This window comes from Coloeus monedula, assembly GCF_965178545.1.
Source record: "Coloeus monedula genome assembly, chromosome: 1".
NCBI lineage: Eukaryota > Metazoa > Chordata > Aves > Passeriformes > Corvidae > Coloeus > Coloeus monedula.
The window spans coordinates 86,119,693-86,696,408 of NC_138781.1; the positions used below are offsets into that span (position 1 = coordinate 86,119,693).

General features: G+C 38.1%; 1 protein-coding gene across 1 annotated transcript; it reads left to right on the plus strand.

Annotated features, from left to right (window-relative positions):
• Nucleotides 1–32,761: 32,761 nt before the first annotated feature.
• On the plus strand, nucleotides 32,762–345,646 carry SEMA5A (semaphorin 5A; the record flags this gene model as incomplete). Its single annotated transcript, XM_082293006.1, is given in 25 exon segments — nucleotides 32,762–32,879; nucleotides 32,882–33,037; nucleotides 33,040–33,053; nucleotides 132,632–132,664; nucleotides 132,668–132,830; nucleotides 150,427–150,526; nucleotides 163,404–163,449; nucleotides 204,501–204,563; nucleotides 210,343–210,441; nucleotides 211,587–211,800; nucleotides 224,792–225,077; nucleotides 229,008–229,143; nucleotides 232,451–232,655; nucleotides 255,871–256,078; nucleotides 267,424–267,541; nucleotides 272,757–272,938; nucleotides 275,063–275,206; nucleotides 282,916–283,063; nucleotides 314,276–314,501; nucleotides 325,160–325,378; nucleotides 334,468–334,638; nucleotides 339,586–339,741; nucleotides 341,668–341,715; nucleotides 343,939–344,150; nucleotides 345,527–345,646. Coding segments are annotated over 25 exon segments (3,585 nt in total).
• Between the last annotated feature and the right edge of the window lie 231,070 nt (nucleotides 345,647–576,716).

A 576,716-nucleotide genomic window follows, 5' to 3' on the forward strand; every position in this document is an offset into this window, starting at 1 on the left:
ATATTCATGCACACCAGGATAATGACATGAGAGGGACACCTGCCTGAGGCTACTCTGGAGAAAACTGTTAAGTTCAGGGAGTATTACAGCCATGAGTGTTTGTCAGGTGGAGGATTTGGAGGAGGAGCCACTTTTTTATCTTGAGACCACTGGAGTTTCTCTTGGTGTCTCTGGAGCTCTTTGATTCTTATTCATCCAGGACAAGGTGAATGAGTTGACTGACGATATCTCCCTGTTTTTTGTCCTTTGTGATCACTCTATTATCCATAAGTGCTGTTTGCCCTCTGTTCTTCAGGTTTCCATTTGACTATCTACATTATTACTTTCCATCTGGCTGGCCTTTGGTCAGCTCCTATTTTCTTTCTGCACTGATACCTTCCATGCCTGTGTTAAAAAATGGCACTGATGCTGTCATAAGTGCACCTGCTAAAATATGGAGTCACTGTCTTGTTACACTGATATTTTCTTTCTGCAGACTTTGGCCCATCCTCTTCAAAAAAAATAAAATGGTGGCTCATCATAAGTCCCCAATGACCTTCTCTGGGCTCCTCCAATATCCTGTCTTTTTGTAAAATGATTATTCAGAATTAAACCCCTCCCTGTGCAATTTATTGATACATTTTTTCTTACAAAGTTCAGATGGAAAGGCTATTCAGGATATGGTGGGTCATTCTCTTAAAGACTTTTTGGTCCTCCACATAATTTAACTCCACCAGGGCATTGCTACCACCCTGGGTTACTTTCTCCATCACAACAATTATGTCCTACATATTTGCTTCCTTCAAACTGGCAGAAGGTTTTCCAAGTTTCTGAACTTGAAAATGAGACCAGTATTTCCAATTCAGTTCTCCCTGTTCTTTTAGAAATATCTCTATACATGATTTCATCACAATGAATAAATTGAATTGCTTGTAAACAGTAGCACAGAGTCACAGTACATGCATGCCTTCATCACATGTGGTTTTATTTTTAAACCCCAGTGAACCATACAAAAGCATCCGTGAAGAAGATTGGTTCAGTGTTTTCAGTCATTAATTTTGACAGCCTGCTCTACCAAGTTGGATTTTAAAAGACAAATCTCTCAATTGTGTTTCTTTGACTGTGTTTAGTAGCCTATATTTAAAGAAGATTTTTAGCAACCTTTTTGGCAGCCAAGGAAATGAGAATGGAGAGAGAGAATCTGAAGAGCTGCATGGAGCTGTCGCTGGGAGGAGGTGATTGGGTCTTCTGATCTGTGGCCACTCTTCAGGGGAGCTCTGTGTGTTGCTCTGAGCATCTGTTTCAGTATTGCTCTCTACTGAGTATTTTCTCTCTAACCTGTTATTATTTCTCCATTAAGCATACTAACAAAGCTCCCAGTTATACCGTGACAGCAAAACTGAATCCTAAATTAAATAATTAAATTATTAAATTCAGCTTGATGTTGTTCAGGATATTGTCTTAAAAGCTTTGGTTGAAAGATCTTTTTCCTCTCCAGGGAGATATATTGCACCTTTCACTGTTATCTCCAGAGTAATACAATTATCTTTTTAATACTTATGTGGGAAGAATGGCTCTTCAGACAATTGGTCATTGACGTCTGTGAACATCAGTGAAATGGACTTGCGAATGTCAGCCTACTGTAAATATGTGCTGCTGGTAGTGAAACACATAATGATTTAGTTTGATGTAGCAAATTAGAAACATAAAGTAGGTAAAAATGACAAAGATAATTATGAACTATTTCATTCAGAGAGTCTCTTTCTCATCCTATTTCCCAGCTTTTATGGGAAAAAAAACTTTCAATGACTGCAACTAAATAAAAAAAAAAACCACAAGAAAATCACACCTCAACAACCTAGAGGCTGCAGAATTTGAAAATATTAAAAAGGACACACTTTGAATGTGTCTCAAATTTTCATGACTGAGAGAATGTAGATCTATAATTAAGCCTTTCCCTAAATATAATTATCACGATATAATATTATATATTATATCGTGATAATTAATATCACTATATTAATTATCAAAAGTGGTTATATACCTTCTCTAAGTTATGTTTGTATGCCCACACATATATATGTTAACAGTGCTAAACAGATTTCTAAAACCTAACAGAGTCTGTGGGGAGACATTGTTGTGCTGAGTGTTCAGAGAGCCCAATCCAGCAGGTCATTGGAAAACATACTTGGATCATCCTGTAAAATGCTGCTGACAAAGGAGAAGAGGGAGAAACTATCCTCTATTTTAAATAACATGACATTTATTTTATGTATTTGGAGAGATCATCTGCTGTGTTGGAAACCCTGGTTCCTTTACCTCTTCATCCTCTGCAGAGGTTTAAAGCCACATCTCCCATAAGTGGTCTGGTTGCTGAGTCCTAGTGATTGCAGTTGTCCTAACTGGGCTTTGCAAGGAACCATGGTTCCTTCAGTCACTGTTTCCTCCTGGCCTTTATAGAAATGGTTGGGTACTTAGCTCTTGCAAAAATAAAGACTCTTCAGTAAATGCAGGTGCTTTCTTATTTTAAGGATTTAGATACCAAAGAGAATGAAAGAGGCTAGGCACGCTCTGAAAGCATGCTAAGTCATAAGCTCCGTGTTTGCTAATTTCTGCACACACTGTTTTCTGTGGACTTTTATTCTGTTCAGTCCCCTTTTTGCAGCATGGATACAGCTTCCACCAGACAGAAGATACCCGGGTCCCCTATAGCATAATTCCCAGTGTAAATACAATTTTCTGTCTAAACTCCACTCTTCATCACTGAGCAGCTACTGCTCATGACAGTTCTTCTCTTTTTAGAAGATACACTCATGAAAGTTCTTCTCTTTTGAAAATGCCTACCACTTCTGATCTCTCGAATCAATTTTAAATATGGCCATTGTATGTTATATTTGACCATTTAAGAGAGACACATTGAAGGTCTTGCAATAACATTTAGGAAGCCCTCAAGCTCACCAGCACTTACATCTGGCAAACACACAGCAGTTTTCAGGCCTCGGGATATAAGCTGCCATGATACCTCTAGGGTTTGCAATAGTCCCTGGCAGTATAAACTACAGCCTTTGAACTGAAGAAGATTAGATCATTCTGTCTGACAAGAGTTTGAGCACTTGTAACCAACCCCAACAGTGATATTCACTAGTGGCAGATAACTGTGTTAAAATATTGCTGAAATAAAAATGTGTCAGAAATGGACACTGAAACGAATATTTAAGGTACTGTAAATGTGAATTCTGATCAATGTCTTCCTGATGGGTCATTCAGGTGCAGCTTTTAATTGCTCTTTGCTGAAAAATCATTTTGACATTGTCACATTTTCTGCTCCTTTAATGTGCCCTTATTTTATATTTTCTTTCTGAAAATTAGTGCCTGTAGTGTGTCTGTTGATAATTCTCTTACTGTAGTTCATATGTAGAGTCTTTAAGTAATTTCAATCATCTTTGAGTTTTTCAGGTGCTTTTCTACAAAGAAATAATGTAGTTTCTCAGTTTCTTCCAACTCAGATGGTGGGGATAGAAAGCAGCAAGGTTTTCCTAGTGTGAAAACATGTCCATTAAATTACATTACATTCCTAAGTTATATTACCACTTTCAGTAGTACTGCATGAATGCTTGTGATTGTGGGATCAAAGGCTCAAAGCTTTATGCATTTGGAAACCAAGATTATGTTTCTGTCCTAGAACACCATAAAAATCTAAACATAAGATTCAGTGGCTGATGGATAAATGCATGGATTCAATGTGAATTGTTCTTAAAACAGGCAGATATTATATTTATTTTTCTGTGCAAGACCTTGGGTAGATATCTAAGTGACATTGATCATAGTATTCAAGAGAAACATAATTTCCCATAAAGCGTTAAGGGAAAGTGACTTATTTTGTGTTCCATATACAGTGAAAGTCTTTTACATGAGACACCAAAAGGCATGAAGAAGAATAAAACACCACTACCAAGACTTGCTTTTCTTAACTGGAGCAGGAAACATTATTAACATCCTTTGATTCTCTATGAGGCAATCATATTTCTGCACAGGAGAAAATATAAGTGAACTATTACTTGCCCAAATCAAGAAACCTGGCTTAGGAAAATTAACAGCTCAACCTAGAATGTCCAAAAATACTGGACCAAAGAATATATACTACAGGAACAAGCAGCATAAACTAGCAACTGAGTAAATTTTGTGGGGGAAGGCTCAGGAGCACTGCATCCTGACTCAACTGATCGCTGGGAGCCCCAAGTGAATTATGTTTCAACTTAAAGGCTTTGATTAAGGAGGTAAACCTGAGGAACATTTCAAGTACTTGAGTTTTGATTACCTTCCCCTAAATAGGTTCACAGATCTCAACTGTGGCAGTAAACAATTTGCCATAGTTCAGGCTATATTTGTCATAGATCCATAGGGTTTAATGACAGAAGGAAGCACTGGATCACACTGGCTGATGTCCTGTATACCCTATTACCCAGATCTGTGAGTCTGTGTTGCATATGATAGATGCTTTTGCATGCACTGTAAATCCACTCCGCTGATCTCACCTTCTGCACAAGAATCAGGGGTATATCTTGTTCACCAGTTTCATCAGACTCACAGCAATCAAGTGCTGGAGCCCCCACCCTGATGAGCCCATGCTGAAAATGACCCTGTGGTGCACCTCATTCTGTTTTGTTACCTACTCTCTCTCTTGATCTGAATAATCCATGTCTGAGGAAATTCACCCTTGACTAGTATATGGTTTTCCAAAGAGGACACATTAGGCAAAAGCTGTGTCTAATTTCTATTTTTAATTTTTCTGATATCAGATTCTGAACACTAGTATATTTTTTTTCTTTCCTTTTAGTTTCAGAGCTTCATTAGTATTCACTAATTTTTCCACAATAAAGACAGTTGTACTGTACATGGTATGCCAGTTACCTTTCACTTCTCACCATGAAGAAGAAGATGAAATAACAGTTTGAATTATTTAAAACCCTTTTTTTCCCAAACTACAGACTGATTTCGTGGCTCTCGATCATCTTCAATTCTCAAAGCTCTTTTAAAAACACAAATGTTGACAATGGTTGTGGAATCTGAGTTCTAGTTTCACTAAAGTCACAGTCAGGTGTAATTTCTGTTTGCTACTACTGATCACAGCTTTCCCCTTCATCTGTCCTTTTGGCATAGCATGACACTGGGAGTTACTGCTGGGCCTTTGTGCTCTCCCACCAGGGCTGTCTGATGTTGCTTGTTAGACAGATGACTTAGTGTGAAAATATGTCTTGTTTGAGTGTCCCATTCTGATGTGGGACTGCTTGCTCCGTGTGATGGACCCCGCTTCATTTTGTGTTCCCTTACATGAAACGAGCAGCTTTCCCCATCAACACTACGAGCCAGCTCTCATGCACTCAACACGCCCTACGCTGTATGGATCTGACTAGGCAAAGTATGGGCAAAGGGTTCTCCAATGTACTAGCAAGCATGCCCTCACCTATCTGCCCTATACCATGCAAACACATCTGTTGTCATTTGTCCTGTTGCTGATTTTTGTTTCCTCTGAATTTATTACAGCTCTCCAGGTCCTCAGTAAAAATTTAATAATGTGAAGCAAGGTCATTTTGCAGTCTTTGCCTGTCAATTCTCTTAAGGAAAGAAAGTTCCCTACTATTCTATGAGATTTCTATAAATCTCTGTCTCTTGTTAGGTATTTCTCAGTTAGCTCTTTCTTTTTTTCCCAATAAAGTATGCATAAAATTATACTGTGTAGCACTGGCTGTTTGATTAGTATGTCACAGGACACTAAATAAAATGCCTTGCAGAGTTCTGTGTTTATGAGCTCTCCACTCCCCAAATTGTTATCTCCTAAAAGTACAAAATGAGGTCGGGAAGGACATTCCACTTAAAAAAGCCCTAACTCTTATTCTTCAAGACTCAACAGTGTCCTCTTCTTTCTTGCTCTGGTATCAATGTCATATTCAATGGCCCACTGAAGTGTAGCTCATTCTGTCGTTTTTGACTTTATGCAAAGGCCAAATTTATTTTTCCTCTATATGCTGTGGAATGATGGATTTGGCCTTTTGTACTGATATTTTCTGATAATTTCTTTTGTTTTGCTGGGAAATGAATAAAAGTGATACAGAGATAGGAGATGGGATAAGGAATGTAACCTCCTGCCAGGAAGCTTGAAGTCCTTTTGTGCATGTTACTCTAGAATTGTTGCAGCTGATTTGCTGTGGTTGAACAGTGTAGCAAATGCTGTCATGTTTCAGAAATATTCTGTGCTCATTTCTGCTGCTTGATGTGCAACAGGCAGCTTTTAGGAGAATCAGTGCAGAAACCATTTTCAGGTGCATGAGAGGGCAGTGTTTGTCTCATCCTGCTGTGAAATGTTATGATGTAAAATCAATGTAGCTTGCCACTGAGCATTCCCATAACAATTATTGGCTTCATAACCTCTTCTGCTCTGCAGTCTGAGGCATATGTTACATTACAGGCAAGTAGCCATTTCCATATGCAGATAAGTATCTAATCAGAGCAAAAGGTACCCTCCTTGAAGCAGACAAGTAGCTTGTTCCCACAGAAAGGCTGGCAGGAACCAGCTTCACAATCTGCAGCTGTTGAGAGTATCAGCAGTAGAATGTTCAAATGACTAAAGGGCACATGGTGATCTTTACTTCAGTAACATCCTCTGTAGCTCCTACTACACATGTTTTTTTATCATGAGATCTATGCCACCTCTGGATAGGGCATGAAAAGCTGGATGAGTACATGGCTTACTTTTTGTCTATTTTTCTAGTTAGGAGAAGCTGAATAGATTTGAATGTAGTTAAGAATCTTTATAGAAAATCCTCTCTGTGAAGGACAATTCTGCGCCAATATTTCTGTTAAAGATCTCTGTCAGCTAGTTCTTAATCAATAGTGTGTGTGTAAAGTGGGACTTGGCCTTTATAAAAACATGTTAAATTTGCATTTGAAGTAAGTGCAATACATCAAGCATCTTCTTATGCCACCTTTTCCCACTTGGATCACAGTATTATACTTTATAGTGAAAGGAGATAAAACATTTCTTTTGAACACTGGTTTGGAAGGGCCCCTTGTGCTTGAGCTCCAGATTAATATGCAGCCTGTCCTGTTAAAAAGTATGGGAGTTGTACAGCAACTGTGGCAAGATCAGCATCAGGAAAGAGTCACAACAAGACCAAGACACGGAGATGGCTCATTATCCCAGCACAGAAAAAATCCCTTCTCCAGCCTTGCTGAGGCAGAAAGGGAAGGGGAAGTGATGATCCCTCTGGAATCTGTCTATTAACACCTATCTGGACTGTATGAGCTCCTGTAAAGAGAAGATCTTTCCTCAGAGGAACTTGCTCCCCAGGAGTGAGATGATGATGAAATGCACTGAAGCTCTTTGCAAAATTCTTTTTGTATAAGGTCTCATTTACACAACAGACAGAATCTGTAGCTGCTCTGGGGTCAGCAACATGCTGGCAAGCTGTGCTGGATGCTGTCTGGCTGCATCTGCAGGCACAGGCAAACTCCCATCCATCCTGCATCAAAATAGACACCTGAGAGTCCTTACTGAAAGGTGACGGCCAGATGCTGGCCATGATTTGGGCATTTCAGTCTCCATCTAGTACTTATTTTTGCTGGGGTAAGGTTGCTAGCCATATGTTAAACTTGTGCAAGCTTTGTTAAGAAGGAAGATAATTTTTTAATGAATATATCAGACCTGACTCCATTGTGCATGAGCAGGTGAAAAGACAAAAATATTTACATGAAGGAATAAATGTATTTTGCCTTGGTAACAACCTGTTCCACTGCTTGGGTAGGAATGAAATATGCAATAAATTTACATCAAAATAAATCAGTCCTATGATGTTGAATCAAAGAAGCATAACTCAACAGTTTAATGTGAGTTGATTGTGTGATATTTACATCAATAAAACATGAACCTTGCTAATTTTGCACATTTATGAAAAATCCCATTTCTGATATAAAGCAATAATAGTGTATGAACTGAGGTTTGAAATTCCTCTGTTGTCTGTGTAGCTGGTTGCTATTGCTTGTTTTGGCAAGAGAGATGGAGGTGGCCCAAGGACTGGTATATATGTTCTGGATCACTGACTACATTTCAGAGAAGATTGGCCATAGCTACATAGTGTGCTTGACTTCCTTACTTACAGAAAAATAAGAAATGTTGCTCCTCTGGGAGCAAGTCCCTCCACTCACTCAGATGTGGCTTTGTTAGAGATAACAGTCTTATGGCTGAGCACAAAATAGGGTAGCACAAGAGCGTCTGACACTCAGTCGTCATACACAGGCAAATGGAAATGGCAGAGTGGGACAAAGAATGTGGGGCTTGTGCTCTGGTCATACCAAACACTGGTTTTTCGTTGGAAAACTAGACATAAGGAAGTTAAACATGTTTTTCAGGTATATCACAGTTTTTGTGATAAATCACATCATCTTCCTTTTCCCAATGTGGTATAATTCTGATGTAAATAGTTTAAATTGCCAAGGTAACATGGCCAGTTTTACATGATGTGTGCAACCTACACCACCAATCGAGGAGTGGCCATAAATTTGTAGGTGATGGTGATAAGAGGCTGAGAGAGAAGAACCTCTTTTACAAGCACCACTACTTGAAAGAGTATGACTATCTATTACGATTGGGCTTGGACTTGTGTCACAGGCTCATCTTTTCCTATACATTATTCCTTCCTTAGACCCTGGTTCTTCTACCATGTAGCTTATGATGGTGTTCACTTGTTCTTTCTATGTAATTTGAAATATAAATTTTGTAAGCAGGGTATGCATAATCACTGGAAAGTGCATTCTCTGTGCTGCTATGCTGCACCAGATCATTTGTGTGTTATGCTTACCTTCCAAAACTACTAGTTGTTATGGTTTAGGAATACTACTCCCCAATTCGGTGTCCCCACTGAGACTTCTCCCAAACCAGCTGCTGCTTACTTGCTCCCTGCCCCTTCCTCTCCCCCTTCCTGCTCTGGGGATGGAGTTGAGAGTAGGAGGCACAAAAGATGAAAATCACGGGTTGAGATAAGAACAATTTATGGGAAACAGCAATGGGATAAGAAAAATGAACAGTAACAGCAACAATATTAATAATGAAAGGTATAAGACAAAAAAATGACTTACACAGAAAGTAAAACAGTACTGGACCATTTTGCCCACCATGCTTTTTCCCCCAACAAGAAACAAGAGAGAGAATCCCTTACTCCTGCCCCTGGCGAGTGACCTGAGAAAGTACTGAATAACATTAGTTTGGCCATGTTCCCCTCCTGGCTACTGTAAAAAGCTAACCCTGTCCTTGCTGAATCCAGGACAGTAGTGAAATCTGAGCTCATCAGAAACATAATTCAACTCTCCTTTTTCTTACCTGTGGAATGTTCTGTAGGACACACATGCCAGAAATCAAACTCTTTACAAACTTTCTATATAATTCTGAGAAAATTACAAGCAAAAGTCTTTGATCTATTTAGTGAAGGCGCTTAAGATTTTTCATTTGGAACAACAAATATTTATCATATTAAAAGAAACCAACTAAGCAAACCCAAAACCAACCCAAACCAATCCAGATTGTCCAGCAATCTGTACAAAGTCAGTATCACAAGGAAAATTGGCTCAAGGAGCTGAGCTGATAGTGCTGAACTCAGTGATACTGAAAAAGTATCTATTTAAACCTCCTGCTCTCTGAACAGATGCTTTGCAGAAGGACTATTTTCAACCTTTGTTTTTAAGTTTCAGACTTTTTGGTTCTTCTATAAGAGCTCATCTCTTTGGAAATCATTCTAGCTATACTTCAGTGTATACCACAATGAAGTCTTCAAACAGTGCTGTTGTTTGGCCCAAACGTATGACCAGTAATTCTTTCATCCCTTCATCCAGTGAGGTCATAAAAGAAAGAATGACAGCAGTTCCAAAACTCTCTCATACTGCCCCTGTCTGCTCATCTGTCATTCATTCTGCAGCCTGTCCTTTCAAGCCAACAGGCATTAATTCCTTGTAAAATCTGCCAATTTTAATTCTGATTCTTCAAATTAAAATTAAATATATATATATATATATATATATATATATATATTTCCCAGAATATTTGGCATCACAGTGATTTTAAAAGTTGAATCCAAAACATGAGAGACTTGTGCCTCACCCAGAGAGGCAAAGCTTCTCTCTACATTGTTTTAAGAAAAAAATTCAGCTGCTTCATCTGTCAGTCATTCTCTTCCAGGAGAAGAAAATACAGGCACTAATAACAAAATGAGATTGCTCTCTAAAAGCAAAAAGTAACAACTTGAAGCTTTTTTATCTCTTCTATGGTCTTCCATGATCTGTCTCTTGCTGTCAGTAAGGATATAGCTCTAAAAGCAGTGAATTGGACGAACTTGTTTTTTTGTGCTAAACTTCCACTGCTGATGTAGAGAAAGTATAGAGGCATAAAAATAAAAGAAAAAATAGAAGAAAGGAAGATCTCTCTATTTCCTGATTGAGAACAGAGCTCAAAGTACCTTTTTGGTAGCAGCACCACTGAGGCTTCTTCCCCAGTCAGCTCAGCTTCCAAGAGTACTCTAGTCCCTACATTTAATGCAACTTCTTTATCCCCAAATATAAAATTTGCAACACTGAAACAGGCTCTACATCATCACCCTAAACTTAAATAATCTTTCTAAAAGTGACTAGTAATTTATTGCTGGTGCAAATTATTTCCTCTTCAGTACTATCCATAGTAAATATATTGCTGAGTTTATCAAAGTGTAGCAGCAAATTTTCTTCCAATTTATCTGCAGTGTACTGCTAATTAAAGTGGCCTAATACTCCTGTGGCCTCAGGTTTCAAGTACTCTCAAGTAAGTTTTTAGAGACAGAGATGATGAACACCCAATAAGCAAAGAAGACACAGATCTTGAATCACGAGGACATACCCTGCAGCTTCTCCCAAGAACCCCTCATCTTTATCATCATGACATGAGTACACACTGTTCTGCTCTTACATTGGTCCCAATTGATCTCAAAGCTTTGCAAGAGGTGCCATCCATAGTTGATACTACCCTGAAGACTGAAAAATCAATGATCAGAGAAAAAGGGCCATCAATTACCAACCCATTTAGGTCCCGAAGACAAGTTAGTGATGTTTTTTAGAGAAGACATCTTGAAGTCGTTTTAAAAAGACACCAGCTACTATCATTCCAGATGCTAAGAAAACTAAACAGCTTTCTCTAATGACAGTTGTTCCCAGAGGTAAATAACTCCAAAGGCCAGACTAAAATAAGTAAAGTACTCCTCTATTTCAGTCCAACTGTGCCTAGCAAACTAACATTATGTAAATACTGCTTACTGAGAGAACAAAGCATGTGCCTTTGTGAACAGATTTCAGTCTCAAGCTAAATAATACAAGCCTTCTTTTTCTGAAGGATATTTACATTTCCATGAGTAACACTGGAAGCTTAGTCCTTAAAATTACTTATTTTTCCATATAATTTGTCATAATGATTGTAATGATAAAGGGTTCTTCAAAAGTTCTGAAGAGAACTCAGCATAGGTTTTTCTCCTTTGAAGGCAGAAGTCTTAAGCAACTTAACATATAGAATACAAAGTCCTAGAAAAATATCTGCCCAAATACATCTTGGTCTTTTGGTGGAGGCCCTTCAAATATCAGAGCCAGACAACTACAGAGTACCTGCATGTTTGAAAGGAAAACCAGCTGGTTATATTTTAAGAAAATAGTTTCCCTTTTAAAAAGCTGCCATCATTTACAAATGGAACCAATTTGAGATAACCAAGATAGCCCAAGGTGATATGTGGAAGAAGAGTGAAAGTTCTTTCCACATCTTCAGATTTCTTCAAATTTCAAATTTCTTCAAATTTCATCTTTATCTTTGTTTTAGGTTTGAAATAGAATAATCTTTAGCCAGGCCCTAGAAGTAATCTCTTTTGGGTATTCTTATCAATTGCAGATTTTTTTTGTGGCTTTTTTCATCCTTTTCATGGATGTCTTTCATGAATACCATGTGAAAAATATAACCTTGCTTTATTGGATATCTGATTGATAGGTAATGAGTTTTGTAAATCAAGGGGAAAAGTCTACTCATGACAATTCATTTCACCAAAATAGAAATACAAATAATTTTTTCTGTCTTTGGCTTGAGAAAACTGGACTGCCTCAGTCTAGTTTTCTTCTTTCTCTCTCTTTTATAATGCTAAGGACACTTTTAGCTCCCTTCAAGATGCATGGTTCCATACTGTGATCCCTTTCTTTAAAATATCTGTGATTCACAGCAAAGTAATATTAAGACTCTCCCTGAGAGATGTTTACAGATAGTGTTCAATTACTTGTGCATATGGAGTTAATGCAGTTAAGTCTGTTCAATTACTTACTCAAAGCCATAGATTTCTGGGCACCACTATCATCCTTGAATTCAGTTTTGTTCAAACAGCTGAATTGGATGAGAAACTGAAGCAAATTTTCATTCACTGGAGTTCAAATGGACTACAAATAGAAATTGCATACCTTCCAGAGGAGAGATTTCCAGTCCATCTGGACAGTCATCTGTAACCTCAAGATAAATCTGTCAGAGGCAGATTTCAGACTGTTTCAGACTGTTACACCACATGTCAGCTTGCACTCATGCAATGCCTGAAGCCAGACCTCACCCTTCCTCCTCTGCAGAGCTGGCAGGGGTTGGTATATCAAGCTGTGGAATGTCAAACAGCTATAGATGTCTCCTATCTCCGTTTAAACTGACAATGTTCGTAAAGATGCATCTTTCTCACAAAACCTCGGTTGCTGGCTTACATAAAGGGCTGCTGGCTTACATAAAGGGCTGCTCATTGGGACCATTGGATGATCCATCCTACATGATCCCTGCTACGTGAGCCCACATGGAGACCATACATGAACATTGAAGGCAAGGGAATCAGTGGAAGACATTTGCTCTTCTTTTAACGATTTCCATAGATCAGATGTTCCCAGAAAATACATCACTAAGTCATTGTAAGCACAAGTATGAAAGACCCCATTAGGGTTTTTTTCCAAAGCAATGGCTGGCAACTATTTATATTTTTTTTTCTTTTCAGGAAACGATCTCTTGTCGGTTTATGCTCTCTTTCATGGTTTGTCCTTGCATCAATGTCTTAACAGTGAGTAAGTCCAGCTAAAGACCTATTCACTATCAAAAATACCTCAAGTGTTTTGTTTTGTTTCATTTTGTTTTGTTTTGTTTCTGCAGAAAGACTCTGATCTCAGAATGTTTGCAAATATAAGGAATAAGGAATTATGCATGAGTTTCCTCTGATCCCCTACCCAGAGTATAAGAAAAAGGAGAAGGAAGGAATTTGGCTATGTTTATCCTAATAGGTTCTACACATCTGGGATAGTTGTACTAATGGATTTCTTGCAGTTCATCCCAGCCACTATAAACAAAAGAGAGGAAAATTTTCTATGTATCTTGAGATGAAATAGGCATAACGCTGAGTTTTCATTGCCTGAGAAAGCCTAATCAGTGCAGTGTGAATCAGGCTGTGGTGCTGACCACTTAATCAGGAATTAGCTATCAGGAGAAACAGTCCCATGGTATATAATAAGACAGGCTTGTACCTCCCTCCTTATGGCTGGACTCTTTCTCAATGCTCTAACAGTAAATTTTCTGGAGATGTGTATGTATTTAAGTTATAACACTTGCTGGAAAACCCATGCTTCCTGACTCCAGTTTTTAAAATTCTTTTATTCCTAATTACTAGTATTCCCCTTTGAGATGCAGAATACCTAATAGATATTTACTTTTATCACTAAAGGATATGTTTGCTTCTAGGAAATACTGACCTTAGAGAAATAGGTATCAGGATTACATCACTATATGAAATTATGTCACCATATGTAAAGGGATCTGTATGTGTGTAGAAGTAAGTATTGCACTCTGAGGAATAATAAGAAAGCATAGGTAATGGAAGTTATATAAAACTGGGAACAGAAAAGCTGGATTTCATGGCAGAGATAATGAGTAAGGTACAGAGAGATGATGCAAAATCCTGAACCTGCAATACCCACTAGATCCAGGCTACTGCAGTTCCTCCGAAAGAAAGCTTATGGAGAGCATGGACAACTGGGAGTACGGAGATAAAAAACCCGTGCAAATAGAAGTAGCCTTCTATTCAGTAGCACAGACTTCTTTAATCACTTCTTGTACAAGACACATCACACTCACAGGTAAAAGCTGGAATGAAAGTTGTGGAAGCAGACTTAGGCTCTTAAGTTTTGGAAACAGAAATGAAATGACAAATGAGTTAAAATATCAATAAATTCAAGGATTAAGGAAATATGTAGAATCTAATACAAGGCAGATCAGCTGAATTGCCTAGAAGGCCTGAGTGACTGGAAACTTAATTGGTAACTTATGTACTATCTCTGTTCAGTATTAGAAGATGGTCTTTTCAGGAAAGAGAGAGAAACACACTTCACTAAAGAGGCCTTCAGTTTTATTTGCAAATTGATGGTGTAAAACCTACTGAGGATATGCAGTCCAGGAAACATCTGGTTCTGTCCTTCTGACACATTTTGTGAAGTCTGCCAACATCATTTATACATATAATTATACTGGTTTTAGCAGGACTACTGCCTCTGCAACTCTAATGAGAACAAATATGTTGCAATGTTGGCAGATGTTTGTGCTTTTCTAAACTTTCTGAACTACAATGCTTGTGCAAGATCCCAGCTTAGGAATTTATTTGCTGGGTTGCATCAGTTCAATTTCTGTATGCTACAATATAAGTGCTAATTTTGTTATCATTATTGTTCTTAGGACACCCAAGCCCAGATCAGACACTCACTACATAACAGAGCATATTGTCCATCCAAAATAAAGGGTAAAAAACTGAAGACAAACCAGTGTTCCAGGAGATCAGGGGACAATGTCAATTAAATGTGCTTGTCTTCGACACAGTAACAGATTAATAATTAGCAGTTGTTTTTTTGGGGGGAGGATTATTAGGCACTACAGCAAAGATGTGAGTGTGAAAGGACCAGGGAAGTGAAAAGCCTAACATTATGTATGTTTATGGGGAGCTCCATATAGGCTTTTTGAACAAATAAGCAGATGGAGCAATAGGTGGACTAATTAAAGCTTGAACCTCATTCCTGGATAATAAATGAAAAATTATTCATAGAATGAGAATAGATGTCAATGTTTTTAAAAATGATATTTTTGTTTGTTGTGAGGGCTACTGTCGACCTTGCAAAGAGCTGCATGAGCAAATCAAACTGGTGGGTTTTGAAGTCAGCCTTGGCAGCAGTGTATAAGTAGATGTGCCCAGGACAAAAATGCCTTTTTCTGGGGCCAAGATGTTGTAGTAAGTGAGCTGTAAAATAACTGACCTTAATGAGAACTTTAACAGCGTGAGTGGATGAAAAAGGCCAAGTTATAGAGATGGTTCTGCGGGCATAGCAAAGAGTCTAAATTAAACCTGGAATCCACGTTATGGGTGTTTGAAACTAGCAGGACAGGAAGAGTCCTTTCAGAATCTGGAAAAGAGGCAGGGAAGAAGAGAGAGAGGGAGAGAGCACTCTGTTTTAGCTGTACTGAACTTGAGATGACAGCCAAGGCCATATCAGCAAGGCATGCCTTGATCTTACCCTACAAAGGTAATGTTTTGAGGGAAGAGAAGCAGTATCTGAGATCTTCAGGTAAAGATGATAATGGAGTTTTTAGGTGAGATGAAATCAGAAGGGAATCAGGAAGAGAGGGACAAGAACTGTTGGCAGTGTGCAAAATGTGACCTATGAGGATGAAGGAATAAGAATATTTTTTCCTTAAAAAGAAAAAAGAAAGTTTTGTTACTATCTACATAAGCATTAAGGGTAACTGGAAAATGGAGAAAATAAACTGCTCTCCATCACACTTGGGAAAACAACATGTCAGTTTAAGGTAAATGACCACAAAAAACCTTTGCAATAATATGGGTAGAAATGCATGAAGACTGTGATGTCTCCTCAGCTGGATTTTTTTAGAAACAGATAGTATCTGCCAAGAAAAGCAAGGTACCAAAGCTAGCTACAGCTGAATTTACCAAGGTAAGATGGTTTCTTGCAGTCTCTTCCAATTTTGACAAAATTGAAGGTCCATGAAAAGTCTAAAAATGGGAGACCTTGCATGTATTCTTCACCTTTTATATGCTTCCAGTATTATATGTGTGGGTTTCACTGATACTTAGGACTTTTTCACATCTAATATGATTTGAAAGACTAGGTGATACCTATGAACTTCTGTAGTCATTAACCTGTAGTCCAGTAAATATGACTTTTGCCATTGCTAGCAGAAGGTCACAGGCTTGGAGGCACCTGGCAACATGGGGGCTTGGGACATGTCTGGCTCTGCCTCGGTGGGAGCTGTTTTTAGCTGTGGTAGAAACTGCCTGGTGGACATGTATGTGATGCTTGCCTACACTGGCTTCACTTTGGGAGTGCTCAGGCTGGGGGTAGGCACCCCCATGTAGTCACTGTGGGTCAAACAATCCCTGCAGGGTTACAGGCATAGGGGAGGCAGAGTGCAGCTCCCAGGTTTTGCCTGGGAAACAGAGAGGAGGCAGGGTCTGATAGGAACACTTATGAAAATAGCCCCATGGGCACCCCAGGGAATGGGTTTCCAGTCACCAGCACAGATCTAAATCTGATGGAAAATCTGGGATGTTGACAACTGCCTGTGATACCCTTTCATGCCTGAGGAAGCATGGTGCCATCAACCAGAGCAACTGGCAGGAAACAAGAAGGGTGATCATGACATCAGAGGAATGGGGTAGATTTTAGTAAATTTTTTGGAAAGTAGTTCTTTATGAGTGTCATTATTAATTAGATTTTTCTGTGTATTTTCTGTTGTTGTTGTTATTATCATTATCGTTATTATAATAATTACTATTATTAATTCTATTAATATTTTTACTAGATGATTTAGATAGCAGTTAGGCTCATTGTAAATGGCTAGTTGTGTGTATGTGGTATATTGCCTTTTGCCTGTAAGTATAATCTTTTCATACGAGGGTCTGATGCTGTCTTAGGTTGCAATGTAAGACATAACCTAAAGTATGTATTCTGTCACCATCTGTTAAAACCAGGTGGGGCAGGGTTCTTTATCTCTTCCAGGACACATCCCTGATAACTCCCTCTGGGGGATATCTTCTGTTAATGGGCTGTCCAGCCTCACTGCATGACTCAAAAAATTACATTGTCCTGTTGTGAGATGCTCTGCCCAGGGGGAGGAGCCAAGCACTCCTACCTGGATATAATCTGAGGTTTGGAACACCACTCTTAGCCCTTTCCTACTGCATTCCCAGAAGACAAGGGCTGCATAACCACCACTGGACCTTCAGAGGAGGACCAGACCCTTCTACAGAATCACTGCTTCAACAGAACCACATCTATCACCTCAGGAGGACTGCAGCCACCATTTAACTGGACTGCTACCACCACCCTGCCCAACAGGGTGTCAGGCTGTATCCTGTCTGAAAGGGTTAAGCCAGTGTTTCTGTATTGTTGCCTTGTTATATATACTAGTAAAGAACTGTTATTCCTATTTCCCATATGTTTGCCTGAAAGCCCCTTAATTTCAAAATTATAATAATTTGGAGGGAAGAGGATTACATTTTCCATTCCAAGGGAGGCTCCTGCCTTCCTTAGCAGACACCTGTCTTTCAAAACAAGACAGATGCCTGCCTCTGATTCAAAATTGCTCAATTTATTCAATGCATTATTAATTTTAATAGGATACTTGATGGATAAGATGGACAGTTTTGGTGCCATATTTCAAAGATAGGATATAAAAATTCTTTGAACACTGAAGAACTGGGACCTGGATATGTATGGGTATTTTCTATGGCAGTCCTATTTATTCAGAAAAAACTTTGTAGCCTAAAATAGTGGTGTTAGAAGCCTTTTACATTATGACTGATGTACAAATTGTTGGAGCATTTACAGTACGAAGAGCCACAACTCTTCCACAGAGGCCACAATGAATTAAACTGATAAAAGGAAATAACTTCCCTTAAAAGCCCAGCCTTGTCCTCAGGCTACTCGTTAAAGATGGTATTTGACTCCCACCTGTACAGACTTTTTCTTAAATCTCTGAATAATAGGGAAGGAAATGCAGACAGCTGTGAACCCACTGTGTCTACTGGAAACAGTGACCCAGTCACACTTCCATACTCATTAATTGAATCCCTGAAAATAGGAATTATCAGAAGATAATCCAGTGCCTTGAAGGGATATTAATCCTGTTCTTCTGTTTGTTTTCATCAATATTCTGTTTTCTTCTCATTTTTGCAACTTTTTGTGTTTCTCCTTTTGTTTGTAAAGATTTATGCCTAATTTTTTCAGTGTGTTCAAAAGCCAGAGGCTTATTACACAAAGAATTTAATTAAGCTTTTCCACAAAACAGTTATTCCTTCATCCACTATTTTTTTTATCATGACCTCTTCAATTAGTTTTCCTTATCTCAGATAGTACAGAGAGGACTTTAAATTTGTGTTTTTATATAAATTAACTTACTCATATTATTTTCTTCATTAAAATGAAGAAAAAGATGGGGAAGCACCAACCTATTATCTACGAGATATGGGTGTCTGAAATTTTAATATTTAGCAGACATTGGCCAAAAGCATTATATTATGTGTTCCTTACTTGTTTTAAATTGTGGCCAGTTACAGCTGGAACCAGAAGCTAAAAGGAGCTGCAAGCTGTGAGCTGGTCTGGCACTGTGCATTCACACTTAATTGTTTTCACTGGTACAGTTCTGTCATTGTACTACTTGCAGTTCCTCAATAACCTCAGCAGAGCTCCAGAAATAACCAGATTCACTGACTGACCATTGTTTAACACACTTGAATGCCAGTTGTACTTCTTGTACTTTTTTGTCAAAACATCAAACTCAAAAAGTTCTTGTCAGTATTCATCATCAGATCTTAAACTTATGGCTCAAAATGATCACTTCAAACTGAATTGACAATAGTGTCTTACATTCTGATGCTGCTGGTCAAATAAATAATCCAAGCTGTAGAAAATTGTTTGGAAACCCAAACTCTCTGTGTAAAGGCAAGTTTTGTAGGTTTTTTCCAACTCCACCAAAGATCAGTAGAATACTGTTTTCATTTGTACGCATAGCATTTTGTTCAAGTGCTTGTAATACTAATTTTAGCTTTTCTGTCTGATATAATCTGATGAAAATTCATCTGTTATTCTTCATGTACTGCAAGAGGTACTTAAGCACATACAGATGATACAGTTATTTTGGGTCTCAAAGATGAAGAACAACTAAAAATTCTGCAGAAAGACCTCAGAATGTGGAGTGAATGGATAAGAGAGGAGGTGAAATTCCATGTATGCAACTGTAATGGGTCACAGAGAATGAAGCAACCCTTACTTCATGAGAGTGATGGATTCTGAACTTGGTGTTGTCACTCAGGAACAAGATACTGGAATTGCAATAACTACTTTTGTGAAAACATCAACTCAGTAGTGGTCAAAATTAGTACTGGATGTTAGGAAGTAGTATAAAAGGATATAGATCAACCAGGATAACCTCCTATTGCTTCTATCTGAGGTTTAATACTATGCAAATCCATACATGCCTAAGCCTAAAAGGCTGTTTGCAGTTCTGATTCCTCCTGTTTAAGGACAGACAGAAAATTGAGATTCAGAGAAGTGTATGTGGTCTGGAGAGGACAAATAGGTAATGACTAATCACTTTGCTTTATGTTACAATGACTAGGGAAACTAGGTGGGAAGCTGTTCAAAACAAAAGGAAGTGCACCCTTTCAAAGGACACTTCAGCTGTGGCATTCCTCAGCCTAAGATGCTGTAGATGCATCAGCGATGGAAGAAATTTTGGAAACATAGGTCTGTGAAGGACGGTACAAGTGTGCAGAGATCCTGCATTACTAGATGTCTGTACGTCCTGAATCACTGATGGGCAGCTGTATGTTTGCCTTGCTTAACTCTTCCTTAAGAATCTCACGTGGGTGACCATCAGAGACAGGTTACTTAGGCTGGATGGACCATTGCCCTATTCCATCTCTTACACTAAAGAATTTGAGTGCTCTGGGTGCAGGGACTATCTGAATATTGTTTGGTAAAGAATGGGTGGATTTCAGGCATAACACTGAAGAAACATTTTATTATTTGGTTGATACAATGAAGGGCAACATAATTTTGCCTTTTTCTTTCCCTTAGTTTTTTTTAATCTTTCTCCTTTTCCTCATCTGCTTGCTTTGAATCTCTGCTTCTCTTTAAATTATTGTTCCTTTGTATCAAGCAATCCTCCAGCACTAAAGAAAAGTAGGGCTAAAAAAAGTAAGCACCCACACTGGTGAATGTACTCTGAAGCATTTCCAGCTTTCCTTCTTTGTTCTCGGCTCTCTACTGCGGAGCTGTGCACAGAGTCTGTGTTCTCCCAGCTATCAGACAAGATCAGGAGATGCCATAGGGTGAGATTTGTAGGGAGTTATAATTCTTGTTTAATGTTGTTCTCTCTTATTGTTATTCTATCTACAGAAGAACTTGCAGTTTATTGTATGCTTGTTCATCAGTTGTTCAGAGATCAGGTTAAAAAGTGGTTCCAGAGCAACAGCACTGTCTGAGCTCCTGGTCCAGCATTGGTGGCTGGCATGCGGGGGGGATGCTGGTGGAGTCAGCCTTGTTTGTGCTGGATCTGTTGTGCTTTCCCTGTGTTTTCAGCATTAAGATAGCAATAACAAACATTTGGAGGGATAAAAGTTTTCCTGTTTTTATCCAGACACTGGTGTAAGGCTCTTATTTCTTTCCAAGATGAAGCTTTTCTAATCAGGTCACCTTGAATTAACTAACATAAACAAGTGGGGCATTGACAAATTTTTGGAAGTGCTGTAATGCTTTCTTTTCAGTGGGTGGAATTAAGTTGTCCCATTATTAAATTTCTCTCTTTGTCTTCTTTTTTCTCTCTCTGTCTTTATCTCTTGGTTCTTTTACTCAGAGTTCGGATTGAAACGCAGGAGACGCAGGGTTGTTCCTCAGACTCAGATGTTTATTATTTCTTATCTATGGTACAGCTGCACAGAATGTGCCTCTAAGTTAACAAGGTGGAAATGGCCCCGAGTTCTACCTTCCAAGGTCTTTTAAAGTCCAAACTACCCAATTATGGAATTCTAACTAATTTATTTTTACTTATAATCCAGTAACTAATCATTCATGTTCTGCACTGTCATTTTTTGAACCAATACCAGATCACCCAGGCTTGTAAAGAAGAAGGAAGAAGAAAGAAGAAGAACTAACCTACACTCAAAATCCTCCATCTTGTTACATATATGTTACCGTATCCCAGAAACCTAAATTTTCTACATCTCTACATATTCCACCCAGTGACATAACAAACTTCTTTTTTAATTACACAGCAACAATCTCAGTGCTATCACATAATTTGGGAAGCTTTTCCCAAGGCCTCAGGTCATATGCAGTGTGCTTTGAGGATCATTGCCTGTCAGCACTGAAAGACTGAAATTCTCTGAATTCAGGGTTCCAACATCCCATGACAAGCTCCATTGAAAATCCAGTATTTCTTGTTATGCTCTTACTAATCTTTTTAGAAAGTGCTTTAAGTGATATATACATAGCACAATATTTCCCCCTTCTCTATTCTAAAATAATCAAAAGGACTTTGGTAAAAGACAGGGAATGTGCTTGAAATGAGACATGAGATGTTAATTTGGCTTCTACTCCTCTGCCTTGGCATTAGAATAGCAATGCATTGGCAAGTTAAAACATTCCCTTTTAGCTCCTCATGACCCAAACTAGTTTGAGCCCCCAAGCCATCAGTCTTTCTTCATCTACCCTTCCTTCCTTGAGGCCTTTGCTATTGGTTTTATAACAAGCAGAGTCTGGTATCATCAAACTCAGCTGTACACATGCAGAGTGATTGCTGTGACATAACAAATTATATTTTCCACAGGCTTTAGTCATATGTATTTTCGTTTATAATGTTACCAGAAAAAAAACACTCAAAACAATCAGCAAGACTTGTTCTTCAGCACTTTCAGTTACAAGGAAGAGAGTTATAAGAAAAAGAAGAAAATAAATACCAAGAAAAGATGTATGTTTGTTAGGTAATTAATTTCTGAGAAGCAAAACATACCCTTAAGGATATTTTAATCAGATATAGTTAGACACTTCATTCCTAGGTCCTGGCAGTGTTAAGGAATTCTCAGATCTCTGTATCTGATTATAATATCTTAACATCTATGGCTTTTTTCCCCATCAGATTTGTAGAGTTTATCTGTAGCAGCCTCCACAGAAAAACACAGTGTGTAACTTTGTATCAAGCAGGACTGCCATTGATTGTTTTTTGATACAACATTAATGTCATTGGTAGATCCAAATGAAACCAGAGTCCTGTTGTGGTAACCACTGAGTAAATACACAAAGTTATAAACTTCTCTGTGGTTTCCTCAGGTATGGTATCTGTAGACGACAACACGTTATCAGCAGTAACCAGTACTGTTGTGGTCTTAAATAGATACCCCCCCCCCCAAGAACTCTTGATGTTGCATAGTTAGGCAACACAGGATATATGTTAGTTAGCTGTATTTTTGGATGAGTGATCTGAATTTGAGAACTGAAATGAAAGCTATCATTTAAAATGAAAAGACTCAATTTTGGTTTTCTTTCATGATCTCGACTAACAAATCCAAAGAGTATTTTGGCACACTCTGAGTATTTTCCTGCTGATTTTTCAGTTGTATTTGCTATACAGAATATGCATTTGAACTTTGTTTTGTGTGTTTCTTTGTAGGGAGTTCCAAGCAGAATGTAATTGATTCAGGTTTAAAGGATAGTTTTTCATGCTGTGTCACTTTTAAGACTTGCAGTGTACTGCAATATGCCACTAAATTCAGCAGGAACTTTTAGCTTTATTTATTTTATACTATCTATTAGTTTTCCTCTAATTGCAAATCCCACTGGTGTGCAAGAGAATTGTAGGCACTTCATTTCCTTAAAAGGCTCTTGGTTGTATCAACCCAGAAATGACACAACCCATTCGTGCTCCCACTAATGTCAGAAAAAAAAAATCTTTGCTAAGGATTCACTGTTGACCAAAACTTCAAAATGCTTACTGGTGTTCTTACTGCTGCTAGTGAAGAACAACCCTGTTTAATCAGCCAAGTGGGAGGCTTTGCCTGACAATCTGCTGTAAAGTATATCTAGGGCATTCCTGATGGCAGCTCCATGTCTGCTAACCCCGGAAACATCAACCATTAAGTGTTGAGTAGAAGTGTTTGAAAATTAATTTCCTCAAACATTGTGAAATAAAATTATAAAACAGTAGTATTCTGTCCATTCACATTGCTTTTGATCACAGCAGCAGAATGAAAGCATTTAGGACCATGAAGAGTTTTTCCAGTTCATACAGTTTTTCCCTCAAATGATAGAACATCTCTCCAGTTCCCTCCCTAAAACAAAAGAAGTAACAATGTGAATAGTTCAGAAAAATGCAGACAAAATCTGAGTACCTAAACAAGTAAAAAGGCAATAAAATCGATTATCCCATATGTCTATTGGAGCTGGTCTGTGCTTATTTTCTCCAAAGAGGCCAGAGGACATGGTGGAAGCAGCAAGATCATGAGGGGTGGAGGAACACAGTTCACACCTTTTCCAGAATATCGAAAGCAGGAGGACCTCAGGGTGTCACCATTCAGTCATAGGAGACAGCCTAGGGAAAACAGTCATCACTTATCTTTTCACAGAGCTTCTTGCTTCCACGTGCAGCTGCTGTGACGCTGCATTTGCTTTTGTCTCATGGAGAAATTACTATGTAAAACACTCCCAGAACCTGATGATAATGAATATGTGTCACTTTTTTTTTTCTTTTGTTACATGATTTATCATGCTATCACCAGAAACTGCCAACTGTCTACATGTTGAGTGACTGGCTGCTATTCTCCCATGCATACATACTTCAGAAGAACATGTCTCTTCCTTTGGGCAAGTTATCCACTTTTACTCAAAATGAATGGCTTTGGGGAGACTCTCTCAGAAAAGTCCTTAATTTTTGAATGAGTTTTTATCTCCTGGTCGAAGTTGCTGTGTCTTTGGGACATAATACATAGCCTATTTTTGTGGATAGTCAAGGATGTTGGCAGGCATGGAGGCTTTGGGTTGCAGCTGGATGAATGTTTTTTTCCTCCTTTTTTTTCTTGGGATAATTCAAGTATTTTTTTCCATTTTTCAACTGAGTCCTATTAATGCCTTCATTTTGATAGTACAAGGAAGTGATTATTACAATAAAGAAGATAGCATTACCCATGTAGCGCCTGTGTAGTTTGTCCTTTACTCACTCTTGTCTTTTTAATTAGAATCTCTATCCCCTGCTGACAAACCCAATTGAAATCTGACATTTTTATGCTCATTATTTCATTAACAGTTTTTTCATGCTACAACTATTTTTAAAATGTTAGCCTTTAAATTCTTTGTAAACATATGGCTGATGGAAGAACAAACAGTGAACGGCCTTATTTTGTTTACGTAGTAGCACCAGCGCACACACCAATGCCCCCCACAAGCCCTCCACTTCTGTTCTGGATTGAGAATGTCCACTAGAGAAAAGAGGCACTTTGAGGTGTGTGGACATTAGAGCCTTGGTCTTCTTTTGGTATCTTCTGGTACTATTTAAAGCATGACTTAAAAGGCTAACATGGGTTTAGGTCTCCTTCCTCTCAGCTTGTGTCGTTAATGAACCTCCACGTCTGAATAGGTAGTGAAACCCCTTAGAAATTGAGTTGGAGCTTGGCTTAAATGCAAAAAAAAGTGGCTTTTTTTCTTCAACAGCATGTCTGCACATCCCTCCTCCTGCTTGAGTGTTCTGCAATGAGGCTTATTTATGAAAATTCAGGTTTCAAAAATCAAGTTCTGGCTTCCTAGAGCTGACTCAGGCTAGGTCTTCCCTCCTGAAACAAAATCTCTTACAAGTTTTCAGTGTGTCCAACCAAATAATTATTATGCAGTATTTTTAATAAAGCAGTTTTTATTATGCAAACTATAAAGAAAAAATAAAAATATTTTGAACATGATACTTCTGATTTAAATAATTTCAATAACTACAACGCTTTCAGGCTATGGAAAGGAATAAGAGGGCAACAAATTTAATAACTGAACTTATACTATACAGAATGCTAATTATTGCTAAGGGCAATAAGTCAAGCACTCAAATGTTAGGTAGTAATAGTGGGTGATTTGATCCTGGCTAGACACTGGGTAGCCACCAAAGCCATTCTGTCACTCCCCTCCTCAAGTGGGCAGGGGAAAAAAAATATAATGAAGGGCTCATGGGTTGAGATAAGGACATAAGGAGAGATCACTCGCTCATTGCTGTCACAGCTGAAACACAGGCAACACAACTTTGGGAAATTAACTGAACTTATTATTTATTACTTATTACTTATTTTTACCAAGGAAAATAAGAGTATGGTAATGAGAAGTAAAATAAACCCTAAAAACACCTTCCATCCACCACTCCCTCCTTCCTGGGCTTAACTTTATTCCCGATTTTATACCTCAGCCCCAGTGGTGCATGACGATGGGGAAAGGGGGTGACAGACAGTTCATGACATGTTGTTTCCCCTGCCACTTTCTCCGCAGGGAGACGAGTCCTTCCCCTGCTCCAGTGTGGGGAGACAGTCCTCCATGGACTTGTCATATATGAGTCCTTCCCATAGGCTGCAGTTCTTCACACACTGCTCCAGTGTGAGTCCCTTCCATGTGATGCACTCCTGTAGGATCTGGCTGCTCCAGTATGACCCATCTGGGGTCACAAGTCCTGTCAAAAAACCTGTTCCAGTGTGGCTCTCTCTCTGCATGGGGCCACAGGTCCTGCCTGCAGCAAGAAGCATGGGCTTCCCATGGGGTTACAGCCTCCTTTGGACATCCCCCTGCTCTGGCATGGAGCTCTCCAGGGTCTGCAGGGGGATCTCTGCTCCCCTGTGAGCCTTTATGAGCTGCAGGTGGATCTCTACTCCCCTGTGGACCTCCATGGGCTGCAGGAGAATCTCAGCTCCAGCACCTGGAGCATCTCCTTTCTCTCCTTCCTCACCCACCTTGGTGTCTGCAGGGCTGTTGCTCTCATACATCCTCACTCCTCTTTTCTGTGGCCACAATTACTTCTGTGCAACAACTTTTTTTCCCTTCTTAAATATTACATCCCAGAGGTGCTACCACCATTACTGCTGGCCTCAGCCCTGGCCAGTGGTGTGTCTATCTTAGAGCCAGCTGGCACTGGCTCTGTTGGACAAGGGGGAAGCTTCTAGTAGCTTCTCAGAGAAGCCAGCCCTGTAGCCCCTCCACTACCAAAATCTTGCCATGAAAACCCAATACAACTAAAATTAGTATCACCAAGTAATCCTATTTCCATTTTCCTGCAGTGCTACTTCCAATTTTTTTTCATTATGGAATATAACCTTGTTTATACCCTGAACTGACAATGTCACAATGCAGGCTGATTTATATATATATATATATAAGAATGAAAAAAACAATTCATAGTAGAAAACAGCTGTGCACTTTTAAATGGTCTGCCTGCAATAAATGGATATGTTTTACTTTTCCAGCAAGGCTCACAGGTGTTTGGGAAATGGTGGGATCTCTTCGGTTTGGGGATCACTGTGGGACAGAGCACAGAATGAAGGCTAAAAGTTTGACAGCAGAGAGTTCAGCTCAACCCAGATTCTTAACAGATTTTTGGTAGTGCTCATAGGCAATTTTTGAAACACATTAAAAAAATGACACTTGATAAATTCACAAGTGATAACCAAGATGCACAAAAACTTTGCAGAACTGCGGGCTAGGCTTCCTTTCAAATTGAGAAAGACGTAGGTACCTCCTTATACTCTCATTGCTCTAGTCTGGCCTCAGTTAAACTAAAAACAAAACAGAAGACCAGACTGTGAGGAGCGGGCTTTAGTGTCAGAGTAAAATCATCAAAGTAACTAAATTCAGTAGGGTTTGCAGAGTGTGTGTGTTTGTGCGTGTGTGCTGGTTATTTATTTCTCAGTAACAAACACTCACTAGTTTTAATTTATTTTCTCTTTTCTCTTTCCCTACTACTGCTTCTATAGCCCCTCTCAAGTTGTTAAGCTTTTTGCTTTATAACAATTCCAGATTACAAAGACTGGCTGTAAACAACACCATCTAGTTCCTTCTGAGCAGGCAACTGAATACAGTGTAGGAGCAACGGAGGAAAAAAATCACTTGAACTGGACTTGTAACTGTTATCGCTGCTATCAATGATCTGATAGGAAGTGCACGGCTGGAAAAATGGAAAAATGCTTCCAATATGTCACACATCTTGTTAAGCTGCCGACTCCCTTTCTACAAAACCCCTCTTGACAAGTACATCTGCCTTATTGTGTTCACTGTCAGTCTTGGAGAGTGAGAAGGCAGAGAGCATCTTGGTTACATAAATATGCTGTCTGTGCCTAACTAAAGGGGCAGAGGAACTAAATCTCATTAAAGACAATCAAACCCTGTATAGGAAAACCCATTACTGGTTAGTCTTTTTTTTGTTAATTTCTATTTAATTTAGGTGCAATTTTTAGTGGACTTACGATATGCTCAAAGCAAAACAAGAAGGTTCATACATAGGTCTGCACTAATTTAGATAAATCACTTTTTAAAAGTGACTTAGATGTTGGCCTACTTCGAGAATTCAGTATTAAATTCTTGTGCATGGATAACCACCACCATTTGGTAAGCTTGTTTGAGGGCTCCTAGTGCTAGATCAATGCCACAGAAATGTTGTCCAAGTTATGAGGAATTCACAGCTGGTTAAAATTCCTTTTAGAAATTGTGATGGTCTAATTCTATGAAAGCAGGAGTTATGCCAAATATCCTCTCTATCCAATCATCTCCAAAAAGGCCAGCACAAAACTGAAGTCTAGGTGAGCTCTATATCCTGCATTTTAGACCTCTTGGCAGCGATAAAGTTATATACATATATATATGTGTGTGTGTGTGTGTGTGTTTGTGCGTGCTCTCTACCTAAATTCCACTTGTACTGCTGGGTGATGTAGTAACACAGGAATTCAATATTAATGATTAGGGACAAGCAGACAGAGAGGAGCAACTAATGGATTGCTAATATATATCCTGGCTTTGTTTGAAGAGGTGTCTTGGGGTTAATATAAAAAAAAAAGAAAAATTAAAATTTAAGCCTGTATAAGAAAGTTGTGTAAGGCAGAAGAATATATTACCATCCAAAGTAGAGGGAAAAAACCCAAATATTTTTATTACGTATTAATTTAAAAATCTGTGAATCTTGATTCAAATTTAATAGCCCTTATGTCTTAGGTTTGTAACTTTACATCATTTCAGTCTAAATTCTGGTCTATGTAATAGACCAGAGTTATTAATATTTACTATTATTTCTACTCCTCCAACTTTATGACTGGATTTCTCCAAGGCATTCTTCATTTTCACTCCTATCTTCCTCTTCAGTTTGAAAGTATCCGTTCAGGGAATTGGCTGAAAGATAGAAAAACAGACACATAAAAATTGTTTGACTGACGGTATTAATTTTAAAATATTCTTTTTTTCCTGGAGGAGATATGAAGGTGAATCAGGAAATGGATGGCATTTTCAGATCATATGAATCAGTACCCAAGAACTCATCATTTTCACCAAATATCTAACTACTTTTAGGGACTTTAAGTTAGATAGCCCTTATTTAGAACTTACATAATAACTTCTTTAACTGCCTTATCTGTCAGAGACTTTAATGGAAAGAAAGCAGCAATTACTAAAAATCAGCTCACAGATTTATAAATACAAGTGCACATATATTTTTGTTATATAGCTTTGCTGAAAATATCTTATGCAGTCCTAAAAATAAACCATTTTGTTTATAAAGAGCCTTAATAATAAAAATGCCATGAGAAATATTATTTTGTTGTCTTTTGATCACAAATATAAACTCATCAGAAGAACGTATAGATCTCAAAAGCCAAGTTTTAGACTCTCACCTAGCTTTCCCTAATTCATAGATATTATGGAGAACAGTCAGTTTAACCTTCAAATACAGCACATAACACAAGACAGTAATTTAATGGAAAACAGCAAAGTTTGTAACTATTGGCATTTTTTCCCCTATGATTTGAATCAAGTATTGCAATGGTGTCTTTTGCTAAGACAATTAAAATTATGCTCAGTCTGACCTTGCCCTTTGTCTGCTACTGGGCACACAGCTACAGCCTTTCCTGGCCTGCTTTTTAACAGTGTCCTTCCCTACCAGACCCATCTGAGGGCAAGGATGGCAAACTTAAATCCTCTGGGTCATCTGCTTCCCTGGGACGAAGACGTCATTCCTATTTTTACACATAACAATATCACAGGTGCCTGGTATTTAAATATGGCAGACTCATGGTGATCCAGCCTTTGAAGATGATGCTGCTCAATGCAGGTGGGAATGCTAAGGGCTCGCTCAACTCAAATGAAGCAGGGCAAATACTTTCCTGAATCTCAGTGGGAAAGAAGGAGAAACAGTAATGTAGATCTGATGATTAGGTATTTCAACAATGTCATGTAAGTCAGGTGAATTCAAGACACCAGACTGCACAAACTCTCTGTTCTTTAGCATTGGTTCAGGAAAGGCAGCTTGTTTGTATGCACCATCCTCCTGCCTGGTCTGCTCTGGAAAGGCTCTGGCCACCAGTAGGGTTTCTCCTAAGTAATAAATGATGCGGTTAAAAAACACAAAAGTAGGCCATTAACTGTGAGACTTCAAAGTTTTCCTCTGCCTGTTTCTCATGAATTAAACAAAAATGACTAATGTTTTCAATGGTCTGGAAAAAGCAACATGCAGTGGTAATAAAGACTTTGAACTCTGTGATTGTGAAGCAAGGAAAGTCCTTTTCCTATGATGGAAGCATAACTCAGGGCTCAGTTTTACTGAAGCTAACACCTTCTTACTTTTCTTTCTTTTTTTTTTTTTCTTTTTAAACCAACTTAAACTTTCAATTTACTGTATCTGACTTTGTTTTTCTAAATGGTGAGAGATGCTTACTATCCAAGATTCTTTTGATGGGTAATGTGAAGACAGGCCTTCCCTTACACTGTGACTTTCCCACCTAAACAGATGGAAATCCACCCCCTTCCCTGATTTCTAACACTCCTTATATCCTGCCACCACAGGAATGAGCTGAAATCTGGCTTCCCACCAAACTGGCCAAAAGCCTGAAGGTGCTGTGCAGCCTTTCCTCTTCCAACTGCAGTACCTTTACTGCTTCCACATGCTGCCATCCCTTAATACGCTGGGCTCTATTTTGTTGGAAGGAGAGATCAAAAATTACTATCAGTGAGAAATACAATGTCAGGAAAATACAAGGCAGAGGAGGAGGATGAGCTCCATACTGGAAGAAAAGTTGGATGGGATGGACTTGGTCTTCTGAGAGGTTTCTTTTTTTTCCCCCTTCCTTAAAACAGACAACAGAGCTTCTCCTGCTGCTTTCTCCCTTGCCTTTAGCATAATATTCCTAGATTATATTAGAATATCTTAAATTACTTTGGATATAGTAACACACTGAGGCTTAGCCTAGGATTGAGACACCACTGTGCAACTTGTGAAGAAACAAAAAAACCTCAGCGCCTACTTGCAAGGGTACATCTGGGGATTGCATCGCCTAAAATGGCTAGGCTCACTCACTCAACTCATCTGGTTTAACTCTATCATTTAGACACAGCACAGAGTTACATGTAAGATTAAAAATGTTACATTTTGTACCTTTATTTCAAACATGGTTAATCTCACAGGCATTTTCAGACATCTTTGCCCTTGAGCTTCTCAAATAAAATTAAATAAAATTAAGCATTGACATCATTACTGTTCTTCCATGAAACTAGTATTGAGCTATGAAGTGCATGACTTAAAAGCTCTGGGGCTGATATAGAGTCAATATTATTCCAGTGGAATTTTTCTTAGAATGTACTGTATGCCATTAACACAGTATGACATAAAGATATAAATGTGGTGAGTTTTGATAGGTTTTTTTGCTGGCAGTTGGTTTTGGATACTCAGTGCTTACTTTTCACAGATAAAGTAAGGATGTTTTATTTTTTTCACACAGCACTTGGAAATATAAATACATCTCCTCTTTAAAAAGAAACTCTAAATGTATTGTACTAGGTGGAGATACATAAAAAGTGTGGAACTTGTTGATGTGAAGAAATATGTCTTAATAATACTCCAAAGAAGTTAACAGATACGTGAATCATCTTATATCTGCACTTACTTCGACAGCAACTTTTAGATGTAAAATGAATTCTTATATTTCTATACAAGTATTTTCTGTATCGGAAGGAAATCACATGAGAAAGTGACCCCAGGCATTACAGTAATTACAGTAGTGGCTTATCAAACTTATTGTTATAAATAAGGAAACATCCTTGACTGTCAGGGTTATGTGACTATGAAAAAAAAGTTTGGCCTTTAGTATTTGGGTTGTTTTTTTTAATACCAACAAGTAATCAGAAGGAATGTTCCAAATCCCAGGACTTCATTTTTAACGATAATTTCAAACTTTTGTTAATGTTTCTACTTGAACAAGTTTCTTTTATATCCTAGCCAAAGTAAAATTCTCCCTTGAGCTGGAAGTTTAAGGCAATTTGGATTTGCAGCATTTGGCTTGCTGATAAGTTTTGATGCTAGTTGTTTTAATTAGCTAATTTTTATACGATTACTCTAGCAAGGATCAATTCCATGGTTTTATTTGTTTTAATAAACTCTTACTGCTTTTAGTCTTCTAAATGGAGTTCTTGCTGCGAACAACAAAAGTCAGTTTCTGTCGCAGCTTGTAGCAGAAATGCGCAAATGCTGTCATGAAAGAAAAACACAACTCCGATGGAATTAATTACAATGCACACACGAACAAAAATAACCTCCTGGTTTAATACAGGTGAGCTGACAAAACACAAAGGCATGCGCCGAAATCCCGGTGAGCGCGAAAATGCGAACGCACGTACCTGGGGGAGATGCCTGCGCGCCCCGGCTGCAGCCCCGCACTGCCACGTCTTACTGTCCCACGCACGCCACGGGACCTTTAGACAGGACTCTCCCAGGGCCTGGAAATGAACTTTTGGGGCTGACACGTCGATCGTGCCAAGGGGGGAGGGAGGGGACTGGAGGGGGCGGAGAGGGATTCGCCGGAGGCTCTTACGTGGCGGCAGAAATGTCAGCACCGGGTCCCCTGCGCGGCGGGGCCGGGGCCGCTGCTGCGGGGCTCCTGTTGCCTACGTGGTTCCACGCCGGCCCCCGGAGACGCGGGGCCGGAACATTGGGGCTGACTGACTGACTGCGGCATGGCGTGTGAAGGGTGAGGAGACCCGGCAGGCGCGCAGCTTGGGAGCTCCCGTGGCGATCCCGTGCCCCTTCCGTCCCGGGGCAGTCGCTGGCGCCCGGCTCTCCTTCGCCTCCTCTATGTGCTGCTCCCCGCTTTTGGTACATTCCCCTGGCCCCGGAGCCCCGGGCAGCGGCGGCGCTGCCCGTGTCCCACCGCCTCCCCTCCCTCCTGCTGTCGCTTGCTGCAGCTCGCCGGGATTTGTTGTGCTTAGTTGTACTGGCGCTGGGGCGCCCCTGCTCAGATCTGATGGTAAAGGAGCAGCCTCAGGTCATGTTTTTGTGAGCTGCGGTGATTAAGGAATAAAAGGAAATAAAAACCCCAAACCCCAAGGACAAATATCTCAACCAGTTGCAACTTCTCAGCTGGCCCGGAGGGGGGAGCGCGGGGGAGGGCAAGGAGTAATGCGGGATCGCCCCAGCCCGGGGCAGCGCCGGCTGCGGGACGAGCCGAGCCGCGCACCGCATCGCCGGGGCCGGGCGGCCGTGGCTGCTCCGCCCCCGCGGCGGGGCGCTGGGTCCGGCCGCCGGGCGAGGCGCGCAGCTGCCGCGCCGCAAACTTGGTGGGAGCGAGCGGAGCCCGGGCGGCTCGGCGGGGCTGCGGCCATGGTGGCGTGAGGCGGCAGCGGGCATCAGCGCGGCGGCGGAGCCCCCGCCCGCCCGCTCGCCCGCGGCAAGCAGCCCACGGCGCCTCCAGGTAACCCCTGCCGGCCCCTCTCCCCTCCTCGCCGGGCTCGGGCTGCGGGCGGCGGCGCTTTCGGAGCGCCGCGGGCACTGCGCGTTCCCGGGCGCCCTGTCCGTGACGGGGGACGCCTCGCTGGGCGCCGCGGGGCTGCGCCCCTGTGTCCGCCGGGCGCTCCGGGGGGCTCGGAGGCCGGGAGGGCTGGGGTCCGGGTGGGCGCGGCGGCAGGGTGCCGGCAGGGGGAGCCGGCAGCGCGGCGGAGCGCAGCGGCCGCCGGGCACTGGTGCCGGGGAGCGCTGCCGGCGCTCGGAGCCCGTCTCGGGCATTGCCCGGCCCCACCCCCGAAAGTCCACCGAGCCTTTCAGAGCGGGCGGCCGTTCTCCCCGAAGACGGTGCTGTTTGCTCGGGACCAGAAAAACAGACGGGCAGGCTGCCGCATCTCCAGCGGGGCTGGAACCCGGACCGCGGGTGTTCCGCGCAGCGGGACCCCCGCGCCGCTCTTGCCCTCGGTCGCGCCCGCCGGAGCGTGTTCTCGCCCAGGAGAGTGAGGTGCGTTGCTGTCGCTGAGCCCCGGCTGCGGAGAGGCAGCCGCTGGCTCCGGAACGTTTCGGAGGGGTTTTATCACACTTCAGCAAGTGAAGTTTGCTCAGGCTCATCTGGTGAGAGAAGTGGCGTGGAAGGCACGGGCAGTTGTGTGAGAAACGTGGGTTTTCAGTGTGATGTTTGCGTAATATGATTTGAATCCCCTACCTTCTTTATTCTCGCTGTTGTTTAACTGGACTGCCTTCGGTCTGTGGCGTGACTGTATTTCGGCACTTTCTGAATTGGGGAGTTTGAGTTTACCATTCTACAACGATGCAGATGGAAACACCTCAGTCCGTTGTATACATCTATCATTCTGTGAGGTTTGCTTACAGATAAATGACAACTGTTAGGGTTTGTTTTATCATTCCAGATGCTGAGTGTACATTGTAAACTGACACAACGATAATCTGCCCGGGATTATTCCTGGGGGGCAGCTGGAGTGGGGGGAGCTGTCAGTGCATCTGTTCCTTCAGCAAACCGGGCTATTGGCAGGAGAGGTCTGTGCATGCAGGCACACGCAGCCTTGTGAAGATGGTTAGAATTTGCAAGATTATAGCTGAGAAAAACATCCTAAAACTAAAACATGTTGTTAAAGTTATACTGATAGCATGTTCCAGGAGCCCTAAGGTAGTGTGTCTGAAGATCCTATTTTCTGAAAGCTGACAAACCACCCTTGGTTTGAATTTTGGTGTAAAAGGCTGATGTGATGCTAGCCCAGCTAGAGTGCTGTAAAGTAGATTTTTTTTCGTAGTGGAAATTGCAATCAAATCTTACTTCTAGCTGTTTGAGCATCTCCTGGTTGTTATTATATAAGGCTGACTCAGTTCAGTAAAGTTTGACTTAGAATTGTTGAACTTGGTGATGTCATATATATAACACATACTCAATCAAAAGTGTATTGCTGCCTTGAAAGGCTTGTATGGCCTTGGGTACTTTGCTTAGTCTAGAGAAAGGTTTTGGTAGATTTCTGGATTTTGTGCTGTGTTCCCACCTTCCTCTCCAGCAGGTACCAATAATATAACTTTATTATGTTTACTAATGAATTCATCTCATTTTCTTATTTTAATGCTGAACAGCTGCGAGGAGTCCTGCTGAGAGCTAAGGTTTTGCTCTGGAGTATGGCAGTTTACTTCTCTGTTCGAGAGGTTGTTTTGAACTAAGTAGTGTAAACACTGGCTTCTGAGTTGTACTGCTTATTCCTTGGGATGTTGTAACAGATTTGTTTTGGTTGACAAAGCTGAGGGCATTAATATCTGAAGTGTCTAATTTCTTTTAATCTTTAACTAGTGCTGTTTTCATAAAATACTTACAGGTAGTAGGAGTGCCTGTGCACTTTGTAATGATCCATAAACATGGTTGTAGCATGTTTGTTGTACTCATTTCCTGTTGGGCAGAGACGCAGAGGGTAGTAACTGTGTATCTCTGCTGTTTTCGGAAGAAAGAGTTGTGTGGTCGTTTGTTTTTAACTTTCTTCTCCCCCAGCTACTTAGGGAAACCACGTGGATTCTGACTTCTGTTGATATAGTCTTGCACAGACGCAGGATTTTCAATGGATGAAGTTCATTACTTTTCAGGGAGTAACTGTACACTATAATCCATAAACTGCAGAAATACAACATAAGCCTCCTGCAAATTTTGGCTTTTGTGTTAGAGGTTGCATGCAGGAATTCAGCCAAGGGGAGCAACTGAGCTCCTGGAGGTGAGCAGGAGCAGAGAGACCCATTTCTGCCCTCTGGGCTGCAACAGTTTTATCAGCAGTGTTGGCTGGGTCTGATTTCTGTGCTGTAGGACACGTAAGTGGATAGCTGATAGTACTATCAGTGGATAGTAGGTGTGTACTACCAGTACTATCTGTTGATAGTGGGGAGGAGGGTGTGTGAAATCCGATACTGTGCTACTTCATGTAAAGCAGTATCTAGTAATTGGTTAATATGTTGTGATGATGGACTTCTGAATAGCAGTGAAATACGATTTAGCTTTAGATTTAACATCTGGTTTATAAAATTTTGATACGCTCTTGATGTTTGGTAATGTGTGTTCTGAAGTTACTATGGCTCCTGAGATGAATTGCTATTGCTGTGGCCATAATTATAGGAAGCGGCACTGAGGAGCTTCTCCTTTTCTGTAACATCATTTTATGGAAATGTTTAATGGGCATTCTTGTCAATGCAGAGTTCTCCAAATTATTGTTAATCCGTCTGTTTCTCTTTATTATCATCCTTTTATGCTCTTTGGCATGAGTATACATTCCTATTTGGAAACAGTGTTAAGTTATGGCCTAAATGTTCCTTCTCTCCTAATGAGTTTTGCAAAGCTGTAGCTGATTCAAAAGAATGAGTTGTTGGGGTTTTTTGGTTTGTTTTGTTTTGTTTTTGTCAAACACTATAAACGTTTCTCAAACTGACCCTTTTGAGGTATGTTTGCCAACTATTGGTGGTAGGCTGGGTTTAATTTCCAGGCTGCAGCATTGCAGCTGTGACCCGTGAAAGGCAGGTGGCACTCTGCTCTCTGCAGTTCTTACAGACACCTGGGGAACGCCACAGCCCGAGCTGTGCATTTCAGGTACGGTTTGCGTTAAATCTGTTGTTGCTGAAACGGCAAATTGTTTGTTTTTTGTTTTTTTTTTTTTTTAAAAAAAAAAAGGTTGGGGCTTTTATTTTAGTTTTCTTTGTAAATTTGTCCTATGATATATTTAAGAAATTTTCCAGTTTGCATCCAACTATAGCACATTTGCTTAACATTTGTCAGGAAGGTAGCAAATGTAAACCAAGTTAATGATCCCCAAACTGCAGTCTAATTAGTGTCCTCTTGATTTTTTTTTTGCTAGAATGTATATTACAAACTATGAAGCACTTAAATCTTGTCATTTGGTGGATTTGTTCATGCATCTATTCTCAAATTTATGTTTTCCCTCGGGTACTTTGATGCAATCCAATTGTCTGCTGTGTAGTATCAACTCTTTATCTCCATACATAAATATATTAATAAAATCAATCTCCATTTGGGGAGATTGATTTTGGAAGAAATTTCCTGGTGTCCGAGTATATATTAGAAAGTCAGGCAACTCACAAAAAACCTGATGTTTGTCAGTGATAGTAGCAGAAAACTGGGGTTGATACACAGTCTGCACCGAGGCCTTTGCAGTGAAACTCTTGAGTTTAACTCAACTGTTAAAACTTATCTTTTCAAATATTATCTTTTCTTTGCCAACAGTTTGAACGACTTGTTCAGAAAGTTTAAATGCTGTGTAGCATGTCAGCTGCGCTATCATTTCCAGACTTATCTCCAATTTGCTTATCTGTGTTATGAAATTTCTTGCGTGACAGCCAGATAACACAGCTTTTCATTCCTCTTCCATTTTTTAAAAAATCAGGATATATCCCTGCACTCCATTATACCTTAGAATTGTTGGATCTTAATTTCTGACAGAACTGGTGAGTCTTTTCATGGTTACCAACCTCAGTGATGGAGATTAATTTCGTTTAGGGCACGTTGATTGAGCAGCTCTGAATCTTTGGCATATGATATTTTGATTTTTTAATCCCTTGCTACATTAATAGCAACATGCATCCATTTAGCAGTATTTTTTTGGTTTAGGAGAAGTCTCAGAGAAATTATAACTTAGAAAATGCTGAAATGCAGCCTGTTACTCTCCTCTCTCTGTGTAATACTGGGATACATTATTAGACATTACTAAATACATGTGATGAATGAATTAGAGAACATGTGATGGCTGCAGGATTGGCTTATAATGTGAATTGGGTGGGCTGAAAAAATGGGCTTTACTGTGAATTGTGAGATCTTCCCACTTCTTTTCCCCACCTCTCTCCAAATTTCAAAATTGAGCTGCTATCTTTGGTGCTGTTGTCCTTCTCTGAATTGCTAGTCTAGTTGGACACCCAGAATGCTATCGAAATGTGGTTTCTGGTTCGACCTAGGTTTAACTGGGAATCAGGAATGCATAATATAAAATTAACTGTAAGGCCTCTGTAGCTAGGGGGAGAATATTTTAATAATTTTGGGCCTTGTCTTCTGACCCACAGTAATCTTACTGCTGAATCAGTCATTTCTAGTACTGGTGAACTCCACAGACAAAGGCATGTGAATGAGTACTTGTTTGTAATTTTAAAAACTATTAGGCAGTTGTTCTTCACTGTAGTTTCTTCAACATAAAGTCACTTCAGAAATTCCTGTTGCCTTTTTCTTTCACTGTCTGTACATGTTTTTCACCATCTGTGTCATTTCAGTGACCTGCTTTCCCTGGAAGCCCACTAACATTTGCATTGCCAAACCCCTCTAGTTATGAAGGGCACCCTGGGAGCATGGCTGAAATGACCTTGTTGTGGGAGCAAATGTGTGGGATGAAATGTTAATGTTGACCCTGTCTGATAGTGACATCGCCAAGTACTTGAGGAAGAACTCCTGGCCATGCCAGTTATAGGTCATGTGTATTGCTTTGTGTCTCTCAAAATCTAGCAGAGTTTTAGGGTTTCTTTACTAAGTCATAGTCAAAGCTGAAGACTGTGAAAAGAGATTATCCACAGTCATTGGGCTGTTACATTACCTGAGTTCAGTTGCTGATGGTCTCTTCTCTTGATGGTCTTATTTGCTTTCTTATTCCGAACTTGCAATAGGGATATATGGTTGTTTTCTTAGTTTTTGTCATATAAACTGCATGTGTGTATTCCAACTTTTGGCTGCTTCGCATGCTCCAGTGCATGCTTTTCCTTGTTGCTTTTTAAACCTAAGCAATGATACTGAAATGTCTAGGAGACAGTACAAACACAAGATTGCTACTAGTGTCTGATGTTATATTACCCAGTGTTGCACAATGGGACTCCTAGCTTAGCCAAAAGATGGGATTTCAGCTTTCGACAGTTTTCTGATAGTTCCCTTCAAGGCAGATCAACCTGAGGTAGGCCAAGAGCCTGATAATTCTTATGGTCCTCCTCAGTAGCTGTGATGCTGAAGTTGCTAAAGATGATGTTGGTGCTGCTGTTGTGTGTTGTGCTCTTTTTCTGACACTGTAAATCCATGTCCTGGCTCTTGATAAAATACTTCAGAAAGCCCAACCAACCAGAAAACCCCCTTTATTCCTGTCCTCTATTAACAACTTCTCTTTGTGACCTGAAGGCCATGGTATGCTGTGTTTCCTGAAGGCAGGCAGATATAGATGGAGGATGCTGTGCTGTCAGAGAGTGCTATTGTAGTTTGTTGTCCTCCTTGGCAATTCTGGGACTGTGTCAGTCAGTTGCCTACTGGGTCCTTTTAGTTGTGCCAGCATAGCTATTTGTGTGGAACCACAGTGTAAGGGAACTGATTCTTTTAAACGTTGCCTTTGAAGTACCCATGGCCCCGATCCCAGTAAGGCCCCATAGGTGCTGGTCTCACTGTAACTGCAGGTGTGCATTGACTATTGTCAGGTGAGGAAGGAGGGGAGAGGAGGATTCTGTGTGCAGAATAAAATTCGGATTGGTCCCTCAAATAACATGGAAATGTGTAGGATTTTGCCTGAGTGGTTTAGAGTGTATCCAGACAGCTTTTTGTTATGTCAGCTTTATATCAGGCAGCAAGCTCTGTTGTGGAGGCTGCAAATGGGCTGAGGCACAGCTGTATGCCTGTCTTTACCAGCAGTCTAAACTCGCCTCCTGAGGAGTGAGGTACCTGAGAGGCAACACCTCATTGCATTGCCCGTGAGTGTGGCAGAAGTGGGGAAATTCAGGGTAATAACCTGTTAAATACTGAAGTTCAGTCTTCCAGAGCTTGTCTGCCAGACCTTACTCTATTCAAAAATGATCATGGATTCGGATACATGCTGCTGGAATTGATAGTACAAAGCCGCAAAACCCTTCTACATTTATGTGCCGGGAGCATGAGTTCAGGTGTACAGTTCTAGAGACATGCAAGAGGTGAAGCTGGTGTTTGTGGAAAGAAAAACTTCTCTTGATGCATATGGGTAGAAGTCCTAAAATGCTGCTACCCTGGGCTCTGGAGGCTTGTCTAACTGATGTAATTCTGTTGTAAATCTTGGTCAGAGTTTACAGACTTTCTTGAATTGTCCAAGAAAGTTGCTAGATTTTCCAGTTTATCTTCTTTTGCTTTCCTGAGCGCATAGCGTCAGACTCTTTACCTAAGCATTAGTTAAATCTTTAGTATAGAAGGCAAACCAGTGAAGCCTGGGCATCATCCTTTAATGGCTGGCTACAAAAAAAAAAAAGGTGTAACTAGCAACAACAGGAAAAAGAGAGATCTGGGCTCTAGAGCTGAATTGCTGTTCTTTTTGCCATTGTTGTCTGTTGTTTTAAATTAAATTAATGGTCTGGGTGGAGGAACTTGATTTTTTCCATCAGTATTCTTTCTTTAAGCGAGTTTGCAAGTAGCTTTGATTAGAACATTCTTTTTTTGCTCACTTATCTGTAACTGTCAGGAGAGATTGTTTTGCAAATTTATTTAATATGAAGGCCAATGAGATCAGTGTTGAATTTTGAAGAAAAATAATCTTGAACTAAACACTTAATTCTTATATTTGAGTCTTTATATTTTTCTCTCAAACCCATAACCATAAAGTGCTCTTAAAATAACTTGAGCAAACATTATTTTTCTTAGAGTACCCCTGTGAACTCATTGCTGGCAATGGCTATCTGCCTCTTGGGAAAAGGACACATTAGTCTTTTTATAGGATGACTGTTGACAAAGCTTGTCCTTCAGCTTCACTTGTAGAGCTGCTGTGTTGTAATTGCTTATTTTTACCAGAAGGCTAAAAAAAGAACTAGTTTGTTGCAGAGGCATATCACTAATATTTTAATAAATGGAAATATAAAACTTGTTTAACTGGAAATGTAGGGAGCTCTGTTTGTTTGTGGGGAACAATTCATGTGCTTAACTTACCTTTCAGATTTACTGTGAATTCTGTATAAACCAGACCTGATTTCTAATTCCATGTATTTGTTTATTTTTGGGATTTAGCATTTCCCTTAAAAAAGTCATTTAAACAAGAGGTTTGGTTTTTTTTCCCCTGCTACTCTTATCAACCTTGATCTTTTTTATAAGCCCCAAATTTCTACCAATGCCAACACTGAAAATTTTGAAAATGGAATTAAAAGTGAGTGGAGCAGTTGACACCAGGCCTTTTCCCAGCTCTCTGCACAAGCTGACACCTTCAAAGACTTACCTGTAGCCATAGATCTAGTTTAGAGAACCTGATTATAGGTGAAACCTGAGGATCTAGAGATTTCTGGTTTTAACTAGCAGCTTTAGTTTGTTTCTTGCTAAGCTGGGTGCTTGTCTTCTCTTGCCACTTTCTGCATTGTGAAAAGTGTTGCTTTATGGTGTCTGAGTACCTTGTCTCCTTGATTATTTGGTAACTAAAACTTTCTAAGCCTTATAAGACATTTTGCATGTGTTGAATGTTTTTGCTTCCACATAAAAACTTATTTTCTACAAATCAATCTTCATTTGAAGAATAGTGTTTCTGTGTTTGTATTAGTATCTATAGATAATTGATAATTCGAATGATCGGTCTTGGAAAAAAACTGTCTGTTCCTGAATATCACTTGTGTTGTCTTGTAGGTACTTCTAATGCCAACTTTCATCCCAAAACATTGAGAAAAAACCACAACCTTTGGCTTCATAAGAGCATCTGGGTTTACTTCCATAATTGTATCACTTGTCCTACAAACATTAGGGTTGTGTTAACTAGAGTGCTCATAGGAGCCTTACTTTCCTGACTGAGTTGTAAGGATTTGACTTCACCAGACTTAGTATTATGTTGTTCAGGTTTATGTGTCATACTGTGACTGAAAGGAGTTTGGAATTGCTCTTGCAGTCAGCTGACTAGGGAGAAAGTGATGAGAAGAAGATCTGGATCCTTCAGCTTTAGCAATGGCAACTGGTATATAACCTAGTAGTTTCTTCTTCTGAAATGTTTCATTTGGCTTCTTTTTGCCAGAGTAGTTCCCAAGATTCACCATTTAAACAGCATTCGGGCTTATAACTGGAGTAGTTATGTTACAAAATGTGGAATATGTAAAATTTTCTCAAAAAAGAATGTTCATTGATGTTTCATCCTTGTATTCTTTCAAGCCTAGTCAACAAGAAGGGAGATTTAATGCATGAAACAGATGGCAGCTAATAGGCAAGCTCTAAGGGATGTCCAGGTGTTAGAAGAACAAATTACTTGTTGGTAGAATTGCCTTGTTAAGGTTTAGGGCTTGACATGCTTCAGTGATCTCAGACCTAGGGGGAGGTTAACAAACCTTGGGAAGAAGGATGTCCACCACTGATAGGGGACACACAGAATGCAGAGTTTAAGGGCCACAAAGACATCTGGTGGAACTCCCAAGACAGTGAAGAAACTACCAAAGCCAACTCAGCATCTGTGCTGAAATCAGCTCTGTCTGGGTAAAAGGTAATTCTGGCAGGGGCAGATTGCAACCACCAACTCACAGACCACCAACCCAAGAAACCCAGTGACTCAAAAGAAGAGAAACACTGAGCATGGGACTAATTAGCATGGGAAGCAAGAGAATCATTTACCAATAGAAGATAGAATACTAAGAGAATTATGTAACTTGTAGCCAAGGAGCGCTAAAAAAATCTCTGTTTGCTAAAATGTATAAATAGTAAAAAGTTTTGATGGTGTGCTTGATTTGTGTAGTATCACTGAGCACCCAGGTTTGTGCAGCTCTGAAATAAATAATCAATATCTCTTCTGAGTGTGTAATTATTGACTTGTTGCACACTGGGTAATGAATCCAGTTTTTCTGGACAACATTTACATGTTGGCCCCAGGAACTCATTGACAGAGAAAGCTGTTGCATCAATTTTCCATTATCCAGTTTTTCTGGGGGTATACCTAGCTGTTCAAAAACGAATGGAAATACAGTATCCTTGCCCCAAGGCATCTACGGATGGAATCGGTTTTGTCTGGTATGATCACTCCCAGTGCGTTCCACTGTAGCTCAGCATGGGAAGTGAAGGATGCAAGTCAATGTGCAGAATCCTTGAAATGGTAAGATACTTCTCATACTTCTGGCAGTAATATTTTCATACTTGCAGTCCTATAGAAAAGATTCTGTACACTCTGTAGTTTGTATTTAAACATCAGCTCTGAACTGTTTTCTTTAAACCTTCCTTACTTAAAGTTCTACTTCAGTAACTCCTGAAAGATTTACTGCTAACTCTTGCCAAGTTTCTAATGTTTCCAGACCTGTTGGAATGAGTCCAGAGGAGAGCAGAGCTGGAGCACCTCTCCTGTGAGGACTGATTAAGAGTTGGAGCTGTTCAGCCTGGAGAAGAGAAGGCTCTGGGGAGACCTTGTGGCACCTCACAGTGCCTAAAGGGAACCTACAAGAAAGCTGAAGAGGGACTCTTCACAAGGGCATGTAATGACAGGACAAGGGGTAATGGCCTTAAGATAACAGAGGGCAGGCTTAGATTAGATATGAAGAAGAAATTCTCTGCTGTGAGGGAGGATGGCGAGGCGCTGGAACAGATTGCTCAGAGGGGTTGTGGACTCCCAGTTCCTGGAGGTGTTCAAGACCGGTCTGGATGGGGCTCTCAGTAACCTGGTCTAGTGGAGGGTTCTCTGATCATGGTAGGGGGTTTGGGACTAGATGATCTACCTGAAAGGAGGTTGTAGCAAGGTGGAGGTTGGCCTTTTGTCCCAGGCAACTAGCAACAGGACAAGAGGAAATGGCCTCAAGATGTGTCAGGGCAGGCTCAGGTCAGACATCAGGAAGAATTTCTTCACCCAAAGGGTGGTAAGCATCAGAGTGGGCTGTTCAGGCAAGTGGTGGAGCCACGGTTTCTGGAAATGTTCAAGATACCACTAGATGTGGCGCTTACTGCTATGGTTTAGTAGACAAGGTGGTGTTTGGTCAAAGGTTGGACTCCATGACCTTGGAGGTCTTTTCCAACCTTAATGATTCTATGATCTTTAAACTCCCTTCCAACCCTTATCATTCCATGCTTTAATGATTCTGGTGTCTTACGAGTGTGGCATAAAGTAGGCTGGAGACACAAGCTAATTGCCTTCCTCTGGCATTTCTTTTGGCTGGCAGCTGCCTGTAACCTGCAGGTGACATGTTCAGTTTGCTCTGATGGTTCTGAACCATCAAAGGAAAATGAAGTATAACACATCTCTGTAGTAAAACTACAGTGTTGATAGATACTTTAGCAATGTGTGATAAATGTTTCTGAATTAAATGAAGGCTGTGCTAGACAGAACTAATTTGAGCAATAATTTCTGGGTAGTAATTGTTGGGTGGAGCTCAGTGACCAAAATTATTCTAGCGAGATAACTGGTTCATAGTAATGTTCCCTCCTGACAGTAAAACTTATATATAATTTAAAAGATTCATATTAATAGTAAAATGTATCTGTGACACTTGTAATTTCCTAAAGAACTATTTGCAAACAGAATTTATAAACTTCCTGGCTTACTCTATTAATGGTCAAAATTAACCTCACCTTACAGTTCTTACACAGATATGTAGGGGTGCTTGTTTGAGGGTAGGCTTTTCCCCCACCCCTCTCTACACACATGCATGCATTCACCGCATTTTAACAGTCTGTTCCAGTTTGTCAAACACTGGCTAGATAATAGATAATAATCTCTTCATTTGTTTAGTCAAATTGCTGCTGTAGTATCCCACAAAGTAATAGTGGAAGGACAGAGAGGCTTTTCTGCTGGGAAGAACTTACTGGCTTCAGTCCAGTGGCTAGTGCACAGGGCTGTTCCAAAGACAAAGTGAATTGAAACAGAGATCAGGACAGTGTTCTGATAGTTGATAGTTTTATTTTGAGCTCTGAAGAGCTCATCTCTTTGAAGAACAAAGAATTATTGGTATCAAATATTGATTATGTGTAATATCTAAAATTCATAGACTTCTTAACTTCTTATTCTGGCAAGCTGGACTGCAGCTTTTTCACTGAAAAAAAGTGAATAAAAGAAATGTCCTTTGAATGAATCTTTCATGACTAGTGGGATCTTTTAAAGCAGATGTGATTAAGTGATTTAACTGGATTCAGAAAATACAATTGAATCAGAAGAATTTTCGTAAATTATGAAGTATGTTAATTTAGATGAACCAGAAACATGGACAGGCTAATTGAACTACACTAATGTACACAGACACTTGAGGTTTTAATATGCTTTTCTGAAAGCTGGTGAACACTTTTAAGTGCAAATGTTTTTTCATAGTTTGTCTCTGATTTGATGGTATATCTTGCCATGCACTCTTAATACAGGCTGTGATTAAGTCTCTGTGTTCTGGAAGATTTAAGTGCAGTTGTTGTGTTTTAATTTCTAAAGTCTTCAGATTCTGCTGCCTCAAACTACAGTGTAGTTCTGAAAGTGGTATCAATAGGTCCTAATATGTTATTTCAGATAAAGTGCAGTAATACGTTACTTTTGTAGGGCTCTTAATTAAAAGTTATGTTGCTTAATGTTAATGAAGTGGTGTGGAATATTGAGGGTTGACATTTAGCTCTGCTTCATGTTAAAAAAATTTGGAAATAAAAGTTCTACACAGTTTATCTACATTTCAGATTAGCACAGCCAATAAAATGAGCTCTTATGCTCTGTTGAGCTCGTTTTTGCTGTGTGTACATTTGAAGGCAAAGCCAAATTGGGATATCCCTTGCTTTACTGTTTAGTAATTTGGCTCAGTTCTGCTAGATCTGTCCTGTGCAGGACAATGCCTAAGGTGTAAGGCAGGCTGGGGTGCTCCTGCATTCTGCTTCTGGGTTAAATGTGTGTAAATGTATTAATGAACAAATGATTCTCTAGCAGTGCTGCTGTAGTTAGCTGATCCCTCTCTTCCTAATCCATCAACGATAAGAATCTGTTGTGAGTTTTGTAACTAGGTGGAATTACTCTTCTCTGCTTTCACTCTGCAGTGAGTCAGCCAAGATGTGTCCCAGCAGGTGAAATTGTGTCTGTGAGCAAGCTGGAGGTTGCCAAACGCCCTGTTACTGCTATCACGTCTGAGACATGCAGGTCACCTTTCCTGCATTCCTGTCACCCAGGCTGAGTGTATTGCTGTCACTGAACTCTGAGCAAGCAGCGGGGCTTGGGCTAGCAGGACTCAGAGCTGTCAGTTTTTTTCCTGCTGCTTTGTGTCCTGAAGCTCAGGACAGAGAAGGGCAGCTGCTGTTGTGTAGGTGGGTGGGTTTTTTTTCTTTTTTATTTAAATGCATCATTCAAGGAGCAAAGATAATGATGTAGGTGGTGGCCAAGAGGGGAGAAACAGCTGGTAGAAATAAGAGATGAGATAGGATGTTTTGGATGAGTGGGAGTGGAAGGCTTCAGAGGAAATCAGAGCCCGTGTGCCATAGAACAATGTGGTGGGAGCTGGGAGATGGGCAACTGCAAAGTTGTGAAAGCCTTTCTCCCTTCCCTCCAGCACTACACACCTGGCACCCTGCTGGGCGGCACAGTGTTACCCTCTTAGTCTCACCCTGACTGCTGCAGCATCAGACTCCTTTTGGACTAGATCAAAAACCTGTGTTCCATCTAACCATATCCACTGCTGCTGCACTGCTTTTCTTAAGTACTTAGAGGTATACAATTAGCTAATGAATGCTTAACACAGAGTTTCTCACACATATAACTTCATGAAACTTGATGGCTGTGTTAATGTAAATAATTGCCAGGCAGGAGGAGTTGCTATATAATAGGACCTACAGAAACTGAATTCCAGGTTGGAAAACTGGGTCAGGCTAATTGACGTAATGTCACCAGCTCTGAGAGTGGACACTGCTCTCATTTGCATGTTGAAGGTCTGTGGATCTACAGGGCTTTCAGCTGTTCTCCAGGTATGAACTTCCATGTACCTTGTTTTTTATTTGTTTTGTGTTTCTTTTGTGAATTATTATCTGCTTTGCAGTGGAAATCTAATAGGGATGATATGGTCCTATAGATGTGTTATGGAAATAAACAAGTTAATTTTTCAAACTTAAAAAATGCACCCTGGTTTCTGGAACCCAGAAGAGGTCGGCAAAGCCATCCCATAAATTAAAGCATGCACTCAGTGTGAAATGATAACAACTTTGTCAGACTCTTTACTCTTCACCTTTTATTTCTGAAAAAATTAAAAAAGTAATGTTTTTTTACCAAAGCAGTCAAAAAGCCAATCTTGCCATTTGTCTGAGAACTTATGATCATCAGAAGACCTATGAAACATTACAGCTTAGTTTGGTGTGGGAACACAGTTGAAATAGGTTGGAAAATCATGGTGGACTTCTGCCTGAGTTCCATTTATTATGGTGAATATGGAACACAAAATATTTTCTTAAATTATCTGTACTACAAAGTGTACTGTGAGATAATAGAGTAAAAAATTCAATACAATTTCTTTATTCCACTGTCAGCACATCCAGACTTTCCTTTTTTCCCCTGTGTCTTTAAATATCTTCTTGAAATCCTTTCAAAGGTAGTTTTATTAACTTAATGTAGTGCAGATGTTGCTAGCTTGGGAAATAAGTCACAATGACTTGTAGTATTGTGTCAAAAATATCATTTAGAGGCTTAGAATGAGGGAGCAATTAATGAACAGTCTTCACTATGAACAAATAAATGTCAGAGACTCCTCCAGGGCTAAGCTGCTTCTGTGCCCTATTCATTAATTGCTCTTTTGAACAAAGTTGGTATTGATGAGTGGGTTTAATTAAGCATACCTGATAAAATCCACAAAAACAGATCAGAAGTATTAGAATGAAAAATTTGCATTTAATTTAATAAATAAAGACTTTTTCCTTCTCAGGGGGTTTCATGCTTCATGTAACTGTTTCTGGCTGACATTTCTCCCTGACTACTGAGTTTTCCTCACTGGAGAGTGGCCGAAGATGTGTCCTATGGTTTGCTTCAGGATGCATGCCAAATACCATGCTCATATTTAAGTCTCTATTATTAAATATGTATTAAATATGTCATAATGGAAGACATCTCTCAGAACAGTCTCAGTCTACCTTTTGAAAAATGGCAGGAAAGGGAAGAAGCACATGTGAGTAGAAAGGTAGAAATCTTAAACTGCTAAAGCTCATTCCAAACTTGCTGACCCTATACCCTGGTTAAAAATACCACCTTGGGAAAAACCTTTGTATTCATATATTAAAAAAAAAAAAAAAAAAAAAAAAAAAAAATCATATGTAAATCTGGATTGTTCAATGTACTTGGTGGCTTACAGGTCTAAATTGAAACTTGATGAATGGTGGCCCCCAAAATCCATGTTATTATGTGAAATACAGTAATACATGTATTGGCATGGGTTCTTTGTTACATTTTTGATTCTATTTTCTTAGTTATACTGCTTTAAGTTTTTTATTCTGGTTTTATTTGTAAGTTCTATTGTGTAAAGTCAATCAGGATATGAAGAACAGTTTGGTGAAAGTACTCACAGTTTGCAGTTTTGAGCCAAGTGGTAACTGGAAGCTTTAATACCCTTTCAGTACCACTTCAGAAATGGAGATGTGCCATTGGACAGACATGTCAGAACTCAGTAAAAATAGCATATCCTACAGTGGGCATTCAGCCAGAAATCTAAAATTAGCATTGTATCCTGGATATAGTACTGCAGGTGGTCACAAGCACTAAATTGTATTGAGCACCCTCTGTTATTCAAGCAGGTCTCAACATACTTATTTTAAACATTTAATGGTTTTATGCAAGGCTAACTTACTGTCATTACTGTTGTTCTTTATGTGGCATCAAAATATGTGACATGTTTCATAGGAATTAAAACAAAGCCTTAGCCGGAGATGTTTAGCATGGTTCTGTGTGAATGGAAGTCAGTGGCACAATTCCAGCTGACTTCAGCTGGGAGTATTAGTAGATTCTGACTTCTTTCTGATAATATATATAAACATGCAGCCTGTTGGCAGGTTGGAGTGTGATTTATTTCACATTACTCTATTTTGCTTGTAGCGTTCCAGTAGAGTTTGGCCAAACAAGCTTGAAGAAAAGTTCTATCCTTGTATCAGGGGAATGTAAAGTTTGAGGAGAAACAGATCTTGGGTATTATGGTTTGGTTAATTACTTGAATAGTTATGCAAATTACAGTAGGCTCTGATGAGTGTCGTATGGGGAAGGTCTGTACTGACTGTTTCCATTATTCTGCTCTCTTCTTCCTGTTTCTGGAAGGATAGTGGGACACAGGCTTTTTAATGACTGTCGGCAGCAGGTTTCTTTAAAACCCACTGGAATGACCTGTAGAAATAAGATAGGATTTTCTTATGACATAATTACTAAGTACAGGTGTTAGTTATTGTGTTTGTTTTCAGATAGGGTAACGAGCATATGTTCCTCACTCTCTCTATAGATGTCTGTATGTGTGTGGGCAGGGTGTGGGAGAGACACGACAGAACTGTATGTATGTAAATATTCTCCTAGAGGATGAACACCTAAAGAGAAAGACTGTTTCCTTTATTACTTATTTCTTAACTATATATGGCCATAATTTTTTAAGTCAGAATATATTGTTTAATATTTTGGAGGTCATAAATAGACTTCTGAATTTTAAACACGATCTTTAAGTAAGGTGAGAGACTGCTGTTTGATGTTTTCAGATTCATCTGTAGATCATTATTGTTTTGGTCACAGTTGTTTTTTTTTACAGCAATTCCTTATGTTGAATAGTTGTGAGTATTCCAGCAGGTTCTTGAGTGATAAAATAAATTCTTCATTCTTAATTTACATGATGTCTGATATTTTCATTACTTTCACTTGTAAGAGTTTTAGTAATGCAGGGATGAAGAGGCTGGATTTTTAGGTGTAGCATTCATGACTGCAGTAAAGAGAAAGCCATTCATGTGTACTGAAGGGGACACAACAAATACAGTGGGTAAGACAAAAGTGTAATTTTTCTGAAGATTCATAGCAGAGGCTTATTCTGTTTATTTCCCATAGTAGATTAGTGGCAGGCTTCAAACCACTGATAAGATTGAGCAGTACTTGTGCTTTGAAAGCTGAGGGCAACCCCCCCTCCCTCCCATAAAATGTTTAGTAAAGGTAATTTTGAGTGATTGCAAATGCATCATGTATTTATGGAAGTTCCCAGTAAACCTAAACACAGTGGCCTAAGCAAGTTTGCTTTTTTCATTATAAGTCTTTGCTTTTGTAGGAACAGTAAATAAAAAAAAAGAAAATTTTCAGGAAGAAAAGTAAGCTTTTGCCCAGCAAAATAAACGTGGCATTAATAGGCCTGTAGTATGCTGTGGTGCCACACTGATCTCATTTTCTTATTTACATCTTGGAGGTGCAGATGTTACAGCCATGAAAGTGAACGATGTTGATGCCTTTTCTTGGTCTTAAAATCAAGAGTCAAACATGGTTAGAAGGGAAAAAGGGGTTTTACCTTGGTATTTATTTTAAGGATCCTTAGGTGCACCACATCCAGGTGGAATGCACCGCAATGCACACCCCCAAAAGATCTGGTATAACATTATACGTCTTACTAATTGGCTGATCTATCAAAAATTCCCCAATGAGAGGCTTGAATGAGCCCCCTTCCCCAAGGAACCTTCCCCTGGATGGTTCTATCTTAGTTTACAGAATGTGTTGTGGAGAGGACCTTGGGGTCTGGGGCACACTGATCCCTGGCTACGAAGCTTCTAAAATGTTTAGTCTCTTAGCTTGACAAACAAGTCCAAGAATGTAGGCAAAAAGCACTAAGAAATCAGAAGTTGTGAAAAAGTATAACGGGGTATAAAAGAAAAGGGAAGAAATCATCATGGCATCAATGTTACAAAGGCAGCAGCCCCAATGAAACTTAGTGCATTAGATTGAAGCAGAAATGAGTTCTGCAGATCTGGTTCACTTTCCAAGTGAAATTGATGTGTGTGTGTAAATGGGAGCACCAAAAAGAACCTTCTAAGAAGGTAGACTGTACAGGATGAATTTCGGGAAAGCTGAATGCTTTGTCATGAGATCTGATGAAGTTGTAGTTATTTTCTTTGCATGATATCTAATAGAAAGGCATATAAATAACAGATTCAAAAAAAATACAGGCCTATAATGCCTCTCTCCTGTCTAGGGAGAAATTAATTTGTACATGCTGCTTGCAAAACCTTATGTAAAGGAGTTCAGACTCCTTCAGCAGAAGGTGCTATATGGGCAAATAGGTCAATTATATCCAAGTTCAGTGAATTTATTTAAAAAATTGACCACTAAGGAGGTACTAATACCCTGATAAAGAAAAAAATCCCATGGTGTTCTAATGTTAACCTGGACAGCAACATAAACAGTTGAAAAACAGATTTAAGATTGAAGAATTCAGAACAGTTTTGGCTTCTCCAGTCTTTCTTTTTATAAAATTCTGATTATGTTCTAAGATTTAGGAAAAAAAAAAAAAAGGTAACAACACATTCCAGCCCTTTCCTGAAAATGACCATTTTAATGCTTATTTCAACTACAGCAGTTGTGCTGGCCTAGATGGGAGCTAGTGAAAAGGAAACTATTGAAGGCTGAGCTTATTCATGGACTCTGCTTCCCCCTCAGCTTCTGTGCTTCTCAGTAAATTCACCCTGTGCAGGCAAAGCATTCTTGATTCATCTCTCTGAACAACCACATCTGTGGCTTAGGTGGTTCATCTCTTTTTATGAAAAGGATTTAAGCTTCACAGAAATAAATTATTCCCATATTGTTGTTAGTTTTAACAGTAATTTTAGACAAAGTTGCTTTAGATGTGGGGAAAAAGATTCTCCATCTTGTTTAGGTGACAACTGGAGACTTGCATGAGAAGTAGAAAATGTGACTAGTTCTTTATGATATGACATTTTAGGACAGATTGACAAACAGCTTGAATGACATTTGAAATGTGAGATGTTGTAAGAAGTCGCTGCCTTTGCTATATGTAAACACTACTGGGAGAAAAACAAGCTTTTATTTGAAAAAGAAAAAGGATGAGGGAGAGAAGAGCAAGTTATGCTTTAGGCTATTTCCTTGTGTGATTAACACCTGGACTGTCTTCAGAAAATGGCATGTCTTTCTGCTTCTATAATTTCAGAGTGGTTATTGACTGAGTAGTAGGGGGCTTTTTATCTGGTGCCTTACTGAATTCTTTTGCAGCCTCTTGACTCTGTTAGGAAGCTAAAATTGCAATTTTAGCTATCAGACATAGAAATCATTAACAACATTTATTGACTTCTAAACACTCTTCTGTTATCTCGATGCTGTCAGATCGCCCTTGCCCACTTTCTACAAAACATAATTGAAAACAATGACATTTCTCAATTTTTGTGGACAGGTTACAGACTGGAGAAGATTTTTATCTGAGAAAACTTCATTCAAGATGAAGCTGTAAGAAGCTGCATCTGCAAGCGGTAAGAACAGCTTTAACAAAGAAATCTCAACAAAAAAACCCCTGTGTGCCTTTTCTGCTTTCTCCTTTGCATTAAACTAAGAGATGTTTTTCAGAGGTCACATAAGAAAGTTGTAGTGGAAGTGACATAGAAATCCATTAACACTGACTTCCGATTTCTATATTTCAGTATCTGTAGCTTCCTTGCATAGCTCAGGTCAGTTTTATAGTAACAATTAATGCTCCGATTTTAATTCTTTAAATTTGATTTATGTATGAAGCTCCTTCGAAAGAGTAGGATAGATAGCATTGCAACAGCTTCAGGGTGAGGAAGTGAGCAAGATGCATGCTTTAAGGTAGTTCTATTTATCGAAGAGCATTCTCCATGACGAGTAATAGTATCCTGTCCACTAAGAAATGAAGAAAGGGTAAAGGATAATTTAAATTAAAAAGCAAAGAAATCTTTTAATAGACCAGAAAGTAGGACACAAAGCTGAAAAGCTAAAAAGGAAGCACAGTGTAAAAATGTAAACTCTTTTTGTAATACATTAGCAAGTCAACATATTTCTCTTAGGTTTCATTTTGTATTTGGAACCAAAGCTACACACAGATACATCTTGCTGGAAATGTGTGATTATTTTTATTTAGAACCTTGCAAGGTTCTCTGCATATTAAATACAACAAAGGAGTTAGTAAATTGATGTATTAGAATGTTAGAAATAAGGTAAAAAGTAACTTGTATGCTTACTGTTGTGAAATGCTGACTTTGACAGTCTGGGTATGCCAAGTTCTCCCATGTTTTGGAGTACATGTGAAAATTGGGAGTGGTGACAAAAAATCTGCTTTCTAATGCTGTATAATAATATCAGTTCTGTATAATAGTATCTGTTCTGAGGGTGACATGGCTGGAACCTTCTTTTCCCCCTCCCTTCCCTCCTTTAAGAAAACAAAATACTACACCTGTTTGCTGAGCTTTGTTCCTTTTTGTCACCTTTGTGTGCTTTTTGTCTCACAGATTGTCCCTTCTCCATAAATTTACCAGACAGTAACATCTTCTACATAGACATCCTATACCATGAGACACTGTGAGCTTAAAATGCTCATCAGATCTATGTAGGTGAACTGTATTATTTGTCCTGATCTGGAATCTGTCTTTATTATTATACTTTTTGAATGCTCATTGTGTCATACTGCCAAAGGAAAATAGTTCTCCCTGCCATCTACTGCATTTTGTTGAATTTAAGCAGGTTTTACCAAGTTTCTGTCAGGTTGCAGTGCTGTGGCTGTGTGTAGATTAGATGCTAAAAATTGCGTGAGAAGGATAAAAGAAAGGTTGAGAGGAGCGGTCAGGAAGTAGCAGGGCGTTAGGAGATGGGTTTGGAGTGAATTCAGAGTGAAGAGGCTGATCAGGATGTGTAGGAAATGGATATGTTGTTCTCAGACATAAGATGCGGAAGGCTGGTATCAATTTGTTGGGAGGAATGTGATGAAAAATGAGACTCTGATAACTGTTTGAAGGTTTGAAAGCAATCTTTGATGTATTGTGAAGTACGTGTCCAGGGACATTTTCTAAAACCAAGGATGGCAATGCTGTCAGCTCCATTTTAGATGAGGTCTTTAATTGTTTAATGCTGCTACTCTGTGAATAACAGAGTACAGAAAGTAGCACTTCTGCTAAGCAGTAGAAGTGTTGAGGCTGTGGGGTGCACAGGGAAGGTGCTTGAGACAGGCTGTAAATGGCACCTGAGGCTGTGGTGTGGGACAGGAAGCCGTGTCACTGCCATTGCTACAGCCAGCTTCACGCCTGTCAATGGCCAGGAGCAGTGTGGGACTTCATGGAGAGCGGGTGGTGTCAGCTCCAGAAATAGCTCTGAGGCACCGTCCTGTTGCATCACTTCAAAAAGAGTTAAAGTGATTACAGTGGGTACTCCCTCCAGTAGTCCTCTGGCAGAGGTTTGCCCTCAGCTTTTCCTAGGTGCCTGGGTTCTCCCTGTGGTTTCTGAGGTAGTTGTTTCTGTCACTGAATGTGTGCGGATCACAAAGGTAGCCAAACACTGGTGTTGTGAACTCAAATTTACTGCCTGAACAGTGAATCCCAATCATTATGTGGCACCTGACATTTAAATAAAGAAACAAAATGCCTCAGCCTTGATAATTCAGCTTGCTGCATTCACATACTCATCATTTTGATTGTACAAGGGAGGGAAGGAAAACTTGCCCTGACATGAAGTGCCAAGTGCAGCCAGGCACCAAACTGCAGCAGGTGTTCCCAAGGGATGAAGGACCTGCAATTTGCAGGAAGCCTACTTGGGAGGAGTAGAGGGCTGTCTGCTTTTGAGCAGCAAATTTGCAACTACTTGTTGAAACTTTTGCCTGATGACTGTAGTTGCTGTTGGCCTCTATGAAACATACAGAAGCTTGCTTGCTGTACCGTGGTGATTAGAAATATTAATTTCATTGCACACGAAAATCCCTAATGAAAAGTCCCTAATTAAAGGTTGACCATTTTCTGCCACTGTTAATTTTTTAAACTTTTTTTTTGCAAATGTAATTGCTGCTATGATTACAGAATGCCAAATTGAGTTTGGGGACATATGCAATATTCTTTTACCACTAGTCTAGTCAAATAATTTTTAACGAGACAAAGAGCTCATTGAACAACCAAATTGGTTTGTTTACTTCAGTAGCTTAACTGCATTAAAATCAAAGAGCTTTCATGGGCAGGGGGTAATCTGTGTCATTGCTGGACGCCATTAATCACCCCCTCGACTGAGGGCAGCACTTTTGAAAAGTGACTTATAGATGATTGAATAACTTTACTCTCTACACCATTAATGGTTCCCAGCAGGCTGCTAGTGTGCAATCACAAACATCTGTGCATTTGAAAGTTTCCACTTCCCCAAACAGAGACACATTTTACAAAGCAAGAAAGAAAAGGGAAAAAAAAGGAAAATTTGTTTTGCATGAGTGGCCTTTTGGAAAAAGGGCTAACGGAAAATGTTCATGCTTTAACTCTTATATGTTACAGGATCATCTGAGTTTACCTTGAGATCTTTATGCTCTCAATGGCATTAGAAGATTTTTTTGGTTTTAATTTGTTTTTGTTGTTTTTATTCCATAGGATCTTTCTGACATTTGATATCCAGTAGTGAAAGAAAATGTATCCTGCTTGCCTAGTAACTCATGGATGTTTTTGTTTTAACTGTGTTTAAAGTAAATGTAGCCACTTACCCCTAGACCCTGTAGAGTGCTCATTATTTATTCAAAGCTGATGATTCAAGTCCTTTTGGAAACCAGCTTAACAGAACAGAGAACAAAAATCGTTTCTGCAGGCAGTCTGCTACTTCTAAAGTGGTCTTTTAGACAAGCATTTAATTACTCAGGGAAAGAGTGCTGGGCATTGATTGTGTTTCCTCTCTTCACAGTGTCACTGTGGTTCCTCACCACACCTGTCCCAGGTGGGTGCTGCATAGCTGTTGTGACCATCACAGAATCACTGAGTGAAGGTTGCTTGGGACTGGAACAGATCATCCAAGCAACCACCCATGTTCAAACCATATTTGTTTTCATTTAGCCTCTTCTAGCACGTTTTATAGAGTATCTCAGCTTTTTACTCTTGAGGACTTCCAGTACTTGTCCTACGTATCCTGTAGAGTATTAATCCAAGACTAACGTCTTAAAAGCATGAGATTGATGATGCTGTTTCACAATTCACTTTTCACTGTTCTTGCAGTGAAAAGAGCTCACCTAGGAGGACTTGATAAGTAGAAAAAGGAAAAAAAAAGGATGACCCAAAGGAAAGACAAAGAAGGAAGAATGCCTCTGTTATCGGTCAAAGATAATTGGTTCTGTACTGAATACACATTTTAAGTTATCTATGGGTGAGGATATGACAGGATTAATCAGTTTCATGAAGCAGTGAAAATTTAGTGCATAATAGAGAGGTGAAAGGTTTGCATCCGTTAATCAGATTGGTACTTGGGTAAGATAAAGATAGCCTTGAGTTAGAAGTCTAACAATTAATAATGAAAAGGAAAGTGAGATGAACTGTGTGTGTTCTCTAACAGCTATGCAGAATGGGACTCCTAGGTAAGTATCTGCTACTCCAGAGTATAACAAAAAGTTGAGGTACAGTGGGAGAATAGGACACCTGGAATTTCTGTTAAGTACCTCTTTGACAAAGCTAACTATGATTTTAGAAGACTTGGCATGTTTGCCTATTCCAGCATTGCTCCTGGGAGTGGGAAATGTTAGATGGATTCAGAGTTCCCACTTCACTATCAGATTTTTCATGCTGTCTCAGATAACTTGTCCAGCTACTTAGGCATCCTCTAAGTTGCTGCTTAACGGGTCTTGTGTCCCTAAAAATTCTTCCTATCGAGTTACTTTTTATGTGAGCTTCTAATCTGTTTAACTTCTGTGGCCTGTGGTTTAAACGTGCTCATCACCGGTGTCTTGGACTGAGCACCCAGGGGGTGATTCTGAGCAGAATAAATGAGTTTTGAACTTACTGAATGTATTCTGGCATGTCATCTGATCTGGTAGTTCCTATTGCTGTTAAGAAAATGGTGGTAAAAGCATGGCTGGTAGAGGGATCATGGTGTTCCCTTTTTTTTGCCCACTCAACTCATGTTTTATCTGCATATGTGTTGCACTACCTGTTTCCTTCTCTTTAGATTCAGAAAATTTCTTGATTATTAAAAGCAAATCCACAGTAAGACAAAACTGTCCCGTGTACAAATCCTTCCCAGAAGGATTTCTGTAGCCAGAGGAATTTAAGCTACTACAGTAGCAGTGAAGTGGCAAGGATTGGTCACAAAACTTCTTTGCCAAAAGGGGATTTTGTTTGGCCTTATGTCCGGCCATACAGATGGTCCTGATCTTGTTAAATGGTTTCTACTACCCAAATTATTTTACATGTATATTTATAATATGCAAGAGAGGGGCTTTGTGTGTCAGGACCAGGAAAATGAGTTTTCATCCCATCAAAGCAGAATCGATAACAGGAGGATCATTAGCTACTGGCACTTGTCCTGGAACATAAACTGCAGCTGCTATTAAAAGAATGTGGCTGTAGATTAAACCTGTCTTTAGCATGAGCGTCCTGTAGAACATCATGAGGACAGCATATAAATCATGTTCAAGTTTTAGAATCCTTTTCTTTTATAAATTAAAGGAAATTAAGAAATCTTATTTGTTCTCTTGTTTTTTTTTTTTTTTCTCTCCTCCCATGTCCCCTAGTGCCTGTGGGTAGTGTTGGATTATTCAGCTGCAAATAGTTTGTTGAGAATTTATCTCTAAAATTCAGTTTCGTTTTTTTTGTTGTTGTGTTTTTTTTGTTGTTGTTGTTTGTTTTGTTTTGTTTTTTTTGTTTTGTTTTCATTGTTAGTGACTGAAACTTGGTTACTTAACTGGTCTTTGTCTTTTCTGCTGCAACTGTCAATGCCAGTGCTCAATTCTGCTGATGGATTTAGTGATACAAAGCTGGGCTCCGATCACCAGTGTTTTCTGTAGGCAGAGGGCAAGTGGTGATATCCAGGAACCATAACGAGCTGAGGGTGGGTCTGGGCAGGTGCTGGTAGGCACTGGCTGTAGATACCGTGTTCACTTGTGAGTTACTGGTTTATGTCAGCTCTGAGCTTTTCCAGTGAAATTTCTCATTGCAGCTTCTGAGCAGCCGTGCTCTCAGGGGGTGGGGAGGGCTCCCTGCACCAGCCCCAGTGCATCCTGCAAGGCTGCACAGCGTGCTCTGGCTGTGTCTCCTGCCACGTCTCCATACAAGCGAGACCTTGTGGCCTGGCTGCAGGAAACCATCGGGGTCGTTGCAGGAATGGGAGACTGCACTGAGTGAAATGTGCTCTACACGGATGTACAGGTGCTCTGATTTGGAGCTTGTGTGTTTTAGGGATCACAGTAACTGAGGGTAAACAAACCCAAGCAGCCTTTAAAAGAGGTAATATAAACAAACAAGCATGTACATCTCTCTTCCTAGATGCCTTCATTATTCTAGTGGTTTGGAAGTGAGGCTGTAACTAATCTCTGGAAGTGTCAGCCTCCTTTGTTTATACCTGCTTTCTCATCTGAATGATGGAGTCCCACCCTCTCTCATGCTTGCAGTAAAGTTAATTTGGGTTTTTACCCCGTCTTCTAAATTGGTAATCAAAAAGTACAATCATATGTTGTGCTCTTGACTAAGTTTCTTCTGCATCTACCTTTGTTGACACCAAGCATTCATAGCAAAGTTTTATTCTCCTGTTTTTGTAGAGAATTGTCTAGCTGAAAACTGAACTCTAAGAGCATAGGGAAAAGTAGTGTGAGCAAAACCAAGCCTGGATATTTAAAAAGAAAATCCAAACTCATACCTTTACTAATCAGTCTGAACTATGTATAGATGGAGGTTTTGTATTTTGTGAGAACATGCTTTTAGTGTCCTGAACCCTTTGTCTTTGCTTGTTGTCTGGCTTAGGTGTGGCAGCAAAAGCTGTTTGCAGTCTTGCACCATGGCATGGAAATGGCCAGACTTCAACAGCTTTTATGTATCTCTGCTGAATTCCACACTCCAGTGATATTTTTAAAAGTAGCTTCTGGTAAAGCAAAGGCCTGGAAGAAACATTTTTTTCTGGAAGCAGTACTTGTAAAGGACTGACTGAGGAGTAAGGTACTAGTTAGGGCTTTTTAAAAATACTGAGTTAGTAAGAGTTGCCTTTTAATAAAATAAGATCAAGTGTGTAAGATACATTTACAATATAGCTCTGAAGAGTGTATATGTTCCTAAATCACTGCTGACTGTTTTATGCTTTTCATCCCCATATGTGAATTTTGAGTACAAATAACAGTATTTAATACTCAGTACTAAAAGTAAAGTGTATGTTTGGTCAATAAATTAAGGAATTATGAAAGGAGTTTTGGATGGTCTGAGTTCACATGTCATACAAAGATAACATCATTAGCTTTATATGAAAAACATGGATCTTTTTGTCCACTAAAGGAAAAAGAGCAACTGCTAATCAAAATTACAATGGGATAGTAATAAATAAATTGGGCAGACATATTTTGCTGTGGGTCAATTATGCCACATAAAAAAAAGAGTACAACTTTCTTAGGTGTATTAATATAATACAGCACTAGGGTTGTCTCCAGTGTTCACTTCATACTTATTGACACCATATTCAGTAATCATAGAATTGTAGAATATCCTGAGTTGGAAGGGACCCACAGACCCTCAAGTCCAACTCCTAATAATAATGGTGTCCATTTTCTTTTTCCTCTGCCTCTGCTTCTGCCTCTCCTCTCCTCTCTTATTATTCAGCAGGGAACAGTCAAATTGTTCTGGAAGCTAAATACTCTGGTACAGAAAATGTAACACTTTTCATGTTACGGTAAGTGTGGGGAGGTCCTTCTCACAGCGTGGATAAGCGTCCAGGGTAGTCTGGCCTGCCTGCATCGTGAGCCAGCAGTGCAGAGTGATCTGCTCTTGTGATGCAGGGTGTTGGGCAGATCAGCTCAGTGTTGCAACCACTGTGGGTTGTGTAGCAAAGGAGCTAGGAGCCCTTTTCCAGTGGGAGCTAGAGTCCTGGCGCTTGGGCTCGTGCATGGAGATGTCAGTGAGAGTTTCCTGGCACAGAAGTTTCTTTCTGGCAACACTTTTAAGCGCTTTTTGTTTTCAGTCATGTAAATTGTGTGTGAGCTGCAGAACAAGGTATATAAAAATGGAAAAAGAGATTAATATTTCTCCTTTGCTAAAGAGCAGGTGGTGGAAATGACACACCTAGCTATTTTGTGCTTTTCACAACTGGGCTGTTACCACCTGGTTTGCGTTAGAAACTGTGAATGAGACTAGTAAAAGAAGTGAACAGAAGAAACTGGCATCTAAGCTAACTACTTTCCCTATCTTAAGGTAGAAATTAAAAAAACCTGACTTTTTTTTATACTTGCAAGGGTAATTACAGCCTGATGAGTATCCTTATAGAAAACAGATTTTTGGCCTTGGGATACTTTGGATTGTGGAAGATAGGCTTCCAGAATAAAAACAACATGTTCAGGCATTTTTAGTTTTTTTTTCTAAGAATATGCAATAATTATTTCTTAGCTTAAAGACTTTAGGATAAAAATAGATAAAGCAGTGAGTTGAAAAAGTCTCTTCTGCCCTGGCCAATGGGTTATTGTCTGCTCTTTATATTTAGTTGTATACAAGCAAAGATATGGAGAGAACTCTTCCCCCCCACCAAAAGCTTTGAAGGGTGCTGTTTTTTGTTTCTGAGTGGGCTAGAAAGGGTATTGCTCAGCTTCAAGCCTTGGCTGTCATTTCTTTTAGTATGTATGGAAGTATTCCCCAGCTTCCAGGAACAGACCTGTGAAATCTGTGAGATGAAGACTGTTTTTTAACAAATGTAGTCCTGGTATTGGTTTGTGTACTTATTAAGTTACATTTTGAGTATAAGTTCTTTGTTTGCAAAGTGCAGAACACAATTTGTTGCTAAACAAATTATAAGCTAATGCAGACTTTTTTTTTTTTTTTGCAACAAGTCATCTATGATGCTCTTATTTATCTATTTTTATATCAAATACCATCTGTGTTCTTTATTGTAATACTGTAGTTTTAGCAATTAGCGCTACATTGATAGAGCTGTACCACATATGTTAATTTCTTTACTAGTTGGCCTTGATTTTTTGTTCCATGCTGTTAGTTCTGAAATCTGGAACTCTGTTGCTTACCTCTGAATTGCTGATCCTTGAGCTGTGAAATATATTTCAGGTTGTTTTGCTATTACATAGATTAAGCTTAGGATATTTTAAACCCCACAATGCTGTGTGTGTTGATTTATTTATTATTTAAATACAGTACAGCTTACCTGAGGTAGCGCAATTCAAATGCAGAAGACATTTGCAGTGCCTCCTGCCCTTTCTGGGAGTTACTGCTCCTTGAATAATTACTGTGTAATCCTTATGCAAGTAACTTCTGGATGAATTGGTGTGTTTTGTAGTCAGAGTCCTTTGTTTGAGGGATAGGGTATTTGGCCTTTTGAACAGGAGGATGTCTCATTAATTATCCACCAATGGCTTCCTCTGACCAAGGAAGAAGTGATACTCAATACCGAGAGGGGTTTGTGATCATCTCTGTTCTACTCTGACTTGACTATAAAGTCAACTGGAGCTAATTCTGTTAGTATAATTCATCCCTCTTGCAGATTAATCTGAACTGGTCAGAAAAATTAGAGAAAGATGACTCTGTGGGAAAGTATCTGATTTCCTCATTCCCACTCCTACAACACTGAAGATGATGGCTAGTTAAGGACCCTCCCAGAACTACCGTTTCCATGTTGTTTGACTCGGCTGCATTGAATGCATCCTGGTATTCAAAAATAAAACAAAACAGCTTTGTGTGATCAGAAGCACAGAGGTACTACTTCTTCCTTGGTGTCCTGTCATGCCTCTCGTTATCATGCTCTGAATGTGCCCACACAACACCTAAAGGCAGAAGGAAGCTTGTTCTGTTTGTGGTTCAAGCTGGCTGGCAGGGAGCCAGCTCCCATCTGAAGGCAGTGCAACTTTTCAGTTCAATGAAGTGTCAGACTTACGTTAACACAATTCTGCTGTGTCTACAAATCTTATTTTTTCCCCTGGGTTTGTTTGGGCAGCTTGGAGCTCAGGAGGTATGACCTTTTCTGCAATAGATGACATAGCTGTATGCTTTATCACATATGCCTTTTTTTTTCTTTGGCAAGCAATTAATTGAGATTCTTCTTAGAAACTTTAAGGCTCTTCACTTTTTCTGCTCTACCTACATGCCCAAATTTGCTGCTTGGAACTTTGAACAACAACAGTTAATGGTTTTGGCTTTTTTTTGTGTTCAGTTGCTCTGTTACTGCAGCACTTAAAAAACAGGGTATGGAAGAAAACCAAAGTAAAGAATTTACAATTTAGAAAATTTGTAGCTAACTTTAAAATTGGAAAATCTAACCCAGGGATTTTATATCTGTGTTGTGACAGTTTAATTCACATTCCACTTGCAAGCTAGGCACCCAGAAAACAAGGGAGGTGCCTGTGGGAAGTTATGTATATGACTTGTCAATTACAGTGGAGTGAAGCGGTACTACTACCCCCAAACTTTGGCTGGAAACCTCAGCTCCGTTGTTCTTTCCTCTATAACCCTCAGCGTTACTAAAGTGAGAACCTACATGTAGATGGCCTCTTCCTGCTCCAGACTCTCCAGCTATAAATAAGTGTGTAATAAAAGCGCAGGACTGAACATGAGATGTTGGAAAAGGACAGAGCATCAACAACAGTCTGGTGAGTGAAACTGCAGATCTCAAGCAGCTTCCAGCACTGGCTGATGAGCCTGTGCATGTAACGCAACCAAGTCCAAGCATCAAGTGACGGACCAGTAGTGGCTGAGAAAACAGGGAGTGGAATTAGCAATTTGAAGTACCTGTGGTTAGCTTGAGCTGTGCAAGGGCCACCGTTCAAACATGTTTTTCTGCTCTACGTGAAAATTTTGAGTCTGTGGATTGGCTGCACTCTTTCTGTATTTATCTGAAAGGACCACTAGGTGCAGGAACTGAGTTGGTGGCAGGTCACCTAATTCCTTTGACCTTTCAACTGGAATAGCAAAAGAAGCCGAAGTCACACTTTGCTTACTTTTTTAATTGCCCCTCTCTAAGGCAGTCATGGTATCCTTGATAATACAAACAGAATTCATTTTTATCAGCAACACTTATTTTATGCTGGTTTCAAAAACTTGAAAATGATCTTTATTAGAAACTGGAGGCCGATCCTTTTGAAAGAAGGCATGATGAAGTCACGAGGGTGCAGGCATTAATCACATCTGCTTGCTGTCAAGCAGGTTTTATGTTCCCTGGATAATCAGAAACCTTGGCTGCTGCTTTGTCTCTTAGCAAGGCTAGCTATGCTTTTACAACCAGAGAAGAGAGAAACTACTTTTTTCTTTTCTCAAGGTTCATCTAGATAGCTCTGGTAATTTCTACACATCTGTTAGCTGGGACTGAAAATCGTTCATTAATTGGCAATGTTCTCTGTAGCAAGGAAATATGATCCCTGTTGTAAGAGTAAAGCGTGACCTGTTCCTTTTTAGTGCCAGACCTATATTTCAATATTTGTAGTAATTTTTTTGAAGGGCTTGGCCTGGACACCCATTAAAATGCATTTTTTTAACACTTTCTCCAAAACCTGATAACAATTTCTTTTTTTAAATGCGCAAGGCTGTGATTTACAGCCCCTCTCTCCCCAATGCTCTGGGGGCACTGTCAAGACCTATAGCTGCTTCAGCACGTGGGTGGGTTGGCAGGTGTGATAGCAGTGCCTGGACTGTGTCTCTTGATTCCACAACAGTTTCTTGTCTATCAAAGATAGTGTTGACCATGAGTTTCATTATTTAAAAGGGTTTGTGTGTGTGTGTGTTGCTTCAATTTTAACACCTTTAACTTAGGATTCTGAAAGGTGTGTTGTTACTTATTTTAGGAAAACTACTTGAGATGGAGATTGCTATGTAGTCATTCTTTTAATTTGTTACCTATTTTTAGTTTCTCTTTTGTTGCGTGGTTGGCGCAATAGAGCTGATGTGTGTGCAGGTTCAGCCTCTTGCTTGTCTTTGGTTCCTCACAGTGTGCATAAGAACTCAGGGGAGTTGCAGATTTAGCAGTTTGTTCTTAGTTGGAAGATCTGATGTTAACCATGATAGTTATACATATAACTTCTGCCTGTTCTCCACATCAAGGAAGAAGATAAGCTATGGATTTTGGTTCTTTGGCTTCATCTGGGGCTGGATTAGAGGACAAGGACATCGAAGATTACCTTGTTCTTCAGTATTGTTTTTCTCTCACTCGTCCTTGTGATTGTTTCAAACCTATGTCTGTATCAGTCCCAAGACCAAGTCTTCAGTGATCTTGGCTTTGCAGCTGTTTTATGACTTAAGTTTAAAATTTTTTGATTTCAACCTTCTTTAAAAGTTCTTGTGGGTGAAGGAGTTATTAATCCTATCTTTCAGAATTTGATACTATTTGGTTTTGTAGCTTAATTGTAATGAGTGTTGCCATCTCTTGCAGAATTTAGTATGTCTTTTTTATTGGAGATAATGGAATGCATCTTATGGATGGGGAAGAGGAAGCCACAGGGAAGTACATTTAATTTTTTTCTGCCACTGAGTCAGAGGACCAAATTGCCCAGACACAGGGCTCTATTACAGTTCTTCATCTACCCTTTTTAATAATTGTACAGCTACCACCTCAGTTTGATTTGGAAGACTTCACCAGAAACTGGCAGTTCCAGGAGGGATGCTCCTTCCTGTCTGTCTGCCGAGGGCTTGTCCTCACATGTAAACCTCTGGCATACTGTTTGCCAGGTTTGATGCTGGATTTCAGAGGACCTTGCTGCTGTGACCTGGATTTGCTCTGTCTATGGCATTTCAAATTTGTATTTACTTTCCAAAGTACCCAGTCGCTGTCAGATTTGTATGAAAAATCAATCTGAATTCCTGTTCAAGACATGTAGCTTACATTTATGCAGCCTTTAGTCTCTTCTCTAAACTTTACAAGAAGCTTAAAAATGTAGAAATTTCCTTAGATGATGATATTGTTATTATGATTATTAGTGGTGGTTGGTGGTATGTTGTACAAAATTTTCAGCACTGCAAAGAGTAAAGGACAATACAGATTGTTTCTGATTGCGACAGAAAATGCATGTGATATAATCAGAAAAAAATATGCAAACGATGATCACGTGTGCTAAATGAAAACAAATTAAAATGTGAAAAGAAAGTGTAGGTAAATAAGGATCATTTTAAAAAACACTGACAGGAACCTAAATTATCAGGATGGAAAATCATACATAACTTCAGAGAATGTTTGAAGGAGGTTTTTTGGAGTATCTGCAGAATAAACATATATTCTGTGCCAGAGGAATGTTTTCCTGGTGCCAGGTAATTTTTTTGTTGTCCTGACTAAATTTTTTTTTAAATCCTTCTAATCTAGATGAGATTAAAAAAAGCCACAAAACCCTCTTGACTACATTGTTTTCAATATTTTTTTTTCTAACGCTGTCTATTGACATCCCTATCTTATTTTGGTTCTGATACTCTGATGTTTTCTAGTTACGTCATTGAACTAAGTAATATATTTAGGCTTTCTGCGAGATTTAGGATCAAAGGAGAAGTTTACAAGGGGCCAGTTTTCTGGTGTTACAGGTGACTCTTATACTTGTGAAACTGTTATTTTTCCTCACTTCTGTGTCTCTCTTCTCTGCAGTAAAGTGTATAAATCCCACCTTTATTGCATCTTTTTTTTCTTCCTTTTAAATCCAGCATGTCAGCTGTCTGCATCAGGAGAAAGGCATTGTGTGTGTTTGTGTGAAAAGTGTGTGATATGGATCACTATCAGTCATGGAATCTGTCATTCAGGCCTTCCTTACATGAGTTATTGAAGGATATTAAAGGAACTAATTTGCTGTTCTTGAATTTTAGGGCTGTTTGCTAAGGGGAAGCAGGGGTGGAGGCTGGAAATCATTGTAGAGTCGTAAGTGGTGGAGTTAGAAGGAACCTTTAAAGACCATCTAGTCCAATCCCACTGCTGTGGACAGGAGCATCTTCCACTAGACCAGGCTGCTCAAACCCATCCAGCCTGACCATGATAACATCAAGGATGGAGATGTTATCAACATCATGGAGTGATGGAGAACCCAGAGTTTCTCTGGGTAACCTGTTCTAGTGTTTCACTGCCCTCATAATAACAAATTTGTTCCTTATGTCCAGTCTAAATCTTTTGATTTAAAACCATTGCCTCCTGCCCTGTCACTGCAGATCTTAGAAAGAGGTCTCTCTCTGTCTTTATTACAGCCCTCTTTATATATTGTAAGGCCAAAATGTTGGTTTCCCATGCAGTTTCTGTATGGACTTTGCTGTCTGGGTCACTGGGTAGAACAAAACATTATTGTTTTGTTTGTTGTCTACACAGCCCTGTAAGTATATTATATCTCTACTGTTTCTTCCGTTTGTCCCCACTTTTGTATTGTTTCTGCTTCCCTAGCCATCCTGTCTTGCCTCTGCAGGCTTTCTGTGTGTGTCTGCTCTGTGCTGCTCAGTCCTGATCTGGCCTCCTGAAGCCTTGCTGTCCTATTTCCTCATAGTCCTTCCTTCCCTTCTGTTCCAGCTAATCCTTAATTCATTGCACTTGATAATCTGACTTTTAGCCTTTTTTTCATTCAGTAATGCAATGTCCTTAAGCTGTTTTTTCACAGGTCAACCTTTGCATTTCTTTTCTGCTTAATTTCTGGTTTCTTGTTGAAGTTTTTTCCTCCTTCTTCCCTTCCTTTTATGTCAGGTCTAATGGACTAGCAGATCCTGATTATTATTGTTCCCTCCCTCTCTTGTGCTTTCCTTCCTGAGCCTTACATGGCTGCAGTGGTCTCTTTAACCAGCCAGAAGAATCTGATTTTCAGGGCAAATGAACTCATGTTGTGGGGATATGTAGTTCTCTGCTCATGGCTTTTTTTTTTTTTTTTTTTTTTTTTTTTTTTTTTTTTTAAGAGATCCTGCCTCAACTGAAGTGTTTTGGTCCCTCTACATAGCTTCCTATCCCCCTTCTTTTCTTCCTTTTTCCCCAAGCAGCTTCTTTCTGTCTTTGGGTGTCTCAAAAGAGAGTTGCTGCTGATGCAGGAAAGCCCCTGCCTCCCATTGTCAGTCCTTTCTTGTTTTCATCCTTGGTGCAGCTGGATCTATGGGCTGACTTCACTGAGCCTGAGGGAGTGTGCTCTGCAACATCCACATGTCAGCGAGCTGGCCAACTGTTGCTGTTGAAAGATGTGATTTATAATGGATATATTTGTCTCATAGCATTTGACTTTGGCCTAAAGAGAGAGCTAAGTGGAGAAAGTATAGGCCTTAGCTGAAATACAATGTGCAGCTGTTCTCCAAACATACTGTCTTTATGATCCAGGATAATTCAGCTAAAACTATCTGGAAACCTTCAGAGATAAAATGTGTCATTTAATGGTTATACCTCTTATTTTCTGAAGCAGTAGTAAGCTTGCAATCTTTCACTTTTTGATAGGTGAACCAGCTGGAGCTTGGAGTCTAGGACGGGCTGGTTTGTAAGAACGAAAGATCTCAGTTCATTTGGACAGGCTGTATTTTCTCCAAGAGCTGGACCATGCACCTGGTGGATGACAGTTTTTCCAAAGGAGCCAGAATACGGCTGGAAGACACTTCATTCCACCCTGTCGAGTAATAGTGTTGTACTGACAGGGAAAAAAAAATTCAGCATGATAGATACCACTCAAGATCACTCTGGACATCTTTGTTTTCACCAGCATATGATGAGGGATCAGCTTATAGTGCAAGGACTGGAATGTGGCCAGGACCATGGAGATGGCTAGACAAGTTACTTATGTGCCTGAGACGCTTGGCCTGAGCCTGACGTTGCTTTTTTTTCCCCTCTGTAACCTCTCCAGAGTGGAACTGATGTGCTTCTTATTAGTAGTGCACTGTTACAGTGGTGTGTAAAGGAGGTAAATAACATTTGTTCTCCCATCCGTTAACACACATATTCAATACAAAATGTCAAAATACGTGACTAATAAATGGTGCAAAGTTTCTGTGAAGAATGCCAGTAGTTTTTTTTGTTCTCGTTTCCACTTAAAAGTTGTTTCTGGTACTCCAAACAGAAAGCACTGTACATGGCAGTAATTTTCTGTGTGTTTGCTAGAGAACGGCAGGATAGTATCTGTTTATTAACTCCCTGTCAACTTCAATCAGACGTGCTGAATTTTAACCCTAGAACACTTTAACTAATGTGGAAGATTATGATCTCTGGCCTGTGCTCCAGAACAGAGGGAAATTGAAATGGCAGACTTGTAAAAATACTGCGTCAGTCAATATTTGTCTTTACACAAACATCCTGAGGTTGGAAGGTGTTGTAGGTGTTCAGTTCTAGGAAGTGTCTAGTAATTATGTGGCAGTAGATTTTTCTTTTCCTTTTCCAGCTTGTCTCAAGATGCTGCCTAACAAGATTATCTGTGTGCTTGCTGCCACTAGCAGGGCAGCCCTAGTTCTAGCTGTGTGCTGGGTCTTCCTCTATTGAAGGTGACCTGATTCACCCCCAAATGAGAACAGTTTTCTGTTGCTGAGAGGAGTGAACTGGCTTGCAAAGCATCACAGTGAACTCCGAGGAGAGGACAAAGAAAGGTGGACTGGATCCATCTGCTCTGTCAGCAGTATGCCCTTTGCTTACCTCAGCCTCCTTGGCTAACGTAGCAAATGCCACTTGGTTGGTATAGCAAATTTAGGTGGAATTCACAGCAGCAATAGGAAGATGTGTGGTGCCCCATCCTTCCCCTGTTGCCAGAGGCAATGGAATGTCTCAGAAAACAGTCTTGACTAGTCTTCACAATGGTATAGTGTGAGCAAGACCCTGTAATGACCTTGGTCCGTGCAGTGGACCACCATGTAATGACCTTGGTCCACCATGACCTTGGTCCACGCAGTGACTGAACTGTTCAGCTGCAAGTTCCCTGAACTGTTCAGTCTGCTCTTGCCACAAGAGGCTGCAGTTCAAGTGGGTGAAAACAGAATGTGATCGTGTGAGGTGTTGGACAGCCTGGATAGTTGGCAAGGCCATCCCGCCAGCTCCAGCAGCTCTGCTGGTGCACAGCTCAGGCTGGAGGGAGTCGGGCATTAGGGGAAGGGAGGGAGAAGTGAGGAGAGGAAAGGATAGAGAGAAACATGGAAGGGGAAGAAGTAAAAACAAATGGTGAAAAAGAGAAATGGAGTAGAAAAAAACCCTTGCATGAGTTTTATATTGCATTAAGATTTTGTAAGGACAGTGTAGTAAAAAAATTATAAGAACAGGTAATTACTCGGATTCCCAAAACTGTCGTCTGATTGCCCTGCATTGTAGTGCCTGACAGATTCTCCTTCATATTTCACTGAAAATGTTTTGGATGGTCAGCTAGAGATTTGGCTGTGGTGTGAGGTGGTGGGGAGGGTCACACTACCTGGCAGAAGCACCCACACTGTCACTCCTCCAGCCCTGCCTTAGGTAGGAGACAGTACTAGAGTTATGCCTGACCTTGTTGCTTGCTTGTTCTATGGGCCACCATGGGAGCTGTCTTTTCTTTCTCCTTCTGGGGTTACTTTGTTCATCCGCTGGCTGTAGCAGGGAGCATATTTTTAAACATGGTAGAATAAGATGTGAGGTGAGAGGATTTGTGATGTACCAGTCTGACAGGAACAAAAATTTGAGGTCCAGCAGTTGGCTTTTGGGGGAGCCATTTTTCATGGAAGTCTTCTGAGAGGGCTTGCATCTATATTACTGTTCTAGTCTCCGGCTACTTAGCTGAAGCAAACCTCTTACCACAGTTTTAACTTGCATTTTTAATCACAGACCTTGAATCACAGACACTGGATTCCTCACCTATAAAACGAAACAAGAAGGTGTTCTTTATCTACTAATGGATGTTCACACCACGAAACCAGACTAGAAATAGAATGAAGTGAAACACCTCAAAATGTATATGGTATAGTTATGGACATTGTGTTTTTATTGTCGGGGGAAAGTTTTATACAGAAAAATGGCCTTTGTATGTTTCTTGTTCATTAATTTTCAGTGGCTTTATGTCCTTCTCATTTCAAGGGTATGTGGCTATAGTTACAGATGGTGAAACTTAAACTGGGGAAGAGCCTGTGGAAGAAGGACTGGTGGTAGAGGAGGTCCATTTCTGTGTGAAATGCCGATTCCAAGTGGATCCACAGGGATTGGCAGCTTTCCACAGCCTGAGCTGAGTGCTAGTGATCCCTCTGCCAGACAACGAGTGTCGCCATGCTAGTGTGTTTATACCCGCATTCCAGTTTTGACTTTGTTATTTATAATTTGACTGAATTGCTATAATTATTACTCACTCTTAGGCCAATAGCTGTTGCACCAGATGGCAAAAGTGATCATGCTATGACTCTGCTTTGCCTTGTTTAAGCGTTCTCAGCATCCAACTGCGCCTGCAAAAAAATGCAATCCATTTACTACTGAGCACTTCTGGAGGTTTGACTGCTTTATTAAGGTATTTTGATAAGAATAAAGTTCCAAAAAATCTAATTAGATTTTTTAAGTCTGCATGTACTATGTCATATAAACTTGCAGTGCAGCTGAGCTTGATCTGTAGATGCATTATGGAAACTCACGTCAGCTATTCTGGGCGTATGCACACTCATACAAGCTCTGGCCTTAGTTTCATTAACGTATGAAAACAGAAGAAATTTTGTTCCTGGTATGAAAATGGATGGATTGCAAAGAAGTTAATTTGATTCCAGTGCCTGGGAATATTCGTTGGTACTGTTTAATCAGCTCGTGCAGATACAGTGTTGGTGGCTTTTATTAGATTACATACAATTAAATAAAATGTTGGAACAAATGATAATTGTTCCAATGACAATAAAATTGCAAGTGGTACTGATGGTACTTTCATGTAATAAGGTACTACTTGTGTATTAATTGATTTGGGCCTCATGCCAACCTATAGCTGTCTGATTTTAGGTCCATTTTTAATAGATTGGTGCGTGCAGTAGGTTGGTGTGGTGTGTGCATGTGTGGCATTTGTGCTCTGCAAAATCTTCCAATGGAAATGGGTTCAGGGTGTGACTGAATTCTCTGTCAAAGGTCAGTGGTGTCTCTAAATGAAACCAGGTTGTATCCCATACTTAGATCCCCATAATTCTAAATAACCAGCCAGGGAGTCCACACCAGGTATTTAGACAAGCTAATCTTCTGCATATGTTTCACAGGATTAATCTATTAGTGTGAAAATTAAGATTATTTTTATTCTCTATTGAAGTACATGAAAAACCATGATCAAATTTGCACTGTATCCACTTGGTTATGATAGGGGAGGAGCTTTGTGGACAATATGTTTTTTTAGAGCTGTCCCATTAGGAGCTGCAGGGAGGCTGGTCTGAGATGCTTGTAAGTTTGTGCATGAGGTCTCTACTCAGCTTTCCCTTAATGTGGCAAGAAGTGGGGGAAGAAGCTTTGGGTGTCAGCACCTTACGGGAACAGAGCTCATTGTAGGTTTTGGATGGAGATGCTGGAGATGTCCCCTTAGCAGGAGGGGTGATGTAAAAGGAAGAATGGGGTGAAGGAGGACACCTCGATGCGGGAGCATATGTCAGAACAGAGGTGTAGTATCTCACTGTATTTAGATGAGCACAGCTTTTGCCAAACTGGCTATGCCCTCTGCTATCTGTATGTGTTGATTTTGTTGAAAAACCAGGGAGAAGAAATTACAATGCTCTTAGTTGTACTCTGAGACCGTGATTCACTTTTCACACTGTTGTCAGAGCTGCTTGGAAGCAGCTTCCACAACAGTATTTAAAGATAAAATTGATTAAGGTTTCTATTAAAAAAGTGTAACAAATTTCTCTGCTTAATTGAATAAAATCCAAGCAGGTATGTATTTGAACCAGTAAAATACTATATTAAATTTTTATATCTGCACTGAGTCTGTCTGAAGGGCAGACGTGGGAACAGAATACTGTCACTAAGCTCTGCCTTCAGGGACCACAGTTGTACATTTTGGAGCTGTCTCCAGGCCACCATTGCAATCAATATTTACTGTAATCACAAGTGAAATGAGGGAGTCTTAAAGTGGTGGGTGCATTTAATAAGATGTTATATTAACATAGCAATGAATTGAGGATTAATCGAAACTTTTTAAACTGGTGCTGAATTGATTTAGTGATTTGCATTTGGCTTAGTACTGTATGCCTGTTGACAATAATTTATTAAAAGAAATTGCATTGCAATTTCCTCTTAATTGCACATGGTATGCTTCAGGGTGGCAGGGAAGATATTAAAATATGAGTAACAGATGTGATGTTTGCTAATGGAGCATCACATCCTGTATATTTTCCTCATCCTGTTACTTATTTATCTTTTAGAAAGAGAAAATCCACTTCTTCCTATCTGGTTTTTTTTTTCCCAGAGGGCTGAACTAGTCATCTTCTCTCATAAATCAGTAAGTGGAGAACAGCCAAGTATAGTGGTTATGTACCATAATATTATTATTACTGTAGGGTTATTAAGTCTCAATTTGGCCTTCAGAAATTTAGATGTGCACCACTGTTTGGGATCTGAGCTAAAGATGCCTGGAGATAATAAAAACTTTTGCATTCATGTCTGTGAACTCTCTGAGAAATCCTTTATAGCTGTATTCTGCCAGATGTGTTCTGCTCCAGATGTGGCCAGGTAAAGTTGCTCTTGTCCTAGGTTAACTCTAGGGAAATTCTGTTTTCAAGGGCACTGTTCATATGTTGACCAGCTTTGACAACGTGTGCAGATCTATATATTCTGTTCCCTGCACTCTTGCTCTTCCTTCTCAGTGCAGACACTGTTTCTCTTTTCTGCCATGGGGTGATGCAGCACCTGAAGGAAGCCAGAGGTCCTGGGGTTTCTTTAAAAGCAGGTACAGTTTTGGAGATCTGGTGATTGGAAGGTACTGATCATGCTTCCCGGGCACTTCTCTTGTAGCCTCTTACCCTTTCTCTTGAGAAGAGCAGTGTCTTGCTTAAAGACTTGAAAGAAATTGTTGCTTTAATTCATTGTTTAGCTTGGATTAGATGTCTTTGAAAATAAATTGCATTTCTTTGCCTAGAAATATTACAAACTTGAGATTTTTGAAGATTCCCCCCTCCCCGCCTTTTATTTAAGTAAAAGGAGAAAAAAAACCAACCTCCAACATATCTCCCAACCAACCATTAGTAATTATTATTACCAGTAACTATTGCCTGTGCATTTACTACTTTGGTCACGTGTCAGAAAGCTTGAAAGAAAACTGTTTAATAAAACTGTGATATAAGAGAAAATGACTTTGCTGAAAGCATAGGAACTTCAAGCTATTTTGGTTTGAGTTTCCTATTAGTTTTCTCTGTAGGTCTGTTGAGAAGTAAAATGTCCTCTAAGACACAGAGCTAGTCTTGTTGTGATGAAATAATATCCTTTAAAGTCTTTTTCGTATTCTAATATAGCAGTTGTCTTTACTCCTTCTGCTGATACTTAGAACTATAGCCCAGTGTCTTCAGTGGGTGAGAACCTGGTGTTCCTGTTTTGTGAAAAATAATCTCAGTCTGTTGCAAATCAACTTCATGGTCCATGTAACTTCTTGCTAAGAACACATATTTTTAATAGTTTCAGTTAGGTATTCCTGTGTGTTTCCATGGAGACAAAATGGAGCTTTTGAAATAGTCTTTTTCATGAAGAAATGCTGCAAAGTTTTGTGCTCTCTTTTGTTAATAATTCTGATTAATTCCTGTTAATTTCTAAGACATCATATTAGTTTTCTGATTTGTTTCCTTCCAAGTTGTACTGTTCAAATTATCATAACCAATTTCTTTACCATCCCCTAATCATCTGTTTTGACTCCAAACAATACATATTGCATGAAATATGGGTACTAGAAAAATGGCTTTATGCAATAGATACTGGGGAGACTTTCACCAAAAAGATAGTTGCTACCACTGCAAATGAAAAATAACAGGGTGCTACTTTTCCATTACAGTGATCGTCCACATAATCCTACATGAACTGGATAGGAATGCTCTGTGCTGTGACTAATACCCTGTCTCAGAATAGCCATTGTTTGATGGGATGCATCACAAATGATAGGACAGATTGATGTTTAGTATTGCCTTTATCCACCTGCATGACCTCTGTGTAGCCTAGGAGTGATGTAGTTGTGCAGAAAGATGGAAAGGTGTGCTGTGTTACCAATAGATTTTTGCTAGGAGCAGCCTTTAGAGCATTAAAATGGAACCTAAACTGGCTTTCTGTGGTTTGTATTACAGCTTTGCTGTATTGATGGAGAGTGTGATACAGAGAATAACATCCCAGGTGAGGCTGTGGAGTCTCTATCCTTGGAGACACTCAAAAGCTGCTTGGAAACTGTCGTGGCCCAGCTTAAATAGGGCTTTGGACCAGATGACCTCTAGAGGTCCCTGCCAACCTCAGCCCTTATGAGATTTTGTGATATCTTTGCCAGTATAGTTGCTTCTTAAATGAAAGGAGTAAAGTTGCTATATTGGTAAGGTACTCCTAGTGTAGACTTGACCTGTACTCATTTTGTGCATGGTTTACTATATTGTACCTTTGTTGTCTGTATGGCATTGCAGTAACTGCTTTTTTCCAGCAAGACTTTAGGCACAGAATGAGGGTACTGTACAGTAAGCTGCATTCACTGCTCTGAGATTTAACAGACCTTCTTGTTCTGACATCTGGAATTTTTGTGACCACTGACATCCAGGAATGCTTAAAAACAAAAAAAAATGAAAGTGCCTATAGGTGAAAAATACTGAGGAATTTTTATTCTGTGTTGTACTTTTGGTGGTGAAAAAAGTATTTCTGGAAATTTTTTTTGGCAGGCGTGTGGCAAGTGTAATCCATTAATGTGAAAACAACTAGCATTTGTATATAGCTGATAACAGCATTCCAAAAGCAAGATTGCTAGCTTCTGACAAAATAAAACAACAGAAATATCTGTTTACTGCTTTCCATTTTTACAAATGGACAAATTTGACTTCATTTAACTGAAGTGCTTCTCGGCCCTACCCTCCTGCATACGATAAACTTCAGTAGTTGAGCGAGCCTTGCCAAGATGAACTGTTGCTTCTTCTTGCCTTTTGTAGTGTTCTTAAGCTCCTAAGTAAAGTTGTTCCTAAATTGACCAGCTTTTTTTGGAAATGAACAATGAAAACAAAGATGTATAGGTAGTAGTTAGATGAGACCTTAAAACAGTTTTTTTGTAGGAGCAAACTGTCCTTGACAGTCCAGCTGCTTTTCTCATAAAACCTGCAGGCTTTTCTGGGTGTGGGCAGTGAACAAGTTGTGAATCTTTGATGTTTATGGCCTTGATGTCTGGCTGGGTGTAATGCTGTCTGGAAGAGTAATGAGAGGGGCTACAGTTCTTCTACCCAGATCCTGACCCCTCTTTAGCCTGCCAGCGGGGGGACTCGCCACATCTGCAAGTTGTATCCGACTGGTAAACAACTCCAGGGTAGATGGCAAAGAGGTTCAAGGAAGGGACCTATCTGCAGGCACTTCCTAGGTGATTTTTCCTTGATTGCCATGCCTATCAGTTTGTTTTTAAAATCAGTCTGTTTTGTGCTGCATAAAACATTCGTGTGTGTTGTTCCATGGACCGCTGTGTTCAGTGCAATCTCGTGTACGATAAGCCCGGAGCTCGCTGCTGAGCAAGGCATGTGTGTAGCCGTTCAAAAGCAGCCTGTGCAATACACACAGAGACAGGAGAAAAGCATATGTGGTCTTAGGGCAGCCAGGAACTGCTTGCCTAGCTGACTTCAAGGAAAACAGTTTTTTGCTGGAAACACTGAGTTCAAGTTACCGTGGATTTCTGAGTTTGCTAGACAATTTGTGGGTTTTTTGAAACTCGTCTAAGGTGAAACTGAACTCTGAATTGCATCACGCATTTCAGTGCTAATGTGAGTAGCACTTGTTGCATTTTTATATTCACAAAATAAGACACTTAAATTAACTCTTAACACTTGATCTGGGACAAGTCGTGGTTATGAACTGCTGGGTGAGCAACCCAGTCACTTCACTCTCCCAAGAACCAATACTGGTTGTCTTTTGCTAGAACGTTTTTCTTCTTACTTGCTTAACTATTTATTTTTTGTGGTTTTATCATACAAAGGAAAAAGCAAAATGTAAATAATTGTTATGCAACTGCATAGTCAAAATAGGACTTCATTTAGACATTTTCAGATATAAGTTTTCAAATATAAGTCTTTGACACTGTTTTTATAAAACAAAATCATGCTGAAATGGATAAAGTGATTTTTGAGGGAAAATAGGATAAAAGAAAAGTTTTCAAACCCCCAAATCTTTGTATATAAAAATAATTTTCATTGACTCTTTTGTAATGCCATGTGCCAAAAATTGCCATTTAGCAAAAATGTAATCTGATTTGTGGCCTTCAAGAAAAAAACTATTTGTGATTGTGAAATATTAAAAAAATCAGTAGGGCTTGTGAATATGAATGTGACAATATAATAGTGTATTGAGGTAAAATTTTGTTGATTCAATGAATGAATAAATACTTGATTGGATAATGGCTGATTAACATGTTGGATCTGGCATATCTACAAGTGTGTACTTGAACCAGAAGGACTGTGAGGGTTTACTCCTCTTTGTACTTCACAGAGAAGGTATTTTAAACCTCCAAATGTGCAAAATACCCCCAAGAGAGAATTATGTAGTTTTACATTCAAAGTAGCAACTTGTACATTCTTCCTGAATTTATAGGGCTAAAAAGTAGAAAAGGTTGGGATCAAGACTTTAATGAAGGTTTTTAATGAAACAGGAAAGGATCAGTAATTTGGAAATAACCAAAATGACCCTCCTAGTAGAAGGGCTTGGAGTTTTCTTCTGCAAATATATTTATTATTCACTATTAATCATTAACTTAAAAGTCTGCCTCTGCTTTCAAAGTATGTCTTGAAGGTTTGTGCATGAAGGGATACAAACACAGGTTTTCCAAAATGAAAAATAATTAAGATAAATGTTCAGAGAGGAGCCAAGTATTCGAATTTGGCTTTGGTTGTGTTACTACTGTCTCGGGACCTGTGGCATAGTTCCTTTATGTAATAAATTATTCTGCCTAATGTGTGTAATTTTTATAGAATCATAGAATATTCTGAATTGGAAAGGACGCACTAATGATAATATCTGAGCACTAGTGTTTAAGTTGTAAAGATGGGTCTCAGTAATGTGTAAGTAACAGTTCATGAATAGTGGGTCGTACTGAGTTGCCAAATCCGACTTCTCTAGGTACTGAGCTGTGGGGAGGACCATGCTGTATTGGGGAGGTGTGACTGACATGCACACGCATATTCCCAGACTGGTTTTCCTATATCTATTTCAGTGACTGATGGGTTGGAAACATTGGTGACTTGAGCTTCACCCCGAGTTTAGATTTGTTGGGACGTGATCAGAGTCATGCCTGTCCTGCTATTGATACCTATGCTAACCAACATAAAACTGAATTGGTATGTCTGCAGCATAGATAAACTCTGAAAAGAAAATTTGGTGAAATGCTGCCCTAACCAAATTGACCAAGGGTTTCCACTGGCAAATGGTTTGCAGCATGAGGAGAAAGGAGCCTTTTTTTCAGATGTATTTACAAGAAGTTCCACAATAACCATAGCCACAGAACTGTGTGGGTATTTCCTTGTGTAAACAAGCCCTGCCCTCTGTTTGAAGAGGGTAAATGTGCAGTCTTTCACTATGTTAGTGAGACTTTGGCCGTAGAATGTTGCAGATAGGGAGCTATGTTTACCCTCTGTCTTAGATTTGCCTTGTGAATTTTGAGTCAGAACTCATTTATGGGTATTTAGGGAGTGAGGAATAGCATCATTTGGTTTATAATTCAAACTGAAGTGATCTCTTCACTGCTCGTTAATTGTGTATGTTCGCATAAAGAGACTGGAAAAGTGATGTTGGCAGGAGCTTGGAGTAACTTTACTATACCTGGAGTCGTGGGTGTTGAATGCACAAATGTGATTAGAAGAACTGAGTGACTGGCTAAAGGAGTTCACCTTAAAAAAAAAAAAAGTAAAATTAAGGAGATTCTCTTATAGAATGAGGCTAAACATTTGGGTTTCTAGCTGATGACATTTTTGGGTCTAAACTATTATTCTGTTTCACAGAACATAAACATTTGTTATCTTCCTGGTGCACAAAATACCTGTGTGCCCACTCTGTGATTCATGAAAAAATCATTTGACCAGGAACTTGTAGTTTGGCCAATACTTATCTGTAAAAAGTAGATCATCTTGCAACATTACTCATTTTGAAGAAATTTAGTGAGAAAACAAGGAAAATATTTCTGAAATTTTGTATTTGAAGTCATGTGGAATTTCCTGTATGAAAAAAATCTACTGTAGACTTGGCACACACAGATATGAGTATTTTAAGTTTTTTTGTTTCTATTCTACTTAAAGTGCACTTCCCAGCTGCCAAAATATTTTTTGCTTTCCAGTTTCCTATGAGGCTGTTCTTTTAATCAGGAGCTGGCTGCTCACATCATTCCTTAAAACACTTGCTCAGCTGCTTCCTAACTCAGGATCAATAACTTCATAGATAATTAAACTAACCATCCCTTAAAAATAGATGCCATCTTCCATATCCCTTATACCCTCAACCTCCCACTTATCCTGTTTGACACTCTGCTTATGCTAGTTTGCCAAGCTGAATATTAATACTGCAGTGCCAGAATGCCTGGCCCAAGCCAGTGAAGGATCCTGTGCAGACAGCTGCACTACCAGCATTGTAACTTCATAGCTTGAAATGCAGGGACTTATTTATTTATCCTAAATATAACTAATGGCAGTAGAAATGCATTTTTTAAAATACTGCACTTAATTATCAGCCCAGCTGTTGCTGTTACGAACATTTTCTAGAAAATACTGTTTCAGAAGTTCTGATTTAGTTTTTTTACTTTAAAAGTAAAATTAGCATACACTAACAATATTTTTGAACCTTTTGACACAATATTGAACTTGTGATTTCTATTGAAACACAACTCGTTGACTGTCACAAATGCATAACCTTGAACAACTAAACTGACCTGAAATTTATAATTCTTGTTATGAAACATGACACTGTTCTGCAACAAAAGACATTAAGCTGGTGTAATAAATGCAGTCTTCATTTATTGTTCTTCCTGAATTGTGTTGTCAGCTTTCCTGGAATAAATCATATTTTGTCTATTGATATTTTCAATTGGAAAACAAAGCAGGTATATTCCTTAAGGTAATTCCTGTGTTCTTAGAAATTTTTACTTTACAAAGTTTACTACTGTCAACTCATATTGCATCAAAGAAGTGTGGAATTGAAATCCAGACTTTCTCTGTTAAAGGTTGAGAGATGTTGATAATGGGGATTAGACAAAATCTCTAAAAAGGTTGTCTATAAAATGCAGATTATGGGCCTTTGGGTTGTGTTTTGTAAGAGTATAGACACTAACCTTTTTATCTGTGAAATGTTAGAAAAAACCTTTTGCAAGATCAAAGGAAGTTTAAGGCACAAAACAAAGTTGTGTAAATTTGTGTGGGGGGGAAATATTTCTGTGCTTAGGTTTCAGATCTCTGTACTTTCAGTCAGTGACATTTTACTTTTGTATGACTTGCTGTGCTGCCTAAGATTTCTGGGGGAAAATAATGCATAAGAATGAGATTATTCTTAAAAGGTATTTGTGTACTTAAAATTTTGCATTCTGACATAGAGAAGACTGTTGCTTCTAAAGTACCTTGAAACATAGAGGTTTTTATCAGTAAAGCTCTGAGTTTGTACTGTGTAATTGAAAGGCTTTTTCATTGTTTGTAAAATTTGGACGAATATCAGTATGTTTAGAAGTCAGTATCTTTCTTACAGGAAATACTACTTGGTTTCTCCGTGAAAACTCTGTTGAAACAAATTAGAGTGGCTCATATGTGGGCCATGATGAAAGACCTGGTAGCATTTGAGTTGTTGTCTTAGTACTTAAAATTACTAATGACACTGAATAAAAATGAATGAGAAATTATGACATAGAGAATAGTAGAACATAATTTTTACAAAGTCACTCTGTGTCTTGATATATGTAGACAAGTTAATTTTTTTTTTTTATACACAGCTGTCTCAAAAAGCATTCAGGAACAAATTGCCAAATGTAAAGGAAATATATGTTTAATATGTTTAATAACTGCATTCCCATTCCTCTACTGCACCTTTTTTAGTAGTGGATACCTTTTTAGTATTCCAAAATACTGAAGCTGATACAAAATGAATTTGTATCGATCTTTCTATGAGTACATATTAGAACATTCAGATGTAGTGTGAATATTCTTATAATCACATGGTTGGGGTGAACTCTTTTATTTTACTCAATTAAAGTTAAATCTTAATATGATCATTTGGACCTAAGCTTGGGAGGAAGGTGAAGGGAATCAGTTTTCTCTGTAACAAGATGAACTTGTTTTTCTGCCCCTCTCAGCTTCCTCGCAGATTAAAGTTTAACAAAATGTTAGTAACATAGGAACTTTTTAGACATCTTCTTTTTTAAAGTACTTAACTGTTAACACTGTTCCAATGGACTTTAAAGAAACAGTTGAAAAATTTCTAATTAGTAACTTTAACTCAAGTGCTGACAGGTTTTTAATAAACTTTGAAGTAGTATGCAATACATTTTTTTTATTTCCAATAAAACCCACATTTTTATTCCCAATATAAATGCATTAAATAAATTAAATTAATGCCTTTAAAATCTTATCTATTGTACTAGTAAAGTTAATAAACATCTACTGATTGCTTATGTTATGATTCTGATATGACTCTGCCAATACCCACTTGTTGCGGATGATGGAGTTATTTTTCTGAGACGGCTGTGCTTGTAAATGATAGTGCAACATTTTTCAAACTCCATTGGCAGTTACTCAATACATTTCTCCACAGTGTCTCTTTTACTAATGGAAATACTTAGTAGTGGAAAGGATAAATTATTCTTTGCTCAGATGTTGAGGGTTCAGGCTAGTAAAAATCAAATTAGTTTAAAAAGTAGTGGAAACGCCTGGCCTGGGATACACATAGGACTAAACCCAACTGGTCTTTCTGGTGGGAGAAATTTTTTTACCCTCTTGTGTCAGAAGCGTTTGGTTGGTCTCAGCATTTCCAATCTCCTCCCTCCCTGCACTGGGCAGCAGATGTTCCTGCACTGGAGAGATCCAACAGCATGTTAACCAATTCCAAAATATTTTTGGCAGCCAAGTACTATTCATACTGGGTGACTTGAGGAAGATTCTAGGAGCATTGTAGGAGTAGCTTACTAGTTTGGCTGGGAATCCTTTTGGGATAGTGGATTTGTCAGAGGGCACAAGTGCCTGTAATACAGATGAGAGTAATCTTTGCTTAAAATCAAAGCTTTATTTAATTTGAAATGAATGGTATTTATGACACTGGATGATGGATTTTGGTAGTGGGTGGTCTATGAGCTCTTAAAAAGAGATAGGGAGGGGAAGAAGGAAAAAAATAGGGTTGTTATTTAAAAAAAAAACCCAAATCAACAATATGCTTTTCAGTACAAGATACTTTGGAAAATAGGGAAGGTGGGCTGCAAACAAAAAGCTTATTTGTTTCAGATCTTATGAATCTGATATACTTGCAAATGTTGTATGTGACCTTGAGTCTCTAATTTTTATAGCCACACTATTTCTAATAAGAATAAGGAATTTTGATTTTTCTCTAAATGTGTAAAACTGGGATATGTCCTTTAAAAGCCAGCACTATTTGCTGCAATATTTGCCAAAACTGGGAGGGCTTAAATCAACACAGAAACCTGAAATTATATTCTTTTTTGATAATTTGACGCTGCACCTGCATGTCTGCCTTTGAGTATCTATGGCTGGTGACACACAAGGGTGAACAGCAACATTTGAGTGTGCTGTAGTGTTTCCAGCATTGCTTTCAGCTGGTCTAGGGGTGTTTACCATGGATGTGGTGGGTTGACCATGACTGGCTGCCAAAAGCCCATCCAGCTGCTCCTGCTCCTGGAGTCTCTGTGTCCCTCCTCGGTGTTTCCCGCACGGTTCCTCCGCTCAGCCCTGGCTGCCGGGCAGCGTTTTGCCCTCCCTTGGCCAGGCTTTTCCCCGGGGCTCTCGCCCGCCCGCCCGTGGCTGAGGGGCTCAGCCGTACCCTGCGCTGGAGGGGAGCTCCAGACAGATGCTGCACACAGAGGCCGCCCCTTCAGCCCGTGCTGCTACAACATCTTGACACCTGCACCCAGGTACAGGCACGCGTGTCAGGATGTACGGGCTCTGTCACTGACAGGAGAGGGCTTCATCCCTGTCCTCCAATGCCTTCTGCTCCCAGCTGTGGGGTGCCAGCCTTGCCTTGCCCTGGCTGAGGTGGTTACTGTGCAGTTGCAGGTCACTTTAAGCTGCTTTAAAGGCCGCTTGTGGAGCACCTTGCAGATGCAAAAACATCAGGGAGGAGCAGTTGTGCCTGTCAGCTGTGTCCTCTCAGGGTGTACTTGCCAAGCAGCAGTAGTCTGCACAAATGCTGATAGACGTTGTCCCCAGAGGCTTTTTTGTTCATCTCCAGAAACAGGGAAGAACAGGAGCAGAAATAGACTAGTTTTCAGCTTAGTACCTGGTCTCCCTGATTTCATGGCTTTGTCAGTGATGGTGCCTGCCTTGCCCTGGCTGGTAGCTCAGGATCAGAGGGTTCCTGCCACTTTCAAGGGCTTCTTTTGGCAAGCCTTCCCCAGGGCAGAAGGTTGCTGGCCTCCCAAAGGCACTGGTCCCTCCATCTCTGTGTGTAAGGTGTCCCTTCTCCAGTTAGAACATTTTACATCTCAAGGATCTAAGTGGATAAGTTTTGAGTCTTGTTCTACCTGCTTTGCTAGAGTTTTGTACAGTGTTTATCTTGTGTGGTGGTGCTGAGCAGCTTCTTAAGGCACTGCATGCAAAAGTAGCATGTTTCCCCACTAAATTCTGTTTTTGAATTTCTAAATACACCCTCTGGAAAACAGAAGACTTCACAAATGCAGTTAAAAGGGATGATTCTGTTTTTCTTGCAGAGATAATGCCGGGTTAGGATTTCAAAGAATGCTTGTCACTATCAGGCTGCGTGCTTGCACAGATACAATCTTTTGTTTGCATGTGTTTGGCCTGAAAGCATATCCCAGTTGTCACTATGATGTGTTACTCTCTTAGGAGCACGTAATTATTTCAGAACTGCATACAAAGTTCTCATAGCATTTTAATCAAAGGGACATGCAAATAGTTCCTCATGGCTGCAGTGTGAAATATTCTCAGCACCCATATAGATGCTTTTCTTCTTTCTACGTCCATTCATCCAGATTGCCAGTAGCATGAACAGCTCAGTTGAGATCTGCTTTGGAGTGGGTTCAGTTTTGGAAGGAGAGCACAAAGCTGCAGTGTTAATGCTTTTCTTTCTTTTCCCACTGGCCAGGTTGTTTTTATCTTTCCTCACTGGATCATCGTGTCAGGGACATAAAAATTGCCTGGAGTAAGAATTACTGTTTTTATTTCATATAAAATGATACACAGGTGTTGAAATTGTGGAGTAGTAGTTCTGACAATACAGACCTCTGAAAATTATTTGGTTTTAATGTACTCAAAGAACGCTGTATGTTTAAATGGTTAGACTCTAGTTTAAGAAAAATAACAGAAAAATTGTACTTACTTCTTAAAAAACAGTGCTTGCAGTCTGATGGTGTTTTTTTATGTCAACACTTTTGAGACCAAGATTGTGATTTGTTTGAAGTTTATTGGTCAGTGTGAAAATTTACTGTGAAAGCTGTCTGTGTTTGTCAAGTTAATTTTTCAGGGGTATGAAACTCAAACTTTGCAAGTTTAAATATTTAGCCTTGAGACTGGAAGCTAATGCACTCCCTATCAAAAATGTTCTAACTCAAATTGTAAGCATAGTGAATTATTCCAGCATTCATATGGGTAATTTTTATTCTGTTTGTGTGATTAATTAACGCTTGTTATGTTGCAGTGAACTGTAGGATGCTAAAATGAAGAAAAAATACTATATGTATTGATTTAAGCTGATTCTTTAAATATATTTGATTAATTGAATTTAAAAATTATGTGGGTGTCTTGAAAGCAACACGGTTTAGTCTGTCACATTTTTTTTCTGTATTAGTCTTCAGAATATGTACTGCATGTTTGTTAAATTGTTAATGACTTGTTCAGATGTCCCCATGCTTTTAAATTCTTAGGAATACTGAAATTGCTGCATGTTGAAGTGGGATAACAAAGCTCTCCAGAGCTTGTCAAATGCAAGTGGAGAGTTATAAATTGGAAATGCTTAATGATTTATGCACACACAGCTCACCAGAAGTTTTGTGAAAAATTTTTTAATTTACGGACTCTTGTGAATGATTACTTTAAAATTAATTTGAAAATACTTCTGCAGCTGAGAAGTCTGCCTCTGGCTAAAACTGCAAGGTGCTACAGTCACAGAAAGGGATAATATGATAACTTGGCTTCATTTCTCCAATTTGTGGGCAGCAAGATCCTAGTACTGTAAAACTGGAAAAATCAGTTTCAGGGTGCCTCCTGATCTGTGTGAAGTTTTGAATTTATTTGTTTTCTTATGCCTTTGCGTTTTGGTTAGCTTTTGTGTTCAAATAACTCTTTCTAAACTAAATTTGTTCTTTTTTCTTTTAGCTAGCCTGTTTTTTTCATATGTGAAATAGTTTTCATTAAAAAGTTTATAGTTGTAGCTCAGGGTATCAATTTTGCATCTGAGAGTATCTGGATGAGTATATTGATCAGTATTATTGTGAGGATAGAAATCATAATGCAACTAAGATGACTTCTTTTAGAGTTAGTTGATCTGGGGATGGGTTGACAGAAGTCTAAACACAGGCAGCTGTGTGCCCTGACAGTGCTGAAGGCTGGCAGTGTTCTGGGTTGCGTCAATGGGAGTAGAGCCAGTAAGTGATGTGATTATTCCCCATTATTCAACACTTATTAGACCATGTGTGGAATCCTGTGTCAGGTTTTGGCTCTCCTGGTACAAGAATGCTGATAAGCCTGAGTGAATCCACAGCCAGTAAGACAGTCAGAGGACTGGAGCATGGAAGAGACTGGGACAGTTGTGCTTGTTCAGACTGCAGAAGAGGTGGTGTCAGGAGGCCTATTAGCAGATACATGGGGGAAAAATGAGAAGTCCTAAATTGAAGCATGGAGCTTCCAGTTCTGAGTGGGGAAAAAAATCACTATGAAGATATTTTAGGACTGTAAGCAGTTGCTCAGAGACATTGTGAGCTCTCCACGCTTGAAGGATGTCAAGACCATGCTGGATGAAGCCCTGAGTAGTCTGGTCTAAGTTCTCTGTTGTCCCTGCTTTGAGCAGAATATTGAACATTGCAGCTTGCACCCTAGAATTCTGACAGAATTGCCCATGAAGTCACTGGTGGGTGTGACAGCAAAGAGTTTTAGCAACCAATCTATCAAGACAAATGCAAATACTTAAGTGGAAAAAAAGGTGAGTGGAAAACAAGAAAACCACCATCTATCTCATTGTTTTCATAATGAGAGCTGAAGAGAACAGTTTAAAACGCCAGAGCTATCACCTAAAACACCTGTGTGCTTTGCTGACTTGAAAGACTATACATGTATATTGTCACCATGGTACTATTTATTCAGCTCTTTGGTTTTTTTTGTTTGTTTGTTTTTTTTTTTTTGTTTTTGTTTTTGTTTTTTTTTTTTTGTGTATTTTGTGTTTTGCTTTTTGCCTTAATTCAGAGTTACTGTCTTCTGTTGTGGTCGTGGGTTTTGTATTGGAACTAATATAACACTTTGTAGATGCCTGAACAATAAGCAGCAATGGGAATATTATTGCTGTGACTTGTTAAATGTTTGCTACATTTCAGGCCTTTGCTGACGTGTCAGGGTTTGTGGAAGAGCAGGTATGTGGTGATCCTGCTGTGGCCTTGCTGATATGAATCTGTTAATTGTTTTCATGCTCCTCGCTCAGAACACATATTGACACCCTGTATTTTCTGAAACCCTTACTAAAGAAGAGAAATTTTGGGTGTGAAATATGTATGGGTCTCTTGTTCTGAGATGTTAGGATGCAGTTTCAAAAGGTACCAAGTCCTTCTTTTATACATTTGAGATTTGAAGCATTACCTGCCTCTTCTTGCACAGGGGATTAATCAAAAAACCAAAAAAGCCAACCAAAGCTCGCAACTGTTAGTTGTCTGAAGTAATACCAAAATTTTAAATGAGGGTTGACTGAATACTTAATGAAACAATCAGATTAATTTTAAATAGGAAGATCATTTTAAAAAAAATGAGGTGTTCATTAATTTGGGGAAGCATTCCTTTCACTAAAGCTGTTTTCCTCTGCATATAGAAGTAAATGCTAGAAATTTGGATAGTTTTTGTTGCAGAGACCAAAAAGTCCCTTTTTCATGCTAGTTGCTCAGATGTTTCCCCTCAGAAAATCGGGATGTGTGGATAGGTGATTACATATGAATGTGATATAGGCATACGTTCTTGAAAATACTGATTTAGAAATTGGTACAGTGTTAAAACACTTAATGTTTACTTAAAAAGAAGCAAAAAATCTGCCCTAAACCCACTAAGGCCCCAAAACACTACAGAGAAATGAGGTATTGACAGTTAAAAATGAACTTAACACTCCATCTCCTGAACCAGAATTAGGAATCTTACTGGATTAAATAATTTGAAAGAGTCTTGTGGTGTAATTTTTAGTTTATTCTGAAAAAAATTGGTGTGAAAGAATGTAGATGTCTTCAGTAGTTTTTGTTGTGGGTTTCTTTTTTCTTTCTTTTAATTTACTCTTGTCTATTCAGGTCTATATATAGGATCTACATTGCTTTAGCATTCATTGATTTCTTTCAAAAGCAAGTTTGACATGTCTTAGTTTAATGAAGGTGAAATTTTCTTTTGAAAATAATCATTATAAAGATTGTTTTTCAACTTGTGAAGCATTACTTCTGGGATAACTAATATTAAAAGTAAATAAACATCACCTTCTGGTTTTTTGCATGAAATCCCAGTTTAAATGTCAAAAGACTTACTTATGAGAACACATTTTCATTATGAGTTGTGGAAGTGATGGCCATCTTTTATATTTCCCTTTCATTCATTTGCTAAGGCCACTTTAGTTATCAAATAGAAGCAGATTGTTAGACTTGTAATGGCTAATTTTGGTTTTTTGTCTGAATAAACAGAACCAATCTGAATCTCAAGATACAGCTGACATTATATCTAGAAGATATAAAATAAAATTGAGCATTCTGCTTGTAATTCCAGTTGAGGGTGCAGTCCGGAGAGTTTTGCTTGTTTGGCTTGCTGAAAGAGAGACTCAAACCAGGGATTTTGTATTGGACAGTATTGTAAGGAATTTAGGATTTGCAGTAGAGAATTAAGTATTTATATGGATTGTGAGACATGTACTGATTTCCTGTAGAAAGACCAAAACTGAAGCATTCAAAACACTGAACCCCCCCCCCCCTCGGCCCCCGCCCTTGACTTCAGACTGCCAGGGTGGTAATGGTTTGTCACAGTGAGGTATCTGAATAAAAGAAAGCTGTTAATAAATGCCATGCATCGTAATTCAGTACAGTGTTCTAGTTAAACATTTGCGTCTTTCTGCCACTCTCATAGATTAGAGAGACTGTTGAACATTAGTGGTAACAAGATGCACCTCATATGCATGCTAATGGATTATAACTTTTTATAGGTGCAATTTGTACCTGTCTCTCAGTGGATTGGGAAAGTGCTGCACCAGGAACAGATCGTTAAGCATCAGTAGCCAAGCTTTGCTAATTAGCACATCTTCTAGTGCCAACTCTCTTTGTCCACAGAGAATGTAAATTATTCTTATTTTCTCCCTCAATCTTTAGGGCTTCTTAAGCAACATATCTCTTCGACTGGAAGATAGAGAGTGCAGATTTGTAGTTTTCAATTCTCATGATTAATTGAAGAACATGCATGGTTTATTCAAAAGCAGGGATACTGCCAAAAATGATCTAATTGGTTAAATAAATAACCCTAAGCTTTTATTACTCAATGTGTTTTTCATTGAATTATTAATGCTATATCACCCTCTGAATCAGTAAGAGTTAATGACTGATTTGCCCGAGGCTATTAATATTTTTCCAATCAGTGGTAAATTGTTATGATGACTTCTTTTGCTGCTTTGTATCTCACTGTATTTGTTCACTTGGTAAAATGGGGTTGATGGTCAGAAAGCACTGAAAAATAGCATCCAAATTTCTGCTTGTTCTAGTTGTTTTTTTGTGCCTGAGGAAATACGTTATTCTGTTCATAAAATTGGTGATGAAGTATGTTTTGGGATAGGGGAAACAAAATGAGGAAATATTTTTTGAGAACCATTTGTTTGTAAGTGGGATTAAAACCAGAAAAACATAATGCATTTATTTAGCACCTTTGCTGTGAAAAAAGAAGAGGAATTTGAGCATTATATGATTGTGTAGTGTTAAGTAATATTCCCACGTATGAATAGAGGTGTACACGAGGAAGTGCTGCAATGTAGTATGGAATTGTTCTGATCAAGTGTCCAGAAAAAAAAGATGAAATAGGCTCTGAACTATGCAAGGCACTAAAGGTCTTGAAAATTAAGTTTGAATCCTGTTTCTTTACATCTCTTTAGTTCTAGAAAAGACAGCAAACCATCACGAAGTGCTTCTAAGTACAGGAATAAGATAGGTAATCATCTAGTTAACTGTATCAGATGGCCCTTATGAATGTGTATGAAAATGTGGGTGTATTTCTGAAAACCAATGAAATAAAAATTATTTTAAAACCAGAAAAACAGTTCATGTTATTGAATATTAGTGGATGATATTACCATGTCTGTATCCAAGCTAGTGTTGCTTAGACCTTTTTGTTTCAAATGTTAGCTTTTGTCCAGCATGTCTGATGTAACTGAAGTGGCTGTGAGATGCACTTTTTTTCTTAACAGATATTCAAATTTTTTTTTCCTCTTGAAACTTTTCCAAGTGGGTCACACTGCAGCAAATAATACCCTCTTCCCCTTTTTCAAACCTTCATTTGAGATGAATAGTCACTAAGAGATTGATAAATACAGTAAGAGGAAGGAAAAAGGCCATGGACTCTTTATGATGGAGAGGAACAGACTGTGTGTGGGGAAGACAGCTGACTGAGTTTTAGGAAATCACAAGTGGAATTCGGGGAATTGTCATTTGTTAATTCCTGTGATACAAGAACAGAGAGAAACTTGAAACTCAATGATACCCAAACAGCAGTGAACTCCTGGCACTTGTGGCTGCATGAGGTAGTGGAGGCTGATGGTGACAGATGAGATCAAAAAGGGAGCCTGTCTAATTCACACGCCACAGCTCTGTAAGGAGGTATTAGAAATACTGCCTTCCAGCAGCTCTAATTCAAGAGCTACAGAAATTGGCAAACCTGTGTGTCCCTGTTTGAGACAAATTCAGAGGAACGTCCGAAATGAACATCCTCTGATACAAGGCAGGTTTCAGCCTCCCCCACCAGGTTTGGAAGAAATTTTCCTCAGCAGAAAGTGAAAGGAAAAAACCTATTTATTTAACAAACACACGAGAAAAGAATACTAATGCTAAATAATAAAACCTCTCACTGTGGAGAGAAACCTGGGAAGATGTTAGAGTTTTTTTGTGGGTGTGGTCCATCTCTCTCTCCTCTTTGGAGCTGGAATTCGGCGTGGGGGTGTAAGGTCCAGTGTACGGTCTCCAGTGAGGTTCTGATTTTCTGGTGTTCTGAACAGGTCCAGAAGAGAAGAAGAAACCAAAGTCCCAGAAAAACAAAGGAGTTTAACTCTCCATCTCTCTCTTCCCAGAAAAGGAGCAAAGGTCTGGGAAAAGCAGGAAGGTGCTTTCCTCTGCTCTTGCCACCGCAGAAGCACGCAGAGGAGTAGTGACCTTGGAGCACAAACTGCTTTGAAAAGTTCGTCTGGCTTTTTTTTCTCCTTTCTCTTGCACCCAGTGTTAAAGACACAGAAAGGCACAGGAATCATGTCTGGGCATAGAGCAGTGATAGGGGATACACATCATAAAGTCGCCCCAAGACACTGTGGTATTCCTGAGACTCATCTCTTACTACCCTTGGAGATGCAGCACTGGACTAGACACACCTTTGGCCTGACCCTGTGGGGCATTTGCCAGCTACTTAGGGACACTAGTATTGATGCATGGAACCCATTTGTGCAAAGAGAATTTGAAGTTCCTTCAGCTGCTGGCCACTGAAATTTTGTATGCCACTGTAGCTTCTAACCTGAATTTGGGATTATCTTTGAGAGGAAAGGATGTAACAGAACTTCAGCATTCTGGTAGTCTCTTAGCTTCCAATGTAGCTTCTTGTGTCATTGAAAAAGTGGATATACCATAGAACAGCTTTGAGGATGTGGGGTTAGAAAATACCCGAAGGCTGGGAGGGGGAAAGTCACTTTGTCAGCTTTTGTCCTTTTCCACTCTTGTATGTGTATGTGATAATACTGTTGCCACGAGAGGGTATTGGAGTCTGAATAAGTGCTTTGAGATTAAAGTACTAGCAGTGGATTAGATTAGAGTTCCTATGTCAGTTTTTGTGCATTTGCCTTTTTCATGCAGTCCCTGTAAACTATTACTTTTTTTTTCTATTTCTTGTAGCTAGGTGAAAGACCCAGGGAAAACAAAAAAAGATGGTGCCTGCCCTCCCCATTTATTATACTCAAGAAACAGTAGTTTGGTGTGTGGAGGGAAAACTGGGACCACTCTCCAATACTTTTTTTAATAGCAATAGCATAAGTTTATTTATAATAATAACAACTAAGTGGTATTTTTAGAAAGAAATACTTTAAATTACTTGCCATTTTAAACTCTGCTTCAGTAATAAGCTGGTATAAGAAGTCCATTGTTTACATTAAGAATCGGGTCTGGTTTTGTCACAGAGATTTGGTCAAAATAAACAGGATTTTATTCAGTGCAATGAAGGGAGTTGTTTTCTTGGCTTTTATGAGGATAGTTACCTTTTGCATAGACTTTTATGAAGTTTGCATGCATAAGCCAATGTAATCAGAAGTGTTCTGCATTAGAAAAATACTGCAGTGGCTCTCAGAGAATCAGAGGTAAGGTTAGATGACTTGATTTGTCTTTTGCATTTTCAGTTTTATATTTATGGTTGTGTGATGTAGTTTTGTCACTGGAAGAAAGTGAAAAGTGTGTGTACAGAGAAAGAAACAAAGGCAGAACATGCTGGGTTTTTTTGTTTGTTTTTTTTTTTAAATACTAGTAGTTCTTTGCTCAATGTATTCTTTTAATTGCTCCCTGGCTTTTGGTTATTTTTTCTGATGGTGCAAAGGTAGGTCTGTGTTTTTTGCATATTCAGTTTCTTGTGTTATGGGGTCTTAAAGCCTTTTCATCTTATAAAGAAACATAGTGAATGAATGTTTCTTTAAAAAGGGGTTGGATTTTGAGTTGGAAGACCATTGTTGTTGTAGCAGTTGATTTGCTGGGTGATCTGCCTGTGGCTTTGGAGTGGAGCCACTTAAAATGCAGCATTCTACAAGTGTTTTAAACTCTTGCAATGGATGGTAGTGCAATGGTTTTAATTTTAAAGATTTCGGCTATTACAAGACTATGTCTACCCACAAAAGTAATTTCTAGGTCCTTGTAATCAGGAATTTGAGTTTTCCGCAGTTCTTCTCAAAGGTATTCTCATCCTGACATTAAAGGTAAGAAGAAATCTTCGAGCAGAAATGCAGTGATTGTGACCAGAAATGGTCATGTCTGTGAATGTGGTTTTTTTTTTGAAGTCACATCCTGGTGGTTCATGTGTAGAAATTCTTCTAGACCCCCCGCAGAACCGACTTTATCATGATGGGGAGTTGGGTTGGGGATCAAGCCTGTAGAGAGAGAGGAGGGTGTACCAATATTAGTGTGTACCAATATTTACATTGCTGTGCTTGTACATCAAGGTTATTATCTGAAGGGACATATGTCTCCTGAGAAACAACAAAATATTCAGCATCTGTGCTAAGCTCTGGCCAGCTGGCGCTTAGAATAGGAAAAAAAAAAAAACAATAAAACAAACAAAAAAACCCCCAAACTTTGTTGCAACTTGCTTCATTTAAAGAAGATAGTGAGAACTTTCTTGAAACAAATAATGAGAATGAACTAATTGACATGATGGATTAGTCATAGCAGAAATACCACTGAGACTTGTGAATCGAAAAGCCTTGAATTCCAACAATGGAAAATGGCATGCTGCCTGTCCATATTTGCCCTGTAAACATCATGATCTGTCATCTTCGTATATGGCTGTGCAGCTGATAAGGATTTAAATCTCCATTTGTCTAATGTTTGGCCTTACATTTTGGGGAATAATCCTAAGAAACATTTATTATCAGATAAAAATTTGGCTATGCATTTAATTATATTATTTATGTTTTTAATTCATGGTGTTTATTTGCCCACCATTAAACACATAGCATAATTTTTATTTCCCATATAATAATACAACCAGAAGGTTCTAGTACTATTAGCCACATGTTTGTGCAGGAAGAGAAGGTTCATAAAGCCAATAAGTTATTTTGCATTGAATTTTGTTCAGTACTTGAAAATGAGTTTTTTATAGCTATATCAAAATTCTAGTAATACCTGTTCTGGTCACTTCCCCTATTCCTGTGTAGCACTTTGACAAGTCAGAAAAGTCAGGATTTCCTTTCCGTAACCAGTGACTTGCCACAGAACCACTGGGTCCATCACACAGTTGATTTTCAACTGTACTTGATCAGCTGACACTTGGCCATGCCCTCCTAGCTGCTGCTGTGACACAGTCCAGGTAGGACACCTTAGTGTATGTTTTGTTATGTGATTTTTTTTTTTTTTTTTTTTTTTGACAAAATGGGAACAAGGCTTTTCCATCCCTTTCTCACCTCCCTCCTCTCAATATCTGACAAATCACATTTTGTGCTATTGACCTACACTTTAAAAAGCAATTTTTCAGTGCTTGGAAGCTGATTGTTTTCATGCACGTGAATTGGAAGTAATGCAAAAATCTGCCTCGTGTGCCTCGTGTGAATGAGTTTATGTGAGAGTAGGCCCTTCTCCACTCACTGTCCTACTGACTATATCAAAGGATATGCCACATAAAGCTTTTAACACTTCATTCTCAGTTAGTAGGAAATAATGAAGGAAATCCGTGCCAGGCTGTAGTTGCTGTCTACATTAAGGGCCTCTCTGATTACCTGGAAGATTTGCTTTTCTCCCTTTTCTCCCCAGGTGTCCTTGCAGCTTGTGCTGCTGAGGACCCCACAAGAGAGACCGTATCTGGTATATACAGATGTAACAGAGTCAGTTAAATTAACTTGTGTTTTTCTCTTGCATTTTAACAAAAGCAAGCCATATCTCACTTTAATCTTTCCCTCTGATTTCTCCTTGTTAGTTTTGGACTTCTTTGTTCTTTCTGTGCATATATGTGCAGCCTTCTGATTAGAGTACTGCTGACTAGCTAAGTTGCAAGCTGGGTGTACTGAATGCAAAACAAATCTGTTAATTTAGTTCAGTGATGTGCAAATGCTTTTGCTGTTATTCTGCTGGACAAAAGCTACTGGTAAGTATAACCATTTGGAGTGTATTTTCTAGTGCTCTGGACATTTGGAGAAATTGATTGGATTGGCTCCAATGCCAAGCCAGTGTAGGGGTTGTTTTTGACAATATTTGTATCTTAGCTGAAACTACCAAGACCTCTAAAAACTTTTGTGTGTAAGAATACTGAGAAATGTGAAAAGAGGAGCCAGGAGATTAGAGATACCTGCCAATTAAGAGCTAAAATCTGATTTGAAACTTCAATTACTAACTTGGATTAAGTGGGTTTAAAATACTACTTTTTTTTTTTTTTTTTTAAAACAAGTGATGATTTTTTCCTTAGACTTCTAAAACCAGTGTAGTTGCTAAGTTCTACTCTGGTCAAAACTGGATGAGGTATTTAGTCAGAACTGCTATTTCAGAACGGGCAGTAGTTCAGGTGTTGGCACGTGCTCTAGTGTCCCTGCTTGAACTGTGACCCTACCAGGAACTTTGTGTCAAACTTTGTGCCTTCCTGTGAGTTGCTGGCCTGACTATTCTAAATATAAAAGTGAAACCTGTATTTGTAACTTCCCTAATTCATTTTAGGTAGGTGAAAGCTGTTTTGAGTAAATCCATTTGGTGGTATTTTTTTCTCTTTTTAAAAATTTTTTTCCCCTGTGATGATATGTTTGCATACGTCTTTTGATGAATAACTGCTTCCTAGAATGCAAGAAGTGAAAAGATGAATATCTATATTTAATAATTGTCTGATCAACTTATTTTTTTCTAAATTCTTATCATGATTTTATTTATTGACACATAGTGACTATAACATAATTTCTTTTTAAAGTAGAAAAAAAGAGTTTGGAAGTGATGATTTTTCTCCTTGTTATTTTATGAACAAGCAACCTGTTCCATTGTTAGAGATGTATTTTGGACACTGACACCAGCTTCAGTCAGGAGCAAATATGCAGCTGAATGTGTTTAGGCTTAATACAAGCTGCTGTTAGTACATCCTGAAGGCTTTGGCACTTTCCCAAATTTATCAGCTGGAAATCATGAGACAAATGAAAATGGTTTATTATTACTCTGTGGTAATTGCTTCTTCCATCCGTCCTTCTTGAATTCCAGCTTCAGAAGAATGCGGCTGACGGTCTGTTCATGCATCTCTTGGGTTGTACTTGCTTCTTCCTCAATCACATGCAATGGGTATACTACTTACATCTATATTTTACTGAAATGTCTGCTTGAAAGAGAGATGTTTGCTCTGATATAAAGGGGATAAGATGGTAGAGTCCAATTACTTGTGGCTTGTATCTTTTAGGCTAATTATGCTGTGGTTTCATGGCAGTAAACCAGTTGACTCAAGAGGAATAATGCTGCAAAGCTGATTATCATAAAAACATGGAGTTTAATAAAGAATTTTGTAAGATAAGAAACAATGGAACTAGTGTAATCTGTTGCCCTTTGATTTTTATCCTTGCTTTTCAATGCAAAGTCAGAAGTGGTGAATGTTATGTTTATAGTGAATTTTTGAACAGCGTGAACTGACTGGATTTTATTTCCCTATATATAAGAGCTTGCTCCCTTCTAGACTAAAAGGAGGCAGAAAGTACTGTATGTGTACTCAGAAGGGTATCAACCTGTGCATTGTGTGCATGTGTGTGTAGGCATGGTGTGTATGATGGTTGAGCTGCAGTGATATCAGGAGATGTGAACACAAGGTGAGCCACCTTTGTCTAGAGTCTCCTGTGATGTTCTAGAAGTTCAAGATGTTGGAGGAGCAGGGGATGCAAGATGACAGAAATCTTATGACCGAAGAATTAGAACTTAGGGAAAAAAATGAAGCCTTTTAGATTCCTAAAGCATTTGTGATCTGTTCAATATATGAAGCTGGAGAAAAATTAAACAAGAAATGGTTTTATGAGCTTTAGTCTCAATTAAAAAAAAAAAAAATAGGGGAAACAGGGTGCTGGGAAAAAGCTATGAAATAACCACGATAGTCAAGCTGGAATAATTTGTGTGTGAGTCTAGAAGAATAAATCTAGATAATACCGATACAAAACCCAGTAAGGTCACTGCACATGCATCACAGATCAATTTCAATTGTAAATAAATGTTAGTTCCCAAGGCATTTTTGAGGAGATTTAGTCTGAAGTTAAATTTGTGTTGGCTGAGATGGAATTTCTGTCATCGTAATAGATGCCAAATCCTTCTTGTTTTGTTAATGTAAAGGATCAGAACACCCCCTCATCCCTACCCCCCCCCCCCCCCCCCTCCATTAACCCCTAAAAAAGAAAATGTACTTTGGTTATTATTATTTGGAAAGTCAAGATATAAATGTCAGGAAGCTGCTTTATCCATATTGCTAGAAATGCAAATGATAGGGTGTGATTGGCTATGTGAGTTTCCTACAAACTCCATGTGGGCTTTGGAAGCTGCCTTTTTACAGGGCTAGTTCTTTCCCCAGTATTACTCACACCACAGGGGCACAGGTTTCTAGAAACTGATGTTAATGTTGGCATGGTGTGGTATTGCAGACTTAAATGTGTGTTCTGTAGATGCTTGTATTATTTCATAGCTCTTTGCATTCCTCAAGTCTCCTATTACTGTTAGAACTGGAATTGCTGTTTGTTTTGACTGGCGGGTAGTCTTATTAACAGGCTGATACTGTTACGGATATTTAATGAGGAATATATTAATGGTTGATAACACTACAGTTAATGCTTTGCATTTTATAAGCATTAAGTAAATATTCAGTGTTTAGTGTTAAATGTTAAGGGAAAAATAGTGAAGCCATGTGTTTCGAAAGAACTTCTCAATGGGGAGAAAATTACTGTGGGTACTCTTTTGATTGTACGGTGTTAATAAATGCTAAACAACATTTACTTCTTTTTATCCCCAGCATCAGTTTCTTTATGCATATATTTTAAAAATACCTGCATGTAGATAATTAAGAGTACATTGTACTTGCCCTGAGTTAGCTATGGAATGGTCTTTGTATTAGAAATTATTAGAAGCTGATCTAGTTTCATGAAATCAAATACTGTAGGTATGCAGTTACTTCTGGTGAGACAGGTTTTTAAAAATGGAAATAGAAATAAATTTAGTTTTTATATTATATGCATCTCAACAAATTTGTGTTTTCTGTAATTAAAAAAATTGTTAGGTATTGCTCATTTTTGGCTGTGTGCCTCATAAAAGCATGCCTGTTCCTGTTTTTCATAATCCAAGCCAAGATGGGCAATTTAGCGGGCAATCTCTAAGCTGACAGAATGCCAGCTTGGTAGAGAAAAACATTTCAGATGCGTAAGTGATGAGCAGAACACTTTTTTATTGAAGCTGGGTAAGTTGCTTAGAAAATGCAAGTTAGAGATAACTGACTAATACCTTCTTTGTAACCTTTAAAGCAGCCATCACACTGAAAACTCTGTGTTACTGCACAGAGAACAGCCCTGATGTGGCATTTATTTTCACCTGCTGTACACTTAGAGTAGCAAAACATCTGGGACTTTTAATGGTAGATGGTTACATTGTCTTAGAAGATACAGAGGGAATTTCTGCAGCTCTATCTTAGCTTAAAAGCACAAACATGGTAAGTCATGAAGTTGCTGTCTTTTTAAAAAGAAAACTTACATTGAAGCTGGAAATACTGTGAGTTGTATTCTCCTACACGCTCTTCTAATAAACATGTAACAGTTTGCATTTTTTTGAGTTGCTTCATGGTAGAGAAGAACATCTATTTTAATAAGTTTAAATAATTTATTTTATTTTAATGGTTTTGGTTGGGGTTTTTTTGTGTAGCTCTCAATGTTAGGTTTTTATACATACATGTTTTTAATATGTAATACATATACAGCAAGTGAGAAGACATTGTTTTATGTAGGAAAAAATCTCTATAGAAACAGTTATAAGAGAAATGCTAGCGAAGATAGGTGGTGAGCTGGGAAGACTTTTACATTGCTTACTTGGTTCTTGAGGAGAATGATACAAAGGAAGGAAATATGTAAGTCCTTTGTTTCTACTTTAGCAAAAAAAAAGCGTTGTACAGAGATATCAGATCATATTTTTATGTAAAAAATTATTTCCTGGAGAGAGTCTTTTGAATCGCAAAGCCTTGTAGTATTGTTTTGTTTCTTTGCTCTAAGGTAGAGAGAGAACTTGTGTGGCTTTCCTGGCATGTCCATATTCCCCGCCTTGCTCCATTGGTAAAACTGGGGACCTGAGTTTCCAGAGCAGCTGCCCTCTGTCCAATCTCACCTGGTGCCATTCCTTCCACAGCTGCCAGGTCTCAGCCTCACTGGCCTCCTCTTTTTAACTTTTCTTAAGGGTGATCCTCTGTGACCCACCCAGACACATAATTTATTAGTTTATGAACTATAAAAATTAAATGTATATAGTTTATAGGAGGTAATCCTCTCTGAAGTATTGCTTATCTTTGAATTACAACCGGTTATTTCTATAATAGGTACAGGCCTAATTGCACTGATCACTGTGACTGCAGTTCCACAGGATGACCAGCTCTTTTACTAATAAAAATCATTGAACAGAGTATTTTACTGAGCTTATTGAAATCAGTAAAATGACTGAAAAGCTTAGTGCTGAATACAGAGTTGCTTTTTTTTTGTGATGTTCTTGTGATGTTTTACAATGCTTTCGTTGAGATAGGGGTGAAGTTGTTTCTCTCTAATGAGTACTTAATTAATATGAAACCACTTCATCTTCATTGTTGAGACTTTCTTAATCATTGTGGCATAACAGTAGCATAAATAGGAAATAATAAGTCTTGCTTCTTGCTTAAAGGGATTTTGGACTTAATTGAAAAAAAGAATTATATTCTTTATATGAAGAACCTCTCGCTTGTTGTTGTTTTCCTTTTTTAAGGATTTGGACTAATTTACTAGGAATTTTAATGTAGGAAGGTAGGCTCTGGCAAGTGAGTAAAGCCATGATACTTCTTTTTATTAGATAATTTTATTGTTGTGTTTTCTTGCCATGTGCAACCTAAGTTTTATTTAGATGATACACCTTTTCATCCACAATCCAACAATGTATTTATGGTGTTCTGCTTTTATGAAAAGTGAACCTTTTCATCTTGTATGACTGTATCTCTTGAAAGATAATATCTTTTAACATAAAAAAATTGAATAGATTGCACTTCTTATCCAGTATTTCCTGGGTTTCATACTTGTGATGGTAACTGAAGTCAGTATGCTGTTTTCCTGTGATTTCCCTTCTGACAGGTATTGCTGACATTGGGTCACTTATGGGATTTCTCACCTCGCACTCAATTGCGTTGAAATATACCCATGGAAACTATTTATTTTCTGCATGGGCATGCTCACTATAAATATTGTATGTGGATTTTTATGAAGGATATTTTATTATTTAATATTTTATTTTGAAAAGGTAATTATCGTAAGAGTTGGTCTCTGACTGTCGCGTTTGTGCCCTCAAGTAGAGGATAAAAGGGAGATGTTTAATAATGAAGAGCTGTAATGAGAACTGTTCTGTTAACCATTGAGGAAGCCTGGAACAAGGCAAAATGTTTCCACCTTAAAATAAAACAATGCATGATGATTTGAAGGGAGTACCCAGGAACAGTGAAACAAGTCTGTCTTGTGTTGTGAACAACGGTGCTCTTGCTAGTTTTTCTTAAGGCATCAACAAATTAAAGTAGGGAGGGACAGCAGAACAGGGAAGGGATTTGCAGATGCTGATGTGCAGCTTCTCTGAAGAGAGATGGAGTGGGAGGAAGGCCTGGTGGTAAATTAGCAACAGTGGCTGGTTGAAAAGGCAGGTTGAAGGTAAAACTAGCAGTAGGTTTTGGAAAAAGATGTTCTAGGAAAACGCTTGTTTATAGTCGTGTACCTGAATGTGTAAGAACAGGCCACAGCTGCATCTCCCAGTTAGTGAAAGATGTTGCAGTAATTGCACTTTGCATTTCACCTCTCAAGCATATGTGGCATGGATATCAAGGACCAGGCTTCAGAATATGTGTGTACATTAGATAAAAGGGCTGCTTTGAGTATTTCAGCATGAGAGAATTGCCTGCATGCAATATTGCTAACTCTGATGTCTGATGGCCGCAAAAGCCTCCAGCACATTAGAATATCAGGTGACTTTGGCAACTGCCCTATTTGTGAAAAGCACGTTGCACTTTTTTTCTCACCTGCTGTGTGAAGATGACAGGGGAAAGGGTGCTTTAGAAAAGTGGCTGCTGAGGTAAGAAGTTACTCACAACTGCCTTCTGAAAGAGGAACATCCTTACCCGTTCAAATCCCCCAAAATTTACAAAATACTTCAAAACTTTAAGGAATTCTAGTGCTTTTAAACAATTATGCCTTCAGCAATTGCAGTCCTCTGGGAAAGGGTTTTATTTCTTAGGGAATTTTCCCATGAGCTAATATGGTAATTGTTTCACAAAGCATGTTTAGGTAAACTTTTCGATGTTTTCAATGTGGATTCAGCTATAGGCTTTTGTGATTTAGGAGTATTCACATTTATGCACCTTTTTCACTTAGCTTTTAAAAACCTTTTCTACTGTTGTATGCAAGAAACAAACAAAAATTAAATTGTGCAAGCAAGAAATTCTGTTTATATAATCTGTAGGAAGAAAATGATAAAGCTTTTTAAACCAGTGGTATTTTTCGAGTACAAAATTATTGAATTATAAGCTTATGTGCTTTTGTTATTACAGCTGGGTCAGTTTAAGCTTGTTTCTGACCTTAGGTTCCCTTCTTCCCTCTAACCTTTTTGTGCCTCAGAGCTCACTCAGTTCATGGGAAGTCTGGCAGAGAGGAGACACTTGCAGTGTTTGGACAACTGAGCATTTCTAGATACCAACTGTCACGAATTGTTCTTTGTGCACTTAGGAGGAGGCAAGCTCCAGTAATTTTTGCTAAATGTTTTCCTTCCCCCCACCCCCACACCTTTTTTTTCAGTTTTACTTTTTAAGAGTAAGAAAGTTGTGAAGTTGTGTTCTGCTTCAAGTACCCTTCTGCTGGTCCTCCTTCATCTGGTGAAGTGCTGGACTATTGATGACTGTGACCAGTGCTAGTTTTAAACCATTAAGCCGTTGATATTTCCAGCCATTTTGCTGAAGAGTTTAATTTTTTCAAAATCCATCTTAAAAAGCTTGTGTTCATGTCAGGAAAAGAGCAGCTTCTTTTACAGCTTCTGTATAATATGCCAAGAGCTGCAGCCGATTTAAAACAAAAGTTCAGAAAAACCAACAAGGTCTATTCTAAATAGGCTCTGAGTGTGAGTAAAGCATTTCAGGCACATCAGAGGTGAAAATTCTATCCCGTCATTATGTCTCTAGAAGCTGAGGGAGTTGGAACTGATCAGACCTTCTGTAAAGCAGAGTGCAAAGGAGTCATTGGTGGTGTTTTTCCTTGTGTTCAGGATGACATTTCTGTGCTGCATTTACAGTCTGAAGACTACTAGCTGATGAAATAACATAGCTCAAGCACAGTGTGGTCCTCAGAGCACACAGTGGTCCTTGTCATTAGGCCATTGTTTTTTCATGGATTTGGTTGCACCAATGTTTTTGTAATCAGATTTCAGTCAGTTGTGATTTGTGACTGGTGAAGTACTTTAAACATCTTGATGATGATGTGATCAATCGCATGAGCTGATTACTATTACTTTTATCACTCTTATCTGGCTTAATTCTGGAGTTTTCTTGGAGGAGGGTTTTTTTTTAAATGCTTGGCACAGACTGTGGTCCTTTCTGTGCCTCTTTTTGCATTATTTGCTTCTTGCAATTAAAAGAAACTGTTCTCTGTTCTGGTTAACACCTTGAACACTGTCCCATTTTGTTGGTAATTGTTGTTTCTGTTGTACCTCCATTCTTATCTTTGATTTCCAGATTGTCCTGAGTCATGGCTGAGATGTTCATATTTTTCCACTTTTCCCTAAAGATGTGCTCTTTATTGGTGGCAGTGTTAATTGTAGGATCCATAGTGTTCAGTTCTTCTCTAGGAAGGGACTTTAATTTCCCCAGTATAGGAACAGAAGGTGATTGTCCTGTGGGGTGACTTTGTTCCTTGACTCTAAATGTGTCTCAGATTCTGAACTTCAGTATCCTGATAGCATCCTAGACAAGGATGAAGTAGTGTCTCTGGAGATACCTTCTATGTTAGAAGCAAAAAGGACAATGCAGTGTGTGCATGCCTGGATATTAGAAAACTGGGGTTCTCTAAAATATTGTCTTGGGACTTTAGCTGTTGCTTTTTATTTAAATGTATACTGCAGCCTTTTATTTTTAAATGAAAAATGTTTCTTGGTGTCAGTTCTCAGCTAAATTGTATGTGATGCCCATGACTAGGGATGAAAGAGTTAACACAGTTTTCTAGCAGCTTATTTTTTTCCCCTGTTTCATGATAAAATATTTAAAGATTTGTAATGGTTTGGATGACCATGATAAGTGATTCTATTATTGTTCTCTATTTCATATGCATACATGTGTATACGTGTGTTAGAGTTACTTGAATTTTAACGGTGATGGATGATGAAGTTGGAAAGAGTACCTACACATCTCTTTCTCTGTTTCAGTGTGAATTACCTATTCAAGCACACACCATAAAGTGCAATTAAATGTGTGTCTCTTGTGTTTAGGATTGGTGGTGATGGTTTTACTTGTGCTTTCTTTTGCTTACCTCCTCCTAAGTATTAAAAGTTCCAGAAAAGGGAAAAACAGTGCAACAAAAAGGGATACTGGAATCCATAGAAATAATTGTAAATTTTGTCTCCTTTTGTAGCTGGAAGTGACCAGCTTTTCTTAGGACTTTAGTGAGAGTTTAGTAAAATAAGTGGTTTAGTTAAAATAAATGCTGGATGGGCTTAAGGGATGATTTTTGTTGAGTTTCAAACTTCTATTGTATTTTAAACATATTTCTCATTTTGGTTCAGTTTAATAATCCACGATGTAGAAGTTCTTAGAGCTGTTTTGCAGGACTAAGTTATGGGGTTTCTTTTAATGAAAAACCATGAGGGAACTCAAAGCTTGTCATCTGCAGGATGAGGTACTAGCATTTTAAATTACATTTTGATTTGTGTGTGTTCTGGAGAAAACTCTTTCAAAATACAGCAGGTGATACATTTAAAAAGAATTTCAGAGGAGTTGCCAAGCTGTTTGAAGTCTAATTTGCCCAGCCTTGCTACTCATAAAAGTGTTTGAGAGCTCCAGGAGACACCTTTACTTTGTTTTTGTTGCTCTTTGAAATGAGAAGGTAGGGGGATGATTCAAGATAAATAGTGAAGAATTACAGTGTAAAATTAGATAATTAAAGAGGGCAATAAAGCTCTGAAAAACCTTGAAGTGTGGGCCATTTTCTACTTTCACTGTGTGTCTGAAGTTCGAGTAGACCAATACCTATGATTAATTTCAAAACAGCATCAGTGCTGCAGAGTGTCTTTGAGCAGAAGTATTAGTCCTTCTGTGGAAAGGGAAGGACATCCCGTATTTAGTAAAGAATTTTGCATCTTGGTCAGTTTTCTTGAGGATCAGTTATAACTATTGCCTTGCAAACAAGAGTTTACCCATGTCTTCCTGGTAGTCTGGAACCTGTTTTGAGGAGTAGGGTAGCAACTGAACTGAGCAAGTTGTCCAAATCCATCCAGAGGTGTTCTTACGTGACAGTTCTCCCTTGTTCACTGTCTCACATCTAATTTGTTTCAAAGGACCTTACTGCATTTTGTAATAATAAATAGAACCATATTGTGATACAGTTGATTTAAAAACAGGACTGTCCAGGAAGAAAGGCAGAGCAGATGAATGCTCTTCTGCTGTACAATGAAATTATTGGAAATGTTGGATCCATTAAAAATTTAGTTCCCCCACTATCTCTCCCAGTATTTTAAGGGTGAGCTTCATCATACACAGTATTAAGTGTCTTGCTTTCTGATTGTCTGTCAGTATTTCTTAGGAGATGGACTACTGGCTTCCTCATTAGTCCTTTGGGAATAGTTACAGGTATTCAAAGGCTGAAATTGGAGTTGAATCACTTCCAGTCATGTTTGGTGTTTTGTGGAGACCAGTGGGAAAGCTTATAGCAATCTGAATGAAATTTTTACCACAATTGTTGCTCTCCAGCTCTCCCTGTTCCTTTGCCATCAAGGGGATATCTCTGGCATGCTTAACTAGTCTTTTTTCCCTAAGGAAGTGGATCACACATCATAAGTAGTATGTCTGTAAAAACAAATTGAAAGAAAGTAAAAGCTACTCTGCTTGGTTATGCTGTTGTAAATGAAGGTGATTCTTCTGAGGCAATTTTTTTAGAGTACATCCTAAAAAAGGGGTGGTAAACTTATGTTACTGTCCTGACTTTTTCCATCTTTTTCTTTCTTTGAATCTCTGATACACAGAGGCAAGTAAAAGAGCATAATATGTTTGATGGAAAACAGGCTAATGCAGAATGGGAGAAGACACATTAAATTGTGTTGCTATGCAGTATATAAAAACACAGTTAGCAGTACTAGGCGGGCAACTAACTTAGGGTTTTGTACAGGTTTCTCCACAAGATTTCTACCATGCACTTTGGGAAGTCAGAGCTGAGGTGCTCTTGAGCAGCTTTTATTGACTTCGCATCCCATAGTTCTGATAAGATGCCTCGAAAATGAGCTTGTTAATTTTGCCATACTGCTGTCAAAAGGCTTTGACATTTCTAAAGGTGTCACTGAATACGGTGTAGAGAAGATATTGTGATAACTGTAACTTTCTTCTGGAGCTTCCCCTTATTAATTTTTAGTTTTTATGTAGGAAATTGATTTTAATTTGCAAACTGCAAGCCAACCTTGGAACTTGAAAAAAATAATAGATGTCTTAAATCCCAGTGATATATCCTCTGTTAAAAATTATAGTAAATTCTGCTGTATTAAAAAAAAAAAAAAAAAGGAAACCATACTGCACATAGCCTACCCATCCATTACCATTGTCTGTAGTGACTTTTCTGACTTACAGATGTTTCAAGACATGCAGAAATGGAGCATGAATTGGGACATTGTCAGGGAATGGCAAATAGCAGTGTCTCTTGTTGCATTTTTAAGCATGTAAGAACGTCTGAACAAGAACAAGATTCTTGCTGCTGAGTTTATTAACTTCCCACTTGATGACTTACCTTATCATTTCAATATTAATTTTGATTTCCTTTAGTTACTGAATCAGGATTTCTCCCTCTTCTCTGCCTTAATCCCTGCCTCTCAAGTGGGCTCTGCTTTTGTATTTACAGACTATGCAGCACTTTCCTACTGATGCTCTGTATGAAAATGAGGTGTTTTCATGACTACCCAATAGAAAAGTAGATGATCCTTATACTTTGTAAAAAAGGAAGGCAGCCTGTATACTTAAAACTGGTGTATTAAGAAGTGTTTGCAGTCTTTCATTGTTAGTATTTTTCTGAGCTTCCCTTCAGTGGATAGGAAGAAAAGGAATTACTGAGTCACAGGAGGGCACGTTCTGCTTTGTGTTTTGTGCCTATAAGCTCCATTCTAACAGCTCTGAGATATAGCATCAGCCTGCCATAACAAGATGTGCATAATAAAGTAAAAACAGAGTGCTCATCTTTATTTTCCCTGCGGTTTGGTCTCTGCCTCGAGAACTGCCCCATGCTGCATCCCAGACTACTTTGACGGTCTGATTGTCTATTTGCTCTATTGTTGCCTTTCCCTGGTCTTAAAATTAAGAGCCAGACACGGTTAAGGGGAAAAGGGGTTTTTACCTCGGTATTTATTTAAGGATCCTCAAGGTGCACCCCTTCATCCAGGTGGAACGCGCCAAAAGGCACCTACACGATAGATCGCGTATACAATTTATAGGCCTTGCCAATTAGGATATCTGTCAAAGATTCCCCAATGAGAGGCTCAAATGAACCCCTCCATTCCGAGGAATCCCTCCCTGGATGGGTCTATCTTAGTTTACAGGATGTTCTAGGGAAGACCTTGGTTTCTCAGGATAGCATAAGGCTTTCTGACCTCCAACTGCTAGGCCTCCAGGATGTTTGGTCTCCTGGCTTAACAGAATATTGGGTCTAAGCTAAGTTATCAGACTTAAGGAATTACTAGGATGCACTCTAAAAGCACTGGAGATACATAAAAGCTATATAAAAGGTATATATAAAAAAAGGCAAAAAATCATCGTGGCATCACTATAAACTTTGAGACTTTAGCCGTGAAGTACAAGACCCATAGGTGTTCCCCAGAACAGCATGTTCCAACAGGGAAATAGAAAAACCTTTCCTATTCTTCCCAGTAATTCTCAGTAGTAGCACACAAAGCACTGAGAAAGATCTATTTCTGGGTAGAGAAAATTTTCATCACAATGCTGCATCTGAACCATGACCTTAAGAGGATTTTTTGGGGAATGAGGAGGGACTGTAACATAGGTTAAAATTGTATAAAGAAGAATGTTTTTGTGAATTCGGAGCCTAATTTTGGGTAACTGGGGAGGTGTATTTGATCTCTCAAAGACCAATTTGTCCAGATGTAACACAGTTAAGACTATGACTCGAATCTTTGTTATGTCACTAGAGGAAATACCTGAAGATAACTCTTTGCATAGAAACGTGTGGACACAAACAAAAGCAAAAGGCATCTTTTGGCTTTATTTTGACTGGCAGTGGAGGGTAACAATAAACTGGTTTTAGTTTCTTTTCCACCACCAAGAAAGGAGAGGGGGGTATAAGAAATTAACAGAAATGAAGGAGGGGGAAAAATAAAACCCAGCACAAATACTGCTTATTTTTTTAAAATTGATTTTGGTGAAGAAAGGACTCTTCTATTAACAGCATAGTGTAGTCCTCAGACTGGATTAAACAGTTGCATAATTTTAATTTGATTGAGACAGAGCAGAGCAAGAAGCTTCTACCAGTGTATCTGCTGAGTGCCCTGCTAGGATGCTAATTTTTCAGTAAGTCAAGGTTGCATATTTAAAAGTAAATGGTCCCTTTGCATTATATCCTTCTTCCTGTGGCTAAAAGGAAGAAGTTTTAGTTAGAATTCTGTTTAACTGGAGCCTTCACTGTCGTTCAGAGTTTCTGAGGGAGAGAAACAGAGGGTCCTCCTGGATGTGCAAAATATGTGTGCTTCTGGGCCAGCACTGGCTGTGTGGTGTCATGGTGGCGGAATGTCTCCCACATGCTTACAGCGTTTTTGTTCAGTTTCATCTCATCTGTGATGATGGTAAAGTAATACAATTTTTTACAAAATGTTTTGTCTTTTTTAATCCTATTACTTTAACGTTATACTGTTAAAATCCCATTCTAACATTGTGTTTATATGGGAAAATATAGTATACCCTTCTGTGTGGTCTAATTTTCATTTGTGATCTCTGTGTATCAATACTGCCTCCAGCACAAAGTGAAAGCCAGATTAATTTGTTTTGAAAAAATTCAGACCTTGGGGTAGAAAGTGAGAGGATAAGTTGTGTGGTAGGTAGAAGCACTGACAATTTCAGCATGGGCACCAGGTATATGTATTTAGTCTGTGGTAGAGTTTGAAGCTTATCGTAGGCAAAGTGTGATTATCTCACAGATTTATCTGCAGTGCAGTTTCTCTTTGCTTTGTTGCATTGTTTCAAGTTATCTTACCTTTGAAAGCTGATGAGGACTTTGTAATATGGCAGCTTTTCCAGGAGTATTGTTTGAATTTCTGAAGGGAGTACCAGTCTTAAAATCAGAATTTCCATGAAGTTTAGGTGTGTCTTTGATGTTTCTTCTTCTTGTTTGTACTATTTATTTCCTGGAGTTGTTTTAGGAAAATTTTAGTGACTTGCTCAGATGCAGATGTTCTAAATCAAATACCTTTTTCTTCTTAATTATATAATTACAAGAGATCAGAAACAACAGAATCATACAAATCCTTGCAGACAGATTTGAACAGGACATGCATCCTACTATCCTGTCCTAGTAAGCAAAATCTTCTGTTTCACAATTCAAATTCTTGTATGCTCCTAACGGTGTTTCTAATAGGAGTTTCCTGTTAATTGGTGAGTTTACTGCAGTTAGCTGTGTATGAATTACTGATAATAATACTGTTAAGTTGTGAATTAACATCTGAGTTGTAAGTGTTGCTTGGTGAAGTGTCAAAGATAATGAGAGCCAATACCTGATCCTGAAGTTAACATTGCATTTTAATAAATGCTCCTCAGGACCATGTGCCTGTGCCCATGCATAATTTTCTGCTAAGTTCTCCCAAAGTTTGAGTGCCAAAAATTCCAGATCAACCCCAGCACCAGCTGCCAAAATCTCTTTCTCTCTTTGTTATGTTCTTGTATGAAAATGGGATCTCAAACAGACTTGAAATACAGGATCAAAATCAGATCTAGGTATTCTTTTTCAGCTGCCTGAGGTGAATGCAGAATCCTGTACTTCATGCTCTACTTAGTGTGAATGTAATATGTTAATTGAAAATAAATATAGGTTCTGTGGATCAGAGATACTGGAGGAGGGAGAGCTGTGAAAGGAAGTTCATTGTGGGCACAGTGCAGGGCAATTCTGGGATCTGTTGCCTACATTTTTAAGCCTAGTGCACAGCAGAGCATAGAAGGCGTTTGTTTTTAACAATCGCTTATGATGAACTGGGTGTTGTAATCAAAGACTTGACAGGGATCCTACTTGTATATTAAAACTCTTCTTCCTTAATCTTGTTAGTACTGAACACAAGAGAAAAATATCTGTTGAGGAGCTTGGAAATTATTGTGTGTGTCCTCCCTGGGATGGTGCCCAGGACTGAAGTGTTTACCTCTGTCTGTTTGCTTAGCATGAGGCATTTGTGATTGCTTCAGCACCGTGAGCAGCCAGGAAGATGGGAGTTTGCATGCATGTTGGGTGGCAAAGGGAGGGGATAGGCTGCTAGAGGAATGCCAAAGCACTGCATGTTTTCATTGCTGATGGGGAAAACATTTGGCCCTGGGTAAGAATATTTCAGACAAGGCTTGGAATATGTCCATATCACAACAACTGTATTCTTGCTATCTCTTCAGTCACCTAAAAAAATGAACCCTAAACTCCACAGCATTCAACTTCATGCTGAAGAGAGAGTAGAAGAGCTAAGAATCTTGCTGGGGGAAGCAGGGAGCATCTATCAGTTTGGGATTTATGGTACCAGATGGACTGTGCTGTGTGTTCTGGCTCCAGTGACGGATATGTTAAGATTTGTCTTTCTCTCATGCATGCTGAGATGGAAGAAGGGAAAGCATCCATCACTGAAGGAGAACAAAGAAAGCCAGAAAAAAAAATTACACAGAATATGAAAGCACCATAGACAAAGAAACTGTTGTTACTTCTCTCTCTTACATCATAAGTGATCTCAATACATTCGGGCTGGGAAATCTAAACTGTATAAACCTTGTTGATGTGTTGTACCAACCAATGCATACACACACTCTGCTCCCCTCAACCACCCCTCCCATAATGTTTAAGAAGTGTCCCCCCATTTGGAAAAGCAGATTACAAATCAATTTTTCTTTTCTCGATACATAACAAATAAAACTAATAGTCTTACCTAGGATTTAATATGATCTTCTGTATTTAAAATGGAATGGATATGATTTCTTTAAATCGTTTTGGAACACTTAGACTAACAAAGTGGATAAGCCAGCTTTTGGAATAAACTGACATGTGTAAAAACTGGCAGAGTTTTTAAACACTGTACATTTTAATTGCCTTTTGTTGGGGTATTATTACTTCAGCTGCACAATTATGGGAGCCTGCTGCATATTAGCAGACAGTTTTCCAATAACCTCAGGCTATATGCACTGAGTTGGATTTTCCTCTTCAGACTATCATCTTGGATTCTCCCAGACTACATACCACTGCTTTTTTTGTCTTTCTCTATAGCAGTGCATGCTGTAGGCAATAGTGAGTGTAATACTTTCTTCATTGTTAAGCAGTGAACATTATCAGCAGCTGCAATATTCAGGACTAGCCTTTTTGTTATTATTTGGCATCTGCAGTACCTACGTGAATCTGTTCAGTCCTGTTTCTCCAGAAGGCAGCTGGGCTCTCTGACTGAGAACACAACCATAAACATTTCCTGTAATTGTCACTATCCTCAGGAGTTCAGTCTTAATTGGAACTGCAGTTTTTCCAATGCAGTTCACTGAGATATATAAAAACTTGCATTTTATTTAAAAAACAGGGGTTATATTAAATGACATCTTCATGCTTTATAATGGTGGAATGGGGTCAGATCAAGGTTCTCAAAGCTACACCACAAATCAGTTCCTGAGTGAGACCTATAATCCAGGTCTCATAACCCCAAGCTTCATCCTTGGTCTGCTAGCAAGCAGATGTCTCTGAATTAATTATGCTACAGAAAATGTATCAGCTGGTATTCTGCTGTACAGCAAATGTATTTCAGAATAGTAGATAAAATCTAGGACTTTCCTGGGGCTTGTGGACTTTATTTTTCTCTAGGAGGTGTCTGTCATCTAAGCTTCATTTGAATTTTTAAAAACTGAAATGAAAAGGTTCACTGGCTTTTGCAAAGGGTCAGAGAAAACACTATTTCTATTTATTTTTATGGTTACATGTTTAAAGATGCATTTGCTAAGGACTGAGCTTCCATGATACCCATAATTTTGGTTTTACCTTTCTTACCTTACTTGCCACCTTTGGAAAATAAAGGAGCCATGCATTGGTTAATGAAAGAGAGGAAGGAAGCAACTGTTTCATGTAGACTAAATTACAGGGTATTCAGTTTTGCTTGTTTTTCCTAAATTGTCATAGGTATCGAAAATCATGGTGATCAATGAAATTTAAGATTTACATGCTAGCATCAGTTGCCAGCATGTCATTTAAATCAGAGAATCAGTTAAGACATGAAATTACTTGGAAGAATTCCAGAAAAGGAGTAACATTTTATTCCAAGAATAGTTGCACTCCTTTTAGGGTGGGTGGAGTGGTGTTGAGACTATTTATGCTACAGGTGAAAATGGTAGAAGAGGTAGAAGCAGTACAGTGTTGCATTTTGGGGAAGAAAAGAGATTTCTCAAGATGACCATTGCATGGTATCCTTCTGCAAAATTAAAATGCATGTGCACACAAACATACACACAAAACCAAACCAAAATGAACAAAAGAACCCCAAACCAAACACAATACATCTATTTAGTTTCATCTTAAGGACACCCAAAAATGCTAGAAACATTTTTTTTTTATCTAAGTCTTGTAGAGATACACACAGAAACAAATCTTGTGTACATATGCTACAGTGTTCAATAATTCTTTTGTTTGACTTGCATTATGAATTTGATTTCTCTGGTCATGACACTTGTGGCTTTTTGTGTCATCAGTACTAATGCCATTTGGCTGAAAGGTAGTAAAAGGTGTTATTCTTGTCAGTATCCTGGAACTGGAAAAGTCTGCCTGAATCATCAGACCAGTGAAATTCAGGTTCGGAAAACCATGCAAAAGTTTGGAGACATGTAGGCAGCAAATACCAGTGGCAACAGAGCACTTGAATTGTCCTACAGACTTCAGTCAAGACTAGAAAGCACAAGGATACATGGTGTCACACTCAAGAATAAATATTTTCAGAAGTTTTGCTGTCATGCTCAAGGAGATCAGAGTTGTATCAGAACTGTTTTATTTTAAATAAAATTATTCAGTTGTGTAATTTGCAGAAAGTTGGATAAAGGTCACGTTTTCCCTGCTCTTTGAAGTCTTCATGAAAAACATGACTTCAGTGGGAGCAAGACCACAATAATTTCTCTTTTGTTACTGTTTTTCTCCATTTCTACCATTTTAAACAAGGTAACACTATTTGTTCTGTCAGCAGTCTTAATAATGTATTATACTTTAAAAATGATTATTTTGGGATCATGGATTAGGTTTTGGAAGAACTAAGTGCTGCTCTTGGACTATAAATCTGTGGTGGTTAGTTAAAAGGCTAAATGAACTTTAACATGTCCTGTCACTTTGACCTCAGTGGAGTTAAAGCAAGTAGCAGGGCAAGTTCAGTGGCTTTAGATGAGTTATTATTAGTCAAATCCTTGCAAAGCCAAATAAATGTTACATCATTCTGTTTTGTAATTTTCATCCAGAGAGCTTTGGCTGACTGATGACTTCCCATATTCTGGTCCATGCTTTCCTGCTAGCAATAGATTTCCTGTCCTGATACTCCAGTCTCTACATTTCTTCTTATTTTGGCCGAATGGAGTCTGTTCTGATTCTGTTGCGTTTAGCATGCCTATGGAGTCAGCCTGACAAACTGAGGATCAGTCAGATCTGTTCCTTATGTGATTTGCCTGCAGCTGTGTGTGTGTGTGCACATGTCCACAGTTGTTCATGACTGGAGCCTGTGCTCAGCAAGGCAAGAACTTAAGAGAGTCCTGGTACTGCTCCTGTTTTGATCGGATGTAATTTCTGAGTTGAACCAGAAGACACATGTGTCAAGACCTGGAAGTTTCCCAGCCCTGCATGTGAAGCAGAAGTGCACGTAGCACTCTGCACATTGAGCTTCTGGTCTGCAGTATGTGTCTGCAGGTGCCTGTCTGGGATGTGTTTGTATGGGCTGGTTCTGTGGTGTCAAGCAGTGGTGGCTGGGACATGTTCAAGGATGTTATTGATTTTTCATTTGTTCTGCTTTTTCCCCCTAAAAATTCCTACCTTTATTTTATTTTGGTTTTACTCTGCCCAATATTGCGATTTGGAAAGCACATTAAAAAAAATACAGATTTATAAGAAGGCTATTCCTATTTCTTTCATGTTCCTTATGCCTAAATTCTGCTCAATAATTGCCATCTTTCCATGTGCATTCTTTAGTCAAGCAAATAAGCTGAATTTAATGAGATCTTTTTCCTTATGCAAGGACCTTTTCAGCATGAAGAGAGAAAGATAAGTAGTAATATTTGCTAGCATATATCATAAGGAGAAATGTTAGTATTTGTAGAAGGAACACAAGGTTGTGGATTGCAGTTGTAACCATTCATCCTTGAATGATTCCTGAAAGTAGGGTATATTTGCATAATGCAGGCGTGTTTTGGAGGAGGGAAAGAGGAAGGAGAATATTTTTGTCTTTTTATTCTTACTCTTGTTTTCCTCTCTCATTCTCAGTTCTGATACAGTTTCAGTTTTGACAAGATTTTCTCTCTTGCCAGATATCAACAAAAGCAAAAATGTGTTCAATAGCAGTACGTGAAGTTTACTTGTATTTGTTCAGTTCTCCTGTGCATAGATGGTGAAAACACTGAAGTGGGGAAAAACCCGATCCACCTGGTGTTCCTGACACTTCTACTTTAGCTCCAACATCAGCCAAAGTCATTTGGAGCAGCTTCCTTAACTCAGGTTGTCAACTTTGTGGAGCAAAAGCTGAGGCTGGCTGGTGAGATGATGTGGAGCTGGCATGTTCTTACCCTACCGGTGTCCTTTTTTTTGTCTTGCGAGGTGAGCAGGGGTTGACATTAGGTGCTGTGTGAAGATCTTGAGTGCCGGGGCAAGCTCTCAGCTGACTGGGTGAGGTGAGGTTCTGCTGTGGCACACTGCCTGAGCAGTGCCACACAGCTACAGCAGAAGTGGGAAGCCTCAGTGTGCAGAGGCTTCTCTCTGTCATGGTGTCTAGACATGCTGTGATTATTGCTTTGCTCAGTTCAGTGTGTAGCCAAATGTCTTTTCAAGTATAGTAGAGAGGTGTGAGCACAGTGCCTGCACCCATGTAACAGCGAAGGTGGTAACTGCGTGTGTGCTCCGCCAGATTTAATCACGCAGCTTGGTCATACCAGTGACTTTAGTACCATATCCTATCAGCAGCAGGAATCAGCACTGCCATGTGTTTAGCTTTAAATCTTGTGAAGATTTCTTGAAACCTTCCACTAACATACACCTATGTGTATTTTTATCCATTTGCACAAGTCCCACCCTCTGCCCTGCTGTCCCATTCTTTTAAATTAATGGGCTTCTGGAAAATAAATCATGGCTGAATTCCCCTCTTGTGTACCTGTGTTTATCATTGAGAGTAGGGACAAACAGCTGTTTGGAAAGTGAGTTTGTCTGTTGTTTTTCCTGACCATTTTCATGGAAGTTTTTGTGTTAGACTGAAACTGATCATCAGTTCCAGTAGTCATTTTGAAAGGAAAGAGTGGGAGACAGAGGCATGAGGCAAAGCCACACCAGCCTTCTTGCTTTAGCAACTGATACTAAACCAAAGCAAAAGGAAACTAAACAATGGTTGCATACCTCCCAGTAAAATAATTGATGTGGTTTTTTTGCAGTTAGACTTCTAATTTTGGTGACTTTATTTACAGTTTCTGTAAGACAGGTTTGGTGTGGGCTGTGTAGACTGAGTTAGCCTAATTTTAGCTTAAATTAGTGAATACTCAGGCTAGTTTCTGGTGTTCCCGTACCCACAGCATGTACTGTATTGTGCTTGATGAGAGTGCCACCACAGTCATAGGAGCAGCAGGGTTGCCATATGAACAAGTGTAAGGGAAGGAAGATGTGAATCTGTAGAAGTCTAACCTTTATGTATTAGTTTTTATGTGCGTGCACGTTTTTCCTAAATCAATACGGTAGGTTCATACTCCGCTTTCCAGTTTTGTTTAGGCAATTGTTAAGATTAGAATAAAAGTAAACTTGCTAAAGCTTTTATTTTGGTCAAATAAAATCTGGTATATTTATGTAGAAATAAGAATTGTGAAGTGAGTGGTGGAGGGACAATGGGCAGGTTCAAGTGGTTGTAGAAAGCACTGGTACTGTTAGGCTTGTTTAGGAAAATTGAGGTGTATATAGCCTTCTTTGTAATGTTTCAGAGCCTAATAATTCAGCTGCTCATTCTGGTGTAGTGAGAGCATACATAAATCACTAGCACACTGCATCTTGGAGATGGGTTGCTTGTAGTTGTCTGTAGAACTTACTGCATGGTAACAGTTATAATTAATTACTTGACAGACTGAATGTCTCAGAGTAGTTTGTCATCAACATGCACTGGTGACGGGTAGTTTGAGTGTTGAGGTGTTCGAATATTCTTTGGTACGTAGTAGTATGAAAAGCAGAATTTGGTCCTCTTCCAAGTTTTAAATTTGTCCTTGCCTTTCTGAAAAGTGGGAGGCAAAGAAAAGGTGATGCAATGTCTTCTTGAAAATATAAGCTTCTCCTACCACCTCGGACTATGAAACTGAAAGTGACTTTCTGTCCTTTAGCTTTGAGTGATCCCTATGGCATGGAGAAGATCATCTAAATCTGCTTTTGGTAACTTTTACAGCAGAGTTTGACGTCACTGAATTTCACGGAGGGGTGTGTATATGTGCACATATGATATAAATTCTTAATTTAGGAGAAAACATGTAAATTATAATCTGAAGTACTTGGTGATAGGGAGAATGGGATTCTTGGGAAATTTTGATGTGGTAAACATAAATCTGAATCTTTGTTGTCTAACTTGGAGAATTCTTCTTGTTCGTACGATGTTTCCAAGCATTTTAACCTTACGTGTTTGGTAGATTTCCTGAGACTTCCATTGTCGGTGATTGAATGACGGACCCAGACCGGCAGGGAATCTGAATCATTTAGTCAAAGGAGTGAGTTGGTTTTATACACTTTTCCAAGGCACAGTATTTCCTTACATGGTGTGACCTATCCTGTGTTGCCACATCACCAACACACTTCGTAGGGGTCTGCTGTGTGGGGACAAGCCTCTGTGTGCTGCCATGTGCTCCTTTGTGCTGCCATGTGCCTCTGCAGGCAGGTTTTACAGCTCACAACCCAATTCTCTCTTATAATTCCCCATATTCCATAAGTCAAGAAAGCACTGGAAAAAAATCACAAACACTTCTAGTCATCTAGTACACTCATTTCATGTAAGTGAGTAAACAGAGTGGAACAATGACTCCTTTTTTGCCTCGTGTCTCTGTTTAGGTTCAAGGGTGAACTGTTGATTGCTAGTGTATTTTTTCTGCTCTGTAGACGTTGTCAATTTAGGAAATGAATGCTTAAACTGGGCAGAGTACTACTGTTCTTTCTTGTGAAGTGCCTTTTTCTTGAGGTGTTGAGAGCCGGAAACTGCTGCATGTTTCCTGTCTTCATGTTTCAAGTAGAGATAGCACTTGATTGATTAGAAACACTTTCTTTCTTTCAATAAATAAAAAAGCAAGATAATTTTTTTAATATTTATATTGTATTTGTCATTCCTACAAGATGGGTTATTGTCTTAAAATGTGCTTAATGATGCATCTCTTTCTTGAAAATGCCCTTTGTATTATTTTGAGATATTAGACAGTAACTGCATTTTTCTCTTGAATTTTATCTTTTGTGGAAACATGGAAGAATACTAAAGTTTTACCCATCTGAATTTTGTCATGGATTTTACTCAGGGACAGATTTAAGTCCATGTATTAGACCTGTTTAATTTTAGTGGTGTTAAGGCACCAAGGCAAAATTTTATAGTAAGGATTTTTCTCAAATTCATATCTCATGGATTTTGGTTATTCTGCAGCAAGTATTCCTCTTCTGATTCTCATCCCAAACTGCCAGGTATTTTAAAGAATGATTTTTTTTTTTCCTATCTCTTTCCATTTGGTTCTTGTTCACACTGTATTGTTAAAGTGCCTTACATTTGTAATTTATTGACTTGAAAGACATGTTTTATGTCTGCAGTAAATGTCTGAGAATTGCTGATGAGCTGTCTCCTCAATACCTATTATCCCTCTTTTGTGTTTCCTTAACTCCTAGGAGCCTCCAAGGTAGACCCAGGACCCCACTTTGGCTCTGCACAAACGCTGAACAGAGGCAGTACTTGATTACAGAGGGATGGTGACTAAAAGGTGGGTAAGAGACTTTGTTTTGTTCAGTCAGTAGATGATGATGTCATGGAGAGATTGTAAAATGATGTCTGGAAAAAAGACTTGTGATGTGACTTTGTAGACCATTACAGTTGTTCTGCCTTTCTCTTTTCCCTAAGCTAAGGAAATTCAACAAATGGAAATGGGAGGAATAAAAGAAAAAGAACATGCAATTCTCCTCTCATCTTACCTCTCTTAAATTATGCTCAACTTCAAAAAGGGAAACTATGTAAAAAGGGGGATGTTTGTTTAAAGTGACACTGAAAGGGTAACTAAGAGTAACATGTTTGTAGGTGACTATTTCAGGATACTGTTTTGACGGCTCCACACAAATGCTTACCATCAGTCTAAAAACGTCTTAGGAAAAGGAAGCCTGTATAGCTAAATGACAAGGTAGAGGAGACTATTAAAAGCAAGAGGACATCTTAAAAAAAGCTGTGTCTGTGTTCAGAAAAGGAAATAAGACCAAAACATTCCTCTATCAGGCAAAACAGAAAGTTAATAAATGCTTTTTTTCAACCACACCAAGAGCAGGAAGCCAGTGTGAAGAGTCTGTGTGACCTGTGTATGACACTATGAAATGAATGATCTGAGATAATGCAATGGCAGAAAACTGAGTAATTCCTGTGTGCATGTGCTCACCACTGAAAAGTGTGGGGTGGTTCCTGTTTTGGAAACCTTCTTATGGGAGGCTTAGGAGATTGCCTTTCTGGAACAAATTGCATGTTCTCAATTTAGCAGGTCCAGATGTAGTTTACCCAGGTTTTTATGAATGGTAGAGTGAAATGGACCAGCTACAGACTGCAGTAGGCAGCCCCTTGCTTTTAAGTGTCTCAGCAGTTGAATACTTAGAGATGTCTAATTTGATGCCGTATTTCAGAAAGCATTCATGTGGACTCAGGGAATCTAAAAACCAACGGGCCTCTTGTTTAAACTGAGTGGATTAATTAAAAAAATTAGATTAGTATCTCTGTTTTAGAAAGGACATTGAGTATTATAGTGGGGATACTGAGAAATGATTGATTTCTGTGAATAAAAGCCTGATTAAGAGCATATTTAAGAACTGGTGAACTGGTTAATTTTATCCTTCAACTACTTGAAGGATGCTTACAAAGATGAGCCACTGATAGAGCCAATGTTCCTAGTTGTGGCAAACCATATATCAGGAGGTTAATGTGCAGATTGCAAATTGAAGTATTCTGATTTGGCATTGTAGGAAAAACTTTTTCCATAGGAATGTAGTGCAACACTGAATAAAATTACTTGGGGATGTGGTGGGGACAGCACCTCTCCCAGGGGGGAAGCTTTCAAGTCTTAGTTGAGCAGTGCTGCCGCTGACCTGATCTTCTGTGGCTTTTAGTGGCTAGTCAGACTGGATAGCTGGATGACTCCCAGAGATCTTACCTAGCTGGCATTTTTGTGATTTGAAGTCAAGTCTTCCTAAAATGCTGTGGTCTTTTGAAGGAGACAACTGGCATGCAGATGAAAGACATCATTGGATGTATTGTTCTACTTAAATTAAGAAAAAGTATTTCATATTCAAAGTTCTCTTGAAAGTTTTTTAAAGGAACTAAACAAGCACAAGTTAAGGAGGAGGACTGACAACTGTGTAAATAATTGGTTAAATGGTAAGGAAAAAAAACTTCAGGAGAAAAGTGTGTTGGAAATCACCAGTGGATTTCCATAGATATCCCTGTGAGTGTCCAGGGGTATTTTCGTATTCATAAGGGACTTGACACAAAAGTGTGGTGACAAGGTTTGTTTCTGAAACTACGTTATTAAGGACGAAAGAAGGTAAAAAAAAAAGGGGGCCGACTGAAAAAATGCAAAAGAACAGTATAAAACCAAGTGGCCATTAAAATGATGGAAGAAATTCAGGATCAGTAATGTTAAAATACTATGAGTTAGCTTGAGGTCTTGAGACTATAAGCAGCAATTTACTGAAAAAATCGGCCCTATGCTTTAGTAGCAATCAAGAAGTAAATTTATATCAGGAATTGCTCCGAAAGGAGAGAAATCAAAATATTAGAGCACTTTCTAAATCTATGATGTTTTACATCTTAGATATGGTGTGCTGTCCTGGTCTTGTCATCTCAGAACAAATGGAGTAGAACAGGAAAAGTTTCAGAGAAGGGCAACAAGAATGAAGAAGAGCAGCAGGATGCAGAATTCATACATGGAGCAGCATCCATGCGAGAACAACTAACTAGATGAGAGTTTCCAGACTGGAAAAGAGATAGTGGCCAGATGCTAATGCTAGGTGTCTGTAAAATTAAAGGAACTGTGAGGTGTGTGGATGGGAAATGAATATTCAGTGCTTCCTGATTTTGTATTAGAAAAGAGATGAGGTGAAACAGGCAGGGAACAGTTTTAAAGCTAGGAAAAGAAGTGTTTTGGTTTTTTGCATAGTGTGTAAGTCAGTTCTGAAATTTCTTGCCACAGCATGCTGTGTGTGCTGCATGGGTATAATGTGCTTCTGAACAAAGTTGGAAAAGGAGGTGGGAAAAAAATACAAGACAAAAAAAAAGAAGTGATAAACAAAGGTATTACATCTGGGTAAGGAAGTGATGGAGCTGCAAATTGTGGAAAGTGTGAAGGGCTTTGGGAGGAGTGGAAGAGAATTTTTGTATATGACTGCTCTGAGCATCTGCTCTTAGCTGCTCCTGGAGACAGAGTAGGAGGTCAGGCTGGATGTTTTGTCTGAGTTGGTTTTGTCATTTCAGCTGGGCTAAACAGCCAGCCTGACCCACTGTGGTGGTTCTTACATACTATTTTATAAACAGTAAGGTTGCAGGGTACAGTCCCAGAAGAGAACTCTGTTACTAACACTATTTTAAAAAATGCTAAGCTGTTATGTAATTTGAGCTCTCCCACTGAGCTTGGAGCCTTTTCTCTCATTGTAAGATAAATACTTTTAATCTTATTTTGGCACTTGATAAACTACAATTGAATTTTTTTTAATATGTTCAAGCTGTTTCTTTGAGAGTTCAATTCTTAGTCCAAAAATCTCAGTTTTCTGTTTACTGTGTTCCCTGTACAGTCTGTAGTGCCTATCAGGGAGCGTGGAATTACCAGAACACCTTTTCTCAATCTGAAAGTTCTAGTGATCCCTGTTTTGGTGTAGAGACAGTAGACTTCAAGGGTAGAGATAAGCCAGATGAAATGGCAAAGCCTAAAGGAAATACAAAGAGAATGAGAAAACACTGATAAATTTGGAGATATTTTTGTGCTTGCAAATTAGCTCAAGAAGCAAAGTGTTGGAGTTATCATGATCAAAGGGGAAAGGCTAAAAGTGACAGTGTTTCATAATGATAGCAGTTGAAATGGAACAGATAAGACTACTGGAAAAAAGATCGTTGTGGGAGAAGATTAGAGGAAAATAGGTAGATTGATCTGAAAGAATTGAATGAAAAGATTGAGAAACTACTGAATAAAATTCTGAAGAATTAACAGAATTTTAGGATCTTAGAGAGGAGCAGATACTGGGAATGAAAGAAACTGTGTGTTTGGTTTTCCATCAATGGTTTATGGATGTGAGATGGATGGATCCATGAAAGTATTAAAGAGTATTCCAACTTCCTGTACCAGTATCTGTATTTCTGGGAAGTTTTCCAAGAGAACTTGAAATAAAAAAATTATGGAGGGAAAAATTGGTTGTTTTTTTTTTTTTGGTTAGGTCAGAGAGGTTAGTAGCTCTTGGCAAAAATGAAATTTGTTTGCAAAAATGAATCTAAAGAAACTGAAATGGAGACTGAGAATTTCTAAGTAATATGGCCAAGACTTGCAGAGACAAAAATGATATGAAAATTTGAAATAGTGATGTACAGTCCTGAAGAAAGAGTATTTTTCTTGCAGGAAGAGGGGATACAAGGGCGTTGTTTTAGATAAATGGATAGGAATTGCAGAATAAGAGCAGTTAAAAGGGAAAGAAGAGGAGGTATATAACATAAATCATGACCAATTTAAAGTATTGCTTAGGTCAGCCATTTCCCTACCCACCTAATTCTTTTACCTCATCCATTTATGAAGAAAAGTTCTTCTTCATGGGCTTCTAACTCTTCTGGTGTCTTCCTTGTGGCACTGCGTGTGTAGTGACGGGAGGTTTTCCTTTGTGCCGGACCTGTGGAATTTTAACAAATGAAGCACAACAATGAAAAGCTCATTAGCAATAGTTCTTTGTTACACGGAACCTGCATTGCTCCAAAGCAGCAATAGCAATTTCCAAGTCGAAGGAGCTTCATTCTCTTTCACAAATTTTGTGCCTGGTGTGTAACGTAACTGCAGATCACTGAGCTGCAAAGAGCTTTGTACTGAAGTGATGAATTGTGCTGTGCTTGAATCTGCATATGAGGTGAAGAAGGATCAGAGAGGGATGGATGAGGTCATTGTGCCTAATGGAAGAGTCTTTGTGTATTGCTACAGAGAATGAGACTCTTCCCATTAAAGCCAGTTAAATCTCTGAGATTAATGGCATCTAGAAGCAGGGTTTTAACACTTGGTCTGAAACGAAATGGTCTTTGATTTATAATTTTAATCTCTCTGGTTTTTTTCTTATGCTTAAAATTCTAGCTAGGGGTAAGGTTCAGCTTCCCTCCCACTGGCACAACTGCCCTCCTTCAGGTCACACTGCTTGCAATAGAGATGCTGCCTTTAATTATTCCAGATATCTCTCATTTGTCCAAAGTCTCAGGGGATGCTTTCTCTTGTTGTGCTGATTGAAAATGTGAAAAGAATTTGTAGAAAAGGGTACTGCTTTGAGATGTTTTGAGCTGACTCTGTTGATCCAAGTTTGGTGCATTTATATATATTTTTTTTTCCACACGACAGAGATTTTTATACTTGCAGTGTGTGCATTAAAATATGTATAATCTGTTTGCTCTGGAAGCCCTTTTGGCAACACCACTGAAGCAGTTTGAATTATTTTTCACTCGGATTCAGATGGTATCTTTATAAAATGTGGTGAAATCCAGTGCTGGAAAACAAGCAAGATTGACAGCCCTGGAAATTGAAATCCCTGTTAATCCATGTCCTAGCTAGCACAGCCTAGCTGGAGCAGACTCTCTATCTTGGCAGCACAGCTCATGGTTAACCTGATGAGATGACCTCTGCTTCAGTTATTTATTGTTTACAGAGCACTGAAGGTTTGCAAAGTTTTTTCACAGTGAGAACAATATGTTTCAATTTCTGTTTTCAACATCTTTCTATATGATGTGTTCATTGTGGTATAAATACAGGTTTGTGTCTTTTTAAAATGCAGAGCTCTGAACTCTGCACTGAATTTCTTCTGTAAAAGTTATAGAAATTGGTAGGGCTGTAGTGAAAGAAACAGAATGCATTATGGTGACATGAGCAATTTAGGATTTCTGCTAGGTCACTCTGCAGCTGTCCCATCAGCATCATGGTGAAAGTGGTATGTAACAGAAGAAAGAGTTGGCAACGTATGAAAGGATGGGGGGAATTTGTTCCTGTATCTGAAGTTGTGTGCCCCAGAGAGAGTCCCATCCTCTCTCTGGGGTGAAGCATGCTGAGGTAGAGCATAGCAACCACATCATGCTAGGACGTTTGTTATTACTCTTTGGTAAGTTGAGTGTCATTTGCATTTTCAATATTTGTCTTCTCAAGTTACACATTTCCTAACACTGCCATAAATTGCCAGTTTTTACTTGGCCAGATGCCTACAATATAAGCAAGTTTCCTTGTTTGGTGTGGGGTTTTTGTGTGTCCAGTCTCTTTTTTTTTGCCCCTCTCTCGGTCAAAATCCTCATTTTATTATTGCACAAAGTACCCAGTGGAAAGGCATTGAATCTTCAGCATTTTCCTTTTGGGCTCTTTATTTTGAATTCCAACAATAGATTCCACAGGCTCTTCTCATACCTGTGATACTTGCATCTAGTTGCACCACTGTTGCGTAGAGTGACACTTTTCTGCTCTGACTTTTCAACACCACACCCACAGCCAAAGAGAAGGGCTTATTTGTAAAATATTTTATTGTACTTGTGTTTTACCTTGTGTCATTAATAGAGACCATTTCCAACGGTTCTTTCTTGTTTGGTTGGTTGATATTTTTATTTAATGGCCATTTTTCCTTGGTATTCCTTCTAGAGATTTGGTCTTGGACTGTTGTACTGGAAGTAAATTTAACAACAAGTCTTTCTGTAGCAATATGCAAATGACATTAAAGCAGAGACTTAGTAAATAAAGGAGAAAGAATATAACTGCAAAAGGATTACAGAAGAGGAGAAGAGATGAAGACTGTGAGATCTTAATATTGTAAGAGCATTTTTAGTACCACTGTCAGGTGAAGAAAAGAAATAAAAGCAAATACAGGAAAGGAAAGGTAGTGTTTTAGCATGTTATTTGTGTTTAAATGAATCCCCTCTTCTGCTGATGACAGAATCTTTTTTTTACCTCGAAAATGAGAGGAACTGAGGTCTACAAGACTGGAAGGCTGGATGGACATAGAGGAGCACAAAAAGGGGTGCAGGCTGTCCTGTATGGTTTTTGGGTGTGCTGTATACATAAAACACACCCAAAAATATATTCATATATTTTCCTGGTGGCCTCAGGCAGCACTAGCTAAGGATCTTAGAGACTACACGTTATCCAGCCTTGGCATAAAATGAAGGGATGGTCAGGAAGTTTCCCTTTAATCAGCTGTGGGGGTTCTTGAAAATACAAGCTAAGCAGCCCAAGAAAGCTGAATCTGTGCCTTTACTGTTAGAATAATCTCAGCAAAGACGTAATCATCCTATGTGTTTCTATTTATGAGCTCAAGGTGACCTTGACACATTTGGTCTCTGAAGTGTAGATTCCTCAAAAGGAGCAGTCAGAGCTATGTTTCAATGTATGCAATCTGTGTGTACATACTGTATGCTTATAAGATTCCAAAGTGATAAATGAGAAAGGATGGCTACAAAGCTACTGAAGTGATTTTGGATATGATGGAGACATCAGTGACACTTCATGTAATTTAGTCTTTGACTGATGAAAGCTGTCAGCCACTGAGAAACCATTGGGATAGATGTCACTAAACAAATTGGATTTTCACAACATTGTTAGTTTGTGAAATAACTTTATGGAATAGATTTTTTTCCTGAAAGCTTGTAAATGGAAATCACTAAAAAGAGCGTCATCATTAAGAATTAGATAAAACATGGAAATCTAAGTAATCTAAATAAAATAAGAGGATATATCAGACTTGCAAAAAATAGAGTATATTTATTTTATTATTTTTGGGACACAAATACACAGAGCAGCACAGTGCATGCTCTGAAGAAAACACACAAGAGGCTTCCCTTTATTGAAACAAATATGTCAAGAACCATTCATTCCTCATTTAACTTTAGGTTATTTGACATCTCCTTATTTGTTGTTTGACAGCTTAATCAAGAGCATTACACCAGATAGTATATGATTTCTATTGTGTCAAGTCAAGTTTTACTACTTTTAAACAGACTTAAAAATAGAACTGAAATTTTTAACTGTTGTGTTGGAGGAAGAATATAAAATTATGATTTATTCCCCTTAGAAGGATTTTTTCTTTCTCTTTTCTTCCTTTTTTTTTTTTCCCCCTGTTTTTTTTTTCTTTTTTTGTGTGTGTGTCATGCTATATTTTAGGATCTAATAAAAAATAAGCAAGTTTGTACTGACAAGGTTCAGGCATGTGCATGGATGTTCCTCATATGTGTAACACCTATATATGTGAATACATGGGGTCTTGAGTATAAGCATTGTAGTAATAAAGAATTTGGCCTTTTGTTTTTGCAAACTCTGATGGATTGGATGTTTTAGTTGTAGAATGGTCTTTGAAAATCTTTGTGCCTTCCATTGTTTTTAATTTTACCTGGTTTATTTTAGGAAAGATTTATTAACTTGGTATTTCGCAGAAATTTTAAAATACCTGTATCTTACTTCAGGATTTAGTGAATAACTAAAACTGTGGATGAACTTTCAGAAAAATCTAACAGAAATAATTTTTTTTCCTTCTGTCTCCTTTCCAGGACTCTGATAGCTTTTCAGGGTTTCCTATGTTTCTGATGAACATCTTCAGAAGACAGAACTGATACTAAAGGGAGTTGTCCAGTTTTTCTGTTGCAGTTCTAGTTGAATCAGAGATCTATATGCAAGATCTGATAGGGAAGAGTGTAGTTTGAATTGGTGGAACCCCCTTTGCTTATAGTCATGGGAATTAGAGGAAACATTAAACAGTGCTTTCATTTGTGTGTTAAATCTTTGTAAGTGTGTGGTAAAAATTTTGTTGATGTATAAAATATCTAAATCATCATCTTTGCAGTGATACTGTTAAAGAACAACAAAGTGGAGTAGTAGCCTACTTGCCCCTTATGCAATCTGCTCTAGTGGGAGGTGTCTCTGCCTGTGGGACACCATGACCAGGGCTGGTCCTAGATGATCTTTAAGGTCCCTTTCAACCCAAACCATTCCGTCATTCTCTGATACTCTAGGCATTTTGTATAATCAGTGCAGACTGACCCATTGGATGGTTAAGGCCACCTATCCCATTGGATACACTATTGCTTATTCAAGAACTGGTGAAAGAATCCAGAAGCTTCGTGAAATAAGCAGGTGTTTTGAATACTTACTTTGATAGAAAAGCTACATATAGATGAATAGGTGGGGAACAGAATTGTTCTGTAGCAGTGATGTGGGATGGGAGCCTGAGCTGCCTCACCTCTCCTTGTCCTTCATATCAGTCTGCTAAACTTTGCTGTCACTTAAGCTGTTGCTGTGAAGACAGAATATATTGGTTATTGATGGAAAGAAACAAATCAAAAGCTGGTAATTAGATGGAAGTTGAGAGGAGTTGGGAGTCTGAAATGCATTTGCAAATGGGGCCATGGGGCTGAGTGGATTTTCCATAAAAGGTGTATTCTCCTCCCCTGGTTTGGTTGTCTTAGCTGTGACCACCATGCATTTGCTGAGAAGTGTTTATTTAATACCCACTGCCCTTTAAAACTGTACCAAAGAACTGCAGCACTGAACCCACTGCAAGAAGATGAAGTTTCCTTTATTATCCAACTGAAGCAGGATGTCACAATAGTAATTTCATGACACTTTGGAGCTCATCCAGCAGTTCCTTAAAGTAGTAACTACTTTAATATAATTTTTAGTTTGGAAGTTTGCCTAGTAATAATGTTCAGAATACCCATTCACAGTGTTGTTTTAGCAGTAGAATTTTGTCCTTTAGATTGGTGATTCACATTTGAAATGTATTATATTAAGTTTCTATGAAAGCTAAATACCAGCTACTATCAAGTACTTTTATACAGTGATACACAAAATGACAGAGAACTGTTTTAAGTTGAATATATATTTTTTAAAAACCACAGCTATTTGAAATTGCTGTATCACTGTCTTCCTTCTGGTTTCTCTTTATATCCATGTACAAATTTTGGCATGTTTTTCAGTACAGTTTACAAATATAAAAAGTGTGTCCAGATGGCTACAGCAATAATCTGTGGTGTGATGATCTTCTTTTTTAATTATTCAACACATGTGACTCCAATCTCTCTGTTGCCTTTTCCCAATTTATATAGAATGCAACAGCTAAGCTTGCATTACTTTCTTATTGCCTCTTTTTTTACCTGCTTCTGTTAACCTTGCCTTTGCTTGAAACTACTTTTATCCATCTTCAAGATTTGACAGAAATTTTCATCCAACTCTAATCTTAATCTTCTTCATCCTCTGCTCAAGTGATACAACTTCTCTCTTCCAAGCTAATTTTTTCCTGTGGTTATCTTGGTGCATTGTCATGTGCTGCTCTGTTTCATGGATGTCCTTCCAGTCCTGAACTTGTGCTTTTAGTTTAATCAATCCATGTTTCTAAACCTTTTTTTTTTTGTGGGTTTTGTTTAGTTTTTTGGACAGCTTTCAAAACAGAAACTTTTTTGTAATTTAAGAGTATTTGTATATATATAGTGAAGTTTCAGCACACTGTTAATGCAAATTAAATCACAGCTTTACTTGTAGTTTTGACTCTGGTCTCACACAGATTCCTAATTCTCACTGGTGAAATTTCAAAATTCACTTTTTCTGTGACTGGAAAGCTTGCAGTACAAGACCCAGACCTCAGCAAAAAATGGGAACATGTCTGTGCTTGGTCAGAGGGGCATCCAGCCCAGCATCTGGTCTTTGTCAGGAGCAGACAGCACGTGGCTCAGGGAAGAGGGTAAGACCGCAGCAATCAGCTAGTGGGATTTTTCCAGAACATAGTGGCAGTTTCAGGCTCAGGAATTTCACACTGCAAAATGGGAGTTTCTAGGTATTTTATAGCTATCAATGGGTCCTTTTTCTGAAGGTCTTCCTGACCCCGTTTTGAAACTCTTTAATTTTTAAAAATGAACAGGACCCTGTGGTATGGACTCTGTTCTGAACTGCTATTACTCTCAGCACTTGAAACTGTGTTTCTACTACAGAACAGCTTGTGTTCTGTGTTGTTGATGGTGTTGACAGTCTGTTGGGTCCTAAGAAAATGTGTTTGGTTTGTCAGTAATAGTACCAACTGGAAAAGGAGCAGGCAAGCGTTGCGTAGAGACAAAAGAGAAGATAAAATGCAGGGGTATGTGTGTCAATCCCTTAATTGCTACAGTTCTTCCTTCTCCATTTCCTTTTCCTGCCCTAGCTGACACTTCAGTTCTTCCTTCTCCATTTCCTTTTCCTGCCCTAGCTGACACTTCCATCCTTTCCTGGATCATTTTCTTTCACTTCATGACTTTCCTTTGTCTGTTAAACCTCCTCTGTTTTTTTTCTTCCACTTTTCAAACCTTTATTTGAAAACAATCATTACCATTTTATTTTTCCATTAAAGATATTTTGTAAAAGAAAAACTTTGCTGGCTTTGTAGTTTGTCTGAGGTGGAGAATCCTTCCTTTTATCACCTCATTTCTGATGGCCAGTCTAAGGATCACAGTTCAGTGGATGTCCCAAGCAGTGCATGGGGAAAGGTGCTCTCAATGACTGGAACAAGAGACTAGGTATGAGTGGAAGGAAACTTTAAGTAGGAGTCTGTGCCTTGGGAGGATATCAGAAAGGCTGAGGAGCTAATGGATAGCTAAGAAAAAAAAAGGATTTGAAAAAAGTGCTGAGATTTTGCTGGAACTTGGGCCTAGTCTGTGCTGATTTGACTTTATTCCTACCCTTAAGTTGCCTGTCGTTCTCTTCTGTGTGGGCCTGCTGGGTTGGCCTGTGCTTGCTCAGGAAGCTGTGGTCCACTGGCTCTATACCCCACTGATGAGGCGGAGAAGCCCACAATGTGATAATTGAATTCTGAGGTGTTATTACAAACTCCTGGCTTCACTCAGGTCACTGTTCTTGAAGCAGTGCTTCCTTTGAACAAATCACAAGTATCAGCTTTTTGAGAAGTGCCGGAGAACTAGCTTTGATGACAGATTCTTCTTTTATTAGTTGTCACCCTCAGCTACAGATATTAGCAGTCTTTTGGCAGAATGTCACTATGAATTCAAGGATTGATTTTTGACTGCATTAGTCAATGACAGCTGATGGCTGTCTGGCTCTTGCAGAACTTAAAATACATGCCACTGCAGAAATGAATGACAGTATTAAAAGTTGAAGCAACTCAGTAATCAGTTTTTTAATTGAAGCTGACTCTCACTTTATGCAAATACAAATTAGAATATGCTACTCTGCTGCATAGTAAACAGTCTGCATTGCTGGGTCCAGTGATGAGACGTGATAGTGTACAACTAGATTATTTCACTGAAGAAGATCTATAGCCTCCAGTCTCATCTTGATGTTGAGTGAGGTGATCTTTGAGCTGTTGCTCTAATCTAATCGTGTATCTGACTGATAGGCAAATTGTTTTTCTGAAGCTATACTGAGTAAGGAATCTATTTCGAAGTAATTATACTATAAAGAGGTATAGGTTTGGGAGTTTTTGTGCATTTGACCGGAAACAGGATTTGCTACAGTAAAAGCGATTGCTTGGGTGTTTTGTTTTGGAATTTTTTTTTTTTTTTTTTTTTTCTTTTTTTTCTTTTTCTTGGAAGAGCCCTCTTGATGCCTGCTTCTGGCCTCCAACCTTTTTTCCTTCTGGGCTCCAGGGCTTGTCACTACTGGTGAATTGAGAGCATACACATTGCCTTAGAATTTAGCTATATTTTTTGGTAGGTGTGATGACAGTCTTTTTAATATATTCCTTTCTCCAACAATCTTCCTCTCAAATGTTTTGTATGAGTTTGAGGAGTTTGGTTTTAACAAGTCAAGAAGAATTACAGAAAGACGCACTGAGCTACATCGTAGAGGTATTAATGTACTCCAGTTTTATGAGCATATGAGTGCTGGTACCCTCTTTCCTGATTTGTCTATATGCTTACTATATACCCAGCAGTGTGGCCTTCTTTTGGTGAAGAGGAATCAACAGTTCTCCCTGTTTCCTTGTCACTTGCAGCAGGAAGTGTTCTCTTCTTTTAATAAATTGTAACAAAGGTACCGCTAGCAATACAGTAGACAAAGTAGGTATTTTTCATAAAATTTTCATGACCAAAGATGAAATAATTATTACTATTTTAAAGTGTGTGCAGTAGCAATATGGGACAGTATCTTTCTTTGTATTCATAATTCTGTTCTAATGAACCCATGTAATGTATAGTGTGTTTCATTAGTTCAATACTTTTTTTCCAGGTTTGTGCTACTGCAAAAAGGTTATCTGGAGTTGTTACTTCACATGAGCAATTTTTTTTTTCAAATCTTTACTATTTTGGAAACTAAGATGTCGAGCAAAGTGTCCAGGGAAAGTGGAATGAGTCTCCTGCAACGAATTACATGAGCAGTATCTGCAGGAGTAAACACTGGTGTGCATGTAAAGAAACCCCAGACCTGCTTGTGAATGCCTGTACTCAGAATCAGTCCTGAAATTGTCATCTTTTAAACATGCCAGACTGCTGTTACTATACTTATATTGACATGAGCTCACTTTGTCTTTCACTAAAAGTGTAGTTTTAAATTGACACTTACAGAATCAGTAAAGATAATTATTTGAAAGCATCTTTTCTTTGGAACAGCTGCAGCTAGTGTGGCAGCTTTCTTTTGCTTAGCTGTGCACACTTTTTCTGTTTAACAATAGGTGTCTTTTTTTGGCTTGGCTAAAACAGAAGTCTTGAATTGCTGTTTTTTTCTTCGTCAAATACTGTTGGAGAAACCAAATGCTACATTTGTAAGATATAACCTTTGCCTGATGGGCCTCATTCATCTTTATGTTTTTTCTAGGCAAGCTGGATCAAAACAAAGGGAATGAGGGATAGAGTAAGTGCACAAGACCGTTTACATACAGAAATAAAATAATATATTGAAATAAATTGCATATTGTAGCGCTGCTTATTCTGCTTTATTTTCATTTTGCATCCTCAGGTGGTTTTACAAACTTGTAGAATGCAATTTGTTGAAGTCTGAATAAAGAAGGTCTCTGCTGGAAAAGTTATGCAAATAACAGGTCAATATACAGTCTCCCCAAATATTTAGCAATAGTTATAAAGCTGGTCAGTGTCACTATTTGGATATGTTTTGAAGAGTTTTGACCTGACCATTATTGTCATTGTTGAGAGAGATTTGCATATGAAAATTATACAGAAATCAGGGAAACCAGCCTAATCTTTTCGTGTTTAGGATTCTCTTGGCTTTGTCTTGTCTTGTCTTGTCTTATTGCTTCAGGCTAGCTATCACTTCTTGGCACAAAAGCTGCACTTTCAGTAAGGAGAACAGGTGATTTCAGGAAAGGTTGTTTTGTCTGCTTCAAGCCTTCTGACTTGTTGCAGTGTTTCGGGTCTGTGTAGTGTGCTTCCACAGGCTCACTCTTACAGCTGTTGTCTTGGGCAGCGATGGAACTCGTGCAGCGGTCCTTACTCAAGGGTGTACAGAAGAGAGCAATCTCGCCCTTATAAGTTCTGTGGAAAAAGATTCAGTTTTGAAGTCTTTTCTAAGGTGTCTGTTCATTGCTTCGTGCTGTGGGTATATGCTGAAGGTGTTTGTTTCTTTGGAGGGGCTTTAATTGTATTTTTTGTCGGGGTTGGGGATGTGTGGGTCTTTTGGTTCTTGGGGGAGGAGTTTTGTTTGGTTCGTTTTGCTTGTTTAGTTTGGGGATCTTTAAAAAAAATTTTTTAATTTTTTTACTCTAGCAGTGTATTAGGTGCAGTCTCCAAACTCCTTTCTCCTTCCATGCATGCAGTTGTGTAATGAAGTGGACAGTGACTTAAAGAATTTTTGATGAGGTTTCTATCTAGTGCCTTGATTTACTGTTCTCTTGCCAGTTAGGGCCTCTGAAGGCTCTCCTTTCAGTTGTTGCAAGTAAGCGTCTCCTCACAGTTCCCTACAACAATATTTTTAAATTAATACATCTAAAACCACTATTAGACTTAAATTAATAAAATAGTGCAGTGCATTTAAACAGCTGGAGGTTGAGGTAGAGAAAAATTTAGACTGTTATTGTTTTTCTCTGAGATATATTGTCAAGTGCATTCACACACTTCTTTGTTTCTCCTTTCTCCTTGTCTTTGGATATTGTGATTGAGAGAAAGGAGTGCTTCCTGCCTCAGTTTAGTGGTGCTTTTCTTTCTTTCTGAAGAAACAGGATTATCTTTTTGTTGTGTTCTGAGTAGAGCTGGGTTTTTTTGAAACTTGGCTGCGATATGGAAGCCTGGTTACATAAAGACCATGGGGCTTCATTTACAGCCAAGGAGACAAAGAAAGCTGTGATTTCAGTACAAATGTTTCATTCTTGTTTAATTCCTTTCCATTATATTCACACATTTATGAGTATTTCTGAGACTTTCAAAATTAAAAGAAACAAAAGGGTGTTTTTTTGGTGGTTTTTGTTTTTTTTTTTTTTTTTTTATAACATGAAAGTACCATATTCCTAGGTGTTGGGATACTTGCTGCTGTACTGTGTGCAAGGAAAAACAGCTTTTGAGACCTTCATGAAGGTATTAGATCTTCATTTTGCTTCCTAAATGTACAAACATAATCTTACAGAAATATGAATTAGAAGTAGCTGTTAGTAGTGTATTTGTATGATCTGTAAGTTAGGAATAGGAATGCTATAACCCACATAAACTGGGTGAATTTGTGTAAGAATAGTGCATAATACATTTAAATATCAACCTTGCAGAAAATGGACTATCAAACATTGGAACAAGTGCTTTATGCACTACGTGCTTCACTACCCAGAATTTCTATGAACAGATACTGCCTGTTGTGAGCCACAAGCAATTTGTAGGGCCACAGTCATACTGGTACATGACATCATAAGATACTGCTTAGGAAGGTAAGACTGTGAATTTAATTGCCTAGAAGCTTCCTCCCCTTTTTTTCACTGACTGAAAAAAATTTAGCAGAGAAGCTAAAATTGACTATTAAATGTACTGCTCAGATGTATTATGTCTTTGATGTATTTATTTTAGTTTAAATTAATGAGGGTTAGAAGTGTCCAGGTCTAAGCTGGAAGGCAACTAAAGATGGCAAAATAAGGTGGTAAGAGAAGAGCAGTTTCTCTTATGAAGGCTGGTGCTAGTAATGTTAGGGACCAATGTTTACTGTCCATCCTGCCTTCTGAGTGTAGCTTTTGAAACACACTGCTGTTATTGTGGAGTATCCTTGCATTAACAGCCCTCTGTTTTATGCATTTAGGATGTTTATTTTACACAAATAGAAAGTTTCCACCTTATTAAACAGCACACTATAATTCAGTGAGATCAAACGTATTAGAAGTCAAAATTGCTGATTTTCTTTTCCTAAATTGCTCCATAATTTAGCAGAGTGACTTTTATGCCTTTATGGAGCTGTCTCAGATCTCTGGTCTTCCCTCATGAAAGGCAGTGATGTCTCATATCTGCGTGTTATCAGCATGCAAGCCTGTGTGACTCAGTAAAGCTGCTAGTGGTGAAAGTTCCTTTCGGGTTGTATGATGAGGTTGTTACTGCTTGGAATGTTTTTAGAGATGAAACTAAAGAAACTGGGTTGGATCTAAAATTATATTGACACTGTACATATTCTATTACTTATTTAGGTGTCTGGTTATTGGATGTTTCAAAAGATCAGGGAGTTGAACTTCAGCTTTATTCTGATTCTAAATGAAAACCATTGCACTGTTGATTGGTAGCTTAGTTTTACTAAAAAGGGGTCTTCATCATTTGAGTCTGCAATTCCGAGCCTTGTCATCAGTCTTGGCAAATGGATGGGGACTAAGCCAGTGTCAGAACCAGTGACCCTCACTGCTATAAAGCAGAAATATGTGTCAAAGCACTGAGGTGAATCTTGTCCTACCCCTTTCTGTGGTGTTACATCCAAACTCTACAGACAGGCAAAAAATACATGCCCTAGGGCTGTTGTTCTCTCAAAGCAGTCATTCACATGAGGGTACAATTCCTTTTCTACCTTGTGCTTGGAAGAAGTCAAAGCACTCCTTCGTCTCTGAGGAAAGCAGGGCAAGAAGCAGTGGATCCAAGTGAACAGGGAAGATGATTTAGATATGTTTTTTTTATCTAAGAGGATAAAATAAAAAATGTTGGAGAATATTCTTTTCCCCACAAGTTACAAAATAAAAAAGAGGGGGTAATGAATATCAGTTTTTTAATCCTGCTTGGTGATAGATTGATTTTCCTAAATTAGGCAACTGATGATAGGTTTGTGAAGTAATTAGAGAAGCAGCTGACAGCATACGTTTGAGTAGTCAAATGCTACACAGAAAGAAAGCAATATTGTTGTGTTTTAAATGTCAAGAATTGTCTAATTTTTTCTGTGGTTTGCTCTTGTTCTTAAATAAATTTCTTTGAATTCTCCAGGTGCTTTTCCCACATGAGTGCAAGAAGAGTAGATAGTTAAAAGAAGTGACTGCTGTGGAGGACAGCATGACCACCATGAAAGGAAGCTGCCTCCTCACACTGCTCTTGGCAGGACTTGGGGTGTTAGGAATACTGGAACCAACAACAACAGAAGATACCCACTGCCACAGAGCTGAGCATCCAATTATTGCATACAAAGGTAAGATGTAAGTGACAAAAATCTTTTCCAGGAGTAGGCTGGAAATTGTGTAATCACTTCATGGAAACCTCTGCTTTTAATGTAAAATGTCATGAGAAAAATAGGTGCATTCAGTGCTGTTAGATAAAAATCTGGGCTGTATTCTATGGAAATTAAATACAACTAGGCTTGTTCAGAATTTGTAACTGAATGTATCATTTAAATGTGGGTGACTCATTTTCCTTTGTGATTAAAACCAGCCTGTACTGTTGCATGGAGTTATTCCTTTCCAAGTGCCCAGTTCTACATGTGTACTCTTAATTTCATGAAGTCACTCTTGTCCCCTTCTTTCACCCTGTCTAGGCCTCTCTGGCTCCACCCTCAAGCTTATCAACTGGTTCTCTGAATTTGGTGTTATCTGCAAACTATACAGAGAGTGCATTCTATTGCGTCCCCTTCTTGATTAAGGTGTTAAACAGGATGGGTCCCGGGATCAACCCTTGTGTTATTCCACTTGTTGCTGGCTCGGGTGGAGTAAGGGCTGTTGAACATTTGCTCTCTAACTGGTAGTTCTGGAACCCCTTCTGCTAAACAACAGATGCCTTTGATACCTTAGTTGTGATATTGAGTCCCTCAGCATCATCCAGGTCTGCTGCCGCTAGGTTACCTGTCCAAGTCAGCAGCAGGCTGATATTTTCCCTGTTCAACCTTTAATCCCTGTTCAACCTTCCATTACTACTGGAGCAGTAGAAGCTGTTCCACTTGTCCTGACATTCCGTGCAAGTTGTAACTCCCACTGAATTTTGTTTAACCTGATGTAATCCCTGCATGTCCACACGGTCTTTCTAAATTCCTCCTTGTCCCTGCTTACGCTTGATACACACAGACTTTTTGCATTGCAGCTGTACCACAAGTTCCTTCCTTCACCAGGACAGTCTCTTCATACATGTGGTTGTTTGTCATCTTGAGTATTGGGGTGGAATGTGGAGGAACAGTTGGAACAAAGTGAAGAATACGTGGAGAATATTTTCTGTAAAAACCTGAGGCAGTTAATAACTTACCTGACCTTTTTTTTGTTTATTTGAATTGAGATATTTCCATTAGTGTCACAACTTAAAATGAGTTCCAAACAGTTTGCAGTAATGAGGATGTAGGGATTAAGATGTATTCTATTACGTACTGCATTCCTCCTGTTTTTCTAAGAAAGCACATGTGTAAGTTTTTTGTTCCAATGAATTAAAATTTATTGAATTTTAATTGAGAAAAGATTTGTTTCCATTCTTTTCATAAACTTAGAGAAAATAGTGTTGTGTTTTTTACAGAAAGTGTTTTGTTCTGGCATTTTAATGGTTTAATAATAGTAATAGTACCAGCTGTCCTGTTCTTCAATACACTGGAGAATGAACTCTGTACTCAGAACAACAAACCATCTGTGTATTGTGAAGGAGGGACCTTTATCACTCACTTATTGATGGGCTAAATAGTATGAGTTATTCTGATGAAATATCTGGTTTCCTTAGCATTCATATTGTGCGTATAATTTAGTTTAAAATGCTATTCTTTATCAGAACATGCATACACAATATTGTAAATTAAAGTAATTAAAGTAGCTCAGTTCAAATTATGGCACTTAGCTTTTTAATTTCACAAACTAAGAGATAACTGCATGTACTTTTTGGTTTTGTATATGCAACTGTGAGAGAAAATAATTGAGACTCATTACTAGTCCTGTGTTCTAGGAGTTGATTAAAAATGTGTCGTTTTATGAATCTAATTCAGCCACTATTTAGGAGAATTTCTTGAATTGAGACTTATCCTGCCTTCTAGACTTCTCTTGTTCTCCGTCATATTTAATTTCTAGTGATGTTCTTCCAGTTCTAAGTCATTATGCTAAGGCTTTTTAGGGACAGAAGCCATCTTGTTCCAGTTGCATCTTTTGGTATAGCCAAAGGTAGTGTCACAGTTAGAGTTTACTGAACAAAACCTATTTCTTTTTGCTGTAAATATATGTGGGAAATAGAATTATATAGCAACATTTATGGTCAGACTTTTACTATGAGATCTAGTATGATTTTCAATGCCGGAGTTCCTCTTGACCTTCGTGGTAAAAATACCATTAATTAGTACATGTCCATGACATACCGTAGCCTTTATGAACGGACATGTCTTGAAAAATATTCTGACAAGCTGTAGTTCACACTTCACACAATAATCTGTTGGGAGTCCTTAGTAACTATTACAACATACATCTAGAAACATATTTGCAATGCAGTGTACAGCATGTGATAGCTGGGTAACCAAGTTGGTGTCGGCACATGGCATTTGACTTGGAGTTGCAGAATTGCCAGTTAATGGAAAACAGAAGTTTTGAAACCCCAGGAAAAAGTGCCTGAGAGGTTTGTCTTTGATTCTGTATGTTAGGAATGGATTACTTGGGGTATCAGAGTGTAAGAAGAGAGATGTGTGTGAGAAGCCACTCTCCGAATGAATCCTGCAATAGGGGTTGGCAGGTTTCAACCAGCCATCATGCTGATATCCATATTCTTCCTCTGATATTTGCTGACTTCATGAATGCCTATAGGAAAATGCTCTCTGTATTTATTGATTTATTAGTGCTGCTAGACCAACATCGAGTTGAGAAATCAATTTGTAACAGTTAAAATCCCTTTGAGTGCTGCATTAATGCCCTACTCTGTAAAGTCATCTAACAGTATTAGATCCACCAGGGCTAAATACTGTGTGGGATGCTGAACATCAACCAAGGCTGAGTGCTATTGAGTGGTAGGTACTTTAAAGCTTGTAAACTCAGTACTAACTTTACAGAGATATCAACACTTTTGTTTTATTTATGACTGATCAAAGCCTTTTTTTTTTTTTTTTTTTTTTTTTTTTTTGTAGTTTCTGGTATGCCAAAGTAGCAATGTACTTATTTGATTTGTCTTCCTTTGAGAGGTATGGTAGATGGAGTATAAACTATTAAATAAAACTAATGGGGTGAGAGTCTGGTGTAGTGTATGGATGAACAGCTGCAAAAAAACCTAATAAAAAGACAAAACAGTCCCCAGGAGTTGTCACTGTGAAACATGGAAGAGGAGTATATCTCCTGAAAGAGCTTACTTTCTTTCCCACTGCCCATCAAAAATTGCTCATGTAGGTGATGATTCTGTCAAGCTACCTTGTATAGAGATGCATATAACTATTTCTAGCACTGATTTTTCCAGCTAAATAGTTTTTAGTTGAAGACTGTGATATATCTTCTGATAGTAAATGGCAAGAATTTCAAGTGGAGAACTTTTACTCAAGTACTTTGTTTGTGGTGGAAGAGGAAAAAGAAGATGCAGTAGCAGGAGATGCACACACTTTGAAAGGATTTTTGACATGATCTAAAAGCTTTCATTTTATGTCTCTCATACACAGTGTTAATAACCATGTTGCAATTTGTTTATCTGCATAATTAATATTAGGACTGCATAATGCACCTTTTTTCTCTCCCTGAATCTATAAATATGAAAGTCTGCTATAGATCAGAAAATGTTGCCACTTCTAAAATTTCTTGTCATAGAGCTTCCTTAAACTAGAATAAGGCACTTTGTGTCTTCCTTGGAAGCTGGAAGTTTCCTTTTCTCATAAATTAAAGTTGTTAGGAACTATCACAGAAAACAGATTTATATAATTTATATATATTTATTTATATAAAATAGACCTGCAAGTATTGGAGGGATTGACAGGATCAGCCCAGGAGTCTGCAGTTCAGTGTTTCATGTGGTGAAACTAACTGATGGTGCATGATCCCTTTATGACATTCCTTTCTCTCTCTCTCTAAGGAGGAGACTGCCTCTAGATGTGCAAAAATGTGCTAATCTCTTAAAATGCAGGCTTAATAAAAAGGTTAAAAAAACCCAAAATCTGTCTGCATATGTTATATGCACGTACTAAGAATTCATCAGCTATACTAACTAATTCCAGTAGTTGGAGTCAAGGGGTTATAAATCAAGTGTAACTTAGAACTGGGTGAATGGAAAGAAGGTGCAGGTACAGAATGGATACACAGAGCTCAGTGTGAGATCCTTGATCTTTATACATGTTTCCATATGTTTACAATATGAAAAGAAAGAAATTATGCTTGAAATAGCATGAGTTAAGAGAGAAAAAGGGTTTAAATAAGCTACTCATTAAAAATAGTCTTACAATTTTGTTTCTATTAAATTTTATTTTATTTGGATATACTTTTGTTTGCATGTAGATATGAAATGTTAGCTCTGTAAGTGTATTAGGGATTACTGATGGTCTGCTTCTTGGAAAAAACCATTCCCTTATTATAGTAAAGGAATTATACTGTAGTGTTTAACCTAAACAGTTAGAAAAGGCTGTAAAAACCACATTTGCTCTGTGAGACACAATGATGCTTTATAAAGGTTGAACTCTTCTTAAGAAAAAAACCCCAAAGCAAAACAATTGACTGGTGTAACATTTGTCTAAATATTTCCAGCATTTCATAGTCCACCTGCTCTACAGAGCCTTCATGGTACAGAAGAGCCTCTACATGGTACTACAGAGCCTCTGTGTGGACCTGACATTTTATTAGATTAAAAAAAAAGAACAATACCAAAAATGAAAACAATCAACAAAAAGAATAAAAGCAGTTACAGTGGCAGCTTGTTTCCCCAGACACACACATTTGCTGAACTTGAAACACCAGACCTGTCAAAACTCAGGTGAAGACTCGTTCTGTAGACAGACCCCATCCTTGAGGTAGAACTGAAGAGGCTGTCACAACTGCTCAGCAGTGTGTGGGTGAGCTGGAAAAAAAAATTGACCCAAATCCAGTTTCAGCTGTGAAATTTTAAGTGTTGACTGTCCTGCAGTTTACCTGCATAAAGTTGCTTTTCTATCAGAAGTAAAGTGCAGTTGTGAACTTGACTTAATTGGTACTGAGAGAACAGCAGAGAACATTTGCTCTGGGGCAAGTCTCATTCTTCTAGGCTCCCATAAAATAATCAGAATTTAAAGTTATGCTGTCTCAACAAAAACCCATCAATTTACATAATTTTAGAAGCTATATTTAGCGATAATTTAAATACATACTGGGCTGTAACAAAGTTATCTGTTGAATAAACATGCTTAAAAATAGCATGTCTCAATCCATAGAAGAAATGAATTTAAACCCTTCATTTCAGCTTGAGGTTAACCAGAAAAAAAAAAAGTAGCACAGTTATTTTTGATTCCTTGGTTAGAGAATCCTAAGAAATATATTATCTTAACCTTATTGTCTGACCACCACAGAATTCCCTTACTTGATGTTTGTCTAAGTAATACAGACTCAGTGCATCGCTCTGCTCATTTTGTCCTGTGGTTTGTGTACGGAGTGCATGCACTTAACATATGCCAAGAGGAAATAATATGTGGGCTGAATGAAGAAGAATAAATGGCATATGAACTTGTTTTTGTTTGTACTCTTCTCTTTCCCCTAATCTTGTTGCAAGTTTTCTTGTAAACTCAATAGTAGTCTACTATGCTGTTTAGTTTTTACTTCTTTTCCCTTCTTTTTCCAGTTTTTCATAAATATATTTCAAAGACCTCCTGCCAGAAAGTGCAGTGGGATTAAGGTGTATTGCTTTCCATTCCCTATCATCTTTTGGGTTTTTCCTTAAATGAAGATGATTCATCAGTGAAGAAATGTTGATTGCTAGATACTGCAACTTTGGTTTGTCTAGATGATAGGGCTACGAGATTGATTGTGCTACCTTGCCAAGAACCAGCCCCTCTTAAGGAGAAAAATAATTCCTTGACCAGTTCCACTTGTTTTTTTTTTTTAATTGAGTCATGTTTGTCTTTACCTTTGTATAGGAGATTAAGCTCCTGCTATGGAATGGCAACCTTCAACTCTTTACTGTTAATGAAGAAAATATCTTTAGAGATTGAAGGTTACTATCCCCCTGTATTTCCCTAAATCACCCCCTGTCATTGGTGTCCAGTCCCATAAAAATGAGGAAGTGGCAGGGGCTGAATTCTCTAAGGAAAGGACTTGCATACCAGCTACTTTTTTCTTTCACCCTGAAAGTGATCATGTTTTTAAGCAAGCATCAATTTACAATTGTTTTAGCATCCCAGTCAAGTTCTGGACCTTCATTTAATGCTAATAATTTTCGTAATTTTTGATAAGATAAAATTATCAGTGGCTACAATGGCTAGTGAGCTGTGCAAACATGTCCTATGATCCTTTCCATGGCTGATTTGTTCCTTATTGCCCTAATGTGGCTGTTTAGAGCATGTGCAGTTCTCTGGTTGTTAACAAAGCAGCAAAATGAGTGAGAGGCTCTTGCTGCATTCTACTAGCTCTACAAAGTGGGCAGATGGAATTAAAATCTGGGGTTTTGGTACTTTTTGTTTTTTTTCTTCTTCTTCAAAAGAGCTGCATTTTTTGCTGAAAGGTTGTAAATCATCCAAACTGGGATATGTTAAAGAAACAGATCAGCAATCAAGAAATAGAGTTCATAAACAGATGAAGTTCTGTCATGTTTTTTTTGTGTGTGCTTAAAGCAAGAGGGAGCACAATATTGCTCTGACTTTTTTCTATTTTATTTTTTTTCCCACCAGATAGAATTTCATTTTTTTTTCATAAGAAAAGACTGGAGAAAAGGGGGCTCAGGTGTGACCTTATCGTGCTCTACAACTGCCTGAAAGGAAGCTGTAGCCAGATGTGGGCTGATCTCTTCTCCCAAGTAACAAGTGGTGGGACAAGAGGAAATGGCCTCAAGTTGTGTCAGGGAAGGCTTATACTGGATATTAGGAAAAACTTCTTCATTGAAAGCATTGTTGAGTGTTGAGCCAGGTTGCCTAGGGAAGTGGTGGAGTAGCCATCCCTGGATGTATTTGAGACACATGGAGACATGGCACCCTGGGGAGCTGGTTTAGTGGTGACCTTGGCAGTGCTGGGTTAACAGTTGCTTGATGTCTTAGTGATATTTTCCAACCCAAACCATTCTCTAATTCTAAGTATCCTAGACTACTAGTTCAGAAAAGATGTCAACAACTGCAGTTACTGGCCATCTGATCCTGGACAACTTTGTTTTCATACTTGGTAGTGACACAGTTACTGGAAATACTCATTCCAGTGGTCTTCCCTTCCAGATCATGTGCAGTGTTTATGGGGCCTGTGTTGCAGTCACTTGATGGCACCTGCTGCCCTTACTACCTGTCACTGAATGTCACCTTCTGCTGCCTTCTCACTTTGGCTGAGAGATTGGGGAAACCCTGGCCCATCCTTGGGCCTTGCTTGGAGCTCTAAAATTTCCAGGAAATCTTAAGAGGTGGGGAAGAAAAACATTAGTTAATTTTTTTTTTCTTCTTAGTTTCTTAAATAACCTTACCAAGACATTTTCTGTTTATTGCATAGATTGGGTGGAAATAGAGAACCATAGCCAGTGCTTCTTCAAAGTGGGTTTTTTTTTTCACATGCTTTCTTCCCTGTCTTCCTTCTGTGGCAGTGTTTGCCTGCTGTTGACAAGACTGTTGGACAGTGGGTAGCAGCTGATTTTGTGCAGCTGAGCATGGTAGATGTTATGTGACAATTCGTCATATTCAGGTTGGACCAAACTTTAACTTGTCGTAAGCTTGTCTTTCTATTTCCAGTGCTCACTTCAGATTTTGTTTTGGTGGATTTATCACTCTTTTGTACCATTTCTGAGAATTAGGAGGTGACCATGTTACAACCAGCTCTACAGTAAATCAACTAAAGTAGTTGTTAATAGTGACAAAACCCTGGAGTTTAACAGTGCCTTTTAGAACAAAAGTAAGTTCTACAAAGAGAAGTGTTGATAGTAGTGTTGTGGTTCTTCCTTTTCTTTTTCTTGCTTGTTGCTTTCTTTTTTTTTTTTGGCTTTGGGGCATCTTTTTGTTTTTGTGGTAGGGGAATGGAGGGGGTGGGGAGTATATTCCTCTTTGATCTCCTGGCTCCAAACTCTTGCAAAGATTAGTGTCGGGCTTTGCTCTCCACACCCTTTGTGTTACAATATGTCTTATTTTGTTGAGTTTTGTGTTTTTTCATGAAATATCATCAGACATGAAAATATTTTATGAACCCATAAAATTGGGCAGAATTGGTAGGATCGACAAATTTTATTTTGCTGAAACAATGTAAATAAAAAAGTTTAGTATGTTCATATGCCAACATAAGTAAGGATGCATTATTGCAAGATGGTCAATTCTAGAAAAAAGTCTTGCTAATTGAAGCATAGATATTTTCAACAAAAATACCAGGGCATAACTGTCTGTGGGCAGTTGGCTTTATGTTTCTGCTCCCTACAATGCATGTATTAAAATTGAGCAGATTTCTTTACAAAACTCTGTCTTGAGACTAAATACTGATTTCCCATAACCATACGACATGATTTCCTTCAAAATGAATTCTTTGGCTGGCTGCCGAAGCCAGCACGTAAGTGTTAAAATGTGAAAGATTAAACCCCTCTGAAGAGAGTGCATGACTAAGGATGTCAAATGTTTTTCGTGGTCGGTCTGTCCCTCTGTCACATTCAGGAAGATTCGCAGCAGCAGCACAGGGACCACAGCTGGTAACTGTAAGGAGTAGCTGCTCTCCCTGGGAAGGGCATTAAGGCTCTGTGCTGGATGAAGTGTGAAGTCAGTGGTTTTTGACTCTGCTGGTAGCACTGAAACCACTTTTATCTAGGTGGGGGTTCAGTCTTTTTTCCCTTACACTTTCTTATATTTGTATGCAATATGTGTGTTTGAACAATGAAGCATAAACAATTCCAAACTCTTGTTCAGAAAAATAAGAAATAAGTAGGCATTGCAGCAGATGTTCCTGTCTCTTCCCTGAGGGCACAGACAGTCAGAACCCAAATTCCCTTTAATTATCCCAGTAATAGACATATGCACACACATAAGAATGCAGCAATATGTACTTCTAGCTGGGGGAGCTCTGGCAAGGCAAAGAAAACAGGAATGCAGGCTAGATTTTAGACCTTGAAGGTTAGAGTGGATTGTAAAAACAGGTGAGGGACCCAGGGCAGGGCAACTGCTGTGACTGCTTCTACCCTGCCTAGAGAGCAGTAGACAGGTGGCTGGGGCAGCCACTTTGTGCCTACTGAGAGAACCAATGAAAGATGGGAGTAGCTGGGCAGAAGGAAGTAAGTTTACCATAGTCTTAAGAAAGAAATTCAGGTTTTCACAGTTAAAGTCAAGAAACATGAACTGTAGGAAGTATGCTTCATTTTCTCTTTTCTCCATTAATAATAAATTACTTACAGCCCTGCCTCATTACCTCCAAAATTGTTCTGAAGCTGTAATAGCTGTTCATAAAACGAATGTGCAGTAAACAGGTGGTGAACTTTCTGGAAAATATCAAGAGGTTTATGGTCTTGGGATTTGTTTTATTATAAATGATTTAAAGTGGAGGGGAGCGTGAGATGCTAGCAGAGCTTCTAGATAACGCTAAATATAGATATTTAATTCTTGGCTTCTGCAGTTCTCCTTGTATGGAAAAGCAAGCTTCAGGACTGTATTAACTTTTATTGGTTAGTAGAAGGAAGGCAGGTGACTTGTTTATGTGATCTAGAGACCTCCAGAATACTGCATCTTGAAAGGCATCTGTAGTTTTGAGGTTGCTTTGTCTTTTTGTTGGTTCTTTTTCCTTTTTTTCTTTTTTCCTTCCCCCTTCCCTATAAGCAAAGATGAGCTCTGAACTGCAGATGGAGATCTGACATGTTTTCATGTTTCCAAAGGAGAACCAAATGTAATGTGGTAAGACTTAAAAGTGGAATCTTTTAGTTTGTGGTTGCTGATTTAATCATTCTGGGCAACTTTGTAACTTCATCTTTTCCTTTATAGAGGATTGGATTGCATTAAATAACTCTGCCTAAACAAAATTTTTATTTTTTTTCCCTGGCGGGAAGATGAGATGTTTTGTTTTCTTATATCTTCCTGGATGCCTATTTTGGAAACTGTAGAGTTCCTACTGTCTAATCACTAATTGTGATTATAGACATATAGACATTCTGTGTCACTAATAGACACAGAATGTCTATATTTTTCAATGAATTACTCAGATTAAAACATATTCATAATTTCTATGAGAAATATTTTTAATTTTCAATTTTATTAAAAATAAGGGATTGACTAAACATATAAGCATATTTTCTCATGTCCCAGTTATGATGTCTACATACTCTGTACACAGCCCTGGTATAAATGAGTTCTGTATTGCAAGTGCAATGTCTTTTTCATTAAAGTGCAATACTGAGTACTGTAACAGCTCCATCTGTCATAATCCTTTCATTTTACAGAAAAGCATAAAACGGTGTCAGGGGATGCTGTTTTCTTGTTGTTGAGCTAGTGCTCTTGTCCTCATATGTTGTGTTCAGCCTGCTTCTGGTGTACTCCATTTAGATTGTTGAAGCCTTCTGGTAGCACAGACCATTAGATCTGTTTACATCCATGGCCCTCCTTAGGCCTGACATATGGATGTTTGTACCTTATCCATGAAAAAGTGGACATGCCAACTATGTTCTAGTAACAGGTGGACCAGGAGTTTTGCTGGAGCATTGAGCTAGGATTGTCTTTTCACTTTTTACTTCTAGAAAACATTTGTCTCTTTCTGTGAGGTTTAAATGTTAGAGATTTGCTTTTTCCATGTTTGTTTATTTGGCTAAGGTTCTCAATGCAGTAGTCTGTCCTTCTTGTGTATGAAAAATTACAGAAAAAGCACCTTCCTGGTGCCTTTTAATTCATCCTGGTGGTGTATATATGTGCCTGGTACTTTATGCCATGTTAATTGGGTATTTTCATGCTTCTTCTATGTAACTTCAACTCTGGAACCAAAATGAAGTGCTGGTCCTGCCTTTAGGCTCTACTATTGTAGGATGCATTAATAATTGTTTTGTCTGCCCCTGCAATGCATACTAAAGGAAGACAGCATAGCAGCCATGTAAAAAGAGTTAATGAATACCCAGAGTGTTGACCCAGGGCTGTAATTGTATCTGGTGTGCCTGGCTTTGCATCCCATAGCACCTCTGGATGTACAACCTAGGCAAGGGGCACTCTACAGAATCTCCCTGCGGGATTTTCTCCAGTCCTCTTGTGGAATAAATCTCCCCAGCATGGGCAAGCCAGTCACCGTGGGGATGCAGTTCTGCAATGAGCATAAGCAGACTGCATAAGCAGTCAAGGTCGTAAAGCTCAGGAGGTATATGGTCCTGGAAGCAGATCTACCAACATAACACTGCCTATAGAAAGCATATGTCTGCAATGAAAGCTTTTGGAAAAGCAGCCTGTAATGGGCAGGCCTTCTCTGCTTTGCAGTGAGCTGCTGTCTTCCAAGTGCTTGGCTTCTACCATGGGCCTTATGGAAGAAGAGCAGGACAGATGTTTGTGCTTAGATTTAGAAATGAGTATAGTTGGCATATTGGTTTTGCTGGAGTATTGTAACCCCTAGAATGAATCTTTTCTGTAAGAGATACCAAAAAAATATTTGCTGTGTTAATTATTGTTGTTAGATGAGGGGTTTTTTTTGTTTGTTTATGATTTCTTGGTCATATCTTTGATTTTCTTTCTCAAAAGAAAAAGAAATTTTAATGATTTTATGGTTGATGCGTCCAACAGGAATAAACCCATTGGGAAAAGTCTGCTCTGGCCTGTTTAGCAACAGAGCTGAGCTAAGGCTAGCATAGTAATTTGGTTCAAAGTAAGTAAAAATAAAGCATGACTTTACAAGTATGTAAAGACTTTATGAGTAGATAAAGAATAACGTGCGTTTGCATGGGTTTACACACTTTGTACCAGTAACAGAACCACCATAGCTGTAGTGGAGCTTCACAGCAGCCTGAGGAGTGCACAAAGTAGTTTGTTCAGGTGCAGTGTAGGTTTCTTTCCACTACAATGACAACCACTCAAGTTGTGATGCCTAATCTAGAAGTTTGTTTGCAGCTGTGTTTTCAGAAGCTCACCTGAGGGAAAAAAACACCTGTATATGATATCTTATATTGTCAATTACATGTTTGTAAGTATAGCTGGTTTCTACCCAGTATTTACTTTTTTTTTTTAAACTTATTGATCAAAATTATTTAAAACATGGAGTCATTGCACAGAAATGCTGAGCAACACATGCCTTGAATAAGTTCTAGAAAAATAAGTTATACTTTTGACAAACTAGGCTTCAGCCCCTTTCTGATAAGAAGGGGTGTGAATTTTGATTGGTTTCAGAAGTAATACAGCTGTTCTTTTGCTGAACTTTCTCGAGGGAGTCCTCTTTTTTGTTGGAACCTGTGGAATAGTGTTTGCATGTATTTCCTTTCTTCACTTGAGCTGTGGTGCCTTTTTTCCTTTCATCTGCAGTGAGTCAATGACTTACCAGCAAGGGTGTGTTTAGTACATTTCTGTGAGGAGAGAATACAGTGTAAAAGACGTAAGAGAGACTGGTGATTGGAAGTGTAAGAAAAAAGTGTAGACAAAAGTGAATCATAAAAAATTCTGCAACAGGCTCTGTCATACCATTTTTCTTGCCTATTTTCCCAACATGGAGCAACGCTTGTTATCCTGAAGTGGTTCGGAGTGAATTTATTATTCACAGATATATTTATAATATAATGGAATTTTAAAACGAGAACTTAACAGTCATGCTGAATTGATACCAATGATGTGCAGAAATGGCTGAAGAAAATCTTGTTTTTCTCAAGTCTTGTTTTAAGATAGAGACTGTGGAGTCTTGACGTTACAGCAGAGCATTTTCAAGTGCTCCTAACTGTGTCCTTCAAGCACAAATGTTGCAAATAAATCCCCAGACAGGACACACTGAACAGGTGGATCTCCTCTTGCCAGCCCTGACACCTTGCTTAATAGATTTCCTCTGGGGTTAATGGGGCTGTCACCAGGGCACCGGGGGTGATGTAACGGAGTCAGTGTGGCATATCCCTAGGGAGACTTCTGACATGTCTTGCTGCCTTTGAAGAGGATCGTAGTGTAACTTGAGTATCACGGGAAGAGATCTAATTTAGGCTAAAATTATTATACTGCTTCAGGAAGATGGGATTATTGTATCATCCTTAGATTAGATACGTTTAATTATAAAATAACTTCAGCATGCAGAAATATATTCTAATTTTCTTCTGATAAGATTAGTGAATTTGTCGTACTGATGCCACCCAGAGACTTCTGTTAATATTGCAAATCTGCTAGTTTTCAGCTGTGGTGGTGTTGTTGTTGTTGCTGTTACTGTGGTGGTATGGTTGTTGTGGTATTATTATTATTATTGCTATTGTTGTTATTTTGCTAACAGTTTCTTCAAGAAGGTGCTACTGTGCATATAGTTAACTTTGTGTTCACTATTTTCAAAAAGGACACCATGGCATGAGGTGTCACATACATACACCATAAACACTACTGAAATTTTTAATATCTATGCTAATTTTTAAATGAAATCAGGAGGTCTTTATTGTCTTTTGACTTTGTTATTTGCCAAGTTGTATTATTATTAAAGATCACTTCTGAATTTGGTTCTAAACATACCACTCTATTCCTTGTAAGTAATTTCTCAATTTATTTTACTGTTTACTGTAGCTCTACTTTGAAGTGCTGAATAATGAAACTTAGGTTAGAGAGAACTTTGCAATTTCTTTTGCAAAGAACTGTAGAGCTCAACCCTTGGCAAGTCCTTGGACAATGTAAACCAAACAAGCCATGGCCTGTTGGGCAGATACTAAATTTAAAGTAAAACAGAGACAGATTTCTGCTCTTTCAGGATTTTTTTTTTATATGAGTATCTAATGTCCTTCTGCCCAGCTTTGATAGTTACCCTCCTTTGTCTTTAAACCTCTTGAGGAGACTTCCTTGACCTTTCCTTGGAGCTGAGTGGAATTTGGTGTGTTTGCTTTGCTGTAGATTTATGAACCACGACAAACTTTGTTTTATATTAAATCTAAGCTATTAACCCTCACCTCCAAAACCTGAACCCCCCAGGAAAACCCATAACATGTGATTCCCAGCGTGTGAAAGAGAGCTGTAGCTTTCTCAGATTTTTTTTCAATGTCTGTCTTTTAGTTCCATGAGAAAGTGTTTCTTTTTGGAATGCTTTTGAGTTACAAGGCCTGAAGTTTTCAGTCCTATAATAGCAATATATTTCTTTTTGTTTGTTGCTGCTAAGGTTAAGTATGTCTTGAATTACCTAAAGGACCTGGTGTGTGTTGGTGATCAGCAGTTGTCATGACTGCATCTGTGCCGTGATAGTTTTCCCTGGGCAGCTTTAAGTCCTAGACCAATTTCTGCAGAATGGCAAACATGCCTATGTAGCTTTAAAGGAAAAACAAATCCAGGCTGAAGGTGTGTTTCAATAAGTGTTTTCAGTGTCAGGTGTAAGAAGAGAGAAGTCAATAAAGGGCGTGGTGTTTTTACTGTAATTCACATGAAGTGAAGGCAGAGGAAAGGGAGGGGAATGCCAGGAAACGGAGGATTAGGATTGGAAAGGGTAGGGATGTTGTTGTTTGTCACCTGTGACCAACAATGCAATCAGGTTATGTGTTGGCAGGGCAGCTTAACTGCCTTACACGTTTATTTATTTATTGTGCTGTTGTAGTACACAAAATGTACAGCTATGTTGTTGTGGAAAGCTTGTCATGTTGCATCTGCATGAAAACCATTAATAAATTGAAATTATTGCTTCTTACTACTTTACCCTTACAGTTTAATTGCAAGAAAAATAATTTATAGGCCTTTAATAGCTAATTATGAATTTTTGTCTCTAAGGAGATAAGTCATAGCAAAATTAAAAAGTCTTGTTTCACCAATGGGTTTTGAGCTAGATTTCAATATTTTGGTGAAAAGAAGTTTAATTATTCTGTTAATTAGTTACATAAGCTTTTATTTTTGCAGTGTACTTGGGGTTTGATTTTTTTTTTTTGTAGGCACTGTTTTTTTGTTCATTTTCCCTTACGGAAGTATCATGAAGTTGTAGCTTTATCTCATAAATGCCTATTTCTGTGTGACACATGCTGCCACAGTGACACACAAGAGAGAGTTTCAGAGTGTTTTCTGAAAAAAAAGAGCTCTAGCAGCCATTTGCTCTTCCTGACCTTATTCCCTCAAGCAAGAACACTGCTTAATGCAACAAAGACAGGATAAAATAATTTATATTTTGGAGGGGAATCGGATTTCAGAGATTTCTTAGCAAGTCCTCATTCTTTTTCTCTAGCCTGGGCTTGCTTTGCCCTGCCTGTCCCCTGCTCCCTTGCTCCAAACCAGGAAGTGGTCTTAATCACCTGCTTGCTGTACCTTGAAGCTTTTTTGTGTCTTGCTGAGACAGCAGGACAAGTGGAAGAGAATTGAGCCTTTGAATCTCAGTCTTCCCTGTAGTCTTCTGGCACTGCAATACTTCTGTGCACTGAACTGTCCCTGGCCTCCCAGGCTGTGGGGAGCCACTCCTCTCCTCTTCTTTCAGAAGACCCTGGGTCTCACTTGTCCTTCCAATATGGAGCTGAGGTAATTCCATTCTCAGCTGCTTGTCTTGTCTCTCTTTCAGAGACTGATGTTTCGACAGTGGGTCTGGCTTTGTTTTTATTTTGTTTCTCTTTTTTGGTTTGGTTTTTTTAAATCTTCTTTCTCCAGTAAGTGAGATTCTTCATGATTTACCTCTGGATTTCCTCATCTTCATGTCCTACCTAATTTCTTAACTTTTTAGAACTTTGCAATTGGTTGTTTCATATTAAATGCTTGATTGAAAAGTTAAGGTTGCAAAATCAAGTACAAAAAGTTTAGGAAACACCTCTTTTATGCTTGCCTGTGTAGTCCTATATATATATTTAAATAAATATAGATAAGTAAGTATATATAAGGCTATACAGGCCTGTAATGTGTATGAGTGTTTTTCCTCCCTCACAATCCTGCTGGGTTCTCTGCACAGCATCTGCAGTAATAGCTGATGGTAGCTGTAATCACAGTTATCTAATATGTGGCCACATCCCCTTTCCCTCCCAGTGTTTGAATCCTGGTGTGAGCACCTATCCAATGCAGATGGAAATCAACAGTGAATTTAACTGCAAGTACTGCAGAACAAGTACAAACTGGCACTGCGAGCCTGAAATTGCCCAGATGCATACAGGCTGACATTAAAAATGCAGAAGTTACTTTCCTGACATCCAAGTGATTCTACTTCACAGTTCCATCTGTTTTTCCAAAGTATATGATGATACAGCTTCTGCACAGTGCATTTAATGGTTGTCTGCAATGGCTGAACACGTTTTGACACAGAATAACATTTTTCTCCTGGGCCCATGGATAGCTCTCTTGTGCTAAAACTTTAAATTAGGAACAAATCATCCTGAAACAGGCACCAGACATGGATTATTTCAAGTGAGACATTTGCAAAAGCAAAAAATATGCTCATGAGTGAAGAAGAGAGCTTGGAATGTATGTTGTTAACCTGAGCTGCAGCTGATGATACCAGTATCAAAAATTGCACTTCTGCAGCACCCTCAAGGGGATTGGTTTTGACTCCGTGTTCTAACTGGTCATGACCATGTGCTCGCCTTTGGTCTTTTAATTGACTGTTTCACATGTGTAGTCTTCAAACAGACAGTCCCACAGCCTGTTGTGCTGTACATACATAGCCCTCTTCACCTTTCACGTAAATTCCAGACCACTGCTTTGAGACTACATTAAAAAAAAAACAAAACAACTTCAATCAATGCCCTGAGAATTACAGAACTCTAGAGGATGAGGTTTTTGTACAACTGGTCTTTTTTTAGAGAGCCATTTCTATTGTTACAGCAATTTTATGTATTCTGTGTGTAATTTAAAAGAAGTAAAATTAAAAAAAAAAAAAAATCTTGCTCTGTTCCCAAAATACTGTGTTTATTTAGCCAAACTGTTGTGTGTCTAGTTAGTGACATGAATGAAAAAAAGATATACTAGTAATGGAAATATTTAAGGATTTGATTTGCAACTATTTATGTATATTTAAGTTTGAAAGTAGGAATAAGTTTGTATTCTGAATACAAGTAATGCCCCTTGCTGATTTTCAGCAACTCAAATGCTTGTCTGCACTCCTTAATGTAGCACTAAATTGGTCTGAGAAAGGGAGGTGAAAACAACAAGGTTCAATGAATGTCAAGCATTTTTCCTTTTTCATCCCTCATTTCTCAACCTTTTTATTGTGAAAATGAAGAAAAGTCAAATTTGCTTGTTTTTCTCATTGCTTTTTTACTTAATCAGATCCTTTTTTTAAAGAAAATAAATAACTAAATAGCTAACTAAAAAAACCCTCTAGTCTTCAACTGCTTTTGATGCGTGGAAATTTCATCTACCTTTGCTTGAGTATGTACCAGTGAATTGCAGTTATACTGTGGTGTTTTCTGCTTTACCCGAGGAGGAAAAACAATTCAGGACAAAATATGGATACTTGATTCAAGTGTGTATCAGGTGGCTGCCCTATATATTTTACAGGCCTGTATTATAAAATAAATGGCATGGTGGTGAAAGTCTCCTATGTTTCCTTAGAGGACCATAAGGAGAAAACTTGCAGACCCACACAAAATATCTGCAAATTTAATGGTTCACCTGATGTATTGCACCTATAACATTTATAGTAAAAGCTGTATTTCTTGATTGTTTTTAGAAATTGCCCCTTGGCTACACGTGTTCAAAGCAGAAGATGCTGTGGACTTCTCACAGCTAACATTTGACCCAGGACAAAAAGAGCTTATTGCTGGAGCAAGGTGAGAAATCTGTTTTCCTTTTTGTGTTGCACCAGGTTTTGTTCTTTGTTGATAAGCAATATTTAGCCAAATTCCAATATCAGTGTGCTCTTGTGTGACTCCCTTGCCTTCTAGCTCCATTAAAATGAATGTTATGTTTGTTTATTTCTCTTATCCCTGACCAGAGTTAAAAGATGGACTTCCTGTCTGGTCTCAAGGTTCATAACAGCTTACACTATTCTAATTTTTCAGAGGGCTGTCCTGGATACACAGTCCTTGGGTGCATACAGTAGAACAAGCAGGTGCCGGATGACAATGTGACAAAAGTTGCCATTGCATGAGGCGTAGGATGATCCCAAATTTGGCTACAGTATGGCTCTTTGTGTTGGGATGTTTCTAATAATTATTCACTACAACGCCAGGAGCGATCTGCTCAAGACTGCAGAATTAGTGGTAAAGTTGGTGATAGTCACTGTTTGCACAGCAGGAGAGCGCTCTGCAAGCTGTGATCAACAGTGACACTGTCGTAGATGTCAACATTGAAGCAGTGACAGTTCTTGAGTACTACTTTTTTTCTCTCAGCATATGAGGTTTAGTAAAACAACATGGCTGGCCAAAAAAAAAATTTAACCATCTAAATTTATTATTCACACCTGCCTTCTGAATGTATTTTACTTTTGAATTAACAAAGTTCTAGTCACTTCACTTATCTGTTAGGTTTAGCACTGGAATATATTTCTGTTTCCCAGTTTGCTCCTTAGCTGAAAATGAGATTCAAAATGCAGAGTCATAAAATGCACTGCAAGAAAACTTTTTTCCATGGGCCAGTGGAAGTTGCTTATCTACAGGGGAAAACTTTCTGAGTGTGGAAATAGGTATGTGTGTGTGTATATGTATTTTTATATCTTTGGGCCACATGAAGTGGTCTATTCTGTGTCCTCGTGTTGATTTTTCAATTCTGTAAGCTACCAAATGAAACAAGGTGTGAGGTTATCAACTGGTGCTACTCCATAAGGACTGTCACCATAAGTTGTCTGAGCCTCTCCCCAGACCCATGGAAATGTGTGTTGGATCAGTGCACTGTGTACAGATATCCCAATAGCTGTTCCAAAAAGAATATTTTTCCCTTTTTCCCTCCTTCCTCTCTTTTTTTATTTTTTTCCTCTCCATATTGTTAGTCTGGGGTTCAAATCTGAGCAGAAGTTAAGCTCATTTAAACTGGTGCTTTTGATGAAGCGTTTTGAATCACCGTGGGATAAGCTTTGTATGATTTTGTTGAATAAGCAGTGACCACAAGAAAATGTTAGCTGTTAAATCTGCTTTTTACAAAAGATCCCATTCATTAGAAGATTTCTTTTTACTATAAGTTTATGCTGCTTCAGGGCTTTATATCTCTTGTTCTGACTAAAATTGGAAAATTAAAAATATTCAGGGTTATTAAAATTACAACAGAAAATTTGTTTTACACAGTCCAGTATAGTTGTCTTGTTATTTCTTCATAGACGTTATTAGATTTTTCCCTTTCTTTGTTCTGCATTTCAATTCTAAATTTTAAACTTTCCAGTGTTGTTGTGTTTGGCCATGGAGATCTTACTTTAGAATAACTAAACTTTTCAGCAGATTTCTCTAATTGTATCTATAACTGATATCAATATATCCTTTTCACTACACAGCTTTCTGTTCTTTAAGCAGAAGTGCCATCTGAACAGAGCATTAAAATTACCATACTTGTGCTATGGCTTGTGGACAAAATTTTAGTACAAGTTTCTTGGAACATCTGCCTCACTGGATTCACATATTCAAAGAGCCATTTGAAGAATTAATTTTCTGTCCTAAGCAACAACTGTGCTCTCGTAAAGACAGTGAAGAGAATGCACTGTTAATTGGTTCTTCCTGTAGTATCTTTTGATACTTGGTTATTTCTCTTAGAATATTTCAATTTTTTTATTATTGTCTTCTTGTACTAACACTTCAGTACCAAAAAACTAATTAGCATGTGTTAGTCATGATTTCAGTAAGATCTGAACAGTGAAAAGTTCCCGTTCAGTTGTGAAAATTATCATTTGTAGCCTTCTAGCATGGATTTATCTTTGCTATCCAGTCACTGGTAGAGACAGAAAATGGGAAATGGGGCACACGACAAAGGTACAAATAAACTTATAATACTCTAATTACTCTTCTGTTACTCTGCTTATATTACACTGCCAAGAGAAGTACTCACATTATGATTTACTTGTCCAGCATCCACACAAAAACAGTGTACTGGGCTTGCATGGCAAGCCTCTGGTATGGAAGGGAGCTACTGGGGTGGCTTCTGTGAGAAGCTGCTGAGAGCTTCCCCCATGTTCAGCAGAGCCAATGCCAGCTGGCTCCAAGACAGATGTGCTCCTGGTCAAGGCTGAGCCTATCAGCAGCGGTGATGCCTCTGTGATAACATATTTAAGAAGGTAGAAAAGTTACTGAGCACAAATAGTTATGTCCACAGAAGAGAGGAGTGAAAAACTGAGAGAAACAGCCTTGCAGACACCAAGCTCAGTGGAGAAGAAAGGGGAGGAGATGCTCCAGGCTCCGGAGCTCAAATTCCCCTGCAGCCTGGGGTACAGACCATGGTGAAGCAGCTGTCCCCCTGCAGCCTGTGGAGATCCATGGGTATGCAGAGATCCACCTGCAGCCCATGGAGGAGACACACTGGAGCAGGGGGATGCCCAAAGGAGGCTGCGACCCTGTGGGGGAACCAGCAGTCTGTTCCCAAGGGACTGCACCCTGTGGAATGCATCCATTCTGGAGCAGTCTGTGAAGAGCTGTAGACTGTGGGAAGGATCCATGTTGGAAAAGGAGGACTGGAGGACAGTTTTTCATGGGAGGCGACCCCATGCTGGAACAGGGGAAGGACTGCTCTTCCTGAGGTGGAATAATGGCTGAAACAACATGTGATGAACTGACTATAACTCCCATTTTCCTGTCTCCCTGTGCCGCTGGCAGGGAGGGCGTAAAGAGCCAGGAATGAAGTTAAGCCTGGGAGGGAGGGAGGAATGGGGCTAAGGTGTTTTTAAGATTTCTTTTACTTCTCTTATCCTACTCTGATCTTGATTGGTAATAAATTTAGTTAATTTCTTTAAGTTGTTTCTATTTTGCCCGTGAAGGTAATCAATGAGTGATCTCTCCCTGTCCTTATGTCAATTCATGAACCTTTTGTTGTATTTTCTTTTCCTGCCCAGTTGAGGAGGGGAGGGATAGACCAGGTGAGTACCTGGTCTTCAACCAGGGTCAGCCCACCCCATCCTTGCACCTTCAGGATTCTGCTTTGGTAAGTTGGTGGTATTCTAAGCTAGAGTAATGATTTTCACTGCTGGGAGCTGTGTTCTGGCTCAGCTTCTGTTCATAATTGATTTTTTCCACCTCAATGGAGTTTAATGAAGTCTTCTTAAATTCCTCTGTCTTGGAAACCAAACCAAATACTATTGTGAAAGTTTGACACTATTGGAAATTTTTAAACCCCTTTTCCATTATTGATATTCACTGCAGGTGGCTCTTTTTCATTTTTGAAGTTCTACAGCCTCTAATGATATTTACAATTTGTCTTATTGAGAGTGGTAGCAAAGATCCCTCCTGGGATCCAGACTGCATTCCTGTTGGGAGTTGCCAATGTCATGCAGCTATGTGGAAAGACAGGTATGATCCTATGATGCCCCAAAAGGTGTCTCCTGGAGTGATAGAGAAATTTTGATTTCTTTGCACAAGATTCTTGGGAGACCTTAAATTTTGGTAGTGTGTATTATTCTGTTTATATATGCTTGAGCAAGGTTAACTGAAATTAGTTATAAACGTAAGGAAGGACTGCTAAAAGGCAGATGAGAATGAGGTTGGAATTGTAGTGCAGGATAACAAAGACTCTGCATGTGCACAGTGCCTGCCCACAAATCCATCAAAAACATCTAGGGAAGGTAGTAGCAGTGTAAATGGAACAGTAGTGTTGACAGAAAACTAAATAGTGTAAGTTGGCCACAGGTAATTTAGTCAAGAAACAATGAGTTCTGTCACATTTTGCTGAGGCAAAAAAAATAAGAACAGAAATAATTTTGATATAGAGATCTCTAAAGATATGCAAGGGACTTTATTCCATGGTATTTGCCATAGCAGGCAATAACTGGGAAGGTAATTACTTGTCCTACATTGCTAAGGTTTGTCTTGCTTGTCCAGTTTGGGAAATAAAGGGTCTTCTGATGTCCGTGGGCATTCTGTTGCTGTGCAGAAATAGGTTGTTTGTATCTGTTCCCCCTATCCCTAGCCCCAGCTTCCACAGGTTGTCTTCCCCTCCTTGTGAGAAGGTTATCACAATTTTTTTTTGTTCTGCAAAACATTCCAGGTATTGAGTTGGTTAAGCTGGAGTCTCGTAGCCTTGTTTCAATTTCCTTACACCATCAGGAGCAATCTGTGAATGGTACCACTCCACCACTAGTGTGTACCTTCACATTAATCATGCAATCCATGCTCCCATGAAACTGTATTTTAAAATTTGCCCCAGGCATTGTTCTTAATGTGGTATGTGACCTGGCAGATAAAAATAAATGAGTTCTATTGCAATCTGAAACCTTCTTGGGAATTCATTTGTTTTCTTAGAAAAAAGCCAACCCATATGGCAGGGCAGAATTTACTTTTATAATTAAGTGGCATCAGTGAAGGATTACTCTCAGGGCATCAGCTCCTCAGTAAGCTCAAGGAAATGAGAGACTGCTTGTTTATCTTATTCTGATAAATTCTAATAAAATATTTGAATATTTCATTTCTCTGTGTGTTACTTGGTGGACTGATTTAGCATGTAATAAAATACTGTAGTGGTTTCTGTATTTTGAAATACCAGTGAGCATAAAGATCCATGCATTTCTCCAAGAACAACCTTGCCTTCTTTGCTGTATGAAAGTGCTTTGCCATATGTTTCTTTGGAAAGGTCAGTTGAAGGGGGAGAAGACCAGAGAAGGGGAAGGATACAACAGTCCATGGATTGCCCAGGCAAATTGTGCATTGCCTTTTTTCCTCTTCATTTCCTGACAATGTACTTAACACGTAGGAGCTCTAGTTTTTATAAATCAAAAATTGCTAAAAGCGTTCCAGCCATTTTGGCAAAACAAGAGTTGACTAGAAGCAGGTCTCGAACCCAGTACCTTAGGGCAAGATTTTTTTTTCCTTTTTTTGTGACTTTTAATTTTATCTTTTTTCTTAGTGATTTTATTCAAACCATGCAAGAAGAATTATATCTATTTTTAAAGGGAAAATGATGTTATCTTCTTTTCCCAAGCCTCCTGTGCTTGAAATTTTGAACTGGTAGCAGCCTGGATTGAGTTCATTCCTAAGATGTGGAAAATTTTATTTTATTTTATTTTATTGTATTTTATTTTATTTTTTTAATTCAAGTTGGGCTAGCTCAGCTATACTTTTAAATGATATAGTTACTATCAGAAATAGGTCTCAATGCTATTCAACTTTCTTTTTAGTTGGCTAATATATATTTAGACATACCTTTTTTTGGTTTGTTTTTTTACATAGAGTATCCTATTAGTGGTGGCTTTCTCCTATATGTTCTCCTGCAAGTTAATTAAACCTGCTTTTTAGGATTATAACTTGCTTTGAGGTGGCTTATTGCCTCAGTCACTCCTTATCTCACTGATGAAGGACTGTAACAGTATGCCTTCTCACTTAATTAGATGTGTGTTTGGGAACGTTAATTTGAACCATTACCGCTACTTGCCATAATAACAGAAAGGCAAATTAAAGGATTCATTAACAGTGTCTTAAGGATCTCTAACAAAGAAATAAATAACTGTACAGGTTTGCTTCTTGCTGTTGTCTGCTCCCAGCAGGAGAATCTGAGAGCTTCTTGTTAATAATGAGATGCTCTGAGGGCTACATGTATATGTTAATATAAAGGTTCAGGGATTTGGTGCTGTGTTCTTTGAGCATCCATCTGGCTTTCACTGCTCATTTAACACTCGATTCAGGGTAATCAATGTCTGTCCTTCCACTGATTGGACTGGGCTAATCTAATCTAATGTATGGTTTAATGCTAAATCTATGAGAAATTATCATCTTACTGCTGCAGAAAGAGGTAGGTCTTTTTCCCCCTACTGCTTGTCTTTTCTACCTTGCTGGGAGGTTCCTGAATATTTTTAAAAGCTTCATACCTTTCCTGATCATGCCTGGTTCCACTCTGCACTTTTCTCATTCTTTGCACCAGTGCTGGTAATAGTCTGTTTGCAGAGTGACACTAGTCAGTTCACTAACTCCACAAAAGTCACTCCTTTCCTGTGCTGATTAAATGTCTTGGCATTTTAATTAGAGTAGCTGGCATGGTGCATCATCACAGGAGCCCTGGAGTTGACTCAGGGTAAGAACAAAAGAGAAACTATAGGGGTAAATGGAACTTTGGCAGAGAATGGTGCTATTTCAGTGTAAGCCAACTTTAGAAATTATATCAGAGGAGTGGTGTACTAAAGGTATCTGTATTTAATGAAGTCATGACTTAATGTATACACATTGCCTCTGAAACTTCCGTGCCTTGTAGGACTTACAGCACCCTTGTGGATTAACTGGAGAGGCTGCACTGCTCTTCTGGGAGGGCTGCTTGGATGCAGTAGGTGTGGAGGTCTCAGTCCTCATTCCAAGTGTAGAACCAGAAAATTTAACAGCGCAGGGTATTCATACTGTGCACCTGACTGTCTCCTCTTTGATGGGAGCAAAGTTGTGTTTTATGTAGGGAAATGCTGACTTCATGTTACATTGGTATGAATCCTGCTTCTGAATTTTCTATGTACATTTTCTATGTACATTTTCTACGTACATTTTCCCTCATTTCATTGAGGGAGAGGGCCCTCTTGGAAACAAACTGCTTTGCCAGAAGTCTACCAGGGCATGATCGCAGAGGGAAACTCAAGGCTAGCCTTGATAATTTGGGCCGTCAAGCTTAGATTCTCCTTCCTTTTAGTAGCTTTAGCACTAATGTGGCTCACTTACATAATATTTGAACCTTTTGTCTTTGCAGTTTATTTTCTTAATAAAAAGAAAGTTAATAAAGAAAATATCCAAACTTGGGATACTTTAGACTCTTTACTTTCTCCTCCTGACCTTTTTCCCACCCTCTGCTCCAACAATTCAAGCAAACTTTATGTGCCCAAGTTGATTACCATAGTAGGAGACCACAAAAAGTTTGAACTGTGTTAAAATTTCTGGTTTTAAGCCCATTTCCATTATCAGTGTTTTTTTGGAGGAGATGTAGCAGCTACATTTAAATTTAACTTCAAATTAATCTTGAAAAGAAACAGAAGATTAATATATTGAACAATGAAAGGTAACAAGACCACACAGAATTTGCATGGCTCTTAATTTGAGTAAATACTGTACAGTATATGTAATATCTGCCAAAATAGAAAAACTGGGGGCATGTACTTTGACATATGTAATGCAGGAATAAAAAAGTATTAAAGATTCAGTTAACCACAGTTATGAAATACAGGATTAACATTTTGGTTGAGCTGATATTTCAGGATAAAATCGTACCCAACGACAGCTTACTAAATAAATAGCTGAATAACCTCACAAACTCATCTGGACTAAAACATAATATTCAGAAATATCCTTGACCTGCATGCATCAGAGGCAGACAGGTGTCAAATATTGCAGGGCCATTGGCAGCTGGGGAGCTTGAGTGCTGTTTGTGAGAAGCCAAGGCCAACAGGGAAAATTTAATGGAAGTTTGAGATGACATGGCATGACTTCAGGAGCAGGGTGACCTCCAGAGCTGCAGGGGCCCCTGGTACATTTCTGCTTTTTCTGGAGAAGCCCATGGCAAGAAATATGTAGAAGTGATGCCTGGCTGTTGTTGAACAGCCGTGCAGGAGTGCTGTGTTCTGTGATCTCCAGCATTGCTGAGGCTGTATGAGGAGCCACCGGGAAGCAAAGTAAGATTTACTAATCCAGAGGAGAAAGCATCAGAGAAGGAAATCAGATTTTACAGGACCCTTGAGTGGATTAATTTAATTTTTAATGGCATTCTTTCCTAATTGACTCCCATAGTGTTTTTCTTACTCTGTTTGACAAGCTCATTGTCTCACTGGTCAGCTTATGATTGCGTGAATCTTTCCTTTGTCATTTTGAATGTTAATAAAACATGGTAGTCTTCATTCCTCAAGAAAACCTGTAATTTTAGAAATTATTTAAAACAATTTAAGAACAACAGAAATCACTTCTCCATAATTTTTAGGATGGATCAACATGACCTACTAGTCTGAAAATATTTATCTTTGTGCATATACTGTTTTCACATCTTTAGCATTTATCAGCAACCTCTCATTTCATTATTCTCATTTGCTGAGGCTTCCATTTCACTCAAAATGAAGATAATGTATTACTTCTGACCATTCTGCTTTTCGTTATTGTAATTTGACTGTTTTTGTAAATGGTTCAACTAGAACACTTGGATTAGGTTTCTTTCATTTCCGATGTATCATCCTTGGCTTTTTGAGATTTTTTTCCCCTATAGATTCATGATTTAATCAAATAAATTTTCTATATAATAGTTTTATTTATGTTGATTGTCTGCTTTTGTCCTATTCTTTTTTAAAAATTTTCTTTCCACTTGCTGACTTTACTATATTGCAAAATTAGAATTGGCTTTCACCCAGAACTTTGCCATCTTAATTGTGGAGTTGTGAAATTTTGCTCAACAGTTGACTCTTGTGGAGTTTATACTTTACATTTTCAGTCTTTTTTTTTTTTTCTCCCAGTGAATTGAATAAAATTTTCTTCTTTCATGTGAATTAGTTGCTTGAAAGAAGTGAACAGGAGGTAATCTTTTGCTAGTTTATTTCCAGGAGATTTGGCAGCGTGTCTGGTCATACCTTGAGTGTCTGAGTTTTCTGCAACCCCTATTTATTGATTTAGGCTTTCAATTGCAGATATGTGTGGAGGCTTAGGATGGGTTGTGGAGATTTTTTGCTATTTATGATATATATTTTGCCATCTTTTTAAAAAAGGCTTGATCTTGAATCCATGTTTTCCTGAACTGTGTGTGCCATCTTAATGTTCTAATTCATGTCCGTGTCTAATGCAAGAGTGTTTATTGTTGTTCTATTCAGCTTTTATAGCTTGCAGTTTCACAAAGAAAAGGGTAAAATGCTAGATTTAACAACCATAACTAACAAGATATACTTTTGAATCTTTGTGCATTTTCAATTGTTTTTGACTTGGACTTCTTCAGGGACATACGGAAGATTAGTTTTATACTTTTAGTTGTAGTCATACTGAATGTACTCACTGCAATAGATTGAAATATACTATTGTGAAGGAGGTGACTGGAGCATGCTTTTTGTGTGCTTTCATTCAGTTCCCACTGCTACTGGTGGAAGTCTTTACCCTTGGGTTTGAGCAGGCTCTTGACTAATGGGCTTTAGTTATAACAGCTGAGCTAGAAAAGTTGTTCAGTGCTGTGAATGTAAAGCAAATGCTTCCTGCCTGCTGGATCTCTGAAGGAGTAAAGGATGCTGCTTTATCTCAGTGTTAGTTGTGTTTTCTTCTCATTAAGCGTCCTTCTGTTTGCAGATTTATGTAACATATTTGCTTTCCTCATTCATTAAGCACCAAATGGAAACAAATTTGCCAATTACCGCCAGTGTCAAATCAGTTTAGTTCCAGCGTGCAAAGTTGTATTTGTCTTGCTTATTGGCACCATATTTGGAAAAGAAGCAGGGCTGTGTTTTAAGAGGTCGTATCTGTGCTTCAGAAATGTAATTTCATTTTTATTTCTCATCCTTTGTTGCCTTCAAAGCATAAATGCACTGGAATAAAGCTGAACAGAGGTTGAAAAATGGCAGTCCAGGGCATAATCACAATAACGCGTTGAAAAAATGTTGTCACCTGTCTCGTGAGGAGCATAATGGCTCTGCACTTGTCATGAAAATTGGCATTGACTTTTTCTTTGGACTGCCAGATTTATTAATACTACATTTGGTATGTGTTTTTCTACTGTCATGCTTTTTTCTTTTTCTTTTAGATTTTTTTCTCATATATATGCTTTCTGAACGAGTTCTCATATGCTAGTGGTGCATGCTGTAGAATGTTAAACTGTTGATTTTGTAAAGCTGAATGTAGTCCTGCAAGTTTTACTGAAGTGGACACATCTAGGTAGGAATGGCTCTGATTGCTCTCTGAGTGCTAGTTTGCCCCTTAGCCCAGCATTATTTATTAGTCACAGTCAGTCTGTGCTGTCCATTTGCCCAGTTTACGTTGCTAAGGTGTTTTTACTGTCTCTTGCACATTGCTTTTCTTATTTAATTTTCTTTCTGCTGGCTTTATAAAGCTCAAAATATTTTAATTGGTTATTGGCAGCCACAGGAAATTGAAAAATATGCACTAATTAGCTCTGCCTCTTGATCATTTGCATGAATATAGACATTTTAGTCTCCCTAACACTTATAGGGTCAATTTTTCTGATTTCACACTGAATATATTAATGTGTAGAAGTGTTTTGCTCTACTGAGTAGGATAAAAATCTCATTTTCTAGGAAGAGAAAGAAGAAAAATGTTGAGTGTCTGTTTTTCTTCAGGCTGGCACTGTGTTTGTGCATTTATGAGTTTAGAATCTTTACAGATTGGGACAGCAGCTTATTTTTTAATAGGCTGAAATTATGTCAGAATTGAAGATGATAAAAAGACATTAATAATTTGATAATCTGTCCTAAAAAGGCCTCATTAGGCATCAATTTTCAGCAGATATCTGAAGTACACATAGCAATTGAAATGACACTGTATTGAGTACTGACCCAAAAACTAAATGTGTGAGACCAGACTGTCTGCTCACATATTCTGCAACAGAGACTGCATTTATTTGTAGAGTGAGATGGGGCATTTATGTGCCATTCCTGTGAGTCTCATACCACTGAGTTAAGAAAGCAGTTTATACCTGCTGAGGACGCATTTCAGTTTCTCTGGAAGAAAAGAAGTTGTTTTGCAACAGCAGTGAAGTCGGTTTCTTTGATATCGGAGTGAAAGAAGTACAGTGATGGGTGATGGAAGTTTAAATGCACAGAGATGAGGAGCAGACCAAGGATTTATGCTCCCTGCTGAATCCTTCTGGACAAGAAATTCTGCAGAAGTGAAGGTATTTTTTGTCTTTACAGAGAGGGTGCAGAAGTGTTAGAAAGACTATAACGCGTTGCTTCCTGGTGTTTTGGTGAAAGTCTTTCAAGTCCACTTGTATGTAACTTGGTGAAGCTTTGTGTATACATTGGTGTGCAATGTATTGTTTTCTTTGTTTATCCACTTCAGGTCCCTTCATGACTCAAACCCAAGTATTTTATATCTGTCTAATAATAAATATTCTGTCTTTATTTTACTTTTACATGAATTCTTGCCCTTAATAACCCACATCCTCCATTTTGAGTAATTCTCTTTAGCAATACTCCGAGGAAAGACTAGTGACATGGTTCCTGTACAGCAACAGTTTGAGTAGACCATATGTGTACCAGAGTCAATAAATAAACAGCACAGAGCTGTTTCCCAGAGTCCATACATAAAGATACTCATGATAGTGGTTGTGTTTCTGAGTTAGACACAATTTGGTTTTGTTCTTCTCCCCTTCCTTGCCGTCTCATTTAAAAAAATTTATAGGGATGTAAACTATAGGTCCTGAGCATCTGTGCCCATTAACAGTACTTCATATCTCTTTGGAAAGAATTAGAATTATTATCTCAAAAAATGTGGCCTAATTTTAATTTTGATTACACGTCTATCAGTTGCATGGATGTAATATTACAGATAATTTTTGAAAATTGCAAATATTTGAAGTTTAACTTTACTCATCTCTTTATCGTCTGGGGTTTTTTGTTACTTGAGTGAATTTTTAAAAATCTCGTAAGTTGATGTTACAGATTTGTTATGAATAAATTAAGATTGAAATAATTTATATCATTATTTTTAAAATCCTTTTTATTTTCATCTCTAAAACATAATCACTCTGAAGCAACATTGGAAAATCAGAATTGCTTTAGATAAGGTAAAAATTAGGCAGAAGAGGACTGAAGAGTATTATTTCTGTGAAGATGCAGTAAAAAAACTGAATAATGGAAAGAAGAAAAAGAGGTGTGATAAGAGCTAAGAAAGAAAGAAAACAATGGTGCAGGAGGAATATGTCTTGCTTGTGGCTTGCCTGGACTCCTCCCAAGTTCTGTAGGTGCAGTGATGCTGCTGTAGAGAAAAACTGGAGTGAGAAATATTTTTGCAATAAATCCACAGGCTTTTGAAAAGTGTGCTTGTTTTGTTTGCATGTAGCGCCTGCTGTGGGAATCTCAGGCTTTGAAGAAATTAGACCACATATGGCAGGACTTTGCTCAAAATTGTGGAAACTCCATGGCTTGTACAGATTCACCATGATACTGGGATCCTTTGCTTCAAACTTTACATATATGTGGCTGAGCTAATTGCATGAGGTTCCCATCTTTGTGGGGAGAAATGGAGAGCTTTAATCTGCCTGTCCACGTATTCTGATAAAGACATCCAACACTGGTGTCATGAATCTGCCAAAGCACTGAGTATTTCTTCCCATGGATTCTAAAGGAAGACTGGAGCAATGAATCAGATGTACATGCATGCAGTATAAATATCTACTTTATTCATGTTCAGCCAGTCCTTCAGACTGAAAATCTGTTTTAGAAATTAGCTTAGTCCTTAGCCCAAAGGGCTGTATGTTAAGACAGTCTCTGAAAGAATTTGAAGTCCTGAATACCTGTCACTTTTAAATTTTTTTCTGCCTTTATCATCATTAATTTTCATTTAAACAGTGGTAACATTTGGGTTTTTTACTGAAATATTAGTAACAATTCATTTTTATCTGCTATCTTTTTAACCCCAGGAACTACCTCTTCAGATTGAAGCTTGAGGATCTCTCTCTAATACAGGTATGTTTATTTCTGTTTCCTTATTTCTTCTGCAAGATGTAGGTAACCAGATGTTTTAAAGCAGATAATAAAGATATTCATAAGCTTCATAGCTACACATAAATATGCATCTGTTTTTGTCCTTTTTCTGGCCCCTTATTACATAAGTCATATTATCCCTTTTAATTCCAGATTAGCCTTTGTCCCAGGCCATACAGATCTGATGTTGCCTTAGTCTGCTGTGATTTTGTTAGAGTGGATTTTCATAGTCTTCATGAATACAATTTTAAATTAACTACCTTTAGATTCAGTATTATCCCTATTAATTAATGAAGTAATTCTCTACAGCCAAATACAGAAAAGTAAAAGACATCCAGGTAAGGCTGTACTTGTGATTTGTAAAACAACTTGTGTATGCTTTAATCAGGCTTGTTGACTTTATTTGCCTTCCTAAACTACTAGAAACAAGATCTGATGTTAGCTTATATTTAATCAAAATTGCAATATTAATAAATATTCAATTTTGTTGCTGGTGTTTAAGGCTGTGACACACCAAGCACTTTTAATATACAGAATTCGGGCTGTCCGCTTTCATCTTCTGTGCCATATTCAATATCCTGGCAAATAATTTAAGTCCTAAAGGTTCTTGTTGAGAGGCTGCACTCAGAGGTCTCTGATGGTGCCATTGTACTTTATCCTGCTAATTCATAGATAGAAGTTCATGACTTTCCTCTGTTAGGACCTGTATTAGTAGACTGAATTCACTAGTGAGGGAGAATTCTGCAGATTACAGAGGTTTTTAATTGTGCTGACTGATTGAACCAGACCCCTTCTCACCCCAATCCACAAAAAAATACAAACTGAGCACAGAAATCATAGCGTTGATGTTGTAGTGGGTTACTGGGTTTCAGTCTTATGTGTGTTAAGAAGCCTTTAAACAGTCTTCTCAAGTTGCCTTTTGGTAAAGTTTCTTATTCTATCTTCAGTGTTGTAGCACCACTGGTTTGTCTCTGTATTTTCTAACATTCTTCAACAAATCTTTGTGTTTCTAAATCAAAAGTGTTGGATTTTTTCTTTCACCAGCATATCTTTACTATCTCTACACGTATTATTCAATTTTTTTCCCTCATTTTCAAGCCTACCATTATGATTCCTTCATATTTGTCCTTCACAGATCTCTTCCTCTTCTTTGCCTCTATTTCCTTTATAGTTCTATTAGAGTGGCCCAGGACAGCCATTATCCAAAAGATGTGTTTCCTTGGATGTGCCAGTTTTGGCAGCTCCAAATCAGATGTGAGGCAACTGAGGCCTTTGCTTTAATTTGTAGGGTGAATTGTTCAGGATTCCTAAACTAACTAAACAATACATTCAGGTCTTGTCATGTAATCTGGTATTATGGGTGAAAAAGACAAGAGGAAAAGTGGGAAGCAAAGCAGAGGCTGTATGAAATCCTTGCAAAAGAGAATGATGGAACTTCAGGGGAGAAATAAAGCTTGCTGTGGTTTAACTCGTTGATACTGCATGTGCTAGTTAGCATTTATTTGCCAAAGGACTGAGCACTTCGATATTTCACTTATGGACAGGAGAAATTTTTTTTTACCATTTCTTTTTCTTCACACAGTTTTTGTCATAGTAATAATATAAAAAAAACTCATTTAATTCTTCTACTTATGTTGCTTGCTTTGATTATTTTTTTTTTTTCATGAGCCAGCTTTTGTAAAAACATGCAGATGTTTCACAAGCTAATAAACCATGTTTCCACATCTGGAAGAAAACGCACACAGTGAAGTGCTAGCTATGATAGAAGCTCAATGACAAGAAAGAAAAGGCTAGAAACAAGACAGTCTGTCTACCTGTTGTTTAATTGTCTTAGAAAATTGCTCAAGCTCTAGTTTTGCTATTGTGTGTGGGAAGCAGGAGAAAAATTACTGACTTCTTCCTCTTTCACAGCAAATACTTCCAGCATGGAAGCAAATTGGAACAATTTGCATCCTCCTTTTCTACAATTTTCAATTGGACTTTTATAACTGTTTATTTTCTTAGCATTGGCACTTTGTTGTTTGTTGTTTGTTTGTTTTTTTTTTTTTTTTTTTTTTTTTATAACTAATTCATCTGTTGAATCTTACTTATTGTATTTTTCCTTCTGGAAAATAAAGGGAATGCCTCAAACTAATTTTTGACCATTGATGCACTTCAGTTATTTTCATCTAAGCTCATTTCCTCATCTGTCATGCTTAAGTGTCTGTTGGAATATGTTATTTTGTGCACACACTGCTGCTGGGAAGACAATAGGCTTCATGTTACGTGTAATAAACTGCAGCAGTAATATTCTCATATTTATAGCAAAAGCGTATTTGAAAATACTTTGTTTACAAATTTCTGTGTGTTTTTGGAAATATAGGCATTTTATAAATAAAGTGTTCTTTTGGAGTATTATCAGACTTTGCGAGATTACCAGATACAGTTTTGTAAAAGGAAAGCTTTCTAAAAAGGAATAAATTAAAATAATGACTCCTTGTTTGCAAACTTTTCAAAAAATTTCTTTGTTCCAAAATGTCCTGTCTTTTACAAGTGTGTGCCTGGAAAATAGTTGGGAAATAATCTTTCTTGGAAAAAAAAAAAAATACAACAACCCAAACCAAAACCAGACACCATTTGAAATGCAAGTTATCACAAAAGAAATGCAGCACATGTATTGAAAGGGTACTATTTCCACCAGTTTAGTGGAAGTTAATCCCTTGTTAAAGTGGGGTTAGAGTGCTTCCAGAGTGCATCAGACAGGATGTGCATTTAAACATGAGCTGGGGCTGTGCACTGAGACATCGTCGCCCATTGTGGGTACATCAAAGTTGTCATCCCACATGTCATTGTTCTGTGCTCCATAGTTTATAGGAACAGCATGTTGTTTGAATAAGCAAGTTTCATATGATAATATCTTTAGCAAACCAGTATTTGATGTGTCTCAGCAATTTTCTTTGTGTAGCAGAATAAAGAAGAATACAGCAAGTGAAAGCCTTTTAAGCTCTTGACGGAGAAGCCTTAGAGTCAAATTGTTCAATGCTGGCTGTTGGAACAATGCATGCATAATGATTATGGATTAGGGAAGAAGCACTCATTGGGTTGTGGTTATAGAAGAGCAAATATTTTATCACTCTCTCTGCAGCAATAGTAGGCTCACAGACAGAGAAAACCTGACTCTGCGTGGATTTGTTTTGTGAGCTTTGCTTTGTTGTGTCTCACCTCAAGTAACAGTAACAGGATGATCCATAAAAGCATTGGCCAAGATGAAAGCTAGATTTCCTGAAAACTCTTGTATTTCTTAAAGTATAAAAGCAGAAATCTAAATGGTAGTTTTTAAATGAATACATTTATTTTCAAAAATGTACTTTAAAACCCATGACATCTAGCAAATGTCAACATTCATAGTGGGGTTTTGACATTATGTGGTGGATGGCTGTCACAAGTGTCTGTTCTCACGTTCTCTTTTTTCCAAAGTTTTTGAGAAGAGAGCTTCTAAATTCAAACGTTTATTTGTGTCTACCTACATGACAAGTCTGCTGATGTGTCTGTAAAGAATGAAAAGCTAGTACATGCTGGCTTATAAAAGTCTTTATGCCACAGTTGAAATAAACAATATGCCAGCCTGCATAATCTTTTCACAAACCTCATAGAAAGTGTGCATGTTTTCTTCTTCCATAAGGTAAACTTCTTTATAAACTCAGGTTGTTAAGGCATTTACAGGGCACATGCTTGAGTTTGCCTTTCTCATATAAATGTTTCATCTATAAAGTCTATTCGCAATTTGAGATGCCCAGAAGGTTGAATATGAGCCTATTCCACCCATTTCTGTATTTACATGGTTTTCCACAGGTTTTATTCTCATCCAGAACCTACACATCTTTCAGTTAGAGCAACACATACCTCAAAGTCCATTTTTAAAGGCAATTTTAGCCCATTTTTACTGCAAGATTGAAATGAAATACTTTATGCAGGCTAAGAAGATCATAGTTTCATTTTTATGTGTGTTATTCAACTTTAAATTCTGGAGTCTTGATGGTTTTGGTTTATAGATATGCTTGTGTTTATATATGCACACCTCTTAATAGGGCATTCAAGGAATTAAAGGCAAGATTGGAGCTATGAGTTTTCTGGAAAAGGAGCTACTTGGTAAAACAAATATTGCCTGAGAGAATTCTCACTATTGTTTACATGTGTCAAGAGTGTCTGAAATACCTGTTACATATGATATACTATATGATATAACATACCAGTTCACTTTGATAGCAGTCATTAATGGCTAGATGGTAGGCTAAGTACTGAGTTAATTAAATTGTACTATTCTTTGAGTATATATTTTGTGTTTGCCTATGTGAAACAGAGGGGATTTGATTCAGTGATTGAGGTTTTTTAAAAATTCTAATTTATAACCTGAAATGCTTTTTAAATTTTTTACCTGAATTTTAATATAGAATATAAATATTAACAACACCTGATTTTTAATTTTTTAAAATAAATCAAATCCTCACAAGGGCTGTAATTCCATTTTGAAAATAACAATTGCTTGCTATTGTTATAAACAGATCTTTCTGTATCTTTTGTGAGAAGCCTTCATAACCTTTGTTTGTCTTTTGGTTACGATGGTACTTGGCCAAGTCTATAAAAAATGGAGGCACAAATCACTCAGACAGTCCTTACAATTAATTTTTGGGTCAGCGCTCTCAAGTTCCCTTTGGTATGAACAATGAAAAATTGTAAGTAGTTACCAAGTGGGATCAAAACTTTAATTTATGCTCATATTATACACCTGTAGTTACAATCAACAAATTCAGAGATAAAGGTAATGAAGCTTTAATCTTTTAATCTCAAGTTTTTTGGGTAACTAAATAAATAGAATCCTTAAAAGGCTTCTTAATTATGTTTCTAGAACTTTCATTCATTGTATTGCAATCTATTTCTTTTCTGTGTTGTATGTTACAGTTGCTACTTGTGTAGGAAGGAAACCTGATGAATCATGATTTTATTTTGGGGTGAAGCAACTGTGCTGAAAAGGAAATACAAGAAATACTTTCTCTGACATCACACTTGAAGGCATAAGGGAACCTCAACTAAGGATGTCCTTTGTCCTTAACTGGTGACAGTCATAGGCTGGCAATATTGAAATGCCAAGCAGTCTGAGATTTAACATTCTATTTTGAGTGTCTAAGCAGGGAGAAAACCAGCAAAGCAAATGAAAAAAACTCTCTTGGGTTTTCCTTTGCCTGATGCCTATTTAAGGGTGAGGAGAGTAAAGAGTATTCCTCCCTTTTACAGGTACTTTTCTCCCTTCTTTATGTGAAGGTAGCATCAGCCACCAAAATGTTTTTTCCGCTTAGGCCCTTCACATTTGTGTCTGGGACACACAATGGATAAGCAGAGTGCATAAGTTATTGTCACTTTTGATGCTATTCCAAGTTCCTCAAAGGGTTGGAAGTGAAGGGAGCAACTCGTGAACACTGAGGTGACCAAATCGCAGAGTGACCAAAAAATAGTAGAGCTGGTGCAAACTTCTGTTTTGGTGCTAGCGGTGAGCCAAATGTGCAGAAGTATTTGGACTGTTGCCTTTTGTCTAAATTGGTGCTGAGAGCAGAGTTTAAAAAAGGAAAAAATTAAGAAAAGGCAAAGAGCAGTACATCTACATATAGCAATGCCACCACTATCAAGTACCTCTTGCTGTTGTTGATACCTTTCTGGTGGCAGATTGTTGGATTTGATTATACAATAAGTGCACAAGTAATTAAATTAGAGTACTGGAAATTTAAAGAAAAGTTAAAACTATTTGTGAAGCCAGAGCAAGTCCTTTGTAGCAGGTATAGATGGACGTCGTGGCTAGTGTATTCTAGTTTTTTTCTGCGATCCCATTAGTATTTTCATTATCTTGTTTTCTGCTTGCATGACAGTAGTTTCTGGCCAAAATTACAACTTTATCAAAGCCAGAAGAGGATGAATTCAGCTAGCAGTGCGTAATTTCACTTACCTAATCGTTACCCAAATGACCTCTTTTACATGCAGCTGAAAGCTAGATAAAGCATGTTAGATCCTAAAGCTAGATAAAGCATGTTAGATCACACAAATCCTGACATTCCCTTTATAAGATATTTGTGCAGAAATCAATTACCAGCAGACAGTGCTTCATTTCTGTTGAAAAAATTTCGTTATTGAAACATCTGGTGCTCTTAGATTCACCTATATATTAACCAGAGGATGGCTACTGTCCTAAAACCATTTAGGTCATATTTGGCCCAGTACTGATTCACTCTACATTCTGAATTTTCTTTCCATGTGTGGGATTTTTCATCTGCAGAGGTGTGGTTACATATATCAGCTAATTGTTTGAGCATTTTTTTCCTGTGTGTGTTGTTCTAGGTTCATGTGCAGACCCCCACTAAAAAGCTATACAATAGGCATGTGAGGCCTAAACTGGATGTGTTTCTCTTCTGGTCATTTCTGCTAGTTACTCGTTTACACCTGGCTTCTACAAAATTGGAAGGTTTTAGTCTCCAGAATTTGTAATTTCTTACCCTTCAGTACAGTTGAAATTTGTCATGTAGATTTAAAAAGAGTCTAACTGAAGGAAAAGAATGCTGGCAAATTTGCAGGGCTTTGCTGCTGCTTTGGCTTATCTCTATGTGTTAGTATTTTCAGAGATGGAGGAAAAGAATAGAAAAAGGCAGGCAGAGATGTAATTTTTCATTTATTTGCTGTATCTCTCATTGTTTTGTTCCAGTACTAAAATACAGGTGCAAGTGTATTTCTAGACAAATGAGTCCATTTAGTCAAGAAGCTTAGTTTTTTTTTTTCTTTTTCTTCCCTTATGTCTGCTTCTTAGGCTGCATTTCTTGTATGTTTACAGTGATCTTCTGTTCTGGTTTCACAGTAAAGAACAGAATAGGTACTAAAATTTTTGCCTTCCACTGGAGTAAAGCTCCTGTTTTCTTTGGATATTAAAAATTTGTGGGTTTTGGGTTGTTTTTTGGGTTTTTATAAGATAAAGGGGAAGCCTGGATCACCTGAATATATAAATGAGTGCATTTGTTCTCATGACAAATACAGGTGATATCAAAAAGTATGTGTGTACATTTTTCAGCTGTTACTCCTGAAACAGCTGATTTGGATTTTATAGTGGTACAATTTCACCCTTTCCAATAATTTTCCTGGGTATTATGTATGGTGGTCACCCACACTGCATTACATGCACAAAAGGTAATTGTCAAAATGTCTTTTCCTGAGAAGGTGATGCTTGTTCAAGTTTTCACTAAAATGATAAATCATTAGAGTTCCACAAGAGTAATCACCAAGTAGAATCTGCTTGAAAATAAATCAGGCTGCTGCTTGCCAAATCTCTGGGCTGTATAGAACCCTGGTGAGCTTCAGCTAATTCTGGACTCAAGCAGCATCCCGTGAAAACAGAATGATATTTATGGAGGGACAGAAGCTCTCTTTGACAATCAGCCTCTTTCAGTGTAGCCTTTATACTGAGAAAGTTCAGAAATGTTAGGAAACTGTAGAAAATGAGAGCAGAAAAACTGATATAGAGACTGAAAGCAGATTGTCTTAATTCCCATATTGTCTTGCCCAGGTGGAGATTGCCACAGGCAGTTGCTGATGGAAAGTTCCAGCTCTTTGGCAACTGGATGCTGCAGCAGTGAGCAATTTAGAAAAGAAATGGAATATGCAGTATGCTCTGGAAGACATTATATCTATAATACAGTGTCTGCAAACATATTTTATCAATTTTTTCTTGCAGACCCTGATATGGAACTTCATTGTGTGTTCTGGCCTGTAACAACTAATGAGAGTTTCAACCACAGTTTTTATGCCATGCATATTCAAAGGGGAGGCTTAAAGACACATTTTCTCAGCCACAGGGGGAATTGTCTTTTCCAGTACTACAAAGATCTGTTCAACAGTTCTGCAAGGTTAGGTGGGATTGGGCATAGATGCTTTTGGGTAATGCTACAGAGAGGAGATGAGTTCAGCTTACCCCTGTGTTTTAGTGGTCATCAGTACCTGGCACAAAGGCATTGTTTGGCCTGTAGTATCCCCTGCAACTGGTTTTTGAAGTTATAAAAAACCCATGAAATTAAGACCAGCATTTAAACCTAGAGTAATAGAAAAATGGTGGAGCAGCCTCATGTTCCCTTGCCACAGGGCCAAAAAATTTAAGATACACATCTTGACCTTCAGCTCTAGGAAGCCTTTAACACAGTCACTTTAAAGGATGCACCCAGCTGCTGAACTGTGGGAAAAACTGGCTGTTTCTGTAAGGCAAAAAGTTCTGTTCCCTTCTTTGCTAGGGAGGAGGAGTAAAAATTTTCAAGGTTAGGAGACTAGTTTTTTGCTACTACGATTTTGGAAAACTCAAGATTTTTAAACTTTTAAAGAAACAAAGCAGCCATACTGAGGCTGAATCATGGACACTTGTTGCTATAACCGAAGCAGAAGGAAGGATTTGAGGAACTTGCAACACGGACATTAGTTGGTGAGGATCCCATGCAGAAATGTGTGGGAGGGAGGGTTCTACTCTCCTAAATGGTTCAGGGCGTGAAGGGAGGGTTGCTGTCAGTATGTTACCTGCCTGGTCAACACTACTAAACCCAATTTATGAGGTGGATTGTTGCTCCTAAATGTTTGAGAGAGACACTGCTTAGTCATAGTATAGGAAGCTATTCCTGTTCTGAATTGAGAATAGAGGACTAAAGTTGTTTTACTCCTATAGGTTTATCCAATATTTTGGGATACCTTTTTCCTTCATTTTGCCTTATCCTTATTTTTCTGCTGCTTTTTCCTAACCCTGTTTTTAGCTCTCTTCTGTTTTGGCATGTATTGTCTCACCCATTCCAGATGGTACCTCAATATGATGCTTCTGCTGTCAAGTCTGGGACCAATAAATCATGTCAAACTATGGAAATCAATCAATTTATTAAAATTGAAAGCTAAATGTCCTTTGAAATATCTGGGTTCAGACACATATGTGAGATTTTTGTATTAAATTTTTTGTTTAGCTCTTATTTTGGATTTATTTGAAGGCAGGAAAATCTAGACCCCCACAGACCACAAGTAACTCCTAAAGCTCGGTAGAACAAATAGCCCTCTAAAGGACATAACCTTACTCATAAAGCAATTAAGAGAAATAATGTCACTGTTTAGGTTGTCAGTATTTTACTTAAATAAATGTTTTAAGTTTGCCTGCCTTCAAATCACAGTATTTTTAGGTGTTTGTCCTCAAAATGGAGCTTGGGAGTCTCAGCTTAGGTGTTTAGGCTCTCTGGTAGATGGGGATAGATCAACACCTAAGCACAGGATCCACAGACATCTGAGTTCTGAACTTTCTAATTCCCCTGAGGAAAAATGTTGAGTGTGCAGGGAAGAGTAAATTTTTTTATTTTTTTTTTGTTTTGTTTTGTTTTAATTAAGCATCTCTATTGAACTTGACAATAAGATTTTTTTTTCTCTACATCAGCCGTATGCAGCAGGCTTCCATTGTGAGTAAGTTGTATGTAAAATGTGTGTTAAGCTCTTTCTGTCATGGTTTCTAAACTCAACAAGTAGTATGAACTTGAAGACTGTCTGACCACTATTGTGCATTCTTAATCAAGGCTGAATTGAATACGGGCTGATCTATTACAGGGTTAAGCTAGTTATATGTTTATTTGCTGTATGTTTGGGATTTCTTTTTTCTTTTTTCTTTTTTTCCCCTGATTTTAATACTATCTTCTTCAGTCAGTACTTCTGAATTTTACATGTTTGTTCTAGTGCCTGGGAAAAATTTATTTGCTTCTCCAAATCAGGGAAGTGATGGTGGTTGGTATACTGATTTTCCAAACAAATGATCAAAGTACAAAAAGAAAAGAACAGATCATTACAAAATTATGGGAAACGAGAAACTACAGGGTCTGTACTTGGGCCTGTTCATATATATTGAGATATTTTTTGTAATTTAGATTGATAAAAGTAATGACAACTATATAGTTCAAAGAAAACAAATTAATAAAAGAGGAGTTTTACTAGAGGTTAATATTTACACCTACAGTTAGGTCCATATTCAGTTTTGAAAATTACCTCCTTGATGAGAACCTACAGGTCTTTTTCCCAGGGTATAGCTACCATTGTAGTAATCAGAAGTAGTCAGCCACAAAACTGTTTGTGTTTTGGTTTAGGTTTTAAACTGTCTGATTTGGTTAGGTTTATTAAAAATCAAATGAAAGACCTGAGAAAATTCCAGAACTTCATGTTTATGTGGGTACCCAGGACAAAGCAACCTTATGGAAATCAGTTCTAGGAGAAACCAGTAACTGCGTCAGAAGCAAAACAAATTTCTCTTAATTATTAGTTAAATAACAACTTCATTGTGGCATTGACAATTTTATGTGTTTTGTGATTCAGTTTCTTAATACTTTCATTTCTAAATGAAAACTCAGGTGAGCATGAGTTTTCAGAACTTTGAAATCACCTTGGAGATAATTTGATTAATTAGGAAATATTTCTGAGGTGGGATGGATATTAAGTTGAATCTTTTCCACTGTTTTGGAAAAAAAAAATACAGATTTATGCTGTTCTATTTTTATGACTTTCTGAACCTTTAAATTGAGCATTTTAAATTTAAAAAAGTGTCTGGTATGTGTACGTGACATTGGTTTCTGTTAATTGCGTCGAAATATGAATGGCAGTATAAATTAATTCTGAAGCCACAGTGAGTGGAAAATGCAGTAGCTTCCCAGTATTTATTCATACCATTGCTTCTAGGGTATCTGTGGGAGCTCCGCTTGAAAGGGTAACAGCTCATAAGCTCCAAGTCTTTGCCTAGGTGTTTTGGCAATTCTGGGAGTGATTTTGTGCCTCCTCCCACTCATCTCAGGGAGCTGAAATGATGAAAAGTCAAACTGTTCCCTACTTTTTCCCCCACTTTGTTACTACGAGATGAATACGAGATCTGGCAAGAGGAGAGACTTTGTGGGAAGTGGAACTGTGGAAGCTCATTTGCATTAATGTTCAGAGTTTTGCACACGTTTTACTTTCCATTGGTGAGATGAAACCTTTCTCAGTGAAATTCTTTCTGACTCCTAGGTGCATGGTTATTTTTGTTACTCAGTAGAATCATGCATACTCTTTTTTTCTGAATATCTGGGCAATAAAAAGATATGAATTAAGTTTTATGCTGTCAAATACACACAAAACCTTTTTCAGTGGCATTTTTTCTTACTTTAATTAGGCTAGGATTTATTAATGAAGCTTTTATAATATGTCAGAACAGGTCTGAAGAAATAATAATTCTGTATGTTCATAGAAGATCAAAAATATGCCATCGTATGTTTATGAAGATAGCACTAGGCATGACTCCACAGTCTTTTCTCACACATCTGTCAGTGATGTTCCTTATAGAATATTGTGCTATTCAGCATGAGAAAATAAAGCTGAATGAGTTGTACTTGACAAAACTCTGGATGTGCGTTGACAAGATAAAGCTGAGTGGAGAATTTCGCATGCTAATGCATATGTAGACAAATCCTTCATAAACTGGTTTTTCTTTTTTTTTTTTGACCATAAAATGGTCCTTACTGAAAACAGCAAGGGCGTCAGGAGACCTGCATGGATATGCAATGAGTTTCCAGCTAACCTCAAGCAAAACAAAGAAGAATTCTAGTGGTAGAAGCAGGGACAGGTGACCAGGGAGGAATACAGAAATTCCTGTCCAAGCAGCCTGGGGTGGGATGAGGAAATCCAAAGCACATATGCAGTTGAATCCCATGAGAGATGGGAAGAGCAACAATAACTTTATTTTAAAAGAAACAAATCAGATCAGAATCAGCTGCTGTCGTGTTTCATCTTGGAGTTGTATTCAGATTATTGTACTCTAGCTACCTCATAAAGGAGGCTGAGAAATAAATTTGAAACTTGGGAACTCGTGCATGGAAAGTCATGTGCAAATAATCTACAAAAGCAGGCTTGCTGCATAAACCAAGTATATTATTCCACAAAAATTTGTAGTTTCATTGATTTTTCTGCTACATGCCCAGCTATGACACACAAAAGGAAGAATTGCTTTCATTTTCAATTGTAAAGGAAGTCCAGTCATTCTTATTTCCATAAAATTACATATAAAATATAAGAAGTTATTATTCATTGTACAATTGCACTTTAGTTGACCTAAAAATGAGGGAATAAAGAATGATAAATCTACCCGGGTTAATGTCGAAGAAATATTTGTATTTCTCTCACCAAACTTGCTGAAGCTTCTGTGATGAAATAACAGGTAGCATGGTGAAATGCTGGTTTCTAGTAGTTACATTCTCACTGGGACTTGCAAGTTGCAGAGGAGAGTAGCTAGACAGGACAGAACACAGGTAAAGAATATATTCCTGTGAAGGAATCCAATCAGACTGAGGCACTATAAATGCATTTTAGAGTTGATGCGACTTGCAAAGCTCACGGATAACGCGGTGCTATGGAAGGCCTGTCTCTGCTAATCACCCTTGTGAATTGGGAAAGAAAATGTATCTTGTTGATGCCACGAAGATTTTTTCCGTTTTCTTTTATACCCGTTACACCTTTTATACAACTTCTTATTTCTTAGTGCTTTTTGCCTACATTCTTGGACTTGTTTGTTCAGCTAGGAGACTAAACATTTTAGAAGCTTCGTAGCTAGGGATCAGTGTGCCCCAGAGCCCAAGGTCCTCTCCAGAACACATTCTGTAAACCAAGATAGAACCATCCAGGGGAAGGTTCCTTGGGGAGGGGGGCTCACTCGAGCCTCTCATTGGGGAATCTTTGATAGATATGCTAATTAGTAAAACCTATAATGTTATACCCGATCTTTTGGGGCATATTCGGCGGGGTGCATTTTCGACACATATGACCTGGACGTGTGCATCTAAGGATCCTTAAAATAAATACCAAGGTAAAATCCCTTTTTCCCTTCTAACAGTGTATGACTCTTGATTTTAAGACCAGGAAAAGGCATCATTATAGACTGAGAAACCAGTCATGCTAGGACAAATGCATCTTGCAGATGGAGTCAGGGAGTTTCCAAAAGGGAGAGTTCAATGTTTACTGCAAGAAGTAAGTAAAAATGTGTAGTTTGTTTTTATCTGTGAAGAATAAGTAATATTTACCAGACTTTTTCAGAACAGCAGGTACATGGGCAATGCAGTACATACCAGAAAGGATCGTGAAGTCCTTGCTGGGAGAACCAGCCATGCATAAACTCCCTGCTGATTCTGAACAGCCAGTTGAAGAAAAAGTGCCAGGAAACTGGAGGTTACCGCTTCAAAAAAACAACACAGATTGAATCTGGTTTGTGTAGCAAATCAGAGCCAAATAGATGAAAGAGCTTTAGTCAGTGTAGCCCAGAAAATGGAGTCCTGAAAGATAAAATCTGAGGAGAAAAGAGGATTAAAACAAGTAATTTCTTCAAGAAGAACATCTGGTCTGGCTGAATACTCTGCACGAAAAGCATCCCTTTTAAAATGACCGCAAAATGGTCACAAATCTAGAGTATCTCTGGAAGCCAGCCAAGAAGAAAAATCTTCAGCGAAAAAACCCACCTGATCACCATGGCAGAGAAGACTCACAGGGTTCTGGAGCAAGTTGGAGGCAGTGTAAATGTATGATGAGCAGACTGGGGGAGGAAGGCCAATGCTGTTTACCAGGCTGATATGCACATTTTTCAGCCAACATTTTTACAGAACAGGTGATTGAGACTCTCCAGATGCACATCTCTGCGAAGATCTGCAAATGGCTTTGTGGATCCTGGGTGCAGTACTTCAAGTTTTTTGGCTGAAACATTGTCTGCTAAGACTTGAACAAGGCCCAGGGACTATCTGAAGTAATTCAAACTTCTAAATCTTCCATCAGGGCAGCACATTGGTACTGTGCATCTGGGATCACACATCCCAACACAGCCACTCTGCTGCCTATATCTGGCCTCTTAAATAATACAAGACTGATGCAGACAGTGAAATGGAGTGGCTAAATAAAAAGAACTTCAGTGCCAAAAGTAGGAAAGGGAAAAACAAAGTACAGAGCACCTAAATCAAGTGGTTCTCAAATTGCTCCTCCTGTAGGAAAGCCTTAATTTTGTTACATGTCACAGACTTAGTACAGCTGATAAGCCGATGTACTCTCCCTATGCAGGGCAGGATGTAGCACTCAAATATCAAACTCTATTTTTAGAAGTGTTAAATCTATCTGAATCGAAACCTATTTTTGGGCCACCCCAGCCCCAAACCAAAATGTAACTAGAATAAAATTAAGATAATTTAATTGGAAAACCTTGCTTACCAGTCAATCTCATTCCCAAAAATTCCCTTGATTCTGAGATAAAACAGGATGGAGATCTTTGAGGGAGATAATAAAAACTGGCTTGGATGCAAACCTGCACACCCTGCTTTAGGTGAACCTGCTTTAGCAGGGGAGGTGGAACTAGATGATCTCCAGACTCCCTTCCAACCCTTCCAATCACCCATTCATAAGAGATGGCCACTGAAAACATGTAATGGATTGGAATAATAGAAGAAGTTGACTACTTTTCTGTCTCATTCAGAGGAAGTTTTACATATTCCTAATAAACATTTTGGATTTTCTGGGTGAAGTAGAAAGAGGCAAGCAAGAGCTGCAATGTGAAGTAGAATTAGTAGTCCAACAGCTAGCATACTGCTTTTGAGTATTAGAGATTGACTCGTGTCTTTGTTTGTCATCTGATTCACAGCTGTCTCCTGCAGCTTGAGTTTCCTGAACCGAAGTACTCAGAAGACAGTTTGGTTTTTCTCATTTTGCAGATATTTAATTCAAGCTCTGAGAAGCTTTTTTTGTAAATTTGTAATGAAACTTGGAAAAGTTTAGGGAATGGTTCAACACTTTCCGTAGGCATCATTGTTACTATTGTTGGAAAAGTCCTGGCCATATTTAATGCATTTGTGTAATACAGGCTTCTGGTTTTGAGAGAGAGGAAGCCCACAGGAGTTCTCAAATGTGTCAGTGGCATGCTTCTGGAGCCACAGGGCAATGTGCTATTAGAACTGGCTAGTGTTTGTTTTGCTGACATGCATGTGGTGTAGCTGGATTTCTGAAACTCTTCAGGTCTTTCACTTTGAATTAGTGATAGATGAATGAGTGGGTGGATTTGGATAGTGCTGCTCTGCTATCCTTACAGACCTTGCTGGAAATACTGTAGTGGCTGTGCATATGTGTGGCTTACTGGAGGTGCATTAATCTGGCTAGCACATGGATTGATGGCAGCATTAGCTGTAGGAGCATGGACTTCTACACAGACTGTGCACCAGACTTCCTAATATCATGGGACTGGAGTAGCAGATGTTTGTGTTAATTAAAGCATGTTGAGATATCCTTTACTTGTTTGTGATATAGATATCTCTTTAAAATGCCTGTTGAACAGAGAGTGGAATTGCTGTGTGGAAGTTTATAAATACTGATGCTACTGATTCTGATGTTAATGCACTGTTATAATAGCCATGGGAGTATTGTTTGAGCGCCCTTTCTTATTGGAATTTTTTTCCCTCCTGTTCTGTCTTCGCAAGAGGAGCACAAAAGCAAATTCTACATCAGTCTTCAGAGCAGTCAGGCCATATTTGGTATAAGTCACATCAAGAAATGGTTATCTAAATCTATGGTTTTTTGTCTTGAAAGTAAATAGACTGTAACAAGTACCTACAGTAATTTTTACAGAAGTGGAATGACTTCTTTTGTATTTGTCACCTGCTTGCTTAGTAGAGATGTCTGTAACGTGCTTGAGACCATGAAGAGTGTTTAATTCTTCTGGACAATGGAAAGCAAGGTCCTCACAAGGAGAGTGTTTGGCTTCTTATATAAGTTCTGCTGCTGTTGCTGTCGTGAACACTAGGACAGTTGGACTGCAGAAGTAAGCTTCTTCTTGAAGAAAGAACTCAGAGAGCAGCCATGTGTCCATTTTGTCACCTGAGTATGCATTATGCAGTGCAACCTTTCTGCAAAACTCTTGTAAAGAAAAGCAAACAAAAATGTCACCCTTACAGACTCAATCTAGGATATAGTCTTTCCTTCTTGTGCCTTATTGCTACACCAACAGTCTGTCAGCTTGAATTATATGCTTGGTAATACTCAGAGAATCCTGAAAATAGCTTATAAAAATGAGCTGACTGATTGGAAATCTGATGAATAATCCTGTTGGTAGCCAAAGAGAAAGAAGATCTGAGGTTGTTCTTTCATTGAAGAGCAGATGGGGATCTGCTTACACAGGAGTAATTAATTTACAAACTGATTAATGCTGGGAGTAGGTTGCTGGTTTTAATAGGCATAGCTAGTAATGTTTTGATATGCTTTAGTGTCTACCTAATGATGAGAAATTTTTCAGCACATTTTCTTCTTTCAAGAGGCTCTTAGCATTATTTTGCAGGACCTGAGGATCAATACTTCTATGAACAGAGGCTTTTCAGCTGTCCCCATAGATAGTGATTACCTTTTGGAAAAAAAGGCATGTTCATATGGATGCATCCTCCTCACCTAAGTCAGTGGCAAGCCTAAATGTTTACTGTCTGTACAAATTTTGTCTATTGTAAGTTCTTAATTTTTCCACGTGAAAAGTACGAGTCCTCTAATGTCATTTTTTTGGAATGCTTATCACTCTTGCTAGTACAGGCTTTTTTTGATATCATGGTCAATTTTAGTGTAGTCTTATACAAGGAATTTTAACAATATTGCTTTCTCAACTTCACAGACTCAATAATGATAAAGATAATAGTGATGATGATAATAATTACTATTACTCCAAAAAAAACAAAAATATGCAACGATCTCTTTTCTTGAATTTCTCTGCAGAATGATTCTTGGCTTCCATGTGTTCTTGTGTTATAAGACTAAACTATTCATCTAGGTCTAGTTTTGCCATTTTAAGTTCTGAGACCATAGTCAGAACTTCAGTCAAGCACAGAGGACATTTTTTATGGGCTTAGGAAACAAACAGAGGTCTCAGAAGCTTAACTTAAATAGACAAAGGAAAATGTAATACTGAGAAGATGATCTTGCTGTACTGGTTCTAGATGAGGCTCTGTCATAAGATTTATTTTTTGACAAACTGAGACCCATGTTGTTGTGAACAGATGTCATAATATGCAGCAGAGCAGCAAGTGTATTTTAAACAGAAAAGAAACAAGCTTTAAAAAACTTTAAGGAAGAAGAGAGCAGACAGTTTGCATTAAAAGTAGGTGGCCAGAAACTACTATGAAAGTACTGTGTCATATGTGAGCTGGACTGTAGTTTTTTACCAAAGTAATTATGTTAAAAACAATTTGTGAAAATAAAATGTTGCTTTGTGTACAGAACTTTCCAACACTGAAAAAGCCTTATTAACATTATTTAATGAGAAGCAGCATACTGTCCTTAGTATTTGTATTTGCATTGAAGGAAGTGCAAGCAGGATGAGTGTGGAGAAGAGAGTTAATTAGACTAATGGTTGTACCAACGAGGTGATAATGTCAGAAGTCCATACAGCACGTACCAGAAACTGAATTAAATCTCTGACCCTTTGTCTACTTTTTGCTTGTAGGGGAAACAGAGAATTAGAGTGGGAAAAATATGAAACTTCTGTACAATACATATACCTTGATTTAGATTCAGATTTATTAATTCAAAACACAAACTTGACAATTAAAGCCTGTTTTTTCTTAAAAAAAAGCAACATCAGATGATAAAAGTAATCTTGCAGGGTTTCTCAACACAGTTTTAGATGTAAACTTAATAACAAAGCAACATAGGCAATATTTATCTAACATTCTTCTTTGTATGGTTCAAGGCTTATTGTTTGTGTTCAAATAGCAAACATTTCTAATGTTTAAAATTAGAAAAGAAAATTTCATTAGAGAAACTCTCTTTCACTGATTTAATGATACCCAGTGTCTACCTATACCTGGGCTGAATGTTTCTCTTCTTACATTGCAGTAAGGTCTTGCCAGTGTTTGAAAGTGCGGAGAATTTGACACCATTATTGAGAAGGAGATTTCACAGAGCACTAAGTCCAAACCTTAACAAGAACTGTAAAATTAGTATGAGTGTCCTGCAGTGTATACTAACAGGAGCAAACTTTCCATAGAAATATGTAGATTTATTTGTTACTGTGTTTGCTATAGGTCTGTCCTTCTCACTTGCTCAACTTCCCTTGTGTGCAAGAAGGCTGTAGAGGGGCACCCATTATTGTTTCAAGGTTGCTTATGAAATCTTTCTGCTCAGGTTCTAGACCATTTATTTAATGGAATGATGGCTAACAGGTACATCAAGCTGACTTATCAGCTGCACCTCTTATAGCAAGGTTTTTATGATACAGTGTTCAGACAGCTTGGTTTCAAGTTTAAATTCTGAAGGTTTGAATCAAAAAATGTGATGTCCCATATACCTTTTTAACTTCAATAAATGGGCAATTTATGGCTCCCTAGATATTATAGTCCAGGGACAATTTCTCTGTTCTCCTATTTGAAAACTATAATACCCTGACAGTGTGGATGGTACAGATTAGAGGAATGCTGATGATAGTGCTCAAATTTTAAACCTTTTATTCAACAGCTGGATAGCCTTTCAGGAGCTGCCACATGCCACTGCCTTCTCTCCTTTCCACTGTTCACTAAAATAACTTGCAACATATGAAAGGTTAACTTCATAAAAAAATGTACTGATCTTTTTCACAAGCTTCAGTCTTTCATGATATACTGAAGGTTTGGACATGTAATCCTGACTTGGGCAAAATTCACATTTGTGTCAAAAGAGGCTTTATAGCTACGGGATCAAGAAGTCTGGATATTCTGCTGCCAGAGTGGTGTATAAAGAACAGCTTTATCTTGGATAACTTTGACTTATCATTTGCCATTTTCAGATTCATAGACAGAATCATAAATCCATTGTTAGATAGTGAACAAGTAGTGCTCCAAGTGCTGTGTTAGTTCTTTTCTGTTTTGTTGAGGCTGCATCCATCCAAACATTATTTTTGTGATTTTGGGTGCCTGAGCCTCATATTTTCCTCAGTTCTAGGATCTTTCTTGAAAGATCACCAAATATTTTCAAAAGAATTAGGAAATAAGACTCCTCATGGGGATGAGAGTGATGGTAGTGTTACTCTGACAGATCCTTGAGGGGCCAAGCTGCTCATATTGGCAACATCATCTGGTTTAATTGGGCATGTCAGCATTCCTACATATACCCATGCTCCATTTGTAGCTGAACATTGCCTTGCTCTCCCACTCATCACTCTTACCTTTCTGGTCTATAAGGAAAAAGTGAATGTTTTTAGGCCAATTTAAGTGATGTAACCAGTTTACTGTAGTACCATGCCAATGTGATGGCACAGAGGAAGTACCAGGAATTTGTGGATAAAGTGAAAACATTTTGGGCTTAAAGGGAGCACTGAAGGGCAGAACTGGGAATAGAGAGGAGAACCCACCTTTTGACTTACACCTTATTACTAGATATGAACTCAGCCTCTTAAACCAGGAAAAATAAAACCCCCTTTTTTGACTCATCCTCCTAAAAGGTAAAAAAAGTAAAGATAAAAAAGGTGAATATGTCTGGTTGTTTCTATTTATTGAAAAGAGAAAGGGGAAAGAGCTGTGATTTATTTATGAGTTGTAGGTAAAATGCACATGCTGGTAAAGAAAACCAATCAAACAAAAACCCCAGAAGAATCTAAAACCTCTTAAGAGCGCTTACCCTTTTAAAATCAAATTTAGGAAGAGAATCTGAATGTCTAAGTTGCAGCTGGTGGGTATGGGGACATCTTCTTGGAAAGTAGTAGGATGGCAGAACTCCCCTGCCTTTCAGCTGCTCTTTTCCAGTGCTGTTGCCAGAGATCACAGCACAGCCTGAAAGGCTAAAGGCTATGGCAGTTTAGAGCTTGAGGGAGAATAAATAACATTATTCTTTTCTTTACTTGTAAGATTCCAAACCCATACTACCACTTTTCCTCTTAAATCTTATCTCCTTGAAGGCATTTTTGCCTCTGCCATTTTGTCTAATCCATGTCACTGAATGCAGCTGGAGTGAAAAATGGCATTAAAATAGCTAGTTTCTTTTCAAACAGAGTTACTTCAATTGAAAATCCATTCTCCCGGTTTATAAATCTATTCTGTTCATGTCTTTGTTCAAACTGAAGTTGGTAAACTACCCCTGGAATTTTCATTTAAATTTGGAGGTTTACATTCTCAAGAATGTAGAAGAGGGATAAGGAAATAAAAAAAAAATAATCAGAAAGTAAACCCAACTCCAAATAAAGCCTATGGGCACAATAGAGGAAAAGATTCTCTTAATAAAGAGGTTGATGATGCTGGGTAGTTTTGCAGTGAAGTGCTGATGTTGACACAGGGCTGTTACTCAACTTTCCCAAATTTCACTGTTAAATTAAGAAATGTTCTATGCATGACACTTTTCATCATGTGAGTTGTATTCTGTGGAGCTGCATGAACTTGGAGATTCTCAAAACACCATGCAACTATTATACCTATTCTCAAAATGCACCTATTGTGCTAATGAACTATTATGCTATTGATAGTGAGGGGTTTTATATAAACACAACTGTGGAAAGATCAAATTGTGGTTTTGAATGCACTAAAGAAAAATAAATAAGGAAAGTCACTTCATTTACACTTATTTACATTTATTTTACATTTATTTGTATCACACTTATTTTCAAAATAGGCCTGTAATTTCCACCCAGCCTCCTGCATATTTTGGATTAATTCCCATCTGCCACCCTGCTGCAATGTTTAAGCAGTGTCATTCAGGCTGTTCAAATTGTATTTTCATACATTAGCCATCAGGTAGGTGCTGTTTTATGTCTGAAGTTACACCATGCCTCAATATTTTATGTTGAACACCTAGCACAGAGGCTAGATAGACACCTAGGAAAATAGTTTTGTACTTAAAAAATAACAGTTGCAGATGGTTCTTGGCCAGCTCCTCTGTCATTTTTATTGGCAGAACTGGGAGCTATATGTGTCTTTGTCCTGTGCCTAGAAATTTGAGTGGAGCTCTGACTGCCACTAACCTCATTTAAGCCCTACTACTTTTGTTTCAAGGATCTACCTGGCAGGCTTCTGTCCAATAATAAACTCAGTCCAGTGTGTTCTTGTGAGAAACACTGGCTTAATCATAGCAGCATGTTTCTCTCTTTAAATCTGCATCCTGGCTTTCAGTATTACAAGATCTCAAATAGAAAGCAAATAGTAACTTGGCTGATGCCAAGAGCCAGCATAATAAATAAACAAATAAATAAATTAATTAATAAACAATTCAAAACCAAAATGCCACATTACATAGTTTGTGACTAAATTTTAATAACTTGTCTGTATTGTAGAATTGCCCCTTCTTCTCGAGCATCCCAGCTGGAAGCCTGAAACTATTGCAGTATAAAACAGTACTCATGAGAGAGTCAGAGCATTTCAATAATGCATCACAGTATCAGATTTGCAGAGCTACTGATGAGCAGAATAAGATAGGATATATGCTTATTCATATGAGAAAAACTCATCAAGTGTAGTTTTCCCAGCTGAGATACTTAGCCATGCAGTGGGGGTTTTTGATACTCATTTCAGCAAGTAATCATTTGTCCAATTTTATGTAATTTTTGTTGTCCTATTTTACACTGACATTATTAATAATGCCACACAATGTGATTTGGGGTAATGTTGTTAAATGAAGAAAATGGGAAAAACCTGGCTGTGTTATAAAACCAGTAAGCTTGTTCAAACGAGTACAATAACCACAGGACAAAATTGTGATTTATATCTCTTTCAGTCTCCTTCAGAGTCTCTCTCCCTTGGCTTTCCATTGGTGACAGTTACAGCATTTCTTCCTGGAAACCCAGTGACCAACCCCTGGTGTTTGCTCTTTGGACCAATGAGAAATCATTCCTCTGTTTGGTAGTATTATGTAATCTTTATTGTGAATGAAAGACTACCAAGATGGCTGAATCTATTCAGAAACAGCATCTCCAAAGTGAAATGCTTGTTTAACCCTATTCCTAAACATACAAGGCAGACTAAAGGCTTAAAACAATAAAAAGGACTTTAATCATTAATCAATTCTAATAGTAACCTCAGTTTTTCTCTGTAATTATTTTTTCCTTTTTCTCCAGCTAATTTCCAGTTGTGGATTATCTGGATTCCTGTGGGATCTCTTAATCTATATGTCTCTTTCCTTGCCTGATAGTACTTGCTGACTCTGAGCCATCTGTAGTTTCCCAATTGTCTGTCTGGTTTTGGACTAGCAGATCTTCGATATATCCAGAAGGGTTTCCAATCCAGAATTTAGCCATGAAAAGGGTAAATCTTTCTCTGCTTTACTGGAGATTGATAAGGGATATTTTCCAGTAATCAGCACCTTTATTTTTAATCTGGTATCAGTCTGTGGCTTTTGTTACTTGCTCATTCTCTTTTGTCATGGACAAACACTTGGGCATACATACTGTATTGATAAAGAAGCTTTCTGAAAATTGTGGAGTTCATCTTAAACATAATGGTCACAGGGCCTTCAGAGTAGGGAGGAGACTATTGAAAGACTGTGAGAAATTGTTAAAAGACAATTATAGGAAGGTTCAGAACTAGCTGAAGGCTATAGCCTGATAATTTTTTAGGCTAGATGAGCATTTTGATGATAAAAAAAGGTGAATTCTGTATCTAAGTGAGCTGTAGTAATTAAAGTAGGGGAATGTGGGATTATTTCATAAAATCTCAGCATATTTTAAAATTTCTTGAATGAAGCATTTTGATTTTTCCTTCTGGAATGAATTATATTTTGATCTTCAAAATGTACCTCAGAAACAAAGCCTTTCCTTTTTTATTTGGAGGGTGCTTTGAAATACAGGATGTTACTTTCATTATTCGTTGTGAGAAATTAAAAGCTCTGACTTTGGCATCAGTTTCACACAAATCAAGTCCCTGCTATAGGCAAAATGATGCTTCTTCTTGGCAGGTCCATAGATAGTTCGTTGAGGCAGTGAACCTGTTTATTACCTGGGTTGAGGACAAGGTACAGCAAAGGCTTAAACAGAAACAGCAGAGCATTGTGATTCCTGCACTAGTGCTATGGAAGTGGAGGCAGGTGGCTGATACTTCAGTGCAATCAGTGCAGTGACAAGGTACTTGAGCACCAGAAAGTGAACACTGAAACCCAAAGCCTTGGTTACTAATTTGAAAGAGTGGATTTTTTTTTTTCTTCCTTGCTGATATCACAGTTTAGGAATGGTAATTCCCAGTTCTGTGCCCCCACCGAGACTCCCCAAACCATGTGCTGGTCTTTCTTCCTGGTTTTCTCCTCCTGCTTCTCACTGTGGCAGGATGAAGTTGAGAGATGGAGCTACAAAAGGCAAAGATTATGGGTTGAAATAACATTTTACTGGAAACAGCAATGAGATAAGAAACCAAACAGTAACAGCAACAATAGTAATGACAGAGGGTATAAGAAAAGAACTGATTCACACAAATAAACCCCCCCAAAAATAGACAATACCAGACGGCTCCCTCCACCACGTTTTCTTGACTGTGAGGATTCCCTTCTCCGTGGAAGAGAGCCCCTATCCCCTGCCCCTGATTATGACTGATGTGCTATAAAATAACCTCATGTCCTAGTCGTTCCCCTTCCCAGTTACTGCCAAAAATTAACCTTGTCCTGGGTTAATATCTGAAAGTAGTGTACCTGGATTTTTCCTATGAATCAACTGAAAATGGCAAGTAGAAATGAACATGCTTGGAAGAGCATTAAAGGAACAAGCTGCTCCTAACTGAACTCAAAAGACATAAAAAGGAACTCTACGAAAGATGAAAGATGGGGCTGGTGACCCAGGAGAAGTGTAGAGTCTGATCTTGTGAGGATAGGCTTAGGAGAGCGAAGGTTGACCTTGAATTAAATCTGGGAAGGGATGTTAAGAGCAACAAAGGATTCTACAAGCGCCTCAGCAGCCAAATAGGGACTGGAGCAAATGTGGTCCCACTGCCGAATGGGCATGGGGAACTGGTGACAAATGACAAGGAAAAGGCCAAGGTACTCAGTGCTGCCTTTACCTCAAGTTTTGCTAGTCGGACCAGACTTTGGGAGTCTCTGGCCCCCAAGACCCATGAGAAAATATAATCTCGTCTTTCACTCCTATCTTTTCTTATTGTCCTTATGGGACAGCATCTAGCATATCTCACCCTCGGCCTTTCTTCCTCCCTGGGTTGCAAACAACAGTCTGTTCCAACCAGATCTAAATGTCAGCAGTGGATGTGTATTACATTTCCCTGACTTCTCCTAGCAGGAGTGGCAAACTAAAAAAGGCCAGTGTTGATAGCAAGAATGTGTTTATTGCACTGGCATCATCATGGACACAGAGCGTAGCCAGGCAACCGGAAAACAGGGCTTTCATTTATCAGACAGGACACGGAACAATCTCTAGATGTTCTTCCCTCTGCTTTGAATCAGGGAAAGCAATTTGCAAAAGGATATGTGCAGAACGTGCAAAATTTTGCACAAGGGAAATTTCTCTAGCAAGAAATGTCCAGAAATGGGGGCAACATAGGTAGAAACGCATACTCACATTCAGGTAACAAGATCATGAGTGCTGACTTGCAACCTGCCTAGGACACAACAGGCTGTAAGTCACTGGAAGAGTGCTTTCAGTGTAAAATAAATAGCACATGAGCAAAGAACAGGCAGTGTTCTGCCTGAACCTGGATGTTATAATAAAAACAGAACCCACTTTGGGTTGTAGTCTAGGCTTAAGGTAGGCTATTGATTCTTGATTTTATTATTTTAATTTGGAAAAACCCCAGACTTGGTCCTTGTTTGATAAGTGTTTCATATAATTTCTGTTGCTATAAAGAATAGCTTTAGTGATATTAATTATAAATTATGCTTGATTTTCTTTCATTTTTGGTGAATTTCTTTTTAAAGAGCATCAAAATATATAATTTTGATGAAAGTTTATTGCTAATTTGAAGTAAATCATGATAAATAGTGGGTGATGTCTCTCTATTTGGAGTTATAATTAGAAGGTTGTATCAATTCCTGTACTGGGTCAGACCATACCTGCTGTACTGTCTTGTCTCCAGCCTGCAGCAGGTGCCTGTGTAAAGCCTAAACTTGTAATGATAGTTCCTTTGAAAATTTTCTCATCTACTGGAACCCAGGAGCTGCCTGAGGTGAAGGTAGGGTCTCGAATGGGTTTTTATCCAGTCAGCTCTTAAGCTGTCACAGGGGATTTGCAAAGTCAGGTAACCACAGGAACAAAATCACACCACTCAATGGCAGAAATTTTAATAATAATTAAGCAATTTTCTCTTGTTTGATTAGGTTTTGTATCACAAAATAGAATAATGTACTGCCAGCAGGGCAGATTTAATCAAGACCTCACTTCCCTGAGGGATATTTTCATATCAGTTTCACCCTGTGACATTTAACTAATTTTTGTATCTTTGTTGTCCTATGGAAGAGAGTTCTGCAGCTCATTATGGGAATGAAGATCTTCTGGGGTTTATATCCTTAAATATTCTTTACAATTCAAAGAGCAGCGAATACACTTGCAATTCAGTGTTTAAAATCAGTGAACAATATTCTCTGTGCACCTTTCTCATGACTGTATAACTGTCTATTATCTCTCTCCTCAGATGCATTTTTTCCTAGCCTAAGGAATCAGTCTATTTAATCCTACTCTGTAAAGAAAACACAAAAAGCTGGAGGTCTTTTGTCCCTTTTCTATGCATCTTTCCTAGTTTTACATTCAAATTTGAAATTGTGGGTTGGGACTGAAATGCAAAAAGTGTTCAAAACAGGGGGGTAAATGGATTTGTTCCATGGTACAAGGTTGTTCTCTGTGTTTTGTACTTCTTATAATTTTTTCTTAATTTTTTTTTTATTATTTTAACTCAAGGTTTTATTTTTGAATAGTGATGTTCAGTTCAGAGTTCATCAATGAATACATGAAAATAAATAATTTCTCTATTTGAGGTAGTTTTTCCTGGTGTGCAACACTTCATTTATTAAAACTGCAAATTAAATTCAATATATATAACTAGCCATTCAGATTTATAAGGGTTTCCTAGAACTCTATACAGTCAGTTCTTTGCTAATCTCCATAACTTGGTCTGTTTAGCAGGTATTGTCACATCACTGTTCATTCACTTTTCTGCATCACCTAAGGATATGTTCACCATTTATGAGTTCTGCTGTAGATTACTGTGGATCTCAGCTACTCACCTCTTCCCCTCTGAAAATTGACCACCTACTTTTTAATCTCTTTCTCCATTGAAGAACCTTCCCTCATGCCCTGATTTTCTTGAAGAGGTTTTTAAGGGTCCTTTGGTAAGAGAGCTTGTCCAATACATATTGAAAATCCAAACAGAATGTATTTTCTGGATATCCTTTAATCATACTTTGTCCATATCCATATCTATTTTTCTAGACAGTGATTTTTTTAGGCTTTTATTCTATTCCAGATGCAGGACTTGGCCTTTATAGTGCTTGATGTGTCTCCCTTCAGCATATTTCCCCAGTCTGTTGAGGTGCCTCTGAAAAAACAGAGCATTTTGAGCTCTCCAGCATTTTGATCTCCCGTATTCTCTGACTAATCTGTAATTTACAAAACTGCTGAGTGTGCACTGTGTCCCATTGTCTGGGTTATTAATGAAGGCATGAAATGATATTGGCCCAAATATCAGTCTTCAACTGGCTGGTAACTGGTGACCAGTTGGCTTCTGTGCTGCTGAATGCAGCCCTTCAAGCCTCGTGACTCAGAGAGTTTTTCACTTTTGTTGTCATCTGTTAACCCAGTCAGTATCTCAGTAGCCAGGCTCTAAGGATACTGCAGGAAACAGTGGCAAAGATATTGCTAAAGGTAAGGTAAAACAGTGGGTACTGTTCTCATCAAAGAAGGCAATCATGTTGGTAAGGGGTGATCTTTCCTTGTCAGATTCATGCTGGTTGTTTTCTTGCAAATCTGATAATGATTTTGCAGTGTTTTCAGTCTCCTTCAGTACACTTAGATGCTAATCTGGTCCCATAGACTTGTATAGTTAGTTTAGTTATATTCAGTTTAGATGTCTCCTAACTCTGATCTTCCTCTGCATTTAGTAATGCTTGGCTTCCACAGGCTTTGCCAGTAGGCTCAGAGATGTTGCTCTGGACAGTTTTCACCCAGCAGTCAGGGTGGTTTGAATTTCAAGGTGGCCTTGCATGTTTGTTCACTCTCTTTATTACTTATTACACAATTTTTGATAATTTGCTTGACACAGACATCAGCACTGATGTCTGTTTCTTGGATCTTCCTGGAACCCATTTTAGAAATATATATTTTCTGTTTTCCAGACCTCAGGTGCCAAAGCAGTTGTAAGCTGAAACACTGTTTAATAGTTCAGCACTTTCATCTCTGAATTTTAATATTCTAACCATGCTGAAAATGTTTTGCTTTTCATTTTATCTGTATTCTATAACCTCTTATAACAACACTATGATTTGAGACGACAGTTTTTCATAAGCAGCCCTGCCCATTCTGGGATGAGAATTTCCTTGAGCTCTGTGATGATGAATTTGGGCAGGGGGAGGAATATGGGGGCTTTTCGTTGTTGCTTTATCTTAATCACTTCTTTGATCTTTTATTGCTTCTTTGAATTGTCAAGATTCCTGCTTTTAATGTCTTTGAAAGACTTATTCGTAATAATTATGACTTTTGTAAATTATGCATCAAGTGCTTTATTTTCTTCATTTTGACACTGCTTTAGTTTTTTGAAAGATGCTTACTTCCTTTTGTTAACTACTTCTGTCCTGTTGTTAATCTGTTCCAAGTTGCCCTTTGCCTCAGGTTTTCTTTTTTCCTTTTTGCAAGGTAGTGTTTATTTGTCCTAAGTCTCCAGGTAGGTATCCTTAAATGCTGTCTGAAAAAATTTAACTTTTAGCTGCCTGACCTAGCTCCTTCTTATCACATTGCTTCATCCTGAAGTTCCCTTTCATGATGCAGACATGCTGTAGTATCCAAGTACATAATGGTTGCTGTTACAGTGCTATTCCTGCATGCTACTCAGAACAAAGTTAAGAGCTGCTTTTTCACTCAGCCTTATGTTAAGTTGCTTCTTAAAAACCTCGATTTGTGTCTAAAAGTTTACTCTTGCTGCCAGGATATAGTGTAATGCCTGTCCAGACTTTATGAGGGTAGCTGAAGTCTGCCGTTCCTACTGCACCCTCTGGCCTCATAGCACTCCTTACAATATGTGTTTGGGGGAACTACCTTTTGCTCTGGAGAGGATGCCCATCTGTGTACCCAAGTCTCTTCCTAGCAGGCCACTGGAGACAGGTTTTCCATTTTATCTTTCTGCTTCTATCCTTACTTTCTTTCCATAATTAACTTCGAAGATGATGGACTATGGATCCCTCTAAATGTGTCTCAGCTTCTGTTGTGAAACACGTGATGACCAGATCTCTACTGTACCTTACTTCATTTTGTTGGCATCTTTGCTCCCATAAATTAGTGTAGGTAGAGAGAACCCAGCATTGGATCATTTGCCTCTCCTTCTGTTCACTCACCTGCTATGATATCACTGGATGATCTTTCTCGGGCATAGTACTGTTCTGGAGTGTTCCTGGAGGTCATCTCAACAGATTCCTATGTATCTTTATCTACTTCTTCAACAGTTCGGTGCTCCCCCTGTCCCTTTGTAGGTGTTTAGAGTGAACCCAATTGCAGCATGTAATTTTCTTGGAAAAAAACAAAGGGTGCTCATTCTGTCTGCTCACTAGGGCACGTACTCATGTGTGGTTCTGAGATACCCTGCCCAAATATAGCATATTTACTCTTTGTGACTGCCTCTAGTATTAGCTAGTGCTCTCTCTTCATCCAGTCTTCTTCCACTTGTGGTGTTTAGGTTGAGGAGCATGCATGAAATCTACAATGTTAGAAAAGAAATTAAAAATTGTGTTGACTTCTTTTGCTAAGATATGAAAGAAGTTCCCTCTGTACTCCCTGTGCAGCAAAAGATACTTGCCTCCTGTGCGCAGAAAGTAACCAACATGTTGACATTTTTGGTTTGTTCTGTGTTGTTTTGATTTATACAAGTGCATGTTGCAGTTTGGAATTGAATCAGGACAGATTAGCATTTGTGGAGAACTGACCTCCTAAAATAGACAAATCTTCAATAAAAGATGTTATTGTAGTGGCGACAGTGGGAGGGATTTGCAAGCATGCATTTTAAGTATGTTCAGGCTGTTACCAAATCAGAATTATTGTCTGTTCTCTGCCTTGCATAACATCTGCATTAACCCCCCAGGATTCTTAAGATACCAATCTCTCTTCATTAAACCAAGAACAAGAGTCAATGACTGAGATTCCTGCTTGGCTTATCTCATTTGGAAAATTAGCATTCTTTTGACAGTAAGACATGACAAGCTACAGCTATACTAGAAAAATAATGTGTGTTGGAAAATAACTTTCAGCTAGCACAACGTCAAACATGATTTTGTATTTAATTTAGATTGAGCTTAAAAACATTTATGTCAAATGCATTACTCCATTTATTGAGACAAGTTTGTGTTTTTTGATGCTATGATTACTGTATGCTAGAAGTTGCTCCTGTGTACCTTAGGAGGCCTTTGGGGGGTTATGGACTGACTAGTTAAAATGTGCTGATTTAGTTAGCAAATTTGCTGAGTTAGTTCTGCTATAGAGGAGTTCATGGGTATGTGTAGAAGGAAGGTATTTAATGTATGAGTAAAAAATTAATTTCTAACTTCCATTAATCCAGTGCAGCACTTTGTTGCCAATGGATTTGGGACAGTGGAGTAAGACAAGATGAAAACTAGCAAAGAAAGCCTTATGTCTTCCTCTCGCTCTTGCTATTTTTCATTACTGACATGATAGCTTTTATTTTGCATTATTTTAATTCAGGTTTTTTCATATTCTGTCAATGGAGCTTTGCTTAGTTCTAACTGTGAGGGGGGAAGTTGGTGCTCTGAAATGAGGCATACAGACATCTCATTTTGTGGTACACCTTTTTTCTTGTATCATTTACTCGTGCACTTCAATATTGCTATTACTGGTTTTACTGTTGCTGTTACTAGTTCTAGCAGTTTATGTTTTAGGGAATGCATAATATTCTTGCCAAGGGCATTTTTTTTTTAATATGCAGAAGAATTTATTTTGAACAATTGAGTTTTCTTGCCTGAGGACATCAGCCATCCCTACACAGTTATTGAGATGTCATTTAATTGTCCCAGAAAAATGAGCAAAAAAATATGAGATCCAACTCACATACATTCAAAGTTTTAATTCTGTTGTGCTACCCTAATAACTTTGTAAAGTCAGAAGTTTTTTCCAGTTGTGCACAGAATACAACTTCTCAAAACCTGCCTACTATGTTATCTTATTTTTCACCCCAATCACTTTGTGATTGTGTGCATGGAATAAAGGGACAGAAATTTTTTCCAAATAAAAAAATTGAAAAAAATTATTTTTTGGTACTATCGTTTTTACAAAAAAGCTTACTTTGATTGTATTTTGCTCTCTAGCAGAGGAAGATTTCAGTCTAAATGGTGGAGGTTTCAGGAAGTTGTGAAGTACCACGAACAGTAAGAAGTAGATTATTTTACTAAAGGCGTACTGATTAGTCATAAAAATACAATGTGTGTTAATGGGTAGTCTTCATTTTCACTCTGATCCAATCTGTTGTGTAAGAATAGGAACAGACATATATTTTTGGAAGAGTGATTAAAACCAAAAGTAGGTACAAGGTATGCATCAGGATCAATACTTTTAAGAGCTAAAGTGTCTGTGGGAACATTTTTTTTCCCCTCAAACTGATTTCTGACAAATGGAGAGCATCATGAATGAAGATATTAGCATTGGATTTTGGTGGCTTGAAGACAGCAGCATGCAAACTATTACCAAAAAAGTGCAGAATGGAAGCAAAAATGGGCAAACATACGTGTAATCATTTAATTAAAAAATTATATGTATTTTTATATATACATGTATGTAATGTATTTCTGTCATCTACACAACCATGTAATAATTTCAATGTGGAATGATATGACATTCAAATTTTTAGGGTGTTTTGTTTCTTCTGATTCTCAGTGGAGTGGCTGGTCCTTGCTTGCATGCAACTTACATTGAAATTTATTTGCTGCATCTCACTGTAGTATAGCTTTTGTGGGATTAATGGGAATGGTTTTCTAACAGGACTGCAACTTTTGAAATCATTTTGGCTTAAAGGAAAAGCGTCTCTAGCTATGAAGATTGTACAGAGTAAGGAAAAGTGTGGGGATGACAGAGTGACAGCGTGGGTCCCCGTTCCCTATACCCCTGTGCGGCTGGTGAGGAGGAGGTAGAGTCCAGAGTGAAGGGATGAATTTGTTCCTGTGAAAAGCTGGTCATGGTTGTGGTGGGAAAGTGTTTCAGATATGTCTGTTTCTGACTATCAGACTCTATTCTTAATTGTCAATAAAATGAATTCATGAGAAAGAAGCTGGGTGGGCATCTGGCAGCCAGCCAAGCTGCCTACATTCTAGCATGCTTTCTAAATGTACACACATTCCAGTTTCTGTCCTGCCTTCCCTCTGCTTTTTCCAGAAACTGACAGCTTAAGATTAATATTAAAAATATCCAAATTCAAAGTGCCACATTTAATGCAGAATCCTGATAGTCTGGATGAATGTAGCCAAAAATTGTGCCGTTTCTAGGAGCATGGGTAGGAAAGAATGCATTGGTTTTGTCCAGTCTTAGTCTTATGTTGCTGATGTGAAACTTCTGTTGCACATGAGGAAAGGGTTATGTAGGTTCTCATTCGCAGTTAACATCCAGGCCAAAAGGATGTCTCTACTCCCGCTTTTCTTTGCCATGCAGAGCAACCAAAGTTTTTGTTGTTTTGGTTTTGGGCTGGTTTTTTTGCTTTGTTTTGGTTTTTTGTTTTGTTTTGTTTTGTTTTGTTTTTGGGGGGGGGGTAGGCAGGGGGGATGTAATTTGTTTCTAAAATTATTTTAATTATTTTTATTTTTATTTTGGTTATTGTTTTTTGGTCGGTCAGTTCATTTTCTGTGGGGTTTTTTTTAGAAGAAATAAAGATTGTCCTTTATTTTTTCCCCTCAAGAATACTGAGATATCTTCATTTTTATATACCTTACACTTACAACAGAAAATTAATTTTGGTTATTTGGACTTTTTTTACTTTGAAGTTTTGTAGATGTGCTCTCAGAACAGCCTAATCTGAGTTTCAAACCCATTTCACAATTCACAGTAAAAGCTAAAATGAGTGGACTTTGGTCTAGTTCTCAAGTTCTTCAGTGTTTCAGACATATTCTAAGGGGGTTTCCTATTCTAAACTACTGTTTAGAAGCCGCCCCTTTTCTGTAGTGGATATTGAGAATGTTTACATTTTCTCACTTTTCTTCTGTTCTTCTTAAACAAAACTCACTTTGATTTTGGAGTGCTTTGCTCTAGTAAAAGCCTTGGGACTTGGAGCACTGACTTCAAAAGATTTTCAGCAGAAAAAGCACAGGAGAATTTTTAAGGAATAATTCCTAGTAATAGATTTTGTAACTTTCTGTTTATAATTATAAACTAGCTTCCAAAATAAACCACTGTTAAAGAGCTAAGAGCTATAACATACCCATCAGGGGACAAATTGTTAATAAGGTGTAATTTGAAAGGGGAAAGCTGATGATATCTTGCAAAAGGAAATAAGAGCCCCAAGGCTGCATAGAAGTGCCTTATTACCAGTTGCACTGGGCATTCGGTTGAATGAGTTTTGTTTATCATGTTTTTATAGTTACTTTCACTGAGCTTTCAGTGACATTGGAAGAAAAATACCAAAGTACAATATTGTTCTTCTAATGTAGTAGTCAAAGAGTTTCTAAATCAAGAAATATGGAAAAGAGGCTACAGGAGTAGAAGAACATTGCACAGCTGTTTCAGAAATAAATTTTTCAGTTGGCCTCCCTGCATGAGATATTCACTAAAATTTCTGCGTGTCACTGAAATTTAGGAGATACTTATCTCAACACTTGAAGGCCTCTGAATCTAAAGGCTGAGTAGAGCTTTCTGCAAGTCTGCAAGCAGGGAGGGAAATAGGAGGGGGAAAATTGCAGATGAATTATTAAGATATGATGATTGTTTCAGTGACTGCTTTCCTAAGATTCCTTGTCACTGTGGAATGAGGTAAACACCTTTATATGTAACAGGGGTTAAGCAGCTGTTCCATTGTTTCTGCAAAAGTGGCCAATTTGAGTCTGAATGTTTGTCTTTTAGGAATTGGATAGAAATCACCCACTCATTTAATGTTGCTACTATGAGGTTGCTAGATGTCACTGACCTCCACTAATTAATAACTTGAATGATGTTCAACATATAACCTAGAGGTGCAAAGTTCCATGTGGCACTGACATTGCCCCGGACCATTCACTTGTGTCAAACCAAGAGAGAAAGGAACTTTTGTTAAGGCTTTTTCATAGCCTCAATGTTATCTCAAGTCTTCATGATGAAGTTGTGATTTAGAGTTGGGTTATGGGTCCCCTGGTTCCCTCTGCTCCTTCCATTGTGTTTGGAGTACATGATGTTCCCTTAAAGACATTTTCATATTCTGAACAGATACCCTCCTTAGTCCTGAGGCTCCTATTTGTCTTTCTCACCCTTGATTTCTGTATAATGTAGCAGTGCAGCTACACTCCAATGATTTTCCTATTAGCTATATGTTCAAGATTTCTGATTTTAATAAACATCTTTTGCATTTTGTGTCTAATGAGAATTTTTCTCAGCCTGTTGGGGTTTTTTTGCCCAACTCTACAGCTCATGATATTATCTATATGTTGATGATATTAATTTACGTGTCTCTCTACTTTTTATTCTTCTCCATATTCTTGATATTTTGTTTCTCATATTATTTTAGCATTTGTCAAATTAAAGCCAATTGTTTCAAAGTAAACAATTGAAATTTCCTTATTCCCTATTTCCCTTTGTCAGCTGTCAAATGTGCTGTCATGAACTGTGTTGCCAACTCTTTGGAAATTTTTGTTGGTTTTGTTTCTTACCGTGATCAGTTTTGCCCCGTCCACTTTCTAGATGTCTTAATATTTATGTTGTTATCCTTGAATGGAAAGAAGAAAACTCAAATCTTGATTTTCACAATCACCTTTCTGGGCAATTAATTTAACCAGAAGGATGTAGAATATGTGTCCCCATGCTGTTGAAACATGTATTTTTTCACTAGGTTTTCACTGGACAAGCTGCATGAATTGGTGGTTCTTACATTTCTTCTGTCATTAGCATTCTACTTTCTCTGTGCTTTCAGCAATCTAAAAACTTCTTCTTTTTTTTTTTTTTCATATTTAATGGAAAAAATACATATTTTAAAGTTCCTTCAACAGTTTTTGTCTCTTTGCCATCTTGTGAGATACCGTTTTTAGGTTAACTTTAAAAAAATATTTTTAGTATTGTAAATAACAGTTATTTTTAACCTACTAAAATCAATCTTATTTGCAAAAAAACCCAGGAAACACTTCAAAACTCAATGTGGTAACACAGATGTTAAATCTTGAAGGATTCATATGTAATTTATTCAAAACATTAAATTTACTATATGTAGTACAATTTTAGAATGTGCATTAAAGATGTGTTGTGAAATCTCATTCCTACCTGCTGAATGGCTGCCAAGTTTGGTAGTGCAAGAACATTTTGTTGTTTTACCCCTTCAGCACAATCCTGCATTCAATTTTAAATGTCCATAAAAACTGTAAAAGCCTCAAAATGCCAGATTGGAGCAATAAAAACTTTGAAAGTCACAGTGCAACAGTTTTGGGTTTTTTAATAACTCTCTGGGAGCAGGATTGAAAATCCTAGTTCCAAACACACTCAAGTTTTGAGTTGCTAGCTTCTAAGTTTGGAACTTTATTTTCCTCTATACAACTGTGTCTGTTAAGTGTAAAGCAAGTAGATATTTTGTGACATTTAGAAATCCTTGCAGAAGACAAAGAATGGAATGCACAGGTGGATGGGTAGCTGGCATTTGTGAAAGTTCAGTCTTGGGCAGAGTCCTGTGTCATTCAAGTCAGTGGAGTGGCCCAGCACTGAGGGTTTGCGGAAGTCTTAGTAACTCTGAATTCTTCTCTGATAATTCTGATAGAATTCTTCTCTAATCTGGTTAATTTTTTCTTTTATCATATTAGCTCTGACAGTTTTCAACAACTATTTGCACAGTCAGTAAAATCAGATGATTAAAACTTTGGTTGCTTCATGAATTGGCAGGGTATGTACTTCTCACTTTTTTATATACTTCAGGCTAGTATATTTGGAATAAAATTAAGTTGACATTAGCTCCTTGAAGCCATATAAAGGTTCAGATATTACTTGGTTTAAGTACAGAGTTGTATATCTATCAGGGGATCTCAGTTCTAACTGAATTCCAAAACCTGGTAAATTCAAGCATGATTTTATATTTATTTCCATACATTTCGCAGTGCTTACTTTATAAGAAACTGTAATTTTTTAACTGTGGATGAACAGTAAAAGCTGATTCTGAACAAATGAAAACACACATGATGTTATTCCCAGGAAAATTGGCTGTTACATGTGGCAAAAAAACTTGGAGGCAAAATAATGCAGTGACCGTAGCCAATTAGTAAAGTTGTCCATATGGTGCTGGACTTCTTGTATGAAATGCTGGCCTAGCACTTCGTGTGAAAGCCTAACCAGGATGCCTTAAATCCTTAGAAACCAGCTTTTCCTTTTTTTTCTTGTGAGCCAAAAAGGAAAGCTATATTAAAGGAAACCCCTTTTTAGTATTTTATTTTAGTTTTTCACTCAGAGAGTGATAGTCCCCAAAGATATTTGTCAGGAGCCTATTGGCAAGATAGCCAGCTCCAGCAGCAATGGCTGCAAGGATGAGGGGTCATGACTCTGTGAAAAACAAGGAAAATGGTTCCTGTGAAGTAGAGAGAGGTATAAATCTTCCTTAAGTGGCTTTACATATTTGCTCGAAGCAAGGATGTCATTATACCAAAGCGGGTCTTAAAATTTCTGGTAACCATCAAAACCACCACTAACTCTGCGGCTGCTAATTTGCTGCTAATGTCTTGCTGGTGTGCTGCGCCATGGCTACATTCTTTCTTTGGGTTTACGATCCTGACACTTTCTTTATGGCCTCTTTAAATTCAGCTTTTGGAATCCAACATCCAGAGCTAATTAGGCAGGCTGTAAGACACCCTCGCCAAAGAAGCCAAAACATTTTGAAGCCATTCCATTGCTGGACTTGATGTGAACAGTAAGGCAATATTACTCATGTTTGTTGACATATATTATTATGGTTATTGCCATTATACCCCAACTCCCCAGAGTATTGTTTAAATACATGATACAAGAGATGAAAGCAAGCAGATAGTGAAAAAAAGAAAAAAAAAAAAAAAAAAGAAATATCATGTAGTTGTTAGTTTTTGGCATTGTGTAATTAAACTATCTTCTTTAATGTTGTTTTTGCCAGTATCTAATTAGCAGAGCCATCTGCCTAAGAAGTGCTGGACCATCTGTCTGGAACACTGTTCTGTTCATTTCTTGGTTCTTGACTAATTAACTTCTTTCGCTATGAAATGTAATAGTACATTCCGTTTCTACACTTCAAAGTTCATATATAAATATATATATGAATGCATACCTGTCTACCTGTATATGTTTTGAGTATCTGTGTAGCTATGGGAGCATAGTTCTCCCAGGAGGTCTGATTGTACTCAGTTATGTGTGCAGCTTTCACTGTAGGTGAAAGCCACACTTTTTTCGGTGCCCTGTCAGTAAAACTAATACATCTCTCACTTAAACCATTGTAATTGGCCAGTTCTTTCTTGACTGTGTTCAAACTTTGAATTTCCTGTCTACATTTACTAATTAAAGTTAGAATTATAGGAAGGGTCCTTATTAAAGTTAAGTACATAGGGCTCTAATTTTTTTTCTGTTGTATTTTTTAATTTTCTGGAAAATTATATAATAATTTAGGTTAGAAGGGACCTCCAGATGTCTTGCCTAGGGACCTCTTTCGTTGCTGCATGTAGGGCATGTAATAGAATCCCTTGAGAGTTACTTCTGTGAACATTATTTACTGTTTCTACACTTTCCATATTTCTCTTTTAGTGTTCTTCAAAGCTATTTGGATAAATCAGTTTAAATTAGAGATTGTCTTCTTTCATTTTTTTGTTGGAGTTAATTTCTTTTCAGTTATTTAGTTTAACTTTCTAAAGATACAATAGTTTAACTTCTAAGCAAGACTCCTATTGTTCGTCCAGAGAAGTTACTAAAATGTATTTGTTGTTCCAAAGAATATTATTAATTTCAATAATGTAATTTTATCTTACATATAGGTGTTGGATGTACATTTTCTTCATTTTGAAGATAATAGTTTCATTTTATATTCTCGAATTGGAATTTGTTTTCTTTGCTGGCTGGAATTTCTCTCCTCCTACTACCCCTTTAAAATGCCAGGACAGATTTCATCTGAAGTTTTGAAGTTCTTTACATACATCACTCTTTAAAACACTGATGCAGTTATTTACAATTGAGATTTTACGAAAAGCTGCCTGCCATCAGTTTGAAACTTGAGTTCAAGCTTTGACTTATGTGTGCACCAAAGCCTTGGTTTTGTTCAATCTGATTTTATGTCAAATCTGTATGGAGCTTTGTGGTTCGTGCATTTTTTTAACCAAAGAAAACAATACCTGTTCAAAAGTGATCTGTGACATCCTCATCAGAGTACACTGGGTTAAGTTCAAGTTGTATCTTTCAGCTGCAGTTGAAAGTTGCTCACGTTGACTTTCACAGTGTTAAAAATCACTCTACATTACACAATTAAGGTTTATTTATGTATAAGAGAATGTATTTATGAAGAAGATTGGGAAATGAGGAGCTCACTAAGTCAAGGCATTAAATTTACAGAAGTGCTTGAAAGACCATATCGATCACAGGATTTATAAAAGCCATGTCATTGTAAATATTGTCAGCTTGCTATCAGAAACAGATTGATGTGTCACCTTAAACCCTACTCCTTAACCTCTGCAGCTGTGTTCTTTGGAGAGATGTGTAGCAATAGCTGTGTATGACCTGCCCTTACTTTCTCTGACACTGACTTTCAAATCTGTGTTCACTCTTTCCCCAGAGTGAACAAACTTCTGTGTCTATAATTTGGTTCAATGAACTTTGTTGCCAGCTTAAGTAGCATTACAATATTAATTAAAACCAGTACACTGAATGCTGCAAGTTGTGTTTTGCATGTGAAAATTGAAAGTTCTTGTTAAGAAAAGTAGAAAAGAAAATATCCTAACAGGATAAATCTTAGCTGTATAGACCTTCATAGTGAATCAAATATCCAACATGGTTTGCATGTCATATCTGCTCTCCTCCTTTGAACTTCATGGAAATGTCATCAATCAGTATTAAGCAGGAGAATATGTCAATTTAAGGGAAGCAGTGGATAACAGTAACATCTTTAAACATGGTTTTGCACTTGCTTTTTAGAATAATGCAATCCATATGTCTCCATCTGGTCTTTCAGAATGAAAATTTTCAAGTTGTAATCTTCTACTGGCAAAACCCACATTGTTATTACTGTGTTGGGACATTTTGCTTTGTCTTAGTGTGCTGAAGATTCAGGACACATTTTTCTCCCTTTTTTCCCACATTGAAATGCCATTTAGCTTGATGAGTTTTCTACCTGTCTTCCTCCTGTGTATAAGCAGTAGACTGTGTTGAATATCTAAATTTCCACTTTGTAGGAAACTCCCCTGAATTTCCTGAAGATTAGAAGGTAAAAAGAAAGTAGCAAGCTCTGTATAGAAGTGTTTGCCTGCATTACTGAGCTATGTGGGAGCCTTAGGGACCAAAGCACAACAGATTGAACTACTCAGCTCTCTTCAGATGCCTTTGTACTATATTTCATTTGCAGCCTCCTCTATTATTATCTCCTCTAGCAGTGGAACCAAGGGCTATAGGACTGTACGTACACTTGATTTCAAAGATGGGACTTAGCTTTGTCACCAGCGTGTCTGCATTTATTTCTTGTCCACATAGTATTACTCCTTTTTAGCAGGTGTTGTCATGCATAGGGTTTTCCCAGAGAGTTTGCCATTTGGTTAACTTGCAAGCAAACATATTTATATCTAGTTGTAGCAGTTTCTTCTATTTGGGTTCTTATATGTCCTGTTAACTATGATGTCCAGAACTATTACATAATGTTTTAATATTTCACATCCTTCCCTTTCAAATTACTTTTACTGTGGACTTAAAGCCAATTGAAAGCTGGGTATTTTTTCACTGAAAAATGATTAATTGATAAATATTTTGTATTTAATGCAGTCTTTTTCCTGCTGTTCATGTTTGACCTATTATTCTCAGTTCAGTTTTGGCAAGAACTTTCCTTCAAACCTTCCTTTTAAGCACCCACATTTTGCTCTCTTTCTACTCTGACCTCCCCCTGGTGACTAACTCTTGACTTTCTCCAGGCATTTGAAATTTTTTGTGTTGTTCAGAGATAACATATTCAGCACTTGTATCTAGTGCCACATAACATGGAGCTTCAGTGTGTCCTAATGACTTGATTAGGAATTTAGTTGGTCGTCCCATGATCTCTGTTATGGACGTGAATTGTTTTTTGCATTCCGAGTCAAAAGAGTTAGGTCATTGCTGCTTTTTTATCTAAGTCGGTATGAGGGTTCTTTCATGCTGCTAGATATAGTTTGTTATCAATTCTAGGGTCATTCACAAGCAGATTCTTTCAGAAGTTTTCAATATATTCCCCAATACACCATAGTCATTTAGCATTGCAAAAGCAAATGCTGTAAGTAGGCAGGTTTAGGATGCAGGAAGAGAAGTGATTACATTAGTTTTCATAAGTAGTTTTTTTTTTGAAGTGAAGTGAAGTGAAAAATGCTCATTCTTGGGCTTGTTGAAACACAAATACTCTGAAGGCATTTTCCCCCTTAATTTAAATAGGCTTTCACCCTATTATTAATTGGAGAATCTGCTTGCTATTAATACAGTCTCCATTAAAACACAGGTACAAAACATTTCCTTTATTAAATCTGGATAAATCATCTCTCATTATTTCCTTGCAAATAAAAATGAAAAGTCTGTGGTTTCATTAATTAGGCAGCAGTGGTTACTTGAGAAATCTCAATTCTTCTTGATAAATTGTGAAGTGCTTTGTGGCATTTTTATCTAAAGAACATATGGATGTGCACTGTTGAGGTGAAAGAATGCAGGCTGATTTAAAATGCACTTTGACTACACAGCATATATAGGCATTCAAATATGTACATGTATTGGCACATTAACACCAAGCATGCAGCCTGCCCCACTGAGCAGTAAAGTTTGTAAGTCATAGCTGCTGAATGTTAAATATGGAAATAACTGGAATTAACTCATGCAGTGAAACTGTAGTAATGCAGACCAGGCATTACAGTCCTGGCATAAATCTGTTGAAGCAGTGAGACAGCTCAAAAAATGAGGATAAATTGCTTCTGCTTTGCAGTGCACTGTTTCACTGTTGTCTTGTATGTCTCTGCCCATTACTTCTTTCTCTGAATGGATGCTTATGATTAGTACTGCAGTCATTCCTTTAGAGACCAAAATCTCCATTTGATGCTTGAGATTAATACTTCAAAAAGTGCAATAGGGCACACTTTCCCACAGCACAAGGTTTATCAGATGCTGTGGTGATGCAGCCCAACTCTTCTGGAGAAAGAGGTTCAGCCTTTCTGTGTGTTTCTCTAGCTGCTTACCTTAATAAAACTCACAAAAAAAAAGGCTAAATATAAATGTAACTGTGGTTATTTCTGCTGTAGTGATTGATGCACTGAGTCATGATGTTGTCCAGCTTCCTTTTGGATTAAAATAATGAAAAACCTTCAACAGCAAAACTACATTTTGAAGGAGAAAACTCTTAAGAGGCATTTATGGATAGGATCATCCACAGCTAATCATCAGTATCTCTGAAACATATAACACAAACATGGACCTAAATAGGTCAGGGGCTTATATTTCTGTGTTCCCTGCATTTCTAACAAATTCCTTTTGGTTGCAGGCAGTGGAGTGGCAATGTGATGAAGCTACTAAAAGAGCCTGTTACAGTAAAGGCAAATCAAAGGTAAGCATGAGACAGCTGTTCCGCTTTAATAAAAATTTTATGTTAATAGCAGGTGTAATTCAGTGTATAAATCTCTACCTTATGCATTTTTACTGTCTCTCTTTCTGACGAGAGATGGAGGAAAGGAGTCTGGCACTGATGTGTAAGCAAAGAAATAAAGAAGAGCACAGGGAGCACGGGGTGAGAGATACAGTCACGTGATTCTTGTCTGAAATGACCATGAACTTTAGCTTCTACCAATTTACTGTTTTGACACCAAGGTTAAACATGGCATGTCAAATGTAGTGAACTGTGTTCTCACTTCATTTTCTGTGCTGTAAATTCTGAATAACTGTGTAATTACTTTGTAAAATTCTCAATTTATATACCTGTGTTTAAGATGCAATTTTATTAACTTTTTTATTTCCTATCTACTGGTGCTATGAAGAAAATAATATTAAATTCACTAACTTCTTAGAAATTGAACTTGATACATTTTTTGTGTTTAAAACCAATTCTTTATCTGGCCAGCTGCAAATTCTATTTTTCAGTACAGGTAAATGTAATGCTAAGATGGAACCTGCGGCTGTCCCAACGTGAAGCTAGTTATCAAATTAATTATAAAAGCAATTAGAATTGCATGCAATCTATGTTTTTAATTGTTGTACTGTTCAATGGTTAAAGTTAATTCAGTTAAAACATAAAGGGAGAACATATCAAGAGTGATAAGTGCAAAAGAACACACTTGCTTTTATTCTGTAGAATGTGTTGCATACATTACTGTTGTGCAAAACTCAAAAAACTCCAAGCTTCAAAAACATGTTCTGAAAGCTCTGTCATCTAATGGAGGAGAAATCTCTTCTGCATAGTTATCTAATCACTGACTTTTTAACTTCTCCCATTAAACAGTTAATTTCCAGCTCCTTTTTTACTGAGTGCTGGAAAATAAAATTGCAGTGTATGACTGTACATTCTAGATTGAAGAGGAAGAATGGCCCCCATTCAGATGCAGGGCCATGTTATACTGTGAGGTATAGAAAAGAAAGAACTCTTGGAACCTCGTATTTTAAGCAAATGTTTCATTTTCTAAGTTGTTTTTTCTCCCTAGAAAATTTATGCTTCAATATGTAATATATCCCTCAAGCCTTTCCTTAGCTTTCAGATGACAATACTTGGAAGTAAGGGAATATTCTCAAGGGTCAATAGAATATATCACAATGCATTGATCAAGGGGCATATAAAGTAGAAACTATCCTGGTAGGAATGCTATGTGCAACTCAACATATATGGCTTTGTTTTACAGTGATTTTCCAAGTGTAAAGCTGTGAGAATAACATTCAACTTGTCTGAAAGTCATAGTGCAGTGACTGTGATCTAACATGATGGATGGAAGTAATTGTAAATTTGAGGCTATAGTAGTGTACTTTTGAATAATATGTTGACAATACTGTTACCACACATTTGATTCAACAGTGTAAAGCATCTGCTGCTATTAAATCATTTTGTTAGGAGAAATACACAACACTGATGACACATATTTAAGAATGGACTTTAGTGTAGTTTTTTATTCATGCAGAGTTTCATTTGTGCCCATCACACCCTTTTGAAGAAAATGGTGATTGGAAGTTAAGCTGTCACTGTAAAATAGTATATATGCTATTCAAATAATGACCTCTGGGATTGTTTCTTAGTATTGTTATTATTTGGCTAAAGATTTCATTTGTACCCACAGCCATGTTCCTCATTCACAATCTAGAAAAGGAGTATAGTCCTTATGCTTCATTACATTCAAAAGTAATCCTGGGAGTAAATACTTGTCTTCTTATTTTTACCATTTGGGTTTTTTATTTTTTTGGTGTGCAAACTTTGTGGCCTGAGAGCTTCATGTGGGAGTTGTTGAAAAATGCAGAGATACTGTCTGAGGAAACCTACCCAGCTGGAATGAAAATTGTCTCTTTGAACTTTTCGTGCCTCTTTTGTTTTCACTGATGTGGTCAAGGTTAAAATCAAAGGATAAATTTATGACCAGGGAAAGGATAGCCAAACAATGTTTGTCTTTTATGGCCTTATTTCCAAGACTAAAGCAAGGTCACTATACTCTCTGTAGAAGGAGATGCATGCAGAGCCTTCCCTTGGAAAAACTGGGAATCATCAGATCAGGAGGAGTTCACTCCAGTGCTACAGTGAATTGTCCCTCTTCAGGGGAAATCTCTTGGCAAACACAATTCCAGTTACTATTATCAGAAAAACTTGCCTGCTTGCCTGTTGTATAAATCGATCCAGCCCAAATTGCAGAGTTGATGGGGGTTGCATTTCTGTAACATTTCGCATGTGAATTCAGATTTCAGGTCAGGCTCATGTAACTGTAGGAAAAGACAGGAAACACTGGAGTCAAAATATGTTAAGGCCAGCCCAGACTGTGGCAAAGGAGATGAGGATTGCCGGGATGGCTGTGGGTAGGTTATTCATTCAGATCCTGGTTTCTCCAGAAGCTCTGTTGGCTACAGAGCAGCACGAGGGCAATGAGTTCAGGTGGCAAAACCTGAACTCATTGCCTGAAAGTCACTTTACTGATAGAGTGAATGCCCTGAAGCCAGAAGGTGGCTTCGAACCCTGAAGCAACTTGAGTAGTTTTGAGATAATGGTCAGTGAAACGCTTTTGTTCTTTTTTTGTTCTTGAGAAAGAAGCTGCATGGAATTTTTGCCTGTAGCTGTTATCAGTTGTTCTGAGGTTTATGCTTTAGAAGCCAACAAGGGAAAAGAGCTGAAGGGAAAAATATATAGGGACATCTGTCACATTTGACAGTGTAATGCACACTTGACTTTTGAAGGCCGATGCTTGTTACTCAGACTTTAGACAATTTAAGATGTTGCCTAAAATATCTAGTGGCTCCAAAAGTGAGCCACACAAAATTACGTCCTTGTGGCCAGCATGCATTAGCATGTAGAATTCTAAAACACCAGACATGATTAAGAGAATAAATTTGCTTATTCATACTGACACTTGTGGTAGGGAATATTAGAAAGAAAAAGTATAAATGCACTTGTTGAGAATGCAATAAGCCAAAGAGAGGTTAAAAATAATAATGCTATTTGAAATTAAGTCCCATTTTTTGCTTATTTGCGATTGTAATGGCTGGGTGTGTTAGTATCTGAACCTTCAATAAAAGTATTTAGAAATTAAACACAGGTGTATTTAAAATGTTAACCTATACAAGAAATATTGCTGCAGGAGGATAACTGTACTGCAGCCAGATTAACCTTGGACTGTCAAGGTGGTCTTAAGCCTCAGTAACAACCTAGCCTGCTTGGCTGCTGAATTGTTTCTAATAGTCATATTTTGTTTCTGGTATGCTGATACAAAAGTAGAAAGTACTTCCTAAATGTATTCTTTATTTCAGATATATTTTTATAGGCAAATAGGAAAGTACATGACATAGAGGTCAAGATGAACTGGAGAATAAGACTACATAAAAGATGGCTACCAAACTTAACACCACCCCCTGACCTAAAAAATGTTTTGGTTTTAAAGTCCTTTGCCATTCCTGCAACACACATCTCATTTTTGCATGTGTCAGAAGTGAACCAGGACAGCCAAGCTTGACTTCAGAGCTAGAAAAATGTCTCTGAACAATTCAAGTGGCTAAATAGTGAAGTCCTTTTTCAGTATGTTTTTGGGTGGTGACCGTTTTATTCATGACTAATTTTTTAAAACTTTCTTTTGCATTAGTGTGGATATTTTTTCAAATTAAGAAAACAGCCAATTAAGAAAAGCTACTCTTTCAATTTCCCTTTTTTTGCACTGTGTGCCCAACAAAAATTTCATATGAGATATCTTGTTTGCCCTGTTGCCCTATGGATTGTTGTCAAGCTGGCACAGGACTTGGGAACATTAAAGAATCTTGTGATTCCCAAGAATGTCAGAGTTTAAGAAATTAGCATTATTTTTGAACAAAATGAGTGGGTGATCAGCGTGCAAGTAATTTGGAAATTACGCTATTTCAGGGAGCTCTGGAATATGAAGAGGAGAGGTTGGATGGGTTGTAATGTCAGAACCCACTTATTTTTCCTACACTTACATTCCATGCCTTGCTGCAAAGGGCAGAATGGAAACAGACCAAAGAATAAATTACTGCCTTACGTTCTGTGAACCTCCTTGAGCACCCTTCCCACAAAAAAACCCAAAAAACAAACCTCAAAAAATTTGCCTTCTAGTTTTTGGGCTTTTTTTGGTGATGGAGTTAAAGCAGTCTGATACAAGGAAACTGCCAAAACTACCAATGCTGTCAAGAAGTGAAAGGATTACTTTTTAAATGGCTTGTTGCGCTGCCCAACTCAGTTGTATGGTTACGTATTAGTTTCTTTGTGGTTTAAAGAATATTAAGATTATAGTTTTATAAAGTTCAATATAAAAACTTTATATGTTTTACCCAATAGGAATCAAATCTTACTTCTAAGATGTTTGTCTTTTACCTTTAGAGGCTCAAAGAGAAGCATTTAAAAGCTCAATTTTCATGAGAAACTAATGCAAATGTTGGTTTGAGAGGTATTTTCTCCAAGGTAGTTTTTTTCCTGAGATTTTACAGGATTTTGTTGAGTTTAAAATAAACTTTACTTTTATGAGGAAAAGTATAGAAGATGAATTCTAAGAGTTTTCTCAGAGACCTTTAAAGTATTTTCCCCATCTTCTTTTGCAGTCTATTTTGTGCCTGTTCAATTTATTCAGGATTATACTTGTTGTCTTCCAGGATGAGAGTCTATTTTCAAGATAAACAAGCAATCAATTTAATATAACTGTAGGCCAGATAATGGGACTTCTGTGCTATTACTATTGTATGGATTTACTTACATGATTTCATTTAATATCTGCTAGAATTGCATAGCTGTATTTTCACAAGGTTTTTTGCAGGCTTTTTATGAGACTATCTTGTGGTGAATGCATTCAAATGTATGTTTCCAGGAAACTTTATTTTCTCCAAATGTATTGTTGATCATTTTATCGGATATGGACATTGATTTTTTTCAATAGAAGTGTTTGAATTTTTCGTCATACAGTTCTGGGAGATTTTCAGTATTGCAGGACAAATCTTTCTGTCTGAGTAAGCAGTAGAAATTGCTGTTGCTTTCTAGCTCCTGAAGTGAGAGATATGAACATCATAAAGCTTTCAGCTATATTAATGGGGTAAAAAACATGTTAAATTATTCCTCAGGGTGAGCATCTTTGTATTGTTGTAATGAAATTTTTTGAGAAACTTTGAATTAACGGGGAAGTAGATGCTTCTAATAAAGTAGGTAGGGTAAATTATTAAATTAGTGGTAATAAACCCACATCTGAACATCTCAAGAATTTTATTTTTACTAGTTTCAGTATATTTTTGTTACTGACAACCTGTTTTTTCCCCTGTTTTCCTCACAACTTCCTTCCTTGCCCTAATCTGTCTTTGAAGTCAACATCTGATCTCTTGAGACAGTAGTGTATTATTTAAGTCAGTGTCTATCAGATCATCTATCTGAACTATCAGTTCAAAATTTAGCCAAGCCTTTGAAATATATCCTGACAGGAAATCTTCAGTACTAGAGAGGTTTATTTTATCCTGTTAAGAACTTTTCTGAAAGGTTGATGGATATATGTGTGTGAATAGGAAATCTGTGCATATTGTGGTTGCTAACTCCAGTATGCTTGAGCCTTGTTTACCTAAAATTTTTCTCTGTGGATAAATAGCATGGATGGCAAAGTGTTATTAGTCTCCTCTGTACTCTGCAGTATCACTGAATGTATTCTTTCTTTTCTGTGTGGCAGGAGGAATGCCAGAACTATATTCGAGTGCTTCTTGTTGGAGGCAACCATCTCTTCACTTGTGGAACCAACGCATTCACTCCTATCTGCACCAATCGCACGGTACGAGTGAAATGTTTCGCCCCATGAGCTGAAGTCCCTGTTCTGAGCCAGTAGACTAAAAGGCAGGGCATGTTATGGCTGACAACTGGCTATTATACTGATGGGTGAGCTGATGTGAAAAGGCTGATTTAGGTGGTGGCAGGCCAAATAGGAGAGCTAACTGATCTGTTTTTGCAGTCTTTTCCTCAGCTATGGGAGATGCACAGCTATGAGCAGCTCAATTCCTCCTACATGCCAATTTTTATGAATCTTGGGTGTTTATAAAACTTCTGCCACTGTCTGGTCTGATTGGCATCAATTGGTCTAGTTATAAAATGTGGTTGTGTAGCTACATACTGTGTATGTGTAGTTCTGGAGAAATGACAGTACCTGTATAAGTGATTTCTGACTGGTGAGAATGAGAAATCTTGACTGAGAAGATCTGTCGTGTTTTCAGAAAAAGCCTAATTGTAGTATCAGTTGTACTCATAATAATATCAAAATGTCACTGTCTGGACTAGGCTGCCTATTTGTTTCAGGAGGGGAGAAAACTACAAAGAACAGATGTATTACTAAAAAACTCACTGACAGATTTATTTTATTTAAACCCATTGTACCTTTATTTTCAAATAGCATATTAACATCATGCTGTGGTTTATGGCTGTAAGTCTTTGGGCTACTAATCAGAGATAGTTCTGCTGAGCTGGAAAGCTCCTTTTGTTACTCTCATTTTTCAGGTGAGATTTTTTCCTAAAACACACCAGCAAAACAAATAATAGATTTTGTTGTTGTTGTTGTTGTTGTCTGCTACGGTGAATGCCTTATTGATTCTGGCAATCAGGTCTGGATTTATTTTTTGTAATCACAATCTTTGCAGAGATAACTAATGTCTGAGCCCCTTCTAATAGAAAACATTTAGGCATGGTGGATAATGATTGACATGCATACTTTCCATATCAAAGTGGCAAAAGTGAGATCTGACAACATCACAATGAGACTTTCTATATGAGACCATTTCATATTGATGTAGAGGTCGGCTCATCTCTGTTGTACAGTACTTGAGCAGGTAACAGGTGTTTGTCATAGGATTTTGCTCAGATTGATGCAGCTTGGCTGAAATGATAATTTTCAGGTAATTTTAATCCCTTTTTCTAATTCTTTTACAGTTAAGCAACTTGACAGAGATACATGACCAAATCAGTGGCATGGCTCGTTGTCCCTACAGTCCCCAGCACAACTCCACTGCTCTTCTCACTTCCAGTGGAGAATTATATGCTGCTACGGCCATGGATTTTCCAGGAAGGGATCCTGCTATTTATCGGAGTCTGGGGGCCCTTCCTCCTCTCCGAACTGCCCAGTACAACTCCAAGTGGCTGAATGGTGAGTCCTGATGGACTGTGAGACTCATCTTCTTTTAACTCACGTTCATCGTATTCATGGTATTGAAATTCCATTCTGAGAATTTGAATGTTTTGGAGTATTGTTTATTTAAATTTTAAATTATTTTGTGCTTTTCTTATATATTATTTTACTAGTATAAGTATTTGGGAGTATATTTAATAGAGCTGAAGTCTGTAGATGTGCCCTTAACATGTGTAAGTCGTGTTTGGAGACACAGCGATGAGCTGCTGTTAGGGTGCTCTTACATGGCAAAGCTGAGTCAGCTTTGAGCAGCAGCTTGCATTGAGCATTCTCTTCTGAGTACCTCAAAAACTTAAGGCAGAAAATAAACAGTTTAGAAAGGACTGAATTCTCCAGGCTTTCCCTGCAGGTCCCAGCCTTGACAAGCAGAAAAAGTTCAGCTTTCGAGCCGCTTAGGTGGCAGACTGACACCAAAGGATGGGGAATAGTTTACAAAACATATCATAACATTGTGTTTAGCAGTCAGTTTTGTGTCATGGATGTTAATCACCTGATGAGGATTTCCAGCTGGGAGAATCTGTAAACAGATAGGTATTCCTGAGATACGACAGACCAAGTTGCCTTATTATTTGTTACAAAAAAAGGAAGCAGATTCTTCTAAACTGAAAATTATTATCAAACAAAAAGTGTGAAATGATGTGTATTATAGTTTGCCCATGCCTGTTCCAGAAGAAAAAGAAATTTTTCATAATGCATGCTATGTGACACAACAGTAACTATTCCTACAGCACATTTCACGTTATGATGGGATTATTGTCATGTTTGAAATTAAATACAAATATAAATCCTTCTAGCTTCAGATCATTTGGTCAGCTGCAAGTAAAAGACTTTATTTTGAATATTTCAGTTCTCCTATAATGTGAATGCTGAACTGTGCTTATACAATTAGTATTTTTTACTTGAACAATGAACCCATGACAGGTAGCTTGCAGAAATTTGTGACCTTCTCTTAAGGTTAGATGATTTTAGAATGTTAATTAACAACAACAGCAAAATCCTAAATTTTGTGGAACATAAAAGAATTATAGCAGTGCAAAAGAAGTGAGGGGAAAAATGAACTCATATATGCCTGTTCAGGCACCCTTTGTCCACTCAGCTTGGTATTGGAACTAATTACTGTTCTACACCTGTGTTCTTTTGTCAAAGGGGAAGAAGTCTTCACGCAGAATTTGCAGCTTAACTGGATATTTTTATGCCAAAGGCACACTAAAATTCCCTCTAGACTTCTCTAATTAATCATATTCACTGTATTCACATTTTGTCTATTAAAAGCCTCAGATGTACTTATACATTCTCTGTTAGAGTTCATTCTTCTGCCTCAAAACTGTTTATAATTAAGTTACCAGGAAACTGTAGCTTTTATCTTTGGGGAGGAAGAACAAGATGAGTTTTTTAATTGAAGCCAGTTAAAGTACGTCCAATATAAGACTAAAAGCAGCCCAGTTAACTATATTAAAGGAAGGGGGAATATTTTCTGGGGTAGCTAGGAGTGGGGGATTCATCTGCTTTTATGTCAATTTGCATGGTTATGTGATTCAGTGCCAAGAAACTACATTAGTTTTTCAGTGCTTGGATTGAAGATTTTGCTGCTTTCACTGAGAAAGTAACACAGATCGATAATCCTGCAAGAAAACTAAGTCATCAGCTGGAATGGAAGCCTCCTAGTCAATATCTGTTCAGCAGCAGTAGCTCACAGTTACTGTAATTTGGCCTCATGTGAGGTGTTCATGTGCATGCATGTCTGTCAATGTTTCCAATTCAAAGGTTTCCTCGGAAGCACCCTGTTTTTTCTCACGTAGATTTTCTGCTCTGCGAATCATGTTGGACCAAATCAAATCATCTCTGGGGCTGATGGCAGCACTCAGAAACACAGCTGATTATCTCTCTCAGTGCTTTATTGCTGTGCAATAAAGACGTTGTTGATTTTAATGGCTAGCTCAGCAAATTCAGAGATCTTCAATCCCATCAGTCAGCCAAAAGGACATGCCTATATGCCTAGGCAGTCTGCTCTTGGTGTTCACTGTACCTTTTAGTGCAGGATCTTGACTTGAAAAGCTCTGAATCTTCATCACAGAAGAAAACTTGTTCCTCATCTTACTTGTCAGAAGGTCTGTAATCACACAAACAATGATATACAGTGTGAGAGGGGAAAATGGACCTGATGTGTCAGGTAGCTGGGGTGAGATCCCATATTACCATGATGTGGTTTCAGCTTCTGGAAGCACAGATTTCACAAATAAAATAACATTTATGTTGTTGACCTGAGTTCCCCATTTGTTCTGGTTCAGCCAGAGTCATGTATTTATTATTGGGTCCTGCCTTCTATTGGGGCTTGATAGGCCTGGTAGCAATCCACATCAGCTGAGTATGTAAGTTAGCAGCTGTTTACTGAGCATCATTGTGATCAGTTGCTTAACATTAGCAGATTATGGAGAAATCAGTGAACTTTCATTTCTGAATTATCCTTTTCTTGATGCAATCAACACTCAATTATCTGGGGGGACAAAGAGTTGGATAGTTCAGTTAAAAGTATTAATTATTTAGCATATGTGTAAAAGTAAGCTACAGAAATATGCTGAGAGAGTGTAACTGAAGGGAAAAAAGAAAATTAATGTGAAGCACAAAGATTTTGAACAAGCACAGATCCAAAAAGGTAGATGGATAGCACAGCAACACCAACATAGAAATCTTATTTTTGACTGGAGCTAGTTATTGTGGAGCCATCCTTGAGGCTCTCTGAATATACTGTTTGTTCATCTACTAGACAACATGCTTCAGGATTTGATTCCCCTGAATTTTGTCTGGTTTAAAAATTTTTATTGCCTAAAAGGACAGTTTACCAAAATTTACAGATATCTGCACACTTCCTTAAAGTTTTTCCTATTTTGGAAAATTTTAGAATGTAGTCAGTCACGTCTTCTTCCCTGATGGAAGAAAGAAGCTTCTGGTGGTAGTTATTGAACTTGTCTCTTTTAACATTTACAGTAGTAATCTCTTCAGCTCTTGAATATCTCTGAATATGATTGCCAGTTAATTTTTTTTTTTTTACTTCAGAACTTCCCTCCACTTCTAGAAAAAGAAATTGATGTTCTGTTTATTGATCTATTTCTGTCTTCCTGGTGCTCCTATAGACAACATCAAATGCAGCTGGCCCAAAGGCAATGAGCAGGTTTTTGACCACAGTTGTAACCATGCAGAAATTCTGCTCGTCTCCGTGAAGAGATGCCACTGAAGCATCAGGCTCCTCTAGTGGTATGACCTGAGCACTCACCTTAGTTCAACAGAGGTTGTGTTGCTCACAAAGAATTTATCAACTGACAGTTTGGGAGAGACAGACCCCGCGTTGTCCTCTTGCCAACCCCGTCAGTACTTTGTAACTATGTCACTGTACTCAAAGGGAACGTGATCACCCACAGAAGTTAACAAGGGCTGCAGACCAGCTCTCTCCCCATCAAACAGCCCAGCTGGCTGCAAAGGTGAAATAGAGAACCCAGCTCTCCCTCCCATGATGTCATATTTTGGCCTTCTCTTTTCCCATGTAGAGGAAAACGTAATGCCTGAAGTTACTCACATGAATATGCGTATATGCACAAACAAATGAAGAAGGTGGAAAGACTGCTTACCAGTAATTTACTCTGTAAGGTGTCCTGTTCTGCTATGTACTCTCCTTTCTTTTCCTCTCTGAATCCATGTTCAAGCACTTCTGTGCTTAAGAGAAACAATTTGAGGTGATAGAGCACACACTGAGGATTATGTCTAAAGCAGACATCTCTTCCACTGATTTCTTCCGGGCCAAAGCAGTCAGCAAGACCTTGAGCTTCAGCCAGCTGCTCAGGTCAGTAAAGAGCATCATGTTGCTGGAACATTATAAAATTTCCCTTGTAGTGTTTCATAGAAAGAATAGTCTGCCTTAGCAGTTGGCTTTGGACATTATTAAATGATAAAAAATAAATTATTCTTTCATTAAGCTGGCATGCTGTCTGTTTCAGTGTCCTTAAGCTCTCACTGTAACAATGTTTAAATCATATCTGGAGTTGATATAGTATGCTTCTAATTAGACTTTGCCGTAGAGTTGATCTGCAAAGTGTAGCATGGGCAGAATTCATCGTAGTTTGCTCTAGAGAACAGAAGAAAAGGTAATAGTTATATTTGCAGTTCACAGTTTCACTGTGTCCAGATTGGCAAGGAAAACCTTCACTTTTTAGACTGAGAAACCTCTCGTGTAGTCCAACATTTACAGCTAGTAAAGGTATTACTCCTTTCAATACACCTCTTTAAATCACTAAATGTTTGATCTGATGCCTCAGTGTGAAAGTTTGCCTTAGTCTATAATGTCTGTTTGATTTCCTCAGCCAATAAAGGGCAAAAAATTAAAAAAAAAAAGAGAAGGAAATCCCTTCCTGTTTCATCACATGGAGAAACACTACGACATTCGTTTTCATAAGTTGTCAAATGCCTTTGCTTACAATTGCGTGGCTCTCCAACTATCTTGAAATGATTGCAGCTGTTTTCTTTGCCCTACACATGCAATGATAGATGCTATGGGAACATGTTAAAGAAATAAAAACTGTGTTCTAAATGTCATGACATTTCATCAGTGGGCAGACTATAGATGATTAAAATGTAATCCTATGTCAGATGTAGCCCCAAACCAGAATAAAATAAAATAAAATAAAATAAAATAAAATAAAATAAAATAAAATATCTTGCAAATTAGAAGCCTTTCCATCTGAGGAGTGTTTGGATTGTTCTGCTTTACTGGTAGACATATTACCATTTTTCCTCTTGCTATCCTAAGCATTTGGTTATTAGATACTTTTACTAAAGTGGTTCCTCTGAGATCACTTTCTTAAAAACATTAATAAAAAGCTTATTAATCAATAGCAGATACTTTTAGTGTTCACAAGTAATAGTAAGAGTAAAATTCTTACAAAGGTGGTTTGGTTAGTGGGGTTTAATACAGCTCTGAATCAATTCCTATTATTGTTTGTTAGCAGACAACTTTTGCTGCTAGTAGGATGTGTAGAGACAATTTATGATCTAAGAATAAAAATTAATTCTTTCAATTTTGTTTTTAAGGATTAATGGAAATGGCTGTAATAATTCAGTGTTATCCTTTCATTTTTCTGGGCTTTAATGAAAAGCCTTGTAATTACATAGTGCAAGCTTTTCTTTATTATGTAGTATTTCATGTAACTCAAAACCAGTGTGTGCTTGAATTTGCAATGTACTCTTTCAGATAAGAGACCTGACTGAAAATATGCAAAGCGTATTCTGCTAGTTGTTGCTTATTTTCCAAGAAGATAAATAATTACATTTCTTTGGTTGAGCAACCCATGAGGTTGGTTCTTTTCCTTTGTATCATGATTTTTGCCAGTATCCTAAAATAGGAGAGAAAATACCTGCTGGTTTTGAAACCTGTCCTTAGGCTTCTTCACTGCAGCAGCTACCAGAGGAAAAATTGGAGCAGTTAAGCTGTGTTTTTCCTTTGCAATTTGTACATCTTCTCCCTGATGGCAGTGACATAGTAGGAGAGCAGTAAGTTGGTGTGAGATGGAGGTGCCTCCCCTGACTTCCTTTTTTCCAATGCCAGACTGAGTTACTACAAAACACCTTCATAGCATTTCCTTACCTGTTTGAAATGGTAGAGACAAGAAGCACTACCCATGTAGTTGGGGTATTTTTACTTCTTATCTACCCTAGGTAAAACAGCAAGGTCCACCTTCCATTTGTTAGAAACACCAGGAGGCTATTGAGGATGGAGTCTGTTCTTTTATATCTCATCTCGCCTGCTTATGTCAGGTGCCAATCAGAGAGGCTGAATGAGGAAGGAGGACACTTCTGCAAGCAGATCATCTGTTCCCAGTGTCAGAGAGGCACAACAGGAGTGTGAGCATCATTAATGCACAAAACTATGATACACAGTGACCCAGAGAAAATGAAAGAATTTAGGACTGAAATGCATCTTAACCAGGGGAAGGTGGAAAATTTCAAATTTCAGTGAGCATGAACACATGAAAACCAGCATTTATCAAAGACAGGAGGAGACTGAATATAAGGAATAAAGCCTTTACTGTGCAAGTAACTGTGCACTGGAACAGACTTCCCAGAGAGGTTGTGGAGTTCCATTCACTGGAGATACTCAAGAACAGTCTGGGCACAATCCTGTCCAATGTGCTTTAGGATGACCCCACTTGAGCAGGGAGGTTGGATCAGATGACCTGTTCTAACCTGACTCATTCTGTGATTCTGTGTGATCCTGTGACAGAAATACTGGAGGCAGAGACGGAATTTCAACAGCAGACATACTAAGCCTTAGGGTGGAGGGGACAGAGGATGATTATGAAATTGGCTTCCTTTTTGTTAAAAAAAAAAAAAAAGAAAAAAAGAAGAAGGAAAAGAGGAACAGGTGGTAGGGGGTTGATGGTGGCTGTATTCCAGGCACTCACCAACAAAGCCTCTCTGTCACTCCCCTCCACAGCTGGATGTGGGAGAGAAAATATAACGAAGGGTTCATGAGACAAGGACTGGCAGAGATCACTCACCAAATATTATTATGGGCTAAACAGGCTCAAATTAGAGATATGAATTGAATTTATTGCTAACAAAATCAGAGCAGGATAATGAGAAGTAAAATTAAACCTTAAAACCCTCCACCTTCCCCCCCCCCACCTCCCTCGTTCTCAGCTCTACCTTCTCCCCCAGTGGTGCAGGGAGATAGGGAATGGGAATGGGGGTTATGGTCAGTTCATCACCCATGGCTTTTCCTGCTGTTCAGGGAGAGGAGTCATTCTCCTGCAGCACCGTGGGGTCCCTCCCACGGGAGGCAGTTCTCCATGAACTTCTACAGCATGAGTCCACCTCACAGGGAACAGTTCTCCCCAAACTGCTGTAGCGTGGGTCACTCTTTCACAGGGTGCAAAGAGTGCAAAAAGTATTTGTCCCTTTCAAGGACAAATAGCTGCAGCATGGGCTCCTCTTTCCACGGGCCTTCCATGGGGTCACAGACTTCTCTCAGGCATCCACCTGCTCCAGTGTGGGCTCCTCCATGGGCTGCAGGTGGATCTCTGCATCCCCATGAATCTTCATGGGCTGCAGGAGCACAGCTGCTTCACTGTGGTCTGCACCACAGCCTGCAGGGGAATCTCAGCTCTGGCACTTGGAGCACCTCCTCCACTGGCCTTGGTGTGTGCAGGGCTGCTTCTCTCACGTTCTTTCACTCCTCTCTTCTATGGTCACAATTACATCTGTGCAGTAGCTTTTCTTCCTTCCTAAATCTGTTATCACAGAGGCATTACCACCAATTCTAATTGGCCCAGCCTTGGCCAGTAGCATGTCCATCTGTTGGAGCTGCCAGGCATTGGCTTAGCTGGACATGGGGAAAGCTTCTGGCAGCTTCTCACAGAAGCCACCCCTGTAGCCTCCTGCTACCAAAGCTTGGCCATGCAAACCAAATGAGCAGGTCTGCAGGGAAAGTCCTTTCATTGTCACCCTCCCTGTAAAACTAAAACAGAAGAAAAAAAATAAAATGGCAGTGCAAATGTTTGGGGAGAAATGGGTAAGCCATCATAACTGGGTTTTCTTTCCATACCATAACTGCTGGTTGGCAAAATCTCTTTAAAGAATACTAGAATCCTGTGTATGTGGAATTCTGGATTCAATTTTAAGTAACTATCCAAACTTCTGGATCTTTTGATAGATCCCCATACTCAAAAGCTGTAGAGGTTTTGAGTGAATTAATGTAATCCCTGTGTATTCTTCACCCTTGCCCTCCTGCCCCTGTGTACATGGCTTTACAAGGTGTCTATGCAGTCAAAATAGGTGACACAAAATCCACTGAACTCCTTTTAAGGGCTTCATTGAGGGTTAAGTCAGAGTAGAGAATGGCTTCTGTGAATAAATTTGTCAGTGGCAAATTTGCATCAGCAAAATGATATAATAAATTGCAAAGTATTATACCATGTAAGAACACTTTACCTTGAAAATGAAGGAGATCTATTTGAAATAAACAACAGGAAATAAAATAAGAAATTTGGTAATACCATATTTGAAAACAATATTTCAGATGAGAAATAATTGCATTTCAGAATTTATTAGAGTACATCAGTAAAAAAGTAATGAGTGCATCCACTTTTATGATTATGCTGAATTGTATTATAAAATCCATCAGCAGTATAAGAGAAGATTGGAAAAAAAATGTCTGGGATACAGAGTTTTAGGGTATTTTGCTGTCCTTGCTCTTCCATACCTATAAAATTTTCAATTTAGTGAAAGGAAAAGAATATAAAAGAAATCATGGAGAGCTAAGGCATTGCAAAGGAAATAGTCAAAATAGATTGGTAGCCAGCTACTCTATGACAGGTTAGCATTTTTAGCACGCCTCCTAGGTAATTGTGAAACACAGAGGAAAAACAGCTATTAATAATCCATTTCTGCCAGTTTCATGTGGACTTAACGTTTTACAGTTCAGCTCCTGAGGATGGATATAGCTGTGATGACCACAAGTTATGTATTTCTTTTGAGGTATATAATGCTGTGATTAAAATTTGTCCTTAAACCCTCATGAGGAGTGATGCCTTGATCAGCCTAATGCAAAGTCTGTACTTTTTTTTCTAACAGCTGCAAAGGACTACAACTAAATGAATGTACTTAATGAATATACAGAGATGGCAAAATGCAATTGCAACTGGACTTCATTGATTAAGTTAATAAGATGAAAGAAAATAATATACACTGGCACATCTGAAGCTTGAATTCTCTCCATTACTTTCAGCATCTCTTTTGGAGAGCACTTGTAGCTGAAATGTGAAGTTTATTAAAAAAAACCTCAAATGCATCTTTCTAGGATTTAATGGTATTAAGCATTTGGCTGAATACAAATATGTGGAAGAAATGGGTCTTTAGAGGTCAACAGTATGGTGTGATTCATTGGTTCTAGTGAGATCAGTGAACAAGGTCCAGATAGATGTCATTCAACATTAGAGCAGTATCTAAACTCCTAAGATTTTGAATATATGATGTATTCATATATCTTTGTGTGTCTTATTTTGTGTGCATATATACATATAAAATCTGATCTGTGTCTAGATAAGAAAAACTTAATATTTTAGCTTTCTTTTAACATTTCTGGGGTTAATTTCACTTTTGATTGAGTCTTTGAATGCCTTGCACTTCAGGTGTGAGTGGTCACATCTCACAGGGACAGTCAGTGGAAATCTTAGCTCTTAATTTCTTAGAGTAGGCTTTGGACCTTTAAATCCTTAAGGTTAATTGCTGTTACCTCCTTAAAGAAAGTTAGATAATTTCCTGTCATTTGGTTCACTCTGGGAACAGCAGCATCTGCTAACTATGTAAATTAAGCCATGTTAGCTTGCTTCAGAAGATGTGGAGTTGTATGGATTAAAGAGCACAGAGAACTTTATTGCTCCTAAGCTCAGACAGTGAGAAGAGGCCAGGACTACCTCAAATGCTCTCAGAGCTCTTTTAGGCTTTTTTCCCATTCCTATACAGGAAAAATTCCTGTACAGTTCTTCTCATCCTTTACCCACTCAGACTGCATCTACACCACTAAATAAAAAAGGCCCAGGAAATAAGCTTATGAATGACACCATTGGCAGGTGGAAAAGGAGAGTAATCTAAAAGGAATCATTGTGTCTTCCTGTTAAGTGCTTTCACATTCAGAACAGAGACTGTGCTCCCCAGACAATGTAGGTTTGTCTCCAACCTTCAGAAAAACAATCTTATTGTTTCCGGTGGAAGCACCATCTTGGCTTCGTATGGTTGAGTCATCTTTTTTGCAATAACTTAGAAGAGTCTGTGGGGAAACATCCTTGTTGGGCAGCCATGCTGCTTTACGAAGGAAATGGTAGAGATTCCCAGGATTGGTGCTGAGAAAGCAAATTTCAGAAATAGCAGAGTGATGTGTTTGCCCAGGGGCAGTGCTAACTAGCCACCCAGTGCTTTCAGTGCTTGGGCTTGTGCCTCTGTGTAGCATGGCTCCGTGCTGTTCACTGCAGATGTTTGTTGGGTCACATCGGCAAAGTAATTTTCTTGCTTTCCTGATTCCACTGGTTCCATTTAATTTGGGAAAGTCTAGTCAGCCTGACACATCCATAAATCGAGTATATAAAAAACCCTATAAAGGTCATATACAATACTCGTGACATTATTACAGGTTGACATTCTCATACTAACTGCTGTCACATACCAGACTCCTTGCACTTGTTGTGGTGATCTGATAAATCAGAAATGAGATGTGTTTGCCCTTCCAGAACTATTTGCAAAGTCAGCATGAAACAAGAAATTCACTTCATTTGCTGCATTAAAAAATTACATGGTAAGGCCTCCATGTCAACAAATAGCAGTTCACAGCACAATATTTGGACACATAAGAACTGATTTTTTCCTAGCTGAGAAGCTGCTTTTTCCTTTGACGTTTTGAAGTGACCCTCTTCATTTTTCCCAAAGAGAGAATGAAATAAAGTCTGACATGATAATCCTTCCACATCCACTGAATTCCCCAAGGTAGCTCTGAGATTATTACATTTAATGCAAATGAAAGCAGTTTTCACAAGTTTCAACTGCAGGTCACATTTTCATCAGTTCATAAAGTATAAACATAGGTGTTTGCAGATGTATATATTGTTTCTCAGTTTTGAATCCATGAAATATGAGTACTAGGTATATGAGTACTTGGTATTTTTGTACATGTACTATGATTATCAGTGCAACTTTAAAATACTGTCTTTTGAAAGGTTGACATGGATTTTCAAGAACGCTGAACACAGTCTCAATGCATTTCATATTATTTTTACTCCTATAGTTTGTGAAGTTTATTTTTGTAATTCATCATTCTTTATGCTGAGTGCTTCCAATAGTGTTTTTTTAACTCTGCAGTAAGATCCTATGGTGCCAATGTAGGGATCTTTTTTATATCAGTGGACCTCCAGTGAGAGGTATCTTCAGGCCTGATTGAAAGGCAGGGCCTCCTTGTTAACATTTGTACAAAATGTGTTTTGTGGGTGGATCAGCTTGGTTTTGAGTATTTGCACAGTAGGTTTTTGAAGCCTTTGAAGCAAAATCCCTATTGTAATGAAAGTTTTACACAGATAAGGAATGAAGAGTTAAGGTTCTAGTAGGGTTAACATTACTAATAGTTTAGTTCTTTGTATATTGTCAGTGCAGTTTTATTTCTAATGATATCATAACTCCTGTCGAACTATTTTGCCTTTTTTTTTTCCTTTTTTTTTAACACAAATGCACTGATACTATGTAACTCATGAAGGCTCAGGGTACCAACAAGTTCTTAAAATTTTTGGGTTGTGATCTGCCAAAAGAATACCTGTGCAGCTCTGAATGGGGGGAAAATGTGGTGTGTTCCAGACTGCTCTCAAGGAAGCACTTCATAAAATAGAGAGTGAAAGTTACAGGGAAGAGTGAGAGCACTATTGGATCTGCTCAGCTTCATGCATCCAAGGCAGCTCATAATCATTGCTGCCAAAAACCTGCCCTGGGAGCTCTCAGCACAGCAGATAGAGATGGAAACAGCACAAGAGGCCATATTAGCTGGGATCTGGTCTGTCTTTGAAAAAGAGTTTTCTGACAGTTTGGACTGCTGTGAGGCAATGCCAGCTTGCTTGCCTTTCTAGTGTCCCTCAGAAGTTCTGGTAGGTTTGAGACACTCCTGTAAAATACTTACAGCATTTCGAATTACAGCAGCCTTTTTTCTATGCAATAGTGCATAGATGTTCACCTGTAAATTTTATTTGAAGTGTTTCCTCAAAATAGATGTTTTTTAAACAGTTTTGTTTATTTGTTTTCCTGCTTCAGAATAAAATTTGGGAATGAGAAAATTTTTCTTGTTTCTCAGAGGTATCAGTGTTCTAAAATGGTTCCTTGCACAAGTGGGGCTCTTCTTCACAAATCTGTGTATCAAATTTCTTTCCTTTAAGAACTCATCAGGTTGTCAGCTTCTTTTAAGGTCATGGACTTTCCTCAGATCTAGTCATCCTTACAGGAAATGGACCACATGTTTATTGTCTTTGGTATCCACTGTTCCTTTTTTTTTTTTTCTTTCAAAAAATATTGCCATCTGTTGCTTTCCAGATTTTTTTTAATGTATTCTTTAGTTTCTCCATCATCACCATCGGGTATTTTGATCAGTTTTCAATATTTTCTTTAAAGAAGGGGGAAAAAGTCTGTAAAGCTCTAAAAAGCATTAAGTGATACGGAGTTGAAATACAGTTATCTTACCATCAAATATTCTTGTGTAGTGCTCTTTTCTTTTAATTACAGCCTCTGAGCACATTTTTACTCACCATCAACTACTACCTGTTGTCATGCTAATCTGGAGTAATGGCATGGTGGCAAAGCAGAAACAGAGTTAAAAGATAAAACAGTTACATTGCGAGAAATCACTGTGCCCTTATGTGAAGAATGAAAACTCTGAGACACTTTTGATGGTGGAATACAGTGAGCTGGGCCAATGTTGCCCAGCACAGTCATATTCTGTGAACACCTAGAGCTGAACCTGTCAGACCACGTGTTGTGGTTTGACCCCAAATGGCAGCTCAGCTGTCTATTTGTGCTGGTGGGGTGGTGTGAGAAAGAAAAGGCCTTGGCTCTGTGTGAGTGCTGCTCAACAATAACAAAAACATCCCTGAATTACCAGCACTGTTTCCAGCACAAATCCTAAACACAGTGCCATGCTAGCTACTATGAAAAGAATTAACTCTACGCAGCCAAACCCAGTGCATACTGATCATGTATCTCACAATCCCAGCTGGACATGAGCTGGCCTGTTCAGATGTCGTGGTGCCATATCCCTAAAGGATAATAAAAAGTGTCTTTATCTAAATATAAAGCTTGAAGATAAATCCAACTTCCACATTAGTATGAGTGCATATATCACAAGAAGGCAATAAATGATCTTTCCTTCTGTTATTTTCAGAACCAAATTTTGTGTCATCTTATGACATTGGGAACTTTACCTACTTCTTCTTCCGGGAAAATGCAGTGGAACATGACTGTGGGAAAACAGTTTTCTCTCGTGCTGCTCGGGTGTGCAAAAATGATATTGGTGGCAAGTTTGTGCTGGAGGATACCTGGACTACCTTCATGAAAGCTCGTCTGAACTGCTCTCGCCCTGGTGAAATTCCATTTTACTATAATGAACTTCAGAGTACTTTCTTCCTGCCAGAACTGGACTTGATCTACGGGATTTTTACCACTAATGTGTAAGTAAACTGAATGATACATTTATTTTCTTGCTGTTTGTGACAGCAAAACCTAGAACTTCTGAGCTATTTTCTTCTACATATGCCAAGTAAACATCATAAATTCAAACTACTGTTTTGCCCAATCCACTGGTTTCTGTGAACAGGCATCTGTTCCAAATGTTTTCCATGTGAATTGTTGAAAACACGAGAGAAGGACGAATTAATAATATTTCCTTATAGCAGGGAGCCAGTTGTGTTTAAGACTATTCTGTCATATTCTTCATTTATTCTTAGAAAGTAATTAATTTTTTTTGTATTGTAATATGTAAACACATTATGTATTTATGAAATAAATGTTTTATAATTGTAATGTGACATAATCATGAATTTGACATGATGGAATTTGACGATGTCATAAAGAACTCATCTCACCCAAGAGAGCACAAGAGGTGCTCTTATGTATTTTAAATTAGCTCTAACATATCCTTATGTGAGTTTAAGGGTCAAACCAAGAATTTAACCTGATTTTAAGTAAACCTGTTATATCAATAAGGTAAAATTTTAAAAAAAGAAAAAAGGACAATTTTGTCTTAAAAATCCAAATTTGTTAAATATTAAAAAATTAGAAGAACATAGAAAATAAGACATTTATCTCAGAACTTTGTTAATTAACTTTGTTAATTTAAATATGATGACTGGTGTTCAAATGCTGCTCAGAAAGAGCGGCCTCTGTGTTATGGCTGTGCAGCCCAATGTTCAGAACACTGGAACAATTTCAGATTTTGAGTTCTGATTCTCTTACCTTCTTGTAGTGTCTTGCTGTGTAAGTCAGTGCTGGTTTGGATAAATTTGGAGGAAAAATATCCTCTGAGAGAAGGCAGGTTACAACCAGCCTTCCCTCACCAGGTTCGGGAAAAAAAGAAATTTTCCTCGAAGGAAAGTGAAAGAGATAAAAACTATTTATTTAACAAACACATAGGAAAAGGATAATAATGCTAAATAATAAAACCTCTTGCTGTGGAGAGAAAACTTGGGGAAATTTTAGAGTCCTGTAGATCTCTCTCTCTCTCTCCTTGGAGCTTGGTCGTGGTGGGCCCTCCTCCAGGGCCTCCACCTCGGTGGAAAAAGTCCCGATGTGTTCTGATGTTGAAACAGTCCAGCAGAGAAAAAGGGAAAAAATCAAAGTCCCAGGAAAACAAAAGTTCAACTCTGTCTCCCTCTGGAGAAAAAGAAAGCCGAAAGCTGGCTGGAAAGCAAGCAGTGCTTCCTCCGCTCTCTACTGCAGAAAGCAGAACACAGAGGAGTGTGTATCTCTGTGTCCTTGAAAACAAACTATAAACTGCTTTGAAAGTTTTGCTGGGGTTTTTTTTCCTCTCCCCCCCTCTCCGGCTCAGTTTAAAGGCACAGAAAGGCACAAAATTAATTTCTGGGCATAGAGGAGTGATAGGGGATACACATCATAAAGTCACCCGAAGACAGTCGGTTTTGTCTAGAATTTTAAAATGTCCTTGGGCACCTAAAACGCAGGTAAGGGACCCTTTAACACAGGGATACCTACCTTTTATAAATATCCATTAACCAGGTGGAAAGGTTCACAAGTGCCAACAAATTACAATCCCTATGCATTCCAGACAGTGAGCATGAATTCAAGCACATTTAGGCATCTTCCAGACTCAGGCTCACCCCTGGGCTGGCAGCTCAGGCTGTGAACAAGACCATTGATGGGCTGGTTACACCAGGCTGTGGCAATTCCTAACTCATGACATTGGATGATGAGATCAGCCTGTTTCTTCAATGGAGTAGTATAGTGGATCTAAAACCACTGTTTATATAAGGAGAATAGTAGAGACATTGAGATTACTGGGGATAAGAATATTTGCTGTTGTTTCAATCAGTAATGTTAATTTTGTTGGTCTGTTTGCCTAGTTAATTCATATACCAAAAGACAGCTATTTGTCAGGTGGCATCCCCATACACTGTTCAACACAATCTTCCATGAGAAGTCAAAATAGCCTAGACATGTTGCTGCCGTGAAAAGCCTGAGCAGAGGAATTCTGCTCTAGAAAATCCACAGGGCTTTGGCCATGGAAGGGGAATGATGTTCCTGATGCTTCCTGGCTCTTCTGAAAATGGACTTGCTATTGTTAAGACTACCTTTGCCACATGAAAGTAGACAGCATTTTAAACCTTGCTGCTACTTTCCTCTTCCCCTGTGCCCCAACATTCTGATTGTCCAACAGGCATAGACTATTCAAAGAGGAATTAATTGTAACTGTTTGAGGGTAGGGTTTTTCGATTGCTCTATTTAAATTCCTGCCCCCTAATGTTGTAACTGAATTTTTTGAACATTTTTGAAATGTTTTAGAGTTAGGATTATTTCCTGCTGACTACCTGTTCACAGATAGTTTGTGGAACTCATATGACCCACCTTTCTGCCCTGCAAGTGATGGTGGAGAAACACAAAGGTTTCCTGTGACAGGGAACAACATATTCCTTTCTGTTCATGTCACAGCATCAGATTTAACTTAATGACATTCATAATTCTTCAATCTCAATATCTTCAGAATTGCAATGACTTTATCTCCACCTTAATGCTTTTTTTAGTATACTTTGATATATTTGTGAAGGGAAAAAAATGAAATGTTTCTCTGACAGCCAAACCTGCGCTTTTTATATGTGGTTGACTGTTATGTCCACTATAGCCATTGCTTCATGATAAAGCTGATTTTGTTGCTTTCAGATTATCCAAAAAATCTGTAAACATGAGCCTCATATCCTCTTAGGACTTTATGAAATTCAAAAAAGCATTGGTACAGTTAATAATATTAGTGAGATGCATTTAGTGATATAAGCAAGGACTTATCAGCCCCAATGATGATTGATTCTGCAGAAGTTGTAAGCATGGAACTTCCGGTTTTGGGCTTCTTTTGAAGTAAGAGTGACAAGCATAAGAAAGTAAATTGCTCTTTTGTCCTGGTATTTAATCCATGTATCCTAACTCTTTTTTCATTTGTTGGGGTTTTTTCCCATCATTATAGTATGTTTTCTTAAGTCTTGTGTAAATTAAAGGCTAAGCTTAAAAAAAAAAAAAAAAAAAAAAAAAGGGGGTAAAAAAAAGAAAAGAGAGAAGAATTCTGTGTGGATCAATTGCCAGCAGTTTTAACTGCAACAGGAAATCTGTACAAGTGACACCTTCATTATTTATTCCATTATCTCAAAATGAGGAAAGGAACAATGTAGTTTTCCATATGATGAGCTTTCATAGTTATTAGATTATATTCTGTACACTATGCAGAATTACTTTATTGCCTTGAATATCGCATTTCCAAGGCAAACCCAGGAAATTGTATGTTTTGTCAGCTGCCATTTATTGATGTTTATTTTTTTAACATGGTATCTTGTATGCAGTCCAAGTTGTTTTCTCTTGATGGGTTTCTGGAACTTGCATTCTTTTTGCTGTACAACATCTCTTGGAAGACAGGATTTTTGTGGGCATGTCTTGTCCAGGGATTCCATGGGGTCTAGAGACATAGCATACCTTGAAAATCCTTATTTGTGTCATGCAGTCATTTGTTGTATGGAAGAAACTTTATTGAACCCTGAGAATAATGTCTTCCTGAACTTTGCAACTAGAAAAGAGGTGTCCCTAGTGCATGTGATTATGTGTGGAAGTATAGCCTCGTGGTATTAGAGCAGCAGCAGAAAGTAGGAAGTTGTGAGTTTTTCCCCACACCAGCTTCTTGGTAAGGCCAACAGATATTTTAAATGCAATGACTATGCTAAATCAGCTCATCATATATCATTATCTTGAGATATCATCTCCTGGCTGATCATATCTGCTTCATTAATTACTTGAAGTATTGAAGAGTTATTGCCTTTTTATTTATTTTTCAGCAAACTGGCTTCTTAATGTTATTACCTAGGTTAATGTATTTATTTCTTTTGCAGGAACAGCATAGCAGCCTCAGCAGTTTGTGTTTTCAATCTGAGTGCAATAACTCAGGCCTTTAATGGACCCTTCAAATACCAGGAGAACTCTCGCTCTGCTTGGCTTCCATATCCCAATCCTAACCCTAATTTTCAGGTATGGATACGTAGGAGAAGTACAATATTTTATGTGAGCTTTCTTCAAAGTACTGTATGGTTCATAATTTATAAATCCAGTTTTGCACTATGTTGTAGCCTAAGACCTTAAAAACCCCTAAATTTAAAAAAGTGCTTAGGAGACCCCCTTATTTCAACATACTTAATTTTAATTTTATCCTTCCACAAAATAATTTGGATTGAAAACCAGATATACTTTGAAGGGTAGGAGGAAAAAGGCTTAACTTCAATCTTCTGTCAAAATAAAACACTATAGTTATCTGTCAAGGTGACATTAACTCTTGTCTGAACTATGATCAAACTGCTATTCTGTTTTACATTGTATTTGTGCTGTTAGGACCTAACAAATGGAACAGTGTCTGTCAGAAAAAAGAAAGTGTGAGGGAGGTGGTAAAAGAGGAGTGGTCAGAATTTTATATATTTTCATGTACAAGGTAGTCCACACTCCTTGAAGAGTCAGATTAAAAGAATTTGCCATGTGTTGTGCCCCTCATTTGAAGTTGTTGGCCTCAGAGGGTGTAATAATCTGCAGCTGTCTGACAGTATAAAAGCAGTTAGTCCAAGGTGGGTTATTCAGAGGAAGTCTACAGAAAGAAAGAAAGGGGCATTTCAGTAAGCAGATATCCATTGTTTTCTTCTTTTGCATAGTCGCCAGTCCTACTAGGACAATATTAATGAGTGTGCTTCTTGCAAGGGAGATGGAAAGAAAAGCAGCATTAATTTAGTGATTAAAAACAATAGCTTTTCATCAAGGTGCTTAAGTGTATTCACCTTTATCCACATTTCACCCTCCCTTAATCTCAATGCAATTTTGTAAGTTCACTTCTTCTCCTGGAACAGCTTTCCCTAGCTTGTAAGAGTCATAAGATCTTTTGCTAGCATGAAAAAGAATCACCCATTGGGGATCGTTGGTAGTTTTAATTACTTCCTGATCCATGCAAATGAAGGAAAATAAGGCACAGGTTACAGGCTAGAGCCACGATACCTTTCCTAAGTGGTATGTTCGGCATTAGCCAAGTGACAAGACTCTATTTAAGTACGCCAGAAGCCTGCAGAAGCGAGCTATGTTTGTATACAGCTTTTTACCTGTTGTAGAAATACTTGAATTGTCAAAATAGTCATAGGAAGAAGGTCTAAGAGAGGCTAAATTTTTGAAGGAGAAAGCCTGAAAAAATGCTTGTATGTAAAAATCTTATCACCTTTCTGACTAGTAAGCACATCCAATAAAACTTATTAAACTCCCCCTACAAACCTTGCATTAATGTGGTGTTAATTACTGTGAGAACAGCCCATACTGAATGGTACTTACAAAGAAAGATGACAGTCTGATGGCTGTGTAAAAACAGTTTAAGTCTCTGCTGTACTGTTAGTGCACGTCTCCAAGTCCCAGTCAGGACAGGTGTTGAAATTTATTTCTAAGATGGCCTGGCTGATTTTAATAAAGCTGGTACTTCAATTTACACGAACAGTGACAACAGTTGTATCATATCTCACTGAGCCACAAACAGCTTTGAAGGCAGAGCTAGTGTTAAAAGTGGTAATGTGGCCTTTTACAACAGAATATTGAAGGCAATTGATGTCAACTGATCTCTAGGTATCTCTAGTGATGTACAACTTCTATTCTGTTGCTGATGCTGCTTTTTACTCCCTTGTAACTTTCTGTTACATTTCTGGCTCCATAACTGCAGCAGTGATGCATACTAGAAGCTAGTCTAATGCTTAGAGCCAGGTGTAACCATTTTTTGTGACTTGATGGGGCTTTAGAGTACACACTTAACGTAGATGAGATATATTCCTTGTGTGAGTCATTGGTTTCCTTCCAAGAAAGGACTTTTCTTCTGTAGAGTCCTTAGGATAAAAGATCAGAAGTTCTGTTTGTGTCTTCCCAGAAGTAGGTTTATCCTCTGAGTATTTAACCTACTCAGCAGCAACAAAGAGAAGCATGTGATTTGAAGGAAGATTACTGCTATGTAGATATAGTTTACATCAGACATTGTATTTCCAAGTCTGGATTATATTAATGAAATACTTTCCATATTAGAATACTATTGGAGTCACAGTTTTGAGGAGCATTATTTTCATCAGAGATCATTGCTTTTCTTTTTAGACAGAGCAATGTCTATCGTAATACCAAGGACCATTTCCATTTCAGTGTACTATGAGTGTTCAGCTGGCATTTTTCCTGCTTGATAGATCCAGATAACTACTTCTATGTCATGGTTTATTTTTTTCACTGGTCTGACATACAGAGCAAGTAACTGTTTCCTTCCAGTTGCTAATTAGTCATTCTTCATCATCTGATCTCCCATTAAGAAATAATTTGACTTTTTTTAGCATTTGTGCATTTGGAATGATCACTCAATTTTGGATTGAAAACACGGTAATAATGAAAAAATAACTGGTAGGGTTTTGCACGCTATTATTTTGCTTGTGCTGTAATTCATGGCATAATTTATGACATAGTAAATCAGAATGAAAATTATGACTTAGTTATGCCTTTCACATCACCCAAATATTTGATAAATATTGTGAAGCAGTGCTTTACTTCTCTGATGCAATTATGACTGAGTAAATATGTGAATGTTTATATATTCCCATGCATTAAGAAGCTTTCTCTGTTGTGTCCTCAGAAGAACACAAATATGTTAAAATTAACTCCTACTTATTTTGCTTTGTTTATTTGTGTTTGAAACTTGTCCGTGAAGCTAGTGGATGTTTTCCTGTAAGAAAAGAGCCCAGTTTTCAGATTTAAAATATGGTCAGTTACAAAGCAAAAAAGTCTTTGCTGTGGATAATATTTAATAGAGCTCTGCACAGTCCATTTTTGCTACTTAAGACAGAGTCCTAAGAAGCTTCTAGAACTGCATGTTGTATGTTCACCTGGGATTCCTGTCAGACCCTGGCTGTGCTAGGACTTATTTGTCTTTAACACTGAGGTCTGTGAAAATTATAAAGAAAACTAGTCAGAAAATAATTTAGTTTTTTGAATGGTAGTTCTTCTCCTTCCTGCCCTGTGAATGTAGGATATAGCAAAATATTTCCATAATCCACTTGTGCTGGTCAGTCTCATGCCCTTCCATATTGTTTAGAATTAGGGAGCCGCAGGAAAACTGAGCTTCCTCAATCCTTGGACAGTCTGGTTAGCACCAACATGGGACCTGGAAGTTGAATTCCACGTTGTCTTTGCAAGATACACTCTTGCTTTTATTTTCTTGTGCTGTAAATCAGAGAGTAAATCTATTGTTATTGTTAGCACATGTAGTCATGTTACTTTTCTGTGTTTACAGTGTGGTACCATGGACCAGGGTTTGTATGTAAATCTGACTGAGAGAAATCTTCAAGATGCACAAAAATTTTTCTTAATGCACGAAGTTGTTCAACCAGTTATTCCAATTCCTTACTTCATGGAAGACAACAGCCGATTTTCCCATGTGGTTGTGGATGTTGTGCAGGGCAAGGACATGCTTTTCCATATCATCTATCTTGCCACAGGTACGAACTCTTCATTGCTGTCATAACTTCAAATGTTTATGAGGTCTTTGGGTTTTATGTTCTGTTAATTACTTATGGAATACGTGTACAGCACCTTGAACATCAGCTTTTCCTCTTTGACACTATCACTTTTCTATCTTCTACATTTTATGAATAGATTAATTTAGCCATTACAGTGTATTTTATGGTTTTTTTTGAACTTCAATTTTGGTGCCTGTTTCCTATTCTCCTTTGAAATTGTAAAGCTTGCGTGCTCTTGAGGGATTCAAAAGCTGGACATTCTACAAACAGGACTTCTCAAGTTTCACTGTCTTTTGTTCTTTTTACTTAGTTGAGGGTACAAAGTAAGGGCCCAAGATAAGATTGTTTAGGACCCTCTGATAAAGAAGTAATTTCATAAATAGCAAATACAGCTACTGCTATTTCTATTTCTGAATTTTCTGCTCAAATATATTTTATTAACTTTCCTTTTCATCTCATTTTTAAGACATCCATTATGCAGTTTTATACCCTGCCTTATTATTTGCCCATTTATATGTACGCTTAGCAGTGAAAGAAAAACAACCATCCACCATATATTGCCTTGGTTACAGCTACTGCCTTCTTGGTTCAAAATTTCATTCTTAAAAACAGCGAGGGTGTTGGAGAATTGTTTTTGCAGAACAAGAATGCCCCCAGCTGAAATTGAAATAGTAGATTGGACTAATGTGTTTAAAGCCTCATGGCATAAAACTTAGGACAGTTCTTAAATACTTGGACCTATGCACATTAGTCAGGAATAGCCCATCAAAGCAATGGTTTCTTAATGTTCAGTTTGTCTCATTGTGCTCCTTGAAAGCTAGGCAGTAACAGAAAAGCTTTTGATAGGTTAAAACTATGCTTGGATTTGACCGGTTCTAGTCAAAACAGCCTGCTGGTTGGTAAATCAGAGCATTTTAAGTGAAATCATGCTGACACTAAATGATGTTTGTATTGTAGAGGCCTCCTGATCAAACCTGAGTTACAGAAAAATGCACAGAATTGATTTTATATGAAGAGACTATCACTGCACTGTGGGATATTTACATTATTTACAGTTTTGGAAGCACCAAGAATAATAGCTGTTGTCATAATTCTGATTGTCTTCAGGTTTCAGTTTCCCTTGGTGTGTTACCTTTTATGTTTGAGTCAGCAAATGAGGATCTAAAATTTTACGCTTCACGGTTCATTAATAAATTGTGTTCAGGAGTGATTCTGTGTTGTTTTTATGCTGCTAAAAAAAGATATTGCTCCTATGCTCCTTGTGATCAGCGCTTGCCTTTCACTTTCATTCTTCTCTGTACGTCTGGTTTTGATCATTCATGGAAGCAGGGTACTTACCTTAGCTGGATCTTTAGTCTAAATTCAGCACATGCTTTCCTGTAACTGGACAGCATATGTTTTATAAGTGTTAGAAAGCATATGATAAAACCCCCATTCTATTCTTGAAGTTTTCTTGATGTAGTCAATTCTGTTTCACATGTATTTCACTGAACCACAATGGATTTTTGTTAACATTACTTCTACCCCAATTGAGTGTAATTATTAAGACTTATTTTCTAAGAAATATTAATACTCACTTTTGGTAGAACTTGAAATTACCACACATGTTTATATACAAATACCACAGATACAGTGCATAAATGTAGTTTAAAAATCCCAAGATGTACCAAATTACATGGACTATTAATATTATATTAATATATATTTATATATAATATTTATATATTAAGATTCTAGGAGAAAGGTGATACTTTGCCTTCCTTGGGGTGCAGATTATAATTATAATTTCATTATATTGTTAATTGTGCAGCATCTTATTTCTCCTGACCTCTGCCTTTGCTTACGTAGAAGCTGTGGAATAGTTAGCATGGAGTTTTCATCGGAAACTGAATATGATAAAAGATTACTGAGAAAAATGCCACTACTTCTGTTAACAACAGGAACTAAAAGGCAGTGGCCTTAACTTTGAAAATAAACAATAATTTTGGGAACAAACCAAGTTTAAGGCTTTTGAATTTCCCCAATGTCCGAGTTTACTCCCACACACAATGTCATCTACCCCAAGCTCTTAACGTCATAAAGCATGTGTATGTTTGGGAGAGATGAAAGACTGGGCTGACAGTTACTACCACTCTGAGAAATGTTGTTGTTGTATCTTTCCTGATTTAATTTATTTGCATTATTAAAAGTGGTGGTAAATTAAATTTGGAATTAAATTTTTACCATGATGCTCCATCTTCAAAAAAAAGACAAAGGGATGAAAGCTGACAAGGAGAAAAGGCTCTGGGGGTGCTAGTTGACACCTGGCTGAACATGAGCCAGCAGTGTGTCCAGGTGGCCAAGAAGGCCAATTGCATCCTGGCCTGTATCAGCAATAGTGTGGCCAGCAGGACCAAGGCTTGATTTTCCCCCTGTACTGCCCATTTGTGTGTCTGCACCTTGAAACTTGTGCTCAGATTCAGGCCCTTCACTACAAGAAGGGCATTGAGGTGCTGGAGAGGGTCCAGAGAAGGGCAGTGAGGCTGATGAAGGGTCTGGAGCACAAGTCCCATGAGGAGCATGGGGTTGTTTAGCGTGAAGAAAAGAAGGCTCAGGGGGGACCTCATCATTCTTTACAACTGCCAGAAAAGAGGCTGTAGCCAGGTAGGGGTCAGTCTCTTCTCACAAGTAACAAGTGTTAGGACAAGAGGAAATGGCCCCCAGTTTTCCAGGGGAGATTAAGATTGTATACTAAGAAAAAATTCTTCACTGAAAGGGTGTTTAGGCATTGGAACAGGCTGCTCAGGTAAGTGGTGGAATCACCATCCCTGCAGGCATATGAAAGCCATATAGGCTCAGGGACATGGTTTAGTGGTAGACTTGGCAGTGGTGGGTTAACAGTTGGACTTGATGATCTTAAAAATCTTTTCCAAGTTAAACAGTTCTATGATTCCATGACCTGGGGAGAAATGGTCTAGTGGGTATTCAGTCCCTGGGAAAGTCAAGGAGCACACCTCCTTGGAGCACACTTCTCTGGGCACATGATGGAGGAAAAAGTGATTTGGAACATCCAGAAAGGGTTAAGCTCATCTGAAAATCTCATTACTTTCTGTGGTAAAATGCATGGGAGAGTAGTACGTAACTTTAGCAAGACTTTTGACACTGTCTCCCACAATATTCATATATCCCAATGAGAATGTATGGTCTTTATGGGTGGGCAGCTGGATCTATAAAAGTTGCTAGAATGTCAGGCTCAGAGGGTAGTTTTAATGGGGTGGATAGAAGTGATAAGGACCCAAATACTGTCCTATTTGACATGTTTTAATCAGTGACCTGGAGGAGGAGAAGGAGCACACTCTATCATGTGTGCAGCTGACACCCCACTAGGGACTAGGAGTTACACTGGAGGATGTGCCATCCAAAGGACTGAAGGGATGCCATCACTGCAAAGACAGCCAATAGCATCTTGGGCTGTATTATCAGGAATGCAGCCAGGAGATCAACTTGTTCCCCAGTTTTGGCCTCCCCCAATACAAGAAGGACATGGATAACGTGGAGCAAATTCAGTGGAAGAGCACCTTCTGTTGGAGGCTGGAGCACTGTGCCTTAGGAGGAGAAGCTGAGGGATCTGGCCTTGTTCATCCCTGAGGAGAAAAGGCTTTGTGGGGAGCAGGATGCTGGTAACATCCTGCTAATACCTACAGGGAGTTTACATGGAGAGCAGTGGCATGCTCTTCACACTGGTGCGTGCTGGGAAGACAAGAGACAACACACAGAGAATTTCAGACTGCATATAAAGAAAAACTTTCTCACTTCTAGGACAGTCAAGCAACAGGTTGTGCAGTCTCCATTCTTGGGGGTTTTTGAAGCCAGAAAGCGACACAGTGTATTATAGCTAGCTGTCTTTTGAGCAGAAGGTTGGACTTGAGACCTTCTGATCTCCTTTCCGATCTGAATTATCCTGGGCTTATAGTATGCCAGTATCATGTCAAATTGGTTGGGCTGAATTGCATTTTTATTCAACAGTGTGGTAATAGATGTCATTGTACTTTCTGCAGCCTAAAGGAAAGTGCATTCAACTCTGATGTAAATTCTGTCAGTAAGCAATTTGCACTTAGCAGTGTAAAGCAGGATGGACCCAAACTATGCTGTGAGAGATGTACACCACATAACTTTTGTAGTTATAATTCATTCCAACGTTCTTCAAAAATTGTCTTTTAAAATGCACAAAGCTTCAGTGGAAAAGTAGGCATACAGATTGGATTTAATACGAATGAATGTTCTGCTGTCTTTGTTATTCAAAGAAAAAATCCCATTTTTTGAAACAGATGGCCAATAGTTAAGAGAAAGTTCTCTCTTCACTCCCTCACTTACCCACCCTGTTGTTAGAATACAAATACTACAGGGGAGAACAACCCTGGGAGTATAAAAGTATAATCTAGTTTCATTAAACCTTAAATAGATGTAGTATTACTTTAGGAGAGACTGGGAGTAGGCAAACAAATGCATTAATCTGCTGAGTCAACAGTCTTCATTTCCTAAACCTTTGCCAAGTCATCATTCTGCTCGGAGATTCTGGTGTGCTAGGACTTAACAGCTACTGCTCATATAAAAAATGTACTTTGGTACTTGGGAGAAACATCTTAATCTTTCACTATACTGACTTCTAACACAGAATGAAGGGATATATCAATTCCTGCACATTTTGTGCTGCTGGCTTTGGGCAAGAAGAAATCCCTGGAACAATTTTCAGTGATTTAGAAAGGAAAATCAAGGAAAGCATGCACAGATATTCTGAACTGAAAATCATCTATAACAATACATGAAAAGTAGAGCAAGCTAGGGAAACACTAAATATTCTTAAAACTCTTGAAGTTTGAAAGGCCTCTTTCTTTGTTAAAAAAAAAAAATCAATATGTCATAGTTTGTTTCCCTCCCTTCTCTCCCTTCTCCCCTCTCTTCATGTTTTTTTCCTCCATTTTATTTCTTTCCTACCCTTTAAGTGCCTAGGTGTCCCATGGTTAAAAATGTTTCTGATATTTTTTTTTCAAAATAGGATGCTGCAACAAGAGCAAGTAGCCCTTATTCAGAGGACTTTTTCAAAATATATTTATTTACTCAAATGAATAAGAAAATTATTAGATAGAGTGTCTAGCTTGAGGGAATTATGAAAAAATGAACTTGGGAGTTCAGAAAAGTTAGTACTTGCACTGTCTGGTGAAAAACTTTAAAGGTCATCCTTAAAAACTACTTGGTAAAAAAACTCCCATGTTTTTTCTGTTCTTCAATCCCACTGGACAGAGTATGTCCCCTCTGTATCCTGAGTAGAAATGGTGTATGCCCAGTGGTGATCTTGGTTATTGGGATTTATAGTACAGCATTGATGAAATTGTGGTGTGGCTGACCTAGTAAGAAAGTATGAAACCTCCAGAAAGGTTTATGGTTGGCTACATTGCATGTCTCTGAAGTGGATTGTTCACTGAAGTGAACCACAATTTTTATGCCATAAATCCAGGTTCTATCTGAGGCTTAAAGGTCACTGGAGGATGTTAACAGGTTTCCAAGAAGTTCTAAAAATTTCAGGTAGCAATGCAGAGAATAATGATGAAAGTAATTCTGATGAAACACATACAGCAATTAGAATGAAAAAGTGAAGAGGTTTCATGAAGAAATTTCAAAAGGTATTTTTAGAAAATGCAGATGGAATTTTCATACATTTTCTTTTAGAAGGCTTAAAAAAGGTAGTAAAACTCCACAAAAAGTAACATTTTTTCTCATGAAGCCCTGAAACTGTAGATTATACAGAAACTAGTCCCCACCTAATGAAGAGATTTGGAAGTTTGCATGAAACTCAGTTTGGGAATGCCATCATAACAGTTTGTATTTCTTCTGCTTGTCTTGCTAGATGGGAGCAGAGTACTCCTGATTTGAATCCTCTGTGCAACCTGATGCAAAGTACTCCCTGATTTGATTCCTCTGTGATTTTTGTTACAGTTCTATCTTGTACATTTTGGTTTTGTCATCAGTACGCTACATTTTGTTCTAGGAAACAACCCCAAGGCCTTAGCGAGAAAAAGGCTGTGTGCATGTTTTTACTTAAAAATCTCTGATGAGATGCTGTCATTTCCCTGGCAGACTGCAGCTTCTGATCAAAGTGTGCAGCTTTCACAGTTTAACATGCATAGTGTCAGAATATATGTAGTATCTGTGCAGTTGCCAACCTGAAAGCTATAAGCAAATATATATGCTTATATCTGTTTCATACGTGGTGAAGAGAGCAACAAAGCTTTAGTTGGCTGCATTTTTTCCAATCTGGTGCTTTTCCTGACTACATTATCTTAAGTGCATTGAGGTTCTTCGAAGTAATCTGTAGATAATTTCTGTCAAGAGGAACTACAGACTTTTCATCTCAGTTAAGAACCACTTTCTTCTTCTAGAAATTACAATATAAATGCAATAATGATAAGGACCCAAGCAGTTGTAATGCAAGTCAGAAGTCAACTGTGAAAGTAATAGGTAGCCTATTTGTATGTATTAATTCTTTCTAGCTCAGAAACAGGGGAATCTGAGTATACATGGATAATGGGGCATATACACTGTGGCACACAGTTGTCACTTTTTAAAACGATTTCTCTTTTGTTGTTACAGAAAACACAGTTGTTTTGTTTTTTATCCTTTTGCTTTACGAAGGTATAGTGTGCTTTTTCAGAGTGGTAAAGCACCCTGGCAGTGGTTTTAAAACCATTTCCCTGTAACTTGTTACCCTTCTGGCCTTAGGCAATGTCATTTTAAGATGCTTGAGGCAAGGATACTCATCCTGTAACTTTAATCAGATGCTCACCAGTTACCAGTGGAAAACTGGTGCATGTTGGAAGACACCAGTCTTAACAGCAACATGGTGATCTTTAACATTTGTTTCAAAAAGTCAAACAGTAAACCATAAAATTAATAACCTTCCTCTCTTCTGCTTTTGCAGTGACACCTACCTCTGATAAAGAAAAACCATAGCTGAATTAATACTTTGTTTATATTATTAATCTTTTCATGAAACATTTGGCTGCAAAGTTAAAAAAAAAGATGTAAAAAGTTGCATGGTTTTGTCTTGAAGAGTCTAATGTTCACTCTGGGATTTATGCTAGCTTTTCAAAGGCTTGCTATATATTTCTGCTAGCATATTTATGTTATTTTCTATGTAGAATATTTCTAAAGGCAAAGAAGGATAATGCAAACCTTCGTTGTTTTTCTATATAATTTAAATGAAGGAATGTTGATTTTTTGCTGCCTTGTGTACTGTATCATCTGTACTGGGCAAAGTGGTTTCAAAATGGTGCTAAATGAGAGTAGCTACATCTAAAGTAAAGGCTATAGAGTTATAAATGATACTGTGGGGCTCCAGAGGATCAAACCCAGCATTTAAAATGTCCAGCAGTACTGATTTCCCTTGGCTTTATCACTGTGTATAGAGATAAATCATTCTGCCAGATCCAGTTGGTGAGCTTTCTTAATAAATAGATGGCTCTAACTAGAGCTGGTTAAATTATTCATTGACAGCAATTTATATGTGAGAATTGTAGCCCTTTATTTGGTTCACAAATTACCCAGCACTTATTTGTAGTAATTTTTTGTTATTATAATCAACCCATAAATAGGTCATGATTTTGATTAGTTTGTTGCTGCTATTTGCTCATAGTGTTTGTTCATATATTAGTTATCATGCTCATGAGTTGCCTGCTGCAAGTAGATGGTTTTCTGTTTTCTCAAGGGACAAATTTAAGAAGAGAAGCCCTTTCTTGCTGTTCACAAATTATCATTATGTCTTTATAATTGCCCAGCTCTGTCAGATAAAGACTATAAATAAATGTCCAAAGAACATACGGTGTGTGCACTTCTGTGCTGCCACTGGAAATCAGAATTGCTGCAAGAAGCTACTGGCTGAAGAACAGCTGGCTCTGCTTGCATGGGAGTGAGATTAATGTGTGGGCCGGGGAGGGAAACAGATTGTAAAGAGCTGGAGACAAAGTCTCAACCTTCCATTAAAAAAAGAACAGCTCCTCTTTATCATAGTTATGCTGAGCTTTGAAATCCTGTTTGACTACTTTATAAACTTAGAATGGCCAAGTAGCCTTTCCTTCTTCCTATTTTTTTTTTGTTGCAACTATCACCTCTTGTTCCTGGAAGAGAAACTAGACTTGACAACCCCTGTGTTCATTTATTGTTATCTAATTCTAATGCATAGAATGTGAAGCTGTGAGCAAGAGCTAATCTTGCATGGTGCTCAGTGTTGTCCTGCTGTCTCCAAAGCAAAGATCTATTATGATCTACGCTTACCTTCAAAACCCTCATTTTGCCCCAATACTGTACAGTGCCAGTCAACAGGCTTGGTCTTAATTTTGGAAACAGTGTTGGAATTAGCTTTATTTTGGGGTGAAATTTGATCTTTTTACCAACTGTGTAGCCCTCGTATGAGTACACAGTACTCAGGACTCTTTCTGAGAGATGTGGGGAAGAAGCTTTCCCTTTGAAGAGACTTAACTTTGTCACATGTTGCTGAGCATTGTGAACTTCTTTAGAAAGATCTCTAGGGCCTTTTGCTTTTATAAAAGCCTTTCTTTTAAGGTGGACATGCATAAGAGTGACTCAATAAATGCATGCCAACCAAAGAAGAAAGTGGAATAGTTAAATCACTATTAGGAAGAAAGAAAAGTTTGAACCTTATATTAAACTCAGCTTCGACCTTAAAAAACCCAAAACTGGATCACAAGTATTTTTCCATGATATGTACAATATTTAGTGTGAGCTGTCAGGAAAGCAGTCATTAAATGGGATATTCTACTGAACTCCTGGTTTTGTTGATGTTTATGAGCTTCTTCATTCTGCATCATTTTTCCTGGTAAACCTCAATAAATCCAGATGTTTATAACTAAGCTTATACAAGCAGTGTCACTAGTAAGCATTGGGATTTTTTTTCCTTGTGCTTACCTAGCTCTGGTCATAGGCCATGTCAAATCTTAACAAGCTAAAGAATTTCTCAATAAAGATATGCCTTATTCACTTTGTTCTGTGTCTTTTAAGTCATCAAAGTGTGAAGATCCTTTATTCCAGATATTGTGGTCTTTGTGTGAAGAGTCCTGTAACCTGCAGGTTGTATCATAAAAGGTGGATTAGGTTCCATGCATTTTACTGTAATCAAGTCTCTGGGTAAGACTCATAATATTTGCAGCAAAGAGTTACTTGTTTACAGATTAATTATTCTAATTTTTAGGGGTTTTTTATTTTTCTTTCTTATCTCATAGATCTTGGAAATTTGGTCCTATGGCCGCACACCTTTAGGAGGAATAGCCATGACTGCAAACAGTAGATCACTTACCCAGGAAATAAAAGATTTTAAGCTAATAAGATCTGTGAGACTTTCTGGTTATTGCCAGATATCCTAGGCCATTATATAAGGAATGTAATGTAATGTAATGTAATGTAATGTAGTATAATTGTATGTATTGTATGCCATGGCTATGTACTATGGCTATGGCTGCTCTAATGTAGTAGTGAGGGTGATGAGATGAACAGCTTCTAGTGAGAGGTTTTGAGATTTATTTTTCTAATCCCAACTTTGTTTCTGTTTCTTGTTAATTTAATTTCTTATTTACTTTACTTTGATTAGAAAAAAAAAAAATCAGCATCATTCTTTCCTTCTCTATTTCTCAGCAAAAGCTGAGTTTTATGCTGAAATTGCTGCTGAGGTTCCATATGAATATATATACTGGATTTGACACATCCTGGGACTGAGGCACAGGGGCACATGCTATGCAAACTACAAATGAGTTTGAGTAGAGGATAGTTCCTGAAACTTTCTCTTCAGTCAAGTTGGTGAGGCTTCTGGATCTGTACAGTAGTTAGTTGTCTTTCTGATGCTTCCAATGAAAATAACCACATACGACTCAATTGAGAGATCAGGCAAGGTTTGTTGTGGGTTATTATCTGAGAAACGGTCTTCACTTGTACATCTAAATGCTTCTTTGATCTGGGCACTGAAAAATTTATTCAGTGGGAAAGCACTATCATATTCATAGCATGTGTTGGGTCGTACAAGGTATTTGTTGTTTTGGTGGTACGAAGGAAGGCAATAAAAAATAGTAGGAGCTGTAAGCACTCCCTGTCCAGTCAGATCCAATCAGAGTTAATGCCTCTCAACTTTGGAAGACTGGCAGAGATCCAAGGCTTGTACTGGATAGTAATTTTTTCCTTCATGCACAGTGTAGCATTCTTCACTGCTGCTCTGTGTCAGATGGCAAGCCTTAAATCACACAAACCACTTCATCTCACGATTAATATCTATATTTATTACCTACTCTACTACTTTAGTTAGAGGTTACACAACTCTTCAGAGGTGCTCATCTCCACTATCTGGGAAGTCCAGTCCTAGATACTGATTAAGCATTTTAGAAGAGCTCTTCAAAATCAGAGTTTTCTGTTCATGAGAAGTTTATGGGAAATTAATATAGACTTCTTTGTTTGTTTCGTAGTCAGTTGTAGACACCAGTCCAGAGTAACAACCTTATGGTTTTATTTCTTTCTCTTTTCAGAATCCAGGATATTGAAATTGTGTGTCTCTTGACAAATGGAATCTTTCCCATTTAGAACCATAAGAATTCTTGTATCATCTTTGCCTCAGGGCTTCAGGTTTTGTGTGTGTATGTGTCATTTTTAGTACAGTAAAAGCTGGATTTTGCCAGAAAAAAGGGACTGTAATTTAAGTATATTGCCAAATTGGCATTCTCTGGGATAGGTGTTATTCACATTTATCTCTTGATTTTGGATCTGTTTAGTTGCTATCTAATTGTACTTATGGAGTAAAATTTTGGGAACAAAACCATGTGGTCAGTCACAGTCTTCTCAGCTACCTATATCTGAACTGCTGCCTAGCTTGTCCTAGTTTCTGTCTGGAAGTACAAACTAGGTAACTCATCATCTAGTGTGTACAACCTTAAGTACAGCCCTAAGCAGTCCTTATATAATTGTTTCTTCTGATAGTGTTGGTTTAAAAGTAGGATTCATATCCTATAGACCAAAACATCCGAGACTTCTGAAGACATCTGATGGGAATCTTGGTACTGATAGTCTCATAGCACATGCTCACAGGTCAGTGTGGATATTGGCAGCATCTGTTTGATTCAAATGTAGTAATAAAGGTACGATCAACACTAATATATATGTACAGTTTGTTTTGTTAGTAGGCTTGGTGCCCCAAAATGGTCTTGGTATTCTCTGTAATGTTGAATCTGACATTGTTGAAGTCCATTCCTTTCTAAGCTGGAAGAATGTATCTTTTTATATGCCAAATTATTTTAGTGTCATGCAGGACAAAAAAAAATGTTCTACTGGCCTTCTTTGAGCATGCTGATATAATTTTTCATGGTCACTGTATTTATTTTTATTACTGAGTACATTTGTAGACAGAACTTGGGTAATTTAAATAAGAATTCAGAATGAGAATATTGTTTGGTAAAATCAAGAAATGTTTGCTCGACACTGTTACAAATCATGCCTTGATCTACATGGCCTGCTTGACATTTCCTGACACCTCCCCATGGAAGAAAAAGAGTGTGAGGTGCTAGAGCCAAGTTTGAAATTCTTGTCCATCATCTCTTTGCCAAGTCCTGAGAAACAGCTCTCTTTTCCCCAACTCATTAAAGCCTCATCTAAAGATTTTATGCTGTAGTTTTAACCGTATCCTCTCTGCTTAAATAGCATTTCTTAAACCAATGGTAGTAACTAAAGTATTGTTATTCACATTTTTATATAACTTCCTGAAGGGGTTAGAAATGGTGATACCTCGTATAGGGACATGATCAAGTAGCTGTGCACTGAGAAAATTGGATACATTTCTCAGGGATTATTCTCACCAATAAACACAGCAACTCAACATAGAAGGGTCAGTCTGTTAAAGATGTCATCTGGATGGCAGCAACATTCGTGGGGGATGTGTAGAACTGAGGTTTAATGCCTCATAATTTCAGAGTTCAAAGCCATTTCTTGCACCTCCATGTTGAATGGTTGATCCAGAAGAGAAGGGGCTGCTGTGAATGGGGATGAGCCCTCCCAAATCCGCTTGCTGGCACTGTTTTGATGTGCATGCAGAGCACACAGTTCATGTGGCCGTGCAGCTATCAAACCAAGGAGGTAGAGAATTCATCTAGAGGGGTGATGCCTTGTTCCCTGCTCCAAGGATTATTAAAATATTTTCCAATGACTTTTTAATTTAGCAATAAGTTCCTGAAAATTCCCTAAGGACATGCAGGGCATAAAAAAAACATTAATGATTTTTCTTGGCTGCAACTGAGACTTTTCTGTCTTTGGTCCAAATTTCTCCTAAATAGTGAGGGCAAATAAAGTAACTGCCTGTCACTGGTTTTGAATTTGTCATGGAATCAAGTCAGTGGGCAAGCAAGCAGCATAACAAAAGAAGTTTTAAATCTTCAGTAGGGAAATGTACCTGTTAAAGTATTTATGACTGGATATTGTTATAGTTACATGAAACAGTTTTACAAAAAGTGAAGTTTCAAGATTGAATTTTTTTTCACTTTAGGTGGTATTACTATTCTGAATACCAGTTTCACGCATGAAATCTAGAGAAAAAAAGTTGGTAATTGAATCCAGATTTCACAAGTGTCCAAATTGTTTCATAACAAAAGTTTCTTTATTAATTGTTATTCTTTATTTATTCTGTATTAAAACATTTTTCATTGGAAAATAATTATATGAGATTTCAAATTAAACATAGATAAAAGATACCCCTTCATAAAGTCTTAAAATAGATAATGCTTTGTCTGAACAGGTGAAAGGAATGTATCACAGAATGAAATGTTAATAAATATTTTCTAATCAACTATAGTCTGTTAAAAAACTGTAGCTGCTATATCATTTGCTTATAGGTATTCTACAGACACGTTACTTCTAAGTGGAGTACATGAACTGTTATGGATAGATTAATTTTCAACTTAGACGAAATGTTATGAATTTCTATCTCAGCTGCAAGTCACATCTGTGGCAAGCTGAAAAATCTTCTGTAAGACTGGAAATAGAAGTAGTAGATAAAGGTAGGCGAGTGAGCATGATTCATTAAAAATACATACATTTTGGAATTGTTGAAATTTTATTTATTTATGTGTTTATTTATTGGTCAGGCAAGAAAAAACAGCTGGTTTAGATGTAGGAAGGGTACAACTTTTCCACTAGAGTATATAAGCATCAGTCTAATATGCTGAGATAGTTTCATTTTCTTTGTGAAAGAAACAGACATAAATGATGTGGTGGCTGGGACATGTAATTCAGCATGTACTTGTTATTTAGTGTAGGTTTTTGCTTAATCTTCTGGAAAAGACCAAAAGCAGAGAGAAGATATTTCAGTTTGAGGAGTTAGCAGCTTCAACTTTATAGAAATAGTCTTTCAAAAAATGGCATACTGCTTTGGTTTAGCTGCCAGTTGCTTTGCATCTTAGTCTCAAGTAGATCTGAATTTCCCTTTAGAGCTTGAATTCTCTATTTGAATAATTTTTGAATGAGCCTGACTGGAGCTGGATTTAAATTCCAATTTGAGACGCAAAATGGCTGCTGAGGGATGGTACACAAATTGCCCTATTTCCTAAACTTAAATACCTTTTTGATTCATAGGAAATCCTACTAGTGGAAATACATAATAATGTGTTGTACTTTATGGAGCAGTGACTATTTTCTGTACTAAATGCAGGTATTTAACTCTTTGTATGGTAGCTACTAGAAGAAAGCTTTGCTAATTCAACTGCAAACTGACTATATGCTTGATGCGTTTGAGACATTTTAACACATAGGAGTTAAATCTACAGGGGACAGAAGTGTTCTAAAGAATGTTGTATGTTTACAAAGTTTTCCTCTGCAAAACAGTAGAGAGAGGATTGAGATGGTGATTCTCCCGATTTCCATTGATAGATACATCCCAAAATTGTTTTATCTTAAAATGGAAGCAATTTTTAAAAAATTCTATTTTATTCTTTTTTAGAGAGGGAATTTGTTCTGCAATCCTTATTGGGCTACATATGTCATGAATTTGTATGTTCTTTTTGTCCTCCCAGACACATGGCTTTGAAGAAAAGTCTTTGTTTTTTAATAACTAGTATCTAGATCAACACTTTTTTATTCAAAAGGTTAAGTCAATACTTCTAATTTCTGTGTAGAAAGGATAGCTCATAAATATTCCCTTAAAAAAAAAAAAAGAAAGTATATAATTTTGACATACTACTATGAGAAAGTCCTCTAGTTGAAGAGGCACAACTGAGTTTCTCTTGGAATAGCCACTAGGGCATTAAGAAGCTTGCTAATAATTTTAGAAGGTATGCAAATAGATAGTAAAAAAAAGTAGAAGTAGTAGATAAAGGTGGGCCAGTGAGTTAAAATTGCTCCTTGCGGATTCTTAATAGCAGATAAATGAGTTAAATTCTCTCCCCTGCATGGAAGTCTGGGGATGTGTAATAGACCATCAGACCTCCTTTGTTGACAAGCATTATTAAAAATGTATCTTATTTCAGTGTTGTTTTAAAATAATTTCCAATACTATAAGGAAGAATATCAAGATTTACTTGAAATAGAATAGGAAAGAGGGAATAAGAAGGAGTCAGAGCCAAATATAAAGAACATAAATCTAAAATATTATGTGTACTTGCTTTTTATAGACTGTCTTTCAAAACTGCTGTAGTTGCATCTAAGAATTGAAAAACAAAACCACACCAGATTGCAGAAATACTTGGGGTCTTACCCAGATAAGGATAATTTAATATAGGGTTTTTCTGTGTTTTTCTTCTACTGCTTCCAAAGCTCTCTTCCAAGAAAGAGTCAAACCTTTCCTGTTTCCTAAGTTAAGCAACTATTCTGTGTTTGAAGCTGTTAACACACTAAGGACTGTGTGGTATAACTGTATATAATTTAAAATTAGCTTTTAATAAATATATTAAATTATGCATGTACCTTTTTAACACTTCCTTTTTTTTTCCTTTCTAATTGCCAAGACACCAGACAACTGAACGCCCCATTTTAAGATGGCTATGTATTACATATAGTTTCACAAAAAGCAGAAAACTTTATTTCATTAGTAGTTGAAGTTGCTTTTTCTTAAATTTAGAGTCTTAACTTCCCTGGTAATTTTTGTTAACTTCTCTGTCTGATAACACACCAGCAGAGCAACAATGACCATGGACTTTCCTAAAAGCTTTTAAGATGTAAAATTCAATGCTGTTATATGGCCAAATAGCCTTAGATTATTATTACTCTCTAGCAATAGCAGTACTACATAAACAATCTCTGAAATGCAAAGCCCTTTGATACTGAGCATGGGGAAAAAATGATTTGCTTCAATTTCTGGAATAATAAAAAAATGACACACCCTTTCTTTTTGTAACATACCTAGAACAGACATGTTTTTATATCTGTTTTTTACTTCACATGGGGTCAAAAATACCAAGACCAAACATATTCGTGATTTTGTACTAAGGTCTCACGTGAACAAGCTGCAAGTTTTTTCAAGCCCCAAAATGTAGCTTTTTTTTTTTTTTTTTTACTAACTTTAGTTAATTTAATTTACTGAAATTTCATTAGATGCCAATGGGCAATGATTTATGACGTTTCCGGGTCACTTGCATACTTCTTTTTTCCTCCAAGTATCCTGCAATTAGAGTGAGGAAAACTAAGAGACCTGAATAAGGGAAAGCTTAAGCTTTTCTGTTTCCTGCAAGTGATGGCACAGGAGTAACCAGCGTTTCATTTAGCCCTTTTTTGGTGTTTAAAAATAAATCTCCATATCAACAGGACAGATAAATTTGCAACATTTCTCAGAGAAATGCAACAAAATTCTTTTTTCTATTTCCAGCTGCAGTATTTCATAGAAGGTTTTGTTGTACAGTTACATAATTGCCTTTTTGATCTAACAAATGTGCTTTGTATCTCTATTTCTCTTATTATCCACCTTTGCCTTGTTATCATCACAATGATAATGACCTGTAATTGTGAGGCAGTCACAATGGTTTATTGTTTAAATCCTTCCTAAGCTTTCTTGAACATTTCTTTCTCTGCTCAGCCCACAAAACAGAACATTCAGATTTTTAACCTCCATTTTTGTCTGATTCTTGTAGAAAAATCACATCTATGTATTTTATTACACCATGAAAATATATTAAAAGTAGAGCAAAAGAACAAGTTAACTATCGCACTGATCAGGTTGTTCAAAGACCGATTTAGTTTCAAATGGAGAGACAAACATGTAAAACAGCTCTGAAAATAAAAAGAGAAATTAAAAAAAAAAATTGAAATTTATATCTTGATGAGGCATCACAATTTCATATTCATTTTGAAGTTCTCTCTTTTCCCTAAAAAATTAATGAATATGCATCTAAAATTATAAAAATATTTAAATTAAAGTTGTAAATTATTGTGGGAATTTAAAAATTAAACTATATTATTTTTATTTTCTGTGTCATTGTACAAGTACTATGCTTACCCAAAGTATATTTTTCATTTTTAAAGAAGAAGGGTAGAAACCCAGTCTTTCACTTGTCCCTTGGGCTGGAGCATGATTAAAAATGTATTCTTGTATTTCAAGTATAACTATGTATCTCAGAAACCTGAAGGTAAAAGATAAATTAAGTTACAGAGCATGGTTATATTATCTTCTAAATGTGCCATTGCTTTAAATTAAACTGTACCCCCCCCCCCCCCCCCCCCCCCCCGTGGGAAAAGAGATAATAGCCAGAGCATTAATTATCCATATTCTACTGATGATTTAACTAATTTTAAAGTTATTCTTAGAAAGGGTGGAGAAGAGTAGGATTTAAATCCCATGTATTCTGTGTACCATATGTATCTTTTTTGATGTTAGACAGATTGCTAAATCATAAGTCCTGGGCTTCCCCTTTTTATGCTGAACCAGCTGCTACATTAGTTGTTCCTGCATCTTTTTTTTCTGTGCCGAGCGCACTAAAGCCCTTATGCAACCTAATACTTTCTGTTTGTTGGAATCTGTTAGCCAAATGCACATTCTGCTTCGTGGTAGGGCTTTTTCACCTTCCTGTGGTGGAGGAAAGCAAATATTGATGATACATTTTTTTCACAGTGGCTGAATGGTTATCAATCACCTTGCTCGTTCTTTGATTTTTTACTATTACACATTCTGTTAATCAATCTTATATTTGGTGTTTCAATTTTTTATTCTGAGAGAACTCGGCTTTGAAGATGACCCTAATGCCCTATTTTTTTTTTTTTTGTTTGTTTCTATGGTGTTTTATATAATTTTTATATGATTAATATAAACACTGTTTATATGCACATATGGATATTATTTACAAGATATTTAACATTAACTTTTTTTTTTCCTTTAATTTCAACAGTCTTAAAACTGTCTGAATGCTTTTATTTTCCAGTGGGAAGAATAATTTGTGTACAACAAGTAAGATGCAAAACCAGTGTATAATGGATAAAATTAAAGTAGTTATTGAATATAATTTTCCAAAGTCTATTTCAAATTAGATTTCTTGAAAATATACATAATTCATATTTGTTTCAGCTACACTTTAAAATCTATTCTCTCGAGTCTCCATCTCCCTGATTATTGTGCTGTCAGATTGTTAAGTGTATCAGTGAGTCTGTTTTCATTTTATCACATGCAGAGTAGAGTATTCCTTGCATAGGTGGTATCTTTTTCAAGTTTAGTTACATGCATCTCCTGCAGTTCTGAATGTTGCTTTAGCATCTGTGTGTTGTGTTGACTGCCCCTTTCCTCTGCATTGACCACATCCTTCAATCTGCTTAAGACATCTCACTATTCTGAAGAATGTTTTGTGGGAATAACAGGCCCACATTTACATAGACAGTTTATAATTTACAATAGATTTTGCTGTTTCTTTATTTTTTTCTTGCTATATGTGAGGAGATTTTCAGATCTGTAAAGGCACCTTGTTGTGCTCAGAAAGTGCAGGAATATTTTTAAAGTCTTAAATATAGGCATAGGACTGGCCTGAAGAGATATTTTGAGGCTATTATAAGTTTCTTTTGCTTGCAACTCATCTAGTTTAGAAGACAGCAATGATTTTTTAGCAACATTAATGAAAGACAATACTGTAGGCTTCTCTTCTGAAAACCATTGGTTTGGATTCTGTCTCCTGGTGCTGGTTCAGTTGCTTTCTGGAGACCAACCCACTCTCCAAGGTGCTATGGCAAGAGTTAAGATTGAAAGTGTTTCCCTCTCAAAAAGGGATGGGTAGAGATTTTTTCCCTTGTTTCAAAGAAGTGAAATGCACTTACTTCTACACTGCCTTGGGATGATTTGTTAAAGATGTGTTTGCACGAAGAAGCCAGCAATATTTTGTAAACATAACAGCTCATGTAAATATTTATTCTCCTCTATAGCAAGAATTGCTAAAGATTCCTTGAGTGGTTTTCTTTCTGTTAGGAAACTCAGGAAATTACAGGTTTATTAGTTTGTTGCATCTGCTGTTTGTTTTGTATGTGCATTTTCTGTTTTGCTTTGCAGGTGTCACCAAAAATGTAATGATTTCAGCTGCACTCTTGCAGTATTTTCCACTGCTGGCTATGATTTATACCACTTACATCATAAACTTTATTTTTCACTTTTTGAAATCATCCTTTCATTTTGTCCCATTAAAATTTTGTTCATTACAGACTTAGTTGCCTCCAAGCATGTTCTCTAAAACTCCATCTCAGGTTCTCCATGCAGTTCTTCATAGTCTCCTACACATTACACAGCAATATTTTAACAAGAATGTTTCTCTTCTTTCACAGTGATTAGATTTCTAGTGTTCAGTTGTGGGTTTTGCAAGTCTCTGAAAGTATTGCAGTACAAGCTAACAGAGCACATTATTTACTCATTCTGGCCAATGTCATTATCTTTTACTACTCCTGTATATAGTTGGCCATCCTTAAATAAAGGCTGTCAGGTGTCTGGATCTATCCCAGTGTGTCTTGCTTATGGTCAGGATGCAAAGATGCCATTTATTTGAATTCTTAATTGGCTGTTAGGCTCAGGCTTGACATTTGTGATGAAACTGGAGCTTTCCCTGTGTCCGTGGTGATAGTTACATCCATTAAGATGCTCTGTGCTTACTGTCCTTCTTAGCTGTTTCTTGGCAGAAGTGGACAGTTAGTTTGATTACATAATTAAATACTCACTTGAAAGACTGTGACAGATCTGAAAACCTCCATGCCCTAGAGGCATGTTCCAGACTTCTTTCTTTCTCTACTTTTCCCCCTAGTTTGCTTTACAACTGTGGTGTGAAAATGGCCAGACAGACAACACTTTTGAGGATGGGACTTCTACGAGTTCTTTAGGAAATCTGCAGTCTTTGCTGGAGGCTGTGTGTAATGTTGCGCACATTGTAGTAGGATTGGAAACACTGGAGCAAAACACCTGGCATTTGAAAGCACTGGAATCACTGGCTGTGCTTTTCTGCTGTAAGGAAGCCTGATACAGCCACGTTGCACACTAGTGTAGTTTAAGAATGTGGATATCTACACACCCTTGCTGTGTACCGTAGGCTGGTGAATATAGCCACCAATTCAATCTGTGCCTGTCCCAAAGTTGTAGAGTAAAACCAGATCCTCACCCTAGTCTGGTCTCCCAGGTGGTGCTTGCAAAATCACTCATAGACAGTAGGAATTTAGGGCAGACAAGATAGGTTCCAGAAGTCAGAAGTAGGGGAGTTTTTTGAGGCAGAAGTAGATCTCAGATAACATTCTATTCCTTTTTGTTGAGTTTGCATATGACCCACATTGCTCCTGAGAAGAACAGTTTTTCTTCCTGGTAATCTGTGGGATCTCACTTGAAACTCCGTCAATTGTGACTTTCAACATTTCTGAGTGCTGATCCTCTTAGACAACAAATGAAAAAGGAATGGTTTGGGAGATGTTGAAAGAGAGCAAAAGAAAATATGAGAAATGGAGAATGTATGCCAAAATAAGAAGGAAGAACAAGAGCAATGACAGATATCTTGGGGAAGGCATTAGTGCTGCAGTTCTCAAAGTGAGAATATTTTATTTCTTTCTGGGGTGGTATGCAGCTGTAACCATGATCTCCAGGTCATAGACTTGAATATAAAGAAATGTAAGTTTGTGCTCTATAATAAACGAGCCTCAAGAAACACAAAGTGTTTGATCATATTCTCCTGTCCAAAGCTCTACTTCTAAACTGAATGTGTAAGGAGGCATAGGGGAGGGAGGCCTGCAGTAATGTTTTTTTTCTTCTCTTGGGGAAGGTGACAGCAAATGATTCAGTCTGTAGATGCTAGACCCAGCACAGTGGTAGGAAGAAATATTAGTCTGTAGAAGAAGCACGTGCTGAATGCGTACCTGATTTTTGTCTCATGCAGGAAAACTGTGACAAGCCAAATACAATGCATCGTGAATCATACTGAATCCTTTGTTTGCCAGTTAAGCAAGTGATACAGAGTTGCACTGACTGATGTATAAAGCAATACCAATTAATTTACATCTCTAAAATGATCTCACTATTTCTTCTTGGTACATTTTTCTAGCTTCTCTGCTCAAAAGAAAATAATTCATCTTTCACTCAGTAATTAGCACAGTGTCATGGTTTAAGCCCAGCCAGCATCCAAGTACCACACAGCCCCTCACTCACTCCCCCACCAGCTGGGTCGAGGAGAGAATTAGAAGAAAACATGTGGGTTGAGATAAAGACAGTTTAATAGGAAAAGCAAAAGCCACACACACAGGCAAAGCAAAAGAAGGAATTAATTCGCTCCTTCCCATGGTCGGGCAGTTGTTCAGCCATCTCCAGGAGAGCTGGGCCCCATCACACATAACGGTGACTTGGGAACACAAACACCATCACTCTAAATGTCCCCCCCCACTTTTTCCTTCTTCCCCCACTTTATATCTGAGCATGATGTCACACGGTCTGGAATGTCCCTTTGGTCGTTTTGGGTCACTTGTCTCAGCTGTGTCTCCTCCCAGCCTCCCATGCACCCCCAACTTCCTCCCCAGCATGGCAGTGCAAAAAGCAGAAAGGCCTTGGCTCTGTGTAAGCCCTGCTCAGCAACAACAAAAACATCTCTATATTATCAGCCCCGTGCTCAGCACAAACCCAAGACACAGCCCCATACCAGCCAATGTGAAGACAATTAATTCTACCTCAGCCAAAACAAGCACATACAGGCACTGAAATTTTGGGACATGTCTCAGACCATATTTTGACCATGAAACTTACTGTAATTATAGTCAGGATTTTGCATCCAGTAGTGATGTTTCAATGGAAACAGTGCTTGTTACGCTTTTCGGCTGAGCTGGTTATTGCTTAATTGTGGGGCAAAACTGACTGTTGGCAACAATTTAATTAGTTTTTGAATATAAGGTTGCTTTAGGTTGTTTGGAAAAAAAAGGGATCATCAAATAAGATATTTTAATATCAAAAAAGTTAATAAAATTTAAAATTATAATTTAATGAAAGATTTTTTTCCTAAAGAATGGTCAAGCATGTTTATATCAAGAAAGGAGAAAAATGTTAACAGGTATATGAAGTGATTGTATTAAAACTTGAGAGGCTAGGCAGAAAATTTTAACATGCATACATGATTTGATATGATCAAAATCTTTTTATGGACTAAAGGGAATCCATTTTATAAATTGAGCTAATAATTTATGGTTTATCTAATTAGTTTTGACTGTTGAATGGAATTATATAATATTATGGAATATTATATTTTACACATAAACTTCCTATTAACCTCCCCTGCTGCTTGGTGTATTCTCTCCTTTCCAGTACTTCCCCAGGTCTTAGAATTGAATACTCAGTCTTTCTCAAGACTCAGATTTTCTCAAGAAAAGATTTTAACATTAATTGTCATCTTGGTTCTCCATCTTCTCTTTAGTTTTGGAGTCTATTTGAGACTACTTTTTTTGTGTTTTCTTAAGGTTGCTTACTTGCTGTTTCTCACCACTTCTCAAGCAAAATTTGGGAATGGCATGTTGCCCTCAGCCCAGTTACCCTGGAGGGTACAGTGACAGTGCAGGGGTGCCAGTCCCTAGCCTCAGGTGCTTCCAGGGTGGAGCCAGTGTAGGGGGCACAGACACATGGCCACCAGGCATTTGCTGCCAAGGATAAAACCAGCACTAGCCAAGACAGGGCCAGACACGTCCTGAGAGTCTGCACAGCCAGCTCTGAGCCAAACCTCTGGCCCTGTGCTAGTCATGGCAAACCCACTGTTTTCCAGACTGCAGAACAGGCCTTCCCAAACATTGCTCTTGCCATTTTTACCAACTCAAAAGGGAAGTGTTTCAAGACTTCATGAGAAAGACCTTATCTCTGTGTGTGTTTGCAATGTTGGATCCTTAGTACTGCTGCCACATAAAAGATTGCATAATGCTGCGGCTCCCTAAAATATTTATCAGTGTGAGAATGTGGTCCTTTGTGTTCAGAACAAATGTACTTTGATATTTTTAAATTATTTAAAAACTTTGCAGGAGTGAATCATAAATCTTTTCATATATTCTGACACTGGTTTTCAATGTGTAACTGTCTTTCCTGAGAAATCACATTAAGAATAGAAGTGAAGAGTGAATGCTAAAAGCTATGGTTTTTCAGAGGTCAAAATTGAGAGAAGAAAAAGGGATGCAGCCTCATTTATTGCTATATTCACCTAGACTCAATTAAGACCTGCATATAAGCATATATGTGTGCTTTATTAAATGAATGTGATACATCTCTAACCCCCATAATTTTTAACACAAAGAATATTAAAACAAACTGGGAAAATTGTGGACTTTATTGCTTTTTAAATTGCTCTAAATATAGTAAAGTGTAGTACAATCTGGTAGACTGAAACCAGTCACCCTTGGCATGAGTGTGCATTTATAAAGCCAGACTTTGAAACCTTGTTTTCTTGTGACTACTGCTGTGAAGGCCGTTCTGCACTAATAACTTTTTAGCTTTTTTTCTTTTTTTTTTTTTTAATGTATTGCATCGCATGAAAACAGACTTTAAAGTTTTATAAGTTCGTGTCACTGTACTATAATCAATTTAGGAAACTTCAGCTAAATAATCCTGCATTCTGAGGCTTCATTGAAAACATCCAGCACAGGACAAAAATTTTTTTCACTGAATGACACCAAGCAGGTAGAATTGCTAGTGTAATTTTTTTAGTAACTCATTTTCCTCTTGCCTTTTCAGACTATGGCACTATTAAGAAAGTACTTGCCCCAATGAACCAGACTTCAAGCAGCTGCCTGCTTGAGGAAATTGAACTCCTGCCGAAAAGTCAGCGAGAGCCCATCAGGAGCCTTCAGATCCTGCACAGCCAGAGTGTCCTTTTTGTGGGCCTTCAGGAACATGTGATTAAGGTCCCCCTGAAGAGATGTCTCTTTTACAAAACATACAGGTATGAAGAATCAGCTGTCTTTATTTGACTGGAGAAAAATACATGCAGGGGGTTGCAGAAAAATGGGAAGGATAAATGACTGCAAGAAAAAATCCAAATTAATTGTCTCTCTCGGCAATGACTTCCTGTCTACAGTGTTTATCAGAAGTGTCTGACTACTTGTACTAATTTGTTAGGACTAGGTGAGGCTCTCAAAGAATTATATTCACATTGAAGTGTCATTGTGCAGATTCTGAGTTGTGAAGTGAAACAGTAAGAAATGTTTTATATAGAAAACAGTTATCTGGTAAAGTGCAATATAGCTGCTGGTTTAATATATTTAAAGCTTGTGACTTGGACAAATTGAAGGGGTTTTTTTGTTTGTTTTTTTTTTTTAAAGCTGTATTATAACTGAGTAAACAATATCTCTGTGGATTCAGAAAAAAAAGTGGGTTGGATGAACTGAGAATTAAAAGTCTTTGGAAAAGTGGCTATTTAGAGGCAGTGTTGGATCAGCAAACTGTAATAAATGTAAATATGCTACTAGGTAAAAGGGCTATGCAGCTGACAGATATTCAAAGAGGATAACTTACAAATTATCACTTGGTTCTAGACTGTATTATGATAGTTAAGGAATTTAAAGTTCAGCACACAACTTTTTCAGTAGGCTATCTGAAAATACATCTGGGTTGCAAAACATGCTATTCGAGATTGTTAATTTATTCTCATTAGTTGTATCTTCCCTTTCATATGTGTGGTCCTGGTAATTCAGTACAATTGTTTTATGTTACATCACATAGACACTGAACCAGCCATGAGGTTTTGAGAACTGTGACAGAGGCATGTGGTTGGTCTTTTAGCTTGTTTTAGCTTCACCTTGTTTAGCATATGTTCCTTTGAAAAGCTGGCCTGTTAAAGAAGGGAGAAAGGCTTCCACTTGCCTTTCTTGGCTCCTACACTCACAGAGACATTATTTGTGCAGCAGAGATGTTACACCTCCCATAAAAGGCAGCGTGACCATTTGCAGGTAGAGACATTTCTGGCTGTCAGAGGGACCACACAGTTCCTCACGGCAGGGAAGTGACCACAGGACACAGGTGTGGTAAAGCTGTGGCTCAGTGACAGTGGAAGGACATTTCCAAGGGACCTGGCTCCCCATGGGGATTGGTACCATGCAAGAAGCCAGTGAAAAGCTACTGGGTTGAGAACAAGACTGAAGGAAAAGTTGTGCCCTAGAAAACAAGCAGACCAGGGGAGGGAAGAATTATACTTTTTACAATTCTTTACCAGCCCTTTTGTTGTTTATGCTGTCTTATGTGGCATATTTTTGGCATTTTCTTTTGAAAGAGAAGAACACTTGAAGCCCCATTGGAAGTCCTGCCAAGCTTACTTTAGGGAAAAGTTGTATATGGGCAAGTCTCTGCTTCAAGCTTTTTGTTGGTTTAGTGGCCTACATAGGACCAAGTTTCAATTTCCTTGGAAGTTTCATCTTTCCTTGGTTCAGTGAGTTGAAAAAGGATGCGTGCTGGTGTAAATACACTAGCCTGCAGTCCACTTTGGACATTTCAAGGCTGGAGCCTCATTTTGTTTTCAGTGAGGTGTGAATGCCCAAGGTCCCTGGTACCTCTGCTTCTTTCAGGACAATTCCCAAGGAATGGCAATGTTATTCCAGCTGCAGGGCACAAACATGTTTCTGCCCTCAAAGGCTAGGACTGCTGTTTCAAATCACAGACCCCATGCACGGCTGCAGGCTATTCATTCCTCTCCCTTTAATTGGGCTTTAATTGTCTAACTTTTAAAATGCCTTTTAGAACAAAAGAAAACAAACCAAAAAAATGGTGCCTTTCCCATTTTACTGAGTAGAACAGTAGTTAAATGCCTCAAATACTGCTCAGATGATAATTTATTCCTCTTCCCAGATGTATATGAAGTCTCATCTTCCAGTGGAATGACTTATTTAAAAGGAGATAAAATGATTCCTTGTGGGGTTTTTCAATCATGTCTTTTGTAGTTGTATGACTTCTCTTGTAGTAATTAAATATTCATTGCACCAAAAGACTTGCCATCCTTGCTTTCTTCTTGGTTAAAGAGTTCACCAGCAATTCTAGCTCTGTTTTGTGAAAAAGGATAGGATTTACCGATGTGATCCAGATGAAAAAATGAATTTCCTTGTCATCTATCATTAGGGACTCAGGTTATTTGGAGAATGCAGATGTAATCTTTCTCTCACCTATAATTAACTCACTGCATTGCTGGGTGCTTTAATACTCACATTCTTCTGTTACTATTACTAACTATTGTTGCTAACTATTACTTCTATACCATAGCAATGGGTAAACAGAGTGATGGGTAAACCTTACCTAAGGTAATGCCTTGGAACATTGTGGGGGTTTTTTTGGATTATTTTAATTTTATTTATTCACATTTATCATACTTAGGGCTGTATAACTGTGCCAAAGCTATATCCTGAAATTCCATCAATGATAACTAGAGTCTTCACCAGATCAAGGACTTGTACTCTTCAGTATCTACTTCACGTAATTATCGAGGAATAGGGCATGCTAGTGTACGATTAACAGCCTTAAAAAAGCCAAAAGGTTGAAGGTGTGCTACCTCACCTGCTCTGTCTTTTTGTGTAAATGGCAGAGTGCTCAGTGTCTAGTCTTATCTAATCTCTTTGTTTAGGTTTATTGCTGGGCTTTCAGACAATACAACTTCAGTCCCTCTGTTGAGCAGACTCTTTCACAAGCTAATATCTCAGTGTCCAGATAATTTTGAGATTGTCAGTTTTAATTTTTTTTCATTATTCTTTGTTTCATCTTCCCACAGTAGCCTCTAAAGCATAGTTATTGCTTTTACTTGTAGTTTATTATATCTCCTTAATAATCACTCCAATATGCTGTGCATATCCTAAGTCTGTTCCTCCAGCACTTTCCAGTGGTGGTGGAGCCCTGTGACATGCTGCTGCCTCTGACAGATATTCCCTCTGCTTCAGCACACTCACTCTGGTCATGACACTACTCCCATAAACACTGTTAACAAAGGCCTTTGAAAATACATTTGGGGACTAATTTTTTTTTTTTTGAGGTGTTTTTTGGGGTTTTTTTTGGTGTTTTACATGCTGTTTGCTGCACTTTATTACTGTGACAGCAGACCTTACCACAGGTAAAACCTGTTGTCACACCCATAGTTTGGGTTGCTCATCACTTTCCATTGTGCCACAATGTTTCCATCATTCATGAGTTGCACATGCTAGTTATTTTGATTGCCAGTTTCCAAATAATACATGGAGGGGGGCAGGTGGATCGTATCTCATACAGAATTCTGCCAATGTCAGACTGGTTTTGAACACCCTGTCATAATCATGCTGGTTTCAGGAGTCATCTAGAGAAAAGTCATTTGGGACATGTCACTACTTTGGAGAATCAGTTCTCCCGAAAACACTGCCATCTTCAAGTTGCAGACAGCAGCAGGGCAGTTCACTTCTCCTTGGGGTAAATCCCTAAGGTTTGATCAGGTTATTATCACCTGGGTATTGCAATTCACACGTTTATCAAACATCTACACAAGTCTGCCAACGTTAGTCACTGGAGCTATTTTCACTGTGAATTCTCCATCTCTCTGTACTTCTTCAGAGTTGAGTAGGCCAAGCATGAAGCACAACTGACTTTAATATATCTGCTAATTAACTATAATGTGAGATAAATAGAATAATTGTCATGAGAAGATAACTATTAAACTGTCTAAAATTTCAGTGTCTGCAGTTTACTTTGAAGGCTCTATGCGTCTGTAATAAGGAATAAGATTTGTAGTACGGGGGTAGAGACTGTCCCCTGAAACAAAGAAACTGTCAACTTTCTTTTATTGGCAGCTGTAGCCTTCAAAAGCAACCCCGCATGGCAGTGATTTTTCTGAGGCAAATTTGTCAAAGTTATACTTTGTACTGGAATTTTCACTGCATTAGTTCTGAAAGGACAATGGAAGGTGACATCAGCCCAATGTTCTTTAAAATCTTAACAAGCAAGGGTCAAGGATTGGTATTTCTGACAGAAGATAGGTTTCACACCCTTGAAAGGCTTGAAAACTAATCTTACTATGATGTTATGTCTAAGTAAATAAATAGTGCCATCTGCCTAAAGCTGTACAAATAGTGACTTCTCTGGCATTAAAAGACCCCCAACTTCTGGAAATTTTTGAGTATTGTTTTTTACAATATATGCCTAAGATACTACTGGGTCACAAGGTTGTCTTGCTAAATAATGTTATTATAGCTATTCTGCTGCAGCTAACTTTTTGCTCTTTAAACTTCTTTATTCTTATTTTGGTGTCTCTGTGAGCCATCAGTTAAGCAATCTGTACATACAAAAAAGAAAACTCTATCAGCACAGTGCTGAAAAGGGTACTGAGTTAACTAACAGAAGAAAACAATATACTTTATTTCATTCCTAGAACTCCAGCAATATTACTGGATTAAGAATTTCAACCACTTTTGCATTCCTTCATTGTGCCCCAGCTGCAGATTTTGCATCCTCAGAAGTACTCTCACATTCAGTAGGAACCTGTCTCTGATGATAAATACTCTATAACATTAAACAGTAAAATAATTATTCCTATATACTGATACTATACAAGTTAATAACTAGTATGTGGTCTAAACCATGACTAGGTGTCCTGAAGATCTTGCCAACAAATGGAATTGAAATTTCTATTTCTATATAATCATTCCAAAGTAGTTATTTTTGGATATTCAGGTGGATTTCCTGATTTTAAAATATGCAGGCTTTATTCCAGTTTAAATATGAGAAATCCGCTGCTGCATTATAATATCAGAACCTCATGAGGACTGATCTGAATTAGTGATTCCAGAGTAATATTCCAGAATCAGAGTCCTCATAAATTTCTCAGACTGGGATAAATCATACTCCTGTCTTCAAGACTAAATTACAAGCACATATTGAAAATGGCAGTTCTTTTTTTGGGTATTACATACACTGAAAAATTATCTTCAGTTTCGTTTGCAAGGATGTAAGTAAACCAGATGAACCTGACTACATATTTGCAATTCAGATTTCAGATTTTATTAGTAGGATATTATTTTAAACAAAAAAAGGGACCTAAGAAAGAAAAATTTAAAACAGGAGTGTGGTTTTCATAGGTCATGATGTAATTAATTTTGTTGCTTTAAAAAATATCAAAAGATCCAGGAATTCTAAGTTCAGTGTGTTTACTCTTAGTAACTGTAGGAGCTTACAGACAAGTTCAGGAAGTGGGGGTTGGATGAGTTGGCAGTGAGGTGGATTGGGAAATAGCGGAATGCCAGCTCTTGGTGGATTGTGATCAGCATCACAGTCTAGTTGGAGGCCTGCTGGTGTCACCTAAGGGTCGATACTGGGCCCAGTATTGTTTAAATTATTCATCAGTGACCTGGCTGAAGGGGCAGATGCCTCCTCAGCGAGTTCCCTGATGACACAAAGCTGGAGGAGTGGCCGATACCCCAGAGCGGCTGTGCAGCCCCTCAGGGGGCCCTCGACAGGTTGCAGGGATGGGCGGAGAGGAACCTTCTGAAATTCAACAAAGGCAAGGGCAGGGTCCTGCACCTGGGGAAGAATAACCCTGGGCACCAGCACAGGCTGGGGGCTGACCTGCTGGAAAGCAGCTTTGAGGAGAAGGACCTGGGGGTCCTGGTGGACAAGTTATCCACGAGCCAGCTGTGTGCCCTGGGGGCCAGGGAGGTCAGTTGAATCCTGGGGTGCATTAGGAAGAGCATTGCCAGCAGGTCGAGGGAGCTGATCCTCCTCTCTGCTCTGGTGAGGCCGTGTCTCGAGTGCTGTGTGCAGTTCTCTCTCAGGAAGAGAGACTTGGAGCTCCTGGAACAGGTCCAGCAGAGGGCAACAAAAATGAGTAGGGACTGGAGCATCTCTTTTATGAGGTGAGACTGAGGGAGTTGGACCTGTTCAGCCTTGAGAGGAGAACACTGAGAGGCGATTTATCAATGTATGTAATCAATGTACATTGTGTATTATCAATGTATATCTGAAGGGACGGCGTCGAGAGGATGGAGTACACGCTCTGAAAGTTGTCCTTCACATTTGATTCATATAGAGTCACTTGGAAGCATCAACATTCAGTGAATTATGTGTTATAAACAACTTTTATACATAAATTTCAGATTCCAGATTTGATGGAAGGGAGCTTGTAGGTTTAAGGCTGGTTTTCTCAGAGATGTTGAAAGATTGAATGGTATCTAAATAGATTTTGACTATATTACAAAAATTAAAATAAGAGGAAGCAATGGTAGTTCGCTCAGAGTGTCTGAGATGATTAAAGGATTTAACTTTTCTTACCAGTACAGGTAAGGGTTAAGCAGTATTCTGAATATTTGACATGCATCTTAGTTTGAGCTGCTATGGCTTTTATAAGTTGTGTCCCTACCATTTATGTTCCTCTGCATCATTCATCTGTATCTTTGGATGCCTGTTCTTCATTGCACACATGTGTGTTTGCATATAGCTACAAAACCAGTAGTAATGAAATGATATAGTATGACTGATAGGTACCTTTGTCTGCTATCAGATTCATGTATTCATTCAGAAATTGATAGAACTGCGCATTTGGAACATGAGACAGGCTTATAGCTTCAGTTTTCTGTTCAAATTTGCAGTGATGAATCTGTCTTCTGCAAAATAAGATGGTGACCCTGGTTCAGTTCCTGGTATTCAAAGTGTCAAATCAAATTTGATGGTAATTGGGACTCTGCAGGCATAGATATTTCAGTGAAAATTATTGAAAGGGTCAGGGGACTGTTCTTTGAAATGCTGTGTATAGGTAAAGACAGAAAAATGTTTTTTGAACAGTCTAAGAAGATGCACCTCTTGCATTTATATATATTGTATGAATAAAATGTTGCAGCTCAAGAGGATACCTGATTAGCACTTGTAATGTATATTCATATGGGAATATATTCTCCCCCTCTTTAAAAATCCCTTTGAAATTAATGGTATTATGATACAGCTTTTAAACTGAAGGGGGTTTTTTTTGTACTTTGGAACACACAAAAATTCTTTTTAGTTTAAAACTGTATGGGATTTTTAATATATTTTGCTCTGAATGATATTCAATTCTGCCTTACTTTCTGACTCAATGAATCATCTCAAATATAACCGAAGTAGAACAGTTTTGCTGGCCTACTTGAAGATAATTATAAAATAGCTGAAGAAATGACCTGCTTTTACTGACTTGCTTTAGAGTGAGGGGCTTTATGGTTTTGTTAGTAGTCAGTCAGAACTCATGGCTGAGGTGTTGCACCACTGTCAGTAGGCACACTGAACCATCACTGCCAAATGAGTGCCTTGCAGGAGACACACTCTGCTACCTATCATTTACGTTCAGTAAAAAATATAAAGTGACAACACAGAGCAAAATTAGAATCAGTCAGGAGAAGCCGAAAGCTGTTGAATGTTTTTGCAGAGAGTGCTGACTCCACAGCGTAAGTAGCATCAAGAGTCTTCGAATTAACCAGTTTAATTTTATTCCTGAATTTCCTTCCTGCACAAAATTGACAGTTTTAGCAGTGCTGGGACAAATCATGTGAAGTCTTAGAGATGTGGGCCAGTGCCTGCTGGGATTAACAGACAAAACATTCATTCTCTGCTGAAATTGAGATGTAAGGTATACTTCTTGGGTATACCTTGTCTCTGTACTAGAGATAAGATGACAAAATGTATTATCCAGCTCTGCTACTTGTGGTGTGACAGTCTGAAAGGGCCCTGTCAAATGAAAGACCTAATACCTACTTTATTTACCTAATTTTTTCAACAGCAGCACCTAAAATGGCTTTAATTTAGACAGAGATTTGGGAGGAAAAGGAGATAAAGATGTGTAGCAGTATCTGATTCTTGACTTTCCTTACTTACATGAAATTGACATAAATTTGACAGCCATGTTGTATAGTTTCTTTTGTTATTTCATGCACACATTGGAGCTGTTCCTCTTACTGCTGTTGCTTGGGAGAGAGATTCATTAAAAAGGAGTTAAAACAGTATGAAATTTTCCAAAGGACACATAATTGCAAGTTTAGTCCCTTTAAATGTCACATTTCAAATAGAAGTTCTGATATTTTCATACTTATAAGCTTTTTTCTATCTGATTTTTTATCTGTTAGCTTCTTTTGTTATCTGTTTCTTTATCTAGGCTTAGTAGATAAAAACAATTAGCTGCTGTTATTCACACATTAAATCAAAAGAATCATCCCTCGAAGGAAAGAAAATGGTTTTAAAAGGTGGCATAATTAGGCAGTACAGATAAAAACTTATCCTCATATTACCTGACTTCTTTAATTTTAAAGAAATTATATCCACTTTTTAGAGATATTGGTGATCTGAAAAAAATAAATAAGAAAACCCTGTAAGATGTGATGCAGGGGGAAGAACAGAAAAGAATTGTTGTGCAAATACCTGAGAACAGGGCAGAATATGTCTGACATGGTGAACTGAAAGAGGTTGATGATACTGAACTACAGTTTAGTAGTGTGGGTTTTTTGGTTGGGTTTTTTTTTTTTTTCTGTCTGAATATAAGATTTAAAAAAAACTTTTTACAGTATGAGACTTAGATGTAATAATGACTGGGACAATGAATTAGCATGTTAGTAAAAAAACCCCAGCAAAACTAGAGTTTCTCATGTGAAGAACATTTCTCTGACAAAATTTCTTGTTGCTTTGTTTGGAATAGTTCATATGCCTAGAGGATTAATTTCTGTATTGTAGTGTAAAGTGAAAAATTATTGAAGAATGGTAATGCCTCTAATTTGTGGTTGAAGTTATCCTCTTGTCATCTTCATGAGATTAGCTGAGTTAATAGCTTCTTAAAATCATAGTTTTCACTTGCTCAATGGATCTTCTTAACTAAATTCTGAAAAGATTCACCTCATTTTACCTTGCCGTAGAGCACTCCAGACCTGGTCAGCTACTGAAATAACCCCATTCAGTGTTCACAGAGTGATCAAACATGCTTTGTCCTAGCAGTAGAAAAACTTTTTTTTCCCATGAAACTAGGATCTGTTCTGATACCATAAAATTGTAAGGACAGTCAAAATGTGTTTCTAGCACCTTGCTTGAAACTTCTGAGTGACACGTAATGAAAGGTGCAAGCCATTTTGATTTGCTTGAATGGAAGGTAAAATGAGAACAAAAGCAAAAGAGGAAATGGGGTCTAAGAGCAGAGTGGGAGAAGGATCAGCTTACTCCCCCAAAAGAGTGAGTATGGTTCTAAGTGAAAGGATACTGACTTTGAAATATTTTTGTTTTTAATAAAAAGTTTCTAAAGCATAATAACTGCATTATAAGTATGAACACTTTGAAGTTAGAAAAGCGAACACTTCAGCTTTGAGGCGTAAGTTCTCATTTCAATGTTAACACTGTTAACATTGCCAGTTGTGCATTATGTCAGCCTTTAATTTGTTTTTGTACTCTTTTCTCATAAAACACATGCTTTATCAGAGTTACTCGGAAGGAGAATACTGGACATCATGTCTTGCAAGCACTGCAAGACACTTAAAATCTCCCATAATTTGCATTAATGTTCCTTCTTACTTTATAGATAATTAAATGGAAACATGTGTAGCCTGAGTTACAAAAATGCTAAGTGCTCACAGCTGCCAGAAGCATCAGTGGGAACTCTCTTCTGAACACTGAATTTCTAAACCAAAAGCTTTATCTTTGGACTGGAATCCTGATTAGGTGTACCCATGGAGTTTTGAATGTTATGCCTCTTACATTGTGCCCATTTTGCAGATGAGAGCTATGCTCCAACATCATACTGGCAACCCCCATTGCCAAGTGTAATGTGGAAATGAATTCTGTGAAATTTATAAGGGCTAAGAATCCTCTGTGATGGTATTAGCAAATAGCCTACTAGGGAATTTGTAAGTCTGCATTTGGTCAGGTGTTAACATGGAAGTACATGAGGAATGCCGGAGATAAATGGAATTATCACAAGCAAAACACATTTAGTGAGGACAGAATCATAGAACATTTGAGGTTGGCATGGGTCTTTAGTAGTCATCTGCTCCAATCTCTTGCTCAAGCTGGACCTCCCTGAACCAACTGTCCAAAGCCATGTGTGGATGGCTTTTGAATATCTCCAAGGAAGGAGACTTTGGAAGCTCTCTGGGCTATCTGAACCAGTGCTCAGTCACCCTTACTGTCACAGTGTCTCCTGATGTTGAAATCTCCTGTGTTTCAGTTTGTGCCCACTGTCTCTGGTCCTGTCGCTTGGCACAACTGAAGACCCTGGATCTTTTTCTTTGCAGGCTCCATTCAGAGTTTTGTACATATTGACGAGATCCTCTCTGAGCCTTCCCTTCTCTAGGCTAAACAGTTCTCCCAGCGCTCTCAGCCTCTACTCACTGCTTAATCATCTCTGTGGCCCTTCAGTCAACAGATGTGATGGGAACAGATAATTAAAGAGAGAAGGATAATGCCCATGGATTTGAGTTGAACAAAAATGATCAGTCTAACATTTTTACAATCTAAACAAAGTGTCTGAATGCATTATTTTTATGTGTAATTTATAGCTATTCTTACAAGTGTTAAACCAATTATATTGTGCTTCACTATAATGGGAGTTCCACCTCCTTTCTGATGGATCTTTAGCTATGAAGCTGGAGACCTATTGCCTGGACTGTTAATGTTTGACCTTAGCAAGAGAAACCTGCTATCTGTTAGAGAAATGAACTTCTAGTTTTGTGCAGTGGGTCTTTCAGAGTCTGTATGAAACTGGACTGCCATCCTTCTCTCTAATCCTTTTCTTTCCCTCCTCATGTGCCACTAAGAGAGAATGATGAGGGCAGCATGTGATATGTAAGAGGTGTGATGGCAGCCACCAGTGCTGCTTTGAACTTCCAGAGGTTTTATACAGGTGCAGAAAATAGATCAGAAGGTTTTCTAATTATTTTTCAAAGAACAAACATTGTCGTCTGATTTCTGAAAAAGATGATACCTATAATTCCAAAACTGACAGAAAAGACTAAGAACTGTAACTCCTGAAATTTTTACTTGGAGCAGACAATATACCTTTTTTATGAATTTCTGTAATTCTCTAGTAATTAAGTGCAACAGTCAGTCTAGACAACATATCATGTATTCAGACAGAAATTCAACTATGCACTTAAAACAAATCCTAGCTTTGTGTAGGCATTCAAATTCATTTTTCCTCATTTTTTGTCATTTTGTCTGCGCCATACCACAACAGGGATCAATTTCACTATCTGCCTATGAAATATGAAGAGATGCTACATAGTTATTTAGAGATATTTGGTCAGTGCAAATGGAGATAAATGTCCCAGTGACCTGATTGGTTTTCATCCACAGTGCATGCATTGGATCTCAAGACCCTTATTGTGGCTGGGACATGGTGATGAAGAAATGCACAACGCTGGAAGAAAGTCTGAGCATGAGTCAATGGGAGCAAAGCATTACTGTGTGTCCAGTAAGTCCAAATGCATTCATTTGTCTCCCAAAACCTTTGATTCCATGTGAATTTCATGAAAATGAGCTGGCATAGATTTTTCAAGCTCAGAAAACTGCATTTAATGCCGTTTTCCTGAGGTTTTCCTATCAGATTTTAACAGGATACCTAGTTTCTTTTCTATTTCTTATCAAACTACTTATATGATAAAATTATTTAGAGTAATTTCAAAGGGTGGTTGTTTTTTACCTGTAATGTCTATTTTCCCACCTTGAAAACAAATGTTTTCTAAGATTAGTTATATTGACGTATTTTTCTCTGCAGAATTTTGCTTTGGAAAAGTTAATTCACTAATGGTATAATCTTTTCTTTTAGGATTATTATTGCTAGTATAAAAAGCCAAATAACATCTTTAAAAGTCCATGAATTGGAAGGGTGAATTCTATGAGTTAAATCTCACCCAGATAAATGACAAAGGTGACAATTACAATAAACTCAAGGTTAATATTTGCAGTGGCTTAACACTTCTCTTTAAAAATTGTTCTGAATAAATGTAATATAATATAAAAAAGCAGCAACAAAATTGATTTATAGCTTTCCTTTTAATGTGATTCTGGTGTTGTTTTAATTTTCATTCTTTTCCCTTACTCCAAACCATGCAAAAAGAGGGTTAAGAAGGACCTTTCTTGTGCTACTAAGCTCTTTTTTTTTTTTTTGGAGATTGTTGCTGCTTTGTCCTTTTGCCCATGAAGAGGGAGCATTTCCAACTCAGTTCTGCGTTCATTCCTAGTAAGAACTTCTTGATCTTGTCCCCACTCACCAGTGGGGCACATACATCTATTAACTTGTGCTCATATGGCATTCATATTCTAATCTCCATGTGTTTAACAAGCGCCATTTAATATCTTGATGGCACTTCTCTCCCTTAAGCTGGGCTTTGTTTAGTGAACTAGAGATGTGCAAAATCAGTATGAAGTTCTTCCAGCGTTGACTTTGGCTCTCTACATGTGTTGCAGCAGCCTCATAGATACAAACACTACACTGATTCTGAGGGCCTTGAGAATGTGCTCCTGTGTTCTGACTGTGTTTGACATTAAAAAGCAATTTTGTAAACATTCTTTCAAGTTTTTAAAACTTTAAAAGAAATGTTTATGTCCATTCCTGTCCTTTGCATCCATCTTCTCACATAGAGGACTAATAAAATAGGCTTCTGTTGGATTCATCTGCATTAGCATTTGAGCTGAAATCAGGGGCAGCTTTGAGGGAAATACCATGATTACTGAAATGCCTTATTTTGTTGACATTTGCATGGGCAGTCGGCCTGCTGTGCTCAGTCTTTGAATTGTGGCACTAGGCCGTATTTTCTTTTGTAGATACAGAACATGAGGCCAAGATGGGGTAGAGGGAGGAATAATTTATAAAGAGTAATTCCATTCTGTTCCATTCAACTGGAAAAACAATTATTTAATATCTACTATATGACATGTGCATAGGGTATGGCAGTCTAGTCAAAGCAGAGGAGCACCTAAGGCTTGCTTAGAAAGTCAACCATAGCTGTGAGACTTACACTGCTGATCTGAGATTCAAAGACTTAGTGAACCTCCAAAGAAATTTTGTCCTTGAGCAGATTGAGATTGCGTAATATAAGGAAGATTCTAGAATTATCTATTTAAATTGAAAAGTGTGGGTTTACCCCTTTACTGTTTTAAAGCCTTATACACCAAGTAACACATTATTGAACAGACTGGAAAACTTCATAGAAACTTTCCTCTGAAGTAACACTGTCTTCTGACAAACTGCAATTGATTACAATTTTGCTTAGTGAGGTACTCAAATATTTGTTTAATAGCATTTTTAGGTGCTGTGCTCACAGAATATGTAAGCCAAGATGTAATTAATTTAATTTTGTAAGGGACCGAGCTATGTGCATCCTTAACATGTGCTAGATACATTCAAGATACTGTTGCAGGCAGAACATAACAGAATATTTGAAACCTATTCTCCCCCTTTTGGTCCCAATTGCTTCCCATATCTTAATTTTTAGTAAAATTACTCTGATCTTTTAACATTGTAAAAATTTTTTTAGATTAATGAATAGCCAGTTTCTTCTAAAACTGGATCAGAGAGAGGTCTGTTTATACAATCATTTAGTTCAGAATAAAAAGTGTTACCAGTTGCCTTTGAGAAATTATTTCCTAGAGAATTATTCATATGGCTGAATACTTACAGGCACTTATAGGTAGAGGATAGAGGTGAATAGAAGAGCATCCATGTTACCATCTCTGAACTTTGGAGATCACTTTTGAAAAATGTGGATATTTTGGTTATCTTGCTTTGATTTAATTTTCAGTTTGATTTTTAGGTTATTATTTCAGTTGGCATGAGTACAGCAATTGTGCATAAATATAGACAGTAATTAATGCTATGCACATATATCTACTTTGATCTTCATCCGGTTGGTCATAAATCCCTATTATTCATCCAATATTTTTTATGGTAATGAAGCTTTGTTGTTTTTTGAAATATTTTCCATTGGGATGACTTGCAATCCATCACTTAAAAATATACTGACATTATCTAAGAGATTTTACAGGGAAAGTAAAAATAATTTAAAAGAAAATTTTTCAGGATTTTGGTTTTGGTTTTTGGGGGGTTTTGGGTTTTTTTTTAATTTGTTTTTTTGATGGTTTTTTTTTTAACAAAACTATGCAACATGAAATGGCTTTATTTTTACAGTTCTCAGAGAAAGTGTAGTATGGGATCTGAATTCATTAGCAGCTTCAGGAAATACTACAGACTCATTAAATTCTACAAAAAGTAATCTCAAACCAAAGATCTCATGACAGAGTTAAAAACTGTGACCTTTATTCAGAGTGCAGAGGCACAAAGCAGGAGGATGAGGTGGGTGCAGGGAGACTTGAGACATACATGGATATTTGGAGGACATTAGGAGGGAGGAACAGTCTAAAGATATCTGCAGAAGGGAAAGGGTGACAAAACCAGGGCAGTAGAGAGGGAAAGCAGAGTGTAGCTGTGCAAGGATAGTACAGCCATATGGTCTGATTGACTGTGATTTTGCCCTTGAGGTGTCAGGTTGAGAAAGGTTAGTGGGCATGGATTCTGGTGAGGGCTGCAAAGGCCCCTCATCGGTACCTTTTGCTTTCCTGCAGTCGTGTGAGGAAATTGTTTGATATCACTGCTGAAAGGGAGATATTCACAGAGAGACAGAGCAGGTGAGTCATGGGGAACAGCAGAGATCCCAGTGGGATGATCTTTGCAGGAGCAAGGAAAAAAAATGAAGAAAGAGAATATGTCATCAATTTATCTTTCTGAGTTCAAGCCTTCGGCTATGTTTTATGTATACCTTGTCTGCCACTTAATATATATTATGGTAACCATAGACATCTGTAGCTTTAGTTTATAATTTTAGGTGCAACAATAAAGATGTTTTGATGCAGCACAGAAACAGGAAGCAGTAAAGGCGTTTTCACATCTCTGACATTATTGGATTGGGGACATAGATTTGTTAATTTATGGACTATAAATATTTGTTAGACCAGCAGTATAAGAGAATGGGTTTACTTGTCACTTAAAAAGTATTTCTTGTTGTCTTACAAAACCCAACAATGTAAACTCCACATGAGCAAAAGTTGGTGAGTTATTTTCAATAAATAGCTGTCAGCAGGTTTTGAAATGATGAATTATGGTTAAGTTGTAGCTGACAGAATATACACATAGATGCTCTTGGACAACTGATATTTGTGAAAAATAAATTGTGAGAATTGTAATTAGTGAAATTATGGTATCTTTGTCACAGTGGAAAGAATCAGCCAACATCCAGAGTGTCAGTGCAAATATGCCTTCTGTTCTAATTGAATCTCTTGTGTCTTCAAAGTATTTGTGAAATGTACACTTCTCTCACCACTGTTAAAGTACTAAAAATAGTAAAGGGAGATACCATTTCAGATCAGTTATGACAATCTACTGCTGTAATTCTTGTTTCAATATATAAGCAAATATTAAAATGTTATGTTCTTACACATTTAATGAAAAATGCATGACTACAACTGATACATATTTATTCTTACTAAGAGTGAATTTAAATGCTACTTAGCCTGCACTTGTTGGTGCTGTTGTCTTGACTGAAAGTTCAAATATGGGAAACAAAATGCAAATCCCTTAACATTTAAGTGAAAAAGGGGCCATCATTTCCATTTGGGATCACAGATTTGTCAAGATTAACACCTTGATAAAAGAATAATATATGTCTGTCTTTATTGGGAGCTGAATTTTCCATGTCCTCCCTCATTTTCTTTAGAAATTTCAGTGGCCATGTAGGATGCTGCAGTTTCCATTAGCTCATTTTGTTTCAGCTGGACAATAAAGATTTCTTATTGAATGTGTTACAGCTACTTGATGGAAACATTCCAGTCTAGATGAGAATGGTCTGACCCTTCCAGTCAGAAGAAGACTTGAGACCATTCTCAGACCAGAGAATGGTCTGACAGTCTCTAATGTTTAGAGACTGCCATATTTAAAACCACATTTCATGAAATGGTACTATATGGTGTATGCTTCAAAAAACTGTTTACATATGGATATTTGAGTTTAACGGATCCAGTTTTGCTACCCTGGACTATTACAGTATCATAGAATCATAGAATTGTTTCATTGGAAGGGAACATAAAGATCATCTAGTTTGAATCTCCCTGCCAAGCCCCATCCAACCTGGCCTTGAACACTTCCAGGGATGGGGTATCCACAGTTTCTCAGGGGAGACCTGTTCCAGTGTCTCATCATCCTCATAGAGAATTTCTTCTTCACTTCTTACTTACCTTCTGCTGGCTCCTCCTTTTGATCTTGGGTTTTACAGTCAGTATCTAGGTTCCATTTTCACAGGAAAATTTTAGGAAGTAGGAAATACTGTCATCAGAAGACAATGGAAAAGTAGGCAAGCACAGTTGTGAAAAGTAACAGTTAGCTGTGATTACTGTTATTGTTATGGTGGTGGCATCCAGTGGCTCAGATTGGTTGGAAGTTGTGGAAACTACGCAGCTACAGGAGTTAAGGGGAGATCGCTGTCTGGAAGACATCTCTCTGCAGAAATACGTGTATCTAAAGTGGGGGCTTTTATTGTTGGTGGCTGAAGGCTAAACCTTCATGCACAGCAGAATAAAGAGGTTGTGTGAAGGAACTGTCAAGCTCAGGTAAGCTCTTCTGTTGTGCTTGTTTCTAGATGAGGAACCTGACAGTGGATGGACATTTTGGGACATGGTCACAGTGGAAACCTTGCACCCACACTGACGGTGCCAGTGTTGGCTCCTGCCTCTGCAGGACACGCGTGTGTGACAATCCTGCTCCTCAGTGTGGAGGATGGCTGTGTGAAGGACCAACCATGGAGATTGCCAACTGTTCCAGGTATGCAAGACAATTTCAGGTTCTATCATTTGAGCTTTAAAAGTTTTTAACATAATCAGAATAAAACCTACCCTTTGAAATCTCACCTGAAATCTACTGATCCTGTTCTGTGCATGACAGGCCAAATGGGACATTAGAAAGTTTCTCTCAGACTTTGTAGCAGAGAGAGTGAGTCAGAGAGCAAAGAGTCATTTCAAATGCTGTGTGCCAAATAATGTTGAGCTCAGCTAATTTTAACAAAAGCTCTGAAAGAAAAAAAATTCAGTGTTAGATAATATCCAAAGTATGATACTTTTTCTCAGTTCTGCAATTCATACAACTTTCTTTTCTGGAAGTTAGAATGGCTTACTTTTTTTGGAGGTCTCACATTACCATTGTTGTCCCCCATTCTGCCCTGGAAAAATGTTTTCGTTGTATCTTTCAGTTGTATCATGATAGCAAGTTCTATTATCAGTCTGTATAGGACTCTTAGGCACTCTTTTGTCTTCTTCAGGCACTTAACCAGTCCCAGAGAAAATCAGTGAGAGCAGATAATTTCAGAGAGACTCAGAACATTACATATTTGGAACTGCCTCAGAAGTTCATGTTTAAAACATTATACACATACATTATACATACTTTAATTGCAAGATGAAACATATACTGGTGCATTCTGCTTATTTTCAGTGATTCTTTCTGCTTTTTGTCTTTTTTTTAACACCACAATCACATCATGATAGTGACTAAAACTGTTTACATTTCTGCACAAGGTAACTGCAATCTCTGTAAGTGAAAATAGTAAATTTTAGGAAAATTATTAAAAATACAGCAATATATTTTATAACATCAGGTCAGGAGAATATAGAAAAGATAAGCGTGCTGTTAGTTACTGAACAATCAACCAACAGCTGGCAGGTTTAGAAGGGAATTTGGAACGTCATTTGGGACTGGATTCACATTCTACCTTTGGCATTACTATACTACTGCTTTACATCTTCTGTTAACACTGCTAAAATTAGTGAGGCACTATTTTAACTTTTGCTTTTATGACGAAACATCAAAAGCTCATTATAGTTTAGTTTTATTTGTCTTTATTTCTGTTTGTGTTCTACCAGTACAAAAACTGCAAGCTCGCCATTTAAAGGTTTTGATAACAGCTGAAAGGCATCTTTTTTTTTGCCTAGGACAGGATATGGAATATCTAAGTCTATAAAATTTTTTCTAGGGTATATTGGGGAGGGATAGGAGCATCCTTTCTGGAAGTTCACAAATGCAAGGTACAAGGTGTAAACTCTGTTAGCTTTTCTGTTACATTACAAGCAAGGTATTGACATCTTATCAGAGTAACCTGTTGAAATTGAGAACTAATGCCTTTTAATGCTTACTTTAGTGTCATAGAGTCATTTAGGCTGGACAAGAGCTAGAGTCCAACCATTAATAAGCACTGCCTAGTCCATCATTAAACCATGTCCCCAAGCACCACATTTGCAAGTCTTTTGATACCTTCAGGGATGGTGACTCCACCACTTCCCTGGACAGCCTGCTCCAATGCTTAACAACCCTTTTGGTGAAGGAATTTTTCCTAATAGGCAATCTAAATCTCTCCTGCCTCCAACATGAGGCCATTTCCTCTCATTCTGTCACTTGCTAAAACCCTGGGAGAAGAAACCAACCCCCACCTCATTACAATCTCCTTTCAGGTAGTTGTAGAGAGCAATACGGTGTCCTCTGAGCCTCCTTTTGCTCCAGGCTTTAATCACTTTCCTTTTAGATGAGGTAGCAAAGTTTGACATTTTAATCTCCCTGAAAAAAATATGTAATTAAAAGTTAGCTTCAGAACATTGATACAAGAGTTTGCATATGTAGTTTGCCCAGAACAAAGTGACCAAAAGCAACTAAATATCTTCATATCTTTGTAATTCTTGTGTAAGGTGGTAATTTTAGCAGTTGCTGATTACAAAGCATGGAACATGGAATATCAGAGCACCTTTATTTTGGTTCAGTATTCTAGAAGAAATGGAACACGATGCAGTATTAATGACTTCTACAGAAATATTAATAGGACAGATTCTGCTGTCAGTCACACCTAATCAGCCATTCGCTATGTATAACAGATGACAGAGCCTGAGCTTTTTATTCTACCAGAAATGGAGGCTGGACACCATGGACTTCTTGGTCACCTTGTAGTACCACTTGTGGAATAGGCTTTCAAGTTCGTCAGCGTTCCTGCAGCAATCCAACCCCTCGACATGGAGGACGTGTCTGTGTGGGACAGAATCGTGAGGAGAGGTGAGTTATCTTTTTTCTATTGTCTGTTTTAATTTCTTCTGAGCAGTTGCATTCCACAGGACATTTTCTCCTTTATTTGCCTTGGTTTCCCATTCCCTTTCCTTTCGCTCTCTCTTTACCTTCACTGCTGTACAGTACAGTATTCCCATTAACAAGGCTGTGGGTCTGCAGCAGATCTTTCATCTTTTGCTTTGCTTCATCCCTCCCAAGCTGCCTGAGAGCTCCTGGAAGTGCCAGAGAATTGTGCTGAAGCAATGTGCTGCTGTCCCTTGAGACCCTGAAAATTGATTCTCCTTGAAAATTGATTGCACTGTGTTTGGATTGTAACTCACCCAGCCTCAAGACCTGGAATTCAGAGCAAAATATAATAAGCTCACAGCGCTATGTTACTGATGCTGTGAGTTCATTTTTTCTCTTGTAAATGAATTAAGCATTTCTATAACATGGAAGGAAGTTTCAAGGGCTTTGTTTTCTGTTCAATTAAGTAGGATACACCTTGAACTCAGATATCTTTAGTAAGGTTTCAAGCTTGGTGGGTCATTTTAATTGTTTTTTAACCCCCAAGCAGATCAAGTTAGCTCAGATTTTGATTTCACCATGTACTGCTTTGGCACCAGACTAAGTGTTTTGTCACTAGCTCAGAATGTCAAGTTCAGGCCTTTAATTCCATTTTACATGCAGCCTAATTACATCTCTAATTTACATGGTCCCTACATGGATCTCTAATTTTTTTTGTTCACAGTTTTAACAGGAATTAAATATATTTTTAAATTATGCTAAAATATATTCAGATAAACTGCAACTCTTGTATGCGTTATGTTGTTTCCAGAGGCATACCAGAAAGCTAGATAGCAGAAGACTAGCATTGGTGTGAGAATTTGGAGTCCTGTAGCCATCCATTCCAAGAGATGTATGCGAATACGTTTCCTCCCAATATGCACTCACAGCTTACTTCAGTGTTTCTGTATGGATGATGTAGTATCCTATATTGTTGTTGTAAACTAAATTCAGTAACCTTTATGCAGAGTTTCAGTGAGGCATTTAATTAAACACCAACTCTGGCATTTCTTCAGATTAGGAGATTCATTGAAGCAAGGTTGCATCACACATTTATGTATTAATGGATCATCAGGGACCTGGTCTTTCTAACTCTGAAATGTAAAGGATCAGTATCACAGAACATGTGAACATTTCTTGCTGTTTCAAGGCCATGAATATTTACCGTTTCATTGTAGAGGAGAGGATTTTGTTATTTTGTAAACTGCTTTCTGAAAATAGGTTGCCCAACCAAAAAGCCATCACCACCAAACATAAATTGTGTCTGCTGTTATTTAGCTCTGTCCCAGCCTGAATAACAGTTATTGATTTTCCTGAACTGAGAGGTCAGCCCAGGGCAGGACACAACAAGACTAAACATAGAAAAAAAAAAAAAATTAGTTTTGAGAGACTTTTGGGTGATGGACTATAGATGGTAATAGTAATTGTTCATTTTAGTTTAACATGGAATAAAATTCTGACAAGAAGTTTCACAGAAATAAAGAAAACCATGAGAAATACTTTCTGAATTATAGGAGCATTAAGACAATGGGTGCACTGTACAAGCAGTTACAAATTGGAAATTGACTTATGATGAGTTGAAATAATAGCAGCCCAGCAGGATTGAATTTTGGTATGCAACAGTTCTGAAGGAACAATAAGCTTATGTTGCTTTGTTTTTGTAGCCTGCAGGTTATTTGTCCTTTCTGTCTTCATCCAGTTCAGAAGCAATCTGGGATGAATGTGCCTGTGAGTTTACTGCAGGATGCCTTTTTCTCTCAGAGTTCTTCTGTCACTGTTTCCTGTCTCTTTGAAAGACCCTTCACTCCCAATAGCCCTGCACCTTTCTCACTCACAGCTTGCTCACAGCTGACCTTCCTTCCTCTACCCTGGTTTTGTTTGTTATCCATGTTATGTCCTGATACTTTTAATTATCTTTTTAAGTACTTCAATTTTTTTTTCCAGAGGGTGTGGTAAGTTAGGAAATTTTGTCAAATAATTCTTAAAGCAGCTAGAAGAATGAGCCATCAGTTATTTGCCAGGATTTTTGTCAATGTTAAGCCAAGTACTTGGATAAATCTTTTCAGAGCTGCAAAAAGCAGAAAGTCCTGCGACATTTGCCAGCCAGGGCCCATCCCATCACCCGCAGAAGGGGAGCAGGGTAAGCCTGGAGATTGTGACCAGATCCAACCAAGAGTTTAGATCCTAGGTGGCATCATGGCAATGAGAGAAGTCTGAAGTCCAGGGAAGAAGCTAAACCACGGGTCAGGGTTAGGATCAGGTTAAATAGAGCTTTTTGGCCCATTGTCATGGGTGGAGGTCCCAGGTGAAGATGGCTGGGACTGCTAGAGTTTTATGAGCGTCCTCATGGCTCTGCCAGCTTGTAGAGAGTTTTGAGCTGTGAGGGCAATGGAGTACCAGCATTTAGAGTAGTCTTATTCCACTGTTTCACTCTCAATGAGTTACATCTGCACCAGATGAAAACAGTTCCTTTGAGCCCAGTATAATTAGGCAGGCTGAACAAATATTACATGTGCAGTAACTCCTGAGAAACATTTACTGGTTTCGTATCCAAAGTGCCAATAAGCAACTTCTCAGATTTTCTCATTTAAATCAACCGATGTTTATAAATAGCCTAACAGTTTACTTTTTTAATGACCCAGCTCATATGTAAAATTAATATATGTTTAGTATTAGCAAAAATTTTAATTAGTTGGTTTACACATTGTGTGCATTTGTCTTTGTAAACGTGCATACTCTAATCACCTGCACATGTTCAGGGGTATAAATAAAGGATTCAGTTTCCACAGTCATCTACATGCCAAACTTTGAAACAGCTTTTCAACAAACAGTGATTTCAGTAGAAATCCAGTACATAACTCCGTAGAAAGCAAACACAGAAAAGGCAGCGTATATCTGAGGTAAATTTACCTCCAGATGTGAATGCACATTCAGCTTGAGAGTATTTGTTCATATGTTAAGAGCTAAATGTTTGTCTAAGATATATTTGTTTTACCTCATGAAAGCCATGATCCTATCATGGCTAATGTATCAGGCAGCTTTGTGCTTGCTGGCCATTCCCTTGAAATCAATGGCAATATTTGCCAATTTAAAGCGTTGAAGGTAGGTTAAACTGTTACATGCTCTGCTGCTAGAGGGCTGTGTGGGAAGGGGGGGAAAGCATTTGAGAGACAGCAGCAAATACTCGTATTATAAAGCAAATTCCCCTTGTAGAAGTATGTCAGAAGTGCAGCTGATGTGCATTTAGACAGAATATGGAGAGGGAGTAAAAATAACATTGTAACAAAACTAATCAGAAAATAATTTTGTAGTTAAGACTCCAGATGGAAGACAACCTGATGAATTCCTTAGGGGCTTAATATTACTGATTTTTCCTGTATAAGAAATATTCACTGAAGCTGCTGGAAATTCTCTAGATCTTCATTTATAGAGTCTGTAGTATCCTGTCTTGACATTATCATGGAGTGAGAGTTTGTCCTTTCTGTGGAAGATGCTGTAGTTATGGCCTCATTAAGTCCACTGGTCACCCTCCTATCTCTGCAGAAATGAGGGACATTAAAATGAGAATCCCTTGCTTTCAGTGGATGTACTTATCTTTTATTACACAGGAAAGAATAGAAAGAAAAAAAAAAAGTGGCAATTAGAAAAGTAAACCGGCTGCAGACGAGGAGTAGATGTTTGAAAGCCCTGGATATTTTGGGGTGTATAAAACTATTAGAAGCAGTATATATTGTCACATTATTTTGTACACAGTTCTCAGCAAACCTGCAGCTTTTAGGCTTGTTTCCATGAGAAAGAAGAACTGCTGAGAGTCAAGAGCCTGCTCTGTGTAGCACTGCTTGTTTCTGAGCAGAATGAACAAGCCCAGTCCACTTCAGCAGGGCAGATTAAACATCACAAGGCTTTTGGCTTGCTTGCGCTCCCATGGATGTCTTGTCTTCTGGGACGTGTCTGTTCCCATCCACCTTGCTTTCTCTGCTACCTCCTCTTCCACAGAAGCCCCTGGGACCACGTGCCACCTTCCACAGTCTCTGGGATGGGTATTTCTGTCAGTGTAACAATCTCAATCCAGTAGGGCATGTGCATGTTGTGTGCCGGCCTTCAATTAAAGGAATTTGGCATTCCCATCAGCCTCGGTATAGTCTGTGTATCCTAGTAAATCACCAGCTGGTAATCATGACTGCCCACCACAGAACAGTATATTGCATAGGAAGGGGCAGACAGGGATGAAGATTAGTTTGTTTTTCTTAAACACATGGTAGTATAATATAGTTCAAAATTAAGAAGTATTTGTTTAAATAACATCTCTCTGTGGAATAAAAAGGGCATGTTTGTAACTGTCATGCAGTTAGCCTGTAGTACTCAGTGCTGGATGGCAGCACTGAAATAAATTGAATAAATTGATGTCTTACTAAAGGTTGAGCTCTTTATAGAAACAAGAATAGTAATGACAGTTGTACTGAAATTGTAGGCGTAAGATTTACTGTAGGCACTAATAGCTGTGGATACAGCTGGACAGAGGATATTCACCCTTCCCCCAGTATGACAATTCCTTTATTAGGGCATTTGAACTTGGGTTCATTTCAAGGGAAATGTGAAGGGTCGCTGTACAAAATCCACATTTCTCTAGGTTGTTCTCCATTCTGACCTCACTGCAATTAGGTTAGGGGAGAGGGCAGTGGTTTCACAGATTCAAGTTTCTTGCATTGCATGTTTTGTTGAATTACTGTAAAATGTTAGCCCTGTGGGTCCTGAGAACAAAATTAAGATGGGAGGAAAGAGCAAAAGGGAAAAAGGGTTGCTGAGTGACTTGAAATGCAGCCAAGGACAGATATAATGAAACTTGGCTCAAAGCCCCATGCTGTAGCACAGTTCTCAAAGATCAATTGCAGGGATGTCTCTAGCTGTGAAAACGTACCTGATGTTTTCAGAGGCTGGCTGGCTGAAATGAAAATAAGATTCTACTTGATTGCTGTGTTGGGTTTTGGTTTGTTTTCCTCTTTTTTTTTTTGTTTTCCTGAAAAAAAAGGAAAAAATTGACTATTCTACTGTTGACTTTTTTAAAAAAACCCTGTTTCCTAAATTGAAGTCGTTTGCATAGGGATTTTAGGGCTTTTTTTCAGCTGCATCTTTAATTAGTGTTGGATAACAGAATTGCCAGCCCTTTGAAGTGCTTACTGAGAAGGGTCACTGTTATTAGGTTTCTTTTCTGTCTCCTGCTTAAGTGAGAGAGTGGGAGGTCAGGCACATAGACACTGAAAGAGCCACTGCACAGTGGCATGACTGTTCTCAAAGTTGAGATCTGTCATACCTAACTTCAGGTATTCATGAGTGTGAATGTTTATGAGTGAGTCAGGTGGCTGAACTTCCACTGTGGTCTGTAAAAATTTAGTCAATACAGGCTGTGGAGAACAGTAATTTGTGTCCTTCTGCTGTATATTTCTTAATTTCCTCAAATCAATCATTCTAGTCTCCCCAGCTTGTATTGACAAAATTTCCATTGGCAGTAATGGTCGCTTAGATGTCTGTCTCTCATGTAGCCTTTAAAGCCAATGAAAATCAATCTATACATCGAGGGGTGTATTTATATGACCTTTGCTTTAGGGTGACATAAACCATATTTTTAACAGGGCTGTTTCTTCCCATGAGCTGTTGCTCAAATTTGGATGACTACTTCATTTGTAGATAGCTACACTGTGCATGCCTTTATTTTAAGGCAAGACAAGTTCCTTAGTTTTACTTTTGCATGGCTGAATATTGGTAATTCTCAGCTTCATGGCAGACGCTTTAGCCTGTGTGTGTGTCCCAAATTAACTTAACTCCTCTTCATTAAGAGCTGAAATTATGCAAAGTATGTACTAATTTGACCAAATAAATGCTGATGTTACATCTATATTTTATTGACTGCACATTCTCAGCAAATGATCACAGAGAGAAACTCTCACACACATTCACATAAATGACTGCATGTGATAAAGAATGTGTGCAGCTGGAGTTCTAGGGAAAGAATATCCAGGCACAGAACGTTCCCATGTATCTTTAATGATGGCATAATGTGAACTGTAATGTGTGTACCCAAATCACGCACTGAAGAATTCTGACACCAGATTCATAAATATTGAGGGTTCAGGCATTTTTTCCTCAATTTCCAGAGGAAAGGTCAATACAAGCTGTGAATAATTTTCTTAAATATACAGAAGCAGAAAGCTAAATGTCACTTCCCTATAACTCCACTACCAATCTTTAAGTTTGGATGGAGTTGCCCAGACCTAGGGACAAAGTTTGAATTTTAGGCTCCAGCATATGCAATAAATCTAGTTTTGTGTGTTACTTACACCACCACCATTACTTTCTTGCCCTCCACAGAGGTTCCAAATGTTCAAATTCCTTGATAATGAAGAATTGGAGCTTGCAGATACTGAGGTTTTCTGAAAACAAACAAAAAAATCGTTGTGGTTATTCTTGTTGAAAATGACAACTGTTCATACTGTCATTTCTCTTTTTGTAGAAAATGAATAACTGGAGTATTCAAGTCAGTTTTCTCTGTAGAAGAGTGACAAGAGATGAAAACTTGTTAGAAGGGCAAGAAGAAATTGGAATTTGGATGAATGGTGTAAAAACTGAGGGAATACTGTAACAGATTCATTTGTTCATTCAGGACAGTCAGTATTGGAACAGGAGCTACCCAGATGCATCCATAAAATATTAGAGAATTTCTTTAGGGTTGCCTGTTTCCTGACTATGCTGCATCTTTGCTTTGTCTAAGTAACAGCTTGGTCTCTTAGAGACCCCCAGTCACAGTTGCTGATGGCCCAAATCCTTTGGACCTGTGTAGAGGTTCCTTAAAAAGCAGCATATGCTATGGCTAGAATTATTGTACAGCACACTCAAAAAATTAGGGATCTAAGGTTTCTACAAAAATTGAAAAAACTCAGCTGAAGCTGGGACCTTCACACATGTCTGAATGTCTTGTTACAATAATGACAACCCAATAGTGCTTCCCTCAAGAACCAACTAAGCCTCTGAATTGGTTTTCAGCCTACTGGGAAATCCTTCAAAGATTATAGAAGCTAAAAACACTCTTTAAAAGATAAAGTAATAACATTATTTTTAAAGTACAGTTCTTTGTGCCTAGAATCACTGCTTTAGCTTTTATTTTTCCCTAGAAGCAGAGACACTGTGAAAAGCAAAAAGCAAGTGTAGCTATCTGAAGACGAGAGAGATGGATCCTAATCAATTCTTAGCTGGAGACTGATAAAAGACTGCCTGCATGAATGTTTGCCTTCCGTTTGGTTGACTGCCCCAGAGTGATAGCCACATCTGCTTTTAGTAAAGTAGTTTTTAATCTTGGTTACGTGATCGCAGTACAATCGCAGGGCTGCGTTGCATGGGTTGTATAAAGTCACTGAATAAAGCAAACCAGTGCTCCACCCACAAAACTGCAACCTAAAAAAAGCCCACTCAAATGTTTAGACACTCGGTGTAGCATGACAACTGTTAGTGCAGTGCTTAATGAGTAGGGAGAGACCCTTTATATAAAATACTTCCCTGCACAAACATCTATCTGAATTATGCAAATGAGGGAGGTTTTGGGGGAGGTCTTGTCTTGCTAATAAATAGATTTCTTTACCTCCTTGTTTCTCTTCTCACAGGTACTGCAATGAGCACTTGTTGTGCCCCCCTCATGTGTTTTGGACAGGCTGGGGGCCTTGGGAGCGCTGCACTGCTCAGTGTGGAGGAGGGATCCAGGCACGGCGCAGGACATGTGAAAACGGTCCTGACTGTCCTGGCTGCAGTGTGGTAAGTAATTTTCAGCTTTCTCTTCATCAAGTATCTATGGCCATATGCCACAGATGTCTCTATGTCACAGAATCATAAAGTCATTTAAGTTTGAAAGGACCCTAAAGTTATCAAGTCCAACCATTAACCCAGCTCTGCCAACTCCTCCATTGAACCATATTCCCAGGAGCCTCATCTTCATGTGTTTTAAATACCTCCAGGGGTGGTGACTCTGCACCTTCTCTGGGCAGTCTGTTCCAGTGCTTGACAGCCCTTTCAGTGAAGAATTTTTTCCTAATATCCAATCTAAACTTCCTCTGGCAAAACTTGAAGCCATTTCCACCTGTTCTATCACTAATGCTCTATGCCCATAATGCATCTGTGTATGTCTGTAAGCTGTATCCCTAACATGAGTAGTCACTCATTGTTTTGTCTCTGTGTTGCTTTTGTGTGCTGAAATCCACACAATTTATTAATCAGAAATATATATAATTCAGCTTTTTCACACTATCATCTAGGAAATAAGCTTCCTGAGGCAAGGTTGGTGCAGATGTAGATGTGTCCTTGCAGGTTCATGGTGGTTTTTATTTTTATCACCAGAGTACATGGAAACCCTATCTATAAGCCTAGGACTCCAGTGTACTAGGTTCTGTACAACAGAGAAAAGCTAATTTTCACATCTGAATACATAAGGAGCCAATCAGTGAATGCATGGAAGCCCCAGGAAAGTGCTGAGGTGAGATTGGACAGCAGTGGTGATCTTGGCACAGCAGCAGCCTAGCAGCTGTTAGGCTTTGAAGCTACAGTAGGATGATTTGAATGAGTAGAATTGCTTTATGGATACCCACTTTATTAAGAGAAGCGTGTGGGAAAACATGTAGGGGATTTTTCTTATATCTGAACAAGCATAGGTGGTAAGTGAAGAGGTAGAAGAATTTTTTTCTTTTAACAATTAAACCAACTTTTTCATGTCTTAATTTCAGAGAGACTTAATTCTGAAGTTTGTCATTATCGGTGGTCTATTTGTTAGATTGGCAGTAATTCAATACTAAAGAAAGGATAATTTATTACCTTTCTCTAACTTGAAGATTTTGTGCATTTTCCCAGGATATTTCTCTTTCTGAAATTTATTCTGGTGATAGAATTGCATTTTCACTAAATTAAAAACATCCAACAGGCTTGTTGTTTTATTTCAGTTGAACTTTAAGAATTAACCTAATAACTCAGAATTCTACCAAGTGTTCCAAAATACTTGTCTCTCTCTGATGGTACACGAAAAAAAGAAGACATATGGTCTAGATCTATTGTTAAACCTTTCTGACTGGCACTGAAAAGAGCACAATATGAAGGTTTTCCCTCGAATTTGTTCCTATTTATCCTATAATAATGTTCTTGAAATATAGCAGTATTTTATATAGCGAAGAATCTTCCCATGGTCTTAAATCAAAAATATGTGGTTCTAATTTTCTTGGAAAGTTCCATGAGGAAAGTAGGAAAACCTTTAATGTAAAAATTACTTATTATAACTGATTAGAGATTAATGGTATTGGGGGTTGTAATTTATTAACAGTCTTAGCACATACTCTGCTGCATCACAGAATAGTTACCAGTTCAGCTATGGAAATGTTCTGGAGATTTTTTATTAATTAGAAAATTATTGTGTTGATCATTTCAAGCTTTGGAGTATGTAGTTATCTTGCTAAAACTTAGGCACCAGTGAAAAGCCAACCAGCATAGAAATCCTCTATAAATCCTGGTGTTCTTGCAAGACAAAGGACTGTGGTACAAAGTCTGTGTTCAGTTTAAGTTTCGCTGAATTTTCATTGAACCCTTGAGTTACCTGTCTTGACTCAGAGGCTTTGCAGCCATAGCAGGGCCTTGACACTAAGTGTAGCTGGAAAAAAAAAGTACTTTATTTCTTCTCAGAGTTTGTTTCATTAGTGTAAGAAACTGCAATCAGAAATACCTTTTATACCTTCTTGTAATTGTTGAATGGTTTAAATATTTATATTAATAAAGTCTTACGAATGAGGAGCACAAATATGAAATTTATTTGTTGGATGTTCTTCTGCTTCAGCCAAATTTTTTGTTTTATTATAGCAGGTATATATCTTTCCAAATAGTGAATTTAGTTCATTTCAAAAAACTTTTATCCTATCTCTGAGTACTTGAGAAGCTGAAAAATCTCAGGACATGTTGCAGTGAAAGTGGTAGTAATCTATGCTATCTCCTGTTTGTTTTGTCTGGAGTAAAAGATGTTATGAGCCATACATTTAGCATGTGAATTAAAGCATAATTGGAAGTAGACTCAGAGACTTAAAATGCCTGGTTTTCTCAACCATTAAATGATAGCTTTAACCTGTGAAGAGACTCTCCAGGTTTCTGGTTTGCCTTCTTCAGTGAGGATGAATTCTGTGAAACTTTCACAACACATGAGCAGCGTGAGTTGCAGCTGAATAGTTCAGTGTCTGTGGCCTGTGAAGAGGAGAAGGAAAAAAGGGTAGAGGACTGAAGAACATGTTATTTAAGAAGACAGTAACTATGTTAGGCTTCATTTCATCCTGAAATGAAAAGAAATTTTTGATGCATCAGAGGTGTAGGATGGACTAAATGCTGTCTTGGGACCCCTTTCAACCATGCCAATTCTTTGTTTTTAGAACTGTTTTCAATAGGGAATCATGAGAGAAAAAACAAAACCAGAAGTTTTTATAAGACTTAAGAAAGGAAGTCTTACAGTGTGCTTGCCAGCAGTATCAGGGGACCAGATTTAATTTCCTAGGAGAACCTGCCTGTTCTGTTTTCCAATCTGCAACCTGGCTGTGAGACTGCAATATAACCAATCCTAATCTATTTTTCTGTCCCTATTTTGCAGCTTTTACCATATTAATGGCTATTTTCTGTATCCGCCTAATGATTTATACCACATAATTTTTAATGAACAGTGTTTCTTCCTTTTAGTTTGATTGTATTGCTCCTAGGCTGCAATATCACAGCAGGCAGCTAGTGCCTGTGTTTGTATTTTTGCATGTTTCTCATCAGTTGGTTCCTTGACTTCATCTGTCTTGTAGCAGGTATCAGCCAAGCCACTTGAGTATTTTTTATCAGGACTCACTGGAGCTCCCCTACCATTATTTCCAACTTATTTTATAAAATAATAATGATAAATCTTTTGATGCATATAAATATTCCACAGAGAGAAAACCATGATGATATCTTAAAGATGCGTCTCTTGCTTAAGTGCACTCAATACATGAAAATGGATGACCAGAGACTTAGGAGTGAAGGCATTTTCACTGAATATAGAAAACCATAAATCAATATGATACAGGAGAATTAGACCGTAGAGACTCATGAAGGTCAAAAAGATGAAGTTAGAAATCAAAATGTGGATTCATAAGGACCTGTTAAAATCTTTAAGTTAATCAAAGCTACTAAAGACTGCTTAAAATTGTCTAATAAGAGATAGAACCATCACAACCAAATTTAAGAGAGCTAAGTTCTGGTAATACAAAGCTTAAGTGGATGACAAAACTGGTATTAATCTCATGTATGCGGGTGATACAGGCACTAGAGAAGGAGCTGCAGAATTCTCTGGACTGTGCTAATGTGACTCAGAGGACAAACATCTTCAGATTTTACAGCATACTCAGATAAGCTGTGTGTTTCCTTCAGAAAATGCTGGTTTTCCCCTGAGAAGCGTAATCGCACTTGAGTTTGCCTCAGACCAGTAATAAAAGAATAACTTTTTTAAAGAATTATAATTAGAATGAGGAATTTCGTTTGAGGCTCAAGCTGGGTAACATGCTTTATGTGTATATTTGTCTGTGTTCTCATTTCAGTCATGCTAACATACACATTAATCTTAGTTTTTGTGCTGGGAGACCGATAAAGGGAATATACTTTCCACATACCAGAACAAAGCATGCTGTATTTTGCTGTGGAATTAAAAAAAAAAAAAAAAAAAAAAAAAGGAGGAGGAAATTTATTCGTTCCTTAGAAAATAGTAGCTAGTTTTGCACTAATTTTTTTTTTTTTTTTTAATTATTAGTATTATTGTTTCAGCATTCTGGAATTGTTCTGAACACAAACTTTTTTAAGAAAATATATCTGCATTTTAGAGTTTTTGTAATGACACAGGGTGAAAAAGAAAAAAACAGATGTCAGAATTTTTTCTTCCATCAATTGTTTAAAGGGAATTTGAAGATGGAAGGTTTTCAGAAGTACTTTGTCCATCAGAAAAAAACAGTCTGTCTTTTTTTACTTGCCATCTCACAAAATAAATGTAAAATGTCTAGTCCAAAAAAGTGAACAGAAAATAAGATTGTTATTATGCTTTTTTTTAGAGTTTTTTTTTAAGTTTCTATATCACTTAAGAAAAATAGTGTATTTCAAAGCCAGAAAGCAATCTCACAAGCATGATTTATTGGAAATTTTACTATTTATATGACGTTTGCCTTCTTTATGCTCATTTCCTTTTTCCATCCTTTTTTCTTCTGTAATGCAAACTCCATTGGGTATTAACTGGTTTTTTTATGTTTTAAAAGTTTAGCAAAGTAGATCCTCTCTTCTTTTCATGCTGCACATGCTACTGCAATTGTGAGCAATAAGAAGTTACTTAAAGATGGTAAAACCAAAAAAAATTATCAAAATCATAAGAAATAGTTTCAGAAAATACAAAAACATATTGATCAATGGTACATTTCTGCTTACTTTGTTCGGTAAATGGCTTGGCATTCATGGTTGAGGTAAGTGCGAAATACAAACTGGTTGGACTGATGTGTATATATATCCAAATGTGAGCTGTTTAAGGTGGTATTTGGGCAGACATCCAGCAATCATTTTGCTGTTTCATTTCTTTGATTTTGAAAAATAGACTAAACTGTAAGTTGTTTGCTGTCTTGCTTAAAACAGAATAGTGTGAAGCATCTCTTTTTTGAGAAATGTAATTTTGAAAGTAATTTAAAGCTGTGAAATATATTTTTAGCTGCTGGGAAACTGTCTCTACTTCAAACTATTCCATTCAACCTGTGACAACTGACACTGACTGCAGTCCTGTTCTGAGATTCCTGTAGCAAGGTCTTTCAGGGACTTCCAGCTCATGTGAAATAACTTCTTTTGGGGACCAATGCCCTCTGATTTGTAATCTCTTTCAAATCTAATTATGAGGGTTTGCCAATGCGAGTGTTCTCCCATTCAAGAACTTTGTATTGGGCACATGTGTATCTGTCATACAGATCATGAATGTTTGTTTCAGAAGTCCAAATCTTATTTAAAAAAACATAGGAAACAAATTTTAGTGTAACTGTCCATAAACTTTCTCAAGGCTTTGGGTGTAGGCAACAGCCAGTTGCCTACACCAGTGTGCCTCAAGATCAAGTGCCTTTATCCAGTTAGGGAGTTGTACTGATCAGAGATAGGAGACCCAATTTGGTCCAGCCAGAATTTGCCCCATTGTTTCCTAAAACACCAGGCACACTGGAGTGTGTCCTGTCTTAGGTAGTGCTATTTGTTGTAGTTTTCAGCGGTTCCTATGCTGTAGATGTAGTACTCATTATTGATACTTAGATGTATACTTAGATGTAATACTGTACCCCCTGTTCTGTGAGGCCCTGTGTTTGAGCTGTGGTCACTGCTGTCTTTGATAACCACAGAAAGCTGAAGTACCTGAAACCCCCTTCATTCTGTGCCCAGCAGGCACCGTGCTGGGCTCAAGGACTCAGCGTAAGGAGATGTGAACTTCACTTTCCTTTGACTGGACGAGTTTTGAATGTGAATGAAAAAGGAGAAAGATAGGAAGAAAGAAGCTTGGGTGCTGAAGCGTTGTGCTGCACTAATTTTAAACTGAATTAATGAGCAAAACCAAAACTGGAGGATATTTCCTAAGGACTTGTGCGTCATGGAGCCTGAGTTTTTTTCATTGCTGTGGACCTAGAACATTCAGTTATCTCTGGAAAGTAATCCATAACTGTCAACGAAGACTAAAAACCAGAACAAAAAAGTAGATGGCATAGTTTTAGCTGAGTTTTATCAAGTAATAGGACTTCCAGGATCATATTGTGGTCTGTCAGGTATTCTTACTCTTCTGCTCCTAAGTAAAGCACCCACTCCCCCATTACAACTGTGTTTGACTGGAGGGTGGTCTTAGATGGTGACATGGAATTGCAACAAGTTTCATGAAAAACAGTGGCCCAGTAGAGTTTAAAAAAACTGAATTAGTTTCTACATTGAGAGACAAAATTGCAGCTGAATCCATTGTTTGATCCAAGTGGTGTCAGGTGCTGCTCACCTGAGTGTACGTATCAGCACACGTGTTGCTTGGGACTAGACACTGCATCTCTTTTAATTTTTAGCAGTTGGACTCCTAAATGCTATGGGCAGGAGATATGGGAAGGGGCAGAGAGGAAAAACTTTAAAAACTTGAAACACAAACTTACAGGAAATCAGGCTTTATTAATTCCAGTGTTTGTGGATCTAGTATTTTACGTACGGGTTGTGTAGCTTTATTTAATATGTAAGTAGTGTTTACATGAAATTAGAATTGACATAAACAGGGAGAGCTGTAAAAAAAAAAAAAAGAGAGAGCTGTTGGAACAACTAGAACAGTATTTAATACAGAGTATTTTTCTTATTTTTTGTGTTAAAAAAAAAAAAGTATAGTAAGCCTCTAATCCAGATTTAACAAAAATTAAAAATTAATACAGGTAGTGATGGACTGCTTCACCTGATCTCTGATTTTCAAAGTCTCTTCCATTACAAAGATATGTCTTTGTTGAGTATGCAGAAACCTTAATTTTACTGTAGTCAGTTCAGTAGCAACCTTCATTGTACAGTTGCAATCAAAATGAGAAAAATGGGTGTATGAGGCATAACATTGAAAATTACCTCAGAAACCTGATAGAGCAGTTACATAAAACTGTTCTGTAGCCATGCTTACTGTTTTTAAAGGATATGGCCTGTGGTGGAAGTGAGCTGAGCTTGGGAAAGTGTTCCAAAGAAAGGCAAAAGATTGGGATTCTCATAAGTCAGAGTACACAGGGTTCTAGTGTATGAAGGACTAATATATGAATTAATGGCAGGTTTAGAGAGGGAACACTGGCATTTCTGTGCACTCTATACTGTAATATAATGAGTTCTAAGGAAATATGAAGCCTGTGAAGGGAATTAATTTCTATCCAGGGCATTGTTAAATGATGTAACTTGTTGCAAGAAATTGTTGAGGCTTAAATCTTAAGAACCAATAAAACTCCACACAACTAAAATTGTGCAGGATATCAGGATGAAGTAGAATTATAATAGACAAAAAAAAAATAGATTTTTGTTAGCATAGTAAATCAAATTTTAAAGTTTTAAATCTTTTTCCTGAATATTAACAGTCAAATTTAGAGCTGTGCTTTTAGCATTCTTATTTCTGTGCTGCCATTTGACAATAAACAGGGAAGGCACATCAGATCTGGAATGGCATTTCCAATGTTCCTCTTTGTAAGTGATTGTTGAATCAGTTTGCAACAAATTGTCCCTCTGATTTATTTTGTTCCTTTTAGGTTTACTCACCTGTACTTAAAATGGTACGGTGCAAACACAGTAATTGTGTTTACACATTTTATACCAAAAAGTCTGCTCACATGTAGACCTTAACACAAAGCAGAGTTTTGTTTCAGTATTCTTCAATTTGACCTCAGTAAACTGAGGGATGGATGAAGCCTGAATAAGTAATATGCACTTTTGCCATTTATAGCCTCACGAATGCAGTAACTCCTGAGGAGTGCGAGACTGATTTGTTAGCTGAGCTGACTGACAGCAGTCCTTAGCATCTGAGTGCAATTAAATGGAACTCCATCCAAATCAATTATATTTATGTGCCAGCTTTTGTTTTTACTTAGTCTCAGGGCATCATAGTAATTTTTAATTTATTAGGCTGTGGTAGGATTTTGATTTTCATTGAAAATAGTGTCAGGCAGCCCAGTTCTTACACAAGTTATATGAGGTTGGGAAATAATTAAAAAATTCGGAATATTTATTGATGGAATTATCAAAACTTCCTTTTTCTTTCCTCCTTGGTTTAGTCCCTTCTCCCTTTCACATTAAGTTGTTGACAGAATACTTCTGCTCTAATACTACAGCCACCAAATAAAAGACATTGTTATTCAAAGAGTCTGACATTCATCTTGAACAAATATGTTCACAAGCCTTAAAAAAGACAAATACACATTTTCACTGTGTTTATTTACAACTTATTTTGTATCTTCAGGATGATGTGGCTCAGCCTATTGCAGCATTCTGAAATAATAATCTTTATATCTGAATACTCCAGTAGATGGGATTGTATTCTTCATGTCTGAGAATATAAACTCATGCAAACACTGAGCTCATTTACCAGAATACACAATGATTTGTCCTTGCAGCTTGAAAGGCAGGAAAAAGTGTCACTGTCACCCTATCAAGACCCCTTGCATTTCTTGAAAGCAGCATCATGCTGCATATTTCTTTCATCTAGAGAAATGCAGCCAAAAGTAAAAGTATTAATCCTGTGTCTTCCAGAACAGAGTTTTTCTAATTGAACAATACTTGTTATTTCATTTGAAACATCAGAAAGCTGAAAGCGTAAAAACAGGCTTTCAGTTTATGTTATGAAAATCTCCAAGTTTGTTACTTACAACTATTTCTATCATGAGAGATCAGTGAAACAAGTTACTACTTTGTAAAGATGCAGGTGTTCATTGATCTTTCGTTTGAAATTTGTGACGCCCTTACACAGATGGGGACTGGTCCAGAAATAGGTCAGCCCCAAAATGCAGTTCTTGCTTTGCCTTGTCAGAGAGGCTTTAGATGGAGAAAAGCAGCTGTAGACTGTACCTGTATTTTTTCTGCTATCTGATTCCGAGGAAGGACAGATTCACTTTGGTCTCTTTGTACTTTCAATCAATCTCCAGAAGTGAGAGTGGAAAAAACCCCCACCCACAACAGTAGAGTTGTCCTGTGGTGCTAGAGATACTTTGCCAATTCCACAGGCTGGATTGCCAGGTGCCAGGTCAGGTACGAGACTTACTCAGCCAACATCTGCACAGTGCTCAGCACGAGACTCTTCTGTGTTATTGCTCTGTTGCTCAAAAGCAGCCCCATCTTTATTTCATGAAGATTTTTTATGAAGGTAGTGGCAGATTCCAGGATTCTTTATAAAAGACCATTTATATGTTGGTGCTTGTGAGGACATTGTATGTGGCTTTGTCAATTTACTGTTCTGGTAATGTCATACTGCTGTGGATATATCACTTATTAACAAAAATTTCATTTTTTCACAGCTGAGTTTATTCTGCCCCCAGCCCCTCAGTATAAGCTCTATGAAAAACATGAGAGTTAGTCAACAGACCCACATCTCTTGGCATTGCCTGGCTTAGCTAAGTCTTTTCACAGCCTTGGATGACATCAGCAAGCAGAAGTCCAGAGAGTATATCTGGCTGTTACTCTACCTAGAAGACCTGTAATTCTGCTTTAAGCTGAAATGAAGTATGCTCACTATATTTAAAGCATAAGAAGAGATTCATTCAGAAGTTTCAAAAATTTTCAAGCAACTGTTCACAAAAGTGGAAGTATACTGTATTCTTTCACATAGGAGTACACAAACCTCTTTGCAAAGGCACTAAGCTCCCTATTAAAAATAGTTAATTTATGTATCCTATCCCATACTGAAAAGCGTATCCAGAATCCCAATGCACATATTGAAGCATTTTAGTGAAATAACTTGGCAGAATGAATATTTTGTTAAAGAATTTTAAAGTACTTAGAAAAAGAAGTAATAGCAGTGCATATTATCTTCTTCTGAAATGTCGGGCTAAAAGGAATTTTAGACATATAGTGAAATCTATCATCAGCAATTTGGTATGAAGTATAAAAATGATCCATTACACAGAATGCAAGAAAAAAAGCAACTGGTGGATTATAGGAATTAATCCTTCAAAATCTTGCTGGGAGTCATATGAATGTAATTTTGAAAAAAAAAGGTAAAAAACATGCAGTGTTGTTTGGCATCTCTAGCCCGGGAAATGTTTTCACTTCTTTCCTTTGTTTTCAGAATGAATGTTTTTTTAATTTGCTGGGTAATTTTCTAAGTAAAACTGAAGAAGAAGTATAATAATATGAGATGCCCTATCTGTAAATTAAAATTTGGCTTTCCATGATAGTCCCAAGAAAACTAACTAATGTTGCCTTAAACTTCATAGGAAGAATAGTATATATGAACAGAATTTGCTGGGTTGTGAGAGGCAGGTAGGGTGAAATGCGGAAAAGAAAGGAAAATCTGAAAAACATGAGTGCAAGATTTTACAAAAGTGTTTCTCCTTTCTAAAGCTACAGAAGTTCTTTGCCTGATATAGTCAGACAAATAAAGATGAAAATGAACTATCAATCTTCTGCCTTTTGTGAGGTAGGTGCCTTTGATTATTTGGGGGAAATTTATTAATGAGTTTTGTTCTTAGAACTGCGTTCTGCCTGCAGTCCCAGCCTGATGAAGAGTGTGTGCTTTTTAAACTTTATACTCACCCTTTCCTTTTTCCCTCTGCAGCACACCTACCAGAGTGGTTTTTTGAAAGCAGGTGCCGTCTTAGGTACAGCACTTTCCCTGCTGTTGAATCGGTTTAACCACACAGGTTTACAGCACAGACCCTACTGAACACCATTCATTGTGAAAAACTGACCATTTATTCCTCTCTTCCATTTACCACCTCTTAAGCAGTTAATTATCTGTGAAAGAGGAATACATTTTCATTTAGCTTTTGGCTGCAAGTCTCCTAAGAGAGAATGATTCCTTTGAGATACATTGTGAAATGTCCGTTTGAATTCAAAGTAAACTGTATCAGCTTACTACCTGTATCCATGTTTGCTGACTCCTTCAGAGATTCTGATAGGTTCCTTTTAAAGAAAAGCAGAGCATATAATTTTGCTCTCCAGCAGATCATATTTGTTCATGTTCCACTAATTTCATGCTTTATTATGAGTTCCCTGATTTGCCCAATTCAGATGTCATGCTCAATTTTTTTAGATCCCCTGAACTTCCTGATGTATCTTTTAAAAGTGAGGTCACATTTAACATCTTCCAGGCTTCAGATAGGAAGGCAAATTTAAGCAAGAAGCTGTGTGTCATTAGTATTAGTTTTCTTATTTCTGCTTCTGTAGTTACATTCTTTGGTGACATTTTTTTGCTCATTTTATCTATTTGTGCCATCATGTCTTCAATTAACACAGCCTGCTGTGGTCTTACCATTTCTAAATACCCCTTGTATGCCTGCACAGAATACTGGGCCTGTAGACTCTGTAGCAGTCTTTCTGTCCCTAATGTCCTTGAAGTAGGAGTGCATCTTAGCCTATAGACCTTACAAAGTACTTCCTTGAATTCTTTCCTGGCCTCTTACTGTGTTTTTACATTTAATGTGCTAGATTCATATTCATTTTTTGTTTGTACCCCACTTTTTAGATTGTTACAGGGTGTTGTCATCTCCCTGTTGTTTAGTTATGATGATTTCTTTTTGCCCTTCCTCAGATTTCTTGATTGGCAGCAAGGATTTGCTCTCTGCCTCTAATACACTGCCCCTGGAGAGCTTCCCTCCTGTAGTGCTCTGCTGGGTCACGTCCCTCTGCATGTCCCTCATTAATGCTTGTACTGAACCCAGCTCTCTGTTCATTTGCACTGTAGAGGAGGGGTCAGGGATTAGCTCCCTAATATTTTTCTCTTGAGTAGAGTCACCTCTCAAAGGAGCAGAATTCAGCAAAGAAAATGATTTTTATGCTTTTCTGGGAAAAAAAACCCAAAACAGTTGGCCAAATTATACATGTTTTTGTTATTTTATTCATATTTCTTAACCTTGGGCAGTTAAACCAGTAACCTAGTTTGCTTAGTCAAGGGTAAAAGCTGAGTTTCTGCAGAGAACTTTTCACAACTGCTGAACGGTTATATTACATTTAAAATCCCCAAAATACCCCTTGCCCCACACTTGCACCCTAAGGGTGGTCAAACAGGAGGACTCAATCCATGATCACTGAAAGTTATGGAAAAAATGCAGCATTTGGTTTCTGCAGCTCTTCAAAGTCATAATATACTTTGTATGGAGTCACAAACTGACACAAAAAGTGGTTTTAGTGTTTGACTGTCACTGCTAAAACGGGGCCTTACAGAAAAGGCATTGAAGTCAATTTAGTCTTCCTCTGATTTCGGGAATAACTGAGTCAGCCTCAGATGTTTTGTCATTCTGACTGCTTTTTAAAACAGATAAGGACTTACTCATAAATGGATTCCCAGCAATTAAAGAATTGTTTAATATTGCCATCAGAGAGATTTATTATGAATTGGATGTGAGGGGCTTTTGTTTGTTGGCAGGTTAATTGTAATTTTAGGCATCTTTTTCTCTCTACACAGTTCAATGAGTATAATTTCTATTCTTTTTTTTAATCCAGCTTATTTTTAAAAATTGTCACTTATCAAACCCAAATTTTGAACCTTCAAATGTGACATGTTCTCTTGGGGAAATGACTTTAAAGGCTGTGGGAGTATGAGCAGTCCCTGATGAATTAACTCTCCGAATCTAAATGTGCAGAACCAAGTACTTACTCATTGGAATAAGGAACGTGATTAAGAAAGCAAAAAGCTCTAAACTCCACAGCTGGAGCACAGATTCCAACAAACATAACTTTGATGTTTCACAGATGATTTTGAACACAAAGCTGTTCCAATTGATTCCTTCCCTGCATTTTCCTTGGAAAAACATTAAGTACTCTGTGGTTTGTTTGTTGGTGTTCTTAAGTGGTGAAGGGATTATACAAGTTCATAAAGAAAGGGTTTTTCATAAATAGATGTGTGCTTGTTCAATTCCATTAGTTAAAGTTAACAAACCATATGTCCGTAGTAAGTGTACAGTACAGTGCAGTTTTCAGTGCTTTTCTGGATGTGAGTTTTTAAAGGTAAGTGAGGAAGTGATACAGTTATTCTGTGATAGGAAACTTGGAGGTTTAATGCTAGACAGTTTGTACCATCTCAGAAGACCTTTTTTTAACTTTAAAAAAGCAGATAAGCACTTAAAGGCCACCTCTAACTCTTGCCAATTAAAATCTTGCAGTGGAGTCTAACTTTCAGTTAGTGTTGAAGTTACAGAAGGTATGTACCCATATGTATAGGCATATCTGTGGCATATACTGGATTGTAAGTAGGTATTTTTAAAGATGTGTAGGCTCTAACGTCCGTGGTAGCTGAGCACATTGTAAGGTTTTAGTAAGAATCAATAGCACAGCCATATTGGGAGTATAAAACAGACACCAGACACCTGAGTTCTGGGGAGCAACTTCATCCACGTTTGTCTGGGTGACTGCCTGAGGTAAAGGATACTGAAGGTAAAGGAAACTAATTAAAAAATGTCTAAAAGGAGTTTTGAGCTCTGACCCGACCGAATCACTGTTGGTCCTGCTGGGATGAGGCTCTTTGGAGAACTCACACTCACCTAGGTTTCATGAAAGCCATTTTGTTGTGGAATGATCATTTAGATATAGAATGACTTTACCTGTTTCAGTTAGTGGTTCTTCAAGTATTGTTCTCATTTCTCATACTTTGAATGATACCAATCATTGCATGAGCCTGGGTCTGTTTCATTCATCAAAAGCAGCAAAGCATGAATGGCTTCTCTGAGTTACTACCAATAAAATCTGTATCTCTGTCACCGTAAGTCCTGCACAGTCCCAGCTATAATTGAAAACATTGCAGAGCAGGACTTCTGAGTCATATTGGCAGTATTCTAGGTTACACAGACAGATTAGACAAAAAAAAAAAAAACAAAAAAACAAAAAAAACAAAAAACCACAAAACAGCCCAACATTAGAAAACATAAAGGTTTCTCTTAATTAGCTTGTTTAATAACAATGCTGATATTTTCAGGTTGGGAACCAAAGAGCAGTAACTGTAATGCCTGTTGCATGGTAGAGCATCTTCCTAACTTTCCAAATTATGATGTCTCCATTGTCTTACACTGTGTCTAGGACAGATAGTGCCCATTTAAGGATTTAAGTACTGTAATTAATACAAAAATATTGCAAATTTTGAGGACACTTTTTTAAAATTCAGCTCATCTTTTACATGGCTTCAAAAATACAAATAAATCTGGAGAATATGTATTGGTGAGGGAGAAACAAATGACACAGATAGTGTATGATGAATGCAGTTTTACCTATGCTAAGACATCCTGCAGATTCACAGTTCACCACTTGCTTATGTTGCAGTAAAGTCCTGAACTAGGGAAACCAGAGCTGAATTGTGCCAGGACCTTTATTACTGTTCTCCTCTTCCCACTACCTAAAATTCTTAAATACTTGGGCAGTTTTTTTGGTTGGTAAAAAATTATTACATGCTAGATCTTCACAATGTAGCAAATGAAGTAAATAACCTCACTCTTTTCAGAAAAGCAAAACAAAGAAAGGGGAAACCATTTTTCACTCACCGTTGCCTAAGCTTTTGATGGGATTTGAAATGTTGGAGAAGAACTTCTCCTCTCATCACTGCTAATCTAAGGACTAATGACTGGCTGCCTGCAGGTGAGAGAGTAGCTCTACCTGATTGAGGCCTCATGCTCAGAATTTAATTTATGATTTACGATATTCTCCATGACTTGATGCTGATGAGGATTCCTTTCTGTCACTTTTTTTTCCCACTCCAACATTGAAATAGCATGCTGTGAATGAGAAGTCTGAGTTTGATTCTTTTCTGAAAAGGGTATGAAAATGGAAGTTTGAAGCTCCGTGGAAAAAATAAAATCAACAAATAAAGCAAAAATTTAAAAAATTGAATGTCACTCTCCACCTTATAACAATTCTTAGAGAAGTATCCACATACTCAGAAACAAATTTTAAACCCTTTTCATAGTTCTCATTATTTTACTGGGTCTCCATTCTAAAGAGATATCCATTTTACAGTCCTATTCACACCCTCTCTGTCAGATGAGTATAATTATTATATAATCATAATCAGGCCAGGACATTCATAGGTCTTTGCTGATATCCCCTGATAACAAAGGCATCTTAGATATAGAGCATCTGGATTTTTGTTTCACATTTTCTCATCTCATAGTTCTGAATTCAAAGATACAGGTGATAAATAAGTTTCATATACTTTTGTTGATATTGATAAAGTCTTCATCAAAATAAGAAACATGATTTATTTTTTTGTTTAGATTTAAAGAAATTATGAAGTTGCAAACTCAAGCATTCCAATACAGGATCTAATAAGAGTAACAGAATTAAAGCGAAATTGAATATGAAATTGAAAATATTCTTACTGTGAAGTATTTTATGAGACATTTGTTGCAGTTAAGTTAGAGAACAGATTGCTTGGACTCCCACCTATTTACTAACACTTGCAGTCCTGTTACAGGCAAGAAAGAATACACCATTTATGAGCAGCCAAGAACTTAATCTTAGTTTGATTACAGTCTTAATGTCTCTACTTTCATAACAGCCTTATCAAATAGTGTAAATTACAGGCTGGTAACATAAATACACAAACCTTTTAGTCTCCACCTTTCTCTGGTGTTAGGCTTGCCCTCCCACTGCCCCTCGATGTGAGGGTTGATGATTTCAGTTTGGGCATGGGTTTACAGCAACTGCTCAGTATCCTGAGCCCTTGGCCAGAAGTACAACATTGATGTTGATTTCTTTCGTCTCAGTTTAGGACGTAGTTGGGATCTTTTTTATGTTTGTTAAGAGGCTTTACAGCTTGCTTATTATTTGCTGGTCTGCAGCTGAATTTACTGCGTAATGTGTGTTTTACAGATGTTGGGTGCTGGTTCTTTGTTCTCTCTGCTACCCCGAAGGCTTGACAAGAATGGCTTGACTTGCCTTGCTCCTGAGGTTGCATTCATTTGATGACCAGTAATTGGCCATCAGAGATGTTTATAGCCCTTGGGCTGCAGGTATTGCTCTCTGCCAGTTCTTTCAAAGCTTCCTCTGTGCCTTGTTTTATTAAGGGGGTCTAATAGGTCGTTCTACCCCTGGTAACTACATGTTACAAATGCCCATTAGTTACAAAATATGTACTGGTGTAGACATTACACTGCACAATTATAACAGAGCTGGTGAAAAGTTAAAACAAAGCAGGTGGTAGAGATCTGGTAGTTAGATAATTGCTATTGCTTGCAAAAACAAATCTTCAGGCAAACCAACATAAGCAGAGGCAAGGCCCAGCCTAGGGTAGGTAGGTCCTGTAGCCTATCTTGTTAGCCTAATGCAAAACCTGTGGCCTGGTACAAACAGCACTTACTCCCTATCTACTGAGCTACAAAGCCCAGAAGCATGTTAGTGGTTTAGTTATGTTTAGATTTCAGGTGGACCATTCATGCTGGAATGCAATTTCTCTTCACATGATTTAATGGTATTGCCATACCCATGAAAGGAAAAGAAAACACACTGGATTTTCAAACCTGAATTTCTTAGTATTCACACTGATGTTTCAGAAATCCCAATTTAGCTAAGGACTGGGATAGCTGTGTCTTTCTGGAATTTATGCAGTAGACTTCACATCCGCTGGAATAAATCACTTATGTCATGAGCTTAGGATTCTTAATGCTAGCTAGTAGCCTTATCCTATGGGCAAATAAAGATACATCGGGTTTTTTTGGTCCTACTAGGGAACATTGGACATTCTTATTTAACTTCTGATTAGTAGGAAACTCCCTTGATCAAATGCAACTGTTGTATATTCATATCTCACTGGCTGTGATGCCAGGCAGGCCCACATTTGCTTTCACTTAGCCAAAAAGAAGATGATACACTGTACTGATAAAACTACACAGTCTTAACATTACATGTTGCTGTTCTGATCAAAAGCTCCTCTGAGCCAGATGCTTCTGTTTATTACTCAATTAAAGTAGATATAAAGTACACAGCTCTTCTTCTCATCGCTTTTCTTAAGCGCCTGTGCCTAAAATGGTAATATTTTTTTTTAATTAATAATCTTCAGTGTATGAAAGGGGCACATGGGACCTCATTAAAAGAGTATCAAGGAAATCTGAATTTGGCATAATGTAAATCCATGTGACCCTCTAGCAAGGAATTCCTTTGTTTGTTAGAAATGCAAGCAATCTGTGCAACCGTTTGTCCTTACCGCTAGAAGAAAGGATTTCTTCAGATAAAAAACAACTTTAGGGTGTGAGTAAGAATCACATTTAGTACTATTGTAGCAGGAAATGTGGTTCCTGTATCTCAGTCAGTTTCCTTCTGTGCTAAGAATTGTTCTCTGAGGCTAAATTGATGGAAGAAGTGATGGGCATGTAAAGTGTTTGAGGATGTTATTTGACTTGAAATACTGAATGATTTAAATTTTCTTGAGCTTTAATGTCACTGAATCCTATAAAAAGTAATTTGCATTTTCTGTAATGTTTTGTGTCTTTGAGATATGTGAACAGCCATATGATGGCAGATCCTGTGTTCAAGTGTGAGCTAGATGCTCTTTGGAATATTCACACATACAAAATGAAATGTCTTTTTGCCTCTGAGCAGGATAAAGCCCTGACACACTGGACTGATTCTTTCCAGAATCCTTGTTTAAAAACAAAAAATCACCCTGTTGCATCTGCCACAGATTCTTTCAAAGGAAACAGATAGTGAACTCTCCATTTTGTAAAGTCAGATACTTTCTCTGTCATCCTGCAGAGTGATCACATTAACTTTTTTTCCTTTATCATGGGATTTTGAAAAACACTTCCACAATTTTGGTTTGGCTATGTCAGCCACAGTTCAAGGAACAAACAGCTTCAAAGTTGTGACTTCTCACAGACTTGTCTAAACATGGAGAGACAGAGATGCAATCTTAGGTGGCAAAACAGCTACAAAAATATTCTTTTGCTTGTATGAAGTGTAAAAGGAAGAAAAAGACAAAGTAAAATAGTTCTGTTCCAAAATAGTATCTATTGAAACAATTTGTCTAAGCAATACTTGATGTTAAAAGTAAGAAAGCTGGGTGATGATGCATGATTTTTTACAGCTTAAAAAAATCTTTAGTAAACTTACATGTTGTGTTCCTCCCTCCTGAAAGCCTTTTAGGCATGTCTCTCATGCCTGCCTCTGATACAAAAATACCTTGGTTGAATGGCTTAGGTTTCATATAGTATGGGGATCCATTAAGACAGAGAGTTCATATATCATTCAGTGTCTGCCGAGTGATTGCTTTTATAAACCAAGCATTAGCTGAACAGCATGTTCTGTACCTCATCACTGATACTAAAATATTTATGTAAACACCTATGCCTTGATGAGAAGCCACTGTGCTAAGATGTACTAGAAGCTGTGACCAAAACTTAAGTCCCACATAAACAAATTTATGAATTATGGAACTAAAAAGATACACCATTTCTTGTGCTCTTTTAAAACTGCAACAGTATGAGTAGGTGAATTAGCATTTAGGAAACCACATTTGAGTCTTCCCTTTAAGGATTTGTAAGAATTTTATGTGTATGAAGGTTATTGAAAATTACATTCTGTCATCTTTCTTTCTTCTCCCTTGGGATCCCATGGACTGCTTGCACCCTCACATTTTCATCCCCAAATTCCTGCCAAGTACCTGTGTTTTCTTATCTATGGAATTTCTTCAGCTGTAACTGCTTTTATTTTATGTAGTACACTAGCAATTGCCTGTGGATATGCAAACAGCTCAGTGTCATTATCTTTTATTTATTATCTTTATTACTTTTCTTTTTTTCTTTTTATTTTATTTTCCCTTTAACAATCTTGTATTAGGCTTCTTAAGGAAGAATAAGAAACAAAGCAGACTGCCTGTACTACCTATTCTGGCCCAATTTCTACCTTTGCTGGTCTTACTGGTGTGGCCTTGTCTTTGAGCATCTGGAAGAAAGACTTATTTTCCCAAGAACTTCTGTATTTCAGTGACAAATTCCTCTGAGTGTCAAAGAAGGCTGTCAGACAGAAGGATGCTTTACCAGCTTGTCCAATGGGGAAAGAAACCCCACAACACAAAAATCTTTCACTATAATTTTCCCTTTCCATCTGTATAGTATCAGGCTACCTTTGCAGCCCTGCCATGTCATGCACTGAGCCCTGCTGGAGGCCAAAGCTGCTCTGTTGCTCCCCTCCTCATCCTGGCAGGCAAAAGAAAATATAATAAGAGGCTCTTGGGTTGAGAAAGGACCGGGGGAGATCTCTCACCAAGCAGCATCATGAGCAAAACAGACTTGACTGGGGAAATTATTTTATTTTATTTTATTTTATTTTATTTTATTTTATTTTATTTTATTTTATTTCCAGTCAAATGAGAATAAGGTCATGAGATTTAAAACTAAATCTTAAAAACACCTTCCCCCCACTTCTCCCTTCTTTCCAGGCTAAACTTCGTGGGACTGGGGACTGAGGTCACTTCATCACACGTCATCTCGGCTGCTCCTTCCTCCTCAGGGGTAGAGCTCTTCAGAGTCTTCCCCTGCTCCTGCATGGGGTCCCTCCCACATGAAAACAGTTCTTCATTAACTTGCCCAACTTGGGTCCTTCCCACAGACTGTAGTTCTTCAAGAACTGCTCCAGCATGGGTGCCTTCCACAGAGTGTAGTCCTTCAGGGATAGACTGCTCCAGCAATGTAGTTCTCATCAAACTGACCTTCAGAGTTTTATTTGATAGGCCAGAATGCTTTATAAACGGTCAGACATTTCAAATTTAAAATCACAGTGTGAATACAAAATACTTACACAGAGCAAACTGCCTGTTTTAGGGATAACACTTTTATTTTCCAGCTGTTAATGTCATTGTCCTGCAAATGCCACAGAGTTGATGGTATGCCTACAGAGCTGTCAAAATGAAGCCTGTATTTTAAAGCCTGCAGTGTAAATTCAGGGCACCCATCCTGACCTTGAGCTGAAATTCTGTCACATGAGTTTGACTTGTGTACTCCAGCCATGGTTACAGAGTTGCAGGCCGTGAGTTCTCTCCCATTGCTAGGAATGTCAGAAATACGACATCATGTATTACCCATCCCTCTTTTCCGATGAGCTACCATGGGTTTGTTTACATATTGCTTTGATAAGCAAGCACAACATTCCTAACTACCCAATGGCAGTCTGCAGTCTCAGCATCCTGGAGGCATGTGCCACAGTTAAATTTTCCAACCTCTGGCATGTAACTCAACCCTTGTAGCTTGTAGCTATTTATGTCCCTTTTCTAGTGTGGAAGGGAAAAATTTTAGCAGATGTCATATTCTGATAAATATTTTGGGTTTTTTTCTGCCCAGTTTGATCACTGCGGTATGAATCAATCCTTGTTCATCTCCTTTCTTTCTTCCTCTCATAAATGAGTTTATGTGAATGTTGTGTCAAGAAATGGGGCAAAGCTGGCAGAAATTTGATTTGCAGCAAGACTGAGATGAGCATAGCTGTGTATAAAGAGAAGCTTAGGATCCTGTGTGTACATTAAGTAGTAAAGTCCTTCCTTAAGAGCTCTCATGAGTATTGTGTTAAGAAAATATATTGTTATATGTTCAACTTGTTGAAACTCATAAAATGCTCCATTTGAACTGTGATTTGATTTAATTTTGTCAGGAAACCAGACTCTGTTTCTGGTCAGTTTATTTTCATTACCACAGTATTTTCTTTCCTATGATTTTTTTACAGTCTCTAATCTCCTTCTCCTTTTTTTTTTTCTTCATTAAGCTTCTGGCTTCAGTGTCTTTAGCAGTGCCACCTTGCCCTTATATAGTGCTTAGCCTTTCTGCTGAGACGTCAAACAAGGTGTAAAATGAAAGAGCTTTAATCCTAAGGAATTTCCCTAGAGCAGCAGAGCATAGTGTTCAAAAATCCTGAGCTGAAACACACAGGCTATTGTCAATTAAAACCTGATCTTTTTTACACCAGGGTCATGTCACCTGCAGGACAGCTCCTGTTTGAGGAGGTGCAAAGGAAGCACACAGTTATTTTTGCTGTATCTTCCTCATGCTGGGAACAGAGCATAATATGAAGTCAGTGTACAAGTAGTGCTTTTTCTTTTTTTTTCCTCAGAAACATCTGTCTTACCAGGAATTGGCTGAAGATCAAAAAGTGTTTTCTTTGCAAACACTTTTGAGTTTCAAAAATAAAATGTAGACAGATTAAAAGCTTTTTAAATAAACTTTATATAAAACCAAGAGCATTAAAATGTCTAAAAATAAAGAGTGTTGTATGAGAGACATTGATTTATAGGGAGTTTTTTAGATTGACACAAATCAAATAGAAAATGTGAAACAGGAGGTTCAGTTCTGATGTGATTCTGAAAAATGACAGGCACTATTGGTGGATACAAGGGCAGGATGCAGATTAACCTAAAGAGAGACATGTGTGCTTTTGGGAAGTTGTAGGGCGTGTGAACTTCTGGGTGAAAGTTATAGTGAAGATATGTCAGAGGCCATGTGAGAGACCCACATGCTTTTAGAACAGTTTGGAAGCTAGGTGAGATAACCCACAGCATTTAAAATGGCAACAGAGCCATACATTTGGGAAATTGAATCCTGTGTTAAGTGTATAACCTTTGAGAAATTTATACCCACTCATGAGAAAATGACAGACAGTTGTATATTTATAATTGTCTGTGCAATTTCACTTACTGAGCATGTTAAGCACAAACCTGTGAAAATTTGTAGGTAATTTGAATTTGCATTTATTATCACAACTAGAGGCATAGTTTTCAAATATCTCTTTCTATGTTTCTGCTGTTCAATCAGTAACTTGTAAAATTTTATGCTGTTATTTTGATTGTCCTTTTTCTTTTTTGTGGTATTTTTTTCCCATGTAGCCAGGGGCTACACACATGAGTTAAACTGATGCTTGCTACAACAATTTAACCAGTTCAGGCGTCCCCCTTTACTAAAGTTCATGGTTTCCCATAGTGGAGTTGGCAGAAATAAATATGTTGGCTTTTTGGTTGCAGTACTTCCTTGTCCAAGTGATTACAAGCTATAACTAAGATGATTTTGTGTTTATCTACTAGACTGTAGCAGTAGTGATTGAGGTGTGGGCACACAGTCACGTCTGTCAGCTCAGCTGTAACTTCTGCCCTGGGGAAAGACAGATGTTTGTGGTGTGATAATGTATTAAATTGTGCTTAAGTGCATTTTTTGTTCAGTTTGCTTCCACAGGCCTTGGTCAAGGCCTGAAAAAGATGTTTATAGCACAATGTATTTTTTTAAAACCTACCTTCTATATCCATTTTCCATAGGTGATGTCCAGTCACTGAACATCTAAAAGATTTTTTTTTTTGCTTTAAAGGAATGTGGGAAACCAGAGTTGTGTTTGTTTTTCTCCTTTCACTCAAATACAGAGGAGTGGCCTTTGAGCTATGAAGATACGGATTTTCATATGCACATTAACTTTCCATGTTTGAATTTCCTCTGAGTAGATAATTGGAACTTTCTGGTATTTGGCGTTTTGAAGATGAGATAAAAACGGTCTGGTCCTGGATGGATCTGGCAACTGTATTTTGCCATCTTCACTGGGCTTCCAAATCCGTACTCAGATCCCTTACTAAGCGACTTCCTTTTCACAAGTGCACAGCACAGCCTTTCTGCTACCTCATCAGAAAGTGCAGTGATCAAAATCTCTGAACCTGTCTCGTTTGTGTGACTAAATCCATTTCCAACGGGTTTAAATACTTCCACAGTTCAACATATTTCAGCAAGCAGTTCTGCTTTTTACCACAGCTCCTGGGTTTGGACTGGCAATGCTGAATTAAAGTTCGTGGCTCCTCATCTGTTCAGTTGCTACCATTTCTATTGCTTACACATTTGTCACTTAGTAGCTGCTTTAACATTTGACTTGTTACCTCAGAAGTGGTGACGTTCTTGGATTTTCCCCCCTGGTGATTGGTCTGTCATTTAAGCCATTCTTTAAACGAAAATTACAGTAAGAATATTAGGATAATCAGCTTTTCAAAGCAAAACCAGGCTTCAGCTCTTCCCAACACTAGTTTTCTCAAATTTTGCTTCCATTTTCTTGATAAAACACAATTCATCCATCTTTATAGTTAATGTGGGAAAACCCCAAGCAAACAATAAAATAAGCTGAAACTGAGTGCCTGTTGTCTAAATGATTGAATAAGCAGCTAATACTTTCACACTCTCAGGTCAGTTTTGGTGTACCAGTGGTTAGTAGCTGCATTTTTTTCCCTCATATTTTGATCCTAACCTAAAAGCTGAACCTGAAAGATTGTCTTATTGTAGAAAATGAGATCACTGATGAGCTGTAGGCTGATAAAAGCGTTACTTGTAATATAAGGCTGCACTGATTATATAGTAAATTACTATGGACAAATTAATAAGAATCTGAAAGTGTGATCTCTGGATGGATCTAAAATAGTAATGACTGCTTTAATTTTCTGCATTACTTGGCTGAAGGCTTGTCACACAGTTGATTTTTCAGGTTTAAGTATGGTGGAAGTAAATGTGTCCTTGGTATGCACATTGCAAGAACTACTTTACTGCTGTGCCTAATTGGAAACTGCCTTGTTAAAGAAAGCAGCCATTTCACCACATTGCCAAATATTGTAGCTAGCAGTGGGTGAATCTAAGCATCAGATATCTAAGAATCAAACTTTTTCCAGGTCACAAAGTAGCCAAGTAACTCTGGTGTTGCCTGTGAAAATTGAAATTCCAGATTTTCTTCCACTTTTGGTGTTTAAAAATTTCTTGTTAGGGATCTTTTACAATAAGAACATAGGTCTCTTTTTTCTTTCCAGAAACCTACATGAGGGAAAAAGGTAATTTATGAGTGATAACAGATGTGCAGTGATTATGGAGCAGCACTGTCTAAAACTGATGAGTTGATAGCCTTCTTATGCCTTTTTGACTGTTGGATTATCTCCTGAAGTTCTTACTCTCAGTTAATAAATGCCTGGATAGCCATGATTTCCAGCAGTTTAAAAAAATATATTTTAAGTTAATAATAACTCTTTCAGCAATTTAGAAGATTTTTGTTAGGAATTATAGAGCCTACATAAAAATGTTAAGCTTCTCAGTAAGAGTATTTGAAACTAATTGCAAACAATTGAGTTATTACAGCAAAATAAATCACCCATTTTCCATCTGACTTAATCCTCCTTCCTTTGCATTTGCATTTGTAATGAATAAAGCCACATGCACAGATCGTTAGCATGGCCCAGCTGAGTGGTAACTCCTTGAGCTGCAGGAACTTACTTTTTTCCCATTGGTTGATCATACCTCCCAAAATGGAATTTTGAACAGCCTCCTTTTCCCCACTTCTGAAGTACTGAGTGATCAGAGAAGCTACATCTCTTTTCCTGGTCTTTTCAAATGGCACATTCCTGATTTTAAAGGTAAAATTGAATTCCCTCTCTTTATAATTAAATGTATAAGTATGTATTTCAAGGCTCTACTTACATGCTGATTTTAAATTCTGAAAAGATTAATTTTGGTTCATTTACAAGTACCACATCATTTGCCTTTAATGATATTTATATTTCACCATCTACTTGTCATGATGTTGCTCAGATTTTGGTCCTGGCTTTCCTACTGCAGTTGAGGCCTTCACTATGTGGCAATATAGAAATCACTTTTGAGTCAGTTTTGGTAAATCCATGCAGTCATTTTTAGGTGGACGATCCCTTCAGCCTTGCGGCCTTGATTATTTATGGTCCTGTGTGTTCTGTTTTCATCAGGTCAGTAATATCTTATACTTCCTTTCTTTGCAGCAGTCTAAATGACAACAGCCAGGGCAAAAATAACTGAATCTTTAGTCCTCTGACAGGCCCTTCTGGTCTTCTGAAATTTTACTGGGTTCAAGTGGTGACATCCCCATCTTCTCGTCCCCCACTTCTGGAGGTTCCTGCCTCACAGTGGAGCTGCTAGAACAAGAGGCATGTTTATTATGTGACAGATTGTAACACTGCATACTAAACCACAGACGAGGTGGGATTTGCAATAAGATTCCTCACTATGAACTGGAGAAAATACCCCTGGACACCAATCTCCTAAGCAGCAACTTACCTGCAAACCAGTAATTTTCAGTAGTAGCAATTTCTTTCAGGAAAGTTTGATGAGTTTGACATAAAATGTAGCTTTTGAGCAGGGAGTTACAAATGGCTGGTAGAAAAAAAGTAAGAAGAAAGCGGTGGCTTTGTTCACTCCGAAAACTGATGGGTTTATGAAGAGGTGATGAAAGTAGGAGCTTTCCTTATTGAAGTAAAATTAGTGATACTGAATATAGGAAGGATTTGAGGCCTGAACTGCCCTAATCCACTGATCTGTCCATGGGGCCTTGATCTCCTCCATGGAAAAGGGATCCACATCCAGCCTTTAATTCCTTTTAAATTGGCCTTTACACCAATGGAGATTTTTCCAATTCTTTTCTTTAAAATACACAAAATTGGAACAAAAGGTTGTGTGCAGTCAGTATTTTCAGCCAAAACCTACATCTTTTTGGTTCAGAAGACACTCGTTCTTTTTGCATGGGGTAAATTATTTTCCTCCCTCTATCTATCAAAATATTTTTTAAAACCCATTCTGGGCACAACCTCCTAACCTTACTATACATCGCTGCAGGATTGTATCTGCAGTGGGCAGTAGTCTCTGGAGTCCTGGTTCCACTGGAATCAGTAGAACTCCTCCTATGGATGTCAACTGAAGCTAAAACGCTGCCTACAAACTAGCATGTCTTAGTGTGGTTAAAATGAAATGGGGGATCTCAGAAATTCTTTTAGGGCTTGTTTTCTAAGTATAGCTGTGAAATTTTCACGGTAGAAGATGTTTTGTGTAACGGATCGAAATTATTGGGGTTTGGGTGTTCTTTCTTGTCATGCTTTCGAAATAGTATTGTAGCAGCAAAATTACACTCAACTAAGGTATGTCTAATGGTATTTGGTTGAAGAACCTGTCTTTTTAAATTGTGGAATAAATAAAGATATGATCAGGGTCTTGTCTTTTGTTTGTTTTAGTTTGAAAATGCTTCTTTAAATAGACAAGACTTTACATTTCTGTAGTAAAAACAAAGTAACCATTTCTTTTTTAAAGTTCAGTAAGTGATTTTTCTGTGTGTTTTTCAACCACTGGAAGATAAATTTTATCTACCTTTTGGCTTTTAGAGAGAGACAGGGTGTATAAGTCCTTCAGGAAACTTCGATTTTGACGTGCAAACAAGGGCCCCTCTACATGGGAACTGTTTTTCTCTGGCGTTTTAGAAAACTGTTGCATTCAGTTTGGCCTTTGTTTTGCTTGCATGTGAGAGCTATCCTTTCTTCTAACTATATATTGCTATGACAAACTCAGAGACTGAGAGATGGCTGAGACTGAATTTCTGATATCTAACAGCCCTGTCTAGTCTCAGGTGACAGATATTCTACACCATTCAATTTAAGAATCAGTGACACTCTTTTCCGCTGTTGTCTTAATACCTGAAGAATTATTTTGGACTCGTCAAATTGAAGTTTAGCATGAATGGAGCAAAAAGCAAAAATGTATTTTTTAATCAATGGATTGTTTGGTGATTAAAAAAATGTTTGAGAACTAATACAATATATTAAAAGCAAATAATAAAAGATAACTCTTGGGCTGAAAATATTTAAATTCATTGTCAATGCTGATTTAGCTGCTTTGTCTGTCACAGTAACAGGTGAGAAAGAAAAACACAGATGAGAACTAAAGAAGTGCCTTCCACATATACATACTGTATGCATCAAAGAAATAAAGAGTTTGTTAGGAGAAATACCTCCATAATATAAAAATACAATATAAATGGGAATAGAAGTCTCTATCTCAATTCTGGTTTACATGAAAAAAATTGCACTTCAAGTGTAGATAATATGGTGAATTAGACCACAAGTTCTGGAACAACTTGCAAAGAGAACTTTGAGAATGTGGTTAAGCTTGAACTATTGCAATGATATTTTTTGATTCTGTAAATGGCCTCAAGTAATTATTGCTCTGAGTCCACAAGCATACCCTAAGGATTAATGTGGATAAGCCATCACTTGAGCCCCTGAAGTATTTCTCAAGAGTATCTAGAGAATCTCCCAGGAGAGCTTGACCTCATCTCTCCGTTCAGTCCATGTGGAACATCGGAGGTGGAATTTAGCAGCTGCTGTCTCAGTTCCTCTCAGCAGCGCTATCAAAGCAGAATGCTTCACTGCTTTTCTAGCTCTGTCTTACCACTGAGATGAGACCTCAGTGTTTCATCTGGGACTTTTATTCATTTGAGACTTATATGTGGTTACTTGATTAATGTGCCCATGATTCTAGCTGATAGAATTGCTTTGGAGAGAGAGCCATATTCTTGAAATCCCTCTTGGGTGAATTGTTCAAGCATTGGACAAGGTGATAAGGGGAGGATAATCCAAGCAGAGGTATCAGTTTCCATATTCTCTGTCTCTTCCCTGTCAAATCTTTCCCATCAAACTATGTCTTCATGCTAGCAGCACTTAATATATCCATGTGTAATCTGAACTATGCCTTTTCTCTCCCCCTTTCCATACTTCCAAATCTGAGGCTATCCAGAGCAAGTTCATTGTTCTGCTTATACCAGATTTTTCAGCATCAGATCACATCGATGATCTGAACGAGCACCGTGCAGTTTTCGACTCCTCCATGGCAGACGTGGTAGTCGATAGAGCAATGCTGCACTCACTATTTGTGAGAGGAGCCAGTGGGCTCTGCCAGGCCATTGTTAGTGCCAGAACTCCAAGGAGTCATCTATTCTGGCCACAGTCCTCTGAATGGTCTCACAGAGAGATTATTTACTGCTGTAAATATTCTCCAGTTAAACTACATGTACTTTTGTTTCCTCTCGTTATTTGTTTGTTTCGTGGTCATTATCCAGTGGTTGAATAGACAAGCATGACAGCAGTCAGACTTTCATATAAGCTATGCAGCAAGCTAGAAGAAAGGAAAAACTAACAAATGGTCTCCACAGACACTCTTCAGGAACATCTTTGTTTCTGGCTCGTGTAACAGCATAGGAGAATGCTCTCTGTCAGGGTGTAGGAAGGGACTACACATCCTGAAGCACACTGAACACTGATAGTCTGTCTTTCTAGAAGCAAGGGAGCTGACGTGTTCATCTCAGAAGTGAGTTAGCAAAGCAACATTAATACATTGCCACTAAATTAACTTCTTTCTCTACTAGCTATATTTATTTGACAAAGGGTTCATTACATACCTCACATATTCTGCTTCACATGACTCTCACCTGTCTATGCCATGTCTAATAAAGAAAGCCCCCACATTTCTAGCAGCTTTTGGTTTCAACTAAAAAATATCAGTACAAAAATCAATAGCAAATGAAGAACTGAAACTTTTATACCATTGTGACTATATTGAAATAAACATTGTAGTAGCTACTATACTGGTTGATTTTTTTCCTGCTTACTTACTAATAGAAAAGAGTTTGGGTTTCAAGGTGTTTGAAAGTAATACAGCACATCACCTCTTCCAAGACATTTACCTTTACAACAGAAAATAATTTGATTCAGAAAACTGAAATATGTGACAAATGTTAAATGGATTAAAAGCTGGTTCACTGACAAATTGAAAAATGTGATGTCAATGGGCATCTATAAATTACTGGGATGTGTCTAGCAGAGTCTGCCTGGAATCAGTTGTTGGGTCAATAGCACTTAACATTTTTATCAACAGTCTAGACAGTGATATAAGACATTTTCAGTAAAGCTTGAGCATGACAGAGATTGGTGAGGTAGTAAATAGTACGTTAGATAATTGCAGAAGCTAATAAAACATATTTTAATATTGCCAGATACTACCAGCCTCTTGTGTGGGATAAAAAACTATAGGTAGCTGTTAAGCTGTGATTTAGAAAAGGACAGGTTATTAAAGATAATTGAGTCTACTTAGATTCTTTGTACAAGGTTGTAGAAGGAAAAAGCACTAATGCAATAATATACATATTAAAGTCAGACTCTCAGGCAAATGGGATGATGATTGCCATTGCATGCTGTATAGATAAGACTTCTTCTGGGATGCCAAGGCAAATTTTGGTATCCAGTCCTAGGAAAAATAAGGAAATAGGACAAATGGAAGACATTGGAGTGCACAGGACCTGGAGATCAGGTTTCAAATCCTGTGTAGGTTTAACAAGTTAAGCTTAGTTTATTATTATGTATGGGTATTTGGGCATGAAAAAAATTTTTCTAGGTTTGGGACAAGAAACACTTTCAGCATCATTGATAAAGGCCTAGCGAAATTCAGTGATTGGAAAATAATATTAAGGGGAAAATGCAGCCTCATATTAACTTGCAATTTGTTAGCTTTGAGGATTACCAATTAGTGGATCAGCTGAGCTGGGGAGGTGATAGACTCATCAGTACTAGATGTCTTAAAAAAAAAAAAAAAAGAAGAGGGAAAGGCAGAGTGCTCTTGGTAAAAGATGCACTGTAATCCAGTCACTGGAGGTACTGCACTTTGAAGGTGGGTAGCCAGATCAGATAGCAAGCAGGGTAGTTCTGGCTGTGGCTAGCATCTGTTAATTTTATGATTTCTTTTTTTACAGTTTATGTGCTGCAAGGAGAACAGTCATACATGCTCTGCCCTAAGTCTAAAACATACCTGATTTAAACCGTTGACTCCTGAGGGGTCATGGAGAAATTACTTCCCTGCTGTACCAGGACCAGATAGTTTGCTTGTTCTTTGCTGTCTTCTGCACCAGAAACCAGACAAGGCTGAAGCTCAGATCCCAGAAATGTTGATCCTCTTTCCTAAATGGTGTCACCACAGTAGTGATCAACAGATTTTAAGGTGGGAAGGGACTTTGCATAGCCTTGAGGAGAGAACAAGAGTAGTCCAGCAGAAGCCTTTGGGCCAAGAGTCTTTATTTCTGAAGTACCACAAAACTGTGAAAACACAAGGTTGTCACAAGTCCCTGTGGCCTCAGAACTTGAGACTCTTGAACATGATGGTGGGTTGTCTGGTGCATCACTGTGTTAGTGGGGCAGGGTTTTCTGGGGAATTTTTTATCCAGCTCTAACAGATGAAAAAATTAGAGGCTTTCAGACAATAAGCTTATTTTAGATCTGAAATAGCAACACAGCCTTTAAACCAAAATATGGGTTGAAAGCAATTGCTCTAAACCTAATTGTGTATGTTCCTAAGTTAGACTATGAGAAGAGGTAATGGGCTGAGGAAAGTATGAGATAAAAAGGCTATTATCACCATGGGAAAGAGAGGAGTAGGTAATCTATTGCTTGTTAGAACATGGTGGTATCAACTGGGGTAGAGGTTATGGAAGAAGGAGGTTGTACTATATGATAACACCATTATTTCTATTGTTTCCTTTTTTTTTAGCATTTAGTGGAATTACAAACTTTAGTAGGCTCCTCTTCAGAAAGTACTTTCTGCTGAGTTTCTCTCTCTATAACAGGCAAGAGGTAGAGAGAAAATTTTCAAGTTTTCCCACTGATGCCTATTTCTTTTGATCAGTGGGTATTTATTCTGATATTCAATGGTTGTTTATTTTAACCACATTTTTTACAAAGCATTTGCATCAGATGGAGTATATTTTCTTGTGGAAAATGAATAGGCAGGATCTACAGATCTTGATGACATTCATCAGAAGACATACATTGTGGGGCTTGAGAATACTGACAAGTCTGCGTTTGTTAAGAATACTGGCAATTCTGCATTAGTTTCTTAGATGTCATCTTCCTTTTAGTGCATATCACTCCACAGGGAATTTGCTTCTGAAAATAGGTTTAGCAGTTCTGGAGCTATGAGTAACATGCACCTCAGGGAGCCAGAATCTGTAATAGAAAACATATTTTGTCTGTTGTCCTTTTTGAAGTATGTAAGCAATATACAAAATGGACAGTGGCTTGCTTATTCATATGCCACTAATTTACTGATTTGTGTCATGTATGTGCAGTTTATCACAATTTTTCTTAATTAAAAGCTTTAGCATATTTAGCTTCACCTAACTTGGGACTAATAATTTATGAAGGATATGCTTTGTTGTGGTACTGAGAGTGTCCGATTGACTGTTTCTATGGATGGGATAGATCTAATTTTACTGGTGTATTACTGCTTTAAGCAGTGTGGTACTCTGCTTGCACAGAAGCTGAAAAAACACTTTCAAGTTAAAAGTTCATTGATGATCAGTGCTATTGGAAAAGCTGGAAAGACATCAGAGGCTTTTTTTAAATGGTTGTCTTTTTGTCTGAGTGTTTCTGGAGTGTTTCTAAGGTCATATTTGATGATTATGTTTATTATGACCTTTTTCTTTCAGGAATATCAGCCTTGTAACACCAACGCCTGCCCAGAGTTAAAAAAGACAACTCCTTGGACCCCCTGGACCCCAGTGAACATTTCAGACAACGGTGGTCACTACGAGCAGCGTTTCCGATATACCTGCAAGGCGCGCTTGCCTGACCCAAACCTGCTGGAGGTGGGACGGCAGCGCATCGAGATGCGCTACTGCTCCAGCGATGGCACCAGCGGATGCCTGACAGATGGTGAGCAAAGCGGGACGGGCTCACCATGCCCCCTGCTAGTGACATGCCTGCAGTTCCATTTTCAGCACAGACTGGAAGTTTCTGCTTGCTGGTGTTGTGTGTAACAGAGCTGATAATGAAAAGGAGGGCATAGTGATCGCAGTAGGGAACCCAGCCTGTATTTCTTCTGGATGTAGAGTCATGATTCAGACTAAGCGTCTTTCACCATCAGTTATGAGATTTGCCAGGTTATTTTAATACTCTTTACAATAATCCTGTTCTTGGAAGTTTCTGTTACCTCCTTATACTCCCCCAAGCTTTTACTAGGGGTGAATTTGTGGAATATTAACATATTTCTGGAACATCTTGCTAGAGTATGGAATATTCTAAGAACTTTTGCTCAGTAATTTGAAAGTAACAACCGTAAGATTCATGCAGGTGTTTAAATAAATAAGGATCTTATGTACTGGGTAATTTCTGTTATAAAAGTTTATGTTGTGCTTTTGCTAGTAATTTAAAGTTCTGTTTATTTCTGAGATCGAAAACCAAACTCCTTCAAAATCTTTTCAGCTTTAGATGACTTTAAATTGGAATTATTTTGTTTCTGAATACTCTTATTTTCCTATTAGTGTAGTGGTTTGGTCCAAAATACTCATTACTGTTTATCTGCTGTGAGATAAGAATTAGGAGAAATGCAAAGCAGGCACCAAACTTGAAAGAATATAAAGAAGTTTATTAACAACTCTAAAAGAGGGAAGAAAAAAAATTATACCACCTTCAGAACTCTCCTCCTCCCCCCACCTTCCTCCCTTCTCCCACTGACAATGTGAAAAAACAACCCTTAAGATGTTCAGTCTGTTTACCACTTCCATAATAACCTTGTTCAGTCCATTTAGAAAGAGAAGTCTCTTCTTGCTCATGCTATGAAAACATTATCACGACGAGACAGCCGCCCACTTCCAAATATCGTTCAGTCCATTTAGGAAGAGGAGTCTCTCTGCCTGCGTGTGAGTCCTTTCCCCCGACTTGCAGCTTTTCCCGCAAGTGCTTTCGAGGGTCCACTCTTGAAGTTTTTTGGGGTACAATTTTAAGGTTGAGCCGTTCAGAAACAAAAACAGAGGCCCTTCTCCTTCCCTGGGAGCAAAGGGTCTTCATCATCTTCATCGTTAAGACTATCTCTGGAAGCATCTCTAGGTACTGAGGTTTTCTCCTTTCCCGTTTGGAGCAAAAGTCCTCATCTGGTCCATCTCTCCCTGTCCAAACTTCTCATGAAATTACAGCTGCGTCAGCATCTGCCTATCTCAGTGCAGGTGCTTTTGCTTACGAGTTGAACACTCCACCCCCCATATCTTCATGAAATTACAACAGGATACTCTGATATATCATAGCTTCACAACAGAATTTCAGCTTTAAGCATCTCCTCTCTCTCTTCCCTCAGGTTTCAGCTCTTCACAGCAGTAAAAGGGTTAATCTCACCTCGGCCTTGCAGCCTTGCAGCTGGAATGTTGAATTTTTCTTATCGCAGTGGAGAGGGGGGAGAGCCGAGCCGCTCCGGCTGCCCACGGCAAGGCAGTGGGGGGGGTTCCATGGCTGGAACAGGTCCATGGCTCCAGGATGGCCGTGGCCCGGCCCGGCCTGGCCCAAGCAGGGCCTGGCCGGGCCCGCTGGCCCCCACACGGGGCCTGCAGCCACCTGTGCCAGCGCCGGAAACGAGAGAGAGCTTGGAGGGGGAGTTTGCCTATTCTTAAATGTGGATCACAGAGGTGTTCACAACTTTAAGTGGCTTAGAGAATTGTCCATATTCAAACTGGCCAGCTGATAGGTTCTATCAGTTCCCAGAGGAAACTGTAAGCACCCCTTAGCAAGGACGTCCCTTCCGGGACTATGCTTGCTAACCTATGACATAGTTTTGTATATGTATAAAAAAATCAAAACTAGGAGAAATTCTGACACTCATTCTAATTTTATTAAGGCATTTCATTGATTATCCAGTTTTAATTGTATATCACTGTATCTTTTAAATTATATTTTAGTCATACAATCTAAAAAAAGTACTGATTTCTGGTTATTATATTTTAGTATTTATAGGCCCGTTTTCCATTTGCATAGTCTTTTGTATCTTCACAAGATCCAGGTTAGCTGAAAAAAAAATTGTGTTACTCAAGGCATTTGGCTTATCTCAGACCACAAAGAGAGGACAGTTTTTAAGTCCTTGGACTTCCTAATTCTCAATATTTTTCAGACAGACCACCTATTGTGAACGTCAGTGTTAAACTCCTGCCTGTATTGGGTTTACATGTTGAGGTTTTGGAAGCAGGGGAGGCTGTAGATTTGGTTTCTGTGATGATATGCTAGAAACTTCCATCCTGCCTGCCCCCACCCTTCATCCTGTACAAAACCTCTATTGTTTCACTTGGCATCTGTGTCTCTTTGGAGGGGGCAGGATGTTAGTAATTTTTTTAAGAAATATATAGTAGTGAACTGTGTGAAATAAAACAAAACCCATGGTACTCCAGATAAAACTTAGTTTTGTGCTCTGCGTCATTCCCATTTCAGATAATCTACAGTGTCAAATGTTGGGGGTTTTTTTTAGGTCTGGATAGCAAGGCAGATATTGACATGGAGCAGCTCTTGACACAAGTGTTTCTTCTATTCTGTTTTCATCTGTACTAAATTTCAAACTAGTTTTGAGCAAAGACTTTGCTCTGCTAGGATTGGTGTATGACCTGTCTCTCTTGTCCTTAATGAGAATTCAGGGTGGTGGTGCTCTTTTTGCACTCTGCCAGCACTTCAGCATTGATGACATGTTTTTAAAATTTCATGAGATTAAATGAGAAAGGGAATATTTTTCCCACCAGGGAGTGCAGATGTGGGAAAGTTATCACAACAAGTAGAAGTAGAGCTACAGGAGAGTCTAGGTATAATCTGGTCTGACAGCTGAGATGGCAGCACGTAAGAAAGGAGTATACAAAAGCCAACGCATGACATAAGAGAGGAGATCAGTAAGGCAAACCAGTGCAAGGGTTATAGATCACATTGCTGCAAAAAAATTAAACTTGGCATGGAGAAACCTCTCTCAGCTCTGAAGTCATGATCATAAGACATCTCCTGGAGCTGGATGCATAAGCTGACTCCTACAGAATGTAGGCAGAAGTAACAGACCCTACAATTTTTAAAATAAAGCATTTTTTCAGTGTGCAAGTGGCAGGGGTGGGGATGATGGTTCAGGTGCATTCTTTGCCTGATTAGCTTGAAGAATTTTTTCTTTGCACTTGGACATAATACTCCTGAATTTCCTGGCATTGTACTTTTTTTTGTTGCATCTTGCTGAAGCTGCTCCTTTGAGTCATTTGGAAATAATTCATCACTGGAGCAATGTGCATGACCCCAGTCCTGTTGGATAGTAGTAGAAATGTTCATCTGGGTGAAGGATTTTTGCTGACTAATCCTAAAACTACTGAATATTTAAGTACTTTTTATTGAGTACTTGACAGGGCAGAAACTATTATACATCTGTCTGTTCTTCTTAGTGAGTGCCCTTATAGCTTTGTCATTAATTTGCACTCATTCTTTGATTCTTTTTTGGCCAGTGAGATTTTAATTATTCTGTAATGAAAGATGAAACTCAATCGGAGCTCCAAGTGGCTGCATTAACCAATACACTGCTGGTGAAAATAGCACATTTTATTTTGAGACTGTTTGCTTAGTCATTTTCTGGTTATGGATGTCAGAACAGTATGGAGTGGAACATTTGCAGAGGGAGGGGTGAGGGGGGAATAATTTTGATTTGCTGATGAGGTGAAACTTGCTGACTACCTCCAAACTGCAGGATCCAGGAGCACTTGCCTGCTCCCAGGTTTAGATGTGGGCCAACGCACCACCAATCTACTGCTCCTTGGTTTCATTGGAAGAAAATACATGAATAAGTCATGTAGAGTAGCCATGAGAATGGGAAACCATGAATTGTGTCAGACACCATTTCTGGCTAGATAGCAAGAAAACATCCTAACTTCCTTCTACGTGACCAGAGCCTGGATGCTGTGAAACATTCTTTTCATTATCTCCATGTTGAATTGTAGCATGGCTTTTACGGAAAGATTAATTCTGGTACAGAATGCTTGGCATACCTCATTACCAAAGATGTGTTCTGCAGAGATCAGTTCTCTGTTCCTTGCAGATAGGAGCCATTTGTTAGAAATTTTCTCATTGCCTATAATATCCCACTGTGCAACTATAGTCATGCTGTGTTAAACAGAATCATGTTTCACTGTCAGATGCTAGCAAAGCAAACTTTCTTTGCAGTCTGAGCTTAGAGACAGAACTTCTTTCCAGAAACCCACTAGACTCCTCCTGAGTGTGGTAAGATTTCTATCTCAATCAAGTAAGCAGTAGCATTTGCAGACCGTGTTCATGCTTTTCTGATTTGAAGTTTGATTAAGAGGAAAGAAAAATAAATCTTTGTCCCTGTCTCTGGGTTTTCATAGTGCTCAGATAGGAAAGAGACAGCTATTTCAAATAAACTGAAAGAGGTTGTGTACATTGTTGTATGTCTTAATGCACTGTCTGTACAATCCAGCATTTAGAGTATAGAAATTGCATTACCCTAGACTTTCATGGGTGCTTATGAAACATATTAAATGTCTACAGGAAACATGCTGGCTCTCTGTAAGGTTATCTCATATATAAACAGTAATAATTTCATTCAAAACATAATTTTTTAATCCAGGGATAAATATTTCCCAAGGTATGGGGTTGCCTGGTTTTTCTAGGTTGAATTTATCTTACCAAAGTCTAGACTCCATAGTAGTCTGCAGAGAGAGCTTTAGCACCTTGAGGAACGAGGGATCCATTGAAGATAAGCATCTGATACAAGGGGCACAATTCACCCTCTGGAGATACTGCCTTCTTTGCATGGAGTACAATGCAAACAGCAATGGTGGGCTTAGACAAGACACTTGACTTTGACATGGCCAGAGTTAGACCAGGTTAGCTTCCAAAATGCCTTCTGAAGGCCATTAAACAAAGGCAATACTGCTAATTTTAGTCATTTCAGTCTTAAAGAGTCTTTTGTTTGCTTCTTTTTTTATCCCAGTCACCTGGAAATCTGCACCTAGATTCCTAGTTGTTGCTGCTTCCTCTATCTCAAACTTCAAAATAGGTTTTTTTTGAAGGAAGGATGTGATTTTGTCTGAATTACTCTTCTAGTGGTTATGATCTCTTGTGAAAAGTTTGATTAAATCTTTCCTTGTGTTACCCACAGGAAATCTAGAGTGCATTCAGAATTCATTACAGAATAGAATGTGCTGATAATCAGGAATGTCCTGTAGTCAGGAGGAGTATGTGTTGAGATGATATCTCTTATACTGTTGTATTGAAGCTAAGATTTGGTATTCTGAGTAAGAACAAAATGAATTCTGGAAGTTAGAACTGAATCTGATGACAAATTCAAGTTTGATTGACAAAGTACAACTCAGTGGAACTTCAGGGTTAAATACTTAAGCACAGAAAAGCGAGGTACAAGAAATAAGATTCTCATGCTAACATGACGTCCTCCATCTGCATACTCTTTGGGTTTTTTAAATAGGGCATCTTTGCATTGCATTAGTGTTTGCCATTACATTTTACTATTTCAATTTTACTGTGTTTTGTAGGTTTATAAAGTTTTTATAAGTTTTGGATATTTAGGCCTGAATTTATGCAAGTTTTATGCTTCAATAATACGGTCAAATAACTTGCAGACTATCTTCAGAGAGTGACAACGCTGAAACAATCTTTGCTTATCCTTGTTACCTCTGCACTTCAAGCAGTGTTTCAGGCTGTCATTTAGAAGTGATTCAGGATACTTGAATTTTGGCTTCAGATCATCTTTTCCTAAAGTCATGAACCTAGACTGCTTGGATAATTGAATTTTCTTTGTTAGGTTGGAACTGGAGGACATAAGTCATAAATCAGTCAAGTAATATAATTTATCAGGTGTCACAGCTACTTCTCTCTTACTTAGAGCTGTATTACTTAGCTACAGGCTAGACTATGGAATTATTATTAATCTGTGAGCTTTAATAGAGCCTCACTTTTAAGGCAAATTAATTCAACTTGGCTGAGTATGTTGCAGTTTTCAAGCAGAATCAGGCCAACCAAGCTCTCATCACAGGCTTTTGCAAAGGCAGATTTTTTCTCCTGTGCTAGTCAGGGCAGGTGACTTTCATGTTAGCATGTCTCCAAACAGGATTAATTTCTTGTGTATTTATGAAGCTATTTCAATTCAACCAAAAAGTTCTAAAAATTTACTTAGAAATCATCGAATCATCTTGGTTTATATCAGAATTATGTAAATTACTTGGGCAACTGTTTTCAGTTATATCTGCATTATGGAATAAGTAAATCACCAGCAAAGCAGTACTAATTTCTCTGTAATTTTACTGGTACTGAACAAAGCAGAAGTATTTGAAATGAGAGAAAAGTTTTCTGTTTAGATGTCAGTTCATATCTTCTCTCTTCCCTGATCTTAGAAGTCTATGGTAATTTTGTCCACAAAATCACTGTGATTGGTTTTACTGAAGTTTTTGCAGTACTTGCTGCTACCCATGGAACTTTCCACCTTAGAGAAGCACAGCTGCCTTTTAAAAATTGTACTGGGATAAAGTACTTAAATCCCCTTTTCTAGCCTCTTTGTGCAGCAGTTTATTACTTGAGTACAACTTCTGAACAACTGAAAATGAGCCCTTGATAAGCTGTGAGCAGAATTCATGCTTCTAGTAGTTCACAGGGCTCTAAGGCAGTCCTAGGCTTTCTGAGAACAAGTTAGTTTAAAACATTTGAATGATGAATCTGTCATAAAGGTCAGATCAGAATTTGACTTACAGATGTTCTGTCTGTCTTGGGAAAACTATTCATTAGTTTATTGATGATGCTATGACCGATCATTCTCCTTGCAGATTTTACAACTGTTTCTGTAGATGGGCTTTAAATAAGGGGGACGTGTTTTGGCAACTAGACTTTTGCTGCTACCATGCCAAGGGCATTGGCCCTTGCATCCTGGTTTGGCTGTATATTTTTATCTTGGGTGCAGTAAGCTGAGAAAAACAGCTTAATGTGGGGTTTTGTTGGGTGGCACAATCTGGTTTCTGTCCCTGGAGGTGGATGTAGAGCAATCTGAAAGTGGCCCAAACTGCAAATAGAAGTGGCAAGAAAACCACAGTTTAATGAGAAAAGTTGGAGTTTTCAGTTTTGTGCCACTTGCTCTGAAAGATTGCAATACTTTTCTATTTATGCCTTCTCCCATCGAATTTGATGTAAACTGTGATAAGGCTTGGACTTGGTTCTGTATATATGCTTACTTTCTGAAGAAGTTTTGCTTGAACAAATTCTACAATATAATCTTTTGATTAATTTTGCATTGCCACTCATCTCCTCTGCCACCTCAGTCAATAAACAGGACTTGTCAGCTGAAGGACTCAGGAACCCAGAACTGGGGCAAGCACTCTATATGGGCTCTCTACCAGTGCTGAGGTGAGGGGAAGGATTCTGCCTTGACATACTGGAAAAACTCTTCCCAGTGTAACCTAAGCCCCTTCTTTTCCACAAGGGCACGCTGCTGGCTTACATTCAGCTTTTTGTCCTTCAAGACCCCAAGACCTTTCTCTGCTTTCTAGGTCATTGGCCTCGAAGTGTGGTTGCATGGGGTTGTTCCTCTCTAGGTTCAAGACTTTGCATTTTCCCTAGTTGAACTCCATGAGGTTTCTCCCTGCCTTGTCAAAGTGTGACACGACCCTTTGGTTTATCAGCCACTCTTCCCAGTCAAGGCAAATTTGTCCAGGTCATTAATGATGGTGTTAAGCAGGATTGAACCTTGTGACTTTTCTGCAGCTGGCCTCTTAATGACTGATCACTGTCCTCTGGGCCTGGTTGCTCAGACAGTTTTCAATGCATTGCACTGTCCACTAATCTAGCTCATACTTTTTTGACTTGTCTAGCAGGAAGTTATGGGAGTCAGTGGTAAAACCCATGCTAAAGTTAAGTAATATCCACTGTTCTCCCCTCATCTGTACACCTTGTCCCCTCCTTGTAGAAGTCTATAATGTTGTTCAAGGAATTTATAGAACAGTATTTCCAGAATGCAAACTGATCTTGTCAGTTTTCATGCTGTTAATGGCATAATGTTAATTTTTTACTGTGTAGTTTCTGTCTGAAGAGAAAATCCTAAAAGCCCATTTATGAACACTGTATTAATTACTGTAAAACTGTGGAAAGACTGGTCCTTATAATAAATTTTTTAATGCTTTGGAAAGAAGAAAACTCAGGGGAGCACTTGCTGCAGACCAAACTCCACACTGAAAAGATTTTTTGTAATATTTTTCTCTTTCAGAGCTAAACTACCTCAGAGCTTTTGCTTAGACGATTCCACTCCCCAGTCCCCAATTTAAATCACAAGAAATCTAATACCATAATGTCAGATAAGGTCACACATTTTCCTTAGGACTTAAAAAGCTACACGTATGCTGCAAAGATACCTTCAAAATACCCTAGTATGGTTACGAAGTGGTACACCCTGCAGTGATTTATGAATGGAATGAATGGCAGTCTGGTCTGATTAATACTTTTTTCATTGTTTGCATTGCTCTTAATTTAATAACTTAATTTAGAATTCTGGTGTAAAATATACTATTTGCTCTTACAGCTCATTGTGTACATAAGCTGAGCATTTCCATGACCTGAGTGATACAAAATTGCAAAAAAAAGGTCTTAAAAGAAGGAAAGTGGACCTGTATTCATAAATCACATTCTATTTCTTTGTACTTGCTCCCTTTTTTGCATTTGAATGTATGTCATGTTTTTTGAAATGCTGCTTTTAATATCTGTGTAATAGAGTCTGGCTCAGCAGGAGAGAAATAGTTACCCTCTATAATTCCTGGAAGGTTTTATCCATTTTCAGTCACTTTTATATTGCAGTTCTGCTGTTTTCTTACTAATTTCAGCAGTTTCTTATTACCAGTATTTCTGTGTCAATGCATCATCATTCCACTATTGCAAGTTATCAAGAGTTGAATAAAAATATGCAAACCCTCATCTACTTTGGGATGATTGTGAATGTATTTCTTGGGGAAGGAGTTAAGCAGTGTTACTAATGCCATAACCACAGGTAAAAATAGGGTGGACACTGCGAATAAGAGGCTCCTCTATCATGGTTATGCAGGATACTGATCTTGTTCATTCCAGGACGACTGTTGGGCAGACTCTTCATGGTATTATTTCTGTCTGTTTTCATGGCATTGTTCTTCTGTTTCTTTATCTCCATTCCATACTCCTACAGTGCCTATGGCTGTGGGCAGGGCACAAAACAATTTCTTAAGAACAGACGTGCTGTAGTTAGAGCTGCAAACAATGCCCTGCATTTCTCCTCTGTTAATGGTACAGTTCATCTGTACTTATGCTGGCAATACTGAAGCTCTATCACAGAGAGCCAGCCACATCCTCTGCTGGCTGAAGTGCCATTCACAGGACCTTCTCTCATCACAGCTACTTAAATAAGGACCTCTAATAAAAACAGCAATTATTGTTCCATTGATCATAGAGTTTTCACTGGGAAAGGTGAACTGCTTTGGCAGCAGTAGGAAATCCCTGTAGTGTTGGTGGAGATACTTAGTGATGCTTAGAGGTAAGGCTACAGCTCAAGAGTGATTCCAGTGTTGTGCTTAGTACAGTGGAGGGAGTCTTTTCCCATGCAGGACCAAGCCCAAAAGCAACAGAGATACTCATGAACTGCAGGTTATTAGAACTTCACCCAGGGCTGTATCCAGGTCTATTGTCTCTGTGTTGTGAGCAAGATCTGTGTGTCCCTTCTCACTGATAAACAGCAGACATCATCCATTGCTGTTTAATCTAATGCATTTTCTCTGTCCTAAACTTACTTTGAAAATACATTTTCCACTTGCCAGATGTTTATTTTAAAAAGGAATAATCTGTGGGGTGTGTGTGTGCATGTGTCCAAAAGGCTGATTTCCATAGCTCATGTGTGGTTTAGAGCACTTCAGCTCGGAGGAAAATAAACTGGTTTTTAAAGTGGCAAAACATTGCTCTTTACAAAAGGGCAGTTTTGCTAGACTTTGTGGAATTATTAGTGGACTATCTAATGTCTAGGATAGGTGCAGTGCACTGGATACCCCAAGCCTCTGTGCAGAGCCAGCAGCAGTAGAGGCAGGCTGGGTGGGTCAAGTGGGCAGAGCCCTGCAGGAGGAGCAGGGCAGCTGGCTCGATGAGTGGTCATGGGAAGCTCAATCCTGTCTTCTTTGTTACCTTCTTCCTGTAAAACAGAGGCAACAATATCTATGTAATATATTTGGAGATTCTCTGATGGTAATTCCCGTGCAAGAGAGAGATAATTTCTACCATTATTAGATGGAGTAAATTGTCTAGTTCAGTTAATGCAACCATAAAGTTTTAACTAAAGTGTTGGATCCAACTCTTTGCTGTAGTTCTGTGCAAATGATTATGAAGTTTCTATTATAGAAGAGATTCTTGAGATGAAACTAGGGTTTGGATTGTGAGGCTAAAGGACAGGATCCTTCTGTTCATATTACTTATTATTAGAAGCCTAGGAGTAAATTTGAAGAGGAAAATCTTATTTTGGGGTGAGATACTGTTTTCATTCAATATGACCTTTTTGATCCTTATTTTATTAGGATTGTCAGGGGATTTCTTGCGTTCTGGACGATACTCTGCTCATACCATCAATGGTGCCTGGTCACCCTGGTCTCCGTGGTCTCAGTGCAGTCGTGACTGCAGCAGAGGTATCCGGAATCGCAAACGGGTCTGCAGCAATCCTGAGCCCAAGTATGGGGGACTTCCTTGCCTTGGCCCATCTCTAGAGTACCAGGAATGCAACATTTTGCCTTGCCCAGGTAAGTTTCAAATGAAATGAAAGAAGTGAAAATAAAATAGCTCATCCTCAAGATTATATCTTGCAATATTTGGTATGGGGTTCTTTTTCTGTTTTAGTTGGTGAGTTTTGGGTTTGTTTTGGTTCTGAAATCAATTACAGCTCAAATTTACCTTTATATTATAAGTGGATTTGGTAATATTCCCATGTGAAGTCAATAAATTTATCATCAACCCTATTAATAGCTATGTCCTTTTTCACTTGTGAGACTGACTGTAAAAATATAATTTTAGTATGTAAACTTACAGGAAAAAAAACCATAAGAATTCTGGCAAGACATGAGAAATCTGGCCTAGTCTTTGTTTAAACTCAAAATATCATTTTCATCACAGTGGTTGCTGGCATTAAGTCTGTGTTAAGTGTAGAGTTGCCAGCAAATAATGTTCACTACTGATCACCAAATGGAATGGTAATTCAAGTAGTCCATTAAGATTGTTCTTGGAATCTTCAGTTTCTCCTTAATTTAAAGTTGTTTTATGATTCTATGAAAGGGATTACAAGTAGAATATATATTTTCAAGAAACTACTTTGGATTAAAAATCATTGTTGTGTATCCAGCAGAGCGGGAAAAAAACCCCTTGGTTTCAGTCACATCTCACCCTTCATAAAACAGACATTCAAACTGGAGGGCTTTTGAGCTTTGCAGAGGCTTTGGGGGAAAAGAAAGGGGAAGGATATAGAAGAACACATGAAGAAAAGAAGGTTCTATTGGTTTAGGAAGAGAGAATTCAAGGTAAGAAGCAATAGAGAGGAAGAATGAAGGGAGACTGAAAGACTCAGTTCTTTCCAGCAGCAGCAAGTAAATTTAGAAATAAGCCGTCATACATCCTTAATTGTGTTAATTATGTATAGCAGTGCTGCATATTTTCTTGTTGAAGACTTGAAGCTTTTGTCATTTCTTCAAGTGTGGACCTGAAGAATTACTAAGGCAATATACATACTATGTATGTGTATCACTATTGTCATACATGTGTATTAACATACACATATATGGTTTCAAATTAAAACTGTATTCCCTAAATCATGGATATGTTGGTTTTTATAATAGGAGTATTTTGTCCAATCTTTTTGCAGTGTTTTCCCTAAGCTTTTTAAGCCCTCTAACAGTCACTGTCCATTCTTTGCATCTGAATTTAAGCAGAAGATCTGTGCAGAAGACAACACTTCCCTCTTTGGAGGACACAACTTCTTGAAAAGCATGTTTCCATCTTGAATTGAAACTAAGCAATGTGTTTTGGCACACAGCCTGCAAACCCAGCAGCTCTCTAAGCATTCTGCCTGTTCACTGAAAGCAAATTTCTCTGCAGTTTTATTGCTAACAGGAGCAGTAGGATTGTCTGACAACTTGAATGCCCTGAGGCACTCAAGCCCCCAGCTCTCCTGCTGGTAGGGCAGATCCATGGGGAATTTCTATTGAGGATCCCTGTTTCAGTCTGGGGAAACGCCCATTAAGCCACTGAAGTTCTGAAAGAGACACTTGGGCACAACCAGCCAGTGCTTTCTGGTGAAATTTTCTTGCTGTATCCAAGGAGGAAAGTAGCCTCAGTTGTTCACTGTGTAGCTTCTCTATCTGGGAGTGTGAACATCTGAGGAGATGAAGGGAAGAGACGGTGCTTCTTTCTGAGCACAGAGGCATGGCCAGGGAAGGGTGTCTGTATTTTCTACTTAAGCACTATTGGAGAGAGTTGGAAGGGAACTAGCAAAGAACCAACATTTTTCAGAGAATTATAAAATCGTGGTCCAAATCTTCTCCTTGTGTGCACAGCCCTAGTGCATGATCTGATTCATTAGTTCCCGGACTGCAATCATAACACCCTGCTTTTCCCAGGATAATAAAATTATAAACGATTCTGTTTCATGTAACTGCCCTGTTCAAGTAGTTTGGCAGTAATTAGTTAAGTCAAAGATCTAGAAGACCATTGTACTAATGTGTGCAAGCCTCCCTGGGGATGGGTGCAATAGGTGAAGCAAGCAAGAACATAGCAACTCCTCACTGGCTCCTGCTTCCCTTGCAAAGGGAATGTCTCCATAGGACACTGCCTTCAGCTTCCCTTGAAGCATCTGTGGTGTGGTATAAGGTAACAGCTCTGCTCACAAGCTCTGAGATATCTGATTGTACCACCATGCTGTAGTAACTGAAATACATTCATCAAATGGGCATAGAGTATCTATAAAACAGGGCTGGATTTGTTGTTCATCCCTTGCTGTTCATTTTCAAATTAAATGCTATCTTGAATTTGCTGGATTTTTTTTAAGTTAAAATAAGTCAAAGGTTTTCAGAAGCGGTATTTTTATTAAGCTCTGTAGCTATTCACTGTTACGTTTTTTGAAAGAAATTGTTTTAACCAGTGAAACATGCTTATAAGTTTGTTGTAGAGGCCCTAGATTTTATGACATAGACAATACCCCAGACTAAAAAACATGAAGTTGTAAGGCAGAAGTTGAAACTGTGCTTTGAATTTGAAAATATTTTAAAAGATCAGTTTATATAAAGTGTGGTGGGCCTTTCTGAAGCCCAAGCAGTGACCTAATCTATCTAATAATTTTATTTAGGGACAAGTTTCATTTTTCTTTTCAGTGCAAAGCAAATTTGAATAGAGATGTAGAGCATGAATAAAGTATTTAGATGTATCATAGCCTGCAACAAGGAATCACAAAGTTCCTCAGCTACAGAACTACTGTTTACCAGTAATTAAGAAAAAAACACAGGAGACTAAATCAGATCTCAGATAAATCGGAAGGGAAAACTTTGCAAGCACTAGATGTAATTGATTTTTTTTTTTTTTTAAAGACAGGGGAGAGTAAAATATTGTTGCAGAATAAGGCTTATCCATAAATTAGACCTGATTATAAACTTGTAGGAGGGAAATAAATTCTTACTGGAGAAGAATACCAATAAATTTAAATTCTCTTAATTTTTAATGAAAGAGACAGAAAGGCTAAGGAGTGTGGGGGGATTTTGTTCTGACCTTGACCTGAAAGTGTTTTCCATAGTACTAGAATTAAAACTGCAACAAAGAATTTGATGGTCTCTAAGATTTTCCTGAGTTCTCCCAGGGTAAGGAAAGCTTTACCTGCTCCCTTCTGGCACAGAACCCTTTAATTACAGTCCAGCCCAGTCATTACACTTCCAGAAATATTCTGGTTAGCAGGAAGAGGTGCAATGGCTGCCATAAAGAGCCCTTCCTGCTACTGCAACCTCAGGTTCTGCTTTGCTTCCTCTTCTGCTTATTGCAGGCAGGATCAACCCCTCATGATGTAAACTGCTGAGAAAGGGGAGTGATAGAGAAATATACTGAGCAGTATTTAAGTCATGCTGAAAGTCAGCAGGACTTTATGCTTCTCAATGAATTAATCTGGGCTCAGTGTCATCCTGGAAGATGCTAAGGATGCTCTGAAGAACTAACACAAGGAGAAACTGTACAAGGCTGTCTTGTCTGGTTAAGTGTCTTGCAACACTTGCAGCATCTTAAATATACTTATTAATATATTAATAAACAGAAATTGATAGTTAAATGCAGGATCCCAGAACTTAAAAAAATTACTGAAGTTATCTGGACCCTGCCTTCAGTGAGTTCTATTAAGCCTTTTTTAAGCCTCCAGGAGAGAGAGAAACTGAATTTTTTTTCTGCAGTAGTAAATGGTCCACCAATGTGCAGATTGGTAGCAGTCACTGAGCCTTTTGTTCATAGTATTTGAAGGCTGAATATATAATAGTAAATTGAACAGTGCCAGAAAATTGCCAGAAATTGTATCCAGGTCCTGGAAGATGATTTATCTGTATTGTTCAAGTTTTAGAATGATCCCTCATAAAATTTTGCCTTCAACTAACTATCACTCTCCCAAATAAGCTGCAAGAGTTTGTGAGGCAGTGTAGGGCAAAGGCATGTTCTCAGTACTCAGTTTCCATCTGGCTAAGCTACTTTGAGGGGCAGGAGAATTTGAACTATTGTCTTGCACTAGCAAATTATGCCTTGAACCTGTGCCTCAGCTCTTTTTTTTATGTCTCAGAGATGTGAATAGCATTGAGCTGGCAAGAATTGAACTGAACAGCCTCAATAACTATGGAAAGGATCTCTGAATGCTCACTGACATTTCTGTTTTCTTTGAGTTACTAAAATGCAGTTAATAATAAAAGAAAGTTATCTAATATCAGTCATATCAGGGTTTTGTTATCCTTGGTGGCTTGCAAGATATTTACATTATGAAGAAAAATAGATGATGAAGAGAAGTGTTGTTTAATTCTGAAAATCTACACAAATTACAGGAATCTATTAACTAAAAGATCTGTTTGCCTGACAATAATAACAACCAAAAATAAAGAGCACTGTCCTAATGCACAGTATTGCACCTCTTTTCGTTTATTTCTGCAGAAAAAGACAACTTTTCTTCATTTGTGTTTTGTTTTTGTTTCTTGTTGCTTTCTCTTATATAATAAGAAATATTATATATTCTCTTATAATAAGAAATATTATATATTTCTCTTATATTGCATTGGGACATAGGGATGCTTGGCCAGTGTGCCTTAATTAGACAATTAAAGCAGAGCTGTGTGAGCACCACTGAGTACCATGAACTACAGGAGTTCCTCTTCTATCTTCCCCTCAGAGTGTAGTGGAGGATCACAGGGACAGGACAGTTTCCATCTCTTAGATATGAAGTTCTCATACTTCATGGCAATATTTTGGGATTTTACCAATTATGGAGTTTTATTATAGTACTTTTAGTTTAGTTTCGTTGTGACATTTTAGGTGGGAAGATCTGAATCAATTCATATATCACTAAACTTGCTAATAATGAGTTTCAGATATACAAAAATCCCTGAAAGACTATTTAAGTTATTTATGCATCCCCTAAAGCCAGTTGTTCTTTATTGGTTTTATTTTTTTTTCTTCATTATTGTTTTTATTTCCTCCTATTATTTTTTTCTTTGAAGTCATACTTGGCCACAAGGAAACAGAAATGTATTTAAAAGAATAAAATTTATCCTGCAATAGCTTCCTAGATCAGGAGGAAAAAAAATTACTCCAGTAAATGGAGGCTGAAGCCCATCTCATAACATGAACTGATCTCTCAAGGCTGGTTCTATAGCCAGCAGGCAGAGGGATGAACTGCACTTAGAAGCAACTGTTGCTTTTCTAACTTAAAACTCTCAGTTACAGACTTAAACCTGAGTGGACCTTTAGATTTTGTTATTGTTCTTTTCAAGAACCATTTGTTTGCCTTGTGTTTCTGCATTGCACTATGTTGACTGTTTCATCCAGCATTGCTTCTATGAATAAAAGGTATCACAGAAATAATACTTTGCCTTTGTAAACTGTGATGTGAAAATTGCTCTTTCCCCACACTGAAACATGCAGCAGTATCCCACAGGATTGGGAAAAAGCAGCAGACTAAGTGACGTGGAATGGGATGATCCCCCAGGTGTCTGGAAGGGAGCAGTAGGCTGCCCAACATGCAGGCAGTTTATAAAGGAGCCTGCAATTCCATCTGCCTTCTCATGAAAGCAGGTGAGGTCAGTGTGTGCCCACACTTCCTTGTAAAACCTGAAGTGCATAACAGGGTATCCAGTTTACCTAATTATCTCTTGGAAGTTCTCCAGCAGTGTGGATGTTTTGTTGTGTCCTCAGGAGATCCCATTTCTGTACGCTGTTTCTTCCTGGTACATCCTCTTCTCTATGGTGTGTGTTCTTTTCATTACAGTGAAGAAATATTTATTAACCTCAACAACAGCCAGTAGGCAAAAAGTTGTTTGGTTTACTATAAAGGAAACAGCATTGTTTGATAGCACACTGCTAGCTGAAGAGACCCTTCTTCCTAAAGGGACCAACCTCAGCAATTGTCAGAAAATGTAGAGACTCTAAGTCTTTCATTGTGGAGCTACTTTAATGACGTTCTTTTGTCCAACAGCTCTACAAAATTATTATGTAAAGAAACTGTGGTGACTGGAACTTTCCTTTCTGCTGTGTATTTTTCTTCCTATAAGAGGCAGAAATAACATTAAGGGCTCTATGACAAAAAGAAAAAAAAGAAAAAAAACCTAGATGGTGCTGGGTTGCTAAGCAACTTAAAGAAAGATGAAAGAAATCACAGAGCTCTACTTAGGTCTTGTAAAAACTCAAGCAGTAAATACCCACTCCTTTGATCTTATTTAACCATGATGATGCCTTATTATCCTCTATTGCTGAAAAGAAAAAGTTCTAGGGACAAGTAAAAGAGGTAGTTACAATAGTCCTTGAAAGGTTAGAGATTTAGGAAGGCAGCCTGCCAGTAAATAGTTGCTAAAAAAAAAGTTATAATTGCACTGTCTAGCTCAACTAGGATCAAATCTAACATTGTCTATTATATTTGTCCTTCCCCACCTTCCCCAGACCCACTTCTCCCTTTACATCTGAAGTCACATAGTACAGCCATGATCACTGCAGTTGTGGAACATGGTGACATTCCTGGGTGTCACATCGGTCTCTGTGTTCTCGGCCACCTGTTGATAGGTGGCAGTTTCAAATGCACATGCATTTGTAATTCTCACTCTGGTCCATTGAAAAATAAGTAGAAAAGTGTTGGGGGTCACTGTCTCCATTACCATGAACAATGCACCTGTAATATTTGCAGACAATTCATGTTTTGTGTGGTCAATCTCAGGCAGAATCAGTTCATTTTTGTGGAGTCTATATGCTGCAGCAGACATGCCTCTGATTATTCATTTGAGCTAGTCAAAGATGACTTTAAAGAAAAAATAAAAAAAAGAAAAAAGGGAGCATCTAGAAAGGTAAAGTCTTAATATCATATGAAATGAATAGCTTGGGTAACAGCTTCTGCTTTTATTTGATGTAATTTAAAAAGAAGGAAAAAAGAGGCAAGTTCTGAATAAAAGATACCATGTCTTGAAATTGTTATAAAATTGCACAGAATATTTCACCTGCACTGAAGACAAATAACCTAGGGCTTTCTTAGATATGAGTTTGCATAATACTGCATTAATAGAGTTATCTCAGGCAAAAAGACATATTTGTTTTCCAGTGAAAAGTATGAATAAGAAAAATATGAGTATGAGAGCAAGTCAGATACTCTACCGAGATGTAGTATTTATTTATGACAGGTGGTATAAAACTCTCTCATACATCTCTATAGCTGGATGATTTGGTGTATGATGTAACTATCATTGAATTCCTTAATAATGGAAGTAATTTATTTAAATTGCATACTAGATCACAGAAATCCTGTCTGTTGAATTAGGCTTCAGAGTCCAGACAAATTACTTGCAAGAGTTTTCACAACTACAGTTCTTAGCAAGGAAGTGCCAAGTCCATACTCTCTTGATGTTTAGGATGGTGTTGCAAACAAACAGTACAGGGAATAAAATGCAGTATATTCAACAACTTCAGTTACAGGATTAGTAGATAATCTTAGGTATGGAATAGTGAATTATCTGTTTGATTAACAGTTGAGAACCTGAGGATATACTGTATCTGAAATTACATTAAAAAATGCATGTATAGCTTTTAATATCAAAATTCTCCTATCTCATTTTCTCACTGTTGAAGACTTTGCATAGAAATCATTCTGCTCAGCTCACCAAGTGCATTTGTGATATGAAGTCCTGCTGCAAAGCCAAAATGAGTATTTTTTAAATGTTCTACATCTTCTTCTAAGAGAGAATTTAAATGCAAATACCACATAGATATTTTCATTGTAAGTTAATTTTCTTAAGATTTGTAAACTCTTTTTTTTTTTATGGTAAGAGATAATGATGGAATAGCATTTCAGTAAACCAGTAGAAACTACCCCTTCAAAGGCTGTTTCATTAATTGAACAGAAAAGATCAAAAAGACATAGTAAATAATTTACTTCCTTAAGAATTTAAGTGATAACACTTTAAATAGAGGTTTGAAAAGAAATTAATTTTTTGTAGGATATGAAAATTTTGAAAGTTAGGTTTTTGTCTCTTCTTTAAAAAAAAAAAAAAAAAAAAAGAAAGATAAATGAAGAAAATACTGAGATTCTTTGCAGAAGGAATACTTCCCTGGGAGAAGTACATCTGACTTTGTCATGTGGCTACAAAAACGAAGCCTTTGGCAGATGGGCTGCAATGTGGCTGTAAATATCAGAAATACATCCTGGAGCAGTAGCTTTAAGAACAGAGGCTCAAAGGAGCCAGGCTGGTGCAGGCAATGAGGTGAACTTTCATTTAAATCTTTTCTAGTGTCCATGTGTCATAAACCATCTGACAAATGGGTCTCCCATGAAATCCAGCCTGCATTTCAGAAGAATGTTGTGAAAACTCTGACTGGAGAACAGTTTGACATACTTGAATTAGTAAAAACAAAAGGGGGTGTGGAGGGGAAGGTAAATAATAATATTTAGGGGAGAAGGTAAGTAATAATATTTCTTTTCAAAAATTGTCTTAGAAACTTAAAGTGGCAACTCCTTTTTGTCAGTGTGTGTTGCTTTTTTAAACTTCTGCCATTGTTCTGCTGCTGACGTCTATGTGGAGGGCTGTGTTAAGACTGTAACATTATATTGTCACATCAAATCCTACAACTGTGCTAGATCATTTGAAAAGGGTTGTAGGGTTAAGGCAATCCACCTGGATTGTGAAACAAATTCTGGATTCCTCCATCCTTCTGTTACTATTATTGGGCCAAGTTTTATTTACATCAATAAAAAAACTACTCTGAGCTTACAATAGTTCTGCTAAACTGCTAAGCTTACAATATTTTTACTAAGCTTTGGTATTTTGTTTCCTCAAAACTGAGAAAAGGAAAGGAAAAGAAAAAGAAAAATATTTTCATCCTAAAGATATTATGATGCCCTAAAAATATCTTACATGGATGAGTAATTTTGTTAGGCTTTCCAGCATACCAAGGGCTTTTAAAATTAAATTGCATCATGATAAGATTAAATTTGTGGCAACTATGTTCAGTGGCAGCCAAAAATATCCAATAATTACAGTAGGCCATGAAGTAGATCCACAGAATATGAGAAAAATGAGTTGGATTGTGTCATGTCTCACATCAGCTTGGAAAAATGCAGTATTCTTTGTCTTTTCAGTGGATGGAGGCTGGTCTTGTTGGTCATCGTGGTCAAAGTGCTCAGCAACTTGTGGAGGAGGGCATTACATGAGAACCCGCTCCTGCACAAACCCAGCCCCGGCATATGGAGGAGACATCTGCCTTGGCCTGCACACTGAAGAAGCCCTCTGCAACACACAGCCATGTCCAGGTATGGCCAATCAGCCCATCCATCTTTGTTCTTTATGTGCCACTGAATAAGGCATTCCCACTTAGGCAATATGATGTCCTTGATCTATTATTTAGAAGCAAATAATTTCTCTCCCTTATTAAGTGCACAATCAGCTCTTACATGCTACAATGCTGTGGTAAATCAAGTACTAGCAGAATATGTTCTATAGGACACAAACTCCTTCGTCCCTCTTTAAAAATTAAAATCCTAAGTTACCATGTCTGGATCTGGATTAAGTAAAGTTGTGTAATATTTGAAGTGGACCATGCAAACAGTTTATGAGACTTTTAATAAAAATGTCACAAAGTGCTTTTGTTATAACACCAAACGTTCACAGCAAGAAAATTGTTGAGGTTAATATGCAATGCATGTTCTCTCTAGGTCCTTCAAGTAGATAATATTTGCCCTGTTTTGATATAAAACACAAAGAAAACCCTTGTAGGCTTTGTAAAATTCCTTCTTCAACTTTGGATGTTAAGGAACAAAGACTCGATCTTTTTAAATGACTGTGGTGTGTTTAGTAGATTAAATGTCTAAGCACTCCTGCTAGTTGTATGACATTATGGGTCATGTCTATTTCTGTCACTTTGACTCTGTCTTTTGACTCACATTAAAGGAAAATAATTTTTTTTAAATGACTTTGAGTGAGAAATTAAAACCACATAAACTTTCATTTATTGCTTATTAGTGGATTACACGCAACAGCAAAAGGAAGGAAGAAGCTCTGATGCCACGCTGTGTTACTTGCTTCACTTAGAGCTCCTAGACTTCAGAGCAAATGTTTTCTGCACATATGATGAGGCTGTGCATGCAAGGGCAAAAGCCCCAGGAGATGAAATGGATCATATTACCTGTTATGATTTTTTCCCTTTCTAGGCACTACATATCTTCCAGCAGAATAAATGTACCTACTTTGTCAAAATTAAAGCAGATGCAACACTCTGTCTTGGGTTTAAAGAAAAAAAAGCCAAGCATCGAAATCCGTTGATGATTTGATTTTTTGAGACAAATAGTGTACATTTGTGTGTAGAAGTTGCATAGCTGCATTGAAATCCTTAAGGCATCTTTAAAAGGTCAGAGCTGGGGTGTTCATTGTGCTAGTATTGTAGCTATTTCTCTTGTTGTGCATTTATTTTCTACCACCATTTTCCTATAAATGACAGTTTGCAAACATTCATAAATAATGTCTTCATCTTATTTTGACCTGCCTGTGACCCAAATTTTGGAGCAGATACAGGATGGAGTAGGAGGTTGGTTTCATTCATCTTGGTTCAAGAAAGTGGAAACCCTTATAAAACAATAACATTTCAGAAGCTTAAAGTGTATTTCTCACATTCTGTAATATTTTATTAATATTTCAATCTCACTGAAAATTTGCCATAGGTTTTTGAAACAGCACATCATCCACTAGCTGTGAGACTGGCCCTTGCCTCATGTTTACAGTATAGATTTCAAAACCACTCTTTACTGCTCTTATTTCACATGGGTGTGGGTCAAAAATAACCACAGCGCCACATAGATCAAGTTTGGACAGACGCCTGATCGCCTGCAGAGCCAGTTTCTTGTGGTAAGGACCAGGTGAAGAGTGGTTCTTCCTTGTGCAGATCTGAAAGTACCATTGCTGACATTCACTGCTTGAGTGACATGCTCAATATAAGAAGAGAATAGTAATGACACTTGGAATCTAAGAACAACCAACCAACACAGAAATACATATGCAAAAATGGAAATGATTTATAACATTTCTTAAGTTGTGAAAAGAGTGAAGATTTTTTGGCATTTGAAATACTGGGGTTTTTTTCCCCCCCAAACAAAACTAGCAGAAAATTGATAGTAAGGATTTGTTGAGGATATAGAGATTTAATGGCAAATCCAACTGAAAGTATTCAAGTATGCACTTAAGTAACAGGCTTATGTCTGCAAAACACATCAGTTGTTCCTCATCTTTCATTTTAAAAGCTCTGTCATTGAGTTTGTAGTTTTTCTTTTAATTTATCCAAATGCAATCACAGCAATATGAAAGGAAGCATTGCAGTATTGATCAGCAGTGGCTGATTATCAGTAAGCGTAACCAGTTGCAGTGGTGTCTGTAATATGTTGCATAAAACAGTATTTTATACCTAAAGTATTTACTGCTTCTGTAAGAGGTGAAAATGCATTCTATCCTTGGATTGGTAATTCACACGTACAAATAATGGACAAAGCAGCTGAGCATTTAGGAATGGTGGTGTAACTCTGCATAAAAGAAATTTATAATGTTACATTGATTAAGCTGATCTTTCTGCAGTGCTGCCTTCACCAAGGGGTCTCTTAGGAACTGCTTTATCTTTGCCTGGCTTCAAAGACCAGCCATGACTCTGTACAAAGACATGACATGTCATAAGTTAGAGGTGAAAAACAGTTCCTGGTTCTTACCTAACCACTCCAGTCCACCCTCTCTTTTACATTCTCATGACTTTTGCACAGAACTGAGGAGCAAGTTGAGAGGAGCCTGCCTGAGGTGCAAGAGAGCCTCAGATACTTTAAAGATACAGAAATCAAAGGAACTGGGCAAGATAGCCGAATCAGTAGAAGAGCATGCAAAAGCTATGGGTTCAGCTTCCCAGTGAAGGCAGAGATAGTGGCTCCACAAAGGGCAGGTCTGACAATTTGAAATCATACATCTGTTTTCCTGGCTGCTTTACTTCTTCACAGCTCTCTGAGCTCCCAACAACCTCCTCAAACCACAGGTTTGGTGTGAGGATCCACCACTGCAGGGGTGACCCTCTTTCATGCTTGCACTGATGTCCCTCCTTTCCTCCTCTGTGATTCTGTGTGCCAGATGAAGCTGATCAGCTCGGCACCAGAACCACGGACTACCTGTTCTGTAATGTCTGGGTGCACCACAGGACTCACATAATTTCCATGTGGCTCCCCTAAGGGGCATGATAAAACAGTAACCTTGCCAAGTCACCTGATTGGGACTTAGCATGACCTGTGTGTACTCTGACATTCCTATTTTATCATGGGATGTAGCTTCTTCAACAAAGAATCTGGCAGGTCAAAAGCATTGGATGAGATGGGGCTGCAGAGTGCACCAGCCAACAAGATGCATTTAGGATGCCCACAAGTATTTTGGCACCTGCTGTGTATATCCCAATTATACCAGGACTGGACAAGAGTCTTGGCTCTGGCTTAAGCATGCTCTCTGCCACCAGTGAGAACTGGGCCAAGATTTGTAATGAGCAACATTCCTTTAAACCTGAATGAGCAGGGCTTTATTGTTACTAAATATTTAGAGTAAAGATCCATATACTTATTTGACTTAGACCCAGCAGCTGACGCTGGAGGTGATAACAGCAACTCCTGCATGTGCCAACTAAGTAAGCAGGAAGAAGCCTGTCCATTTGCTTGACTCCCACCTCAGGTCTCCTACCTCCTGAATTAGGATTGAACTACATTTTGGCATCCGCCTGTGTGCTTCTAGTACTCACTCTGCAAATGAGGCCCTCCCAGAACCTCTCCTAGGAAACAGAAAAGCCAAAGGACAGAGCTGAGTATTTCTGCCACTCACAGTAACAAGATCCCACAAGCTGATTGTATCGAGGTATTTGTCCTGTTGCTCAAAGAAGACCTCATCCGGACAGTTGCTAATTGTTCATAAAGATTGATATCCTGGTTCTTACCTGACCTGCTAAGTAAATCTGTGTACTTAACAACATCTATTGCTTGGCATTTTTCAAGATTGCAGTCTCAAATATTCCTGCTGGAGTCTGTTAAATTTTAGATGGCTGAGAGTTTTAACTTCTTTCCTGTGTGAACAAGGGCAAAGTAATGAGTAAATGTGAACCTTGTATGCTGGAATTATACAGTGTATTGGAAGGGGCCCCAAAGAGTGTAAAACTTCCTTAACTTTCCACCTGACTGACAGCATAGAAAAGCTTCACTACAAATGGTAAAAAAGCTGTGTTACAAATTGTAATGTTCTTTAATTGACTCAAAATTAGAAAATACAGTTTTTCATCTGAAGCAAAAAGGAATTTGTAAATTTGCTTCATATTGGCATAAAATCACTTAAAATGTTGAAGTAGAAACAAGTTTGGTTTGGGATAGTAGAACTATTTATTCCATATCAAAACCATAAAATCTATCTCTGTGGAAAAGCTGGCAGAAGAAAGGAAGTTTACCTGAGCTCTGTCTTTACTATATTTGCCAAAATCAGAAGACTCCTATGAAGGCAAGGCTTCACCTTGAGTTGTAAGAATGCTGAGTGCGGTAAACTGACGGCACCTCATGGGAATGAGATCAGTTCATTTCATTTAAGGAAAGCATCTGAGGTCACACAGGCATGAAATAAAAAAATCTTAATCAAAGCTACATGAGGAGAGGAAAAAATACAGAAAATAAATAGAAGGTGACAAACTGAATGGGGAAGAGAAGATGAGAATCTACAGCCAAGAGATGGACCTGAAATAGCAAAAGAAAACTTAAAAAAATCTTCAAGATGATACTATTTTTGTTGTTAAATACACATCCTGTTTCAGACTGGAATATATACTCTTATGTTGCTACATCTCAGGTACATAAAAAAATACAGTGCCCTTGTCCACCCTAATGACCTAGACTGGAATTAATTCTACAGCTATCATGCTTTCAGTCGCCCCCCACAGAATCCCCAGGCTTCTAACTTCTACACACAAAGGCCATGGCAGAAGCCAAAACCATGATATGTCTGCAGCAAATCACACTCCCCACTTCAGAGACTTCTGCCAAAGCCAAAATGCCTTTGTTTTATCAGAAAGAAGGAGCTGCCCTCTTCTAGGTGGTGGTAGCTGTGGAAGAGGCCTTTTGTCCTAACTCAGAAATAATGAGCTTTTTCTGTCTCACTCAGTGTACTTGAACTCCTTAATCTCAGTGCCTGCATGTGTCCCTCTCTGCCTGTTGCAGACAGCTGGTCCGAGTGGTCCCAGTGGTCTGACTGTGACTCGTCTGGCTTCCAGACCCGCACTCGTCAGTGCATCATTTTGTTTCCTGTGGGCAGCCAGTGCACGGGCAACACCACAGAGAGCCGAGCCTGTGCTGTGGACTCCAACCTTATACCAGGTGAGATCAGCCACCTCCTTGAAGGATTAGTGAAATCTCGCAAGATTTCAGGACCGAGGCATAGCACTATTTGAGACTGCACTGTGTAGATCCATGAGCTGGTGCAGAACTTGCCTGTAGTCAGCACAAGGATGTTGGTCTGCTGTGTAGAGACAATTCACTGCCCGGGACTTTGGTTAGTCACTGTCACAGCATTCTGCAGGTCTCTCACATCTTACTTGGTAGCAGGGGATGAGTACACACAGCAAGTAGAAATAGTTTGCTTTTTATTTTAAGTGTTTTTGAGACTAGGATTATTAGAGTAACATTGCTATAGGTTTTCTGGTTTGCATGTACAAAATGGGTTCTGTAGTTGTTAATCTGGAAATCATTTCAGAGACTCCCTTACATTATTAGCTGCTCAGAAAGGTAATTACTATTGGCTTTGCCTACAGTCCTTATCTCCCCCATGACTGCTAAGTACCTGATGGATAGTCACGTTATGCATTATTCTATAGTATTTGTCAAAACTCATGACTGTACTTTTGTTTTTAAATCACAGCAGTCATTTAAATCCACACAACAGTATGAGTGGTCACAATGCACTGCTGTTAACAGTCAACTTTCTCCCTATGTATATTAAAAAAAGCTAGGGGTCTTTTCACAGACAGAAGAATTTACATTTTAATTTACCATTTGAAATGTAGCTGCATTTACTCAGTGCAGAAACTTTTCTTTGTGTGACTATGCAATAAACTTTAGTGCAGTGTAACGAAGACATCAACAAAGTTAAACGCTGTTTTTATGGATGGTGCATAATGCTCAAACTCCCACACTATTTTCCCTTTTCTAAGGCTTTTGAAGCTCTATTAATATTCACATTCTGTGAATCTGCGGCTTAATCCAGTATAAGCTCTACATCTTGTTTTGGAAAGTAGGCATTTTCAGAATCTGAAGCAAGCCACCATGTCTCTTGCCCTTCTGGTTTGTTTGCTGCTCCTCCTCACATTACCAGTAACAGAGCAGATAAGGTCATGCCCATTACTCTCACCTTAGGGAATCTATCTTGCTTTCTTTGGTTCACTCAGCTTGCTTTTGCTTGCCCAGGTCCTTTAACTCCTTTCCTCCCTAGTTCTTCTGCAGAAGTAGCAACCTTCCTCTGTTGTAAGAACTGGGTACATAGTACTAGCCGGTTTCTGTATCTTTTCCCTCACTTCATTTGTTGCTTGGAAAGGAAATATGTTGCGAAGAACTTAAAATCCTGCTTTTTTGAAATCCAGGTATACTGTGTCAGCTACCCCACTCATATACACATGATTCTTGATCCTTTCAGAGGGGTTCAAGAGACTGATTTGTAAGGCAGAACTTCCCTTCATAGAAACCATGGTCTGGAAGTAAGGAGTGGAAAAACTTGATTGCCAACAGATTTTATTCTGTATTTTCAAAGTAAAAATGTTAAGGATACAAGCTAGAATTGTATTTTATTAGTTTACAACTGAGACCTATGAAATTGGCAGTCCTCTTTTTTGAAGATGTATAAATTCCCACTTTTCACATTAGTGCTAGATGTGACTTGTAGAAGTAATGAGCCCATTTGAGTGCAAGGTAATTAAACTGTAGTTAATTTTACTTCAGTAAATCAACTCCTTCTCCGCAAGCCTAAACTCCACAAAGAATGTTTTCATGTGCATTTCATCCTTTTTATTCCAGAGATGTTTAGAGGCAAGAATTAGAAATAAGTTGCTGCTTTTGCTTGGGAAAATAAGGAACCTGAAGATGTCATGGGTCCTTTCTATTAATTCAACCACACAGTAAAAATATCTTTTACCTTTAATTTGAAGTGGATGTAATAGGATGGATTTTTAAATCCTTACTGTGTTAATCTAACTAGAAGTTCTCGGTAATATTTTTTCTCCTTGGCCTGAGTGGTTTATTTATTTTTTCTAGAAATATCTGTGGCACGATCTAGCAGCATAGAAGAGAAACGATGTGGCGGTAAGCTTTTCAGCTCAAGATGTCTATTAAATGCTGAAATATTGATTCCCCATTTTTTGCTTTTGTTTCACCTTTTGCACTCCCTTAGCATTATTCTGCTGTCTAAATGCTGCATTCTCATTATTTACACTTGTACAGAAAAAAAGTAGTTACTTGTACTGAAAAATGTAGTTACTACAGGATTTCTCATTAAATATCCATCTGTCATTGGTGACCTTTGAGAGTAGAAGACACAGTACTGTATGTTTATATTTTCTTCTTTTTCAGTGTGGCAGTCACCCTTGTACTCAAAAAGAAATATCTGTAATAATGTGGTTATCAGTAGGTCAAAATTTGTGAAGTTGCTCCACCTTTTTCAGGATAATAAGTCCACAAACCTCTTTTGGACTCCAAATAAACAGCAGAAAACCAGCCTGCTAACCTATTTAATAGCTGAGACTCTGTCTGGGACTCATTTTCAGCTTCATTGCCAGAGACAAAACTAAAAAGTAAATAAAAGGTTCCATTCTGAAGAGTCATGGTACTAGCAAAACCAATCTTGAAAGGAAAAGCTTTTAAAGCCACTAAACAAGAAGAAGAAGAAAAGAAAAAGGAAAATGAACTTTTTTTTGTTTCTGTGTTGAGCTATCACGCTTAGTCTGTGTCGTCATGGTAATAGCTCTGGCCAGTTCTAGTATTCTTCCATGCACAGATAAGCTTCATTTTTAACCTAATAAAGGACAGTGAAAACACAGAGGTTGTGCAAGGGTACTTGTGCATATGGTAGCTTGTTATTTGAGCCAGGATAATGTAATTTGATTTTTTTGCTAATTAGCAGTAGTACTTTGACAACATTCTTCCAAGTTCTGCAGTACTGGGAAACTCTCATAAAGATGTAGAAGGATATTTCAGTGATAGATTGATATACTGATACAGTCAACTGGGCCACCTAAATACTAGTTTGTGTTTCTAAGTACTCAGTAGGCATGTAAAGGTCCTACCTGAGGTTTTAAAAAAAAAATAGCACCATGTGCCAGCCCATTTTTCTGTATTACAGTGAAAAAGATCTGACAGATGGTTTTAAGACTAGCACCAGTATATCAGCTTAAAATGTGTCATTAAGGTCACAACAAGCAAATTTTCAGTCATGTTAAGATGAAATTTCCAACATGAGCTTCGCAGTGATACTTCTTTCCTAATCAAAAAGCAGACCTCCAGTTCGATATAACTGTGGAAAGCAATGTAATTTGTTTATTTTCAGCTAATCCTACTGGTGCCATATCTGACCTGGTATCTCTGTTCAGCAACATCAGAGGATGATAGTGCTTTAGATTCCCTTCTACAGTTTCATGCAGCAATGGGCTTCCTCTCAGTTTTAGTCCTTGTGTAGGTGGAGAGGGTTTCCCATGGTCTGATTCCATCAGACCTTTGATAAGCAGAGCAGATAGGAGACTGCTGGACTCTGAGTTGTTGACTTTGCGCTCTCTGGCTGCTGTGTTTAAAAGTATATTGAGAGTCAAGGAGTCCATCTCTCACCACTTCCAGTTTTCCCCTAAAATGCTACCATTTCTTCCTTACTCCCCCTTATATAAAGAAAAAATTCTAAGAGCTGGAGAGGGGAACTGGCCAAGATACAGAAAGGATGGTAACCAGCAAGAATCAAAGCAGGGATGGAAAAATAGGTGCTGCTGCTTCTGGGACATGCATCCTATAAAAGGGATATGGAAAACATTTATGAGAATCAGAAATGTGGTTCAACGATATCAGGATTTTGTCAGTTCTGCCACGAGTCACTATGTGTAAGAGAAAGAACTGTGATAGCAGCAGAGGAGGTGATACTTCAGTTCACTGAAAGAAAAAAAGCTATGTATGTACACTATATACATAATTTTTATATAACAAGGCTTTGTTAGACAGTCTGAAGAAAAAAATGATGAACTATTCAAACACACGGAATGCAATTAATTTTTCTTTTATTTGTGTTCTGAACTTGTTTAAACATCTTTCAAAGATCTCAATACTTACAGAGATGTATGAGTATCTAAGATTCTTACAATCTTCAGGGAAGCAAAATGAATTTACTACTGTAGGGATAAACCATTGCAATTGAGAGTTTTCAGGGAAACACATGAAAATTCCCTTATCCTTATTTGAATCAAACACTTGTCTACATTTTTCCCCGAGCTGGAGCTTTTACTGCTACTGCCTTAAAATTAAGATTGTCTTCTTTTCTCCTCTCTGCAGAGTTCAACATGTTCCACATGATCGCAGTGGGATTAAGTAGCTCAATCCTTGGTTGCCTTCTCACCCTGCTTGTTTACACTTACTGCCAGCGGTACCAGCAGCAGTCCCATGACGCGACTGTCATCCACCCGGTGTCGCCCGCTCCGCTCAACACCAGCATCACCAACCACATCAACAAACTGGACAAATATGACTCTGTAGAAGCCATCAAGGTGAGCAGAGGGCTGGGAGCTGCTCAATGCACCTAGACAACATTTCTGCTGTATCAAAAGAATTCTCCTTGCCGCTTTTCCGCAGTGGCATTTGAGATCAACTTACGCTGATTGTTAATGACAAAAGTAGATTTCACTTGAGGTATTGTAATTGCAGATCCTTTTGCTTGTCAATCCCTTTTAGGCAGGAAGTTGGATTTTGCATGTGTGTATAATTTATACAGCAGGCCTTCCTGGAAAAAGCAAATCACTCAAGATCTTTTGTGGGATTTTTTTCCTAATTGTGTTCCCTGGTGGCTTGTTCAAGAAGTAAATAGGGCCATTAGCAATCACCATGGCATCTACTGAAGAAAATCATTTGGCTCTGATGACCCAATATCAAGGTCACTCTTCATTTTCCTGCACTATATCTCTATAGAGGAGATGTATCTGCTGAATATATTGTGGGTCAGACTTTCAGTTAGTGTTTATACCCAACCTATTCTGTGAAAAAGCAGGACAGAGGTACTGAGAGTCTATAATGATATCCATACTATTTCATCATTTTTCCCAAAGTGCTGTTTTTCTTTTTGTGACCTTTTAAAATAACTCTGCTTTTCAGATCCACTGAATTAAGAAAGGATGTGCATTCTGGAAATACCTAGTTCAGTATGTCCAGATTACACAGTTTGTTCATGCAGCTGCAAAGCTTTTTTGAAAATGAGGATTTTTCTTAAATCCTACCTGGATAATCCAGTTCTTAATTTATGCATTTTTCTTTGTAATTAAAGACATTTTAATGAAATTCATTAAAAACAGCAAGAAAAGTCTGGATCTTCTAGTTGGCAGTGCAATATGAACTTAATTTAAAGCTTTTTCAAATTCCACTAATCATCTCTCTAGATAGCTACAGAAACAAAAAATCCCCCAATCCTTTGAAAATTCGTATTCTAAATACCCATATTACTTTTTTAAAAAACAGGATTTATGCTCTTAAGGCCTTCAGACATTTCTGCCACTTGAAAATCAGGGAATTAATGCAGTAAAGAGGAAATAATTCTTATTCAGTAAAAAGATAGTATATGACTCATTGTAATAGGAAGAACTGCGTATATATGATTAAAAATATTCATAGAATCATAAAATTAGTTTTGTAATATTGGGGGGAAAATGACTGGCTTTATTAAGTAGAATTTATTTCTGTAGGAATGTTATTACATAAGAAGATACTTCTTGCAAATGCAAGTTTCTGTAAATGCACAGGTATTTCTCAATGCATTTTTGCCTGGCTTACAGATACTTGCCACGAAAACTGCCTTGGTGAAAGAGCACTTGGTGGTTACCTTTCCTGTGTCCTTTTCATTTTCTGATTTCTTTTTTTTTTTTTATCTTCCCAGGCATTTAACAAAAACAACCTGATTCTAGAGGAGAGAAACAAATACTTCAATCCACATCTTACTGCAAAGACTTATTCTAATACCTATTTTACAGATTTCAATAATTATGATGAGTACTAATGGGCTTGTGTATTTTCTGGCCTCCTGTAACTCCCCAGTCCCCAAGGCCTGTGCTACTCGAGTGCTCATGTGATTGAGGCTTCAGAGATGAAGTTCAGAGACATTTCAAGCACGATCCAAGCCATCAATGTCCCATTGCTGCCAAAAGCCCAAACCGCCTGTTTGTGACATGATGTTTTCTTTGCAGAATGCAAGGTTGGCCTTCAGTGTCAGGGGCAGCTGTAGCCCCTCGGTGTTGCTGGACTATTCATGAGGATTGCACTGCTTTGCTCAGTTTCATAAATTTCCGCTTATATTTCTCTAACAAGTGACTAAGTAATGCCTGAGTTTTAAAAAGAAATAATAATGTTACCCCTTAAACCTGTGCCAGGAGTACAAATCTAATTTTTTTTTTTAGGTGTTGTCTTTTATTTCCTTGGGGTGTAAAAAGGGATCTTTACTGTTAGCCCTCTGTGCAGTCTCCTGAAGCTCACACTGCCAAAAAAAGCTCACAAGGTGCTGGGGATGACAAGAAGAAATATGGTGGTTTAGTGATCCTCTGCAGCAGCTCTGGGCTCTGTAGTCTGATCTTCCTGGGCTGTAAATCACTCTGGCTGCAGTTCAGCTGCTCAGAGTGCAGAGAAGTACTAAGGGATACAGTCTTGTAATTAACCTGGACACCTCTGGGGTCAGTGGCTCGCAGTTGCAAGCCGAGCCCAGTCACATAAAGCCTTCACCTTGTTCAGTTTAATTTTTGTGAGGGTGTGGAAGGGCATGTCCCAAAGGGAGGCCAAGGGAGGAGGGCAGATGGGAGAGGCACGCTGGGAGGTTTTTCTCTGTGTCTGTAGTAAACCAGCCTTGCTGCAGCACGCGGGTTTGCTGTGGCATTCCACAGGCTTCCTCTCTCTGGTGCGTGTGCATGGAACACGCTTGTCTCTGATGGCTGTGGCACTCGCCACCAGCCTGGCCACAGAACAGTGCAGCTGCACCGTGTTTTGTGTGCCCTCTCTGGCTCTTGGGGGTATGTAGGCATAATCATAGGTCTGCTTTTTTCTTTCCAGCTTTTACTTTATATGCACATGTCCGACAAACAAAGCTGGCTCAGAGAACATAGATATATTTGCAAAGGGCTGTCTCATCTTGCTGTGGTGTCTGACCTGCATCAGTCAGCTCCTAGAGGAACATTCTTTTGGTGTTTTAAATGATGATCTTGTTGGACTTCATTGATGTAAATATTTAAAGTACTGTTTGAGTTTTAAGTTATCAGTTTTAATTCCTTTTTTAGTGGTAGATGAGGAAAGACAAAGTTTTATACCATTTTTCTTTGTTCTGTCTGTCTTCACCCGCATTCATGGCATTGTTATTTTTGTGTCTGAAATTCCAGATGTATACCTAAAAAGAAAGTTGCAGGGATTTGAGTCAGATTTTCCAGAGTATATAGTAGCAAGGAAGCATTTGCTACGCTCAGAAGCTTGTGAGAAGAAATTATAAGTGAATACTAAGGATTAAAGAACTGGGCTTTCATTTTCTTGCTAAAAGCAAAGACCATTGCACTAGAATACTAGGGAGGCATGCAGGGAGAAGCAGAGTGGAAATGTTTCCATTCTGTTTAGAGCCCTTGCTAATTAGGTTATGTTATGATAGGCAAATAGAGAAGAAACATGTATAGATTAAAATGATTCACAACTATGTATGAAAAAAATCAAAAAGTACCAAGAAACACATAGCAATGGTAAACACTGTATGTACTGATAGCAGTGAGCTACATATTTGAATGGGGATAGATCTGAATGTAGCACTATGCTTCCAATCTGTTCTGCAGAAAAATGAAAAAATTCGAAGTGGTCTTTAAAATGCTATGCAGTAAAATGAACACACATTTACTATCTATGAAAGTAATTAAGCTCAGCCGCCTATTTTTTCCAGCTGAGTAGTTCTCCCTGTTACTAACTCAGTCAAATGAAAGCACCTCACCTTCACACCAGCTCATCTCCAGAAAGCATAATAATGCTGGGTCTCTATAATTTGTGATTTTTTACTGTACATTAGATTTGGTTTTCCAGGAATAAATTAGCTGATTGCCCTGGGTAAGAGAAAATTTTCCTTGCAAGAGATAGAGGGGAGAAAAGCTCTCCAAATCATAAACAGTATGGTATTTGAATTACTGTGTTCATGCCAAAAGATAGATGTTATATTTAAACAAGGTAAAATAAAACCTATATTGTTGCTACTGCCAAGAAAAAGCAGCACATGTACATACACACATATGAGCAACGTTCCTTTCTGCCCCTGTACTAAGAGCACATTAGTCCAACTTCTGGATTTTATATTTAGACTATTAGTTTTAAGACCAATATATTTAAAATATTTGAACTATGTATTTTTATTTTAACCTTTTTTAATTAAAATTACTGACATTATCTTTTTTTCCTAAGTCTTCAGTAGTTTGAGGCACACCTATTTTCCGTTCTTTTCATGGATAAACACATACGTTAGGTACGTGTTATATGGGTGATAATAATACCCTAGGTTAAGTCTGCATGATCATAGCTAGAAGTGCATTTAGCAGATGCTCAGTCTGCTCACACTTCCCTCTCCCAAGGGAGTATTTCAGGTGTTCCAGATCTTTGAGCTGCTCCCATGCCAACGTGTCAGGAAAGTGTTTCTTTTAATTATTTTTCTTTGTCATTTAGCTTCCTAGATTTAATTGTTCTATATCACAGGCATAAATACATTCAAAACTCTCTCTGAAGCAGGAGGATAAACATGGAAATTTCACAGCACTTAAATGACAAAAACTTGATGGCAAGAGCTCCTTGTCAAGCTAGATTGTGAGACAACAGATTTTAAAGCCTTTAGATTTTTGTGTCTTAGGTAATTTAGAGGACCCCAGATGCGCTGCCTGTATCAGTATTTTCATCTTCTGAATTCTATGTAGCTGCCCAGGTAGCTTAGTACAGCTTTTCCTAGAGCAAAGCAAAGTGCAATCTCTATTAATTTTCAACTTACTTTTCTAAAATAGGCTGCGTACGTTTTGGTGAAAAGCAGATTTCATAGAATTGTTTAGGTTGGAAGACGTCAAAGATTGAGTCCAACCATTAACCTAGCACTGCCAAGTCCCCTATTAAATTATGTCCATTTCTTCATGAAAGCTCTTATTTTTCTTTCTGTCAAAAATATAACAAGTGGGCATTTCCTGCATACCTTGTTTAAGCCAACAGAACTCTCAAATTTTCTCAAGGATAAAATTTGGTTATGAAAGCACTGTTCTGTTCTTTGAAAGGGAAAATCAAATCAAGTCCCTTGCTCATCAAATGCCGTGCTTAAATATAGTTCATCCTTTCCCTTGGATAAAGTGATCTATCCTGGATAAATAATTATATTACCTCCGATGGCATTAATTAATATTACTAACTGTGTTTACACTGATGGCATAAATTTTAAAATGCTTTTCTATTTTGAATGCAAACAGTTTGGCAGATAAATGAAAATTCCCTAAGTAAAGCTGTTTCCGTGTAGCCCTGCTGCATGGAGGGAGGAGGAAGCAAGATTGCCAGTCACATCCTGCATGGTATATACACTCATTGGCCAACTCAAAGTACAACTAGGGTTGAGTGCACATTTTGTGCTTATTTTTTTATGTCTGAATCATAGCATATGTTCCTCAGTTGCTTAAAAAATGGACTCCTGTGCTTGCAGATATATCTTGGACTTTGATTTGAGTCTGATTATCTTTATGACCTTTTTAAGTTACTCTACGTAGAAGCTTTTCCAGCCATTTGCAGTCACCTGATGTTGAAGCAGTGTAGTTTGGCTAAAACTAATCAAGAGATTTTTGACTAGGATTAGGAATTTCATAAGAGAGTGGAAGAAAGAATGGGGCTTAAACGGCTTTGATTTCCAGGCTATTAAGCAGTACTGATTAAAGTCTCACATGGGTGTAGGATACTGTGCGTTTAGTTAGCTCTACCAGAGCTCCACAACAGCCTCTGGGAAAACACCGTGCCAGCGTACAAGTCAAGAGCTACTGAAACACACATGTTAGTAAAGAAAGTTCTCAGAGCATCAGACCATATGGCTGTTCAAACCAGAAAAGAGATTAAGAGGTCCCAGATGCAAGTAAAATGTTAATAGGATTAAATGCTTCAATATTTTTTTCCTCATAATTATTGAATGAATATATTCACTTCTTTAAATGTGGGACCAGTTTTAATAAAATCAGCACAACATGAGCACATTCCTAATGTTGATTGTATGCATAATGGCTTTGCTGTATGAGATCAATTCTGTAAACAGTTTGGTCCAAGCTTATCGCGCTCTGCTTGAGGCGTCTGGCCAATTTTGATTGTAGCTGCCATCAGCATCCTCTATGTCTCGTCTAGGAAAGCATACTTAGATGGGCAGAGTTACATCCTGATGAGGGCTTGTGTCTCTCCACCAACACTGCAGTGAGCCTAGAGAGATATTCTTCTAATTTTCAGTGTCATTTCCATGCCTAGGCTGGCATAAGATAGGCTCTTGAGTATAATTTTTACTCATCACGTAAGTAAAAATCAATGGTATAGATGTAACAAGTTACTTATTTTAGTGTGTTTACAGAATTGACCCCAAAATGTATTGCTTCTGCACAAATCCATGCACAGTACAAGATGACTTCAATAGTAAGAAAACAGATTCATTTAAAATTGTTCACAAGCGAATCTGCATCTTGATATCAGGGAATAATATGTGTTCATTGTGTGGGGTATTTGAATTCATTCCTTTCTTTGCTAAATAAATGAATGATAAAACAAGATACTGCTTGACTTCATTTAAAAGCCATTCTTCCAAATAAAGAAGGATTGTGGGATTTGTGGACATTTTCCCTTTTTTTCTGTCTGCTCTTCTCCACAAAAATGAATGCATGTGTGGCTGAAATAGCCTTTAACTAGACTGTTCTGTGTCACTAAATGAATGTTTTACATTGTGTTGCCATGCGACGACATTCTCTAACTGGGATGGTACAAAGAGGAAAATTTGCAAACCTGGGAGGTTTGGCAACAACTTCAGCCCCAGAAGAAGCAAGGGTAGGCAGAAGTGAAAACAAAAATGTGGAAAACAAAAACGTAGAAGAATGTGACTGGAGATTTGGCTAACTTGTCAATAAAGTCACAGGAACACAGAGGCTTTTGGGGAACTGCCAAGGGTGAGGCTATCCGGACTGTAAGCTCCTGGATAATCAAGCCAGCTAGTAGCTCAAGAAAAGCAGTCTGATTGCAACAGGTATTTGTGCAAAGTTGCAGTTTTTACTCAGAATCGGGTGAGAAATTAGCTGGTGACACTGTCAGCATCAGGTTAACCAGAAGGGGTGGAAATGCTCTCACAAGTGGGGAGTGCCACCATACAGGTGGCATTTCGACTATACCAAATATCCTTGCTGGCACGAAGGATAAAGGCAAGAAGGTTAAGAGCAGATCTGTAGAGCTGGTGCTGAACTCATGGATTTTGGACTAGCTCCAGGCTAGTCCCACAGGCTGAACACCCACAATAAGTTAGAGGGTGTACCCCTTTAGTTTCCCTCATTTACTGAAGAAAAAAAAAGCACCATGCAGATGGCATGCTCTGAGACTGCTTCATGGTGCAAGTTAAAGCACACTGAGAGGTGTACTGGGAACTGATAAACCTTTTGTTTTCTGGTGGCTTTTTGGATTCAGGTGGACACTTTCTCACATATTTTCCCCTTGCCTTTACTGCTTGTGGGAAACTGATCACAGCTTCTACCTTGCTGAGTATTTATCAATTTGAAGGAGAGATTTTGTGCCAGTAGTGAGGCCTGCTAAAAATTTTTACTGTAAGACTGACATCAAGGGCTATGGAAAACTGCTATAGTGATACCAAGTCTGTCTTACTGTAATTGGTCTTAAACTGAAGGTACCATAGCGATTCCTCAACTGAAATGATCATCTGAGATATGGTAATTTTCAGAAAAAGATTCAGTGTAACTTTCAGCATTCTCCTAATCCAATCCTAGAGGCTGAGAATGCAGAAGGAAGGTGTTATTTGCACTTGGTTTTGTTATTTTTTCTCCCAAGGATTCATCCACAAACCTCATCCAACAGTAGATTTGGATTTCAAAATATCATGGAAGGTAATTAACAATAACAAAATAGTTTTGGTCACTGCAATATAAGAGAGACATTAAACTATTAGATAGAGAGTCCAAAGGAGGGCAACAAAGATGGTGAAGGGTCTTGAGGGGAAGCTGAATGAGGGGTGGCTGAGGTCACTTGTTCTATTCAGCCTGGAGACTGAGGGGAGACCTCATTGCAGTTACAAGTTCCTCACGAGGGGAGGAGAAGGGGCAGGCACTGATCTCTTCTCTGTGGTGACCAATGACAGGACCCGAGGGAATGGCCTGAAGCTGTGTCAGGGAAGGTTTAGGGTGGAAGAGGTTTTTCATCCAGAGGGTGGTTGGACACTGGAACAGCTCCCCAGGGAAGCGGTCACAGCACCAATCCTGACAGAGTTCAAGAAGCATTTGGGCAATACTCTTGGGTACCTGGTGTGACTGTTGTGGTGTCCTCTGCAGGGCCAGAAGGTGGACTTTGATCATCCTTATGAATCCCTTCCAGCTCAGCTTATTCTGTGTTTCTGTGTGATTCTGTGATATGTTCCAGGATTTAGCAACCATATTTCCTAATCCACTAAGCCCATGGTTTTGAATGAATTCTCACTTTTGTTAACTACAGCAGTAGACATTGAATGAAAGTGAAAGAAATATAAAATTTCAAATAGATGGAACATTTAAAGTCCCAACTTTTAAATAAAACTTTGATGACAGGAAAGCTGCAGAAAAAATTGCTTTTATATCCTTGTGCTGAAAAGTGTTTTCTTTTGTTGTGGCCATATGAAATATCCTGTATAATGGAAAAATTGTTTATAATAGTGATGCATCAAAGATAAAATAATTGATATTGAGCTTGGAGATTTTTAGCAGCAGTAAACATTTTGGTTTGTTTTCAGGACAATGCCACTGTTTGTTGCGATAATGGAAGTAAATGATCCCTATACAAATCTTTATAGGGAATAATTTTTCCTTGCCATTAACTCCTTCAAAAATAGCTTTGTTAGCAAAACTTCTCATGAGAGCTGCTAAAGATATATTTAAGAAGAAACATTGGTGTGGTGGCTCGAGCATAGAAACACAGGTGCAGGGATCTAAGCCAGTTAAAACTGCAGCTTCATTCCACTGGTGCCAAGCTCACTTTGGATGTACACCTATTCAGACAGCTTATCAAATTTGTCCCAGCTTGTCAAATTTATCAGCCTGTCCACTGACTTATTTAGTGCTCCACATGCTTTACTGATCATCTGGGACACAAAGAAGCAGCTCAAATGATGGGTGATGGCTGTTTTCCCATCATACATCCCATCACATATTATCCTCTCCAGTGATGTTTTGGATATTTTAAATAATTTAATTTGATGAATTATCTTTTATCAAATTGGATTCTAGATTGGGGAGAGTGGGGAGTATATCATTTTTCTGGTCTCCATTACTCAGATTTATATTATTTGACCGCTTTTTTTTCTTGACTTAATGTCTTGTTTCAAACTTTGGTAATAAAGATTTTTCTGCCCCATTCAGGTATTTAATGTCAGCATAACCTGAGCATCATCTTTTTGTGCTCACCTAACACTTTTCTCCAAATCAGAACACTCAACGTGTACTCAAATCTCAGTCACACATCTGTGGTCCTCTAAGCCATACTTTTTGTTTGCCTCGTTTTTGTGGTAGCGGAAGCAGCACTAACCTGGAAGTGAACACCAAGTTCTGCAGTGATAAATTTGGAGTCTGTTCAGAAGAAAAGAAAAATCAAGAAAAGAAAAATCTTTACCTTTTTATATTCTCTTTGAAGCTTTCTTCCTGATGTTATTCAGGTGCTGCAGTGTATATTTCTCTCTGAGTGCTCTTCCAGTCAGTGTTTACTGTAAACGCCATGTTTATGGGATTTCTTGATCCCATGAAATGCTAAATGTGTCTGGTACTAAAACAGACATTAAACTTGCCATCAACCCATAAAACAGAGATGGGTAGAAATGTTTTCACATCTCATGATTTGGCCCCAAATATGGATTTCGTAGACATATTCATAACTTCTCAAGAACATCCCTTGTATGGGTGATTTTTTGAATCCTTGTCAACTACTTGTCCATGGCCGTAATAAGCCCACCTTTGCCTATGATTTCCCATGAAGCCCGAGTTAGGATTTCTCCTAAGGTACAGATTAGTGTGGAAGATACTTTCTAGTCGTAAAAATGTTGCTGTTAACATACACCATGCTGCAGAAAGGCACAGGTTGAACAGGGAATTTTACTCTTCCCATCATTGGCATTTATGTAAAAAATGAAAATAAGAGAAAGTTAGCAGCTTGGCTTGCTGGGAATGGTTTTGGAATATGAATTCGTCACATAGATTACAGCAATTAATGTACCATAATAAGAGCCGTCATGTTAGGCTACACCAAAAGTGTCTTCAAGCCTCTTTCCTGGGAGTAAATGCAAGCATCTGTATTTGTACTTGTCATAGGTTAGCAAGCATAGTCCCGGAAGGGACGTCCTTGCTAAGGGGTGCTTACAGTTTCCTCTGGGAACTGATAGAACCTATCAGCTGGCCAGTTTGAATATGGACAATTCTCTAAGCCACTTAAAGTTGTGAACACCTCTGTGATCCACATTTAAGAATAGGCAAACTCCCCCTCCAAGCTCTCTCTCGTTTCCGGCGCTGGCACAGGTGGCTGCAGGCCCCGTGTGGGGGCCAGCGGGCCCGGCCAGGCCCTGCTTGGGCCAGGCCGGGCCGGGCCACGGCCATCCTGGAGCCATGGACCTGTTCCAGCCGTGGAACCCCCCCCACTGCCTTGCCGTGGGCAGTCGGAGCGGCTCGGCTTTCCCCCCTCTCCACTGCGATAAGGAAAATTCAACATTCCAGCTGCAAAGCTGCAAGGCCAAGGTGAGATTAACCCTTTTACTGCTGTGAAGAGCTGAAAACCTGAGGGAAGAGAGAGAGGAGATGCTTAAAGCTGAAATTCTGTTGTGAAGCTATGATATATCAGAGTATCCTGTTGTAATTTCATGAAGATATGGGGGGTGGAGTGTTCAACTCGTAAGCAAAAGCACCTGCGCTGAGATAGGCAGATGCTGATGCAGCTGTAATTTCATGAGAAGTTTGAACAAGGAGAGATGAACCAGATGAGGACTTTTGCTCCAAACGGGAAAGGAGAAAACCTCAGTACCTAGAGATGCTTCCAGAGATAGTCTTAATGATGAAGATGATGAAGACCCTTTGCTCCCAGGGAAGGAGAAGGGCCTCTGTTTTTGTTTCTGAACGGCTCAACCTTAAAATTGTACCCCAAGAAACTTCAAGAGTGGACCCTCGAAAGCAGTTGCGGGAAAAGCTGCAAGTCGGGGGAAAGGACTCACACGCAGGCAGAGAGACTCCTCTTCCTAACTGGACTGAACAATATTTGGAAGTGGGCGGCTGTCTCGTTGTGATAATGTTTTCATAGCATGAGCAAGAAGAGACTTCTCTTTCTAAATGGACTGAACAAGGTTATTATGGAAGTGGTAAACAGACTGAACATCTCAAGGGTTGTTTTTTCACATTGTCAGTGGGAGAAGGGAGGAAGGTGGGGGGAGGAGGAGAGTTCTGAAGGTGGTATAATTTTTTTCTTCCCTCTTTTAGAGTTGTTAATAAACTTCTTTATATTCTTTCAAGTTTGGTGCCTGCTTTGCATTTCTCCTAATTCTTATCTCACAGCAGATAAACAGTAATGAGTATTTTGGACCAAACCACTACACTAAATTGGTGTTTCCGCCCGGGAGCAAACCGAACCCGCGACAGTACTTCAGGTTTTCCTTATTTTAATATAATCCTTTTAAAGGATAGCCTTTCCTTGCTATGGAATCAAATATTTCTTCATTTTTTATTTTTACTTTTTCTCACAGGAATTGGAACTGTCCAAGTCGTAATGGGATTACTTTCTCCATAGCAATCCTCCTCTCCACCGTAACTGAAAAGCCCACCCACCTGTTACCCTGTGCTACAGCACTAAGTTTGTGCCATCCTCCAACCCCTATTCCAGTACAAGTTTCCAGACACTTTTGCAGTTGCCTCCATCTGATCTGTTTCCAGTCAAAAGCTGGTTTCTGGTTATGAATTTTAAATCTGATACCTGTGTACTCTCTGGTCATCTGTGACTAGGTTGCTTCAGACTCCACCTGACAAGCCATCTCAGTTCCACAATAAAAATTTGATTACAGAAGGCTCATGTGTGTACTTAGGGACAGACAACATTACCAAAATGTTAGTAGTTTTTCAGATAAAGGTAAACATTTTTCTGAGAAAAAACACAGTTGGTAAAGTGAGTACAACCCTCCATGTAAAAAATCATTTATGACAGGTAAATCTGTGAATCAGATGTCAAAATCTTACCCAGCCTTTATGATTAAAGTTCATAGGAGACCTTGATAAAACAAAACCAGAAAGCACCAAAACCCCTAAATCAAGAAACACATAGAAATTTCAGGAAAGGAAAGTTCATCCACCACAACTCTTCAGCACACACACTTAATCTAGAATTCAATATCTATTAAAAATCTGCACTCCATTTTTAAATGCTCACAAACCCAAAATAAGTAAGGGAACAATCAAAAAGTGTCCTAATATTCAGAGGAGCTGCACTCCTATCCTGTTGCAAGAACTGTGTGATGACATCAGCCAGTTATCAACCTGGAAAATTTTCAGATTATAATGTTTAAACATTAGGTGGCTGTTTTAGCCAACACCAGGAGCCTTCCTCAAAGCTTTCCTGGAAAAGCAGAAAGACTTGTGCTGCTGAGCAGGTCAGGATTTGATGTATTTCATCTGCACATTTTCTAACATCAATAACAGCTGTGATTCAAGGCTGGTGTTTTTTTTACATAACTCATGTGTGTGTTTCTGTGGATGAATAGTCTCTGCTCAAAAACAGACTGCTGTACAAGTGCCTTATGGCTTTTTACCCACTGTTTGTAGCCTGGTTTTGAAAAGAACATGTATATTCTTGTGTTTCTGGGCTCACATACTCTCTCTCCTATGCACATGTGTACACAAGCACATACATACCCAGCATGACAAAGAGACTGGGACAAGGATTGCTGAAGTCACTGTCAGATCACAGTTTTAGCTTTTTGTGTATGTAATGATACTTTTTTACTCCTGATATTTTTTTCTTTCTATTCCCTGTGATCATGTTTCTTCCTGATGCTGGAGAGCTCACACACCTGGTACATAAACACAAAACAGCAAATCAGGTTTCTGTGTGGGAGTTCTTAATGTGAGTTGCCTCAATATTTGAGCAGTTGTCGATGACAGTATTTGGCTTAGATAATGTGTTATTATCTCCAAAGAAAAGCATCTAGAGGGTTACTCAGACAGTCAATACAAAATTGAGTTTAATATCCTCTTTATTTCCTCATTAAAGAAAGCAATACCCGGGTTTCAGGGGCCAAATAGTGATCATTAGCAGGAGTACCACTGCCTTGCTACAAGCTGGTCTGCCATTCCTGCTCTGAAACATTGCTCTATGAAGTTTCAATGAGAGTCAAAAGGGATACCAATAAATACTAAAGCTCAACAACTTTGCCTTCTAAAGTATGCCCACTCACAGGCGGGTTCTCTTCCTAAGAACCACAAGTGTCTGTTAGGCATGGAATCAAAGTTGAATAGTGTTTCCTGAGGAAAAACCATGCTGACCAGCAGTAACAAGGCACCTCTAGGCCAGGAGTCTTAAAGGTTTATGTCTAATGAAATGGGCCAAATGTAGTGAACTCAGAGCTATCATTAAAAAGTGGGCAATTGGCAGCAGTGAAGCATCACAGTTTTCCTCTAATAGCAGGCTCAGAAATGTGTATCAGAAATGGCAACTGCACCTGTAGGTGCTGTTTATTGGAGCTCTGTGTCCAGATGGTAGGCTTCAGTCTGCTTTGTCCCCATTATAATAAACTCCTGGTTCCTTCTCTGCAACAAATAAAATTTCTAAGAGAATATTAGCCACTTTAACCAGTTAGTAATTTAAATTAACTTCAGCAATAGCCCTGTAACCAACCTATAATGACCGTTTCCTCACCAAAGCCTAGATTACTAAAAAGTAAAGAGAAATATTATTTCACAGTCTGGCTTCTATACACTACAAGTATTAAAGTTAAAATGTTCTTGTTCAGTGTTTTTGTCATGTTATCTGCTTCAGCCAAATCAACAAGTAAAACAGACTATTGCCAAGAATTTTTATCTTTGTGAAAACATGTGAAATGGCATTTAATTTACCTAATGCTGACCAAGCGTTAAATTTTGAAACCCACTTTAAAGACAATAAATGTAGTTGCAAAATAAGTTCAGTCCAAGAAGACCGAAGCAGAGTTTAAAATATTGGTGATAAATATGATTAGAAGTCCTAGGGTGAGAATTAAAAACAAACAAATGAAAAAATGGGGAATGTTTACATAGATCAAAAGGAAATATGCCATGTAACGGGCAGGAATACTTGTGGCTCTTTCTTACCAGTGCCAGTAGGTGAGATGGGTAAGTGATCTTTTGCTCTTTTATGCTTTGATGGGTTGAAATTATTTATGAGTCTGAATCCAGATCATAAACTTAGTCCACCAATTGTTGTGAAGGATAATCTTTGTTCCAGAGAAGCCATAGGCAGCTGGAAAAAACAAGAAACTCTTCCTTCACAAGAACAGATTAAAAGTGGCACCTTGGTTTTGTGACAAACACTGCAGTACTTTGTAGGGCGTATTTATCCATGTACCGGGGATGTCCTTACAGTACTTCAACTCTGTTAAGCAGCCAGAAGCCCACCTGTTCTGTCTGGTTAACTGAGGCTTCCAGCTTCTGGGGGCTGCTGAATAAGGTCTGACAGCTGGGATGAGCTGGTCCCAGAACTTTCTTTCTGTAATTTGTCTTTGCTGGGTGGTGCTGCTTGCCCACACCAAGGCACCAGGGGATGTACTCACCCTCTGGTCAGCCCAACCACACCTGATCCTCCCTGTTGGCATGCAGCACTGTGCAGGACCAAGGAACATTGTAACATCTCACCTAGCAGTTGTCTGAGCATCAGTAGCCAGGATGAAAAAGAAGAGATGGTACAATCCTTTTTTATTGGTGAGGGATAGTGGCATGGCAAGATCAAGGAGCAGTTTTATCAAGGCACAAGGCTAAATGTCTCACTGAAGGGAGAGTGAGCATTAAATTTGTTTGTAAATTCTCTGAGAAGCAAAACTAGTTTTGTGGCAAAGGCAGGCATCAAACCATAGCTTCTGACCTAGAAATTTATCCAGAGAAGATAATCCTTTATCTCACGGAGGTGGTTTTGAGTTAAAAATGTCACAAGGCTCTACGTCTCACCTATGACATCCTTAGAAAGGGGTGGGGTCTCATTTTTGCCTGCATGGTCTGTTATCAGAGAAACATCTGACACAGATCCAAGCAAACTCTGAAATCTGGATGAAAATATGTCACATTTTAAAGTGTTCTCTAATTTTTTGTCATGCTGTAGCTCATCAACAGTTTTGGCAAAACCCACAGATTTTTCAAGCCTTTTTTCCATAATGTAGTGCAGAAATATGCATTGGCATTATCCACCTCAGCAGTAGGAAATGTGAGAATACTTGAGCAAATATGAACAGTCCATCATCTCTCTCAAGCTTTTATAAATTTACCTGTGGAACTGGGATGCTATAAATCTGTGCATAATTAGGAAAATTCTAATATAAGCTGAACTATGCTGTGATCCTTGAGAAAGGAATAACCATTAGCCTGTAGGAACTTGGACACGCTGTTTAGCATGCTGTTATTCCCCTCTCACATTCCATGTGCTATTGCTTAGCAATTTCACTGCAAAGATAAAACAATACCACTGGAATGAAACACATTAACACTGGCTAATTGGTAGGTCACTAGAAAAGAATTCTCCTCTGGATGGAGAGAGTGTTTTTAATAGGCTTCCACAGAAACCTATTTTCACCCTGATGTTGTTTTATGTTAGTCAGGATGAAAAAAAAAAAAAGCAATATTGAGGTTGTGGACACAGAAATACAGAATTAATAACTGAAGACAAGGAAAAGCTACAAAACCAGCACATTGTGGAAACAAATAGACCATGCAAACTGTTGTAGAGCCTAGTGTAACATTTCTTGGACCCATGCTTTCCAACCTGAAGGTAGAGCTTGATGACTGCAGCTGATTGTACCTATCTGTGAAGCCAGATGTCCTTGGAAAGCTGAGACCATTTGCCATTCTCTTTCTCACATCCAGTGACCACCTGTTGTCAGTGGAGTGGTTGTGTGTCCCACAGAAGGGGATAATCAGTATCCAATGAGAGAATGGGGAATAAGGAGGAAATTAAATTTTTTTTTTCATAGGATTATTCATGGCTTTGGTAGAGCAGAAGCATCTAGAAATAGACAGACATGTTTTCCTGATGTTTTATCAATGCTGTCCCTTGCAATTACCCTGTTCCAAGCTGAATGGATGGATCATTATTCCATAAAATGTAACCTTGGAGCTCTTTATAAACTCTACTGTGTTCCTCTTGAGTCTTCTTTCTTTTTCTTTTTTTTTCTTTGTAATAGCAATTGCATAATTCACAGACATAATTTGGTTTGTTAGGCAAATAACATTGGATGTTTAAAGATTAAGCTGAGGCATCATTCAGATTTCCAATGGGCAGCCCATTCTGAGAGCTCAACAAGGGGTGATGCTGCCACATAAAATGCAGTCGCTAAAAGGATGTAATTTTAGCTTCAATTTTAGCTTTAATTAATGGATGTTTTCTAATGGTGTAGAATGTGTCCTTAATTTGCCTTTCTGTAATGTGAGATCCTTGAATAAGGAATTTGGAGGCAAGAATTTTAATATTTTTTCTCCCAGTAGTGTTATTTATTATGGAGGCAATCAGCATTAAAACACACCATTTTTTTGGGATATCTGTAGTGGCAAGATGTCACTTTGGAATGCAGGTGCTCTCTAGTGAATGACCCATAAAAAAGATCTGCACACAAGCATTAATAACAATGTTAGAGACAGGGCAAAGGACAGCCAAAGCTCTGAATGGAGATTTGTATACTATACCAAAAAAAAAAATGGAAATTAATATGCTTTTACTGTAAACAAGGACAAAGGATCAAAAATGAAGTTCAGGGCAGAACCAGCGGAACAGTGGTCTCTGCCCCAATGAATACAGTTCCCAACAGGGAGTCTTCCTGAGACATGCAGCACTTTGGAGCAAGCCATTCAACTGCTCCTATAAAAGCCTGAAGTGCCCATACATATGTAAATGTAAAGCACGGGGCATGGACATAGTATTAGTGTCCATGATTTTCTTTCCTCCTCCAGAAGCCATCCAACAGATCTGCCTAAGCCCCTGAAGGATGTTGGTGGGTGGATTTTCCGAAGATGGGTGTGAGCTGCTGCTGTAAAATCCAGTCTGGCAGATTGCAGTCAGTCCATGCAGCTGTCAATGGCAATGAACAGCAGAAGTTACGGGCAGCACTATTTTCTACTATATTCTATCAAATTTCCATTTGACAAACGAAAGGCAACACCAGGATCTACTGAAGATTTCAAGCACAGCCATTGAAGGCAGACTGATACTGGGAACATAAGGAAATGAAGGCTTTGCCCTCAGCTGCCCTGTCCTGGCTCCCCATGCTGAGGAAGTGGCTCTCGTTCTGACAAGCAGGTGGGGTTTTCAGACACAGGGCAAGACTGGCTCCAGTGTAAAGCTGGTGGAGGTCATGTGAGGTAGCTCCTAATAGGGGGCTGATGCTTGGGAGTGGAGAAATAGTTTACCAGCCTGTTTCATGTACTCTGGTTTACAGAGCTGCCAATGTCATGCTGAGAATGTGACAGCTTCCTTCCACCTCCCTATAGCCCAGCCTGACCCCCATTCATCTGGCTGTGCAGTACCACTGCGCTGTATTTGCTTTAGTCAGCTGCCAAGGACCCCTGTGTTGTTGGCTCTGCCGAGTCCCACAGCCTGAGAGCTCCTTCCCTCCTTGCCCTTTCAGCCCCTTCTCATAGCTCCACTACAGCATAAATAGCAGCAGTCCTGAGATAGAAAGATGGCAACTGTCAGAAGATGATGAGAGAGAAGGGGTCAAACACAGGAGGGAGGAGAGGAGTGCAGGAGCAGTCAATGCTCTCAGGGTTGATGCATAGGGAATGATGACGAATTGCAGCTGGACTGAGATGTCTAATCAGCCACGGTTTCTGAGGCCTGTGAAAGAAAGGTGCCTCCAACACCTAGGCCTCATATGGACTAATCTGTACTTTGGATGTGCCTAGTTTGGCCAGGCCTCTGTCTGTTCTTAGCTGGAACAGGCTTTGGGTGTGTGTTGTGCTCAGACCCTCTGACAAAAGCAAGAGAGCGCTGTAAGGAACAGCCATGCTTTAAAGACTAAAGGTCCAGGTCAGAATTGTGACAGAGTTGAGAACATGTGTAGGTTCTGCTCGGAGAGCAGGTGATGGCAGGGATTACCAAGCCTCAACCTGCAGAAGTTATATTGATTGTCAACTGTCAGCAACTCAGAAAGAAATCACTCTCCACTTAAAACTTAAGGTCTTCACTTAAGGATGAAGACAGTATGGGCTGGCTTTCTTCTTCACCCTTTCTCTAAAGAATGTGATGTGTAACCAGGTTGTGTGTAAAAGGCAGGCCACACTGATTATGGATATTGCAATTATGTTGTACCTGCTTGATATTTTCCACATTACTTTCCGATGTGACAGCTTGTGATGGCGGGGATCGAACTAATTGTGTATCCTGTTTCCAGCAGCTCCCATATTAACACTTAGATGGACATACATGTGTCCATGTGACGATTAATTTTTACTAAACAAAAGTATAAAAGCAGTTCTGGGATAAAAGCTGTAAGGTTTTTCAGTAATGTCTGGACTGCTGAATAATGGTGAAAAATGGGGTGGCATATACCTCAGAAGAGATTATTTTTGTCTCAGCCTGCAGAAGTAGGATAAAGTCTCATTTGCAGAAAATGATTCTGCACACCTTTGGTCTCTATCATTCTTGGTTTATTCTGGAAAGCATCTAATCACAAAACCCCAAAATTAAAATAAACTTAATAGAGTTTCCTGCTGTTCTTTCACAAAATTCAATAGACTTTCATCTGGGCAAAGGTTGAATAATTTACCTTTGAAATCTCCCTCCTCGCCCACCCCAAACACAAAGAACCTCAGAAATAATTCTCCTATTTATATCATGAGTGTGAAAGTTACAAAATATTTCTTCCCCATCCCAGTCTATCTGATGGGATCATCTAATTCCCAAGAATGCTGCCAGAACGAGACAGCACCATGTAAACAACCAGGAAAAATCCCTTCACTTGTAAGCATCTGTATGGGCCAACGGGGTTGTGAGGAAGGGGGTTGAGTTGCAAGAAAATATTCCTGTCCTGATAGATTAGAAGGTGAGTCATCAGAGCTGGATCACAGCTGAAAAAAGCAAGGCCAAGGACAACTAGGGATAGGGTCATTAGCCTCAGATGCACAGAAATCCCATGGAGTCCCCCACAGTCATGCTGGAGATGGGAGAGAACATGCTTCATTATATACAACAAAGCAGGGAAGAGGGACGGGGAGGCCACCCAGTTACCTACATTTTGAGGGTAGAGTAGAAAGAGAAGTGAATTAAATATGGGACATTTAGGAGGGAGCCACTGACTTTGTCAGATGTCCTCATTACAGCAGTGTCAGCCAAGCCCACAGTAGGGATTTCTGGGCACAGCTGAGCTGTAGCCTCACAGGTGAGAAGCCAGAGGAGCATGTATCCAAGCAGGCCCATGGGGAAGCTTGTTCCAGACATGTATCAATAAAGGAAGCAGTGGAGCAGTGCACTGCAGATCCTAGAGCAGTGGCACTGTAATGTTTTCCCTGGGAGATGTTGCAGAAGGGTGGAGGCGGAGCAGTCACGTATTTCTGAAAAAACAGAAAAAATCAAAATCTTTTGTAGGAAAATGTCACTTTTAAGAAATGATTTGACATGGAAGTTTTGAAGAAGAGCAACAATTCTGTATTGACTTAGGCTGATTTTCTTTCAGTTTCTGTTTTCTCAAATTATTTCAGCTCTGATTTCATCTCAGCATTCTTTTCTCATGTAATTCCTCTTAAGCTAGGCAGCGGCATTTAAGCCTGCACAGAAATAGTTTTGTTTCAGCGTGACTGGGCAATCTTTTGGGGGTTTGCCCTGTGTTTCCAGTCCAAGGGACACGCAGTTTTCAGATTTACACATTTTACAAGAGCCCACTGTGGTGGGCTGGCAGCTGTCACTTAGACTAGACTGTCTTTGAAATCAGTAACAGGCATCACTCTGGATCTGAATGTGTGGCAACAGGAGCTGGGATTGCCAGTTTCTGTGGCTGACTCTCAGATGTGAATGTGAAACAGTGAATACTAATTTATTTCATGATACAGACTCTATCCTCCTTTCCTGAAGGAATGTAGAATGAAATTCAAGTATTAGGACTTGTCTGATTTCCTAGGCAAAAACTCAATGCAGCATTTATCTCACCTTACAATGAGTGCTGCTGAAGTGCTGTATTAATTGGGAAGATCACAACCCAGCTCAAAACCAACATTCTTCCATGTAAATGTTTCAGAAAATAAGAAGAAAAAATACAGCTGGAGGGTCTCACCTTTCTTGTTATGTGTTTTTTGCTGAGTGCATGTTACAAAGCACCTTTGCAGCAGTCTACAGACGAGATGAGGTGCCACAGCCCTTACTCTGCAGATAAGTAATATTCATTGAACTGTGCAGATGCCTTTCTCAGTGCTAATATATTCCCACTGTGGAAGAGCAACTGTGGACACTCAGCACTGAAGGAGTGGAGGGGAATCATGGCAGGATTCACAGTCAGCATTCCCGGAACAATTTTCTGTGTCATAATCAATGGCTGACCATAAAAATGAGTAAACAGTAACATGTTTCTAGTAAGTGTTAGGGAATGGCCCTAAGACTATCTGTCACAGCTACTTCTAAAATATTTCTCTACTTCTGTTCAGGATAGAGCTCAGTGAAAACTGCTGTTACTTGTCATAATGCAAAGTTAAAAAGAAAAGCTGTTTTATGTTTTCGAGAGGTGTTAATGAATGAAATGCATGTTCTTTCTTCACTCTGACATCTGCTTATCCTAAAAAATAAAGGAAAAATAGAGAGAAAAATGAAAGATATGCAAAAAGTAACATGCAGATGACTCATACAGTTTAAGATGATAACAAGGCGCTTTCTGTTCCCACCCCCATTTGGTCTGGGAAAGGTCTCAGGGGAGAAGGTACAATAGTTAGAGTAAATGCACAGACTGGATTCTCAGAGGGAGTGGTGCAGGGATGCAGTAATGCAGCTGTAGCTCTCTGCTATATATGCTTGCATCCTAAACTCTGCCTAACAGCCAAGCACTGGTAGCTGCTTTTGGATCTCCCACTCTTGGTCAAAATCATTCCTTTCAGTAACACTGAACAGTGCTACTTAAATTAATGACTTTAATTTAATTCAGCTATGCATTTATTATACGTACACATATCAGTTTACTGATGACAGGAAAATGAGCAGAGTGGCTGATACAGCTGAAGGCTGTGCTGACGTTCATCAGGACCTTGATAGGCTAGAAAATTGGACAGAGAGAAACCTAATGAAGTTCAACAAGGGCCAGTGTAGGGTCCTGCACCTGGGGAAGAATAACCCCAAGCAGCAGCACAGGCTGGGGTCTGACCTACTTGAAAGCAGGTGTGTGAAGGACCTGAGAGTCTTGGTGGATGACAAGCTGGCAGTGCCCTTGTGGCCAATGGTATCTGTGGGTGCATTGGGAAGAGTGTGGCCAGTAGGTCAAGGGAGATCACCCTGTTCCTCTGCTCAGCTCTAGTGAGTCCACATCTGGAATACTGTGTTTATTTCTGGGGTCCTCAGTACAAGAGAGACAAGGAGTCACTGGAGTGGGTCCAGTGGAAGCCACAAAGATTGTTTGGGGTCTGTAGCCTCATCTGAGGAGAGACTGTGGGAGCTCGGCCTGTTTAGTCTGGAGAAGAGAAGACAGAGGGGATCTCTTCAGTACATAAAATATCTCAAAGGCGGCTGTCAAGAGGATGGTGCCAGGCTCTTCAGTGGTGTGCAGAGACAGGACAAGAAGCAATGTCCATAAACTAAAACACAAGACGTTCCACCTCAACATGAGGAACAACTTCCTTAACATTGAGCATGGCAGAGCACTGGAACTGGCTGCCCAAGGACATCATGGAATCTCCCTCTCTGGAAGCATTCAAAACCCACCTGTTCCTATGTGATCTACTCTAGGTGACCCTATCTTGGCATGGAGTTGGACTAGATGAGCTCCAGAGGTCCCTTCCAACCCTAACAATTCTGTGACTCTGTGATTTCCTAATACTATAATTCATATAGTATACTTTACAGTGCCATACTGCACATAGCATTTTATATTTTCTCATATACAATTCCACATTTTGTATTTATCTGTGATGTAACATATTACAACTTCTTAATGTATTAATATAAAATTACATAAAAACAATAATTTATGTTATAAATCACAGTTGTTTTTTAGTGTTTCCACATCAACATGCTCTTGTCCAACATTTTGACACATTATTTTGTCATGGTATGAACAGATACTGAAATGTCATTATATTGGCAGATATATTTTATGGGAAGGTGTATAGGAGTGCTGTCCAGAAAGAGCTGGGTAGCAACTGGGGAACCACTGGACTGGGTGCCTGACTTCGGTGAGTTAAAGGTATGGTTGCTCTGACTGCAAGGACTACAAGAAGAGGTATAGATATAGATATAGATATACATATACATAGATATATAGTTATAAAGATATAGCAGAAACCAGAAAATCAAACCTCTGCCGCTTTCTTCATGCTAGATGTCTTAGTTAATACATTTCCCACATTTGACATCACTCCTTCCAAACGCTTCCTAAATGTTTGGATGAGGTTAAATAATTCATAATGCTGCTGCTTGCCTTACACCTATCTGTTGCCCACAAGCAACCTGCACCAGTGCACTGCTCACTTCTGCAGCAAGTGGTCTCTGCAGCCACTTTGTGTTGGTGGCCCACTGACAGCCCCTGCTGGCTTCTGACCACCCTGCTCCCATGGTGCTGTCTCAGGCACCAAGCTTCAGCCAGTCGGGAATATCAGCTGATGCTGTCCATCCTCCTGTGGTGCACTGCATGCACTGGCATGGGCCTGCCTCGCCCTGCTGGCACAATCCTGCTTCTTCAAGATCATCCTGCTTCTTCATCCTCATGGAAGCTACTAAGCCCCTGCTGCAGCAAAATTGAGCACGCAGGTGTCTTGTCAAAATATCACACCTTGCTCTTGGCTGGGGCTAAAAGGGAAAGGGCACTGTGGGGGCTAGGGAAGGAGAGGGTCAGGTAGACTTGCTGGCTGGTGTGCAGGACATGCTTCTGGAGCCCACCTGCCTGTCCTGGGGCCAGACACTTCCCTTTGCTCCCTGGCACAACTCCAGGAAGCAGCCTTTGGGAGCCCACTGATGGCCTGCTCATAGCCATGAACAGTCACAGAGTTCTCTCCCAGCCCTGCCCAACTACAGTCATACTGCCTGCCTCTCCCAGGGGTGGAAAAACTATATGAAAGCTTACACAAAACCTTTTCAGGGGATCTTTTTCTTTTCTTTTAACTAAACAGCTAGGGTATCTTGACTTCAAATATTCATGATTTGAAATGAAAATGAGTAGCTGGGATATTACTGGTGCCTTTCAGCAGTCAGTCATCCTTGTTCCCACCAGGTAGCACAGCTTTTGTCCCCTCATTAAGGAAAGCTACAAATCACTGCCCGTTTGATCACATCCTTGTCAAAGAAACAAATAAAATAAATTAAAACTCACTGTTCTTCATGCTGCTCTTTCATTTTTAATGATAGTTTCATTTGGTACCTACCTCTTTTAGCTCACCAGAAGGACTACATGGTCTCTTTTATTGCAATCTCAGTGCATTTCATTCTGCTCACTATACATATTTGAGCATGGAAGATGGAAAAATCCCCCAATAATACTTTTCATGGAATGTGGATTGAGCTAACTTGCTTAGCCCTTCCCTGATGCAGTGCTCCAGGTTACTACTCACTGTAGACCTAAAGAGAAAGAAGACTGCAGCATATTTTGGACAAGGGCAGCAGGGAACTTGTGTTAATACCCGACACTTCTTCAGGGGTGAAGAAGTGAGATTTTGAGGCTGACATCAACATCTACTGCACAATTAATGTGCCTGGAATTCCTGAAGCAGTATAAAAATAGCTTCAAATGTAATTGTCTTCCCCCAAAAAAGGTTTTGTGTAAGTCTCCATCCAGTTTTTAATTCACCTTTTTTCTAGAATGTTGAGTGCAGAAAACGGAAAATACTTGCCAAAACAAACTGAGTGTATATTTTCCTCTCATAAAATGTGATATGGTTTGGATATGAGTTGAATTTCAAATAAGTTTCTAATACCAGGGTCTGCCCAGGCTTGCTCCATAAATCTGTGTCCTATTAAGGCTGGTTGGGACTTCTCAAGAGAAAACGTGAAACCTAGGTCAGGTTTAAGCAAAGATTACGCAATGACAACAACCCTCCCTAGAAATATACAGCCGACTAGGGATAAATTGGAGTCAGGCAAAACTTACCATCTAGAATTCAGATTCATTTTAGGGTTTATTCAATATAGAAATGAGAGAACAGTACTATGGCTGCTGAAAAGCTGGTTTTGAATTGGAAAAAAAAGGACTTGTCAGTGAAATTTCAGCTACTTCTTTGCCAGCACTCTGCTCTCTGTGATACTTCCTCCCTGAAAAAAAAACAAACCAGAAAAACAAAAACAAAACCACCCCAAAAAAACCAAAATAAATCCAAACACACCAAACCCCCAATACGTTAAGAATAGAAAGATTAATATTGGAAATTTTTTTCTAACAAAGTTTACTGCATGTTTGTTGAAATTTTGCATCTGATGCTTTGTGTCCACTTCTCCTCTGTTGATGTAGTTGCACACCGTTACACCATGTGTCCAGGAATATAGCATAACCTTCCCTCTTCCCAAGGCATTCTGGTGCTACTGCTGTTGGAGACCTGACGCAGTTAAACTCTAATTCCCAAGAAATACTTCACAGCAAGTACCGAAAAGACAATTCTTTTTTTTTTTTTTAATATCCAGGTATTCACATTTTCTGACAAAAGAAATGTTTAATCTCTTGTAGTAAAGTGGGATGCTATGACAGCAAACCCCACCTTTCTGCTAAAAGCTGTTCTGGAAGAAAACTTCAAATATGCTGCGAGCCAGAACTACACAAAATGGGAGCAAAAAAGAGTGTTAAGAACTGTAGTCTGATACACAGCATGTCATAGAGAATAATAATATAAAATTTGGCATTTAAATCCATTCAGGATTTAGGTATCTTTGTTACAGGCTGAAATCTACTCACTGTAGGCTGCTAGCATAAATAGCAGTTGTTTTTGCCAGATGCCATGTTACAGTCATTTGTGTTTTGGTCTAATTTTAGTGTATCTGCACCTAGAATTACTGGCATTTATTTCTGTTCTCTCTGTTGTTGAAGATGAGTAATATTTAATTTTAAGCTCCAAAGACAGTTGCTGTGTCAACAGATAAACTCCCAAACCCTCATATCTATTCAAAGCAGAATTCTTAGTGTGGCAGTGCTTAGAGAAATTAGCGGGAAATGTGGCACGCTCTGTACTTTTGAAAACAAGTTTTATTTAGATATTTCAAAATGGATTAAGCTGCCTATTGCAAAGTTTCCATCTTTTAACACCTGATATTTGGTTCATAAAAGAGAGTTTTGTACTTGGCTCGTTCTTTCTCTATAATGTATTCATCCAAATCATTAAACTTTCTTGGCTTCTCCAAAATAATTTTTATCGATGCAAACACTGTTTTGGAAAACATTTGCAACTATTAATACAGGTTAAATTATAATGACAACACCAACAGCCAGAAAACTCCCCGTGTCTGGAATTTTACCTGTAAATCAGACACAGTTGGTCAGATTTCCTTGCCAATAGCCCAACTAAATCTATGGATTAAAAGCTTGTGTATTAGTTAGTGTTTTAGTTAATTCTAAATGTTTGTAAATTTTAAAAGTTGAATTGCATAGCTGGCTGTCTCAGAGCAGGACATGAGCTTGACTAGACAGGTTTATATGTCTCCTGGCACAACCAGAGTGTACATTGTTTTTGCTTAGTTTTGATGTTGTCTGTCAAAATAGGAGAACTATATGAAAATGTTTAGAATATTAATTTTACACTGAATTAGAATACAAAAGGCTATGAAAACATTAGCTTCTTGAATTCCCTTTCGAAAAATAATTACATATTCCCCTGCTTCACCCCTTTCTGAACATCTGTAGCAATTTTTCCAGGAGTGTGTTGAGAGCAATAATAGCTTTTACAAGATTCAGAAATGTTGCTAAGAAAAGCTAGATCATGTCCCACCCATAAAATTTCAATTTCAAATTTTGATGCAACACAAGGTTATATCTCCTCTGTTGCAACCAGTAATCTTTTTTGCTTAATGGATTATGTGTTATTAAAGGGAGAAAGGAAGAAAACAAGGTAGATGAATGCTCAGCACCTCCTTTCAGAAAGGTGTTTTTCTTAGGGTAGCATCTTGCAGACCAACTGTTTGCTTTCCTGCCCCTCCGTGAGAAGGGTAACTGTTGGAGCGAGGATTTCTGCAACATATATAGACAGTGATGCTCGTGGAAAGAAACAGGGAGCGATTCTTGATAAAAGTTTCAGAGATCTTTATTCTCCAGCCACAAGGCCAGGGGACTGCTGAAGAACTGAGCAATCACGGGACGACCAGAGTCCTCCCCACGCAGGGGAGCACAAAACAGCTAAAGGGGAACAGGATTGACCAGGGAGTAGGGAAGCCCCATAGGCCATGCCTCTATTCCAGGGTCCCCTCCCACCGGACCCCATGGCAGGGGGGAGGAACCCCAACACTTCACCCTTTTGTTTAAACTAAAAGAGATGTAAAACTTAACATTGAAAACAACTGGATAAACATAAGATAACAAGAACAGTTTCAAAAGAAAACAAGCCACCCTCCTGAGTTTCTAAATGTCCAAACAGCTTTTTTCTCTGGAACATCTTAGGGCTGGGAGGCTGGCAGAAGGGAGACAGGACTCTCTGAGCATGCTTTGTGGGGAAACTGAGGAAACTGACCCTCTTTCATTTGTACCTGTTGGAACTCTAAACAACAATAGTTAATTTCCACCCCCCCCCCCCCATCATCCCCCACTCGGCATTGGAAAGGGATTTTTGGGGAAACAGTTGATAAAGACATGGTTTTGTGAGGGAAACCATGGGTGGAAAAACAGGTAACAGGATATGGGATAAAAGGGGAAGGTAGGATTAGGAAAGGGAGACTGTATGGGTTGTTTATAATGGGGATATTTTCTGACATTACTATGATTTGCAGCATATATACTGCCTTTCACAGAAACACCACCAGGCCCAGTAACATTTGCTGCTTGTAGGCCTTTCCTTCCTTGAATAATCTTAAACTCTACCATTTCTCCATCTCCTAAGCTTGGGATATGTTTTTTGGGGTTATTCTTCCTAATGGCAGTATGATGAACAAATATGTCTTCCTGGTTGTCACATCTTGTTATAAAACCATAATTTTGTTTAACATTATACCATTTTACTATTCCTAAAACCTTAGCTACGATGATTTTTTTCTTTTTTCTGTGTCGCTGCTGTTTTCTGTCTCTCTGTGTTCTTGCTTTCACTTTCGTTTTCGCTCACTCCCGTGTTGGAGCTGCCAGAGCTGCCAGGGCTGCCGGGGCCTTCGGGGCTGCTCCTGCCTGCGCGCTCTCACCGTGGAGTCTCGACTTCTCAGGGTTGCATTTGGGGCCATGTAGGCTGGGCTGGGCTGTGCCGCTCAGCTCCTTGCGCGCTGCCACTGCCTCTGGTGGCAGCTGCGCTGCCGCTGCCTGGCATCGCGCCCACGTCTTGGCCAGGCCCCTGCATGGCAGCCCTGCCGTGCCCTGCAAACAACTCTCTTCCGGCGCGTGCTTCAGCTGTGCGCGGCTCCCCTCCACCACCATAGCTGCCAGCCGCTGCCCGCGCGCTGCCCGTCTTGGCCCGGAGTTCATGGGGCTTGCTCCACCATGCGCTGCGGGGGCCAGGCGGGCGCCGCCGGGTCTGCTCCATTGCGCCACTCCTGCCGCGCCTGGCTCCACTACCAACACCACAGCTCGCGCTGGCTTGTCCGTGCACGGGAACTGCCTCACCGCCACCCGCAGTGCACTCGGCACACGTGGCCGAGGCCACGTGGTCCCTGAGGCACGTTTTCCTCTGCAAGGACACAGCTGACATTGTTCAACAGTCTCTGTAATTAGGTAATATTCACGGAAATATTCCTCCATCGGCATATATTTTGACTCAGAAATTAACTGTGTCCAAACATTCTTCCAAAAGTCTTTGGTAAGAATCAAGTCCCAAGAAACGTAGAAAAAGTTTTTAAACAACCATGCTAGGAAGTGTTTCAGTTCTTTTTGAGCTTGAGTTAAGCTAAAATTTACATATCGCTGTTCAAGAATCTTTTCAATTTAAGATAAATGTCCCTTTGTGGCTTGGATAGTCATGAGTCTTTCCATGGTTCCTCCATAATTTATGGAACAGCAAGACAAAAGCAAGAAGAGAGATCCAGAAAGTTTCTTTACTCACGAATTTTTGGGGATCTTCAAAATCTTGATTGTTTCACAGTCGCTGACTCCAGGGAATGGTTGTGTTGCCCGCGTTTACTACCATTTGTTGCAGCGGGGATTTCTGCAACATATATAGACAGTGATGCTCGTGGGAAGAAATAGGGACCGATTCTTGATAGATGTTTCAGAGATCTTTATTTTCCAACCACATGGCCAGGGGACTGCTGAAGAACTGAGCAATCATGGGACAACCAGCGTCCTCCCTGGGCAGGGGAACACACAACAACCAAAGGGGAACAGGATTGACCAAGGAGTAGCGAAACCCCGTAGGCCGCGCCTCTACTCCCGCCGGACCCCATGCCGGGGAGGGGAACCCCAACAGGTAACATCGCTTGGAGGCTTGGATCTCCACATGGATACTGGAGCTCAGGGCAGCAAGCTGATCTTAAGTGGCTGCTGCCAGTGTCGTGCGAGCTGGTCCCTAGGTGCAGCCAAATGATCTGCATTCTTCCCACTGACTGCCAGCAAGGGCATCACATTGCTGTCCTGGCTGTTTTGGCTGGCCACTATCAGCTGGTTCCATTACTGCAGCTCTGCAACAAGCACAGAGATTATTTTAAAGACTGACATCCCTCTCTTATGTGCAGAAGACTTGCAAGCAGATCCTCTTGCTTCACACCTTTCAGCAAAGTCCCAGACAAATTCTCCTTTCCTTATTCTGTTTTCATACAAGAACCCATGTGGGAAGCTGCTGCCAGACATCAGTGTGACTGCTCTTCCTGCCACACATGCACAGCTGGCAGTGCCAGGCCCTACTGTGCTGCTGCAAATCACAAGAAATTCCCTCCTTAGGACAGGCTTCCTGTTTTGAAAGAAATGTTTCTCTAGCATAATAAAATTATGTAAGAGTCAAGGCCAGCCATTAGTCCCTTTCTGTTCCTTTTTTTTTGTTTTCCATCATATGTCATAAAAGCAATTTACTTCCTTTTTTGGTTTCCTCTTCTGAGAAATCTTTGGGTAGATGGAAGGAAAAGATGATTCAGGTCTCCATTACCCTGTTTACAATTAGTGTCTTCTGCTTAAATAATAGATCAATTCCACCATCTATTATAGAAGTCAAAAGACAAAGCACTTTTTAGTTTCAATCACAGACTTGATACTTGTGTCTTGGGCAAAGACACAAAGCGGGGAATGACTAGACTTTGATTCTGTGGATAATCAGGGCAGGGAAGTTCTCCTCTGAGGGGAAATGCAGATTATGAAGAAAAGTTGTTCTTCTCAAAGGGACGAGAGAACTATTTTCCACATACAAAATATTTAAAGGCCACATCAATTTTGCCCACTTACTGTTTTCTTTTTTTTTTCCCCAACAGTTTACACCTATCTGAGATTACTCCTCATGCACTGGGCAACAAAATTGATTTGGTTATGGTAGGAAATAAAGTGAGAACAAAAGGGAAGCATCAGCTTTTGATCTCTCTTGCACTCAAAAAAACTTAATCTTTCTCCAAGCAACATGAAGAATTTCTACAGCTTCTGAGGACCCTAGCACACCTGATGGGAACCTGTCAATACATTGCTCCTGATAAAGTGCAAACTTAGAAAGCGATGTGGCAGAATGTATACTGTAAATTTCTGCCTTTTGAAGGCAGTTGGACATGACGTTTGTTCTGACTGTGAATTTTTTTCCTTTTTCTACTCCCCTGGATGAAAAGAAATTGTTGACAGCTACTGTGGGGTGAGATGTCGAAGGAGAAATTGGAATAGAGGAAAGGAAAGGCAAAGACTGAGTGTAAAGGCTTTAATTAAGAAGTATATCCAGTCCTTTTGACTGAGTAAGCTTTTGGAAGTCATGAAGATTCTGTATAGGAAAACAGCAAGCTACTTTAAGACTGAAGGAGGTCTAAATGGGAGTTTTACCTAATTGAAACACTTTTCAGCTTCTCTGAGAGGATAAATTATGAAGAAATCAATGAAGAGTACAGAGAGTGAAGCAGCTTTGACCAGCATGACATTGACAGCATGCCTTAATAAAAGCAGAGATGTGTTCTCTTTTTATTTGTCAAAATTAGGCACTGCATCTCCATAAAACCACTGTAATACTTCAGCTGTCTGAGACTTCACTTACTGAATGTGCTTCTGTGTATGAAGAACTGCAGCTGAGCAATTTTAGGGAGTTTTTCTTTGCCAGCCAAATTTGTAGGCAGGTGGTAGTGATTGACCTGGAAATTATATTCTCCTTATTTCTCAGTATTTCAATCCGAATAAAAACAAATTTGTTTTCTTTTCTTCGTGCTAGTCTACAGCTAACCTTTTCACACCCACACAAGTAATAATATCCTTTTGCTACAATATCATCATAAAAATATTGGATAAAATAGTTAAAAACAGAATCAGCATGCGTTATAAAAAGCTTTGTGAAAATAAAAAAGTAACAGTTTAGAACAACCAAATTCTTGTATATCTGGAAAGATAAACGGAGTCTAAGACAAAAGAAGAGCAGGTAACATCTATTTTATTCTTGCTGACATAGTTTTCTTGAGTCAATCAGGGCAAGATGTTATACATGCAATAATGTGTAAAGAAAATTTTTTAATTGAGCTATACACAATTATTTTATTTTTTCAGGCTCATCTTGATAAAGTAAGAAAGTATAAAAGCAATGATAAGCTAATAGAGGTTTAAGGTTGACATATTTCCATGACGTAAATGGGGTTTATGAACATAATCATGAACATGTTACTTTATCTTTCTCTGTCTCTCTCTCCTCCCTTTCTTTGTCCCTCTGATTTCTCCCATCTCCAATAATCTACCGTTTTGCTGCCTACATCCTATCCCAAATTCCCTGTTGATATATCTGGCTTCTTTTCCTCTTTCCATAAATTCTCCTTCCACTTACTGAGATTTTGTCTATTCTTTTCAATCAATTTCCTCCTCCTCAGGCTGGATTACAACTAAAGTAAAAGCCTAACATGAGAAGAAAAAAAAAATGCACTGTACCCTTAAAGATTCTGTAAGCTTCTAAAGCTATGTTTGAAAGGGTTTGGTTGCTGTTGTTCATGTGGCATACACCTTTGAACTAGCTTAGCTGCTCAGGATAATCTCTAACCTTGTCACTTTAATCTTTGTTACTTTTTTCTCCTCCTCAAAACCTTTCTATGCCTGTTGGTTGTTATTACACACCATTTTCTCCCTTTGGAATGCTTTTAATTAACTGGGCCATCATAAGATTTCCTCCTTGAAGCTGATGCCAGGAGGCATGAGTGGGCAATACTAAGGGGGATGAAACACTTGGGAATGTACCAGTAAGAGATGGTATAATCAGATTATTGTTTCACTTTGTCATCAGATTTCTGACCAATGTAGAGTGCTACACCAAATATAGAGAGACCTGTGTGACAGAACCATGCATGTGGTGAGAGAATATGGTGTTTATTACAGGCATCTTTGGATCCTCATAACTGAGTTTAAGATACGTGCAATTGACATTGCATCAATGTGTGCTTTGTTCATGACATCTGTATTCTCAGAAAGACTACCTAAGAGAGTTTTTAGGAATCACTTTAGGGGTAATGAGGCTCTTTGCTCCTGATTAGATATTTAGTGTGACCCAGTTATTAGTAGAACAATTACATTGTGTTCAGAGAAAAACATGCATATATACATATAAATATAAAATTTCAAAAACTGTATTACTTTGGAAATTCTCATTTGGAAGATGCCTTTGAATAATGCAGTTCAACATGTGAATGAATTCTTTTCTTTAAAGAAATCCTGATCATTCTAGCTGCATATCATGCTCATTTTAAAGTTTTATCCTTCTGTTTAAAATGAATTTAGCTAAATTGTTGCTCTGGAGTCAGGGCTAAACAATTACATAATTGGACCAATGCTCAGTGCTTTGTTTTTCCAGTATAGGAGCTAATATCACCCAGCAGCTATGTATTTTTATTTGCAACAGAGTAAACAGAATTCTTCTGTGATTTTAGACAACCTGGACAAATAACATCAATTCTCACAGGTTTTCTGATGTTCAGCAGTTTGTTAACAAATTCCATCATCAGTATGCAAGGAATAAACTTAAATGGAAGAGATTACGCACATGGTAATGCCCTCTCTGAGTAGCATTTTGCACCCTTTCATTAAAAGTGGCAGAATATGTCCCTAAACTTACCTGCAATTTTTCACTCTACTTTTTTTTTTTTTTGCAGTCTGGTGTCGTGATAGATTTTTCATATTTCACCTTCATTTGCTTAACTGGATGTTCATGTTCCAAGGCTCTGCTTATATTTTATACAACACTATGTATTTCATTGTGGTTTTCCTTTCATATTTCAGGCACACAGCTGTGCCATGACTTCACAGTGAAGAAAACAATTTTGGTTTTCTTTGTATAGCTTCCTTTAGTTTAAAAACCTTTTCTGTTTTTTTCTCCATAGTAAATTTCAAGCATTGAATTTTTAATACTAAAAAAAGAAATTGAGGTGAAACAATCCAGGGAAAATTATAAGTAATAAGAGATTGCTCAGCATAAAAGGTCCTGGAAATTTTTATGCCTTTTTTTTTTTTAATGGAAATATTCTATTTCATCCCTTCTCAAGATACCATTTATTTTGAATATATAAGCAACTTTTGGAGAAAATACAAATAAGCTCCTTGTATAAGTGTAAGTAACTTAAAACACCTTAAAAAATGTATTATGTGTCAGTACTTTGTCTGCCCTGCATCAATGTGATAGAATAGCAAAGACATTTAAAATAACCATTATCATTAATATTTGCTACAAGTTTGAAAAAAAGATAAATTTATATAGGGATACCTAGGTGCTTCAATGGCAAATAGGCAATAGATGTTCAACTTTTCTCATTTGTGGGCTCCTTAAAAAAATTTCCACTTCATCTTGGTGAAGCATTTAGGTTTATTTGTGACATGACATATTTCAGGCTACTAGCAACAGATTGGTGGGGCTTGTGCTGAGAAGGATGTTTGGTTAACATTTGCAGAGTACTTATATGAAAGGCCACAAACTCCAGTGGTCTGCAGATCACAATTTTGAGAACCACAGATACTTGGCTATAGTCTGGGCCAGGGCAAAACTCAGGTGTATTTTAAACAGGCTTTTTGTGCCATCATCATTAAGGCATTCAGTTACCTCTAATTTGCGATGAAGCTCTCTCAGCGACGATACCACAATCAGATGATGAGGGTTGGCCACATGCACCAGAAGTTCTGGGAAATTGTTTCCTCCAGCAATCCCAAATATTTAAAGACTCCATTTGAATATTTGCCACTCCTTCCACAGCTCTCCAAGCCAGGAACTTAAACCAAAGTGCAGGCCTTGGCTGCCTGCTTTGTGCTGCTCTGCCAAGGTTTGCAGATGACTTCTTCTGTGCTTGTCCCCATGCCGGTAAGGTGAAGCCAGGATGAGAGTGCCATCCCATACAGAAGAGGCGTGCATGACAGGAAAGGAGGGAGAGAAGTGGAAGCAGCTGCTTCAGGGTGTGGAAAAGCCTCTTCCAGGACTCAGTTATCTGCTCCCTCCTAGTTCTGCCAAAGTCATCACATTCTTGCAGGCTTTGCAGTGCACTGCTGCTGCAAAAAATCCAGCCTTGGGTGTTTGAACCACCAACATAATTTAAACTAAGTTTAGCAGCCTTATCATCAGACTTTTACTGTCAGACTCAGAAATACACTTCAGTAGTGTTTGGACTTCTTTTTTACTGTTAAGGAATAACATTAATAACCTGTTAATTTTTTTCCTCTGATGAAGAAATACTGTGAAAAAACAGGCAGATAAAATGGAGCAACTATTTGTGTGGGCATGTGAAAGTATCTAGGTGTTAGAATTTTCTTAAAATCAGCACTTTAAATCCAGGGAAATCTGAATTTAGGGTTTACTGGAAGCAAATCTTCTTAAGTTAAAATGAATAGCATACACACAACCTTTCTTCTGGCTTACACTGCCATCACAAGTGGGGGGTGCCGGGGGAGGAAGAATGCAAATGCCAATCTCAAGACTTTAAAAGTCTAATTTAATACCTTGAGCAATGCTTTAATCACAGTTATACATGGATCATAACCTATAAAATTATTATGGGGTGACTGCATCACTGCTCCAAACTGCTGTCAAAGAGTGATTACAGGATTCTGTCAAACTAGAGGGCATATCAGGGAGGGGCCCATGAGTCTCTCTTCTTGACTCAGTAATAGGCAATACCATCATTAAAACTGTTAGGATGATGGACAATAACCTTCTTCCAAAATCTACAGATGACACCAAAGGGGAAAACAACTGCAAATACTTTTTTAAAAGTGTCCAATTCAAAGTGATCTTGAAAACTTGGAGAAATAGCCCCAAACCACTGAGGTGATCTTCTGTAAAGCAGAGTACAAAGTACTGCATTTAAAAAGAATGACAGAAGTAAAACATAGAGGAAAAACTGGTTAGGCTGCAGGAAATGTGGAAGGGATGAGTGTTTATTGTGGACTAGAGACTAAATACAAGTTGAATAACACAACGTGTATGCAGAAATTGGAAACTCATTTCATATTCTCAACATTAGTGATTTCTCAGATGGAATACTGACATCCACCGCTCAGAGAAAAGCCAGACAAACACAGAGAATAATGTGTCTAAAAAAAGACAAAGAACAAAAACTTTAAAAAAGAAAAGTTGATAAATTATCTAATTTTTGTCTGTTTTAAAGCATCAAGAATAAAGCATGACCTACATGGATACTTGCAGGAAACAGTTTTATTAAGTGTTTAAAAAAATCGTGACTGGAAGGATGTTTTATAATATTTTAGTATATAAAACTCTTCTATGAAGAAGGCAGGCTCAGCTGTACTCTATGTCCATACAGAGTAAACAAGGGATGGTAGGGCTTAAAAAAACCTGGAGGAGCTGAAGACAGGCTAGCACAAAAAAGATTTTAGGTTATCTCACTGGTTAGCAAGAAAACTTGAGGGATCTGTAAGTAGGCATAAAAGGAAACTGGAGATACATAGGAAGGACCTGCAAAATATCTTTGAACATGTCTCAGAGCAGAAGAATGCCCTGGATGATATCTTGATATCCCAGAGTTCTTGGGTTGTCCTGTGCACTGTGCAGTCTTTTTTTCCCTTAATGACTCCATAAAGATTTTAACCCAAGGCTCTCTAAGCCTGAGTGTACCTCAGAGAAATCACAGATTCTGCATATCTGTTCCACATCTGTCACTTGAATACCATTCCATCAAATTGTTGTTAGACTATCTCCCCTTCTGGTTTCTGTAAATGTTTCTTCTTGGTATGTGACAATTGGGCCCAGAGATTAATTTGTCTTCTTGACAGTTTATCTGAGGTTGGTGTAGAGGAGATGTATGGAGGCAGGAACCACCTGGCCAAATCAAAGGGTAAATGCAGATCCCAGCTCCTTTCCCTAATGTCCTAACACTCACCTGTAGCAATGTTTTGGCAGAGATTTGCATTCAAAGAATGTGATCTGTGGGGAGTTTTGTGCTTTCACCTGGATACAAGCTTTTTCATGGTTAGTGGACAGATTTCTCCTAAGTACCGTTCCACAAAGCTATGTGGTCCACCTATTTTTCAAGGAGACAAGTCACTAAAAGTTTGTGTGGAAGATATCAAAACCAACACTTTTTCTTCCAGAGATTGGTATCAATGCAGCTGATCACAAACCACAGGTGGTTCAATTCTGTGGTAATCAATGCTAAAGGTAATTTCTTGCTACTCTCAAAGTTTGAATGACTTAAGCATAACAAAATTTAAAAAGTACTTTCTGAGCAATTTGGTGATAAAAAAATATCCATTATTGAAAAAGTTTGCCCATGTGCAATTGTGTATCACCAGCTGTTTCCTTCCATTTGTATTCAAAGGGCCTGCAGCCCTGCTGTTTAAATTACTCAGGGTATTGGCTAAATGGATGGAATGGGACATGTTATTTGCATATTGATTTGTTTTGTATGGAAATAATTTTGATGAGTTTTTACCTTATTAGATTGTGCATTGTCATAGTGTGTATATGAATACAACAATCTCAGAGTGGGGAGAAGTTTTGAAAAATGGAAATGCAAACACACATAAATTTTATCTTATTAAAAAGCATTATGTATTTAATTACTAGACTCTCATGAATTTAGGGACTGGAAATTAGAAAAACACAAGATTTAAGAACTTTTATGTATCAGTTGTGAGCCTGTATCCTAGGTGTGTAGTCATCAGCAACCCTCAGCTTAGCTCAAAGATGCAGGCTGAGGTCTTTTGGGTATGCTAGCAAAGGGTTCTGTAGGCTGGGTGCTTAGTTCTCAACCAGCATGCTCTGTATTCTTGCTCATAAAAATTTTAAACTTTTACTTAAAGAAGTAACCACCACACAGGGTCTTACATAAAGTTACTCCAGAAGTCTATGAAGGGCAGCATATTGGTAGTAATACAAGGGGACCAGATTTGATTGACAAGTTGTTCTCCTGATTTCTTGTATGCAAATAAAAAAATCAGCAACAGTTTAATCTTGAGAGTAATTAATGACCTTATGTACATAAATATATATCACACTTTTGGCATTGCAGAGGTAAATGCATTAGTGACTGGAGTGTGCCCTGTTTAGCTATTTATGCCTTTCCACATAAAGCCAATTGAGTGTTTGCTTCAATGAGCATTGTCTCAAGGCTCCTGGGGATTTAAGGGCCATACCCGCAGCTGTTTGTGTCCTTAGTCACAGTTGTCAGGGGGACCATCTAATGGTGTCATGTCCAAGGCACAGCCATTCTGGCTAATTAGCTATTAGTCTGGCGGAAATCCCTCCTCAATGAAGTTTCAGTACAGCTTGTCTTACTTTTAAGAAGCAAGTCTGACACAATTTCACCAGCAGTGACCATTTCCTTGTTTTCAGGGCATTGTAAGAGCCTTATTTCTTGCCTTATAATGCTCCTGTAAGACATCAAAGGGCAGCTGACCAATTGTATTTAACTGTCTTACAGAGGTGCACCTCAGAAAAACATCAGAAGATGGAAACTCCAGTCAAACATTGCAGAAAAAAGTGTTGATTTATATTAATAGAACCTTCCATTCTCTAGACTTACTAATTGTTTTGTTGTTAATGTGAAGCCTCAGCCTTTATTATTAGAACCTCTGCATTTCTATTGTTCTATATTTTAACATGTTAACTAGTCATGTAACTGCTGCAGAGTTCAGAAACACTTATTTTGTATAATTTGCAGAGTGACTCTGAAGATCAACAAACTGCAAAGCTCTGAAATCTGCCAGATGGTCCAAGCAGAGCAAGTACATTACTCCTGCACTTTTCGCAATTAGGACTGAAATAGTGGGGTTTGGAATGGATCTGAAATGACCTCTTGGGTTACAAATCTTACCAAAAAAAAATATAGATTCATTATTAATAAATCAGTATTGCAATTGTACTCCATAGAAATATGCACTTTCACCACTGATGATTTTTTGAGAGAGGACAATAAAGCATGAAATTGTATTTTACAAATGGGCCTGCTCAAAACCCCAGAACCCATGCCTTTAACCTGGTAGAAATCCATTTCTGAACCTCACAGTCTGCCCCTCCAGAAGTTTATGGAAGTGTGCTTATGCCTTTTGAGGAGCACTCTTGTAGTCACTCCTGATGACAGGAGGATCAAGAAAGGTGTGTGGTGGATTGACGCTGGCTGGATGCTGGCACCCACCAAAGCCTCTCTCTCTCACTCCTCTCCACAGCTGAACAGTGGAGAGAAAATTTGGAGGTTCCTGAGTTGAGATAAGGACTGGGCGGGTTCACTCACCAAATACTGCCACAGACAAAACAGACTCAAATTGGGGATATTAATTGAATTCATTACTAACAAAATCAGAGCAGGATAACAAGTAAAATAAATCTCCTTCTCTCACTCCTCCATCCTACATGGGCTCTACCTGTCCCCCTGCAGTGGGCCAGGGAGATGTGGAATGGGGCTTATGGTGAGTTAGTCAAATTCTGTTCCTGCCACTGCTCAAAGACGAGTCCTCCCCCTGCTCCAGCCTGGGGTCCCTTCCATGGGAGACAGTCCTCCATGAAGTTTTCCAGCATGGGTCCATCCCATGGACAACAGTTCTCCATGAACTGCTGCAGTGTGGGTCACTCTTCCATGGGGTAAGTACTTCAAGGATAGGCTGCTCCAGCATGGGTCCCCCACAGGGTCACAAATCCTGCCAGGAAATCTGCTCCAGTGTGGGACCCTCTCTCCATGGGCCTGCAGGTCCCTGCCAGGACTCTGCTCTAGCACAGGCCTCCCATGGGGTCACAGCCTCCTCTTAGGCATTCACCTGTTCCAGCATGGAGCTCCTCCATGGGCTGAGATGGATCTCTGCATCCCCATGGTCCTTCATGGGCTGCAGAGGCGCAGCTGCTTCACTGTGGTCTGCACCATGGACTGCTGGGGAACCTCATGTCCAGTGCCTGGAGCAGCTCCTTCCCCTCCTTCTGCACTTACCTTGGTGTCTGCAGAGTTGTTCTCACCTACTCTCACTCCATTCGTCTCTGGCCACAGTTACCTCTGCCCAATAACTTTTTTTTAAAATATGTTATCACAGAGGTGTTACGACCATTGCTGCTGGGCTCGGCCTTGGCTAGTGGCATGTTCATCTTGGAGCCACCTGACATTGGCTCTGTCAGACATGAACAAAGCTTCCAGCAGCTTCTCACCCCTGTAGCCCCCCGCTACCAAAGTATGATCATGCAAACCCAACACATGGAGGAAACACAGGATGAGCAGCAGGTTTCTCTTCCCAAAGGTTTCAATGTTGGTGTTCTTTACACATGAAGGCACATACAGGGGCTGGTTTGGAAAGTGTTCATGAATGGCATAAAGGCTTTTGGTGTCTACTCTACCAGCCTTTGAAATCAATGGGAACTTTGTCCAGTGATTTCAGAGAGTTTTAAATTACAGCTCTAAGTTAGTCTAGTAATGGAAGTTAAAAGTACAGGGATTTCTGCCAGTTCATCAGATGAGTTCTGGATATATGGTCCAGTTGTTCATGGTTCTCACATGCTTTTGAAACACTGTTTGTGAATTTATTTAATATCATCTCAGAATAAAGAAAAGAAATTTACCGTGGCCTGAAGTATAGAAATGGCTAATATGAAGAAGTAATTTTTTCTCTCTTTACCGTGAAAAGGCATTTCAGAACGTATTTTTAGTTTCAAATTAAAATACCTTGTACTAGAAAGCAACCTGAGATAGTAGCCTGAAGCTAGCAGAAAAAGTCTGAAATTTAATTGCATCTTCAACTCTGCCATGATGTCATTTCAAGGACACACCTGCATGATCAAAAACTAGTGAAATGAAAAATTGCCAAAAGCTCTTAATGAATCAATGAATGAAGAGTCCAACTCTTCAGTGAATGAATGAAGTGTCAACTCTTCAATTCTAAATAACTGCACAATGATAGTGATCAATAACACAGATAATTCAGTATGCAGGACATTTTGACTTTTGACGTTCATGTTTGAATGTGCAAAACAAATTAGGATTAATGACTGCTGTGAAGCTCTGTGCATAACCTAGGATACCCAGCATGATTTATCACTTCTTATCTGCATGTGATCTCAACGTACGCTAAATCATTTAGAAATTAAATGAACCAGGCTCACCCCAAACTTCACCTATCATGGCCAGACCAGTATGCTGCAGCCTGCACTGGAGGCAAGCTATTATTTATTTCTCCAAACCAGCTTCCTCTTTTAATACAAAACCCCAAACAAACCGTGGCAGTTTTTCTATGCTAGTATCAGCTGAGGGTATGTGTGCCATGACCCTGTTCCTCATGTCATTCTTTTTTCCTGGCTCTTGTGGGCCAGCTTCATTGGCCATGTGCCTGACTCATAACAGTCCAATCTTCAATATTTCATTCAGTAGAAATATTTGGCAACATATTCTAGATCATCTAATATATAGGAGCTTTAAGGCATTATTGATACTTGAGAAATAGTCCTCAAACTTTTGCTGGCAAAAAGCCTCTAAGGAAGTTGATAAGCTGCATATTCCAGGTCTAAGAACACAAAATGTCAGTGAATAGAGGTAGTGCATTTAACTTCTCAATGATTTGAGCACTACGCAATTTTGCTTTCGTATGTATTGTACATGTTAAGTAGTGACAATTTGAAATGAAATAGCATTATACTTACACAGAAGTATGTAAGCACTCATCAGCAGCTGAGGCTGGTGTACTAGATAGCACATGGTGGGAAGGTCATAAGGTATGCAAAAGCATGAGCTGTGGCACACTCATGGCTCAGATCACAGATGAGGTATGACCTATGACACTCCCCTTGGGAACCACCAGGCCGCTCAATGCACAGTGCATGCACTCACCTTGCTCTGTGCAAAGCAGCTCAGAACAGTAGAATTTGTCCTGGTGGCCAGTTAAAGAGTTATTCTGTCCTACTTTTGAAATGAGTGCCCTACTTATCAGGTTGCTCAGAAGGTGATGGTGTTAGTTCTCCTTTAACCCATGTTCTGAAGGAGCTGAATGAGCCAGACTGGCTTTTTGAAACAAAATCGATTCAGATAAAGATTCAGATCTGAGCAGAGCAAGCATGTACATTTTAAAAATTCTATACTTATATTCCTGGTACAGTAGCCTCATGGTTAGATCCTTTAGTACTGCTGTTCAACCAGTGGCAGGCATGGACTCCTCACCCTCCCTTTTTGTTGTAGGTGGTGTTGTTGTCCTCCCTCATTGGTAAAAGCAACATCATTGATTGAGGCAGAAGGGCTTCCTCCTTCTCTTCCTTTTCCCCCATGCTGTCTCCAATGAACAAGAGTAGGATTTGGGGTTCTTTTTTCTGTGTTGAATCTGTAGGATCTGTTTCTTTGAAACCTTTAAGAGAAAGAAAATGCAGTTAGCACATTCTACTTTGTGCTCCTTTGTGGTAATGCTAATTAACTACTGTTTCAGTGCTACCCTTCAGTACCCAGTCATGAAAAAATAGTAGATGCAAAGAGATACTTTTAACTTCCTGTCTGGAAATTGCTGCCAACGATTTGTTCTTTTTTTTTAACATTATCATACTTGTTGCTTTCTAGCCAAGTAATATGATTCCACTGAGCTGTACACATGGATGCATGTGCATATTTTAAATTTTTATTCCTATAATAAGAGCAGGTCTCTGAGTTCATACACTCTGATGAGAGTCACAGATCAAGATTTTACCAGCTTCCCATCAGGAGTTGTACATGAGGAGTTGCAAGAATCAGGAGGAAGTACAAGACTATTAATCAAAAGGAACAGGCAGACTGGTGGATATACAGTGTCTTCATTCTCACAACCGTACCCACCAGTCAACCAAAATCATTTGGCTGAATTAAATAGTGATATCAAGACATTTGTCTTCTCTGTTTCAATATGGTTTCAGTAGGCTACTTTGCAGTGTGCAGATTTCTGTTAGAAGTTACAAACATAAAGCACTATTGAAATTAAAGAAAAAAGCAGGAGCCAGAAGTACTTTAGGTTTTCCCTTCCTTCAAGACTGAATTTCATGCTCCTGACAGAAGGCCACCATGCTAAGTCTCCCAAGTCTATTTTATCTTTTACTCTCCATTTTCCCACTCTGACAGGACTGGGAACATAGAATTAATCTTCAGAAAAAACTGAAATCTTTAAAAGCAGTTGCAAATATATTCAAGATCTTGGCTGGAGACAAGGATAAGAAATCTATTAGTTTCTTACTCTGGTCTTTATTACCGCAGCCCTAGGCCCTAGGGTACATCACCATGTCCTGCAGCCATAGGGAGGAGGAGGAGAGAATATCCAGAAAACAGGAATTGTGCAGCAATATTGATTTATTTAATTATTTTACAAACTCTTTTATAGACTTCTTTCTTCATAGTCTAATTGGACAAGGATCAGCCACCCCTTGGGGGTGATTGGCTAAAATCCTAAAACATCCATTGTCAAAATATTTTCCTACTATACCATAAACAAGACTTTTCAAGGTTGCAGGTGTTTGGTTGTTTACATAACTGCTACCTCTTCTGTGAGAGAGAAAAATCTCTCACGGGCTTAGAAAATAGCAAGAAAATCCTTGCTAGCAGCACTTTTGTATCCACAGGGCTTAGATACTGCTGGCATCAAGAATCAAGCTCTTCCAAGACAGAAAATGAAGTTTCTTTATGTGATAGAGGCAATATCAAATTGATTGAAATTATCTGATAAATCTCAACAAAGGGCTATATTCTTATAGCATCACTCTGAAGAGCAGAGCATGTGCAGGCACAATTTCACAGAGGGCTTCAGGTATGAAGATACAGGAACTACTGGGCACCTGAAGAATACTCAAACTTGATCTGTAAGAACAGCAGTGTTTATCATCCATAATCTATTAAGATGAAAATATTTTACCACACTTTGTGGTTTTTCCCAAATAGTTTGTTTTATTTTTATATTAATCTTCTCAAATTATTTGTTGGGCAGGTTTCATAAGTATATTTGAACTATTTTAGCATACTTTCCATCACAGAAAGTTTTGTATAGGAACTGGAAGGCTTTTTTTTAAATTTTGGAGTTTGCTACTTGGAATTTTTGACTGAGCACCTTCACTTAAATTCATCTCATCTAATATCAGCCACTTTTCTAGACACAGGATTTTGTAGAGTGTGGCTTGGTCCACTTGAAGTCTGCAGCATTCCCTGGCTATGCAGAATTCCCATGGAACTGTCCAAGCATACAAGTTAGACTGGTGTTATAAATCTGGAACCTGGTGATACTTTGGTTCTCTGAATGGTGTTATCATTATCAAGGGTTTTTACTGAAGTAGTTTCTTCTGTTTACCTGAAGAAACACTGTGTTGTTTGTTCTACTAAATGCACATATTTCCAGGGGCTTAAAAGTCCCTGCTAAGCAAAGCTTCATACTAAGCAAAATTTTGTCTTAGTACCTGACCTTGCTGTAAATTTGAAAAAAGAGCATGACAGTGCATGACAGTGTAAGTACAGGAAGGACCCGACAAAAGAAGACAAAATACTGAACATTGAGGAATTTAATTACTCTGACATTTCTTCTGAAAGCACTAATGGGAATAGTAATGCAGAATATATATTTTTCCATAGCCGATAAAACAAAGCAATTAGATAAAATAGAGTTATCAGTGGTGGGCATTAGGGGACCTTTTTGTTACAATGAATGAAGAGTGAAATGCTCATGTCTGTCTAACAGAAGAGGCAGATACTACATCTATTTTTTCTCTTGCACATCGTCCCAGGATAATGTACCCCTAGGTGTTTTGTTCTGCCTGATTTTAATTTAAGTGGTTTCTGCAAATTATGATATAATTTCAAAATTACCTTAGTAAATCCCTTGGGAATAATTATTTTAGCACTGCGCAAAAATGACATCTTGAAATGTCCTATGCTTCATGTTTGAATAAAAGAATGCTTCCTCATCAATTTAAGTCATATAACCTGTATAAAATCCAAGAGATCAGTGACTCAAGTGGGTTTTTTTACCTAAATATTTGTAATAGAAATTTAAGTTTTCAATAACCAGAATTATCATATGTTCATCTCATAAATCTTCTCTGAATAATTTTCAGACATTTAGTTCACATGGTTATAGGGATCTTGGAGTACCTGCTAGGATAATTTTTCCATCTATGTGGCCTTTTAAAATTACTTCTATGGTGGAAATATCATTTTATTCTGCCTTATCTATCAAAAATCCTTCACTTTGACATCCACAGATTACTTTAAATTTAGACCTGATACATAGTGACATGGACCCAAGTATTTTCTGCATTTATGTAAGTCTTGCACAGGCAGCCTAAAGAGCTACGGTTTTTAGCATTTGCTATTCTTGTCATTATTTATTCTAAATGTGCTTTATGTTGTTATTCTTAGACCATTACACATTGTCTTGCTAATTGCTGTGCAGACTGTCTTTCCCTTAGTTTTTTCATAAATCAGCCCCTTAAATCTTGCTAATCCCTTTCATTATTCCATTTCATGCTCCCGATGCTGAGAGCACATTTCTAGAAACAATACACTCTGAGCTGTGCACATCACCCCAGTGCAGGAGCATGTCAGGTCTTGGTTCTGCTACTGTGCTTAGACAAGCTGGAACCAGCCTGTACATATTTGGCAGAGTTTGTGAGGCATCATGATAACCTGGGTGGCATTACTTTGTTATAATATATATGACAATTATGTATAATAATACAACAATTTACAGAGGCAATAACATATTTTTTTAGAGCTACATTATATTCATTTCCACACTTCAGACAATATTGCATTTTCAGAGGAAGCCTGCAAAGTGTATTGTCGACTGGAGTGCTCAAGATAGCAAATGAGGAAAGAGGTGTGCCTTTGCAAGTATTTAGTAGAGCCACACCTTTGGACCCCTCTCTGGCTGTCGGCAAGACGCAGAACTGTTTGTTGGCAGCAGCTGGTACTTTTTGTTGGGAATGCGCTCAGCTTTCAGTTCTGCTCATTTCTCCAAAATGATCAATATGCTGTACATAGAACTCTCTTGCAGGCAGCACTGAGGGTAGCAGGAAAAGTATATGACCACAATGTAGATGGCGCAATTGGTGGTGTAAGCCTCATCTCTAATGACCAGGAGAGACACAGGACCTTTGGTGGGAGAGGGAGGAGGTGAGACTGAGGTGTAAACAATCAAAATGCTTGAAAGGGATAAAATAGGACAAGGTAGAAAAGATGGGCAGAGTTTACATCATGGTTAAGAAAGAGAAAATGAAAAAGCAGTCGTGTGATACAGACTGCAAAAATAGAAGAACATCTGAGCAGTGAGCGAGTGAGAGGTGGGAATAGTGCAGCCTCTGCTCAGAGCAGCAAAGAGAGAACATGCAGGTGGTAACAAAACTTTCCAGGTACATCCTCAGAAGATGGAACTGAAGACAAGTTACAGCACTTAAAGAGGAAAGTGAGTTTGGGAGGTAGTTTGTGGGATGAAGAACAGAGTCTTTGAAGTCAGTAGTGTTCTTAGCCACTAGAAACTAAGTGTGCAGCCATCTTTTTATTCTGTCTCACTACCTTCATATGCATCTCAGTCATGACAGGGCATCCCGGTGCTGGTCTAGGGAAGAATCTGATAGGTAGTTTAGATCAAAATGGAAACATTCACTATTTTCTAGGTCTATACTCAATTATCTGTCATCTGCACTCCCGTTCCTTTGATGAATTTGATTCATAAATCATGGAACTCGATGAACTTTTTGGAGCAGAAGTAGTTTGAGTTGAACTGCGATTCATTTATTTCTCATAAAAGCTCATTACAGGCTGATAATTGACCCAATACTTTCCATCAAATTTGAATTAAATCACACTGGAAATCAATTACCGAAATTCCCGAAGGTACTTTTACTCTATAGGAAAATGAAAATGAAAAGATTTGGGAGGGTGCTAAAAGGGCAATACTGTAACTGACATTTGTGAAAAGTGTCGGTTTCTCCACTTTTTCCTTCTTCATCTGAGTGTTTGGAGAAAATAATGATTGCAAGTATTTCACTATTTTGCTTTGAATTATGAAACAAATAATTTGTTTAGATCTTTCTAGATTATGGAATTCTTGTGGAAACATGGCAGTGCAGGGGAGGAGATAAAAAAATTCAAATTTCTGTTTCAGTTGTCAGCTCTGTTGTTTCAAGCATGGCCTCAGTTAAATTAACAGCAGTCATGGATCATCCAAATGCTGAACAAAATTTGGATGCAGCAATTCCAGAGGGCTGGAGCTGGTGATACTGCTCTCCTGCCACTCTGATCTTGCTGGGATTTGGAACCCAGCCTGAAACATCATCAGGTCATAACAGAGGATATCTTGAAAGGAGACTGAATGGGGACTTGGACCACTGTGACCTCTCCTGTCTGATGCAGCCTTCTTGCCAACGTGAGACAAAGCCTTCCCTCACTCTCCTCCCCTCCTCTGATCCATGAACTCACTCTGAGCTCATGTCAGAGGATCTGCTAGGGTGATGGAGGAGCATGGTGCAAGAAACATGGAAAACAGATGCTGATCTCCCCACTTCTCAAGTGCAGAGGAAATTTTAATTTGTACGTTCCTCCTGCTAGTTGTGCTGGTTCTGCAGTAAACAAAAAGGCATCCAGGTTGATTATTTAAAGCCAGTCTTCCCATCTAAACTGATACAGTTCCACAAATACAACTTGACCGCTACTGTGGAAAATAAATACTGTACTTGGAGGAAATAGCTCATGTTCAGCTGACTGTAAACCTGCTTCAAAGGTTAAACTGTTCACTCTTCCTTGTCAGTTTTCAGTTGAAACATTTTGATTGGTGGGAAGACATATTTATTTTAGTTGAGTTTTAGTTCAAGAAAGCATCCAACTGAACTTCAAAAGGAAAATTTAGGGTCAGACTGAGAAAAAATAACAGATTTTTTTAGTTAGTGGGAGTTCAGTTCAGCACCTGTCTTTTCCTTTACACTGTGATTCACTTCTGTCCAGATTTCTCTCTTTGACTGAACAGATGAGTTTCAGCTAATTTCTCATTGTATTACCTCACAGGTTTTCTATTTGGATCTTTTTCTGTCTTTGCACATTTTGGAGATCTCTAGTTCCCAGTGTACTATTCCTCTGCTCTCAGAGGTATTTGCAGTTTCTGCCCATTTGTTTTGAGTGAATTTCATTAAGGTTTTCATTTGTTCTATTCCCTAAATCGCTAAGGCTAACTTGCCATATTCCCAATGCATATTTTGCCCCACATTACTTTCCTGCCTGACAAGTCCCTTTGCATAACAGGTTTTCAGTTATACGCCGGTGATTTTACAAAGACTGGATATGAATTAATTTTGAGACATGCTTTAAATGATAACGAACCCAAAGAGTTTTCATATACCCTTCCAGATTTGCTTTCAATTCTTTTTTAAAAATCAAGCTTAACTGAAGACATTTCTTCTTTCTACAGCTTTCGGTTTCCACCAATGATTCATTCTTAGACTTGACCTTTTGGTCAGTCATTGGAGACCTTGAAAGTGAAGACTATGGTACAGTTGTTTAATTCTTAATTTCATTTTGAATTAAACCAATATTCTCTCTCTCTCCATGTATAGGTATGTTTGTTTGCCTGAATCCATGATGCTTCCTGTACTAACTCTGCCCTGGCGCTCCTGCAGATGGTGATGGCCAGTAGCAGATGCCTTGGTTAGAACAAAAGGGCAAGGTCAAGATGTAATGTTACTTTCCCATCACACCCTCTCAGCCTCCACCCAGCTGCTTCTCAAGGACTTCCTGGGAGAAAGATGTCTTTGAATTGAAAAGTCTCAGTAGGACTCTTCTCTCAGAGCTTTGTCCAATTGATTTTTCAATTCATGCATTCACAAAATCCTGTAGCCAGAAGTTTGAAAACATTAGATATGTATTACATGGTGGATATTTCAGCCCAGCTATCTTGGATAGAAATATACCGAGGTACTCAATTAAAGTAAACTGACAGGCCTTTTCCTTTCATTTCTTGTCTGTTTTCCCTGTTTCTTGGCTTTTTCCCCCTTAAAATAAATTTGTTTTATAACTACTTCAAGGAGGTAAAAGCCCTGATGAGAACCCAGCTGAGGAAAGCAATTCGGTCAGTTTATGAAGTTAAGACTTTAAAAAAATGTAACCCAGACAATTACCCCAAGAGAATCTACACTTTTGCTCTATAATGTAGTCAGGCAAACATACTGTAGAAGAATAGATTAAGATATGAAATATGATTAAGCTGCAATTAAATATTTACATTTGTTTTCACTAGAATATATTTGATATACTTCTCCTAAATGGACGTTTAATGGAAACAGCACTCAGCCAATGACAAGTCATAAATTACTCATCCCATGAGGGGGACCATACTGGTCCAGGTTTGGAGACAGCCTGCCAGCCACAGAGCTACCTCCTGTCTCCTCCTGAGTTTGGTGGAAGCAGCAGCTACTTAGAAAGTTAAAAATATATTGTTGCCTTTCCCAGCGAATCAAAATAAGTCATGGACACCAGCTGCTGCTTCCTCACTTCCCACCTGTTCTGGTACACATGCATGTCCTGATCAAACCGGAATTCTGGCCAACTCATATAGGAGTTCTCCTTTTTGCTGCCTAATCCCTGTGTGCTTGAGCTACTACTGTTTTCACCAGCTTTTGGCATCACAGTAAATATACTCCCATTAAAGTTTAAACCTCTAAGCATTGAACAGTCTCTCCTCATATAACATTAGCTAGGACCTGTTCATATACTAAGTTTTTATCTTGTCTGCAAAGAATGATTAATCAGTTCACAGGAAACTATGCCTGTCTGAGGAGGGAAATCTTTGCCCTGTATTCATGCAAAAGATGAAATATTTTTCTATTGCCAAGTCCTGAGATATTTGTGGGTGGGTGGCAAAGAGAAGGGAGGAATTACATGAGTGATATAAAATATATGTTAATAGGTTAGGAAATTAAAACAAATGAAACTTTGTCTATAATATTTGAGTTTCTTCTAAAAATATGTCTTGCTTTAATTTCTAGTTTCATGGGTTAGAGGGATTTCAATCTACTCCATTTACTGCCTTCTGGAAAAAGATTGCAGCAGCCTTGGAGTAATTTGAAAGTGATGAAAGAGACACTACAGAATCTTCCTTTCAAATATTATTGTACATGGTCCAATCAGATTTGCTTTAAAGCAAACCTCCTATGTTGCACCTTTACCAGCTTTTATTATCCACCTGAGCATGCAGATTTTCTTAAAGAGAGAATAAGTTTCCTGTTGTCCGAGTACAAACATTTTCTGGTAATGAGCCGTGCCATACAGTTAGTAACATAAGTCCTTTATATTCTCTTTAAATCGTTGCGCAGCATAAGAATCAAATCCCACACCAGGTTCTTTTGCTTGCACAAGAAAACCAAATTTTTGATCGCTATATGCATTCTTTGTGCTATCCAGACATATACCTTTGTAAGAGTCTAACCAGAGACAGAAAGCACGGGATAATCTCTAACAGATTAGCCATAGGATGGAACTGAACCTGCACAATCAAAGCCAATGATACTTTCCCAAAGACAGATTGCCATTGTATTAAGGGATGGGAAAGCACCCATTATTCTGTTGTGTGTTTATGGGAGACAAAGGGTAGTAAAACCACTGATTTTATCACTGCTATGATATGTCCAAAGATTTAGAAAAAGTAAAAATCTATTTTGTAAAAAGTAAAAATCTGTTTTGTATTTTTTTCCAGAAAAAAATGCGGGCAAAAGTTTCATAAATCAGTGACTAGATTTCCAAGGGCAGTATATGAAGAACATGATAATAAGTTAGCTGTAAAATGAGTGAATGATAGAGATTAGAGACCATTTAAATTGATGGACCAGTTTATCCAGAAAGTATACAGAGCTGCAAGAAGTACTCAGAAGTGCATAGGAAAAATAAGCAAATTTATTGCTTATGCAAACATTTATTCAATTCATAGGAACCATCACAGATAAGAAGATGGCTGAAGTATAACATACCACCATTATTTCAGAAAGCCTTGGGATATACCATAAAACTGTAAACAAGATATATGAGAAGCTACACTTATTTTTGGAAAGGTCTGCCTTTGAAGCAACTGAACTCTGGGTGGGGAACTGCAGCAATATATTAACATTCACTTGGTGTCCAGACCGTAAATTAAGTGGAAATTGACGCACGTTCTCTATGACACATAGAAAGAAAAGAAATCCACTAAACAGGCTTGTGTATTCAACAAGACATTAAGACCAAGAATTAGTCATCTTACAATGCAAGTCAATTAAAGGGGCTGCAGTGCTCTCTTGGGTCCTGCTGATTCTTTCTGATGTGAATATTACTTCTTTTCATTCCTGCTGCATACATATAGAGGGGTATCAGCTCAGGAGAGGCTTACAGGAATGAAAGGGCAAGAGCGGGATAGGAAATGGCAATTTTCTTTTTACCATGAGGACTAGAGTTAGATAAGGGAAGTCATGGTTAAATAATTTAATTCTTGAATTTCCAGATTCTATCTGCAGTATGTCTATCAGCATCACACTGTTTGCACCACACATTTGCTAATGGCTTATGAACACAACTCTCCCACTGCAGTCAAATTACTTATATCAAGGTAGAAATATTTCTTTAGGTGTGGGAGTAGAGAACACCATAAAAAGGTGGTGTAAATTTTGCTAGGAGCAAGGGATAGCTCTGAAATTACCTTCCAATTTAGTTGTTCATACATTTTTTTATGTATAAGCTGAAATGTTCATACGAGGTGCGCTTCAGAGAAGACAACCTTGGGACATTTAGAACTGAGGCCAGAGAAAAAAAGCACTGGATTATGAATAATCAATATGGGTTTACCTGTAATATTCCAGTCACTTTAAATTTTGGAGTAAGGGCTAGAAATATTGTTTGGAGGAGCAACAGCTTTTTAATGAAGGGTGTACTATTTTTTTGCTCACCAAATCTGACAACATGGAGGGAACCATGAGCACTCAGGGAAGGACAAATTACTGAGCCAGGGTTGTAGAAAAGACAAAAAGTCTGTGACAGAGCCCCTGGTGAAATGGGAAGGGCTAGGCCATCAAATCAGAGTCAGGATGACAAGTCTGAGGAGTGCAGGTTGGCATTGAACTGGAATGAGGTCCCAAGTATTTGGGACTGAAGCATTCCTCATTTTATATTTTTATAGCTGGCTGAGCCTACTTCAGCTGGCCCTCATCCACAGCAAACTGTGTCTTGCTTTAAAGACTCAGACCATGGGTCTTAAAGACCCAGTTTTCCAATGATTTTTCCATCTGCTTTTCAGCAGTTTTAACTAATCCATATTTCCTTGGCTCATTGAGGATATCATCCCTGTACATGACCAACATGAAAAGAATCTGAATTCTGTGATTACATTTTCACTTTTTGCATGGATTCCAGTCTCTCTTTGAACACCAAATTCTTCTTTGGGATGAATTAGGAGTATGTGATGAAACAGGCCTATTTTTTGAAGGATCCTTGCTTCAGTTGTAGCAAAAGCTGAAAGCTGTGTAAAGAATGGAAAAGAAATTGGGGGAAAAGAATGAATAATGGTCTCCTGGCTGAGGATGTTGAAATCCATCCAAGAGATTGGGTTATAAATGTACATCTGCCAAAAATTTCTCAGTGTGATCCTGGGCGAGTCATTCACCCAAACTTCTCACAGGTGTTCTGTGGTTGTGTTTTTTACCCACTGTTAGGTATCAGTATGACTGGGTTCTTGCTGTTTTGTTGCAGAACTGCCAAGTAGTGACAACACAGACTGCAGGAGGTTTTATTATTTAAAGGACTTGAAGATTTTGAAATAGAGATTTGTTCCAAATCAGCATATATTCCTTAGATTAGGTAATTTCTGGTGGGTCAACTTTTATTGAACAAGTGATTTCACACTGTTTAAACAGAGTAGTTAATTTTGAGGTTGTACTACCATAGAAGAAGTCTATCAGCTTTTTAAACATTTGAAGTACCATAAAAAAAAAAATCAAACCTCAGTTTAGCCATTGGATATTCTCAAAATTCAGTGCGTCTGTCCAGAAGAATATCAGTGTGTAGAGAAATAGAAGCATATTTGTAAAATTCCTGCTTTCAAGATAAGGTTCTGTTCTAGAAGACAGGATTTCATTTGTTTCCATCACTGGTACTCTTCACAATGATAAGCCAATGGTGTGGGGTCTCAAACACACATTGCTTTGTAGTGTCAATGTTCTGAAAATTTAGGGCCCTGAAGTCTCAAACTGGCCACTTTAAATTAATGGGGTTTTAACTTAATGGGTCTGTGCCTTGGCTCTCCAGACAAAAAGGGAAGATAGTAAACTCTCAGGAATTTTCTGTGAATATTCAGAGATAACATTAACAACTGTAATTGAAGAGCCTAAGAAGAAGTTATTATTTCTAACTTTTAGCAGGATTTGGATGTTGTACAGTAAATAAGACCTGGGGCCATACTCTGTAAAGTTAAAATTGCCAAGCAGACCATCAATAATTAGATATCAGCTATTTTGTGCCCTGATGCAGCTGAAATGGCACAGACAAAGCAGTATATGATCATGCAGTAAAACAGTATCATAAACATTAATCCCAAGGAACTGAATTGAGATTTTACAAGGAACCGAATTCTGGTGTCTGTTCTGTGAGAGTTCACAAAGTAGGAGAGATTGCTAATTATAAAGCTAAATATTTCTGCCTGGAAAATTATCGCAAAAATTATTTCAATTAAGTTTAGGTTGTCACAGACTCTCCTACACTTTCAGTAAGTGTATATCTATAAATATCTGTAAATTATATTGAGAGAGAACAGTCTATATTTATTTATAGTATGCTTTCTTTTTGAACCAAATTTTTCAGGCTAATTAATGAAACCTGTACAAAGTAAGTATGCTCCTAATATTTCCAGTGCCAGTAGATTTCAGGAGAAGTCTTTCCTGTTTGAAAATCCTTATTTATTAATTCTAGGTCCAGCTGCAGGCTATGGAATGCAGTTACAGAATTTGTGATATGCTTTAATAATCAAAAAAATTTTCATCATATTGAAAAGAAAGCACTGAATTCTATCTATAACAAATCCTCAAAATGAAAGATTTACCAGGCTTTTAAGTTGTAAATTGAGTATAACTGCTGAAGAACTGTTGAGAACAGGCAAAATCTGTTAAATTTGATGAAAGATACTCCTCTGAAAAGCCTCTCTACTTTCTTAATGAATAAAAAGGAGTAACTTTCAGGGAATCCCAAAGGGGCCAGCAGATTTTCAATGCCATACAAACCTAAGAGAGAAAGGTCTTTTTTTTCCAGTCTCCCATTTCTTTTTCTGAAACAACAGAAAAATTCAGTTTGAGCCCTACCTAAGAGTTAAGAATACTGTCAAAAGATAATGTTTATTTTTACAAGCACAATCAACATTTAAGGCTTTTAGAAGAAACTATATCCATATTTAGAAAAAAAGGTTTTGAGCTATCAAAACTCTATTAATATAATTTTTGTTGTTGTTGCTAGTATTATTAATACAGTGTTAATATTCTTATATTTGTTAAATGAAAACCTGTTTGAAAATAAAGAATACTTGTATTCACTTGAGGATTAGCTGTCTACAAGGCATTATTTATGCAGCAGACTTTCAAAAATAGGACAGACAATACTTTCCTCTTCTGAATTTTTAAGAACTGTATGTGTGTCTGTGGGGACTGTTTATGTTAAAGAATTACTTTAAGAACTGTAAAAAAAATAAAATAAAATCAAACACTTAATTGGGAATTACTTATTTATAAAAACATGCATGTTTGGACTAACTTGAAACAGAATCTGAACTTCTGTCAAAAGCTAATTGAACTAAATAAATGTCTGGGAAAAAGAAATGAATACAGAAAAGACCTGAAATTGGAAGTATCCTGACATGGAGCACATGTATCCCCCTGCATGCACACGAACTGAAGAAGCTGCCAGCACTGCACTAACAAAGGAAGCAGCAGCTCACATGCAAATCTGGGGGAAGTCCTGGACAGATGTTCTCTCTTTTCTGAAAATATGGAACTGGGAAGGTAAATTATCTTCAAATGAAGCAAGGGAAACAAAGTACACTTCTTATGTTTCACCTTCAGTTCTTTTTCTGTCTCAGCACACTCCCCTGACTTTTTCAAGTAAACAGTCAAGAAAACCCAGAAAGGAGCTGATTGACATCATTGTGGATGGTTACCTGCTGTTGGACTGTAAATTCTGCAAGATAAGAGTATTACCTTAATACCGTCACCAAAGTAAAGAGCCAGAGAAAAATTATGAAAACTTACTGATTACATTTATCTCCTTCTTCTAATGATCTAAGAAATAATAGAATGTAATTTTATTTTAAATACCAGAAGAATTCCCTGCTGAACAGCAAAATAACCCAGACTGTAACCTTTAGTAGATGTTACAGTAGGTTCATTTTTCTCATATAAGATTTTCAGACTTAAGGCAGGTACTCAGACAACTGATGAACTAAATTTAAATATTCTCTTGGCTGACTGCAAACTGTACTGCTACACCACAAAACAGAAGCCAGGTCATAACTTGAATGAAATGTGCTTCATTGAGTTAGATGGAAAAGTCTTCCCCCTCTCAGAGGTCACATCAGTCTCCAAATTGTGTCTTTTACTATATCAGGGAAGTCATCAGCAAATGCTTTGTCTCTTTTTAAATGATAAAAAAACTTACTGTTTTGCTGCTTTTTCACTTACAATTTCCCTCCAAACATGGGAAAAAAGTTAATTAACTAAAAAACCAGTGAGTCACAATTCTGAGTGGCTTTGAGAAAAGTAGTATTTAAGATCTGACACTTTCTGTTTCTCCATATAGGTGACTTCTTGGTATGGTACTAGGTTAAAACTAAATGTTGTGCTCTGCCAAGGCTGTTTTAATGGGATGTTGGCCATATGTAACATACATGAGGGCTAAGAGAAGGACTCAGAGCAGCCAGGCTTACTTTTTACTTTATATGATTAACATTTTAAGCAGATTTAGTGCTGCTAGGTTCTGTGGGAAAAATCCCATTGCGCTCTGACAAGTGTTTCATAGCTGTTTGTGCTGACATCCAGCACTAATTGGTTTTTGGCACTTTGGAGGACATTTGAATACTACCATCCACTCTGTAGATTTGTCTGGGAGAGTACTCTGGAGCACCATGCAGTCTACACACAGATAGCCCCCTAATTAGCCTCTCTGGAGGTACTTTCCCACAGGTACCAGCCGAGCATGATGTTGTCTGTGTAAGCAGGAAACATCAGGCTAATTTAAAGTGCTTTTTCTCAATACAGAGAGTACATAAGAACTTTGCTTCACAGATGGGCTTCTGCTAATAAATACATTTAAAAAATAAAAGAAAAAAAGATGTGTTTATTTGTTAGAGAAAAGTCTAGCTAAAATCTTGATGCTTTAAAGGCAGGGCTTTTCGGGTTGAGTTCAGATCACCTAAACCTGCCAGATGAGTAATGTTTTATGTCTCTACTCAGTGCCACAGAGAGACTGACAATGCCAGTTAGAGGACGAGACAATGGTGTGGCTATGTACATGTGAGAGGTGTTATTCATGATGAACAAAAGAAGAATTTAACATTTAAATTAAACATTTAAGTTTCCAGTATAAGATGGCTACTTTTGAGATTCATCTGCCCAGGTCTAGAGCTATAAAGAGCTTACAGGTACCACAAGAGGCTGGTAGGACACCTACAGGTGGTTCTTCCACTCATCTGCCTTTTAGCCTGGCATATCAGATGCTGTATGCAGGCATCCCGGGAAGACTAGTCTCCAAAGGTGTCTTACATGAGCTGCTGCAAAGACTGATTTCTCAACTCTTCCCAGCCTGTGTCAATGCTGAGCTGCTAATTCAAGGTACTGAACAGTCAAACACATGACTTTGCAGCTCCTAGAGATGAGAAGTTATGCCTAGAACAAGAAGAGGATAAGAACCCTGGGATTTAATCTGTGCCTTCTGGCTGATGTGCCATATCAAGGGAGATAGCAGGAGGAAGTAAAGCTAGGAGAGAATGAGAGGGCTTATGTTCTCATGCCACCAGACTGCCTACTGAAAAATAAATTCAAGCCCTTGGTTAGGCCGATGGTGGTTGCTCAAAGTGGTGTGGGTCAGCTGTGCACCACATATGTGGCTCGAGGACAAATTGGGGCACAGATGGGAGGAAAATCTTTGCGTGCAAAATGTTCCACTTGTAACTAAGCCAACTTGGACTGCTTTGTACTGGGGAAGAGACAGAGTGTTTATAGGATAGCCAGGAATGGAGGCCAGAAACTTCAACATTGTCCTGCTGACTGTCCAGATTTTCAGTGACGTAATGGCACAAATCTTCTCTTAGGAATTAGCTCTTTTGCTGCCTGATCTTCTATTTCCATCCTATGTGTAGCATGAAGCATATGCTGTGAGAATAGAAACAAGAAACAAGTCTGTTTTCTTCATTTTAGATGCTATTTCCAGTTTTCTTCAGGGGAATGCAGCTGCGGATGTAGGTATGCTCAGTAAGGGGGCTGAAGAAATGGAAGTTTCCCATGTTGTAAGTGATGGAGAGCTCGTTTCCCCCAATAGTGAAGATAGTGAAGCAGTAGCTTCACTAGTAGATAGTGAAGATAGTGAAGTAGATAGTGAAGCAATAGCAGTGTGAAGAAGAGTTTCTGCTTTGCTCTGTTTAGCTAGAAAATTGTGTAAGCAAAATCAGGCTGCCACTACTACTCACAAGAACTCACAAAGGCCAGAGGCTCAAGTAGCACAAATCAACAGGGAAACAAAACAATGAAGTAGGTGACAAAGTAAAGTAGATGATGATTATTCAAGTTGTTTTAGAAAAACAAAAAAAGTTGGGAAAAAAAGCATCTTTGTTAATAATTTCTTTCCTCCTTTTAACTTCAGAAAGGCTGCTGGAGAACCTTCAGCAGACTAGATAAACATGCTAGAAAAACCAGCTGAGCAAAATATTTTCATTCCATATGTGTGTATCTACTTACACTCAGCAGAGAAAACATAAGTCCTAATGAAAACAAAGCACAAGTATGGAAAATTCTAATCCAGACTTTAATTGTGTTGCATCTGCAACAGCTGTAATGGGGCTGTGACAGAAAATAATTTATTTCCATTCTCTGAGCTGAACTTCTTTTTCATTCTCAGTTTTTCCTTAAAGAATGTGGAAGCAATTTTCATACTCTGAATGCAGATTTTGCCACTGAAGTACCTCCAAATTCTTTTAATTCACCAGGCAAGGGAACAGCTGTTTACAAAGCAGTCTGTTGTCATCATCCAAAGACCTCATGAGACAAGCAGGAAAATTCGGTTTATATTCACAGTGGGAAAAAAAGGCATGGTTGCAAAATGTGGAAGAAAATGACCTCTAATATAAGCCATTTCTTCTCAGAACAGTATATGACTTTGTTCAGAGTTAAGTGTTTCAAAGGAAAACTAAGAAACCTGGAATAGTTACTTGTGATACTTGGGTACATTTTGCCCTTCTTTTCTTTTCAAGGTTTGTGGAGGACAAACTCTCCTCTTTCCAAGTGGGAAGGATGACTCAGAAGAAAGAGTGTTCACTTAGGATCTGACACATCTGGGTCATGTTCCTTACTCTTGCAGATTTATTGCAGCAGTTTACATACAGCATCCAGACCAAACTTGAAACTAATGTCAAAATGCAGCAGTGAGGCATCACTAACATTCATAAGGTCCTTGCAGAGTTTTAAGCACTGGTGGCTTTTGCCTATGCATAGGTGATATCCTCAAGTGGTGATTGGCATGTTGAAAGGATATGTTACTTACGGAAAAGAGCAGCTGCAGATCAAAACTTTCTGGGATGGTTAAGAGCTTTTTTTTATTGCAATAAAACTATGTTTAGAGTATCATTCTGGGCTTAGATCATCACTGTGCCATATTAAAAGTAAAAAAGTTGATCTATAGATATAGGGTTATTGAGAGGCAAATACCAGGCTCTTGAATGTGTTGCAGTGTTTTGCTCACAGTCCATTTTTGAAGCTGTTCTGTCTGTTCATTTTTTTCCTTAAATAATTAAAGCATTCATTATGTCTAAGAATGAAGAAAGAAGTCAAGAAGCTGACTCTCTAAGCCAATTGGCAGGCAAGAGAATTGAAACAAAAGTCTCATTTTATACTGTGTACTTTCCAGCTGGCTGTGCTATACACCTTCACAGAATTACAGGATTATTGAGGTTGGGAAGGACCTCTGGAGACAATGAGTAAGACAAAAGTTCTTTGAAGTTACAGATTTTACTCACAGGCTATACCAAAACTGCAGGAAATGCAAAGACCTCCCAGCTCCCATACCCTTTTGTCCAATCTACCTGCATTCTGATTTGATGTCAGGGTGAGATGTAGGTGTGTACTATTTTCATCCTCACTCCCCCTCCCCTGCTGTCATTTACACAGGAAGAAGCCCTTGGAATAACAGAGGCTGACAGGACCCTGGGTCCTCATTTGTGAAGTGAGGAAAGTGCAACATTACCAAACAGCAACACTTAATGTGTTTTCCAAGGATTTAGGCCGTAAGAAAGTGTCAGAGGAGCAATCATTTTTGCTCAATTCATTTCTTTCCCTTCATAGTAAGTAGTACATAACAAAATTTAATCTTTGAGCCTCCCACATTTCGTGACATGAAGGTTTCCTGTAAGCCTGGCTCTTATGTGTTCTGCTTTCCATCTCATTTCCAAACTTTGGTGCCACTGTATGTACATGCACCAGAAAATGAGGGAGAGCTGTAGGGGGGGCATTTGTCTTCATCCTGTTGTTAAGGAGGATGTCCCACAAGTCTGCAATTTGCAGCACAGGCACAGCCTTTCCCAGAGCAACAAGAGTTGTCATGACCCTGCCTCTCCCAGCATCACTGGAACAGAAACAAGACCAAGCTTCCTTCTTCCAAAGATAACCTCTTTTCTTCCAAATACAGGCTGACGATAGCTTCATATATGATACATTGTAAATCTACGCATCACCGGCCAGAATGAAGTCCCAGAAGGGAATTCATTTTGTGGGAAAAGACTGAGAGAGTTGTGCTCTTTCTCAAGGGAGAGGAAAACATTTCATGCTAAGCTAAAAGCTTGCATTTGTTATTTTTAGTCAAACTAATAAATGTTTCATGTTGGCAAAGATAAAAGCAAGGATGTGAGCAAAGAAATAAATACATGAACAAAAAAACATGTATTGTTGAGGGAACAAATAGGTAGAGTATAGAGAGGTTCTAGGGGAGTAAAAGCACAAGCACTTTCCTACATTTTATGGAAAGGTTCTTTTTGTTGATTTTATTCCAGTACTGAACAAAACTGAAAATAAGCCACTATTTGTTTATGAGAGAGGGCTAGCATTTCTTCCAGTTCTACTAGACAGCACATTTTCTGTCTGCAGCTACAAGATTCTGGGCAAGTTTTCATTTAAAAAGATAGTGGTGGGAGAAGGAGGAAGGAAGGAATATGACTGCCACTAATATTTGCTATAGTCCAGTCAAAGGGAGGTTGCCAAGAGATTTAGCAAACCTTGGTGTCCAAAGAAATCATAAGGACCTGCTACAGAGGAAAAACCATCTTCTAGGATGGCTGATGGGAAAATTTCTACCAGAGCATAAGGTGGATGGAGAAATAGTTTGCTTGCTGAATGAGCACAATGAGGAAAAATTAAAGGTGAATATATGACTGTAGGAGGGAAAGGAGCTTTGCATTATAGTCACTGAGAAAACAAATATTTTGTCAGGTATGCATGCCAGAAAAACCTGAAGGCTTGTTCAGTGAGGCAGCTCTAATGAGATCACCTGATGCATTTCACAAACAACATCCAAGAAACAGCTAAGTTTTACAGTTAGTCTCTGAAAAAAAAAAAAGCATATAAATGATTGATTGAGTCTAAATTAATTGCATGAGGACACTCCATGAATGGCGAGGGTCTTCATCAGAATAGATAATTGCTCAAGGAAATTTCTGGTCTTCAGGGTTAAACACTTACAAGGACACTTAAATCCTTTCTTTGATCAAAAAATTAATATCCTTAGTGAGTTATAAAAAGGAAGTATGATATAGAACTTAATAATTACAATTTATAACAATAACACAACTATGGATTATTAATGTTAGCAAGATTTTTTACTGTTTCACAGAATAAAACATATGAAAATTGAAGATTTGCAGGTCAGAAGAATATGAAATTGGTTGAAAAAAAAGCCTTAAATACCCAAAGACCAAAAATCATATTTCAGGAGATTCCTTAAATGCCATTCTAGGTACAGAATTATTCAGAGTTTTCCATATTACAATCTTTACAATTGAATTGCAATATTTACATTGACCTCAGGGCATAATTGTGAGGAGACTTTCCAAAGTTGAAAAGATTACTAATGCTTGGAAAGATAGAAATAAATCAAATAATTAGGATGATACTCAGCAAAAATAAACATTAGTTCTCCAAACAGGATATATGGCAATTACAAATGAAATTATTTCATCAATCAGATACTTCCTGTTACACCACTGGCTAGAATTGCTTATAAACATAAAAATTTGTTTGAGTAAGAAGTTGTGATTGTAAATGTATAACATATGATGACCTAGTGCTTGTAAGCTTATTCCAGGCAAATCCACACACTAATTTAATAATGCAAATTAGGTTTGTGAAAGAACTGCCTCTGCAGTGCAGATTATGAATGTTCTTTTTATTACCAGGTGATAGAAAAGGAGTTAAATTATAACAGGCAGGAAAACTTCTTGTAAAATCCAACATACGTGCACTCTAGTGAGTGGTACGTGGCAGGCCAAGGAAGCGTATATGATGGGAAGAGTAGGCATTTCTTCATGGCTTTTCATGAGATGCACCATTTTATTTGTGTGGTTTGCAAAGGGCAGAACAGAACCATGCAAATTTGAGAGAACTGCTTATGATTTTAATTTGATGAGTAAAATATTGTAGTGCTTAATCACTTCTTGCATCCCACCTGTCCTCCAAGCATTCATTTAATTTAATCTTGTTGAAAGTTGAGTGGAATTTCACCCTACTTCACTCTAAAAAAAATCTGACCTCAGGCTAGAGATACCATAAAATTAGAGAGCAAACTGTTGTATAGGTAATTAATATTTGTCAAAGGCAAAGACTATAAAATATTTATTACTTGGATGTCACTTGTTTTCTTCCTGCAGCAGTTCAAAGCCCACATAGTTAAGCACCAGCAGAATGATGGATACACGTGCCACTCTCAGCATTTACACCCAGGCAGTGATTGATTAGGCATGAGAAAGGAAAGGAGCAGATAAGTCCCACACTCAGACAAAGCCATTCAATTTAGTAAGGAAGCAACAAGAGCCAGAAGAAACTCAGTGGGTCTTTGATTAAATTAGAAAAACCAAAAGGTTGTCAGTTTACGTTTGAGATAAAGGGCAAAGTCCATACTTTTTCTAAAAAGTTCAGAATTAGAGGAAAGGCATCTGTATGCTGAGGTTGAAGAGGGGAATTGGTAAATGAAATGCTTCTTGAAGACAATCAGATGCTAAAAAAGAAGAAAAAAGGGAAAGTTTATGTACCTTTTTATTTTATATGATGAAATTCAAAGAATTATTTGATGCATACTGTAAAGATATTCTTCAGAATATTCTTTTTTTTTTTTTCACTTCCTATTCCCTCTGAATTCATCATGAGCAACTGGAAAACTGGTAAATTTATGACATCAGCAGAGATGCAGCTGTTTCCTTGAGGGAGAAACAATTATTAAACTAGCACCTAGTTTTTAATATACTAGGGACTAGAAAAAATGACACTATTTAAAACTTTGGTTTTTATTTTTTAACTCTTTTATGAGTTACATTTAATTCTAATACCTGGAATTGCAGCTGTCAGGAAAAAAAATAATTTCTGTTGGAGACTCAAACTGTCTGCTCTGTTTAGGAAAACCTGCAGATAGCTCCCCAGCCAGTTCTTAGTTAACCACAGAAACTTTTCTGACTGAGCCAGGAATTACTAAACTTGACACTAAAGATATATAAAGTGTATAGTAAAATAATATAATCCTTTTACCACCCAGAAATTACATTTAAAATAATTAATCGTTTACTTTGGAAGGGTCCTCTAGAGGCCATCTGATCCAAACTACACTAAAAGCAGGACTAGCTTTGAATGTTTGTCCAAATTTAAATTCAGATTAGGTTGCTTGGAACCTTGGCTATAAAATTGTTGATTCCAACTCATTCCAAAAAGAACAACACCCATCATTAATGCCCTGGAGAAATGTTAATACAGATTTAAAGTGTCTTAAGTGTTATTTCAACTCTGTCCTTCAGATACAATGAAATTATGGAAGACCACAAGGGCACAAATCTGTTGCTGAAATAACTACCAAAAGTCTGCTTGGGGTAATTCACAATCATGAAAGATTTCAGTGGAAATTGTGTCCATCCAGAGGACATGTCAGAGCAATACCATGTAGCCTAGCTGCTCTAAGAGGGAACTGTGACCTGAATATCTCCATGCTCTCCTCTAAAATTCTGTCTATTAGCACCAAACCTAATCCACTGCCTGCCTAATGTCACTGCCTGTAGCCTAGTTGCAGTCACCCTTCAGCATGCTCCAGACAATTCAGGGAGATGCAATTGCCATGTTCATGTGTTTGTCCTCCAGAGATGCTGACATGCTTTTCTGGAGTGGGATGGCCCTTCTTTAGTCCAGAAGTAGCTTCTTTTATAGCATTTTTCAGAGATTTCATTTAGGCAAAGAGCATTGACGACCTCCTCGATCTTCTGTGCCTACCCTGCAGTAGATTTTATGTCTCAGCCATATTGCCAATAGTTAACTCTCTTTAGATATATCTAATTGCATTGCTCTAAAATGCTTCTGTAGTATCTATTTCCTGTGTTGTTTGAATGGCTTCTACCTCCTTATTAAGTGAAATTACTCCTCTTCCTTGAAACTACTGGGCCAAAATTTGGCTTCCCTTATAATTTTCAAACAACAGTATAAGAAGGTTGTTATCTTTAAAAGGCTCCAAAAACCTGTGTGCATATATGTCTGTAAGCTGCAATCCAAGCAAGCTGTCTGCTCTCATCGGGCATTCATAGAAATGGAGCTTAGCAGCAGTGTTGTCTCAGCTAATCTAAGGAGATCAGCAAACCTTTCCTGTAGCTGTAAGACAGCCCCCTGGTTTGTTCTTTACTTACTGTCCCTTTCTAAGTACTGCTTGTGTTTGTAATTCCAAATGCTGTTGATTTTTATCTGTTATCTACAGAGGGTACAAAGCCCAGCGCCTCTTAGATTCTATCTTCATCCCTTAGCTGGTTATATTGTATGAGTCATACTGATTTGAAGGAAAAGAAGCTAACAGCAGCACTTGTTTTTAGATCAAGAGTGGTATGTATCTTGAAATTCTACTCCCTTTCATGGAAAGAAAATCTGTGATCTGAAAAACTATTTATTTATTTATTTTCCACAGCAGTCTTGGTGAAACAGAGTCAAATTGTGTCCTGTGAGAAGATGAACAGCAATAGTTCACGCTTCAATCATCTTCAATCATTTATACTTATGGAACAGGACAAGGGCTGATGGTTACACAGAGAGAGAACACTCTTAATGGACAAAGCCTACTATGCTCTTAATGAATACAGTATTTTGTTGCATGCAATCTTCCATGCTACTTTGGAGAATTAGTAGTGTGCTGAAAATGGACAAAATAATAATTACAGAGAAATAAGTGATGCTGAGACTTTTGTTAAACTGGAATAACTATTTATGTATTTTGTTCAAGCCTTATCGCACCATAACACTACTGAACAAAGATATATAAACTGCTAATCTCAGATGGTGCAAAGTACTTCACAGTGGCAGTGCTACCTTCTTGTAGCGAATTCTGGAGGAAAAGTGTGAATGAGTGACTCAGCTGTAGTTTGCATTGACATCCAAAGCAGAGTGGTACAAAACCACCAGAAAGTACAGAAAAGTCATTTACAACCTCTAACTACAGGTGTACTATGTAGAAATGAAAAAGCCTTTAACAGACAACAGTTTTCAAAGTTCTGATGCAAGTAAGGTAAGTGTTCAAAGAAACAGTAAGAAACAGTCTAGACCACATTATTGGTGCCTGTTTTTCAAGAAATATCCTGCCTCACATTGTAAACAAGGATTCTGCCACTGGATTTAATGGGAACCATCTTGTAGGCAGCATCAGCTTCTGAGCTGGAAGTTCAACCTACTGCTGGAGTAAGGAATACTGTACTGCACTCAGCCAGTGCTTGTACAACTGACTGCTTACAGCTCTGGGCTCCTGATGTAAAATGTTGGGTGCTTCCAACACTCTGTGACCTCATGCCTGAGCACAGCAGTCCCTTTAGCCCAGCCTGGAGTCAAGGTTGGTGTCATAGGTTAGCAAGCATAGTCCCAGATGTTCTTGCAAAGGGGTGCTTACAGCTTCCTCTATGACCTGATAGAACCTATCAGTGGCCAGTTTGAATATGGACAATTCTTTAAGCCACTTTAAGTTGTGACCGCCTCTGTGATCCACACTTAAGAATAGAAACCCTGAGACAGAGGCTCTCTGTCTCGTTTCCAGTGCTGGGACAGGTGGCTGTGGGCTCCGTCCTGGAGCTGATGGGCCCTGTTCCACCCGCGGAACCCCCCCACAGCCCTGCTGTGGGCAGCCGGAGTGGCTCGGCTCCCCCCTCCTCCACTGTGATAAGCCACATTCCAGCTGCAAGGCCTAGGTGAGATTAACCCTTTTAGTGCTGTGAAGAGCTGAAAACCTGAGGAGAGAGAAAGAGGAGATGCTTAAAGCTGAAATTCTGTTGTGAAGCTATGATATATCAGAGTATCCATTGTATTTTCGTGAAGATATGGGGGGTGGAGCATTCAACTTATATGCAAAAGCACCTGGGCTGAGATAGGCAGATGCTGACACAGCTGTAATTTCATGAGACGTTTGGACAGGGAGAGATGGAAGTGATGAGGACTTTTGCTCCAAATGGAAAAGGAGAAAACCTCAGTTCCTACAGATGCTCCCAGAGATAGTCCTAAAGATGAAGATGAGGAGGACCCTTTGCTCCCAGGGAAGGAGAAGGACCTCTGTTCTTCGAGATGAAATGCTCCCAGAGATGGGTGAAGAGAACTTTTGTTTCTGAAAGGCTCAACCTTAAAATTAGACCCCAAAAACCTTCAAGAGTGGACCCTTGAAAGCAGTTGTGGCAAAAGCTGCAAGTTGGGGGAAGGGACTCGCATGTGAGCAGAGAGACTCCTCTTCCTAAATGGACTGAACAAAGTTATTTGCAAGTGGGCGGCTGTCTCGTGATAATGTGTTCATGGCATGAGCAAGAGAGACTCCTCTTCCTAAAGGGACTGAACAAGGTTATTATGGAAGTGGTAAACAGACTGAACATCTTAAGGATTGTCTTTTTACATTGTCAGTGGGAGAAGGGAGGAAGGTGGGGGGAGGAGAAGAGTTCTGAAGGTGTGGTATGATTTTTTTTCTCTTCTTTTAGGTCTGTTAATAAACTTCTTTATATTCTTTCAAGTTTAGTGCCTGCTTTGCATTTCTCCTAATTCTTATCTCACAGCAGATAAACAGTAATGAGTATCTGGACCAAACCACTACACTAAATTGGTGTTTCCGCCCGGTGACAAACCCAACCCGCTACAGTTGGGTGGCCCAACCAGCCTGGGAAGGACACCCCTGACGACAGAGCAGAGGAGCAGCCCCATGTAAGCCCCAGCTTCTGCACAACAATCACAAAATTTGTTAGAAGAGGAGAAGCTAAGGCAATTTAGGAAGCATTGTACTATTTCTGATGATTTTTATGTTCCCTGTAGGATGAATTGTTCATGAAAAGAGAAGACATAAGTCTGCATGCAGCTCTGGAAGAGCTGGGAATATTCCAGCTGTTTGGGCAGAGCCTCTAAATACATTTGGTTTTGAATATTTAAATTTCTTTAACAGTGCTTGTGAATGTACTAATTAATTCGCACACAAGTACTTATAAAAGAATAAATGAAATTATTTGTAAATATCTTTTTCATAGTTTCCTTGGCTATATCATATCCATATCAATGTCCATAATTTTCATCTGCAATGCCAGTTGCTTTGGCTGTTTCTGTGTCAAATAATTTGTCTTTCTCTTTCTATCACATAAACTACATGAGCATTTTTGAAATTGCTGTCCCATTTATTCCTTGATGGGCTATAATAGTCCTAATCAATATTGTGTTGGAGTCCATTTGGCCCACAGTACTGTCATTTTTGCAGCAAATGGGAGTCATTTGCTGTCTTGCTGTCTCATACAAAAATAAAAAAGAGATTTATACTTTTTTTATTCTTGCCGTTAACTCTGCTTGTTCTTTGAGCAGAAAGAAAATAAGAAAAAGCAGGGTTTCTTTTTTTCTTTTTTTTTTCCAACTAGAAATCAGCAATATGTTTTCTGCAAAATTGTTGGATGGGAAGGGAAAAGCTGAAGAACCTCCTACCTGCTGGGCACCTTCAAAAAATTTGTCACTTACCATCTTCCATGTGTGGAGGGTTAGTGCTCATAGCTCTGAGAGAGTCTTTTCTGCTGTGTTCATTTTAGACCCTTGGAATATCATGCTGGGCTTGACATAAATTTGCCTGGATCTCAGCTTTAATGTCAATTAATTTGTTATAGACACACAAACTGGAAGGCAGGAAAGCATTTCCTATACTTTTTTTAGTGTTTCCATTTCCTATCTTATACCAAATGCAATCAGCAAAAATTTTGCTTTTTAAAAATTAAAAACTATAAAGGTCAAAATATACTTGTTTCCCAGGACCTTCCCATCTTCTCCTGAATATTCATGGCATACCTCTGGATTGAATGTCAGATGGAAAACAGGAGATTCAGAAAGCTAGGTTTTGCAGAATTTTTCTGAACAGGTTATTTATTTAAAGATAAAAACAGAAAGGAAGACATCTTAAATTAGAGCCTCCAGCTTTAGCTTCTTTCTTTGGTTTTTCTTTCTGCACCACTCTGAAACATTCCTTCAGGCTGGGCATTCTGCAAGGGCATAGAGTTCCACCTTGTGCAGAATTACGGAGGCTTGTCCGTTTTGAGCTTGTTAATTTTGCAGTTGCTATGGAACATTGTCTGGTAAAAAGCATGCCTGTCTTTTCCTATCTTCTACTTCTATCAAAATTTTCTGTGTGGATCTATGGTGCCTCTGAATCTTTTCAATGTTTTTTCTACAGTTTGTATGACTTAGGGATTTTTCCACGACCTGCCCTCTTCTCCCTCTGCAGAAAGCCTTTATCAATGTCTCCCAGCTCAGTTGGTCACCTTTACAAACTTGTGTGTACACAGCAGATTAACAATGGCCCATTTTCCCCAGTGCACCAGAAACATAAAACGTTTCTTCACTGCAACCCTGTATTCTTCCTCCTTACAGAGGCAAACAGTATCATACCATTAACTTTCTAACATCAACTAGCTTTTCTCAGAGTTCTCAGTCATTACAATGCCCTCAGTATTTCATTATCTCTGCTTTTCATTAAGTTTTTCTTCTGGTTTGGACAGATCTGTATTACATCTCAAAAATTATTTCCTTTCCTCTTTTCCTTTCTCAGCCTTTCCCCACTTTGGTATGTCATATAATCTTATCAAAATTAATCTCCACAGAAAACAAAGACGTCTAAAAGATAATTTTAAATGTAAAATCTGTAGCCAGGCCACATGATAAACTAAGTCTTCATGGAGTTGAATACCAAAAATTAGTTGTTAATTTTCTGCCTCTCCCTCCTTCCTTAGTTTTCAGAGAGATTTTTAGTGATCACCGATCACATAACAATGTCTCAAAAGACACATTCCACATTCTTTGTTACGTGTCTTTTAACCTCATACACCTATTAGATTTTTCTCATCTCCCCTCTGCAAAACAAATTCTGTTGAAAGCAAAACTTTGTTTCTGCTTGTGATTTACAAATTTCTGGTGACTTCAGTATGCAGGACTGCAGTCGTTCTCTCACTTAATTAGTTTTCATTGATTGTTTTGAAGCTTTTGCTTACCAGTAGGAAAGCAGTACTTCATTGTACAGTCATCCAAAGGAAGGCAAAATTACTCTTCATGTCCATGGGAAGGACTCTTCCATTAGCTGATATGGATGATCTTTTGGCTAAGGTTGTTAGTGAAATCTGCTCATATTAGAATTTAGGACTGCTTTTTTTTTTCTTTTGGCTGGCAATAATACTGTGTCCCATTAAGAAGATACAACCTGTGTTAGATCAACCTCTCTGGAATAAAGATGGTTAGGGGAAAATTCTTGGAGAAGCAGACCTTCTGAGGGGGGCAGCAGAATCACAGCACAATGTGGGTGCTTGCAGTTCATACCAAGAGAGAACATATTAAAAGCAATGGGGAACTTGTACATGCTGCTTCTTTAGTAGTATATTTTTTGAACTTTAATTCCATATTTTGAATAATGGATTTGATTCTACAGTTGTTCTTTCTCTTTACCCTCAAACCCACGTTTCAGTGTGTCTGTGCTTTGCTACCTAATAAGCAGGTAGAACACCCTATAAATGATGTTTCTTCATTTATAAAGAAGCTTCTGTTTGCCTTAAGTCAACCATATGCTACACGTTCATGAGCTTTATAAATGCATATTCTTATCAGGAAGTCTTCCCTACCAGCAGAAAATTGCCTTAAAAATACTTCACTTGGACAGAAACTGGTGACCCTTGGGGACAGGTAAGATCTGATTCTGTGGAAAATCTCCTTTTGCTCATAGGAATTTTAGCCTAAAAGCATTCAAGTATCTTGAAAGTCTTATGTGTGTTGTGACATCTGCATCTTTCATCAGTTTTATATTTTCAAAGGTTCCTGATTCACATTGGCAAAAGGAGCCGTTTTCACAAACCTTTTGAAACCAGACTTGGCATGAAAGTCAAGGAGAACTAGGTAAGCCAGGTCTTGGCACATGTTTAATAGTTTTAAGATCAGAAGGAGCTTGGCCTTTACAAATCTCATTTCAGAACGGTTCATTTTTGTTCTTCCTGCATCTGCAAATAGCTAATGTCAATCAGTCAAATGCACACCTAAATGCACAGCTAAGCCATGAAAAATGTATCTGTCAAAAGACAGACTGAATATTATGATTCTGTCTATTTGTCTTTGAATACTAGTGTTGATGCTGCAGCCTTTTTCCATATATTATCTCAAATGAAGCTTTTATCTTTTCTTGTATTTTTGGAGAGGCAATGCTATTTTTTCTATTGAACAGAAACAGGGTAAACCAAGACTGTACTAAAAGTTCCAAAGAATTGGGTGTCAGTTGTTTGAAAGAATTTTTGGGAATATATTCAGTTTTTTTGAGGGGCATTTTGTGGGCCATAAAGGTTATTGTTTCTGACTAAAAGAAGGAAAGGGAGGTTTAGCGAAGGAAAGAATGGGAAAAAGTACATGTTAAGACCATTAGAGTAGAAGTCATAGTAATGTCAAGTAAGGGAGTTGGTAATTTTCAGCAATGTTTTGAGAGAGATTCCAAGAAAAGCTTCAACTAATTTATTTTGGGAAGAATCCATAGCAAAATCCCTAGATACTTTTGTATCCAGTCATTTCCTGAAAGATTTTCATACTATAAATTTTCAAGAATTTTCAAGAAAGGTTTTCAATCATTTACGCATAACTGTTATACTTCCAGGCTATCTTGGTGCCCAAACATTGTCTGTACAATCTTTAGATGAACAGGAGAACACTATTCAGAGACAGATCACAGAAAATTGTTTTTCCATTAACTGATAATGTTGAACTGACAATTTTGATGGCTAAAGGATAAAACTAGGAATGAAAACAAGTGCTTCATGCTATAACAAAAAGCAAGTGGAGAGAAAGTGTCACTCTTCATTTGCTGAAAATCACCCATTTCTAACCAGACAGGATTTGCAAACACCAAGGATGTCAGTAGCCAAAGATTGAGCACTTCTATACTTAACCATCAGACTATTTTTTTATTGATGGAGTCAGGAGAAAAAGAGCTCCAGCAAGGACTAATACAAGATAAAAAACCTTTTTGAAGCTGCTCAGAGGTTTTAAGTCTTCAAAATAATCCTGCTAGAAGTGAGTTAGTGTGCAGAAATCTGGCCAACTTATTCATTCTAAAATTCTGCCAGTGTGCAACACAGAAAGCATGTGACTTTGTTATAACTTCCCATAACACCTGCAGCTAACTTTATCTGCCCCTTTCTAGGTCAGAGAGCCTCTTCATTATTTAAAATACTGTCAACATTTTAACTTCTGGTGATAAAATATCCCTTATTTGGTGCCTGACATTATTTTTTCCAAGTTTGAATGAAAATATGACAGTTGTATTAAATGACTAATGGCATAATATTTTGTCATTACCATAAATCACAAAATTTTATTCTATGGCATTGTATTTCATCAATTAAAAAAAGCATTTGAAATTAATCACAGGCAGGGTCTAAAGTTTGCATATTTGTACCCAACCTGAGGCAAATCAATTTCAAACAGTAAATATTAAGAGTATGAAGAAACATTGGTATGTTTTCATAATTCTGTCACATATTTCAGTGTTGTTTTGGAGTACATTGCGTGCAAGCAAAAACGAGCAGAAAATCACGGTATGAATGTTACATTTATACATTAATACAATGGAAAATCATTGTTTCCTTCACTTTAACTTACTCTGGCAATTAGTAATTCTGTCCTGTTTTGTCAGGTTTTGCCAATAGTACCTCTCTTTGTTACTGTCTTAACAAAATCTTTTGACTTAGGTTTCCTCCCATTAATAGGTAACTATTGACAAAGCTCAATCAGAAAGTGTCAAACATAATGCAGCATTATTACCTATGAATAAATTGACTATCACCACTTTCTATAAGATTCTTCCGTGGAGTTTACCAAGACTATTGTCCATCAGACACAGCAAAAAACGTTCCTGGTCTCATTTATATTCTATATGCACTGTGGGCTTTGTCATCAGAAAGGAAAACTTCTGAAATCCTATTTAAATCAAACTTTCTAACCCAACCATTGCTGTAGTTAAGTTCCACTCATCCCTCCTTTTGTCTTGACAGCCTAGGAATACTGAGAAATTACATTACTTTCCTTCAAACTAGTAAAATGCAATTTGCCAGGTATCACATTTTATAATACCCAATGCAATCTGTATTATATCATTGTCAGGAAAGAAGGCATTTAAAGCACAGACCTTCAAGCAACCAAGTCCAATGGGCCAAAGGGGAAAGAGAATTAAGTAGAAAGGGAACATAATTTGATATTTGAAATACTGACTGTGCATAAAAAGGTGGATAACTCTTGTCACATTCACTGTGTTCCACACAGTGGAACTTGACTTCCAGCTGCCTGAGTTTTATGCTATAAAAAAAAAAAAAACCAAAAGGAGAAAACCAATATTTTCAGATGATGTATATTTCTGAAGTATTTCAAATGAGTCAGACAGAAAATGAAACATAAGGTAAAAAAGATACCAGGAATGAGATGTGATTAGAGAGAATTATTTTTTATGGGGAAGAATGTAAACTTAGGGAAGGGAACAAGTTTGCTCATGAAAGTCCTGGTTTTGAGTGGGTCTCCAGGATTAATTAATATCTGCTGATCCCATAATCACAAAAGCATTGATTTTGGAAGGGACCTCTGAAGGTCAGATGGTCCAACCCCTATTCAAGCAGGACTACCCAGAGCTGGTTGCCCAAGACCATATTGAGTCAGATGGCTTTTGAGTACCCCCAAAGAGGGAGGTGTTATGTGCTCCTTTTCCTCTGGTCCTGTCACTGGGCACCACTGAAAACAACATTTCTTCTTCTTCTTATCAACCTTCCTTCATGTATTTATATAAATTTATAGGAACCCACTTTGATGTCAGATAACGCTCACTGTATCACTCCTCCTATTTTCCTATAAAGCAGATAACAAAGAAAGTAACCTCCTTTAACAATAATCATTTAACATGGTAAAGAAAAGGGTTTTCAGGTAAGGATCCATGAAAAATACAGAAGCAAAGGATTTGGAGTAGCTACTGAAAAAAGTTCAATGCAAACACAAAAGCAAGATGTAGAAAGTTGGGGGCAAATGATAGATATTTGGAAGCAATAGTAATTATCAGTGATTCACGGTAAATAATTAGCAGCAGTCAGATTACAATCAGAAAATGGCAGGAGCAGAGAATAATTGTTAAAAACAAAGTAGGAGCTAATTGTTGGTATCTAATATTGTCAATCAATTGCTTAAACAAAGAAAAGTATTTGAAATTAAATAGCAGTTGTTTAATTGCAATGATATAAAGAGATGGTTTTTGGTGACAGAGAGAAGCAGATGGAAAATGAGAGTAGTAATGGTAAACTGATAAATCCAGGTTACGGTAAACTTGATCAGGTAAAGTGGCATAGCAGGGAGAGAGGTGTCAATGCAAGTTCAGTAAACAGGATGAATGAGGTAGTTATGTGAATAAATGTGGATCAAAAGTAATCAAAGCTGTGGTTTTAGAAATATTTTTTTCTGAGCTGCCCAGCATTCTTCTAGTGGAGATGTTGATCTACAATAAATTTAAGTTTATACATATTTAATATTAATTTGTTGTAGGACTACAGATCTACAGATTAGATTGAAAATTACTTTTCTGAGGAAGGACTGGAAAGCAAAAATTGCAGTTCTAAAATCCTTAGTTTTAGTCGTGAGTGAAAATATGTGCAATGCTTGAGAACAACCATTACAGTGACAACAGACATAAAGAAAGTAAAAGCAGTTTCTGGTGCTAAAGAAATAAATGTGCAATAAATTAAAGCAATTCTATTTATTTATTTATTTATTTAAAAAATGCAAGGAAGATGAAGATTAAACTAAGCCTATTGTCATAACGCCTATTCTCATAGAAACAGTTTTTACAATTCTTTGCCTTTGTTCAAATAACCCTTTGGACATGAGCCATGGAAGGATGCTAGCCGATTTCAATCAGCTGTCTAATTCCAACCCATTTTCTGTCCACAGGCAACAGTGGAAACAAATCTGTCAGCTGTGAGAATTCTTTGATTTCCACTGTGGGCTGGGTCCAAGTATAAGGATAGAGAAAAGGAAAGCTGTTGGAAGAAATAGAGTAATTCTAGGTGGTGGATTCTCAAACTCTAAGTTTCTGTACTTCCTTCTTTAAACTTCCTGTCTCACAACTCAACGTTTTCTTTTTAATATTTAGCTTGAGGATCAGTCCCTGAAACTGATGAAAAAGAAACAGAATGATAATATAAAACCACTGAGAAAATGTTACTTGGATGGGTGATATTTTCCACCTAATAAAATTAACCTTGGTGTCTGGTTTTGGGTTACTTGGGGAAAGAAGTGATTGACTTTAAGTAACCCTTGTTAATACCACTGTAATAGTCTCTAAACAAGATCTTGTTTGAATTTGTCCCTGATACTGCTGCATTTAGAGTTAGGGTGTAATATATTTCAGCTCTCCTATTCACTTTAATGTGTATAAACAGAAATGTGGGTTTGTCCAACTGGTTCAATAAAATAGCTGCAAAGAGCCTCAAACTTTGTATTACAAAAAACTCAATATTCGCTTTCTGAAGAGAAGCAGGTAACCAAAGCACCACATGCCAGCTTGTTTAAACTTTCTATTTGAATTTGCCAATCTTTTTCTGAATAGTGTAATACTTGGCTCCTAAAAGAAGTAAAGATTGTGCTGTACCTTTTTTGAAGATTTAGGAGTAGAATGAATGCTGCAGAAATAGACAGTTCAAACTCTTGCAGTTCGTGGAGGTTATGCTCTGAAAGACACAATATTTGGGACTTTGCAGGTGATTCCATCTATTGTAAAGAAATACAAATAGTTATCTACCAATATATCAGAAGGGTATAAACAGAAAAAAGTGTACCCATAATTCTGAAGAGAGCTGTGGTCACCAGTTTATCACTGACAAGAACAGCACATCTCACCCATGCAGGAGACAGATTTCACACAGGGACAGGGAACTGAATAATGTAAACCAGACTTTTACAGACTTTACAAAATGATATCATGGAAAAATAATTTTTTTATTTGTTCTTTCTGCTACAGAAGTTCATAATAGTTTGTGTGTGTCTAATTAAACAACATGAAAAGAAAAATATTCCACTGTACTCATTCTTCCCTATGGGAGAGAGATTGAAAAAACAAACACATGGTACATGTTAAGTAAGATCTTTCAGACTTTATTTAGGAACAGCTTAAATGAGATGAATATGACATAAAAACTTATAGACTAGAATATGTTTGATAGAAGGATTAGTGTGTAGAAACCACAATTTATGCTTAAAATGTTTTTAAAATTCCTTATAAGCTAGAAGACACTTTGCTATTAAAAAATAATTTCAAGCACACGAGGAGTTGAAGAGACTAAAATATGAAACAAATCTTAAGAGAAAGCATGTTTTAACATTCATTCTTAGCATATTCAAAGTCTGTGTGAGGATCATGATTAGCCTTCCTTCCCACAAAGTTATTTCATGTTAATCAAAATATGGATAATGGAATGAAAAAAGTCTTTGGTTTGAAAGCATATAGAAGACATTTCTGTCAAGCCAGAAGGATCTTCCAGGATACTGTCTTGAGTGGGCCTAAAAAAGAGTAGCATGCACAAAGGAGAACTTTGATATTTGGGATTCAGGGTTTGGCTAAACACTGCTTGGGAAAGCCCCTTGGAGTCTTAAGCTTGTGCCCAATAGAACGACCAGCATAGACTGAACTAACTCCAGGACTGATAGAAGCTGCAATAATTTGTAATAGTGTATTACTGTAGAGTCAAATGCCCTGTATTGTAGGTGTGCATTACAGACATTACAACTTTGCTCCTTTAGAATCCCGCAGCACCTCAATACATACATCTAAATGCAAACCAAATTCCCAAGAAACACAATGTTTTAAGTAACAAGTTTCCATAAGATAAACCAACTAAATTTAACCGATATTTAATTGCCCTTCTTTGGTCATTGTGATTCTGAAAGTCCCCTTGCAATACTTTAAAATGTGCACCATTTAAGAAAGACAAAGCTAGCAAGCAGATTTAAATAGTAATTTTGTGCATGTATCATCATGGTGCCTTGAATCTTTTTTAACAATCTGGTGCAATTTTCTGTGTCTAGCTCCCATGAATGGGAGAAGTTTTTCTGGCAGAATCAGGATTTTTGATCCATATTTCTAATCTCCAAGTGGCTCAGCTTCTTCTCAGGGAAGAAAAAAGCAACCAAACAACAACCCAACTCCCCCTCAAAAAAATAAACCAAAGAAAAACCCACAAGAAAAAAATATCAGAACAGCATGGGCATTGTGAGCTGGGTAAAATTTAGGTCTCATTTTTGTTTCTGCATCCTGGTGAGTGCACCAGGACAACCAGTGTGCTCAGATAAAAAGCTACAATAGTCATTGGATATTGATAATGGTAGGGTCTTAAGTCTCTTCTACTCTTAGGAAGGGTCGCCCTTTTCTCATCTGTAAAATCTAAGGCATGTCAGGGGGAAGTGCCCTTTAATGCAGTCATCCAGTGGAGCAGGAGAGAGTAAAATACTGTTTATCTTTTTTTGCTGGGCAGTGACCTAAAGCTGAATCGCAGACTCTGCTGGGAACAAATCTGAATCCCAAAGATATGGACAAAGCTGGGATAGAATTTCTTTCTGTTTGGTTGAGGCGAGTAGTTTTAAGTTTTAAGGAGAAAAAGGCAGCACAAAAGTCAGCAGACAAATGATTGAACTAGAACACAATTTACGTGAGGGTATTCTTACCAGGGATGGTAAAATCCCACCCCCCATGGTAAGGATTGTGAACACGTTGGGCCATACTGTTGCAATGGCGGCAACTTTGAGTACAGCTGATAATGTTCAGGGCTCATTTTCTCAGAAGAGAAACATGGACGTTGATGCCAAAAGCTGAGGTGCTCAAGAAATGTAGGTGCCTCAAGACCTAGATGGGTCTGGCTACAAAAGGCTCTAAAGACTCACGCCCTGAGCACTTATATTGCTGTTAGAATGTCACCCCAGGCATCTGAACCCATGATCTTAGCAACACTAGGCCCATCAGAATCTCTCACAAATACAGCAGTGCAAACAGGGTTACATGGAAGTCATCCAGAGATAGGTCCCAGCCTGCCACAGAAGCAAGATACTGCTATTCAGTATCTCACAGCCCTGAAAGATAGATATTGGGTGCAATAACCACAGATAGCTTTGCCTTGCTACTGGTTATGACACAATGGGCATAGAAAGAAAGAATCTTTGTGATTTGTTTGAGGAGCCAATTGCCATCATTTTAGAATTCTCTGATCAACACACAGTGTTGTAGTCTTACAATGAAGTTTTCTAACAAAATTGAGGTTGCTACCATACCACAGCACAGTGAAAAATGCAGGATTTATGTGTAAGAAGACAAGAAAAAAATTATTTACTACAGGATCACTAGTATATTTCCAACAGGATTAGAAAACAAAATCTGAAGGAAGAAGAAGTGAAGGCATGAAGGTAAAGCAAAAATGGAAATAGACTTTTTGCCAAAGCTACAATATACCACATAACCTAACAGCTTCTTATCTTACTGTAACTGATTTTCCAGACTAAGAAAAACAGATTTAAGTCAAATGATAATACTGAAACCAAACAAGAAGATAAATGACCATTATTAAATTTAACTCAGAAACTGGATGAAGTTTTCTTTTGCTGTTTCCCAACAAAGTTCAGGACTGAAGTTTTTACTTAGATTTTAAACTTCTACTTGTTTTTCCTCCAGTGGTCCTTAAATATTTCTTAACATGGCTATTTCAGTTAGCAAACTTAATTGACAAGTAGAATTTCGGAAGATCCTTTATCACTTGAAAAAAAAAATTGGGCGACTTAAATCAGGAAACTTAATATTGTAGCCTAAATCTTCTGTGAACTTTGAACACCCAAAATAATTAAGAAAGCTTATGACCAAGTGTAACATTAGATTATCAGGTGAAAATGCCATTTTGCAGACAGACCCCTTGGTTTATTGAAAGATATTGAATAAATATTTTTTCTACAAGCCATGGTAAATTTAATTCCATACATTCTTGGAGTCTCATTAGTGAGTTATTAAACTGCATGGATGGAATTTTGCAGCTAACGTAGATTATATAGCCCATGTGCTACCTCAGTGTCTTTTGAGGAATCAGGAGAGAGAGAGAACAGGGAAAACTGGTTTTAGGTTTCCCTTGGGAATTCTTGTTTACTTCATTTCTAAATTCACTCTTAAAATTATAGAGATCCATCAGTCACTGTTACTGCTAGGGTGCTAGACCCTTTCATACTTCCTCAGTCTTAGACATCTCAAAGAGGAAAATATAAAATGATCAGCAAGGTGATTAAACAAACAAGCAGGTAGACAATATGTATTGGGAACAAATCACCTCTCTAAGTGCATAAAATTCCACTGGAAGGAATGGAAGGTTGTTTTCTCAATTAAGCTGTTGAGTCACTTTTTATTAATTGCTCTTTTCCTTCATCAAATACTAATGTGTTAAAGAAAAATGCTATTGAACTATCTTGGAAGTAATTAAAAGATATCAATAGCTGTGCATTGTATTACTGATAAAAATCAGGCTCATCATTGCAGTGATGCTGAAAAGAAGTATTAAAATACCCATTTTGCAAGATTACACAACTGCAGCATTATTTATGAGGAAGAGGCAACATGAATTTACAGAGCAAACAGATTACAGGCAGTCACACAATGAACCTCTTCTTCACTTTGAATTGTAGGTTATGTCACATTCAAGCACTTATTAAGTATCTGAGCCCCAGTCTGCATGCCCACTAAACAAATATACAGGCTGAGATGAATTGCTTGAAGCAGAAGAAATATCCCCACTGAAATCAACAGGCACAGATGCAACACTTCTTGTGTGACCAATATTAATGTATAAACACACTCTCCAGTTCACTGTCAGCAGGTCTGCCAGGCAGCCCCCAGAGGCACACGAAATGCTCCCTACTGTCACAGAGCATAAAACGCATCTGAGCATCCAGGTTTCCACCTTGCACTGTTTCTTCTAGGGCACTGCAGTATTATTACCTCACTGGAGCTCTGCAGATCTGGTTCTCTGATGGGGTTGGGGTGCTCCAGATTTGGTGTACAATACTTGGATTCTCAAGTATCTTGTAACAAGACTGCTTCAGCACTACAATAGGACTTCCAGGATACACCAGCTGTTACTGTGCTTCAGATTTCAAACAGGTGCTACTGATGGATGTCCTACCAGACACCATCCATGAACTCTTGCTGTGGCACCACCATCAGTAACAGGCCCTGTAGATTTACAGAGAAGACAAGGTTCGGACTAGTGTTGTGAGTCACCCACTACACATCTACCTACATTGTCATTATATGGATGAAAATAAACAGCTCATATTGTGTGTTATTATACTGTTAATAAATTTAATATTAATTATACTTGTCAAGTCAAGAAGAGGTCACCCTCAGCACGTTCCTTGGGGCAATGAAGTTAAAAAGAGTATTCAAACATTCTGCAAATTTTAGCTTAGTGTTGCAAAATTAATCACTGTGACATAGTAATAAAAACAGTGTCTTACGTTGGAGAGACAAGTAAAAGGTCTCAACAGAGAAAAGTTTTTTTGGTTGGTTGGTTGGTTTTTTTCTCTTGCCCTTCAGTACAGAGGATTTATTTATTTGAACTAGAGCTAACTGAACATGTAAATGATATTCCGATCATTTTATCCTGGTCTTCATTCTTCTAGGAGCATCTTTGCTGTCTTCCATTTAGTTTCAGTGAATGACTAGCATCCTCTGTATTTTAGAAGGATTGAACCCATGCATCAAGAAAACATAAACTGTCATAACACAGCAAAACATAAGGTCCAATACAAACGTGTATCAGAACATGAAAGCTGTCACAAAGAATTTTAGATCATAAGGCTTGGCTCATTAATTGTTTATTCAGGCTAGGAGGCCATTCTGCAATTGTCAGATTGACAGGTAAATAAACACAATAACAGCTGATAAACTTTCAGTGCAGAAAGAACTGAAACTTTCTGATCTTGTTTTCATTTTCAATCATATTTTTCATCATTTGGTGGTGCCAGAATTGTTGTTGATTGTAATGAGCTTAAATAGTATTGTGAAAAAATGCAGTGTCTCTCGAAAAGAACTTTCATCCTCTATAGGCATCTTCATTACTAGATTGAGCTTCAAATGTTAGATGTTAAATAAGATTTCCCAAATAGGTTTAAACCATCAGTTTAAATCATCAGCTGAGCAGATTCTTTTCTTTCCTCCTGCTTCCAAGTAACTTCCTTCTTCCACAAACCTCCCCATAAGAATCACAGGGGTTGTAGCCCTGAAAAAAGATATGGTCATCTTTTGAAACAAAGAAGTTTCTGGCGAGAATAAGAGTAAGTGCAAATTAACAAAGAGCAGAATTAAGGTAACAGACACATGGATGGATATGATCTCTTCCCGATGGGAAAGAGTCAACAGGATATCTGTAAAGCAAAATCCTCTTTCTTAGACCCATTAGAGTTCCCTGAAGGGATTAAAAGCAAATGCATAAAAGCCAGTTACTTTAAAGTAAACCAAGCAGTGCAGTACTGTGTAAGCCAGTAGGCAAGGCCCTTATTTTCACACAAGTCAGGAAATACTCAAAGTAAAGGACCGGCCAGTTCTTGCAAGGAAGGAAGGAATGAAACTTTGGGATCTGTGTTCTTCCTCATATTTATACACAACCTCAAAAAGAATACAAGATAAGAGGTGGCTAAATACGTTAGCGATTCTAAATTATTTAGAGTAGCAAAAAAGAGGGCAAATTTTAGAGGCCTTTAGAGAATACATGACATGATAATAAATTGTATTTGAATTTCACTGTAGATGAAATGATACACAGAAAATAGTGTAATATCATATATAAAATGATTGTAAGCTTTGAATTACTGTTATCAGTCAAGACAACAAGAATCTTGCAATTAAAGTGTTTATTCAGTAGCACTATGGTCTTTCCTGTACTTCTTCCCACACATTTTTGAATGGTGCCTATGGGTGATATAGTTCACCAACAGCTTGAAAAATGTGAAATTCTGATTCTTTCATCTCCATAAGGATATTAACAAAGTTCAGGGAAGGACAATAAATTACACAGATACAGAATGAAGAGCAGGTCAGTAAAGTAGAACTGATCAATTTGGAAAGGAGGTAACTGAAGACAAATATGATACATGTCAACAAAACCAGCAGTGTCACATAGCAGTTGGGTTCCAATTCAAGAACCAGGAGGCATAAAATAAAATCAATATGAGAAAGTTTCATAACAAGCACAAAGAGAAAGTTCTTCCCACAAATGAAGAAGATAGACCTGCGGAAGTTGTTTACACGAGATGTTGCAGGTGCTATAGTTTTCCTTGGATTCAGAGAGAGGTTTGACAAATTCATGGAACAGAAATCTATCTGGTGGTGTTAAATAGAAAAAGTTTCTCATGGCGCTGGAAATCACTTAGAAATATATTAGGGCTAAATATATCATATATTGTTCCCTCATTCTTTAGCAATGGCCTTTGTTGAAGGCAAAAACTAGATCTTGCTGTGCCATTTTCAGTAAACACAAACAGTGGATCGGTAACAACAAGTGTTTCCATCAGTGATAGACCTGTCTTTGGATGTCCAGTCAACAGGGAAGAGGCCTCCATACCCTCAGCTATTGCAATTGAGGGAATGGAGATAATTTTTTCAAATTGATAATAACTTCTGCATACCAGATGAATTTAACAGACCTCCATCTAATTCACCTAGTAACCTACCATAATCCTGGATTTCATTCTAGAATTAATTTATCCCTAGAAGCTGGCTGATTCATGAATCACCAAGAAGTACATTGTCACACTGAGCAACGAGCATCTATTCCCTGCATTTTTGCAGCCGTCTAACAGGATTAGATATTTGGATTTGCATATGTGTGTGACTTGAATCACTGTGATAAAAATTAATGCAATTAATTATTGCAGTTAATTTAATGAATGTAAAGAGGAACATGTCTTCAAAGACCAAGTACTCAGTCTGGGAAACATTCTTCTCAATAGTTTAAAATGTCTCACTTTCTACACTTTTGAGTTAAAAGTTTTTTCTTTCCCAAATGGCTAAATGGGCTTGTTTGGTATAATCAAACAAATGGTCTGAACCTAATAAGTTTTGTCCAAAAATGTAATGATATGATGATAGTTATTATATGTGTGTGCTCCAAGCCAGGTATTTTACCACTGAATTTCAAATATTTTCCTTTAATGACTTGCTTTATTCCAGAAAATGAATAATACTATTAATTCAGTTTCCTCCCTCAAAAAGGTACTGTGCAAAAAGGCTGCTTTTTAAAAAGAAATAATCTGATATGAATACTGATGATTATTAAATGTAAAACAAAGACATTTCATTCCCGAAGACCCAATAGGAAAAAAAATTGTACTCTATAAAAAAATATTGCAAGAAATATCCTTAAAATGAGTTGCAGTATTCTTTACTAGGCACTAGTATTGAACAGTATGAAAATGTTTTCCTTTTGGTTATTTCAGGCTTGATGAATAGATGAGGTAGTAAACTGAATGCAAAGAGCTTCTTTTTTCCCATGGATAGTTGACCTGCTCTTCTGTGTGCCTGTGCCTGAGAGCAGCACATCAGAAAGCAGCTTTAAGTTTGACAATGTAAACTGAGAATTTTCAGATCAGGATATAATTACTTAGAAATTATGCAAGAACTTGGTACCTACTGGTGAAGAAGTCAGGAACAGAAATTTCATTTATGACTGTGACTAAAACGTTAGATCTTTTCTTGGGTTACTCTTTTTTAGGGTCTTTATTTAAACAAATACATCAAGTAAAAAAAAAAATCACCAGGCCTCTCTCCTTCTAAATTGAAAAGTAGCTTACAAAATCTTTTCAAACATAAATAAATCTAAAAAAAAAAAAAACCCAAAAAACAAACCACAGAACACAAACCATTCTAACAAAAATTGAAAAATCATTTTCCAACAGTTCACAGTTTACATACCAGTGTGAAAAAAGGGCAACCATTTTCATTCTAAGAGTAAATAAGAAAAAATAAGTTTACAATATACAGAAAAAATGCCTGTGAAATATCTATTTTCCTTCTTATTATGGCTGGAAAATTCAGCTAGTTGAGTTAGAATATGCAGAGATTAAAAATGACTACCTAAAACAAGAGTCAGTGGAAACAGCAGAAGGCACCGGGGAGATTTCATTAATTATTTGTTCAGCAGTTATCGTCAACCTAATGTATGAAGACACTGTCAAAGATTGTGAGCCAAAATATGACTTGGTTTTTGCTCTGCTTCCAATCAAATAGATGTTTGTTTCCTTTCTCTCTTTTCTTGTTTTACACTGATGCTTCTCATTAGGTGTTAGCCTTGATCTATGTATGTCATCTGGTGTACATGCACTGTGATATAGATGAGGAGCTCCACTGTAATTTACCATGGTTAGTTGTAATGTAGAACACATCAATTGAAAATAGCTTCCATTTGGCTAGGCACATTCTTCAGCGGTTAAAGCATTTGGGAATTGTTACCAGAAGTGCTGATACCATTCCTCCAGAACTATAACTTCTATTACCTACCAAATATTTTGGCTTATATTTTAAGTTCTTCTGTATGTCGAAGATAACATACTATCGTGTCATATTTTGCTTTTGTTTTTTAAGAGCTAGGCTATTTCTTCACTTCGTTCTAATTCTGGGTTATATATTTGTTGCTTTGCAGGACATGGAAATGCTATGTAAGAGCCTTCACAGATCTGAACAGTCAAGAAACAAGACAATAGTGCAATTCTGCCTCTGTACTTCAGTAGCACTTGAACAATTAACTACCAACATTGTAATGTAATTTACAAGGAGTTGTTAAAATTTTGAAGCCTCCTCTTTACTACAGGTAAATTTTTTGCGGTGTTGCCTATTATTTCTTTCTTGGTTTTTGGTTGTTTTTTTTTTTTTTTTTGGGGGGGGGGCATGTCTTGTCAGAAGTTTTTTGGGGATTTTTTAAATAATGTAATCTCACAAGAGAAAAGGAATGCAGTTTGTCAGCTGGGATGCAATGCTTTCATCATTGAAACCTGTTGCAAAAGGTTAGCTTAATTCAGACGTCTACTGATCAACAAGTCATTGCTTAACGACAAAGTTAAAATACCAATTCTTAGTTTGTTTGTGTGTTCTATAAACAGTGAAAGTGGAGGAAGGAAACACGTTAATCAAAAGAACATTTCCAAAGCATGTGAGGGAAATATTGTTCTAAAGATCTAATGCCTTTAGCGTGCTTCTTTTCTGATTTGCAAATCAACAGTGAACCTGATATATTATCAGACATGGAGCCTGGGAGGATGAAAGCAGGACAAATTCAGTTCCTTCCTTTAGACAAGCATCAAAGTAACTTCAAGACAAGAGAAGACATGAGAAAGACTGAATGGCCTTGATCATGACCATCAGACATCTGCAAATCAGACCAGCCAGGAAATTTAATTATAAGGTTACTGTAGACAAACCAGTTTCATTGATCAGTAGCTACTCAGAAAGAGTGGAATCATGGATGTAATGTCATAATCCTGATGGCCTCATCTCTCCAGAGGGTATAGTGAGGATTCATTTCAAGCTGTTCACATCAAAATGGTGATAGAAAGGATGATAGACAAAAACAGTATTTTTTTCAGTTTGCTATCACTTTACAAGGCAAGGTGTAAATTAAATGGAATATCGTCAATATATTTAGAAAGACAAGGTGGCTGTTGATCCTCTAGTTCTAAAATTTCTCCATGTTATATGTCTGCACATGCCTACAATTGTAGGAAGAGGAAAGGGGAATCTTAGAATCCGGCTAATCTTCCTTCGAGTTTCAAAACCTCTGAAGTTCAAATTTGCCTGGATCATGTTCTTGTTTTGATTTATGACTATGTAGGTGGGAAGGTGCAGCTGCTCTGAAATTCCATTAATGATTCTGACTTAAATTTAGGCTTTCTGAAATAAACAGATTTTGAATCAGGCCAATTTCTAACTGGTGATTTTCAACAGCTGTGGAAATGGAACAACTTTAAGAAAATAAGAGACAGATGACAAGGAGGACTCAGGGCTGCCTTGTAGCTATGGCCAAACTGAAATGGGAATAGTTGAATATCAATAAATACCAGTCAAAGATCACTGTCCAATGGAAAAGATTGGCCTCACTTTGATGAAGGCATAGGAGTAGCCTGAAGGCAAGTATAGAGATAGATAGCTGAGCTATGAAAACACAGAGATTCTATCACTTGTTTCAAAGTTCATTAATTCTGCACAGGTTGAGTAATCTCTCTGCATGACAATACATGCCATGGGAATGTAAGTACAGGTTACAGAGTAGAGGGTTGTTCAGGCTGAGGAAAGGGAAAACAATTATTTCCTAGCTTATATGTTCCCTTTTTTTCTATATGGGCAGCTACTATTCATACTAAAAAACCCACCCAAATTCCTTCTTTGCTATCACAATTCTGTCCTTGTATTCATATGTAAACTAAGGAATTTCTTAATTTCTTATTCAAGGACTGCAGTATTTAAATTCTACAAGTGTCAGGAAAGATGTTCTTTTCCTCTGGTCTTAACATATCAGTTGATATTATTCCATAGTTTCCTCTGAACACTGACATCCATCTATGTGACAACAATACATCCTCTCAGCCACAGGATCCACAGAGTTGGTTGCGGAGCAGCCATGTCTCTTGATGAGTCAGTTACCAACAGGCCTGTTTTTTTCAAATATCTGGGATACAGAATTAGGATGGCAGAAGCAATTGTAAAAGTCATGCAAGCCTTGGCTCTGGGACAGAATCTCTCATCAAAAGATCAACAGCAAAGCCAGGAGCTCCAGCCTCTCAGTTCTCAGGTCTTTCAGCCAACTTGACTTTTTGTGACGCCACCAGGGAGCTGATGTGGTATAATGACTGCACACAATTGAACATCAACTAAAACACCAAACCAGAGTTCTTGCATCAGCTAAATATATCAAAATCTTGGGAAACTCATTTCTGGCAAAATGCAGGAGTTTACTAGTCTGAATTCTTGAAATGAGATATTATTCTCTACAATAGAGTAGAACTACTCTGCAGTAATTGAGTATCATTACATAAAACGGGCTGAGATGCTGCAAGTTGTAATATATGCTTAATAAACCAATTTCATAATTTGATAGTTTAATCAAGACATTCTGATTGTCAAATATATTTTCATCATCTTTCAGTTGAGTTGTCTCTCTAACTTCTCTTTTCCCAGTGAAAATCCATTATCCACTAAGGTTAGCTAAATCTATTTTTTTGTCTGGTTTGAAAAAAAAGCTCATAAGGATACAACTAATCAAAGTGTAGTGTCATAATGGAAAGTGCATTCTACTCTCTTTTAGCTTGGGAAATCTTATGGAAAGCTTTTGCTTTTGCCAGACATTTTCTTTACTGAGCTCTTTTGTTCTAAATTTGACTTAAGCACCAATAATTCAAGCAAAGTATGATGGTTGTTCTCCATTTCCTCCTTGTCCTGGTCTCTTCTCCATTATGGAAATTGTAGAGTCCTTGTTCAGGCAGCTAACAGAGGAATGTCACACTCATTTCAGGTTTGGTGTGCTGAACGGAGAAGTAGAGTCAGAACCTGTGTTTCTCCCACTGTTCTGCACTCCTGTTATCATGCAGAAAACTAGAGAAGCAGCAGGGTCCTGTTACTGAGTACTAGATTGTAAAATAGAAATATGTAGCCACTAATTCCCTTTAACACCCAAACTACTGTTTACACAATATACTGTATATTTTGTTTCTCCATGCTTCCTAAACTAAAATATTTAATTGCATCAAATATGTGCAAAGTGAAAGTGTCAATATGGCTGTCTCCATAACACTGTAACACACCTTGATGTATTTCATGATGAGGACTGGAAAGGCCATGGCCTAGCACTACCTAGAGCATTACATACAGTTCACATCCCAAGGGAAAATAAATTTGGATTATTGTTTCAGTGCTTACTCTGGATTTAAGTCTAACAGGATCTGGCTTTTTTTTCCCTGTCTCTGTAAAGTCAAAATTTGCCATTAGGTGACTGGACACGTCAAGAAAATCCATGTACTTGAGTGCAAGTCTCTTCCTTCAGTCACTGAGTCAGCATTCCCATGGAGCTCAGCTGAGCGCTACTCAGCACTGTCTCCTACAGCATTAACATTTCAGAGGACAGCTCAGGGTTTAGCTAGCAGAAAGATAAGCTGTTAGGTGAGTCCTTTTTGCTGTAATGATAAGAAATCTCCAGACTCACCAGAAAGAATTATGAACCAGATTATACTAGGAAGATTCATAGGCTCCAGCAAATTCACAGCCCCAAGGCAATAACTTCTTTTTCATCTGTTGGCTGAAGAAATAAGGAACTGATGAATAATTGCCCCTCCTGATCAGTCTCGGTGACAAACTTCAAGAAACAAATGGATTCCAATTACTAGTCATGTTCTTCAATGAAGTCCTAGAATGTCTGAAATCCAGAAAGGGGTATAAGCGCACTGTACATAGTAGAGAAAACCAAAAACTCCACTAGAATCAATATAAAAGTCATAATCAGACTTTAAATACAAGCCCAATTTTATTTTTTTTTCAGTTAGTACCCAAATCTTTAAAAACATCAGCTGTATGTACAATTTAATATGGTTGTCTGTACTGCATTTGGAATTAAATGGTGACTGCAGGGAACTTTAATGAGCTGTAAACTGCATGAGCATTTTTTGTGTTTTCTATCTGTTGTTCATATTGACCACTTTTGGAATACATTATGGTTTTTCCATATGTTTTCATACTCTTCAACCTATTCAATTCCCTGTGTGAGCAGCACCTTGATATGTGTATGCAACTCCACCTCATGGCACATGAGGTTTCTTCCAACAGTTTTGGAAATATAATCGTAGCTCTAGAAATTCCTTAAAAAACACCTACTTTTCTTGAAAATATGAATCTTTTAAAAGAAATATTAGCTACTCCTTTCAGTCTAACACAGTGATTTAAATCTCATCTATTTCTTATTCTGAAGATTTATGTAATCTGGACTGTGCTGGAACAGCTTAATGGTCAGATACTTGTGTCCTAGACTGTGAAGAGACAGTGCTAATGGCTGTTTCAGAAAGGCTAGAAGTTCACAGTTATTCAAAAGCACATTTTCAACTCATATATTCTGCTAACAGAAATTGCAGAGAATTGCTAGGAATCACATCTTTAAAATACATCAGCAGAATCTAAGACAGATGTTATTTGCAGGCATACAATTAAATTGAACCAGTATCATGGCTCTGATGTCAACTGGCAAGACTGCAGCAAAACTGATTGAGAGGTGACCAACCAACAGTTATAGTTTGAAATGGAAACTATGTCACTGGAAAAGAAAAAGACTGAATGACAATTGCATTTTCCATTAAGTGTGCCTTTTAACAGAACAGGTGAAATTCAAATTCTGGAAGAGAGAGCAATTTTTAGGACACAGATCTATGTATCTTCCAAGGACTTCAGCCTTTAAGAAATGTCACAGGATTGGAAAGAAACTATTACACTGTGTCACATTCACTGTGCTCCCCAGATCATTTACATTCTTGGAAAGAAAAACAATTTAGATGTTAAGAAAGAAACACGACAGAGTAAAGAATAACACAATATTTTTGAGCAACAGAATAAGTGGGATGGAAAAGATAGGTATAAAATATGTATGAATCTCAACTCTATTCTCTCTTAGTAGAGACTCTCTTAGGGGATATTGGATTATACTCCTTCTATCAATGTCAACTTTACAGTTAAGATAACTTTCTTCACCGCTGGCATCAAATCATACTGTTCAAATATACTGTAGGGGTTTGTGGTCAATCCTGAAGAGATTTTCCAAAGAAAAAATTCTAGTTTGCATATAGCCAACATGAGTATATTTCATGGGCTGAAATAAAATACCTGTCACAGGCCTGTGTTTCACCTGAACAGCCTTGTCCTCTTTAGCATTGACTCCTTAAATCTGCTCCTTCACTCATGTTTGTCGTCAGTGCACTGATTTAGCAAAGTTTATTTTCGTATTCCTGCAGTCACGCAGGAAATATTTCACCTCCTCTGTCCCAAAGATGTGATCCCCTTTTCACAGGTAGCAGGGCCAGGAGAAAAAAAAATTCTATGCATCTGACTGAGAAACATGTTTTAGAAGTTCTACTCAACTTCTGCTAGAATAAAATCTAATATCACCCTGCAGCAGTAGCAGCAGCAGCAGCACCTGTTTCCAGAACATTTGAAAGCGTCTCCAAGTTCGTACCTCGCCTTTTCAAGCTTGGCTGGTAAATTAAACTGGGGGTTTTCTTTGCAGTCAAACTAAAGCCTTTGAAGTGCTATGAAAAAGAGGCCCATATTCAGCCATGTCTCCTAGTCTTCAATCGATGTTGGGCTTTGTATCATATATACATACCTGCGTACATACCTGCATACTCAGCAGGACACATCTCTTCACATCTTTCTCTGGAGATGTTACTCTAACTCACAGATTCCTTGCTTCTGACTGGTAGTTAATCATAGAAGGGACATTTTCCATTAGACCAGGTTGCTAAAAGCCCCATCCAACCTAACCTTAATCTTTATCTGCTTAAGGGATTCACTTATCTTGCAGACACTCATTTAAACTTCCACTGACATTTTCTGATATTTCCAAATGGACATCTGGTTGGATACCTCTAAATACAAGTCACCTGCTAGAAGGTTTGTTACAGGCAGGAGAATTTTCAGAATCCAACATTCTAGCATGGTTATCTGTACTGCATTTGGAAATAAATGGTAAGTGCAGGGAAAACTGAATGACCTGTAAACCACATGAATGTATTTTGTGTTTTCTATATCTTATCCTTACTGACAACTTTTGGAATGAATTATGTTTCTTTCCATATGCTTTTGGGCTCTTCAACCTATTCAATTCCCTATCTGAGCAAGACCTTGGTATGCATATTCAACTTCATACTATGATACACAGCAAGATTTCTTCCAACACTTTTGGAAACAAACCTGTGGCTCTAGAAATTCCTTAAGTAATATCTGTCTTACCTATAAGAATTTTTTTAAAGAAATCTTAGTTACTTCTTGCAGTCTACGACTGTAATCTGAATCTCATCCATTTCTTATTCTGAAGATTTATGTGATCTAGATTGTGCTGGAACAGTTTAATAGTCATGTCCTAGACCGTGAAGACACAGTGCCAATGGTATTTCAAAAGGGCTGGAAGTTCACTGTTATACAAAAGCACATTCAGAAAAACATGGAAAGGACTTTAAATTGAGCTAATCTATTTCAAATCCTATATTCTACTAACAGCAATTGCAGATAATTGTTTCAGAGTAAGGTAGGACTTAAAAGAGCTCAGTGTAAAGATGTTAAAACTGTAACAGCTGTTTGGCAGGTTTGGTTGGTAGTGCACTGAGAATGATCTAACATAAGTTTAAGTAACTCTTTTTTTGATTTGCCACTTCTTTCATATTGCCACATGGCAGTAAGCAATGGAGAGGCATAATGAAAACCAGAAAGCAATGGAGAAATAAAATCTGGCAATGGGCTGGCAAAAAAACCTCAAAATCTGTCTTTATGTTTCATCTCCACCATAGTGGCTGAATGCTGTTGTCCTGATTTTGTCAGGAACAGAATTCTTTTTTTTCTCTGTAGCTGGTACAGTGCTGAATTTTGGATTAAGTATGAGAATAATGCTGATAACACACTGAAGTTTCAGTTGTTGCTGAGCAGTGCTTACCCTAAGCCAAGGACTTTTCAGTTTTCCATGCTCTGCCAATGCACAAGAAGTTGGAAGGGAGCATGACCAGGGCAGCTGATCCAAACTGGCAAGAGGGGTATTCCATACAAGAGAAAGTCATGCCCAGTATATAAACTGTGGGAGTTAGCTGGAAGAGAGAGCTGATCCCAATTCAAAGATGGGATCTTGGCATTACTGGCAGGGTGGTCAACAATTGCTTTGTTCATCCCTTTTTTTTCCTTTGGTTTTATCGCTCTATTTTTTAAGTTACTATTGCTATTATCCTATTTTATTTTGATTATTAAACTGTTTTCATCTTAACCCACAAGTTTTACTTTTGATTGTCAGAACTGAGCAAATGGCTGTGTGGTTCTTAGTTGCTCACTGGGGTTAAACCATGACATACGTGAATTTCCAAAGGCAACTTGGCTATTTTATTTTATTTAGTTTGGAAAGTTATCTATTACTGTCTCCTGGTACAAAAGCTTTTCTGCAGAATGCCCTTAAGAAATATTTTATCTGAAACTTTGATTAGCTTTAATTGCTGGAAAATTACAGCTAAGTAAAATAATGCTGAATAAATTATTATTATTATTAGACAAATAGAGAAATTTGTGGATGATCTGCTACTAAAAAAAGAAAATAAATTATGTTGTCAAATTTTACATCTGAAGGCAACTGTCTAAAGATTGAACCTACATGAAGAGCTTCTCTGTGACAATTCAAACATGCCTGAGATGTAAATACACCTTGGTATTTTGTTGATTCATCAGGCTGCTTTTGATCTTAAATTGTGATTTTCTCATTTTATACATAGGATGATGAGTTGTCTGGTTTTTTAACTAGCCCATGGAATAGATTTATTTCCTGCAGTAGATTTTGCTGAGGGTATTAAGATGCTGAATTGTCATGGTAACAAGAAGCAAGTACTAGCTGATGGAATAGAGACAGGCTTGTATTAACCTTGGTATCAATATATACAAATGCATTAGATTTTGAATATTTTTGGTTCCTTTTATGAATAATTCTCTGTGGTAGTTTATGTTACATAGTAAATTTACATTCCATGCATTGTAAGGGATAGTAAATTTTAGAGGAACAAGTGTTTTATTTTTATATATGGAGAATAGTGCAATTGTGTGTGAAGAACAGTATAATTGAATGACTAGTACAGCAGACTTTTCTCTGACATTGAATTCAAGTGTGCAACTTCAGGTGAAGGAGGCACTAGCTTTTATGATCACAACTTGGTGATTCAATCATTTGCAGGTGTGTGAATGGACACATACATGTTACCAGGACAACCACCAAACCACAACTGAAATGCAAAGAGTAGATTTATCTTGTTACCTCACTAGCAATACAGGGTGGTAGAGACACACACGGGGACACGGGCTCTGTTTGGCCTTGTTCATCCCAGCAAACAGAGACACACAGGGACCCGGGCTCTGTTTGGCCTTGTTCATCCCAGCAAACAGAGACACACAGGGACATGGGCTCTGTTTGGCCTTGTTCATCCCAGCAAACAGAGACACACAGGGACATGGGCTCTGTTTGGCCTTGTTCATCCCAGCAAACAGAGACACACAGGGACACGGGCTCTGTTTGGCCTAGTTCATGCCATGGGGGAGTTGCCGCCTGCCTCACAGGAACAAAAAGCTACGGGCGTGTCTGAGAGTCTATTATGTCTCCACAAGAATTCTTCTCCAAACAGGCAGAGGATGCACAGCACTAGTAAGAAATGGCGTTTTTCCACACTGGCATTTTTATCATTCCCAAATACAAGGTCACTTTAAAGCTGTTCCCTTGTCCTTGCCAAATCTTCTGGTTTTAAGCCTTTCCTCCCAACATCATGTTTCCTCTTCTGATCGCTGGCACAGTCAACAGCTTGTGTACCTCCTGGTTAAGGTGTTCTCTGCTTCTTTCTCTCCACTGCATGAAAGCCAGAAAATATCTTCTTAAATTTTCTTGTCTGGATAGAGAAAAATAAAGTCTGCTTTCAACAGCTGTTCAGGATACCATGTGCTTTTGGAAGTAATGGTTGATTATACCCATGGATGTGAAAATGGCGTATTCAGGGTGAGAAACCTGCTAATCCAAACCAGATCACATATGCGAGTTGTGCTAAACTTGGTATTTGATGTCATGCCTGCTCAGAACATTTGTTTGGAGCAGGAATCCTTCACCTGGCCCCCAAAATACTCTTGGTTTTGCTTTTCCAAAGCCGTCATCAAACATGGGAAATATGCCCTGCATTGATTTGTAAAGAAAACATATAAACAGATAAACGAAATAGAAAGTTACATAACAATCTCTTAGAAAAAGGTAGAGGCAAAACATATTGGCTATTTGTCTAAGGTAGAGAGGAAACAAATTAAAAGATACACTAAAATGATTAACACTTTACACAGAAGCTGTGAAAAAGAAAATTCCACGCAACATATGTAAGAAAATGCTCATTGCTTTATGCCACTTTTCTGAGTTTGCAATCTTTCATGGCTCTAGGATGTACATTTTCTAAGAAAGTCTCTGTCCAAAATCTTTGCTTTGTTGCCCTGTCAAGTCTGAGATTAGGAGGCCCTGCTGTGTCCTAACTTCTTAGTAAAGCACAGTCTTGCACTCATCTCTTGGACTGCCAGTGTGTCTCAGTTTGAGACAAGTTTGGAAGGAAAATGCTCTGGAATGAATGTCCACCCAAAGGTTTTAGGCACTCCCTCCCCCACCAATGCAAAAGGAATTTCTTGGATGAAAGTGAAAAAACCTATTTATTTAACAAACAGAGTGCCAGCAGGTCACAGGAAAAATGAATGACTGTTTAAATATTAAACCTCCTTGATGCAGAGAAAGCTGGTGGACTTAGAATTCCCTCTGTAGCTGGCTCAGGCCCTCCTGAGGGCCCAAGGCTCGGATGCAGTGTCCCTGCAGCTTCTCTGCTGGTCCAGGGGGTCCGATGATCTGGTTCTTGGGTCACAGCTAGGACAAACAGTTCCAGAAGAAGAAGAAGTTACCAGAGGATTTTGGTACGCCAGTATGCAGTCCTGGGGAAAAACCTCTTCCCTCAGCTCACAAGCTGGCTAGAAGCAGGAACACACTGTCTCCCACTGCAAGAGGAGCCGAGCAATATGGGAGAGTGTGTGTAAGTCCTTGAACACAAACCACGCTGAGGAATTTTCCTGCCCCCCCCCCCCCCCCCCCCACCTCTTCACTTGGACCCAGCTTAAAGCTGCCGGACCCATTTCTGGGCAATAAGCAGATGATAGGGGAATACAGTATTATCATAAAATCACCCCAAGACACAGTTCTAGAAGAATTCCCACAAGAGCATCCTTATGGCAGCATTTTACCTCCTCAGAAAAGGTTGGAGTAGGAGTGAGAGTATTAAAATGCAGGATTTCTCTTGTATTGTCTTATAGTATCTAAGCAAGCAGAGCAGTGTATTTACTGAAAGGTGTAAGTCTGCTAAACGATACTGATTTCTACTGGTGGGGGTAATTGATTACTTTTACGTAAGTAATTCTCCTCCTCTTACAAGCACCTATAAATGTCTACTGATATACCAAAAAATAACCTAGCTAATCCCGTAATTTGTCTTAAACTTTATATTGCAAGTTCTTTTCTGTGCCATCCTCTACCAAATTTGAATTCTAAGAATCATATAGGAAAATATTTTCTACTAGTTATGTAAAATTCTTCACAGAATCATGCAATCATAGAATATGTTGAGCTGGAAGAGACCTGTCAAGACCATTGCGTCCAAATCCTGGCTCTGTGCAGGACACCCCAGGAGTCACATATTCCATGTCCCTGAGAGTGTTGTCCAAACACTTCTTGAACTCTGTCAGGATTGGTGCTTTCACCACTTCCCTGGGGAGCCTGTTCCAGCCCCCAGCCACCCTCTGGGTGATAAACTTTTTCCTCATATCCAGCCTAAACCTCCCATGACACAACTTCAAGCCATTCCTTTGGATCCTGTCCTTGGTCATCACAGAGATGAGATCAATGTCTGCCCCTCCTCCTCCCCATGGGAGGAAGTTGTAGACTGCAATGAGGTCTTCTCTCAGTCTCCTCTTCTCTGGGCTGAACAGACCAAGTGACCTCAGCCACTCCTCATGCACTTTCCCCTTAAGGCCTTTCACCGTACTTGTGGTCCACCTTTGGACACTCTCTAGTAGTTTAATGTTTTTTTTTTTTATTGTGGCACCCAAAACTGCCCCCAGTACTCCAGGTGAGGCTGCCCCAGTGCAGACCAGAGCAGAGCAGGACAATCCTCTCCCCTGCCCAGCTGGCAATGCTGTGCCTGATGCCCCCTAGGACAGGCTGGCCCTCCTGGCTGCCAGGCCACTGCTGACTTAGATTCATCTTTCTGTTGACCAGGACCCCCAGGTCCCTTTCCACAGCACTCATCCCTTTCTCCAGCCTCTTGTTCATGTCTATACACACAACCAGGGTTGACTTGTCCCAGGTGTAGAGTCCTGTGTGGGGGAAAATGCCACTGATATTTATCTTAAATAGAAACAGTTTCTATGAAAGGTCATGAGAACAAAACAAATTACACTAAAACATATGAGATAAAAATGTTACTCTTCTTGAAATAGTGTTCTGCTTGTATTTACACAAAGCAGAATGGGGACACAAACAGTTTAGAGATCTTAGGTAGCACTGCAATACAATAGACAACAAACGGAAAATCTGAGGACAGGTTCTGTCCTTCATCTTCAGAGCAATTTCTTTCCCAAATTTTCATGTGCACACTTGTTTCCAACTCAAGGTTTTATTTCAAAGAGGGTCTTGCATTGTAGCTATTTGAACAAAATTTCATTCTGTCTGGAATTCACAGCTCCCGCACACGCAAAGATGAACTCTGCAGAACTGACATAGAAAATCCAGAATCGGCCAGACCTGCTACTGTGATGGGTATTTAGCTCCCAATTCTGCAGTGCTATGGATACGTTGCATTGAATAGATTGATTGCATAGGACATGCACAGCACAAATGGATCTAAAACATGCTATTACCCACCATCTTCAGGAGCAATTACACTTTTCTTCTTGGAAACCAAAAGCAGAAACATATCACCATCACTTCAACTACCTGGAAAAATTAATATCTAATCTTTCTTATTTGTTTCTACATGACACCTCCTGCTTGTCTTCACCCATCTGGACTTGTTTTTCATTCATCAGATATAACTGGTCTTTACTATCATAGTTTACTTTGTATAGGAGTTTCTCTTATATTACATTTCTACATTACCTAGAATAATGTAGATCAATATACCTGAGATATTTATTTACAAATACAAACCACTCTGTAACATTATTACTATTACTATTATTATTATTATTTGCAGCTAGAACGAGTATTTATGTCAGCGTGGGCACATTTCAGTACTTTATCAGTTGAAGTGCTCAGGAGCATTTAGCAATGAGCAATCTGTGTTTTGCCATTTCTTCAGTATTATTAGGAAACAGCAAGAAGTTTTGTCAATAAAAAGGCCATTGAGCTAAATATCTAAAGCCTCATAAATTAGTTCAAAGCAAATCATCTCTGATCTTTAGTGGATCCAATTCCCACTTCATTAATTGCTAATTGTCTTGACAATAAAAATATCAGTTCAAATAGCAAGAAGTGAATTACAATAACTGCTCAAATGTCCATTCAGATAAGCATGAAAAAACATAAGTAACTTACCATGAAAATTAATGTGAAAATCCATTCAAAATCCATTGGTATAGGTATTAAATTAGAACTGGTTTTCTTCATGTCAAAGAAAATTATACTCTACAGGAAATGCCTAAAAGTGGAAAAAAGGCATTTCTGCTAATAGCACAGTAAAAAACCATTGTGAAGATCACTCCAGTAGTTTTGAATATTTCACCTAATTTTCTACTGTCATAGTAATAAATATGTAATTGTGTGGAACGAAAGAGAAAAAATAGAAATTAATTAGATTTGCAGCATACAGGCATTTTCTACCGTTTTCTAATTTTTGCTGTCTAAAGCAGGTCATGAAATTTTACAGCACAGTTGAGTTTGATGCTTTTATGAAACCATATTTCCACTCCCTATTTAAATGCAAAAATCTATATTAATGCCACATTTGGAGTGAGGATCACGCAGTAACAACTTCAGCACGTCTAATGTTATGTTCACATAATAATACTTCTCCTATATACAAACCTAAATTGCTAATAGTTGTTTTGAATTCCAGTTAGGGGATGCCTTTTCAAGTTGAACTGAAAGCTTCTTGATTCTTCACTGTCCAACAAACATACTGAGAGCTTGGAGAGACAATAAACTGTCACTGGAGTCATCATTTCAACTTGCTGCTGGAAGTAAAGCCTTTGTTTCTAGTGTGGCAAGACTGATAGTCCTGTTCAGTGTGAAATCTTTCATGATAAATTCAGAGTGAAAAGTTTCTCTGTTCCCCTCTTGATGACTGTGACTTCAGTATGTTTTCTTAAAAAAAAAATTTTACATAGACATCCATTTAAAATATCATTGAAAGTGTGGTGGCTTATGGCTCCTGTAGTATAAATACCTCCTAAGAGGTAAAAATTTTGGACAGAACTTGTCACAGAAGCCAGTCTCGAAGCAGTCTTGAGACTTTCTAGCTTGTCTAGAAATTCAGTATAAATGTCTCATTCATCTCCATTCTCATTTTCCTTCTAAAAACAAAGCCATGTTTTCAGCATGGTGAACACCAGCCTGTGACTCACTTATTTTAATGTCTTTGACATTATGATTCAGATTGTCATGTTGACAGGCTTGCAGACTCATGAATAAATTGGAACTGCAGTCTGTGAAGTTCCAGAAGAAAAGTTTTTAAGTTATTATTTTTGTGACACTTCAATTCCTAATCATACATAATCACTAGCTCCAGAAAAGCATTTTGGCATCATTTTGCTGCTCAGACATCAGATTACATTCAATACAGAGCCCAGGATTTCCTATCTCAGCATCCTTCCTGGGCACTACTCAGAGTCACAAATTGAAAAACACCAATATTAGGCATTGTTTTTATTTAAAAAGTATTAATTATTCCTTTTTGATCTTCATTTAAGAACGTGTCTTCATTTCACAGTGTTACTCTCTTTCTGACTGATGGGCAGATTTCAATTCCAAGCTTAAATACAAAAATAGATATAAAAAGAAAGTAATTTATTTCTTCTTCTGGGGTCATCCAGTCCAATATCCCTCTGGAAGGCAGACAATCACCGACTCAATCAGGTTAGCCACGGCTGTGTCAGGATAAGTCTTATAAACCTCCAAAGACAGAGATCAGCTCCTTTTCCGAGCCATCACCAGTTCCAGAGTTGCATCACACTCCTTGTGAAATGGTTAGAGGAGATTAGACATATCACAGCAAGTTTCAGGGTCAGAAGACCCAGAGAGAAGACTTCAAAGAGCAGCTTATGCTGCCAGTTATGACTTGTCCAAAAAGTGCATTTCTAAGGCTGTCACTGTCATCTAAAATGAAGGAAAAAGATTTGCCATGCTATGCCTAAGGAAGACATACAATTGCAAATATATAGAAACAACAAGTGTTTTGAAATTATTTTTAATTTTCTTTTTTTCTACTAAATTTTCTTTTCATCATATTACAGTCAGATAGGTCAGGCATCTGCATCCACAGTAGTACAGACATTGCTGTATTACTGACATGGCAAGCAATTATTTAAGTGCAAGTCAAGAATAATTACTTCTTTGTTGATTTTTTTTTCCTACTGTCATTCATAGAGAACAGAACCCTACTCAGATTGTTTACAGACTAAGGGAAAAGCATAATTTATCTCAATGTATTTTTATCATTATCCTTCTTACCGTCCAATGTATGCAAAAGTTAGTGGAAAATGAGAAAGTCTGAGAAAGAGTGACATCCACATCTAAAACATATGTGATCTGAGGTGTCCTGTTGAAGATGTCCTATTCAGTACAGAAGATGGGTAATAGGCAGATGGTTTTTTCCTTTCAGTGGTCCGTAGAGGGCATGTGTGAAAGGGGAATTAAAAGAAGCCCAAAGTGGTGCTTCCCAAGTTAGCTTTGGAAGCATCACTGCCAGGTTATGTCAAGGCCATCTTGTGTAATACTTATTCATGTGATGAATCTCTTTAATTCTGTTGTTTTCCACAGAGAAATCAATTTCAGTGGTATTGCCTGGATGAACTCAGACATTGCACAACAAGCTAGTAAGCACATCTGAATTAATAGCTTATTTGCAAGTGTCAAGCTGCAAACAGTGTAGGCATCATCCTTAGCATTGATCATGACTAGACATCATATTTCTAAAGCAAGTTTAATCTGCCTCTGGTAGCTGCTAACTGTGAAACAGTATTCTAAGCACATGCTAATAAAAATGCATGAACTCGTATGCTTTAAAATAACATCAATTTCCTAGGCCTGAGGAGGACTAACATGCATAGAGGCTTCATATTTGGGTCCTATCCAGGATTTTTCCTGCCAAATAAAACACTACTAGTTAGGTTTTGAACTGTATGGACTTAAATTTTTCCTTAAATGAAAAAAACCACTAATGACCGAAATATTTAATAGGTGATTTTTACAATTAAGGCAACATCCAGGTAACACTCCTCACAACTGAAATGCTCATCTTCTGCTGGCAAATCCCCAGGCCAGCCCATACAGCCCACCTCTGCCCTTTCAGTGGCATATACATTCTACATTCTCTTTCAGAAGTACTGTTGGTCTCATGCAGACCTATTTAACAGCTACTTTTCCTGTCATGAGAAAATTTATTTCAATAAAGAATAAGATTATTAGGTGAGGTGGTTTGGAAGAGTTCTCTGGATCATTCTGATTCTGCAAGGACTCCAAAAAGAAGGGGTAATTGCTCCTATTAGGAGCTTTTTAGGATGTCTCTTCCACATTTGCTTTTCCCCTATGAGCATATATGTGACTTGCCAATGAAGACAGGAATATTTTCCTCCTTTTCATGACAATAGAAGTCTAGCTGACATTCAGCCACCACCACCGCCACCATTTTGGTTTCTTTTGATTTCCTTATCAAGCAAAAGTGCTCCACTTCCATGAGTTCTTCAGCTGCATGGAAAATTTTCCCTGTTAATTTTGCTCTGAGAACAAGTTTGTATTACACTCCAGCGACTAGAAAGACTAATTTCATCATATAACATCAATTGGATGTCAGCTTGGCAGCCTTGCTAAGCTCTTTGAACTTAACTGAAAAGAGAACAAGCCTCAATTTGCATGTGGTCTCTCAGTTCCTCATGAGAAGTAGACATTCAGCCACAGAATGGGGACAGATACCACCAGTACTGGGAACAAAACTTAGGCTTACAAACTGGAAGCACAGAACTTGAAGAATACTTTTTTAGAAGACATTTCTCATAATGAATAGAAGGAAAGAATCTGAGCTGACCTGGCAGCATGCTGAGGGCTCAAATTGGCAAGCACTTTTGACAGGCAAGAATTTCACTGAAAAATAATTGTATGGGAAGACGGTAACCAGCCTCAGTAATTAAGGTTTCTTTAGGGGTTCAACGAGCACTATTTTTTTGGCTGCTAAATAAATTTTCTTCAAAGGATTAAGATTGCAGATTGCTTTTTAAATACCTCTGTACTAATAAATAATAGTCAGTACTAAACATTTATAATGTTCCTTTATAATTCACAACCTTTCCCTCCAAATCATGGCACTTTCTTCTACTTGGATAAAATCCAAAAGCAAAAAATACTTTTCTCTGAAACACCCCTGCTCTCAGAACTCTAGCTCTTACAGCCTTTCACTTTAATCAGGTCAATGCAGATATGCTCTTCCCAAAATCTAACTTGTTTCTTTCCAAACTCCTCTGTAGATCTCCAGAGCTGTACACCCTGAAATTAGTAGCAACTTCTAGGAAACCTACTTAATGTGTGCACTTGGGTTTTCATGTATTTTCCTTTTTTTTTTTTGTACATACCCTGTAAAAAAATCGAGCTGCTCTCTCAATTTCCTGCAGGGACAGGTAGAGCAAAATTTTAACACAAAGAGCTCCTACGACAGCAGGACTCACAGCAGAATACAATTATCTGCTGTTACCTAAGACTTCTCTTCATCTCATCTTTTTTATTTCAAATACAAACATGAAATTAACTTTTGAGTGTTAAAATTGTTTTTGGGGGGAAAAAAAGAATTCATGTTTTCAAGGAAGAAGTGCTTTGTAAAATGCAGTATAAGAAAACTGACATAAGTCTCCCAGCTGGTGTAAAATGCTGCATGAAAATATTCAATGATCAATTCCATACTATCGTGAAATTCAACCAGAAAGAATATAAATTACTTCTATTTAGATTTAGAGTTTTGTTTGCTTTTTGGATCATGGAGAACATATTTGTTGGTAATGAGTAAGCATTCTTCTTGTTCAGAGATTTTTTTGAAAATGAAAAAAACCACAGGGCCAGAGGGCCTGAACATTTACTTCTTCAGTCTGGTCTTGTTTCATCAGCAACTTAAGTAGGTTTGAATTCTTTGGATGTTTGCACCCCGTGGGGTGTATAGTCATCTATTTTTTGAGAGAGAGTAACAAAACGAGACATATATATGGTATAATTGAGATGTGCTGGGAGTAGTGCAAGGGGCAATTTTGTCCCAGGTAGGAAGTCACAGAAGCCACAGCCCTGACTTCCAGTGGAAGCTCTGTCCCTGACAGCTGCCACATGACTTCACCTTTCTATACCTGGTCATCACCTTTTTGGAAGCCGTTATTCCGGCGTATTCAGAGCCATCTCTGCGACTGGTTGGCAGGACACAACTACCAAGAAGTGCCTCCCAATAGGAAGCTTCTGCCCACTGTATGCAAAGAGGTGACCTCTTTGACAACTTCGTGTTTTCACACTGATCTGTGAATGGCTGGTTGCTTTTTCCAGAATCCATCATATGAACACGATTGCAGATCACCGTCTGATGGGATGCCCAGTTCCTTAGGAAAACAGTGTCCTTGTATGTGAAAATACACCTTTATTTTCATCACCATTTTTATCTTGATATTGATATGAATGTACAAATAGGAGATAAAGTTTAACAGCAATGGTTTTCATTCAAGAAAGCTTAAAAAAAATGCACCAAATCTGAGCCGTATTTCTTTATTTGGACTCTTTAATTGGAATCAAACTCTTCTCAGCTGATATCTCTATTGCAATTGGCATAGTTAACATCAGCCAGTGTGTTAGACCTTGAAAAACCTGTGTCAGGGCATCTGTAGCAGGTCAATGAATGAGTATTCATAGACAGAGTATTTGGAATATTATTTAAGAGTGGAAGAAATACTTCTTCCACTATTCAAAAGATTTTCTTTCTCCCATCAATGGCAAATGGCTGTACTCCTTCCTCCCAAACCTGCTTCTATTTTATTTTGGATAAAAAAGGAGAAAGTAAGGTGACTAACATGGGGTGAGAAAGTATAAACCTACACCATAACCACAATACAATAAAATAGAGAAATAAAATATGAAGATTGGATCACATTAGAATTTAGAGCCAAAACAATTGCATAGAAGGAAATTATATTCTTTTTTTGGGTCAAGAAAGTGATGGTGAAATACTGAGGAGCAACACAAGAAGCTTGGGAGACTGAATATAGGTGTCATTTTTTGTCCAGCAGGTACCAAATTGCCTATAATATATTTGAAAGTTAATGCCCAAGGATCATCCAGTGCTGTAGAAAAAGGCAAAAAAAAATGTTGCATTGATATGAATGGGGAGTGAATGTGAAACCGTGGGCTCAAAACCGTAGCAGAAATTTTACTAAAATGATATGTATTCCTGACAGCTACAGCGGTTGGTCATCAACATCCAAGCATGCATCAGCTGGAGATTTTCATGACAACCAGATCTGAAAGAGTGACTAAATTCTGAAATGTCACAGAGGTGGGACAGGATAGAAATTAATCACAGCTTCTGAAGAGCATGGCGAGAAAAAATTCTAATTGAGCTTGCTCCTGCGAAGAACTAAGGGAGGGATGTGGAAGGGATGCAAAATATGATGTTCCTTGTCCTCTATGTCATTGTAACCAACCCTTAATAAGTAACTTATTAATCACTTAGTAAAGTTGTGATAGTGACGAAGCAGAACAATTATTTTTTTCATTTAAATTGTTTCTAGAAGTACCTGCCACCTGTATATGGATTTTTTTTCCAGTGAAAACATGTCTTCTCTCTAAATGGGCTTTCAAATATTGTTGCTGCAGAAAAGAGTAAAAAGTTTTTTGTCCCATTTCTGATATTATTTTTTGACTAAGGTTCATTCTTAAAAGTATGTTGAGGGTTTTTAATCTTTAATTGAGTCAAATCTCAACATTGTGTAAATAGCTGCCACTCATTTCACAAATAATAAAAAAGCCTGAAAAGGTTTTGGCAACCTGTAAGAAAACTTAAAAACTGAATTAATTTTCTTTAGAAAAGAATGTGGAAAAGTCAACCCTAAAGAAAAAAAATAGTATTGTCATTCCAAACGCCTCCATAATGTGCAGTCTTGTGTTGTATTCAGGCCTTAGAAAATCTTCCATTCTCATTTTCAAAAGATACCCAATAGCTGTATACATTTACTAAGTCTGTTTGGATTTCTTTTAGCAGCATTCAATTTAAGGAAACTTATTAACTCAACTTTCTTATAAGAGTTTGTGGAAATTGTTTTAGGATCCCTTTTAAGATAGAATGTCCTAAAGTAATTACGTCTTGGAGGTATTCCCATTTCATTCTTTTCCATGTCTAATATAATTCATATTTGATTAAACATTATTAGGCATTTTGGCTTTCTTCCAGTGAAGGGGGAGTAGATAGATAAGTGTGTGAAATCAAACTCTTACCACAGGATCCTATTTAAAGTCCTAGAGAAGCAGTGTATGTCTTACATGTTTACTGGGGGAGCGGGGGGGGGGGGGGGGGGAACCCCATCTTGAAACCCATGGGATTTGTAAAGTGTAAATTCTGGTTGCTAATCACAGACTCAGTTTTCCATGTAGCTGTCTAGCCAGAAAGGATAAGCTAACACTTGTCTGTACATACAGAAGGATAATCCTTCAAAGTAAACAGGACTGTTTGTCATTTGGCTCTTTTCTGATTGGGATAGGTTTGCAGCTATGGTGTCAATAATTCAAGCACTGGACGATGGGACTTAAATCAGAAGTGTCTTGTTTTCTTGAAATGCTCATGAAAATCACTTTGTGTTTGATATCGATATATCAGGAAAGACTGCTAAGAAAGGTGAGGATACTCTTGGCATAACAGAGCTCATTGCTGAGCTGGGTAGGCAGTCAGCCTATGAAACCCAGTGATACCAGCATCAGTTCTTTTTAGTAACTTGCTTTCTCTCTTTACCCCAAAGACCTAATGTTAACTAATGTGTTGCCATTTAATCACCTCTGACAGAGCGGTGCAAACACACAATAACTAAGCTTCTCTGAGATAAGCTAAAATGTGTTATTGCATCAAGAGCTGTAAAAACCCTAGCAGGAAATGATGATTTTATAGTAGAGTATAATATAACAGTCAAGGTTATGACTAGATCCAACCACTGGAAGATGAAGATAAAAAATTCAGTGCTGAAAAAGAGTTCTGGTTTCTTTATGTAACTTAAAAAAGATTTCAGAAAAAGTAGCATGTGTTAAAGTGTGTATGTCTGCTAGTGTTGAAATTGCTCCTGATTGGTTCATAGGAAGGTAGAGAGTCAAATTCTTCTTACCAACCTAATTCGTGATGCAAGTTATTTCAACTCAAACTATGTAAGTAAATCTAATTATATAATTAGATAATTAGTGCTGAACACATCTGATGTCCATGAAGACCCATAAGTCATAAGAAAAATAAGTTTGTGATATGGATTGCTTACATAATGTGCTTAAAAATCTACTGTTCCAATGGATTTTTACAATCAGAGCAGCATGGGATGGCGCTCTGACAGCATGGGATGGTGCGTTATGCTGAATCAAACTGAGAAAAGTTTTTTAACAAAAGCAGAACACTGTTCCTTCCCTTTTTTCCTGATATGACTTCGGCCATATCAAGGAAAGGGCTTATGCTCAAGAACTAACAAAAGAAAGATATATCTCCTTTCATAAAATCTTGGGTGGATAAATAAGCAAAGATGGGGTATCCAAGCAGGTAGACAAAGAAAAGCAATGCAATTAAGAAATTAAGCTGTATCTACAGTGCCATCTGTAGTGTAACTACCTTTAAGCCACCTGTTTGGGGGTTTTTGGTCATGGACATGTATCTACACACCATATCTCTTCTGAGTTTGTTTTCATGTTTCAGACATGCTATATTTGCAATCACAACATAGAAGCTTCTCATACATGCAGGCCACAGTCAAGTGAGGGGATTTTTAAATACTGATAATAGTGTTATGGATGTCAATTCCAGACAAAGAAGAATGTCTTTTTTGAGAAGAAGTCTTTCTACCTACTTCTAGCAGGAGTCTTTTGTAGCTATTCCACTGTGAAAGTATTCACTCAGTCTGTCCTTGCCAAATCTTTTCCATTAAGATTCACAATCTTAATCTTTTGGTATTAAACGCTAACACTCCTTGTTAGTAAAAATGTGAAGTCAAACTGTGTGTGTGTGTGTACCAAACACACAAAAAAGATGTGTTTGCCAAAAACTGATCATGTGTAAGAGAAAGACCACCATCAGCAGGATTAAACAGTAATGGGGGAACTTTAGAAACAAAGAATAAATTAATCTTGAGAGCAGTATAAAAGAATCATGAAAATTCATAGCAGGAATCAGAGACCTTGGATTGGAAACAACAGCCATTAAAACTTGGTTTGACACTGCCACAGTTTGCCCCACCAACATCACCTCTTTGCTTTGGCCAGCAAGAACAGACTCCCCATGAGACACTCCCCATGAGCTGTCTGCTCTGCAGCTTATGGGACAGCAGTTCAGTCAGCAAAAACAGGGACAGACACCTTGGGTTTGTCTGTGCACAAGAACTCACAAGGTGCTTTCTCACCAGCTCATGAATGAATAGGTTATAGAGAGCAACACGGACACCTACAAAGCTGTAGCGTCCATTACAGGACACAATGCAAGTAGGGTAACCTGTGCTTTTGAAGGAGTGATGGTGCTTGTAAACAAGACATCCTTTGAGGGTGCCATGGATGTGATGGTAGCTCTGTGAATATCTATCTCTGTATGTGTTTATGAGTATAAATTCTGGGGACTGCTTATTAAAAAATATTTAGAAAATTTTAGGTGCTTGATAGATTTTGAAAGTGTCTTGTATTGTGATTTATATGTTGTGTTACTGATATTGACCCTGCAAATAAAAATGATTGGAGATTTTGTTTATGTCATTTATAAATCTATAACTTGTTTCTATCCTGATTCAGTTTAAACTAAATAAACTGAGAATTTTTTCTCTATGACATAGTATTTCATCAATTTTTTCCTTAACTAGCTCTGAGGACTTTCTTTCTGAGTTTACTGACAGCACAGCCCACCCTTATACTGTTATGAATATTAATTCTTTTCATGTTGTGCTACTGGACACCACATTGTTCATACAGGTATGGTCCAGAACACTGTAATTCCAGCATTCACACTAGGAATATATGAAAGCAGAAAGCTCCTCATTCCTCAGGGCATTTCCTGTGTTTTGAAATAAGAGTATGATGAGGATGAAACACAAACTCTGTCCTTTGTCAAAGATCTTGGGAGCCTGTCCCATTGAAAGGTGTAGTTGTAAGCAGATACTCTTTTTTTTTGGCTCATTTTTCAATAAGTAGATGAGGAGAATACAGCTGTCAGCAATTAGAGGTAGATCAAAAATGGAAACATCTGGAAAAAAAGTTAAAGTTTCCATCATGTTTAAGACTTGGAATGTGGAAACACTGTAAGTAATATGGGTGAAATGATTTATTTACATGAATTTCAAAGTACCTAGGGCAATAAGTTACACTGGCTTAGAACTGGAGTCCAGGCAAAACTTTATTTTTAAGAATCCCATCCTAGTTATAAACAGGGTGACTAACCATACGAAACATAATCACATACACACATCTTAATATAAGTGATAATAGAGGACAAGGAACAGGACCCTCGGAGTCTGAAACAAGGAAACATCCAATATATAGGAGGCCACTTCCACTTTAAGCATCTGTCATTCCTAGCATATCATTTTCCTAAAACACAGATGACTCTTTGACAGAAAGATTAGAAACATCTGAAAGTATTGATGTAGTGGATGGTTATTATGTCTCAGCTGAATGTCATTCTATTAATACTGGGTCTATGCAGCATATCATTCTAAAGAATGAAAGTACTGGAGTTCCTGTTGAATAACAATCAGGTGTAAATTCCTTCAGGGACTCCAGACGATGTACCATTCTGAAAGCTGTTTTGTAATTGGAACAGTTCTTGAACTGCTCTTCATTTACTTAGAGATTCAAATTTCTGTAGGATCCTTTACACAGAAAGCACAAAACTTATCCTCGTGTTTAACTTGCTTGTTCTAGTTTCCAGGTAAATAACCTGATCTTCCCAGTAAAAATTGGGGCAAGTAATCAATTATCAAAAACGCCTGAAAAAACATAATTAATTAATAGAAATTTTGCATATTATTTTATATATTTCCATTCATTATTCAGCTTGCCACTGGCAAGCTTCTGTGCCTTCATTTCTGCGGTTTATGTCTTACCCTATCATGTGGTCATGTGGTAAAAGTCCAAGGAGCAAAACTATAAAATCACTGAAATGTGGAATAATAGAAAAGTCTACAGTGGAAGGGATCTCTGGAGATCATCTGATTGAACTCTAAATTAAATCACCCAGGTAAAGCACAGTCCTGTATGTTTCCAGCAAGGGATATTCCATCACTTTTCTGGGCAAACTATTCTGAAATATAATTGTTCTCATGGTGAACGAACTTTTTCTTAGTCCAGGTGGAATATCCCTTGAAGCAACTTGTGCCCATTGCCTGTTGTCACTGTGGATCCTTGTGAAGAGATCTTTACCTTCTCTACCTTTTAGGTATTGGAAGACTGGATTCCCCGCGGCTCCTTTCCCCAGGTTAAACAAGCACTGGTCCCACAGCCTTTCTCTGGTTGTCATGGTCTCCAAGACTGTGTTCATTTTGGTGGGCTTCAGAGGACCATCTCAAGGTTTGCAATGACTCTTGAACTGGGGAAACCAACCTGGACTTAGGCTTGTTACTAACACACCTGTAAAGTCCTTGTTATTCTTGATGTCTCTTGCCAGTTTGAGAGACAGCTGAGCCCTGCTTTGCCTTTCTGGGCCACCACACTTGCTGAGACCCAGCTAAATAGCAAAGAGAAAGCACAGGCACCTGCTGGTCATGTGTGAGGCCTCTGCCCCATGGGTCCCTCCGAAGAACATGGTGAGCCCCACCCAGCCCCTGTCCCTCAACACTTTCCATGTGTAGTTTGTTTGGATCATGAGTGTAGCTGCTACCACACACCCACACTGCTCTCACTACAACATTTAGGAAAAAAATCGCTGTTTGTTTTTTTTTTCCCCTGATGTATTTTTGTGTATAAGCTCTTTCAAACAGTGGAATAATTCTCAAGCACCAATTTGCCAGAGTGGGGAAACTAGGCAAGAAAAATGCTGCATTTGTTGCTTGTAAGCTAATGGAAGCAGAATAGAGACAGGGCAGAAAAGTACACGTATATTCATCTGTACCAGACTAGAAACCAATAAAAAGTAATTTGTCTTTCTGTCAAAGAGAGCTAGAAATAACTATTCTGCTCTGCTGTTTGCGAGTAACACATCACATTATACTGTCTGTATAAGCAGAAGGAACACGATTATGCTCTCATATACCTACTTAAAAAAATTCCAGACTGGCTTATACACTTTAAACAGTAAATGTTTTAATATGACAGATCCTTTTGCTTTCACTTTTTTGATCACAGAATCACAAAATGACCTAGGTTGGAAAAGACCATTGAGATCATCAGGTCCAGCCTGTGACCTAACACCACCTCATCAACTAAACCATGGCACTGAGAGCCACATCCAGTCTTTTCAAACACCTGCAGGGATGGTGACTCCACCACCACCCTGGGAAGATGATTCCAGGGCCCAATCACTCTTTCAGTGAAGATTGTTTTTCCTAATGTCAAGACATTTGTGCAGATTGCTCTGGTCAACACAATTTTAAGAGGTGATAAATTAAAGTATTCAAATATGCAAAGTGCATAATTTTTAACCAGTTCTCAAAAGAAACAAACACTATCAAAACCAGTAATTATATGTCATACTGCATTGCTGGTGGGTCTGAGCTGAGTGTTTACAGATGAGCAATATAAATGATTGTTGTGAATTATTGAAATTCCCTTTAACATCTGCACACTGAAAAAGTATAATGATAAAGTCTGAAAAAGGGTGCTGTAGTATGACAAATGAGTTGAAGCAGTTGTGAGTCTGTAAACTAATTCTGCACACAGATTAAATACCGATTTCAGTAATATGTGTACATGCAAATGTGCTTGAACAGTGTAATAAAGGATGAATGGTGCATTATGTTCAAGTGGAAGGATTCTGTCTTCTTATTCCAGTATATTTGTATTACAATGTTGACTAAAAATCAGGCTGTGTACTGTTCGTGGAAGCCATGTGCTCTTTCGCCGTTCAGGCAGCATGCACTGCAGAGTGCTGTAACCCGGCCATTGTGGTCATTTTTCTGGAAGAGACAACAGTTAGGGAGAGGAAGAATGATTGAATCCACGATCATTCATCACTCTTTTAGATTGCAAAGACTTCCTACCTCATCAAAAGTCAACCTCCCAATCTGAGATGTTTCATATCAACACAGTTGTTAAGTTTGTAGCATTTGAACTACACTGTTGTCGCTATCTAAAAACACGATGCAAAAAGTACTTCGAAAGATTTTTAAAAAGTCAAAACATGAGATTCCACAGACAGGCAAATCTGAATACGCAGGAAAGGCAGCCAGCTGCTTTCATACACTGAAATGAGACTATTCTTTTAGCTATGCTATGTAACATTGTCATCTCTGTGTGAATCTAAGATGGAATTTCAAATATTATTATCCACTTTAGAGAACAACTAATGTAGATCACTTTTCTGTAACAACCTTTGGTATTCATCATCCCTAGAAACAGCATTTTTGAGTTGAAGTGAAATAACAGGATGCAAAAACAGTTACATTCTTTTTCTAAAAGGAGGTAATGGGTGATACAATAAAAAAAAAATCTCATTTTTCTGTAGAGAAATTAAATGTGGAACACTCTTTGACATCAGCTGCATTATCTGTTGGTATGACTAGCTGTAGTACAATATTAATAAATATTACAAATGCACAAATGCAGCAAGAAGTAAATGGTTTTAATATAATAAGGTTTTTTTTATTTGATCTCTCTCCATATTAAATTATAATATAGTAAATATAAAATACTAGCTGGATACAATCTATAAATGTTCTCAAGCTTTTTCTAATAACTTTGTAAAAATCTAATAAGAAAGCAATATTTCATGACAGAATTTCATACCTGGAGTATAACATTATGTTGTACCCAAGCATGAAATCTTTCCTTTAGGTATCTAATGTTAATTAAACCAGTTTTAAGCTGTAATTCAGACATTAAAAAGTCTAGTTTGGTTTTTCAAAGTCAGGAAGCGTTTTTTTACTATTTTGTAAGAAACAAAATTTATGATTCTGAAGATGTGGCATTCTCATAAATGAAAACCATATTTTTTGTGTGTTCCTTGCTTAGATGGTGGAGCTGCTGAATAAAACTTTAGTGTGTCTTTTCTTTCTGCAAGTTCTATGCCAAAACATTGATTTACATACATAATTACCTCAGCCCCCATGCTCAAAGGGTTTATATAGAGAATCCTTCTTCCTCAGACACTCCCCCACCATCAAGTGAAAAAATATACAAGTCATTTTTTAGCTCTTACTGGAAAAACCCTGGGTAGCTGAGTGTGGAGTGGTGTAAGAGATTCTCCTTTCTGCTGCTGTTTAAATTGAAAAGGAACAAACTTGGACTTTTAAACTCAGTCTGTCCTTTCCCTTTTCTCTCCCTCCCAGCCTCTCAGCACTACTAGATTACTGCATGGTTGCCAGAAGCTCCATGCAATTTCAAAAGCAGGAAAATGTATTTTTTCTTTTTATTTCTTCATCCCCATTGTTTTTCCATGTGACACTGTTTCAAACACAAATTCAGTTTCTATGTTTTTTTCTAATTTAGGCAGTTAATAACTGTGTCATTGGACAAATTTTCTGTTATTTGATTTAGTGTAATAAAGTCTATTTCCATTCAGTCTGTTGTTATTCAAGACTTTACATTCAATTAACCAAAATCTACTAAGTCACTGTGCCCACTTTGAAATCTTTCAGACAATTAATTTAATTTCAACAATTTTATTATATTTTCACAATAATACTTCCACAGAGATCCCTGAAGGGTCCATACAAAGTGCTTTGATTAAACTTAATCTGAAGACAAAGATGGGATACTAAATTCTGATCTTTTGGTGTAGTAATTGGAAATTCAAGTAAGGATTGAAAACAGTGAAGTCCTATGTTCATGTTTTTCCTTTCAGCAATGGATGAGTGCATTTTAAACCTAAGAAATCACAAGATAGCCACCTATAGTATTTCTATGTACATGGAAAGTATATATTATATAAAGCACCTCTCAGTTCCTTATCTTTGTTTGTAGTTTATAGTTGTTGTAAAAGTAGATTGACTTTACTTTTTCATGGTAGTCTGTTTTTACTACAATTTTTCAAATGCAATTGGACCCTTATTTAATGACTCAATATGTTGATGCAAGTCCAGTTGCAAAAAAAGAACTGTAGGTTAATTTCTGATTACCTTGTTCCTTAGGTAGGCCAATTGCATCTAGAAATATGTGTTAGACTGTATATTAATGTTTAAAATAGTGTTTAAAAAGCATAAAACTTTGGACTTTTAATACTGCAGAAAATGAGTGTTCTTGTTTTCACAAACAGGATGAGTACACACGCATTGATCTCACAACACAGTGTGAGGGAAAATTTTGTACATTGCAAATAAACAACATTAATTAATTAATTAATTAATTAATAATTAATTCTATTCATTGCTTCAATTTAGTTCTCTTAGAAGAATTATTACATATACTATGTGACTTAAGCAAAGCCTTATTGAGCAGATAATTTGCCTTTTTTTTTTTAAATGATGCTCTTGCTAGTTTTGGACACGAGTGTTGTGATAAAACCCCATGAACTTTTTATTTATCTAAAATATTTGGTAGTGAGGGATTTCAGTCTGTTCGAAATTCACCAATATTTGCATGAATCACACAAAGCATATAGCTTTTTTATTAGGAGTAGGAATTCAGTAAGCCTTTTTTTTAGATAAAAAGCCTGAAGTCAAAACATTACATTTGGAATATTCACCAAAATTCCATGCAATTCTGAAGAATGCCAAGACAGGAGCATTATAGTTATTATATTAGGCCTCATGTAGGTTGTGAGATGCATGTGAAGTTACTTGAGTACTAGAAGATGAACATACTAAAATAAGAGCTGGAGAAGCATATTTGCTTAAGAGCTAGATGTTTGCACTGAATAGCATAGTTTGAACACTGATAAGGGGGAGGAAAAGTTTTATTATTAAACTTAGGTGAATATCAGTGAGAAATAAGAGCTAAATTTTTCTGGGTCATATTGTCACAGCTCTGGGCTGTGGGAGGATAATGCTGTTCTCAACAGCTCTGTGAGCTATACAAGAGAAAGCCCTACAGGAGATGAAGAATTTGACAGATGTATTCCACTTTCTGCCTACACTAAAGAGAAGTTTATTCCTGCCATAGTGTTGCACATGTCAATAGACATTTCTGAATCTAGGACTGTCATGATGCAGAAGTCACTTTAATGCAGGCGTAGCACTGACATTAACACATTTACTATATTATTTTTGATTAATAAAAGTCCTGTATAGGGTTTTTAAACCACCTACATTCTGTCCTGCACAGTCCAAATCCGCACATCATTAGATGTGAATATACTTCTTCCTGAAAGTTATTGTTATTTGTAAGCCTTTGAATATATTTTCCAAAGCTGTGAGGTTTGACCAGACTTTTCAATAGTTCACTTAGCAATTTGGGAATTCTAATGCCCTGCTTAATAGCACTTCAAAATATGAAAAAAATATCTTTGGTGACCTGGTAGTCTCCCCTGCAAAATCAATACATGTGAATAATTTTTAATCCACTGTAATCTATACTACAAAACTACTGTTTCCTTTCCTGCCCTCCACGGTTTTACTCTGGAGTAAAACCCTCTATGGATTTTAGTCAGTGTTTTTCTCATGATTTTCCTTATTTGATCTGAAACATTGCTTTGAATCAATTTATTGTCTGATACACTATTACAACAAAATACTTTAAATCCAGCATGAGAGGAAACGAAGTTTTCTTTTCTGCAGTAAGTATTTATGAGAAGAAGGAAGTTCAGGACTTGCTTATTCAACTTGAAAAAAAAGCCCAAAATCTTTTACCATTTATATTGCCTGTTAAATGCAAATGTGACATACAGATTTTTGAAAACATGACAGTGTATTAATGACAGATTAGCAAAGTATTGCAAATATATTAGTGCAGGAAGTTTAATGGAGGCAGACATCTTTCTCTAACACAACTTACATTTTTCCAAAAACATTCAGAATTGTGAGATGGTAGAATTTGCTTAAATACGATGTTGGTGACTGGCCTACCTCTGAAAATTATTGTCTCCATTGATTAAAAAAGGAGTCAACACCTCTCAGACTGAATATAAATGCATAGCTGAAAGAATTCTCTTTAATCTTTTTTTTCTTTGGTAGAGGTATACTGTGGAATTGCAATACCATGGTGATTGATGAGGACCAGTTACAGAACATGTATTAGTTAGGCCAAAGAGTCTTGGTTGAATGAATCATTCAAAGCCACAAGTAGCAGATTCTAATGAATACAGCTTATTCCTCAAAGATTACTTGAAGACAGGATTCTTTATATTTATGAAGATGATGGAGCCCTGAAATACCAATTAGATCCACCAAATGGCTTTTAAAGAATTTTTTCATGTTAAACCCGTTGCCTTTTTTAGAAGAGCAAGAGATGTGTGTATAGCATCCTTATCTGGACTATAGCTAATGAAAGAAAAACAGCCCCTAAGGATAAATAAAACTGGCATCAGCTGATTTTCTTCACAGCACAGAACAGAAAACAAGAAGGAGTGGAACACACTGAATTGCCATGGGAGAAGTTAGAGCTGCTTTCGCATTTGGCTTGCACTGCCCCAAATGCATTTTTATCGTAGATCATTTCTCACTTCAGTCTCTAAAGCCAGCTCCTCTCCACTGGATGTTAATGTGTTCATCAGTCCCCAGAGGGTCCTTAACTAGGCCAAACAGTGTTTGCCCTTGAAGAGCTGCTTTTGGAGCATTCAAGAGCTTGACTATGAACTTGTGGAGTTTCAGCCTTCACGATTTGGTTGTGTTTGATCCATCATGCTCTGTGCTACAAAGCAAACATGATGGGAGCAAGAGATAATTACTCACAATTTACAATACTGATGTTGAAATCAGCTTTCCCATCCTCTGGAATCATGATCAGCTTAGTTACATGGCAGCAAAGTGGGAATGATGAGCAGCTTTCAGCCCTTTGCATGTCTGATGGAGAAGAAAGTCTCAATCACAAGTTTCTGAGGAAACCTGCCAACCCATCTGCAGGGCACTCACCTCTGTCCCGGGAGTTTTGGGCTCTGTGGTTACTGTGGTGTTCACCTGCTTCATGGGAAGAACTGGGTCCACTGTGCTTTAGGTTTGTATCTTGTTTTCCTCTAGATGTCAACACTACAGCCAGAACATCTGATCTTAAAACAGAAATTTAACTTTCTACAATAGGTCCTTAACACAAAAAAGGGATCCAAGAAAGTGAACGTTCACAATTTAATAACTAAGAAGTTTCTGTAACCAAATCACATGGAAGTGTTTGAGTGGCAAAGATGTCACAGGCTTCAGGAACAGTGTCAGATTCTCCATGTTATTTCCATGGAAATATTAAATCTCTTATAACTACGAATAGCAGGCTTTGTTTTCCATGTCTGCTTGCATGAAAGAGTGTCTTAATTTTTGGTCATTGTGGGAGAGCAATTGCACCTGTGCATACATATGCATACAGTCTAGGATTGCCTACGTACTGGCACTTGGAAATTTAAAAAAAAATGGAAACACAGGTTCTGCATCAATTCCTCTAGCTATACAAAACCATTATTTTAATCCAAATAAAGTGATTTTACAGCTTAAAATTCCAAACATTCACAGAAAACTACCCTATGATCTATTTACAATGTAACATATTTAGGAATGGAAAGGCATTTAATAGTTTATAGGGTGTAGTTTGCAGCTGGGAAGGTGTTGATAGCAGGGGAGGGGGGAGCATCTTGCAGTGGTGGCCCCAAATCAAACTCTTTTTCTAGTAACTAGTGAGTGTTTTCCTTATCTTTATTTTGACCCATGAGTTTCCTCAGTCCTACACCTCCCCTTTTCTCTCCTGTCCCACTGGTTTTGCGGGGATGGGGAGGTGAGCAAGCACCTGGGTGAGTCCCACCTGCCAGCAACAGCCTGGGTCAACAACCCAGAGACAGCAATTTCAAAATTCTTTGGCATTTTAGCCATAGAGGTGGAATTTGTGTAATTGTTAAGTATTTTTACCCTAATACATACAGTGCATAATGCATTTTCAACTACTAATTTTAAAGGGCCAATCACCAAGCCAAAAGAATTTCCCTATCCAATAACTACCACCTTTTTTTCCTTCTATCCTTCTGGAGTATAATAAAGATGCAATTAAAAAAATCCATTCTTTGCTGTTTTGCATTGAGATTCTGGACTGTTCTGCTTAAGACTGCAGCCTCTTCCTTTAACCTTTATGCTGGCACATTAGTCTGTTCAACCACAACTGCAAAGGCTGGATGATAGCCTTTTTACATGGTAGGCAGTTCCATTTTTCAGCAGACATTTCCCATTTCTCTTTTTCCAAACAGTTTAGCTCAACTCATTTTCTACCAGACTATCAGTATAGCAGCATAAGGCAGTAATGATTCTTAATTAAAATACAGGGCTACCTGCAGTCTAATTTGAGCAGAATCCAATTGTGAGAGAAGAATTTTAGTGGGATCACACATTATTGTATCTCAGAGCTAGTAAAGTGAGTTAAGGGAATTGTCATTGATATGACATTAAGATCTTTGGGGTTCCCAGAACTTACACTGCTGCAACACAGAGATAAAATATGAGTTTAGTTTTCTAATGTTTTGTTGCCAAGTTTTCAGCAATAAGTAGAACTGTACAAAGCACATAAGCACCAAAAATTCTTGTTAAACTTTTGCATATGATATTTACAAACTAGTCTTGCTTATAGTCAGCTGCTCTTCTAAAAATTACATACTGCAGGTATATTGATACAGTGTTTTTTACATTATAAACATTAAAATTACACTCCTCTGCTTGCTGAAAAAACAATCTTTTGTTCTGATGAAGCATGTGAAGTTCCTCAAACATATTTTGACTTATTAGGTTTATATTTAAATGAGTTTTATATATGTAATAGAATAGAATATTATTATATTTGTATTTTGATTGGTGTGACTGATCTTAATAAAGAGGCTTAATAAACTTCAGAGGCTATGACTTATAAGAGTACTTTTCAAGCTTACTTTTTATATAATAAAAAAGGTATTTTGTTTAATTTTGACACATTCAGTCATGATTCCATAATCTCATCTGGAACATAAAATTTACTGTGTCAACTCAAATCCATATGCTGAAAAAGCTATAGATATCCACCATAACCTTACAGCAAACTTGAACTAACAAATCTTTTATTAACAAATCTATTTATTCACAAAGAATTATACTCTACTACCGGCCTTCCTAAACCAGTTGTTGTAGTTCATCTTATAGTTGTCATTTTTTATTTGAATTTTTTTAATTGCTTTTTTTGAATTTTTTATATTAATTTAAGCATTCAAAGAATGGTGTTTTAAATTTAATGCATAAAATGTTTGAAAATATATGGAGTACAGCTCAGATCCCTTGCATGCATCTTAGCATAGAAAGTTACACATGAGAAACCATTTCTTCTGCATCTCAGAGAAGAGACTAACTCATTTTCACTTTGAAAACTAATCAGAAAAGTGTGCTTTAATTCATGTTTTCACATTTAAAGATAAAAACCATGCAATATTAGTTTTACTGGTAGAAGAGCTGTTACTTAAGTATCCCATTTAGCTTGACTACTTTAGCATAAAGTCTTTTGAAATACAAACTAAAAACCCTAAAAAGCATCCTGAACTCCACAGAGTTTCTGTTTCAAATATTTGTCCTTGAAACTGCTTCTCTCACAATCCATCATCAATACTTTACCATAGCCAAAAAAATTTCTCAAATTATTAGTGAGGGCCTTTTACCTTGCCTTCCCTTCCCTCCCTTTTTTTTTTTTTCTTGGATTTTTGTTCCCCATTAGAAATCTCAGATCTGTCACATGCTCAACTATTTTAAAGAGCAAACGCAAATAAGAGAGCGTTGGGTTCACATAAAGCAGTCACCCAAGGAGCAGCATTCACCACTCTGGTCTAGCTGACAGGCTGATGCAGATGTGCAGTGCCCTCTGCCCCCCAGAAACTAGGAGAATATACACTTGATGGAGTGAGGTGAGAAAGCCTGCATAACCTCAGGGATAATGTCCTCCATGAAACTCTCGCAGAGAGAGAAGAGAAGAAAACAACTTTGTATCAACAGAGCAGGTGACCAGAATTAACTTGTAATGAAACTGCTCTGGAATGCCTTTGTTTTGCTTTCAAATTACAGTCAATACAGTGTTAATCTGGTGTCCTTTTGGATTTTTAAAATCAGTATGTGCTTTTGCACAGACTTTTGTAGGCTTGGGTTTACTGCACTGCTGTACTTTGAAAGCAATGTCAGACCTTTGTCATCTGTTCTAGTCACTTGTTTACGATGGTTCCTAAAAGCGTGGCGGTGGGTAAGCCAAACCACCATTTTTAAACATCCTCGACAAAAACAAACAGACTTTCTTGAGATTTCCAGGTGCATTCAGAAAACTTCAAGTAATTGGCAAGAGCTGGGAAGCTGAGAAGGATCAGATGGGATATTGTTGAACAGCTTTGAGCTGACAAGGCGTCCCAGATGGCTGCTCCCTCTGGGTACTGAGCACAGCAAAACACAAGAAATTATGCAGCTGTAGAGGGCTCTGCCCAGTCTGCTGCCGTTCTGGGATAGAGGGAAGCCCCTGATGCAGTCCAAGGCCACCACCTAGAACCCATGTACCTGCTTCCAGCAGCATCCTCTTCTGACAACCTCCTGGCTGACCAGTTTGGAAATGTCTCACGAGTGTGATGGGTCTTAGTTCAGAGCTCTTACTGAACAAAGTCTTAGCCCAGCAGGGATTGTGGGACCTTGGTGTGGGAGTAAAGCCTTACTTCTCCTAGAAAGACAGTACCTTTTGACTCCCACTTCTCATCAAACCCGACAAAAACCAGGCTAATGAGTCCAACTGCTACTGAGCTGGGACTCTACTCCCATAAGTCTTCTGCCTCTCACACTGAGCACTTGCAGTAACTTTTGCTCAAACATACATTTCTATATGCTATAATGTCCTTTTGTGTTCTGTGGCAACTCTCTTTGTGCCATTTCTTCTGTGTCTGTGACCAGAATCATCACCATGGCACAGAAATTCTCTTTGTTGTGACATCAAGGATTAGTTTGTTTCCTAAAGCTTGTGCTATGATTGAGACATTACTCATTGAGAAGCAGAGGTCTGCATGTTTTGTCTCCCCTCTAAAGGCACTGAACCAAATTGTTTTCAGACCATTCAGCTGAAATCCGTATTCTTAAATTAGGTCATTGCCCTGATAAATCCTTCCTAACTATATATCCAGAGAGCTGATTAAAATCCAATCTATTTGACATTATAATTAAGCCTCACGTCTAGTTTACAATTTTATAATTACAGCTCTGCATCCTGAGAAAGATCAGAGGTCTCTCCTGTTCAGCTGAGGGATCAGAACAGTTCTGCTGAGAGCATCTGAGGGAAGGCAGAACTGGTCTTTACACATATGTTGGAGATAGATAAATGCTGTTGAAAGAGGCCCTTGCTGATGAGCAGATTTGCCCAGACCTACAGATGTGTCCTGCAGGAGCCATGTGACATTTGGAATATGACGGGGGAGACTGATTTTTCAATGTGACTTAGCAAGTGAATTTCAGTGACTAGGAGCAACACAGGCTGATTCTTTTTTATCAGTATGATATGATCCAGCTCTCTACAAAAGTCTACTGTTGCCCTTAGTTGTCTAATTTCTGTATGATTCATTTTCCTAGCCAGTGTTTACTTTTTCCTGTTTCTGAAAAGCAGGGGAGGGCACAAAAAAGGTGGAGAGCTGCCCATAAAACTTCAAGGTTCTGGATCACTTTGAACTTATTTAAAATGTGCCCAGAGAGATGGAAGTTTGTGCTTTTTCTTCTTCTGACAGCAATGAGTCTGAAGTTATTTAGAAACTAAAAGTGGAGAAGACTGAGTTACTTCTTCTACACATCCCAGCAGAAGAGCACCCATCTTCCAGTAAGAGGTACAAAAATCCCTCCCATTTTCCTTGTTAGACAGGCACTTTATGGATGGATTTCTCCTCTTCATTCAGAAGGTTCCTTTGTTCATTTAATGCCTCTTCAGCATCTGACATGACCAGATGATTTCAACCTCACCCCAGAACTTTTGCTATTGTACCATGAACTGAAGCATGCAGTCCTCTTGCTGAGAGCAGTGAAAACTGGTGCACAAGAACAATCCATGTATTACTTCCAATAGGATTTCTTTAAAAGGGTGGCAACATCTGCCCTTACATACTTTAAAGACCATTTACCTACTTACCTGCTGAACACCTACATGAAAAGCAGTATTATACTTTTCACCAGCATTATACTGTTTGGAGTAAGTGTGAACAAGGGTGCATGGGCAGAGAAAAAAAAGGCCTGACATTTATACTGTGTCCAATTGAAAACAAAACCTCCATGTATCCATTTCAGCTCCTCTGTACTTCAGCTTTCCTTTCAAAGCATAGCACAGATTTCTAAATCACCTTTTGTTCAGGTCCTGTACCAGCCCATTAGTCAAAAATTTCCCACTGATACATCTTTAAAAGAGAGAAAAGTTTTATCAGATTATTAGCTTTAGAAAATTTCTGGTCTTGGTAGAAAGATAATTTTCACAGCTGTTATGTGACAGACTGGCCATACCTTGGTTGCATTTTAGGTGTCCCAAGAGTCAGTGGTGGTTTGCATTTACTGTCTGTTCAATTCAGTTGCCATTACTCAGATTACATAGCATCATTTTGTTAGAAGAACCTTTACCTCTGTATTGCACAGCAGGATGAGGAACATTCACTGATCAAATATTTTTCCCATTCAAACAGATGGTGTGCTACTCTTCATTACCCTGGGAAGCTTCCCAATTCATCCTAATTCCACTCTTTGCTTTTTCACTGAAAAAAAAAAAGAAAAGCAAAAAGCAAAGCTAAATAGGGTTATAGTTAGCTCTCCAAATAAACCCATTTGTCAGCTTTGGAAATTATATTGCTTTTACAAGGTGGTTCTTCCATACATAGCATTTTTGTTTGATTTCTCCTGTACTATATACATCTTCACAAAATATTAAAATGTTTTCTTATATTTTTGTGATCAGTTGCTTCAGTGCCTCCAGCCCTCTTTCTTAGTGAATGTGAAGAATTTTATAAGGCTATTTTGATATGTATTGGAAAATCTCAAATAAAGCATTTGCTCCTGCTTTAACATGATATTGCTTCCTCTGTTTACCAAAATACTGTCTGTATTTAGGTGTTGCACTGAGGAGACTAGGGAATATCCTCTTATCAGTGCTTTCTCCAGCTGAAATCTCATTTCTTTTTTAGTGTGTGCTCCTACACAGTGATCTCCTTTTGTAAAGGTATTTCTAAGTATTCACAATTCTAGAGTTATCTACCCTTTTTATCAGGTAAATATATATTTCAAAATTATATTAAGTGCTTTCTTTTCTGATGGGAATTGGTTGTGCAGAAATATATACACTTTTAAATTTGGCTTTATTTTCTGCATATGGTCAATCACATTCGAATTTTATTTTACAACACAGATTAACCAGTACATAAAATGGCCTTGTGTTACCTCTGGGATCTGCAAAATATTCTGCAGTAAGACAAATAGGGTTTGTTTTTCCTTCTGCATGTTTTTTCTTGTCTATTTTGATTGGTAATATGCAACTCTTGCTCCACAAGAATCAACAATATTTGTTTCTTACAAATTGCTTTATTTTGCTTCACTCATATAACTCAGGTTGTGATTCTTGGGGTGCCCTGCATAGGGCCAGGGGTTGGACTCAATGATCCAGATGGCCCTTTCCAACTCAGCATATTCCATGATTCTATGATTTTCTTTACTTATCCAACTTCTGTTTCCCTCTATGAGGCATGAATGAATAAAATCCATGTGTTCTGTTACCCTCCTACAACAGACACAGAGGCAAAGTTAATGTAATTCATCTAAAAGGACCATTTGTCAAAGCCTGTTGTCTGCGGTCGGTTACATTTAGTCACCTTTTCCTGCTGGGAATCCATGAGCCAGTCAGTGTTGTCCCTCTCAAATACAGCTCTGTGCAGGGAGATGGCAATTAAAGTTAACACAAGGAAGTTTGATCCCCTCGTTGACATTTGCTCTCCATTAACTTAGATCAGTCAGAGTTTCTTTTTTATCCTACTTTCTCTGTGTTTTAGTGCATGTGAAGAAGCTTTGCCCTGCAATCAAGCTTGAAAGAACTGAGAAAAAGGATATTTAGCTAAGTCAATAATGATTCTTTCTAAACTCTATTCCCTCCATGCAATTAATTTAACTGTAGCCTGCTCTGAGAGGCTCAGACTGAGAGAATTCTTCTTACCCATTGTGTTGTGCAACCGGGAAAACATTTACATTTGGTTGCATTGTGTTTGTGTAGGCTCTAGGCTTTCTTTCATATCAATACTAACACTGCTGGGAAAACAGTTAAACAATTTCTTTCTAGACAATTGTCTAAATCCCTAATTCGATGAAGCACTAAAATTTTATATATAAAAGCATAGAAATATGAGAGAGTGTGTGAGTGTGCGTGTATGAATGTTTTAAGTAAATAATTAGACTCATGTGACTTGATATTGTAATACAGTCTTCTGCCCTACTGGTTTATGTAGCCCATCTTTCCAATTGTTTGACAGCAATTGGAAAGATGGGCTACATAAACAGATACTCATATTCATGTAAGAGTAGAAACTAACCACACTTAACTAAAACTCATTACTTGGCAAGAAAACACTAGCTACTAAAGTCTAATTCCCATCTATATCAATGTAACAGCATCCTGAGGAAAGAAACTGAACACAATGAGTTCAAAAACCAGAATTATTTGGAGGAAAAAACCTGGTGTTTATGATTCAGTGATATTACCTGCACATTGACTGCTGAATTGGAATCCACAAAAAATGGGTTATAATGGAAGCACAATGACAACAGGCGCAGTGCCTGCATTTAACAGTTATAATTTTTCCTAAATACTAAAATGCTGAATTTTTAAGGAGAAGATGTAGCAGAAGATGGCAAGAGAATGAATAAGTTCCCATGAATGAATAAGCTTCGTGCACTCCTACTATTATTTTGGAGATATTTATAGTTGAATTTCCATGGGAAAAGCAGTTGCTGTTAGATATAACTTGTGATAGAGAAATAAAAGGAAGTATGTAAAGTTAGAACAAAAGAAAAAAAAACAGCAAAAAAAAAATTTTAAAAAGGAATAAGGTGCTAGTAAAGAAGGTGCTGGTACTATTTTAAGCACCCTGTATATAATTTCTTTGTTATTTATTTACTTTCAGAAGTCAAAATAGTTATCTAATTAGTTTCTCCACTAGCTGATAAATATTTTTTAATGAAAGACTGACACATAGGAGGACTAAAAACATTTTATCTAGCAAATGAGAACAACAAATTAAGCATGACAGTCCAAGTGTAAAATAAATCCAGTCACTAGGGTCAAGTGTTCCCTGTGTGCACAGGATTTTCAAAGGGGTTATAAGTAGGTAATTTCTATTATGATGAACATTTTAATGCAAACCTTCTTTTCTTGATGATATTTCTTTATATTCATGTATCCAAAGTCTTGTGAAATGGGCAATTGTACAAAGTCAGCATCAACCTGAGCACAATGAAGCAGGAAAGTGGAAAGCAGGAGAATGAGTAACATGTGAGCAACATCTAGTGGCTAACATCTCATTATGAAGCCTGGAGGCACTGGGCATTATCTTAAGCCTATTTTTGACACTGAATGCTTCTGTGAGGAAGCGAAGCATATGAGGGGGAAAAGGCAGCACTGCCTGCTGGTGCAGCCTCTGAACTAAAAGTTCCCAAGAGCTCCTCTTGACTCCTTCTTCACCTTGTGGTCTCAGGTAATAAACAGCATTTTAAGGATAAGCCAATACCTGCTCATGACTGTGCTTTGGGTTCACTGCCCAGGGGATGTGACAAAAAGCCATTTTTTGTAGTGGGCACTATAGCACTGTGACTCCATTCCTTCAGTGGGCTGGAACTTGTCCATAACAGCCCTTTCCAGATGTGCAGTAAAAAGAAGTGGGGGAGACATCCTATCCTTGTTTTCTGAGAGTAATTTTCATTCTGCCTGAGCAGTTGCTGAACTTGCATATCAGCCACAGGTTATACAACTGAGGAAAATGATCCTACTGTAATCCTGCCTCTCTTGCCTTCTCATCATCAAAGACACAGGACAAGGGATATTCAAAAGATCTAGACATGGATCATTTAAAGATAGCTGTTTTAAAGGAAAATCCAATTGCTTCGTCCTGCCACAGAAACAGGCAACCCAAGTGATTGAATAACCCACAATCTTGCCACCTCGTTCCTTTGGAAAAACAGAGCAGCTGTAGAGAATGAGATCCCAGTGTTCTTCTACCTAGGAGGGGGAAAAAGTCAATACATAATCATCAATATTTTTTGCACCTTATAAAAAAGAAGCGATAGATTGCACATCCACACATGTCCACAGACAACTTTAAAGCAATGTTAAAGAATACAATGAAAAAAACATAGTATGCTCTATGCAACTATTTTTGTGCTATCTCATTTCAAAAAATTTCCAGATGTACTAAGTAGCTGATTCTCCACGTGTATCTGTGGTAAATATGAAGTAGGAACACAGACCTCTAAGCTAATATATATCTTGAAAAAATTCCATACATCACTTCATGATTGTACCTTATGAGATAACACCAGGTGCATAATTTATCTGAAGAGTTATAGTTTCTTTCATCAAGAATTTTAGTTTTTCCTACACTTTGTCATGATCTCATTCACAGTTCCTGCAAGCAATCATTTTCTATTGCTACTGAACCAAATCCCACTCCTACAGATCTGCCTTAATTTTTTCTCGCTATAAGCCAAAAATGAACAAAAACATACCTTCCTTTAGCAAGATTTATCTAAAATTGTCATAAAAATCATGTAACTTCCCTACTTGAAATATTTTATGTTTAAACTGTATCTCCTACTACCACTTTTTGAGACAGAATACTGCTGTAGTAGGAATACATGTTTGAGTACATTTTATAGTGTTTTATCTTCTTATCTTTTCGGTGGATTACTATTCACAGCCTTGTCACTGGAGTATTGCCTTCTTCTACAGTTAGAGAAGATTCCTTTATCTTTTTCAAATCCTCCAAGCCTTATTAGAAGTTGAGAAGCAGTTCTGTGAAGACCATGATCTGGAGAGTCAGCACCCAGTCCTCGCTGAGAATCCTGGAGGAACGGTAAGTCACTCCCTGCAGTTACACCAGAGGAGGCCATGGACACAGAAGGCTACATGATTTCATTGACCTGTTCCATATTATGGAGGCCTTCTAAAGTAGAGCAGTTATAAGAGATGCTGTCGAAGGACACAACTTGTGCACTCAGTTCCTGTGCAGTGAATCTGGAGCCATAGGTTTGTTTTGCTGGTTTTTGATGAACAAACCAGACCTGTTTGTCAGACACTGTTACTGAATGTCTGGGTAGTATTTCAGCGTTTGTCAGAGTATTTTTCATAGTTCATTGGGACAGCTGAACACCAGTACCTATTCTGTTCCCTTTGGAAATTCTGAAAGCACAAGAGGAACAAAAACCAGTGAGACAGCAGAACTAGTTTGGAGGCCCCTTGTGCCAGCCATAACTCTCTAGCACAAAGCTGGACGGCTCTCACAGGTCTCACTCAACCCTGGTTAGCTATAGAGATATTATATTTTGTGGAAATGCACACAGTCATTTTTAAATGTTTCTTCTCATTTAAAATGCAAATGCGCCTCCCCAAGCTGTTAAGCCCATCACAGTTTGGCAAAAACACACTTTGGAGAATACATCCTTTAATTTTACAATACATTGAACACAACACCTTTTATTCCATCTTATCCTACTTCTGGGAAAACAGCTCTGCTTGTCTTCAACTAATAAAAGTAATTGAAAAGCTATTTAGAAACTTTCCTTATTTCTTGTTGTGTGTCCTCCTGGCAAGCCTTAAGAGGTGACCAGCTGCAGAAGACATTACCAGGTAACTTCACTAAACAGTTTTCTTCCCCATGATAAAAGCTTTCCCAAGAAAAAGAAAGAGGAAAATACTTCTATATGAACTCTGAATAGTGAACTGCTATCTTTTGACATCCCATTGTATCATGGATTTAAAAGGATAACTGGGAACGTGGCACCACCCCTCAGTTTCTTTAATTCTGTGAAATAATCCCACACTGACCCTCCAGGCTGCTGAATCAGCCCATAGAGGAATCTAGCTAGAAGCAGAATTCAGGACCTGAACAGACTCCCAAAACTGTAGTTTCCTTCATCTCAGACCCTCAGAATACATCACCTAATTGCCTCCTATCCTCAGCTGTCATTTTTAGTCCTTCATAGTAAAGTTCTGAGTGAACTCAGAAATGGGCTACTCAATTTTCTGCAGACATCTGTCAGATCTATGGAGTTTATGCCATATTGGAAGGCTTTTTTTAAAGGGTCAACAACCTTATCAGGCAGTGCAGAAGAAATATAATCAAAGACCAACCACACTAAATTGCAATAGATTCTAAATTACATATTTTGCACTTTCAAAAGATGATTCACAGTTTTCTAGTTCTTCAGCTGACATGTTTAAAATTGGTGCTTCAAAATGTCTGCCTTTTAGCACCCAGATGCTGACCTCAAACCTGTTATTTGTGAAAAAAAAAAAAGAAAAGGAAAAAAGCAGGAGGGAAAAAGAACCCGAGGAAAGACTACCTGAGGAAAGCCTATACTAAAAGAGCAGGATAAAGGGGAAAACAGAAAAAAAAAGTGTAGAAATGTTCAAAACAACACAGGTCAAAACAAAAGGGGAAAAAGGCAATTAAAATAGAAAGATAACTGGGAAGGGGAATAGAAATGCAGCAAAGCTAATGTAAGAACACACTGCCTTATGGAAAACCTTTGTTTACTAGAGGAGATGCATTTTCTTTGTGTATTCATGTTCTGTAGTTAATATCAGGGTGATAATTTGAGACAATATTCAAATAATAGCAATATGTCTTAGTTCTGGCTGTCAGTCTTAGTTCCTGTTATCTGTGTGTGTTCACTGGTCTTTTTTGAGTTTGAACTGTTTGGGATATGATGGAATACCCAGAAATTTTTTGTAAGGAACTTGTTCCTTGGAAATTTTAGGATAAAAGAAAATTGGTATATAACAATATAGAAGGAAGAACAATGATTTTAATACCTAAAAGATCATGATGACATGTACTTCAAGAGAGTCCAAGATTTAAAAAAAAAGGCTTGGGAAGCCTTCTTAATGTTTATGAGTACTTGATGAAAGAGACTAAAGAAGATAGAGACAGACTCTTCTCAGTCATTCCAGTTAAAGGGCCAGAGACAATAGGCAAAATTTAAAATATGGCAAATTCCATTTAAACCTAGGAATTACCCAGAGGCTGTGGAGTCTCCATGGCTGGAAATAATCAAAACACAACTGTGCAAGGCCAAACATGGCTTTGGGAGATATGTTGAGACTTTCTGGTTTTGATGCTCAGCTTTGAAGACTTTATTTTGATTACACTGTGCGTGATATCGCAAATCCTTAAAAGAACAGCCAAAACACAGTGACTCAATCATGCTGACATGTACCTTGATCATCAGTGGAATTAGCACCACTAGAAACCTTACAATTACTACTCTTTGTGTCACTTATGGCAGATTTTTGGCATCAAGAGAGACAAGGGTCTCAGGCTTTACCTTTATGGATCAGTTCATCCACACCCCATTGTTTAACAGGTATAAGACATGCAGCTACCTAGTCAGAATAAACACCTGTGAAGAATTAAAACATATTCCCTGGAAAAAAGTGCATAAATTTTCCCCACTATATGTATCCATGGAGTGTGCATGAACTGAAATTATTTTCAAAATTAACTTTGAGTAGTTTTTCACTGGGCCATCAAAAAACATGCCCAGGAGCAAAGAAAAAGTAACTACTCTATTATTTAGTTCCGATATTGGTATAGTTAATAATGTACATGTTTCTCATCATCTTATTGTCAGAACTTACTTGTATGATTCATTTCCAGAATAAAAGCAAATCTTCTCTTCAGCCACAGGCAGAACATTGACTTAGAGAATTTCATTCCCAACTTTTACACTGATAGAGAACTGACCCATAATAAAGGCTATCATGCAAATTATTTGATAAGATTAAGTAATGTCAACAACTCCCCTTCCCAAATATTTCAATTTGAATATGATTTGAAATCCTGAAGCTTCAATTTATTATCCCATTTACTGAGCAGAAACATCTTGGGTGCAATAGTACAGTAAAGTTTTGCTTATACAGCAGTATAAGATTCTCAGTATTAACTCTAACACAGGAGCATTTTTCCTTTTATGGATAATACCCATCTTATGCCAATATATTTGCCATAACTGAATCCTTTTAGAAAAGAACTATAAAAAGTTTCAAGTCCAAGTCAGTTATCAGTCATGTGTGTAAATACTAACTGAATTTGAAAGAATGAGTTAGAGAAAAAACACAAGAATTTTTTGTGCTTTCTACTCTTTTTTCTGCCATGAAAATATAATACAGTTAAAATGCTCACACTGACTCAGGCATAGGAGGGAGAGATGTCAAAATAAAAGCAAAGGTATGTTGGCACATTGCTGTGGTATTTCTGCATGTTATTGTTTTATATTCTGTCTAGAAAGTGGCTCCTTTGCTTTTAGAAGGAAATCCTCCCTACACACATATTGAAACAGATGATAGTGACTCCCAGAAGAATGAAGAACTCAATCAGTTATGTGAAGATCTAGTAACAATATCATATGTTTTTGAAAGATGAACTCAGTGTAGGATGAAATATTTAACAGCTCTATTTTGCCCCAGATGCATTTGAGATAAGAAACAAATCCTAAGAGTTTTATCCCACATAACAGGCAGAGACTGATGATTCATTTTCTGACACCATTGAAATTAGCATTAATATTTATCATGCAAAAGGTGCAGTAACAAACTTTGGGTTTATCATCTATTTAAATTCAATTAAAGTGCCAGCTAATAACCAGAATTAATTATTCTGCAAGCATGCATCCACTCAAAGGTCACATTCAGTGAATCCTTCTGCCATTCTCTGGCATTTTGTACACTGAGATAAAATACTTTGTGGCTCCATCTATTACAAATATAGTTCTACCGTATAATATTTTCTGTATTTATATCTGATTAGTTGAGAAGTTTATTATTCTAGTTCACTTATTCAATTCAACAGATGATTGTTCAGGGCAAGGTACAGGAAGGTAGGAGCAGCTCCAACTATGTTATCTTCAGTAGTTGCCTGACAGCAGTTTAGCCACCAGCATTGAATATTTTGCCTCCATGCCTTCCAGCCTAAAACAGTATTTAAACCATGAACAGAAGCAGCCCACAATGAATAACAAAAATCAAAGGAACTATGGTTAGTCTATGAGGAAAACTTTAGGCAGTAAAATAGGACCAATTCTTTGAAAGAACAAGATTCAAATCTGAGCCCTCTCAAAAGTATCTCTAGAAGTTTTGACATTTCCATTCTTATAATAGACCAGTGTGGAAGACTTTTTAAAAAACATTTCTCTAGTGACTTGCATCTATAAATAAAAAAAACCCAGAATTTTTGTTTTGAGAAGACTGTTTTATCCATGGATTGCAACAGTGCAAGAAGAAACATATTTTGGACCTCCAAGTAGAGAACTGTTCAGACACCAGCCTAGGAAGAAGAGAAGTGACAGAATTCCACCAAGGAACATGGAAAGGCAAAACTTCTGTCATGTACGATGACAACATGGAGACAACAGCTAAAGGTGAATCAAATCCTTTCACATGGATTGACATTTTCTGGATAAAAGGTAAGGAATTCTTGAAGTTTGAAGAGCTATATTTTCTTAGAAATGTATTACTATTCACACAATGAATCTACATATAGGATTTAACTAGAAACCAGTATTGAATTTTCAAGAATAAATTTTGCACTTGCATGGGTGCTAGAACTATTAAACAAAGCTTAAGCCACCCTGTTAACTCATTATCTTTTAGTTTCTTATGCTACCTTCTACCTGATGGTAACTCAGAACTCAGCATGTGTGGCATGACTTATCTGTCCTGTGTGGGTCAATCTTGGCATAACCACTCTCCCAGAATGAAAGCACCCCACACTTGGACTGAGACTAACCCTTCGAAGTGTTTTGTTTATCTAAGTGATGACTTCAATCCCTGCTGCAAACAGTACAGTTGTGCCTGAAGGGATGTACTGGATGTTCTCATAAAGCTACTGACTGCTATCATAAAGCTTTTGTACATCTCCTTTTATGGGGTCTAGATCACTGGGTGACATACAAATGAAAGCTTGACTTTAAGGGTGGGGAGAAATGCAGGAAGTTCACAGTAGCCTGCAAAGTGAAAAACCTGCACCTTTTTCTGGTGTAGAAATAAAATACACTTTCTTCTAATCTTGATGGCAAATCTCACCAGTAAAGGAAAGTCTGTGCATGGCAATGCATTAAAAGTCACAACTGTACATTTTAGTCTTTCTGGTTTCATGAGATATTACCCAGTTTTGATACTCAGTCACTTTTCCCTGTGTGCTTTCTTCTAAGCTGGCTGTGGCTTAAAGACATATTGGGTTACCCTATCACTCAGCTGGACCTTTACTATTCTTTCTGTTAATTAGTTTGTTCAATTTGGAAGGCTGGCTACATAAAATAAATGTGTGCTATATAAAATCATTATTTCCATTAAAGCAAAAAAGCAATACTGTATATGAAAAATTTTGTTGCAGTTCCAACAGAGTAAATTATCTGAAAGCCATTAGGACTTTTCTCTTTGAAGGTTATTGTACATAAAATGCATTGTTAACTTACTAAATGTTATTGAAATGTACAGTTAAAGTAATGTGATTAAAAGACAGTGACTCTAAACCCAAATTGTCCTTTCCATTATAAAGTAGAGTTTTCTTTTTCTAACAGACTATAGAGGTGCTTAGTTTACTAGCAGGAACAATTTTCATTATAAAAAGAGTATTTTACTTCTCTCTCAGCTGTAAATATTCATTCATGGTAAAATCTTTCAAGCATTTAAGGAATAAAGAATAAATTTGAATCAAAGATATTAAAATGTGTTTCAGCATTTTTAATCTACTGATGGTAGAAGCTGATTTGTGGAAAATTATAGAACCACAGAATCATTTAGGTTGGAAAATACCTCTAGGATCATCAAGTTTAACATTAACCCAGCACTGCCAAGTCTACCACTTAACCATGTCCCTCAGTGCCACATCCTCACGTCCTTCAAGTACCTCCACAGTGCTCCACAACTTCCCTAGATAGCCTGTTACAATGCTTGACAACTGCTTTGGCGAATAATTTTTTTCCAATATCCAATCTAAATATCCAGTCTAAATATCCCCTGGCACATCTTGATGCCATTTCCTCTTGTCCTACCATTTGTTTCTTGGGAGAAGAGACACACATCCACCTCACTACAACTTCCTTTCAGGTAGTTGTAGAGAACGGTAAGGTCCTATGTCACCCCACAGAGACATCCTCCACACACAGGGAAAGCAACAGACCAACAGGGATGTTGGACCTTGCAAAATTCTAGTTGCATCCATGTAGTAGAAGGATGCTGACAAGCATAAGTGAAATAGGTTATATGGTTATACAGTTGTCTGGGTTTGTACCAGAGCTGAGCAAGAATCACTCACACTTGTGACTGGCAGTACATGTAAGCTACATCCAAACAGAGAGACATGTACATGCATCCTCACTGTGCACCAAAATTGTTGGGGCAACATCTTGCAAACACACTCTTTTTTGCCTTGTTTATTTTGAGAGAATGGAATCTGATTGAGTGACAAGAAAGGTGCTTCACCTAGGCGGCTCCCTTCTCAGGATGGTCAGTGCGTCAGTGCTGCAGAAAATATCTTGGCATATACTCACTCTTGATTCAGTCTAGAAGAGAATGCAAGGAGTGTTCAGAAGGCACAGATTAACACATTGGGAACTCTGGCAGCTTTCAGACTTCAGGAAATTGATAGACCTCATGAAAAATTGGTCTTGCTTCTTTCCATTTAATCAAATCTTCAAAATCCTCTAACTTTATTTTTCATTTTACTTATCTCCTGCATATCTTCTTTTGCAAAACCTCTACTTCTTGCAGAATATCAGCTTTTGGAAAGGATGTAAATATCATTTCTCTACTGACACGTGACCTGAATGTCACCAGTGTATTTCTTCTGGTTTGTGTTTATATTGGGATAGTACTAGAGAGAACCAAACATGGACCTGTGTCCAGTGTCACATAAAACAAAAAAAAAAAAGTGATCTTACAGTATAATCAATAACATTCTTTATTTTCCAGTGTGTGTTGTTGAGTGGCTCTGTGGAAGACATATATATTAATATGGAAAGTCAAAGAGGGAAAGCCTGGAATTTCTAGTACATACTTGAATAACTCAAGTAATACAATTTCAGTGATCTATGAAGTATCAATTCACAAGGGCTTTGAAGCAAATCAAGTCATTTAGGTCACCTGGGAAAATCTAGTAAGTTTAACTCTGTTCCCTGCAGTAAAACATGAAATTATGGAATGAATTATTTACAGCTTCAGAGGTCTCCATCTGTTCTTATTTTGCAATACTAACATTGTATACACACTTCTTTATACCTCACTTGATCTGGTATGTCTCCCAGTCTTAATAATTCACTTCCAGCCTCATAATCTGTTAATAAGCAGCCAATTCCCAAACTGATGTCTACCAGAGCTCTTCAATGATCCTTGTATATATAAAACCACTGGAAAACCATACAAATGTTACAACCAGATAAGTAAAGTTGTAAATTTCTAGACAGCTTTGAAATCATTAGCCTTGTTTATAGCATTGTTGCAACAGCTGTTGAGCATCTTAAACTTGAGAGTTGGTGGTAATTGTATAATACACATGTTTTATTAAATCAAAACTGTATTGAAAACCAGTTCAAAAGATGTACATATTTTTATACTAAGACTTGAAAAGAAACAGAGAAGCTCTTTTTGTTGGTTTTGGTGTTACTAATAATAGATATGCACAACCTTCAAGGTAATCTATCTTTTTAGCAGCTCTAGTTTTCCCACTCTTTCCTGATAAACGGGCCATACACAACATAAGATCAAAGGAAAAACTAATACTTCTTTCAAGTACAAGAACAGTACATACTACATGTTCACAGAGTTTATCTACTTAGGTCAAAGGTGTTCACAAATGACAGAGAGGAAAGCAACCAAAAGATTCTCCATTAAAAATAAGCAGTAAGGAATGACAGATTTCAGGTTTTAAATGGAGAAACATCCAGCAATTTCTTAATGTTTTTAAGACATTAAATGTGGAAGGTCACGTCTCCTGTTCCTTTTACCGTAATCCTAGTCAAACATTTGCCAAAAGCCTGAGTTTGGACAAATGTTCAATGCATCGTACTTCATCTGGACTTGTTTACTCAAGAAAAAATGAACAGTTGCTAATTCTGTTGTGGTCCCATGGGTCAGCAGGCCACCCTGTGTTGCTGCTGGCTTTCATTGTCAGCAAATGGATAGCAATATCCTCAAGAAAAAAGGAACTTACATTCTTGGTTTTATTAGGATATCTTCTAGTGGTTGTGTTGCATGCTGTGTTTCACTGCAGCTGTCACTGCAATGTCTTGCACTGAGCGACGTGTGTTTCACAAAATGCTTGCTCCCAGTACTGCTAACTGAACTGGGCAGTTTTCAACTGTATGCTTATTTACTCTAGAGTTGTGTCTATGCCTTGGTATGCAATTTAAATTCTACCATTTTTTCGGATTCTTGTTCAAGGTTAACTGTTTTAACTGACTCTGAAAAATACCTCTGTGTCTTGGCAGTGTCCAGAGCCTACATGGACCAAATTAGACTAGACAGTCAGTGTTTTCACTGATATTAAATGTGGGGGGGTTGTTGGTTGTTTGGGGTTTTTTTATTATTTGCATAACAAAGCAATTTACTTTCTGTTTATTGCTTTACTTGCATATGATTCACTTTTCACAGTGTGGTAGGAAAAAGGACAGAGAAAAATTACAAATCCCTCAACCATTTAGCCCTTCAACCATTTAGCCCAAAGCCACAAATTCCAGTCTGAAAATTTTTGGGGTAGGTAGGCTCAGAGTTGCAACCTCTTTGACTGAAGTGGATGAACCAGCCCTTCAGATTCAGGTAAATTATTCTTTTAACACAGCCCTTTTAGGCATTTTTTCATTACCATACTTGATTTTTGCTTTTTAATTGTGTTGATATATGCTTTTCTCGATGGATATTTGGGAATGAAAGTCACACTATCCAGTGGTGGTTTTTCCCTGTGATCTCTCTTTCTAGCTAAATTTCCGGTCTTAGGAAGACATGTGTATGTTAACACTGTGTATGTTATTATACCAAGAGATATGTTCAAAACTTTTGTCAACATGAGAGAAGGACAAACTTTATTACTTTCCTCTCTATTGTTAAGCCTGTTGACACAAAATTATTCTTTCATATAGCTGAATGAAGGTATTGTTTTACTATGTGATATATTGTATTCTTTTACCTCTAGTCCAGATATAATTGAAATATTGTTGATACTGAAAGGCTGAATTCACTTTCATGTGAAACTCCTTCCATACCTTAAAGAGGCTATACTATTAGGTCTAGGGTTTGTATCTTATGCATACCTCTTGATTTCTCTCTTCTATCAGTTACTTTCAGGAGATTTATGCAAATGAAATGACCTCTTCTTATTTTATGTAAGAGGCCAGTCTGCCAGAGACGTATAGTATATTTGCCTATTCATTGTTTTCCATAATTAATTGAAATTATTTTTCCTTTAGTACTACACAAAGAATGGGACCATAGAGAGGCTATTTAAATTTCTTGCATTCAATAAAGGTCAGAGCTATAGGGAGCTCCAGTGCCAAACTCTGTCTTTAGTGAGTCACTGCATGGAACTGCATAGGGTGCCTCACAGAGAGGTGGAGCCAGCAAGCAGCTGGGTGGGGATTTCGCAGTTAGCCGAGGCTAACCCACCACAAGAACTGAAAAGGATTAATGCATAGCAACACCCTTGAAACTAGCACTCATCACCACAGCTACTCACTAGGAAGAAATGTTTGCACATGCATGTAGGAGTCAATCTTTTTATTTGATGCTCCATTGCTTCAAGCCAGGCATCACCGTTTCACAGAGAAACAGACAAACCATTGCATCCTCCATCATCAGTGACCCAAATTAGAGGTGTATCATGTGTATCTTTATGGACAACCATACCTTTACACAGATTTTTACCAAAAGTCTGGTGAAAAGAGTAAAAATATTCTTCATTCCATATGTGGGTTTTTTTGCTGTGGTTGAATACAGATACTCAGCCAGTGAATATCAATAAAGGTAGAAAATATTAAGCCAAGAGTTAGATCTTTAAAGGAAAAAAATCTTCAATACTTTCAATTTTAATTAATTTACTGATTCAAAGACCTCCCTATCTGTAGACACCATTCATTTGGAAAGAACAAATGAAAACAGGTTTAATAGGACAGATTTAGAGAACACACTCATAACAATTGTAAAGTCAGCTCAAGCTGCTTTGAAAGAGACAATCACTGTCTCAGTGATAGTACAATGAAAAAAGAGATAGAAAAAAATCACTAGGAAAAGGAAAATAGAATCTCTGTTACATTTATAGAAGTTGCCTAGTTCCTGGAAATTTTATAATAAGCAGTTAAAATTTTTGTCTCCTATATATATATATCTGTTCCAAATGAGTTCATAAGATAGATAAAATATGAAAATCACAAATCAAAATATACAAAAAGAAAAATGAAGAGCAAATAAAAGTTTCTAATTCGAGGATAGGGGTTTGCTGATCAGTCTTCAAAAAGTAAATGTATTTTAATGTTATCTTGCTAGTTAGTTATTAATAGAACGAATTCTTTTAAATAATTGCTATACCTAGGAAGTCTAGATCCAATGATACTACCTTTTTTTAAATTGTGAGTGAGTCACCATCAGGCAGTGACTTGAACATGATAATCATATATTCCTTGAAAAATGGATGTGCATACTTGCAGAGATTTCACAGAGCTGTTTAAAAAATGAACACAAAGTTTACAGGTTGGAGTGAACCCGAATGGTGGATAAATGCAGAAAAATTATGATCCCCCTAACATACACCCAGTTAACAGAAGAAGATAATTTAACTGAGTAAATTATTTACTCATCTTTAGTCTTAAACACTCTTGCTAAAATGACATCATTTCCAACTCTACAAATTTTAAAATGATTAGGTTATTGAAGTTAAGTTTCTATTCCCATTATACCTGTAATAAACTTCTCTTACACTCAGCAGTTTTATCTGGCCCAGTTATTGCTATAGTCTGTAAATACAGCCCTTACATTTTGCCATCAAAAACGACACTGAAACTTGCATGGCTAAAAAATTTATGCACTGTAACTTTACTGAAATGAAATTATTATGTTCCCATAAATCTTCAGTATTTAGTATGAAAATACACTCCCATATTATTTACTATGCTTTTCATATATTTTTGTCTAAAATGTAAAAGGAACAGAAATATGTGAGGTGATAATTTTACACCTGAGTTTTTTTGCAAAGAGTAAATTGCGCAAAATACATGATCTGTCTGTAATCATAATTGCTACCTAATAAGATTATTCAACTGCTAATTAAAGGTACTGAAACCTGAGAATTGTAAAGGATTAGGGATTCTGTAAAAACTACTATTCCTATTAGAAATAGTTGTTCAAACTCAGGAACGGGAAGACTCAGAGCATGTATTATGAGTGATTTTTATGAGATCAATCTTGATGGGAAGATATGCACATTGGAAATTTTGAAAACTTAAAAGAGTATAAGAAAACTAAAAAAATATTGAAAGTACAGTACATAGTGAGATGTAAGCCCAAAACATCTAAAATGCCTGAGTATGTCCACATAACTAAAATATGATAAATATTTGATAACCTTTTATACTTTAGTGGGACTACAAAATATATTGTCTTCTAGGATGTCACAGTAGGCTTTTGGAGACAGAAATTCAGGCAGTCCATTTCTCTGGTGTAATATATTAGTTTACAAAAAATGTTTTTTACATCTGTTTTTCACCATGGAGCTATATATGATTGTTGATTTGTCTCTATAGCACTGGATGGGAGAAGCAGAATCCCCTCCCTTGCCCTGCTGCCCACACTGCTTTGGATGCAGCCCAGGACACGTTTGGCTTTCTGGGCTGTGAGTGCACAGTGCTGGGTCATGCCCAGCCTCTCATCCCCCAGCACCCCCAGGTCCTTCTGGACAGGGCTGCTCTGATTTGTTCATCCCCCAGCCTGTGCTGGTGCTGGGGGGTTGCCCTGACCCAGGTGTAGCACCTTGCACTCGGTCTTGTTAAACTTTAAGTTTCCCATGCACCAACTTTTTGAGCTTGCCTGAGTCCCTCTGGATGCCAGCCCATCCTCAGGTGTGTCAACCGCAACCCTCAGCTTGGTGTCATCTGCAAATTTTCTGAGGGTGCATTCAATCCCTTTTTCTATGTAATTAATGAAGATATTAAATGCAGGTGGTCCCAACACAGGTCCCTAAGGGACACCGCTTATCACTGATGTCTATCAGGATTCTGAGCCATTGACCACTACCCTCTGGATGCAACCATCCAAAGACTTTCTCATCAATCTAGCAGTTCACCCACCAAATCCTTCTCTCTCCAATATGGAGAAAAGGATATTGGGGGGGACTGTGTCAAAGGCCTTACAGAAGTCCAGATAAACAACACCTGTAATCCTTACCTTGTTGACTGATGTAGCCACTCCATCATAGAAGGCCACTAGGCTCATCAGTCAGGACTTGCCCTTGGTGAAGCTTCACTGTTTGTATCAAATCACCTCAAGATATTTCAGTCTAACTTCTAGGAGAACCTATTCCATGATATTCCCAGGCACAGAGGTGAGGCTGACAGGTCAGTAGTTTCCTGGGTCCTCCTTTGTATTCATTATCAAGATGTACAAATCCTTATTGTCAAAACCTGGGGCCAAAAGGAACAACTTTGTCTCCCCTGCTTGTTGACTGTTGGTCAACTGCTGTTTCAACAAATGAGCTACTGATGTATTTCTCTTTTTCAGGAGTACCTTCAGTATGAAACCAGGAGCCTTACCTTCATGGCCTAAATTTGAAAATAATTCACTTTTATGCCAGTCAGAAGTTTCAGAAAAAAAAATGGATTAATTTATTGTGTTGTTAGTCTAAGATCATTAGATAAGGAGTCTAAGCTCCTTTTGTGCTTCTAGACTCTCTTTGTGTTCCTGAATAATTTACACAGATACAATTTTGAACTATGTTTTTCTACCTGTAGATTGTGTTTAAATTACTTTATTTCAGTCTTGCATTTCAAGTTCAGGACTGTTATGATCCAGTTTAAACCAGAAAAGCAAAGCAAGCTAAGTCTCTGAGCATAAACTGGAAAGAACTTAGAAGGTTCAAAATATTCCCAGAAATGAGACTAAAACCAAATGAGATTAGATGTTGCTGCCAAAAAAATTGGTGTTTTTTATTTAATAGAAAAAGAGGCAAAGAGAAGGGAAGAGAAAAGAGAGAGAGAAAGAAATAGAAAAAAGAAGTGTGCGTGGGGGGTGGGGGAACAGGGAGAGGTGACAGGGGTTAAGTGGAAGCATATCACCCATCCGAGGGTCCCAACGACGTCTCGTTGCTCCCCTCCATCCGGTCTGCTGGTGGTGAGGGTCCCCCGCCGCCACGGTGGCCACGCCGCTACATGCTGCCACACCACACGCCGCCACACGCCGAAGAGTGCAGAATTCCATGCATTAATATACACTTCGGGCCAGGTGGGAACGTCCATGTGCCTCTCTTGCAGGGGCTAGCTGGACACCCTGTCCCTTGCAACACTGAGGGTGTGTTGCGTCATCTCTGGTGCTCTGGTGCAGGGTCTGGGGACCCCTTGGCGGGGGGCGCCTGTGATGGGCCATGTCACCCCCTTCTGCTGTGGATAAGCTTCCTCCCCCCTGGTGAGGACCCCTCAGCTGGGCTCCTCTGCACAGTGGAGGATGGGCAGTCACGGCACCTCTGACCACAGGCTTTTCCCACATACCCAGAGCCTCTCCTCCCTCCACGCCTTGGTGCGAGGGTCTGTGCGAGCCTGGCAGCTGATAGCCCTGGGGCTGTGGTCCTCATCCTGGAGGTGTTAAGCCTGTGCTCAGTGAATGGCCCCAGCCCTGAGCTGTTACTTTGTCTTCTCTTCATCAGCGAGCAGTGTCAGGCCTCAGTCAGGGCCCCATCCAGGGTGCAGTAGTCTTCTCTGCAGCTTTTGTAATACAGTTTTAAAAGTCCTTCAAGAACATGTTTAAGTCATAAACTGTAATATTTCAGTCTCTGGCAAGGACAAATCTAATTTTTCTTTAAAAATATATTGAGCTAACTTTGGTAGAAAAGCAGCAAAAGAGGAAAACTGACACATAAGAAACGTACCTATTTAGGAGGCTAAAAATTTTGAATTAAGAGCTTGATAAATTGTTGCACATACTCTGCATCATGTGCATATTATTTACTAAAGTAGATTGAACGATCATAAGAGGCTATTTCCATTTGAATTCAGCTCAACGCTTCATTTTACCACAGGGGTGAGTAAAGAGGCTTGTCTAAAGCAAGTAATTACATAAGACAAGAGTGTTCTTAAAGTTTTGAAAGATTTGATTAGTCTTTTAATTTCTTCATTGTTTTTGTACATTTGTCCAGATGTTTAAAGGGTTTCAAATGGATAATAAAAATGCAATGAAAAACAGGAAAAGTGTCAGAGAATCTCAAACGATGCAAATAAGTGTATTTTATAGAATTCCAAGGGACTTAAAGATGTTTACCTTAATTGTGAAAGTGGCCTATTTGTTTTTTACAATAGTGTTTAAACAACAGTATTTATAGTTTATCAAGGAAAGAAAAGAGTGCATGTATTATTATTATTATTATTATTACTTACCACCTTATCCAGACAGCCTTAAGAAAAAGGAGAGCAAACAAATTGCATGAATATTGATGTGTTGAGCCAAACAAGAGGCACAGGATGTCAATCACTTGCACATGATGATGTCCATCAAGTTTGCTAGAAGTCTTTTCAATCAGTGGAAAAATAGCATAGCCTTGTAATGATTGTAAATTGCATGGATTTCCCATTCTCATGAGCTAGCTCTGGTTTGGATATTAAATCCACAGCCCATACAAAGGTTTCTTTATATAAATATCAATCCTTCTACTGGTGGTGCATGAAACATACCTTGCAACATAAGGTATTAAGATCATCCATCAGCAGCATTTCAAAAAGGTTTCATCACTTTCTTCTCTTGGTTGGCTTTTCTAAATGCCGAATAGAACTTAGCTGGATATTCATATCTCAGAGAAACTGTGGGCCATTAAACATGTCTCCATACGTAAGGATTTGTATGAGAAAATGTTGACATTTGCACTGGCAGGAATAGCACTGATTAAAGTGTTTTACTTTCATTTTTGATATTTTCTTGACCAAGAAAGGACAGATTTTTTAGAAACGGAGAATTCTCTCTCAAATTCCCCATGTTATTGAAATCCCTTGTTTTGTAAATTTACTGTTTCTCAATCGTGCAACAGGGAAGAGGAATATTACCTTGTTAGCATGTCTCTCTGTCTGATAAACCAATACATTATGATGTGTGCTAAAAGAAAAGTGAGGGAGAAAATCTATGTAGGTAAGAAGTCATGTACTCATAAAAGACATTTTTTCTTATAAAATAAAATTGAGGAAGTGAGGAAGTTAAATACAAACTGCAAAGTTTTACATTTAATCTCGGTAATAAAAAGATTAATTCATTCTCTCCTAGTATTTCACTCTTTCTGTCGTTCAGAACTGAAAGATCAACACATTTCTCACCATGTCATAGTCTTTTCTACATACTAATTTACCACACTGGTAACTAAAAATACAGTAGATCAAAGTATTTGAAGATAGTCACAATTATCTTGTTCATGTGACTGCTCATGTTTGGCAAAGCTAGTTATTCCTTGCTTCTTCCAGGTTTATAATAATTGCCAAAGTGTGTTTTTAGAAGAATAGCTGCCAGAAGGGCAGAAGAAAAAGCTCAGAGAATGCTAATAGGACTTATAAACAGCAGCTTTTTAAAGGCATGTGACTTGTCATACCAGAGTATCTGACTGCTGCATCTTAAATAAGAGCAGGGGAGTAGGGCCAGTAGTCTGATTTTGTGATTTGACTTGAAACTGATGACACTGCTTCAATCCACAGAATAACAAAACTTATATGGCAGAGATCATAGTATTTATGATTTGCTGGAAGGAGCAGGTGTTGCCCTGAAGTTCCTTTCAATACTTCACTGGCAATGTATATCTGTATGTATAGCCAGATCTTTAAGTAAAAAAAACCAGACTCATTTTCAATTGAATATACTTGTTTATTTTCAACAGGCACTTGATTTTAAAGAGCAACCAACTAAAACTGTTTTGTATAAACCCTGGAAAAAATTTGAGGATGGCACAGATAAATCATGCAGAAAGTGACACAGAAATAAAATTGATGGAAGCTTTGGTAGGAAGACTAGTTACTTCTTCCCACTGTAAAATAAATACAATTCCAAATTTCCTATTAGATCAGCTACAGTATATTTCAATATCTTGAATTTTTAATATCAGATTATCAACATTCATGAAGCAAAGTGTTTGCAGTCAAACCTTAATTGAGGAATATTTTTTAAAAGTAAGAGCATAGATTTAAAATTCTACTAACTTCAAAGATATTGCCCTTTGCTTAGACATTCAAGGCAATAAAAAGTAGTTAAAGCCAAAAAGCACATTCTTTAAAACGGGTTGGTTTTTTGCTCTTTAAACGCACAGAGATACTGCTGAAAGCTGCAGCAATATAACTCTTCTAACCTACATTCTCTGTTTCCCAGCAATACTGAGTAAATTAATGGTGCAGCATGGTAAAGAAGGAAATTTTTAGAATTTAACATTTTAATATTGTTATTAGTACAAGTCTCATAGCGATTAAACTGCTGCTATTACCTAACAAAGTAGGTTCTTAGAAACAAATGCATAATGTAAGTCAAAACATAATATGAGTCCAGCCATGACTGAGATTTAAAGTTGCAAAGGTGATCCATTTTAATGCAGTAATTTGCACTAGGAAAATCCTGACCAACCCCAGGCCAAGGTTATGGAAGACAGATCCAGCTCCACCTGCAACTTGATACAGCTTAAATTTACTCTTTGAATATCCTCAAAGGCTGTTGGCCATTGTGGATGAAAGCACTGAAATTGATGACTTTTGTTAAAATATTCAGTGGGCACTAGACCAGAGAAAGGAAATAAGAACAGCAGTAAGCATGGCTTCAAAGATTAATGATTAAGCAGGTAGGATCAAAAGAATCATTACTGCCAAGTGCTATTCAAAGGACTGGTAATGTTCTCCATACAGTGACTTCATCTGAGAACTATGCTCAAATTTCCTGTTGAGGACCTTCTTTTTGTAAGGCTTTGACCACCCCATTTCATCTAGCAGTGACCCAAAGAGGAAAGGAAGTGAAGGATGTGCTCTGGAGACCCACCAATTGACTAGCAAAAGTCCATTGGACGTACAGCCTTTGTGTACACTACAGAGTGATATTCTTGTGAATAGTTAGTCGTTACATGCTCATTTTAATTCTTAAAATTCCAATATTTTGTCCATCAATATATCACACAAGAAATTTTGCTTTACTTGCCTCTTTATCTGACAATTTTTGCAGTATTTCTGATTCTGTAGGATACACCTGAGATAAGAAACTACTGTTGCTAAGATCTAATTTGTATTGACTGCACTTTGTAGAAAGGTTATGAAATTTTATGGTACTGAAACATTTAGTTAAGCACCAGCACTCAGCCTCTAAGCACTGTCTTAGAGGTAATATGAATTTCTTTCTTCTGACATATCAGTGATTTTGTTCCATTTTCTTGGATATCATTAACACATTTAAGTGCTATAGCTAATAATGAAATCCTAAGATTGTGGGTTTCACTCTGCCACTGGAAGCAGTGATCAATCAGTGTCTAGGAAGAAATGAAGTCAATTTACTTTAATATCATTGAAAATTATCTGCCTATACAAGATGTGAGAGCTATTTAACAGCCTAAATACCCCCTCTATTGGATTAGTTTATTTTATTTGTTTTGTACAGGAGATGCAGTGCAGTAGTGTCTGAAAAATCATACATGGTATTTTGTGATATTTTAATACCTTTCGGGTGCTCATCTAACAGACATTCCAATTCTGATCTAATTAGTTATGGGAATAAGCTAAATGTGGGAATGATTTTCCAGTTTTAATACACTGAACTCAGTGAAACAGTGACAGTAAAGGTAATGGGGTGAAACTGCTCATATTGCTGCTTTCAGAGGATTCTTTCAATATGACCCTTTTCAGCTAGACCATGCAGATCTTGTTGATAGCATTATATTACTGTGACTTTATTTATTGCAGAATCAAGAAACAGCAAATGCTTTTATTTTTTAATAATTTCTTCCTTACAAAGAAAAATGCGTGCTATGAATGAGCACCACATTGAGACTATTCATCATATAACTGCTACAAAATATGTGGGTTTTTTCCAGGCAGGGTTGATCTTGTACTGAAATTGGTTCTATTATTTGTTGGAAAAACCCTTCAGGAGTCTTTCTCTTGCACACAGTGCTGGAAGACCTCTCATCTACTAAGTCCTCACTGTCAGCAGATCCTTCCAGGGTTGCACAGACAATTTACTCTCTCTGGGATATGAACAGAATGGAAAAGGCTATTCTTTTTAAAGCAGAGGTAGAATAAATCAGTCACCAAACAAGGACAATTTAAGGTAGCTTTCTAATTCTTGGAGTGAAAGTTTCATGAGAGAAGTGTCTCAATCGTATGTATTTGGATTTAATGCAAGAGTTTGAAAATGCTGGATAAGCATCTCTTTGCAGCATTGATATTGATTTACAATATCACCTGGAACACTGGTAATGATCCAAAAGACTGAAATAAAACAAATATTATGACCATATTTTGAAAGAGAGAGACAGGCAAGAGAAATGGTCTGACAGGAATATAATCAGCACAAGAAATGAAAATGCGAAGTCTTGCACATGGGGAGGAACAACCTGATGCTCTGCTCTATGCTGGGGACATCCAGATAGAAAGCAGCTTTGCAGAAAAGAACCTTGGGATCATGATGGACACCTAGTTGAACACGTCTGACCAGGAAATTGAGTCCCCATCCCTGGAGATATTTAAGATGTGTAGTCATGGCACTTAGGGACACGGTTTAGCAGTGGACTTGGTGGTGCTGGGTTAATGGTTGGACTCAGTGGTCTAAAGGGTCTTTTCTAACCTACATTAATCTACGGGCCTGCGATGTGCACATGCCACAAGGAACCCAGATGATATTCTGGGCTACCTTAGGCAAAGCCTTTCAAGCAGTTAAAAGGAGGTGATCCCCTTTATTCAGCACTGGCGAGGCCATGTCTGATGTACGGGGTCCAGTTCTGGGATCCCAATGACTGTGGCAGTGAGGATAGAATTAGATATCTGTGACTGATTAGTCTTGACAATAGGAAGCTCAGAGGAGATTTTAATATCATGTATAAATGCCTCATGAGAGTGAAGAAGATGAAGGCAGACTCTTTTCAGTGATGTCCAGTGGCAAGACCAGAGACAATGGGCACAAGCTGAAACAGAGGAGGCTCCCCCTGAGGATCAGAAAACACATTTTTACTGTGAGTGTGAGCAAGTACTGGCACAGGTTGCCCAGAGAGGTTGGGGAGTGTCTGACATTAAAAATATTCTAAAGCCACCTGGACACTGGTCCTGGTGAACTGGCTCAATCTAAGTGGCCCTGCTTGAGCAGAGGTTGGACCAGATCACCTCCAGAGAACCCTGGGAAACTCAACAGTTTTGTACTTCTGAAATTGATAAGATAGTTTTTTGTTCCGTCAGCTTAACATTCATCTTAGAAAACAAATCAAAAAAAAACCATAAATGAAACATATTGTGATAGCACACGTGTGTTTTAGGTGTTCATTTCATATTGCAGTGTCCAATCCTTAAAGAGGAATGTGTCCAGATCATGTGGATTTTTGGGGAAGGAGATAGTGGATGGCTTTTTCTCTTTAAGTCATCTGACTCTTCTAACAGGAACACTTAAATACAGGACACAAAAAGAAGAATTATTGAAGCTGATTTTTAGCACAGAATTGCATATCACTTTTAGCAATGATCAGAAAAGATGTTACAGGTACAGTTTACAGATTACACAAAAACTGAGGGAATAGTAAATAAAGGAGAAAAAAAACCAGCAAGACAAAACATTCTGAGTTTCAATATAGCCAAATATATAGTCAAAGCTATTTAAAAGCAGATGGCTTGCCATGAATATCTGGCAGAAAAAATTATCTCTGAGAAAGCCTTGTTAAGAGTGGTAAACTTTCATAAACTTCATTGTGACCTAGAAAAAGTCTATATGACAAGGTTATGTGAAGATATTAATTGATACTTATAAAGACAGATTAACTGAATTAGACTGAACCCTACCAATTAACATTCCTACAAGTTGTCAAGAGCACCAATGGTAAAGTAAAAACCTAGAGTCAAATAGATACAAAATAAAAATAGTCAAATGAGTGAAAATCTTAGTGACAGACTTTGTTATATTACATTATTTGAGTTGTTACGGGAGATTTAACAGTGGGGTTGTATTTTCTGGAAACAGCATAGATTGAAATCAGTTCCAGACAATGCTGACTTAGTTGACAGAAACCTGTTAACTCTTACATATTTGCCAAGCCAACTACCTGAACTCTAGGCTACCACAGGCAGAGCAAGAAATAAAGACAAAGATCTAAAACCAGTATATACTATATTGCCTTCTCCCTATCCTACACATGAAGGGAGACTTGGCTCTTGCTGTCACTCCATTCTTAGCAGGTTCTTCTGCTTCCCCTCCTTATTTCTCATGTTTTTCTTAATCCCACACTTTTTGCACTCCACTACGAAAATCCTGCCTCAGATAGTAAAAGACTTCCTTCCTTCCACTATTGTTTTGTGCAGGCACACAGGAAAAGAGAATATCTTGAAAAGCACCATTGTACAAATCTGTCAGGGTTCAGACAACCTTTGTTTCCAGAAGTAAAATTGTAGGTGAAGGTGTACAAGTGAAGTTGTAGGTGGACCTCTTCACATACTTAATTTATCATTCATGTGTTTCTCCTTTTATGTGCATGTTTATTTTATGGTAAAAAAGACAAGATCAGAGTTTTACAATGACCATGGAAATAATACCCAGCTTATTTTTAAGTAACTTTCTCATTATTCAGGAAGACTAATTACAGCTATTCTAATACCATTAAAAAGGCAAAACCCTTGGCTGCCGTGAAAAGTAATAATGCGTCTTAAAAAGAAATACTAACTTAATGTATCCTATTTTGATATTATAAAGTTTTATTTATCTTCATCTTTACTGAAGAGGATTCTAAAAAAAAGTTTTAAAAATTACCAGTTGCTGTGCAACTAAGCAAATTGAATTCTGCACACTTGAAATGCCAAATGTTACATAGCTATTTAATAGAAATGTTCTATAACTCTTTAATATTGAACATGAATGGGTTAAACTGATATTGTTATTCTTCTAGGCCAATTTATTTAATCAGAAGTACTACAGAAGCTCCAAGTGCAGTGATTATCCCAAAGGAATAAAGCAATACTCTGATTTATAAACATGGAAATCTCAAATGGCAGGAGCTGGAGTCCCTTACATCTGAAATTGGCACTGCAGCTGATGCTGAGCACAGTCATGGTTTCACATCAAAAGATGAATGTTAATACATGGTACCTGGATAAGTACTGAAGAAATCAGAATGATTAAATCCCTGGGAAATATTTAGAGCAATATATCTTCCAGTTTTGTATCATGAGAAGAAGAATAATTTTCTTAATCAATTTTCTTAATCACAGTCCTTACATAAATGCAAAGATAAAGAATATTTTAATTAGTAAGAGCATTGCAGGAGCCTGTGGCTAAAAACTGACAGTGGAAAAGTGCAAACCAGAATAAATCTGCTATATTGTAGCAGGTATGATATTTAACCATTAAACCAACTTTTTTTTTCAAAAATTATCTTAGATCTCTTTTTCTATAGTGTTTAAATTGTGATAGAAATACCAGTATATTCCTGTCTTAGATCTGAAATCAGACTACATTGTCACAGCAGTCCATACTAGCCTTCCAGCCTGTGATCTGAGCAGTGGCTAGTGACATATATGAGACAAGGTTCAGAATCCAAAGCAGTTACACTTTTTATGTTTAATTTCCTCCCCCAGCCCTTTGTGGGAAATAAGTAAATTACTCTCTAGCTTCAGCTTCAGAACTTAACACTCCTTTTAGGTTGCTGGATGTACTTGGACTATGGTAGAAACCAGGTAAGTCACATCACACAATCTTTCTGTGCCCTCCACAGAAGAGTGTAACATTCCCAGAAAATTTGACTCAATTTTCTCTGAAATATCACCTAAATTACTTATGCTCCAGTATGGAGGTCTGTGTTTTTTTGGTCTCTCTCTCTTTTTTTTACCTAATCTACTGTATTATGCCTCATAGAGTCTAACTTCCTGAAGAACTGATGAAGATTAGTACTTTTAGTGAAGAAAATCTATCTTTTATAGATAACTGTAACTTCGTGGCATTTCCTTTGGCATGGTACAGAAAATTTCACCTCAACTTCATGCACTACAAAATCAAAAGATTCCTTATAGATAATTTCAAATTTGCATATAACAGCATAAACATACCTGTATTATATTTGTAACATGATGTTACTCAAATAGACAATGCAGTTTTTCATACTTTAAACTCAGGATTTATACAGAACATTGGACAGTGGATATTTCTGTTTAAGAGGCAGCAGTCTCATTTACATAACTCGAACACATGCACCACTAACATAATATTCCTGTTGTGCATAAATTTCTGCATAGAAAGACACATTTTCTAAAACCTTATTGCATACAAGCATTTATTTCAGCTCATGTTTTGGGATATGCCTAGTACTATGTACATGATCTGAAGAAGTCAACAACAAGCAAGATGGGGCTAGAAGGATACAAACACCACCACATCAGAGATACACAGAGTTAACTCAAAGAAGTAAGCGTGAAACATCTTTCCCTCATGTGACGTTTGTATATAATCGTCACTGTAGCATCTGTACCTCAGATTCCACAGAACTAACTTAGGCCTAATGTATGAGTGAGCCAGGGTTGCTGACTCAGCAGCTGCCAGTCTCCTCCAGCCAGATGGTTATTCTTTAGACAGAACTTAATTTGCCTTCCTGTAAAGGTCCTGCATCTTCTCTAGGACTACAGAGTGTTGATCTTGACATGTATTTATCTTCTTGTCTTTCTGAACAAAATGCCTTATTCAAATGCATCAGCAGTTTTCAGCTTGCATGTGTGAACTGAATATGTGATAGGAAATCATAAAATGTCTGTGAATAGGGCTGGTAGGTCAATGGGAGTCTCCTTCTCTAGCACCTCTGTATCAAACATAGCTGTACTTTCTACGCAAGTGTCTATGAAAATGTTTAATGAAGATATGTTAAGGGTACATCCCCACTTTTTAGTGATTCAGCCATCCTTCTTGCATGGCTACACAGTATTTATGCATCTATTAACTGATGGTGTTCAGCTAACTGGTGTACTGGAAAATAAATTTGGCAGAAAGGGACCTGGATCTTATGCAGGAAAAGTTCAGGAATTCATAGCAAGTACAGGGGAAGAGACAGAAACCAGGACTACCCTCTTTCAAGACAATTTTCTGTTATATTTTCCTAGTCTTTGCATCAAGATACAACAATACTCAGAGGTATGATATAATCCAAGGCTAAGAGAAATCCTCAGTTTTATTCCCCATTTTGATTTATCTCAAGCTAACTAGATATGTGTAGGAAGTTTATGATGTTGCTGTTTGTCTCCATGTTATTCATGTTCTGCCCACTGAAAGTCAACAGTGACGTCCCCATTCCTTGTTTAGGACTGCGGAGGTGCTATAACCTGCACACGATTAGATTTTTGCTTTTATTACAATTTATTACACTTACTTTGCAAGGTCAGTTCGGGTAGCCGTGGAAGGCTTGAATAACAATTCCAACTTTGTAGAAAATATGTAAATATATGAACTCGCTATCTGTGTCACAGCTGGAGAATATGTTTAACATTGAACTTGCTGCCAGCACTTCATGAATAACAGTGAATTTGCCTAAACATATAAGTTTGTATTTTTATTAATACTGTTTACTTCCTGCAGAGTGTTTACATACTCAATGTAAGTAGCCATAGGTTATTTTCATAGCTATTAAATAAAACTTTTTAAATTCTTTAATAAAAAATATTAAAGAATTAAAAGAATAGATAACATTCTATTTTACTTACAAATTTTAGACAAACATTTAATGTTTTAATAGGAAATGTCCTTTCCCTTATCTTATCTGCAGAGTAAATCCCCCTTTACATATTTTGGTCCCTGAAGAATTCGTAGTGTACTGTAGAAAACATGTATATTCAGTTGGTTAGGCACAGCTACAAGTAACTCAGCAATGACTAATACTGGAAAGAAAATTTTTAAAAATCCACCGAATTGAATCCAGTTGGATCCAAATGAAAGAAGACTAAAAGGAATAGTCTGACCTGGCACAGGCTGCACAAGGAAATAAAAAATGCAGAGAAATACCATTCAGCTTTCTGGTAGTAGGTAATATAGCTCAATATTTATCTTTTCTATCTGTGCAACCTTGTTGATTTCTCTACAGAAAATTCAGATGCAAACAATGATATTTAGGTAGAGAAGCTTTTAGCACACTCTTGACAATTCCATTTAATGATGCTCCTCTTCACAGCTTTTATTTCAAGTGCAAATAGAAGGTGTATTTTCCACTGATTCCTGTCCTGTCTCCTGTGAATATTTACTGAACATCAAAGGAAAATAGCAATGTTCCCTGAAGCTGTGGTCTCAAAGGACATGAACTCTCTAAAGTGTTGTGCTTAGGATGTCATTGCAGCTTCTGCAAACATTGCAATGAATCCTTCTCCTGCATCTGCAGATTTATGCCTTAATCCATTGCTGACTTAGTAATAATAATGAGACACAGTGATATGGCTGAAAATATAAAGCTAGCATAACTTCCAGCTTGTTTTTCAGCTGACTTAGGGCATTTTTTTAAGCAGCTAATTCTCAGAGTGAGAATGGAGCTCAACAGTGACCTGGACACAGAAGTTGAGTGCACACTAAAATAAGTTTTCCAAAAATACTAACTTAGGAGGAGTCATTGATTCCCTCAAGGATAGAGGGGCTGTACAGAGACATCTTGGTAGAGCATAGAGCTATCACCAACCATACGAAATTTAACAAGGACAGATGCTGGATTCTGCATCTGCAATGGTGTAATCCTGCATGTACATATGGACTGGGAGACATGGCTGAAGCCCAGGCCTGAAGAAAGGGACCTGGGGGTTTGGGCCGATCACTAGCTCAGTCAACAGTCAACAGCTTGTGCTGGCAGCCAAAAGGGCCAGCCACATCCTGGAGCGCGTTAAGCACAGGATAGCTGACTGTTCAGGAGTGTGGTTGTCCCACTGTACTCAGGACTCGAACTGCCTCAGGGTGAGTAATGTGTGCAGTTTAGGGCTTCCCAATATAAGGAGGACATTCACTAGAGTGTGTCCGAAGGAAGGCGATAAAGATGGTGAAAGGAATAGAGGGCATGAATTACGAAGAGTAACTAAGGATACTGGGTTTGTTCAGCTTAGAGGCGAGGAGACTGTGGGGTGCTCACATTGCTGTCCACAGCTTCCTCACTAAGGGGAGCAGAGAGGGAGGTGCTGAACTTTTCTCTCTGGTGTCCAATGACAGGACACAATGGAACGGCTTCAAGTTCCATCGGAGGAAGTTCAGATGAGCTATTAGAAAAAAATTCTTCACTTGGAAGGTGGCTGGGCACTGGAGCAAGTTCACCATGGAAGAGGTCACAACCCTAAGCCTTCCAGCATTCAAGAGGCACTGAAACAGTGCTCCTAGATACATGGTTTAACTTACAGGTTGCCTTGTATGGAGACAGGATTTGGAGTCCTGTTTGCACAGCAAAAGCTGTTTATCTTTTAAACTAAGGTAAGTCATTCTACTTAAGTCTTGACTCATTTATTTACTTCTAATTTAGCACAGACAAGTTCATATTCTATGCATAGATTATTTACATGAGTGAAAAACAGATTCACATGCTTTTCATATTCTGGTTTTGTGCTCACACAACACCCTTTCCCTTGAAAAGCTTTAACTTCTTTTCTTGATGTATGCAAAGATCCTTACAAGGCTTTTGCAGAAGCAGGACCTCTTGCTTACAGTAAGACAAGTCCCAAACCCAGAAATTTTGGGGGATCTCTGCTGTGTGGCTATAAGCAGAGTTCAGTGTTATTCAGCAGTGTAAACAGTAGTATTAAGAATACATGTGCTGTGCGTAAACAGTTGTTATACAAGCCATGCTACTTTGTATTGTTTTTCTTTTCCTTGGAGAGCACAAAACATTGTAATGACACACAGTATGAATAATTTTCTACCTCCTTTTCTGCACTGAACCTTGTACAGTAGCCTGAGATAGTGGTTCTTCTCTCATAGTGATCAGTAGTTTCTCTACAATTAGCCAATGTTGGCAGTGCACTGAGGAAAATCTTTGCTAGACACCCTGTGAGGAGAAGGAATTTCTTAGGATTTTAAAAATTTTTCCACATCTTGATAGATCTAATTACTTTTTAAAGTCATATAAGCATAGTCAGTGTCTTTTAACCATACCCAAAGCAACCCCAGCCATGCGTTATGTAAAGTCCAGTGCCCACACCACAGCCTGGTCCTAAATGATCTGCTCATGACCACATTGAAAATTTGCAGTAGTGTGCAGAACAGAACCAAGCAAGACTGACAGAGTGCTAAACACGGCACACTTCCTACCCCTCAGTTCAGTACCCTTTATTACCAAGTAAAATACCAATATAGTAAGTAAAAATGCCAAATTTTACAGATTTTGTGATTCTCTATATCAAGAAATAACTTTCCTTCTCAGATACAGTCTTCTGATAAATCGTCATATTCCAGAGAGTCTGGTCTACGTCCTAAAAACAGCTCTACTGCTGAAAGCAAACTTAGTAAACCTATTGCTCTCTTAGAGGTGAGAATATAGGCTTTTCTTACCTTAGATGGATTGGGAATATTCAGTGATGCAATGATGAGTAGTTTTTTTTATGAATAAGGATTAAATTACATGTCTTTAAAAATATATATTTACGAAAGAAGAGCATGAAGACTTTAGAAAGTTAAACGACAGTCAAATAACTTTTATTTCCATTTTCTTCATTTAGTAATAACAAAAATCTGAACAGTGTGACTTTCAACTAACATGCACTGTATTTCATATTAGTCTCATTCTGAGTGACAGTAGTGCCCTGACCTGAGGTAATAACAGGTTGTATGTTGTAATAGAGAGACTTTGTCCTCTGTTAACAATAAAACCAGTGTGAACTTCACCATTTACCTTACTGAGAACAAGGCTATACCTACATATCCAGTTTTATACCTATGGTACATCACTGACTTCTCTCTTTGTTTGCATTGCCTGTTGTTTTAAAATTCCTTCAAGACCATATTCACTTCGGCTTCACGAAGAACATTTTTCAGAGTATTTACTGATCAGTGAACTATGTACTATGATTATGAACCTGATTTCATATAATTTCATGTCTCTTGAAAAGATTAATGTGACTGAGTAATATGTCTCTGCAGCTTACAGTCATGCAGATGTGCAAGTTCTCCTTCACTTGTGACCTCTTTCTTCAAATGCATCAATTTCCTAGACTTAATACTAAAAGTCTAGTCATAAAGTGCTCTGAAAGAATTTTCCTCTGGAGCTATTCTGAGATTTTTCCAATTAAGTTAAAAAATGACTGATGCTATAAAGGTCACATATTCCATCTCCTTTTCTGCAACACCACAATGTCAGAGAAAGGTTTGCAATAGTCACATAGGATCTTTTTTGTTCTAGTATTTTTTTAATGTTTCTTTTAATTATGATGTAAGAAGATTCCAGTGCATGAAAGAAGTGACAATAGGGGAAAAAAAGCAGCAAAAAAAGCAATATAATTTTTTTTCATGGCAGACACCTACATTACTGACATTAGCTTAGCTTCCTAAGCAATTACAGTCTGTAATTGCAGGTGCACGTTTGTCCCCAATAATTTTTGAACTGATTCAAGATATTCAAACAGATGTCTTCCTACAGATGTTGTAGAGGAAAGTTGAGCAGAAAGCCCTCATCCCATGAAAGCCTGTCTCAGTCATATCAGACATCATTGAGATCAACTACACGAGACTTTCACAGTCAGTGAGATTTTATTAATGTTGTCATATCTACAATTAATTGCTTGATTTAAGTGTGTTAGTTTGCCTAAAACCCTCTGAAAAATACAGAAAAAATTCATCATAATATTCTTTGGAAAACAAACATTGGTCACTTCCTGAGAAGTCAAGAATGGAGAGGTATGTGGTTTGTAATTAAAATCTATCTTTGTTATAAAATGTTATGGTATTTGCATATTTCAGTATGGTTTGCTTTTCAGATTTACAGCTAATTTGTGGTAAGACTTTCATATAAATTAGGCTTCCTAAGATAGTCAAGACATCAAATAACAAAGAAAGAATTTCTTGGATTTATTTTTAGCTTAAAAAAGGGCCTTTAAAAACTCTGGAGGATTTCTGCAGCTGTTGCTTAAGTATTTATTTTAGGCATCTATGCCTTATTTCATCTTTGCTTTGCTTTTTCTTACAATAAGATATTTTTATTGTAACCATATTTTTTCTTCATATCCAGTCATTCTCACCTAGCCTGGCTACTCTTCTTTGACAGGAAACAACACAAAATATCATCAGATAATAACTCTATTGTTAGTAACCTTCATTAGTTCTTTTCACAGATTTTGAAGATGAAATTTCATTTTTTGTTTGCCAGTAGCCCCAGTTAATATATTTTGAACAGGGTTTTAGACCTGCTTCAAAGAGAGGATAAGAAGTGTAGTGGAAGTATTTCTGGAGGAGATCTACTAGTTCCCATCTCATGTCCTTGGCACATTTACTGAGACCTGGTCACCAAATCAAGCCCTCTCAGTAGTGAAAGCAAAATGTGGCTTCCTTGACGTGTGTCAAAGGTCGGCTATCAAAGCAATCTCTCCAGGAAAATGGGATATACTTTGTAAGGTTAGGATAAGCTTCTATGGGAATCTGGCTGTTGGAAAAACAAGGAAACATGGAATGGTGTCTATGCACAACACTGCCTTATACCATTAGTGTGACCCTGGGAGTAGATAGGGTGTGTATACAAAAATGCTGCTAGCACGGATTTTCTAGCTATTTCCTAAGCCCATGAGAGACTTTTCTCTCTCACAGAAGAGGTAGCAGTTATGTAAACAACCAAACGCCTGCAGCCTTGAAAAGTTTTGTTTATGGTATAGTAGAAAATATTTTGACAATGGATGTTTTAGGATTTTAGCACCCCAAGGGGTGGCTGATCCTTTGTCCAATTAGACTATGAAGAAAAAAGTCTATAAAAGAGTTTGTAAAATAATTAAATAAATCAGTCTTGCTGCACAATTCCTGCCTGCTGGATCTTCTCTCCTCCTCCCTACGGCTGCGGGACACGGTAATATACCTTGGGGCAATTTTATTTTTTTTTAATAGTTAGGGGTTCAGTAAGATGTAAAGAAATTATAGCCAATATTTGACAGGCTGACACAGCACTCAGAACAATAATAAAACCCCTAGACACAGCATTCTTTCTCCATCATTTTTAAATTAAGATTGCAAAGATGAAGTGTTAGGATATTTATAGGAACATAGTCTATCAAAAACAGCAGAAGGAAGGATTCTGTCATCCACTGGAGAGGCTCATGTTGTTACTGCACTCTCATATCACTAAATGCAATGTGCAACACGTTACAAAAACAAACAATCTCATAAGAAATGGAAAAGAAAATTGGAAAAGCCTCTACTGAAAGAAAGAAAAAAGTACAGTAACTGGTCAGAGAATCAGTAAAGTGTATTCCTTCACTGATGGCTCAAATTCATCTCTGGATGCTACACGGTTATAAGAATTCTAAGTTTCAGATAAGAGCAAGGGGCCCATGCAAGGCCATGCAGAAATGAAGAAAATCTAGACAAAGCAAGGAGGAATTCGTAAGGAGGCTCTACTTCTCTGAAGACACAAAAAGAAGACTGGAGTGTATTGCATTGGACACTTTCAAAAAGAAAGATATCCCTGTTGATTTTTTTCGGTGTGCTGAGGATGGAGAAATTAAAACTTAAATGAAATAATTTCTTACAGGTAAAAATAAAATAATTCTGAGAAAACATCTAAACTCTTTGTGCCTTCAGTGAATCATACCACAAAAATAAAAATGCTGTTTCAGTGATCACTTCCAAGCCCTTGCTGACTGTGGGGAGCAGAATGCTGATCCGTTCAGGTTGCCCAGATCTTGCCCTCACTTCACAAGTAAGATTGCAGGCAGTGTCAGAAAACCTATCTCAAGTCTTAATATGGAAAAAATAACTGCCTGTTTTCAGATTTAACTATCAAAATGTTCTGGTTAATTTATCACAAGTCCACCAAAGCATCTGTCACTGTATTAAAGCACATTCAGAACAACTGCATTAATTTTAGAACAACAACAGTTCTGAAGTCAGTGAGGGGAAGACTGAGATTAAGAATTACATTGTATTCCTACTTCCTAAGGAAAAGAACCAGGAGAGAAATGTTTTTCCTCAGACTTTTTAAATTACTTTAGTGAGAACATTTCTGAAATCTCCATGTGCTTCTCAGCAGTAGTACAGGTAACTATTTCTTTGATTAAACAAAAATTTCATCTTATTATACCTTTAATCATTGGATCATTTAATATAGACCATTTAATTTCTTGTGAAATTATTTTGACGCTCTTTTTCTCAACATGTGTTGACAGAAGGTGTTATCCATCAGCCTGTCAATAGCATATGACAGAGTAATTTCTGTCTCTCTGCAGTGAACTGAACAGGTCCTGACATGCTAGAAAGCAGTTTTTCAACTTAATACTCTGATTGAATTTAATATTAATAGCATTAGCATTCTGGCTATGCAAGGAAAGATAATGACACAGGTTATTAAACTTCACGCTGGAGGGAGGAAGCTAATTGTCTGTAGAAGTCAGGAAAGAAGTTCCCTTTACTACAGCCTATCATCTCACAATAGGTTGTTGTATTACCCAAGAGTTCACTTTCATTTAGAGTATCAGCTTCAACCTCTCTTTCAGGGGAGAATACCAGATGAGTCTATGTTCTGCCCTCAACAGGAATTCTTATATTTTTGCATATGATCACTTTTTTCTTATCACTTACTGTTAATATTAGACAACATCATGTTTGATTACCTACCTATTATGAATTTCTGCCCCACTCATTTACATGGGAAACATGTCTCCTATGATCTCTTCATTTTGGTTGAGAATGCTGCTTAATCTAATGTCCTACACTCCCAAAATCACATGCTGAGAAACTGCAAAGTACCCTTACTAAAGCAGAAGTATTAAATACTGTACAAAGTATTTGAAGCACTTTTTCACTGTATATTGTGCCATTTATAGTGTTTAACTTCTGATGGCACAAAGTATTGCTCCACAAATACTAATCACAAATTCAAACGTGCAAAGCTGTTCAACCTGTATTCAAAAGCATTTTACATGTAGAGACTGCTGCTAGCAAAATTTTATTTTGATTTTGATAGGGAAATTAAGTGACACAAAGGGCTATGTTTATAAAGAAACTTGTAAAAATATCTACCTACCTCACAGGAGTACTTGAAATCCAAATGCTCTCAAAACCACTTGATATTCCTTTGTGAAATAATCTCTGTTCAGTGTAATGTAACATTAATACTCCTTGTTGTTACTTGTAAGTTAGTTTATCTACCTGATGTTTGTGGGCGCCACACAGATATAAGGTACAGAGTGGGATCCAGTATTGATCCCTGCAGGACTTCACTTTTGACAGGTTGCCAGCCTGAGTAAAACCCATTGATTACCACTATCTGAGTATGACCTGTTAGCCAGTTTCCTACTTATCTTACAGACCACCCATCCAATTTGTATCTCACCAGTTTGCCCATGAGACTGCAATGGGGAAAAATCTTGGATGCTTTGCTCAAATCCAGGTAAACAACATCCATTGCTCTCGCTGTGTTGACAGAAGATGTTATTTTGTTGTAGAGGATCATTAAATTAATCTGGCATGATTATCTTTTGTGACACTCCTCACCAGTGTGTCTGAAAACTTCCATTCTTTCATTAGCTGCCACTTCTATGTAGTGGAAAGGCATTTCATATTAGTCTCTAATTTGTTCAGGGTATAGAAATCTTGTTCTGAATGTTGTTGTTTTCTTCTTGAGGTGACCTCTTGAGAATAACTTTCTGACTAGGAAACACAGGCAGTGAAAGTGAGTGAGCCTGACACTGAAAGGGATTTCTTGCTATAATCTAATTTCATAATTACTTTATTTCCAGGGCAATCAGTTCTATTTTCAGACCTTCTTTCACAGCTATCAACTACACTAGGTGAAAAGTGGACAGAGGATACTACTACTTACTGTTTAATGGATGAGTCAAAATTGTGTTGCACTTATCTGCCCTGTCTCTGCAAAGAAGAGAATGCTGCATATGCTTTGTCTGCTGAAAAATCCTCCTGGATAGCGTATCCAGAAATAAAATAAAGTGGATCACTAATTAATAATTCTCATCAACCTCTGAGCTTTTAGTTTGGGAGGGAAAGTGTTGAAATGTATGCAAATAACTTTTAATTGCTCATTTTTTTAGTACTTTTTATTTCCCACTCCAGTCAGTTAGAGTCAGTGCGGGCTGGTTGAATTTACACTGAGCTCAGGGATCAATGACAAACTCTTGACAAACTGTACTTGCTTTTTTCTGCTTGGTAGGCAACCAAGCAAAGACTTTAACTTACCAAATGTGTTAACAGTGAAAATGTCCTTTCATTTAGTATTTTAAAAGTCTTTTCTGTATGCAGTGATATAATTTGTTTTGTCACAGTGTTACCTTTCTGTTAGTGCCAAGAACATTATAGCAGCAATTAAACTGACCAGGTCTTGAGCTATAGGACAATTACATCGTCAGCAGTAGAACTCTACATATTAGTATGCTTAGAAGGATTGCAAACTTTGGGTTGTTCTGAAGTCTGATGGAGAGGTTCTTTGCTATCTCAGATGTTGAAATTACAGTCTTGAACTGGAAACCATACTTTAGAAATCTTTGCTAACAACTTGTTACAGAGGAGTCAGGCTTTTCAGGGGCTATAGTTCTTCTTTTTCTGAATGTATCAAAGCCTCTTTTACCTCCTTCATATAGGGGTCCTCAAATATTCAGACTGGATTTGCAATAACTTCAAAAGTAGAAGACAATGTTAGAAGCTGTTTTTCAGCTAAAGATAACTTATGCTTTCACTTACCAGCTGGAATCAGACAGCCATGGAGAGGTTTGCTCAGGAAGGTAACTCTGGAAGTTCAAGCTCCAAGAAAGCTATGTCGATTTGCTCAGGACCTCAAAGAGAGGTTGAAGATATTCAAGGATGGAGATTCCACAGATTCTCTGGTTAAAATTTCCCAGTGGTAAATCATTTACATGGTGACTATTTTTTTCCCTTATCATCATCCAGGCATATGACCAACTTGCCAAGTGTGTATTTGCATTGCATAATCATATCCAAAGGCTAATTGGCGTTAAAAAGACATGCAAGAAAGAAAGATTTACAGACCCACTGAGCTACGAGAGAGGAGTAAAAAGAAAAGAAAGACTGCTACTTAAGGAACTAATTTCTTGATAAAGATAGTTGTATTGGGAAGCAGCTGGTTGCTATTTAATTCCCTCTTCCTCATGGAGATACAGAATCTTATTGCCTTTTTTGACATGGCTATAGCTAACTTTTGATTCTGACTGTGTTTGCCTTCAAAGAAGAAAATCTGATTACAGAAGAAAACTGTAAAGCTGTTGGCATGAAATTAAGCAAACAGACAGCAATATCCAGTTCCTTTCTCCATTGTGCCTGCAATTTGTCTTGTAACAGTGTAGGTGATTTGACATGCTGTTGATTTCCATCATAAGTCACCTTCTGCATTAAGCCTTCTCTTATCCTCTTTGCGTGATACACTTGGCTTCCTGGGTAATGCTCAGAATGTTATAAATTTGTCATACTTAACTGTCCCAAGACTGCTGGCATATAGAAAATTTATCAATGGTTTTGATTATCTGTGGTCTGCCTGTTTTCTACTTTGGTGCCCTTCTAGCATTGTGTTCAACCACCTGAACATTGACGCAAATATTAAGCAACCAGTGATATGACCTTATCAAGGAAATATCATCTCAGGAACTTGAATCTAGCAGCAGCCACACTATTGATTCACTACTGTAAGCATGTGCTTGGAGCCTCAAGGTTTATTGCCGAGTCATATGAAGTATCAAGCAGAACATAATCATGGGCAAATTCTGTTCATTTATTGCTGCATCCCAAGGGTGTGAATGCTAGCAGAACATCCCAATTTTATCTAGTACTGATGTAGTTCATTGGGTTTTTAACATGCTGTTCTCACAGGGAAAGTTTACATCTGCTTAATTAGAAATTGACTGAAGCCACCTTCCCCAGCAACATTTTATAAGCTTTTTTCTTCCAGTATTCCTACTGATTTTAAATTTGAAGCAGTGACAGATCTTGACAACATTGTAAGGAATGTGAAAAAACTTTTAGAAAATATTCAGTGGCTTGAGGGATCTTAGGGAGGGCCCCCAACTTCTGTAAAATGATTTGAGGAAGATTCTGGCCCTTAATCCAACTTTGACCTTTGTACTGAAATTAGTGCTATTTTCATATTCTCTCCAACACCTTTATTTCCCTATACATCACGACCTACAAAATAGGATCTAAAAGACTCACCACTCCAGCTGTGATTTGTGTTTCAAGAAGGGAAAGAAATATAAAGCCCTACAGTTCAGTGTGGCCTTATCTGTTGTGTTTTTCCGTAGTTTGCAGCATCAGCTGCAAGTCCATGTTCTTCTTCCCCTTTCCTTCTTTCATCCTCATGCAAAAACCCTCTCCTAACTAAATTCCCTGCTCTACCAAGCAGCCATCCAGATCCTCAAAGAATGACAAATTTCCACAACACTCTGACTATTTTTCAATTACACTGACATTAAACAATGGCAAAAGGAAAACAACCATATGCTTCACGGTGGCTTCAAGGATGATGCATTATCTGATTACTCCCCAAAAGCGAAGATATTGTGTTCATCATTTGCCACTTTCTGGTGATCAGAGCAATCTTCTGTGGTTCTCCCAAGCCCTGGATGGTACCCTCGTACAGGATTAATTATGAGCTGTTTGTGCTGAGCATTGCTGATGGGAAGTTAGCTTCTGCATTTCTACTAATAAAATATTGGCACTACTCAAAGTCCAGGTTCATGACTTGTTTTTATTCCTTATGTAACCATCTTCTTCTCAAGTGTCACAGCAGTCTTCGCTGTGGGCCTGCCCCATCCACCTTTATCCTTACAAACCATGAACACCACCTCAGCGCACTGTTAACAGAGGCATCACAAATGGCTAGTTCCAATCTAGTTTATGTACAAAACAGGATATTCCAAAATCACTTTTCTTCCATCCATGAGAAAAGAAATAGGTACTCAGGTTTCCAAAACTCTGCTGAGAAGTGCTCTCAGTTTTCCATGAGGGTCACCTTTCAAACCGTTTGCAAGTGTTTGCTCCATGACTGCTATACCCACCACACCAAACCAGGCCCTTGCTCTGTGTCCATTATGAATAGCAGTGCAGGCAGTATTCCTTGCTTGTATCTAGACTCATGGCTTCCTGTTTTCTTTCCTGGTAATAAACATGTGGACAATTAACTGTTTCCTCATTCTACCTGACAATTCCAACAAAATAACTTTGTTGTTTGTTCACCACAGTATTATACTACTTATATTAATTGTGAATGCTTGCAAATGATCAGGTTGCTGAGGTTAACCCAAAGAACATGGAGGACTATTGCATATGATATTAGAAGCTATTAGATGTGGCAGTTAACAGTATAAAAAGTGTCCAGAAGTTAGATAAAACACTGTGAAAGATGACTGGACTTCACAGGTTGCTAAGGAAAAGTCAAGTGAGAAAAATGGCCAGAATTTGCAGATCATGGAAGGGGAATATCAGAGAGCTTTTGAGTAGTGAAGCCACAACGTGGGCAGACAGTACCTACGTAAACATATTAGTAATATAATTTATGCTAGATTCAAGGTAAAAGTATCAGAAATATGAAATTTTGTTGTAGCAAAATCAGGATTAATGGGAAGGAAGTAATTAAGAGTGGGCTGTTTATTTGGGAGGAAGCTGGCTTGGAGAAAGTATGGTACAAGAGCAGTGAAAAGGAGGATCAAAAAAAGTGGAAAAGGGTTAAAAAAATCAAATCATGTTATTGGTATTCTCTGGGGTTAGCTATGGGACAGCCCCACTGCTATCCTGCAGGTACAGCGGGATAAAAAACCAAATCTGTTGTTCTGACCATGACACACAGGTCAAAAATATTCCCACAGTCAAGAGGAATGGAGCGGAAACTTTACCTGTCAGGAAAACACCTGGATGATCAGATGAACCATTACTGTGTCGTTGCTCATGCTAGACCTAGTGGCATTGACATCTTCCCAAGCACTTCCAAACAGTGCATCGTATCCCTGTGTACTAATTCCTCAGGGAAACCTGGGTGATTATTTCAGTCCAAATCAACCTCTGCTTGGAAACCCTCTAGGAACTGAGCAAAGGAAACATGAAAAACAAATGTGAAGCTGAAGAATCACTGCTATGTTTTCATTTTATTGCTCTGGAGTACCATTAAGCTCTGACATTTCCCCAGCTGTTTACTGGAGAGATACAGAAAATGTAACTTTCCCAATTTTCTTAGCACAATATTTGTACAGCCAACCTTTCCAATGATCATTTTCAACAAACATTCACACAGAATAAATGCCCACAAGTTTGATGTACCATTCTATTTAAAAGTTCCTAACAATGGAAAGTACTCTTATGTCCTTTTTATGTTTTTTTTTTTTGCTAGATTTATTTTTGGTTTTTGATTAGCATAACAGGATTACCCTGTAACTTGTCAGATATTCTTAAAACACCTTCCCACAGTTCAACTGCATTTTTCCCAGGCAATGTAGAGACTTTGCTTATGTGGACAGCTTTGCTTTGGGGAGTTTGTTTTTTAGTACAGTTGGCTATGAACATTCACATGTGTAAGTTTAAAAGATCCATGACCTGATTTATGTAACACCAAGATTCCTTTGTCACTGGTCATGTAGGGATTGGAGAGCACTGCCTCTACCTACAAGTGAAATTTCCCAGCAACTCCAGTGCTTAAATATAAGAAACTACTCACAAAATTTAGAAAGTGTGAAACCAAAGGTAGGAATTGCAGCAACACTGTTTATTTGCATTGACTTATGCTTTCTTCTACATATGATTTGCAACACAATCTCTGATTGCATGTTCACATAACATTTTTCCCTTAGGATCCTGTCTTACTTGGTACACAAAGTAGTACTGCTGTATTGATTCCTTGCCTTTTTATTAAAAAGAATTAAGGAAGTGTCTGTCAGTAGAACCTTTGCCTGTTTTGTTGCAGAAGCTAAAGGTTTGGTAACAAATGAGACAGGAATTGCAGGAGCATAAAAGAGGGCTCAAGTCAATGAGTATTGGCTGGAAAAGTGCTGTAATATTCTTATGCCAAGCTCATCCTCTTTTTGCCTGTTAATCTAAAATATTACTAACACCTGGGACCAATGTAGCCCATGCTGACAAACTTATATGACACTAGAGGTCATATTCTTCCTTGCCCTTCTACACATAGTGACGATTATGGCATTTTCACATCTACTTGTGCAAATGCATAATTTTTGAAGTATTCAGGTCTCTCAGTTCTCCTATTTGTTCTCCATTCTAGCTTCAAATGAGAAAACACCAGCTAAAATTGGGTTTTCCCCATAATATTGTCCTGTCAGCATTCCCTTAATTGGGGAAATATATTTGGGGTGGTCCCTTTCTGGCTTTATTTTTTTGAAGTCTCCCTTGTCCACCTCTGGAGAAACAATTTGTATGGACTATTTAAATCTGCAATGGAATCACTCCTGCAACAGGAATGGGAACCTCTGGGCCAGTCAGATTTTCTACGCAGCATCTCAATTAACAATTAATAACAAAAAAAATAGGTCTAAGCTCAGCAAGAAGTTATCTTGAACTGGCAAAAATTCTCCACAGAAACTCCTTTAACCATCTGTCAAATACTTAATTCTTAAAATGGTTGTGTGTTCAATCACCTAGTTTCAAGTCAGTCATCTAGGGAAGAGTTTCAGCATTCCTCTAATGGAATTAGGTCCTTCTATTGAACTATATCTTTAATTGTAAGACACCATGATGCTCTGGTTCCTTGTTATTTTCAGGATCCAATGCAAGCCTTATTCCAGTTAATATTTTCTCTAATTACTTCAGCAACACATGAGAGAACACATTCATAAATGTGTGGAGGGAGAGGAGCAAAACTCTATTTTTCAGTTGAGGTACTAAATAAAATTTGTTGAAAACCAGTCATAATCCTGACCAATCCTTTTAGTACAGACCTTTTCTCCTGAAGTCTGGCAGACTTCAGAAGGTTGAGCACACTCTGCACAGGTCCACTCATTCCTAAAAAAAAAAAATTGGGCTGTCACCTCATTTCTAGGCTATGTGTGGCTTCTCTGCCTCTCTCAGAGCCTTCCAGCTTGCAGATTCCACTGACTTCTAGCTGTCTGCACCATTCCTTTGCCTTCTCCACCCTGGAGATTCTTTCAGTTGCATTGCTCCAGTGACACTCAGGAGACATCTAAAATCCATGCTTTCCCCAGAGATCTGTGCAAACCAAAGTGTAATATCCAAGATGAAGGAAATAAAGGGCCTGCAAACAAACTAGAGTCCTACCAACTTTTCTTATTATAACCCCCTTAACTTAAAAATATTAATTGTTTGAGGCAAAGGGCCTTTGAACCCTCCTGCTTCTTTTCTAGGGCAGTTGTTGCCTTGACCATTAATGCCCAAAGCATGCTTACAGGGTCCCAGAACAAGAATGGAGTCTGCAGTTAGGAGGCAAAGCCCCAGAGGTCAGTCACACAGCACCAGCAGAGAGGTACTGGGATGGTAGGGACTTCTGTCTACTCTTCCCCTCAAAGGTCTTACTTGAAGCTGTGTCCAGTCTTGACTGGCTCTATGTGCAGCTTGGGGTATTGTAAACTGAAAATTTTCTTGTGAGCTTTCTCTGTCTAGTCTGAAGTTTGAAGGAATTAGGATTTCTTTAAAAAACATAAACTATCAGGGGAGAGAGATAAATTGCCATTTGTGACCACCAGAAAGGTGCGAGTGGAAAAATGAACGTAATCTACAAAGATACTTGTTAGCAGGGTGATGGGAAAAGCTCTTCTACTGTGGGATGGTAGAGGACTGAAACAGAAAACCTAGGGAAAAACACAGTAAGTGTTCTTCAGTGTTTGAGATAGATCAATGTCTGTCAAGAATGGTCTTCTCCTTCCTCAGGACATGGCGTTAAGACTAGATCTCTTGGAAAAGGCCATTTCCATATCTTCATTTCTGTGATTTCTATTAATGAAGCTGCATGAAGTAAACCCTGAAAAAAATTTTAAATTTAAATAAATGGAGGTGCAAGTGGATATCCATACACCTCAACACACATACTGAACAAACTGCTGTTTTCAGTTGGCAATGGCAGCAAATAGGGGGTAAAAATGAGATGTGGAATAAACTCTCCTTGATATAGAACACTTTAAGACTCCTTCACCTACAGGATATGCTTATACCAACTATCATTTCCAAAAAGAGTTGAAAATTGTTCTAATAGCATTTATTTAACCCAGAGATGGGGTATTGAGTCTACATCATAAGCAATTGCTGTTACATCTTTTTGCAGTAGCATAGACAACCACCAATGGAAGATAAATAAAATCCCAGTAGGAGTGTTTCCTAATAGGAGCCAATAACAACTTTTGTTTGATTCAATTCAAATTCATTTATGCATTCATAGGTTCATTTATGTTCTTGTAGCTGTTGCTTAACCTTGAACAATCTTGGTAACATGCTTTTTTATTTAATGAGTGTGTATGGAAGACTGAAGGCTAATGAGGCATTAATATGATTTATCCACTTTAAAAATGCTTAGCATGAACTATTCTTCTTGTGGTGTATCAGCCTTGTCTGGTTTGGTGGCGCTAAAAAGGTCAACAGCTGTTGCATACCTGAGTCACATAAAACATAATTACAACATCAGTGCAATTAGCCCATTAGTTCTGTAAAACTGATACATAAAGATGTTACTCTGAAAGATATAAATAGCCCTGCAAATGGTTGCACCATTACTTCAGAAACTGTTAATAACTTTTTTAAATACTGCTCCTTATAAGGAGGTATTGACACTGTAAGCAATTTCAATTAATACAGCAGTACAGAGGAATTCATGTTGAAATCTATTTTTCTAGGTCAGCAAGTATCTTAGAATGTATATGTAGAGCATGTTCCTATAGAGGTGCTTTGTTCATAGTGGCTCATGGCCATGACTTCCACCTACAGGGGCACTTCGTCAGACGACACAAACTGTTGTAATATTGGTGGCTTTGCCAGCATTATGGTGGTGTCCAAGGGCCCTGTCCCCATGGGTTTGGTTACCTTGTAATTCCTGGTAATTCCCAGCACACATACAGTCTGCAGAATTAAGGCAATTGGGTCAAGGGCTCACTAAGTCCCCAAGATATAACATAATATGACATAACATGACATGATATAACATATAACATCATAGCATAACATAACATAACAACATAACATAGCATACAGACAATACATAGTACGTGACTCTCTGCATTCTTCCTTTATCAAGAGATAAGAAAGGGGAAAGAAGCCAGGTAATGAAAACAGCAACTGGTTGCATCGACCATAGGCACGCATCTGGGATTCTGTGCTCTGAATCCTAAACCCTCTTCCAGCTCACCAAGAAGCTCCCACAGTATCAAGAATACCTACTTTCCTTACAGTCAAAGTTGCATGGTTTATGTCACCCTACCTGTACTATCTGGACTAGAATACAAGTTTTCACTCTTTTCCCTAACCTCTAGTAAGCAGGCTTACTGCTCACTGTTTTATGATAATGAGATCCCAAGCTTTCTACCCTGCACTTAGTGAAGTAGATATTACCATAAAATTCTCACTCTCTGTGTGCAGTTATTAACATCTGTGCATGTTTTTCTTTTTGAAGGACTGACACAGAGCACTGTAATCTGGAAACTGCAAATGAGCTGTCAGTTATGTCACTAAACCTATCAAAATTCTTACTGTCAGGTCATAATTCTAAGAGTCATGGCAAATTCCTAAGTAGAATTGAGTATAATGATAACAATCAATGAACAGAACAAGAATATGGGGCATTAAGTGTATTATCAAAGTAAAATGTGAAAATCATGTACCAATCTACACTCGTAGTATGAGTTTTGCTTATATCACGGTGACAGGTTTTTTTCCCATGCTTGCCAAATGTTCATTTCAGAAATATTTCACACTTGACTTGAACCTATAATTTACCTTTTCCAATATCAAATAACACCAAATTGACCTATTATTTCAATAACATTGTGTTAGATACTCCCACAATTTTTACAACACATTAGAAAAGTTTTGTTAAAAGACTTTGCCTTATATTTTTTTTTAAGAGGAAAAAAATCTTTCATTTTGTTTGAACTTCTCATTTTTAAGCAATTCATTTAATTGACTGTAATTCCCATCACACCCTGAGAAAAGGGTCCTGGGAGCTACCCAGCTAACAGCCTCACCTCTGTACCTGGAAAGGTCATGGAACAGATCCTCCTAGAAGTTTTGCTAAGGCACAGGGAGGCGATTTGAGACAGCCAGCATGGCGTCAACCAAGGGCAAGTCCTGACTGACCAGACTGGTGACCTTCTATGATAGAGTAACTACATCAGTGGATGAGGGAAGGTGTCATTTATCTGAACTTCTATGAAGCCTTTGACACAGTCCCCCACATCATCCTTTTCTCGAAATTGGAGAATGATAGATTTGATTGATGGACTGTTCAGTGCACAAGGATTTAGTTGGATGGTTTGGTCCAGAGGGTAGTGGTCAACAGCTCAATGTCCAGAGGGTCATCCGTGGCAAGTGGTGTCCTTCAGGGTCCATATGGGGACCAGCCCTGCTTAATCTTCATCAGTTACATAGTTAGTAAAAGGGAGTACACCCTCAGCAAGTCTGCCGGCAAGACCAAGTGACAGCAAGCTGACACACCTGATGGAAGGGATGCCATCCAGAGGGACTTGGACAAACTTGAGAGGTGGGCCTATGCAAACCTCGCAACCACGGCCAAGTGCAAGGTCCTGTACCTGGGTCAGGGGAATCCCAAGCACAAATACAGGCTGGGTGGAGAATGGATTAAGGGCCGCCCTGAGGAGAAGGACTTGTTTGATGGGAGGTTCAACATGAGCTGACAGTGTGCATTTGCAGCCCAGAAAGCCAAGTGTGTCCTGGGCTGCATCCAGAGCAGCTTGGCCAGCAAAGCGAGGGGGAATTCTGCCCCTCTGCTCTGCTCTGCTCTGCTCTGCTCTGCTCTGCTCTGCTCTGCTCTGGTGTGGCCCCACCTGGAGAGCTGTGTCCAGCTCTGGAGCCCCCAACATAAAAAGGACATGGACCTGCTGGAGACAGTGAAGAGGAGGGTCATGATGGTGACCAGAGGGCTGGAGATCCTTTCCTACAAGGAAAGACTCAGAGAGTAGGATTTGTTCATCCTGGAGAAGTCTCCAGGGAGACCTCCTTGTGTCCCTTCAGTACTTAAAAGGGGCTTATAAAAAAAATGAGGATATATGGTTTAGTAGGACCTGTTGTGATAAGGCAAGGTTTTAAACTAAATGATGATCGATTTAGACTAGACATAATAAAGAAATTTTTATCACAAATATGGTAAAACACTGGAACAGGTTGCCCAGAGAGGTGGCAGATGCTCCATCCCTGGGAACATTCAAGATCAGGCTGGATGGAGGTCTGAGTAACCTGATCTAGTTGAAGATGTCCCTGCTCATTGCAGGGGGCTGGACTAGATGACATTTACTGGTCCCTTCCAACCCAATCTATTCAATGATTCTAAAAGTAGATCTTGATGCCACAACATTGATTAAGGCCGATTTTGCAGGATTTATTTCTCTGCTCTAAGAGATGGTGTTCAGAACCTTTTAAAAATGCCTCCAGAGCAAGTATTTCTAATTGAAACATTTGTCTTTTTCTCTGTAATTGTGTATTATTGACCACCCTCTGTTTGTTATAATACTTTGATTTATGGCACAGTGGAAGGAAAATTTTCATGTGACTGTATATTGACAAAAAAGATACAACAAAGGAATTTTTTCTTTACCATTTTCTTTACCAGTGGTCAGTTGGCTCATGATTATTCTCTGAAGCTCAAATATATGTTATATAGATATAATATAGTTCAGAGATCAGGGAGGAGGTAGACTGATGTACAAGAGTTTTGCTTGGTACGCACAGAATAACTACTTGGAAGATTTCAAGCAGCATATTGTAGAATGCTTTTTAGAAGTGTTTACAGAAGAAGAATTGTAGCTCTCTCGCCTCAAAGTACTAATTACTTGTTTCTTTTTGAAATAAAAAATATCCAGATAGAGGCCTCCTGGGTTGCTTCTTTTGATTAAAAACCTCTCTTCGTAATAAATAGAATTATCTTGAAATAACCTTCAATTTCCAAACTACATTTGCTCCTAGTGACGTTATATATAATATTGTTCAATATTTTTAATTTTCCATAATTGGTGAGTCTTTCTATTCACACAAAAGTGTTTACCCATTATTCACTGTTCTGTGCTAAATAAGCTAACTGGTCTTTACACTACTGAATTTCACAGGTATTATTTAAATCTAACCCTCAAAATTACTCATTTTATTATGTTCCCTATTCCAGCCCTCCTGTGTATCTGCCTCCAGACTTTGCTTCATGAAATTGATGTGCCATGGACTTTGGTTTGTAGATTAATGGTACCAAGAATTTAGATCTCAAGGTCACTTTTAGCAGTGCCATATAAGCACTGGCAGTTATTGGATTACATAAAGTCAATGAAGTTAATCAGGGACTTAAAACCACTTCTAGTAATTAACATATACAACGTATGCTCTGTGGGAAAACTACATGAAAGTGAAAAGGATAGTATAAATCAGACCAGTGCAATCACCCTTTCAAATTAATATAATTCCCAAAACAGTGCATAACATCTCTGATAAAAGCTTAAATAATTTCAGAAGTTTCTATAACCAGTGAATACTTTCTAGCACACAATTAAAGACTACTCTAGAGTATCCTCATGGTGTTTCAAGTTCCAATGTACCATGATTTATTACAATAATTAGTTGAAACTACTCAAAAATTGGATCATCGTAGCCAGATATCAGCTGTTAATAGTGATCTCTTGAGTAGAATTGAATAAAATATTATTAAACATTGTACAAGGTGAATGGTTCAAGTTTCAAGCAGACATACAGGATACTTATAAATATTTTCATACAGAATATTGTGGAATTACATAGAGTTTAGTCAATTAAACATAGAATGAAACATATGAAAAGGCCAAATACTTAGATTTCTTCAAAAGAACGTGTTGTAATTTTTCCTCTTTAAATTTTAGCCTCTCAAGCACTAATGTAGTTCTTGTCATCTATCTAGAGAAAAAATTATAAAGAAAGTCAATACTTATTAATATTTTCAAAGTAGTCATACAAGTTAAATACTAATGTCTGTACACAGAACAAAAGCGTTGCACAAACAATTCTCAGAAAGTGCACGTCAGGAAGTTCCCTGTAACTCAGTATGAAATATCTAGCTATGCTCAGCTGTTGTTATTTTACCTTGGGTCTTCAGGATAAAATACCCTTTATGATACAAAAGCAGAGGAAGCCCAAGGAATCAAAGGTATTTTCTACAGGTTCACAACACATGAAATTAGAATAACATTCAAACCTAAGAAAAAATTTGTAATTACTGTTGATAATTTTCTGGAAAGCTAAAAAATATAAAGAAGTTTAATTCTTTAAAAAGAAATCCCAGTAGAACCTACAAAATTAGAAGTATCGCAGTGAAGTAATGTATTTTATGAAACTATTTTGCTAGAAGGTTTTATTCCATGAGCTGGAGGCATAGATTGCTTTTGCAGCAGCCATTGAAAGCAAAGAAATTATATATATTTGTAACAGTATTTACTCACAAACTCCCTGTTGGCCAGCAGAGTTCTGTTTAGAAGTACAACTGCTTCCTTTTGAAAGGCGTCAGAGAGGTGTGGAATTTGATTGCAGCCTGCCCTCTATTTTAGCAATATCAAAATGTTTAAACTGAGATGCAAGAGTGGCTGAACTGACAAAGCTGTCATGCTCTAGAGCAGTTCAGATATTCTTGTTTTAATTTTAGAATAACTCTATAGGTAGAATATGCTTCCTCTCTAATGCACAAAGGAGGGTAGAAAGGCTTTTAAACATTGTACTCAACTGTCTGCAAATACAGAACTTTTCTGTGGGGAACAATTTTTCTGATATTTGTATTTATAGTTTGTGAGAAGTAGAGGGACTCCATAGTCAGCTTGCCTCTTGTCTGTCTTTAATGTTCAGTGGTAATTTAAGCTATCATATCACCACATCTATATTGCATTCTCATGAAATTCCTTGACCTATCCTTCTCACTCCATAACGCCAATCTTCCACAAAAGTTTTGTGCCTGATTTAGTATTACCCCCATAAAAAACCTGCATCTTTTCACTCACTTAATCATTCCCCAGAGGCTTCTTCTTCAGCATCCTGACTTTTTTATCATTTTTCTCTATATTCATTTTCAGATTTTGCTGAGGTACAGCCCAGAACTGTGGCAGATACTATTCATAATGTCCATGGACAGTAAGAGGCTGATACCCTCATGCTGTGTACAATTCACAACAGCTTTGGCTCTTACCTAGGTATTTTACACAGCAAAATCATTGATCACTTGCTATTTGTTATCTTGGCTCTGTATTGCTAATCTCCTTTTCTTCTTCCCTGTCAAAGAACTCAATCCAGCCAGATGTCTGAGAAAATTTTTCCAGTGGACTTTGATCCAATCCAGCTTCAGATATTAAATGAGGGTTATAACAACATAGATGTTATAAACAGGGCAAACCCTGCTTTTTGTTTATTTCAGTGTTGAATCCTACCAGAAGGCTTCCTTGCAGATAGCAGTTTCCCCGTATACAGATATAGGAATTTCCGCTACTAGGTAGTAAAAAAAAAAGCCAATTTCTTATGGATTAAAAGGCTTGTTTTTCAGTCAGCTCTGCTATCAAAATCAACTGAAGTGGCAACGATTTTTGCCTGCAAGGCATATTACTTGAGAGATTTATCAGAATGGCTCGTTCGTCCTAGAAATGTGGAATGCACAGAAACATGGTAATTCGACAACAAATTAATTGGTCTTTACATCATTGATTCTTATGCTCATTTTGCTCCCCATGAACAGTTGAGTAATAAAGAGTTTTGTGTTTAAGGTTGAAAGATACATAAAAAAACCAGTGAATTCTGAAGTCTAAACCCGGCCTTCTGAATTTCCTTTCTTTACTCCCCATCTTTTGCTCTTCCTCTCAGTTAGTTTTTGATAAATCTCATTAGTGTTCACTTGGCACCATCAAAGTGCAAAACATTAGAGAACATAAAGCAGTTGCCACAGTCGTTGACTGATTATTTCATTTTGCTGCCCAACTTGTAGTAATCTATGCTCTGTTCTAAGGTAAAGATGTGCACACAGTCATATCTCCTCTCGTGGGTTTTATTTAAACAGTCAGCATTAAAAGCTTTCTATGTGAAATCACAGATAGGCAAACATAACTGGACCTCACTCCAAACCTCAGTGTGGTTTAAAAAATTTAGAAATTAAGGACTCACACTTCCTCTGTTTAAGAAACAATAATTAATCTCTCTTCCTGCAGGATTTGGAAACTGTGTAGCAGAAGAGGCAAATTGGAGCACTTAATGTTCTAATTCTCCAGTGGGATGGGGGGTAGAACGGGAAGAATGAGAGTGACAGAACCCATGTATTGATATAAAGGCAGTTTAAAAGGTAAAGCAAAAGCCACACACACAAGCAAAGCCAAACAAGGAATTCATTCACCACTTTCCATGGGCAGGCAGCAGTTCAGCCATCCCCAGGAAAGCAGGGCTCCATCACACTTGTTTTAGGAATACAAACTCCATCACTCCAAATGTCTCCCTCTTCCTTCTTTTTCCCCCAGCTTTACATGCTGAGCATGATGCCATGTGGTATGGAGTGTCCCTTTGGTCAGCCAGGTTCGGCCAGGGTCAGCTGTCCCACTGCGGCCCTTACCAGCTTCTTGTGTACCCCTATTCTCCTCACTGGTGGGTGGGGTGAAGAGCAGAAAACACCTTGTCTCTGTGTAAGGGCTGCTCAGCAATTGCTAAAACTCTCCTGTATTAACAATGCTGTTACCAGCACAAATCCAAAACATAGCCTCCTACCAGCTACTCTGAAGAAAATTAACTCTATCCCAGCTAAACCCAGGATGTTATATAAAAAAAAAAAAAATAGAACTCCTAAGAGGCTTTAAGGTAGTCATGAACTTACCTGGTTTTCTAAGATGTCTGTGATGGCTTTTCCTCTTTTTCTGTCAACAGCAGGATAATAAGCAACATGTTGAAATGTATTTGCATAAAAAGAAACCAAAATATTTTTAAGCAGCACTTGGACACACAGTGATCTGATTTGCATCTACGTCAGTATGGCTGGAAGACATGGTAAGTGAAAGCTTCTATTACGGCTTCTATCAAAAAAGATATCAGGCTCAAAATTATTGGTGCAGTTATCACTAAATATATGTAGAATTTTGCACATGTATACATAATATGTGTACATATTTTGTGTGCTGCTCTGTGATGCTCTTATGAGAATTCTTCCCTAATCCTTGGAAAGATTCTCTGTTCAAAGCAGAATTCAAGCTCTGACTATTCCTAGTGTTTTATATGGCAACAAAACTGTCTGTTTAAATGAAACCTGAGGAAACCTTCACAGCAGGAGATTGCTGTGAAACACTAATGTATTCATCTGACATTTTCAGATATGTTGCCTGGGGTTACATCCAAATACTTCCCACACAGTTTTATTGAGTAGTTTGTTCTTGTGTGACAAAACAGAGATAACATTCAAAATGCACAAAATTATATTTCTATTTTCTGCTTTTAAGTGTGAATGTAAGAACAAAGCTCACAATGATGCTGCAAATCAATAGCAAATTCAAGAAAGTCTTTAATATCAGCTCTTTACCCATAAAACTGTCGAAAATTCAGATGAATAAGGAAGGAGGAAGAGTCTGACTTCTCTTGAAACAGTGCATGGAATAAGCGTATCTTCTTTCCTCCTGTGTTATCTACAGCATTTAGTCTTTTATTTTGTATGTAAAGAAGTAAAACCCACCTTTTAATTTACAAGTATTCAAAGTCCACTGATACCCTTTTTGATACTGTTTGCTGGTATATCCTGGAGACTTGGAGCCACAATTCCGATACCTCTTTTCAAACATATTTGATGTGACCCTTCTGTTTTCAGTGACCTGAATTTTGCTCCATCTTTAGTCAGTATTTTGAATCAATGTCAATATCAAGGAAATTTCAATCTTCATGTATTTCTACAAGATTAGGCATAACCTAATACATAGGTAGAAGGACAGAGAGGCTTACTTGGCTCAAGACACAGTGTCTCAAAAGAACATGTAACCCTAGTTCTTCTAAGTTTTCCTTGCCTTTGTCAGCTGCTTCTCATTTGTTTTTCAGAGCTTTCATAGGGAAAACTAGTTTTTTTTTAAATATGCCAAGGAACAAAACAAGAATCTGGATTTTTAGTTAAAACCCACCCATTCTGATAAGCATGTCCCTGCAAACCTTTTCTTTAGAGGTGAAAATGTATCCAAACAGTCAAATATCTGTTTCTCAGTCTCTAAAATTATTAAAATAAAATGTAATATTGACTGATGAGGGCTGAAATATTTTCAGTTTGTAACAGTTAAGGAAATGTTGGTTAATGCTGTAAGAAGCTAAAAAAAATTAACGCTATTGAGAAATTGTTTGAGGAAGTGATGTTTGCCTCAGCTGGGTGAAAAAAAAGTAAAATAAATAACACAGTTTATAAACTGGGTTTAGGTGAACACAGAAGGAATCCAAAATTCCACTTGAAAATCTTAAAAGTATCCTGGAAATTTTAATGTGTGTTTTTTAAAACTGTTCTATCAGCAGTTGTGCATTTATAAATAAATATCCAAATGAATCAGTGGCAGACTGAAGGATAGCCAGTAGCTCCTAATAGATAGAAAAGGAATCAGGACTGTCTATATACCTCTGAAAACTGAGGAAGTAGACATAGTTTGATAAAACAGAATTGCTGGAGACAAAAAATTAAATATGTGGTTTGAATTCCTGAGTATCTCATAGCGTCTCCAATAAGAACAAAATGTGCATCTTTGCTCTGTATTTATGTTGGTATTTATCTTATGTGAGGCTTCCTCTCGTCACTGGTGAGACATAGAGAAGCATTGCTCTGCTTGCCTCTGAAACACACGACTGTGAGAAAAAGAGGTGTGCTGTAGATGGCACAAAATAGCATTGTAATCACTGACCTCTTCACTGAGGGTGGTCAGGCATCAGAATAGGCTGCCCAGGGAAGTGGTGGAATCACCTTCCCTGAAAGAGTTCAAAAGGCATGTGGATGTGGCAGCTGGGAATATGGTTCAGTGGTGAACACAGTGGTGATGGGTTAATGGTGGGACTCAGGCCTCTTGAAGGTCTTTTCCAACCTTAGTGAACCTCCAATTCTATCTCCTGCATGCTCAAGACTAATCTATTTACCAACAGGCAGGGAATGACAAGGAATTTTCTGCACAGGTCAAGGTATATGACACCTCCTTTTGGAAATGTTAAGGGAATCTGTTTCTTAGGAATAAGTGGGAGTTGGTATTGCAGGATCCAGCTATGCCTGAGATTGCTCCTAACTCTTTTCCAACAAAATTTACCACCTCCCCGTGGACCTATTCATATTCATTGTGGAATAGCTGTCCTGTGGAACTTTCAGGATTGCACTCCTCAAGGTAACAGACGAGATGTCTGTGGGAGGAGCGAACGCTGAGGTCTCTGCTGATACCTCTTTCCTCTCAGCCAGCTATGAAATGAAGCTGTGACTCAGCTGCCGCTGAACTCAGCTGACTAATTTCTAGGAGCAGTCTAGTATGAGGGAGAAGGGTTGAGCTTGGAGCAGATACAAAGCAATCCTTGTGCTTTGCTCCATGATCCTTATTTCCTGCATGTATTTGTATTCACTTCAGTGAATAGCATTGCCAGACTCAGCTGGAAAGGGGAAGGGAGGGCAGGTGCAAAGTGCCTATGACAAATCTGGGTCTATTCATCCACAGGAGTCTCGGAGAAGTGTGGTGTGACCAATACTGTTCAGTGAGATATCCTCAGCTGAATCAGACCGTGCAATGAATGCTGTTAGAAAGTGAGACACAGCTGGCCCCCTTCCAGATACACACTACTCCTGTTGCACAGAGTTAGTGTTTTAATTCATATATGGAAAGGCAGAGGGAAAGGTTCACATCTTACACAAAATGTCCCTAAGACTGCAAATGCTCAAAACAGATCCTTGTCCTTGCATAAAAGGAAGGGTGAAGGAGCAGCTGTTTCCCCACTCTATTTAATACATATGTTCTCCTCTTTTACATCTGATATGATCCACTCATTCCTTATTCCCTGCCTGTACCACTCAATCATCTAGTGTCAGAGGATTTGCCCCATCATCACTGTTCCAGCCTGCTGTATCGCTTAGCTCCTTTTCAAAAATATGTAACCTAAACAATTGCAAATAGCTCACACTTGTTATGGCTATGTGTGTGGAATCTCTTGACAAAAGAGCCTGCACTGCTCTAATCACCCACAGTGAGTCTTCAGGAAACTTGATTTGCACTGTAGCTTTTGCCTGCCCTTTGCTTGGTCAGTGTTTTTGCCTTGCTAAAGTAAAACCATAGTCTGCATGCAACTTTGAAAGCACACAGAGGGTTTTGCCTTTGAAGGAGAATGGTGTTTGGACTAACTGCAACCATGCTGATATTGTGTTGTAGCTTGGCTTTGATTCTGCAGGATAGTGATGAATAATACATTCTATACGGAGTAAATTAACCAAAAGACAAATTTCCAGTTATTTTCTCTTGGTAAAAAGCCTGGCATTTTTATGTTAATGTCAAAGTTAGTGTGCCTGAAAGGATCAAGGCCAATCATGATGTGCTGAAGGAGTAGCTTGTTTCTGCTCTGGATACCAGTATTTAATATTGTGTATTTTTGTCTTCTCCTTATCTGCAGTGCTGCTGGTTTGCTGTTTTCCATACTACCAGTTTTCTTTAAACTGTAAAATCTTAACTGGAAAAGCCATGTATCTATCTCTGTAGGTCTCTATACATTTATCTAGCTATGTATACATATATATCAAATTCAGCTGCAGAAAGCTGAAAGCCACCAAGTAATTGAACTGAAATATTAAATAAAATATTATGAGAACACCGTGAAGGGAATGCCTCAGTAACTCAAAAAAAACCTTATAAAAATTACATCAGGAAATATAAAAGCACTTATTATGAAATGTATCAAATTATTCAAACCCACCAAATAACTATCCCATGTGTTCTTGCTGTGACTGAGTGCCTTTTTTTATTAGGTTAACTTCATCTAAATGTTATTTAAAATAGTGGATAGCATGTGGGTTTGGGGGGGGGGGGGGGTTGGGTGTTTTTCGGGGGTTTTTTTGGGTTGGTTTTTTTTGGTTGTTGTTGTTTTTGTGTTTTTTCAGGGTTTTTTTGAACTTCATTATGAAACATGTTCGTCTCTGAACAGAAAATACTGGGGCAGGCAAATCTCTGGAAGAGGGTGAGTAGGATTGCTTGATTCCCCTGGAATAACCAGAGGTTCTTCAGAAGACAAGGTGGACACTACAGAGTAAGTCTGAAGGGGAGGCTTCCTTGATGAGCAGGGACTGAAGAGAAGAGGATGAATTGAAGCAAGCACACCTATGAGATGAGTAGCATCTCCGTGAGGACTGAGGAGGAGCACACAGAATAAGTTCCTTTCTAGGAAGACACAGAGTTAACAGAAACCAAACGCAAGAGCAAAGGCACGTCCTGTAAGGGTACAGCAGAGGAGGAGATTGATTTACCAAACCCGCTTTTCTGTCATGACTTAGTCATTTTGGGTTTTCTCTACTCTAAAAGTCAAATAAGCTGGTTTACATTCTGTTCATATAGACTTGGATTTAAAGCTTTCTTGGAGTTACAGGGAGACCTTGAGCTCACTATTAGCAAAAAGTGTAGTTCAGCCCACCTCGTAACTCGAGCTGATTAGTCTTCTTGTGACAGAGATCAACATGGTTTATTAAATAAAGTTTTAAAAAGTGTGTGTGTATTCACAACTGTGTGTATATGGGTTTTTACATTACACTGGAAAAAAATTGGAAATCTGAATACTTAAGGACAAAAATTGGTTAAACATCATAAATTACTGTCTTTGTGAATTTACAGCTTAAGATTATCGGGTTTTTCACCCCATATTTGTTTTCTATTCTTTACCATAGGAATAATTGTCTTGACCTCCTTCTAGGAAGCATTTGAAATTAAGTGGATGTAACATGTAAGGGTAAGGAATTATTAGTTACAACTACTGTTAATACACCCCTAGCACTGCCATGATACCAGAGATATTAAGTGAGTAGCTGTTTCAAGTGATAAACACACTGGTCCATACGTGATAAAGGAGTTTAACAATGAGAATGTCACCTTTCCCTTTGCAAACTTCCTCTTCTTTTCCAAACATCGGTAATGCACAAGCAACATTTTATTGGTGGGCATTATAAAATAATGTCAAGTCCTTTATTTCCTCATGTGCAGAATTAAATTTTCCCCTTACATTTATTATTTTCTATTTATTTCTACTTCCTCCCCTTCTTTTCACCTCTTTCTAAAGTCTTTAGGCAGGTCTAGAATTTAAAGAAGGCAAATTCTCAGGCTGATTTAAACTATTTGAAATTAAATGGTAGGATTTGAATATTTTCTACAAATTCATGAGATGTCTAAAGCACAATTAGACTTTGGACATTTGTATAACAATAATAAATAAAAATATTTTTTTAGCTGGGAGATTTTTCTTTTTTTGCAATGATTAACTAATTCGTACCCATTTGCTGAGAACTTTAGAATTTGTCAGGGGAACACTTAAATAATTTGGCTCATCTTTTGGTTTTTTTTCCCACAGACATTCCTTAGGAAAGTTTTTAGGGTGTTTTAATGCTTGCATTTCTAGCAAATGTTGGCTTTTATTTTGCTTCTCTTGTGAGCAAATAAGATATCTTTTCACAAAATCACAGAAAGGGTGGATAAAATCGGAAGGCACCTCTTCCTTCCTGTCTTCCTCAATAATGCATCAGGGATACCTAAGATTCGCCATGATCTAGGTGTTGGTCTAATGAGAAGATAGCCATTTGATTAATTGTTCACAGATGCTGTGAACTGTGAGTGTCCAGAGTGTACTTCTATTTAAATAGCAGCATATAACTTATGAACACCTCCTTTAAAAGAAACTACATTTTACGTTTTTCCTTTCTAATGATTCTGACCAATCAAGTTTTAGATGTATTCAATTTACATTTTTTTAACTTGAAATGCTTCCTAGGCTATTTACCTTATAATTAAAAGTTGCTGATGGTATAATCTCTTTACACGAAATCACAGTACAAAGTCTTTGAAGAGCAGTTAACAGAAATAATAAAAGATAATAACTTTTTCTCACAATAGATTAGGAGCAGAAAACTTAGTTGTAAGTAACTTGAACTAACTGGAGAACAACATTGAAAAAGGAGGCTCAGAAAAAGATCTGGATCTTGTACAGGCACTAAATCAGTTCTCTGTGTTTACCATGAGAGAATCTAGGGAAATTCCCATGTTTTATCCTTTTTTTCTGAGTGAATAATCAGATCACTTGCTGAATATGGAAAAGAGTATAGAAGAGGGTAAGAAAAATATTTCCACAATGCACAATAAAAACATTTCCAGAGCCAGATGGCGTTTATCGAAGAGTTATAAGAATGAATGGAGCCACCTGTAGAACTATAAAGGTTGGCATAGTGTCTCTTGCTTGAAATTGTCTTGGTCTGACATCAGCTTTTAAAGAGGCTTCCAGTGCTGCTCTGGGAACAATAGATCTGTAAACCTGATGTCTCTGAGGACCAAATAGCAGGAAATTTAATAAAGCAGAGAAATGGGGAGCACTGGTAAACATTATCTAGTCAACCAATGTCAACACAGCTCTTTTAAAAAAAACAAGGCAGGAGTTGAAGAAATCACTGCAGTTCTTTGAATTGTTAAACAAACAGGAGGATAAACAAGTCAAAAGGGATTTCTGAAAGACTTCTGACAAAGCACCTCACCTACAGGCTTTTGAGGAAATTCAGCAGTCATGGAATAAAATGGAAGATCCTTGTTTGGGTGAATAACTTCTTAAAATAAAGAAAACAAATAACCAGATCATTCTTACGGTGAAGAAAAGCAATCAGAGAAGTTCGGCAGGATTTTGTTGCTGTCTGGGTGCTGACTTTCTGCTTATCTCTCCTATGACATCATATCAATATGGCCATTTGTTGTTGCTGTATAATTCCTCTTCTTTTAAACCACTCCCTGCGTACTAACTTTGGCTGATCCTTCTCTGCAGAGTCCTTTGTTGATTGAAAATCAATCTTTATTTCTTTTGGTCATGGAGGAATCTTTAACGATTCTTATTATGAACTTCATTTGTTTTCCCCCCCATTATTCCTCCTTTCTGTCCATTCAGGTTTTAAAAAGGTCTGGTAATTCCCTGTAGAAACACACTGGGTGTTTTCAGTGCTTTGTCACAGCCTTCACAATGACGTGCCAGATGACAGTGCTGATTAGCTGGTGTCATCAAAGCCGTGGTGCACCACCTCCATCATCAGTGACTAGCTGTCAGCATTGTTGTTTCATCCTTCCCTGAACTGAAGAATGGCAGCTCAAGATTCTGTTCTCCAAATGAGTCACTGCACATGACTTTCACAGAAGGTCCACGCAACTGTGAAAAACTTCCTGCTTGTCAGTTTGGGATCTCAGCTAGAAAAACATTGTATTAATACAGAATAAATAAAATGCTCTGGAGGGCAAGACATATGAGAAGCAGCTGAGTTCACTTGGTTTATTCATCCTGGAGAAGAGGAGACTGAGGAGAGAGAGACCCCATTGCAGTCTAGAGCTTCCTTGTGAGGGAAAGAGGAGGGACAGACACTGATCTCTTCTCTGTGGTGACCAGTGACAGGATCCAAGAGAATGAGCTAAAGTTGTGTCAGGGGAGGTTTAGGTTGGATGTTAGAGAAAGGTTCCTCACCCAGAGGGTGGTTGGGCACTGGAACAGCTCCCCAGGGAAGAGGTCACAGCACCAGCCTGACAGAGTTCAAGAAGCATTTGGACAATGCTCTCAGGCACATGGTGTGACTCTTGGGGTGTCCTGTGCAGGACCAGAAGTTGGACTGTGGACTTATGGATCTCTTCTAACACAACATATTCATGATTTTATGAAATTAATTGCAAAATGATTCAAATTACTTTTGCTAAATAATAGAAAAAAGCAATCTCTCTACATGATGAAAAATGTGATTGGTTTAGAAATTGTTTCTGTATTGAGTTATAAGCTGACAGAATAACCTGGAACAAATGCTTTCAAGTGTCCTTCATTTCCCCCAGTGTCCTGATGACAGTTGACCCCCACTGACCAAAGGGGCATTCCACACCATACGTCATCATTCTCAGTATATAAAGTGGGAGGAAGAAGGAGAAAAGTGGGGGGGTGGGGAGGCTGGAGGGGGTATTTGGAGAGGTGATGTTTGTCTTCCTAAATAACCATTGCACATGATAGACCCAAGCTGTCCTGGGGATGGCTGAATCCCCTCTGCCTATGGGAAGTGGGGATTGAATTTCTTGTTCTGCTTTGCTTGCTTGTGCAGCTTTTGCTTTCCCTATAAAACTGTCTTTATCTCAAAACATGAGTTTTCTCACTTGTACTTATCTGACTCTCTCCTCTATCCCATCAGGGAGTAGTGAGTGAGCAGCTCTGTGGAGCTTAGCTGCCAGCTGGGGTTAAACCACAACACCCATTTTTCAAAACATACACGAATACTTATAATATCTTTGAATATGTTCAACAAATAAATAATTCGTATACTTAGAGAACATTTGCAGGTGGTTGACCTTTGAAAATTTTAGTGCCTGTCTTTGAACACGTGGAAGCACATGACAATTTTCTTTACTCTATGTCACAATTATGCAACATTTTCTACTGAGAATACCTAAAATTTAAGATTCATTTAAGATATCTAAAACCAGATTGATACATGATTGTGAAACTGTCTCTTTTTAAGCAGTCACATTGATTAAAATAAAGTACTTTAAGCACTGCTGGCTGCAATTTCATTGGGATGTCTCCAAGAGGTCTCATGTTCTGCACAGCACCACGAGGGCTTATAGAAACGATGTGTGAAAGGCAATATACAAACACAGCAAAAGTGAATATTCAGGACAGAATTTCTGGAATTCAGGAAGATGTTACTGTCAGATTCTACAACGTTCACCAACCTCTGTTGCTAATGTCAGGGGCTGTTAGTGAAAAAGTAAAATGTCTCCATTCAGTACAAAAGAAAATTGAATCAAAGTGTTATTTAAACTCCATCCATGACATTCTGTGCAAAGAGACCTTACTTAGTTCTCCAAACTTCACGTATGGCTTTACTATTGCTAATATGTCAGAGAAACAAGTGTGGTTTTTTGTTTGTTCAACTGGAAGGTAAGATACTTTTCTTACCACTTTAGGTTTCTATTGAGGTACTAGCACATCTTTTATTTAATGGAGATGTAATGCACATTTAGCAGCACTTTTCAGTCACTATAGTGCTGGGATATTAATAAACTGGGTTATTATCAGCAGTAAATTTAATTTACAGGAGTGTAGTTATGGGCAAGTAAATGTAAAATTGAGAACCCCCTAGATGACAAGATCATAGCATAATTTAAGATGAAAAGGCCCTCTGGAGTTTTCTGGCCTAACTCCCATTTTACAACAGGCCTAAATTCAAAGTCAGATTAGGTGAGTCAGGACCTGTATTTCTCACTTTTAAGGATCAATTTAAACTGCTGTAATGTATTACACGTAGTACTGATAACATGTATTGGTACTGAAACTGTGGGTTGGAGGTCGGGTAGCCATATACAGAAAGGCAATGTCTGGCCCAAAGGGCATAGAACCTAAGTCAGCACAGGAAGCTGAACAAATAATCCTGGTGAACTGGTGCAGGCAACTCAAGCAGTGCCAAGACAGTCAGCATCAGTAAGTAATTATCAAGGTGTCAGCTTTTAAATTTCTGAACCCTGCATAAAAAAGTTTAGCACCATCAGTTTTAGGCTCGGCCAGAAGCAGATTGATTGACGGTATTTCTTGGAAAGGTATTGCAGAGATCAAGTCCTGCCAGTTACAGTCTAGAGACTGAAAGAGGTTGACATTGCAATAGTAATGCAGAGTAGTGTGGTGAAAAAAGAAAGCAAACCTGATAATGCAGTGATAAAGTCTGATTGTGGCTTCATGGGGTTCTCCTAATTAGCATTTATCAAGCTATATCAGATCCTAACTGCGGTGCAAATAACTTTAGGACTAAAGATGCTGTATTGGACCTTCAGATTTCCTAGTGCAATATGAAAGCTATTAATTTAATGCTCTCCAGAAAAGTCTTTGAAAATGTGAAATAAATGGTTCTTTTTACGACCAACAGGGGCTATGTGTATCTCAGTCTTGTGGGACTGACAACAAATGTGAATGTTGTTCACTGATGTAAAATTAATAACTTCAAAGTTATTAAATGGTGATTTATTTTGCTACAGCAATTAAGTGGTTGAACTCAAGAGGTTCAGTGTAATTTATTATTGATTATTTTATATGTATAACTTAATTTTCCTCTTAGGTCTAGTAGTATAGTTTCACAATGAGTCTAATTTAAAACTATAAGTCTAAAATACCATTTATGTTTTAAGAAAGCTCTGAGGAATGGAAAAAAAAGGCCTGCAATTTTCTTTTCCTGAAATACAGGGCACACACTAAAATTAAAATTAACTTTAAATTCAAACCATCCACTGCTGGATTGCTGCTTTTTTATGCATTTGACTCCTCTATTCTACAAAAAAATTATTTCTAAGTTTGTACTAATTTACTCAAAAAGGTAGTTATTTTATACAGCCTAATAAGGTAATCAACACTGTATTTGAAGGCCACTTTAAGAAATTAACAAGGAAGAGTCAGCAACTTTATGAATTTGCAATACCATGGCTTTACTCCATACATCTTGATGAATAATTCAACTTCATCTTGTAAGCAACATAATGAGTTTCAAGAGTATTACTACTGAATAAATGAAGATGATTAAGAAGGACCTGGACCTGTTAGAGAGAGTTCAGAGATGACCAGGGGACTGGAGCACCTCTCCTATGAACCCAAGCTGAGAAAGCTGGGGAAGAGAAGGCTCCAGGCAGACCTAAAGCACTTTCCAGTGCCTAAAGGGGACCTACAAGAAAGCTGGAGAGGGATTTTTCACAAGGACATGCAGTCATAGGAAAAAAGGGGAATGGTTTCAAACTGAAAGAGGGTGAATTTAGATTAGGTATTTGAAAGAAATTCTTTGCTCCACTCTTCAAAAACAATTCCCTTTTAAATATGTGCTGTGAACTTGGCTGAAACATACTAAAAGATTGGGACATGACAGGAGAAAATATTTTTATCAAATTTATTGATTGTCAAGGGAGAAGACAAAGTCCAGTTGGAAAAATTTGTGGATCCATTCAATTCTGAAATCCAAAGCAAAAACAGTGGCATAAGTAAAGTCAGGTCTAAAATGTTTTCTTTTTGTTTTCTCTTGAAACAGGAAATTAATTCAATTAGTTGGACTAGGCCATGCGTGTTTAATGTGACAATTTGAACTGGGAGTGCTACCTTTTAGCCTTGAGAATTCTAATGGCATCATTAAGGTTGTTTATAGAAATCTACAAAATTAAATGATTGCTATTAAATACCATCCTTTCAGAGATGGAAGCTGGAATGGCTCTTGGGCTTGATAAGAGAAAACAGTCTTTCATTTCTAGATCACTGCTTTGAATTCAAGCCAGGATAACAACAATGAGAAGTTTTTATCAACAAAAGACAGGCAATGTGCTCCATGAAAGGAGATTATGGAGTCAAGCAGTTTCTTAGGGTGCTGGTACCTTCCTGGAAAGTGTGTTTTGCACACAGTGCTGTTCTACAAGGATATTAAGATCAAGCTATTGCCTAGACGGGAGTACAGTCACTCCTCTGCAGAGAGATCATAGTTGCAAGTATCATCAAATACCCATCTTCCACCAAAATTAAAGTCATTTTTTAAGACAGAAAGTAATGGCCTCTAGAATAAAAATTGTTCATGTTTATGAGAAAAAGTGATCTACTTCTACAGACTAAACAGCCTCTGTGATGGGAGAAATCCTGAAGAATATCCCTGGGTGTGACTGGACCTTAATGCTCACTCATAGACTTAATTTCCTGCCTTGTTCTTGGTTTTACCTCACCACTTTCCTGGAGAGGACTGAGCTGTGGCTGACCCTGGATACTATGTCTGGATCTGACCCGGACCATGGCTGTGCCTTGCTGTCTTGACTTCCTTGTTTGACTTCTTTCTCATCATGGACTTATCACGGGATCTGGACTTGTGGCTGAACTTAGTGACCGTCACCACACCTGTCCTGCTCACCTTGCTCAGGTCTGCAGGACCTTGTCAATGAGGTCCCTTTGACTTAGACTGTTTTGTTCTTGTGTGTGCTCCTGGCTACCTGTCCCAGGCAGAGCAGCCTTCTCCTGCTGCTCCCTGGCCCTCTGTGTTGGGCATAATCAACAGGGTTTGGGTAGCAGGAGCTGTGCCCTTAAGTAGAAGGAGGTGATGAACAACCCTGTGACAGTCAGTCAGCTCCCACTGGCTTGGCAAAAACCAACACCATTCCACTTCATGCCAAAACATCAAAGGAGAACACAGCGCCCCTGCTGAAATATATTTTTTAAGGGACAGGGGTAGGAAAGACAGAATGGGTTCCTGCTAGTGTCAGGAGACACAGGAGATGTGAGGACATCCACAGGAAAGGACACAAAGGAAGATACCAGTGGAGGGATGTCAAAGATGACAAGTTGAGGGACACAGCCGGGACACATCTTAGAATGAGGGACTCCTTGCTAGAGCAGGTACAACCTCAAGGGACTGGAGCCAGTGGATGACCCATGGCAGACCACAGGAAATGAGTAAGAAGGAAGAAGCAGCACAAAAAAGGAGTAAGGAACAAGGAATGACAGAAAGAAAACATTTTGTCTCTTAATACCTCCAATCAGAAGTTAAAAGTCTATGTTATTTAGAAATAAAATTAATTCACGGAAATTCCCAGAGTGGAGGTGTGTTTTACTCATGTCACCCTGGCAAGGCAAGTGACACCAAGTTACATAGATTTGTTCTAAAAAAGCTACTGCAGTATTGACTCTCCTAAAGTCCTGGTGTGAAAGGTTATGTCTAGAAGACCAGCATGATTCTAGATATTCCAGAGACTTCCCTTTAATGGCACTTAAGATATAGCTGGATGAAATATATTGCGTGCAGGGAGATGGACATGGAGGTTTCCTAGTCAGTGCTTCTTTCTGGAGCTCACCTCGCAGATCTAACAAGTCTTTAACCCTGTTCAGCAAGACACTACAAGTTTCTACCATGCACATTTGCAAATGGTACCAAACCTTTAAAGATCAAGGGGTATTCTTTGAAGAAACAGCTGGTAATCCCATTTCCTTACAATAATTATACATGCTCTAGAAAAATGAGTGGATGACAAACAATGCCACAATAACGGTATTAAAGAAAGCATCTCTTCACAGAGTTTGGACTTTTAAGCTCAGACGTGCCATTTTTAAAAATAAAATATTTTCATTCAAGTGATTATTTATAGAATTTGGCACACTTTTTTTGGCATAAACATTAAGAAATTAATTTTTATATGCTGAGGCCTGTATTTAAGACTGAAATTAGCTGAGAGAAATGGCACTGAGTTAGTTTAAACTGTTACATTGTGTGCTAGTTGTTCTCCGAGAGACTTTTGAAGAGCAGAGTGTGTCCTTGCTTATGTTTTTAACAGCTTCTCTGAGTTATAGTGTGCTAGTACAGACTGTATGAAAGGATCATTCTTTGATTGCCGCAGCCTCTGAAAAGACTGAACGGGTTAATTTTATTTCTCTTTACAGAATACTTCCATCTTGATGTCATTTAAAAGATTCTTTTTTTTTTCTTCCTTCCAGAGCAGAGTTAGAAAATTGCAGTGGTTATAAATCCTTCACTGTGGCTTTTGAAGCTGGAAATGCCAAGGTGTATTCACCATTTACCTCAACAGGCCTGCTCATGGCAGCTATTACAAATGAGGTGAAATATATGTCAATGTCATGCAGCATTATTCTGACTTATCACTGCAGCTGTTTTTGTAAATAACCTTTACAGCATCAAAAATAGAATCTTTTACTATTTCTAGTATTTAAACACTTGTTTTTAAATGGCGTTTCAATAAATTGCTGGTATCCTTCAGTTTCAAACAAAGGACTATTGCCTGGAAGCAAACACAAAAGCATGGCTCCAAGTTATTCACACTGTTAGATTTCTTCTGAGTCCTGCTTTGGAGTGAACTAACCAGATCCCTGGGGGTCCAAGCCTGAGATAGTTGTGGGGAAAGGATTTTCAGAAAACCCACCATACAGGTTGTAGGGTTGAGATTGCTCAAGTATATCTTGCTGCATTTGGCACAGTCCTCTTAGCCTATGCCAACCAGCTTATTTGCCCTCACAGTATTGCTCCAGGGAGTTCTGATCCACTGAAGAATCACATCATAATAAAACAATATTTTGAGGCATTAGGTAACATCCAGCCATGCATGGAAGCTGCACGAGGAGTTGAAGGGATGATGACAGAGGCTTCTATCTCCTTATCTGCAATTGCAGACACCCAGACCTCTTCTGCATGTGAGTGTCTCCAGACACTGGTACATATACCCTACAGGACTCACACATAGGATAGATTGTCTTTTTAGACAAGAAAATTTGTTAAGAAAACAATTTAATAGGTAGATTGGCTAGATTGAGGTGATCAGGAATAGGGCTCAGACAAACTAACTGACCAGCAGACTGTTTAAGCAGCCTATATTTCTACCTTTTCCCTGTTTTCTCAAGTTTGTTCCTCTTAGATCCACCCTGACCATAATTTCTCAGCCTTTGGCCCTTCCTTTAGGCTTCCCACAATGAGTTTTGTAAAGTCCACAGGGCCCCTCAAGCATCCCATAATACTCAGCCTTGTTTCCAGCTGCTTATCTGTTACAAGGTTCATCTTGACCCTTTTCAAGACTGTGCCTGAGTAGTTTTTCAGTGAACTATCAATCACTGTCTGAGCAGTTCTGGTTTTCGTTGCTGTCTCCATTATCACCCACCTGTCAGATTTGTGTATCTGTGTGTTCAATTTATCACCTTTCTTGTTATTTATTATTTAATTTATAATGAATAGTCAGGTAATCAATGGTCTCACATTCCCCATACTCTTACAATGATCAATCAGCCTGAATGGTCTGAAAATGAAGTCCAGGATGCACTGTGTGTGCACAAAAGAGAATAGATTTTTTTTTCTTTATATGCTCTTTGATTTCTAGAATGAAAATGAAACATTTTTATAAAGTAATGTAAAATGTTGTATTATGTCCTTTGTGAGGACTGGGTGGACCCCCTGTATGGCCTTCTTCTGTGTCAGTGAGTGAGCAGGCTCCTGTAGGCACAAAACCACAAATGGAACACTTTTATGTTTATCTGTGTTCTGTGCTGCACATCAAACTGTGCCAACTGTCCACTTTCAGACTGGACATGCAAAAGCTGAAAGGCCAAATGCCTCAGCAACTGGTCTGTAAGGTAAGGCAGTAACATTCTCACACAGCTTGTGCCAAATGCAGCTAGAACTTTGTACTGTTTAGGAGATCTTGATGTCCAGCCTCTCCTCAGCATTTGCCACCTCGTAAGCAGCTGGACATTTGCACATGCCAGATTTCTCACCCATCAGCACCTCCAAGTCCTTCTCCCTCTGCCCCTGCCGCACACAGCTTCCCGTCCCCTGAAAACAAGCTGAGGGTGAGCTCCATCAGCTCTCTGTGTCATTGAGGAAGCCATTTAAGAGCCCTGGTGCCAAGGCAGAGCCCTGAGGGACACTCCTCATCCCCAGCCTTCACCTGGACATGGAGCCACTGACCACAACTCCCTGGCTGTGCCCATCTGGCCAATTCATCATGATCCAAGTAGGCCACCCTCAAAGCCAGGGCTCTGCAGTGTGGGGCTCAGGGTGTGATGTGGGACTGTATCCAAAGCCTCACAGGGGCTCTGGGAATATCAGGGCTGTCAGAGACTGAAATGTTATGGTTAATGGCTGAAAAACTGTTATGAAGAGGTTTTGCCCATTATGGCAAAACTGATAAAGAAGGTGTGACCACCCAAGCCCGCCCCTCCCTGACCTGACTGGAACTGTGGACTGTGAGTTAAGCCACCTAAGAGAACTTGAGATAAGAAAACTAATTTTCAATTGCCTCAGGTCTAGGGACAAGTAAAAAAGACTGAGGGAGAAGAATGTATCCACAAGGAAACCAAACCCAGCAGCTGTCCTGAAAATCATCCCTGCCTCAAGGGATGTTCAAGGTGGGGAAGGCCATAGCCCACAGGCTCATCTGCTGAGGCCAGTGCAGACAGTCCCCCACAACAAAGGGGGAAAGAGGACAGTTTTGGGGGTGTGGCATAATCTGTGGTCACAATGCACTGAGAAAGGGCTGTTCCAAGGAGAAGTCAGTAACTACCATGAACCAACTGGAGTGAATGCATCTGGAGCTGACAGTTCCTCCCAAGGAGCTCAATATGATCTTCAGCTCTTCCAGCCTATCCCATTTGCAGAGGAGTGGATACTGGTTTTCTGGCTCCCAAATCTCTCCACACTGTGGGAAAGCTGTGGGCCCCAGCAACTCAGGCAGCCCACCAGACTGATGCTGCTGACCATGACTGGCAAACTGCATTTTTAGCAGTCATTCTGGTGGCTAGCCTGCACCTCCTGGATGTCTCACTCAAACGGCATGCAAACAACATGCCAGATGCTATTGCAGACAGTGAGAGTTCTGCCAGTGGCCTGCAAAAGTGCCAAATCAGCCCGACAAAATGCAGCAGTGGCCAAAGTATCAGAGTTACTAGCAGCCTGCAGAGCAACAGATGATGCAGCAGGGAGCCTGGCTTTACTGTAGGCAGCAGAAACAGATTGCCTGGCTGCACCCCAGTGTGGAGGCTACTGACGCAGTCACATGTCACACAGGGAGCTAATGAGCAGCGAGCACGTTCTGTGCTGTACTAGGAAAGCACTTCCATGAGAAGGCACAAAGCTCTGTGTCATGTGGTACAGAGAAAGATATCCCTTCAAGTGCAATGCAATGCAGATATAGCACTTCTCTCCAGAGTGCTTGCAGCAATATACATGTGAATGAATCCACATGAGCAGTCCAGAGGGGCAGTGAAAACTCTCTAAGCTGAATACTGTCAGCAGCATAGGCACAGAAATAATGCACTTAAGATGGTAAAGAACAAAGAAGTATCCCCATTTTTTCATTATTTTTTTAAGAGCCAAGCAGATCATACACATCTTTTCTTGATCAGATTGAGACACTGTAAAGAAATAAAAATGCCCTCTGTAGGTGGAAAATAATCAAACTAGATGAAATAATACCCTTATTATTTTTGATGCTGAATTGCAATTTCACAGCACTGTTATAACAGGATGATTTAGCTCAGTGTAATACTCCCAGTTGTCTTATTTTCCTGTTAACAATGTTTGTTTCTCTCTGTAGCTGAAGTAACTCTTCAAGTTTCCACAAGAATGATGTAGGGAAACTTCTGCTAGTCAGTAGTGACTGCTATAGTGGAGAAAACATTAAGGAAATATTTTCTTCATCCACACATTATTATTTAGGACATAAACCAACATTTCTTGGTGAAAGGGAGCAGATATAAAACACAAGAGAAAAGGAAAGACAGGGAATGACTGAGAAGGTAATTTCAAATTCTTTGCATTTTTTTTCAGTAAAACATGAATGTGGAGAAGTTACAATAATGTCTGGGATAAGACAAATCAACCGTCAGCCATTGTTCAAATTAAGTGTAGAAAATCAAGGTACTTGGATTTCCAGTAGCCTTGGATTAGCACTTGGGCTGTGCTGTGATATGTCTATGGTCTAAAACTTAAGGCTCTAAAACAAATGTATGCAGTCAATAGCCCGTAGATTTTAATTTTTTTTTTTTTAGATAAAACAGAAGGCTTCTACAGCAACAGCCTCTGCCATGGGAGCAGATCTGGATTCATTTGGAGTTGGAGCAGGACAAATTTTGGGGACTCTGGTGCTCTCCACATACTGGAGAGCATATTCCCATGTCTGCTTCCTCTCCCTAAAATCTTCCCTCCTCTCTTACATGTTTAGATTTAACCGTCTGCCCTTAGTTTACAAAATCAGACTCCACTGAAATCAATGTTTTTGCCATTGATTTAATTCATTTCCACATGCACCCTGTGCTTCTCCGACACACCCATTTTAGGAATATACCTCCAAGTTACAGCAGGAGGCACTCTGGTGTGCTTTTTGATGGAATAAGCAAGGCAAAAACATCTGTTGATACGTACAGGTGTAAGTGTGTGTGAAGAGGGAAACATGGTCCTTTCCATTTGCCTGTGATCTTTACAAGAAATTGGTTTGTGCCACAGATATCTCTAAACATCTCCAAAGTTAAAAATTGAAAGATGGTTTCAGTTTAAAGTAAAATTTGATAGTTTGAACATATCTCCACCTTGCATAAACCTCTTAGCTAAACTTAAAATATAATTTTTCATACTATCATGACAATGACTGGTTCTCCCATACCTTTGTTTCTCAGTGATATTGGCTGAAAAAGAAATGTCTGATGTCTTTGAACACCACAACTGGAGAGGACTACTTAAAACCTAGCATTTGAAAAAAGCACTTTGATTTGTGGCACTGTTTCAGACTTTTATATTCAAAAATTGAGTGAAAAGCTATAGTCTTCATTTTGCAGCATTCTACTATTTTAATTTCTGACCCACCAATATGAATAATGTTAATTAAACAGAAAACCACAAAATAATTCCACTTTAGATCCTTGAAATGTAATGGTTTTTCTGTAGCTTTCAGAATATCACTCACAGATCTTCCTGTGCTGGTTCATAAAAGGTCAAAACAATTTCAAAGATGAGGTAATTAATGAAATAGCAGAGCCCTTCTAAGTGAAACTGTTTCAGAGCATTCCTGTGTCCTATTGAAAAAGAGAAAGATGTGCCTTACAGAGCAGATCCTGAGATTAGATATGGCATTTATTCCCAAGGCTGCTTATATCAGCATGATGGACTCAAGACCCAAACCCATCAGTAAGGACTTCGAGCAGATACTTTGTACATGCAAGCTGTCCTGTTGTCTTCATCACCTCCCATCTATAAAAATGTGAAGCAATACTACTATTCCCTGTGACAGTATAAAGATGTCACTTAAAGCTTATAAAGAAGAATTCATTAAGCATTCGAATATCATAGCAATAAATGCACAAAAAAAAAAGACTTAATTATTTCTGTCGGAGAGGGATTTGGATGTGATTCCGTAAATAAAGCATTCAGCCTCATGCTCAATGAGTATAAAAAGACATATAAAACAGCTGGTTCCTCCCTTGAGCAGATCCATTCTGTGTTGCAAGGCCGTAATCCAAAGTCAGTGATTGTCACAAAAAGGTTTCAGCTAACAGCAGTCAGCTGCGGACTAACTCTTGGCGAGGAAGGCATCTGCTCTAAAATTAGCAGCAAAACATTTCTATAGACTCAGAACATATACTCACACAAACAGGAAGGATCCTGGAGTCATGGAATAATTCGGCTTGGAAGGGACCTCTGAAGTCCTACAGCCCAATGTTCTGCTCAAAGAAGGGCCAACTTAATCACTAGAACAGGCTGCTCAGGATCTTTTCCTCTTGAGCTTTTAAAATCAATGATCTCTTTAAAGCCAGCAGGCAGCCTGTTCCAGGGCCCAAGACACTCTTGCTGTGAAATCTACATAGGGAATCATCCTTCAGACACTTTTGAGGTTTTTGGTGTTAAATTTTGCAGGTATACTTTAGAATAGTTACTTTTTCAAGTTCATATCCAAGGTCATTGTATGTATGTGGGTAAGCTCTTTGAGAGGGACCTGCATTTGACACAAGCTTTGATATAGTTCATTCTTAATTAGTGAATTTGCTAACAAGTGTAACATCACCCATAAAACTAGGATGTAAGGTAAGCAAGACACAGTTATGTTTTATATTCAATGTTTTTGAGTATTTGGGTATTTGGGTATTTCAAGCCTCTTGCTGCATTAAAAGGTTCTTTGCCCTAGAGATAGGAGTGATGTGTGTCTTTCACGAAATCACTGACGAAACCGAGAAACACTTTAGAAAATTCCTTTGTTTTCTAATGCAGACAAGAAGGTTTTCCTATCTTAGGACACTTAGAAGGGTGAGATTGTATATATTTTCAATTTAATAATGCATAAGGAAAGAAATTTCATGGGGAAGAAAAGCAGCTTTTCTGTCATTAGATACACCTAAAATCACTGGATGGTGAAGTACCTGTAGTGACACAGCTGCTTGTTCAGAAGAGAGCTGAAGTCTGCCTTCAACATACACATAAAATAACAAAGCATTCTTTCCTCTTGTCAAATCAATTTTATAGATTTAACATTCTTGGCTTATTGTAAAAGACAAATCATTTCATTTTGCCTGATTCATTTATAAATGTTTACATATCCTGTTTTTCAGTGCAATGCTTATCCATGGTCTTTGACTTGGTAAAAGTTATTAGCCATTTTCAAAAAACAGGCTAGTTCTAAGGACTGCTATCAGCACATAGTATCAGAGAGTTTGCATAAAGTCTCATTTTCTGGTGTGTTTGCTTTTTGTGGGCCATTTCATTATCATGCAAATAGAGTTAGGCCATTTTGCAGACAATCTAATTGTTAGCATAATATGTCCTCACTATTTGTATAGTGCAGCAGTTTGCATTAGGCATTACCAAGTGTAACAGATACCAATATAACAGCATGATTTTTGAGAAACAGAGGCCACTTTTCATCAAAGGGTGTGCATACTGGTTACTAAATCCAGTCTAGAATCACCAACAGCCCTCAGTGAACCTAAACTGCACAGCTCTCCCACACCCTAAACATGCTCCATTGGGTCAATAGGAGCAACATTACTTTTCTGACCCACACATTTGAAGTTTTCATCCTCTAATGCTTTCATTTCTGCACAAGCTTTAGCTCTTAAATGTTGAAGACAGTATTGCATTATGCCTACATAGTTGGAGCAAAGGAATAAAGATAAATAAAACACTATTAAAATAGCAAATGGAAACCAAACTGATCTCTTTTTAGCTAGCAATAGGAATTTAAAGCTGAAACTTCCATCCTGTTTCCAAACAGTAAATCTTATCTTTTCAGAAAATACTGCCAATTTAGCACTGTTGAACTTTGGAATACAGCCATCCACACATAAACACATTTGCACATTATTTTGGTTGGCTCTTTGCTAAAGCCATATGCTGGGGATTTTTTTAATTAAAAAGACACCTCAGAAAGTCTTGCAGTGTTCACACAGAATAAAACATCCTTAAAGGTTCTAAAATGTCATCAAAATACTAAAGTAGAAAGAACAGCTTTCTCCCCTCCACTAATGTAAATAATGTTTGCAGAGTGAATTTTAACAGCCATTTCTTACGTGGTTATGAAGACACTTCGGTCACTTATGTTCTGATATTTAAAGTTTTGATACAGGAAGGATCAGTCAGTTCTAAACCCTACTGACTGAAAACACGCAATCCATACTCCTTTGCCAGTTACCAGTTACTGTAATCCTCATCTATGTAGCACAGAGTATCAAAGCCCCTAAAGACTAAGGGATAGTTTTCATTTTTAAACAATATGCAAAATTACTTAATGTAATTGAGTAGATGAAAACTGAAGTATCAGAGGAGGGTTTCTATTTTTTTCACTCTCAATTTCCAGCTAAAAAATGTACCCTGTATGTTGCAGTAGGGATTTCTGCAACATGTATAGACAGCGAGGCCCGTGGAAAGAAACAGGGAGTGATTCTTGATAGAAGTTTCAGAGATCTTTATTCTCCAGCCACAAGGCCAGGGGACTGCCAAAGAACTGAGCAATCACGGGACAACCAGGGTCCTCCCCACACAGGGGAACACAAAACAACCAAAGGGGAACAGGATTGACCAGGGAGTAGGGAAACCCCATAGGCCATGCCTCTATTCCAGGGTCCCCTCCCATCGGACCCTATGCCAGGGGAAAGGAACCCCAACACCTGTAAATATACATGTTGTGCTAACTAAGAATAGATTAGACTGCAACTGCCATGGTACCTCAAACTTTAAGGGATTTTTTTCTTGTCTCCTTTGACTTTTGGCACTAAACTTGTGGATTATCGAACAATACTGAATGTAGATTTGCCTCTTCTAGTCATCAGGAAATGATCAATCACTATTGAACCAGGTATACAACTGCAGGGTATCCAGCTGCCATCGCTAGTGCCACTGTTTCTCAGCCATAAGAGGGGACAACACAAGTTCCCTTTCCTTCCATGTGCAAAACCTCCAACGTTTAAACAGACTTCTCCAGTCTTCCAATAGCTTCCAGTTTGCCAGTCTCTTTGCTGGAAAAGGCCTGAAAGCCTTTTCTTGAATTAAACCAAACATTTATTCCATAGAAAGGACAGAGAAAAGGAGCAGAAGAACCAGCTATGTTGGGGGGCGGGGGGGGCTCCATCTCGAGTCCTTTTCTGAGTTACTTCCAGCAACAATTCTGCTGCTGGTACTGCTGGAGTAGTTGCAAGGAACTATGGCTGTGCAATGGTTGCAAGGAACGCTGTCTGTGCTGGGGAGGGTGAGAGGAAGCTTTTTCCCTTGATATGAAAGTGAGGAAGAACATCTCCTCTTTGTTCCATACAGATCAGTGATCTCCTGAGCATTAATCAGACAGTGAATATTTTAAACGAAGATTCCTGTTTACAGCAATCCACAGCAGCACAGAAATCTAAATTCTTCAGGAAGAAACAGATGTACTGTCAAGAGGATACGTACACACACTCTGATACAACTATGGTAGACTTCTGCAGTATCAGAGGGAGCAGTAATTTGATGTTTGCTCCTTCCTCCTTTGCAGAGATTCCTGTATCTCCCTTTCCTCCCTGGTGCCAGTGATGGAAATACTGGTAACCTCATAATCTTGTGTCAGGATGTGGGTGGGTTTGGATGTGAGTCAGTTTCTGTAGAGCAGTGGCAGCTGGAACCAGTCATAGGCTTCAGGCTGATACTGTTTGCCTCACATTAGCAGATTCCTTTGTACTGTCATCGCTGCTACCTCACCTTCACAGGACTGATTTCAACCTTGGCTCAGGTCTCACAGTGTTTCTGCAAATACCTGTCTGAGTCTCTTCATCTTCTCTTCCAAAACTTCCTGTAGAAATACTGGCTGATTGCAGTTGTTTTATATGAGAAAAGAAATACATTGTTACAGAGCCTTCCAGCAATTTGATTTATATCAGTGTGAACACTTTGGTAATTGTGTGTAATAATTTACTGGTCCAGACTACAGTATTTTACACTTATTAATGCAGATGAAAACTTTTTATTTGTAAGGATTTTCTGAGTCTTGCCCACTTTTCTTGGTTCATTTTTGATACATTTTTAAAAGGATGCTTTGTTGCACTGGGAAAACTGTCTGATGGGAAAGTCCTTTTTAATGTACTTTGTGTTTATGCCCTCAGACAGAAGATTTATAAACAATATTTTAGATATATTTGGACATGTTTTCACCATGCATATTCTCATCCAAAAGGTCAATAAATATTTCCATTAAACTTTTGGACTAAATGATGGTATAAAATAATAAGATTCATAGTTATAAATATTTTTGTTAAACAGTGATGTGATCACATCATGTGAATTGGTGTCTTCTTCCTGATTTGTGAAAAATGGTGAACACTTTAAGCTTTCCAACTTTTCTGTTTCCACTCGGGTTCATTATTCATCTTGGATCCCTTTTGTTTGGCAATCATGTTACCACAGAGAAGAATCTGAACGTATTCTGTCAATATACCTAGTAGTTTTATGTTGTTTAACCTTTCTCTATTTATTCCTCTCTTTATTCATTCTCATGTTCTTTAGTTTTTTGCTGAGCTAGGACTTTTCATGTGCAACCTACAGCAATGCACAGCTCTTTCCACCTGTTACAGTTAATCTGGAGTCCAGGAATACATTTGGTGGTCAATATTCCTCTGGAACTTGTATTTATCAACAATGAACACCACCTGATGCCACAATTTCTGCTTATCTGACAAGATATATTTGGGACTCTGAAAAGCCTGCAGCTGCTATAGTCTAAGTAACATCCTGCCATCTGAAAAAATTTAGTTCTTCTTATTTATTGTCCTTTCAGCCTTGTTAACATATCTTAGAGTGGTCCAGAAATCAGGGTTTTTTTACCTCTGTCACCATATTTTATTAGAATTTTCAGAGAAGCTGTGAATCCCAAGTCGTAACAAAAGATGACATAGAAGTAATGGATGCCAGTCTTCATTGGGAAGATGTGAAAAAGCTTGAAACTAAATTGTCCAATTCATCGGGCAAGAGCACAATACCTAGAAATTGTTTCCACTAGAAAAACTGGGAGTTGAACAGATTTCTTCCTCTTTGAACAGTGATTACTGTTCAGTCTGCCCAGGAAGGTAGCTCTGCACTTTGCTATGCAAAAGTACACTGCCAAGCTAGGGAGAATGGAAAGGGCAAAGGAGGAACTGCTGATTTTGATGAAATGGAGAAACAGACCGAAAAAAATGCAATTTAATTACATCTAGATACAATTAAACAATGGCACATACACAAGCCAAGGTCCATTAAGAAAAGCTCTGAAAGGTATTGTACCTGAAGCATACAGGAGTACAACCTGCAAGAACAGTAAACAGGGCTCTTGCTGTACTTGGTAAGGCTTGAGCCAGGAAAATGTTCATATCGCAGTGCCAGTGAGTAGGCTGGGGGTGCACAAGAAGATGGGAGTGGTCACAGCTGGGGACAGCTGACCCTAACTGGACAAACGAGTATTCCACACCATAACAGTTCATGGTGAACAGTTCAGCTGGGGAGAGCTGGCCAGAGAGCCGTCCCACTGCTGGAGCAGGCTGTGCATGGTCAGTGGTTGGTGAGAAATTGCAATGTGCATCACTCGTTTTGTATATTGTCTTATAATCATTATTAACATTTTCCTTTCCTTTTCTGTCCTACTAAACTGTCTTTATCTCAACTCATGTGTTTTACCTGTTTTCCTGTTCTCTCCCCCATCTCTGGGGGACAGTGAGCAAACAGCTCTATGGTGTTCAGCTGCCTGAAGGTTAAACCATAGCAAAGGGAGAGGCAAGAGGCATGTTGTATGTTAGAAAAACAGAATCCTTTCTAACATTCAGCACCAGGTGGGATTGCTGAAGAAGCTGTGAAGCTGCAGGAGCCCTATAAAACAAATGTCTGTTGTGAATATCTTGGGGCACGGCATAGCTGGGATTCATCTTGCCCAATTCTATCTGTCAAAAAGCATTCACCATTCAGTTTATCCTCTGGGAAGCCTTCACGGTTAGTGGAGGCAGACTTAATGCCAGAGACAATTTATCTTATGCTAAATGAGGTATCTAGACTTTATGGAATCACAGGGTGTTTGCTTGGTTAACCTAAAAGGAGTCTGGAGGCACCACAGAGTTTTGGGCCTGTGACTGGCTTCTATGGTATTATTTTAATGGCTGTAAGAAAAAGGAAAAGTGTTCACCCTTTTTCACAAACCAGGAAGAAAAAACCAATTCACATTATGTGATCACAATCGTCAGTTAGCAAAAATATTTATAACTGTGAATCTTATCATTTTATACCATCATTTAGTCCAAAAGGTTACTGGAAACATTTACAGACATTTTGGATGAGAATATGCATGGTAAAAAAAGGTTGACATGTATCTAAAATAAAAAGCATTACATTGTGTTTGTTCAAGATATCTACATCTTTAGAGATCTGTCAGTGACACAGATTGCTAAATTTTCCTGTAAAAAATGCATGAGTATGGTTTGAACCAATTGTTCATTTGAATGATGGTTAATCAACTTTTAAAAATAACTGAGGAACTCCTGACATTTCAAAATCTTTAGCCTACAGCTTTCTCTGAAAGATGAAATTGTTAACAGCTATGTTTCGTTACATGCTACTTGCTCCTATTTTGGAAAGCTTAACTTGTGCAGACAGAGAGAAAAGCTGAGTGGAACCCTTGTGACTGTCTGTATACCGAAGAAAATCAATAGTTTAAGATAACAACTTGCAAGAATTCCATGAAAAAACAATGTCATGTATTTTACACTTACAAATCATATCTGCATTCAAAAATGAAAACAAAGGCTATCATCCTTGAATGGCTTATTCAACATGAGTTATTTTGCTGTCTTTAATAATAACAACAACAATATAATTAATAATAATTTAATAATAAGTAGTGCAGGAGAAAACCCAACTCAGTAAGAAAGAAGCGTTGATCCTGAGCAAAGAAGAGAAATTCCAGAAGCAATTTTCTCACTGTCAGATAACTTTGTAAAGCTGATGTAAATAGGATAGTAAATACCTTAACTGACACTCACATTAAGTACCTTCCATTTGTAAGCAGCTCAGGCAGGAGATTAAAACAGAATGTGTTAAATGTGATATGACCATTGTATATGAAATTTCTTACTTTAGAGAAATACAAACACTTTGGAAGGAAAAGGCCATGCAATTACCATCATGCTAATTATTAATGATGGGTTCCTTAGTAGTAAATCTTATATCCTAGATATAAGAGAAAACCATAAAAATTAGAGCACAACTGCACTTTTCCTTCCCAAGCCAGACTGCTCAAACAGGTTTGCAGTCCAACAGCTACAGTGCATTTTAATGAGAGCTGAGTCCATACAACTGTTGTCCTTATACCCCATTTCAGGTTAATAGCACAGGAAAAATTTCCCTTTTACCAGTAGTAAGTTAATACATGGCTGATGTGGGAGTAGAGGGAATACACACTAACTTCCTGCCTGACAATGCACTGGAACCATAAGCTGTCAATTCTCTTTCAACCAGCTACAACAAAAAAACCTTTGACACCATTAAAGCTTTGATTAAAGCATTGATCTAAATCAGTAGAAATAGAAGATTAATTGTGTACCCAAAATAATTATTTTAAAATTATCTTGACATTCATACTGGTCACACAACAGAAAGGAGATTCTTTCTTCAGTATAGAATTGAAACAGCAAATTAGATTTCACTCAGGCAGAAAAACTTACAGATTCTAATCCAGGAAAACATATGCTTACAGAATTGGCCATGGGTGTAGTAACTGATCTTGGACAATTGCAGTGTAATGGGCTCTCATCCCTTGAGGACTTGTCCTAAAGTTGCTAGTAAAATCTGACTAGGCCAGTGACTTGGCAAACTGCCATTAGGGCTCATATTTTTTGTGATGAAGTTTGTGCAAGATTACAGATAAAATAGGAGATGATATATACCTTATGCAACGGTATGAAAACTTCCTGGGATGGTGAAACTAATAAATTAGGAGGACACTCTACTTGGAAAGTCACTGTGGAAATTTTTTCTACTGACACATAAATCCATGTTTAAATCAATATGAAGCACTTTTTGGTTTTTTTTTTAATTTGGGAAAGAATCAAATCATAAACATTATCATCATAAAGTGACCTACACAAGACATCACTGATATTGTTACAGGTGGAAGATAGCATGTAGGCAGAAACTTGGCAAGTATCGGCCTTTGCAATGTACAACACATTATCCAAAGGATGGAAAGACGAATTGCAACTGCATCTATCTGCTTTTGAAAGATGCTTTTGTTTTTCTTTTAGCAATACATTCAACAGAAAAAGATCAACTCACTAAAATGTCATTCTGACTACAAATTACTCCTGTGGTGTCTCACACAGTTTAACACAGAGAAACTACAAGATGCGACAAAGACATGGAATTATAAATTATGAATTTAAAGTGCCAGTCACGCCACTATTTATATAATGAAATCATGCAGAGTATAAACTAACGTCCTGGAAACATTAGGGTTGCGATTCATCTGCTACAACTTCAGACAGCTTTTCAGAAACTATCTGATTTATGTTGGAAATCCACATCGAGACAAGAAGAATCTGAGCTTATCTCTTTCTATACCCAACAATAAAAGGAGTCCAAACAACTAAAAGTATATTAGACATCTACAGTCTAATACTGAATTATTGCAATGCACATTGCAATGCTGAAAAATTCTGTGTGCACTCAGGTGAATGTCAGTCTAAGAGAGTTTCTCTGAATTTGATAATTTTAGAATTGCTTGCATTCCATTAGAATTAGCAGAATGTCTATGGAAAGCAGTATGAAAGGAGGTGTCTTCCACCTCAAAGTATTGTATGTATCAATAGAGGACAGAATATCTTTATCTTCGATTCTCAGCACATCATACTATTTCTAAGGGTGGACCTATCAGAAGCAACAATGGTGAAACATTGCAGGAAGCATGTGGACTATGTCTTCTGCACACAGTGGACTTTCCCTATGAGCTCAGGCGAAGCATAGGACTCATGGATTTTCTCAAAGCAGTAGCCCTAAAGATGCAATGCTAACTTCCACACATGCAGTTTGAACTGATGCCTTAGGTTTTAACTTTCATATTTCCGAATCCTGTACTGCCTAGTGTGTGACTCTGAAGTTTCTTGTAGCCTGTTAAATTCTGCTCTCTCATTCTAGGTAGGCATAACAAAGCCTCTCCAGGCCTGCTCTCCAGGGACATTCAGACTGTCCTAGGCCCAAAATGTGTAAACCAAAAGCCTCTGAAAGGGGGGAAAGCTGAGGGGAATTACATCATTAAACTGAAGCTTTAATTGTAGAATTAACCCTTGTATGCAAATGCACCAAACCTATAAAAGTGTGGAGAACTCGTGACCTGTCGTCCATCTTAGGGTCCATCTTGGCAACAGCCTCTGGCTCCCCAGCGTGTACCTTTGAAGGCCTTTCAAATAAATACCTACCTTGATTTCCTTATTCTTGTCTAGTCTCTGTTTCTAGGAGGCCTCTTAAGGCATCAGAACCAGTGCTCCCTTTACAGATTTTGCTTTGTGTTGTACTGTGCAGCATCAGCAAATACTGATTATCAGAACCTGGTACATGAGAGATAGCACCAACTGCTTCAGAAATATAACCTCAATTTCAGAAGTGAATAAAAGAAGAAAGAGGGAGGGTTCCCTCCAATCATGTGGGGTAAATCTGAGAGTGAGCTTTCTTATATCTGCAGTATCAGTCACACCAGGATCACAGAATAGCATCCTGACCACCAAGCTGAACCAGAAAACTGCTTGAGTCACAAAATTACTACAGCCTGTACATAAATGTTAGCATTCCAGACCCTCAGACAGTTGTTGCACTCAATGAAAGAGCTCTTCCAAGCAAAGGTTCTTTGGTGAGCAAACAGAATTATTTTTAAATGTTAATTAACAAATAATACATACTTATATAGAGTTAATAATTACTCATTCTTAAAACTTTATTGTGAAAAAAAGGTCTTAGGTAAACTATAGTTTGTTCACTTAAACTTGATTTGTTTGTGGAGAGGTCAATGAGGTCTGTGTTGACTGCACTACTGCATTAGGTCACCAACACTGTTTCAGTATCTGTGTGTAGATAGACAAAGTATGTATCAACCTCCTATGGTAGCTGTAAAATCTGCATTCTCAGGAGGTATTGGCATCAATTCCAGAGGTTCATATAATGCCACAGTGGCTGGTCTCTCTTATTGTGCATATTTTGATACCTCTGCCAGGAAAATTTAGGTGCAGTTTTGAATGAAGAAGAATGTTTCTGCAAAACCTAACGCTAAAAAAACTGTGGCTCATTCTCCACTTTTACTCTTGATTTAAAGATAGCATTTTTGCTGTATATCATGGTCTGTTATTTCCATGCCTTGCAAATCTGAAGGTGAGATGGTGTTCGGTTATGGGTAGCATTTTTTGTATTTTGCCTCGAGCTCAGTAGTTTTAGAGATTTAGAGGGTCACAGCAATGCTTGCTAAATGACAGTCCTGCAATCTGCTCTTTTACATTCCTGAAGAGGAAAAAAACCACCTATTGCAAATGCAGTAGCCAGTATTCCCTGGTAATAAATTGGGTGACATGAAATCTCAGCATACACATGAAACAGGACTTTGGTCTTTCAGTCGGTAAATTTCTAACCCATTCCAGGATCCCATTGTTTGAATGATAGCTAGGCTTCTGGAAACATATATCCTGACTAATTAGGAGTGTTACTTGTGTTTGTTGCTGCATTTTTTATGACTGCTATCCAAACTGTAGTGCTACAAAACAATCAATTCTATGACACAGTCTAGGCTTCTTCTAAAACTATGTACTACACCAAAACTTTAGCATCTCCAGAAATGCTATGTTCTTGTAGTTTACAAGTATCTCCAGAAATGTTATGTTCTTGTTGATTATGTTAGTGGCTGATGGTTTATGTTGGCCATGATTTCAGTTTTGCTGTCATCTGGCTGTATTCCTCCTGAAGACAGAAGGGATTTCATGGGATTAACTTAGATTTCTGCAGGCTGGATAATATCTTGATCGAACTTCACATAGTCTGTTTGGGTCCTTGCCATCACTTGCATTTCTGATTGTGTTCTGTCTGAGTTGATGTGGGTTTTATCATACCATCAACTCTTTAATAACAATGCCTCCAAAAGTTATTGTTCTTTTGCTGAAACTTTTCATTAGTTGGCCCTAATGGAAAATATAGACAAAAATGTTTACAGCACCTGGGTGTATAGTTGAGAAATATATCTTTCTCAAACCAAATTGCATATGTCTGGCTTTATTATCCATTACAATATTTTTAACTGCTTTTTTGGCTCCAAATGTATGTCAATCCAGAAACAGAAAAGTTCCAACTCATTATAGCCTTCATTAAACTGGTGGAATCCAAAAAATGCTAAAAAATACGTCATCTCTCTACTCATAAATACCCCTGAAAAGTAACACTAATAATAAACCCTAATGCCTGAACAAAACAAAAGAGGAACCCTGATCTTTAACCTTTAACCCTAATCTTAAAGTTAAACAAAACCCTAAACATAAACCCAAAACCTTCATCTAACCCAAATTTTAAATTTAGCCTTAATTCCACCCATTAATCTAAGACTAACCACAATCAAACACAAAATCCAAATTTTAAGCACAACCCTGATCCTAAACGCTACCATAATGCTAAAGCTAAACTCAATCACTGAATAATACCAGTGAATCACGACTCCACCCTTAAATATCCCTCTTTGAAGAGCTGGAGTAACCTTGACCCTGAACCCTAAACATAAAACCAAACCATAATGCAAATTGTTGTCTGCACAAACATAATTCTAAACCTAATCCTGACCCAAACTCTAATTCTGCTCTGCCCAAACCCACAATTATAATTTCAAGCCCTAATACTAAACCTGGCAATAATATTTGGCCACCCTGTTAGCTTCACTCCAGCAATAAATCAAATCCTTGTCTTGACATGAAGCATTAGCACAAAACAAACTTAAACTGAATCCTAACTCTAATGTTATCCACAATATTAGATTTATGGCTGTGGTGTTGCAGCATGAATGAGGGGCTGGGTGTTAGAGGTTAGGGGTTTGTTTCTGGTTTGGGATTAGGGTTTTAACTATGGGTTGATTTTTTTCTTAGGATACGGTTTATAATGATGTTAATGATTGGAGTTTGTGATAGGGTCTGGGGCTTGTGATTGGGGTTAGAAGTTGAAGTCAAGATTGCCATTACAGAGTGCTTTCCCATGGCATTGGGAATGTCATAGAGGAATAAATTTTAAATTGAAATGCAAACAGAATATTCAAAGAAAAAAATGTTAATGAGATCAAGTTACTGGCTCAAGACAATTTCACTCAGGCATTCCTTAAAAACTGTAGTGTAAAGTAGTTGAGCAAGCAAGCAGGGTTTGTAACCTCTCACATAAAATGGCCAGAAAACCAGAATACAGTGCTAATTTTAATTATATTGATGGGATCCAGTAACTACAGACCAATACATCTGACGCTTACACAATAAAATTACTGGCAATCTTGATTAAACATGGAATTAGAGAAGTCATAGCTAGATCCTGGGCACTGGGGAAGCCTAGAAAAGTTTTGTAGGTTTAAATTATGTATATTTTATCTCTAAAAATCGTGTAAAGAGTTAGAGAAGATAGACATACATTTCACAAAATCTACATAGATATGTAAAAGGTATTCAAAAAAGTTGGTCATGAAATGCTCTCAAAACATTATTCTGTGATGGGATAAGAAGCAAATCCTTCACACGACAGAATAACAATTAAAAGATTGGACTCAATTATCAGTTTTCGGAATATATGGAAGCTGCAAGTGGAATACAGTCTGCATCACCATACTGGTGGATATTAAAGTGTCAGAGCTTGATACCTGCTATTTGGGATTTTAAAAACAACAAATGAATGTGCAAGAAGGTCTTATGAGATTGGTTGATACAGAAAAGTGAAGGAGCAAAATCACATTTGGTGTAAAATGGATGCAAAATGACAGAGAGAAAAAAATAACTCTAACATTGTATGTAGAGGGATTGATTCTGCATATGTGCTGAGTGGTAATTGATTACTGGGACTTACAAAAAGCTCTTCAAAGCATTTGAGAAAAAAAAATAGAAAATAGACTACCACTACACTCTGCCCTGAAGGAAAAATAACACAGAACAGAAAACATGATAGCACCAATGCACACAGGAAATACCTACCTGTTCTTGGAGTATTCTGTGTAAGTCCAATACCTCTCTTACAAAAAAGAATGGAGTAAATTTAAAATACAAAAGAGGGTACCCAAGCAACTGAAATAGTTTCAACACAAAACCAAATTAAATAGACTAGTACTCTTCAGCTTGGTAAAGAGAACAGGGCTGTGAACAGCTGTTCAGTGTCTCTTCCAGGATAGGAACAAGGTGATACCAAATACAACTACATTTAAAAGTAATATAAAAAGTGTAATGTATAGTTAAACTCAGGAAACACTTTCCTGCTGAATGCTGGGGTAAGGTTGACAACAGTTCACTAAATGAATGGTTGATATGTTGAAGAAAAGTTGACTGCATTGAGAAATGCAAAGTTATCACTAACTCAAGAATCTTAATTTACTAGGAGAATTTCTGCAGTATAAAAAAATATTTTCACCTATGTATCTATGGTCACTGGCCATAATGAGATAAGATGCTAGCGTAATTATGCACTTTGATTTATCTTGAAGTGACACTTCTAAAACTTCACTTTGGTAGAACGGATAAGGAACCAGACCAGAGTGGATGGATAAAAAGGAAATACATAAATGAATCAAAGAAATAGCAGAATGAAAATAGGTCAGATCACAGAACAGAGGATAGAGAAGGATTAAAAAGGAACAGCAGAGCAGTGATAGAGAAAAAAAAATGGAACAAAATATAGAAAACAATGCAAGCATCTTTCAACACACATGATCTCTGACTGGAACAAATGTAGAGAAGGACTGCTGGGATTAATAGAACAGGGGCATGTATTACAGGGAAAGGCAAAAAAAAATTGAAAATTTGCAGTTCCATCAATCTAACTAAAAATTGACCATGACTATGACTGTTCTATACAAGTAAGTTTACATACATCAGGAGCATAAGCTGAAGAGCAATACTATGAGAATGAAAAGGTGTAAGATGGCCACATATAGATCAGGAATGGAAATTCAGTCAGCAAAGCAGTGAGGCTCTGAAACAGACTTTGAGTTGGAATAGTTGGTGCTACTTCCAAAATTGTGAAAAAATACTGCAACGTGTCAAAAAAGGAGACTAGAGTCTGTGAACTCATAGTCCATTACTTTTCTAGGTCCCATGTTTTAAATGCCAGCAAAAAATTTAAGGGAAAAAATGTCAGACTTGTCTCAGGTTTGGGGTTTTTTTGCTTTCTTTAATGGATGGGTTTATGCATCTCTTTACCACATAGCAAGCAGATTCACACAGTGTAGAGCTTGCAGAGACCATTCAGTTACATAATTTAGTGTCCAGTGATACCAGGCCATTACATTCCCTTCAGCTAGCTGCCTCTTGAGTGCAATAAACTCTCTTTGCCCAAAACACATTTTCTAGGTAGGTATCTGAGTTCAGTTCAAGGAATTCAAAAGACCGAGAGTGCACCACTGCCTTCAGAATTTGTGCCTTTGGATGACCATGCACAGAGTTAAACTTATTTATGGAATATTTCTCATTTGAACTTCGTTGCCTTTAGGTTTTTACTGTACTATTCTCCATGAGGTCAAAAATCATCTTGGGAACTGATATTTTCTGCCTGTTCAAGTATTTATACAATACAGCCAAGTAACTCAAATCTTCTGGAAGAGATAAAAAAAGCCTGAGCTAAGCCATTTGATGTAAGTTGTTTCTTCTAACCCACAAACACTGCTTGTGTACATCTTCTAATTTTTGCTATTTTTTCAGCAATCTTCTTGAAATATGGATAGCATATTCATTTGTACAAGCCTTCTGTGCTGGAGTTCATATTTTGGAACCATAGGTCTTTAAATACAAATATATTGAAAAGTTATGTTTTATTAATCTACAAAATTTGGCAAAAGACTGTTGTATCAAGTTATCCTTGCTATATGCACCTGTTTTTCTGGCTCAGTGAGTGATGATTTTTGGAGAAAACACTGAAAAGATGAGGGGAATTGCAGTGAATCACAAATGAATTATATTCACCTGTGGAAATTTCCACATTCAAGAGGCTTAAAAAACTGTGCACAATGAGAGGAAAAATACAGGGTGCAGATACCAGCAACAAAGCAAAGTCTCTGATGAAAAGATAACAGACCTGAGTCATCTGAAGCAACGGAGTCCAATATTCTGATCAATTTGTATTAGCTATTCCACACATGGAGGATTTAAAGTTCAGCATCAAATTTACTGATTTGAATCTCTTTTGACATTAAATGGAAATTTGATTTTGCAAGGTGATACAGCAACATACTTGAATCACAACACAAGTACAAATAATCAGAGTATACAGCTGGAATAAATAGTTCAATCACAGTACTAACATAATTCTCAATAATATGCTCACTGTCCTCAGTTGCTGTCAAGATATGTATGACAAGAATCCTGATCATGTCTGTCATTCTCGTTTGTTGTTAAGTTTTTATACTCTGTGTTGTTCACGTTCTGTACTGGGTACCTTATTGAAAGTAGTGTGACTACTTCTGCTCTTTTTATTAACTGAGGGACAGAAAAGTGGTTGATCTGCTCAGATGGTACTATTGGTTGATTTACACAACTAGTACAGCCAGTTGATCCACTCTCCCAGTATAGACCACAGGATACTCTGAGTGGGAAGGAACCGACAAGGATCATCAAGCCAATCTCTTAAATGAATGGCCCACACAGGGGTTGAACCCACAACCTTGGCAACATGCTCTGACCAACTGAGTTAATCCACTCAACTAATGTAGCCATTTATACAGAAGAAAGATGACCATCCAGTCCTATTTGTGCTGAGTTCATCTTTCTTTGCAACAGCCATGACGATCCCCTACATGGGCATGTCACCATCCAAATCCCCTGTAAGCCTTCTGACATTGTTGTGGGTCGTTGATCAGTCATAGCCAGATAGGCTCTGGAAAACTTGTAAGGTTAGGAACATAAGAATTGCCTTTTTTTTTAGTACTATTTTCTGCTACATGACCTGAATTTGCATCCCAAAACCTAGTCATCACTAGCTAATTAAATCATTGCTTAAAAAAGTGTGAATTGCATTTTCAGATCAAAACTTGGACCTGAGGTGATGGCAGATGGGCTGGAGTCATAATGCTGGTCTTTTGGGACATGAACATTAATTTAATCAAGAGGTAAAGTTAGAAGATGACCTAAGGCAGCCTCGAGTCCAAAGTAGAAGTTTATCTTTTATATTTGTGCTGTGCAGAATAAGTCATCTCAGTGTTCCTTCCTCGTGCAACCAAGTATTGTGTTCTCTTTATATTGCCACATTACAACATGAGAGCTAATAGTGAGTTGTCCATCAGTTGTGCTCCCTAAATTGTTTTTAATGACAATGTTTTCCAAGGTACCATCTGCAATTTTAGCTCAGTTGGTAAGAGCATGGTGCTAAAAACACCAGGGTGTGGGTTCAATCCCTATATGGACCATAAGAGCTGGACTTGATGATCCTTCTGGGTCCCTTCCAACTCAGGCTATTCTGTGATTCGTTTCTGTGATTAGTTCAGACGGTCTTAATTATGTGTTTGTTATCTTAAAACATATATAGAGTAATTCAAATTTTTCTATCTGGAAATCTCCTTTCCAATACTAAATAATAAATTCCAATACAATTGCTCTGACTAAAGACAGATGTTGCACTCCAGGATAGTTGTTCTGTCTGTCATTGCAGGGACCATCAAGGAGCCCTCAATGTCATGAGGAGTTCTAATGCCCTTGAAAGCTACACCAAATTGTGCCAGACTGCCATTCCACAATCCAATGGATCAAAGGGACACTTGTCTTTGGTAACAGGCAATTTGAGCCTTTATGTAAAATTTTCTGTGTGCTAGAAATGAATGTCATAATAGCCAAGACAGGTACAAACAGGCAAGAAAGAAAAGGCTAACTACTGGAGGTGGCTCTGGTTTGAAAGTTATAAACAAAGCAAAGAGAAGCCGAAGAAGAAAGTTCTAGAATAATTGAAAAAAATATAACCCTCAAAATGTTTATTTTTAGGTTATAGAAGTGCTGACAATGAAACAATCTGAAAGAATGGTAAAAATTCCCTCAGCAACAGAAGGGGGACAGGAGGTACTGGCAGATCACATTCTTGTGATTCTGTTCAATATATTCATGTAACACATGACTGTACTATATATAAGCTGGAATACAATGACAAAACCAGGTGTCTCCAAGTCTACAAAGTGTATCAGACTTAGAAAACATTAGGAATATTTTTGCAGAGCTTCACATTCCAATTTACCTGAATGCGTTACAGAGTTATTATTAAAACATATGACTTTATTTTAAAGAAGTTTCTTTTCTTCATCTTGCAGTATTTTTTATTTGCTCAAACAAAATAATAAAATCAAATAGAAAATACATGCTGAAAAATGGATAAAAACCTGTCTAAGGATGACTATTGCATGCAAAATATTATCAGAAACTCAGCCCAAGGAATGTTGAAATGTGTTTTTCTCTGAATATGTGACTATGGAAATAGATGTAATCCACATACCAAATGTTAAGTTTTATAAAAACCAAAACAGCCTCCTTGAGGTTGATTCTATTTTTGCTTCTGTAAATATGTGGGTTTTCTTTATTTGAAGTGGGACAGATAGCTAAAAACTTCTTAAACATAATAAACTAAACTATATAAATCAGTAAACTAGCACGCATACATATGAAACTTAGAATTAAAACATCAAGATTGCAATGTAGTTCCTTTTTAGTGTGTACCTTTAGATGCCATAGGAATGTTAACATTTTACAAAGACGTATGCACCTGGATAACTCACTGAGTATCAAATTTGCTGAATGGCAACTTGGTTAAAATTATTACATCAGACTCAAAAGGGTATGGTTGGTCTGTTGTACAACAACCTCCACAGAAGAAATGCAGTTTTTAATGACTTGTTTGGTGTATTTAACAAGTAGGTAGACCTGCTCTTACAGACTGCAGTGGATTCTTGAAAGCACAGCAATATTGAGCAGTCTGGATTGAGAGAGAATCAGCAGTATCTCTCCGTTTCAAGGTTGAAATCATCATGGCAAGATACAAAATCCAAAAGCAAGAAAAACAAAACAAAGCTAATCAGGATTTTCAGTCTAGTTGGGACCCACTGGGAATTATCATGCCATCAAATGGAGTTTTCAGGGTAGCTGGTTTTGGCTGGAGCTGGTGTAAGGCTACACAACAATAACAAATTTCCAGCAAGGAAACTCTTCCCCTCTGTCTGGCCAGTAAAGACGTCTTTAGATGTCTCGTTGGGATGAGGAGCATGCTCATGTTTAGCCTAACAGCTTTTTGCTCACAAATAGCTTTGCAGGGATTGGGCACCTAAATGCCTCTTTTCCTGCTGCTTCTTTTCTCTGGCTCTTCAGCAGCAAATGTATTGTGATACAATCAATCATTTATAGCTATATTTCTTATTTTTGAGAAGCTCTCCTATTGGAGAGCCGAGGTATGTTGCTAGCTGCTGCACTGGGGAGGTGAGGAAGGTATAGAAGGATCATTATAATCTTCCTTTAAGTTCTCTTCAAGAATTTGACTATACAGGTACTGAGAACATTCCAAGGGAGATGCACTTTTGCAGGGACCCCCAAGGAGAGCACAGAGTGTCTGAGGACCAGCATGTTATGTAGAACCAGCTTTCACAGGAAGTGGGGAAAGAGGATCAAAGTCATGGCTAGATTTAAAGTCTATCTTTGCCTTGTTCAAAAGAATGTGATACAGCACAATTCTGGGTGTCTTCAGGTTTTTGTGAAGGTCATGACTAGTATTGTCCAAAATCTGGTATATGAAGTCTTTCTTTCCTCCTCATAGTCCTTTTGATCCTACAAAAAAGTAATTTTTCTTCTCCTCACTGTCATAAATTTTCAGCTTACCACTTATAATTCTGTCCTGATAGTCTCATATCTGTGAGTGGCAGTAGATATGAGTCACATTAATCCATTGTATCCAGCTTTATGAACTTCTCAGAACCTGTGCCTGGTGCCAATTTGTGTCACTTTGGGTGACTGAACAGATGAAGGTAATGCATTCATGTCATCACCTTGATCCGCCGCAGTCATTTACGTGCTGTTTGCACAAGCAGGACTCTTGCCCATGAAGGCTGTCAGGCCCGACACTGGATCAGGTCTCTTTCAAGACTCTAAGCCCCAAGGGTGTTAGTGGAAATACTTCTTCCACATCTTAAGATTCTGCCTGATTAACCTCCCTGTACATTCTGAATCTGAATCTATTGCACTGAGCTGTGCAAATACCCTTATGTTTAAACAAATAAGCAAAAACTCAGAAAGGCCATAAACCTTAGAAAAGAGTCCTGTTGGCTGCTTCTGCCTGGGATAGAACTCAGTCTAACATACTGCAGAAACCAAATAGAGAAAAGTGAAGAATACACAGCTATGCACTAGAAAGCAAAATATTTAGGACCATTTTGTGACATTCTTTGAATAGAAATGTAAGTGGCGGATAGAAAAAAAAATAACAAACATGAATAAATGCTTTTATATTTCCTGATGCTTCATAAAAATGTGAAAATCTGCTTCTTCTCTGTGTGAAATTTATATTTTTTTTGAGTTCTGATAATCCACTGGGAAGTGGTAGGGAAATATTTTGATGTTAGGGAAATAGTTTCTTTTACCTGAAATGAAATAGTTTTCTTTAGTTCTGAATATGCTTTGATATGTAAAGCAGTCAGAAAGAAATTATGAAGCAAAACAATTTTAGATCAAATCAACTAAACATTTTGTGGTTTGATTTTTTTCCTTCATTGAATATGCTTATGTCCAAAGAAAGTTTCCATTCTTCCCTGGAAAACATATGATAACTCTAGAATCTATCAGAAAGAAATAGGCAAGGTAAATTGTCTGTTTCAAAGGCACCAGGGTACTCATTTGGGAGGTTAAAGACCCAAATTCAAGTTGTTGTTTTGCCCTTGTGTTGGCTGTGTGTTGGGCAGCTCCCTAACCACTACTCTTTTCTAAGATGAGCAGCTTTCTCTTTCAATAGAGATGTAGGATATGCTTATATGAAGCACTTCACAGTACTAACAACAGAAAAGATAAATTGCAAATACAAAGGAAGAGAGGATATAAACAATTTGATTACAAACCTCTGGCTCAGCTGCAGTAAAAAAGTTACACTACTCCAAGCTCTTCTGGCTAACATATTTCAGAAGATATTTCTAAATGTTACCTAGAAACTTGAGGAAAAAATATCCCAGGAGAGCTTATGAAAATTAGGCTCGTGCGGCATTGCTTTGAATGTCTTGGTCACTACATTGTTAAAACAAACAAACAAACAAACAAACAAACATCACCCCCTCCCCCCCTAAAAAAAAAAAGATAATATTTTAATCATATTTGAAAAAAAAAAAAATGCAATTATCATCACAAGCTTTGTTTCAAAGTTGAAAACAAAAATGGGAGTAAGTCTTTGGGTAAAATTTCCAGTTAAGCCCTAATCTTTAATAAGACAGGTTTCCAACAAACTTTAGGGATTTTTTACCTTTATGTATTTCAAAATATGCATCAAACTGCCAAAATTTTAAGGGACCAGTAACTCAACACTTATTTCCCTATGGAAACTGGGCTCCTCACGTTGAAGTAATACTTAACATCTGTTTTTCACACCATGCAATCATTTTTCAAATAAAACACATACAAAATACCTAGGGAACAAATACCATTTCAGCAGAATAAAACCTCACCAAAAAATGCTCTAGAAATGGAAACATTGCCATATGAGCAACACATGAGAAAATTCTCTGTCATAAACAGATAGTAGAGAAAGGCTACAGTAAACTTTGTCATTTACTCAATGTTCAGATCCTTGACCTCAACAATTTTTATAATGATGTGGCATTAAGCTACAACACTCCAATTACTTTCATTAGTCCACCCAAGTAGGTAAAACACCTGAGGACAATTAATTCGTCATTTCTTTTCAAATTTATATTTATTTTATGAAGATTATTGGGTTTTTTAGATTAAAATAATTTCTTGCAAGTGAAGGTGCTACTTGCATTGTCTCAAATGAGTAATTCAAGTTTCCTGTCTTATTCTCTTCTTTAACTGACCTTTGCCACACCTCTTTGTACATTTTACTTGATGTTTTTCTGCTAAGGAAAAGATTAATAATTTGAAGGAGGTTGCATTTGCCAGTTCAAGAAATCAAATTTTTCTGCTGAGTTAGTTTAATGTATGCTGAATTACGCCTTTCACATGCTCACTGGAATCAAGACAAATGAGCATAAACACATTCTGAACATTCATCATTTTTCTAGCAAGCTTCAGTCACTTGAGAAACTGTTTAGTATGCACAGAGTGGTAACAATTAATTTTTATATATTTGGTTAAGCTTAATAAGCCCTTTCTTCATAGCATATTGTGACTACTTCTTGAATTAACATTTAAACATACTTACAAGATGGATGTCAAATATTAAAAGACCAGACCTTTTATCTGTGCCTAGTAGTATCATCTGCAGCAAGTTACAGAAAGGGCTTGTTTGCCCTTGAAAGCCTTGGTGTCCTCTCCACTAGGGATGCTACATCATCATTCAGAACACCATTGGACAAGCCATAACCTATCAGGGGGAGCCCATTCAGTGCCTAACCACCCTCTGGGTGGAAAACTTCTAATATCCAACCTAAACATCCCCTGACACAGTTCTATGAGGTTCCACCAAGTCCTATCGCTGATGACCAGAGAGAAGAGATCAGTGCCTCACCATCAACTGGTCTAAAGTACGGAGGAAATATAGTGTATGTCCCAGATGATGCTGAACTGTAAATTGTACTTTCCTAGGGCAGTCACTTTTTTGTATCACACTGTGTCTTTAACCAATGAAACTAATATATTGTAAGGGAAAAAAGAGACAGAAATCTAAACGTGTGACTGCCGCATAGTGTCTACATTGCTATGGTTGTACAGCACCAAGATCAATTACCTTCCTTTCTTCCAGTGAGAACCCGCTTTGTGATTTATAAAGCAGCTTACTAACAGGCTGAAAAGAAAATGTTTACAAAATGTGAGACCACAAATGAAAAAATGCTGAGAATATTGGAATTCTGTTAAAGTATTATTATTATTATTATTATTATTATTATCTTGTTCTTAGCTACATTCGTATGGAACTACAATTTCAGGCTCTGCCCATTAACACCATGAACCACTTTAATATCCAGGTGTATATTTCAAAAATAAACATCTATGTATTATTATAAATTAGGTCATTATTACACTGATATAAGTGTCAAATATTTGAATGCCTTAAACAAATTACCATGTCAATGGCATTTTTTTTTCATAATTTCTTTTGTGACAGAAAATAAAAGGTCAGATGTTTTCTCCATTTACATTGGGCTTCCAATTTATTTGAACGCAAATGGGTCTCCAAACTTGCCATCTGGGCTTGGGAACTCCTTGCCTTCCTTCATTCACATTGTAGGTTTCCCACAGACACTGAAAGCAAGATCTGGATACTATTTAGATCTCATTTCCCTCTGCCCAGTCCTACCACTTGCTTCTCTAAACATCTCCCAGCATCCACAGGGGTGTCATACTGCAGTAATTCCATGTCAGTTTCCTAGCTCAGGGCATTGATCCACCACCAGATGAAGCTCTCCAAAGATAAGATCCCTGCTTCCAATGCTGCACAAAAGTGGGGTTCCCAGCATTTAGAGTGCTGTCAGATTTAGTTGTTATCTATATTCCTTTCTTTACCCTACCATTTTATTGTAATCTTACTAGAACATCTGTTTTATGGAGTTATTCGTTTCCAGGCCTGTATCATTAAGCTCAAGAAAGAACCTGCACTGTTTCCCTCTCTCTCACCCCCTGTACTGGTGCAGACCAGTTTCAATCCCTGAATAAGCATCTGTGAAAGTGGGTGCAGAAGGGGTTCTGCTTCAGAACATTGCTTTTTAGTGATTCTGTTTCCCTCTCTCTTCCATCCTAGTACGCAAATAGTGCACAGCAATACCACCCATGTTTGTAATTTAAAAAAAAATCCTGAAAAATGGGCAAATTACAGTCGTCATTTGGATTTTCTAGTGATACGAGTCCTCTTTCCAGCTCCATGCTGAAAATAAACATCATCCTTGTTCTTTAGGGCTGGCAGTTAAATTTAAAACAGAAATAATCTTCAGCTAGCTGTTGGAGGGTTCTCCTGTTTATGATGAATAAAAACATTTCAGTTCAGCTCTGTTTATGCCTGGCCATGTATCTAGCCATTGGTCCAGATCCTGATCCCTGGCACTGATTTCTCAGGCTCACCTCAGACCTCCCTCATCACTATGGGCATACATGATGATCATTGAGCCCTGGTTACCATCACTGGACCGGATCCTGACTTCAGTTCATAGCTCAACCTTGGACTTGCCTTTTCCCCATGGTCGTACCTAATGACCTGGACCCTCAGGTGGCCCTGATCGTCTTTCTCAGTCAGTCCTGCTTGTCTTGGGGTGGTGAGGCTGAGCCTCAGCTATCAAGGTCTCTGTCCTACCCTGACAACATGCTTCAGCTGGACCTGGGTCCTTCTGCTCCCCAGCATGACAGTGTGACAGTCTGTCATGCAGTTGTGCACTACTTTGTTTGATCATCATCTAAGTTATTTGTTATCGAGCACTTTAAAGGACAAAATTAAAACTGATATATTGGCTGCACAAACCTCCTGGACCAGAGGGAAAAAAAAAAAGGCAGATTGAAAGTAAAATGAAGGCTCAGTTGAGTGTTTCATCTAACATCATTAAAAAAGCAAGAAGATATAAAAGTGAAGGAGAAAATTAATAAATACCAGGAATAAAACTGACAGGTTTTGACTGCATCTCAAACTTTAAATAATTGCTAGAGGCTAGAGGGTCCTGAGATGATTTACAATGAATACTAACAAAAAAGCTTGTCGACCTTAAGTAAATAAATCCATGACTCTAAAGGCCTGTGCTGGTCTGACATAATTCAATATGCATAGTGTAAAAAAAATGTGGAAACTACTCAGCTCACACCTCACATAAAGTAATAGATGTTGTCAGATGAGCACTTAAGTCAGGACGTTATTGGTTTTTGAGAGAAAGTTACTTCCAGAACTCAACTCCTGCTCATTCTTCAAGCCCTCTGTAGGGCACTATTTTGTAACGATACGTACATGTCTATTTTGCCATTTCACGGTATTTGAGAAACATTATTCAGATCTTTACTGTTTAATGAAAATGCCCAAAAATATTCAATGTTACAGCAAGTGAATTTGAGTGTAAATGTCCTTTCCAGTGAAAAAGTGAGGGCAAGGATGGAAAAATCTGAGACATGTCTCAGAGACCTAGCTCTTCAAGGAAGCTGATCGTTGTGTGTTATCCCTGTGGGGACTCCTTTAGAAAGATTAACAGGAGAAGGCTGGAGTGGCTCTGTGAACAAATGGGGGTGCAAGGCCTTTATCTTCTAAAGATTACGTATCAGTGAGGAAAACAGACTTTATCATACTGTGAGTCTTGGATCATCTTACCTCTGACAGCAGGAGACTCCAGGAATCCTTCTGTTATTGTTTTCTCCGTGTTCTTCTCCTCAATCTTACACCAGATGATGAAGGGTGAAAGTTAATGGTGTTAAAAGTAGATTGATTTACATCAATTTTTCAAACTTTCATTTCATTAGTGTGTTAGAAGACAGAATCTAATGTCAGATTCTGCATATCTGGCCCTCACCACCTGAGGAAAAATGCACAGGGCTCTTAATTGCCCTTGGCTACTGATACTTTGCTACTGTTCATGTTGCCCTATGCAATAACAGGCTCAGTCAGGATCAGATCCTACTGTGTTGCATGCTGTAAAATCCAAAAGACAGAGTTTTTTCTCTAAAAGTAATATATTCAAAATGAAAACAAGGGCAAAATGCACCTATGCACAGTAAGACAAGTCAAAAGTATTAAAACTCCACTTACCTTTCATTGAAATAATGTTTAAGAAACAATCTCTTTGTTGGGAATCACCTTGAAATTAAGATACAGGATGTGAATTGCTAACAAAAATAGTAATTATATATACAATTCATACCACTTTTACAGACTACAAATCTTCATGGAGGTGTTTGCTCACAAATTCAACTCTAATAGCTCTGTTTTTAATGTCTCTATTAATTTTGTCTTCTGTATTGTTGTAAATGTATCACCATTCTCCTGCTCACTGAGACGAAACTCATCTTTTTTTCTTACTGCTGCTTCCCAGGAGTATGAAACACAAATGAGTTACACCTCATCAAACCTCACATTTTTCTTCTGTGATACAGCTAGTCATGTTTTCTTGCTGGTACATAATTCAACTTGCAGATGTCTCATCAGCCTCCCTCTCTCCTTGACACCTGTCAACTGTTTGTCCTCTTGGTGAAGGTGTTCAGCACATTATCATTCCAGTCTGAGGAAAGTCCTTGGAAAGTGTCTGTCAATAGGGTGTGTAAGACCACTGACATACAAACTCGTACTTTTCTCTAAGCCACTATTAAGGAATGGCATGAGTCAGAATGCTAAGGCGATAATGAGAAATACTCGTTACATCCCTTATGCGTTAGAGACAAATCAAATTGCCACATATTCTTTGGATCCTGATCCTGCAGCAAGCTCAGTGCATGTAACAGAGAACCTTGGATTATAAATTTGCACAGCTGCCTGTAAGATTAAATTTTTAATTACTTGAACTGTGTGAAGCTACTCAAAAAGTGGCCAAAGTGTTTTTTATTTCAGCGCTGAAATAGAGCATGAAAAAAAACCCCATGCTGCACCATATTTATTACCTGGCATGCTTTAAAGGACAGAAGTAGGCAGCATGAACAAACAGTAATGGTTGAAAAAAAACCCTAAAATTAAGGTATGTTACTGACAAGGATTGATGGCGTAAACAGAGATGTCAGTGACTCTCACAACTAAAGGAAAGGACAAGTGCTGGCAGGTGAGATTATCACAATTTTGTCAGAAAATTATGATCTTCAGGATTTGTGCAGTAACTTTTTCGAGGCATGTGGTCTCTTGTAAAGTCAGTGCAGCATCTCTGAACCATGCGAGAGTGAAACACACGAAGAAGTAAGTGATAGAATCACAGATTGTTTTGGATTGGAAGGGACATTAAAAACTCATCTAGTTCCAGTCCCCCTGCCATGGGCTGGGACACTTTCCACAAAACCAGATGTCTCAGAATCCCATCCAACTTTTACCTCAAGTCCCATCCCTTGAACACCTCCAGAGATGGGGCATCCCCAACTTATCTGGGCAACCTGTTCCAGTGCCTCACCACCCTCAAAGTGATTAATTTCTTCCTAATATACAATCTAAACTTACTCTTTTAGCTTAAAGTCGTTACTCCTTGTTCTAACACTACATTCCTTGAAAATAGTCCCTCACCTCTCTTTTTGATCCCCTCTAGGTACTTGAAGTCCTCAGCATGCACTCACATACAGAAAACAAAAGCAGCCTGGGATCAGCAACTTCAGGCCTGCTCTGAAATGACCAAGTCTTGGAGTGACAAAATCAAAGCCTCAAAACTATTTCAGTGCTTGACCTCTGAAGATACTGCCAAACAGACAACAGTGCCAGTTATAGTATCTACTTGTATAATGTAGACATCTGTCAGCTGAAAACCATCCTCCATCTACATGTCAGTGAAGCCACCAAAAAGTTGTCACTCAGAAGCATGCCTCAAAGGCAAGCCTGCCCAAGCCTAGAGTGAAATGTACCCTACACTTTCTTCAGTGAAGTTTTTACCTTTCCAAATAAAGGCAAAAAATACTGCATCAAGCATAAGCACACAGAAAAAAAATGCATCAAACACTGCAAAGAGTCACTCAGCTCTCTGAAACTGAGAAGATAAAGATATGACAGAACATTAGAAGATGAAAGAAGGAAATGAGAGAATCAGATCAACAGGGCCTCAGAGACCAATTTTATAAAGGTCTGGGTGATGGGTGCATTTGGAAAAGTGGGAGCAGAAAGGTGGTGATACTCATTGTACGATAATATGTGAGCTAAATGGGAAATTTGGAATAAGGCGATGAAAACGAGTTGAACTGGGGTAACGATGAAGATGAAAATGCAGCAGCACAGGGATATCTCATGGTTATCTGATGTAAAAGAGCAAAACATGACCCACAGATTTGGTTGTTAAAAGTTGTCAACTAGAACAGAGATGGAGAGGAAGAGAAGCTATGAAATAAACTTAAGGCGTTGATTTTTGGTCATACTGAGTTTAAAATGATGATGGCTCATCCTAGGTGAAGTACTGGGGGTGCCACCATCAGCATGTGATTAGAAAATACATAAATCAGCACAGAGCAGATGTGTATGGATGAACTGTCAGAAATAATGTACTTAGTGGGACAAACAGAGAGTGAAAGGATAGCGTTTTGGAGCACCTCAGGGACTAGAGGAGAAAAGAGATGCCATCAAAATAGCTGATAAAAAACCAGTTAAAGGAAAACAAAGTGAATGGACTATTATCCGTAAATCAAATGGCCCACAAGCACCAGCAGCATTGCTAACAACTTTCAAAGAGAAGAAATAAAGCCAATTCCCTAAGATGCAATAGCAACTAACACACTATGGGTTCTGCTTAGGGCAGTACTCAGAAACCCAGCAACAGGAAACCAGCAGAAAATCAGCAATATCCATCTCAGTTGAAATGAATAAAGATGATGGAGCTCTGATTTTTGGGCACAAACAGGCATTACCAGCAGTAGATGCATATAATATATATTTAGAGGGGAGAAGTCAACATGTAAACAGTGTTCCTGAGAAACAAAGGGAAAAATCAGACGAAAAGGCTGTACTTTGTCTAAAACACTTCTACTTGTTTTTAAAGAACAAAACCAAACTCATCCAAGTTTTTGGTGCCATAAATCAGTATTTCAGGAATTTCAGTTGATAAACACCTCAGAAGTATTCATACATCTATTCCCTAGAAATGAATGCAGCTTACAAGTAAATGCCTACGTTTACATAAAAATATGTCCAATTTTGTCCACAATAAACAATAAAAGAGAAATAGTTTATAGGCCATAGAAGAGATTATATAGAATTATAGAATCATAATATTATTAATTAATACAGAAGGACAACTGAAATCTAGTCTAAAGTTTCAAAGTCCACTTATTGAATGTCAAAGTTTTTGTTTAGGGGCTCTTAACTGCACTTGGCCACAGAGCTAAACACCTACAATTAGAATCATAGAATTGTTTTGGTTGGAAAGGACCTCTAAGATCATCAAGTCCACATAATTTCGCTGTGTTGGGTGCAGAATATTATTACCAGAAGCCCTATTTACTCCAGAAATGTTTGACAACCCCCATGCCTGAATTCTGCATTGCTCTAGGGCCTTCACAAAGAAGTAACAGTTTTGAAAAAAGAGCAATATTTTTAGAGGAAACTTCTGGTATTATAGGAAATAAAAGCTAAAGGCAATCTGTGACACAAACATAGCTTTCTGTAGTACTGTGATTATAGCTATTTTTGTGCTGGAAAAATCCAGAACAGCCAGAAACAGTTCCACCTGTCAGCTGCCATATTATTTGTAACTTCTTATGTGTTTATGCTCCAAGTGCCTCTCTCCATATAAATTAGTTCTATATGTGTTACATTAAAATCAACATTTTTTAGCTCAAAAGGTATTTCAAGATTACTGTATCTAAAAATAAATATTTAGTGTCTTAATCACGTTAATGGAGAAAATTTCAATAAAAAGATCTCATTCTTATCAAGTGAAAAATAAACAGATTGAGGAGCATCTTCACAGGACATTCAGTGCTGAACCCTTTTCATTTAAATGAGCTCTGCCACTAACTTCAGCTGGAGCAACAATAAGCCTGCAGTTATTTGTTCTCAGTTAAGTTTTCAATAAGCTTTGATTGATGTGTGTGTACTTTGCTGAATTCAGCAGTACAGCACAGTAATCAATGCATTGTAGAAGTAAGCTGTTATCTCAGAAGCACCTGCCTCTCATATCAGATTGGAAAAATTCTTAGAGAATAAATATTTGTTTCATATGGCTCTGGAAACAGATACTCAAGTTGTATCTATCTGTTCATGTGTATTTTATGTGACATCCTCAAAGAAAAGTCTTTCTTAAACTATGTAATCTCCTATATCTTATTTTTATTATATTTAAGTTAACCTTCACATTTCAAGATAAGTTAATTCTTTTATAATGCAAGCTGTTGTTATTTTATCAAAAGCACCAAGAAAAACTGAGTTCCAGCATTTGGTCTATAACAGAAAGCTGAGGGAAGATCAACATAAAGCTGTCCCACAGGGATTTTGTACAGAATGATGAGCTCAGACACATGCCATGGAAATTGCCATGCAGGAGACGTACTGTGAATTGTAAACACCACATCACAAAGCTGATAGCTTCAGGCTGTGGGCTTGTTTTCTTTCTTGATATCACTTTCATTGGTGGTTTCAGAAGACAACATGGGTATTATTCCCACATATCTACCTCAGTCAAAAAGTTAGCCAAGATACAGCATTCCTGCATTATTTCTTTTTGAGTAAATTCAATCAGAAAATTTTAAAAAGTCATTTAACAAGCAAATAAACCTCTGTAAGCATGTCATTGTCCTCGTACTCAAAAGGCTTGTGTGACTTGACCTCAAAGGAGAGGGTTAACCCTGAATGGAGAGAAGGGCAACACTCTTCTCAACTTGACTGATCTACTGCAAAGCATTTATAAGGAATAATTATCTTTTCCTGTAATAAGAAAGCGAGAACAAGTTGCTTCTGTGAAATGTGTTTGAATATCTGGGCAATAACAACAGCCTAAGGTCAACCCCTAAATAAACTAGAATCTGCTCCAAAAATCAATGTTTTGAGTCTAAAATTGAAATAAGCAGTGACAATTAAGATATGGATTGGGACTTTTTATTCTTCTAAATATACTTTTCCTGCTATACAATTCTATTATGTAGATAAATGATAGAAGGAGTGATAATGCTGAAAATATCACAAGAAATCTTTCCTAAATATTTTCAGTAAGGTCATAAACAATACTCACCTCTGATTGCTCATCAGGGGTAAAAAAAAAAAGAGAGAGAGATAACGTAGCCCAAGAAATTTAGAATCTCCTCCTTGAGCTTTTCATACAGGGCTGGACTGATGTCTTACTTTGCCAGGACTTGCTTGGATCTCAAAACCCCATCTGTCTATCAGTGCTTCACTCAGCTAGGTATCCAGAGACCCTCTGAAGACAAAAGAATCCAGGAAAAAGTTTTCTCGGGCACCAGACTGACTAACACAAACATATTTGCTTAGCATCAGTAAATGAGTATGTTTCTTTCAGCTATTATCATCTAATTAATTACAAGTTGGTGTGCTAACTAGCATCAATCCCCTCCAAACACCTTTTACTCTAGCATAACCAGACTGCTACAGGAGAACCATCAAAGAAAAATGCAGGATTGTAAAATCATTCTGGAAAAGAGGGAAGAGATCTTTAGAATTCTTTCTTTTTTACACAACATGGTCTTTAGGTAAACCAAAGTATTTTACTACAAAAAAATATTTAAATACAGTAAGTGGTTACCAGAATGTTCCATTTAACCAGCAATGCACTGGGTGAAGAGAATGCATAAGTATTAGTGGGCAATTTGAATCCACAAGTGTCTAACTTTGCCTATTCACTCCTGTGGTCAAAAGTGTTTCAGATGCACAGGAAAATCCTCGATTAGACTGAAGTTTTATGATGTAATTGTGACCCAGTGAATGTTTTCAAATCAGAGGCAAATGTGGAGCAAACAGATGGAGAATCAGGGATACTAATTATGCTTAAGGAGTGCCTAACACTGGTCTCATACATTTATACATAATAAGGTCATAATCCTGAGGCAACTGATGCACTCTTATAAATTTGAGATTGAACATTCTCTGACACACAATATTTTAATGTATTATTTTAAATAAAATATCCCAATTATTTTTGACCATCTCTTCTTCTTATATTTAATGAGGCAGGGGAAATGAGCACAGACTAAAAGACAATATTGAAATATATGGCCATTTATATGGTATGTGTTACATTGATTTTTAAACTTCAATATACATAAGTTCAACCTAAAGCAGAATATTTTTGGATACATGATCTTTTCCAGAACAAGTATTCATAAAAAATTGAAAGTAATTGTCCTATCAAAGATTATTTTTAGTATTGGTGTTCTGAATTACCATGATTCCCAGTCATCAAGTTTTTTACCCTCCTTTTTTTTTTTCCTAGTTAATTGTTTGTAAATTAATTTGGTATGTGAGTAAATGTTATTCTAGGTATTCAACAACCATATTTTCCAGGATGCAGATTTTTATCATTCATCTCTAAAAAATTAACATTAATAAAATCAGTTTCATGCTGCCTTCCAAAAGAAACCACAATTTTATTTTAGAAGCAGTTCTCCTTAAGTTCCCAAATTAGAGGGAATTTTAGTGAACATAGTGAATATTTTTTCCCTTAAGAAATATTTTTGGCCATTCTAGAAAAAATATTTAATCCATTTCTCACTCTCTCTGATTCTCTCTTTCTTTTTTCTTTTCTTTCTTTTTAATCTATGTACTGGTTATAGGTGGATACATGATGTAACAATTAGACAGTTATTAGCAATGTGAGCTTTGCCTTTAATTTCTAATGGGCAATTTTCATCAGCTCTGGTGGGAAGTAGCTCAGACAAAGTGAATATATATATTTATATATCTGAATGATTTTGTTGACTGTTTGCAGCTTGGAATGGCCACATGCACCCAAACTGCTGAGTCTTTATGGACCATCCTGTAGGTAAGGAAGAAGGAACTTGAGGTATGACCAGAAACTGGTTTACAGCAGTTTTTAAACTTCTCCCTTCTGCAAAATACAATACAGAAGAGCAGCCTTTGGGTCTTTATCACAATCCTTCACTAGGAAATGCTATACCCTGACAAATGTTACAGATATTTAGAAAAATCTACATTAAATTTACATATCAAAATCTCCCTTCCTATCCCATCTACCCAAGAATATACGAAACTTGGTTCCCTGGGTATACTCCTCAAACACATTTCAACAGAGTTTCTGGCAGATTTCACATTTCACCTGATGGTTTCTCTGGGGACATTGAAAAATGGGACAGCCTGAGTTACTTCAATTTTTCAAATGCAGTCTTAATAAAATTGACTACTACCATCGCTATAAAATGTCTGTGGATTTTTCCTTTTTAATTTGCTTGGCTAAATTAACAGCAGCTAAGTTCATGCCCTGATTCATTTTTTCTGTGCTCATAATATAATGCATTTGCATATAGCAAAGAGGAAAACATTGACTAAACTTTTAGCAATTTTAAAACCCCCTAAGGACACATTAGGATTATGCCAAGTGATCCAGGGGCAGGTGCTAATATTAAAATGTCACATTCACACTATATAGGCAATGGATTCATGTTTAGGTTTACCTGTCACAAGAAACCCAAGGAACAGACTTGTGGGATTTTTTTCCCCTTTTATAATACAGATGCAGTTCTTAAGGCATTCCCAGCTACCAGTGAAAGAACCCTTGTTTCCTTTTGCATCTTTAAAAGCTTTAAAATATTCAGTTCTCAACCACAAGTAATTTGATGATGATAAAAAAAATATTATCTGCCTTTAGGATTCTCTATTCTGGAAGATTCATTTCTCATCAATCAGACAGCTCAACTAAGAGGACACTGGCAGAAATATTGAGTTGTTTTCTTCGTTTTCCAGTTTGGGTCTCTTCTGTACTCACAGTTGCTTCTCATATCTGCCTAAATTCTTTTCCAGCCTCTTTCCAACATACCAATTCTCTATTTCAGTCTCTTGTTCTGGCTAGTTCCAGTCTTGCCTGTAAACTATTTCCCACTGACATGGGAAATCCTTCCTCTTTTTATGTCTTTGCACCAATCTCTCTTTCATGAGATCAGTAGTCTTGCTGAATCTGTCACTTCAGCAATGGGCCTGAACTAAAGCACCTGGTTAAAGGGTTTCAAACATTCCTGTAGGTGATCATACATAAAGTTAATAAATTAATGCAATTTTTCTAAGTTTATTAGAGCAACCTAATTTCTTGAAACAAATGTGACTTTATTGGTGCTAAATGAAAGAGTAAACCATCTTGAAAGTCGGCAGCGAAGAGTGCACTCTGCATGACAGTCATTGTCTTATTTGAAAGGCATTGAGCGTTTTTACATTTTAGGATTAGGATATGCAGTAGAAAAAAGCAAATCTAGTTCTATTCAGATTGAAGCAAATGATTGATACTTCCACAGTGATCACAAATAATCACTGTTATGATTTTTCCTTTAAGGGAAGTATGCTTCTGTCATGTTGTCCCAATAGATGAGTGCTGCAAGAATCTAGAGGAAGAAGAATAAGAAAACTGACCTTGTGTCTTAACTTCCTGTTGATTTCTGACATATCCTCATGCTATGTAAGTAATTAATTTCCCATTTCCCATCACATGATCTTCTCACTAGTTCAGAGACATGCTTACAGTCACTGAAGTATCATGTCATCTTGTCAGTGTTGTCCTGCTTTCTCCTACTCACTCTTCCTACAGTTTTATTATTTATTCACAGTCTTTCTTTTCAAGAAGGATCTGTCTGGCTGAACCTACTGTATAAGGCCACCATATATATTCACCAATCACATGCTTAAAGCATTATTTCACTATGTCTCACCAAACTGAGAACATCTGTGCTGTCAGGCAAGCTGACACAGGAATCTGTAAAGTAAAAACACTGTGCTGTAAGTACCATTTATTTCTTTCTAGATTCTGTCTTACAAATTTTTCTTTGTCCTTTTGTTTAGGATTTAGAACAGTCTGTCCATGAAATGACAGTTTATATGAACCTTCTGGCTTTCATTGGAGACACTTAAGTGCAAATTAGCCTGTTCTTTCAGAATTGCATTGCTTTATTTTGCTTTAAAAGGATGCATGAATATTACTGATTTTAAAGGTGTTAGGTTTGTTATCTCACCTCTCTCAGGATTCAATAATTGTTCTTTACCCAATTTTAACTAGCTTTACAGGCAGGCATCCTAATGTAGATTTCAGCCTGTAAGTACCACTTCCTTTCAGCTTAGTCTGGGTGCCATGGCTACACTGTTATATCACAGATTCCCGAGAAATTTTCTTAGGTGTTAAAATAAAATTTCAATAGAGTTACCTTGCTTGAAAGGTCCTTGGCATAGTTTTGGTCAGGGCCAAGTTGAACACCAGAACAATTTCCACTTATGGTTCAGGAATTAAAATGGACAAGTGTCTGTTTCTAGCAGTGATTGAAATAGTGATCGCCTAGTTTTAGGGTTTGGGGAACTAGATTTTGTAAGCACTCTCATGGGTCAGAACAGAAAGTGTCCAGATTTTATTCACTACCATAGACATTGCAGATGTACAGAAAAATTCAGATCAAACATCAGTGGCAGTTAATGAGATGTTTTTAGTGGAAGAGTGGAAATGATGAGTAGTAGGAATAGACTAGACCACAGCTATGCATGAAGCAAGAGCCTTGTCCTCTCCATCTGGCAATTGCATACTTGAATAATATATAGAAACCATCAGTGATTTGTATAACATAGCAACCAGCTTCCCCTTCATTAAAGGCTTGTTCTGCAGTGTGTCATGATTCCTCATGATTGCATTGGTAAGGAACGTTTTCAGTTTTGTATTTTCTCATCATTGGTTTCCAGACTTAAGGACTACACTCTAGCTGACAACAGAGATTTCCACTGTCTTGCCTTCTCACTCAGGTCGCAGAGATGATGATTGTTCCTTCTCTTGAGAGCTCATGGGCTTATTCATGTTACCCTGGCTACTCATTTCTTTATTTTGTTTTGTTGGTAGGGTTTGGGGTTGTTTTTTTTTCTGGGGGAGGAGGGGTAGTATGGGGAGGAGCAGGCTATCCACACAGTCTTATTTTTCAAGTTTTCTTTCTCAGACTTTCTGAACGTTTCATCTTATTACTTTTCCTAGTTTTGACTATTTCAGGTATTCATCTGAATGTCCTCCATCATTTGATTTACAACAGTCCTTCAAAACATGAGAGAAATTTTCATACTCTGCCTGAATACCACAATTATTTTAATCCATCACATGCATTTTAAAACTATTTTTCAGCTCATGTTCACATTCTTTACCTTACTTGTTGGACAATCCCGAACTTGTCTTAGTGCCAGGATATGCTATTAGTTTAAATTAGAGCTGCTGTAAGAAATTCATCAACAGACTGATGTCTGATGAAAAAAGCTTCCTCACATTCTTGTATGAAATGATTATAGCTGTTCTCCTCTTGTCTGAGCTAGAGAAAAAATGCAGACGAATGGAGGGAAGAAGGAGTGGGAAGTGGGGAGAAAAGAAGTTAGGAATAAATTAGAATCATACTAAACAAGCTTGGAAGGACAATCTGCACCAGTATGAAATTTGGTGAATAAAAACAGCTGCCTGTATTTGCAATTACAGACTTATGATGCAATTGCCTGTTAATGGCCCAGTTAAATTGTGAAGTAGATACAACTATATTTGTTACACAGATAATAACAGATTAAACAGGCTATAAATTTGATTTATATAAGGACTTTTTCCATTACTTCATCAATGCATTAGCACAAAACATCTTCATGGAGAACAGTTGCTGATCTGGTAACTCAGTCATCCACTGTCTATCATTCCATTTGGGCAAGAGTAGGACTCACTTCTTCTGGGTCACTACTGTTGCTTTTATAAGTGTAGCGGTACTTGACAATAAATCTACGGATATCTGTGGTTTTCTCATTTTTTTCTCTAAAGCTACCATACTACCAGTTTGGCCAGTGCTGGACTGTTCCTTAAGGGTTAGTACACGATACATAAACTCAGATTTCTTACAGATACCTTATTCCATTGTAAGCATGTTTCTAGCTGCATCCCTCATTCTGGGTTGAAAACAAATCCCATAATTGGACACATCTCCCAGGAGGGCTCTAGAATATACACCTTTCAAAAGACTGTCTCTACAACACCAATGATTATATGCTGATTGCCACATAGTTCTGGGAAACAATGGCTTCTGAAGATCCCAACACATTTGTTTGGGCAAGCTATAAATAAAATCAGGATGGAAAGTTGATGCAAAAGTAAAGCAGCATAGAAACCTTTTCATGCAGTACCACAAGACTTCTCTGCAGATCATTTAGCAGCAGCCACAGGGCGAATTTGAAGCTAAATGTCTCTGCAGTCAGAGGGCCTGAGACTTGGAGCCATGGGCCGGAGCTCACCTTTACCCTTGCTCATATTTCAGACATTCCCACATTCTCCCACTGTGTTTCACAAGCAGGAGACACTGCAGCAGAAGAAAAAGAGAACTCTGTACACATTTGCTGAGACAGTGCTCCTGGAGGTGAAGACCAAACAGCCTGGGGTCAGCCAGTTCCACAGTGCTGAAGTAGGACCAGTAATCCCCTCTTTCTAGGTCAGCTTATCATAGCATAGTCTGTTTCCCATTACATGCTTGTTGGAACCTCCCTGAAAAAACTAAAAAGGGACTATGCTGCAGCCATCTTGACAAGACTTCTCTTCCCTTTAATCCAGAACACAGTACTCTAAAAATGTATAAGGCTAGTTAGCTCCATTTTACAGACTGGTTAAATACCAGAGCTTGAAGCAGCAACCTGAAATCTATGCTTAGCCTAAAACTCCATGACTGTGAGAATGAAAGGCTGTGATATTAAGATGAAAGAGCTGACACAGGGAAACTGATATTGATGGTAGATTTCAATAAGTAAATGCAGAATCATATTCAGATAAGTATTCTTACAGTCACTGTAAAGAATTTGCCTTCCAACAGCTATTCTTCTGAATAAAAGAGAACAGCATCTATTACAATACAGGTGTTGACAGTCAGCTACCCAAAGCCTCAACAAAAGCATTAGAAATTTTGATAAATTATAAAATTTTATTTTCCTCTGCCTTCCATCTGTGCATAATTTGGATGTGTTAGACAATACTCATTGTTTCTTGATTACTTACTCTAGCATGTGTTTAAATACAGTCAATTTTCATTAAATTCCTTGCTTGTGGTTTCTGAGCAGAAGTTCTTTTTATTGTTTTTCTTTTTATTTTATTTTCCACCTTATTTGTTTGTTGTAAAAATTGGAAATGACTAGTTGATGAGAAAAAAGAATGTGTAGGATGTATCTCAGGGGACCATATTTATTTCTATGTTTAATTAGTTTGATGGTCTTACTGTTACTGTCCCTACACAAAACTTCTACATCTATAGGTAGGAGCTTCATGCCTGTAGCAGAAGATGAAAAAATTCCTCACTTCATTTCTATTTTTGGAACTTGTAGAGGAATTTATTTGGCCAACTTCCTCTCTGTTCAAATGGCCAATTTATTGGCAGAGCCACAGGTAATAGGATCTGTCTGCCTCATCTATTTTAAAACATCTTCAATGTAGACATCTACATATGATCTAATTTCCTAGAACTCTTCCACAACAGGTGGAAGAAAAGCTACTGCTGTATCTCATCTCAAGGTAAGCATATCAGAAGTATATCAGATGCACCATGCACCTCACATCTTACTCTCTTTACAAAAGTAATATAGGCAACTGTCTCAGGCATAGATATTCAAAATTACATAAGTGAAATTCTTCCTTCAGATTGTTCTGTTGCAAGACCAAAATGGAGACTAACAATAATTCTTCCATCTGTGGATCATTAGATACATTTTAGCATGCAGATTCTAACTAACAGGTCTTTCACAGATAAAATGCTTGGAGCAAGTAAGCCCCTGAAATTACCTGAGCAAAAAGAGGACTTATCTTCCTTCAGCTCTTAGCTGTTGAAGGAAGGAGATCAGCAGGGTGTCCACCTCTGAAGGCAAGTCATAAAGAGGCCAGGAGTTACCTGGGCACAGAAGAAAACAATGAACCACCTAAAAAACTAGACTCCTTCTGGTAAATGAACTGCATGAGGAAGTACAGGAAGTTCTTATTTTTCTGCAAGTGGTTGTCTTTCCGATGGGCAGGTGATACATGTGTGCACATTTCTCAAGGGAAAGGATTTTTCCTGAACTACAGGATGAGAGGAGCTCTGTGGGGAAAGGGAAGTTCAGTAGCACCTATGTAGAGTCCAACCTCCAACTTAGCAGTTCCAGTTTTGCTGCAAAAGTTGAAACTGGAGAAGTTTATCACTACAGCTTCCAGGAAAATCAATGTCCAGTGTCACTGTCAGGCAGTCATTTGTGGACAAGCACTAGAATAGGCCCACAGTCTGTGAGCCTAGGACATATGTCCAGGGAGCATTTTACAACAGCATTACCAAAAAGTCTGAGATACATAAGTGTCTTTATCACTTGGCTCAGAAATTACTGTTTTCCCCACAAGTTCAGTTAATTGCACTCTTCTGTCAAATTACTTCTGAAATACTGTTGTGCAAATCTCTCTCTTCTAAACAGCATGGTCAGCATAAACAATGTGAACTTACAAACTATGATACATGGAAGACTGCATGCCAGAATCCCTATCTACATAGACCACCTACCACCTGAAAAACAAACAAAAGCTAAAAGGTGAAGGTGAAGTCTCTTCTGCCATTGCATTTGGTTTGCAATAGCCACTTAGGAAATAAAAGAGGACTTTTATCCAACAAAGGTACTTAGAGAAATAAATCATTTTTCTAAGAGTTCCCTGAACACTACATGAAGAATTTTCTAGCTGTAAGGAAAAAAGTAAATCCCACTTAGCACATACTGTTCTATCCTGGAACTTGAATACAAAGTCATTAAACAAAGTTGGAAGAAAATACTGCAAATAAATCTTTCCAAAACCACATTCCTGAGACTTTAAGCAGCTTCTCAGTCTCATGAAATCAACCAACAGAAGCAAATTCTCCATAATCCTAGCAGCACTGAACACAGACTGCATGTATAACTTCTCTGCGCTAATTGCCATGAACACTCCCTGCAACAGACCCCTGAGCAGCTCTGGCTGCTACACTTGCACAAACATAGAAGGTTTCACCCTGTGCACCAGAGGTTATCAAGGCATATAGGTAATTGATAATAGGCAACTATTAGACACCAGCATGAAGTCATATATCCAGGCTGTGCATAACAGAAATATCCAGCTGTCAGTAAAAGGCATTTCCCAGAAAACAATCATTCCATCTTCATCTTTGTGGAGATATTTTCATCTCCACAAAGGAAATATAACAAGAAAAACCTCAGAACTCTCTTTATAACATATTATGTTGTCTCCCCTCAGCACTGACCTCTCCATATTCCACAGACTGTACATCACATGTCTCATTCCCTTAAGTGATCAGTATCTATTCACCTCTGTCTGCTTCTCTTTTTCTTGCTTTCCATCTCTGTTTTTCTCTCCATTCAGTTCTTTTCACCCTCCCAAAGTTCCTTCTGCTCCCTATTTAACAATACCTATTTCTTACAGAGATGGTTTAGGTGATGCATAGTTGAGGGAATTCTGACTAATTGTTCTTAACCTGTATTTTGTTTTGAAAACTGTTACCTCTATTTTGAGACCTGAAAGACACTTCAGGCACATGTGCAAGCTAATTTTTCTTCCTAAAGAATATTAGCATGTGCTATTAAAGGACACCGACTGTGCCTACAAAAGCCTGTCCTGCCTATGGATCCTTAGAAAATCCTGTCAAAGGGTAAAATATTCTCATGATTAGTTTTCCTAAATAGTTAAATTTCCTATTTAAATTTCCCAAATGCTTTTCATAATATACATTTTATGAAGTTATCATTTGTTCTTGCTTGTGTTGTGTAGCACATTCTTGATGAAGTAAGAAAGAGATGAATAGTCCACTTTAAAATTTTTTCTGATGATATTAAGTTATTCAATATAATAAAGATGGGAAATGATTATGAAGAAGAACTTGATACCGAAAAACTGAGCAGTAAAACAGTATATGAAATTCAATGTACATAAACAAAAATTTACACACATTTTTAAATACAACACAGACTTTCTTCATGCTCTGATCTCATGCAATTGTGGGACTGGAATATATATTTGGATTGAGAAATATTATGTTTTGTTGTCAAGACGGGAAATTAAATATTAGGAACACATAAGAAAGTAACAAAATAGAAAGTATCATTAAGCTGTGGTGTAAATCCATGGTGCACCACTTTCTGAGTTACTGTGTGGGACTCATATCTCTCCATTAAAAAGTGTACATAGAATCTGCAAGGAAAAAGAAAGTGGTATGAACACTTAAGGATTTGGAAGAGATTCCGTGCAAGGAATGAGTAATGAGATTAACTTCTGTCTAAATGGATCACAGAGACAATAATGGTGTGGCTGTAAAGTCATGTGTGACATGGAGAAGGTGAGCAGTCAAAACTCACTTGATCTTCCTATTTAAGAACCAGGGACAACAAATATGCCTTTACGATACAAGCCAAAAGGAAGAGCTTTTCTTTGCAAGCAATGCACAGCTGAGCTGTGAAACTCCTTCCCTGAAGAAACTGAAGGTGAAAAATATTGACATTTTCTCTGTAAAGGATGGTAGAAAAATCCATTGAGGTATATGGAAAACAAAAATTACCGCCATTCCAGTAACCTCAGTGTGACTGCAGGCTGTGTCAGAAGAAGAATTTGGGGAAGCCTGCTGACAAAAACAGGATATGGACCTAAATGAACCTTCTACATGAATCCATGCAGACACTCAATAGCTTCTCCTGGGCCTGAATCATTAAAAAGTTCTTAAGGAGTGTCGCTGCTCTCCCACAATTGATAGGAGTTGGCTGACTTCTTTGTCGGAACTAACTCAGAACAACTATCCTCTGGGCAAGTTGCTTGTCAAGGTGACCTTTTTTAAAGATTCTGTCCCCTTTGATGTAAAATGTTCCAGATTAGCCAGAATGATCATATTTCTTCATTGGGGAAGCCCTTAGACTCACAGCCTTTGAGCTGGGACTTTCATACTGCCTGACTCTAAAGCTCCAGCAGTCTAAATCTCTGAGGAATTTTAGCCCAAAAAGTCTTTCTCAAAAAGAGATAGCACAGTAGTGCTGCCTTCTAGCAAAATACATACACAAACCAGATAAAGCATGTTTAAAGAGTTTCCACAAACTAACACTAACCTAGGCATGCCAAACACCTTTAAAAATTATGCATGAGCTACAGGGAGGCTATGTCATCTTGCTGTTCAGAATGTTTGCCATGTCTTAAAAAGACAAAGTATCCCATGTGCATTTTAATTGATTAAACAGTCCATAATAGCTTCAAATTAAAATTCTCAACTTTCATTAATTCTTGGAATTATTAATGCTATTCATGGGCTCAAAAAATATTATTCTACAAAAAATCCCCAGACTTATGAGATCTTCTAAATTAAAACACACTGCTTGCATTATTCATGTTGAGAACTTCATTTTATTTCAGCGGGATTATTCATTACAGGAAAGATTGTGAGTACAATCACTGGGCTCCAGCTGCAGCTACTGTTCCCCAGCCTGAGATGATTCTTGTCCATCTGCTTACTCACTCATGGCTCTTTACTGTGATATCTGAAAACCTCCTTCTTTGTTACTTGCTGATATTGTTGGATATATGGTGAAGGATATAATACTAAAAAAAAAATAAATAAAAATGTAAGATTACAGACACAATCAATTTTCGGTGGTTTTTGTCTTCTTAAAATGTTAAGCATCCCGGTAGCACACATACAGAGTATCAAAGCTGGGTCTATTTGCTTTAGGAGTGCACTCAACAAGTCTCTAACTAATTTATGTCACCTAAATCTCTGTAACCCTGTGACCTTGATTTAAGCAACCTTCCTTTCTTGAGGTGTCCTACAAAATCCCGTGTGTCCACCTCTTTTCTCCTCAAATAATGTTTCACTTTCTCCAGAGATAATCCTTATCAAATTTCTTTTAAATCCTTTTGAGGGTTGCATGTTGTTATTTTTTTTTTATTATTTATTA